This window comes from Lepidochelys kempii, chromosome 13, assembly GCF_965140285.1.
Source record: "Lepidochelys kempii isolate rLepKem1 chromosome 13, rLepKem1.hap1, whole genome shotgun sequence".
NCBI lineage: Eukaryota > Metazoa > Chordata > Testudines > Cheloniidae > Lepidochelys > Lepidochelys kempii.
In genome coordinates, this window is record NC_136392.1 from 12,348,460 (window position 1) to 12,925,175 (window position 576,716).

At 41.9% G+C, this 576,716-nt stretch overlaps 6 protein-coding genes and 1 pseudogene across 12 annotated transcripts; 3 read left to right on the top strand and 4 right to left on the bottom strand.

The window, feature by feature from the left end:
- Positions 1-26,237: 26,237 nt before the first annotated feature.
- Positions 26,238-34,237, bottom strand: PCK1 (phosphoenolpyruvate carboxykinase 1). The gene is made up of 10 exons (XM_073309271.2): positions 34,129-34,237; positions 33,676-33,925; positions 32,634-32,815; positions 31,775-31,978; positions 31,262-31,449; positions 29,876-30,038; positions 29,002-29,226; positions 28,783-28,914; positions 27,743-27,838; positions 26,238-27,133 (listed from the first exon to the last, which is right to left on the bottom strand). The coding sequence occupies exons 2-10, from the start codon at positions 33,897-33,899 to the stop codon at positions 26,679-26,681; spliced, it is 1,869 nt and encodes a 622-aa protein (XP_073165372.1). The 5' UTR covers positions 33,900-33,925; positions 34,129-34,237; the 3' UTR covers positions 26,238-26,678.
- A 21,899-nt stretch (positions 34,238-56,136) lies between these two features.
- Positions 56,137-78,106, top strand: CTCFL (CCCTC-binding factor like). 3 transcript variants are annotated; one of them, XM_073309287.1, is made up of 11 exons: positions 56,137-56,243; positions 56,772-57,341; positions 58,654-58,888; positions 61,072-61,242; positions 61,752-61,885; positions 63,867-63,987; positions 65,002-65,151; positions 67,270-67,430; positions 69,833-70,015; positions 72,944-73,067; positions 75,246-78,106. In XM_073309287.1, exons 2-11 carry the CDS (start codon positions 56,781-56,783, stop codon positions 75,401-75,403), a joined length of 1,998 nt encoding a protein of 665 aa, XP_073165388.1. In that variant the 5' UTR covers positions 56,137-56,243; positions 56,772-56,780; the 3' UTR covers positions 75,404-78,106. The 3 variants fall into 3 exon arrangements, with proteins under 3 accessions (XP_073165388.1, XP_073165389.1, XP_073165386.1); XM_073309288.1 differs by having other exon boundaries at positions 56,150-56,222; XM_073309285.2 differs by lacking the exon at positions 56,137-56,243 and having other exon boundaries at positions 56,583-57,341.
- Positions 78,107-82,541: 4,435 nt separating this feature from the next.
- RBM38 (RNA binding motif protein 38) lies at positions 82,542-198,367 on the bottom strand. Of its 4 annotated transcripts, none has more exons than XR_012154665.2 (5): positions 197,811-198,367; positions 196,559-196,682; positions 195,973-196,027; positions 141,586-141,690; positions 82,542-85,009 (listed from the first exon to the last, which is right to left on the bottom strand). XR_012154665.2 is itself a non-coding variant. In XM_073309290.2 (4 exons), exons 1-4 carry the CDS (start codon positions 197,976-197,978, stop codon positions 84,955-84,957), a joined length of 402 nt encoding a protein of 133 aa, XP_073165391.1. In that variant the 5' UTR covers positions 197,979-198,367; the 3' UTR covers positions 82,542-84,954. The 4 variants fall into 4 exon arrangements, 2 of the variants coding, with proteins under 2 accessions (XP_073165391.1, XP_073165390.1); XR_012154664.2 differs by lacking the exons at positions 82,542-85,009; positions 141,586-141,690 and adding exons at positions 177,339-178,026; positions 178,568-179,430 and having other exon boundaries at positions 197,811-198,366; XM_073309290.2 differs by lacking the exon at positions 141,586-141,690.
- A 24,864-nt stretch (positions 198,368-223,231) lies between these two features.
- RAE1 (ribonucleic acid export 1) lies at positions 223,232-236,613 on the bottom strand. 2 transcript variants are annotated; one of them, XM_073309292.2, is made up of 12 exons: positions 236,489-236,613; positions 235,310-235,406; positions 234,881-234,985; positions 233,293-233,385; positions 230,416-230,502; positions 229,511-229,597; positions 229,122-229,193; positions 228,486-228,593; positions 227,384-227,490; positions 227,226-227,301; positions 226,443-226,637; positions 223,232-224,511 (listed from the first exon to the last, which is right to left on the bottom strand). In XM_073309292.2, exons 2-12 carry the CDS (start codon positions 235,397-235,399, stop codon positions 224,425-224,427), a joined length of 1,107 nt encoding a protein of 368 aa, XP_073165393.1. In that variant the 5' UTR covers positions 235,400-235,406; positions 236,489-236,613; the 3' UTR covers positions 223,232-224,424. The 2 variants fall into 2 exon arrangements, with proteins under 2 accessions (XP_073165393.1, XP_073165394.1); XM_073309293.2 differs by lacking the exon at positions 235,310-235,406 and adding an exon at positions 235,444-235,534.
- Positions 236,614-242,461: 5,848 nt separating this feature from the next.
- On the bottom strand, positions 242,462-263,212 carry SPO11 (SPO11 initiator of meiotic double strand breaks). The gene is made up of 13 exons (XM_073309525.1): positions 263,058-263,212; positions 260,465-260,578; positions 257,019-257,107; positions 255,371-255,437; positions 255,013-255,121; positions 254,309-254,395; positions 252,379-252,415; positions 252,043-252,152; positions 250,889-250,988; positions 244,968-245,005; positions 243,575-243,651; positions 243,220-243,331; positions 242,462-242,581 (listed from the first exon to the last, which is right to left on the bottom strand). The coding sequence occupies exons 1-13, from the start codon at positions 263,210-263,212 to the stop codon at positions 242,462-242,464; spliced, it is 1,215 nt and encodes a 404-aa protein (XP_073165626.1).
- A 32,674-nt stretch (positions 263,213-295,886) lies between these two features.
- BMP7 (bone morphogenetic protein 7) lies at positions 295,887-353,472 on the top strand. Its single transcript, XM_073309295.2, has 7 exons — positions 295,887-296,669; positions 320,953-321,145; positions 341,034-341,182; positions 346,872-347,069; positions 348,918-348,994; positions 349,669-349,779; positions 351,185-353,472. The coding sequence occupies exons 1-7, from the start codon at positions 296,216-296,218 to the stop codon at positions 351,332-351,334; spliced, it is 1,332 nt and encodes a 443-aa protein (XP_073165396.1). The 5' UTR covers positions 295,887-296,215; the 3' UTR covers positions 351,335-353,472.
- An 86,888-nt stretch (positions 353,473-440,360) lies between these two features.
- Positions 440,361-440,417, top strand: LOC140897434 (U6 spliceosomal RNA; annotated as a pseudogene).
- Positions 440,418-576,716: the final 136,299 nt, after the last annotated feature.

Consider the following 576,716-nt stretch of genomic DNA (forward strand, 5'->3'; position numbering starts at 1 on the left):
AAATTTGGCCCATTTTCTTCTAGGAAGCTTCAGTCCAACAATGCTCTGATGTAAATTGTAGACAAACACCACCCCATCACCCAGCCACAGGACTGGCTTTCTACTTCACCTGGCCTATGTTCACAAAAATAAGGCTAATTTCTTTCAGTTTAGGGTGCTGTGATCATCAAAATCGCCACCATAAGTATGATCCTTGTGGAAGGAGAATTCCTGATTTTCTATTTTTTATTGTTATTTAAAGTAGAACAATTTTCATTTTAGTTCATTACACAAACTCTTGGGCCCATTTAGTTTTCATTCATTAGAATGAAAATTAAAATTCGACTTAAAGCCTAGAGAACACTAAGTTCACCTTTTTAGGGTCTTTGTGTGTGGGAATCCAACAAAGTGCAAAGAGAAATCCCTATGATTCATCTGCTGAATCCCCCAAAATGTAAAGTATTTGAAACAATTCATTCAAAGACCACAAGATGGCAATCTAAGTAATCTCTTTAGGCACAAGTGAAATCCTTTGTGAAATCACACTGAACTTTCACATTGTGGTTCCATGGTAAGTTTCGGTGGTTTTGTTTTTGTTTTTGTTTTTTTTTTAATAATAGGGAAGAACAAAGGAAGGGGAAAAGGAAAAAATATGGGACCAAAAGGGGTCAGACTAAAAAGAACCAGAACTCCCAACCCACTTTAGAATAAGAAAATGCTAGCGTTTTTAAAAGTAGAAAGAGATGGTCTGAGATGGATTTCAGCGTGACAGTCAGTGTAGACAGCACTTCCACCAATAGATGGAATAGATCTTTATCGTAGGGTTCAATTGTTGTTGTCTTGTATGTTATGATGATGTATCTAAGCACAGTTCCATCAGAGCAAAACCACCATTGCCGGCTGACTTAAAAGACAATGATGGGATCGGTGAGTGTGGGCAAACACCCATCAGCCTGAGTCTTGAAGATGAGGGCTCTAACATAGTCAGGATCTACCCGGTTAAAAGCTTTGACAAATCAACAGGGTCGCTAACTGTAGTGGCACATGGTGACTTTCCATGAAAAAGGTGTGTTTGAAAGTGTTTAGACCCTTTGAGTCCAATTTGTACATGTGTTTAATGTGACCAAAGACTCTCATCTGGTGCATGCATGCAGTTACCTGAGTGAAAATTAGTTGGGCAACATGGGTGGGCCTGAGTTAATTGTATGCTTATATTATCTGAATATTAGGATTCTCATTTACTGCACAGAGTCTGGAGTAAGTACAGAACATATGTCACATTAGTGCCAATGAAAATGCCTGCTGTATAAATATTTTGTGTGCCTTTGGAGAGACGAGGTTAATTGAAATACTTGCCACTTCTGCCTGCATGTCCTACCGTAACTCCCTTTATCCCCCAATAAAATAGTGAAAGACAATGGCAAAAAACAATTGAGAGCATCAAGGGCCAAATTTTCAAACAAGTGAAGTTAATAAACGTATACAAATCAGGTAAGTGCATTCAGGTGTCTACTGGGGTATATTTGTGTGGGTATTTGGCCCAATTTCACTTCATTCTAGCTGAAGCAGTTCGGAGACCCACAGAATTTTTCATTCTTGGCACACAGAGACCCGCATTTGTATTGCTGAAGTTGATACCACAGGCCAACTATCTCTTTGGTGTCAAATGGAGCTGTCTCAAGAAAATATTGTTACGGGAGCCATCACCAGGTGGTGATGTTATATATAGTCTTCCAAGTTGCTTTTTTTTTAGTGTGCGAACTAATGTTCAGTTTTGGGACGAGATGCAGTGTTGCTATTGGTTTTTATTATGCGAGGTTCTGTGTGGAAACAGTTTCTGGAAAAGGGGCAGTGCAATCAGCAGAAGCGTTTGCTCTCTGCCTTTGGGCTCTGATGAGATTCATGCCTTAAGGCAGAGTTAATCCCTGGGAACTGGGCATTAGTGTTTCACTGAGATTCCTAGGAGATGGGACTGCCCTGCATGCTGTTTGAGTCCCTCTGTTCCAGGACTGGCATATACATGTAAATAAAACAAGTTACGCTTAGATTGTACTCCACATCACTGATTTCTCCTTCACTGGCCAACCTGCCAGGTCCTGGACATCATTTTGGTGTCAAAATGGAACACTAGTTGTGGAAGAAGGGACAATGATATAATTGATCCTTTATGGCTTTCTGATGCTTCTACCATTCTGGATGGAAATTAAGTGTTATGGTGCAAACCTCTTCTCCGGAGCATTTATCAGAAATGCAGTCTGCATAAATAATAAAATGCCCATGATTTAAAAATCATATATTTCCTCTGGCATTTATACTCAATGGGTCCAGATTCTGCCCCAAGTCATACCCAGGCAGTCCTATTGACTTAAGTGAGGGTACATAGATGGGATTCAAAGCAATGTTTGGCTCAACATCTGCTGGTCACTTTGGTGTGAAACAAGGAGAAGATTGTGTTAAGCACCCTGACTGGCAGAACTGAATTCTGGTGTTAAAGCTAATACACAGTAAAGGCTCCTTACCTTTCAGAATTGTAGTCGTTACTTTACTACCCTATAGAAACAAAGGACAGAGGTAATGAGAGCCATTTTGTAATAGAAATTAGTTGTCTAATATACCAACTGCTGATGCCTGTCAACTCGTGCTACACTTTCAGATCAGCTGACATGAGTTGGTAGGCACAATATGCAGCACTCTAGAGTGTATAATTTTTAAAATTTCCTGAGGCATAATACTGACTAGTTGTTGGGCGAGACTATTTTTTATCCTGGTCAACCTCTTCATAACATGCTGCTAAGATATCTCTGTCAGATTGTCCTCAGCATGTTAGTGATCAGACGATACAAAATGCTTTGCGATGTTATGGCCATATACTCTCAGGGTGGGAAGAGAGATGTTGGCCTCTGTGTCTAAATGACTAACTGCACTCCTGCTTGTCACCCAGCATGACATTTGCTCTAGTTTACTCCAAACTCTTTCTCTAGTACCCAAGTGTTAAGTACCTGGCTGTTGTCTCTTAAAGTCATCTCAAGTCATTTAGGTTAAACATTAGTGGTGTCATAGTCATTATATTGTTATAATGAAAATATAGTTAGATCATATTCACTCAGCAGGTGCCATTTTCTGAATTGTAAACTATTACGAGCCAAGGCTGATGCAGGAGGGAGGTTATGTGAAACAGATGCTTTAGGTCATCAGTGGGAGTCCACGCAGCAGCCAGAACATTGCACCATTTGATGGATGTTCAGTGGCGTATGTGAAAAGAGTTTGGACTTCAATCCAGTTCCCATTAGTCAGGGGTCCTTGTCAAATTTACACCCCCATTGGCCATCTTGGCAGAGAGAGTAGAGACTAAACAGGCCTTGGGGACTGAACTGCCTTATGTCATAGGGTTAGCTTGCCAAGCGGGCAGAGCAGTGCAGTACAAGGAATCTTCCAGGCCTGGTGGGGGATTTGAGGCCTGTCAATATGGGAACTTTTATTTCAGGGCATTTTTATAAATCCTAACCACTTATCCCAACTCAAGGCTCATAGAGCATTAGGGTGGGATTTTCAAAAGAGCCTATATGTTGGGGACCATGTGAACACTGGTCCACAAGGTACTTAGGAACTAGGCTGTGCCAACCTGCCAACCAGTCACTTGCTAACAGCTGCCACAATAGAAGCTGAACTCTGACAGAGGACTCCAGTCCTGGGCTCTGATTGGTGGAATGCTGGGGGTCCTGATTGGTTCCTAGCTCTTATTTAAACCAAACACAGGAACAGGTACTAGTCCGTGCAACTGGGTTCTTCCTGCTTAGGACTGCTTCCCTTATGCTACCTGCTCCATCTGCTTGACTCTGATCTCCTGGTACCCTGACCCTACCTGTCTCCTGACACCTGGCTCTTAGTTTGCCCGCTGGCCTATCTCAGATTCTGACCTCTTGGTATCTCACCCAGCCTGACTCCTGCTCTGAACACTAGGTCAGACCAGGGCTTCTCAACCTGGGTCTGTGGCCCCCTGGGGGGCTGCAAGCCGGTTTCAGGGGGTCTGCGAAGCAGGGCCATCATTACACTGGCTGGGGCCGAAGCCTACAGCCCTGCAGGAAAGGAGCCTGGCATCCCGAACCCTGGGGTTCCAAACCCCCTCCCCCTCTCAACTGAATCCCTGAGCACCCCCGACCCCCCGCTGGACCCTAGCGTTTTTATAGGATGCTGGGGCGGGGGCTCAAAAAGAGAGTTGAAAACCCCTGGGTCAGACCACCCATGTCCTGGTTGTGACACTAAGAAAGTGAGGGACCCATTGAAGTTGGGCCCATGATTCCAGTCAGCCCCTTTGGAAATTCCAACCATCATTATTATTGTATTGTTTAATATTCATATTACTCTAGCACCTAGAGGTTCTCATAGGGGTAGATTAAGTATGAACACATAGGAAGATAGTACCTTTGCATAAAAAGACATATGAGGTATGTGGGTGTGTGTAGGGGGGGAAATACTGTCATACATCTGCCAGTTTTACACACAAACCTACATTTGCCGTTTGTTTTGATTCTTATAAAGAGATATGATTCTGTAAGATCCTCTCAGGCCGACCCTTCTGAACCAGCTAATTAAATGAACAGCAGTAGCAAACTCTTCCTCATCCACCCAATCCACCTATGCCCTCCTCAGGGATCTGGGAGAATAAATATACAAGTCTTTCCAAGTGCCCTGAGGTCAGCAGTCAGGAATTACCAGGGAAAGACTTAGGGACTGCAAGACCAAGGGCAGAAGCACATTGCCTTGTCAAGGGCCCCTTGCTGAGATGACCTGCCAGCAGCTCCCTCCCAAGAAAGCCAGGGGGGCTAGTTACTCGAGCACGCCAGCTGATTGCAACTGGAGAGATTCTCCCACTCAGTAATGGGTGCTCAGTCCAGACCTTGAGTTAGGCCCAGGTGGATGCTAGGCTGGAGCATCAAACTGTGCCATCAGAGGTTAGAACAAACCTCAGCAGAGACTTACTTTCTTACTGTCTGTGTTTCTCAGTTGACTTAGGTGTGTCTCTTGGCTTCTGCTTTTGTTAAATATAATCAGCTTTTAAAATGGGGCAATTTAGGATTTAGAGTGCAAGGGCTTGGATCTCCCACTCTGTAAGCAAAAGCAATGCTAACAAGTTCCTGGTGCATGGCAACAGCTGGTTGGGAAAGGCACTGTGTACACCAAGTGAGTCAATGACTGGCCAGCACTTGTCCTTCCGCCTTCCCCGGGTGCTATATATCCAGTACATTTTATAGTCTTCACCAGTCTTGCTTTTGGGCCAGAGATGAGGCAGTTCTGCTCCACCTCTGTTGACAAACTAGATGCCAAAGCAGGGGCCTGAAGGGGAGTCAAAACCAAAGCCACTCCTAAGATCTCCAGTGAGAAATATTTCTAGAAGGGGAGACATTCAGCTTTAGAGAAGCAAAATCTCTGAAGAGGGGTCAACCCGTTAAAAATGCCCATGTTCTGTGTCTGTACAGCGCCTGGCACAATGGGGGCCTGGTCTGTGAGCAGGCCTCCTCAACGCTATCACGAAATAAATAATTTTGTGGTCACTGAAAGCTGAGATCTTCAAGTGTTGAGCCTCAGATAACAAGGAATTGAATGGCATTGTCTGATTCCAGCTGGACAAGGATGATGCAGCAATATGTATTAAAGGCAGAGGCTGCAACTTTATTCAGGTATCTTATAACTTGACGTTGGGGAAAAGGCCCCATAACCGCTGCTTGGCAGTGGAGTCCCCGTGCAGATTCCAATAGCTGCCAATGCTACCGAACCAGAATGGTATAGGGCCGTACCCCGGGTAACTGCCATGTAAGGGGACTGGGTCAGGGTACCAGAGCCCATCCGCCCTGCTCACGTGAGGAAAGGTATTATGAAGAGGGAGCTTAAGCCAGTCATCCCCAATATGCCAAGCCAATGTTCAGGGCCAGTGCCTCATAGACCCTCAGCTAGGGTTAAGGAACCACAATTTGGCCTGTGTTAACCTGAAATCCACTCTGGAAACTTGCATCAGTCTCAAGCACAATCTATAGCCCACAGCCAGATTTCCAGGATGCCAAGAGCACGGCGAAAAAACACACAAAGCGGTTTGTCAATTTTGCCATATGGGGCCCTTCCAGACCCGGCAGAAGGGGATCTGCTGAGCTTCCAGGAGATCCAGTGCACCTAGCTAAGGGGACAAAGGGCGGGGCATAAAGTTTGGGCACCAACAGAGGCTGCCCAGGCCTACAGGAAATAGACATATCCTACCAGGACGGGCAAGTAGCCAATCAGGTCTCTGCATCCCCTGAAATGCCCGACAGGGCTGGGGACCAGACTGGAGCCTGCAGCATGTACTATCTCCTCGCTCACATATATCTCCCTCCCCCATGAAGGAGTAACCCCACCCAGCCAGGGACAGCAGGCACTGGATGCAGGGGAAGGTGAAGCAACCAGCTGTCCCAGTCCCCACACACCAACTCTCCTCTCCTCTGGCCCCATCAAAGTCTTCTCCTGGCTAGTAAGCAGGTCATCAGTCCTATGAAAAAGATACACTTTGCCATGAGGATTCACTGAATAGTGTGAATTTGCTGAAAAGGCTGAATACAAATAAAGTCAATACATTATATTAGCTTATTTAACAAAGCTATGTGTGTTCCTTGCTGAAAATAAAATATTTACTCTGGTTAATAGGAGGATAAGTTCATACATTCAGATGAAATGATCTCAGGGCAAAGTACAGCTGAGCAGCTAATACAGCCAATTGCAAACAGGAATCTGACAAGTAGGTGAACAAACATGTTACACCATCGAGAAGGAGCTGTAACTGCTTCCCTTGGTGTTTGTGCCAAGCTGAGATGTCCCCAGAAGAAACAGAGGAACCAGCAAGACAGTATGGGGAAATGAATGGGAGGCTGACTCCTAGCACTCCCATTTCAATAATTAATGATGCTTCTATAGGGCAGAGGAACAGAAGAATGGCCATACTGGATGAAGTTCAGTATCCTGTCTCTGGCAGTAACCAGTATCAGATGCGTTAGGGGAAGGTGCAAGAAATCCAGTTGTAGTATATTATTATGGAATAAGCTGCCTGTAGAGGAAGTTTCCTCCTGACCACTCAGAGCCTGATTAATGCTCTGAAGCATGAGGATTTCTATCCCTTCTAAAACATTTTTAAACATGTAACTTACCCACAGTTCCAAGTGCAGTGAATGTGCTCAACACCACTAAAAATCAAGCTCTTTGTCCTGTTTTTTCAGATGTCAAAGGTGGGGCAGTCTAAGCCCTCCACAATCTCCCTGGGCAGTCACTGCTTTGAAGGCTATACGAATTGCTGATGAGGTAGTTCCCTAATCTAAGCTGTTGTTTCATTGGAAAATAATATTTTGGCCCTACCAGGACTTGATTCCGATTTTGGCATATTTAATCCAAATCAGACAATTTGTTAAGATCCCAGAGGTTAAAAAAAGAGGGGAATTAATAGGAAGAAATTAATTAAATAAAAAAAGAAAACTAAGGAACTGGAGTAGAGCAATTTAATAAAATAAGGCCTTCACAGTTGTTCTTATTAAATTCTACAATTATTAATTAATCTTTGTCTAAAAGAGCTGAGGGAGATTCTCTTTCAGAAACTCTGCTTGCAGGGCCAGCTGATCAAGACTATTCCTGTGGATTGATGGGATTGTATTGACTTTATTTCCTTTGTCTTATTTTGTTTTGTTGTTGTTTTTCATTCTTGTGGATAATTATTTAAAATTACAAATGTTGAAACAAGGGAGTTCAATTCTTTCCGAGTTCATCTGAAGCCAGTCACAGTTAGAATATCCTTTACGCTTACTCAGATGTAAGCTCTTTGAAGTAGGCATCTTGTCAGCTCTGTGTTCTGTAGCACTAACAGAGTGCTCAGCATGGTACCAAACAAACCTAGTGGAAGGCATTATTGCCCAGTGGATAGTGCCAGGGCCGGCCTTAGGGAAAATGGCACCCTGGGTGAACTTGCATTTTGGATCCCCTGGCCCCCATGGACATGGTCCCTCCCCCCACTTTACCCCTGATCCCCCATGGGCTCCCCACCCTCCCTTCCCCCCAACCCTGCACTGTTCCACCTTCACCCCTAATCCCTGCACCTCCCTCCTGTGCCTCTAACCCCTGCACTGTGCATGTCCCCTTTACCCAAACCCCTGCACTCTCCTTCTGAGTCCCTAATCCCTACAGAGTGTGCATGCGAGACAGTGTGTGTTGTGTTGAGGGGGAATGTGTGTGTGCCTGAGTGTAGGAGTGTGCTGTCTCTTTAAGAAAGCACTCAGGGTCAGGAGCCTGAAGGCTGTTCAGACACAACCAGCCGCCAGAAGCTCCAGATCTAGAGAGGCAGCAGCACTCACAGATCCCCCTTGTCCCATCACCCCAGCTCAAAGGAAATCGGGTGCATGGGTGAGGGGGACACCCTGACATCAGCCCCCACCTTGACCCCCAGCAGACAAGAGGATGCTCCCAGTCCAGAGTGGCCAGGGCTGGCTCTGGGGAGGAGGGGGACAGGAATAGCAGCAGCTGCACAGGTGGAGCAGAGGGGAGGAGAGGAACCCCTGCTCCGGTGGGGGTCACCTGGCTTGGAGAGCTGGTCGTCCAACTGTCCCCTGCAGCTCGGGTCTCTCCCCCCACCCCCTCTCCAGTGCTGCTGCTCGGCTGCCTGCTTGCTGCCTCCATCAGCCCAGCTGGCCCTCAGCAGGTCAGGTGGGAATCCAAACCCTGCACACGGCACCCTCTGGCGGGTCACCCTGGGCAGAGGCCTGGACAGCCCATCCCAAAGGCCGGCCATGGATCATAGTGCACTGGACTGGGAGTCAAGAGACCTGTGTTCCAAGTCTAGCTGGGTCACCTCCATGCTCAGTGACCTTGGGCATGCCTCAATCTTCCGTCCCAACCTTTCTCTGTCTTATCTATTTAGACTATAAGGCCCAGATCCTCAAAGGTCAGATCCTTAGGAACCTAAATACCTTTAAATAACTGAGCCTAAGCTCTTTGGGGCAGGGGCTGTTTTTTATTAAGTGTTTGTACAATATCTAGCACAATGAAGCTTTGATCTTGGTTGGGGCCTGTTGGTGTTACTGTAATACACATAGTAATGAACAAATTAACAAATACATTTGCTGATGTAAACAAAGTCAGAATGAGCTCTAGCCTGACGTCTGGTGGTGATCTGTGGAAAAGGACTTCAGGGGCTGATCTCGTTTGCTTGGGCGCACCCACCCTGCTTAACATGATGGTCTGCCTGCCCAAATGGTCACTTTGGCTGCTGTGGGATCCCCAGTCTCTCTGTTATTGGGGCAGGAGTAATAAAGGGTTGCTATCCTGGTTATGTGAATCAAGTAGAACTGTACTTGGCATTTTATGATGGAGGGACTCGCCCTCAACTAAGCAGCACTTGCTAGGCAAGGGACATGGGTTCCAAAACCCAATGAATTGAGAGAGGTTGGGGACAGGTATTTGTACCTGGTGGTGTGGGCCTCAGACATCAATTTCACCCCCTTCTCTCCCCACTGTGTAATATCAGAGCTAATTTTGATTCTATTAGGAGTCTGGTTACAGGCTGCTGAACTGAATTCACTTGGGCAAATGGTGCCCCATCACTGAGGCTCCCCTACTATGAGCTGAAATCACTAAAGAACTAAAATTAATAAGAGCTTAAATCACTGAGTGCTGTTATGTAGAGTGTGGGTGTGTGGGGGGCCTGAAGACCAGTCAGTGAGTGGCTAGCAGCATGGGGAGCAGAGCGGAGTAGATAGCACGGTGGCTGGCGGAGAGGAGCGGCAAGCAGGATAGCTGGTGAAGAGGCATAGCTGGCGGTGAAGACTGCAGCAGAACCCATGGAGAGGCGTGGTACTCGGCCGTCGACATGAGCAGCGGAGCATGTAAGATGCTCCCCCTCCCCCCAGCATACTTCCCTCCACTTCCACCCACGCTGGGCAGTGAACTCTGCAGATGAATTCCTGAACTCTGGGGGCTGCACTGACCAAGGTCAGAAACTGTGGGTGGGGTGACTGTTGGGTTGCTGGACTTAGGACTCTAGGGGAAAGGGACACTGCCCAACTTACTTGGGGGTGAGTCTTTTGCTCATGGTTTGTGTTATGAATCCTGTTTGTGGTGTTTTCCCAACATAATGCAGCATTGTTTCCCTCCTTTATTAAAAGGCTTTTGCTACACTCAGACTCTGTTCTTGCAAGAGGGGAAGTATTGCCTCTTAGAGGCACCCAGGGGAGTGGTATGTAATTGTCCCAGGTCACTGGGTGGGGGCTCGAGCCGGTTTTGCACTGTGTTATTGAAACGGAACGCCTAGATACTGAATCCTGACCTTGTTGCTACCAACTCTGACGGGCAGAAGGGCTACGCTATAACTGACCAACCTTTGGTAGTAGTATTTTGCACAACAAGCTAACAGAATTTCACTTACCATGTTATCAGCCTTATCTACTTGTTCTCAAGGACCAATATGGTTGGAAATATTTTCTGCTCGCTTACCTTTGGACTAGCCATTAGCCCTGGGATGGCATCATACTGTATATGTCTAAACAAATCACTTTCTTCATAGACATAGGAGTTATTTTAGGATCCTGTTTACTGCCCTGCTTATCAGACCTTAGAGGACATTGCATCCCTCATTGCAAAGTTCAGAACGGAAAGATTGGAGTTGTTTGCAGCCAAGGTTTTGACTCGCAACAGAGGTCAATTGCTAGCCATGCAAAATGCCTTTCCTTGCACTAGACCCCTCCCCAGTTATACAGCACAAAGAAGAATAAATAAGAGGCCCCGCAAAAGCTATTTGAAATTAATGCTGAGCTAATCAATCTGATCGGAGGTTTAGGGTATGTCTACATTGCAGTGTAAGCCCAGCCTACAACTCAGGCTTGAGCCCCAACCTCCCCAAACTGTCTATACACAAATCTCTCAGACTTGGGGTTCTAGGATCCTGTAGGGGTGGAGGGTCCAAGAACAGGTCAAGCTATGACCCAAGGTTCAAGCCCTATTGCTTTGCAGTGTAGACACAATCCTACTTGACTCATGTCCTGGGAGTCTGCCAAGAGTATCCCACAATCCTATGGGCCAACTTCCTTTGTCCTCTCTATCCCAACAGTCTCCAATTGACTCAACTGAAAACGGAAGCTACCCCGCCGTCAGCATGCAGCAGAACCTCAGTGAGTTCGCATTAACCCTTCCATTGTGTTCTGACCACTGAGCTGCAAACACTCCATCAGAGAGCCTTCTGTGTTTGCAATGGAGAACAGAACAGAACAAGCCTTTTGCAAAGCATGCTGCTTCATGATCATGGAGCACAGCCAAATGTTGGCGAACCTCTGGTCCGAGGCCAGTAAAACTGGGGACTTTAGCAAAAGCACCAGGAATGACAACACATACCAGTGATAGCTAAAAAGCTGGCAACTTAGCACATTTTCCAGACTGATGACTATTGTAGGGAGTAGAGTAAGAGGCTGAAGAGCGAATGCTGGAAGACCATAGACCAGAACTGCACCACAGGCAACCCATTGACTTCATGCCTATTTTACAAGGAGTTTGACCTGGTGTTGGGCTCTGCACCCACCGGGTCAAACTCCATCATGGTGCATGATGATCTGGTCAGCAGGTATGGTAGCCTGCTGGCCCCAGAACCCAGCATGGGAGCTAATGGGAGCCAGCAGCACTTTCTGCAAGGGGACCATGAAGTGACTCTGTTGCTGAAACCTGTTCCAGACCAGGATGGAACAGGATCAATGGCAAATTCTGGGTCCACGCTCAGAGGAGCTGTTTGATGCGCCCCCCTGAGAAATACCCTGCTGCCGAGCCTGCAGCAAACCCGGAGGAGACAGAAGCTTCCCCTGAGCCTGGTATGTTTCTGACTCCAATTTAAAGTGTATTACTACAGTCCTGGGAGGAATTTCTGCTCTAAGAACCACTGCAAAAATTATGAGAAGCCCCAGCTACCAGTGTGTTTCTGCTAATGGCGGACTCTATCCCAGCACACTGGCATCCCCCCTCTGTCTCTCCCCTCCACCACGTGGAGTTAAAAATGGTGACTGGGAAATGCAAATAGTAAAGAACAACGTTAAAGAGTATTTTTACTGGAAAGGCACAGATGTTTGCTAGGATCATTCCTGTTTTCCTTAAAGTAATAAAGGCTTTAAGTTTGCCACTCTGTAATCACTCAGCGGTCTATGGAGCCACCTGGAAACAGTGAAGTCAGTGTGAATCTGACACTATTCTATTTCCAAGACTAGTCCATTTCAGTTAGAGGTAGTCTATGCAGTCTGTGGGTGACAAAGTCATTTGTCCCAGGTATGAGTTGAGTGTCAATTTTTGCCCAGAAATGTGCTGTGTGTGGGGAGGAAGAAGGCTGTGGAGTTCTGCATGTTTGCATGCAGCCATAACGGGGTAAGCCATGTGTAAGCTAATGAAGCATCCTGTTAATTCCCTCCTGGATTCTCAACCAATCCCTGGTGCTAAAAGCTGCACACTTTTCCTGAAGCAGGAACGCCAGATAGGGAGTCACATTGCAGGTAAGGGCATATTTTCCAGCGCCACCTCAGTAACTGACTAGCCCACTCCACTCATAGATGTGCTATACATTAGAATACTTTCCCACCAGCAGCGAGGAGTAACGTCTCTTCCTCAGCAAGACTAGTTATGTCCTCCAAAATATGAAAGGCCTGAAATGATAGAAAAACCCAGCCCAAGTAGTTATGCAATTTTTATTAAACAGAAACAGCTTGTTTTTAAACTTATCATTGTCTCTGCACTTCTATAACTCTGATTAAGCAGGCTGGGTCCAGGGAGATTCTGTGGACTGATGCATCTCCTTCACAATATAGTCTGGGTCTGTTTTGAAATGTAACATTTTTTGTCCTTGAAATTCCACAAGAATTAATTCTGTGCTCCTCCACTGAGCTATTTTAGACAATAACCCCCTGCTTCTTGTCCTGTTTCAGGCCCCTCAACCTCTAGTGGCTGCTGTACTTCCAGAGCTCAACCCCGGCCCAATGTACCTTCATGAATCGTTCCAAAAGGAAGCATTTCTGTATTAAAGTTAGGGTCCCATGAGAGGGCCAGCAAACAGGTCCAGTACCAGAAGCAGAGGGACTTAAGACTGGAGAAACAGCATGCCAGGAGTAGGAGGATAGGCTGCGGCTCCCACATGTCGGAGAGGCCCATGCATTCAGGCCCCATGAGTGGCTGGGCAGGGCAACTAAACCCCATGCAGCCTTCTTCTTGAACCCCACTCCTGTGGCTACCTCCAACCCCCAGCCCCAAGCATATGGAAAGCAGGGAAAGGAGAATGCAGGGCTAGGGGACATGCAGGGCTTTGTTTGTTTGTTTTTGTTTTTGGAGGGGGGGTGTTTGCCCTGTTTCCTGCACTATGATTTGTTTTGTTTTGGAAATGTTCTTCTGTTGCTTATTTTGTGGGGGTGTTAGGCAGGCCAGCTGCCATTACAATGGTGACTGTTGTACTGTTTTAACTCATGTTTACAAATAAAGCCTTTTGTCATCCAGAAAGTTTATCACTATCACTGCATACCATCATATACTCGGGATTTCAGATAATAAAGCATGATCAGGAGCAATTATACATCACTAAGCAAATATTATTCCGCAGTGCAGTTAGGTACAGCAATTCACACTTCAGTTACTTCCTTATATGAACCCATATAACGATTCATCCCCCCTCTTCTCCCCCCACCCAGTTCATTATTCATTATGTCCTTCCTAAGTACATTGCATGGCAATCAAGCCCACATGCCTCCCAATTACTGAACACCCCCACCCCAAATTATTAGCACCTTTCCCCCCACAAGCACATTCTTACAGGCACTATTCTCCCTCTTTCGTTGGGCCATCCAAGCCCATAAGTGAGAATACAAAGCATCCCTGACTTCTGTAGCCCAGGTGCACGCAGCTCCAGCTCTGGTAGGTGCACTTGCTGGCTGAGCGCTCCAGTTCAGCGGCCCCTCGCTGTCCCAGGGCCACTCAGGGGAAATGTCTGGTGGGCGCTGTATTGCTTGAGTCAGGATCTATTAGTGCAGCTGGTCGAAAAATCCAAAAATAGTTTCACAAAAAAATTCCACTGGTTGAACTTGTTTTAGTTTTTAAGGGTTTGAAATTTTTTTTCTTTTTTTGTTTTTTTGAAAATTTTCATTAGTTTCAGTCTGTTTTTCAGGAGACATTTTTATCGAAATGGTTATTGACAGTTTTTGTCGACCAAAAACTTTGGGGTTGTTTTTGTTTTTATTTGGTACATAAAGAATTTTGAAAATCATTTCTGTTACAATTTGGAAGATAGTATCAATAAAAATACCAGTTATAAATATCAGAAAAGAGCACTGTATTTTGGTGAAAAATGAAAAAAATTGATCAGACTGACAATATTTTGCAACAAGAATTGTTTAATAAAAGAGCAATTTTGGGGGAATGAAAAACCTCCACTGAAAAATGTTGACTGTCTCTACGTATTAATACCATGCCTTTAAGAATCAATTATCTAAATAAACTGGTAAGCAAAAAGCATAACTTCCTATGGACTAGAAAGCTGGGTAGATTAGCTCTAATCATTGAACAGAGCAGACCTTGTTACTCCACTGTAACAAGTGAGTATAGCAGTATTTTATTTACAGGAAGTTGAGCGATCTTTCTATTGCATTTCATGATATTGTAAAGAACAGTTTTTAACAGGGATTCAGAAAACTGTGTGTGATGGACCTGGAGCTGCTCTGTGATCATTTTTGAATACTGTACGTTACCTGGTTACTGGGATATGCAGACCCGACACAGGTAAGGGGGGAGTTAATGGGGGTCAGTGGACCCAGTTGTCCCTGCCCTACTACACCTGCAGCAGATGTCAGGTGTGGAGAGGGGAGTTAAAAGGAGGCCTGGCTCAGTTTGGGGGTGAACAGGAAAGAGAGCAGAACTCTGCTTCACTCTTGTGAGGGAAGCCAGGCTTCAGCCAAAAGTTGGAGACAGCTGGCTGCCTGGATGAGCCTCCTGGTGGATGGGACAACCAGGCCCAGGGAGACTGACCTATGAACCAGCTAAATGAAGACAGCCCCTGTGTAGAAGGGTAGGTGCCTGCCAAAGGCTCATCAGATGATCTTGTTTTAAGTTCCTAGCATTCTTTTATTTTTGGACTTTAATTACCCAGAAGGGGTGGAACTCAAGGGTGACTTAGCCAGAGAGCTAAAGCGCCATCGTACTGGACTCTATGATCAGGTGAGTAGTGCCTCTTTGGGCCAGAAGAGGGCACCACAGAAGCAGGCCCTGTAACGGGATGTTTACTGTATGACTATATTCAATTTAATAGCAGGCTGCTGGAAAAACAAGTGGGAAGGGAAGATAATGGCTCCCAATAAGACATCTCCATGTAAACTCTTCAGGGGGTTTAAGAGATGATGAGTAAACAGAGAGAGAACCCACTTCCTTGGCTCCAGCCAAGTTAAAAACTTGTTCGCCAGTGGTGAAAACCAACTGCTCAAAAGGACCATAAAGCATTAAAAATAAACACACACACACCCATGAGAGGGGTATAAAGAATCTATAACATCCTAAACTCCCTTTGCAATGGGTAGGGGTAAGATACAACTGAGTATTGACTCTTTACTGTTTTAAACAGTCTTTTCACTTATGCTTTGTTCCTGCTGTTAAGATTAAACAATACTTAGCCTTGAGATGACTGGTTTGGGTCAATGTATATACAGCTGGTCACAAACTCCCAAGGGGAAAAATCGCCTGAACCCAGTCAGACCTGCTGGGGTAAATATGGTTGATCCACATGTTTGTACCCAGGGACCCAGTCTAGGAGTGGGAGAAACATGTGATTTATCTTCAGGAAGGTAGAAGTATGAGGCCTCATACCTGAGGGAGTACAGTCAGAGAGACTGGAGAAGGGATCAGAGGTGGAGCTACACTGTATTTGTAACACCTTGTACAGTTTTTGATCCTCATGGAGTTTGCACACCCATGACTTGTAACAGTAGGTTTGGACAATTTTAATAACATACTCAGACACCATATTTACATGATTGCACCGATAGTACATTATTTAAAAAAAAAACCATGCCATTCCTAATACATTGCATGGTACTAGCTCACTGGTCTTTTCCTTTCAGACAAGGAAATGGAAGATGTTTTGTTTCTCTGAGTAGAAGTCCTAGAGATCAGCATGCTAGTGGAGTACTCAATGAACTTTGCAAGCCTATGGCATTGTAACACTCTGCCAAGTGTAGTTTTTATGGATTATCTTTCAGTGGAACAATGTCCTGTCAGCTTCTAAGGGTAAAGTTTGTCAAACGGTTTATGGAGGTAGCCCCACAACACACACACTGGGTTCCATTTTAATTCATGATCTACCCCCAGGTTACATTAGGTTCCTGATTAATAACAGAGTTAACATATGTACCTGCTAGCAGATCCTATATTTGCTGTGCAACAGAGAGAGAGAGAGAGAGAGAGAGTGGTTCCCCCTTAAAAATAAACTTTTACCACACTGCGACATTGATTTCACTACAGCATTTCCGATCCTTAGAATTCATACAACCCATGATGTTGTGTTTATACCATACCTTGCACAATGGTCCCAAGGTCCTGGCTGAGGTCTCTACATGCTACTGCAATATATATACTTAATAATAGTGTACCTATTTGTGCAGGCAATCACACTTGCAAATTTTTATTGATAAAATAATAGTGACTACATGCAGTAATTTAAATGATTAATTTACCTTGATTAGTGGAACTACATTCCTCTTGAATTAGAGCCCGCATAGGTAAGCAGACTGATGCCCTCTGAATGTTTATAACGGAACCAGAGGATTGAAAAGAGGATGAAAGCACTTGCAAACTGAAAAGCCAGCCAGCCAGCTGTCCTGAATCTGGATGCTTGCAAAGAGTTAACTTTCAACGCAGGCTGCATGAGGGCCAACAGCAGCCAAGCCTCTTTCCATTATTTCATCAAAGCAACAGGAATGGCTTTAATTTTCCATGACGTGCTTATGAAATATAAGCCTTCTTGTAATAAGGAAATGATTTGGTTTTGTAATGGATACATAAGAAATCAATTTCCCATTTTCAAATTAGGTAAGATTAATAATAAAGCAAACAATAAGCGGAGCGAGGGGGAGAGAAGAGAAATCGGAGAAGGTCCCAGCAGCCCTGAGACGGGACTGATTGCATTTGGGTCTGTTACAATGCATTCATTAATTGCTTTACTGCAGTGAAGTTTCAGCTGTAGTATTTCTTCAAAGAAATTATTCCTCATCTGATTGTAAGTGATTAATTTCTGCAGGCAGTTGTATGAATGCCCCCATAAATACCTTTCTGCTGGTCATTAATCTTAGGACACGGGTTGCTTTTCATTCAATAATTTGTAGATCAAATAACATGCTGTCGTCACCATCTCTAAGGACAGATCCTTCTCTGACCTTCCTGCTGCTCCATCAGCGTGGACAGTGCTTGCCAGACACATTTCACTGGAATAGGGGGGTTAGAAGCTGTCCCCAACAATAGGTGAGCTTGCACAAGAAGAAGGATCTTCTAACTTCTATGTCATAGGCTGTAAACACTGCAGATCAGGGACTGCATTGTCATATGTGTTTTTACAGTGACTATGATTGTAATATGGATATTACAGTAGCATTCCAATGCCCTGATCCCGGTGAGGAACCTCCGAGTTCTACAGTAACATAAATATGAATAACCTAGATTTTCCTCTTTCTCAGTGTTATCTTCCATGCTTACTATCTGTAGGCTCCCTCTTCTCACAGCACTGGGGGCAAGCAGAGGGCAGAGAGTCAGGATTTCTGAGTTTGCTTCCCTGCTCTCTTGCTGAGTCACTTGGATGCATTTATTCACCTGTCTGTGCCTCAGAATAAATAAGGGTAATCCTTACCTACATCACAGCATTGTTGTGAGGTTTAATGAGCCTGATCCAAAGCCCACTGAAGTCAGTGGAAAGTCTCCCATTGATTTCCATGGGTTTTTGGATTAGACCCATTGTTTGCAAAGCACCTCAAGGACCTCCGGCAAGAGGTGCTATGGCAGTGCAAATTATTCTTTTTGATTTTCTTTGGGGCGATCGCTCTCTCACAAGGATGATCAATACAGCTGGACGTTTTTCTAAAAGTTATGCTCTTGTTCAAACAGAAATTAATTCCAGGAAGTCCTATGGCCTGTGTCTTGCAGGAGGTCAGACTATATGAGATCAATGGTTCCTTGTGGCCTTAGACTATATCCATCTACCTGCTCACAAGGGCTCGTTTTCTACATCTTCCATTGGGCGGCCTGCATCCAAGTGTTTTTCAGTCCATGCTCTGCCAACACTTTGTATATCTTGCTGTTTCTTTTTGTTCACATTCTGCCTGTTCTTTTGAACCACTCCTTTTTATCAAATAATGTTAAGGCGATCTGACAGGCACACGTGGTGGGCAACTTTGACGTCTGCTGCCGGGGCGTTGCGCCTTGCTAACTATCATGGGAAATTCACCTCTGTGCAAAAGAAGCAGCATGAAGTTTATCCACTACTTAAGACATAACTCTGAGTCAGGACCCACATGGTACATGGGCCTTGTGCTGATGGTCTGCACAGAGCTGACTTTCAGGCCAGCTACTTGAAGATACAGAAATCTCTGAATGTGGGTCCACTGAACCCTGGAATAGTCAGAGACATTTGATACAGGCACCCTTGCTAAGTTGCATTGGAAACATGTTGGCACCCATGTCATTTACAGAAGTACTGCTCCTTCCCCCCCCTTCCCCTTCCCATACACACACATTCTTCCCCCCCCCCCTCACAGAGGTCACTCAAGGGATATTATTGCAGTATCATGGTGTCACATTAGACCCAAAGGGTATCTCTTTCTGAAAGTATCACAGAGCAGGAGGCATGCAGTCCTGTGGCAGGCTGCTAGCACCCAAAAGTTCCAGCAAGTCGCAGTTCTAGCCATGCCTGTTTCTCCAGCAAATTACAGAATTCAGATCTGGAATGGCCAGATACGTTCTCTCAGTGCCAGCAGCTGCCTTCTGGCTGAGCTCCATGGTTGTGCTAAGTGGCTCTGGAGCTGCCCCAGGGGGCTGTCATGGATTGGAATTAGAGTCGCAGCCATCTGGATAGGCTGTCTTTCCTTCCTAGATATTGTTGCTTTTTTAGCTTATCTCTGCTGTGCATATTTTGTAAGTTCCTGCTTGAAGTCCCTAACAAGATTTGTATGGTGGCTGCTTCTTCCTAACAGCAATCATTATTTTGCCAGGAATGTATTTTTTGCAGAAATCTTCCTTGAACCTCTTCTGCAGTGAGCTGAAGGGGATGAGCAGAGTATTTTTTTTTTTAAAAAAAAAGCAACAATGGTGTTTATGAAAATGGGTGGTAGAACTTCTAGAATTAGGCAAAGGTGCAGGCAGTTGTCCGTATCTTCCCTGTACAGCTTTCTCAATGCAGCTAGTCCTTGACCCAGCAACGCCTCTGCTACTGGCAGTGTGGGGCTTTCCTGAGCACAAATGATCCATCATGGAGTGAATTGGGCCAAACTTTGTGGCAGTTTTTAGGGATCAAGATGAGACCATCAAATCTCTGTCCTGCTTCCACCCTCCAGCAGCAAGAGGCTAGTGCATTCCTATTTTGAGCCTCCCAGCCATTTTATAAATGTTTGTGTATGTGTTTCAGCTGATGCTCTAGTTTAATCCATATCTTCTTGTTTCCATGGGCTGCCTATGGAGGCACAGGGAAATGCTGGTAGATTTCCAATTTGAAAGCCAGAAACAGAGATTGAACATACAAAAAGTCCCCAGACAAATCTCATCACAGAAGAGAGATTCTTCTCTCTTATGCCCAAATCTTGGTCCCATTGATTTCAGTGGGAGCTTTGGCATGAACTTCAACGTGATCAGCATTTGACCCTTAATGAACTCTCTGTATAGTCTTGATATTTTTCCAGTGATTTCAGCTCGGAAAGCGAGTACAGCCACGTCTGGCTCAGTTCAACAGACCTGGAGGAGCTGTAGGGAGGGGCACGCATTTTTCTGAACATTTACCAGTAATTTTTTCTGGAACACAAGTAAAGTAGGATTAAAATATAGAGCTGAATGAGAAGACACAGTGAAATGTACTATAAATCCCAAAAGAATTGCTCCAGAGTCAAAACATCCTTTGGCCTCTCCAGTGTTTTTTAAATTGCTTAAATGTTTATGTTAGCAAAGCTCCTCAAATGGATTAGAGTCTTGTTACTCTGGGCCCACTGGTGGTGTCACATTGTAGCAGGGCTCTTCACAGAGATGCCTGCCAGAAAGTACATACCCACCAGGGAATATGGGCTGGAAAGAAGGTTTTGCGTGTATTCTCTCTCACCCAGTCCTCCTGGAAAGAAGGTTTTGCGGGTATTCTCTCTCACCCAGTCCTCCGGCTTATGCATTAAAATACATACAAAGTATTCCTATTTTAGCCAGGAATCATTTGTTTGAGGATGGGAATATGCTCAGTGGTTTTTGAGAATATATACACAGACTAATAATTTCGCAGCATACATGGGCACCTGTGGTGGTTCTGTTTCCATGATGGGCTAGAGTTTGCCTCCTTGTCTCTCCTACAATTGCCAAAAGGTGGTGACATGGACTTCTGGATCAACTGAACTGGCAGCCTCTTGTCACATGTAAGGTTAGCTTCATCTCTGGCTTGTTTAAATACTGCTGGGGTTTAACTGCTGTTCAGATCTACCCCCCCCCCCCCGGGAATCTGAAAGATATAAAACATGGTGGGAAGGTTCTCAGGAACACACAGCGAAATAAGGTATTTCCTGTGGCTAAAATGGGGTTTGTCATGCTCTCCGTGTCTGAGTGAGCCTACATCATGATTACAAGAGCTTCTTATGGTTTTACTGAGGAGATGGGGGTAAGGAAGGGGCTCAGGCTGTTACTCTAACTAATTTTAAAGCCATTTTCAAAAATTAACTGTGTAATTAAAGTAAGGGTAAGTTCTCTTATCTGTGTGGGCCTAGAAGCCGTTCTCCATAGAAATAGAGCCTGGTTTGCTAGGAAACAGCAGGTTTCAGATATTATCTGTGGGGAGGAGCTGTGGGGCCGCCCTCAGTGCCCTTCGTTCAGTCTCTCAGCCTGTGAAGTGTTGTCGTGATGCTTTCAAAGAAAAAAACAGTTACTCTGAAGTGAGCAATAGCTCAGTAGAAAAACAACAGCTTTACGCAAGGTTTGCTTCACTGGGTGAAAGGCCATCAGGGTGGAATCAAAACAACCCAGGAACTGTGATAAGTTCTCTAGGGAGAATGAAAACAGATAGATTTTCCACCCTTTGGTTTTGTTGTAACATGTTGGAAGGGGTCGCAGGACAGGACAGCTTATCCTGAACAGAGATCTCTTGTTTCACATGTTTACAAACCCTCACCAGGACACCTAGGCAAGCCCTCAGGTTGTTTACTATGGAACACAGCAATTGCCAATATGGGACAGTGCCCTCACCAGAGGGAGGTGTCAAAAAACCCACAGGGAGCTTTCTGGGAATAAATTGCCCATAGAGAAAGTTTCCACCGGAAGAGTATCCACCTAAACAATTAATGGTGTGGCTGGGTGTGTGCCCACAGAGTTCACTGAGAGAGCAGTTAGGGTGACGGGGCAGCAAACGTGAAAAATTGGGACAGGGTTGGAAGGAGCCTATATAAGAAAAAGACCCAAAAATCGGGACTGTCCCGATAAAATCGGGACATTTGGTCACCCTAAGTTAGTGTGCCTGGTTGCACCAGGAGAGTTGGCCAGTCCCAATTAAAGATGAGGCCCAGCTGGGGAGAAGCTGGTAGTGAGCATACAGGGAGGAAGCGCAGATGAGAAGGAGGCTGCAGGGAGATGGCAGAGAGAGAGGTCCGGTTGACAGAGAGGGGAGGAAAAGCTTAGAGAGAGGCAGATGTACAGTAAACCCAGAGAGGGGCCATGGGATGTGCCTAAAGGAAGGCCAGGGAGGCAGTGAGGAGCCTGGGAGAGCAGACCCTGTGTACCACAGGGTCCCTGGACCAGAACCCAGAGGAGGGGGAGGGACTGGGGTCCCTTACTGGCCTCTGGAAAAGGTAGTATGGAAACAGCCAGACACAAGTGGGGAAAGTTCTGGGCGGCGTCACTCTGCACAAGAGCAGGAGGACAACCCTGCACAGCCTAGGCCAGGGAAAGAGTCTGCTGAGGAGTAAGCCTGGGTGGGGGCAAAGAGCTGTGTTTGTTTGAGTTCAGTTTATTGTGTGTTTATTTACCCCGAAAAGGGCTGGAGGGCCACGTCACGAGAAGAGGCCGAACACCCCAGTGCCAGAGCGTCACTGCATGAAAGGAGGAGAGTCTGCTACGCCACAGCCAGCCACGAGAGGGTTCACAAGTAGTGAGTGCAGTTGTTGGCAAAAGGCCATGCAAAGCAGAAAGGATCTTGGCACTTTAATCAGGTCTCACTTATGTGGTGCAAATCAGGAGTACCTCCAGTGGAGTCACTCTGGAATCAACAGCAAACAGGAGAGGAAAATGATGTGACAGATGTTAGCCACGTCACTTAATGAGCTCCCGGAAGGTGCTCCGGTACTGGGGTGATGAAGGCAGTAAAAGAACCTATGTAGAATAGAATACAATTTGCTGTTTCTTAAACCTTCATGAAACAAAGCCAGAGATCTTCTGCACTGATTTTTCACTATAAAAAATACATAATTCTTGTTTAGGAAAGTAATTATCATGGGATGCTCAAATCGGGTCTGAATTTCGCACATTAATGCATATGTATTTCTTTAAATAGCATTAATAGAGTGACTCTACTGCAGTAGTGTACCTTCCAAGTTTCATGGCTGAATATTAAGTATATAATGGCTGAACAATCCCATGTAACACTAACAGGGTTCCATGCTGCACTGTTTTGCATTCTAATTGTCAGAGGCTTCTGGATGCATTTAAAATATTGTTGATCAAAGTTGGTCAACACTAAATTGGAAAATATGCCCTAAGTGTTTCTGGGGGTTAGTTCACTGCCAGGAAAGTAGTTCATGATCTACACTGATGATTACTCATTTGGAATTCAGAGTATTCCAGTTTGCCTTTTCTAAGCAGTGTTGCGGCAGTTTCCCAGCCAGGTATACCTCCAGTTATGGTAATTATCTTTCAGTTAGGGAGTTAATTGGCTCTGCTGCAGCAAGTGTGGAATAAATAATGTTACTATGGTAGCCAAGGGTTTGGAACACAAGATGTCTCATTTCCCTGAATTTTCTTTCTTCCTCAGAAATTGGGCCTTTTGTGACTGAGACGTGAGAGGTTTGAAGCTGGATTTTGTTCCTTCCTGGAAGTAAGGAAAAGAATGAGAGTTTTGCAAGGCGGAGTGCAAGCTTTGCCTGATTCTCTTTACCCTTATTCATTAACGAAGTGCTTACTGATGAGTTCCTTTGAAGTTGGATGTGTGCATTCGAGTTAATGATGGGATTGTCACTGGATAAAGGGTTTGCAAGGTCAGGATTGAAGAATTTGACCTAGAAATGGGTCTGAAACAAAATGCCAGACTCAGAGTCCCCCAAACTTTAAGGAAAATGGGACCAAAATCTGGGTCTAAACTTTGTGGCTGAGGTCCATCTCTACTCATACTATTACTTCTCTAAGGAAGCACCTTTTGTCCAAGTATCTCAGGATACGTCCACGCTGCAAGTGAAGGTGTGATTGCAGCATGGGTAGGCTACCCACGCTGGCTTTAATCTAGCTAGCATAGGTAACAATAGTTAAAGTAGGCTTCAGCAAGGGCTAGCAACCAGAGTACAAGCCTTCTGGGGACCCTGCATATGTACTCTGGTTGCTGCTACATCTACACTACTAGTGTTTCCTGTACTAGCTGGAATAAAGTCAGCAAGGATATGCCTAGCCATGCTACATTCCCCTTTTTACTTGCAGTGTAGACATATCCTCAAAAGTAGTTTACAAACACTGCACCCATACTCCTTATTCTTGTTCATAGATTCATAGATTTCAAGGCTATAAGAGACCATTCTGATAATCTAATTTGACCTGCTGTATAACACAGGCCATAAAAGTTCCCCGAAATGCTTCCTGTTTGAACTGCGGCAGATCTTTCAGAAAAAACATCCAATCTTCATTTAAAAATTCCTAGTGATGGAGAATCTGCCATGACCCTTGGTTAATTGTTCCAGTAGTTGAATTCAATGGGAGCTTCACTGGAATGGAGTGTGGAATTCGTTACTAATGAGACATCAGAAGGAGAGCTGGACAAAAGTTGTCATTTTTGTGCAAATATTTGTTTCCCACATCAGGTGCATTCACCCTCTGCCATTTCATATTTCTCCCTCCCCAACTCTGCTTTTTCTTTTGTCCAAAATACATAAAAAGGACTCCTTTTGTGTAAAAACATGCCCCAAAGTACATTGTTTGGATGGTTTTAATGAAAAGCCACCTTTATCCAAAAAAGGGGTGATTATTTTTGCATGGCATTTTGCAAATGGGTTAACTGAGGCCCAAGGAGGGTAAGTGACCTGCCAATGGTCACACTGAGTCTGCGGCAGAGTCCCGATTCCAGGTACCATGCTCCTAACAAGAGATCACAGGCCAGCTGGTATAAATCAGTGTAACTCCATTGACTTGGATGGAGCTACATTGACTTACACCAACTTGGCCTCACATTTCCTGCCCCCCCCCCCCACACACACACACCCACACACACATGATGGCCACTGCTGTATCCCTGAGAATTTAACAAAATGATCTGCTTCTAAGCGTCCAGAATACAAAGTTCATTTCATCATATAAGTTGGTGCAAACTTTATGGTTCTATGTGTTTTGTGCACTAGTCTTTCCAATGCTTCGCTTCTCTGAAGCCCATTTAATAGGCCAAGTTTTATAGTTAACTGCTAGTTTGTCTAGATTTATTGTCTTTTTTTAAATCGGGGAAGCTTCCAGATTTCAATTTAAAAGTGTTTTGTTCTAATTCATTTTCCATTTATGGGGCATGGTATTTGTTGGGTGGAGAGAAGTTGAGACCATAATCTGGCATCGTTGACTATGTTTCTAAATTTCAAACCACCGCTTTTTCTTTTTAAAAAACATTTTCATCTGCTGATGCTAAACATTTTGATTATTCAAAATGTAAATTGCATTACCCATAGATACTGATGGGTTTGGGTATATACACATACAAATCAGGTATTGAGTGATTCACGTACAAAATTATTTTCTGGTTCATACCCTTAATGACATTTTTCCCATTTTCTGTAATCGCTTTAATGTTATATAGTTTACATACCCAAGGATTTAATAGCAACGTTCTTAAAAATGTAGGAAGAGGGCAGGGTGCAGAGGGGGAGAACCACAAATAATTAAAATACCATTGTTACAATTGATTTGAATGTTGTTCTTTTAGTGCATCATGTTAGGTCGTGTCATCAGAAGCCTATTCCCTGGAGAATCATGGGGTAGAGTTGAGGGAGGTAGGAGAGGAAGGAGGGAAATTCCTAGTGCTACATTCCATAGCAATGGACCCGAACCTGATGTCCTTCCTCTAGCAAGACTCCCTGTAATGGGGTGGCCTGCTTCAGGTTATTCCTAAACACACAGCCAAGAGATAGTTAAAGGTTTTCCAGGCTGTGTGACCTCACCTAGCAAGCTCTGAAGGCCATCTGTTGACCAGCCCCTGGCTCTATTTGTTTTGCAAGGAAGCAGAGTCTATAAAGAGTTTAATTACACCATAGAAGTGGATTTCTTTTTGCTAAACAAATATTTGCAGCGTATTCAGGGTGACGAAGCATTCAACAGGGAAAAAGGCAGGGGACTTGCCATGCGTGTGGATTGGAAAGCATGGAGGGAGCACTTTGAGGAGGAGGATAGCAGGTTTCAGCAGGTGGGTGAAGCACCCTTTCGTCCCTCTTCCCCATTCCTGAAGCCCTACAAGCCATCCCCACGAGTCCAGAAAACTCTTCACAAAGCACCCTGAATTCCGCACCAGCACCCTGCTTCCCCTCCCCCCTGGAGCTGGGGAAGAGACACACGCCTCTCATACTTCAGCACATGAACCAACCTCTAATTCACGGGGATTAGGAAAAAACTTTCCCAGAAGCCACTCATTGTTTGGAATTCTTTGACTTTATGTATGTTTCAGTAATGGGTGGGAAACTGACTTATTCGGTGATTAGTTTTCTCCCATGAACACAACCCCTCCTCACGGTGGGAATGATTGGAGGCCCAGGACATTTGCGTGCTGTTTTCTGGACAGTGAGAATACAGGAAATGAGAGAATATTCTGTAAAAAGGTTTATTTCACTGATTTAAAGAACAGGCTGTGCAAAACATCTGGAAATCACCAGAATATGAGACATAAAATAAAAATATTTTAAATATGCATTTGTAATACAAAATAATCTTTCATTCTGGTAAGTAATCTTTCCAAATATTTTTAAAGATAGAAAATATAGCTAGATAATACATATATACAGCTTACAGGTTTTTTTTTTTATTGTAACTGACACCACTAAGATAAAAACACATTCATCTGGGTCTTTAATGCTCATTATAACAGAAACAGACATTCTCTAAAACATTGGAGTCTGTGTTTTTAGAATTGTTATATGAAAATTGTTATATTTTTCAGCATAGCCCCTATCTATCCATGTATTAGTGTGCTTCCGGTAAAGTGTGCTTGTCATCTTCGTTATGTGTGGATTCAGAACGGTTTTGATCAGTTACAGCTGTTTTATCCTTTGCTCCAATGCAAGAACCTCTCTTTCTATTTCATAAGGGAGGTCAGCATTAACTTGCTCTTCAAAATATTTCTTGATTTCTGTCACCTCTTTTTCCCAGAACTCTTTGGAGATATCAAACAGTTCTGTCATGTCAATGCCTTCTAGGCCCTTCAGGTTCAAGGCTGAGTCAGCAGGGATGTAGCCTATAGCAGTTAGCTTGGCACTGGCCTCTCCACGGATTCTGTTGAACATCCATTCCAGCACACGGGAGTTCTCCCCAAAACCAGGCCACAGGAATTTCCCTTGCTTGTCTTTTCGGAACCAGTTCACATGGAAGATCTTGGGCAGTTTTGAAGCTGGGCGATGTGCCATGCTAAGCCAGTGGGCAAGGTATTTGCCAAAGTTGTAGCCAAAGAAAGGCCGCATGGCAAAGGGGTCGTGCATAATGATTTTTCCTGTTAAAAGAATGTACATAAAAAGTAAGATAATACTTAGCCCTCATACAACATTTTACCCTGTCAGCAAAAAGAGCTTTAAGAATATGGTTAAGCATTATCCCCAATCTACATATGGAGAAACTGAGGCAAAAATTGATTAAGAGCCTGAATTTAAGAGGTGGTAAGCATGGTCAACTCCAGTTTAAGTAAATGGACGGTGTGGGTGGTCAGAACTCTGAAAATTCAGCCCTAAATGTCTCAAGTTGGGCATCCCAAAACTAGCCCATTCAACATGTGCTCTGTAACAAAACAGAAGACTTCAGTGACTTGTCCAAGATCACACAATGGCTCCGTATCAAGTCTTTCAACTCAGACTCCGGCATCCTGTTGGCCACACTGTGTCCCTGCTCCACATTACCCACATGGAGTTGTTTTGCTGTATGTTGAATTTTAGGTTAGAATTTTTTTAGCTCCAAGCAGAATATTTTGTATTTTGAAAACTGCACAATTCACAAAATTAACTCCCAAGAAGCAGACTGTAGTGCATAGTAATTTACAGGTGATCACTGTTGGGTATCCAGAAAGGACTACTTTTAATATGGAAAGGCAAATTAGATTTTGATTTACCTTTGTGCTCAGCAGCTGCGGTTGCTTCAGATCTCATAGCTGCTCCTATAAATACGGCATGCTCCCAGCTAAGGGCCTCATATACTAGAGGCACACCTGTAGAGAACAAAATAGCTTCACTAATTAAAGGTCCAAAAGTCTTTGCTATAACAGCTTTAGCTACCTGAGGTACTGCAGTATGCATGTTACCACAGAATTCAGTCCCTCTTTTTCCTGTTATATAATTCAGTTCATTTTTTCCCCTCTCTCTTATTGGAAAATAATTTAGGCCAGAATTCTCTCTTTCTCTCCAGCCCAATGAATCTTTAAGTATTTGAAGCTGTTCCACTGTGTATAAATACTTTGAGTCCATGGGCAAGAGAGAGAAAGAAAGGGAGACTGACATTGTAGTCTGGTGGTTACCACACCCACCTAAGAGGTGGGAGAGCTAGGGTCCAGTCCCCCTACTCCAATCACTTTTTAATTAGCTAGCCAAACTGAACAACTTCAATAGGAGAGACTGCGGAAGCTCCACCTTAGATTATCCCAAAGCTCAGTGCTTAGAGATCCCAACGCAAATCATTTCTCCCAATCACGCAGAGGAGGGAATCAAACCTGGGTGTCCTTCATCCCAGGTGTGTGCTCTAGCCACAGGGCTAAAAGTCATATGTGGGCATCTCTTGCTCTTGTGGCCAGATTTTCAATGGAACTTGGTTCAGTAGGTAGCCTCAGTTCCTCATCTATAAAATGGGGATAATATTTCATTTCTCCCACCCTTTCTCAGTCTGGGCTATCTAAATTGTAAGCCCTTTGAGGCCTGGACTGTGTCTTACTATCTGTCTGTCCCATGCCTAGCACAATGGGGCCCTGATCTTTGTTGGTGCCCCTAGGTGTTAACATAATACAGATAATTGTAAAGTGTTGGGCACTCAAAAATCATAGGCCACTTCTTAAAATGTGGTTTACTAATCTAGTTATTTTGCTGCTCTCGCTGCTTAGAGGACACCACGGTAGCAAAGACTTTGGTCTTTGGTCTTGATACACATTATTGCAGCTCTTACCAGCAGGTCTACGGCCTCCAAATATTATACCCTCAATCGGCACTCCTTCTGGAGATTCCCAGGCAGGGTCAATGATCGGGCACTGGCTGGCAGGGGTGCAGAATCGAGAATTGGGATGGGCGCAAGTCTCCCCTGTACAGACCAAAATATTTCATGATTGCAGAGTTAACGTGAAATGTGAAGAGAAATTTAAAAAGTCCCCCGAACATGCAGAGTTACCATTCCCTGGGGTCCACTTCTTGTTCTTCCATGAAGTCAGTGTCACTCCTGGTGCAAGTGGTTCATCCATGCCTTCCCAGTATATACCTCCATCGCTGGTTTCTGCTACATTGGTGAAGATGGTATTCTTGTGTATAGTCTTTATGGCATTGGGGTTTGTTTTTACTGATGTCCCAGGAGCAACTCCAAAAAATCCATTTTCTGGATTGATTGCCCTTAAATTACCTGGAATTTAAGAGAGACCAAACAATGTGAAACACTGGAATGCGTTACCTAGGGAGGTGGTAGAATCTCCTTCCTTAGAAGTTTTTAAGGTCAGGCTTGACAAAGCCCTGGCTGGGATGATTTAATTGGGGATTGGTCCTGCTTTGAGCAGAGGGTTGGACTAGATGACCTCCTGAGGTCCCTTCCAGCCCTGATATTCTATGATTCTATGATAGAAAACCCAACTCACCATTTGAACTCTTGGCAGACTAGGATCCAGATCCTGCTGCCATCAAAGTCAGAGGGAGGTGGCCATGGACTTTAATGAGAGCAGGACTTGTCCCTAGAGCAGGGACTGGCAACTTTTGGCATGCAGCCCGCCAGCGTAAGCCCCCTGGTGGGCTGGGCCGGTTTGTTTACCTGCCGCATCCGCAGGTTCAGCCAATCGCAGCTCTCACTGGCCAGCACATCCCTTGGCCTGCGCCGCTTCCCGTAGCCCCCATTGGCCTGGAACAGCGAACCGCGGCCAGTGGTAGCTGCGATTGGACGAACCTGTGGACGTGGCAGGTAAATAAACCAGCCCAGCCTGCCAGGGGGCTTACCCTGGTGGGCCGCGTGCCAAAGGTTGCCAATCCCTAGAGCAATTCAGCCTTACAGTGAGAAAAGTTACCTTGCTCATCAAATTTCATCCAGGCAATATCATCCCCAACACACTCTATTTTCCATCCTGGCAGAGTTGGGTTCATCATAGCCAAGTTAGTTTTTCCACACGCACTGGGGAATGCTGCGGTAAAGTACTTCTTCTCACCCTCTGGGTTTGTGATACCCAGGATCTATTGAAAAATAAATGTCTCTGTTTAATATGCTTATTTTTTCGGGCACTTGTATTATTACCAGTAAATGGTAATAATAAAACATGTTGGATTTGCATTAAATTATGTGCAGTTTTTTAAGAAAAAGGACTTAATATTAGATTTGAGCAAATAATTTGCAGATAGTATTTTATTTGACAAAGTGTCCCCCCATGGAATACTTGTGAGCAGATCACAGGTTTTTCAAATGTATTTACAAATTTATTCAAACTTTATTATTATGTGTTACACAGTGCGCCCAATGAGCTTAGAGATGAAAGGGAAAAGGGGGAGGGGCAGTAGTTGGAGTGGCAAGTGGGGTCAACGGTGGGATTTTTTTTTTTTATGATAGGAATGACTTGCGCATACTTTTATTGTGAAGTGAAAGAGCTAGAGGAGAGTGAAAGGTTAAAGAGAGGAGAAAGGGAGGGAGGGAGAGTGGGTGTGAGGGATATCAATTTACTTAATTTTTTTTTACTTCATAGATTAAAAATATTCAGACTTTGAATATTTTTGTGTTGCTGAGCTCTGATGGATGATCAGGTAAGCCACATGGTATTTTTCAGTTCCCTGAGTGGGTCAGCCTGGCATAAATACTTGTATGAATGAATGTAAAATGTCTTTGCTGTGAATACTCAAATGCGTAACTAGGAAATTCACTTTGCAGGACCATTTTAGTGAAACTTGATTGCTCAAATGAGAGTGGAAAGTGAAGACAGGAAGGGCACGAACACAGTCAAATGCAATTCATTTGAAAAAGGAATTGAATATTGTCAGGATTCTTTTTCAGGTCTGCTTTTAATATTAAAGACAATTTTACAAACTATGGACCCTATCCTGCAAGCTGTTGTATGCATGTAGACCCATATTCCCATGTGTATCCTTACTGAAGTGAATGGGGTCTGCACAGGCACCGAGGTCTGCCTCTATGGAACATAATTCAGGATCAGGGCCTAGACAAGCAGATGGAAATCTTGCTTAGTTCCCTATTTTTATATTTTCTTCTATAAAATGCTTATTTATCAACAATACAAGTACTTCCCTATTTCTACATAAGATGGTTGTATGATATGTACATCTCACATCACAGTAATATTCATGCCAGATGGTAATTCCACTCATATCAAGTCATGGCATATTCACACTGAGCTGTTTTGAGGTTTAATTGCTTTAAAAAATTCACTTATGATTTTAACAGCTCTTACCAGCATGTGCTCAGCAAGCCAGCCCTCTTCCTTGGCAATTCTGCTGGCAATCCTGAGGGCAAAGCACTTTTTCCCCAGCAAGGAGTTTCCTCCATAACCACTGCCAAAAGAGATGATTTCTCTGCGATCAGGAATCTGAGCAATCAGAGTCAAATCTGGGTTGCAGGGCCAATTGTTTACTAGTGGTTCTGCAAAACACAATGCGCTACTCATGAATATAGGAATTTCCAGATTGGATCAGACACAAGGTTCATCTAGTCGGCGTCCTGTGTCTGACACTGGCCAGTACCAGATGCTTCAGAAACCCTGCAGTAGGCAGCTGTGAAATAATCTGCCCCCTAGGAAGGCCTTAAATCCTAATTCCTTCACCAGGGACTTGACCCTCCTTTTGTTGCACACTCTAAAACCTCCCGTTGACTTCATTGGTAGTTTTCATTGTGCCAAGGATACAAGATAGGTGGAACACATATGTCTGAGCATTAGTCAGAGTTAATGGTTAATATGATTACTTACTTTTTAGTGGTAAAGGGCACCCAACTGAATGAAGGCATTTTACAAACTCTCCATTCCCTAGGGTTTCCAAGATGGCTGTTCCCATCCGGGTCATGATCCTCATGCTGGCCACCACATACAGCGAATCTGTCAGCTCAATCCCAATCTTGCATAAAGGAGACCCAATGGGCCCCATACTAAAGGGGATGACATACATTGTACGTCCTGTAAAGCAGGAGCAGAGCCACGTGAGTGAGATGTGACCAAGAATAAAAACAGTATATTGTTGGAATAATCATTAAAAAGTACCTTGTCCCTTTACATTTTCTCACTTCCTTAAAAGCCCTCCATCTTTTGCAAGGTGGTTCCAGAGGATATTTATAGATTTGAAACACTCCTTTTTGTCAGGTTATGTAAGAAAAGGTTTTGTTTTTAACTACTAGTAGTTTTCTGTGTTTTTAAGTTATAAAAGCTATTGTGCTGGGTAGGTAGAATTGTCTAGCAGCCTCAGAAGGAGCAAGAGGCCAAATTCTCTGCTAGTGTAAACTGGTGGAACTCCATTGAAGAGAATTTGACATCGGGAGTCAGGATTCCTGGGTTCTTTCCTCAATTTCCCATCTACTGACTCGCTGTTGATTTCAGGAAAGTCACCCAAGCTTTCCAAGCTTTTGTTGCCCTTCTTTAAAATGGGTAGTAGAATGACCATGTATATGTATGCAGAGCTCTGAGACCGAAAGGCCTGATAAAATGGGTTAGCTGCCTAACCTTTATGTGCCAAAGTTTGTAAATCTTAGCCAAATGTATTTGAATTTTTAGATTATTATTTATTATTACTGGTGTTTTTATTATTATGAAAGTGTCATGTGAATTTTCTTTTTACCTTTCATGCACCCGGGGAATCTGACACTGAAGGCTTTCTCAAAATCTTCTTCTGACATCCAGTGACCCAGCTGGCTAGTTCCAGTTTTAGGGATTGGAATGGTATCTCTCTGCTCCTGAGAGATAATGACTGTTTTGCTTTCAATTCTTGCCACATCCCTTGGATCAGTCAGAGCCAACCAACTATTTAAAAAAAAAATCAGGAAATTGTGCTTTGGTCATTAAAAAGTGGTAAGTAGAGTACATTTAATCCTTCCCTAGGGGGAAGGCACAATCGGGTAAAATGCTTTATAGTGGGTAAGGGTACAGCCCATCACGTCCAGATATCTTTCCAGACAACCACAGCTTATTCAGATAAAGGATCGGTGGAATGTATTCTCTCACACAAAATAGCTAAGAATATTGCAGAATGAACTGATGGTGTCATGGCTTTAGAAATTTAGCTGTAGTATCGTTACATGTTAATCTCTCTTGACCTCAGCTTCACCAACTGTCAAATGGGGTTAATAACTCACAGGGAGTTATAAGGCTTGACTCTATTCTTATTTACACCAGTATAAATCGAGAGTTTTGCCAGTTTTACACAGTAATCAATAGAGCGACTCCTGGCTAAGGCAGAGGCCCTGTAAACACTTTGAATACAGGTGTAAGTGTTTGCAGGATCAGGGCCTAAGTGAGATCAGAATCTAATCCATTGTGTTGGCAGAGCATTTTGAAGACTTAAGGTTCTGTGCAAGTCACATGATATGGTTTCTGTTCCTGAATTGGAAGATTTTCGTAATAGAACATGAATTGTAAACTGTGAATTGTAAACCGTGAATATTCCAGTTGAATAATACCGTTTAAATCAGCATTGGGTGAATATTCAAGGTTAAAGTGCACTTTTCCTGAGTACTCAAATGTTCATGGAAAGTAAACACTAAAGGGTTTTGGACATGGTTGAAACGAAATCCCCTTTTAAATATAAACGTTAATGGAAAATTATATACCACAATTCTCTCAGGTCTAACCCTGACTTTCTTTTACATATGTCTGTTACTTACCAGTTCTCATACTTCTTCAGCTTTTTGATCATGCCTTGTTCTACCATGGTATCCAGAATGTTTTTGTTCTCTTCCTCTGAGCCATCACAGATATGAATTCTAGCAGGTTGGCACAGCTTGGCATTGCTTTCAATGAAGTGTCTCACTTCCTGAGACAGGCTCTTCAAATCCCCCTGGATGAGTCGTGGGTTTATGTTCAGTCGAGTCTTCAGCTGGGGAGTCATTATTTGTAGGCTGCAGTGGATATGGTCTGTAATCAAAGATCAAACATTTGGCCTGTTAGCACATTACCCAACAATTCCTAATGGAAGGAATATGCTTTCCTAAAAATACATTCAGTAATAAAAAGATTGCATATTAGATTTAATTGTGTCTAAATCAAACCTGTGCATAGATATGGAATGTAAAGCTCTAGAAGAATGCATACAATTTATATATAGAAACTCCACTTACTTTCCTGTAAAAGAGATTGGAGAGGATTTCACTGCTTCTTCTACCTGTTCAGATTTTGCCTACTTTGGACTATTCTTTTGATCATTTACTTCCAAGGAGGAAACCTCGTCTCTTAAATACTCCTCACATGCTGGAGTCCTTCCCACCAGCAGAGGTGAAGCAGGCTTGTCCCCTATGTCATCACAGGATGGCTCCTGGAACAGTGCCATGGACAGTTATCATCATGAACAATTGACAAGAAGCCGCGAAGAGGTAATTATTTAACAGGCTTGATTAATGAATGCTCGAAACTGAGATTCTCAGCCCTTGGATTTGCTGTTTTAAGCAATTACAAAACGTGTTGCTTTGGCCAATCTTTGAACTAGTCCTGCTCTGATGCAAAAAGTGTTGTAACTCCTCAATATGTGGGAAAGGTTGTGCGCAATGAGTGGCTGGAAATAGAACACCAAGTGTAGTAAAGCATAATAGACAGCCTGGCACATCTCGTATGTGTGTGCCTGCTAGTTGGCTGTGAACTGGAGGCTCATACAAAGTGTGTTTACTCACCTTGGAAACACTGCCTGATGTGGGGATAAAGTGCAGCTTTGAGCAGCAAAAGCAGGGGAATAAAAGAGCGTATTTCACATTCTATTCACATATCAATGTACCTGGAGGTTTTAAGTTTGTGCATGAAGTTCTGAAAAGCTATGCCAAAATCATTCTTGCTGATGAATTTCCTATAGTATTAGATATAAGCAAAAGCTCTGTCTCTCTAAGCTGGGGCTTTTCATGTGTACAGAACAGATAGTCTCAAAATTCTGTAAATTCCCAGTATAGTGAGCAGTGACAGGTCAGCAACTGTCAGAGCAACTAAAAAAACTTCTGTTATTGTTGATTTAACAGAGTTACTATGGAAAATGTAAAGCTGTATCTAAATTGCTACCCAAGAAAAATCACAAAACTTCCTTGTGTTTAGTAAGGAAGAGTTAATAGCAGTTCTCTAAGTTAATAAAAGAATAAAATAAAATTCTGCTTTCCATACGTAACTTCCTGTGAGGCCACAGCAGCTGTTTTGTCATTAATTGATATAATTTGATTGATGAAATGATTGACCCCATGGTAACACTGTGAAAGTATTTCATTCCTGCACGGTTCCTAGAGATAGGACCAGATCTGCAGAGTTCAGGCATCTTCAGTTGCACATCTTTATAACTGATGCAGTCCTGCGCACAAATCAGACAACTGAGGACATCTGTATGGCCTAAACTCTTTGGATATCTGGCCCATAGCTCCCTATGCATTTTGCTATGTTTAGGTCTTTTGATGTCCACCTCTTACAGAGGTTCTCACAACAAAATTTTTGGTGGCCTCAGAGTACAGCCACCAACTCTTGCTGGTGGCCGCTGTGACAATTTTTCCTAAAATACTTAATTAACTTGAGGAAAAACATATAAATATGAACATATACACATCCAAATCATAGTAATTTATTTATGTGAGGGTTTTTTTGCAGACTGAATAATAAAAATAATGTACAGTTGTCTCTATTCTTTACTAGACCGAAACAGAATAGAAACATAAATAAGGTTAATGGCACGTCCTTGTCTGGTTGTTGTTTCTTTTGCTTTTTTGGTTGAATTTTTGTTTTAGACTTGCTAGCTAGTAAGTTTGCTTCTGTGAAAAATTATATTTGTGTGTTTGTTAATATCATTTTTCACAGCAGACTTCTTAACTAGCTGGGAGGCCGTGAAAAGCGATATTAACAAATATCACTTTTCACAGCAGACTTACACAGCCCTGGCAAGCTGGGGGATAAATTAAGCCTTAGATGAGGAGGTAGCTAGGGAGGCAGTGGGAGCCAGGGGTGATGGGGTGGATGGGTCAGGGGATGGAGCCTGCTAGGTCCTGCAGCCGGGGGGGCTAGAGCCTGTGGCCGGAGCCCACCGCTGCGTGGCTGGAACCTGTACGGAGCCTGCTGCCCGCCACCCCAGGGCTGAAGCCAGAAGCCAGAGCCCCACTGCCCCCAGAGAAGGTGGGGAACTCACACCAGTTGTCTGCTCCTCCAGCGTTGTGTCTCTAGAGGGGGCAAGGCCAAAGCCATCCTGACAGTCCCAGGGGAGGGGCCGCTGTTTTCCCCCACCCCTCCAATCAATGCCCAGAAGGCTGTGGCTGCAAGAAAAGCCCCTGGTGGCCGTATTTAAGAAACACTTTCTTAGAACATGCTTTTCATAAAGAGAAGCTTGAGATTTGTATGCATGTGCCCTCCCACTCTGGTATGCACAAATACTGCAATGCTTCAGGCAAATTGTGCAGTTGCATGTGCAAAGAAAAGTCACAAAATAAAGCCACCATGTCAACCAGATCAGATATAGGCAATCATAAGATCATAAGAATGGCCATATTGGATCAGAGCAAAGGTCCATCTAACCCAGTATCCCAGCTTCTGACAGTGGCCAGTGCCAGATGCTTTGGATGGAATAAACAGAACAGGGCAGTTATTGAGTGATCCATCCTCTGTTCAGTCCCATCTTCTGCCAATCAGAGGTTTAGGGGCACCCGGCGTATGGGGTTGCATCCTTGACCATCTTGGCTAATAGCCATTGATGGACCTATCCTCCATGAACTTATCTAATTCTTTTTTGAACCTAGTTATACTTTTGGCCTTCACAACATCCCCTGGCAATGAGTTCCACAGGTTGACTGTGCATTCTGTGAAGAAGTAGTTCCTTACATTTGTTTTAAACCTGCTGTCTATTAATTTCTTTGGGAGATTTCTGATTCGTGTGTTATGTGAGGGAGCAAATAACACTTCCCCATTCACTTCCTTCACACCATTCATGCTTTTATAGACCTTTGTCACATCCTTCCTTAGTTGTCTCTTTTCTAAATTGAACAGTACCAGTCTTTTTAATCTCTCCCCATACGGAAGTTGTTCCATACCCCAAATAATTTTTTTTTGATCTTCACTATACCTTTTCCAATTCTAATACCTTTTTTGAGATGGGGTGACCAGAACTGCATGCAGTATTCAACCTGTGTGTGTGTACTATGAATTTATATAGTGGCATTATAATACTGATTATGATAGCTTTTTTGAGTGCTGCTGTACACTGAGCAGACGTTTTCAGAGATCTATCCACAATAACTCCAAGATCTCTTTTTTTGAGTGGTAACAGCCAATTTAGATGCCCATCGTTTTCTGTGTATAACTGGGATTATATTTTCCAATGTGCATCACTTTGCACTTATCAGCATTGAATTCCATCTGCCATTTTGTTGCCCAGTCTAGTGAGATCCCTTTGTAATGCTTCACAGTCAGCTTTGGACTTAACTATCTTCAGGAATAGGGTATCATTTGCAAATTTTGCCACCTTACTTTTCACCTCCTTTTCTACCTTTTCACCCCCAATCCCAGCAGAGATGCTGAACACTGGATGAAATGGTCTTTCCATCTCACATCTATCTATCTATCAATCTATCTATCATATAAAGTTTCTAGGACAGCAAATCTGGGATCTGACTTTAGTCAGGCTATTGAGTATTCTAAAGTAATAAAATTGGTGTCAGTGGCCTAGCTAATGAGCTACAAGTTTATAGGGGAATTTAGAAGCTGTTAAAAGTTTAAGCTGATGCCATTCAGTAATCTTTTTCCAAGGAGACTTCCATTAGTTAGACTTCATTGTTACAGCTAATTCATCTCTTGGTATTGGAATGCAGACCCTGAACTGAAATACCGTGCAATGCCAAGCCTATCTGTATTGTAGATAAAAATGCCAACCTGCGCCACAACCTCCACCTTTAAAATGCCATCGGTTTGAAAGGTCTCTTGGGTTGGTTGGTGAGTGACTGGCAGAAACAGCAATACAGGAAAGAAAAGAGTACACGCCTGGGAAGGTCTTTTATTGTGTTTCGTAAAAGTAAAGGAAAGAAAATAGTGAAGTACCAAGAGATGTCCTTGATGCATAGCAAGGCCAGCATTCCTGATAAAACCTAAGACTGGCAAAGCATGTACTGGATAAGAGATACTAAAGATTGCTCCAAGAGATAACAATGCATTAAGATAGATAAAATTAAAAGCAATTTAATGCTGAGAGGAAGGTTGCCCATGCTATGGGCCCACTTACAGGTGGAACCCTGCTTGGATTCCATCAGTACTTTGGCAAAATCAGACTCTGCAAAATATTCTGACTTTGCTTCATCAGAATTTGCTGATTTTGTTGGAATTTCTCCAATTCGCTCTAAGGTTTATATGTGTTTAATTAATAGATCTTTTTCCTGACCTGTCCTCATATGGCTACCCACCCCATCCATGCCCATCTGTTAATAGATAAGTTGTCAGTAGGTGGTGCTCAAGAATATGCAGCATTGTGCCCTTGCTACAGGTATATGGCTGGAATTGTGTATTGTATTAAATATCATTACAGTTCCCATGCAGGGCAGTGGGGAAGGAGAATATGGGGGAGATGGTTTGGGCTCAGGCCATGATTGGGATGATGGGATGAGTATTTATGTGGCTTCAGTATCATCACACAACTGCAGTATAGTGGCTTTAGCCCTGAGGTTGGAGAGTTTCACCCAGACCTTAGGTTGCAGGTGACAGTTTTCATCTAGAGACAGGGAGGGAGGGAGAGAGAGATTCTTCAGACCCAGTCAGACAGCTAATAGAGCAAACACATTAGCCAAGAAAACCTCTTCCCGGAACTAAGCTGTCTTTGCTGATGACATGATTGAGGATATTGACAAACAGGAGATAATAGGCAAATCAAAAGGTGCTCTGTAAATTTCAGCTCAATGTTTGCCTAATGGAATAAGCAAAATTCTTGAGGATTTTTCTTAAACTTGTGAGGGGGCCAAGTTTGCTAACCTGCAGAGCATAGTCCAGGGCACACTGCATTTACCCAGGGATTATCTTGTGCTTGAGCTAGCGTGAGCTGTTTCCAAGTCATCACTAGGCACAGACAGCAGGTTAACTGGTGATTGTTGCTGCCTATTGTCAGTAGTACTGTGTATATTATTTTAATGATGTATTTGTACCCAGAGGCTGTGGGGATGGGCACATAAAAATCACTGTATTGTGTATATATGAACAAGCAAGAGAGAGTAAAATAACAACGTTTATACCTGTAGAAAAGGGCAATGGGCCAGACTCATCTTAGTGCAAAGCCAAACTGATGGCACTGCTGAATGAATCTATGTCCATTTCATGTTACATTAAAGTTTCCAAACTTTTTCACTTGTGATGTCAGCAGAATTTGAACATGAATGGCCATACGCTGAGCAGTGTCAATCCATAACCAGCGAAAGCTTTGTATTTGGGTAGCACTTCTCACCAGAAGATCTAAAGCCAATTACAAATACTCCGTTAAGCCTCCCAACCCCCCTGTGAGGTATGCTAGTATTATACCCATATTCCAGTAGAATAATTGGAGCATAGGAAAACTAAGGCTATGGTTTTCGAATGGCTCTTCTAATTTTTGGGGCCTCAATTTTGGGGTGCTCCATTTGAGACACTAAAGAGGTCTGATTTTCAGAGGTGCTGAGCACCACAACTCCCAGCATAGTCCATGGGGTATTCAGCCCCCCAACAATCCAACCCTACTGGTCATGTTGGGCAACTACAATTAGCTTGCACTGCAGCTGCCCGTCATCTTAGCTAAGCAGAATACTCCAGTTTCCAAGACTGTCAAGCTGGCAAATTTCACCAGCATTGGGGAAAGTGTAAGGGCCTTTTTAAAAATGTCTCAAGTGTACATTTTGTTTTCTATTTTAAATGAAAAACACTTTTTTTTAGTAGTAAGAGTATTATAATACATCACATCTAATAGCGGAATACAAATCCTCTGGATTTAATTTTTTCTTGCTACTTCTTCTCTGCACTTTTTTTGACACATGAATCTGATGCTCATCAGGTGTCTTTTTTGGAAGCTGTCAAATTATTTAAATGAGTGCGAATCTGACATTTCCAGATGATAGTGTTCAATAAGTGCCTTGAAAAGAGTGTTTTCAAGTTGTCTACTTTGATGGACACAAGTCAGGCTGTTCAAATTAGAGGTTTTGAGTGATTCAGTTTAGGAGTGACTTACCAGAGCTCAATAAAATAAAATTAAATGTTCCTAGGTACTCAGGAAAAGAATGTCACACACACACACACACAAAGTTTTAGCTTCATCACTACAAATGGACATAGGTGCAACAAAGCACTCTCATGAGATCTGGAAGTCACTAATGGCACATAATTATTTGTAATAGACTTGGAAATTCTGAGTTCCTCACATCGCTAACTATTTCAGGTATTGTCACGTTAAGAAAAAGTTTGGTTTGTTTTAAGACAATAGATTTTTAAAAATCAATTAGCTGGACTGCACAGGGAGGAGCCAGGAATCGAGCCCAGCTCCATTAAGACCCAGTCCACATCTTAAAACAAAACAGGTGTCACACACATTTTTTTAACATGACAATACCTGGAATAATTCGCTACATGAAGAAACCACAAAAGCATCCTTCCTCTAATTTCTCAAGGCCAGATCCTCAGCTGTGCAAAGGGGCCCAGCTCCATTGAAGTCAATGGAGGCTCTGTTCCTCGGCCCTCTGCATTCCTATCCCCACAGAAAAGGTCTTGCAAACCCAGATGTGGTCTGCACACGAAATACATCTGGGCTGCTAACCCTTGCATTGGACTGCAGAACAGGGCCCCTTGTGGAGAGAGAGAAAAGGTTGCCGACTTCATTACAGTGCTTCCCCATCTCACCTGTTTCCTCTCATCATAAATGTTATTGCACTGTTTGCTTTATGCAGCTTGTAAAATTACTTTAATATGGTGGAAAATCCCTAAAGCTGCATAGTTTTCAACCTGGCACAACATTGCCTGAGAAGTAAGGTCTGCTGAGTTACTGAGATAGCCAAGAGAATGACAGAAGATATCAAAACATTTGGTCTAGTTGTATAGCTGTGCCAGGAAATATGGTGGATTTGTTTTTTCATTTGCATTTGCCACTCTGGCTTTCTCATCTCTGCACTGCCCATGCTGAAGCTTCGTGAAAATGTAATATAAGCAAATCCATGATAAAGGGGAAAATTCATTAGCAGTGACACAAATGGATCCATGTCCCTCTTGGCTGTTGGAGCTGAGGAGACTATCTGAGCTTCCTACCAGTAAAGATTGTTAATACCTTCTTGAGGGCTTGGTCATCAGCCTTGTTTTAGGGGCAGTATGTCATGCTGCTGCCCCTCTAGTCTGTAGACCAGCACGACCATAAACGCCTGCATTACAAATGAAGTCATTCCACTTTATGCCCAATATACGGCATTGGCATTTTGTGTAGAAAGCCTCCAACTTTCCCCAGTCTGAAGGCATAGTGTGTGTATTTCACTACTGTACAGCAACACGGAGAAGATACAGAGAATAGATCCTGAACTTGGCTGTCGTGCTGAGATGAAGTTGATTCCATATTCATTGTAAACAACACATGGCAGAGGCAGCAATGCCAATCTGGTGGAGAACCTCTGTGTGAGAGTTGGAGGAACTGGTGAGTATAGAACCCAAATAGCAAAAGCTGGAGACTTCTTCAACAGTGCATGTAGATATCCCTGTAACTAAGTAACCAATCAAACCGGAATGAGCTTTGGAAATGCAAAAGAAGAAAAATGCTAATTTCAAAGCAAATGGCAAGTGTGTGATGATTGGAGGTCAGAGACTCTAAGTGCATTCCTCACTCACCGTCATCTAAGAAAAAGCCATGAGGGTAGAGACATGAGCAGCTTGTTTTCTGTCTGAAGAAGATATAAGTATAGATTTGAGGATAGATCCTTCATCTCTGGACTCTGCATCTGGTACACTTTCCTGTAAAAGCAGAGATCGCCAGAGACAATTTGGGTACCCTGAAAAGACTTTTGGGAAACTGGCAGTACATGACATCACTGCCACCATTTGGAATTACAAACTCTGACTCACCTGTTAATATATTTTACCTGCTTTAACCTCTCCATAACTCTCATTTCCTTTTCTTAACTAATAAACCTTTAGTTAGTTTACCATGGAATTGACTACCAGCATTATCTTTGGTGTAAGATCTGGAGTACCAATTGATCTGGGGTAAGTGACTGGCTTCTTGGGACTGGGAGCAACCTGATGTGGTGCTATTTTTGGTTTAAATAACTTTATATCACAAAGTTCAGTCTATCAGGGTGGTAAGATAGACTGGAGAGTCTAAGGGGACTGTCTGTGATTCTATGGCAACACTGGTACAGTGATCCAGGAGTTCACATTTGTTATTGGTTTGCTGAAATCTAATTATAGACCCCACCACCAGCTTGGGGTGTCTACCCTGTTTTCTGATGGTCTGCCCTGAAGCAGGCACTCACAGTGGTGAGCTACTTCAGCCAGCGTGACACCAGCACTGTCCACACTGATGGGTGAGCTCCTTACAGGGATGGATCGAAGGTCCAAACATCCATGTTAGTTCTGCTGGGTTGTTTATGGCTTTCAGCAGCATGAGCCATGCACTGATTCTCCTCTGCCCATGAGACCTAGAGATGCTTGTTCCAGCCATATGGGTCCTGGAGAGAAGGGATGGATGATTACTGCTCCCCAGGGGACCCTCAACTGTGGAGTCCTGCAGGGATCAATCCTGTTTTCTACTGTATTCAACATCAGTGTGAGGGCACTAACATCGGTATCTGGACAATGGGCTCTGTAGCCAGCAGCATCTGTACAGCCCTGTGCAGATACACAAATGTGTATCCACATCCGATCTGCAATCCACAAAAATTATCTGTGAATATCTGCAGATTTGCAGCGCTCTACACTGGGTACCGGGCTGAGGCTCTGAGGCTTCCCCCCTTCTGGAGCCTGGTCAGGGAGAGCAGCGTGGGCAGCTGTGGGGAGCCCATGCAAAGTCGCGGCCCCTCCATCTGCCCTCGGCAGGGTGAGGAGCCTAGGGGGCAAGGACACGGCCAGGGGCTGCTGTCAGCACCATTCCCCCCCACCCCCTGCAGGTGGAGGGTCCGCCATGGTTCCTTGGCTGGGCTCCACGCTGGCCTGGCCGGCGGGAGTGGAGAGACCTTTGGAGCTGCCGGGGGGCTACTCGGGCCCCCCACCCAAGGCAGGTGGAATGTCCGCCACGGCTCCCCATAGCTGCCTGCCCTGCTCATGCTGTGGCTCCGAGCTGCCCCCCTCCCCGGCCGGAGCTGGGTCAGGGAGAGCTGCACTGGCAGCTGTGGGGAGCCTGGGTCCCTCTACCTGCCCTGGGCAGGAGGCTGAGCAGCCCCGGCCCCCAACCCCTCACCCAGTGTCTCTGCCTCCCAGGTCCCCTGCCCAGGGCAGGCGGAGGATCCATGCTGTGGTTCCTCACAGCTGCCTGCTGGGCGGTTACCATCAGAGTCCTGCATTGATACAAAATTTGTATCCGCGTTGGCACTGCTATCCACAGAAATGGTCCACGGAGATAAAGCGGATACCTGCGGATTTGCAGGGCTCTAAGTATCTGGACAGCATCCAGCTTTACATATCCTCCTTATCAAGGTGCTTGGCATTCTCCTAATGTTACAGCGGGGATCTGGATGAATAGCCACAATCTTAAACATACTCCCCACAAGACAAAGGTGATGCTGGGTGGCAAGTGGGGGCATTTTTGAGAACACAGGCTTGCAAAGCAGCCCCAAGGAGGCTTTGGTGGATTTTTTTTTTCTATCGATGCATTATTGAGTGGGCTGTTTGCTTAGTTAATATATTCTTTTTGGCTGGATGCATGGCATAGCCACCACTAGGAGGAACAAGCTGCACTCAGACTGGAAAACAGTCAGTGGAAGGTTGTGCATTTCTGTTTCCCTATGCAGCAGCTGCTCTGGTCAATTTGTACAAATTCCAGATGGCACTGAGTTTACAAAGTAAGGGCGCAGTTGCTGGAGTCAGTCAGTGGCAGAAATCCAGGCTTACCACATAGCTGTTGTGTACTCAGCAGGTGACATTGTCATGGATTCCCACTTCCTGCATGAGGAGGAGGCAGGTGACAAACCTCCTAACACCATCCCCCTTGCAGTAGAGGAAAAGGAGTTAACAAATATGGGACAGGGATTCAGGGTTCAATCCATACCTCTGCCTCAGGCTTCCTCTGTGACCCTGGGCATGTTTATCTCTCTGTGCCTTAGTTCCCAATGTGCCAAATGGGGAGGGTAATACTCCTCCTTCCTGCTCTTGTCTATGTAGATTAGTCATTTCTTCACAGTCTTGTCTATTTAGATTTTAAACTCTTCTGGACAGGACCGTTCTATTACTCTGTGTATGTACAATGCCTAGCACAGTGGGACCTTGATCTTGGTTTAGACTATTGTAATGCAAATAGTAATACCAACATTCTCTCTCACCTGCTCCTATCCTTTTGATAAATGCTTTTCCTTTCACCTAAAGCCTATTTTCTACTTCCCTACCAGCACAGATGCATTTAAACAGGATTTAAGCATATTTTCTGTTTCAAATAAGCTTTGCTCCATATTTTGCTCAGAAAGGTAGCTTTGCTGAATATTTCACATCCCTTGTAATAGTGGAAACAAGGACAGGATAAAGAAGCTGACAGTGCAAAAATAAAAGCCAAGCTCTATAAAAGTCAGAAGGCAAACATTGTACCAGTATCAGGCAGTACATATCTCCTGGGTGCCTGAACCTGACTGCTTCATAAAAATCAACATGAGAAAAAGCAATTGAGTGATAATGCTTTAAGTGTTTACTGATAAACACTGATTTAAGGGATATTTGGCCAGATGAAAGAATTGTATGTGTTGTACAATAACAGCCGGATACATTTCTATTGGAGGAGGCTTTGGTTGTTGTTTTTTTTTCTAGCGATGTACTATTGAGTAGGCTCTTTGCTTGGTTAATAAATTCTTTTTGGCTGGATGGATGGCATAGCCACCATTAGGAGGCAGGGGACAAGCTGCACTCAGACTGGAAAACAGTCAGGGGAAGATTATGCATTTCCCTTTTCCTCTGCAGCAGAATTTTATGTACAGTACAAAAACAGCCCAATACATTTCTATTAGAAGGAAAGTAACAAGAATTATTCAAATGTGCGTTAGGCCTGATAAAATTGAAAAATATTCAACCTGTACATAGAGTTCAGGCTGGATCAGGTTTATTATCGCAATGAATCAAGTCGGCAAAAGGGAAAAAAACAAACAAACCAACCAGCCGCAACCTGGCCTCTATGCAGAACCAGTCCAAACCTTTTCAGCATCTCAAATGGGTTCAGTTTATGAACTCCTTTCTGGCACTCAAAGGTCCATTCTAATCCTAAACATGACTCCCCTTTAATCTAGTATAAAGACTCACATTCCATCTTTCTTAGCAGCCCTCACTAGTGGGGCATCTTGAAGGTTTTTCATAGTCCCCTACCTGGAAGGTATCACTTTACTATATTGCTTAATCTTAATTGCTTTATGCTTAATCATATTTGTAGCGTGCCCCTCATTGTGATGTCCGAGTGCTTTAACACTGCTCTCCACAGCAACAATTGTTATGCTTCTAACCCTGGTCTCAATGGCAAAGATTACGATACTGAAGAAGGTAAGAGATATTCCCCCCTCTTATTAGTCACACAGGTAAGTAATCCTCTACACTTCAGAGGCAGTGATTATTGCACTGTAATTTTCTAACCTTTGTTTTCTAAGTTGTTCAGTTTTGAAGCTGCTTCTACTCTGCTGCTGAAACTGGCTGAATGCAATGTGTGTTGTCAACTTGTAATTCTTTTACTTCTCTTGTCTTTCATGCTGATGAGTCATTTCTTCAGAGAGCAACTAGAGAACTTAATTAAAATATGAAAACATGTCCACTAAAGAGAGATTAGAAAATAGCTATTTTCTTTCTCAGGCCAGTACAGGAAACGGGGAGTTGTGGATTTAGAATTACCTTAGTGCTCTGAAGTGCTGGCCTGGCAGATTGTCAAGGAGGGGGATACATTCTGAATTTCAGGAAAGATATTGATCACTTGGGAAAGAAAACTTGTTTATTAAAGTATTTTAACCTTTTGTTGCAGAAATCTTGCTTCCCTGGCTCTGAGATCAGAGTTACACAAATACAGAAGGAAGCTACTGAACATATACAAAAATGTTATATGCAGCTGTAGTCAGGTTGTGGTTCCAGTACATATTTACTTCAGCAGATGTAGTTTAGGATTCAGTTGTGACTTGGACTACATGCACGATGCACAAGGCAGTGGTAAGGAAGCCCTTCCCTTCACCTCTACAAGATATAACCACACCTTGGATCCAAGCATTTAGGAATAAATGGGGCTACTTGCTTCCTTACACCCTCTTCAAAGCAAGTGGGAATGGAGGGGCAAGGAATGGACAGAATCTTGGTTCCACACCTCTGTGCACTGGCCAGACAACCTGTGCCAGCCTGGGGAGGATTAGTACTTTACTGCAGGTATATACCAGCAATAAATTATTGCTCCTTGCAGGGGAGGGGGGAGAAGGAAGGAGCGGCAAAGAGGAAGCTAGGGAGTAATTGAGACTGAGGTATCCCTCTAAGGTATTCCTCGAAAAACTACTCCCGCCGCTTTGATAGAGAGGGGCCCTTTTTAAACTGCTGGAGGCCTTTGTCCTTCTGTGTTCCCAGACTTCGCTCCATCTCATCTGAACCTGTTTGGTAGGTTGGCATGAGATGAAGTTGTGTAGAGAGATGATTGTTTGGAGAAAAAATGTCTGTTTTCTTTGGCTGTCTTAAGAATCATGTTGTCTTACCAATCACTGAGTAGGCCATACATAATCTGTAAGAATACCCATTGTGCTGTGTGCATGACACCTTCATGATTTGAATTGCATCTCCAATCAGGTTTGATCATGGATAAAGCAAGCTGAGCCTACTTCCAGTAAACTGAAAATTTTCAGTCAATTAGCTTTAACATAAAAAAATTCTATAAAATAATAAATAATAATGAGGACTTTGTATTGACACAGCATTTTTCATCCAAACCTCTCAAAGCATCCTACAACCATCACTTAAGACTTATACGACCCCTGCTAAGTATTACTATACCCATTTTTGCAGTTAATTGAAAGCAATTGGGTAACTTTCCCTACCTCTGTGATGTTGCACTCTATATGTTTCATGGAAATATGCTTATGAGTGTGAATATGATGTTATTGGAATATGCTTTATGGAAAAGGTTGCTTGTAAGGTATCATAACAAAGGTTATAACCTACTGAATATATTCTTCCTATTTGTAAAAAGAAAAGGAGTACTTGTGGCACCTTAGAGACTAACCAATTTATCTGAGCATGAGCTTTCGTGAGCTACAGCTCACTTCATGGGATGCATACCGTGGAAACTGCAGAAGGCATTATATACACACAGAGACCATGAAACAATACCCCCCCCACCCCAATGTCCTGCTGGTAATAGCTTATCTAAAGTGATCATCAAGTTGGGCCATTTCCAGCACAAATCCAGGTTTTCTCACCCTCTGCCCCCCTCCCCCACACACACACACAAACTCACTCTCCTGCTGGTAATAGCCCATCCAAAGTGACCACTCTAAATTAATAGTATCCAATTTGCAAATGAATTCCAATTCAGCAGTTTCTCGCTGGAGTCTGGATTTGAAGTTTTTTTGTTGTAAGATAGCGACCTTCATGTCTGTGATTGCGTGACCAGAGAGATTGAAGTGTTCTCCGACTGGTTTATGAATGTTATAATTCTTGACATCTGATTTGTGTTCATTTATTTGCAAATTGGATACTATTAATTTAGGCTTAAATAGAGACTGGGAGTGGCTAAGTCATTATGCAAGGTAGCCTATTTCCCCCTGTTTTTTCCTACCCCCTACCCCCCAGACGTTCTGGTTAAACTTGGATTTAAACTTGGAGAGTGGTCAGTTTGGATGAGCTATTACCAGCAGGAGAGTGAGTTTGTGTGTGTCTATGTGTTCCCCGGGGGGGGGGGGGGTGAGAAACCCTGGATTTGTGCTGAAAATGGCCCACCTTGATTACCATGCACGTTGTAGGGAGAGTGGTCACTTTGGATGAGCTATTACCAGCAGGAGAGTGAGTTTGTGTGTGTGGTTTTTGGAGGGGGGTGAGGGAGTGAGAGAACCTGGATTTGTGCTGGAAATGGCCCACCTTGACTATCATACACATTGTGAAGAGAGTTGTCACCTTGGATGGGCTATTACCAGCAGGAGAGTGAGTTTGTGTGTGGGGGGGCGGAGGGTGAGAAAACCTGGATTTGTGCTGAAAATGGCCCAACTTGATGATCACTTTAGATAAGCTATTACCAGCAGGACAGTGGGGCGGGAGGAGGTATTGTTTCATGGTCTCTGTGTGTATATAATGTCTTCTGCAGTTTCCACGGTATGCATCCGCTGAAGTGAGCTGTAGCTCATGAAAGCTCATGCTCAGATAAATTGGTTAGTCTCTAAGGTGCCACAAGTACTCCTTTTCTTTTTGCGAATACAGACTAACACGGCTGTTACTCTGAAACCTTCCTATTTGTATTATTCTTGTATCTGAAGCTAGAAATATGAAGTATAACTCTGAGGTCCTATTGTAATTATGCAAAGTGTGGGCCATTGATGGTGGTTTAGAATCTTGATGGCTCCCATTGACCAAGACAATTGGTTGTAAATGGCTCTGTTTACTTACAAACCTTCCTGTGTAAGTGTGGGCCAGCCCAGGAAGAATGGAGGCTGGGGTCTCACAGGACATGTGACCATGTCACATGATACTGGAATCCATGTTAAATCTGGTACTTTTCCATTTAGAAGGAGGGGTGGGGACTAAGAGACACAAAAGAGTCCCGCCTTGGGCCAAAGCTATAAAAGGGGGTGGAACAAGACAAAGGGGACTTCCAGTCATGAGAAGTCCCCAAGTTTCCATCTAAGATGTCTGCTGGAATTAACAAGGATTGTACCAGGGGAAAGGACTGGGCCCAGACTAGGAAGGAGTCTGGTCTGTGAAAGAAGCTGATTCGAACATCTGAGGGTGAGATTTTACCTGTAATCCCTTTCTTAATGTATTTGCGTGTTTTTGCTTTATTTTGCTCGGTGACTTACTTTGTTCTGTCAGTTATTACTTGAAACCAGTTAAATCCTATTTTTTATACTTAATAAAATCACTTTTGTTTATTAATGAACGTAGAGTAAGTGATTAATACCTGGGGGAGCAAACAGCTGTGCACGTCTCTCTATCAGTGTTATAGAGCACAGACAATTTGAGTTTACCTTGTATAAGCTTTATACAGAGTATAATGGATTTATTTGCGGTTTGGATCCCATTGGGAGCTAGGTGACCAGGTGCTGGAGGCAAGTAACCTGCTGATCATTGTATTTACACAACACTCTTTAATCTAATCAATAACAGTTTTTCTAAAGACAACTCCCCCTTGTTTAGTGTTTTCAGCATATGCTGCTATTTGTGCAAGAGTCAAAGAACTACCAAGTTGAGAAAGCAGAAAGTTTTCCATTATTATGGCTAACCTAGAGAAAAAGTTGGAGTGCGCAGAACCTGATTGCCAAACCCAGAGTGAAGATACACAAATGGGAAGAGATAGTAAAGGTTTAACTTAATTGATGAACGAAACAAATTTCAAGGATGTCTATGTTTCCTTGCTTTTATCAGTGTTAATCATTAATCAGGAAAAAAAAAAGAGTTCTGAGAACTGAGGGTGTGTGCCAACTCTTAGGAGTTAATAAGCTCAGAGGATGAGACTATTAAATCATTGTTTCAAACATATCAGTGAGACAGGCCCAAAGGGGGTTAAAATTCTGTCTCCCTTTGGAAATGCCCCCAACACACACTGCAAAAATCAGCATTAATGTGTTCTGTCTAGCAGTGGTCCCACACATGCAAGTTATTCCTACTGGGATCACAAACCTGCATGGACATTGGAACCATTGTGGAGACACAGGATAGGTACAAAAAACCCCACAAGCAATGCCTCTTGATGTTAGAGTTTAGAGGAGTCCAGAAGGAGGTGCAAAACTTCATAGGATCTAATTCTGAACTCACCTTGGTATAACTTCAGTGGACTCACTCCTAATCTACACCTGGTTTCTTCAGATCATTTTCCTTCTAACTGTAACATACCATAATTTGTAAAGACCACAAACAACTCTAATAGTGTGCTCTTTTATCAAGAGGTAAAATAGCTGTTGTATAAAAATACCTCCCAGACTGCATCTCTGCATCAAGGAAGGTCCTTGTAAAAATCTGCAAAAACACCAAGTCCTCCTTTAAGTTTTCCTCTTAAAACCCATTGTAACAGGGTTTGCTCACTCCTAGGGTACCTCCTCCTGGCTGCTCAGGGGATTAGCTCTGTCCAAGTCTGATGCCCCAATCCATCATTTGCTCTTGCCATAACCCCTCCCACTCTCTGGAACTCAGCACACTCCCTCTTTCTGGCTTGATCACCATGAATTTTCCCCTTTTTGGGGTTTCAAAGTCCCACAGGAGAAACCATCCCAGGAAGCCTTCCACTCTACTGCCCTGACTGTGCCACTGGTAAAGGAACCTGTGCCCACTCTCTACTCTGGGTTCCAGCTCAGGGATCCTCTGATCAGCAGTTAAGGTCTGCAACATCCCACCTTGCTGTCATTTCCCTGAGTTTTTCCTATTCTGCCCCCCTCAAGCTTCTGCTCCACTGCCTGTCTGGGCAAAGCCTTCCTTCAGGGCCTAGATTCCTAGAGTTTCTAGTCTCTCTCTGGGTTTCCTCCTTTCCCATTTTAGTACCTAGAGAATAGCTACAGCTTTCCTCCCTATAACTTCTATCTACAGCCAGCTTCTTGGCTTTATAGTAGCCCTGACTGTTCCTTCCCAGATGAGCTCAATCATCAGTCTGGAATTACTTAGACCACCTAATTTCCCTCAGGTGTGGCCTGCCTATCTTGTTAATTGGCCCCTTCTCAACCTCATTAATCGTATCCAAGCTAATATGGGGTGAACATGTGCCATGATGCCTCCAGATAATGGCTAGGCAACTGGTATGCTGTGACCCCTGCTTATTATATTGTTAATAGCTATCTCCTGTTATTTTATGCTTCCTCAGTCTGTCATTCATATCCACCTGTTGCCTTTCATCTTAGATTGTAAGATCTTTCGGGCAAAGATTGTTTCTTATATGTTTATGCCCAATACAATGGGGCCTAGTCTTCTAGGTACAACCACACTACCAATTAATATGTAAAAGGGTCCAAGGTTAGTGATTAGTGGGTTACTTTGTTTTCCTTGATTTGTGTTACAGAAATCAGTTAAGACTCATTTGCACATCATTTTTTAAAAAAAAACAGATGTAATAAAAGTTTTTTCCCCCTTAAAATAAATTGCATCCATTTGTTTATGAGTGGTGCTAGATTTGCAGATCTGGACATTGATGTGCTGTATTTATCAACAGAATAGATGCAACAGAGCTAATATTCTCCCAATATGCTTTCACTGTGACCTGGAAGGACCACCTGTAGGGAGAAGAGAATAATTTTGTCTCCATGGCCCATTGGAATCCCTGGCCTCTCTGCACAGACTGTCATTAACAGTTAACTGGTTGGTTTTTGTGGTGCTGATGCCTCTCAGAGTCACCAAACAAAAATGTTTGCTTCAGACATTTTGTTTGCTTCAGAGATTTATACACCACAGGCCCTATCCAAAACCTGCTGAAGTCAGTGGAAAGCCTCCAAATCACTTCAGTGGGACTTGGATTAGGGCCCATGTTAGGGACATGCAGTAGCAGTACAAAATGTACAGAATGGTTCTTGATTACCACAGGCTCTTCAATCACCAGTGGCTGTTTCCTAAAGTGGAAGAATGGGACCAAAAGGAAGGCTTTTAATTACTCTGAAGAGCGAAGATATGGTATGTGATGATGAAGGTGTTAAAGCTATTAACATTAAATACATTTTAACTAGTATTAAGAGTCTCAATTAAATCTGTAAATGACAGTCAATTGAGAATTACATCTGACAATCTGGACTAATGTTCTGATTTTAACTCATGCCAAAATACCAAAAAAAAAAAAAAAAAAAAAAAAAGTGAATGCCAACTGTGCAGTTTGTACACAGGAAAAACTCATATTGGATCAAACATTGTTCCTTTACTCTGGTGCACCGAAGAGCAGTATTTGACCCAATTACTTTAGATCTTGGGGGGGGGGGTGGGGGTATATATACTCACTTTCATGAATTCTTAACTCCTTTACAGCAATTTATCTTAATTTGTACAGCTGAACTTTTTGTTTCTTTATGCAACACTGTTTTGACAAAAAGGTCTGAAAAATATTTAAATTTCATATGGTAAGAACTCCCTAATTAATAATGATTCATACTTTGTTTATTCTCCCCAAAATAATTAGAATGTTTTTTTAAAAAAGTATACTGTTCACGAGATAAATGCAGATTCTTCACTTCATGGACTGAAATGGAACCTTTGGAGTATTGGGTAAAAGCCAGGTTGTAGTTTATAGACAGATGACACAACAGACAGTATTCCTAGCTATGGAGATTGTACACACAATAGACCATAACGATCATAATGGTGCTGTTACAGTCTATTGTGTCAAAACTTCATTAGGGAATTTTTAGTTTTTGGATCAGTGATCAAATGGCTCTTTTGAATTCAATGAAAATGTACTGAATTGATATTTTAAATTGGAGTTATAAATCCTGAAAATATCAGATTGTAATGGAAATAATGACAGACCCTTAACTAAAACTGCATGGATGGTACTGGTATTAATAATACAGAAGTACAAAGCAAGAGAGCACTTAGGTGCTGATGACTGTTCAAGTGTAGAGAAACTCATTAAAATGACCTAAAGGAAGATATATAATTTTAACAGCTTCTTTTTCCCCAGTGCCCTTCAACTACCTATTATTACTACATAATACACAGTAGCAACCTGAAGAGATACAGAAAATCTGAAAGAGGTATGATCTATGAATGCAGCCAGTGGCACCATTGTGGTGTTCTGTGTATTATCTTTAGTGGTATTGAGAAACTCCAACTGAATGTAAACAATTTGATACCCAACTAAAATTGGAGTAAATTATTGGAGTAAATAATCATACTTAAATAACTGCTTTGGTTTGGGTTGCCCTATTAACAAATAACTTAATAGTTGTGCAATTATTTGCACATTAAGTAGCCTGTCGTCAATTTTTCTGGTGTCTACACCTGGAAGTTTTCTTTAGATGAGATGGGAATTTGTAGGCTTAACAGATAGATACCCTTTTCATGTTCCTCACTTCTCTTTGTAGAAGCAAAATCTAACAAAGAACCAAGATCTGGATAAAACCCTCTGCCTTCACTCAGGGAAGTTATCCTCAATAACTTTTAAAGAAGGTGATATGTTTCCAGAACTGTTTACAAAGGTATTTTGATAAGTTTTTAATTTTAAAAATTGCAGTGGAAATTTCACAGAACACTGAAGTTTTACGGACAGACAGGTACTGTCAATCTGTTGGGGGTGGCATGGTATGCCATTTTAGAATAAAGTAGATAAACCATTTTGGTGCTACTTTTTTGCCCAGGTCTACTTAGTATTATCACAAAGCCACTATCTACATTATCTGCCACTGTGTATTCCTGAATAAATTTAACTGTAAAACTACTGTGAGGTAAAACCCTACAGCTGTTCGGTTTCTGCAAGTTTGTGGCTATTGGTATTTTGTTTCTGGTAGTACCCACTGGAGCGCATGGGAGCTATGGAAACTTAGCATCTCTGAGAACAAGGCCTTGTAAGGTTAATTTACGAATCACTTTTCTCTGTGTGTGCATTTTCTAGGTCAGCATCCTGCAACCTGGATGTCTGCACCCATGTGGAGCTCCTCTGATAACAATAAGAAAAGGAGTACTTGTGGCACCTTAGAGACTAACAAATTTATTTGAGCATAAGCTTTCGTGCTTATGCTCAAATAAATTTGTTAATCTCTAAGGTGCCACAAGTCCTCCTTTTCTTTTTGCGAATACAGACTAACATGGCTGCTACTCTGAAATCTGATAACAATGGGACTTCAGGCGCTGACTGATCCCTTGCAACAAGTCACAAGATCACTGCCTAGACTATGAAGTCTTTAGTGCCTTCCTTTTGTGTTTGTATACCGCATCTATCATTGTGGGCACTAGTTGAAGCAAATAATTATGCCTTTGTTATATTCTTGCAGAAAATGAAATGCATAATACGTAGATTTACACTGAAAAGTATTTGTGTAGTAGTTTAAATGTATTCAGTAGTATATATTAGGTACAGCACAATGTAGGCTGTCCACAGAATTCCATTATATCAGCTATGTAGACCAGGGTATGCACTGTGGGCTGCTTTTGTGCTGAAATAATTTCAGTCACAATCAATATTTTTAAATGGCAGGTTTCAGAGTAACAGCCGTGTTAGTCTGTATTCGCAAAAAGAAAAGGAGTACTTGTGGCACCTTAGAGACTAACCAATTTATTTGAGCATAAGCTTTCGTGAGCTACAGCCACAAGTACTCCTTTTATTTTTAAATGGGTTGAGCCTGTCAGTTTTGACAATCAATGTGAAAACAGTTTAGTGGAATATTATATAGACTGCCTAGGTCATGACTGGGACATGAGAGATGCTAACCTATAGCCATTTTACAATGTGTCATCCTAAAAGTTAGAGGCGAATCTTTAAATCCTTCCTCTGCACTGATATCTAATGTTAGGGGAGTATTAGTAGCAAGTGGGCCTTAAAAAAAAAAAAAGGGGACTTTAATGGTTTATCCTGAGGATTGTAAAATGTTGTTTTTGAAGGATATCAAAGATGAACTATTTTGTGAAATTTTACAAGTTTATCTCAAACATTTTTGTAAGGGCCTTTAGAGAACTCTTGAACATAAAAACTTGTTGTTCCCTGGTGAATAATCAATACTGAACTACAGAATAGTATAACGATGCTTATAGCTCTTTAATCAATTTTGTAAAATACTTAAGCTTTGATGGTAAGAGATGATACACTACTAGCAGTCAACTCTCTCTTGAATAGCACTCAACTGGCATAATAGCTAGGCTGAGTGTTTCCATAAGAGAAGTATGTAAATACTTTAGTGTGGAAGAGGAAGGCCAACTGAGTGCTGTTCCATTGACTCTCACGAAGTGGGAGCACATTTTAAGAACATTAAAGAAACTCTCAGAAATCTTCCTTTATGACTCAGTTAGGGGAAATGTTTCTAAATATTTTGGGGTTTTATGGGAGATTTTACTGTCTAGTCACAGGAACTTGCTGTGGTGCATAAAAGTGGAAAATGGAAACTTTGGCTCTGACCATGCAACAAGATTCATGTGGTCACACAGGCTCATGCATTAGGATACAGTTGCAGGTGTTGGCTTTCATTAACGGGGTGAAGAGGTGGTTCCTATTCACAGAGCCCTGTGCCAATACAAAAGGTGTATCTGCATCTGATCTGCAAATATCTGCAGATACAAAGCGGATATCCATGGATTTGCAGGGCTCTAACTGTTCAGTCAGAATCTCAAAGGTCCTGACTTGTACCGTCTCTGGAAATTGAAATAAATTAAACTATCTTTGCTGTGCATGGTTTTCCGTGTCTGTTTCTTGGGCCAGTCTCATTCATTTCCTTAGCTCCTGAATGCTATGGTGACACAGGGACTTTCTCCTACGGGTCAGATTGCAAATGACATGGAGATAGACTCTCCACCCTACCCTGCCAGTACACTGCGAGGGGGGCTCTGGCACCGGGCTTTTTCCATCTTGCCCCTCGTGATGGAAATGAAGTGGAGGGGGTTGGTTCCCTCCTCAGGCAAGAGAGCTCAGGCCTCAGTCCCCGCTGCTGGAGGAGGGAGCCGGGGATCTCAGGCCAGTGGAGGTCCCACATGTCCCTGCAGTGGGGGAAGGAGTGAGGTACTTAAGGGCGGCCCCTTGCTCCCTTGCAGGGGTGAGGAGAGTGTGTGTGTGGGGGTCCCCGTCCCTTTGTAGTGGGGGAGGGGCTCTTCTCGTCGCTCCTCCCGCGGGCCTCGGAGCCCGCTTCGCGGCCGGCCGCGCAGTCACGTGCGCCGGCCGCGCGCCCGCTCTGCGCTGCTCCTGCTCTCCGCAGAGCCCGCCGGGCCGGCCGCTGGGGGGAGAGCGGGGCCGGGGGCCGGGCGGCGGCCGCCCCTGGAGGTCGGGGCTGGAAGCCGACGCGTGAGGGCTCCCCGCGCGGCAGCGGGTTTCGGGGGGGGCTAGTGCAGCTCCAGGGGGATTGTGGGGAAGGGCAGCTGGGTCACTAGGGTGGGTGGGGGGCGGGGGGGTTGGTTGGAGTGGGTGGGTTTGGGGAGCTTTTGGGGAAGGCAGGGGGTTGAGGAGTAGGGCGGGAGGGAGGTTTCCTGGAGGGTAGCCCATATCAGGGTATATGGGGGGGAGTCTGTGGGGATAGGTGCTTGAGGGGTGCCGTGGGGGTGATTAATAGAGGGTGGGGGCTTATTGGAGGGGGAGGTGCTGTGGGGCTTAAGGGGAAAAGGGCCGCTCTGGAAGGGTCGTGGGGAATATTTTCCCAGTGTGTGGACAGTGGAGGTAGGTTTTGGGGGACCAGGATTTTAGCCAAGGGTTTCTGGGTGGGGGGTATTAAGGAGTGGAAGTGGTGCGGGTTAGGGCAGCGTGTGGAGTTGGTGTGGGCTGAATTTAAAGGCGATGAGGTGCCTTAGTAGCTTTCATTGCTGTCTCTTGGGACAGGTTTGTTTAATGATGGCCTCTCAGGACTCAGCCCTGCCTGAGCTGTTCACCAAAATAAAAGGTGCTGAAAGAACCTGGGACAAGGCAAGAGAAGATGATGGAGGGGGCAAGATATCCTGGGTGAAGGAAAGAAACAGCATCTGTGACCCAGATGCTGAAGGCCTAAATGGAGCCCTTCCAGCCAAGCTGCTGGAAGAAGAAGGAGGAAACCTGGAGTTGTCCCCATCTCCAGTACAGGGTGAAAAGCATTTGATAATGCTGCAGACTGTGCATTTGAAGGAAGGGGAAGAAGACGTCCAGGGGGTCAGTCAGTTGAATGTTCAGCAGCAGAGTGGGGTGCACATGGTAGTACAACGAGGAGCAAGTGTCTTGCAGCCCTTGGTAGTAGTGCAACAGGGAGTAGGTGCTCAGCAGAATCTACCCACAGGTGTAGCAATAAGTATACAGGATGGTGTTTATACATTTCATGACGTGGAGGTGATGCAGATTAATGTTTTGCAAGAAAAAGTACAGGCAAAAGATGAAGAAAACCAGTCCATGGATAAACCACCAGGAATGCTACTGATTAAGGTAGAGATACTGTCAATGAAGATGCGATGGTAACCTTTGGTCTGTAGTGTTATATTGGTAGACTTAAAACTAAAATCTGGTTTAAAAAAAATATAAATGAAAAATAAAAATCATGGCTGTGACTTTTTAAATGAAGGGATTTAGACATATAAATCCCTTAAATGAGTTTTTTAAATCTCAGCCTATATTATTAAAAGGCAATCTTTCCTGTGTACATTACTGACAGTTTATTAAAGCTAAAAGAATGTTTTTAAATATATTTTTCTCATTTCTGCATTATTTGCATTTCAGTTAACTCAGATGTTCATAAGTATGCTGGTAGATTTCTTTTCCTGGTTCTCACACATTAGTATAGTACTGTAGTGTTTGGGTGTGAAAGTTGAAATGTTTAAAGCCAAACACAACTAGTTTTCACTTAGAACAAACTATTTGGAAAGTTCATGAAAACACTAGTATTGCTATAAATACTTGGCTTTGTAAATTTTGCTACAAAACTTAAATGTTGGGCCTAAAATACTAGACATTGTCCCTTTCAAGAGATGATGCATTATATTTTATAGTCTTGGGAGTTGTAATGATCACGCTGAGTATTAAAACCTATTTAGTTAAAAAAAATTCAGTTACAATACCTTAGTAACTGCCACATGATGTGGAATTAATACAAATATACTGCATAAATCCTATATTAAATTTACAAAAATATAATTTATAAAAATTACATTTATTTTCCTTGTTTTTTCTTGAAATGTAAGGTCCTAGTAATTATATGAAAAAATGCTGTCAAAAGAAGTTGAAAATATAAACTTTTATAGTCTCATTGCTATAGTCTCAAGAAGAAGGTCTAAAATGTTCTTAAACCTGTAAAGATTCAGGGCCAGGTTTTAAAAATTGCTCAGCACTCAGTAGCTCCCGTTTAGGAACTTTACATGAATCTTAACTTTTCAGAAGTGCTCAACTTCCTGCAGTTTCCACTGAGTTGAAAATCTGCCCGCTCAATTTAGATGCCTAAATTACCTTTTTTGAAAATTGGGCCCCAACTATGGGTGCTAAGTGCTTGAAAACTGTGTCCCCCAAAGTCTGTTCCTGTTCCTTTTGAAGTATATGTCAAAACTCATTGATTCAGTAGGCCCAAATCAAAATCCCTGCAGATTATGTACCAAATAGCTAGCTGTAAATGAGAGTTAATTGGTGGGTAGTTTATTGTATTCTGCTTGCTGGTACAGATAGCCTCTGCTGCTTTGCCACAAGCATGGTTGGACTGAGACCATTTGTTTTCTTGATGAAATGAAAAACTTCTTATTTTTTAAACTAGATTGACAGAAGTAAAGATCTACATGCAGTTGAAGGTAAGGTCCAGCAACTGCCTCCAAATGAAGAGGGAAGAGAAAAGGACATTTTCAGTGTTGAGAAAGCAAAGATCTTGAGCTGTAAAGCCAAAGATGATATCTCAGTGTCACACTATGAACACAAAGAGCAAGAAGAAGAAGCAGTTATAAAAAAACCTGACACTCTAGAAGCTCAAACAAACACACAGCATAGGAAAAAAGGTAAAAAGTTGACCATGCAGTATTTGTAGCTCATATTTAGAAGACAGATTGAAGACCTATAAGTAACTTCCACTCTTTATGGTTAGATTAAGTTAAGGTTCAAACTACTACTGAAATGTGAAAGAATGAATGAATAACCTTTTCTGACCTTACCTGCTTAGAATTTTTTAATCAGTGTGATGTCACTGTAAAGTTTCAACAGAGAAATTATTCAGATTACTGCCTCAATCATCTGCACTTGGAGTAATTTGGAGTATTTGAAACCTGGCTCCATAGCTAAGGTTCCATTGAGTTTTCCACTTAATGTTGAATGTAAATGCTTAATAATTAAACCTGAAGATTTGTAAAATCATTCTGAGATTTGTACTCTTTAGAGCCTTCTTGGTAATCTTAATATTTAAAATCATTGTCTTCTGAAATCCTTAGATTATAACTTTTTCAGTCTCCTACAATATGACAAACTCGAAGGTGAGAAAAACTCATAATTGCACTGAGTGCTTTACCAAGTATAAGCCCAGAATAGGGTAATTCATGGTGGAGGAAAATACAGAAAGCTGTTTTGTTATAACTCATCTGCGGTGGGTTTGTTGTGGTTTCTTTTTTTTTTTTTTTTTGCTATGGAAACTGATGGAGCTCTGGATCTTCATAGATAACTCCCATTCTCTGAAGCGCCCTTCTTGATTCCCCTGTCGATCCTGGCTTCCCTGTCCATGTGCATCCTGCTTGTCCCATCTAGTTCCCCTGCTACCATACCAGTCCCTCATCCTGGCTGCCTCTGTGCTTTCAGTTTGCTCTCATCTGTGTCTTCGCTTTCAGCTTTCTTTGGTTGTGATAATGGGAGTTCCAGTTCAACAGACCTAGTAAGGTTTGCCAGAGCAGAGTTTCTGTCTGGTGAGCCATAAGAGTTTTCCAGGTGTAGAAGCAGTCTCTGTAACAGTGACAAACTTCATGTGCCCCATGCCACCACGTCTCAGTCCTTAACAGAAGGCAGAGGTGGTTTGCAGGCAAAAACACTTAGCAGCAACAGAGGCAATATAGGATGCAGGAGATTGGGGTGGGCAGACAGATAAAGTTGACTAAGAAGCAAAGTTCTTACTTTGCTGGTGAGGCAGGTTTTCTGTCTGCTGTACTTAATAAGATGGATCCCTGATTTGATGGCTCTTACTAGTTATGCCAGACAGTGCCTCCCTGTAGCCAAATTTACAAGATTTGCAGGTTTGGAGGAGCCTATGGGGGGTTCCAAGAAGAAGTTTTTTGTGTGGGTATGAACTGATGAATAAAATAATGATAAAGTACTTTTGTTTGTTAGTTGAAGTATACTACTATCTGCATGTCCTGATACAGGCACATTAATTCTCTAGAAATATTTGTTGGCTTCAACTTGAATGGTCATCGTAAAGAATCGGCTTGACCCAGACCTGAGATAATGCTTCCAGGAAAGCTGTCTGTATATTACACTATGTGCCATTTGGCAACTCTGAATCTGCTTGAAAGCTGAAAATGTTTCACATTTCCTCAATTTATTTTCTAAAGAAATTCCTTACTTCTATTATGTGAGTTTGCAGGTGTTATATAATCAGCACGGAGTACAGTTCTCTTTGATCACTTAAGGAACCAACATTCTGCTGCATTTGCATTCTTGAAGTTCAAGCAATAGATTAAGAGGCTTTAAACTATAATAGTTTTTTTGTCTATACTTAGCATTTTCAAGCTTTTGAATATGTGGAGAATCATAATTAATCTGCCATTTCTAGGCTTTTATAGTAAGTATAGGAGGTTGTCTCACTAGTTAATGAAGCTGACATCACAGGTGTATTCCACAGGATATAAGCGTCTAGATGAGCTAAATGTTAAAGATACCCTCAAGGGAGGGAGGATTATCCATTGGTGTGAGTTAGACTAGGAGTCGTGCCTCTAGGATTTTGTTCCCAACTGTACCACTAACTCAGTGTATGGTTTTGGATGAATCACTCTAAACTCTCTTTTTATAATAGGTATAATAATACCTTTCTGACAGGCTTAATTTTTGGAAAGCACTTTGAGGTACTCTTATGAAAGACACTGCAGAAGTGCAAAGTATTATTACTTAATCTAGGAGGTTTAGTTAGGAAATTGTTACTATTCTTTAAGTCAGATAATTGTTTTGTGGCTCATGTGACCTAAATATGTCTATATTCTCATAGGGGAAAAGGTGATCTTCCATTGTGATCTGTGCGCATTCACCTCTCTTAGAATATCAAGTCTTAATCGTCACATGAAAACCCATTCTGATGAAAAACCTCATGTGTGTCACCTCTGCCTTAAGGCTTTCCGTACAGTTACTCTCCTGCGTAACCATGTGAATACACATACAGGTATACTTAGTGTGTAAGAACGTGCTCCTTTTACTTGGTGGCATTGAATTTAAGTGATTTAAGTGGCATTGAAATGATCTTGTCTTCGGCCACCAGTCTGCATTCTAAACCCCCCATTGATTTTATTGGGAGTTCCGTATGTAGAGCGGTGATACAACATGGCTTTAGTGTTTATATATAAAATATATATATATAAATATATAAAAAATAGTCAACAGAACCATCCTCAAGGTGAAATGAATTAAAATATTGAATTCTTGTGCTCATGACCTGATCTGTCTCCTTTAATATCTGTGGGCCTTTTTCTTTCTAATATTTTAAAATAGGTATGTAATACATAAACCTTGCATTCGTAATACATTTATAGTTTTTAAATATTTGCATCTAAAAAAATTCATATCAATTTTTTATATTAAAACTATTTTCATTAATGTGTAAATGCTGATTTACTACTGAGAAATTACACAGATATGCCTTTTTTAAAAAATCTAAATAATATGTTCTTACAGGGACCAGACCGTATAAGTGCAGTGACTGTGAGATGGCATTTGTGACCAGTGGTGAGCTTGCACGACACAGGCGATATAAGCACACTCTAGAAAAACCCTTTAAGTGCTCAATGTGTAAATATTCTAGTGTAGAAGTAAGTGCAGTACTACTGAATCTCTTTTTTTCTTTTTTGGGGGGTGGGGGGGTGTATGTTTTCAAATACAAAGGCCTGATATCCTGTGAGTTCAGTAGGTTTTTACACAGATGCATAAAATTACTCATGAGCAGAAGTGCTCGAAGGATTGGAAACTAATGGTGCACCTTCATATTATCTTTATTTACCTTAGTTTTACAAAACTCATTAACCGTAGCAGATACACAGGTCAGTAAATGAACTTATGTGGCTACATATGTAAGTTACAGTATTGACACTGAACAACTGGGTTGTGTTGGGGAGATTCTCCTTAGTGCAGAGGGTTTGTGCATTGCTGTTTCCACCGTTTTAACCCCATTACTTCCCTCTACAGAAGAGCAGTGGCCACACAGATAGCGGCTACAGTCCCTGCACACAACAAAGGAGGGCTCTGCACTGATCCCATAGATTGGCATGAAGATTGCCACAGGGGCATGTGTAAGCGGAGGGAGATATTGGATATCCAGATTCAATGGCCCAGAAACTTGTTCTGGCCACAAAGGGCTGAGTTTTCAGCCCCAGGATCCGGCCAAACATTGAGGGAGTGAATTCCATCCCTCCACCTCCAGGTGCCTTCACAAAGCCCAATTAATAAAACTTTCAGAAGTAGAGGATGAATTTCATTATTTATGAAGAAGCCTTTCAAAAAATAAAGACATTTATTCAGAATCCTCACATTTTTATTTTGTCTGCTCACTCATTCTTCTGAGTGAGCTCTTGTACGTTTTTAAGTTAACATTTTCTGTGTTCATCAAACCCTTTTTTGAAAACATACCAACAAATACATTTTGTTTTAATATTTTTTCTAGTTATTTTCTAACAGTAAAAATGGCTGTAGGATCAGGGTCACTGTAAATACATCATGCAGCAAACAGGCACTTGATTAACTTTATGCACATGAGTAGGCTTGTTATAGTCAGTTGTTACTGCTAATGTATAAAATTAAGCACTTGTTTAGTGTTTGTAGGATTGGCATCTATAGTGTAGTTCCGGGTCAAATAAAAACTAGAAAATGCCAGAGGTTCACATGGAAAATAGTAAGCATTCAATCATGCACCTACTTTTTGTGTGCACTGTTTCTGCGGTTATGTTGTTAAATGACTATTAAGTGCCTGACATGCTGTGCCCAAATTGCAACTGCGTACAGACCTTGCCTGTTCCTCTTTTCAAAATATGGTCCCTTAATGCTCCACATGTATTGTGCTAGTAGTATTTAAATCTAAATTGAAATGATTTTTAAAAATATTAAATGTACTCTGTACTTTTCTCTTTTTTTAAGTAAGGGTTTTATTAATCACTTTTTGCTATTACAATATTACAACCTCACATTGAAGTTTCTAAGAGTTTTGCTTGAGTGAGTGCTGAAGAAGCTCTTAGATAGTTATTACTATGCAGTTAGGATTTGATGCAGCACAGACTTAAGCACATCCATGATTTTTACTTGAGTAGTGACGTTGAGTGAGGCTATTCGTGGATTAAATTAAGCATGTATGTAAATCTTTGCCAGATTGAAGCCAATGAGATGAGCAAATATGTTACTTAGTATTGGCCTTTCCATTTTTTCCTCTATATTTTCAATTTTTCTTTGGCTGGCATTTTCACAGCTGCCTAAGGGAGATAGGTGCTCTCATTAGGATGCTTTGAAAATCCTAGCCTTTGTGTATTTGATAGAGGTGTACACAGGGCCAGTTTCACTATTTCCCCCTATATAGTCGTTTTCCCCTTTTGTTTGTGTGGGTCTTCAACGCTCTATGCGGGGAAGGAATATTAAAAATACCCCTAAAAATTGTGATTGCAAATCCACTAAAATTGAAAGGGTGTTTTAATGAGGGTGTAGAACTTGAAATTACTACATTTGTTCTGTAAAATGGATTAGATTTTAAATTGACAGTGTCCCTTTAATATGGGTGGTGTTAAAATTAATTTTTGACTCTTACACTAGGCAAGCAAATTGAAGCGTCACCTTCGTTCACATACAGGAGAGCGTCCTTATAACTGTTATCTCTGTAGTTATGCTAGCAAAGATACCTATAAGCTGAAAAGACATATGGTAACTCATTCAGGTAAGACTTACTCATGTAATGGTTAATATATATATTTTACAGTTTTGGTAAATCTGTAGGACTATATTTTTTAAGCTGACCTCAATCCAGCCTCTGAAATTGCTGCTGCAGTTTTACGCAGACAGTTTTTCACATATGTTTTGTGTGTCACAAGAACATACATGGAAAAATGTTCATGTAAAATTGTTAAGTCTGTTTTTAAAACTACTTTTGAAAATTTGGCCCATCAGATTATAACAATTTTTAATTGTGTTCATTTTGTTTAAACTGACCTTTACTGATATGAAATAAAAAGTTCAATGTCTTCTCTTGTGTGCTCTTGTTTTTTGTGATACAGTTTTCAGTTTTGTATCAGGCCTGGTTAATTTTACATGGCATGTGTCTGACAGTCAGGAGGGTTTACAAAAAAGTAGCTGTCCCAAAATGTGGGCATGACTGTGGCACATCTGTTTCCTAAAAATACAGTCTCTTCATGTAAATTATTTTGGCAAATGAATAACTGCAAATCCTGTAATTATAACTTGCACTATTTTAATATTTATGGCAAAATAACAAAAGTAATTTGTTCCTGCTGTGCTCTCCTGTTTCCTTATGGAATCCCAGTGAAGACAAACAGATTACAGATTAAGTCTGCTTGAGAGCAGAATTTAGCCCAGTTCAGTGTTAGCAATTGTGCATTTTCCTACATTAAACACAGCAGAAAAGAAGAACGAACTAATTAATATTTTAAGTTACATAAATGGCGTTGTACTGTCATTAGTTCTGCTCACAACTTCTGTAGGCTAAAATCCTGCACTAGGATCAGCTCTCAGCTAGTGTGGATCTCTGCACACATCATGCAGTATGTATTGCTACTGAAGTTAATGATTTTCTGTACGGGCACAGAGATTCGTGCTGGTGGATCGCAATGCAGTATCAGGGCCATAGACGTCCATGGGAGAGGTGCGTTTGTATCAAATATATATGTAGAGCTGCTAAGCATATATTATCTAACTTCTCATGCTTTTTTCATAGGAGAAAAACCCTATGAATGTTATGTTTGTCAGGCCAGATTCACACAAAGTGGTACCATGAAAATCCATATATTACAGAAGCATAGTGAAAATGTGCCCAGATACCAGTGTCCACATTGTAACACATTTATTGCAAGAAAAAGTGATTTGGGTGAGTTTGGATTTAAGAAAAAAATGGAATGCAATTGCATAGGGAATTTGGTATCTTTTCTTACTGTTCATAATGCTATAAAAATGTTCTTTGACTTATTTTTATCATTAACTAAAGTATTCCTAGGGAGAAATTATTCATGAATTTCTCCTGCTGAGGGGATGTGTTGCCATCTTGTGGTTGCTATAGATTGGTACAGTTATAACGCTCCACATCAAGAGTTAACATTTGCAAGATTTTATTAAATACCTGTGGCATTAAGAAAATCCATTTTCCAAAGTGACAGCCGTAACAAAAATCTAGGCCATAGATTCTCTACTGCACAGAGTGGAAACTCAGTGTGGCAGAAGGAGCAGATCTTGATGGGACTGTCACAGTTTCCAGATTCTGTTCCAGCCCCAGCCTAAGCGTGAAATAAAAGTGGGTGTCAGACCAGAAATCTGAGGAGCTGGAAATATATTGAATATTTTTAATACACTGATATCCTTGAATATATAAGATCAGCTTGTACATTTGTATTGAATGTTTTTTTAACTTTACTTGTGAATTATGGAGCAATTTACAAATGAGACTTCAAAGAGTACAAGGAATCTCATTCATAACAAATATACACTTTATGAACTTTTAATCTTGCGTTCATATATGTTTAGCAGGCAATATTTGTACTATAGAAATTCTAAATTCCTATTAAGCAGTTGTAGCAGATCTGTTTTCAGGTTCTGTAAGATTTATGTGACATGACAGATTATGGTGTACAATACATAGAGATGACCTTTAACTCTTTCGGTCTTTTCCCATCAAGCAGAAAGCACTATATTCTGATGTAGATACCTACATTCTTTATACAATCCATGGATTTTTTTTCTCACCTGCAAGTAATATCACTACATGCTGGTGTATATGCAAATTTCTGCTTAAAATATCATAAATGGAAGCTGGCTATATGCAGATTAAATTTTCAGTTATACAAACCAGTATATTGCAAATACAAACCCACATGAGTTTCCAAGAGAATTATGATTATACTGACTCTGTATCTGAAACAAGACTTCATTTGCATACCAATAAAATTATAAGTATCCATGTAGTTCACTTGTAAATTAATGTGTTTTAGTAATTTGAAGACCTCATAGAAACCAGATTTTCATTAACAAGCCACCGTATTAGAAATACAACCTATTTGTTATAATTCAGTCGATATAACTGACAGGTTCCAAACAAATTTATACACAAAGGCCAAGATTTTCAAACTAGGAGCTAAGTTAGGGTCTTAAATGGGTACTTAAGTGCCAACCTGATTTTCAAATGTGCTGAATATCCGAAAGTTCCGATTGGGGTCAACATTGCACATTTGTTCAGCTTCTTGTACAAAGGCTCATGCATTCATCACAAGTGTGTGTAAGTAAGTGTGTGTGTATGTGTGTATATGTGTATATATATATAATGTGTGATTTGATTAAATATCTTACCATAGTGGGCTCCTGGTGCTTGAATGAGATGGGTTGAGGTATAAAGGGCCAGATTTTTAAAGGTATTTGGGTACATAAAGATAGGCACATTTGGAAAACCCACTAAAGGCCTAATTCAAATTGAAATCAATTAAATATCTATTCATAAATGTAGAACTACGGTAGGGCGTTTACTTATGGAATTTGTCTCTGTTCAAAGATTATCACCTAACAAGCACCTATTGATTGTCAAAAAGCCCACGTATACTGCAGGTACCACATTACAATAAATATAGTTTGGGGCCAGATTATCAAATATACTTAGGTGCCTAAAGATGCAGAATTATTTCAACGGGAAGTAGGTGCCCAAACTGCTTAGGTGCTTTTGAAAATCCCACTAAGCACGTAAACAGCTTTTGAAAATCTGGTCCTTTGTGCTGCTGCCCCAAAGGTGATGCTAGTAGACTGTTTTTTGGCTCCTGTACAGAGGTAGTAGGAGGCCTGGAAGGTACCTTGTCAGCTTTCTTTCACACAACCCCCCCTCCCCCCCGCCCGTACGCCTGTTCCAGGCTATGCACAGATTAGCCTTTTGTCTGAATCTGTGGACATCCAGAAATCCATCTTCAGCTACCACAACTTTTCAATGTAATGATCTGTAAAACTGTTTTAGGCGTTCACTTACGGAACCTGCATTCCTACCTGGCTGTAGCGATGAAGTGCCGTTATTGTGAAGCTCTTTTCCATGAGCGCTATGCTCTTATTCAGCACAAGAAAACTCATAGAAATGAAAAGCGATTCAAATGTGATCGATGCAGTTATGCATGCAAGCAGGTATTTACATTAATTGGAGTGTGATAGCGTATTCACCTAATATTTCTGTGGGGTAGGCTTGGCTTTGGGGATGTATTTGCTTTGATCATAGTTATTTGTTACCACAGTCTAGCTAAAATACTGTGTTTATATTTATTTACAAGATAACTGGTTTATGAATGAATGATAAATTAGTAATGCTAAAAAATCTTAAACTATTTGCTTATGAAAAATCATTCAGACATGATTTGTTCGAAAGTAGGAAATAAGAGCAGTTATTTTCACTGCCATTGTGATAACAAAACATGGTATTTGCATCTTATTTGTAGTATTTAACATGTTACAGAATAAAGGTTTTTCAATCCAAACTGGTATTTATATAAAACAAAATAACAATATACTATAAAAGTAGCTTGGAAGCCATGCAATATAAAATGTCAGGGAAGACTGGATTCTTAGCGTAGGTTATTTTTCATAAGAAGAAATTTGACATAGGATACTGTATTCCTTGCCTAATTTATTTATAGAATTTACATTTTTAATAGATGTACCCCATATCTTACAGATGTTGACAACTCTTTAGAAACTTCATTACACAGCTTTGTTCATACCCTCAATCAGCTTGGCTCTGTTTATCTGGCCTGGCTGAAACAAACTTCTTAGTGGACCTTTTGTTATCCGAATGTATTTCTACATATCTTTATCTCATACCTATTCTAGAAGAAATTTTCATACATCTAAAAATGGAAGAATTAAATCATGCTATAGGTTTCATAAGTTTTTTGCTATATCAGTAACATAAGGAAACATATTTATCCCAATATATAACCTTTATAGTCTTTGTTTCATTCCTGGATGGTGTGATTAAAGAGTTACGTACACTCTAGACTAATCATTTTACACTATATTTCAGTCCAAAGAAACTTTTATTATTGGATGCTCTGATTAGAGAATTATGTGCAGTCCAGACGTGATGAATTTTCATCCTCTTAAGTTGTATTTAGAAATCTGTCATGTTTAAAAACTGAAATATGTGGCCATGCTCTATGGAATATTTATTTGTTCATAACAGTTTGCTAATGTAAGGGTAATAATGGAGTTAATGTATGTACTATGCATTAGCACAATTAAAATCTTCACCAGCCAAAGGAATAAACATGCTATGGTAGTATAAGTTTTTCTAAAAAGAACTCATAAAAAACACACAGGATTCTTTCATTGACACTGCTGCTCTAAGTGCTTTTTGGACTCTCGGAAAAGTGTGAAAATTTAGTGACTTGTTCTGCCTGTTGATTTCATCACACTCAGGAAGAAACATTAAAATATAGAGAGAAGATAACTAAATATGGATCAAAATCATGGATTCTTAATCAGACAAGCATACTCTGTAGTAGAAAGGGATATTTAACTTTTAAGGCTGGGCTTTTAAGCCCATTAAAACCATCTATAGCTTTATCTTGCCATTGTTCCCCTGAAGAGGGTAACAAAATGTAAAATACTGAGAGCTCAGTAATATGGGTTTTCGCATGTGTTCTTTATAACTTCAACAGCTTATTAATTGTAATCAATTTCTGTTGAATTAAAACAACTGTGCCCTCTGAACTCACCAGTTACCACTTGTCAGAGGAAAGGAGGGCACAGGCAGTCTCTTATCTAGTCAGCTGTCCACTTGTCTGGGGAAAAGAGGGCAGGAGGCAAGTCAGACCTTGAAGAGGTTTTTGAAGCTGCAGTATGCAGGTGTGCTTTCTCCACAAGCAGCAATCTTTTCTACCCTGTTTGTTACTGTTATTAGTCATTCCTTCCCACTGTTCATTACATAGGCACTGATGTGCTAGCATAGACTGTTCCCTTACAGAGTTCCATTTCCTTCAGCACGTCTCCAGTTGCATGTAATGATCCATATCAGTGGATCTCACTGCATCATCGCGGCAATGCAAACACAGCACGGGTGGAGTTTCCAATGGACAGTAGGAGACAAGGTCTTAAGAACCCACCAACTCTAGAAAATAACATTTTAAAAAAATCAAAACGGTTAACTTATTCTCTCATTTTTCTGGAAAGGTTTGTTTTGTTCCAACCATTCTTTAAAATGTTGCACAGTAAAATAATTGACACTCTTGAATATTCTGGTAAAGTGAAAGATTTAGGAAAATATAAACTAAATCTCAGTACTCAGCCCGTAACATCTTATTTCAGGGATCACTGTTCTCCAAGTGATGGTACATGTGGGGTAAAATCCTGGTCCTATTCAAGTCAGTGATAGTTTTGCCATTGACTTCAGTGGGAGCAGAATTTTACCCTACATGTTCTTCAATACCTGTGCTCTGTGAAACAAATTAAGGAAACTGCAACAACCTTGGACTCTAGTTTTTTTGCTTGTCACAAAGTTAGTTATGTTTTAAACATTGTTTTCTTCATTTCAGGAACGACACTTGATTGTGCATATGCGTACGCATACTGGTGAGAAACCCTTCACTTGTGTATGTTGCAGCAAATGCTTCCGGCAGAAGCAGCTTCTAACTGTTCACTTCAGGAAACACCATGATTCCAATTTTAAACCAACAGTTTATGAATGCCCTAAATGTGGCAAGGGCTATTCACGCTGGGTAAGGTATCCCCTTTTAAGGAATCTCAATGGGGAGATATCTTTAGTTAAGTACTACATATCACATTTTTATAAAGAAGCAGTCTACTGGCTGAACTGAATCTTCAGCTAGCTCCTTGATGCAGAGCCAGCAATAGGCTTTTTCCAGATCTCACATCAAAGGGTTAATACATCTGATAATTTGCCACTTTATATAAAAGGCCAGGTGTTTGTTTCAAGAATTATATTGGTACAATGCAAGTTGGGAATTAATAAGATTGAAAGTGCAAATAGTCTGATAGAAAATAAAAGGCAAATAGGAAACAAATGTAAATATCTGGAAAGTATCCTAGATAGGTACCAAAAGACAAATAGAGGAAACTGCGAAAATATGTAAAGTAGAAAATACAAGGAATATTTTAGCAAAGTGAATGAGAGAATAATAATCCTGTTCTTCAAAACCGTATGCTACCAGCAGAATTTGTATCTCAGCCAGCTCCCTGAGCACACAGGATACTGTGTTAGCAACAAGAAGTGTTACTGTCACTGGGACTCGTGATTATAGTAGCTTCACAAGCAGGTCCTACCTTCTTTTTAAATTTGATAGTTTATAAACTATTTTATTCACTTATGAATCAAACAAAGATGGTAGATCTGATTTTAAGCCTACCAGTCTTTATAATGGTCCTTTTAAAGTGGAATTTAAATTTTTTTGCTGGAACAATCTTCAGAAGTTGGCTGTATTTTAAAGAATCCTTATTGAGGTTAAAGGGACAAACCATCCCGATGTGTAGAAAGAATAGTAAATATGGCAGGCGACCAGCTTGGCTTAACAGTGAAATCCTTGCTGATCTTAAACACAAAAAAGAAGCTTACAAGAAGTGGAAGATTGAACAAATGACCAGGGAAGAGTATACAAATATTGCTCGGGCATGCAGGAGTGAAATCAGGAAGGCCAAATCACACCTAAAGTTGCACCTAGCAAGAGATGTTAAGAGTAACGAGAAGGGTTTCTTCGGGTATGTTAGCAACAAGAAGTCAAGGAAAGTATGGGCCCCTTACTGAATGAGGGAGGCAACCTAGTGACAGAGGATGTGGAAAAAGCTAATGTACTCAATGCTTTTTTTGCCTCTGTCTTCACGAACAAGGTCAGCTCCCAGACTGCTGCACTGGGCAGCACAGCATGGGGAGGAGGTGACCAGCCCTCTGCAGAGAAAGAAGTGGTTCAGGGGACTATTTAGAAAAGCTGGACGAGCACAAGTCCATGGGGCCGGATGCGCTGCATCCGAGAGTGCTAAAGGAGTTGGCGGATGTGATTGCAGAGCCATTGGCCATTATCTTTGAAAAATCATGGCAATTGGGGGAAGTCTCAGACGACTGGAAAAAGGCTAATGTAGTGCCCATCTTTAAGAAAGGGAAGGAGGAGGATCCTGGAAACTACAGGCCAGTCAGCCTCACCTCAGTCCCTGGAAAAATCATGGAGCAGGTCCTCAAGGAATCAATTCTGAAGCACGTAGAGGAAAGGAAAGTGATCAGGAACAGTCAGCATGGATTCACCAAGGGCAAGTCATGCCTGACTAATCTAATTGCCTTCTATGACGAGATAACTGGCCCTGTGGATGAGGGGAAAGCAGTGGACGTGTTGTTCCTTGACTTTAGCAAAGCTTTTGACATGGTCTCCCACAGTATTCTTGCCAGCAAGTTAAAGAAGCATGGGCTGGATGAACGGACGATTAAGGTGGATAGAAAATTGGCTAGATTGTCGGGCTCAACGGGTAGTGATCAATGGCTCCATGTCTAGTTGGCAGCCGGTATCAAGCAGAGTGCCCCAAGGGTCGGTCCTGGGGCCAGTTTTGTTCGATATCTTCATAAATGATCTGGAGGATGGTGTGGATTGCACCCTCAGCAAGTTTGCAGATGACACTAAACTGGGAGGAGAGGTAGATACATTGGAGGGTAGGGCTAGGATACAGAGGGCCCTAGACAAATTAGAGGATTGGGCCAAAAGAAATCTGATGAGGTTCAACAAGGACAAATGCAGAGTCCTGCACTTAGGATGGAAGAATCCCATGCACCGCTACAGACTAGGGACCGAATGGCTCGGCAGCAGTTCTGCAGAAAAGGACCTAGGGGTTACAGTGGACAAGAAGCTGGATATGAGTCAACGGTGTGCCCTTGTTGCCAAGAAGGCCAATGGCATTTTGGGATGTGTAAGTAGGGGCATTGCCAGCAGATCGAGGGACGTGATCGTTCCCCTCTATTCGACATTGGTGAGGCCTCATCTGGAGTAGTGTGTCCAGTTTTGGGCCCCACACTACACGAAGGATGTGGAAAAATTGGAGAGAGTCCAGCGAAGGGCAACAAAAATGATTAGGGGACTGGAACACATGACTTCTGAGGATAGGCTGAGGGAACTGGGATTGTTTAGTCTGCGGAAGAGAAGAATGAGGGGGGATTTGATAGCTGTTTTCAACTACCTGAAAGGGGGTTCCAAAGAGGAATGATCTAGACTGTTCTCAGTGGTAGCTGATGACAGAACAAGGAGTAATGGTCTCAAGTTGCAGTGGGGGAGGTTTAGGTTGGATATTAGAAAAAACTTTTTCACTAGGAGGGTGGTGAAACACTGGAATGCGTTTTCTAGGGAGGTGGTGGAATTTCCTTCCTTAGAGGTTTTTAAGGCCCAGCTTGACAAAGCCCTGGCTGGGATGATTTAGTTGGGGATTGGTCCTGCTTTGAGCAGGGGGTTGGACTAGATGACCTCCTGAGGTCCCTTCCAACCCTGATATTCTATGATAAGTTTGATAAGCAGCAAGTCATTGAGATTAATTGACCTTTTTTCTAGTTTTCTAAAATTTGTATATTAGAAACTTGAAATGTTTGTGTCTTTGTGTTAAAATGCATAATTGCATTAATACTGTATTCATATGTCTGTGCTTCATTGTCCTATCAGAATAATATGCATAAGCATGCTGAAAGCTGTGGATTGGTGAGGGCAAAATCTGTTACACGCCGCAAAGGAAACAAGGGCAAAAAGAAAAGATGCGACAGACTAAAACATGATGTTAAGCAAGAAGGTAATCAGCTCATAAATTTAGAATTTAATCAAGTAAATTGGAATCCACCAGATATGGCTAAAGCTGTGAATCTCATCCTGTGGTTTAATTAATATTTCACAGTGAGGTTAATTTAAGTGTTAACATAAGATATATGTTTGTTTCAGACACCGTTTTATGTGTGTCAGAAAGCCCAGTCTACTGAGTGAGAGTCATTCCTCAATTATTTGTTCTGGAGTCACTGTTCTCCTGCTCATGCAAGTTTCCTCCCAGTCTCCCTGCCCAGCAATAGTCAAAAATACAGCACTGTTCTTTAATCAAGGAAGATGAAGGCCACAGTGAGTTCTCCTGAGCAGATCAGCGAGTCAGCAGGCAATAGGGACCAAATTGAAAACTCCTGAGTACCACAAACCAAGCTCCTCCCATTTGTGATGCCAAACTAGAATGCTGCTTAGAGTATACTGAGCATATCTTCATAATATGATCATTCCTCTTCTTTACCTTGTGTTTGGTCATCAGAGAAATAGTACAAATGACTATTTTAAACAGAATTGGGCTTCACAGTTAACGTGCCACTGAGATGAGTAAGACAGTTCACACCTCAAAGCTATTGTTTCAGGCTGTCTGCAGGCTTGGGCGGACACATTTGTTTTATTATTTTTTATTTTTAAAATACAGCTATAGGCTCCCATCTAGTACTTTGGGTTCCTAGCCCATAAATTAAAAATCACAAGATGAACAGAAGGATTACCCCTAGATATCTGTTTCTCTCACTCTCCTCAGCAGCCTTAACAAAAGTCTGGAGAGATACCTGGGCTATGGCAGATCAAGGGTGGGGAAGTGAGTTCCCAAACTGAGAACTTCTCAAAGAGAACACCTGCCAGCAGCTCAGGCACCTCTCCTGAGGTAGTGTATCACGCTGTGTTGGTTTACAATTTGTTCACATTTTGAAGGTTATCAGATCTTTACAGTCATCAGGGCTATATAGTAATTTTTAAAAAATTTAAGCCTAGATTCTGGAGTACAAGATGGTAGCCAATATGAAAAGGTACTGGCTCATTGATCTGTTGCAAGCTTGGCCAATTTGACTCTTTCTAAGCATGAGTAGGCAACACAGTATTTAATATATTGGCAGGCAGTTTACACTGATTTTTTTTTCTCTGTATGGACAATGCCACTGGGATAACATTTCACATCATGATAATTGTGATGTTGTAATTTTTCAAAGTCTGATGAATACATCTCAAGGTGGGTCATCAGCAGGTGGTTTTACAATAGTGTTCCCTCCACTCCTTTCAGTGGTAAGCCTGCAGTGATTGTGACTGAAGATTTTAAAAGAAATGCCAGTATAGACCCAGACCTAGGCTTTGCTTGCGGTTTTTGTATTTGCAGTTGTGTAGACTTTTGCTGCTGTTGTCTGCTACATGCAGACTATGAATTTTTTTGTGCATCTTCAGCTCTTGGGGTGAGAAATTCAGTTTGCTAAAATTTAAATAATGTCTCTACAAGCACTAGAGAGACAGAATGCAACTACTTCCCATTATTTGACTCTCTCAGATCTTACACGCTAAAGCACTGGGTCCAAATTACTTTTTTTCAACAGTTAGTATTTGGGGCTGAACAGGGGCAGAGGAATAGTTTTCCACACACACTTGGAATATTGACTATAAGATATAGGTATATATGTTTGTGTGATTGGCTTCTTGAAAGATCATAGTATCACAAGAAGCTTTGACTCTTTTTTGCTCAGGTTTAAAAATTGATTTATGGTGTCTTTCTGGCTGATGAATAACATGCTCTGCTGCTGCTGTTGAAAATTAATTTAAATTTTTTTAGAGGAATTCCCTCTTCATCATTCTGCCATGGATGTGAGAAGTATGTAAGTCTCCAGTTAATTAATGTCAAGGTCTCTGCTGATTAGTAAATCATTGGTGCTACTCAGTAGCAGTGATTATTGCACATTACAACTAAATTGATCCACCAAAGTTGAGAACACAATCACAGCGGTAGCAAGGTGACATTTATAACAGAATGTATTTATCCTCCAAAATTGGAGACTTTAAAATAGATGATGTAGTGGTGCATTATAGACACTGAAAATGTTTTTTTCCCCTACAGTGAAACTGCAGAATGGTAAATTCATTTAGTATTTAATTCTTTCTCTCGTTGACAATTATGATGTTTAATTTTTCTGCAAAGCTGTTGACCTGGGATCATTCCAAGATGTTTCCTTTGTGAACACGGAATGCTGTGCCAGTGAGATTGTCCCTGTCGTATATGGAATAGAAACAAGTACTCCGAGGGAGCAGAAAACAGAAATGACTTGTGAAATGATCCTCAACATGATGGACAAATAATACAAACACAAGTTCTGATTTCCATCGTTAACGTACAGAATCTCAGTTTGTATACTAGTGCAAAGTTTGTAAGCATGTTAAGGGAAATAAGCTGTAGAAGGTATTGGTTTCTGTAAAAGTTGCTAAAAAGTTGTTAGCTAAAGTTACATGGAAGCAACATATGTTCTAACATGTTCATATCAGCGTCAAAGAAAAACGGATCTTAAAACTAGGCCATAGAAAAAAAGTAGGTTGAATTTATTCAATTTACTTGTCATTTTTCTTCCAGCTTTAGTTACAGAATTACATACAATTTTCAAGCAGATTTATTCCTCAGTAGCTCTGTGCTCCTGTCAGATCCAGATCTGTGTGACCTTCCGCTTGTTTGCATTTACCTCATGGTGAGCACATTGTGAAAGGCAATATTATTCTGATGCAAAGAACATAGCTAGGTCTTCTCTCTGAACACTAAAGATCTCAACAAATCTGTACTGTTTTACCCTAGTATAGTATTTATCTTTATATAAATCTGAAAACCATGATATGCAGCCAGATACCCTGTCATTAAGTTTATTGTAATGTTATTAACTTTACAATATATATATACTTTTAATCTCTTAATTTTAAAAAGGACACTTCTTCTATAACATAACAACCAAGCCTCAGAATTGGGTAAGCCCTTGGGCAGATTCTCCTCCCATTTAACACCAGTTGTACACAGGTGTAACTCCATTGATTTCAGTTGGGGCATTCATGCTTCCCACCAGGGTGGGAGGAGAATCAGACCCCTTATTTTTTTGTTGATTATTAGGACTTTTATAACCACTTTGCGCTATAGTGTGAAAAGCTTTAGTAGAGTAGTAAGACCATCAGGTGGCCTGTGATTGACTGTTATCTAGCAATTTTCATTTTCCTAACTGTTTTCTTGTAGTTTGCTTTTTGAATAGCTATCTTGTATGTAGCTACATGCATATGACTGTAAGAATGGGTTTATACTTGGGACTTGATCCAGAGCATATAAAGGTCATTTGAAAGATTCCCATTGACTTAAATCACTTTGGTTCAGGCCTCTAATAATGTATGCTTGTGTTTAAAAAACATGAAAAGTATTTTAACAATGTTCATGGGACATACTGTATGTAAAAGCAATGAAATTCTAGTCATTCTAGCTTTTTACCAATTTGTTGGAATCCCCACTTTTATACCAGTCTTTCTGCTTAGTCTTCATGACAATCACAAATAGTACCATTCATTGTTGTTGGTTACAGTGAGCAAAACCAATTTTTGCATTATTCACTCATTTTTACTTTCATTTACAAATAATATTTGAAAGCATTACCAAAATATCAAATATATACTTTAAATATATACTAGCATTTTCAGTGAAAACATGCTTTTTAAAACTAATTTTAATGACAAGTCATAATGAATAAATTTTATTTTCATTTAAAAAAAACCCAACATATATTTGATTTTCAGATGTGGAGTATGTTATATATCTGGATTGTTTTTATGAGCGTTACAAATCCTGCTGTCTTTACTCAATCAAAACATCATCATTATAACTTCAGTATGGGTTTTGCCTGAGGAGAAATGCAGAATTTGGTTCACTTTATTTGGCTGACAGCCTAATTCTAATGTTTAAAAATATTTTAACACAAAGCTAGACATATTGTAAATTCAAACTGATACCCCACTTATATTCTGCATGTAGACCTAATTATGTACTATAGGTTTTTAATTATTCTTTTAACAGTGCTTTTGTAGCCATGACAATAAGATTCTTCTGTGTTCTGTGCATTCCAGGTTAACTGAGTTTAAGTATTCATATCTGAAAGAACACTTAAATGTTTTTGTTACTTTTAAGAGGTTAATACATGCATGTTTATTTTCAATTAATACACTGTTACGAACTTTATCCCGTCCTTTACATGGCAGGTATGACTAGATAGCTTGTAGAAGCTACCCTACTTCAAAATAAGGCCGATCCTGTCATGTGCTGAGACTCATTACCATTACAAGTGGGAAAGCAATCTCACCCTCTTGTGCACCAACACACATCTAGGAGTTAATGGTGGTGAGCAACTCACCAAAGGCACTCATCATCTTGCAGACTGGAGTACCCAAATTAACGAGATATAGAGTGATGCATGCTACCACAGGACAGGATCAAATCTTTAAACAACTACTGATATAACTACTTATTACAGTATTTACGGCTTTGATAATGCAGTGCGATACCCCATCCAGTTTTGTAGTGTAAGTAATTTAGAATCATTGGGAAGGCGGTGTACTTGAAACAGTTAACCTTGCTAGTTTGTTTAACCCACGTTCCATAATAACAATGTTATGTGGCTGTTCAGATTCATAGTCTGTGTTCATATTTTATGGCAGTTTGTTTAATGATAATGTTTATCTATTTCTAATAAGCTAATAGTTAATGCTGATTACTTAAATTACCTAACAAGAACTAGGTTTTAAGAATGGTTTTGTTCCTATAATGAAAGTGTGAATGGTATTGTTGGCCTAGCATGCACTAACGGTAACCTTCTTCATCTGAAAATCAGAATATTGGTTTCGTTCTTCAGAATTCATAACAATGTTGTGTAAACATTTGACCATTTTCTGTGTATAAACTGTTTATTTTGAATCAGAGTAATTTGGCTTTCTTCTTATCCTAAGCCAGAAAATCAGACTGCTTGAAATAAAAGATATTTTCTCTTATTTGTGAACGCAAAGTAGTTATCATTTAAGCCATTTAGAAATTGAAAGTAATGTATGCTTTTGAAGATAGAAAGATAGTACTTTGACCCCATGAGAGAAGTCTGTTCCTAATTGGAGTCTTTTGCCATTCAATATAATTCCACTTTTCACTGAAACCAGTGGTGGTTCTGTCTGAATAAGAACTACAGAATGCAGGCTTTTAGGTACTTTTGTACCTATGACTTGAGTCAGGTTATGAGGAACAGTTTACAAAATGCTAGTTTTGAGGGTATCTGATCAAAAAGCTGTACATAAATATGTGGATTTTAAGACAATATATGGATATGATCACAGCAGTAATCCTAAGAAGTTAAATTGATCAATGGTATTTAAGAGGCCAAAGGAAAAATTATTTTAAAAGTTTGATTGTAATGCTTTAATGGTTTAAATATTGTCTTATATTTCTTTATTTTGTATTTTAGTGTATTCCCAAGGAGCTATTGAGAAAACTTGTGGTGTCTGTTAACAGTTTTTTTAGGTAAAGGGCCTAATTGTCAAAAGTCACATTTAATTTTACATTTGCAGTTTTGTATTTGCAATCCCTTCTGAGTGCAAATGCTAGAATTTAAATGGTAGTTATTTGATTTTCAATTACAGATGTGTGCATCTGCAAATCAGGTAGTTTAACCAGCAAAAAAATTCTATTCCCACAAAATTAGACTATTTTAAGGCTACTTACAAATTCAGTCTAAAAAGCGTAAAGACTTTTTGTACAATTGTCTCAACAAAAATTGGATAGAAGTTGGGAGTTACTTTTACAAGAGAGAGAGAGAGTTTTATTTGTTAGGGGGTTTATGATATTTTTATCCTGTTGGGAATGACTCCTGCACCAATATTACAAATGCTAATCCCTACATTAGCAATGCAACATGACAGAGCATCAGAAAAATAATTTTTAGTGGGGCTAAATGTGAGGCCACCATCTAACTTCAAGCAGTTGTAATAAACAGAAGTAGAGCATTTCTATGTAAGAGAGAGTAGAACGCTTAACTTCTGAGTTTTCCCCCACAAAAATAAGGAATAGTCTTCCCTTTAAATATTTGATGGCCTCTATGCAGGCATGTAGAACACACATCCAATGGACTTAGGGGAGCAGGCGGTTAAAAGAAAGTTGTGCGTGTGTTTTAAATTGAGCACCAAGCATAAAATGTATCTGATACCTGGAAGCATAGGTGCTTCCAGAGCTTTAACATATGAAATATGAGGCAGCAAAAATAATAAAATATAGAACTGGCCATCAGACTTGAAATCTTCCCCAAACAGATATATAACCCATTTCAAATAATGATTTATAGAAAACTACCAAATCCTACTGTCAGAAAAATGACAGTCTGGGGATGTATCTGTTCGAAAATGTGAACTTCTTGCACAACAGTGATGAATTAAGCGCTATGCTGTGAATTGGCATTGTGATGGAAGTAATAATGACAGTTTCCTTAAGATGGCAGTCTAAGTTCATTTATTTGGTCATGCACTTGGTGAAAGTCTTAATCAGGTAAATGTTAGGGGTTCTTCAGATTTTTCATCTTTATGTTGGTTTAAGTGTCTATGAAAGCTGCAGCAGGAGTTCTTTGTGGCATTTTGCCTTGAGTGGGCACAGTAATTCCAGGTGTGTCTAGGAAGTGTGGTCACTGCACCACTCTGGGAAAGGATGTGGAGTGCACAGCTCACGTACGCTCCCACTGAAGAGCTTGCAGTAGCATGAAAACTGGAGCTGCCCTTCACCAAAGGAGAGCACTGCCACTGTGCTAGATATCTGCATGTCCGGATATGCAAGGGGGAAAAACTTCTCTTGCCCTTATGTGTCCACATGCCACAGCACTAAGAATTTATGTAAAGCTATTTGTCAAGAGTAAGCAGTGGGTCGAGAGATAGTTAACCTGTGGAGCTCATTGCTCCATTATCACTGACACAAAGAGTTTACTAGAATTTTAAAAAAGATATGGGTAATGAGGTAATAAAAATAATGTATAAGGGATATAACCCCCATGCTTCAGGCCACAAGCTAACCCACTAACTGCCTGGGGGTAGAAAAAAACTCTGTAAATGAGTAGGTTATTCCATAATTGTCCATTATGTGGTTCCTTGCACATGCCTTTGAAGTGTATGGCAGCTGATGACGAGATACCCAATTAGATGGAACCCATTTAATTCAGTGCCTCAGTTCTTATAGTCCTATATTTACTAAGGCTTAATAACTCTCAACAGTGTAAAAATACTGAGAGCCTAATTCCCAACTGTAGAATCCTAGTTGACTTCAGTGCAGTTACACTGATGTAAAATTAGAGTAATGCAGACATTCAAGGGTTAAAGCACCCCTTTAAAATTTGTTTTTTGCCTAGAATGAAAATGTTTGTTCATGTTCATTGTCCCAGAGCTGTATATGTGAAGTTAGCTCCTATATATATTTTTTTCTTTAGAATCAGCCATAAACTGTTTTACACACACCTTCTGTTGGCCTCCATGGGATTTTCATGCATAGAATTATATTGCTCTAAGGTTTTAATATAAGGTTTATATTAATTCAAATCTTGCATTTAGTGATTTATTAAATAAAGAAGAAGTAGCTTCGTCGTATTCCCTAGTAGATATTTTTCAGTATTAAAAAACTATCACACAATTAAGCATGATTTCCTTTCTGTAAAAAAGGAACCCAGGACTAGATAGGGACATGACATATTTAAGTATTGAAATTACTAAAACTGTAACTTTGTATTTTATTACATCTATGAACCCAATTTACCTGTTTTTCATAAGCACTTCTAACAAAGAAGGCAGATAATATTTAGCATTTATACATTGTTCTACCTCTTCAAAGCCCTGAACGAGCATTAACTAATCCTCACAACACCCCTGAGATGTAGGTAGTGCTGAATCGAACCTTTGGCCAGTGACAAAGTCTTAAATTGTCCACAGCAGGTGAAATGTGGCAGCTGGATCGTTTTAACATGTTACATAAAACTGTGGTTGAAAGAGAGTACAGAACAAAGACAAAGAAATGAAGTAAACTAATTTTATCAGAACTAAGAGGACTGTTAATTAGGGGTTCAAAGCTACGAGCGAAGAACCAGTTTTGTTATAGCAACAGACCTTATGGTGAGGTGAAGTGTACACATATCAACCATTGGCTGCTTGCTTTGATTTGAGAGTTTTGGATGGGACAAAGTTTCCACCTCTTTTAGGTATTTATTTTCTGTGGAATACTTGGCAAACTACTCTGCACATAGCGTGAGAATGGAGCAGTGTTGCCACGTGGGGATGCAGGGTTTTACCATAAGCCCTTCTTTTTCCTGATCCTAAAAGATGTCCTGACCAGACTAGATGAGGAGAGGGAATCAGGTGATATTCATCTCTATGACTGTGCCCTGAGCAACTCCTGATATGTGAATCTAAGGTTCCTGCTGCTCCCCTCCTCTTGTGTGTCAGTTTCCTTCCCTATTTTATATCTCTTACATCTTTCCTGTCTCTCATTTTTTGCTATCTACTTAGTGAGAGTTTGGCTTAACCAAATAGGTTCAGTGCAAAACTTTGCTGTGATTCCTCTGGCTAGCTAAAAGTGATGCTGTGTGTTGTGCCTGTAGCTTTCTGACAACTAAAGTACAAACATGACAAACCAAAGCTGCATTTTATCTTTTTGCTCTTCAGTGCCCAGTCCCCTTTGTGTACGCTTGTCTCTTTTTGTAGAACAAGCATGGAAAAGAAGCAGAGGCCATAGTTGCACTGATATCCCCAGGATTGCGACAGCAGGTCTATCTGTCATGAATATAAAATTCTAGCAACTTCTGTACTTTAGTGTTCCCACATTGGTTGCACAAGTGGAGGGAGAACTCCCAAAATCTTACCCTAAAATAGCCTCCTTTCCCTTTTCCCCCACATGGATAGGTAAGATTCTCTGAGATTCTCACACAAGGTTTTTTCCCTTTCAAAAATGTCTGTATGGAAAGAGAAGGAAGGGAGATTACTAAAATGAAGACTGGCTTGATTTTTTTCATCTTAATTGTTTTTCCCTCATTCATTTTGTTTGCTTTAATACTAATAATACCTAGGGCTTGTGTTTTTTTCTTCATAGATTTCAAAGTGCTTTACAAAGGATGTGTAAGTATTGTTATCACAGTTTTATAGATGAGGAAACTGAGGCACAGAGTGAGATGAAATGACTTTCCAGTGGCTGGGAATAGAATCTAGATGTTCTAATTTTTTCAGTCTATTGTTCTACCCACTAGGTCACCATGGCCTCCCCATAGTACAATAAGCAAAACCAAGTATCTGGCCACTAAACCTCAGACCCAAATTACTGCTAATGTGGCAGTTAAAAAGATAATGACTGGAGTAATTTTAATGATAATATTGTGAAGATCCTATCCAACCTGTGCTATGTGTTGTCTGCATTGTACAGATGGGGAAGATGAGACAAAGATCAAAGTAATCTCTGGTTTAATTCCTTTCCTTTCAGATGAAGGGATGAATTTGGCCCACGAGGTTGACTGGTCCAAGTCACAAAAATGAATGGCTGTGATGGGATTAAAATTAAAATGCAGAATTACCTTGCTGGCAATCCTTTGCTCAGTTCACTAGAGCACATTGCCCCTTAATCGATACCGAGCAGATGATATTGTAAATTGTATATACTGCCAGATGGTCACCCCACGAGATTAGAAATAGAAACCCATAAGTGTTGCAGGCCAGCATGATTGAGTTCCATTATCAGAATTGTGTGGAAACATACAAGGCCTACCAGCATTATGCCTGTACTATTAGCTGCTTTCAGGGCCACCAACTAAAATTGAAATAACATTTATAACTAAAGGTCAACCCTTAAAATGATATAAAAGCATTACAGTAGAGTGTGATTAAAGAACATGGCTGAGATTACTGTATTATAATATCTGATAAGGAGGAAAATGTGAAGAGAGCTCATGCTCAAATAAATTTGTTAGTCTCTAAGGTGCCACAAGTACTCCTTTCTGCTGCTGTACACTAACACGACTGCTACTCTCAAACTTAATATCTTAGTAGTTTAGAAAATTTCATAAATAAGATGCAGATTCTCATTAATCATAAGAGTTTCCTAAAGTAGGTAGAGTTCAGAAGGTGTCATTCACTCAGAAACGTGTTTAGAGAACCATTCTGCTGGCCATCGCACTGAATACAAGCTGCTTCTATTTGGTTAATGGCAGGCTCCCGGATGGATAGCATTTAAACGACTATTGTTATCAGGGTATAGAGCTCCAACAGTGTCCTCCACTTGCATAAGTTAATGTCTAGTTTTCTGTGTGTTTTTTGTCTAAGAAATCAAATCAATGTTTGAAAGCACTTTACATTAATAAAGTATGCTTTCAAACAAACATCATTCCCTGCTGTGTTTTTTTTAACAGCCCACTATTGTTTGAGGTTAGTCACTGAAACAGTTGGACTCTAGCGTTATGGATGTGCGACCATTATAAAATGGCAAAGAATTTTCTAGCAGTTTTGGTTCAATCTGTTTTCATTCTTAACTAACATTTGACAGTTAGCAGAATTTAATGCCTTTCTGCTTTTGTCAGTCGACTGTTTTCATTATATCTGAATTATTTTTCTATTTTTAGCTTTGTTTTTTTCCTAGATTCCATCCATTATTAGTCTTACCCCAGCCCTGTTCGCATAGCAACACCGGCTGGCAAGGGTAAGAACGCAAAGAAAGAGTGACAGAGCTGCATGCTTTGATAAGGAAGAGCCCTGCCTTTATTAATACCAACTAATCAAATGGTAGGTAGCAGTTAAATGGCAATTATAATTAACCCTTCTAACTGCCATCCTTTATCTGGGAAAATTGTGTATTTACAGAGCAAAAATGTCCTCCCTTTCTGGCAGAAGTGATTTTGTTTTGTTGTAGCAACTCATTGGCAACTTTTTTCATTGTGGAACTAAAGTTATAAAATGTATATTTACAGTAGTTATTTCTTGCCATATTACTTTGCACACTCTGTCTTTCAATGGATATGGTGCCATCATTGGTCATAGCAGTCTGTACATTACTAAGTTTAAAATGGACCAAATCCTGTGAGCCCTACTCCAATAAAACTTCCATAGAAAACCAATGGGTGTTGTACCTTATCCAGAATTGCATGATTGGGTCCTATGAGCCCAATTCTGGTCCCAGCTTGCATTAGTGCAAGTTCAGAGTAAATCCACTTCTTTCAGTGAGCTTATTCCAGTTATACACTGATTTTTCAGAAGTGCTGAGCACCCACAAATCCCATTAGAACCAGTGGAAGCTGCAGGTATTCAGCATCTTTGAAAATCAGGCCATATATCTGTGCTTTATATTCATAAAGGGGTTTTGCTATTCTCATTTTGAGATCTCCTAAAAGAGATGCAGCTGTTTTCACTCGGTATTAGACTGAGTGTAAAGATGCCTGCCATCCCAAGCTTGTCAGAAGAACAGTACAGTAGTGAACTGCTGTTTGTTCGGTGCCTTGCCATACCGTCTGGCAGATGTAAGCGAACTACAGGAGGTCATATAGGCAGGCAGGCAGGCTGTCCTAATACTACTTTCCTTCTCAGAAGCAGATGAATGAGTAGAAACAATGCATTGCTTTCACGATGTGGTGATGAAGGATGACAGTTTGTAGGAGATGAGTCAAAGGTTATTGATGAGAAGATCCATCCAGATAATTGCTATAATTATACCCTGAGGATGTAGCACCCATCAAAAAGAGTTGTGCAATAATTCTGTTTATAAATACATACTTGACAGTGAACTTCTATTCTTTGCCTTAAATCAGGCAGGTTCCTCCTTTACATCTAAAGGGAGAAACTTTAACTTCTTGTTAATCCAATTGTGCTTCTTCTGTTGGCATGTGAAAAGGAAATGTTCTTGATCTTCTGAAACAAAAAAGCAATTGCGATTTTTAGACAAGTTATTAATAAACAAAAATACCACTTTTTGTTAAATCCTTATATGTATAAGTTGGTTGCTTTGCATCCACAACCAATTCAATAAATAGCATGAGTAAGATAAATGCAAAATGGCATTCATTGAGAAGGTGCACCTTGCTTGGAGACTGCATGGCTCATCTTTCTTGAGCCTGTCCAGTGGCCAGTCTGCAATGTAGTAGAAAAAGCAGCCTATGGGCAAGAACTCTACCTGGAACATTGGGGACTGAATATATCCTAGACAGGGCACACCCAATGTCCCTATTGCAATAACTCTTGTTCAATCAGCCCCTTACTGTACCACATAGAAACTTATGCTGCTGCAGCATCTACATGGGGTGTGAATCCAGGAAGTGATTGGAAAACCAGAACAAGAGACAGCTGCAAATGCACCAAATTCCCAATCTCAACCTAGCAATAGCCACTGTTAAATGTGCAGTTAGTGTTAGACAACATTTTCAAAACTAGAAGCCTAAAGTTAGGTATCTAGGTCCATATTTAGGCACCTGCATGTATGGAGAAGAGGCAGAGACCATTTAATTTCCTATAAATTGAGTAACAGATTTTTTAAAGTACTTGGGTACTTTAAGAAGTAGATATAATCATAAAATGTAGGATTGGAAGGGACCTTGGGAGTTAGGGGCCTCGTGGCATTTTCAAAACACCTATCTGCATTTTGGGCACCTAAGTACCTTTAAATATCTATTCCTTAGTCTTAATGTGGTTAACGGCTATGGGCCAGATTGATCTCAGTAATGCCAGTATAAATCAATATCAAAGCAATGGATTTACACCAGTGTAACAGCCTAGCCCTTTGATTTCTAATACTGAAAGGCCCTTTTTTGGATCCTGTGACAGGGAAACCATACATTCCCTGAAATCAATAAACACATTAATCATAGATAATATTTTTTCAAAATTCAGACTTTTATGAAAATACTAGAAGTCCATCTAGTTATCAGGAAATAATCAAGTTGAAATGATTCATAGGTTCCTACAGCTTTAATTAGCCAGATGCCACTCTTCAGTAGTTAGAGACTGGATTGGGAACCTCTTGTTTATAAAGTAATTACAGTATTTAAGGAAAATGTATCTTTATATTTAATGCTTAATAAATCATCTTTTTTTGAAGAGTAACTTACAAGTATCTGACAATAGCAAGACTGTGTAACATACCCTGCCAGTCAAATGCAACTGGGATTTTTGAAGAAGGAATGAGTTTGAAAAATGAATATAATTTGGATAGTGAAACTGTTTAATTCCATAAGGCCATGTGCTCCCTTCTGCTGTATGACCAAGGCAATTGGATGTGTGCAACTACCAAATGTATCCAGGAAGGGGAGGGGATGTGGCATGTTCTCCCTCAGCCCATTGGTGGCTTCCGGTGTGTACGTGGCCCCTTAGGATTTTCAGAGGTGTCTCTAGCTAGAAAGTGAGTGGGCACCTTGGGCAGAATACTGCCTTTGTTAATGCATTTGCCTACACTTGTCCATCACCCTCCAGCGCCTTTGGAGGTATAATACTTTACTATGGTACCAGTGCTTTGTTGATGCAGCTTTTTTCCCCTTCCCAGGGTTTTTGTAAGAAAAAGAATTGAGCCAGTTCCTTTATTACTGTTTAAGACATACATTTTTGTATAGTGTATTGATTGCTGCCATATTTTGCTCCTTTTGATGTAGGCTTTCAGAGAAAGCCGCAACTGTCGCTTGCTGCTTTATGTCCATCCCATAGAGAAAACAGGTTAATATAATTTCATGCTACTTCGGAGTGTTACAAAACATCAGGTCCGGTGCTTCTCAATCAATAGGATGACAATCCACAAGCTTTGTGGATACATTTGTGATTGCAGCTAAAGCTAACAGCATAACACCATTACCTGTCAATTCCAGTTCTCAGAGACTTCAAGTTTAATTGAGTGAAGAATGAAAAAGCCCTCTTAATCTAAACAGAGAGTGCATTCACTAAGCAAGAGTTAAAATGGCATGAACTGACTGAGCCACGGAAATCATGTCTTGCTTCACACACAAACAATAATTTACATTCTAAGGATTCAGAGTAACAGCCGTGTTAGTCTGTATTCGCAAAAAGAAAAGGAGTACGTGTGGCACCTTAGAGACTAACCAATTTATTAGAGCATAAGCTTTCGTGAGCTACAGCTCACTTCATCAGATGCATATTGTGGAAACTGCAGCAGACTTTATATATACACAGAGAATATGAAACAATACCTCCTCCCACCCCACTGTCCTGCTGGTAATAGCTTATCTAAAGTGATCATCAGGTGGGCCATTTCCAGCACAAATCCAGGTTTTCTCACCCTCCACCCCCCCACACACAAATTCACTCTCCTGCTGGTGATAGCCCATCCAAAGTGACAACTCTTTACACAATGTGCATGACAATCAAGTTGGGCTATTTCCTGCACAAATCCAGGTTTTCTCACATCCCCTCCACCCCCATACACACACAAACTCACTCTCCTGCTGCTAATAGCTCATCCAAACTGACCACTCTTCAAGTTTAAATCCAAGTTAAACCAGAACATCCGGGGGGGGGGGGGAAGAGGGCAGGAAAAAACAAGAGGAAACAGGCTACCTTGCATAATGACTTAGCCACTCCCAGTCTCTATTTAAGCCTAAATTAATAGTATCCAATTTGCAAATGAATTCCAATTCAGCAGTTTCTCGCTGGAGTCTGGATTTGAAGTTTTTTTGTTTTAAGATAGCGACCTTCATGTCTGTGATCACAAAATGCTTTCACTTTTAAGTAACCAGCTATTTAACAACAAGAGATTTGTTTACACCAGGGCACAAAACAGTAAGAAGTAAAATGATTTGTTTCCAAGACGATAGTGTCCATACTGTAGCAAACCAACACGAAGAAGCAGAGACAGCTTGCCCACACTTTAGCAAGGGAGCTGTGTTCCTAAGGCAAATATGACCTTGTTTTATTAACAGACTTTTTATATCTGGAGAAACTGACATTGCATTTTTTCAGACTACATGTCCTACATAATGGTTTTCCATGGTTACCAGAGGTTGCCAAAATTAAGAGGTGCTAAGGTTACCTGGCACTGCATTAAACAAAGGCTTGTTCCTCTCTGATGCACTCTGGGGATTGTTGGCATGTCCAGGCATGTTCCTCTCTTACAACAATTACACAAAGGCTTTGAGAGAACTGTATTTTCTGGAAGCCATTTGGCCTTTTTCTTAATGGCCTATATTTTTCTCTTCATGTGTCTTTCTGATCAGATTCCAAGAATCTGTGACGGGAAGGAAGAATGTTTTTCCTTTAAGTAGATGCTAGTGTAGGCATTATAGTACAGTAATAAATCTTTGCTCTTAGATATGGGTTATCCTGCAGCCAGTAGTCCCGTTGACTCCAGTGAGAGAGTAAAGACTGCTGGATCAAGTTCACAGTGCTTCGTGTCGTAAAAGTGCCATGCAAACACTAACTAATTGAATTCTCCCAGTACTCCTCTGAGGAAAGTAAATACTATTACACCTATTGGAAAACTGAGACACCAGCCTCTACATATTCTAGCATTGTACAATGAGTTGTCTATAAGGTGTTAGTTTGTTTTTTTACTTTCTCTCTATAATATAAAAATCCAATAAATTTCCCACTGACCTCCATAGGAGTTCCAGGAGGGCGTGGTGGAGAGTGTGTCATTCAGACCATAACCATCTTTTTAACACTGGTTCAATAATTACACTTCCTGCACTGAATACCTGCTACTTGACCTTATTCAGCTTCAGATAATATAGATCCAAACAGCACAACAGTTAATATAGAGAATCAGCCAACCTGTGTAGGAGCTACATTTGATGTTTACCCATATATATTTTTGAATTGTTCAGCACTAGTTTGGTTACGAGAGGAAAGTTGCAGTGCAAGTTTCAGGACAACCAACGGATTGCCATGTTTGCAGAAATAGACCTTTGTGCACTGAGCCCTCATCTCCAAACTTGCTTGAAGTCAGGGGCATCTTTTATCAGAATCTAGGTAAGTAGTTGTGACTCTTTGGCCTATCCTGGTGTCTAGTGGCTGGAAGCAGCTTCTAACATTATTGTTTTCAAGGCAATCTCTAACAACAAGCAACACAAAGAAAAATGCCACAAGTGAAAGCTAATCAAAACTCAAGTTTACAAGCATGTGACAGCTGCCCAGGGATGGCAGATGTCAGTGAGGCAAGAAAAATATTCCTCTGTTGATGGGGAAGTAGGTCCAACTGCCGGGGGGGCAGATGGGGGGAGAAGTTCAGGACTCGGTCTGCCCTCACCAGTCAGGGCAGCCTTCTGGTGAGTATTGAGATATGACATGTGCTGACAGGCACTCACCCAACTTTGTTCACCCCTCACTTCCTCTCGTGGGCTTGCTGGCTGCTGGGAAGCCCAAATGGGCTGGATTAAATTGGGAGAGAACATCAGGATTTTTGGTCTCAGGGCCAAAAGGACTAACCGTCACCAAAGGCCGAGAAGCCTTTTGGCCCCAGCATTCCCTCTCTCAACTCTCCAGCATGCATGTGCACGCACACAACCTGCCACAGAGGCTTTGGGTCTCAATGTTCCAGCTGTCCAAACACACCCCACAACTTCAACAGACCTTTCTGGCCCCAAAATTCCATTTGACAGCTCCCAACCCCCTCAGCAACTGCCACAGGATATTCAGGGTCCCATCATCTCACCTAACAGCTCCAATCCCCTGTCTCCCCCGCAATTCCTATGGAACTCTCAGCTTCAGTAGTTCCCCAAACCACCTTCTCAAACACGTGTGTGTGCACACACAGAGAGAGATATGCACCTCTTGAGCCCACAGACACCCACCTTTACACAAACAAGCCACGGTCTGATCACACAAAGAGTTTAATTTATGTGTGTAAACATTAGTGACGCACATACCCGATTTGTGTACAAATGTGAGACTGTAGTGTCAGCAGATGTGCACACAATTTTGTGGGTCACTCATTGCAAGACACTTTCAAAAATGTGGCCCTTGCTGTAATTTTGCACTCTAAACTCAGAGGGGTGTTAAAAGAATTAAAATGGAGCTGCACACAAATGGTCCGCTCACTTTACTGTCTTAAGAAACATTAATTATAGAGAGCCCCAAAGATGAAGTGCAGCTAAAGTGGCTGAGTAGTATTTAAAGCTGAGACATTTAAATAACCAGTTGGATTTGAGCTCTAATAAATTACTGTGTTTTGATGGTAAAAATTCAGTTAAGAGTGTGACAGTCAGATGGGGGTTTGTCAGCAAAAGTTTTAAAAATAGTCTTAAATTGCAGGAAATTACAGCAAGCATCTCCTTTGAGTTCTGTTTTTCCAATGCATTATGTGCTGGTAAGCATTTGACCTTTTGTGTTTGGAATAAAATATGCAGGTGCAATATTGTGAATGCAATGATGGGAACCAGTAACTTTACACTGGGAGATTGTGTAATGAGTGTTTCACAGGGTTTATCAAAGGTGTTCCTCATCAGCATCTAAAAGTTTACATAAAGCCAGCTAAAAATTAGAACTGCTAATGCCAGCTCGTAGGCAATATGTATTACACAGAGGTGTTGTAACATTCAAAAACGGTAGGTCAGTTGGTGCTCATTTTAAAAAATTATCTTTTTCCAGATGCTGGTCTCCTTTACACTGGTGTGAATCTAGAGTGACTATTGAAGTCAACTGAGTTCCTCCAGAATTACACTGGTGTAATTAAAAATCAGATCTCAGTTACACTGGAAAAACGTGTGAGATCAGTATCAGGCCCAATTTTACTCTCGTTAAAACTAAATTTCTGTAAAATAAAAATAGGACAAATCTAGCTAAAGTACTAATAAGGTTCCTATTACCAGTGGATTTGATTGCTTCACAGTCTTTAATGTATTTATCATCACAACCCCCCCCTCGTGGAATACAGCAGTGCTATTATCTCCATGTTATTGATGGGGACCTATGTGACTTGCCCAACATAACATAGGAAGTCTGTAGCAGAGCAGGGACCTGCACCCAGGTCCCCCAAACCAGATCCAAGCTCCAATCACTGGACCATCCCTACCACAATGAACAGGGAAATATAGCGAGGAAAATACTTGATGTAAGGTTTCATTCTTTAAGGATCTAATAATCTAATATCCACTGAAGTCAATGACTTTAGTGGATTCTGGATCAGGACTTTACATAGCATGAACTATACTAATTGAGAGAGCTCGTATGATAATGTGGAACTGCCACAGAAGTTTATTGCTATAACTGGGATGACCACACAACTCATAAGTAAAGTTATTCCAAAAATGGGGAAATCATTTCAATATTTTTTTCAAAATTCCAAAGTTGTTTCCATTTTGCAATGTTTGAAATGGACCCTTTTCCATTTTTAACAGTTTTTCATGATTTTTAAACAAGATTTTATCAACATTGTTTTTGAAATTATCAAAATTCCTCATTTACTGAAAATCTGATTTTCTTAGGCTACGTCTACACTACACAGCCTGTGCTGACATATTTATGTCATCATAGCCCCTAGTGTAGATGCAGCATACGCTGACAAAAGGAGTTTTTCCACTGGTGTAGGGACATTGTCTCCCCTAAGGGTGTTAGCCAGGCCGGCAGAAGCACTCTTCAAAAGCTTCAGAGATTTGGTTTGGATAAGATCCCAAAGTTTTACCAAATGTTTCATCAAATACAAATAATTATACAGCTGTAGAATGTGCAAAAACAGGGTAGAACTCTCCGCTAACACAAGTTTGTGCTCCCTGCTTCTGCTCAGTCTGGAAATGCTGTGAGAACAGATTTCTCATGGGATTTTTGTCACAGGGAACAAAGCATAGAGGCATAAAAAATACTGTGATAAGAAAAGTTATCCAAGCCTTTCCTTGCCCTCATTAAAGATTCGCTTAAGGTTCTTTTCAAGTGTACCCAAAGGTTTGTGTCAGTTCTTATTTTATATCCAAACTAAATTGCCCAACCCTAATTCTAACCAGCTGCTCCTCTTTCTTTATGTGAAATCTTTCTCTTTCCCCCTCCTATTTTGACCAAGACAATTTTCCTGTAGATTAACTATTCCTCATTACTGGTTGCCATCAAATTCATACTGCAGCACGTATTCTACAGTTGAATTTATTTTAATCTCAATTTCAAAGAAGTTGGTTTAAGTTTAAATGATTTACCTCTAACAGAAAAAGGCCATTCACAAATGAGGTTTTCCTATGCAAAGAATCAGTTTAGGGCTGTAAATTTATTTACACAACAGCAGAAGTCTGGCCATTCATATAATCGGCAATAAAAACCACATTCATTGAATGGCAGTTTTTAAAATTCATTGCTGATGCCTATCAGTAAAAGAGATGACTTCAACAAGTTCATTTGCACAGTTTAGGAGTAATGAAATCCTTACATTGGTAGATTCAAGACTGCATGGCTCCACTACCCCATAGGACTTCAACAAAATGAGCCTGAAAGATGTATTTTAAAGTAACCCGTTTTAAAGGTGACCTGGAAAGGATTTTTTTAAAAAGTTTATATGATAGGTATATCTGTTTTAGTACAGTTTGTCGTAATGAAGTACATGTTAAGTTACCTAATCAAACTACTAAAATAATCTTGTGATGCCTCTCGTTAAGTCAGTTTGAAAGATACTGTATCTGTGGCATCTCTTCTACATATGAGATTTGAGATTAGATAAAGTAATAGTTTGCTTAAGTAACTGTGTTTATGAAAAGAGGTATGAATTGTGTAAAATATACACCCTGTAGATTGTTGGTCACCTTGAGCTGACAGGCAGTGGGATCTGGTTGAGTCAGGAACCTAAATACAGCAGGGGAATTTTCTGAGAAACCTAGAGCTTTGTGCAGAGTTTTCCCAACCAGAGACTCCATTGGATTGGCCTGGAAGAGGGTCGGGGAAGTGGTGGTAGCAGAGGAGGATTTTGCAGGACCAGATTTGAGCAATGAAGAACCAGATTTTGCTAGACAGGACCGTAAAGCCGCTGAGCTGACTTCACCAGGGCTGGACACAGGCAGCAGCTGACTTGATGGAGTTGACCTCATGGAATTAGACCAGGTAACTGCAGGTCAAAGCTGGACCTGGTGGTGCACGCTCTTCAGCAGAAAATTGGATTTGCAGCCCAGGAGCTCGCATGATGAGCCACTTCCCCTTGCCAGAGGGGAAGCAGTGGTGCATTATGGGAGGTATAGTCTAACCAGGGAGCCTGGGCTATGGGGAGAATGAAAACATGAAGTATTTGAACAACTCCCATGAGGTGCCTTGGCCACATTCCCATATTAAAATGTTTCATTTTTTTCATCAAAAGGTCTATAATTTTTGTGCTTGTGGGAGGGCATGTTTTCCAACAAGCTCCACCCACTTTTCTACCACTGAATCTATTTGGATTTGTGACTGAGTTTAGATGGGTGAGGATTGTCTTGTGAATAAGTGTTTTGAGCCTCAACAAGCCAGGTAATTAACAGTTGGGGCTGTGGTCTAGGCCAGAACCCTTATGGATTTTGCTAATTTTTATTTTTGTGCAACTCTTTGATTGTCATGTTTTTCCCTAATTAAAGGTATTTATAGTTTTGTCCCAAGGACTCATGTGTGCTTTTGATTGGGAAAGAAACACCTGTGAAGGTGACCAGGTGATTCACATTTTAAGTTCCTAAAATCTGGGAGTGGATAATGTTTTAGGTGGGGAGGTTTATTCATATTAGGAAGGGTCCCCTAGACATATTATTGATGCAGGCGCTAGTCACTGCCACTACCATCTGGCAAAAGGGTTATAGAAATGTCAAGAATGGTCTTCACTGGTTTTGTTTGAGTCCCAGAAATGTGCATGGTCAGTTCTCACACAGTAACAGATGGGACCAGAGTGCTGAGTCCCGAAAAAAAACAAAAACAAAACAGACACTTCAAAGACACCCTTTCTCTCACTTGTTCTTTAGGCATCAGAGTTAAATACATATGAGAAAAAACAGGAGTTTCCGTTGTTTCAATTGTTCAGCTTTGAGTTTTGTGATATCATTATTTCACTCTTTCTTCAGTTGCCACAGAGTCTTTTGAGCTAGACAAAACCTGAATTTCCATTGCAAAAAATAAGCAGATTTCTCTACTCTGTCTTTTTTTAATTCACGAACATTTTTCAGATCATTCTGCATCAGAAAGAAGCAAGACGTGTGACATCCTTTTTTATTTTCCTCTTTGCAGCTCAGCTTTACAATCAGTTTTTAATTTCCATATTTCTACTGAAGTAGGTGATATTTTAAAAAAAATATTTCAATGTAAAATGCTTGTAAACTTAAGCAATGTACATGGAGAAATCCATAAGGCAAGATTTCTGTGCTCAAATCAGTTCTAGTTACTAGCTGATGGTGGCACCATTACTCCAGAGGAAGCTAATCTCAGATCTCTTATGTAGAAGAGATGCTACAGATACAGTATCTTTCAAACTGACTTATCGAAAGGCATCACAAGATTATATTTGTAGTTTGATTAGGTAATCTAACACATGTACTTCATTACCACAGACTGTACTAAAACAGATTCGTGCAACAGATTTCTGAGTGTGAAAACCAGTAGGGCTCCTGAACAGAAAGGGGAGGTAAGAGTCATACACAGACAGAGAGTTGGGCACTGATACTGGGACTTCCACCTGCAATTTACACTAGTGTAAGTGTAACCAAGATCTGGTGAGAACTGAGACTTGGTGGCCTGAGAATCTGGCTAGCTGGGCAAGAAGGGTCTTGCTGTATTAGATTTTTCAGAAACATTCAAATACTATGGGGTAGATTCAGACCATGATCTGTGCCAGTGGGTCTCTCCGAGAGCCAGTAGAAACAAAACTGCAGCAGTCTAGCATGGCAGAGGCCCCTGGAAAGGTGCACCTGTTCAGTAGCTCTCTTCAGCAACCTCTGTTGGTGGAGCTTCCAGATTCCCTGGCCATAAATTAAAGCTGCTTCTCCCATGTGGAAACCCCAAGGGAAGGTAGAACTGAAAATACCATTTCCTCCCTTTGTCTGGGATGGGTCCTTGGAGCACTGAGAGGTGTATGTAAATCTGTCTGCGTAACAACAGTGAATCTGGCCCTGCACAAATTAAAATCAAAGCCACTATAAAATAATCAGTTTTTATGACCTCTATCAGTCCTTGGTGGTTGAAGATTTTTTTTAAAAAAATGTTTTAATAGAGAACATAATTTATGATGAAACAGGGAAAGAAACTGCTTGCTGGTGCCACCTAAAGCCAGCAGTCCTTTACTCAATCATATCCTGTTCTCTTTCTACATCAGTAATATTCTCCATTAGCTTTTTTCCTCACCCTCTTCTTTTAAAGCCTGGCAAAATTAGTAAAACTAATTCTAAACTCCACTGATTATTAGCGGTTCATTTTCGGCTTTCTTCATTTTATGTGGATAAGAACAAGAGCATAATCCTACATCCCCTGGTTTAGTTTTCACAAAGGCTCGGGTTTGTGGTGTGATCAGTTGATAAGCTTCCTCATAGCTCTTTGTTTACTACATAATTACTCTACCACTGTGCACAGGGTTCTGCCTCTGGAGCAAGCACAGGCATTCATTTCCCATCAGCTGCTATGATATAAACAGCCTCATTCTGTTCTCATTTATACCCATCTCAATCAGGAGTAATTTCCTTGAAGTCAGTAGGATTACACTGGTGGGGGGAAAAGGGTCTGAGTGAAAGCTCAATTCAATATTTTGTTCATATACTGTAGAGTGAGTGTGTGTGTGTAGAGAGAGAGAAAGTGCAAGTCGTTTTTAAAAAGTATAATGAACACTTTTCAGACTGTTTGGATATATATTATAATTTTATATACATAATCATATTTAAGATTGGTATCAAATCAGACACACGTGCTACAATCCTTCCTGATCAGACCATAGGCTGGAAGGGCAAGCAAGATGCTTATGTGGGATTTGGGGAAATCTACCAAAAACAGGCAGGGTAGCACAAGAACTGTCCCTCTTCTAGCCTCCACAAAGTTTATTTAAGGTTATTAAATAAACCTTTGGCCTATGATACTTACGACATCTGGGTCAATTTTTCCATCAAGAGAGGTGGCTTCCAAACTTTCAGAAGATTGCTCAAAATCCTCCCGAGAGCTCAACTGGAAAGACCCTCCATACATATCCATCTTTCAGATGAGATATAAAATGTGGTCCTGGCCACTTGTGGTCTAAAATCTCCATAGCATGTTGAGATCCCATAACTCTGGTATTCTGTTTAGTTCCATCTCCTGCATTTTGGTACCATCCTAATTCCTTGTGTCATTTCCTAGATTTGTCTTACATTTGTAGGTAGGTTTTACTCAGGGGCAACTCGAGAGGCACAAAGGGTCAAGTGACCCTCCCCAGGATCAAGGGCCTCCAGCAGCTGGCCCAGGCAGGGAGAAGAAGGGGCGGGGCCAGAGGCTTTCCTCTTCCAGCCACGCTGCCTGGCACACTGCCCAGTGCAGTGCAGCTGCTGCCCCCTGCCCAGGCCAGTTACACATGGAGGATGGATTGCCGAGTTTGGATTCTTTTGTGAGTGGGAGAGCCATGCTACTGGCTGCATATTAGTCTGTGTCTGTGTTCTCTAACTTTGGTTTTAGTTTGTTTTTCTTGAAATGACTCCTATGTAGAGTTAAGGTTTTCACTATTTAACAAAGTTAATATTCCTTAATACTGAAAAACACATATAGTGTTATCTGTTATCTACAGTGACTTGTATTGAGATGTACATTTGCTCTTTCTTGACAAGGAAGTTGTTTGATGATCTAAAAATTCCACAGCATGTTGAGATCCCATAATCTTGGTATTCTGTCCAGTTCCATTTTCCCATTATTTTAGAGGCTTTCTCATTCTCTGAAATAGTGGGGAAATGGTAGGTTCCTTCATCCAAGGCATATTTTCAAAGTATGTGTTAGGATCAAACACAGACTAAAATTATACAGCCTATAAATCCTGCTACTGGTCTTCACAATTTTCTTTTCTTCCAAAATGATAGAAAGCACAGATTCACTTTCTCTCATAGTTAATATTGGCTTTTATCTGGGCAGGAGTCACTCATGCAAAACTTATTGTGTATAGGACAGTGCCTAAAAATATTCCAAAAGGTCACTGCGCATCAGACAGAAGGCAGTGCTCCTTCCAGGCACCGGCACTAGGAAATTCAGGTCTTTGTTTAATATTAATTGTGCATATTCTAAACAGTCAGTGCATGTTTTAAAAATACACACAAACATGCACCAATGAACATTTTATAATCCCGGAGACTGCACGGTGGAGCTCAGCTTTTCACTGGTGATTTTAGTATGTTCATTCTATTTACTGCCCTTTTGACCTCTTTTTATAAGGTTTACAAATTGGGCCCACGCTTTCAGAATTGCACGGGTGCTTGCAAAAGTATTGAGTGCATTTCCATGCCTAACTTGTGCTCACAGTTACTGCAAATGAAAATGCAATGACAATAACAATGTGCATAAATTTCCAGTTAGATATTTATCTGGTCATTTGCACTATCATTAACGAGGATTGTGCTTATGACGATCATTTTGCACTCATATCATTCTGAAAATTTGCTCTTTGGTTCTTTTTTTTTCCCTAGCGTGATTATAAGGATTTTTCAAAATATGCTCAACTATTTTATTATATATATTTAAAAAGGCCAGATTCTCTACTGTCTCTAATTGGCAGTCCATTACAGCTTCCCAGTTCTCTCCCCCAGCTCTGCCCTGTCACAGGTTAGAATTACCTCCTGGCCTAAGGATACACCTGCCAGCTGAGCTTAGTACTCATAGTGCATTGGACTCAGCCACTTCTCTCTTGCTTACCCTGTACCACTCTTGATATTCAAACCAACTTACCAAAGGCCAGATCACAATGCTATTGACACTCCTACGCTGTCGGCTGCGGAGCGGGTGGTATTAGGACCCAGATATGCTAACTGTAGATATGTTGGGGAGGATTATTAATTCATAATATGTATCAATAACGTTAGTTTCTGATAGAAGAGAAGCAGAAGGAGCCCCATCAGGACGGGGTGCTGCGCAAATGATGAAGAAAAAAAAAAAGGAAGCAAGCTGCTGATGTTGACATTTCCTGGTTTTGCACCATTTTCTATTAAATATCTTATCAAGCAGCCCTTAGTGGCATCATTCTGTTTAATAATAGGGTCTGAAGATAGACACTTGAAGTGCAGCAGACGTGCCATTGGTTTAGCATGATCAGACAGTGTTAATCTCTTATCTTGTGTTAGGAAACCAGTCTCCTAATGTGACCTCTGCCCTGACAGATGCTTTTATTCCATAGTTGAAAAAGATGTAGAGCTTAGAGCCAACCACTGCACTCCCTATGCATGTAAAACTCTTGTTAACCTCCATGGGGATTACATATGGGTAGGACTCTGGCCACCTGAACATGTTGCTGGCCATCTGAGTTGCTGAAATTAGCAGTTCCACCATGTCCATCCAAAGCTGACAGCCTGTCCTTCCCCTACCCTTCCGTTCAGCATACCCCCAAACACTCCATTTCCTCTGCCTTCCCAGAGAGTTAGATCCACAGAGTGGCACGGGAGAAAAAGCAGAGTGGAGTTGCTCAGCCGAGCAAGTGGAGGTGAAGGAACCCTATTTTCTTCCTTCTCCTAGACAGATTTCTATGACATCGGCTCATCCTTTGGTGCCCTCTGCCCCCAACAGGTGCCCTGCTTTTCACTTTGAAAATCTAGTCATCCTACCTGGGCTCCCATTGTTGCCCACTGATGTTCTGTCTTTTGGCTAGTGCACAACAGAAGCCATCAATTAGCCCCGCCTCCACCGTGAATATACCGTCACGTAAATAATGTTCATGTTAGTTCTCTTTAAAACCTTTGAAATCAAATTTTAGTGCTTGTAACAAGTGCCTGATTGTCAGCAGCTGCTCGTACTCACATCGTAACCTCTCACTTAAAGGGTGACCTCTCTGTAGCAGGGACTGTCTGTTGGTCCTGTCTGTGCAGCGCCTAACGCAAGGGGTCCTTCACCATAACTAGGTGATACCACAATACAAATAAGATATAATAGGTATAATAAGAACTTAAATTCTCCACCCACAGCACAGGTATTGTACTGTGAGTTCCTCACACCTCTGACTGCCAATCAAAATGTATGTTGTGATGGTGTTTTAGACACCTGTCCACCAAGAAATGGATTAAGACCACCCACTCATTTCTAGCAGGCAGTTTAACAGTGGTCAGATGATAATCCCTTTCAGCTGGTGATGACTTGGGCAGTATTCAAACCAGTGACCTAGTAATTTAAATGTTCATAAATAATTCATGCATGACTAACAAAAGAGAAATTGTAAGTACAATTATAAGTGTATACTTGAATGAAGATATTGTACTCTGCTCTGAAGTATTCTGTGTTGGTTTTAATATGACTAATGCAATGCAAACATGCTCTGAGCCAAGTTCTCCTTTCACTTATGCCAGAGCAATCCAGGGAAGTCAAAGGGGTTGTAGAGGTGTAAATAGGGTGACCAAACAGGAAGTGTGACAAATTGGGATGGGGGCAAGGGGTAATAAGTGCCTATATAAGATACAGCCCCAAATATCAGGACTATCCCTATAAAATCAGGACATCTGGTCACTCTAGGTGTAAATGAGAGCTGAGTTTGTGCCACTGTATTATATATGCATATAAGTAATTGTGCATGCCAGTGGACGTCTTGTTGTTTTAGAAGTTCCTTTAGTGTTCTGTTAATATTTCTATTCTCAACCTATTCATGAGGAATTTAAAACTTGTCCATAAAATGTGCCACTGGAATAAGACTAGGCATACAGGACCTAGTCTATGAGCACAGTATTTTGTTTTTTAAATTATTTAAATTGGTATTTCCAATAACAGGAGGGTGATAACATGGTTGTGTGAAGAACCGATTCTTTTCCACGCACTTTGCTGCTCTAAAATGCTGTTGACATGAGTATAGACATTTTGTTAAGCCAGTCAGCACCTCTGGACGGTTCACTTTTAAATGAAATCATCTGTCTTCCTGTGGTTGATATATTTGGGTTTTTTAAAAAAGCTTATACCATGTGTTTGTTCCTGGGGCAGGTAGGGGTTACAGTGTCCATTGCATATAAAGATTATACTATACATACAAAACAATGAAGGAAAATTTGTGTTCTCTTGAAACGTACCATCTCTAGTGATAAAATGTGGGGGATGTGGATTTTTAGGTCATTTAGTTTCATCTTATTGAAACACTATGACAGGGAAATACAAAAAAAATTCTTAAGGTTTTTACACAGCATCTATACTTCTAGATTGGATGCCCCAATGTGATTGATTTGTAATCCAGTTCTGCATAACTAATCTATCTTTTCTGGTGTCTGGTAAAGCTGTGTTCATATATCCTCACAATCATTGGCATGCTGAATTTATCTAGCTCCTTGAGAAAGCCAGTAGAAAGGTGGCACTCCCCAGACTGCAAGAAAATTAAATTATTAGAATCTTACTCCTACAAATGGGTGTGCATGGATGGATTCTTGCAACCACCCAGATTCCTGTTCACTTCAATGGGACTTTGAACTGGCATCAGTGTTCACCTGGACAGATCCCTTTGCAAGGTCCGGGCTTAAGGGACCAGACCTGCAAGTACTTAGAATAACTTTAATCATATGAGCAGTTCCACAAGTAAATGTTCCACTAGTGTAAATGAAATCAGTCCTCAGTGAGACTTCTCACATGTGTAATGTTGCTTATGCACTTACAAGATCAGGCCCTCAGAGCCTCCAACTGATTCACATAATCTAAATCTGAAGATCTTTTTAATGCCTCAATAACAAAATATTGGTCAGATCTCTTTTTTTGTTTATGTATTTTGGTAAAGGCATACATGCAATCCATTTTTGTATGTGTGTGTTTTTGTCGGGGGTTAATTCACTGTGCTACAGATCTGTAAAGAACAATTAAATTGGAAATTATAAAATTTCAAGGGGATTGGTCACCTTGCAAATGAGTATAAATAAAATACTAACTAACACAGGTGTTGTTCGTGTGCTTGTCAGGCTTTACAACTGCTAGGAGGAGAAGAGAAAAAGCAGAGCCATTTGCTAATCCTTCCCTTTTGTTGCTTAAGGGAAATTTCAGTATAAAGTAGCAATTGCCATATCATTTGAATGGCAGTTGCAACCCATTGATGTTTAAAACTAAAATGTGCAACTACTATAATCAGCTAAATGTATGCAAATGTCTCTTCCTTTAAATGTAGCTCTTTGCTCCTTTGCCATCTCAAAAATATCTTGGCATTAAGTTTAGAATGGAAAATTTATGAAGACACTTAAAAAAAACCCAACCCCCCTTCTTGTTTTGTTTAAATGTAAGCAATTCATGCAGTCACAAATATCATTGGTTTAAATGAAGTGAAAGAACAGACCTCAACATATGCTATGGACTATTTTATTGCTCTTTGAGGTAGGGGATTTTTTTATATTCTGCTCACACTGCCCAATCCAATGACACCTTGATTAGGCCATGTGAGTGTTACTGTGATACTAGGTTTCAGAGTAGCAGCCGTGTTAGTCTGTATTCACAAAAAGAAAAGGAGTACTTGTGGCACCTTAGAGACTAACACATTTATTTGAGCATAAGCTTTCGCGAGCTACAGCTCACTCCATTGGATGCATTCAGTGGAAAATACAGTGGGGAGAGCTCTATGTATATAAATCTCCCCACTGTATTTTCCACTGAATGCATCCGATGAAGTGAGCTGTAGCTCACGAAAACTTATGCTCAAATAAATTGTTAGTCTCTAAGGTGCCACAAGTACTCCTTTTCTTTTTACTGTGATACCAGTAATTATTTAGTAATAACAGAAATGAATAACAGACTGTCAATTTGGTTTTAAGCTAATACCATGTTGGAGTTCCATATAGGACATTGGACAATAAGTTTGTAGGTACCAATGTCCACAGACACTGCCATTGCTTTGTGTTTTAAAACGGTTCCCCTGAGGGCGTTTTGTTTGTGAAAATGGCACAATGGTGTTGAATGCAGAGCTTAATTTATAATTCACATTACTGAGTTGAACAATGAAAACACATTGGTGACACTTTCCCTGGCTTGGTCCTGCTGGCTTAACTAGAGCTGGTCAGAATGATTTTCTGACAGAAAATGTCCTTTTTGCAAAATCAAATTTTCTTCAGGAAAATTTCAATTTTCCATCAGGGAAAATTGAATTATAGCTCCCAGGCTGCCCTGCCTGGAGGGCTCTTGTCAGTTTCACTTTATGCCTGCAAGGAAAAGTGAAACTGAGGAAAATCTTCTGGGCAGGCATGGGGGAGCCACAGTCAGGCTGGGAGGCTGTAGGCCTCAGCTGTCTGGCAGCTAAGCTAGCAAGGAGAGCTCATTTTCAGAAGTGATTTAGACATTTAGAGCACAGATACTCAACGGTATTTAGAAGTATAATTCTCAGTGAGGTCAATGGGAGTTAGGTACCTAAATACCTTTTAGGGTCTGGACCTTAGGATCCTAAGTCTCAATGAAAGTCATCTCAGCGCTTTTCAATATTTTACCTGAAGTTTATACTACTCTGCCTCAAAAACCAAGAAGCTCACATTGTGCACAAAGTAACTAACCAGCAGCTGTGACATAAAGGTGAAGAGCAATGTGTGTATGACCTACCTGTTCATGATGCAAATTATGTAAGGTGCAAAAAATAAACAAGCACAATAAAAAATCATTCAAAGTTGTACTTTATCTGGGACTGCAAGGATTGCAGACAAAACTTAATATAAGTACTTATTGTTATATTCAGTAAACATAGATAATTCCCCTGGAAACCATGCATCCCAAAACTCCCATGTGGGCCCAATCCTGCTCCCCATCAAGCCAAAAGGAGTTTTTGCTGTTGTCTTTGGTGGGAACAGGATCAACTTTTACATTCCTCGTGTGGGAAAGACAGTTTGGGGACCAGAGAACCAAGAATGCTTAAGGAGAAAATAAACCATGTTCTGAAAACTATATCTAGAGTAATAGGTCATCATAACCACTGTCTAATTAGTACATAGCATTAGGAAAAAATATAGGATGGAAGTAAGATCTTAGAGAGAGATAAATCATATGCTTTGCCATTTACACCTCCCAGGAGAATGCTGTGTTTACACTATTTATTTTAAATGTGAGAACTTTATGTCAGATCAAGCCATTAGCAACTCTCCAGGGAACACACAGTAAAACGCTCAGCAATGCTCTGGTCACTGTGAAGAAATACAGTTTCTACACTCTCACATTTCATCACAGGAAGAAAGCGACAAGAAGAAATTAGCAAGAGGCAGAGAGAGAGAAGAGAAACAGACAACCTAGCAGGAAAGGAAACAGCTGGGTTTCTCCAGCCTATTCCTGTGTGACTGTAGATGACAAATCAGGAAAGCAAAACTGGCATGCACTCTGGGCGCTTGCACTCCCACAAAATCAAACTGTGCTGTTAAGTCGTGACAAACATTGTGATGTGAATCATAAACAACGCTGATCATGGCCTGAGGAAACTGATAGGAAGGATGGGCTCTAACCGCAACATTTAGATCCAGACTTTCCTAGCATTTCAAGTCTGTTTCGATCTAACGTTTTGGGCTGGAACATTATAAAGATAGGAAACAGCCTAGGTGCAGTCACAAATTTCATAGCTTTCCCCAGAGTTTGAGGGTGTTGGTCCCTATCTGTAATTATTCTGTTGCCACCAGCATTAAGCACATAGATTTTAACTTCTTTTTTAGGCATTTTGAAGTATAAATGGGAGTACATTCTTGCTCACAAGCACGTGGTTAAATGGATCACTAAATTTAGGGACTCTGAGGGGTGGGAATTTTCCTCCAAGCCCCAGTGGTGAAGTTTATTCCCTTGGTCAAGATAGGTGGGAATATTCCACACAGTCAGTTTTGTATGATTAGATTTCGTATGGTTAGATCTCCTCACCATTTTGGAATTGCTGACTCGTTGGTGCCTTGGAAAGAAGTTTAATTATTTAGTATAAATATACACTATGGGTCAAATTTTAAATATGGCTGCAACAGTGAGCCTGAAAAAACACACGTTTGCTTCTGTGAACAGGCTTATGTGTGCTAAACTACCAGTTTGTGTGCACAGTCACCCAGTTTGTGTGGGCAAATGCTCATTGGTTTATGCAAATGCAGGTTTTTGTGGGTGCATCTGTTGCCTCCAATTTTGAAAAGCTGGCCGCATGCAAATAAATGCACTGCATATATAAGTCCTTCTCTATCCTGCAGGCCTGACGAACTTGGCCTTGTAATGATCCTTCCCACTTCCACACCTGTACCATCAAACACTGAAGAGGAAGAGAGGAGCACTTTGTAAGAAGGGGAGAGGAAGTGTCTTAAGTGGCGGTGAGCAAAAGGAGTGGTGATCTAGGCAACCCTGAGTATAAGGGGAGATGCCCATGAGACAATGGGCTGTGCTATGAAAGTGAAAAACTTTCATCTAGCTCATAATTAGATGTCAGATGCTGTTACCGTGGAAGCTAATGGCAGAACTCCTACTGTCAAGGTATCTCCTCATCATTTCAATTTGGTTTCCACCTTTGCCTAATGAATTCTTAGTGTAGTTTCAGAGTCCCCAGCCGTAGATGATAGAAGTGTGGAATGATCCGCTAGGGGGAGAGAAAAAGTAATTTGGTGCTGGGCAGATTGCAAAGGATTCAGGTTGTGGAAATCATTAACAGGTGGCAGCGTGGACAGAAAAACCCACTAAGACTGTAAATGCACCTCTTAGATGTTTTGGAGCTAAGGGCTGGAACTTCCTCTTTCAAAGCTTCTATCAAGATCTCCCAGTGGGAGATGACAATGTTCAGCCACCCAGCAGGACTGACTCTGAGGCCCACTGAAGTCATTTCTGTAGCTTAGAGACCTGGGACACCAAGGCTGGGGTGAATTTTCTACTGTTTACACAGACCCGTACCTCTTTGCTATATGTTCCCTAGCAGCCGCTCTAAACTTCACTTCATTGACTTCAGCAGGGTCAGGACTTCATCCAGGAATCCCAACATGTCGTTCCTATGTGCAGCTTCAATTGTTTCTATTTCCAGAAAAAGTCACTTTTTTTTTTCAGTTCATAAACCACTGATGAGGTTTTCACCATCAGGGTCCCAGCCTTCAGCAATAAATAGCCAAGAAATAATGGTTAATCACTAATAATGGATTATTAGTTCACGGCCTCCGGCGAACCTGAAATCATTAACAGTCTGCTCACTGTGCTAACGACTGATTTTTACTAGAGGGTATAATTTAATATATGGTAACTTTCATGCTTAATTATACTTCTTCTGAAGGAATTGATTTTTTTTCTGCATACATTTATTTAAGAATGTTGGAAGCTGAATGATTAATAATTCCATCTTCAAGTGTTTGAAAAATAACTAATGGAGATGAATTACTGACATTTTTAAAGTGACAACATTTCATGCCTCATTGTGTCTCACCACGCCTTTCTGGGGGAGGTGTAAAACCAAGGTCCTGATGAATGGGGTCATTGTCCCATGGAACTTTGCATATGGACAAGGTTGTTAAACCAACGTCCTGGCAAAATTCCAATTTGGATCACTAGAGTTTACCCACTTAAACATCCCCACTACTTTCAGTTGGATACATTGTTCTTCATTTCCTACCCTAGACTGTTGTGGAATGTTGCCGTACGCTGTGAAAAAATTACCATGACTCAGCCCAGAGTGGGCTGCATTTCAGTGCTGGGTGAAGAGATTGCTCTATGTATAGAATGGGGCTTTCAAAAGTGCTCAGCATTAGCCTCTGTTCCCACTGAAGTCAATGGAAATTTGACCGTTGACTTTAACGGGAGCAGAGTTAGGCCAGTGCTGAATGCTTTTGAAAATCCCACCTAGAGTTGATATGTAATGCTCGTAAAGCACTTTGGGGTCCATTTGGATGAAAGGGGTTATGCATGTACGATCCTTTTCATTGGCATCCCGAACCCATTCCTGTATCACTGAAAGCATATTATAACATTGTCAATCCTAATAATTTTTTAAGATGGCAGCTGATTGACAATGCTAATAAAAATAAATTTGATTTTCTCCATGTAAGCGCCAGTGTCCCCTTCGTGGAGATTAAAAATTTCCCTATATTGTTTTCAACTCCAAAGAGCAAGCAAAGGATAATCTCCTGCTTGAATACACTGATACTGTTTCAATCCACTAATAGGATCGCCATAGAATTTTGACTTCACAAGCAGTGGAAGAGGATAATCCTGTTTGTTCGGCCATCCAGAACACTGATGATCTGAGATAATCAGAGTAGAGGGGGGAGGCGGAAGGGGATATATGAGCAGCTCTGTTCTCACCAACACCAGTTGCCTTGATCCGTCTAATGGGATGAACCTCCTAAGGTGCCACAAGTTCTCCTTTTCTCCTAGCTTTGTGGCATTTATTGCTCCCATGACTGCAGCTCTGTTTTACAGCACAGGCACGAGGGAAGCCATCCAAACATATCACAGCATCCCTCCCAATGCAAGCCGTTTAGAAACCCATCAGTAGGGGAAAAAACTGGTTGAGTAACACCCAGATGTTGCAAAATGATTGGGTCTCTCTTGAGTAACTATAAATAGCTTTTTTTAAGGCCAGCTTTAACAAATGTAAATATCCAGGACAGGACCAGTTCAGCACCCAACCAACTGGCTATGTGCAGGATCAGACACTTTGATTTTCAGGCTCATGCTGAGTATTTGCACACGTAAGTTAGGTCTCTACAAATGTACATCTTCAGAAATCGGTCCCTTGCAACACTCTCTGTGGTGATTTTGGTGTGTGTGTTTTGAAATGTGCTCTCATGAGGTTTCTTGAGAAAGGGAGTTTCTTTTTCTGGTCATGCAATCATTAGGACTTTGACTCCTAATATTATATCCCAGTCACTTGGCATTTAACTTATTAGATAAGGTTACTGGGATATGCTACGGCTCCACTTCTGCTTGATCTATACTGTCATGCAAATTTAACAGTTGTTAGCTTTCCATCTCAGAAATGTTTGGTAACATTAACTCTTGCAGCTGACACACACTCTGTGGATTAACTTCAAATAACTGTGTCAGTCTGAGAGCTTTATTTTCTGACCTCTGAGCTGTCACAGTTCATAATGACAGGTTTATAGGGTTTGGCAGGCTGGCAACAACGGCTGTGCCCTTTAGGTTTTATAACTAAAGCACCGTAGCTGGAGACAGAGAAACTCTTCACCATGGTGACACTGACAAATATTGAACCCAGCAAATGATTCATGGGCCCCAGTATAATTCTTTCTTTAATGAATATTTCACAAGATACTAACTTTATTTTTAACTTCCAAATGTGAATGGACAGGGGAGAGAATCCAAAGAACAGCATGAGGCCATGTAACATTGATAAGCCCCAGTGGCTGTGAGCTTGTTTTAAAAAAATAAAAGGTTTTGCTCCCTGGCTGTTGGCTGGTATTCTGGGACCCACACGTGGCTCTCATGGTTCTTTCATATCTTTTATGTGCACAATTAAAGAAATGGGCTTTGAAAAGTAACACTCTAGCTTTAGTTTTCTTCTTCCCCCTTTTTCATTCCAATACTGTCCTCTCAGGCTCGGTAAATCCTTCGTGACTCGTTGTACAGAGGGTGATGTCTTGTACCAAAGCCCCAGTGCAGGGTGATGTGGCACATCAGTCCCTTTTGGATATTTGGTAGTACACTCTCCGTGCCCCAAGCTGAGGGGCAAGCCCTGCAGCCACTGTGAGCACCAGACTCTACAGCCTCGGTGCAATAGAGAGGTAGGAGAGTAACCTGGCTGTATCCGGTTTCTCAGATGTAATGGCTGGGGTCAGTCTATGAGAATGCTATTGGCCTGTCGATCCCACTGGCTGGAGTTCAGTCCCGTCATCAGTAGTTGCATTGGGACCCATCTACACTCTCCAACTGCCATCCTGCTGAAGTGGTTGCCTCATGGTTGGCTATCCTGATCTTCCTGCCACAGCCAGCTAACGGGGTGCTGCCTCCAGCCCACTCTGAGCATTGGTGGGTGGACTGATCGGTCACTCTTTTGAACATGTCCTTTGGTATGTGGGGCCTAACTCTGCTTTCCTAGCGCCCAAAGTTCCCAATAACACTGAACATGAACAGTGCCATCTCCCAGCTCTCTCAATGCCCAGCCAAAATCGGCCCCTGGGTGAAAAGCAGCTGACTAAAGCTGAGCCCAGGTAAGACTGAAGGGTTGCTGGTAGGAGAATGCAATACTTTGAGGAACTTGCCTCTTCTATACCTTCTCCCACCCTTCTTTTGAGACCATCTGCCCTCAGCTTGTAGTCACTCCACAGCCTTGCGGTTCTTTGGACTCCTCAGTGCTATTGGGTGTCCAAATAGCCATGGCTGCAAACCCTCTCCCCCTCCCCACAGGCACCCCTCAAATCTTCCCCGTACACCTGGCTATAAGATTGCAGCCTCATCCAATCAGATACAGACCGGGCCATCTGGGTCCATGCATTCAGGACTTCCAACATTATTGGTGCAGTTCACAGTGTTTAAGAATGGAACCCATGCCCCCCAAAAGGTTCAAATTGATACAAGCACAGTGGCCCCTCTACTTAGCAACACACGTCACAAAACCATATCACTTGGGTGAACTGTCTTCTGCACAGGTTTCCCATTGACTATAGAGTCCACTTGGAGGCTTCTGGCCTGATAGTCAAAGTCCTCCAGGGTCCTGGGCCTAGCTACCTGAGAGCTCACCCCTCTTTCTCCACAACCATGAACTCCCACTACATTCTGCTGGAACAATGCCATTGTTAACCACCAGGGGTCTTATGCCTGCAGTAACCAGAACTGAGGCAGGAAGTGCATCTCTAGCAGCTGACTATGGAACTGACTCTTGAGATAATAATGACTACAGAGCTCAGCATTTTGAGGGCTAGATGTAAAACTCAGTTCTACAATTTAGCTTTCCCCCAATAATTTCTTCACACACAAACTTGAACAAGCCAGCAACTAAACATCCTGTAAACTAACCAAGCTATTCTTCCTTGAGGGTGGGAAAAAGAGAATCTTATTTCTATCTTAAAGTTTTATATGATTGCTCGTAACCGTAGTGTCTGATGGTCTTCCATATAAAATCAATAGCAATTGTGAAGTCCCTAGTCAATTTTATGGAATCTCTGGCACTTTCTTTCCCCCTCTTTTACCCCCCCCCCCCCGCCCCACCCCCCATTTTAAGTATTTCAGAAGTGCTCCAATACCACCATGTAAATAACTAGGTACAGTAAAATCCTACATTAGAAAAAATTCTTACGTGTGTTTCTATAATATTACCATAGTTTTCTGAAACTGTTTTCAAGTCCAATTTACTTTTCACTGTTTGTTGTTTTTACTTTCTGAATTTCTTTTCACTTTGACAATGGCCAGTCAGTTTCACTGCTCTTTATTATCAGTTTCTAGTCCGTTTTCTGTGACACTCTTTGCCAGAGGAGGTTGTGAAGGCCAAGATTATAACAGGATGCAACAAAGAACTAGATAAATTCATGGGGGATAAGTCCGTCAATGGCTATTAGCCAAGATGGGCAGGGAAGGTGTCCCTAGCTTCTGTTTGCCAGAAGCTAGGAATGGACAACAGGGGATGGATCACTAGATGATTACCTGTTTTGTTCATTCCCTCTGGGGCACTTGGCATTGGCCCCTGTCTGAAGACAGTATACTGGGCAAGCTGAAACTTTGGTCTGACCCAGTATGGCTGTTCTTATGTTCTCTTTCTGGTTTTCATCTACTAGCACAATGCTGAAAATATTGTCTCCCAAAATGCTGCAAGTGCATATTTATTTGTTTAAATAAAAAATCTTTCTGAGTTTATTTGAAGTGTCATGGAAACATTTTTGTCAGTCCTAGGTTTTTGTTTGTTGGTTCATTTTATTAAAACTCTGGGACAGATTTGACCTGACTAACCCTTGAAGGAGCCATCATCTTGATTGCATGATAGCAGAGGTTTATTTTTCTTTCCGAAGTGTTCTTTGGATTTCCCTCACAGAAAATAGTGACTGTAACCATGTAGATGTGGGCCATGGGTCCTCTGAATCACTGGAGGATAAGCTTGTGTGATTAATCTTGACAGCTTCAGTGGGACATCACTAGTGGACTTTGTTCCTCCCGCTCTTCTATGGACTGTGTTTAAAAACCCTGTATTTTTTATCGGTCAGTTACACAAAGCAGAGGGCTGCATGAGTGACCTCCTCCACTAGTACAAGGGGGTTAATGTTGGTCAAAGTTCAAATCAATCAAAAGGTCAAGCTTGTATAAGGGGCCATTATCAGAGCAATATATGATAGGTGAGAAGACAGCTCCAAAAACTCATTCTCAGAAGCTGAAATAGAACCAGCCAAGCTGCAGAAAAAGCTGCAACCATCTACAGACATTTTTGATGCTTGAAGTCCTTGGTGATAGGCGGAATTACCTGTGAGTTCAATAAGGGAGGACTGGCCCCTGATGTGTAAAGTTCTTGGCCTCTCTCCTGGAGAGAGATTACCGGTTAGTAATGGAGTTAAATCTAGGTGTCACTTCATTTGCCTGAATTTCTCTAAGGTTTTGAGGCAAGCAGTGGAATAGGCTTTTAAAGGGGTATGTGGCTTTTTTGTTGTGGCAGTTTCTCATTGAGGGATGTAGCTGAACATAGCTGTTGAGGTCATTCGCAGCATAGCAGTGAATCTCTATTGTTGTCTTTGTTCATATGTAGAGCTAGGCAATTTATTTTTAATTTTTTTTTTTGTCAAATAGTAAATTCACTGGAAAGCACAGATTCAGAGCAACCAAAACTATTCACGAATTCAGGTTCAATTTGGTGAATAGTTTTGGACGCATAAAACTGAAGAAACCCCCTCTGAAAATGTTGAAACAGTTCATTTTTGACATTTCTGAAACAAACTATTTCATTTTGAAATGTTGTTTCCAATCAATGTTTTGTTTAGAAAATATTGATTTGAACCAACCCCAACAAAATATTTTTGGGTCTTGCTTCCACAAGAAAAAAATTTAAAAAATCAGGTTTGGTTTGAAACCAACCAATTTTGTTTGGATTTGTTTTGGTTAGGCCACCCAACCAAAAAACAATTTTTTGCTCATCGATATTCATACGGAATTAGTTATGATAAAGAGATGCTCAAAACCTCCGGCAAATGAGGCAAAAAACATTGGAAACTGATTCAGCCTGAAAACCAGAGATGGCAGGTGAGGGGAGAGGGGATTTGAATCCATTCTGAAATATACAGCACTGTTGTATTTAAGATGAACATGTAAGATGTTGTAGCATTGCCACACATTAAAAAAATAATGATTTAGAACCCAAGAAATCACAAGATTGGCTTTAAAATCATGAGATTTTTTTTCTTTAAATGTTGGGTGCTTTTTATTTGCCTTCTGGTTTTTGACTCTTTAGGCACCATGTTTTCCAGCTTTTCTCTACATCCATGAAGACGGGTGGGGTGTTTTGCTCCCCTCGCCCTCTCCCAAAAAGGCAAGATTCTCACATTATCACACAACCCCAGGAGCTGGAACTGGCAAAGAAATACCAGCTAGCACGGAACTCATGATAAAATGATGAGATCTGGCAACACTGAGCTTTATACAGAAACACAGGGCCAGGGACTGAGGTCCCTTTTGTCTGTCCCTCCACTTCTCAATCTAGGCACTTAGCAGAACCCCTTGGCTACATAGTCTGAGCAAAAAGAAAAGGAGTACTTGTGGCACCTTAGAGACTAACCAATTTATTTGAGCATAAGCTTTCGTGAGCTACAGCTCACTTGCTCAGATAAATTGGTTAGTCTCTAAAGTGCCACAAGTACTCCTTTTCTTTTTGTGAATACAGACTAACACAGCTGTTACTCTGAAAATAGTCTGAGCACTTAGGCAGTGGAACTGTGTCCTTCAGGTCAATGCAGGTGTGCTTAATTAAGGACCGATTAACATCTGAGGCCCCCTTGGGACTAATCTGCATAGGGAGAACTGCTTTACAGGAGGGATTAGGAGAAGAGCAATAAAGGCTTTTTTCAATCTATTTTCCTTTATTAGTGGGGTTGAATGCAAAAATTCCCAAGAGTCCGCCCCACCCAATCCACAGAACTGGAACCAATGAAAAACCTTTCCGGGAGATGGGCGAAGACAGAATTTCCCCTGTCCAGACGTGCAGGCTATCCCTTTGTGCACAAATACATAGGGAAGAATGGGCTTTGGACAAAGGTTAGGCCCTGATGTCACCAGGAGCTGCAGGTGTTTCTGCACCTCTCGGGTTTGGGTCTTGCAGCCATTATGGGATTAACTCTACAGTCCACCTGAGAATGGCTTGTGGTGATGGTGGTGTTTGTTAAAGAGGACTTTCTTATGGTATAGTCAGGTCTTTGAGAAATGATGGAGGGCATCACCAAGGCATTAGAAATCCCATTAGGCACCTGGCTGTGCTTTCATACACTTGCAGGTGGTGGACTTTTTTGTTTTAATCAGGGGAAATAGTCCCAAAGGGCCAAATAAGTAAAGAACCCGTGGACTGATCCGTCCAAATTCCCTATTATTGACACAGCAAGGAAGTTCTTAATATTCTGAAATATAAGATTAGATTTCTTATATTTTACATGTGTTCGTAATTTATCCAGGACCAAACCGCCAATCTGACTGAGGGCCAGATTCTGCAACTTTAACTCCCATGGAGTAGTGCCTTACTTGGCACGTAACCCTACCGGCTGATTGCTGTGGGAATACTCATCAAGTACGGCGATAGTCAACATGAGTCAAGGTGGCAGACTCGGCTCCAGCCCCTGCTATTCATTTAAAGCCCTTGCATTTTAATTTGAGTTTTGCCTGTGGGAGGACCAGCTGCACCCTGCCGATCTGTGCGTGGAGCCTCACTCATGTGAAAGGGAGCCAATTGCCTCCCTTGTAAGGCGTGCCCCCTGCAGGGCTGCTGATCAGCCACAGGGGAACAGGTGGGAGTGGGGTTGGGTCAAAGGATTTCCAATTCTGTGGGAAATATACTCCAGCTTGGGGTTGTATTACCTTCTGGACGGGGTTCCCTTCCCCCCTCCAGGGTGCTTTCCTGCACAGCGGCCCTACATCAGCGTGCATTGCATTTAACAAGCAGCAATAATAGTTCATAACAATATCAAGCTCTCTGGCTACGCAGCTCTGCAAAAATGCCTGCTCCCACATGGTGCATTCCAGGCGCCGACGGGTTTTCCGCCTCACACTGTCTTTGCTGCTTCTCAGAATGTTCTGTGATACTTTGTGCAAAGGACGCTGTAGTAAAGTGGTCATGCTAGGGCTAGCTGGGCTAACCGAAGAGTTCCATGCTCCACCCCTCCCTTTACTTCCAGTTTAATCGGTTTACTGCCATCCCGCCTACTCTGTTCTGATGCAGTTAAATACAGCAAGTTCCCAGCCTGCAGTCTTGTGAGTAGACCTCTTTTTATTATACTGAGCAGTCTCTTTACAAAAGGAGCAAATATGTTTGATCGTCATGAGAGCGTGTGGTATTCTGTTTACTGGCTCCAGTTCTCTTGTACAGTCAAGCTGTGCTCAGCACAGGAACTAAAAGGTATGGCCTTTATCTCACCTTTGCACTTCCCATATACTGGGGCCTCAGAGCTGTTCTAAGCTTGCACTTGATTGTATGTGACGCGCTTTCTCTGAGGGCTAGGTCTCCTTCCCCAGCAGCGTATTGCAGCCGAGAATTGGGCCCCTCTTTTTCTAAGCTCTGATTCATGTAACCACATGGATTGGCTTTTTTAAAAGCAATGCACTTCTTTGCAAAATCATCAGTTGCCAGATATCTCCTAAATAGCTGTACTTTAGTCAGAGGTTAAATCTGTGTCAAAACAGTCACTGATAAGAATTTGTATTACTCTTTAAAATCTCCCCAGGTTCCTTCAGCTTTTTCCACTGATAACGTCTCTCATGAAAGTTTTATAGTTTGCAGAGGGCTTGACACCAGCTCAGTCCCTGATCTACTGATTAATGTTTTTAATGATTAACAGTTGCAATGTCTCTGCACTTCCAAGTGACATGGATCACATCTGCCAGACAAGTAATAGCCCAGTGTATTAATACAGTCATAAGCATTGAATTCTAGTGGATTGAATTCTATCCTGAGCTGTAACGTCTGGATCCAAATCCAAATTTTCCCAAAGTCTAGAGGTATTCAGCTCCCAGGCTTTGGTTTGGGCCCAACTATAAACTCATAGGAACAGAGACTCATGGGACTTTGGGGGAATTCCAGGATCTTGCACTTTGGCAGGAATCCCGGAGGATAGAAAGAATGGAAAGGTTCAAATATGGGTGTGTGGCTTCCTTTTTTAATTGCTCTTCAGTCCTAGCCTTGGTTGCCTTAACTGTTGGAGGGTCATGCTCTAAATTAGTACTGGATGCTCATTTTGGAGGGAAATTGCAGTGAAGAATGCTTTAAAAATGCTCAAGAGATCAATTAGATTAAATAGATTAATAGATTTACAGAGATTTAAGGCCAAAAGGGACCATTATAATCATCTAGTCTGGCCTCCTGCACAACACAGGGCAGCAGCTATCGGGTGATAGACTGAATAAAAAGCGTGCTTTCTTTTGTTTTTAAAAGCACTGAAAGCTGCATAGTGCAGTGTGTGAGTATGCTAGGCTGGAGACCTGCATTACAACTCTGACGTTAGCTGAAGACAGGTTTCAGAGTAACAGCCGTGTTAGTCTGTATCCGCAAAAAGAAAAGGAGGACTTGTGGCACCTTAGAGACTAACACATTTATTTGAGCATAAGCTTTCGTGAGCTACAGCTCACTTCATCGGAAAGTGAGCTGTAGCTCATGAAAGCTTATGCTCAAATAAATTTGTTAGTCTCTAAGGTGCCACAAGTACTCCTTTTCTGTTAGCTGAAGAGTAATTCATCATTTCCAACTCATTCCGGATCATCATTACCAGCACTGACCAGAGATAGGGAATGCAAACGCTGGTTATTTTATTATTACTGTTTATTACTTGTATTGCTTAAGAATCCCAGTCATGGACCAGGACTCACTGTGTGAGGTGCTGTACAAACACAGACCAAAAAGACATTTCCTCCCCCAGGAGCTTACTATCTAAGTAATGCAGGGGGAGGGAGGATGGGTATTAAGCTTCTGTTTGTTTCCTTTTTTGGACACAGGAGAGGCCCTGGGAAGTATCATAAGATCACATACATTCATTACTTACAAAATAATCTCGAGAAGGTTTTTAGTGCTGACATCACATATGAAAAGCTGCGTCCTCACTGCACTCATTTAACCTTGTGACGTTGAAGTTTCATTTCTTTTTCCCCATTTTGTGGCTGGTAAGGGAAAGCAGATGATAGCCTCAGTCTAAACTTTAGCTGCTGTTGGTTCCATGTCACTGGCTGGCTTGATTAGCAATAAATTATTGTCAGGGCAAGACAAGCCCAGAGAGTGTTGCAGATCAGGACTGAAATGCACAAGTGTAGATACGAAGCTTTAAATCCCTGATCAACATTAGATAAAGCCAACTGAAAGGGTGATGCTTGCTATATACTATCTACTTGTCATTTGGCTAGCGTCAAAAACACATGGAGTGGCTGGTTTTGTCCATTAGTTGTATTTAACTATAGTATAGTTGAGTTCCTCTGCTCTCCTCTTAAGACTGACATAAACACTGTATTTTAAATACCCTTTAAAAATTGTGTAGGTAACACGTTAAAGTAGAATAATTACAACACTACTATGGTAATGAACAAAAATATATGTATATTGTGTATATATATTATAATAAATTATATGTATAATATGTATATTATATAGAAAGAAAAGAGAGATTGATAGGCTTTTCAAGACCTAGGAGGACTAACATCATTCATAATACTAAATGATACTGTGCACTCCTGTAGTGGTAATTAGTACTTCACAGTTGCTGCCTGAGTAAGAAGGAAGCTTTGACATTACCACAGCTTTATGATTAATATATGCTATGTATCCTGGCATTTTAATCAGCTGATGGAACTCAGCTCTGCATAGAAACTGATGCCAGGATACGATCCTTTGTGTCTGACTGAGCCTAAAACATGAGGGTGATTTTAGATAAAATATTTACAAGACATTACAGTCTTGGATTGTAGAAATCATGCCTCACTAAGCCAATTTCTCTTCCCTTTACTGTATCCGTAGATCATGCTTTCTCATGTAAAAATAAGTACTGAAATTACTACTTCAAAACTGCTAGCTTTGGAATGTCCTTTTATGTCAATTTCAGATCAGCGATTTATTTAAGCTCCATTTTTCTGGGCACACTGAGGATCTCGCCTCGAGGCATCCAAAGAGGCTGTTAGCGGATTTGTTGCCAATCTCAGACAATGTTTGTAGTTATAGTTTCCAGCAGGGTGAGCTATCTTGCCCCACAGTCTGGAAAAAGGAGGAACAGAGAGGTGAAATACAGCTGCTTCTGAGGACAAATGACGAGCAAGTGGCCCAGTGCTACCTCAGCCAATCCCCAGGCACTTCAGCTCACCAGTGTACTCACAGTCCTTTCTCATGGTGATGCTAGTTTCTGAGCTTTCCATTTCTGGGTCTGGCTAGGGAAGGAGCTTGGATGCTGAAAATCTAAGCCAAATGTAAACTACAAGGGCAGCTGGCTCCTCTTGTACACAGGCTTTATTTCTGAGAGGAGTCAGCTTGCCATGTGTATATGGTGATGACTTTTCCTGTTTTTCTTTTTCTAAGAGTTCATTAGAACAAGCCAGAAAATGGGGGACATTTTGTGAACCTTGTCTAGATTGTTATGGCCAGAAGGGACCATCATCACATCTTGTAGTCTCACCTCCTGTACATCACGGGCCATGGAATTTCATACAGTTACTTCTGTACTGAGCCCCATCGCTTATGTTATGAAAGTGATTATATGACACAGTTATCTGTGATAGCAGGGGACTGAATTCATTGACCCAGGGGGTCCCTTCCAGTTCTCTGTTCTTGTATCTTTGACTAAACCCTATTTTCGATACCTCAAAATTGTCCTTTTTCATCAAAAATACTTGCATGTTGCCATTTTTCGACCAGTTTGGCATTGTAGGAATGCTGGCAGTTGTATTACAGGAACATACAATTCCTGAAATGCTTCTCATTGGTGGTAACAAGCTGATGAGAATCAAGAAGGTTACAGTATTCTGTCTCCAGTCTGTGTTTTTGAAACGGTAGGTGCAGCCACAAGTAGGATCGAATCTGATCCCTACCAGTTCATTTTTGGCATAACATATTCCTTTGCCTCATCAGGCTAAAAAAGAAAATGAGAGAATCTTAAAGGTAAACCGCAAAGGATTTTGAAAAACTTAGGCCGGTGCCATCATTCCCCCACCCCTTCATTATGATGTATAGGGAGGGCATGACATTTGTAAGGGATTTTTTTCCTGCTTGTTTTTTAACTTAGAAATATCAGGAATGGTAACTTGTTTTTTTTTGTGTGTTTTTATTTTGTTTTGTGGTTTATTTTGCTTTTTGCTGGTGGCGTTGTTGGGGATCTTATTGTTATCGCTCATATCATAATTGAACGGGAACGTGTATTTGGCTCTTTAACCAAGATGACTTTTCTCCAACATGTTAAGCAGTCATTGAAGTGTTTGACTAAAAATCCCTTCATCTGCTCCCTTTCACTCTCCTGGTTTTTATCATTTTCTTAATACTTTAGTTACTTGAAGCCTGCAGCTGAGATAGGACCTGAATGTAAAAAACAAACAGGGAAAACCAAAAATACCTCCGGTTCTTTATATATTATAACAAAGAGAAAAATAAAGTAAGGCAAACGGCTTTTCCCCTTTCCCCCTGCCTCCTTTGTCGGTCACCTTCAGGTAGCTATTAAGAGTCCAAACTGGAAAGTGTCAGGAACTCAAACCACTTATTTCCTTTGTGGCAGGCATGGCACACAGATGGTGAGGAGGGGCTGCAAACGACTAAGTAGATAATAAACATTTATTAATTATTATTATTATTTATATTATGGTAATAGTTAGGTGCCTCAGTACCTCACTGTGCTAGGCGCTGTGTAAACACAGAACAAAAGGACAGTCCCTACCCCAAGGATCTTACAATCCTACAGTCTATTTTCCTTGCACCGCCATCCTTTTTCTACAAGACATATGAAATGCAGGTTCCATCTGCCCCACAGCCCAGGAGAACCCAGGCTCTAAAAATATCCTGCAGAGCCCCAAGGCAAAAATCCACTCGTGTAAATGATTTAGTGAGACTCCCCTGAAGTCGGAAACATCTGCTGCCAGTCTACAGTGGCCAGGGTAAGTCAATGGAAGTTGCTACAGATTCACACTGAGAGAACAGAGATCAGAATTAGGTCCAAAAGCCACTGTGTGGCCTGTCTAAAATGGCAGAGTTGAAAACATCCTAAAGCTTATCTTCCAAAAGACCTGCAGCTAATTGAAAAGGGGCATGATGAGTCTTAAATAGCAGTCAAAGGTCTGCTAATTGTTAATCAGTTAATGCCAATTGAGATGCATTAATGAGAGTTACTTGATACAAGTTGCCTCAACTGAGACAGCTTATCATCCTCAACTGAGACAGCTGGTCTTGGCTAATGTACTTCAGCAATGCTCCAGGAAATGCCTTGTTTGGTCAAGGAAGCAGATATGCCATTTTCACTCTGTTGAACAAGATTTACTCGAAGTATAGATCTGAGTCATTTCAGCAGGAGGCAGTTCCCTCCATCTTTGGTATAAAGCAATTGTTTTGTCCATGTGGCATGTGGGGTTCTGGCTGCACTGTAAGAAATGTAGAGTGCAAGAAAATAAATCCACATAGACATCTGCTGTCCTGCATGCTCATAAACTAAGAAGGGCCCATCGCAGCTCTGCAGCTTTAATAAGGCGGCAGCATCATTTCCCATTTTCACAAGGCTGCAGCAAGCTCGTCAGTAACGGAGCTGGTTGAAGAAATTTCCGTGGAACAGTTTCTGTCAGGCAAAACTGCTTTGCCAGAGTCAAGATGCATCACGGGAGCATGTTGATTTTTGACAAGTTTTCTAAGAAAAGTTTTCAAACTGATTCCAATTGAAATGGAGTATTTCATTTCGACTGTCTCATTTGATTTTACATTTTTAACTTTTTAACAATTGCAATTGATTTTCATAGTATATATTATTGATGTGTTGTATTTATATATAGTCTATAATAATTAATATTTGATGTTATCATGTTTGGGCATTTTTGAAAGGAAACATTTCAATGAGGTCATTTCAGTGTTTCTGAAATGAAATATTTTGGAATTTCCATTTCTCTGTAAATTTCAACTTTTTGTCCCAAATTTAGGATGAAAGGAAATTTTGAAATGTCAGAATTTCCCGCAGGACGGGAATTGTGTTTTCTGACTAGCTCTAGTAATACAGATCTGAGGGGCTGCTCCTTGGGGCAAGTCTACTCTACAAAATTAAGTCGATCTAAGTTACGTCGACTGGCAGCCACCGCAGTAATTAAATCGCGTTTGCATGTCCACACTATGCTCCTTGTGTCGGCGGTACACGCCCTCCCCAGGAGCACTTGCACTGATCTGACTATCAGTGTACAATATTGTGGGACAGCTTCTGAAAGGCAGCAACAGCCGATGTAAGCAACGCAGTGTCTACATGGACACTGACTTGACCTAACTACATCGACCTAAGCGCTACGCCTCTTGTGGAGGTGGAGTTAAGTCGGCGTATTTGGCGACTTACATCAGCGGGAGCTACATGTTAGTGTAGATGCTTACAGAGTTAGGTCAACATAAGCTGCCTTATGTCCATCTAGCTATGTTGTGTAGACCAGGTCTTAGTAGGGGATTGTTTTTGCCCTAGGAGTTCCCAGATGTAAGAGAGGGGTGTGGAGGGCCATGCCAAAGATGCACCACTGGGAGAATTCTGTCTAATTTTAGGACTCCATTATGAGCTCTCTTTTTTTATCTTACCTATCCTGTGCCTTTTGGGGTTTTCCCATAAGACCCCTAGGATTCAGGAATAAAACACCTGGCTGCTTACAGGAATCTGAGAAGCATTTTGGTAACTGCACCAAAGCCCTGGAATTTCAAATATGCACTATGGTGATTCCACTTTATTCCTTTTTCTTTTTTATCAAAATATATAAACAGCAGCTGTTTCTTTTCCTGATTGAAGGAGCCACTTCAGTGAGGAAACTCAGAGAAAGCCCCTTCTGCACTTAATCATATCATTGAATCATAGAATATCAGGGTTGGAAGGGACCTCAGGAGGTCATCTAGTCCAACCCCCTGCAAATTGGGTCAAAGCAGGACCAATCCCCAATTTTTGCCCCAGATCCCTAAATGGCACCCTCAAGGATTGAACTCACAACCCTGGGTTTAGCAGGCCAATGCTCAAACCATATGCTATCTAGCACACCAGCACAAAAGCATTTTCATTTTAAACACCGAATGAAAATATTATTTTAAAAAGTTTCTTAAAAACTGTTCCTCAGAATGTGTGCGCACACAAGCATGGAATGTCTACACTATGCAGACTACCCCAGCAAAAGCTAGGCCATTATAACCCTGTGCCGTAGATGCCACCTATATCAACAGCAGGAGTTTTTCTGCTGGTGTAGGAACACGACCATCCCAGAACTAAGGGTATGTTTACTCTACAGACCCTATGCCGGCACCTCCCCAAGCAATGGTAGCTAGGTTGACCGAAGCATTCTTCCATCAGTCTAGCTGCATTTACACTGAGGGAAAGGTAGCTCTGTTGATGGAAGCCCTCTTCTGTTGACATAGCTGCGTCTACACTGGGAGTTACATCAGCACCACGACATGTTTTTTTCACACCCCTGCAGACATAGCTATGGCGATTTCCATTGCAGACCAAGCCACACACCCGAACATTACTCTCCATTGCACAAACCAGCATCTCCCTTTGGTGATAAGCTATCTGCCCAGCGTGGCTGAACATTGTCCAGGGCATTATAATGAAACGTCAAAGCTTGAACGTCAAAGGTGGATTGATTGAATTTAGGCCACTCCCTTATTCTGTAACCACCCAGAACATACTGGGCTGAACCTTCAGCTTGACTAGACTAAGATGGCTCTACACCACCTTTTCCCCTCCCCCATTCCTGGGGCTGGCCTAGGCTGAGCAGGCCCCAGGATGTGTATGAACAGTTGCAATGCTGACCTAAGTTAGCCTGGAGTCATCATAGTGCAGCATGCTCTGGCTCCACTCTGAGGAGCTCCTTCTACACCGAGAGGCAGCGGGTGGGTAATATGGCTCATTTCCCATGTGACCCAGGAATCTCCAGCTACTCCTTTAGGGTAGTTTTAAATAGAGCAGGTCTGGAATGTTTGGACAAAACCGTTTTTCATTGGACAGGTCCAGGATGGAATTTCTGGCCATACACACAGAAAGAGAGAGCAAGAGACCCCCAGAAAGCCGACTGGTCACGGCACTCACTGGGATGTGGGACACCCAAACTCAAGTGCCTGCTTCACATCAGGCTAGGCAGGGACTCGAGCTGTAGTTCCCCCACATCCCAGCTGGGTGCCCTAACCACCAAGCCCCGGAGTCAGAAACGGAATGTGTGTTTTCTGACCAGCCCACTGAAGTGGCATAAAGGGGGAACAGTCTGTGTGGAGCCAGAGATCTGCTGCATTGTTGATGGTGGGGTGGAGAGAACGGATGTGGGATTGGTGCTCTCTTTGGTGCCCAGGTGCCTGGGCAATGTGGAAGCTGCACAGACTGGCCTCTACACTGTACAGTGTGGTGCAGTGAAACCAGCCTTCATCTCATATAAGCACTATGTAGCATGATTTCATTTCACCCCAGAGCAGGGGGGCAGATGGTGTTCCTTCTGATATAATGATGTATTTCTCTGGAGAAGATGGTCTTTTAAATAGTCCATTATGGTTTTTACAGAATTAGTACATGGTTTTTTTTGTTCCCTTCTTGGCTGCCTACTCCCGTCCATCTGCCAACTGCGTAATCTACCATCTCTTATCTCCAGCACATTTTCCTTCACCTCCTGCTCATTTTCATTTTATTGCCTGGCTAATCTCATCCTCTTGCTTTTCTTCTAACTGCTCTTTTTCCTCCCCATCTTCTGGAATTGAAACCCCTTTCACTTTGTTTGTGTAACTCAAAATTCCTTCACTTCACTTTCCCTCTGTGATGCGTCTCCAAATTCCTGCTCCGGCTGCACATTGCAGTTTATCGGGTACAAAGGTCTATCATCATCTTCCTTCCCACTTTATCTAGACTTGTGGGAGTCTTCTCGTGCTGTCTTCATCCTTCACACTAATGCCCTGATCCTTAGGTCCAGCTGAGCTCAGCGTGGTGCGTGACCCATTGTGGGGGAGGTGGCTGTATGTCTCTGATCTCTAGGGGAATCTACAGCTGCCCACGTAGGAGTACTTTGTGCCTGCATCAGGGCCAATAAGAGAATTATTATTAGTGGAGATGGCCCCAAAACAAAATTCCAGACTAGACCATCTCCAAGCTCTGGAGAAGTTTGAAGCCAGATCTCAGCTTGCAACTTGGATCCAGTTGTACTGATGACTTTATTCAGTGTTTCAACATTACCACCAGGATTACTGCTTCTTTAATATTTAAAGAACCAGGAGCACCTGATCAGAATCAAGGCCCCATTGTTCCTCACACTTAACAGGATTCTCTCAGTGCTCAGGACAGAGTCACCACCCGCAGAAAAGCATCCATTCTGGAAGAGGCCTCCTTATCAGCTGCCTGACAGTAAAGGGTTTCTTCTGCAAATGGTGGCTCTGCAGAGCAGGAACATGCGGCCTGGCATAATGAGGAAAAAACAAAGTGCAAAGAGTGGCAGGACTGAAATATAACGGAGGCCTGGTTTGCACTAGGATTTTTCAGACCGATCTTTCCCAACGGGTCTGGAGCCATTAGGGATAGCTGCAGCGGTATAGATAAGGCTCAGATAAGGACAGATGTTTTACCACCATGCCATCTAATCCAGTCCAGAGCCTGTCTGAGTCTTGTGTATATGACAGCTTCCACCAAACATTATCAGTGACCGGGAATCGGTACCTCTCACAATGTTGTCTCAGGTTCTGATCCAAAGCCCATTGAAGTCAATGGGAGTCTTCATTGACTTCAGTGGGCTTTGATTCAGACCCTTAAATTACACCCTGCAGTTTCTGGATGAACCATTTCCTTGTCTCACTTAGCAGCCCTGTTTGTAACACCACTGAGTGGTGATGGATTTATCATATCTTTCGTGCAAAACTTGCTGTAAATAGTCAGCTTACTGACCCTGGATATCCCCTGTTCAGACCTTTCCATTAAGAAGAGACCCATATCTCTCAAACAAAGAGACTGCCACTCCATCTGTTCTCGGAATTGGCACAGGATACCTTGCATCCATCACAGATACTGCCTTTCCAATTTGCTGGGTTGAGAATAAAATGTGTCAAGCTGGAAAATTCTGTATTAATGATCCCCAGAAGAGGCCTGATTCTGTTTGCCTTACTCACGTGAGTAACTCCATTTGTATGAGTAAGCTGGGCAGGGTTTGTACCTGAGACAGCAGAAATCGATAGAATACATCCAAGCACCAGAATCCTTGTTTAACTGGCGCATCTGTCAGACTACGTACTGCACAGGGTCATTATTGCTATATTGTTATTTGTGTCAGAGTAGCAGCCGCGTTAGTCTGTATCCGCAAAAAGAACAGGAGGACTTGTGGCACCTTAGAGACTGACCAATTTATTTGAGCATCAGCTTTCGTGAGATGAATGCATCTGATGAAGTGAGCTGTAGCTCACAAAAGCTGATGCTCAAATAAATTTTGTTCGTCTCTAAGGTGCCACAAGTCCTCCTTTTCTTCTTGTTATTTGTGTTGCAATAGCACCCAGAAGACCTCATCAGGGATCAGTGCATCACTGGAGATAGGAAAGAATGTCTGTGCCAAAGAGCTTACAATCTCAGCTTATGACAAGAGATGACAGTCATAGTGAGAATGATTAGGAGCAATACAAGAAGTAGCAGACTTCAAACACCAGCTGCTTATCCAATGTGGAGTGTTTTGTAGGTATTAAAGGGATCCTCCCTAACTTTGGGGAACACTAGTGCATCTAGGGCAACGCCAAGATCAGCCCTTTAGGTTCACAATGCAAAACTTGCTTCACTCTCAGTCAGGTTGGTCCCACCTCCAGCGTTTTGCCAGGAGTTCCAGATTTGAACTTGAAACCAACCCCCAAATTCAAAGCACAATCGCTGAGTTTGACCAGGTTTGGTGTCAGAACCGCTGTATATGTGCTGAAAATGGATTTTCAGAACAGCTGTTTAGAAATCCCTGGCACTCTTGCACATCCCCACAACTGGGAGTGGGGTGGGGTGTCCTTCTCAGTGAATGCTGCCATTTTACCAATACTTCCTGTCGGAATGTCCTGTCTAATGATGGACACGTTAGGGCACCCGGGCACTGATCCCAACGTCACCCCCATTTACACTGGTGCAATTCCACTGACTTCAGATCAGAATTGAGACCAGGGGTCGCGCCTGTCATTTGAACGCATGACAGAAGCAAGAGACTTTCAACGTTGCTTTAAGGTGAGAACTGAGGATCATTGGTCATGGGGCAGGGATGGGGAAGTTTGCATAATCACTGGAGTAGGACAGAGGACTTCACTCTCCAGAGCTGTCAGTCCAGCATACTGCACAAGCACTAATTCCATTGTGTTGGTTGCATGGAGTTGTGATGCTAACATACCAGGCAAATGTTGAACTCTGAAGTCCTTACTCAACGAAAATGTCCTTGGACTTCAGCGAGAAGTTTTCCCTTGAGCCGAAACTGAGCAAAACCTTTGATATTTGACCCAGGATGACCCAGAGTTTATTCCAGGGAGCACTTAGGTACTTTTTCTTGCGCTGGTTACCCCAGCTCCTCCTTAATTCTCAGCTTGCACTGCCAAGCTTGCCGCATTTAGCCTCTCTCTCCTCTCTGCTTTTATCTGCCAACGTGTTTAAGAGTGTGAGTGCTGAAAAAAATGCAGGCAGCTTAAGATAAAAGCCAGCAGTGTGCTTTTAAAAATAGCCTCTCGAGCACCGTTAGAGGTGCCAAGTACATGGGTGCTCAGGAGAGGGATTGAGTGGATTTAAAAGACACTGTTTAAACAGAAGGTAAATAAGTGGCGGGAGGAGCTGCAGGTCATTTTTTCCCCTTTCGTATTGCTCAGATAATGCAACATATCAGCAGGCAAACTCATTGTAAAAATAGATGCAGCTCTTGGCTTTCAGTGGGTGACACTCAGGCTCCAGCTCTGGCAGACCCTCCCATAAAGCATGTGTGGGAGCAAAGCAAGTGCATGCTAATGAAATGCACATGGAGACATTAAGTGTTCAAAACCAGCAGCAACGCTAGCCCTCGGCACTCACACTTCCTTAAGAGACTGCCCTTTGCAGTGAGCAATGTGTGCCTTTGTATTACCGCGAGCTGTGCGGCACAGTAGAAGCAGCATAGAAATCTGAGGGCTCTGGCAAACATATCACTGAAACATCCCTTCTTGCTCGGACAGAGCCACAAAGACGGCAACCTTCCAACACCCGTGATTGCAGCTAATTGGCAATTTAGTTTTAAAGTGTACGGTCTGGTGTAGAATTTTACAGAAGCAGAATTTGTGAGTGGCATTAGGTTGATGCAACAAAACAATTGCCCTGAGAGCTTCCTTGGAGTTTTACTGGTGTTTTCTATTAGCTAAATAGACTGCAGAGGACTAGAGGATCTGTAGCCCTGAGCAGGCATGTAAATAGGGCTGGGGGAAGGAGCCTTTCCCGCTCCACCCATTGTGCACTCGTATAACCCCATGGTGAGTGTGTATGCCTATCCTCTGGATTTGTACGGGGGCCTGTAACACTCGCTCACACTCAGTCACAGCTCCTCCTTCAATACTCCACAGTAGAGTTCCTGGTAGCTCCAGCTTTCCCAGAGGTGGAGCTGAGGAGGCATGGGGACTTGAACTTTTGATACCTCTTCCAAGGATGTTCCCAGAGAGGCTGTGTTTCAATCAGAAATGTGTTGCTCAAAGCCACTGAAAAGTCTCCCTTTCTTGGCCAAATGGAGTTCCATCCTCTTTCTTATAACTACAGAATTCTGAAGACCCTGGCCCACTTTCCTCCCCAGACAAGCCTGGTGACATATCTTTGCTGTCCTTCAAAGTGATGCTCTTCCACCTATCTATTCAGTAGAGGCCAGAGAATGTCGCTTTCTCTAGCAGCTGTACTTTGAAACAGTGCTTGCCCAGCCAGGGGTGATGGCCCTTAGGAGCTTTGCTACCTAGAGAGCCAAAGAACTGCTGAAGAGGAGCCAGAATAAATGCTTACGTGTAATAAGTAGGTCAAATTCAGGCTTCAGTTGGTTTGAGTTTCTTGTCCATATTGAATTGGACAGTGCTAGAATCTGAGAACCCAGCTTTATTTTCCATTCTCCAGCTTTCATTTTTAGGTGTCAGGAAGTAACATAGCCTGGCCTGAGTATTGTGGCCCCTTGAAAAGCATGTTTGAACAAAGACACATTATTTAATCTTTCTCAGGCACCCTTTACCCGGTCTAAGAGGAGGCAACTCTACCAAAGGCCATAAAGTTGACCCCACTTACCACAGATCTGACTTTGACCCGTTGTTGTTATGGACATGTAAAACCACTGTTAAGCCAAGAAATGAGAGAGAAAAGTAAAGTGACCTGTGTTCCTAATACACTGAGTGCTACCAGCACAGGATTCAATCTGGCAGCATCACAACAGTCCCTTCAACAAAGTGTTGGCCCCCTAGTCAGGAAAGTACTTAAGCACATGCTTAACTTTAAGCATGTGCTTAAATCCCAGTGAAGTCAGTGGGTCTTAAGCCTGTACTTACATGCTTTCTGCAAAAGGACTTTTGTTGTCGCATCTCATTATAGTCTTGTTATCAGCAGTGCGTCCCATTCCCTGCACTGCCTTTTCCCTGCGCTTCCTTAGCTTTCCCATGCACGTATCCATCCTCTCTCCTAGCCCAGGGGCCACTGATTTGTCTTGTCTAGAGGTCTCTTGTCATCTCTGAAAAAGCCGTTTCAAATGAAATGGTTGTCCCTTCTCTGTGTTGAGTAAGGACATCTGGCCAATGAGTTTAACTGAAATGGCATAGCCAGGCACTGTGTTTTCTGAAGAGGGAAGTTTAATGTCTCTCTAAAAAAACAATCTTGCCCATTGGGATAAAGTATAACAAGGTCTCTTAAAACACATTTATGCGTAATCCTGTATATACAGAATCAATTTTTTTATCTCCACTGTTTGTTTTTTAATATCCTGCATTGGTAATATTTTCCAGATTCTACTGTCTCCAAATGATTCCTATAAAATTTGCCATGGAATATTTCTTGTGCCAAATACCATGAAGAAGCATCAGTGTTAAGGACTTGAGTGTCATGTTGTTCTAGTTAAACACAGCAGAGGGCATTGTTATTATTATACAGGATCATCCAAAGACTTTTACTGTATATATTGAAGGCAAAAATGTATGTTGATGTAATCTTAAGGTAACAACTTTAAACATTCAATAAGAGCGTGGTCTGAGCCCTCTTCAAGGGTTGTTAGACATTTCCCTTTCAAGCCAAAACCTGAAACCAAGGGATTTTTTTATAGTGTTAGGGCTCAGCCCAATAGCCTTCAACAGTTGTAGGGATTATTGGACGTCAGGACGAGACTTTGGGAGAGTGCCCCTAAAGTTCATCATGGCCCCAATCCAGCAAAGCATTCGCTTCCCTCTAAGTATGCGAGTCATCCCACTGAAGCCAGTGGGGCTACTCACATGTGTAAAGATCCGCATGTGCTTACGTGTTTTGTTGGATTAGGCCCTGCGCAATGGGTTGCTGGTGAGAGCTGAAGATTCGTTCCCTCTCTTGTTGGTGCAGTTTGGGTGTCAGTCCCATATTTGGAGATGCAGATACATACACTGCATCATCTGGGAAAGTGGCTATTGCTGGTCTTTCTAAACTGCCTCAGAAAAACATAAAGGGATGTTCATTGTAAACCCCAAGCTGGCTCTGTGGCTTTGAATTGTCCTTCCATAATGAATAAGAGCCAGATTTTCAGAAGAACTCAGCATGTTCTCACTAGGAGCTGCTGGATGCTGAGCACGTTTGAAAATCTGCCAGTTTCTCTTTGGTGACAAAATGGGAGCTGAGCAATTTTGAAAATCTGTCCTTAAAGATGCATTTTTGTAACTAGGGCCTTGTCTACACTAATCTTCCCCGCATTGCTTCCCGCAGTGCAGTCACAGTGGTGGTAAGAATAGCAGGAGCCCTAGTCTAGTCAAGGCACCAGCAATGTTTTAACCACTACGTCATCTAGAGCAACTCCGAGCAAGGTTGATGACACAGTAGTCAGTAGGCTGGTGCCCACCTGTGTCTCGTCTACATTAAGGTTCCCATCATTGCTCACACCAGTAGAGCTACAACTGGGGTGGCAGCAGCAGGCAGGGTTTTTAAAAACAAAAGTCGAGTGCAGACACCGCCTCGGTTAGCAGAGGGCTTAGAATCTAGCCCAGCGCTGCATCCCATGCATCAGGATTTCTCCACAGCTCTTTGCAATGCTTCCGAGTCTCTGGTCTGCGATAAAGGCCTTCATTTTAATGCAGGATGAATGAACATTTTTAGCAATCTGAGGAGAGGGGGCAGGGCGAAGCACCAGCCTTTATGTAAAGGTTTTCCAACAGTTACTCCATGGAAGGCTTCTGTTTGGATCCTGTAGGGCTGACATCCAGTCCCAAAAGACTTGACAGCAAGGAGATGAGCCACATGTCAGCAAACCTGGGAGTCTGGACGCTCCAAACAAAAGGATGGGAAGGAGTCTAAACACAGAGACTGGAGTGATGCTGGAAGGCTGGCAAGTGTCAGTGAGAAAGAGATTAGCAGAGCTCTTTGGAATGTGGATCCTCATTAGCCACTCCAAATAGAACTGCAGCCCTGTTGACTTTTGCTCAGCCAGTCAAGAGCTCTCACACTCCTGTTTGCCCTGTTGAATGGGAGAATGGGAAGAGCAAAGTGTGAAATTATCACAGGGATTGTGTTGTATTCTTGCTGTTCTGTGTCCTCCGCGGGTTGAAATGCATGTGTCTGTACACCATCGCCTGCAGTGTAGTTGTAGCCGTGTCGGTCCCAGGCTATTAGAGAGACCAGGGGAGTGAAGTAATATCTTTTATTGGACTAACTTTTGCTGGTGAGAGAGAGAGAGAGGGAGAGAGAGAGAGAGAGAGAGAGACGCTTTCCAGCCACAGAGCCTGAAGAAGAGCCCAGTGTGGTTTGAAAGCTTGTCTCTGTGATTATTTCACATGTTGCTTTTCACATTCTCCCAGGTTGGAGTGAGAGCTCTGTAGCTCACGCTCAAACAGAAGTTGGTCCAAAAAAAGCTCTTCCCTCACCCACCTTGTCTCGCTGTACAGTCTTGACATTTTCCTTTGCGCCATCAAAACTCAGCATTCTGACTGTTAACACGGCTAACGAGGGCCCGAGGAATTGCCAAATATTACATGAATGTCTTTGTCAAAACTCAGGCTGCAACTCTGTGTAATCCAGCTATTTGTTTACATTAGGCCAAAGCAATAAGGACCTTATTTGGTCGTGGCCTGACTATTGCCAACTTTGCATTCAGATCCTGTGTCACTGTGGTTTTTGTTTGCTTGTGTTATTGCTGCTTCGGTTTGGGTCTCTTTGGGACTATATCCATTAGGGCTCAGCATGTGCCTGTGGTCAGGTTCCCTTGTTTCAGTTCCTTTTTTTAAAAAATGTATGCCCATCCACTGGAGTAGGGAATCAATAAAAAGACAACCGTGCAATATGCCTGGCTCCCATGCACACTTAAATTGAGCTAAGATGGAGAAATGATGCATTCTGTATTCTGCAAGCACTCTTCTGGGCCTGGGAAATCCCTAGCTTTTGGCTATATATGGCATGCAGTACCTCCCTGAGTATTGTTTAAAGAGGGTATGTGGCAGTGGGCATCAAGGAGGATTCTTGTAAAAACCTGGCACAAGAAGTTGTTTGACAGAGTCTGACAAACCAAAGCCTTTACAAGAAAAAAAGAGAGGGGGAAAGAAGAGAGTGATTGAAACCACAGCATATGCAGTGCCAAGTGCCCGCTCTGTCTGTTTGGAACATAGGATAAAGGGCATTTAGCACTACATCATACAGTAGGCATGTGGGAATGAGGAGATCAGTCATTGGTGGTCCTGAGTTCAAAGTTTTGCCAGTCAGCAGTCACTCAGGAGGAAGTGGGAGCTTCAGCAGAGATTAATACTGCTAAAATCAGCAGATTAGGATCCACTAAACTACAACATGGGACTATAGACTTTCTCTGTTGGAAAAAAAAATGGAGAGTATTCCCATAGCTGCTATTCTAATATTGTTGTGCACTGTTAAACAGCTGCCATGCTTCACCCAAGAGGTAGCTGCATTCCAGTGTTGGATCTCTGCGTAATAGTTTTCAAGCCATTGGTCACTGTTGTAAAGCACGTAACTGTTATTATGCCTGTTTACTATTTCAAGTGCAGTAACATCCAAAGGCCCAAATCAGGAAAAGGGATGGCCCCTGTGCATGTGTAACCCACTGGTCAGAGTTCCCTGTGTCCCTCTCTGTGCCTGAGCTATAACCTATGGGACTCTGTTACAGGCCTCCACCTGAGAGCATGGCTCTGCAGCTCAAGGCATAGCAATACAGGCTTCCAGCTCTGAAGGCTCCCATTCCCTCCTGAATGGAAACTGTGATATACATGGAGGCTTATCTAGGATTCAAAGTGCTGCTGTGGGCCTCAGTCTTGAGATGAGCTTCCCCCACTGCCCACAGTAAATATGTAACTCACTGGTCAGTGCGTGTAATGCACCCCCCTCTGTGCCCAAGCCGCAATGAGCACATGAGTCTGTTTTAGCCTCCAGCTACTGAGCCTGGCTGGTTAGCTCAAGCTGTAGAGTTTTATGCTCTCAGCTGCAGAGGTCCGCAACTCAGTTTCAGGTGTGTGAGCCAAGATAGCGGTCATCACACTAGGCACTGTCCACATACCGTCACATGGCCCTTCCCTTGAAGACTTTACGCTGAGATTGTTCTGGTTGAAAGGTGCTACCCCAAGGTAGGATCATTATCATATATTTGTTAGGATGTTTTCATAAAGCGCATCCCACCCAAAGACAAGATTGATTTTAAAATAGAATTGCAACAAAAGATAGCTCCAGTCCCGTCTAATCCTATGGTTCTGTGACTCTATGGCTTGCTTTTTGCCAGTTTTTGTTTGTATATTTTCAGGGGTTGTGTTTGGTTTTGTTTTTTTAAGGCACACCACGACATTTTTCTTCACTTCAATAGGTATTTATTATAGATGTAGGAGGTCATGCTACCTATTTTAAGTACCATAAAAACTGATATTTAATTTAAGTGGGTTTGTTTAATTTTAAATTGTCTAATATATTCTGTATTTAACTGAACCTGCTATGTTTAATGGGGGGAGAGAGGGGAGAGAGGGGAAAAAATGTTTCCAGTTTATCCCATCTCTTGTTCAAAGGGTACAATACAACAGAGAGTTTTCACCAAGCAAATGAGTGCTCCAGCCAGTTTCTGTTGTGTGCTGGAACAATTTAAAAGGTTTTGAAATGACCTTACTATTGTAAAATATGTATCGCCTTTGCCTCACAAACTTCTAATATAGCACTTTGTACTCCAAAGTTTGCAGTGCATTGGCTGACAGAATTGTTTTGACTTTGCTTTGCAGCTTGAACAGTGATGTAACAGGTCATGTCACTCCATTAGTCATGATGTTGGAACCACTGGCCAAGATGGGATGTGGGAAGAAAGAACCCAAGGTTCTTCATCTGTCACTTCCCTTCACTACTAAACTCCATGCAGCAACCAATGCCTAAGCACAACTGGAATTTCCACCTCCCCTCCCCAGCACAAAGGTCTCCCATGAAGGACACAACATGCTTCCCCGAGGTGATATATAGGCTGGTTTGGTGTCCATACCCTGCTGTGTAGGATGCTAATGGATTAAACCCATGACTAGTGCATAGTAGCACATCACTTCCATGGTTCCTGAAACTCTATTGGTCAGATGATATAAAGGGCCAAATTCTGCTCTGTGACACTTGTGTCAATCAAAAATAATTCCATTAACTTCCCTGGAGTTACTCCAGATTTACACTGGTGTTACTGTAATTCTTTTCCTGAAAGCTGCAAACAGCTTCTCGTCGTCCCTGGAGGGAGAGGAGGGGAGAAAGTGGGGAGAAATACTGCTATAAAATCAGCCTCGGAAGGGCTTCAGAATACCAGGCTCCTTCCCAATAAGTGAGAGAACCCCATAATATATTTTAAGTCCTTGCACCATAAAATAAACTCCTACAAAGCAATGGAATCATAGGGCTTCTGTTTTGCTTTTTCTCTATCAGATCATTTGCTGAACTCAGCTTGCATGGAGAGCAGAGAGCTAGCCCGAGTCGTGGAGCCTACCAAGTCTGGGTGTTGTTTTCCCCTTCGTGGGCTTTTATGATTTGTAAAAAGAACAGCAGCCCAAACCTATTAATGCAAATATTTAACATCTCCCATCCAGTAACAAATGACTGGGAGAACCAACCGCCTGCCCACCCACCTGGTCACCATTAACAAAGCAGGCCAGGGGAGAAAATAAATAGCAACAACTCCATAGGCTTTGTAGTCAGTTTCATGAAGGAACAAATGCTGAGTCGAGAGAGCAAACAACACCTGCTCAGAAGGAACTAAAAGCAAAGCGGCTGGCTAAACAAAGAGAGCGAAGCATGGCGGGCAAAGATTGTTTGTGCAGCCATTAATCCTTGGGGCAGGTCATCTGGGAGAGGCAGGAGGGAGCTGGCACTCGTGTTTTTAAAAACCAGTGTGAATGCTGTACTCCTGAAAGGGGCCAGGCTGAGACCCCTGGAATCTAGTACAGGTACAGCAGAGATGCGCTTGTGATTAAGGCACTGGAGTGGGACTCGGGAGATGTGGGTTCACATACCATCTCTGTGTGATCTTGGCCAAGGTGTCTGACCTCTCCATGCCCCTGTTTGTAAACTAGGGATAACAATCCTTCCTTCAACTGCCTTGTCTATTTAGATCATAAGTTCTCTGGGACAGGGGCTGTCTCTCACTTTGTGCAGTGCCTAGAAGAGTGGAGCCCTGATCTTGGTTGGGGCCTCTCAATTATACAGAGTACAAATCATATAATAGCAGCATGGGCGGCAGCAGGCCAAGCTTCCTTCACTCTGCCCTGCCAATGGGCCTCAATCCTTGTGAGTGAGGTTACCATAGACCATGTAGAGGGTACCTTCTACAGTGTGGGAGGTATTTCATTCAGTCCCACCTTTATTCTCTGTAGATCACTGAGGAACAAAAACAGCCCTGTAAATTTATGGAAGAGGTGAATTCCTTCTTGGGTGACCAGATGTCCCGATTTTATAGGGACAGTCCCAATATTTGGGGCTTTTTCTTATATACGTGCCTATTACCCCCCACCCCCTGTCCCGATTTTTCACACTTGCTATCCTAATTCCTTCCATTGTAATAGGCACCCCTCCAGCCTGGCGCAGCAGAGAACTGCATCGTGTGTAGGAAAACAAACCTACTGCCCTGTATCATGATGCTGCTGCCTTTAACAGAACCTGGGGGCGAGATTCTCAGGGAATGTACACGGAGAAAGACGGGCAGAAGCATTCCCTGCAGAGAAAGAAGATGAGAGAGTGAGTGAGAGAGAGAGCACAGAAAAGCAGTGGAGCATTCAGGCTCTGTGGGTGTGGATGGCTTAGTGATTCCCTTCCTTCACTGCCATCTGCACACCCCCTTGAGAAGTTGGTGCATGGTGACATGAGGCTGACTCCCCTACAGTTGGCTGAACAATACGGTTCCCACAGTATCCTCAGCCCCAGCAGGCTTGGGGAGCCAGAGGGCAGGTCTGAGAACCATGTGGTTCATGTGGTGTTGCAAACCACTAAACCACAAGGTCATTAGACTGGCCCCAGAGAAGGTTCAAGCATGACTAGTTTTGGGGACACTGTAGACTATCCAGAGGACCTCACAGCTGTGGGTGCCAATGAGGAAACAAGAGTCATGCTCTTTGAACTAGAAAGTAAGGGAAATGGTAACATATTTTAGCTGTTCCAGCTAGAAATATATGCGCATGCCAACACACCCGTGGCCTGAGTTATCTGCTTTGGGTGGGTTAAGGGTTTTTTTTTTTTACTGACTCTTCAGAAAACAAAAGTCAGATTCACCAGGTGAAAATTATCCCACTCCTTAAAGACAGCCACTTCTCTGTGAAACTGAAGATTTGGAGTCAGACAGAATCACAGGAGAATTTCACTTTTTAAAAAAGGTATGTTTCTAGCTCTCATCTTAGCAGAGAAAAGCTTGACAATGTGACTCTTAAAAGCTCAAAAACCAGAAGGCAAATAAACAGCACCCAACACAGGAGCACTGGAACCAGGGTGCTGAGGGTGCAGCAGCAGCCCGTGGCTTGAGGTAATAATAGATACCAAATGCATGGCTTCCATCCTATACAGCGTTCACAGGTTTGTTCCTTGGTCTTCAGCTCCCCCACTACACAAATTGTTCCAGCACCCTGGCCCAGTGTTTATTATATTTAAAATCTTGTGCTTTTAGAATCAACCTCATGATTTTGGGGGGACCCAGCGTTATTTTTCAACGCTTGAAATGGGCAACGCTGATAAATACAGTCAGGATTGTCCTCGTAACTTTGGGTCTGTATTATAGGGAACACAATTGGATTTTTATTGGTACTACTACCAGGGAAGAATAAAGAAGCAAACCCCAGCAATTAATTACCAATATACCCAAGCCTCTCATCTCTTTCTTTGAGTAGGAACTCTTTCTACTACCTCTCTGTTTCTGTCTCTCTTTTAAATTCTTTACAATCAGAAAGAATCAGAAACCTCGCTTCTGTGAGTGGAATACCATATCATTATTGCAAAGCACGGAGTAACTTGGCACCTCTTCAAAGGAAGCTTTTATCAACTGCTTAGTGTTATGTGACAAACTGGGGAAGTAAGCCATTACTCTGATCCTTCCAGATCCTCCCAGCTCTACCTTGAGTCAGCTTGTAAGAGAGAATTCTTGCCAGTATGATCAAAATGTGCCAGTGTACCTCTTGTTTACAGTTGTACTGTGTGTTTTCCTGTACATGATGGTAACAGTGCACTCCCAGTTTATGCCAATAACGAAGTCCCATCTCAGATGGTGAGTGGCATATACCTGCCTTCTTAACCACTGACAATGAGAAAGGTGAACTCCAGCCTGTGAGGATAATCTCATTGGAGGCACTGATGTGCTTAAAGTTAAACATGTACCTATAAGGCCTGCTCCTAAGTCAATAAAAATACTCTCACTGACTTCAGTGGGCTTTGGATCAGGCCATTAAATTATACACCCGTCAGGGCAGGGACCATATTCTCGCTATGTGTATATCAGTGTGGCAGCAATGGGATGCCAATCGCAGTTAGGGGCGTCTAGCCACTGCTATAGTACAACTAATAAATAGTAATTAAGAGAGACTCAGGAAACTGAAAATTAGAACCAGGTGAAATTTGCATTCCGTTTTGTGCCATTGCAGTTCATCTGATCTTTCCCCATCCCCCATATTCTGAATATTAACAAAATTAATCATTTTGTATCTACAAGTTGTGAAAATGTGAGTTTTCACATATTCAGAGTGACTGGGATTTTTAGCTGAAATATAGGTGCCCTTCACTTCATTGTACTTGGGACTACCTGCATTTTTTGTTCCAAAACAGACCTAGTTTCATGGGCTATAATATCCATTTTTGCTTAATATAGAGAAATACACATACATATGTTGGTGAAGTTTCCTGTGCAAATGGGCCTGTTTTTAAGTTAATCGGGAAATGGGAAATCTTTGAATTTCAAGTATAGCAGCTTTACAATTTGTTGTTCATGGTTTGCATAGCACCAGCAAAATCTATAGAAGGAAGACGGTTTCTTTTCCCAACCATTTCCTGCCCCCTCCAGTACATTCTTCCTATGGGTTGTCATACCTGTAATTCCCTGCCCATTGAACCATGTATCCCCAGCTCCATGTACCTTTTCATCTTCTTTTTGCTGTTCCATTTTTTCCTGCTTTTTATTTGCACACGAGACGCTAAAAGTATCTAATTCAGTCATGGAGAAAATCAAAATTATGATGTCAACTGAGCTGACTCATTCTTTGCGCATGATTTGTCTGTTATCTCTGAAGTCATTCACAGTGCTGAAGGTAACAGTAGGCCACAGACAAGCAGCTTGACTCTGAGCCATGACACCAAATGAGATGCAGCATTGCAGATGATTATACACAATCATCTGTCTATATGAGCATTTACCAGGGGTGGCCAAACTTACGGACCCAGTGAGCTCTATATGACAATCTTCAGAAGTTCAAGAGCCGGGGGCGCATCTGCTGGGGCTCGGGGCTTCAGCTCTGCGGCGGAATGGTGGGGCTAAGGGTTTCTACTCTGTGGGGTCAGAGGTCTCGGGGCTTCTGCCCCTTGGGGCATGCCAGCCGGGCTCAGGGCTTCAGTCCTGCTCCTGCCCTGAGCCCCAGCAGGTGCTGCAGGGCTGAAGCCCTGAGACCCCCCCCTCCCTGCTGGGCAGAAGCTCCAAGCTCCACCACCCTGCCACAGGGCAGAAGCCCCGAGCCTCCCTAAACGGTCTGGTAGGTAGAGAATGGGAGGGGCATGGTGGGCTTCGAGAGCCACACTTTAACTGTAAAAGACCCACATGCGGCTCATGAGCCACCATTTGGCCACCCCTGGCCTATACTCATAAACAGCATGCGGCTGATATGTATAGTCACTGTGATACAGAGGAAATAGGGCTGTAAGACTATACATAGAAATAGGTTCTTCCAGGCCAGATCTTGGATACTATGTTGAGGCAGATTCTGGTTACATTCTTGTTTTGCTTTGCCCACCTTTTGTGTTGATGAAACTCTTTGACTAAAGCTAGGCCTAATCTAGATGGAAGCTTTCTGAGAGAAGAACTGGTTGCAGGTTTGTACACACCCTGGCTTCTGATGGCTTTGGCTTGGGCCAGATGAAAGCAGGGTCACAACAAAATGTGCATTGTGTGAAGAGGTCCCTATTGAGGGATAACTCTACCAGCGACGTCCCACTTGACTGAGACGTGTAGGCTTCTGAAGGCTGTTGCACAAGCTGTTCCCTTGCTTGTTCATTATGGAAGCCAGATAACTGAGGCACCCCCGACTGCTCCCAGCCAGAGCCATACATGCTGGGCTGGAACATCCACCTGTCTTGGTGCCTTAGCTTGATTGTTCGGGCTACGGCGGACAACAATTTTTAATCCTTCTTTTCACACTGCTACGTAGAGCTGGAGGGTGGAACATATGGTCTGTGCTCCCCTCCCAGGACTCGCAAACTGTTCTGTCCTTGCAGCTGCTCAGGGTTACTGTCCTATGCCTCCATGTCAGAGAGGTATGTGGGGATGATAGCTATATTATGGTACAAAGGGGAGGGCCACATGGTGCCTGTCCCTCAAGTGGGAATGCAGAGGGGAGGGGACAAAAATCCTTGCACCCCGCAGAAGAGCCACAGACAGTTATAATCTGAGAGCTCACAAACTCTTCTGCGCATTGCCCCAGTGGGTGTGGCAAGGAGCCACTGTCCGCCCCGGACACCAGCCTCTCTCAAGCACAGCCTCTCCCTGAGTTCCCTTAGGGCAATGCAGCTCCACACCAGGCCCTAGGGGTGTGGCTAACCTAGCCCATAATAGGCTGTAAACTCCTCTGGGCAGAGACTGGGGAGCAGCCCATCTATTCCCAGCACAGTGTGTGAGGTGCAGTAGGCAGATCTTTGGTCCACCAGGCACAGCTCAGCTGCAATTGACAATTGAGCCCAGGGTCTCACATGTCTGAACAATGCTTGGTGGGAGCAATAAGGTCCCTTTGTACCTTTTGCAGCTGCTTATCATCATAACATTCTTTCCTGACACACTCAATGTCTTCCTGTTCCATTAACTCTCCATCGCATTGCCTGTTGATCGTCCCACAGTCCCTCCTTTCTCAGGGTCTGATCCTGCCCCTACTGAAATCAACAGGAGGTGTGCTTCAGTGGGAGCAGGACCCCATTCTCTCTCCTTCTTTCCTTCCACCCGACTTCCCCCCATCTCGTACAATAGCCGCCACTCTAATGCTGGACACCATCTGGTGAGTTTCAGTTTGTCTCATCTCACCAACTGTCGCTCCTCTTGATCCTGGGCGTAATGCACTAACATTTTACATCAAAGGCCCCTAAAATATTAGCTTTTGTAGACTAGCTGGGCTGTAGGAAAGGAGCCAAACAGTTGGCACTTTGTAAGCAACGAGCATTAACAAAAGCATTTGAGTGAGTTTAGTGCCTCATTAAAGTAATACTAAAGAACTTTCTGCTTCCAGAAGCATGAACTTTTAAATAATATTTCCTCCTCCTAATTTTATGTAAGGGTTAATCTTTCCAATGAGGCAATATTAAGTTTTCTGGGCAATTTCATTGTGTGTAGGACCAATTTTGCAGTGGAGTTACTCTGGAATACACTGGTGTTACTGAGAATAGAATGTGGCTTACAGATTGCAATACAATAATACAAATGGTGCAGAAAATCTATACAACCATATATCATTATAACTGCAATGTGTTCAGTGCACTGTTTTCTAAACAGTGGGCCAGATTCTGATCTCACAACAAAGTAAAACTGGCATCTTCAATAATGTCTATTGTTAACTTCAGAACAGTCAGTCCTGATTTACACAGATTTAAATGAGAGCAAGATCAGATCCAACTTTTTTAGATCCACTACCTGTATATTTATGATGGGTTGATCCCCAACTCTGGACCCAAGTGTCCTTAAATCTGGAGTGTTCAAACTTCAGCTCTTAATCCAGTTACCTCCAGCTAGCATGTGGCCCCAGCCAGAGCCTATCCAGCATCAACTAGTGCAGCATCTAGGATGTTCTAACTGGGGCCAGGGCTACCATAGATCTGACCCCAGGATCAGCAAGCTTCAGCCAGCTCCATTCATTGCAGTTCCCTTTTCAGCTGTGCCGGAAGCAGGTGCAGGTGGGAATCTGGGCTTGTAGTTTAATTGTAAAGCTAGGCTGAAATGAAAGAAACTAAATTCATGTTTCGTTGCTGGTTAGGCTCATCACCTATAAGTTCAGGCAGGAAGAATTCCCATGTTCCTTTTTGTGCTTGATCCAAAACCCATTTCACTCAATGGACTCTCATTGACATCAGTCGTCTTAGGATCATGTGGCATGGAGAGTATTTAAGCCTCCTCCTGGTGCATTTTGGGTTGGTTTAGGTGCTGTTTATGGATAGGTTTTTGCCTTCCTTTCAAAAATAAGGCCGGGGCAATGCTGGGGGCAGGAGACCTGATCCCAGGGACCTCTGCTTTAATTTGGTACTTCAGTTCAACAGGAACTTTATAATCAGCTAGGACCAATCGTGCAAGGTGCAGAGGACGCTCAATGTGAGAGTACTCAGCAGCTCACGGGACTGGCTCTTAAATACAGATTAATCTGCAGCTACACAACAGTTAGATGTAACCCTTTAAACAGTCATCAGTTAAATTGCTCAATTTCTATTTAAAAAATGTCTTGACTCTGTTCCTGGGCAAATATGCAGCGTGGTTCCTCGTTGTCACCAGTATTACCTTTGTCTATCGAGTGTAAATGTCAAACGCATAACAGACAAGGCCCACAAAGAGAAAATCTCTTTATAGCAATGACTTATGGTTAGGCAAGCAAGCTGGGGCATGTCCGTGAAGAGTGGGCTAGTGCTCTGTGTGTATCTGTTAATGCAGGGGAAATAAATGTGCCTGTCTGTTTAGAAAGAGCCAGAGTGTACTTAAAAACAAATAAATAAAAGGAGCCAAACTTGACTGCAACATTCAGGAATGACATATTCTTGGCATGGAAACACAAAGCAACTGCCACCCAGGTTTGGCTCTGACCTGCTTCACTCCCATGTCATTTTACACTGGGGTAGCTGATGGAGCTACCCTGATTCACACCCGTGTAGGTCCTGATCTTGCAAACCTTTATGCACATGCTTCACTGTACTACCAGGAGAAGTCCCATTGCTGTCACAGTAGCAAAGCAAGGCATGTATGTTTGCAGGGCTGAGACCTAAATGAGAGGCAAATGGGGCCCCTGGTGCTCACAATGAAGGAAACATTGCACTTGCTGGAGACAGTTCCTCAATGGAGCTGGACAAAATTTTTCAAAGGAAATATGTTTCATCAAAAAAGGCCTTTATTTAAAATCAGCATTTTTACATTTTTTTCAACAAAGCTGGAAAATGAAAACATTTACGGGTGGGGTTTTTTTGGAAGGGTATTTATCATTTTTTCCTCTCCCTGACCTTTCTCTCCTCCCTCCCACCTCTTTTTCAGTGGCAAAATGGAAAAGGGCATCAAAAGGAAAACTGAAACATCAAAAACTGGTGGGACGGGAGAATTGCAACTGAAAATTATCTATTTACAATTTCCTGACAAAATTTGAATAAATAAAAATTTGATACTTTTTGTAATTTGTGGAACAAAATTGACTTCGAAAGTTTTCACGGACAACGTTCTCCATTCTTGACCAGTTCTGTTTCTCATTCACTTCACTAAAATGGCTGGATGTAGACATCAGAACACCAGGACGTTACCTGGTTCAGCTGGGGGATAAGACACTTGAGTCTGAACCCAGCTGCCCTATTTGCTAGTGGATTCTCCTGCTGCCCTTTCCCGGTGCTTGAAAGATAGTCACCACCCTTTGTGCGAAAACAATCAGCCCAAAGGTTCCGTTTCCTCTGCAGAGAGCTCCTCTTCCTAGGAGAAGTCAAGGACGTGTAGGAGAACCTGGAGCTTGCCTGTGTGCCCCTCAGTGCTGGCTAGCCTCAGTTTTGTGCAGAGCTAATGCTGTTTTCTATGTGAGCCCCATCCTTCCCCACTGGTGCTGGTTTGTACTTGAGTCTGGCTTTGAATTTTGAAAGGGGGACAATTTAACCCCCAGACTTTGAGTGAAACTTCAGCTGTGAAAAGTTCCTATGCAGCCCATGCAGACCTTGCTCAGCTCTCCTTGTCTTTCAGTATGATTTCCAGAAGGTAAACATTTTAGCATGAAAAGGCTCCGAACCGGAACCCCAAACCCAGCACTATCACCCCTCCCAAACTTCTGGTTCAAAGCCTGAATGGGAATTTTGCAGCTGGCCTTCACCTCTGTCCCAGGGCAGAACAAAATGCCCCAGGACTTTGGGAAAAAAGAAAAGGAGGACTTGTGGCACCTTAGAGACTAACCAATTTATCTGAGCATAAGCTCACTTCATCGGATGAGGCTTATAGTACAGCTCTGGATCTGAATTGTGCAGCTCAGTCTAACTCAAGGACAAACGAGCCCATGTAATGAGAGCAAGTAAACTTCCCCAGGCTGTGGTCGTAGGGTGACCTCAGATGCTGCCATTACCAAAAACAAAACAAAACAAAAACAAAAAACACCAAGAAAAACCCCTGTGACTTGCCTGGGTGCAGTTCTGTTTCAACCCTCCAAGCTTTAGGAAACAGCAGGGGGACATCCTTAGCGTAAGTCTGCAGCTGCTTTGGGCTCCATCTGATTCAGACAGTTGCTGCAACAAGTCAAAAATAAGACAAAAGCACAACACTGAGGCCATTATGACAACAGAAGCTCCCCAGGGCAGAGCAGTGAAACAAGCTTCTAAATATAGGGGGAAACAAGTTTTTTTCAGTTAAAGGAAGTGGTATCTATTATTAAAACATTGGACTTACTTCAGACCCTTCTTAAACCAATCCCATCAGGCAAGGGGGCATCCTAAAAAGAGCTGAGCTGCTAGATGCAGATAGCAGCAGCAAAGCCAGTTTGCCTTTTCAGATTGTGGACTGGATAGAAATCAGGTGTTAATGGCAGAATCCTGTTTGATTAGAGATGGGCCGGGTCTGGATCTGGATCTAAACATCCCCAGAGCTGGGCTGTGTTTGGATCTGGCATTTTGGACCATGTCTAGTGTCAATGCTATGTACAAAGGTCCTGATTTTCCAAAGGCTGGGGCCAGGCACAAAAATGTGAGAGCGAGCAAGGTAAAATGAGAGCAGATATTGAGCGAGGAGAGTTTCTGCGGTGGAGTCTGATCTCACACCACTGTAATCCAGGAGTAATTTCACTATCATCAGTGGGATTACATTGGTGTAAAACCAGCACTAGAGGAGAATCAGGCTCCTGGGCATGGATCCTGGCCCATGCTAGGGCCACTTTGCACCACTTTCTGCAAAAGATCCTTGCCCAGGCTCTAAACATGCAGCTGAGTATTCCCCTAGTGTGTGGGAAATGGCTGGCTGGCATACAGCCAGCTCTGTGACCCCCACTCTGGCAAAGGAAGTCTGACAGAGTAGGAGACGGCAATCCCCAGCCAACATAATGACCCCTCCCTCCAAGGCTATTATGTTCTCCTGAGCTCTGGAGCAGCTGAGGATTGGGGCTTCTAGGTCCAAATGATATAGACCGTGAAGCCTCTGTAAAGAAGTCACAGATATACCACAGTGGGGGCTCTTGTATTTGCCCACCCAGGGATCAAAACTGTGCTCTCTCCGACGGATTTTAAACATGGTTGCTGCTATCAGGGCTGTCTTGCTGTTGCCCTGTCTATAGGGATTGTTTACTCTGAGTACTATGTAAGCCAGACGGTGAGGCAGTCTCTACCCCTCCTTAGGCTTTATACCACGGTTATAAGGTGGTTTTTGGGGAAAAAACAAAAACAGAAAATTCTCCGTAGCGAGTCCTAGAACCCAGCTGTCAACACTTGGAGCTAATAGAATGGCAGCTGTGGAGCGATGGCTGGAATGCTGGTACCATATGAAGCTAACCTATCTACACTGTTTGTGTTAATCCCTAGCTACAAGGGGTCTATCTCTGAAGATGATTAGAAGCCATCGATTAGAAGCCACGGTGACTAATGCTGGGATTTTCAGTGGGAATTGGGCACCTAACAGCCCTAGGCTACTTTGGAACTCTCAGTCAAACTAAAAGCACCCATGGCTGCGGTGTATTGGTTACACTAACACCCCTGAATGACACTGAACCAGCAGTACAATGGTGGGAAAGAGGAATGAAACTAGTGTACACCTAGGGCGACATTTTCAAAAGTGCCTGCCTGACTTAGGTGCCTCACTCTCATTGAAAGTCAATGGGATTTAGATTCCTAACTTACTTTTGAAAATGGAACTTAGGCTCCTAAATCACGCAGGTGCTTTTGAAAATTTTACACCCCCCCCCACCTAATTTGTTGTGCTAAAGCGCCCCGGGTAATGGCTATTTATTTCCATTTCCTTCTTGATCTTGTTCTTTGAAACAGGAGCAAAATCCAGAAGAGTTAACAAATTTTGCAGTCTCCTTCCCATTGCACATCCCCTGGTGAATAAAACTAACCTCTGCTTCAAATCTTGGGAAGGTGTAAGAGGGGAGGTACATGCTATAGAAAATATAGATGACTGAAAAGAACATTGGCTCCAGTACTGGAACCTGCGGGGCTGTTTAAAAGAGAGTATTTCAATAAACCACAAAAATGAAGAAGTGACAAGGGGAAACGATGCATGACTTACAAACGGAAAACAATGGAGCGCTTACCGGAGAGACCTTCCTGCAGTTCGTTAACATTTATGTTTGTTATTTATAGATGTAGCTATCAGATGCGGTTCTCAAACTGTGGGTCGGGACACCAGAGTGGGTCGCAACCTTGTTTTAATGGCGTCACCAGGACTGGCGTTAGACTAGCTGGGGCTCAGGGCTGAAGCCCAAACCCCACTACCCAGACCCAAGGGCTTCAGCCCTGGGTGGTGGGGCTCAGGTTACAGGCCCCCCCACCTGGGGCTGAAGCCCTTGGGCTTTGCCACCCACACCCCACTGCGTGGTGAGGCGGGGCTTGGGCAGGCTCAGGTTTCGGTCCCCCCTCCTGGGGTCGTGTAGTAATTGTTGTTGTCAGAAGGGGGTCGCGGTGCGATGAAGTTTAAGAACCCCGGTAAGCTGCAGAGCCACAATTCTGTGGGTTGACTCTGCACTGGAGGATAGCATGTCTGTTCCTGCCTCTGCATTGCCTGCAGAGCTTGCCCCAGGAAGAGCTCTGGTGTGCTCAGAGCAGCTCCAAGGTGGCCTCCAAAGTTCTGCAGATGCCAGTGCAGAGCTGGCTGAAGGATGACAGTTCTGTTTTGCAGCAACTTTCAAGGTTTTGAGAGTTGTTTTCCTTCCACTCCAGAACAAAAACGAACCTTTGGAACATTTTTATGCATACAGAATTGTGTCAGAATGTCTGTTTTTGGGTCGAAACCTGAGCTTTTTGATTCAGGAAGTGTGTGTGCTGGAGCCTAGGAGACCTAGGTTCAAGTCCTTGCTGTGTGATTTGGGATGAAAAGTTTGGCTCCAAATCAGGTGGAGCAGGGACTTGAATGTGGGTCTCCCACATCCCAGGCTAGCGCCCTAGCCACCAGGCTCCAGAGAGTGAAAGTTTTGCTCAAAAAAATGCAGACGAAAATGTCATAAAAAGCAGTACCTCTCCATGAAACAGCATCAAAAATGGTCCAGCCAGCTCTATTCCAGTATTTAAACCAGTGCCATGGTTGAAAATAGCGGGTTTCTAGGTTGTGTGAGAAACTCAGCATTGCCCCACAGCTCAAAAATTCAGAGGTTCAATTCTACTTCTGGTCTTGGACCTGGCTCTTACAGTGCTGACACGGCTGTGCAGTTGTAAAGTAGGAAGAAATCTGAGGTGATGTGTTACACAATTCTGTTCTGCCTTTCCAGGCAAATCCTAGAGCACAGCTCAAAAAGAGCAGCTGATATCTTGAATGTCTTGGCCCACATTCCCAACGGAACACTTTAAAATACCCAAGGCTGCATATGACTGCTTAGCTCTTGCTTGATTTGTCTTCATGATGTCAGCATTACTGGAATTTAACCCTTAATTTTATAGGGTGCTTTGTGTTTTAAAAATGCTGTAAAAAAATCAAGTTCTGTACATTTTAACCCTTATTCAAAGCATATATTTAGACTGCAAATTGTTTGGGACACGGGACATCTTCCTATTCTACAGGCTAGCTTCTGACTCACGTTATGTGCCCACACAAGGAATTAAGATGGAATAAGAAACTAGAACTGTGTGGAGCGTGGAAGTTTTTTTTTTTCAGGAAAGATTTTGAAATTTGGCTTTATGAATGAAAACCGAAATTTTTGAAATTCTCTCCAAAGGATATTTGTTTCTAAAAAATGGCTTCAGGTCAGTTTAGACTTTTCTAATGTAATATATTAATAAGATATTATACAAAATAAAGACAAAAAATCATTTCCAAGTGAAATATCAAAATATTTCCTTCCAAAAATATCAGCACAGGACATTTCAACATTGTCAGATTTTTTTTTTTTCTGTTTTTCTTCAGTAAAGAAATCCTGGTAAAATTGACCTGATTTCACAAAGCATTTTGACTTCAACAGCACTGTGTATTCCCAAGCAATATGGTTCCATCAAAATTTCTCTGACCAGCTGTATAAGAAATGCTTTCATACCTCTGCACAGCCTACAGGAAAAAGAGGGACAGGGAATGTGCAGAAATTTGGCTCCACCCTCCAATGGCTGACCAGAGTAGCTGAGCCAATGTGGTACTCCCTGCAGTGAGGGCAAAAGTGCACTGTGCTGAAAAATCTGGGACTTGCTATTTAAGCAGATGCTATTTAGAAATTCCAGATGACTGGATGTGAAATCTACACATTTTAGTTTTGTTTTAAGTAACAGAAGCAAAATGTTTTTTCCTTTCTACTGGGAAAAAATGTATATACACTCAAAGTAATAAAGGTGTTTAGCTGGCTTGAGGAAAAGCAACAGTCCTCTCTGTAAAACTTCTAGGGGCTTGATTAGCTTTATTATTTGTATTGTGGTTTCACCTAGGAGCACCAGTTGTAGACCAGGATGCCACTGTGCTAGGAACCACAGTAAAAATAGCCTTGGATTTATAGATGCATTAAGATATTAGGATATTTTCTGTCTTATCTATCCCTTTCCTAATCAGAGCTAGCACAGGTATGTCTACCTGAGCTGGAATTACATCTTCTAGCTACAGTGTAGACATACCCACAGAACAAAACAAAAGCTTTCACCCTCTTCTGCTACCATCAGTTAACAATAGAACTAGTCTATATTTTTTAAATAACCTTTTGCATCAACATGAGGGGTTTAAATAATAAAGAATTCACCAGTTTTTCCTTCACAAAATATTCGCAACAATTTTTATCAGAAATGAAACAGTTGTTACAATTTTTAGTTCATCCCAAACTGGATTTTTTCATAAATGAACATTTTAATATATTTTTTAATAAAAATTTAGAATACATTATGAAAAGAAATTAACACCCCCCGCCCCCCCACTTCCCCCAAAAGTCAAATGCTGTGAAACTTCAAACCCTGCAAAAAACTTTTCCAATCAGCTCTAGTTAACAACATGCTGGCAGCCAGGATGGGAGAGAAGTCTGTAAGTGAGGTGTTGGGACTGGATACAGAGCTGTATCCTCAGCCTAGCAGGAGTTGCAAGAGTCAGTTAAGTATGCTTGCTGTACCCTGCTAAAAAGTGAGGGAGGCTCATTTGTTATGCAAATATCCACTTGAGCCTGGCATATGCAGTGGGAAGCTCTTTGAATTATTTTAAGCAAAGGACAAAAGTTCTTTCCCCTCCCCTATCATCTTGGATCCTTGAACAAACAAAATAATAATAATAATAAAAGAAAGCCCTAGCTGTGTGAACCATCTGAAAATGACAATCCCTCTGCTTTCCTGGCAAGAGTCTGTACAGCCAGGGGTACACAAGCAGTTGAAAAATAGAACAATTAAAACAATGTATTGCAAGCGGTCTGGGTTTCTTTTTCATAATGACAGCATAAACTAGTCATCCGATAGCTTTATCTCCAGGATTATGCTGGAGCAGATCACACACTTTAAAGGGATATTCCAGTGCTAACAGGAAGACAGTCACTTCCGGACTGCACATGCACTGCGTACCCACCTGAAATGTTTCCAAGTTTGCTTCTTGTTTGAAATGAGGCTCTCAGGGCGATGGGGAGAGGTTAGTTTGGACAAATAAAAAGCACTGGACTAAATGTTCCAGCCTTGCAGCCTAACAGTTGCCAACGATCCACATTTACAAGTTGCACCCACCAAGTGCCCATTTGCAAACATGCAGGACAGAAATTTGAGTGCCCGAGTTCAGTTCTTTTGTACAGAAGTTCCCAAGTTCTGTGCCAGCAAACTCCTGGTTTGAACATACAGATAAGTGGTTTATGGGTGCCATGGTTGCATGTTGTTATTGCTGTTCATACAGTGTGATGATGGTGCATGGCATCTAAAACTGGCGTCTTTCCCTTTTGGAGCAGCTTACAAGATGTGGGCCTGATCCCGCTCCCATTGGACTCCAGAGCAGAGCTTCAGCTGATTACAACAGGAATCAAATAAATGAGGCAAAGGCATAATCGGAGGCTGCAGGTCAGTGGTAAGAACTCACCATTCCATTAGTGATGGATTATATGACAAATGCCATAGCACGTTTACCAAGCAACCCGTTCCTCAAGCTGTATCCACGCTAGCCTTTTCATCCACTGAGATGTCTAGACTTGAGCAGTATTTCAGGGCATGGTGGTTAAAACAGCAGAAACGGCCCTGTATGGTCCAGTGTTCCCACCACTGAACCCACAAATTGCTGCAATGGTGGAAAACAAAGGCCAACGTAGACACAGCCTGAGTGCTCTGGATTCAATCCTAACCCACTCTTCTGTTCCTCATGGCACATGTATGCAGCTCAGTTTATGTCTGTGCAATAGCCCATCAGAAAGTCCTGTTCTCCTTCGAGATGACCTCTGCACATTCACACTCTTGGGACGCTGATGGTAGAGGTTATCTCAAAGAGCTCTGGTTTCAAGTGAAAACCCTTCATTTCTGCAGCTTGGTGGGGCATAGGAGGGAAAGATGGCTGAGCCTAGAATCCCCCTCGAGCTCAGCAAGGGTCCATAGGCTCAGGGCTGGCTCTAGGTTTTTTGCCGCCCCAAGCTCTGAGAGCGCAACTGCCCAAGCAAAAAAAAAAGGGTGGCCGGTACGCCGCCCCTGGCATTGTGCCACCCTAAGCACGTGCTTGCTTTGCTGGTGCCTAGAGCCGGTCCTGCATAGGCTTTGAGTGACCTGTTTGGTTTAAATATTACATGGTATTTTCTGGTTTTCTCATCATCACTCAGCTTCCAACTGGGCTGGGCTAATTTTATTTGTACTTTGCACTTTGCTGCCTCGGCGTTGGCTGTGAAGTTTAGGACTGGACGAACTGGTTTGGAGGAAGTAGGAAAGGATGGTCTTATGATTCAGTCAGAGAACTCCAGGGCTCTGTTCTCAGCTCTGCTGCTGACTCGGGCAAGTTAGGGGTCAGCAGTAATGCCTTTCTGCATCTTCCACATCTTTACTTCCACATCTTCACTTTCCACATCTGCAAAATAGGAATAACAACATCCCCCTTGGAGGACTGTGATGCTAAATCCATTACAGCTAGACTCTGGCCGCTCTTGCATGGGTGAGCAAGATGTGGGGAAGGGGCAGGACACATAGCCACCCCTTAGAGTACGTCTTCATTGCAGGGTTAGCCCAGGCTCTTACCTGGTTGTTGTCCCTGTCCCCCTCCCATCTATGCACAAATCACCCAAGTTCAGGGGTGCTTTCAGCCCAGGCTACCTGGCATGGCTGTGGGTGTGGGTTAAAGCCCAGGTGTTGGTAACCCACCCATTCACTTTGCAATGCAGATGCAGGCTCAGTTACTCAAGAGCTGATAGTCCTCCAGTGTCTTCCCTCAATTCCCTCTGCATGCCCAGAAGGAGAGATAAATTATCCCACCATTCACAGGAAAATACTCGTCGAGCAGCTCAGGCTACTGCAGCCCAAAGGACCACAGGATGTGTCCCCAGACGTCCTAGCATCACACGTGGAGAAGTGCAGCACCAGGGAGCACACGGGTAGGGCTTTGCAGTGTGGCTGCTCATGTCCAGGCTAGGCTCCCACCTGGGTGCTGATCATCTGAGTTAACTCGGCAGTGGAGACATACCCTGCTCCTCCACCTGGCACTCTCAGCCCAGAGCCGGCTCTCAGGGTAGTTCAAGGTGTAGCTATGGTTACAGGCTACAGCAATGGCTGCTCCCATGCATGTTCTCCCCAGCATTCTGCCTACCTCTGCCCTTCCTTGGCCTACGGGAGTGAGGCTGTCAGTCCTCAGCCTACTTCTGGCCTGACTGAAAGCCTGAAAGTCTGCAATTCTCATGAGAGAGCATATTCCCATGAGATTTCCTGCCCTATGCACTCCAGGGCATTTCAGAGTGGGGATAAGCAGCTGTCCTTTTGGCCTGTTCTCCCAGCAGAGCTTGTGGAGTAATAATAAAATTGGGGGAAATAATCTTTAAAAAAGATATCTGCAATGGAGGACCAGGACAGTAAGACTCTGTTTCCCTGCATTAACACTTTCTGAAGGCTCATTAATGAATTCAGCTTCACAACTCTCTGGGTGGTTGGTAAGAATTATTATTTCCAGTTGCAAATGGAGGAAGCAGAGGTACATAGCTCCTGCTGTGAGTTGTGGCAAAAATCCTTGGGACAGATTCTTATCTCAAATACACTAGCAGAACAGAGATCAGGATTTGGTTGCTGGGGTGGTGTGAGGCTTAATTAATTAATGTTTGAGACCCTTGGATGCAAGGTGCTTAGAAATGCAAAGAACTATTCATTACTATTGCTTAGATCACTATCTGGAAATGAGGGGGGGGGAATCAGTCTCTCCTGTCTTGGTGGTGAAGTGCAAAAAAACCTTTCCAGCTTTATACACATATGGCCACCGGGTAGGTAAAGTTAAGGCAAAAATGAGATTTTTCCTGCCCACCCTTTTAAGCCTCTTTTGTAGAAACTGTTTCCCCTTTGTCAGATAAGCATCTTGATTTTACAGCCACGCAGCCAAATGTGGATGTAGTAGAAATGGTCTTTATTAATGTCTTTGGCTGCATTCCCAAGTTAAATTTATGCTGTCATGAACCAGCATCTCACTGAATTCCCTTTGTACAGAGTTGCAGGCTAAAAGGGGAAAGCCTCACTTTTTCCATATGACGAGTGTTATACATGTAGCCGTTTCTGGAAATTCCTGTGCCTGGTTTTCTCACAGTCCAGTCATGCCTCTCGGCTCTTGCACTGCATGTGCAGACCTACGTAGGCAGCCTGTTGAACCTCTTGGGGACAGCCACTGCCCAGCAGAATTCCACAGCTTTGTGCTGTGGGGAGGAACTTTAGGAGCTCTGCTTATTTTACTACAGATGCTGTTCAATGGTGTAAACAAGTCAGTGGAAAACTCAGAAAAGGTCCCTGTCCATGCCAACCTCCCAGCCTTGATTAAGAGCCAGATTTGAACTGCATGTGGTTTCTGCTCAACTAATTTATAACAAAGTGGCCTGGTTTACACTGTAAAATTGTACCATGTCTGAAAGCTTGTGTTAGCTGGCATGATGCTGAATTTAGTTTCTGCCGGCCAATGCTGACCACAAACCTGGGCTCAACATTATTATTAATTATTATTATTGTTGTTATTTTATTATTTATTATTACATTAGTGCTGAGCAGCCCCAATCATGAACCAGGACCCCACTTGTGCTAGGTGCTGTACAAACACAGAACAAAAAGACCCCCTGCCCCAACGAGCTCACCATATGAAGACAGGGTAACATTTTGTGCTGTATGCCAGGCCTGATTGCTGGTAGCAGCCTGCGTGGATGGGGCCAAACCTTGTCAAGATTAGAGCTGGTTGACATTTGCAAAAATTTCATCAACCTTGTTTATTCTTGGATGGGGGAGGGGGTTTCGGGTTTTTTAGATCACAACTTAAAAGATTTCTCTTTTTTTAGTTTTTTGTCACCCTTTCAGAATTCAAAGAAGTGCAACAGCTTTAGCTAAGCCCGTTTTTAAAAGCATGTTCTAGTGTAGGCTAGAGCACCAGCTGGCCAAACCATCCCACAGCATGGCTCTGTGGGAAACATTTAAACACACTTCTTAAATGTGCCTGTGAGACAGGAATAGATAGAGCCTAAAACTCCCTTCAGAAGTAAAGAACAATAGTGTCAGTGCTGGCTGGATGGCTAGAACTGACTTGTCACCAAAAGATTGGCCTAGCGTGCGCTGGCTGGTATGAGGTACCGGCAATGTCTTTTGAAGCTGTTTCTAAATCACTAGTCCCAAAGCCAAGACCTAGAATAATGGAACTTTCAGGAACTTTACAGCACCAAAATTAGGGACTTTTCACTGTCCTGGCACAGCTGGAAATAAAGCTGCAGCATTTGCCAGAAACGATTCCTGAGTGTTCAGAGAGACCGAGGCGCAGATTCTCAACAGTGTTTTAGGCTCCTCGTTCCCATTGCTTAAAATATCTTCGAGGATCTAGGCCTGAGAGTCCCTTCCCTCCCATCCATCCAGTGGAGTAACTGACTCTCGTTTGTTTGGTGAAAGAGCTGTTCTCATGTCATGGCTGCAGAGAGGGAGACCCTTGTCACATCCTACAGGATCTGTATCTCAGGTATCTTTATAACAGATACAGCTTTTCACTCAGAGTTTAGATGAATTTCAGTGTCAGTGGGCTCCATCTCCATGTGAATCCTGAAGCGCGTACACCACCCTAGGAGTTTAGGCAGTGGGAAGGGGGGTTTCCAGCCCATGTTTCATGGGGAGGATGTGTCTATGGGCTGCAGATTTTTTCCCTGAAAATATGCAACAAAGTGATTAGACAGAACTTACCTTAGAGGAGTTCCTAAGGTCACCAGATGTCCCAATTTTATAGGGACAGTCCTGATTTTGGGATTTTTCTTATATAGGCTACTATTACCCCCCTCCCCTGTCCCCATTTTTCACATTTGCTGTCTGTTCACCCTGGGAGTTCCTTAGTAGTGAAATTGACCCCTGGGTGCGGCACCCACGCAAGGGGCAGTATCATGGGGTAGCTGTGAGTAGACATGGCCCAGCACTCCTGTGTCAGAGCAGGTTGGCCCAATTCAAGGGGGCCAGGCTAGACCTGGGGTTAGTGAGGGCTGTCAGAGGGAAGGCAGAGTTATCAGTACAGACTGTGCCTGGGGAGCAGAGCCACGGAGGAGTGGAGCTAACACCTGTCGGGGGCCCTGAAGCGAGGGGCCAGGTACCCTAGACCTGCTCTTCCAGAAGCATAACAGAGCCAGTGGAGAGCAGAACTGGCTGACTGAGGGTGAGCTGTGTTTGTTTTGCTGATGTTTGGACAGAAAGCCTATTTAAAGGTGTCTGGGGTGGGAGAGGCAGAGTATGCATGGAAGCTGGGCAGAAGCCCTGCCCCATGACACTGAGCGCTGCGGTATTTCTCACCATGATGAGGGCATGAGCAGCAGCCACCCAGAAGGGCCTACTAACTTCCTGAGTGCCGGGGGGTAGCAGTTCATGCCAGCTCTGAACAGGAATGCATGTGGAGAGCGCCGGGGAGAGCACTGGGCTAGCGGAGGAGCTGCTGCTGCCTCTGCCGTGACATGGGAAATGCTACTGCTTGCAGGGAAAACGAGTAGGAAATAAGGAGGGGCAATGAGGGACTGGACTGCAATCCCAGGGGCTACCTGTGAATTGTTACATGGATTTCATTTCCACAACCCCCTGGCAGGAGACCCACAGAAAGTCCGGCTGCCTGAGCCTTCTATGGAATTGCACAATGTCTCCTTAGGAGTGTTAAATGGGGGTTGGTATAATAATAACACAAGCTAGTTCTTATATGGTGCTTTTCATTGGCAGATCTCAACAGCAGTCAATCTCGTTATCCCCATTTTACGGGGGGGGGGGTGGAATTGAGGCACACATAGGAAAACCACAAGGAGAGAGGTATAGAACGCGGGTGGACTGAGTTTCAGTCCAGTGCACTCTCAACTAGGCCACAGTGCCGCACATAATACGTAGCTCATTGTGTTCAAGGATCACACACTTTTTGTTAACTAAAGAGGCAGAGAAGTATTATTATATTGCTGTTTTTATTTGATTATCTCACTATGACACATGAAGAAGCTGAGGGATTAACTGACCAGCCCAAGATCACTCAACAAGTCAGTGGCAGAGTGAGGTCTAGCACCTCAGGACTGCTAATTCCCAGTTGCGTGCTTTAACCACTAGACACATTCCCTGGCCTCTTGCATAATCTCTCAGCAGTGTTGTTTGTGTATGCTTTAGGAAGAGTCTTAGAAAAGATCCTGCCTAATAATAGTTAAGGCAGATAAGAATGAAAAGTCTTGTTGCAGCTAATGTGAGATAATTGAAACAATGTGAAAATATTTTTCATGTTAATTAAAATAAATTCAAGAGATGGCTCTAATAACTGACTGGCTGCAATGGGCTGAAAGAGCTTACTGTTATAACAATGTGCCTGGTGTGATGCTACTGAATCCTGGGTGATGTTACCATTCACCCCTATAATTCCCCCTTGTTATTAATGTCTCCCATGGTACAGGTACCAAGCTGTAAGGCTGGTGTAATAAGCAAGTCCCAGTACATCAGTTTCAAAAATATGGAGTGCATTGTGTTAGTAATATACCAAGGTGCTGGGAGTAGCTTCCTCTGTTACAGGTGGAGGCTTAGAAACAGGTTTGTCTACATATTGTAATGTAGAAGCTTAAAAGCCAGAATTTTCATAACAGCCATCATCTAGTTGAGAGACCCACGCAAGGATCAGATTTGCAACAGGACTCATTGTGACTTATTCCCAGCTTTTCAAAGCTGCTAACCCAAAATGCTGAATTCTTCTGAAGATCTGCCATCACTTGAGGATACTGAGGACTGGCCGCACCTTTCTAGCTATTCTCAGGCTTTCCCCTCTCTGGGTTCAATTACAGTTGCTGTTTATATAGCAACATAAGCATAGCTGATGCTTCTCAAATAGCTCTCCTGCCCTGAGGAGCTCACACAGTCTGTCCAGGCTCGGGTGGTTCCTGAGAAATTATTTGTGTATATCCAGGGGGAGCTAAGCCAACTCACGGCTATTTGTATCTTTACTTAAATGTGTTTTTCAGGATGTATAGCGCTAAAAATGACTGACAGGAGACTGGCATGGGTCAGAAGCTCTATGGGCAGCTCTTGAAATACATTCTAATGATCACAGCGATGCTCCCTCACATTCAGAGAGGCGCAATCCTCTTGAAGTCTCATTTGACACGGCCTGTAGTTATCAAAAGAGACACACACATTGATCTCTTCCCCCGTGTTCTGTCTCTCTGTTTCTGTTTCACATCATATAAATAGGGCAGCTAATGGTGGAGATTAAAGGTGAAGTTTGTAGGATGAGACTGGACTCCCAGTAAGACATTCATGAACATGAATGAGAGCACATACCACATGGCAGACAAGTGGCTTTGGTATTTCATCCAAAGCCCACTGAGTCAATGGGAGTCTTTCCACTGATTTCAATTCTCTTTAGAGCTGGCCCTTAGACTCAGAGCCCTTTGGGAAAGGAATAACCTCAAACTAATTCCCAGACAAAGGCAGAAATATACATGGCCAGAAGTGGACATGGGACTGATACACTTTGAGCTAGAGGTTTTATATCCTAACGCAGGAAAGCATGTCCTTGCTTGAGATCACGGGCTATGTTAAAACATGACATGGTATTCTGGCAGCTCTTAAACCCTCTAGAGAAAGGACAAAGAAACGACGATCACCAGCTAGGATACTTAGGCCTTAAATTATTTACAGTCAAACTAAATCTAATGCTTTTGGATTTATGGTAGATCCACATTAGCAATCCCAGCAGCTACCAGAATGCAACCAGCATGAGCCACCGTTTCCCATTCACACGTGTCAGGGCACAGAAGACTCGGCTGGACACAGGTGCTGAAGTGCTAACTTGACATGAATGCTTAAACCTAATCCAGCAAAGATTGATTGACTGATTTCTAAAGCCACATGAAGGCGACAAGGTGGGATGGGAGAGCAGCAGTGTTCCATGTGCTAAGTTATCCTGATCAGTTTCTTTTCCATGTTCGTCACAGAGTTCTGTAGTGTCGACCAGACCCGCAGACAAAGCATTTAAAGTACAATACCACTCTGAAAAGTGACTGTAGAAAAAATGGCACCTCCTTACTCAACAGATCTGTTCCATTTGCTTCTTCAGGGTCACCTCCGCTGAAGCTAGTGCTTGCTGAGTCTCACGCCTGCTAGCCCTCCAGAGCCAGCACAGGTAAGACGGAGGTTTCTATGCGATCTCATGCACCGTTAACACAAATGATTCCAAGTTCCAATCACCCAGACCTGTGTAAACCCAGCGAAGGCAATGGGACTGCACAGATATCACCGAGACATCATTTGAAGACAATGGGGGTGCACAGGTGTCCGTGAGCACTTTTTGAACCTTGGGCATGGGTGATGGTATGTGGGATGAAAGAAACCAGCCTGACTGTCAGAGAAACATCTTCTTACTTCAGGTTTCAGAGTAGCAGCCGTGTTAGTCTGTATCCGCAAAAAGAAAAGGAGGACTTGTGGCACCTCAGAGACTAACAAATTTATTTGAGCGTAAGCTTTCGTGAGCAACAGCTCACTTCATCGGATGCATACTTGAAACCGAGCACAATCAAAATGCGACAGTGAGACACAGTGAGCAGGGAGCATTTTTGCAAAGTCACCTTTCAGAGCAGCACCAGGCTTTATGCAAAACCAGAGCGCAAACACAGAAATTCATTTGTACGCTCCAGGTTCAGTGACTAGCCTTATTATAGATATGAGCTGGCCGCTTCCACTCATCAGTGGCAATATTTAAATGTCATAAATTCTGCTCAGGGCAAACCCCATCTGGAGTGCCCCGCTCACTTCAGAGCAAAGTCCCATCTTGTGAGTCAGTGGGGAGAGAGCAGTTTCAAAAGCCATTGCTTGAAACAAAGACCAGTTCAGTTAGAACCCCCTTTCTGAAGTTCATTGGAAAAAAGAATCTGATTCTGACCTCACGTTGTACTGAGGGAAATAAGGAGTAAATCTGCACAATAAATCTGGTGAGAGATGAGGCTCTGACCCTCTCTAATTGAAAATGTATTGTGTCTCAGATTATTACCCACCATAGGCAATATGAGTGTTTGGTTTTAATTACATCCTGGTGCCCAGTGCACCATCAAAGCTGGTGCCCAATAATAGGACAGGGATTATTTGCTCAGGGGCAGTGAGATGACATGAAGGCGAAAAGGAATTGCTTCCTGAAGCTGCCTTTATTTCTGGAAGGTGGCAGGCTGTATCAGGCTGCTATAAGTCTCCTGCTTGCTAACGTGGAGAACAGAACTCTGGGTGCAGTCACAGCTGACGTTTCATCTGCATGCATTTTAAGCACGTAGTATGAAAATGTCTTCGGGGACGTTCCCATGGCAGCCCTGGGTTTGATCTGCAGTTGGTGTAGACGTCCTCACACTAGCTGAGCTCTAGCTAGCTCACGGAAAATAGCAGTGAGGATGTTGTGCCATGGGCTGCACCAGTACGTACAGACCTGGGCGGGGGAGGGTGATGGGGTTGTGCAACTTGCACTGAAGCCTGTGCTGCTATTTTTATTGAGCAAGTCAGATTAAAGCTGGCACTGGTATGTCTACATCAGCTGCCATTCATGCCCCCAGGTGCAGTATAGATGCGCCATTAGTAGAAGGCAAAAGAGCTAGTGTCAAATGAGGAGTCAATCCATTTGAGGGGCTGGACAGATGAGATCAATAAGGGGCCCAGAGCCTGTGAGCTCTAGATCATGAGATAGTCATTAGCACCCACCTTAGCTTTATTCTATCAGTCACTAACCTTCCTCTGGTGCAGGGGTGGGCAAAGTTTTTGGCCCAAAGGCCACATCAGGGTTGTGAAACTGTATGGAGGGCCGGGTAGGGAAGGCTGTGCCTCCCCAAACAGCCTGGCCCCTGCCCCCGATCTGCCTCCTCACACTTCCCGCCCCCTGACTGCCCCTCTCAGAACCCCCAACCCTTCCAACCCCCCCCCCCCCCGCTCCTTGTCCCCTGACTGCTCCCTCCCGGGACCCCCTGCCCCTAACCCCCCTAATCCAACTCCCCCTGACCCCTGACTGCCCCAACCTCTATCCACACCCCCGCCCCCTGACAGGCCGCCAAGGACTCCCACGCCTATCCAACCCCCCCTGTTCCCCATCCCCTGACCGCCCCCCAAAAAAAACCTCTGCCCCATCCAACCGCCCCCTGCTCCCTGTCCCCTGACTGCCCCCTGGGACACCCTACTGCTTATCCACCCCCCCCACTCCCCCCCTCTTACCATGCCGCTCAGAGCAGCAGGAGCTCACAGCCACGCGCCCGGCTGGAGCCAGCCCCGCTGCACTGCCCGGCAGGAGCGGAGGGCCAGACCGCTGGCGGCGTGGCGAGGTGAGGCTGGGGGGGAGGGAAGACAGCGGGGGAGGGGCCGGGGGCTAGCCTCCCTGGCCAGGAGCTCAGGGGCTGGGCAGGATGGTCCCGCAGGCCAGATGTGGCTCGCGGGCCTAGTTTGCCCACCTCTGCTCTGGAGGGACCTTCACACATTATAGGATGGGCCCTTTGGAGGGGCTGTATTGGGGAACTTGCTGTGTGGATAAGCAAAAAGCTCCAGTGTCCAATGCTGATGATCTGGCTTTCTTTTTTGAATGCTAAACTCACTTTAATAAAGAGACATAATTCTTGTTCACCATGATCCATACTTCCCGCTTCTTGTCCTTGCTGCAAGTAGTCATACAGAGGCTAATGCTGATGGCTTGGTCTCTGTTCTATTATTTGGAATAGAAATGTATTGTCTATGGATATGCATGGACAAGATTTTTTTAAAGCAACTAATGATTGTGGGTGCCTAAATATTTGGATGCCGAACTTCAGATACCATACATAGACCAAATTTTCAGCCTGCGTCAAGCACTCACCCACTGGAAATCAAGTCACTTTGCAATGTCTTAGGTCAGGCATCCCAAAAATTGAGGCACCTGATATATTAGAGACTGGACTTAATATCCCTGCTGTCAACCAACTAAACTGTGCAGACAGATGGGAAAAGGAGGGCACCACTCCCCCACACCTACTACCCCCTCCAAAAAGCACATGTGAAATGCTCAGTATTTCTTCTTCTTTTGATGGCTAGCCAGGCCGGATTAGTGCGATTGGAAGTGGAATACTATGCCTTCCGCCTGCAGCTCACCGATTAGAATCCAGCCTGGGTTGGTAGTAACTGAATGTTGTCACAATCTGGTGGCAATACAGGGCCCCATGCAGAATCGGTTTGGTGGCTTCACAAGGGCTATCACCATGGTTTTTACTATTTGGCAGTCTCAGCAGCGAGGCCAAGGACTGAATGGGAATGGAGTCTGAACTACCTACCTCATGTCTAGAGGTAGCCTCTGAAGGCTCAGGGATAGGTGCCATGGAGTTTGTACTGCATGATGAACAAGACAAAGTTTGTACTGCATGCTATACCCACTAGGTACTCTCACTTACTGTTTTTAAGCACTGACAATATACTTGGAGCTTATTTGGCACAAAATGAAGATAGCTCCTGCCTCAGAATGTGCACAGTCTCAAATTTACAAATGGAGAAGATGGACATGGGGAAGACCAGAGCAGAAGGAACTTGGAGTGATGGATTCTGTGTGATTTGTTTCCATGTCTTTTGGGCATCAAGGCAGAAGTGAGTCCCTAGACAGAGGTCTTGAGGTTCCAGGGGTGCTAATGCAGCACTCTTCACCAGCTCTCAATATTAAAATCATTATTAGATGTCCACGAATCAACAGGAAGAAACAACAAATGAGTGCAGTAGAAGGGTATCAAAACATACCAGACTTTGGGGGTTAATTCAGTATGTCCACTTCTAATTATAGGAAGGAAATAAAGTCCAGTGATTTTCATTCATTATGTGGAAGAGCTAAGCCCAGTTTAATCTGCCCCAGGTCTGTTCCATTGTCCTTTTCTGGAGCTGTTTCATCAAGCAGGTTTTGGGTATAATGAAGATGTGACATACACGAGTGCTGGCAAGGGAGAATGGTTTCATTTTCTTTTGGCTGAGGCCAGGAAGTAATGTCATGTGGCAGGGGTCAAGACCCCACTGACTCCAACGCTTTCTGTTACAGGGATCTAAATGGCAGAATAAAAAGTATCCCATCTTTTTTTCCTGATGCTCAGAACTTTGCTCAGTTGGCCTGGTCTTTAGGAAAATTTCTACAGGTATGCAAACTAACCAGCTGGCTCCTTGGGCTCAGAATAGGCTCCAGCTGTCTTGTTGTTAGCATTGGAATGAAATTATTCTCCCTGTTGCACGGGAGGATTCAGACTGCAGATCCCTGTTTGCAGGTGCAGGGAGCAATTTTGCTGACTCAGCCTGGTTTCCAGACAATATGAGTATCCTCATCTTAATTCAGGACCATGAAGGCTGGGATTTCTCTGAGGTAAGACAGAGCCAAAGGAAAGGTCAGTATGGCCTGCAGGGAGAATTCCTCATCCACATACATACATATAGGTACAAGGCATATGTCCATAAGTCCTGTCTTGCCCCTGGAAGTGGAGGCGTGTTTGGGCACCTCCATTCTGTTGGGTGTTGTGTCATGAGTGGAGTGTAGGAGGAGGGGCCCATCAGGGTCTCACCTGCAGTTAGCAGGTGAGAACTAAATCATTGTAACAGACTTCCCAGAATCAGCATCCCCACCGCTCTAGCATTAGGCAGTGCTCTGGGGAATGACAGCACTGTGTGTGGGGAGGGGTACGCCATGTGTAGGTACTGGCAGTCTCACAGCTGGAAAACAATCCAGCCTCCACTAACTAGATTTTGCAGGTGGTATCTGTGCCCTCTCACAGAAGGAGCCAAGTCCCCGGATATTAGTGAGCACCTGCCTGGCAGGTAACTTGCCGCTGCCTGCAGACAACGCTGAGAATTATTGTTTAATTACATGTTTGTGACCTTCGGTAAATGCACAACAAAGTAAATGGAGCACCCCGTACGTGACAGCCCCACCACTAGCAAGTGGGTCGGACTCCTATCTCCTTGTTGACATGGTATAATTCTGCTGTGACTAATGGAGTCAGTCCAGATTTGCACCATTGTGACAGAGATCAGAGTCTGGGCCAAGGAGTGCATTGCCCTCAATGGAAGCACTATTGCAAAATAAAGACACTTTGAATGAAGGGCAATTCAAATTCTGGTATTACAAAAGTCACGTTTTGGCCAAAGTTCATCAAAATATGAGCTCTTTCCTCTTGAGTGGAAGGAAGGTCGAACCCCAGAGCTGATGAACTGTTTCACATGTCTCATGTGGAATGATACAGCTAAGGAACTTCAGGGAACATTCCACAGAGCTCCTCCTAAGGCAGTGGGTCTCAAACTAGGGCCGCCGCTTGTTCAGGGAAAGCCCCTGGCGGGCCGGGCCGGGTTGTTTACCTGCCGCGTCCGCAGGTTCGGCCGATTGCAGCTCCCGCTGGCCGCGGTTCGCTGCTCCAGGCCAATGGGGGCTGCGAGAAGTGGCGCAGGCCAAGGGATGTGCTGGCCGCCCTTCCTGCAGCCCCCATTGGCCTGCAGCGGCAAACTGCAGCCAGTGGGAGCCGCGATCGGCCGAACCTGCGGACGCGGCAGGTAAACAAACTGGCCTGGCCCGCCAGGGGCTTTCCCTGAACAAGCGGCAGACCGGCTTTGAGAACCACTGTCCAAAGGAGAATGTTTAGCATTTATATAGCATTCTGCTTTAACAAAAAATAACTCATAATGCTCTCATTTTTACATGGGGAAACTGAGTCAGAGAGATTGGTTTGCAAATATGCCAAGAACAGAGAGCTGAAGTCACTGGGAGCTGTGGGGGCTCAGAACCTCTGAAAATCAGGCCCTAAGTATCTGACCTAAAACTACGTCATGTAGATCCAGAATTAGCATTTGAGGCTTCCTGGCTCCCAGCTCCCTGCTACCTCCTAGAATTCTACATGACCTGATGAGTTAGTTCTGTGTAACACACTGCAAAAGAGTGTCTGTGAAACTTTCCGGAGCCCAGGGAATTTGCTGACTGACCCTCCTCACAGCATTCCATGAGCTCAGATTTTCCTCTACACATACTTCCACATGCTGTACCCAAGGTCCTGGCCTAATCTCTTATGACATGTAGTTTTGCACAGCTGTTATATGCTACCACAGAGGTGGCTGCTCTAAGTATCAAACTGAGAGGGATTTTAAAGTCCGATTTAACGTTTGCTATTTAGACTGTTTACTTGTGCCGTTTCTTTCATTTTCGTCAATGACACTTAATGAGGTCAGTTATGTTTTTGTAACAGTCACTTTCAGGTTCTTAATGCCGCAATAATTGGGTTGCAGACTCTTCCGGCAAATATTTAGTTGTTTAAGAACAGTTGTTCCCATGGGCTTTATTTTAATCATTAAAACATTTCTATGGGACCTAAGTTTTTAAAGTGTTCCCCCTCATCTTTTCAAATACTGGGCCAAATTTGACACTTTTCCTTTAAATACAACATATATGATTGTCAGAAAACTGTGGATGATTAGTTGTTTGGCTAATGTCCATACAGGGTTTTGAGATACAAACTGCCAAGTGCTGTTAATTATTGTGGTCACTTACAACTTCTGATTTTAAAGAAGAAAAAAACCCATAATTTGTTCCGTTAGCAGCAAAGGGGTTAAAAATATGCTGCTAGTTCCAAGCAGCAATGGGGCTGGCCTTTCAAAGAGGGATGCTGGCTTCTTTCGTCCACATTCTTCTCAGCTGGCATCCAGCATCTGCAGTGTAACTGATGGGACCAGCAAATCAGGCACCATTCACGCTAACATAAAGAAACTCCACCACTAAGAAAGGGCATGTGTGTGTTTGTGGAGAGCTGCAATTTTAACTTTTCTGTAATGGAGCTTTTTACCATTGCTGAAAAGCTCTTTAAACAACAGGTCCCCTCCTTCCCTCCTCCGGCCCCCACGGCTCCCTGCCATTGGCTCTCTCTCATCTGGTATTCTCTGCTTTTGTTCTGTTTCAGTGGAATTGGCCAAATGACATTATGCAGTAGCCAAAACAGACATGGAAAACAGAATCCAGTGTTCTCCTTGGCACATGCCCGCTCTGCTCGCCTGAGGCTCCCAGGTACAAACACATTCTGTGCTCTGCCATCTTCAGCGGCATGATAACACCCCTTTGGCCAAGCCTGGTGAGCTCGGGTCTGGAGGAGGCAGGGGGCCAGTGTGAGGAGGAGAGGGGGAATGTGGGGAAAAAAAGCCATCCACCAAATAGAGGAAGGGTTTTTGTCTTTCAGAAGCTGCAGTTGCATTTCAGGCATCGTTCAATGCTGTGCCGCTTGGCATAGGAGACGCTCTGTGACAGACCTGGCTCGGCACATGGAATAATACTCTTTTTTTTTTTAATTTGTAAAAATAAAATGTGATCTCGCTAGGATGAGTCCTGTTATGCCCAAAGTAGTGCTGGGACCATGGCAGCATGTGGAAAATGTAACAACATGGACACTAGCAAACACCACAAGCAGTAAGAGCTATTTTAAGCCTTATCTCGCCACACTGGAAACAAGCTACACTTCAGAGCAGGCCCTGTGAAGTCCATTGAGGTTTATCCATGGAAGTCTGACGATGGGGGAGGGGGATTTTGTAACCATGGCTTTTTGTCTCTGAGCTGCTGGGGCTAGGAAGACACTTCTCCTTTGGGTATGCTAGTCCATAATTATAATTCTTCAGGGGTAGGGAGGTTATACCTTCCTCTGAAGCATCTGGTACTGGCCCCTGCTGGAGTCTGGATTCTAGGCTAAATAAACCATTATGGCCATCTCAACGTATTGATGTAAGCCAAGGCTGGCAGAGTCTCACAAGCAGTAGGTGAAACCACGTCTCAGCCAAAATCACAGCTGACGTTTTCCCATGGGACTGACTGACCTGAGTACTCAGTCCCAAAGAGAGCCTTGCAGTCCTTCAGTGCTCCAAAAATCCCGCTCTAGTTCCACTCAGTGGTGATTTAATCACCTGACTGACTGGTGTCCTTGCGAAATGAGTTTCATCCTAGCGGGAAGATGTCCATATCACAACGAAACACAAAGCCGTTTTGTACTAACTGGCCTCCTGACTGGTAGTCTCATCAGAGAAGCCAAAGACTGTATGGCAATTCTCTTGTTGATGGTGTCTGTCCAGGCATCATGGGCATGTTTTCACAAATGTTTCAGTGAAGGAGATAATCTGGTCTCTTGCTAAACTTTGAGTCTGATTTCCAATATCCTTTGGTTATTTTTTTTGCAGACATGCTCTCTATAATAGTATCTATTAGTCATTCTTCAGAGACATACTGTTATGGCCAGAAGGGACCATTATGATCATCTAGTCTCAATCCCTGCATAACACACCCCACATAACCTCACTGGGTAATTTCTGCATCAAACCCATGTTTTCTGGTGAGCTAGGGCATATCTTTTAGAAAGATATTCCAGTCTCGACACAAAGATTTGTAAGGGATTCTCCATCACTTGAACTTTTGGTTAAATTAGTCCAATGGTTAATTATCCTCACTGTTAAAAATTGCCCCTTATTTCTAGTCTGAATTTATCTAGCTTCAGCTTCCAAACATTGGGTGATCTTAAAAAAATTTCTGCTAATTTAAAGAGCTGTCTACTTCTTTAGCTAATTCTTGTGGTGTACACACATGCAATATGAGAGAGTAATGCATCTAGATTACTAAATCATGAAGATATCTTGATTATACATCTTTCTTGTCTTACACTGAAAAAGTATGTCATTTTACTCACTTCAACACCTGTTCTTTGTTTCTTCCCACCAGCTGATCTGTATTTTCCACTGTTCTTGACTTCCTCTTTTTCCTCATATTTGTTGCATGATTTTAGTTGTTCACATTTCCTGAACACTGTCTCTCTTTTTGCATTGTACCTACCTTGTCTACATTGCAAAAAAAAGTTCTTGACTTGGATTAGATAATTCAGGTTAAAATAGCAGTGATGACACAGCAATTTGACTTTTAACTCAGGTTAGTGGCTTGAACAAAAAGGCTGTAAGGCAGCCTGAGGTTGAATTTAAGCTGCTAACCCAAGTTAGAAGCAGAGATGATGTGTCTTCACTGGTATTTTAACGTGAGTTTGCTAACACAGGTTAGCACCCAAGTTAAGCACGTACCTTTTTAGTTGCAATGTAAACATACACTGAGGTATGATTGTAGTCACTAAAATGTAATGTATATTTTCTCTTTTAGAAAAATTAATACAACTTCTTTTTAATTGTCAAATAGTCCCTTCACCTTGTTCTCCCCATCTCCACCCCATTGTACTACTTCCATTTAATCTTCACCCACTCGACTGCATGGTACATCAGAACATAAATGACTTCCAAACTCAGCTGTGATCTAGTGGATTGAGCAGGAGACAGGAGCCCTGAGCTATATGACTGGTTTGCTGCATGACCTTCACCTCTCTGGATTGCTGCAAGTCATGTTTCCTTTCTGTGCTTCAGCTGCCCTCTCTGTAAAACGCTTGTAAAGCACTTTGTTAACCAGAGAAGAGCTTCACCGCCACATAGGAAAACATTCATAGTAATAATTTTGCACATTCCTTCCCATAGATTTCAAACTCCTCCTTTGCTCAGATTGCATGGAAGAGACAAGCCAACTAGAAGAAAAGTCCTCAACCCCTAAAGCGTGGCTTATTCCTCATTTCAGCAAAGGAAAGCCCTGGTGTGATATTTTTCCAGGAGATCTGACCAACCATTCAGCCTTCAACTACCTGAAGGCTACCAAAGAGGATGGAGCTAGGCTGTTCTCAGCGGTGGCAGATGACAGAATGAGGAGTAATGGTCTCAAGTTGCAGTGGGGGAGATCTAGGTTGGATATTAGGAAAAACTATTTCACTAGGAGGTTGGTGAAGCACTGGCATGGGTTACCTAGGGAGGTGGTGGAATCTCCATCCTTAGAGGTTTTTAAGGTCTGCCTTGACAAAGCCCTGGCTGGGATGATTTAGTTGGGGGTGGTCCTGCTTTGAGCAGGGGATTGGACTAGATGACCTCCTGAGGTCTCTTCCAACCCTAATCTTGTATGATTCTATGATTTCATACTCCCAAGGTTCGTCCTCCAGCAGAATTTGCTTAAATCCACTTGATCATTCTCATGGGGGCTTCTAGGGATTATCAGTATCTGATCATGGAGGTAGGGAATGCTCTTGGTCTCTGCCCAACACTACTGGAGCCTTTTCTAATGTAACATGTTTAGGAAGCTTCAGTTTGGTGCATTTTAACACTGCCGTTTAATGATATAAAATAAATATTTCCTCATTCGTTACCTTCACAATCTGCAGAGCACAACACATTATGCTTTGCAATGTCTCTGAGAGGTGAATCGCCCAAGTCACCTGGGAAGCCACTGACAGCAGGAAGGAACCCAGCAGTCCTGACATCCAGCACTTGGAACCACCCAGCCCCCAAGCCCCCACTAATATTGAATACATGCTGCTTAGGTTTCTCACCTATGAATTGTGTGTTCTGCTCCTGCGATGTCACCAAGGCTGTGGTGACAGATGGGGTGTCTGAGTCCTCAGCAGTGTCACCCTGTGGAAACCCCTAATTCATTTGTCCCACCCTTGAGGTTCAGCGTTGCTCCAGCATATGGTTGATAGGAGATTTGGGGGAAGTCCGATCACTACTGCCATGGCTTTATTTCCCAATACGTTAATCTGGTTACATGCTCTGCCTTGTTTGTGGTTTCCTTGTTCAACCCAGTCCCTAGATAGTGGAGCCTGACTTCACCTCACCGCCCTTGACCCTGGTATATACTGGGACGCATGAATCCCTGGGTTTTAGCTTTCCTGTCTTTCAGCTTTCCTGTCTTTCATATCCCCTGCCGTCTGCCCCTCCCTACCCCCAGCCCTCCCTGCAGCCCGTTCTGCCATTGTTGACTCTCAGTAGGGACACCACTTAAGGTCTTTTCTGGGATCATTCTCAGGGCTGTCCTAAGAATTGATCTGTAAGGATGTGCAACCCATCCAACTCCCCCTGACTCTCCAAAGCCTTCCTATGTCACCTCTAATATGGCCAGGTAGGCACCACTGCTCTGCCCAATATTACTTAAGTCGCTCCTTTCCCGAAGGGTTAGGCTGCTTATAGCCAGCTAGCTGCTGGGGCAGCCTCACTGTTTGACTGTATTGTGTTCCCACCCCGGTTCCACTGAGATTTTTTTTTTCTCCTTCTCCTGCCTAAGACTCCTGCTGACGTGTGGGCAAGTTTACAAACAGGCCAGTCTGAAAGTATCTAAAAACATGCCATCCCTGTATGGAAGCAGAGGGTAATGTTTATTATCAGAGTCACCCTGTCAGCTGCTGGAGTCGAGATTAGGAAGCTGGTTCTTATCATCCTGGCAGCTCTACAGCCCAGACCCAGCAGCCTTTCACTTTGCAGTTAGAAGAGCCTACAAGAGAATAGGTTTGTGGTCTTTAAAGTTGCACCATGAATAAATGGCAGTAGGGTGCTGTATCTCACTTTTACTCACTGCAGAAATGAGTAAGTGTCAGTTCTCTTTTTGTAACCAGATGGTGAATGAAGAATGTTTTAATTTTTTAAAATTAGCTTAGCATGCAACCCTTACCATGTACCAAGCCAGGACTCTGCCCTGTAACAACGCCTGGAGGGCGATGCAGGCGCTAGGCAGTGTGAAAGCATTTCTCTCTGGCATTTCATCTATTACATATCCCTACTGATAGCAGTTATGGCTGGAAGGCAGATGGTGTATGTGTGAATCGAGGGTCCAAATTTTCAACAGTCTGCGGGGAGCTGCATTGACTTAAACAAAGAAATCGTAAAACCTTAAAACTGTATGTTCGTAGGATGCAAATTACAAAACGAATCGTTTGATCTTCTTTATTATTTGTCCTCGGGTACCACCTGGAGGTCTCCAGCCATTGGGCTGGGTGCTGTCTGAACACGTAATAAGAAACAGTCCCTGTCACGGAGAGGTAAACAAATGAGGTGCCAGAGGAAACTCAGGTGCTGTGGCCTGCCCAGGGTCACACAGCTAATCTGTGGCAGAACCCAGAATACACGCCAGGGCCCCTAAGTTCCAGGCCTCTCGACTCCACTGCCAGTATTTTTATTGTATTATAATATTAAGTCCAGCCAGAACTTGGTCCTTTTTTTTTTTTTTTTTTTGCTTTCATTCAAAGCACTTTGCAAAATATAATTAACCCCCAAACTAACTTTGTGATTTAGGGACTGTTTATAGTCCACTTTATCAATAGACCCATTCAACAGGTGAAAAAATTGAGGTCTTCAAAGAGCTGGGAGTGCATTGCCTATGTTCACCTAGTGCAGTGATGAAACTAGATCAGTGTTGCCCAAACCGGCCCTGCCAGCCAGGGGCTTTCCCTGAACCAGTGGCGGCCCTAGTTTGGGAAACACTGATCTGGTGAGTCAGGAGCAAAGCAAGACTGAGAACACAGGAACCGTGACGCCCAGTACCCAGCCTCAGGAGTCAGACCAGACTCCTCCTCACTGAGCATAGTGTGGTGGGTCTCCAACCCTCCTATATTCGTTGTGCAAAGTTGTCTAAAACAAAGGAGAGAGCAGACAACACCTTTTGTTCTGAGCTGCTTGGACATTTGTTCGGATGCTCGTTTGGCTCTTGGAAACCAGGATGCTTAGAAAGCCGCAGGGAGGCTGTAGGCTGGTTGTGCCCGCATCTACATTGGTGAAAGTCACTTTTTACAGCAGTGCAGCACGTCATCACGATCAGTTGTGCTCGAACAGCCCTATCAGTGTAACTACCCTGCGTGCAACCAAACCTCCAAGGTAGGCAGAGCCTGTCAGGGAGTTTGCAACTTCTTTGATTTCAGAGCAGGCAGGGGCCTCCTTGCAGCATAGAGTGGCTGTTAATTATTTGGGCCCTCGTAGAACAATGCAGTCCATGTTCGCGCTGTAGGTCTTTCCAGGCAGGCGTTGCCGGACTCCTGCTTATTTGCAGAAGGCTTTGAAAAAGCATCCTGCTCACTCACCTGCTGCTCCTTCCATTCTTCCACAAAACCTGGGCTTAGCGCCTTGCTTTTGCCTGTATGTTGTCCGCAGAAATGCTGACTCTGGCAACAGCGTGTATAGGAAGCGTTACAGAAGTGTGTCGTCATCACATGGCTTTAAAGTCACATAATCAGTCTCTGGCAATTTGAAAGCCAGTGAGAACAACACGTTTGTTCAGTCAGAATTTGGCATTTATTAGCTCATCAGTTGTCATAAAAGCTATGGCTAGAATTTGCAGCAGGTCTAGGAACCTGCACCAAGGGTGGGTACTGCGCACTTGAAAATCTGGCTGTGCGCTTTTAAAGGATCTGGCTCTATGGCTCGCTAACCCTGCAGTATATTGCAGCTGTTGTTAGGCACCCAGGACTGATAACATCTGGTTTAACCACAAGTTGCTTCACTATGCAACACATGTCTACATCTTGGCCAAGTACGGCAAACCTAAATTCACCAACATGATTTATATAGGAGGTTTCTCTCCTTCAAATGACTGACCCAGGTTCATAAAAACAGAGATGTCTGCAAGAAACTTTGGCCCGGGGTTCTCAAACTTCATTGCACTGTGACCCCCCTTCGGACAACAGCATTACAACACAACCCTGGGAGGGGGGTGGGGCCCGAGCCCCGCCACCTGGGTGGGGTGGAGAGAGGGTCACAGCCTGAGCCATGCCGCCCCAGGTGGGGCTGGACTAGAGCTTCAGCTTCAGCCCTGGCTGGGTCCCAGCAACTCTAATGCTAGCCCTGGCGACCACATTAAAATCGGGTTGTGACCCACTTTGGGGTCCCGACCCACAGTTTGAGAACCGCTGCCTTAGACAATGCATGTGAAAAAGTCTTAAACCCTTTTGTGGAAGGGGAAAAACAATTATGCTGATTACAAACTATGAGTCTTAAACCCTGTTTTGTGTGTATAGAAGGGAAAAGCCCATAATACTGAGGGTTAGGAAACAGGAGCCTGTTGCCCCTTTTAGGAGCATTTTTGGGTATTTACATCGTCCAATGAAGCCGCCGACATTGGCCACTGTTGGAGCCAGGCTGTCAGGCTACATGATCCATAGGTCAGGCCCAGTTTGGCAGGCACTCAATGGACCCTGCAAAGACAGCCACCGTATTTAAACAATTTTCATATGGGCTTTTTCCACATATGCTAACACCGTGCCTCTACCGAGTTCTCAGCAGGATTAGTACCTTCAGGCACAATGCAGATCGCTGTTTATTGACAGGCCAGGCTGAAACTAAAGACGTCTGCATGGTCTACTGGGTAAATAGAACATTTAGAACTCTAGGACTATATGGTTCACGGGACATGGCAATATACATAGCCAAAGAATTGCCTAAATATATATTATATCAGTAGACCAAACTGAGTCCAGAGGGCAGCTTTAAAAGCTGCCCTGAGTTTCTCACATCCAGAATGGTGACTTTTAGTCGCAGATCAGAGGTGACCAGTTTACGTCACTGGGAATTAACTGCTTTGAAAGGGATTGGGGAAATGTGCCTAAGCATCAGTTACAAAAGTGCTTTAGAGTCAAATCTCACGGATGCACCGAAGTGCCAAAGTCACTTTTGAAAATGGAACTCAGGTGCTTGAAATTTTTACCTGTGTCTTAAAAAATAAACATTTTTTTCATTAAAAAGTGGTTTCCTACTTTTACCCCACTCCCCCACCCTTTTTCCACCCAATGAGCGTGCTGTACTATGGGCTGTCACAGAACACCTCACTGCTGAGGTTAGAAAGTTGGAAGCATTGTGTAACATCTCCTGGAAGTATGTGGGTTGTTTATTCCCTCTTTGCTGCTTGTCTTAAACTGTTATTTAGTCTTACAATGAGTGTTCATCATTTGCTGTGTGCCACACCAGAAGTGGCTGCATTTCAGGGCTGCGTCTTTGCATCATAGGTGTATGCAGTGCCTGGCACAGTGGAACCCTAATCCCTGTTTGGGGCATCTAGGTTTTACCCCCCTTGGATCTGATGAAGTGAGCTGTAGCTCACGAAAGCTTATGCTCAAATAAATTGGTTAGTCTCTAAGGTGCCACTAGTACTCCTTTTCTTTTAACATGAACAGTTAGTATGCAGCAGGACGGGTGTAAATCTACCTCACATTAACTGTCCATATTGCCCCTGCTTAGGGTGACCAAAACAGGACACCCCCAGGGCGGCCTTAGCACCCCACCCCCCAACGTGGGGCTGGCCCAAGACCTCCCTGCCTCCTGCTGGCGCAGGGCTGGGCTGAGGTCCCCCTCCCACTGGGGCAGGCCCCAGCCCCTGCTTTCTCCCCCACCACCACTTGCGGGGACGCCCAAGCCCTCCGGCCTGCACAGGGCCAGCCTCAGGTCCCCCTCTCCATTGGCACCCAGGGCCGGCCAAGCCCTGCTATGCCACACTGAAAGTGCCCTAGTGAAAGTGGGGTTGAGAAATACCCACTTGGGATGTTTTAGCATGCAGCAGCATGGTCTATATGAGTGCACAGCATGGTACCTCAGGGTAGATTTATACCCCAGCTTGTGAGCACTAATTGTTCATACGCACAAGCACTGTCTTACTGAAAGGCACCTGTGTCATTTAGGGGTTGGGGAAAACTTTACCTAAGTCTCTTTCCCTTATTATTGAAATGTTAAGTTAAAGGTATGTGTAAAAGAGCTTGAAAGCAGAGGCCAAACAGTAGTTTGTAAATGGCTGCTAATGATGGTTTAATGTGGCACCAGCACAAACCAGAGCATTCGGAAAGACAGTGATCCCTCAGCGAGGCCCAGGCCGACATCCACATGCTACCACAGCACAGCACAAGAATGGGCGGATGCCACTTGTGAATACGTATCTGATGTCCTTTAGTGTGAGGTGTGGAGCTTCAGGGTTAATGCAGAGCTGGTTCCTATATGGGGTTTGTAGTGTTGGCTGAAGTTAGGACCCGGGTGACAATCCGACCAAATGCCTGTGCCATGTGTCAGCAAAATGAGAGTGCATGTGAAACCTGACCACCGGGAGTCTCATTTATTCGGGGCTCAAAGCCTTTTTGTTACCATTGATTTGTTTGTCACTCTGCCCTAAGTTTGGTTTCAGCCTGCAAGGCACAGAATGAATTGGACTGCTTGCCAGTCGCCTGGAAGACCCCCCACCCCCACTGCACACACCAGCACTGTCCCTCTGTGCTCGGCAGTTTCAGACAAGCTTTTGCTCTCAGGGCCGTAGGAAGCTAGGAAGCGAGAAGGATGTTTGTTTGCCACGGCTTGCTTAGCGCCTTTGTCCAAAAAATGATTACTTGCTCCCCATGCCTTGAGACTGTCTTCTGCATTTGAACTGGCATCGTTCTGCATCTGAATAGCAAAAGGAGTGGAGCAAAGGGTGTGAGGGGGAGTGCGGAATAAGAGACATGCTCCTGGGAAGTCCCTGCATTCATTACATCTTTGGCTGAAGGTATAATACTAATCTCTTTGAACCAACCCCTCTGCTTTGGCTTTTTCTTTTATCCATCCTGTGAATTGGTTGCAGCAATTTAAAGGCAAGTTACTTTTCAGGGGAATAGTGGAGAGAAAACTAATTGGGCCACATCCTGGGAGCCTTGCTCAGTCCACATTTCTATTGACTGCAGTGGGAGTTTAGGTTAAGAAGGGCTTGCTGTGGCTTTATTGCCCCAGGGCACATCCTAGTTTCATATTTACCATCCCCTTTATTTTAATCATCACCGGGCTGTCAAAAACCTTTCCTGTGCAGCAATGCAAAGAGAGCGCCACATACACTTCATATAAACCACATCCGGGACTCCATTGTGACGTGTCAGGGCTCCCCATAGAAACAGGGATGTGGAGCTTTTCCTTCACTCTGCTGCCATGAGAAACCACAACTCAACTAACCATTCATAGCTAAATAAGCTGCTCAGTTGTTCACTGCTGGCTCCTAGCATAGCTCTGGCCTCACTTGGACTTTTCTTCTGGAAATTCCCCCCTCCGTGCTTTATCTCAGGTGTGACTCCCAATGAGCACAATGGAAGGAGCTCGAGCGAACACAGGAATTTAACCATCCGACTGGTCAGGCTCCTGCATTTGCAGCTGTGTGCACAATCATCATAACAGCAAGTGCAACTGCGAGAAAATTAGGCACACAATTGGATGCACATTTCTAACAAGCATGGGCCTCAATCTCCTTCCCACACTCTTTATCCTTATCTGAGACAGACTCTTCCCTTTGCCAGAGCTACCCTGCTCTAGCTCCTTTGAGTGCTTAGATCTATTCTGATATTATTATTGGTGGTGGTGTTGTCACCAATAGACTCAAGCTGCAAAACTCAGATCTTGAGCCAGATGCAAATGTCAAACATCCCAGGTTTGGGATCTGCTGTGTGGAGTCAGCTCTCAGTAATAAGAAGGGTTGTTTGTGAAATTCAGATTTCCAATTCCTGCCCCCACATGCTCCCTCTCCCCACGGCCAACTATATCATTTGCGCCCATCCTCGTTGATTAGCATTGCAACCACTCTAAGAAAGGCTGGAACAATTCCATGTCAATAAATAAATAAATAAACAAATGGTGGGGGAAGCTGGCATGAGAAGAAAGATGGAATCCTTGCCGGCAGCGTTTCCCAGAGAGGACGACGGCTCAGCCCTTCAGCTCGGTTTTCAACAACAAGGCCAGCTTCCCCCCTCCCATCCCACGTAGTGCTCATATCATCATTCTAAACGTGTGTACTACAAGGGTTTGAAAACATGCACAGCCTGGATTACCATTTATAGTTGTTTATTATTCAGGTCACAGGAAGAACCAATTTCTATTGTATCACAGGAGGATTTTTTTTTTATTAAGTTTAAGAAATTTTCCACCACCACCATAGCTGGCAAGCAGACGCAGCACATCCATTTAAGTGCAAGTGCAGAGATAACAGCAGCCAGGCATTCTATCAGGCTGAACAGAAACTTTTCCAGGAACCATCTAGTAAAACACATGACTGCCCCCCTCTACCCCCCTTGACAATATCCTGATATGTGGCAGCCATTCACTGGGCACGATGCAACAGAGTCAGTTGACTTTGTTATTCAACCTATTGTAGGGATGGTTTTTAATCCAGACTTTGTTTTTTTTTTTTAAACAAGGGAATCTCTACGTTGGCAGGATTGAGGGTGGCAGAAAGGAAGGGAAAGCTAGTTCCAGCCAGAAAATGAAACAGATGGTGTTAGCATTCTTTGTACGTGTCATGGGGGTGAAATCGTTACCATGCACTCGAGCCTAATGGGTAAACTGCAGCAAAAGCGCAGTTACCTCGGTTAATGTGCAAATAAATGCTCATCCTTTTCCCCACTAGGCCTCACCCCTTTGGGCACTGGTCTCATAAGCTAAGCGAGGCTGGCTGGTCTCAATGCTTGCCTGGGAGACATCTGAGGAAGATTCACTGAGCTGTGGAAAATGAGGTGGAGATACAGTTGGGGTCACTCCTCTTCCCATGGAATCAATCCTGGACCCTGGTTCCAGCCAGATGAGAACAGGCACAGGCCTGTGTTTTTCAATGAAATTGATAACCCAGGTCCTTGGCTCTTTGCACTTATCAAGGATCCCATGGTACTTAAGGCTAGCATCCCACCCCTGTTCATTCCATCTGGCCCCGATACTCTGATTCACTTCCTGCCCTAAACTATGTAAAGTTAAAATGCGATGGTGTTACACTTCTCAACAGGCTCTGCTTGAGCTGTGGGCAAAGCATCTTTAGAAAGAGACACAAACCCTACCACTTGCTTGTGCAGTCACTCAGTTTGTGATGCATGTATCCATCCAGATGTGCAAATATGGGTGGCTGCAGGCAAAAGGGATGCCTCCACTTTCGGATGTAGGTGCTGGTATACTTTATCTACAGAGAAGTTAACGCAGTCCCCGAAAGGTTAGGTGAACTCGAGAGATCTGACTCCCAGTTGCCTGTTCTAGTGATAGTGTTACACTGCCTTGCACCAACTGCTATTCCACACCTCTTCAGTCCGTTTGTCTAGGCTCGGGTCTTCTAAAAGAAATTGCATCTATTTCTCTTGGGGTGTCACCATGGGAGTAAAGGGCACTTAGCAGCTCAAGGACCTGCTCAGTACTTCGCCACATCAAGCCCCTAGCAACTGGAACACTGCAAGCAAATTGAACAAATTAGCTGTTGTGGCTGTTGGCTGATTTCACATTTAACCAACCACCACCAGCGTTGACACTTCTCCCCAGCACATCAGGGCTTCTCCCAAACCCCAGCCTGGTTTTCTTGGTCTCCCGCGTTCACAAGAGACCAGGGAATGGGTTAATGCAGGATGGCTGTGACTTGGCCCCTTTCTCTAGGGATTGCTAATATACCAGGGAGTGAGGAAAGCTATTCATTTAGTTGCAGCAGTCACTCTAACTGTTGCTAGGCTGATATGCAAACCCCAGGCCTCCAGCAGGAAACATTTAGTCTCCACAAGTGTCTGAGCCCGATAAAACATGCGACTGCAGTGACTTCAGGCCACTACCTTCACCAGGCAGTTTATCAAGAGCAGCAAGTGTTTTAAAATGAGACTCAGTTGTTGGGTCACCCCTTTGACCTCACATGTTAAATCTGGAGGGGAGGGGAGGGGAAAAGGTGCATCTTTCTTTAGTGAAGGAGAAACTCCAGTGGGATTTGAGCAAATTTTTTTGCCTGAGGACCATGTCAGATTTCAAAAATTGTATGGAGGGCCGGTTAGGGGAGGCTGTGCCTCCCCAAACAGCCAAGTGTGGTCTGGTCCCCACCCTCTATCCGACCCACCCCCAGACCCCTGCCTCATCCACCCCCCCACTCTCTGTCCCTCCCCAAACAGCCAAGTGTGGTCTGGTCCCCACCCTCTATCCGACCCACCCCCAGACCCCTGCCTCATCCACCCCCCCACTCTCTGTCCCTCCCCAAACAGCCAAGTGTGGTCTGGTCCCCACCCTCTATCCGACCCACCCCCAGACCCCTGCCTCATCCACCCCGCCACTAACTGACCCCCGCTACCCCATCCAACCCCCTCCTCCTTCCTCACTGCCTCCCCCAAGACCCCTGCTCCCTGACCACCCCCGCAACCCCTGCTTCAACTGCCCCCCCCGCTGGCCCATCCAACCCTTCCCCTCCTTCCTGACTCCCCCTCCATCGGGACCCCTGCACCATCCAACCACCCCTTCTCCCTGACCATCCCTGGAACCCCTGCCCCCATTCTAGCCCCCTGTTCCCCACCCTCTGACTGCCCTGCCCCATCCACACCCCCACCCCATGACCAGCCCCCGAACTCCCCCGCTCCCTCACCACGCTGCCTGGAGGTGCTACAGCCGTGCCGCCTAGCTGGAGCCAGCCATGCGCCCTGCAGCACAGAGCACCGGGTCAGGCCAGGCTCTGCAGCTGCACTGCCCCAGGAGCTCGCAGCCCCCTCGCCCAGAGCATTGCACCGGCAGCGTCGTGAGCCGAGGCTGAGGGGCCAGGGGACAGCCTCCCAGGCCAGGAGCTCAGGGGTTGGGCAGAAGGGTCCTGTGGGCCATAGTTCGCCCACCTCTGTTCTAGGACCTTGGCAAGTGTGTAGACTTTTCCTATGAAGGACTCCAACAATCAAGAAGCTGAAACCTCTTATTCCTACATCAGCATTAGCAGATTGCATTTTGAACTGGCCCTTCCCTCTAACAAAGGGATCTAAGGGGGCTTTTGGGGTTCTAGCCTGTTGGGGGGTGAGGGGAATGTTTTGTTCTCTTGCAAAAGGCTAAACGTTTCACTTTCCATTGTGTGGGTCACCACTCCATTTCCACCTGGAAAGCTCTACAGGGTGGTTCATTGTTATTCCACCAAGCCCCCCCTGGGTTTTCACAAACAGGGAGCTGGCAGCTTAGACTATTGCTTTGATGTGGCTTTTTCTAGAAATACGCTTGGGGCAAAACTGATCTGGAGCCAGGAATCTATTTCTATAATAACAGGCTGAATATCCATTGAAAGGGAGACATCAGGGTCAGTTTTTCCTTGTAACTATTGCTTCCTGTTTTGGGCACCTGTTAGGAAGTTAGCTCTAACAGGAAAATCTCCTCTTATTAATCAAAAAGGTACACTGTCATAGTTTTTTCATTCCCAAATTAATCTTTAGGGGCCTCAGTCTCTCCATTGGCTGCAGGGGGAGCTAGGTGAAGATCCTGGAGGAAGATGGAAGACTCCATTTAGCCCTCCTAATATTGAATTCAAAGGAGCTTTGCTTGAGTGAAGAACAAGGAATGCTGACAGGAGGTGCAGAGAGAGAAAAAAAAAGTCACTTGCACATCAACAGATTTGGATTTTAGGACCACCAAAACCATTGATCAAAAGGCTTGAGGGATATATATATATATATATATATATATATATATATAGCCAAATAATCTGCTGCCCTTACAGTATTTCTAAGGGTACGTCTTCACTACCCACCAGCTCGGCAGGTGGGGATTGATCATCGTGTCTCATCTAGACACTATAAATCGATCCCTGAATCGATGCCTGTACTCCACCTCAGCAGGAAGAGTAAGTGGAGTTGAGGGGGGAGCCGCCGCGTTCGATTTGCTGCCGTGAGGACGGCTAGGTAACTCTAATTAAGATACTTCAACTTCAGCTACATGAATAGCGTAGCAGAAGTTGCGAATCTTGAAACCCCCCCCAGTGTAGCCCAGCTCTAAGCTAGTGACTTCAGACCAGGAACCTCCTCCTAAGTGTAGAATCCTATTGAGACAGCATTCAATGGTGGGCGGCCACTACCACTTAAGAGTCCTGGGGCAGCAAAAGAACCTAATTACTTACACACACAGAAAAGTTCTAGGCTTATACTCCTCCCCCCCGCCCCACCCCACTGTGACCTGGATCAACAGTGTATGAAATGTATCTGCAGCCTGAAACAGCAGCAGTGACAGGAGTAAACAAATGTCCACTAGTCTAAATGGGGCATTCAGGCTGAAACAGAACCATGACACCGTAGAGGTCAATCTTGTTACCTATTTAACTGCTGAGATGTAGCAAAACCATCCAGCTAGTCTAGGATAATGGGTGGGAGCTGGGATTGTGGATAGAGTATCACCACTTTTGCCCCTAATCTGACCCCCCAATGATTTTGTGAGTCAGAATCTTATTAGCAGCAGCATAGGGTGGTGCTAAAAAACATAGGGCTGGCTTAGTCTCACTTTTTCAGTGACCAGCACTGGGGGAAGGGGGGTTTGTAGGTGTTTATAGATATGAAATAAAAAGGAAAATTAAACATGTTTAAATAGATTCATTTTATTTACTTTAAAAACAGCTGTTTGAGTGTCAAAAAGTTGAAAACCAAATTACTTTTGGCCAACTCAAGGAAGGCTCAGGGCCCTGGAGCCACCTTGCCTGAGGGCAAGTGCCAATCCTAGCATGTCTCTGGCCTGCCTGATTGAAGAGGCCCTCAGAAACCCAGCCCTTACACGAGACAGAATTTTGGCGGATCAGACTTTTGGATGGAATCAGTCGCGCAAAACTGTTCCCTTTAGACAACTTCCATTAGAAGAAGCATGTGGTTTCTTTGTGATACCATGACAACCCCCTCAGGACAATACTGATACTGCTCTCCTTGCTAGTCTCCATTGCCCAGCACCTTGGGTGATCATTTACATCATCAGCAAACGGTGGGTGCAAAACGCTACCAGCTTAGAAAGGGAGCACTGAAGACCCACTTGACACTGGACTTAATGACAACACAACGTAGGGGGCAACTAAGGGCCAGGTGCCTTAAAAGGAATGTGACTCCAATGGGAGATGCTGGAAACTGTAGTTTGAATGCAGAGAGGGGTCCAGGAGACTTGAAGGTGGCTCAGAACCTCTCAGGATCAAGTCCACAACAGCTGCAGGGTAAGGCCCAGTGTATCCAATTCAAGTCAATTTCATTTGTCTCTTTAATACCATATTTATTTGGCTGGAGCCTACAAAATAGTATTGAGTGGTTAAAAAAAATAAGCTGATTGCTGCTCCTTGTAAAAACATGCACTTACCCTAGGTAGTCTATTGTCTCTTTATTTGGCTGTTGTACCATAGGCATAAAAATGTTACATTTACCCATTTGTTCAAATATGTAAAAAAAAGTTTTAATCCATTCCTGACATTCTCCTAAACTTTGCCAGCCAACAGCCTGAAAAAACGGTCTAACTTTTACATAAATACTGTCAATTTCTCCATTAGTTGCAGCATAACAAAAGATCCATCAAAGTAGACAATATGTTCATTATTCCAGGTGGGGGGTTTTTGTTTGATTTTTTGCATTTTAAAAATATACCTAAGTCTGAGATAATCTTAAGAGTAACAATTACAAGAAAAATATTACAGTGCGTTGACTAAAGGAATATTCTGCTTTCCTTAAAGCCAATATTCCCTTTTGCATGTTGAAGTGATTCAGCAATTACTTAGGAACTTTTACTGACATACAATAATTTAGTAAAATGAGAATTAAACAAGGCAGATACTTACTACTATTCTTCTGTCTGCAATTCACAGCTCATGCGAATAAAATCGCAATAAATATTAAAAAATAGTTTCTTTTTCTTTTTTCTGTAAGGCATCTGAGTATTACAAAGTTTTTGTACAACCAAAAAATACGATTGCTTTTTATCCATGTTCTCCGAGTACCTTGTGTACCTCGACAGTAAATGAGAGGATTGCAGATTTGATTTGGGGAAGGGGAGGGGAGTAGGAAACAACTGACGGATGGGGAAGGAGTGGGAGTGAAGGTGACAGGCAATGGAAGCAGATCACTAAGTGTGCAAGAAACTGTAGTTTTCCTTTTAACATTTCAGTCAATTTAAGTCCATCTTCAAGACAATATTTGCCCTGATTGAAAGAAACTTACCGGAAGTCCTTTTCCATGAGCACAGTCAGACAGCAAGGGTTTAGGCTTGTCCTTAACACTATAAATAGCTTAGGTATTCGTATACACCTAGTAAGGTTGGGTGGTTTTGTTTTCTGCTTTTTTGTTTGTATCCTTCCACTGTAAAAGAGACTGTCCTACATGGTGAACGCACGGGCAGGGCCCTTACTGCATACGGTCAGGCTGCAGCTGCTGGGGCTGATACTGAACAAAAGCTGTGGTGTGTGCTGCCGGATTGCTAGCAGTGATGGGCTGCTGAACTGCGCTCGTGTAGCCGTATCCCACAAACCCAGCAGCAGGAGAGGCGGCGTAGGGGTACTGGTCGTAGGCAGCTGTGGTGTACTGGGTGTAGGCTTGGCTCGCAGAGGTGTAGTCTATGTAGGGAGATGTGATAGACTGCACAGGGGTTGGGATGACCACACTAGGCTGAACAATAGCTTGAGGGTAAATATAGTGAGGGGTGAGCCTGTGGAGTCAAAACAGACAGAAAGTCAGTCAGGTTTCCACCCCAAAAAAACCCTTAAGTGCACTGAAAACAGAGACAGTGAGGCCTGTCAACACTATCCAGGTGCTAGGGGTGCCAGCTTAATTAAAAAGGTGGGCACAATTAAAGAAAGGCAAAATCCTGAAGGTTAGAAGTAGCACAAGGAGAAGCTCATACTGTGGGTACTTAGCGGATCCTTATCCTCCCTTATCTCTGTTCCTCTAATCTTGGTTCTCATGCCCCTTCCACTACAGTACCCTCCACTGAATTGCAATGACAGGGGAAAGAAACCTGGCTGGGATGTCTTGAGGGAAAAAACCTCTCCGGCTCCACTGAAATGGTTCTCACCGGCTTCTCCCTGAAGTCTTGGGGCCTCTGTCTTCCATCTGCCCCATCACCTTCCTCTCTCTCGCTTCTCTGACCTTCCCCTCCACTGTGTTGCCGTCTCCTTTGGCAGCTCCTCCTGCTGGTGTCCTCAAAGCTGTATTCTTGGTCACCGCCTCCTCTCCCAGGGTGATCTCATCTACTCTCATGGCCTCTACTCTCCCCTTTATGCTGGGGACACGCAGACCTCCTCCTCTACCCAGTGAGTAGATCTGATTCCAAGACAGTATGCTGGCTTGTTGCCAACTCAAGTTAAAAAACAAAACAAAAAACGCTACAGCCCAGCTTCAGCCTGCTGGCTTCCTAATCCCCGTGTGCTTTCCCCAGTGCAGCTTAACAGCACCACCCGCCTCCTCCTCACACTTCCCTTGTGTCACCTAGACTCCTTCCTGTATGTTACTTCTTTCGCCTCCTTTTAATAATCTGACTAGCCCAATTTGTCCCAGGCACTAAAACACTGGTCTAGGAACTCTCATCTCCTGCTCTGAGTACGGCAACTGCCTCACTTGCCTCCCAGCTGCCTGCATCATGCTCACCAGTCCCCCTCCCAGTCTTTCCACACCACCACAGCCAAAATTACCTCCAGGACCCTCAGTCCCAGCATCACCTGTGTCTAACCGGTCCATTGAACCTTACATACCAACCATGTCTCTGCACCTTTGCAGTCCCAAATAACCCTGATCTGGCATATTTCTATTGTGCTTCCTTCAACAATACCGGCCTCACTATCTTTTGTTTCCTTCTACACTGTCCTTTGTGCCTGGAATGGCCACCTGGCCCTGGGACACCAGACCTTCTGCCCTTCCATCAGTTAAACCCTCCCAGAGGCTTGCTCCTTCCACAAGGGCCAGACATAGAAATAAGAGTGTGTTAGCTTTGTTTTTTACCTCCCTTTGTTAATCTAACTGCCTTCTCTGGCCCGGCTGCAAGCTCTAAGGAGTAAGGACTCCTGATCTGTGTCTTGCACAGCACCAGGCACAATGGTGGTGTTTAAATAGTAGCAAGGGGGAAGGGAGGGGTGTCCATCTTGGGCTGGCATCCCACAGCTGCCTTCCCCCCGCCCAGGCTCAGCTCCTTGTTTCCTCCTGACTCTAGCTCAGTGGGCCAGTCCCATGGCCTCTGCACTTCCCAAGGCACCATTAAAATGGCATGATCTCCTATCCCTTGGGAATTCCTCTGTAAACAGATGTGAGGCTATTCACCCCTAAGCCCTTATCAGGATGCTTTTACTAGGTATGGACTGGTAGCTCCAGGATATAATCAGAGTAAAGGGCTTATCATGCCAGCTTATCATCTACAATATATTTACACTAGTGTTTCCCCAATGCCAGGCTGCTTGGAGGAAACAGCTACATGGCGATTGTTGTAAAACATGAACTGTTAGTTTGGTTTGCTTTCCTTTGCTTCCCAGCAGCTGCCATGTCAACAATCTGCTGCCCCCCAAAAACCAAGCTGTGACTTGCATTATTTTCAGTATTTGTGACCTTTATGCCACTTCTCTTTCAACTCATGGGGTACCTAACCGGAACATCAGATAAAAGAGCACAGATGATAAAGAGGAGCTACCTAGCTTTACACAGTGCTATCCTCTCTTGGAAAAACAGACTCCCTGCTTGTGGTGAAAACCATTCACTGGACTAGACTTAAGGCACCATTTTCATTATCAGTGCTGGGCCCCACTTACATGAGAGCTATGGTCTTTTACTGTGAATGGGAATCCAAACTTCAGAGTGAACCTTGTATCACCATCTAGCTCCCTACTTGACCAGCTCAGTCCCTAGGTATTCACTCTGCACTTTAAACTGGATACTGTATTCTTCACTTTCTGTCCTAAATTATTGTGTTGCTGTACACTGTTAAACAGCTGATAGGTCACATCCTGGACGTGGCTGTATTGCTAAGCAAATTTTAGTGATACTCTTGTAAGAGCGTTTAGGATGAAAATAATCTGAGATTATTCATACAAAGAGCTTCTATTAATGAGCTAAAAGCTGCTGACTATGAAGAACCAAAAAGAGCCAAAAAAACCAAAACAAAAAACACCAGGCCTCAAACTGTGAGCAAGATCGCGCAAACCTGAAAACAGAAATCTGCTCAAACAAACTGAACTGGCCAACACAAGGGATGCAAGGGGATGTCCAAGAATCTGCAGGTACAAGTGTCATTAGTCTGGACAATTCCTGATTTTACATGTAAAAACACTTCGGTGCACAAGATGGCTGCAGTTTCAGAGACTGCTTGAGAAATTGTTGCCCCAGTGCATTTCGCCACACGCCCAAAACTGGGTCTGCAGAAACAATCATTCTTCAAAAATAAAAACCAAGATGAGCTTCTGTTGCACCAAAAAGCTGGCATTACACTAAACTTGTTACATAGAAATACCCTCCTCTGTTGCACCAACATATTTAAATAAGCATAAAAAAAACTAAGAAGCAATTCAAAAAAATGCAGTGTTTAAATCCTGCCAAATGGATCTGGGGTAAACATTTTCACAAGTGCTTACATGTTTTAGGAGCACAAGTCCTATCTTCCAAAGTCTCCCATTGAGTCAATTAAACGTAGGAGCCCAAGTACCTAAACCACTTTTAAAAATGGGACTTTCAAAAATGTTACCCCTGGCCAATAAATCATTGGATTACCAATTAGAGGTGGAAAAGACCCAAACAATCTAATCTATTCCGCTGTGAGGACAGGACATAGTCCCCTGCAAGAAGAGGTTTTATCATGATTTGTGAACAAAAATTAAATTGGTTTGTGTCAGTTCCTCTGACCTTGCTTGTATTGGGCATTGTTCAGTACCTACTAGACAGTTCTATATAGATTCCAGTATAGTGAGTTACAGAACAACCTGTGGTTGCTGTAAACTCTCCTCCTCCTCCTCTCTAATTATTCAGTGCATGCTCCTGTTGGTCATTCTGACCATCAGAACATGGCATAGCCTTTTCCACATCCGAGTCCCAGTTCGGGAATCTCCTCTAAGCAAGGGCTCATCTAAGCAGGGTTCTCAAGCCAACACTTCACTTTTTCCTAGCTAGATCCCTGGCTCAGAATGTGAACAGCTCGCACAGCCACTGCGGTTGCCCCGCAGCAACAGCTGCCTTAGGAGCTATAGCTCTCATCAGCAAAGCAATTCAGAAACAGCACTATCCCTTGAAGGGGCAGACTTGAGACTATTACCTCAAATCTCTGGAGGGCTAGGAGCAGTCACAAATCCAGCAGCCAACCCACTCCTAGATCTACTGTATGAATCAATAACCTCATGTTCTTTAGGTCCATGAATGTCTCTATCCATTGGCACTCATCTAATGGAGTAGAATGAAACAAGAACCTGCTAGAAATTCGTGTCTTTTTGTTGGTTTTAATTCTGATCTGAATTAGGGATAGGATGGAGTTTGAGGCTAAATCAGGGCTAAAGTGCAAATTCATATCCAACGGTGTCAAAATCTCACAAGCTCTTGCAAGGTTTCAGCCGTACCCAGCTCAGAAGCAGGCCCTTTACAGATCTGAACCTAACTTAGAACCATAAAGGTGGGTTCAGACTGGAAGATTTGAATCTAATCCAGATGCAGGATTCTGGTGCTGGCCCATCTCTTGTTTCAAATATTTTTTTAAAATATATTTCTGCATCAGTGTTAATCTTCCCCAATCCACGTAAAGGATTAAACAGTTGCTCTCACTTGTACTAGCCTATGTGACAAAGTTAGAGAAGAGCGGGTCAGATCGTCTCCCTAATTCTAACATTATTCTATCAAGGAGTCCTCTTTTAAAAAGTTTGTTTTTGAAGAAGCGCTCCTTCCAGACGAGAGGGTGACCTGTAACCAACCCTCTTCCCTACCCATCCAAGTTTTGGTCCTTCTAATAATGCATTCCCAGCAACTCTAGGGAAAGGGCTTGGTATGATTTTTAAAAGTGAATGCTTAAGTTCAACAAAAAGCCCCACACCAAACCCAAACCCCTGCATGCCTTGTGTTTGCACTCACAATTCTGTCCACAATCATTTTTGCCCACACATGCAAATTTACAAGTGCTCACCTAGAGGCTGTGGGTTGAGGCCCTTTTGAGCATTTGGCTCTAAATAGTCTCGTTAAAAACAGCTATCCCAAGTACCTAGTAACTCCCATGCAAAACTCTGGGCCAAGCTGCTGACATCTCCCACTCAGACCTAACCTGTCCACACTCCAACATGTGAGCACACTGAAAGCATAAAGATGCTAAGTAGGATAGAAGTCTTTGAAATGCCTAATGATGTCCATGGGTGACATGAAAGTTTGTCACCAGACACATCAATTCTCTTTGCTGCATTTCAGGCCAAATTTACAAGAGTAGATGCCAGCGTTGCACGTGGAATGTATCCCTGGACAGAAACAGACCAGGAAACATTCAGAACCAACAGAGGTGCATGAGAAAAATCTTACTGCAGCAGCATTGCATGTTCTCCATGTATGCGTGCGCACAACCTCCACATCTATTTCCTGGCCATTTGGCTGGATGCATGTGCACTTTAAGAGAAAAAAGGACCCAATCCTGCAAGGCACTGAGCCTACAACTCCCAATAACTTTGGTGGGAGCTGAAGGTGTTCAGTATCTGGCAGGACTGGACTTAACTTGCCCAAAAACCTCAAACTACAGAACACTACAAACTTTTTTTAAAAATGCATGTTTCTTTAAATTGTAGCTGACAAGATAAAGTGGTCAAACAGATCTAGAACACTAACTTTTTGACTATTTTCTTCCTCTTAGTATTTGCTTCTCTCAAAATAGGACACTGTATAATAAACAGTATTAAGACCAAAGTAGCATGTACTTCTGTAGTTCCTGTCCAAAGCCAAGCCCCAGCCCAGCACATGTACTAATGCATGCTAAACACCTTCTTTTATTATGTTCAAAAAAATCACACACAGCAACTCCAGAATCCATTTCTATTTAAAGGGACCACTGGCAGTTTTTAGTTGCAGCTAGACATTTCAATCAGGGTATGATGCTGATTGGACTTTAACTGGATGAGCAGATAGCAACTCATTTATTGAAAACAAAAACAAAACTCAACTTACAAACCAAGGTATAGGTCAACTTTGATTACTAGCAACTACAAAGAAAACACAACAAAGTGCAGCACAATGAAGTTATCTGCTGGCTGGGTTTACTAGTCACAAGTGGTCTTAAGCTGTATTTTCAGATTAAGAAAGGCTGTTCATAGGCCTTTTAAAGCTTTGCCTCACACAACATTTGTGTTTGACGTCCATCTTTTCTACAAGTAGCAATCATCTGCGATCAAGGTAAAAATGAAACAAGCTGTGTAGTTCATCAAAAGCCTTTCTGGATAATTTAATTACATTTTAAAGTGATATTTTAAGATTCTCATTCTCCTGCTGTGGAATTCTGTCATCTGGGTATGTCAATTAGTTTTGAAGAAAAAAAAAAAAAATAGGTCAATGAGACTTTAGGGCCTCCCCAAAAGTTCTGAAAGCCAGAAAAGAACTTCATCCAAAATACACCATGTGATTATAAAATGTCAAGTGATCAGCAATTGTCACACAAAGTCATCCTGTGAATAGCAACAATACAAGATGCTACAGGGTATTATGATCAATCACTGGTAGAGGCCACATACACTTTGAGAACACAATGAACAACATGGTCAAACCTAAAATTAGAATCACGGGTGCTTGCTGGAGAGACTCAAGGGCTTTGCTTTGTGCCTTTGGCCAAAGGCAGCGTAAGATGGCTGGCGATCAGGATCGGGGCGCTAACCCAACATTCCTAACTATGTGGCACAACGCCACACCTGCCCCAACAGCCAAAATTAAAAGACAATGAGAGACATGGTTACAGAGCCATCGGAGGAGGACACAGACTTAGCTTTTGATTTTATTCCGCAAGTTAAAAATAATAGGATGAATATAGCTTGTTTGTAATTCAGTTCATGCTGGAAACACACTTCACATATTTGAACATTTTAGGGAGGGCTTAAATGTAAAATACATTTGATTGAACAGAGTAAAGATGCAGCTCCCAATACATTCAAAACAGGCTTTAAAAGCAACCAAAAAAACCAATCACCACCCTACACAGAATGTGCTGACTGGGTAATTTGGCCTTTACGAGGCTTACTTTTAACAACTCCAGTTGTTGGATTCTCCCTGAGAGCATTTATAGTCACACCCACACACCCTGTTAGCATCGTTACTGTAGGATGCGGTGTTCAGAATAGATTCATAGATATTTAGGCCAGAAGGGACCATTATGATCATCTAGTCTGACCTCCTGCACAATGCAGGCCACAGAATTTCACCCACCACTCCTAAAAAAGACCTCACACCTATATCTGTGCTATTGAAGTCCTCAAATTGTAGTTTGAAGACCTCAAGGAGCAGAGAATCCTCCAGCAAGTGACCCGTGCCCCATGCTACAGAGGAAGGCGAAAAACCTCCAGGGCCTTCCAATCTGCCCTGGAGGAAAATTCCTTCCCGACCCCAAATATGGCGATCAGCTAAACCCTGAGCATATGGGCAAGATTCATCAGCCAGATACTACAGAAAATTCTTTCCCGGGTAACTTGGATCTTACCCCATCTAAAAACCCATCACAGGCCATTGGGCCTATTTACCATGAATATTTAATTACCAAAACCATGTTATCCCATCATACCATCTCCTCCATAAACTTATCGAGTTTAATCTTAAAGCAAGATAGATCTTTTGCCCCCACTACTTCCCTCGGAAGGCTATTCCAAAACTTCACTCCTCTGATGGTTAGAAACCTTCGTCTAATTTCTAATCTAAATTTCCTAGTGGCCAGTTTATATCCATTTGTTCTTGTGTCCACATTGGTACTGAGTTTAAATAATTCCTCTCCCTCTCTGGTATTTATCCCTCTGATATATTTATAGAGAGCAATCATATCTCCCCTCAACCTTCTTTTAGTTAGGCTAAACAAGCCAAGCTCCCTGAGTCTCCTTTCATAAGACAAGTTTTCCATTCCTCGGATCATCCTAGTAGCCCTTCTCTGTACCTGTTCCAGTTTAAATTCATCCTTCTTAAACATGGGAGACGAGAACTGCACACAGTATTCCAGGTGAGGTCTCACCAGTGCCTTATATAACGGTACTAAAACCTCCTTATCCCTACTGGAAATACCTCTCCTGATGCATCCCAAGACGACATTAGCTTTTTTCACAGCCATATCACATTGGCAGCTCATAGTCATCCTATGATCAACCAATACTCCAAGGTCCAGAATACTGTAGGTTGGGTTTGTTTTAGGCAGCTAGTTGACAGTGGCACTCTGAGGGTCACCCAGGAAGGATGCAAGACACCTAGAGGACTAGCCTCTCATGCTGCGAGGGAAGAGTGCCAACTATGTTGCATACTGCCCAGGACTCTCCCCCTTCCCAACAGCTCTCCACAATAGCACGTGGGCAGGACTATTCTAAACCCTCGCAGTCCCGCTGCCACCAGCCACGCGGCAGGATTGCTACGAGGCCATTTGTAATGCCGGTGTGCTGCACAGATTGAAGAGTAGAGGAGACAGGCTGAGGGGGAAGCATCGAGGAAGGTGGGTGGGTGGCTCATTCGCTCCCACAGCTTGCTCAGCTCTAGCTCCCAAAGCAGCCATGAGGTTGGGCTTTGCTTGGTTGCTTTAGAGAGAGAGGGTAGCCCGACTGCTATTCTTCCCACCATCCTCCCCCTTCTCTAGGAACAGACTTGCTACACAGCCTTTTGTAAACAGACCAGAAATAAAAAGGTAGGAGACACAGTGGGCCTCCCGTATGACCTAGACAACATCCCTATAAATAAGACAAACCCCATCCTATGGGGTAGACAAAAGTGCTGTCGAAGCATTCAAAGAATCAGCAGTATGTGCTAAGGGCACGTCAGAGGCATGAGCCTGCTTTGGAGGGTTAGCACAGAAATGCCAAGTTGCCTATTGCTTGAGTACACAACGTACAGGGCGCCTGGCAGCTGCACGATCAGCACACGAGTGCTATTGGCCAAACAGTCTCCTTATTTCTTGAAGAAAGGAAGAAAAAAAAAGCCCTTTGTGTTTGCCAACAAGTGCAGGCGTAAGACATCTGGCCACTGGAACTGGGTGTCTCTATTTTCATTCCAGCTGACTGTTCAGCAGCTAAGGGACATGTTTAAAGGATAATTCCTTTGGGTTCAGTGTGCTGAAAGGTGGCTAGTCTGAGCGCCCTGCAGACGGAAGTCGCTGTTCTAAACAGTACTGAAGGCCTCCCTGCCATCCCATACCCCTGTGCCATCCCCTGGCTCTGGGATGCCAATAGGCCTCATACTTTTAGTAGCAATAGTATTACAGCAGCACCTAGACACCTCCACTGAGATCGCCACACTGCGCTAGGTGCTGGATGGATACCTAGCAAGGGACAGTCTGTGCTTTAAAAGTTTACAGCTTTTAAAGAACGTATAATTCCTACTGGACAAGTGAGAAATGGAAGACTGACATATAGGCCCTGGACCATCAAGCACTCAGGTAAATGGAACTACTTCCAGGGTTAAAGTAAAGCATGAGTGCAAGCATTTGCAGGATAGGGGCCTATGTACCTCACTCAAGGCCACACAGGAAGACTGTTGGAGTTAGGAATTGAACTTGCATATCAGAAGTCCCAGTTCAGTTGGACAAAATAGTCCCTCCTCTCCGATGCTGAGCTGGGATAAAACAATCTTCGGGGTGAAGCACAGTTCAGATATCATACTTTAGACTCTGGTTTCTCTTCTGCGACTGCCAAGAAGGATTCCCAACTTTGGTGGAGATTTTGTCGGCATCTGTCCACCAGGAATTCAACTGACCAGCAACCTCATTCCACATAGGCTGCCAGAACAATCAGATGGTAACAACAATTACTCTACTGTTGTGGGTTGGATTGGAATCAGTGACCGGACACCAAACTTCTGAACCCTCCAGTCTCCTCAAAGCTTGTTAAAGTTAGCACTGAGAAAGGAAGTCTAGGACCGCTCTCTTACTTCAGTGTCTTCTGTGCCACTAACTGGATATTTTTGCCCTTTCCAAGTGAGATCCAAACAGATATTCTACAAATGCTTCAACAATAATTCTCTCCTTACATGTATATGATTTGCCTTATGTGCCCTCCAGGTGACCTTAAATTAGCAGGTGTTTTATTGTAACTCATTTGCCTTTTTTAAAAAAAAATAAAAATGGAGCATCTTAGGAAAACTCTGGCTCCTCCTCTGTCTTACGCTCTTACTCCTCTGGTTCAGCAAGAAGATTTACTCAGCAGTCTGAGCATGCTCAGAATTTCAGTAATTGTGTTTACTGCTTCCTTGTTGGGATTATGCAGTCAACACTCTGGGAGAAAACTAGGAAAGGGCTATATGCCAGTGTCACTGATTGGGATTGGGAGAGGAGTGGAAAACATGCACACAGTAAGACCTGAGGCTATTACTATTGGCCACAGAATTGGCACAAAGGCTACCAAACCCACTGGAGAGAATGAGAAGTGTCAGAGCTGGGTTAAATCAAAGAGGTCAAGGATTTCTCACTCAATCTAAGTTTGGAAGGCTAGGCAATTTAGGGGTGGGGGGGGGAACATTAAACCCATTATGGCTCAGCAATACATCATTACTTTATTATACTGACAAGATAATGAAGCTGTTGCATCTTGATGTTATGATGCCAAAAAACAAAAACCACACCCTCTAGAAAATGGTTAGTAGAGGAGAAAACTCAGTAAGGTCCAGGAAAACAGAATGCAACAGGTGGAAAAAGACAGAAGACGCCACCCACACGTGCTCCCAGGATGTACAGCTAGTGGAGAGGTATGAAAGAGGTGACAAACCACAACCAAATGTGGGGATGGAGAACAGAGCACATCCCTTAACAAAGGTCTCATCCTCCTTTCTCAGCTCAACCCACAATGTGAGAACACACCCTGTTGTGCCACGATGAACATGGCCACAGCTCTATCCTCTAAATCTTGCTTCCTCCACACACAAGAAGTTCCCCCAAAAAGACGCTCTATCGGGACCAGAAATAGTTCTGGACAAGCAGACTGAAAAATACTCAGGCAACAGAGCTGAAGGGAAGATCTGGACAAAACAAGAATCACATCGCAGTGAAGAAAAAAAAAAACCCTCTCAAACTTGGAAGTCTCATCAGAGCTCAGTTATACAGCAGTCTCTCCCACATAACACCGATACAACAGAAATATACTGATGGTAAAGAAGTAATGTACTACTTTGGATACCTATATACACCAGAGGAGCTTGTGGTGCTAGAAACACTAATTAAGTCTTAGAACATCCCTCTGAGGTAAATATTTTCAAATTACAGACAAGAAAACAGAAGCATAAAGAAGTTCACAGGAATGCTGCCTTTTGTGGAACACTTCCAACCCTTCACTGCAACTGAAAGAAGGACAGAGACTGAAGAAGTCTCTTTAAATCCTTCTAAGACCTCCAGGTAGCACTGGTCAGGGGGAAAATGTTGCAAAATTTAAGTCCACTTTGATCCCTTCCAAAACAATACTTCAAAAAAATGGTAATGAAAGGTGGAAAAATGCAAACTATTTAGTTTACCAAAAATGTTTTTGGTAAATTAAAGATAGTAACCACTGAAACAATGTTTTAGATTTGGGGGGGTGGGGGCGGAAATAAAGTTTTGTTGGGACAAAAAAAAAAAAAAAAGTTACCCTGTCAAAATGTAACTTTTTAGAGAAAAAAAGTTTACATTCAAAAGATTTGTCAGCTCTACTTCCAAACCTCCTTGACCTCAAGTATCCAAAACGTTTCCTTCTTCCAAAACCTACTGTTAAGGACCAGGTGGGGGAATGCCTCCCTTTGCACCATGTTTTCACCTATTCCAAAGCCCCCTGGCTTTATGCGTGTAGTGAGTCTGGCACAAACAGCTTCCATGCAAACACTGTGCAAGACATAGAACAGGTGGAGGTTCAATACATTTCTGTTTCAAGAGAGCTGGAACGTGTGAAGGCAGCTCCAGAGGGCTCACTAGGGTCAGCCAGGATCCAGTGGTCAGATTTGAGGGGTGCAGAATGGATGGGGCTCAAGGGTTAACCTTGCAGTTCTGAGCCTTTCATCTCTAGTTTAAGAGAGTAAATCCAGCCCAACTATGTAGTGATCAAAAAAGTCATTGCCAATTCTGACGGCCTCTGGAAAACAAGTTCTTGGTCCGAGTACAATTCAGGAGTGAGAAGCTGTCCTTGCTGCAAAAAAAAAAATCACTACCAGGGCTGCTAATTAGATACCCTTTTTGGTATCCTCAGCGTGAATTTATTAGGGCTGCATTCATCACACCTTCAGTGCCTGCTCTGAGAAAGTTTTCAGGGCACAATACTGAAGACACCTGTGTGCCTTGCACCAAGTGCAGATACCCTATTAGGTACCAAATCAGAATGGTTGAATTTTGTACCCACTTAGCCCAGATGTAAGCATCTACATAAGGTGAGAGGGCTCAGTTCTCCACTGCTAAAGAGACTGCTCTCACTCACAGTGGTGAGAATCAAGAGTAATTCCACTGAAGCCATTACGTCAGTATGAGAAAGGAGACTAGCCCCTACTCACATTTTTAAGAGTGGGGGCAGAATTTATATTCTAGATTAGAAAGACTCTTCCAGTGACTTAGTGGAGTAGCTCAGAGTGTAGTGGAATAAAGTATTTGGCTCATGAAACAGGCCAGACAGGGCCTTGTGCTTTGAGCAATCATTTACCCCGTGCAAAAATAAGCACAAGATGCTATCAGATCAGAAGGGCACAGTGTTTATGCATTCACTTTGCACTAGTGAAAGTGACCACACAAGATGCAGGGCAATGATGAATTGGGCCCAAACAGAACAGAATGGTGCTCTTGAGTGCACTCTGAATCTTTGCTTCTTTCATACACAAGTCTCAGACAAAGCGGTAAAGCAGTACAGCCTAGGTGTGTATTTACAGGCATTCAGTTCAAGAGGAACCTTTCTGACTGGCAGTAGTTTGGCCTGTGTCAACAGCCATGCTTGGGAATTAACAGCTGAAGCCACTTGGATTTGACTATTTCTTTGGAAATCCCCAAAAAAGCTTTCATGTTATTGGCACAGACAGACAACAGGTGCTGTGAGAGCCAGCTCAGAGGAGCCGCTTGTGACTGACAGAGCAGCCTGGGGTCTTGCAACAGGGTGTTTTTTTGATAAGTGGTACAACAGGAAGCCAGAGTGTGGGGAGACACCACAATAAGGAATACATGTGACTTTGTAAACAGCAAAGCCACGGAGAAGAGAAGAAAGTTTCCTTTTATTTGCACCCCAACTGAACGACATTAAGGATAACAGCTACCAAAGGACTTTCTTCACTTTCTGGTTGTAGCAGCAGATTGTGAAAGAAACCCAAAAAAAGATTTAACCATTTCAAGGCATAAGTAACAACTGGGCCACACGCTGACCTGGGGCAAGCAGGCCCAACACAACTGGACTCTGTGTGCCTCATTTTCCATTAGCCTCTAACTTGTGTAGTCCCTTACAGGAGTGCAAGCCAATCTGGTGTGGTAGCATTTTACCTCCACTTTGCACTGATATAAGTGACTACATGAGGTGCAGGGCAATGGAGATCCAGGCTCAATAGCTGGCACCAGACCCACTTATGACAGGTATTTTACTCAGTGGGCCACATCCTGCTGCATTAAGCCACCTTTGTACTATTCCAGCAGTGCAGAAAGCAGCCCTAAAACCAGCTTACTCAGCCAAAGGAAGATTCCCCCTAATAGAGGGCTTCATATGTGGGGGTAAAGCATCTGTAGCAGTGCCTATGCCATACACTGCTGATGACCAGAGCATGAGGCATGGCTGGGGTTAGGATGTAGCCAGGGATTCCCTGTACCATTCTAGGGTATGCCAAATGACAGGCTGAGGCACAGCAGTCCCTAGATCAGAGGAACACAAAAGAGGACTTAAAGTTGCTTTGTGCACACCACACTGCAGCGGCACCAAAATGTTCCTTGTCAAACAATCTGCGTGGTTGCCCCTCACTGCTTTTTATAAAGTCTCAGATGTTCTTGGGAAACATTTTAAAGGGATGCTGTAGCAACAAAAAAGCTCCGATTGTTGCCTTGCCACATGTTCTGATCATACGGGTGCAATTTTGTGTCTTCAAGTAATCATGCCCACAGATAACTGCAGACACAATTCATGGTGCTCAGACATCTAGCTTCCCGACTTTCCACAAACAAGGTAGCCAATGGTGTCAATTCTACAAACCAAGCCTGTTAGCTGCAGGAACAATTGGTGGGTGCAAAATTGTGCCCATAAAATTTAGAGCGTCTTTCTCAAAAATTAGGAAAATACTACTGTGCTTGTGTTATTAACAATGTAGACTTTTTGAATCTGAAGATTCAGATCTAAAAGTTTGCTTTTCTCCTTTGTGCTGTTTATTGATTAGCTTTGCTTCAACAGAGTGAAGAGCAGAGAAGCTGATTTAGTTTCACTTTCTTTTCTTTATACCCTAGCCCAATGCTGCAGCTGCATTTGGTCCCCAGCAGTGCCGGGAAAGGTTTAAATGTAAAGCTAACAAAAAAAAAAAAAAAAAAACAAACAAAAAAAAAAACACCTTTTACAGGCATTTGGGGTTTTAAACCAGCATGAAAACATTCCTATTCATTTTAAGTTCAATAAGCTCCTGTCCTCATCAGTCTGCATTTTGGGCCTTCGCTACTCAGCATTCTCTTCAGCATGATTGAGGGTTTGTTGTTGTTTTTGGTTTTTTTTTAAATAAAAAAGTTCATTGTGTAGCATTTAATAAATTATTAACCACTTCATTGCTGTGTTCTGCGGCAGCATCTGAGATGCAGAGGACCATGGCAGCTGTCTCTAAATGCCAGCATTCCATTACTGGAACATTCGCACTTTAATAGGGATGTTCATGGGTGGCACAGCATTGGAAGTGTTTTGCCCCCTGTACCAAGTATGAAGGTAGCTTAGAAGCAGGTTGCTTATTTAGGTACTGTTCAGTGACTTACAAACATTAGACAAGTCACTACCAAAGAGGGTGGGAGATGACTAAATTAAACTTAAAGTGAAAAACGGGGGCCTGATTGTACAAGCGTAATAGATCCACAAATCCCACTGGTGTCCGGTGAAGTTTTAGATGATCAATGAATGCAGGATTAGACCCTACACTGGCTTTTACTTTGCTGATTGCTTTGAAAAGACAAAAAACCAACAGTCAGACTTTGTTGCTCAAATGAACACCCGACGCTCTGCTTTGGAAACACTGTACAATTCATGGCACCAAGGTAAACTGTATGACTTTTTTGCCAACGCACGTTTCCTGTGATTAAATCATTGCCAGAGAGGAATGCCATGAAATTCTTGTTTCCCGACACTTGCAAATGAGATCTATAATCCCCTCCCTCTTCCTCCCGGTCTCTTGGCAACTGATAAATAAATTTGTAGTGCTCATTGTCATATGTACTAAATGTACTCCACTGTTGGTTTTAATGATGAAACTGAGGCCTAACAAATGGAACACTAACTGTAGATCAAAATGAACACTTATTCAGTCTCACACTTCTCAATATGTGAAGCTAAAAGGAAGTTATAAAAACCCCTGCAAAAAAGAACCTATTTGTTTGCCCTGCCTATATGGCTGTGCAGAGAGTCAGAGACAGGAATGACAAGAGTATGTTTGCATGAGTTAGGGCTTGATCCAAAGCCGACTGAAGACAGTGGAAGCTTAGTTTGTTTCACTGTATTCTTCTTCTTTTTACACTTCACATGGGGAGAGTCTTGTTGAGGGCAGTTTTTAAGATCTACATTAATGATATGCTTGTGCACCCTTTAGAAAAGCCTCTAGCGTTCATGTGCCAGAAATACCAAGGTTACTGGTTGTCTCATCGGCTGAGAAAGCGGTTGTATTTCACATGCAAACAAAGCTTTAAAAAGACAAGACCAAAAAAATACTGTCTACCTGAAACACTTCTGCTCTTCGCACCTCAGAGGAAAGACTCTTTGCACAATAGATGATACTCCAGTCCTTCGAGCACAGACTTAACTGTTTATGAAACCTAGCATGTTTCAACAATACACATCCAGCATATGGTGTGAGCACTATTATGGCAACACTGCCTCTTACATCCACACACTGGCTGGAATGATAATACCAAGACAGTTGTGGGCCTATAGGTGTGAGGGAACAGGAATGAAAGAAGGAGACTATGAATTAAGGACAGGGAAGGAATGGAATATTGTTTAGTTAAACCAAAAAAGAAAAAAAAAATTGTCATATAAAGTTACAAAATGGCAGTGCTCAAGAACTTTAAGAAAATGGGTGCACTTTTTTGATGCTCTAAACAAAAAACCCACTATCAATAGTCACTTTTTGAAACGATGTGAAAAAGAATGGCATCAATCATTAAACAGTTAAATGAAGGCAGTATGACAGTAGCTATTGTTCTCTTGAAGCACACTTGTATTTTCCAGAGCAGCTGCCAGATCCTATTAGATGTATAAAAAGAGGACTTCTCGGACTGAGTCAGGATGGTATAAGCTATTGAAAACAGCAGACAAAAGCCCACTTTTGCAGACTATTCAAGCCCTGTATAACATCTGTCCAGAATCAGTTTTTGACCTAATGTTACTTTCATTAAGTATTAGACTTTGTTTCCAATTCAGTTGGTTTCCCTGACTAAAATTGTACCCCAAGTGTGATTCCATGGGAAATAAGATGGAGAGAGCAGATTTTTATGTGAAAAACATGCTATGGAACATGTTATTTCCTTGACTGTTGACACCTTAAATATTATGACAAGAAAAATATATGCCATTTATTTGGATTCTTCTGCATTCTTCGAATTGCTAAAGCAGCAAGCAATGTATTACAAAACAAATCTCTCGTGATTTATGAAGACTGATTTGCTGATGCTGAAAAGAGGATCTTTCGGAGTCATATGAAAACTGACAAATTAAAAAAAAAACAAAAAACAAAAAACAAAGACATGCAACACAACTTTTCCAAGACTCACCTAAACAAAAAGTACTATGAAGCTGAATTACTGCTGCTGAAGCTGTATTCCTCTTTATGACTTAGAGTTTTCTCACACATTTTAAAAATGAGGAAGTTGATTCAAGCATTTGACTTCAAACTGACTGAAGTTAACTACGTAAAAAATACTTCCACTTACCCATATGGTCGCTGAATAAAGGCTGGATGTAGCTGCTGCACACCTATAGTGAAACCTGAAAAAGCATTAGTCTTAAACAAAAGCATTCACTGTAGCGTGTAGGTATTATAATGCAAACATGCACAACTACAAGTGAGAGAGAGAGAAAACATTTTAAACTCCCTAACAGAATATTTTTTAGAGATACATGAGTATATTAAAACGATTGTAACATGCATGCAGATCAGACAGGAATTCTGAATTAGGAACACAGAAAACTCAGTCATACAAAGAGATGAGCACTCATTTTCTACAACGTGCAATAAACCCATAGAATCAAGAAGGTGGAGTGGTAGAAACAATATACTATAGCAGTTTTAAGAAGACTATAAATGCATTAGCTTCTGGGAACAATGTCTTTACCCCAACTATGTGTAATTTTGGCATAGAAGGTTCAAGTAAGGAAACAGGGAGCAGAGAAAGCTGAATTACATAATGCACTAAATAAACAGGGAAAACTGAGGGGCCAGTGCCTTAAGATCAATTACCAACACATTTCCCATTTTACAAGTAAGGCTTATTCGAACAGAGAGAGCAGAGAACTCACCAGTTTGAATACTCCTTGGTTTTGCTCCCAGATATGCCAGGTTCACGTTTGCTTTTCTGCCATCAATGATGGGGTTGGGATCTTTGCATGCTCTCTCAGCTGCAGCTCTGTCTGCCATGGTCACCTGGAGTTAAACACAACCTGTTTTGTAGCAATGGCGCTCCACAAAACCTGCACTGATTGGGGCTTGATGAAGTTTGCTTCTTTTGGGTGAGGGCTTAAATTTGCTTTCTTGAAATCTCAGTTCGTGGGGGGAGGGGGAAGAGGGACAAGAATGGGTCCTGTGCACTGGGTTGAAAACAGAAAGCACCAACAAGTTTCTCTCCTGGGGAATCGGACAGCAATTTTTTTCTCCACTCTAGCAGGCACAAGTTGTTAGAGTAACTTAACCCCTCTCCCCCACACACTCCCTAAAGCAGAGGCTGCTCAGGGAAACTTGAAGCAAAGGACACACTCATGAATCATACAGAAGATGCAGAAATTGAGGGCTGCACAGAATGTGCTTCACTGAAGCGCTCTAAAGAAACAAGCCAGCAACGCGTGGGGGAAGGGGTGTTGAAATGAACTACAGAGCAGCCAGCACTGGAGGCTCTCATCCCAATGCTCTCAATCAAGGGCCTTTGTCTTTGGGGGGGGGGGAGGGGGGAATTACTCTCTGCCTCACGCCCTCGGCCCAAGCTCTCCTGCGTCCAGCAGTCTGTCCTACAGGAAGGAAAACAGATCTGAGCGATGCTGAAGAAGTGGGAAACAACTTTCTAGCAGAGGACGGCTCTGTACAGAAGAGACCTCCAAACCACCCAGCCCTGTGTAATCCCCAAGCGAGCTAGCTGGTGCAAGAGCAGGGCAGGTCTTGCCCAAGGGAGAGCGTGGGGGGCATACAGGGGGATTCTCCCCTGCGTTAGAGAGAAGCCAGGGGAAGAAAGGGCTGTAAGGAGCCACGCCTGACAACCACAGGCGGCTAATGGGATACGGGGGGAGGGGAGGACAGTGTTTCACTGGGGTAAGGGCTTTCTTCCCTGGGAGCGGGGGGGATCCCAGGCTCACAGGCTGTTTAACCGACACAAAGCAAGTTACTATCACAACTACCCCCGCTTCGGAGACCGGGCTCCTCTGGGACATGCCTGAGCCGGGCTACCAGGGCCAACACGAGGAAGCGAACTCGGCACCAGCCCCGGCTGACGCCCGCCTTCCTCTCCGCGCCCATCACCGCGGCACCTGCCCGGGCTGGGGGAGGGGCGCACGCCGCACTTACAAAGCCATATCCCCGGGATTTGCCCGTCTGCCGGTCGGTGATCACCACCGCTTCCTCGATGTCCCCGAACACCTCGAAGTACTTCCTCAGGGAGGAGTCGGTGGTGTGGTAGGGCAGCCCCCCGACGAAGATCTTGGTGAAGGTAGTGTCCTTCTGCACGGTGTGCATGGCGCTGCGGGCGCGGGGCGCGGCCAGGGGGCGGCGGCCGCTGCAAAGAGCATCCAAAGGCCACGGGCGGCCGGGAGCAAACGTCTCAGGGGCTCAGAAGAGGCGTGAGACACCCTCGGCCAGAGTCATCCTCCTCCTCACCACCACCGGCAGCTGGGGGCAGAGGTAGGCGGGGCCGCCCCCACGCGGCGGCGGCAGCAGCAGCAGGCGGCAGCTGCCGCTTTGTCCCCCATGCACCGGGAACCGCTGCCTGCGAAGAGCCCTAGCTCCAGCCCCTCTTGTGCAATGACCTCCCGCAGGGCGCCGGGGAACAGAGGCGGCCGCTGCCTGCCAGCCGCCGCGCCGAGCTTTGTACCATCCTCTCCCTCCGCCCCCCCAGCCGGGCTCCGGCCCCGCCTCCCCACGGGAGACGAGCCCCGGGGGCGCAAAGGCCCACGGGGCTTGTAGTTCCCACCCGCGGCGGGGCGGGGCGAGGCGAGGCGCAAGGGCTGCCATGAAGCAGCCGCCGCTGAAATAACAACGCGAGGCGGGCGCTCGTTCGCCAGAGGCGGCGGAGAGGGCTGCAAACCGGGCTGCGACTGAAATCCACAGACATGGGTGGAGAGGGAGGGACACATCGGTCTCCCTCTTCTCCGCCTGAGACGCGCATGGGATGATGCGTCGTTTGGTCGCCACGTGCTTTGCGAAAGCTTAGCTCATAATTGATCGTCTGTCTGCTGGGGCTGGAGCGAGAGAGATGTGCAGACACTGGGAAATGCCGATTCCCCCCGCCCCACACACGTCTTCGGATTATAGCTAAATTTGCTTGTTTAGGTGTGACACATCCGAAAAAGGCAAATAAAAAAGGGTAACCCCGTCATTAGTATTGTTAAATATTTATATTATGGTGGTACCCAAATGCCCCATTTGGGTTTGAGGCCCCACTGGGCTGGGTGTTGTACAAATACAGAAAGGAAACAATCCCTGCTTTGAAGGGTTTACAGTCTAACCAGACAAGGGAGAAGGGAGAAGATACAATATAAAAGCAAATAAACCCTTTCTGGCTTTCCAGTTGCTAAATCTAGCTTCTTTCCTGGTTAATGCGATGCTGGGGCTCTACATCTCGCAATATCTCTGTAGCTAGGGATGTCTCCATTCCTCCACTTTCATAGCTAGAACTGCCTGTGTAAATGCAAAGGCTATATTTTCATGCACTGAAAAAGCCAAATAAATGGGCAGTTCTCTGCATCTCTTAATTTTTCTAATCTACTTCTAGATTGAGATTTCCCCGGGAATCTAATGCACACATGGTTAGGGGTCTAGTACTCTTTGTATGTACCTCAGTACTTGAGTCTGGAGGCGCCTCCTGGAAGAGTCTTTAAAATTCCCACGAAAATCTCCCAAACGCCTGCGTAGTTTTGATGTAGACTACAAGTCCCAGCAGCCTCAGCGGGAGCCTTCTGCCGGGTGAAAGCTACATGCAAATCAGCAGCAGGAGGACAGAGGCAAGCTGAATAGGGTAGAGTGAAAGGGGGAGCGGGCAGCACTGAATTTGAGTAGGAAACATACGTTTGCAAAGCAAATGTTTGTGCCCAGGAGCCCGCCAGTAAAAGCCGCTTAAAACGAAGTGGTTTTTTTTAAAACTTTGCAGCAATCGTGACTGCAAATATTTAATCACTGGCACATTTTCAGCCACTCAGATAAATTCATCAAAGGGCTTGCGTGCCTTGCCTGGCTGGCACACTTTGTGGTTTGGGGCTGCACTAGACCACAAAGGGGTGCTAGAATGGAGAAGGCAGGGACAACTTGTTCTCTTTTATCACGTAGTACAGGGGACAGGCCTACAATTTTAGCTCAAGCACTGGAAAAAATGAATATAGAGATGAGGCACTGGGTGCCTTTATTAACCTCATTTCTAAACTGGCCCTTTTACATTTCACCTGTACAACTGGTGCATGTATGAGCAGGTGTTTGCATGTGCAAAGCAGCCATTTGAGTGTGCAAACACAAAGCGTGCACATTAGGCACATACACGTCTGGGTGCAGCTTAGGCACCCTGTATCTGAGTCTGAATGCTTCCTGTACCACCAGCTGTTACCTAGGGCACAAATAAGGCTCCACCATCCCTGTCTATCCTGGGTGATTCTTTGCCTGTCTCCTATGTTCTTAAATCCCATAAGTTTTCCCTCTCTGAGTACTGCATGACAAAGGGATTCTTTCGGTTGGCCCATTTTTGTGTACCCTATAATTAAGAGAGTGTGAGAGCCCACTCCTCTGCTCAGATTCAAGGCCTATCCAGAGATGGATTAGATGGTGAGGAAATCTGTTCTGCCTCCCTCCTCAGGGATGCACTAAATGAGCTGCTGCAGTTCCCCCTCAGCTCACACACTTCTGGTTATGCCCTCAGTCTTTTGTTTTTCAAACAAGCTATGTGACATGTCTCTTTTAATGTATTGCTATTTTTTAAGGAGCACCTTCAATGTACATGGACACAGAGGAATACATGGGTGCTGCACTGCCCCAAGGACTGTGGTTACGCTGCCATTTTTCTTAAAACCTCCCACAGCTATAATTCCCCCTGTGCAGCGCTGCAGATGACACAGCAGTTAAAACACTGGCAGCTGATCTACACTAGCATTTCCACCTCTGCTACCACAAACGGAGCTGCAAAGGTGGGAGGTTTTAAAAGAAAAGCCAGAGTAGACAAGGTCAGGCATGTACAGTCTGACTTAAACAAACAGTACACAATCTACATTAGCTCTCTCTCGAAGCAAGACAGACAGACAATTTTCTTTCGTTGGTGAGTTATTGTTAAAAGGCTTTGTCGGAAAAGTGTGATTTAAACGGGTTGACTTGAAGGGAAAATGATACTAGTTCTACTCTTCCAAGCTCTGCCCACAAAATAAGCTCCACCCACATGAGTTGCCAAAATGAGAGTGTTCACAGTAGATTGTACAGATGTTTAAAATATGATAATATGAGTTCTCTGAGCTCCATTGGGCTCCTTGAGCTTGGCTCTCCTTGCGTGGGACATTGGATATGCCCCTGGGCTTTGCTAGTCTCCTTCAGCTTGGCTTCTTCATGATGGGAGAACAGTAAGTGATGGTATCTCCCAAACACTAGCCACTTGTGCCACCAAAAGGAGACATGACTCAGTGAATTGTACATTGCTGTGAATCTCCCTCTGCTTTCTTACACCAGCAATTAAATAGTTAACAGTGTGACTTTGCACTCCATATGCTTTATGAATGTGAATATGATGTAACTGGAATATGCTTTATGCAAAAGGTCTCTTGTAAGGTATCATTACAAAGGTTATAACCTACTGAATATATTCATCCTATTTGCATGAATGTATCATTCTTGTATCTGAAACTAGAAATATGAAGTATAACTCTGAGGTCCTATTGTAATTATGCAAAGTGTGGGCCATTAATGGTGGTTTACAATCTTGATGGCTCCCATTGACTAGGACAATTGACTGTAAATGGCTCTGTTTGCCTGCAAGTCTGCCTGTGTAGACATGTCACGTGGGTAATGAAAAATGAGTTCTTACAGTGACATGTGACCATGTCACCTGGTACTGGAATCCATCTTAAACCTGGTGCCTTTCCATTTAGGAGGGATGGGGACCCAGAGAGACAAAGGATCCCGCCTTGTGCCAAAGCTATAAAAGGGGGTGGAGCAGAACAAGGGGGATCCCAGTCATGAGAAAGCCCCTCCTTTTCACCTAAAATGCCTGCCAGAACTAACAAGGACTAACAGGGGAAAGGATTGGGCCCAGACTAGGAAGGAGTCTAGTCTGTGAAAGAAGCTTATTGGAACGTCTCTGCGGGTGCAATTTACCTGTAATCACTTTCTTAATGTATTAGGCTTAGACTAGCGTGTTTTGTTTTATTTTGCTTGGTAACTTACTTTGTTCTGTCTGTTATTACTTGGAACCGCTTAAATCCTACTTTTTATACTTAATAAAATCACTTTTGTTTATTGATAAACCCAGAGTAAGTGATTAATACCTAGGGGAGCAAACAGCTGTGCATATCTCTCTATCAGTGTTATAGAGGACGGACAATTTATGAGTTTACCCTGTATAACCTTTATACAGAGTAAAACGGATTTATTTAGGGTTTGGATCCCACTGGGAGCTGGGTGGCTGGGTGTTGGAGATAGGTGACCTGCTGAGCAGTTTTTGGTTAAAGTCTGCAGCTTTGGGGGCATGGCCCAAACCTGGGTCAGTGTTGCAGCAAGCTAGTGTGTCTGGCTCAACAAGACAAGGTTCTGGAGTCCCAAGCTGGCAGGCAAAATGGGCCCAGAGGTAAACTCAGCACATCAGGTGACAGTCCCAAGGGGGTCTCTGTGACCGAACCAGTCACAAAAACAATATTTACATTATCATCACTAGGCATCAGAGTTGACACTTCACATAGATGAATGGGGCAGTTCAAACCTCTCAGAGATAATGTTCCAGACTCTCTGCAGACTCACAGAGAGGATGTCTACCCAGCAGATAAGATGTGTAATTCCCCATACACCAGCTAGTTCTGCTCAGTCTGGCACCGAAAAATAGCAGTGTGGCCTAACAGCTCAGCCTAGCTGCCCTGCCCAACCCTGCAGGTATGTACTTGGCTGGCTAGCCCAAGCCGCTGCCTGTGTTGCCCTGGCCATGCTGCTATTTTTAGGTTGCTAGCTCAAGCCCCATGAGCACATATATGTCTGCCTACGTTGGACTTTATGCCTCCCAGCTGCTATGGAGACATGCCCATAGCCATCGCTGCATCTTGTAGACTCGGGTCCCAGTTCTGAGGTTCTCATCACAACCATGACAACCAGAGACTTTGTTGTTGTTGCTGCTGCTGCTATTTTGAAATGAAAACTGACTGTGTGGAAAAACAAGACAGTAATTTCAGAGAGCTGTCAGTACGCCATGCTATTGCATACCAGCTGAACCCCAGCCCTGCTTTTAACAAAGAATTGAAAGACCAAGAAGGTGGGCATTAAACATAGCTATTGTTGCAAATCTGTAATACTGTTTAATCAATTAGATTCTTTTCCAAATGTTACTTTCCTCCAGTGCACATAGAAGAGTAACTGGTCTTGTTCTACATAGTACTTAAAAGTTAAATAAAGTAATTTGACAAGAAAAATCTAAATCTGATTTTTTCCCATTATCATGGTGAAACACATAAAAGTAGAAGCACTGGCAACATATGACAAGTCATGTGGCCATTTTACTTTTATTTAGTGTTTCATACCCACAAATCTTCCCAAACATGTTCTTGACACTGGTATGATAGTTCTTCCGCTATCCTCTTTTGGGAATCTGACCTGCTGCTTACTTGATCATATTGCTAAGAGTTTGTGGAAGTAAACCAAGCAAACAGATTTTACCTTCTGTGTGTATGGCTGGGAAGGAGAGGGTTCTGTACCAGGGCCCATTACCAGAGGTAGAAGTCTGTCCACAATAAAAAGCTCTTCTTGGTCTGTCTTGCCTTTGTAGGATGAACATTTGGGAAAAACAAATTTGGACTAGAGTTGTCTAAAGATATTTTTCTATTATAAAAGCCCCCAAACAAAAAGCCAATTATTTTAAGGCAAAAAAATATTTTGAAATCTGAACTCCACAGTCGTCCATTTATATATTTTGTTGCATTGATTTTTTGCTTCACTAGACTTCATGAATGATTAAGGAGGGAGCAGTCCACCTTCCTGTTTCTCAAAGTGTCACGTTCCCCTTCAAGGCCACATTAACTACAGTGAGGCAGGATCAGGCCCCATGTTAATAGTGCTGGCTGAGTATCTCCCAGCCTAACTGCATGAATGAGAAGGTCGTGCCACTTTGCAATAAAAAGAGTCAATGTTTGAAAAATGGTATGCCTGATGTAATCTTATGTTTTGTTTTGTGACATACACATGTTGGTGGAGTCATGAGCCATTGCTGCCCTTCCACAATGGATAGTGCAGAGAGCCTCTGGACCGTCACACATTTTCCCTGCCATATGACCAATTCTTAGTGTTCCTAGGCCTAGAGTCTTCATGATCATTGATTCATACCGCTTATGCCTACCTTATTTCTGCCATTAGAAGTGTGTGGGCTCCTTCTTGGATTACAAATGTATAATTACAAAACTCATTGATTTCATGTACCCTCCTTCCCTAGTTCTTCATCCTGCTCCAATTGATGGCAATAGCAAATCTCCACTTGATCTAAGTTGTGCAGGATCAGGCTCTTAACAGATTCCCTGCTCCTGCACAAGAACAGAAGGCTAATACTTCCACCCTCTTTTGAGAGCTAAACAAATGCTTACCCCCATGTCAGCCAGCAGGAAATGTGTGTAGAGAACAATATCACCCGCTTTCTCCATGAGCGCACACACAGCACCTCTGTGACATGTTTGAGCTCCGGTTCCTCTTTCTCCTCGCATGCAGGCAGGCTGCATCAGTAGAGTACTTCCAGAACTGGAGAAAAATTATGGTCAGCCTCTATTTACTTTGACTTCCCAGTTACTTCGCAAAAGCGGGCTCAGCTGCTGGTGTGACTTGGCTGAGCCACATCCCAGAACACAGGACTGTAGTAAAAGAACTGTGTTGCCCCATAATGTAGGTGTTACGACCGTAGCCAAAAGAGCCCTGACTACCAGCGATCATACCAGAGAGGGAAAGAGTAAATATGGTGAAAATAAAGTGGGCAAGGCTACCTTTATGGGAGGTGAGAATGAGGGAGAAAGACTAGTCAGAGCCCATTAGGGTGAGTGGACTTCCTCCCAGACCAGGGGTGGCCAACATGAGCCTGAGAAGAAGCCAGAATTTACCAATGTACATTGCCAAAGAGCCACAGTAAAACGTCAGCAGCCCCCCATCTGCTCCTCCACCCCCAGCACCTCCCGCTTGCCAGCAGCCTCCACCAATCAGCGCCTACTCCCCCTTCCCCCCGCAATCAGCTGTTTCACATGCGCAGGAGGCTATGGGGGGGAGCAGGGAGGAGCGAGGGCATGGCAGGCTCAGGGGAAGGGGCAGGGGTCTGGGGGGAAGGGGTAGAGTGGGGACAGGGCTTAGGGCAGAACAGGGAGTTGAGCACTGAGCACCTCCCAGCACACTGGAAAGTTAGCATCTATAGCTCCAGCTCCGGAATCAGTGCCTAGGTAAGGAGCCGCATATTAACCTCTGAAGAGCCGCATGCGGCTTTGGGGCCACAGGTTTGGGGCCACAGGCCTGTCCCAGACAATTCTAGGGCTGCTGAGGAAGGACCCCCCTGTGAGCTTTTCCAAGCAATTCCCCATTTCTCTCTGGTTGCTCCTGGGGAGAGGCCTGTGAAGTATGTGTCTGTCATGGGTCTGATCCAATGGCTATTGAATGCCCTCATCGGTGGGCTTTGGATCAGGCCTCATCACACGGAACTGATTATTACTATTTTTAAAACTGAGCAGAGCTACTGTGGAGCTTTGACCTATTTCAGTTAATGTTGCTGTTTTTTGCTGGGCTCTAAGGGCTTTGCACTTGGATTTGCTATGGCGACCTTGCTTGTTGGTTACTGCAGCAACCTTGGATGGGACATCCCTTTTGGACGCTCTGTGGTTAAGTTAGTTATTCGAAGAACAAGAAATATACTGTGGGAATTGTTTGGCTTATCAGTTTTACTAATGCTTAATCTGGATGCTGGCCATTATCCAGGCTGAGAGTGGCAGAAGGGTTGAGACATCCTGAGGGGAAGTTGCACTGAGTCATATTTGGTTTGCTTTGTAGGAGGAAATACACTCTCCAGCCCTTTCTATTTCTCTTAGCTTTTCAGCTTTGGTGGCCTGAATGCATGGTGACCTTTGCACATCTCTGTGATGCTGCTGCTCCAACAGACCTGCTTTTATAATCCTTTGTGGGTCACTTTTAATAAAACATTCAAACAGAGGACCTCTCCCTTGCCCAGGTGTGTTGCTTCGGTTGGAGTCTTTTGATGGGAACAGCTTAATCTTCTGAGTTATTTCAGAATTGGGGATTCACAACAGACATTGCACAGTGCTTTGAAAATAGGTATTAGCCCGGATTTGGTGTTCTCCAACACTCTCACATCTCCAGACTTAATTTGTTACAGCTTACTTTTACCTTCGATGGAATGTCGGTTGGCAGCAGAATGTGACCCTTAGGCCGTTGATAACACCAGGAAAAGAGGCCACGGTTGATGCTCTTCGGTAAGCTCCCCGCCAGAGTCTATCATGACCAGCTATTTATTTATTTAAATTATTAATTATTATTATTTCCACCGTGGTAAAAAGTAGGCTCCCCAGTCTTAGATTCCAGAGCCAGAAGGGACCATTCTGATACAGGTCAGACTAGATGATAACACAGGCCAGGGAACTTCCCCAAAATAATTCTTAGAGCATATCTATTAGAAAAACATCCAATCTTGATTTTAAAATGGTTAGTGACGGAGAATCCACCACGGTCCTTGGTAACTTGTTCCAATGGTTACTTAATGTCCTGGGCCTGTTGTACTAGTGGCTGTACAAAAACACAGAACAATGAGCTTATAGTTTAATAGCTGTCTACACTACAGCCAAAGTCTTGGTAGTTGATGTGCTAGGCAGCATAGCGCCAATCACAATCTCTTGTCCTAGCGTAGCTAAGGCCTAACAGGTTTTTGTCTACACTCCTATTGGGAGCATGCCTCCCAGCTTGGTTAGCCAGACATGAGCTAGCTCCGCTCCAGCTAGCAGTGTTGATGGGTCATAGTTGGGGTCATAGTGGACCACAAGCTAAATATTTTTGTAACACTGTTGCAAAAAAAGCGAACATTCTGGGATGTATTAGCAGGAGTGTTTTAAGCAAGACACGAGAAGTAATTCTTCTGTTCTACTCTGCGCTGATTAGGCCTCAACTGGCCTAATTTGGGCACCACATTTCAGGAAAGATGTGGATAAATTGGAGAAAGTCCAGAGAAGCGCAACAAAAATTATTAAAAGTCTTGAAACCATGACCTGTGAGGGAAGATTGAAAAAATTGGGTTTGTTTAGTTTGGAAAAGAGAAGACTAAGAGGCGACATAACAGTTTTCAAGTACATAAAAGGTTGTTACAAGAAAGAGGGAGAAATATTGATCTTAACTCTGATGATAGGACAAGAAGCAATGGACTTAAATTGCAGCAAGGGAGGTTTAGGTTGGACATTAGGAAAAACTTCCTGTCAGGGTGGTTAAGCACTGGAATAAATTGCCTAGGGAGGTTGTGGAATCTCCATCATTGGAGATTTTTAAGAGCAGGTTGGACAAACACCTGTCAGGGGTGGTCTAGATAATATTTAGTTCTGCTCTGAGTGCCAGGGACTAGACTAGATGACCTCTCAAGGTCCTTTATAGTCCTATGATTCTATGTTGCAGCATGGGCTATCAACCCGAGTACAGACCCAGGGGTTCAGGTGGGCTTGTACTCAGATGGCTACCCTGTGATGCCACTGGTGCTGCAACATCTGCACTGCTGTTTTTAGCATGCTAGCTCAAGCAGAGCTAGTGTGTATTTGGCTACCTGGGCTGGGAGGCATGCCCTCTGTTGCAAACTCATTAAGATGTGCCAAGCCCAGCTCCTGTGAGCACTTGTTAGACCACAGAAGTACTCTGCTTGCAGCCTATTTAGAGCAGGAATTGCAAAGGATCCCCTCAGTTCACACTGCAATGGCAGGTCATACAAAATGCTTCCACAGCAAGCCAGGCTCCTCTCACCAAAGCTCTCAGCCTGCCAAGGTCCATATATTGGATGCAATAGATAATAAAGACCTTCGAAGAGGAGCACAAAAATTATACATACATGAAACTTAAATTATACATACATGCTGCAGGATTCAGTGCAGTGTAAACAGCTTTTCATCTAAGTTCCATGATTGCTTATTTTTAATGATGTAAATAATTTCATCAATAAAAAGTAAGAGGACATGAAATTTGTGCGGAATGTAGGTAACTGAGAGACTGACAGGAGTGACATCCCTAGATAGGAAGGGCACGTGTAAGGCACGCTTCTCAAACTCTGATATCCCATGAGCATGCTTTACACCGGTTTCCCAGAATGGTATGGGATAGGGATGAGAACTGGAGTCTTCATCAGAATGGCTATTTCTGTTCTTGATCCCAAGATGGTCTGCAGGAAGTTTCTCATTTGTGCCAAGACCAGAGACACATTTTATTATACCTACTAAACATATATTGTACTTTATGCCTGTAAACATTCCTCCTCTGGTCTTTTATCTACGCTTAGGTGTTTTTACCTCTGAGCACTTAGGTAAGTCTTGAATTGGGTTTGTAGGCAGGTTTCCATGTATATTTACTCACCAACTGTATTTATAACCACACCTTCTGGTGTAAACCACTTAATAAAAATAACAAACTATAAAAAGTGTTTTTAAATCGGTGGCGGGGGGGGTGGGTGGGAGACGACAGTTATGTGCCCAAAATTAATACCTAGAAGAGAAATCACAGAGCTCAAACTCATTTGAGCATTCCTGCCATAGAGACTGAATTGCAATGCATACCTAGGACACCTGGGTGGGGTCAAAATGTACAAATGAATTGCGGCTTCTTATATGAAGAAGCCATGCCACCTGGGCTCTTCCCACACCCACAGCTGTCACTACAGAGAATCTGCGTAACTAGGAGCTTTGTGATTTGCTGTTTATTGAACCCAGCACGTCCTGAGAGTACCACAAAATAGCAGAGAATGCCATTTGTACTATTCCCACCCACTTAGTTCAGGTCCCCCAGCGTTCACCAGGCATCAGAATCTTATCCATGCCAGGAATTGAAGTCAGCTGGGTGGTAAATCCAGTTGTATGGTACCTTCAATTGCTAATGTTGGGTGGTGCTGTTTCAGAACCTCTTCTTGTCATGTCTGCCAGGAGAGGTGGATTGTGGATCAGGTTGGCACCATCACTGCTTCTTGCCAGCTTCTCATAGTCTGGGCTCAACTGCAGAGTGCTAGCTTGGTGTTTTCTCTCCCAGATACTCTTGCGTTGTGTGTGGGTGTCACAGATAATCTGCCCTGTTGGGCCTTGGTTGGAACTTTCCCAGGTGTGGCCAACAGATACCCGGTTTGCCAATGTGTCCTTGACCAAGATGGTGTGAGATGCTGAAAAGGGGAGGGTGGACCGTTCAGCGGTGCACTCTGGGCTGGGAGGCGGTGGGTTGACAAGATAGATGTAGACTTCGGCTCGCTGGACAAGTGGCAAGCTCTGGTGAAATTCAGTCCCAGGATGGTGCTCAGGACTCCTCTGATGATATGCCTGGGACAATGGGTGGTGGTAATCATTGTTGAGACAGGTTCTGGACTCTGGGGTGGGAGCCAGGGCAGAGTACACTACCCGCTTAGGGCCTGGGAAGATTGGGCTGGGTATGAAGTGTGCCTCACTGACTTGGGGGTGAATGTGCACAGCAGAGCACTCTGAATGGAGGCTGATGGGTCCCTCTGTGTTTGGAACAGCAGATTGATGCAGGGAACTCTGCCGTTGCGTAGCTTCTCCTGCACTGTCCGGGCCAAGCTCTTTATCCCCAGTGACCCTCTGTGGGTTGTGTATGTAAATGCCCCAGTCAACCAAGCTGCCTCTGGCCTTGGCAACCTGCTCTGGGGTGCTGATGTGAAAACGCACTGATGACACAGTGGATCCGGCCGGGCACACTGGTTGCGGACTGTCACTGTCTGAGTGACGGGAGCTGAACTGACTCTCCCAGTCATGGTAACGTTGACCTGGGTTAAGCCGGTTGTTCACCCGACGGTGTTGCTGCTGGTGCCCATACCAACTGGCTTTCTCATCATCAGTGTCTTGATGGGTTGGCCAGGAACCATGGTAACCCTTGCCCTTCCTATGACCCTGGGGACAGTGGCTTTTCGGCCCATTTAGGTTGTTCATGTTCACGGTTAGCCTCAGAGGATCCAGAGTGCAGTGGAAGCGCAAAATGGAGATATTCCTGTGGCCTTTGCTCAGAACCAGCTCCTTCCAACTGCTGGATTTCTTGCTGCAGGAAATGGCTGTTAGTGCCTTGATCCATCCGGAGGCTTCAGGGGAATGAAGAGGAAGAATAAAAAATGAAGAAATGAATTAACAGAAGTACAGTGTCCATGTGGTGGCTAACCTATTGTAGTAAGTTCATGGAATCTCTGGCCAGACAATGTCTGGTTCCTTTCTTCCCTCTTCCCCAACCTGCCTGCACAGTGACTGTGGAAGAGATGGAGGGGAAAGGTAAAGGACAGAAACAGAAAGAGAGAAAGGAAAGGAGAGTGAAAGAGACACAAACAGGCTACATCTACACTGAAGATTTTGTTCTCAAATTTCCCACTGCTGCTAATCCTGGTGCAGTTCTGCTGGTGGTAGTAATGGTGAGTATGAGGGCTAGCATAGACAGGGCTCCTGCAGACATCAGCATTTAGAGCACTGTGTCATCTAATAAGAACTGGCCCAAAACAGTTTAGAACAAACAAACCAAATTGAACATTTCCTCATCTTCCTCAATTTACCTTTGGTGATGAAATAGTGGAAGATTCTCTTCAGAAACTGACACAGGTAAATCCAGACCTGAAAGAAGGGAAGAAGGAGAGAAAACCAGTGGCCATTGTGGTTAGCAGCTTTTCTCTAGTACAGATGCTTTTGCCTCCCTGAATTCCTGTCCCTTTTCAAGTCAATGGGAGTTTCATCATTGACCTCAATAGGATCAGGATATGACCTCTGATCCTAGAGTGGAGCAGCAAATGGTTTTCCCATTCCATGAGAATTTTCAAGATTTTGAAGAATTTTCCCATTTTGAACAAGGACAAAAAGTCAATCTCAAAGTTTTTCACAAACCGAAAATCTGAAAAAAATTTGGTTCAGGTCAATCAAAAGTTTTAATTTTGGTTTTGGCTTTTTTTAAGCTATAATCTGACTTATATTTAGAAACAAAAATACAACTTTCCATTTCAAAAATGTCAATTCATTGTAATCAACCCTTTCCTACAAACAGCTTCAGTTCCAATGAATTGGCATTTTTGATGAAAAAACATTAGTTAAAAAATTCTTGACCTGGTTGTACCTGAACGGCAAGTGTAAGAGCCTTCAAAAAATTCAGTATCCACTGAGCAAACTTGTAATGTGATCGCACCTGAAATTGCAGGGCAAACTTGCTAGGAATTGCCCACCCATTCTTTTTGCAAAACAAAAAAAACAAACCCCCCACAATCTTCAAGATGCCTTGGCCCTAGTATCATATGGGGGATATTTAGGCAGTCATATCTGTATGAACCTTATTAACAGCAATAGAACAGAACTGTATTCAGAATAGGAATATATCTGTAATAGTGGATCAGACACCCACATCCTGCCATATCTATCCTGTATCCCACACCATTGCTTCACTTAATCTGATACTTCCCTCTCCCGCAACCTGCTATATTAAATCAGGCCACAGGTCCATTTGGTCTAGAATCCCAGTTCCTGACAGATCAGATCAGATCACTAGTCCAGCTAATGATCTGATATCTCTCCTCCCGGGTGACCAATGCTTCTAGAAGAAAGTATTAAAATCCCTAATGCAGCTAGCCAACTGTGGAATGCCATTCGGGGGGAGGAAATGCCCTTTAGCTCTCTGCTGCAGGAGATCAGCATAACAGCTAATTACCCTTCTCTCTCAGGGGCATAACTACAAATGTTATTAGCCATAAAGTTATCTAGCCTCCTTTTTCAAATACAACAAATGAACAGGGATCATTCACTGCAGAGGGGCAGCCAGCTGTGGGGTGGATTGTGGCAGCTGACCAGGGATAACCACTTTAGGATAGGAAATAAAGACTATATGCAATTGGAACTGAGAGAGGAGAGAATCACCAGTCACTGAGACTGGAATTTGAGCAAGACACCATGATTAAACTCTTGTCTTTTACATAAATTGCCAGATGATCTTAGATGATTATAAATGCTCAGAAGACCTTTTCTGTCTTTCCAGAAGATTCAATCAGCACAGCACCACCTAGTGCCATATCAGGGCAGTAGATTCGTTGTAACTTAGGGCAGAATGCCCATACTGAGTCACTCACCACGTTCCATGGAGCACAGCTCCCCCTAGCACCAAGCTATCACTATGGAATGGCAAAAATGCCCAGTGAATCACCCAGTGCAATACAGTGCCCCCTAACATCACACTGTGGCCGTGGCATCAATACTGACTCAGAGGAGAGAATGCCCCCTAATTAGTAACTCACACCTCTCCCTCCAACACAGCACTGCTTACCACTTTGTTTTTAAGTTATGAGATAAACACCCAGGGCAGGGGATGAACCCCTAAAAATATTTTTCTTACTTCCAGTAGATAAATAAAATGCTTGGACACAGGGGTCAGTACTGATTTAGGAGAGGAGCACCTAGCTAGGGCCCTGTGGTTAGTAATGACTCAAAGAAAAGTGTCATTGGCCTAATAGAAGAAGTAACCCTCCTCACCCACAACATTGCTTGCTTACCAGGAGAGCAATTTTGATGGCATTATCCAGTAAGGCAAGGAGCCCCAATAAGAGTAGGATGATAGCTAGAACATTCTGGTAGGACTCACTCATGGAGAGGCAGCTATTGGGAATCTTCTCTCCTAGCAGAGCCATAGTTAGAAAAGGAGTTGGCAGGGGTTAGTACACCATCTTTACTCTTGTCTTCCCAATGGTGCTGGTCATGGCAACAGCATCACCAAAGAAAGGTAGTGAGGTGGATAAGCTAGGCCAGACCATTGTGATGATGGACCTATGTCAGTCTTGAATGTGACTCAGACTGTCATATGGACCAAATATCTTAATAGCCTCTCAAGGACCCAAGGCCAACCAGGGCTTAGTAAAAGGCCCCAATGAAACAGATTTTCTTCAGCAGTTCTCTCTATTGATCTCTTCCACCCCATCCCTCTATATAATCTTTTGTCTTTCTTATCTGCCGTCTCTCTTTTATTTCTTTTATAGTTCAAGACTTAGATAGACAGAGATGTACATTATATTATGAAGCACTGTGCATATATAACTCATGTATATCAAGTCCCTCTTTTGAATGAGCTAAACTGCTTTACCTGCCCCAAGAAAGATCTGTATTTGTAGGTCTGGTTCAGTTTTTGGGGTCTGAATTCTATCTTGACCTTCTGGAATTTATGTTGGAGTGAAAAGATAATGGTTTGGTTCAAGTTTTGGTAATAAAATTATGGGACCTTATGTGTACACAGAAAGTTGCCAGAAGTTTAAGGATTTGAAAATAAGTTTGGGATGGGGAGTTGAGGGGGTTATCTGGCATTTGAGGGTTCAGATTTAGGGCCAGATTCTCTACTAGTGTAATTCCACTGACTTCTCTGCAGGTGTAACTGGTGAATTTACCTCTCCAAGCCACATCTTATTTTACCCAAACTGCCTTGCTCTGCTCCCTAGTATCTTTCCTAGTATCTTACAGGAGGCTGTAAACTAACAGCCAAAGATTTAGATTTTGTAACCCAAACTTTTATAAAACACTGAAAATAACAAATGTTTCCACCTTAAAATAAAAAGCCAAAAACAAAATAAAATCAACCCCAACACAAACAAAAAACCAGTGGAAACAGTTATTTGAAGACAAGTTAACATTTTCTTCCAGTGCTAGAAATTCTACATCCATTGATTTACATTGTGTGAGCTGGGAAATATGAATAGGAAAAAATTGAATAAAGAAAGGCAGAAATAATTGTGACATAATTTTAGATTTTAAAAGCTCGCGTTTAATAATTATTACATAACAGGCAAATAAATACTTGTTTACACCCATTTTTTTTTATTATGTAGGCTTTTAAACTGAGCCCATAGCGATATCCAAGATGACAGAATATCATCTTTGCACATGCCAAATGTGAGAGAGGTTAGCATAGTGGAGTGTATCCCTCTGTCCTACCACAGAGCAAAACAGGAGCTGAAGAAGCATGCAGTCTCATTTCTAGATAAGCCCCATTTGAGCATAATCCAATCCAGGGCAATGCTATTGCTGTTCACTCCAGCAAAGGGGACCTTGGCAGCCATTACAATAATGGAAGCTGCTACTGCCCTTCCCCTGCCAAGATCAAAAAAATGAAGTGATGTTGGCCACACTTTAAGGTCAGTTGGTTGTTATGGTTTTGACGATCAGTTGCTAAATAGCTTCTTGGCATTAATGTGGGTCACCTTCCATATACGGATAAGCAAAGCAAAGGTTCTAAGCTCCTGGGGGATGGAGCCAAGGCACTTGGAAAACAGGATCAGTATAAAATAGCCACATTTAGAGTTAAGCATTGCAGCACATCATGCAAGTTATCTAATATATGGCTACAAGCGTTACAGGTTATAGTGCACCAAAGCAGCTTCACTGATAGAGTAGGCCCAGCTCCAGTAGGCAGTGGAGACCAATAATTAAAGCAGTAACACTCAGACCTCAGTGGTTCAGGAACCAAATTAGCAACCAGTGTTACCCAAGAGCCACAGTAGTGTGAATTCATAGTAAATAAAACAATAGTACTATTCTTATTTAAACAGTATGACTGGGGAAATATTTAGTTTTTATATATACATATTATTCTCACAGCAAAGAAGTTAATAACTTAGTGCAAGTTGATAACTGAATTGGTAATAAAATAATAAAAGCATCCTGATTGGTTACTAACTTTAAGATAATGTGCTGCAAGAGCCATATGAGACACATTAAAGAGCTATTCATGGCTCCCGAGCCTCAGTCTGAGTATCACTGAATTAGAGCATAAAACTGGAATACAAGATTCCAAAGTTCTACTTCCAGCTTTGTCACTGACTCCCAGCACCTTCAAGCAAGCCACTATTTCTGTGCTTCAGTTTACCCAGCTGTAAATTGGAGATAATGCTATCTACCTAAGGTAAATTACCAGGGGGTTTGGACTTGCTTATAAAGCACTATGAGTGCAAAGTATGCTAAATATGATCATATTCAAAATAAGCCTGGAATATTTCCTAGGTGATGGCCTTAGTAATTCCAAATGTTTACTCTGTATTGGTTGTACAAACAGATTTCTTTAAAACAGAAAAGAGATGCAATATTCATCAGTGTCAGCTTTCTACTGACTAATTACTCAGTGTATACATTCAGCTAGAAGAGACACTTCAATAATTTAGTAGGAGTGGGCCAGGTAACCTAGGAGCTTTTGTCTGGTTGACAGTCTCTTAAATCAGGTGAAACCTAATCTCTGGTTTGTGTATGCAAGGAAGTGCTTTGGTGTAGCTCCTGTATCAAACACCACTGAAGAACAGATAAAAGATATCGCTAGAGTTACCTCTAAATAGGGAGAGATTACAGCTGCTTTGTATACATATGAGTAAAGGTCCACGATTCTGCTAGTTATAGTGATAGGAAAATGCTGAAGGTTGCCTGCAGAGGAAGAAATAATCGGGTTGGGGGGATTTTTTGAGTTTCTCTTTTTACATCTTTATGATGCAAAAGCCTGGCAAGGGTGTGTGTTTGGGTTTTGTTTTACACCTTGGAAATTCCTTCTTAAATTCTGCCTTTTTTTTTTTTTGCATTAGATTTTTAATTGGAAGAGAGTGATTGAGAGAGGAAATGGTAGGACAGTGACATCAGAGATGCCATATAAGTGAAACATGATAATAAAGAGTGGTTTCATGAACAATATTTTAAATTCGTATTTAACACAACCAGTTGAGAAACACTTGGGAGAAAACCAGCTTTGTTCAAAATTCAAACACCCTTCACTTTTAATTGAACATCAGTTTTCTGGTAGGGTTAGAAGATGCTCTCATCTAGTCCAGTGTTTGTCAAACTCCTTAAAGGCAAGGGATCATTTTCCCCCTCCAAGCTTTGTGAGCCCTTTGTTATCTGCTAATTAATTACAGTCACAGTTTTGCTCTTCTGGATATAGGGATTCAGGCTCTAATGCCTTTTTTGAGCAGCCATGAAGTAGCCCAAGTAAGCTCATTCCACTCCAAGATACTGACTAATTTGCAACAGGGGAAAATAAATCTTTTGTACAGAAAATAGAAGGCATCCTCCCCTGGGCATTTAAAACAAATATACCTTCTCCTCTGGTGTAACCTAGTGCACTCCAAAAGCATAAAAATTCAGTTACACTCCAGAAATGTATTCAAGATCAAGAGCTAAAAGCCAACCCTGACAGGGATGGTTTAACAGTAGCTGGAGACAGATATAGAACCCAAAAGCAGGAAAGTCACATACAAAGCCCAACTGGGGGAATATATATAGGAAGTGCCCCAGACCCAATCTTGAGAATCCTTTTTATGAGGATTGTTCCTTATTGCATATTCTCCAGTGCTTTGTCCTGGCCAATTTTATGATGCAAGTGACCTTCCAGAGGCTATTCACTATCACATCCCCCTGAATAACCCTTTCCCCCCCGATATTAAGTCCAAATATACCAAGTTTGGCCTGGGTTTTAAAAAAGCATGGGTTATCAATGTACTCTCAAAGCGCTATTTAGAGTGAAGAATCCCACAACATTTTAAGGAACTATATCCACGCGATCCTAATTTCTGGGGTAAAACACTACTTAAAAGCCTGGGACAGGCAATAAATACTGTAGCCAATTAAAACAGCAGCAAGAATATAGTTACTCAAATTGAAATCTGGGCAAGACTGCAGGACCAATGCCCCCATTCTCTTCTTGCCTCCAGATCTTGAATGACCAAAAACATAAGCTTTATGTTTCATTTGAAAGGAAAGCACCCTGTCCCGTCACACTGTGCTGCAGAACTGATTCTGTTTGGACTGAAAAGGATGACTTATCACTTGGTGATTCACATTCACCACTTGCTGCAGGAGTCTGGTTTAAGAACATTTTCAAGACCATCAACCAGGCCCACAAGTTATCTTACAAACCTAGCAAAGCCGACTTTTCCTTCTCCTGCTTAAATGTGTTAGTTCCCAGCCTAAAGTGGTATAGCAGCAGACTGTAATTAGTTGTTTATGAATTAATATCTGCTTTTATGGAATGTAGCATATAAGTTTGCAAAGACCAAGAATGATCTTTGTACAATAGCTACTAAGAGTTGTCAAACTTTTAGTGTTTATATATAGTACTTAAAAGCATATTGGCTTGGTTGCTTCAGCTCCTCACACACAATAAAAATCTTGAAGGCCTCAAATGCAGTTTTGGGTGCTCCATATTGGATAGAGTTGATCAGACAAAAAACCCTATTAAATATTTAAGTGATTACTTTATCTGAGAGAGAAAAAACTGGACTCTTCAAAGACCTCAGCTTCATCCACTTCTGCATTCGAAATACAGCAGATACATATTTACATTTTTAATTTCCTACAGAAGCTTTAAGGTACAGTGAGGGTTTCTATATGACAGTCATCCATTACTCTATTTAAAGATTTCCTGGAAGACACCAACAATGGTGCCATCTTCTGGTATAAACAGAGATTTACAACAGCAAGTTTAAATTGAAGGAACTCTTCAGTTGAAGAGCAGAGCATTTATTCAACATAACCAGTCAGCCAGCATGCAGAATTAGCAAAATATGTGCTCATATCCATTGGGTAAATACTTTATGATGCAGCATTAACAATGGGGGTTCCCAAATGGATAGAAAGATTAGCTAGCTTCCTGGTTAAACACATTGCACAATGAAGTTCCACCAAAACAGTTCACTCCTTTAAAATAAAAAAAGAAAGGATTTGTAATTCGTATGTTTTGAGAAGGTATATCTTATGATGCAAGTGAAATTTCATCCACGGCTTAAGTAAACAAAGCAATTGGTTCCCTCATCCTCAGCCATCACAAGCACCTTCCATCCCAACAGTTATGTATCCAAAGGAAGTATCAAATATGTTGCGTTTGAGTAATCTGGAAGTAGGACTAATACAACAGACAAGTAGAATATATAAATTGCCTTAGAAGACAGAACAAGCAGATTTGTTATCTTCATCTGGTTACATCTTTTCAGTCCATGAATTCAAAATAACACAATCTAAGACCTGGCTTCAGGAGAGCACATGATTAACTTTAAAAACATACGCTTAAGTCTCATCAACTTCAGTGAGACTAATGCACATGCTTAAGTGCTCTTCCTGAACTGAAATGGTTTCCTGAATCAGAGCCTCAAGTACTACGTTTGTGATACAAAAAATCAGTGCAAAACAATCATTTTTACTAGGAATGTAATATAAATCCAGGTCAAGATTAGTGTCAATCCTAGCACATTTAGAAAAAAAGATTAGACAGAAAAACAGAGTATCACCTTAATGATAATCACACAATTAACCATATAATTAACAAGGTATGTTTGTTATAATTTGGAAGATATTTTTACTAGTTAATTTAAGGTATTTTATGCTTCTTTTCAGAACAAACAACCTAAAATACTACATTTGATAATTAGTTATCATTTAGATGCAGTTCAAAAGGGCATGCCATATCCCAATTTAGGATCATTAGTACAATGATAATCTCTTTCACAAAGCACCAGATCTCTGGGGTGCAAATTCTAAAATACTTACTGTTTAGCCAACTCTCCAAAACTGATAGTAAGGCTATAGAATACCTTAACCTTTTTTCAATATGATAGTGTAGTCAAATACAATTATGAAATTTGCAAATTTCATGTTTACACCTTATAATAGAAAAAGCTGGGGAAACGGGTGATTGGAGATGGACTTTGTAGCCATTTACATCTACAGCTCTACTTCACATCCAGCCAAAGTCAGTAGCAAAAAAAAATAAAATAAAATAAAGAACTTCTCTATCCCCCTAATCTATTTTCCCTAAGATTTCGTACCGTTAGCACTCATTCAGCTCTACCGACAATACCAATACTGGGACAACAAAATACATGAGGTGCAAATGGCTGTGGTCATTTTAAGCACCATACAGCATAGACCTTTTGAGCAGGGTTTGACAAAGAGCCTTAAAAAAAGCCAGTGACTGCCTGGGACATTGTCTGCACTCGGTTTCTTCCCATCACTGCCACTCCTGGATCTGAACCAATGCTGGCGATGGGGTGAAATTTCAGCAAGAGAGTGTCTTATAGTGATAACTTTTTAAAAGAACACTCAGCATAAGAAATGGCAGGTTTGGGACCCAAGATCGCTCAGTCCTAGTGATTTTTCCTTGTCAGGCAACTCTATGCAAAGTAGAGCTAGTCAGTTTTGTTGTCAAAACAGTAACAAATTTTGAAGATTTTTTTTTCCTTGTTAGAAGTGTTTGGTTCTCAGTGAAATTTTCCTTTTTTGATTGAAAGACCAGAAATTCTCATAAGAAATTTAATTAGCATTTTCAGATCAGCTCTAATGCAAAAAGTTTAGAGACACTATTTCAGTTACTGTTCCTGGTAGTGAGTCGTCATGTAGTACAATCATAAATCCAAATGAGAGTCAGATAAATATATCAGTCTGGTTGCATCAGGTCTGCATGTTTGTTACCATTAACTTTGCCTCTGTATGACATACAGGAATATTTCTTCTGTTTTCCCACTCTAAGTCCTGCCATTCTAATCCCATGATTGCATAGGGGCATGCTGTATAACAAGACTATAAAAGCAAGATTCGACCCAATAATTACACAGGAGTGTCAATACTTGAAGTCTAATCTTTAAGGATGGCTCATGATGTCCTTTAAATATCAAGACTATTACAAGTGGATTGGGTACATGCCATCCCCCACCAAAATCAAACTTTGTAAGATTTTTTTTTAAAAAAATACTTTTGGCACACAACTGCACATGAAAAATACATGGACTAATTTGAACACAGATGCTATGATTTCACATATAAATATGCAACTTCTCAACTTCCATGTGCTTAATTACCGGATTTGTGTGCACAAACATGGCCATTGCATATGGTAATTAGACACAAATAAACACACCATTAAAACAGTAAGCAAATCTGGTCATGTTCTTATGCCAACTGTTTTAGTTTTCTAAACCTACTTTATTAATTTACATCCTTAAATAGCAAAAGTTCAATTCCCTAGCCTAGGTAGTTGGTCCGGTCGCTTTTGTAAAGGTTTCTCTCCACACACTCTCATCACTTCCTTTGCTTGCTGATTAACAGGGTTGTTGTATGTTCCTAGATATATTTCTTCTGTTCTACTTAGAATTTGAGCAATATAAACAGACAATATAGTCATATAAAAGTGAACTCAGAAATTTAAACTAGGTATTGATCTATTTAACTTTAGATACAGCCCACTTCCCTCATATATATTGGCCAGAAATAAATACCATAGTATGCTGTGAATGGGTAAGTTTCCATATGTAATGTTGAGTTGTATGTGAATAAGGTCTTCCTACATGTGTGAACTTGCATAGAGTACGGATCTAGCTGTGTGTATTTTAGATGACGACCCCACAGCACCTCAAGCTGTGGTAACATATTGCCAAGGCATTTTTCTAACCTTGGTAGTTTGGATCCTGACTTTGTCCTCATAGTTAGATATATCCAATATACCGAAGTGCATAGGAAAGCAATTGACAATATTTCTTCCTAAAACTTAACCCGAACAACTGTAAGTGTGATGGCTAAATATTTTTGAACCTTTGCTGATGGGCAGAAGACATGAATTCCTACAGGAATCAGTTTTCGACACGTTAACATGCAGCTAAACTGCCAAGCAAAGGGAGTATCACTGTTGGTTCCACACACCATAATGAAAATATAACTCGGCCAAATTCACCACTCACATAAGCAGTCACAATTCCTTTTAAGCTAGTGGAGTTGCACCTGCTTCGCCAGTGACAAATTAATTTCTTTTCTATATTTACTAAAATGTGGCTATTTGAACAAGGAATCAGATTTTTAAACTCTTAACAAAAGACAGTACATTCAGCTTCTCCCTTTTCCCCTGCACAATGGTACCAGCGGAAGTTGCACACACAGGTCAGAATAAAATATTTTGTCATCAATTATTACACTTAACCTTCATCCACATTCGTGGAGTAATGTTGCATCCCAGAAGCACATGTTGCGATAACTCATAAAGTGTCCCTCCAACTATGCTGTTTTAGGACATTGTCACCTACGCACATGTACACAACTGAGCAAAAAAACAAAAACAAAAACATTTTTTCTATATTAAAAATGTGGGGTACAAATGTACTCCAAACGTCTTGCACTGTTATCCTGTCTTTTTAGTAGTTTTATGTACATGTTTGCTTCAAGTGAGTATCTTGCAGCATAATAATTAACATTTGCTAACAGTGGTACTGCATATAGTTACCCTAAAGCAGAAGGCACTCCAGGGAGGTTTGTCCTTTCAAATTCAGGCTTGTTGGGTATCCCCAAGACAAAGCAGAATGATGCTGGCTCTCTTTGCCTAACATTCTTGCGGGGAGTTTTTATCTAGGTATCGTGGCCCTCCAAATACTGCAGACTCAGGAGATTCTTGAGGGGACTTGTGTGTGTTGCGCAATTCAAGATGGCAAATGAAAAGCACAATATTCTGACCATATAAAAATGATTTGCAACTCTGAATGCAAGTTGTCATGAGATGACAACATATTAGGTGATAGTGCCTTTGTGCGAGATTATGTTGACAGTTGCTCTGAGAAGGAAGACCATGTTTCCGTTGATTGTTCATCAAGTTAGTCTTCAGCCAATTAGGATCATGTGTTCAGTCCTGGTACAAGATCGGATGAAATGTAGTGTGGGATACCTTCTTCACAAGTATTCAGCTTACTGAAGATCTACTTAACAAAAATTTGACCTATGCTGGAACAATCCGATGAAACAAGATAGATATACACAATGAGATGTATCCACATAGCAACAGAGAAACGTTGTCATCAGTGTTCGGGTTTGCTGGGCTACTCACCCTGGTTTCTGATGCTCCAAAGAAGGGCAAGTCAGTAATAATGTATCAAGACAAGGCTGTTGGAGGAGACAAAAAGAAACCCCATCTAATTCTCCACTACAATGACACTAAAAGTGGTGTTGATAATGTGAATCACCTTGCAAGAATGTACTCCTCAGGTGCAAGATAAAGAAAAGAACCATTGGCCACCTATTTAACATGCTTGATATTGCAAGTTTCATCATTTGGGTCTGCAACAGTCCTGCTAGGCACCATGCTTACCCAAGACAAAGGTGCTTGTTCTTGTCAATCTAGGAGAACAACAACTTGTAGATACAAAGAGAAGAATCCTTGATACCTGTCATCTCACCATGCCCATCAAAGCAGCACTCTCGTCCTTGCGTCCCACAAAAAAAAACAGCCACCACGGGAGCACCTAGAAAACTTGACAGTGGACACTGCCACATTTGTCCAAGGTCAGCCGACTAGAAGAGCCATAAGCAATGAGGGGAATGAATTTATATGTGCTGACCACTCCACATCGATGCTGATGTGTGAAAACTGCATATAGGCTTACACTGAATAAGACTCCTATTAGTTCTTTCAATTTGATAGCTAATTTTTTTTTTTCCTAAAACATTGAAGAGTTGTTGTTAGTTTCTGAATGCATTTGGGGGACAAAAGTCCTCCACAACACAGTTAATGTAACTTTTTTCTCAACATTGGATTAAGTTGACCTTTAGCCTGCTCAGTACTTGTTGGCATTCATAGCATTAATTCATCTGTAGAAACTAGAAATATGCTTAGCACGAATGATTACAATACTATTTTTCTTTCAGAAAACATATGCAAACTTAAAAAATGACATTCAACAAAATAATAACTGCTTAAGCAAACAACCAGTCACGGCTAAAACAGTTGGAAATTCTCATCTCTATTACAAAAAGAATGGGAAACTACTCCATTCTGTGCACTTGAAAACTAAAACCAGACAAACATAGCAGTACAGGGTAGAAACCTATCTTGGATAATTAAACATAATAAAGAGCACCTCTGAGAAATAGTGGCATATTGCATGATTATTCCTCAAAAATGCAGCTAACAGCTGTTAAATCAACACTGCAAACAGAGGAGCACCATTGAGCAAGAGATTTTGATGATAGCATGATTCATTTGTACCAAAAACATGCTGCCAGGTGGTTGGCTGTTGAGATACCAAGGAACTTGATTAATTCCATTAAACAAAAGGCCTTTATATTTAATGAACTAAGAGGAGTAGCATTGAGACAAAAACCACAGGAATGATTTATAATGAAATGGCAAGTGGCAAATGAGGTAGATTTCCAACTCAAGACATTTTTTGTGCAACTGCATTTAGCTGTTGCTTTAGTTTTAGAAGAGAAACCTGAAATTGCATCAGGCAAGCATGTTTGTGCTACATTTCCAAAAGTGGCTTCTTGGCCTTTCATTGCATTCTATTCATATTATTAAAGGAGATTTAGAACTACTGAATACTCAAAAGCATTTAGTAAAAATTTTATTTTAAATGTAGCTATGAATCAGTAATCACAAGTGTTACAATGTATATTTTTACAGAGATCTTTACAATAAGACACGTCTTTGTATACATGGGGGCCCCATTTTTTCCCCAAAAATAATACTCAAAAGGAATAATAAGCAGTCAGCTTCAAAAAGAAAAAAAAACTTTGGCATGTGTACAACATTTAGTTAACAAAAATAAACAGTAGCAGATTTGAGTCAGAAAAAACCCACATCATTTTTGCTTAACTTCACAGCACTGTTTAGTCAGGGATGAAACCCACCTGCACTATAAACTATCCAGTATTAAAGTGATCAGCCTTATTTCAGCCTGACAAAAATGTTATGGGGAAATTGGTGGCACACTGAGTTAAAAGAACAGCCTTTCAACTCTGGAGACAAACATCTGGGTGATCAAACAGTTTAGGCCACAAGTGAAAAATCAGTTTGGTGGTCACATCTTAACCATTAGCTGTCTGTCCATGTTACTGAACTATACCACCTGACGCAACTGGCAGTCTCTGCTTAGGACTGGGATAAGGAAGGGCACTGCAAGTTAGGACTGAAGTACACTGTTGGAGTACACGGAAAGAGAAAAGAAGAGTTTGCACAAGGCCTCTCTGTTCTATGTTGGATCTTCGTCACGATTATTGGTCACATACATAAATACCAAATTAATCCAAACCCTGAGGAAAACCAAATTTGCAATGCCTTTCTTTCTGCTATACAGTCGCTAACGCTTCTATATTAAAATCAGAATGACCAGCCCCCTTTGAGACAAGTTATTCATAATTCCCCAAATAGTTAAAAGAAACAGTATCTGCACAAGTTTTCCAGAACTATTGTAAATGTACATATTTTATTGTAGTAATGGTAAAATATTCGCATAGACATACTTGCATTTCTAAACAGTAGAGTAATACCAGTCTTGAATTTAGAGATTTTACAGCAATTACTGCAGAGGAACAGATGTATGGTAAGTCATCCTGCAAATATCAGACGCTCCTGTACACATCAGAATACATAATTCAAATGATGTTCTCCAGCAAGTCAGAATACACTTTGGTATTATTTATAGGCTTTCCTGCTAAATGTTAGCGATCCAAAATTGACAACCTCAAGGGAGTCCAGTGGCAGAAAGGTAATGCTGTAACACCAGTCAGAATTATACACATTACTTCTTATTCCTGGGCTTTAACTCTTCTGCTGCATTACGCAGAAAAATGTAGTTTTTCTTTTGTGGATTATAAAATTCGTGGCCCTAAAAAAGAGAAAAAAAGTTAGCTATATTTATCTTATTCAAAGTATCAACTTAATCTTGAAATACAAGAAGCTGAACATTCCGTCAATTCGATTTAGTGAGACTTTACAATTTAAAAATATGGACTTTTAAAGATCAGATTTACTATGCAACCCAGGGGAAATATTGGTGGGTGTGCACTATAATTAGAAACAATTCACTAAGCAAGGCAACTTTCAAAACAGGTCTTTAAGCTTAGAGTGAAGGAACATTCCTTAAACTTTTGCTTTACATGCAAAATTCAAGTAGTTTGGGAGTTAAGAGAAGTAAAAAGATTGTTCTAGACAGGGATAAGAATGAAGAGGGGACATTATAAAGATACTACAGCCTTACTGTACATTCTGTCTTTTGAGCCAAACAAAAGAGGGCCAAATTTTCAAACAGTGAAGTGCAGGGTCCACACACAATTATACAATTACTTTTAGTTATCAATTGTGAATATAAATCTAGTATTCCGCATGTGAAAATGAGTAACTGTCAATACTTATTTGCATATACAAATGCCAAGTGCACACACCCATTGCAATAACATCATGAATAATTCAGGTCTTAAAAGGCACGTAAGATCTTAGGTCTCTTTGAAAATCTGGCTCTCTTTTCTGGCATCTGGATTTCCTTGGTTTTCTTTATTCAGACACTGACATTAAAATTATGCATTGGGTTGTAATAGTTAAGTTATGGACTTTCATTCCTTGAAAGAAAAATGGAATCTAGAAAGGAGACTTACTGCCTACCAACTCAAGTTTCACTACTAAATATCAGTTCATAATCTACAGATCTGAAAGATCAGTTAGTTCATATAAGCCAGGTTTCAGAGTAACAGCCGTGTTAGTCTGTATTCGCAAAAAGAAAAGGAGGACTTGTGGCACCTTAGAGACTAACCAATTTATTAGAGCATAAGCTTTCGTGAGCTACAGCTCAGGCTGTAGCTCACGAAAGCTTATGCTCTAATAAATTGGTTAGTCTCTAAGGTGCCACAAGTCCTCCTTTTCTTTTTTCATATAAGCCAACGTGTCCCATTCATGCAAGTAAAAGGCTTATGTCTTTGACTGTAACAATAAAAGTAAAATTATAGTGTTTCTCATCCAGCAGGACCATAAAGCACATTAGTAAATTTAACTACATACAGATATCACTTTATCTACAAATGAACTCCTGAGATGTGACATGCCACTGTTCAAGAATGAACAGCAAATCTCCAACAGTTTACAATAGGAAATGAAAGATACTTCATCAAATTTAAAGTACAACACAAGGTATAATAGAAAGAATAATGCTACTGTAAACAACTATTAGTATTGGCTAGATTTCAACCTTCCTTTTTTCAAACTACTAATTGTATTGTCTCATTCTGTGATTCTATCAGGTCTCAATATCTTCGCTCCGAGTGCATACTGGGAAGACCGACCTTAAACCATCACAAAGGAGCTGTAGAAAGTGGTATTGGAAATTAAATCCATAACACTCACCCACTTGTTTAATAAAAGTAACCATGTCCCAGCATGTTTTTTAGCAGTGCTCTAGGTGTGCTCTTTGGAAGAGATGCAGTATCAATTTTACTTATGGTATGATCCCACGGTATTCTTCCCATTAGCATTCACATTTGGAACAAATTCCTAAATCAGGTAACTATGTTCAGCCTATATTCAGTTGGGTAAGATATTCTTTGTTTCTTGGCTTAAACAACTATGTACTGATTCTGTGCTAAGTTTCATCTGAAAGGTGGCTAAAGTGATCCCATATCAACCTATTCCCAATCTCCCGAGTGTATTTAGAAGACTTTATTAATACCTGTAAAGAACTTTGAGACTCTCAGATGAAAAGGACTACTGAAATATTGTCTTCTTAGTTCACAACCACTGATACGAATTTTAAATGTTAATCCTTCTTACCTTGGACCAGTCATAACTGGAAGCATATGCAAAAATATTCCCATTATGGTTAAAACAACAAGCAGATATCGGCTGGTCAAGCTGTTCTGATGTTTTTAGCTTTGTTCGTGCATCTTTATCCCAAAAGCTGAATCTACCATCAGATCCTACAGTTGCAAGGGTGCCATGGGCAGGATGAAATGCTATCCCATTTACCTGCAGTTATACAAACCATCACATAAAACAACCAACAATAGACAAGATGGAGTTTTACACTGCATATACTGTAGTCAGTGAGTGTAAATATATTATGTGCAGATTTACCTAATTTAAATTAAGACTGGTTGCATTTTAGTCTTGACAATGCATTTTTTGGCCAAAAATCATTTGTTCCTCCTGACCAGGTATACTTTAAATACAAATTCCCATTAGAGAACACAGTAATTCCCTTGGTGTTGAACAGATTCTTAAGCAGAGGCTTAATGAGTACTATGTTTTCCCATAAACAAAAACTTGGGTACAGAAAAATATATTGAATGCATTGTCCTAATAAGTCTTAATAGAAAGTCAGCCAAGTTGTGGGTTTTTTGGTTGTTTATAACAAAGGGCAGAATACTTTGCCTACTCCTATTTTAATATTTGCATATAATTTTTCCTCTAAGCATAAGCAAAAGAACACTTTAGGTACAAGAAAAGGTCAAAGAAAAGAGCATTAATGGTAGATTTCATACAAAATTGTTTATTATGTGTATGTAGCTTCTAACTGCACTACAAATATGATGCAATGATGTGCTGAATACTTACAGCATAGATATCCTGAGGTGCAGATGTATTTGTTCCATTGGAGCGATGACATTTAAAAGTGAAGTTATCTTTAGCTCTGAAAAGAAAGATATTCCTTCACATTTTCTTAATTTCAAAATGAACAATATAATGCAGAGTGTTTTAAAAATCACACTTACGGATTTGGTGGGTTGATATAGTGAATCGCTACCCTTCCTTCTATACTTCCAAGGGCAAATCCAGTAGGTTTGTTCACTTTGTCTTTAAAAATAGCAACACAGCGATGCTAAATTTGAGAAAGATACAGAGCATTTTAGACAGAAGCTTAAGGCCAGATTTTCTAAACATTGCCTCTCTATGGGGGCACAACTCACTGCATGTACTAACACCACACGGAGAAAAGCACATACAATATTAGAAAATGGGTCAAAGCCCCTCTGAAAATTTGGACCTGAATATCTACATTTCTGAATTCACTTGGGGATCAGTAGCAGACATTCCCTCAAAACGAACACAACAGCTTTCCTCCTTCACCAAGGAATTACACATACAAAAATCTTTTGCATATTAGGTGACATGACTGAATTTGAAAGATTTCTCAAAATTCCATGTCCCAAACTATACATTAATATAGTGAGGAAAAATTACTATATTCTAGCAAGATACCATCAATCCTGCTTCTCTGGAAGAACTACCTGTTATACAATACAGCACTGTATTAGTCTTGTTAAGAACAAACAGGAAGAAGGGAGACTGACATTTTGGACCAAAATTAAAAACAATAATGAAATTGAACTGTGAGCCTGATCCTGCAAGTCTTCCTCTCCACAGGTGCCAAAATGTGCTTGCAATGGGTTTGCAGGATCTGTCCCATTAAGCTGAACTGTAAAGTTTTTAGTATTTAACTAAAATAGTTCCTGATTTTAGTTGTAAATATTCAGATATATTTCATTAAAATATTGTAATGCATAGTCTTTCACTGTTCCTTATTCCTATAAAGAAAGCCAGTCAAATTACTTCATTTGAAATAAATCTTAATACATTTCTTAATGCCATGTGTTTTCAAGAAACCTTTTTCAGTTGAAGTCATCCACTTGGAAGGAGATATGTACAACAGAGTTGCAGAATATACACCACATTGAAAGTCTAAGTGTATTCAGGGGCACAAACTATACGGAATGGAGAGAATGTAGTTTTAATTTTTTATTATTTTTAAGAATTTAAACCACCATTTTATATGCTGCATTAATAAACTTGTAATAAATATAATTAATGATTTACCTGGTGTTTCAGTGGAGATTCTATTCTTCTAAATTCAGAAGGCTGATTCTCCAACTGGTATACTATCAAACCCCTTTCCGCAGTTGCGACAACTGCCATGGGATGCACCTGAACAAGGACGAGAGGGACTGGTTGGAAGAGACTAGGCTACGTTAATTTCACAACAGAGAATTTTATCTCCTTCAAGTTACTTATTTCACCCAAACCCCTCAAAAAGTCAACTCAAAGGAGCAAGACTGTTAGTTCTGGTAGAAGGTGACCCATAGACTGAAAATTTTATCTGCAGAATAGGTACAGCAAGGGCAATAGTAGCACAGGCTTCTTCCAACATGAAGCATAAATTCTGATATGGGCAAGGAAGCAAGGGCAGTTCAGTTTCAGTGTCAATTCTATTTTTGGCCTCTCTCCTCTTAATGCCAAGAAGGCCACTACTAGTGCTTCATAGGAAGGGAATGTCGATCCACCTGGAACTAGACTGAGATCAAACAGCTGTCAAAGAGTAACTTTTATTTAATAGTAACCTGGGCTGGTTTCATATGACCTAGATATCATGGGCTTTGAAGCCATTAATCCTCTGAGCAAACTAGTTCCCACAAATTTCATTTTTATGAAACAGGAGTTTATTGATTGGCTTACCACATCAGCACAGTAGCATCTTTCAGGCAGCTGTAATGTCATCATAGGAGTTGGTGATCGTGTATCCCAGAACTAAGGAAAAAAAGAAAATCAATGGATTTAAAAGACTTGAAGAATTTCTTTTGCCATCAAATTACCATATAAGCAGTTAGAAATATTGGAACTGATTACTTTAGCACAATGAGCCTGGCCACATTTTCATTTTAAGTTGTTTACAACTGGCCAGAGGGGGATAAAACACATTTTCTTAGGGCTAGAAATTATCACCAATAAAAGTGACCTCTTGATTTTTTAAATTAGTATATTTCAGCAAAATTTATAGTAAACGCTTCCAGTTTTACGTATATTAGCATAGTATAAAATCCATTTATCAGGTACAATTTTCATACCTTCAAAGTTTTATCCCAACTTCCTGTCATCACACAGCTATAGTTTGGTGCTTTAATCCAATGGACAGTCTTAACGGGGGCTTCATGCTAAAGGAAAACAACCAAGAACAATGCACATACGTTCTTTTAAAATAACAGCCTGTATCACTTTTTGGTTGTGTACAGCAAAAGAATGGTACAAAGGCAGGATATAAATGTTTATTAAATCACCACTACAACCAAAATTTGTATGCTTCACCACAACTAAACTATAAGAAAAGAGTGAACATTTTCACTTATTTAATTTCACATATCATAGAGACTTTACATTAACAGAAATAAGTGTTTCATATTAGAGTAAAAATATGCACTAAAGTTGAATGTAGATATCAGATTCTATTAACAGTGCACTTATGAAGTCAATACCCTCATGAAAGAGAACTCAACAATTACATATAAGCTCTGTTTTCCTACAATCTTAGAGCTCATCCAAAATCTATGTAAAAAAGACTGGAGAGCAGAACAAACTATCAGTGAAACAGAGCAAGAAAGCAGCACAGAGGACTGGGTAACTGAAACAAAGAAAGCAAAGTGGAGCCAAAATGAGGTGGAGAAGCAACAATGGGTAATCAAAGGAGGAATCAGTCTGCAGCTGGGTGCTACAGGGAGGCCGTAAGGGATGGGAAATCCCTTGGGGGCACACAGGACTTTTGCCTAAGATTTGATTTAACTAGGTCCCAGTAATCATCAGTTACGGCCACCTTAAAATTTAGCTAGCAATTTGACAGGCATCTTCCTCATCTAATTGGAAAATGTTGAGTGTTATTTTAAATTGATAGTAAAGATTCCTTTTTTTTAAAAGATTTATTTAAAAGAAGTGATGCTTTAGCATCTCTCTTGAGGGAAAGAACTTGGGAGTTACTTACCTGTGCAATTTGTATGGCCTGGTTACTGTTGAGATCCCACATTTTGGCGGTTTTATCACAAGAGGCAGTAAATACTTTACTCCCATCCTAAAATGAGAGAAAAATAATTCAGTTTCATAATTTTAAAAGATTAAATATTAACTGCACCACAGTACATGTAATTTTATGTTTGTAATATCCAATACCCATTAAAGAATTGCTGGGCCTGATTCTTCACTGCCTAGTACTTGTGTAGTCATTTAATAAAATGGGTATGTATAATAATACTATTCTGAGAGTATTTGCATAGGAGTAAGCGACTATATTCGGTGCAAGGTGACCTACTCCTGGGGGAATTCTGTGCCACTCACTGCGCGTGTATAGAATTCATGTCCCCCGCATAAAAATGACTTTCTGACAGGGAAGCAAAAGGAAGCTGCAAGAGCAGTCACGCAGCACTCCCTAGCTGCACAGGTACATCATTTCAGGCACCTGGAGCAGCTGGCAGAGAGGTAAACCATCGCAGGTTGGGGACACCCCAGCGAGTGGCTCCTACTCCAAGTCGGGATCAGCTGATAGTCCTGGCTGGGCTGGAGGCAAGAGAGGATGAGACTTCTTTCCCTGCATGGAGTGGCTGGGGCCATGTCAGACCCACCCCCAGAAACTTCCCCCAGCTGCAGGAAGCTCAGCATCCTCCCCACTTCCTGCCCCCATTGCTCCTCAGCAGTCGGGGGAGGGGTCACCGTAAAGGGAGCTGCTCCCCCATCTGCCCAATCTCCATGTATCTGGACCTCTCATACCCAGACACCCCTACCAAGTTTCACCCTGTACACTGAGAACCCCCCTAGCCCTCCATAACTGAACCCCACCCCACTGAACCTCAAGCCCTGCATCTGGAACCCCTGCACCAAGGCCCCCCACCTCCGGAGCCCCAACCATGCACCCAGACCACCCCCACTGAACTCCTTGCACTCAAACCCCCACTCTGGTGAGCCCCACCCCTCTGCACCACCTGCGCCCCCCCATCGAGACCCCCATACCATTGATCCCAAACTAGCTGCATCCAGACCCCCACCCCACCATGCCCTACTCCCCCAGACCCCACTGCTGAGACTCCCACACCCAGACCTCTCCGCTAAGCCCCAACCACTTTTACCTGGAAACCCCTGCAGAGTCCCATTGCCCCTGCACCTGCCCCACCCCGCCCAACGAGCCTCTGTGCATCCAGATTCCCCCCCACACACACACACTAGACCCCCAAGCTGCCTGCACCCAGATTGTCTCACACAGAATCCTCTTACCCCACATCTGGATCCCCCCCACGCTGAGCCCCTCCACATTTGGATCCTGCCTGGTTAAACCTGCCTGCCCCACACCTGGTGCACCTGGCTCCAGAGTGTTTCTGGAGCAGGCCCAGGCCTTGTGCTGTGTCAGAGTCAGGTGCAGCGTCACCACTGAGTCCGTGTCCCAAAGGTAGGGGGTGGGGAGGCTGCAGGGTGATCTCTCACCTTCGTGCAGCCAGTGGCCTGTGCTCCCCACTGCCATGCTGGAGACTCTGCATTTATTTATTGACAAATTAAACTTGGAGAATATTGCAGAATTTTACAATATTGTGCGCATAATTTTGAATTATTTGGCGCAGAATGCCCTCAGGAGTAAAGATAATGGAGAATCAGGCCAATTGTCCAAAAAACAAACATACAAAACAGCATTTTGCCTAATGTTCATTATCTGAATCACTCTCTCAACCGTTATGTACTGTTTGTCACTACATTTATCTGAATTGACAAACACGTTGAGATTGCTATCCAGTTGAATAGACTGATATTGTCCTGTTCTACTGCTTAACAGCAGTCCAAAATTCTACTTCATACCTTTCTCCTAATTGTTTTCTAGTCTTATAAATATGCAATGCTTTTTCTAATCAAAGAGTGGACACACAAGATAAGATGCCCCAAAAAACTGAGAAGCATCTTAGATCTCAAAGGAATGGCATTTTATTTTTTTTAAAAGAGGATAGCGAACAACATGCCAATATTCCACTGTTTTCCTTTTTCCAATACTTACAAAATATTGCACAGAAGAATATACTGATACTAGTATTTACTAACTTTTGACAAGTGTTTTAATTGGTCAAATCATAACCATGCAGTTTCAAACTGTCATAATAGTCTACTCATGTAAGGAAGTCTCACATATTAATTTAAACAAAACCCTAAAAATAATTTCATTCATAGACCAAACTGTGAGAGAAAAAACAAAGAACAAAAAAGTGTTGATCAAAACTGAAAGAGCACAAAATTCAAACTATGAACGGGAATGAAACAAAACATTCCGCAATTATGCTTAAAATAGTAAAAAGAAAAGGAGGACTTGTGGCACTTTAGAGACTAACAAATTTATTTGAGCATAAGCTTTCGTGAGCTACATGAATGCATCCGATGAAGTGAGCTGTAGCTCATGAAAGCTTATGCTCAAATAAATTTGTTAGTCTCTAAGGTGCCACCAGTCCTCCTTTTCTTTTTGCGGATACAGACTAACACGGCTGCTACTCTGAAACCTGTCATTATGCTTAAAGTAGTAATATTCTAGGGTGAAATTCACTCCAGTACATAAGACTTATGGAAGGCCTTTTGTACTACCACAAATTATTGAAAACTGTACTAGCTATTAACAGCTTAAAACAACCTCCTACCATTGCATCTGTACACCCAAGTAGTAGTCTAATTTATTAAAACAAACGAACCATGAATTTAGACGACAAAAATCTATGCTACAATTTTAGGATTATCTACATTTTAAGTCTGTGTGTGTTTTGAAACTAGAAGTAAAGATATTTGTTTTCTGGATAAAGTTATCAATTTCTTTGAAAATACTTTTTGAAACAAAGGAACATACATCACTCCAACACACATCTAGCACAGGCCCTGTGTGCATCTGCTGAGCTTTCGGAATTGTCTGTCCATTATCTTGAACTTCCCAACACCGAACCTATGAGAAAAGATGCACATATCAATTTAGTAATATAGTACTATTGTTTACGTACCCAGGAATGTGCTAGATGTCTCTCAGAAACAAGGCAATGCCTCTGTCCTGAAGAACTTACCCTTACTTAACACACCGAATTTAGATGGAGGGGAAGAAGGGAAGAGGAAAGGCAACAGTTACAATCATACAATTGCCAATCATAACCCTTTCGGATTTTGCCTTTGATGTCAGCAACACGGAGCATTTCCTATATTTACCAGTGTACATTTAACTGTGGATAATCCTTTTTCAAATTGTACCAAGCTTTTGGCTTAAACGATGTCTTGTGGCAATGAGTTTCCCAGATTAAGCACTATGTAAAGGAATGTTTTCTATCAATTTCTTTTACATTTACAATTTCACTGAATAGCCCATTACTTTTGTATTATGAGAAAGGAACGATAAATAGGAGCACCTATTAAGAATTCAAATGCTATAGAGATTCATGGTTTTTTTTAATTACTGAAAACGTTCAGAAAAACCATTAACTCCCTTCGCTCAATACTTGTTGTTTAATCTAAATTAAACTGGGAACTGCAAGATCTTTGATATTGGACTGAACTTTGTCTAGTTCAGGAGACCCCAATCTTTTAACAGCATGAACATCTTAACATTGAGATTGACTTGTGGACCACGTTCCCTCCCATTCACAATTGCACAGACCACCTCACCTCCTACTGGAAATCAAATAGCATCCATACATAAACTACACCAACTTTTCACTTTGAAAATGAAAATTAGGGAACTATTCAGGCGGGAGCCAGCACCGAGACTAATTCACTGTGGACTGCTGGCTGTCCACATACCACAGTTTGGGAAAATCTGCATCTGCTGAAATTCCAACCTCTTACAACAATACTCTGAATCATAACCTGTATCTGCATAGCATACAACAACTGCCTGAGGAACAGATATGGAGAGGAGGGGATTATTTTCTTCTGTTTAGTGAAAGTAGCAGACAAATGTAACAAATACATATGCTACAGAGACTAGTCCTCTCTACAGATATACAAATTGGACTAGCCGTTATAGAGCACAGAATCAAGAAGTAAAAGTCATTCCCTTGAGCTGAAGTTTAAATGACACTGTCAGCTTGAAATGCTGTCAACTTCAAAAAATTTATTAAAAGTAATTTCGGGTACTACGCCTGCCCTTTGCTGATTTTCATGTTTACAAAACCATATTTCTGTTTTTTAAAAGTTATTTTCTGTGCCCTAGAGCTATACAATGAAACAAAGAAAATAAGGGAAAAACTGACTTTTCAGATGAAACAACAAAACTTGTTTTAGGCAAACTTCTGTCAATTAAATAAAGGAAAATGGGGGAAAAAAGCTCTTTTCCTCCAATCTTTAAACTCCAGCAATCTTAAGTATAACTTGTAACAAGAGTAGGTAAGTATGTATCAGGCTAAAGAGATTTAAACTGTCCTTTCTACAGACAACGCTCATTTAATACTTACATCATTTGCCCAGGATCCTGCAATAAGGAAGTTACCCGGCAATGCTAGGGGACTGAAAGCTAAACAACCAATGCTGTCATCAGGTGGAGATGTAACTTCAATATCCTGTAAAAAAGCCAAAAAAACAAAACAAAACCCCAAATATTTATACGTCATAGAACTTAACAATGTGTCTTCTAGTCATAGTGCAAATTAACAAAGCACTGAGTTTTGCAAAATAGATAGTACATGAAAAAAGTATTAAAAGGGCATATTAAAAAAGGATATTCATACTGCATTTGATAACAAACCCTGAAACTTCTCAATACTTAGGAAGAATGAGTTTGGGGAAAGAGAGAAAATAAATAAATACATGATCATGTTCACTCCTAATTCATGGAAAGGAGATTGCCTGATACCCACTGTTTACAAGTAGGTTAATACAAGTACCTTCATGGGGTTGTGATTATCTGTTGCTGTATTTCCAAACATGCTGGTACCACCAGCTCCAAACCCTGAGGTTGATCCAAACAAACTCATCTTGGCCCTGCAAATGACAAGAATGCCCATTAAAAGCAACAGACCTTTACTTGGGGACATAGGAAGTGTTGTACCAAATCAGAGTGGTCCATCTAGTTCAGTATCCTTTCTCTAACAGCCAGTACCAGATGCTCTCTAGAGAAAGGTGTGGGGGAAATAAACAACATAGTGGATAATTATAAAATAACCTGCCCACAAAATAAGTTTCTTCCTATCCCTATCAGAGATTTAACTTTTGTGTGTGTGTGTGCAAGATTCTGCAATGCTTATTCAGCTCAAGTGTTGGCCTTGGCCTCAGCCTCACCCTCATTTTCCCCAGAAAAATCTGATTTTGGAGGGTCAACAATTCCTCCAATGAGCAATAACTACGCACAGATCATCTTAATCTCATTGGTTATGTCTCTGCACAAGCCCAGAGAGCTTTGAAAAACATTGCTACCTTTGTCTTTCTTATTATTTATGTTAATAACAGTATTTTTGCTCATGCAACACTCCAAACACCCTTTGGAAACAGAGAAGAAACTTCATAAATAAAAGCTGTTACATTGGGGAAGCGTAAACAGGGAGAGGGAGGAGGATACTTTCTAATCAGGTAGGACCATTTGCTGAGGCCTGTATAATAAACATTGACAGGTCAGCAGATGGGGGAGGGTGTAAGATCAATTGTTTCAATCAATTTACATGTCTGAGGAGCAGTTTACATTGAGGCAGGGAGCATTAGGAGGGGAAATAGGGGCACTAGGGCAGGGAGGAAGGAGCAGTTGTTGGCTGACAAGAGAGAGCCGGGGCCGGTTGCTGGGGGATGGGGCAGGAGAGAGCCGGGGCCGGTTGCTGGGGGATGGGGCAGGAGAGAGCCGGGGCCGGTTGCTGGGGGATGGGGCAGGAGAGAGCCGGGGCCGGTTGCTGGGGGCAGCAGGGAAACAGGGAGCGGCCGCCCGGTGCCCATCGGGAGCTCTCCAGAGGAGAGCGGGCCAGCGGCGGATGTGGAGGAAAGGGGTGCCAGGCAGGGAGGCGCTGAGGGGGGCAGGGGAGGTGCTGGGCTGAGACACCCGACTAGGCCTGCCCCGGCGAGGGCCACTCCGCACTTACCCAAGAGCCGGGCGAGCTCCTGAGGGAGCGTGAGGCGAGGAGCGCGCTTCGGGCGGGAGGCAGCGGCGCGGCACCACCGGCTCACGCACGGCCGAGCCGGAACAGGCCGCTTCCCACCGCGCATGCGCTAGCCGGAGCTGAGCTCACAGAGGGCGCCCGCGCCTGTTCGGGAAAAGAGGCGGGGCTGACTCTGAGCTGGGCCGAGGGGGCACGAGAGGGCTGCCGGACATGGGATGGTGGGGCGGGAACGGGGTCATGTGACCAGGCACATCGCACGCTCACCGGCCTATGGTGTTGCGCGTGTTAGCGAGGCCCATGTAGCAGAGGGGTGTGGGCAACTCTCTGCTGTTTTTCCCCCATCAAGAAGGAGAACTGTTATCATGCATTTAATTATACCAGCTTCTCAGGGGGACGCCCAAAGACAAGAGGGAGGCACCAGCTAAAAAGGTGCATCTGATCACTTAAATTCTCTTCCCAAAAGGCTAAACAAACCTTTAAAGATTACAAAGATGGAAACATACTTAATGAAAATGTACTTAAATAATTAACACCTTCTGAAGAAGAATGGACATGTAATACACTATGTTGGGATGGTGGAACAGGACCAACTGCGTTTGCGATGTTTATATCAAGCAATGTAGGACAGTGCTACATCAGTTACCAGCTAGAGAAAAGTGGAATTTTAATGATCGTAAGAATTTATTACAACTACTGATTAAACAAAACACCAGTGCATTAATTTTCTGGTCTAGGCTATTTTTGTAGCTAGACACTTGAAGTGATGCAAATGACAGAGTGCCACAATGCAGCAGAACTAAGGTACAGTACAGTAGGTAGAAAGAAAAAGTGGTTCTCTTTTAAATAAAAGAACAAGTGATGTAGTCTACAGACTTTTTTCTTTGTCAGGTACTAATTTGATGTACTATACCTTAAATTGCAGTTCTATGAAAAGTAACTGTAGCAACAGCATGTTCTTATTCATAAATTCATGGATTCCAAGGCTAGAAGGGACCACTGTGATGCTTTAAGCTGACCTCCTGTATAACACGGACCATAGAACTTCCACCCAAAAATTCCTAGACCATATCTTTTAGAAAAGCATCTGCTAGAGTCACTCTCTCTGCATTCAGTCATATATAATTACTTAACTTATTTTTTGTCACTACTATTTTTTATTCCTGTCAGCATTTTAGCACCAACAAAATTAAGGGCATGGCTACACTTGCAGATGTAGAGTGCTGTGAGTTAAACCTGCCTTTGTAGAGCGCAGTAGGGAAAGCACTGCAATCTGTCCACACTGACAGCTGCAAGCGCACTGGCGTGGCCACATTTGCGGCACTTGCAGTGGCATTGGGAGCGGTGCATTATGGGGCAGCTATCCCAGAGAGCACCTCTTCCCATTCTGGCGCTGTGGCTTGTGGGAAGGGGGTGGGGAGTGTGGGACATTCTGGGTCCTGTCCCAATACCCCATGATGCATCGGTTCGCATCCCAGCATTCCCTTTGCTTCTGTCCACATTTGATGCCATCTTTCACCACTTTTTGTCCTGAGCGTTCTGTCTTCCCTTTTGGTTTGCGGGAATGGAGCCTGAACTGCTGAGGAGTATGCTGATGAGTCTCGCCAGCACGTCACGTTTGGCAAATGAGTTATTCCTTATGATCCAAAGTGATAGTGAGGGCTCCGACAATATCGACTCGAGTAACGCATATGACACGAGTTTGCTTGTGGCATTCATGGACATGCTCACCACCGTGGAACGCCGCTTTTGGGCTTGGGAAACAAGCATTGAGTGGTGGGATCACGTCGTCATGACGAGCAATGGCTGCAGAACTTTCAGATCAGAAAAGCCACTTTCATGGGACTGTCTGAGGAGCTCGCCCCCACCCTCTGGCGCAAGGACACGGGATTGAGAGCTGCCCTGATGATGGAGAAGCAGGCAGCTATTGCAATCTGGAAGCTGGCAACTCCAGACAGCTACCGATCAGTCACTAACCAGTTTGGAGTGGGGAAGTTGACTGTTGGAATCGTGTTGATGCAAGTTTGCAGGGCCATTAATTGCATCCTGCTCAGAAGAACCGGGACTCTGGGTAACGTGCATGACATTGTGGCTGGCTTTGCACAAATGGGTTTCCCTAACTGCAGATGGGCGATAGATAGGACGCATATTCCAATTCTGGCACCAGCCTACCTAGCCTCCAAGTACATTAATCGGAAGGGGTATTTCTCAATGGTTCTCCAGGCACTTGTGGATCACCATGGGCATTTCATTGACATTAACACAAGCTGGCCTGGAAAGGTGCATGACGCATGCATCTTTCGGAACACTGGCCTGTTCAGGAAGCTGCAAGCCGGGCCTTCTCTACCAGACCAGAAGATCACTGTAGGGGAAGTCAAAATACCCATTGTGATCACTGGAGACCCCGCTTACCCTTTAATGCCGTGGCTCATGAAACCCTACACAGGGAGCCTTGACAGCAGCAAGGAGCGGTTCAACAACAGGCTGAGCAGGTGCAGAATGACTGTGGAGTGTGCTTTTGGCCATTTAAAGGGCCGCTGGAGCTCTCTGTATGGGAAGCTAGACCTGGTCGATGATAGCATCTCCGCGGTTATATCCGCGTGCTGTACCCTCTATAACATTTGTGAAGGGAAGGGTGAAAGATTCACTCAGGCATGGAACTCGGAGGTTCAACACCTGGAGGCTGAATTTGAACAGCCAGAGTGCAGGGCTATTAGAGGGTCCCAGTGTGGGGCTGCAAGGATTAGGGATGCTTTGAGGGAGCAATTTGAGGCTGAAAGCTACCAGTAATGTCTGGTGCCCTGCACAGGAGTGGTTCCAGTGTTAGTAGGAATCTGTGTTTGCTATGCTGAATTGCAGTGCCTATTTCTTTCCTGGGCCAAGGTATCTTTTATTTTATGCAATAATAAAAAATGTTTTCAAAGCCAAAAAATCCATTTATTGAAAAGAGACAACTTCTTGAGAAACAGAAAGGGCCAAGGGCGTGGGGTGGAGAACGGTACAATCACAGATTCGCGTATGTCCTGTCTGGAGTGCTGTGCAATGAGTGCTAGACTTCAGGTTGGCTATACTGCATGGTGATGAGGGTTGAGTGCAGTGGGTAAGGGTCACAGTTTTCAGGGCTGGGTGGTGAAGCTACAGGTGTTGGAGGCAGCTGGTGGCGGTAAGAATCCGGATGTTGGGGAAAGTGGCTTGGAGGTGACATGGGGGCAAAAGGGAAAGAGTTTTGGGACAAGGGCTGCGGGGGGTGGAGGGGCGCAGTAGTGTTCCGCCTGCATTGCTATGAGCGCCTGTATTGAGTCCGCTTGCCGCTCCATGATGCTTAGCAGCCGATCTGTGCTTTGGTGCCGGTGATCTGCACTCTGCTGGCAGACCCTCCTTTCACTCTCCTGCCACTCCTGCACTTTTTGATTTTCGTTACTTGAATGCTGCATTACTTCGTGCAACATGTCTTCCTTGCTTCTACGTGGCCTCTTTCTGATTCTTTGGAGTCTTTCGGCTGGTGATAACATGGACGGCTGAGATCTCAATGTTGCATCTGTAAAGGCAAAATGCAACACTTAACAGAGACAACATTGTTCACGCCAGACAGAGCAGTGATTCCCCCATACTTAAGGGCAAGCACAGTCTACACAATAGCATAATTTGCCCGTCCCAAAGCGAGTGCACATAACCCACGGGAGCCCCAAAATGGTGAGTAAGCAGAGTCAAGCATGACTGATTGTTTCACGGCTGTACTTTCCTCTGGGTTTCTGTGCCTTGGGGAGAGCCAACAGTGGCAGGGGGCCCCTATACTGAACACTGTCCCCACATTTTCCACAGGAGTTCGTCCTGGAAGATATCTCGCTGCTGAGGGTGACCTGGGAAGCAAGGGAGGGTCTTCTACTGCAATGTGGCTTCCGCCCTGGCCCATATGCAGCTTGCCTGTGTGCAGCAATGGTCTCCCCACCCCTCACGGCACAGTGATATTGACAAGTTAGGCTGACTGGAACAAGGACCACAGTGGCTCTCCCAAGAAACCTGCGCAAGCGCATTGCCCAAGTTCTGGATGAGACATTTGAAGACATCACTGAGGCTGATTACCGCAATGTGAAAGAGTGCATCAACGCCCTATTCTGCATCTAGGCATGCATGCAGCCCTAACCCTCCTTGCCCCAAGAGCCCGCACCGAATAATTTCCTTCCCAAAATAAAAGCTGCTTACCGGGAACCTCCTCTGGTGTTTGTCCTTCCCCAAACACCAGCTGCCGCGACTGGCTACCTTCCTCCTGGCTTGAGAACAGCTCCTAGCTGCACATATCTAGGGATTCCCGGGTGTCTTCCTCTGCCTCAGCACCCTCGCTCCTGCTTTGTTCCTCCTCCTCCTGCCTTGTTGCACTGGGTTCTGAAGTGTCCATAGTGGTCCCCGGAGTGGAGGTGGGGTCGCCCCCCCAGTATCGCGTCCAGCTCCAGCTCTTTGTAGAAACGGCAGGTTGCAGGGGCAGCACCGGAGCGGGTGTTTGCCTCGTGGGCTTTGTGGTAGGCATTCTGCAGCTCCTTCACTTTAATCCTGCACTGCAGTGCGTCCTGGTCATGGCCCCTTTCCATCATGTCCCTTGATATCTGCCCAAAGTTATCGTAATTCCTACGGCTGGAGCACAGCTGGGACTGGACAGCTTCCTCCCCCCAGACACGAATGAGGTCCAGCAACTCGCCATTGCTCCATACTGGGGATCGCCTGGCGCGTGGAGGCATGGTCACCTGGAAAGATGCGCTGAGAGCACTCCACGCCTGGCTGAGCAAACAGAGAGAGATTTTTCAAAATTCCCAGAGAATTTAAAGGGTAGGTCTGACGGTTGGTCACCTGAGGGCAGGGCAGTAGATTTCAAAGTGATGACCAAAGTGGCTAGCACAGGCATTGTGGGACACTTCTGGAGGCTGATCAGAGCGCACTATAGGACCAGGGCGTCCACACTGGCGCTGCGGTGCTCCAGCGGGGGCGCAGCAAATGTTATTCCACTCGCTGAGGTGGAGTACCAGCAGCGCTGTAACCGCGGAGTCAGAGCGCAGTACATGCCTTGCCAGTGTGGACGGGTAGTGAGCTAGTGCGCCCAGGGCTCCTTTATTGCGCTGTAACTCGCAAGTATAGCCAAGGCCTTAGAGTGGTCTATGGGTTCCATTGTCCTATACGTCGTCAACAGAATTGTTTACTAAATTCTAATCAGTAAAAAGTGCTTGCTCACTTGTGCATTACAATGGGGGTGTAGGAACTGAGGGCATAATTTGGCCTGCAGAACCTTATTACTGTTGCAAATGTGCAAGAATGAAAAAAACCATCTTGACTTTCTGATCTGAGCTTGGGTTTATGGAGTTGGCAGTTAAAAAATTCATCTCTTTTATCTGCAAGCTAAGCACATTTGTTATGGATTCATTTATGAGGAACATGACTTGCCATGTTTATAGTAACTTTTCAGGCGATTGTACCTTAAAAATATTACAGTAATTTAAATGACTTCCCTGTCTTCAAAAGTAAAACATATCAGAAGACACAGATTTAGTTTGATTGTGCTTTAAAGTAGACTGTGAATTAACTGACACAAATTTAAACAAATATAACTTTTTAATTTCTCCCCTCAAAATAAATTTCAGTAACTTTTTAAGGATAATAGTTTTACAGTTGGAATTATTGCTACAGTTATGTACAGTAGCCACAAAATGGAAAGAAAAAATTGTATTTAAAATATGTTCATGTCCTTAAGGTACACTAGGGAAAAACAATCAAAATTGTAAAGAAATTAAACTATTGACCTAACTAAAAAAAATTGAACAAGGAGCTGAAGCAAACCTTTATAACTCTTCACTGAATATGTAGAACATTTGCCAGAAATAATGCAATGTTATGCAATTTTTGTAAATAATGGCTTATATTATAATAGCTCCAAAATAAATCCACATCAGGAAACAGTTGATCTACAAACATTCATATCCATCCACCAAATTGCAATTTGCTTGGTAGATACACCCTGGAAAGGTAATCTGATGAAAGAGAAGTCAAAGCTTGAATTTCAGCCTTCATTTTAGATGCTGCCATAATTTCCATCTGAAAAAGAAAAAATTGCAAATTAATGTGCTGTTGAGAAAGGCCTGACCCATAGGGTGATGTAATTAAATGTTTAAATTACATTAGATTTGATTAGTATGTATCATAAGGAGATGTGCTCTCTATTGTGCAGCCCACAGTAGCAAAATCATAGCAATTCATACAACAGGGCAGTGTAAACAGAAGGGGAAAGAACACGATATGTTTTCCCACTATGTAACCACTATATATTATATCTGCATGAACTGTGCTTTGTGTTCTAAATTATGCAGGCGAAGCCGGAGGTGGAGGTTAAATAATTGTTCCACACGGCATATTCCCCCTCTTCAAGAGATGTAATTTATTCTGTGATATTTAAAATGCAATAACCCCTCTCTAAAACATACGATCATGAGATGGCCAATGGAAGCAAAGCCTATCATGCTGCTAGTTCTGTGCTGGGGAGGGAACTATGAGGCACACTGGTACAGAGACAGCCTCCATGGCTCCCAGTCCTGACCACTCCAGGTGGAGTTCAGCAAAACCTTATTGGTTCTGCTGTGTTCAGAGCTCACCATAGCCAGGAGGGACAGCATTGTGGTAGATAGGATTTGTTCTTTAGGGATTAAGAAACAGAAAACAATTTAATTTGTGCATACTTCTTTTTTCCACATTGGTTGGCAAGCCACATAAGGTCTCTTCTGCATACTGGCGAGTTTATTTTGATCTTGTTTAGTAAGTGGAATCAACGCATCTTTGCGTATATTTAATCTGAAAAAGCAGATAAAAGTTTTAGCCTGCTTAATATTTTTTTTTAAAACTACATAACGTTTCCTACTTAAATTCCTATTTCCAACCATCAAAATGCTCTATAAAAAAACAGTAAGTTTATTGAGAGCAGAATTAACAGTTAATTGTCTTTTTTTTTTGTGGATTTAAATCAGACTTAATGTTACATGTACCTTTTGTTATAGAATAAAAGGATAATTATACTCATTCTAGGAAATAACTTACCTTTCAATATCAGATGGAAGGAGACCAAGCCATCTTATAGCTGGAACTGTGAGATGATGGGCTTCAAAAGACATTGACTACAATATGAAATGTCATATATTATGTTCAGTGTCCCTTTAATTTGAATTATTTATGTTTGTCTTTGAGAAAATATTTATGCTTTTTTTAAGGACAGGGTCAGGTTTTGTAAAAATGAAGCTAACTCTATTCACAAGTAGAACTCTTTATGAAACTCAGGCTTGTAGAAATTGGGACAAGTGGCTGCCGTAGGTAAACTACAACACAGGGAGGGAAAGGGGGGAAATTAAAATCCAGCTGGGGTTCTGGGGGTACCACTTCCTGCACCCTCTCCCAGAGAACTGTGCAGAGGATAGTCTGCCCCCGTTAGCCATGAGAGCTTGAGTACAGCCAGTCAGAAATGCAAGTCAGCTGGAGCAGAGACAAGCAGTTATAGGATATATTTGGACACAGATGACCTGATAGTTTTTACTGTGGACATTCTCTCCACTCTGCTGATTTTCTGTCCAACTCACTTCTCCCTTCTCTTCCTCTCTCTTTTCTCTCTCTTTCCTTCTTACCCCCACTCCTTGCAGTGTAATGTGCCCTCTCCTTTCTTTTCTTTCTCTGTTAGGTAACCCCTTCCCAACAAAATGTCCGAAAATTAATAAATAATAGTAAATATTAATAATAATAAACACTCCATCAAAAATCTGGGAACATAACATGCTGTTTACAAACTATCACATTGTTCACTCTGCTTACATGTTATATCTCCTCCCTTCATTCTATATTGGTCTTGTCTATATAGACTGGTTTCAGAGTAACAGCCGTGTTAGTCTGTATTCGCAAAAAGAAAAGGAGTACTTGTGGCACCTTAGAGACTAACCAATTTATTTGAGCATGAGCTTTCATGCTCAAATAAATTGGTTAGTCTCTAAGGTGCCACAAGTACTCCTTTTCTTTCTATATAGACTGTAAGCTCTCTTTAGGGCAAGGACTGTGACTTACTGTATGGACAACATTGCCTAGAACAGTGCAGCACAGATCTCACTTGGGGCCCCCGAGCACTGCTGTACCACAAATAATACATAATAATAATAATATGGACAATTTTGTATAGCAGGCAAAACTTCACATTTTGTCAGACTTTAAAAAAATGAAAAATCTGCCATTTTCACACAATTACTTTTTGTTATGGCAAAAGCCAACTTTTTGTTACTGACAAAAACTTGTTTAAAAAAATAAAGCACCCTCGGCCCAAAAGTTGTTTCTTAGTATTAAAACAAAAGAAAACACACATCTGAACTACACTTTAACAGTTTTCACATTCCAGCTCCAAGGCTGGATGACAAAATAACTAAGCAGACCTGAAGTGGAAAACAACTATACTCACCACAGATCCATACTTGTAGATGCACATTATTTCTATACCTAATTTACAGAATACCAAATGTTACATATCTATATGTCTACATTTTGGGCGTGATTCACCATTGTGTTAGTTTCATGCTTATGTAAGCCCATTTGAGTTACATTGGTGTAAGACTGGACTGATGAATCAGGCCGTTTATGTTTTACAATTAGTTTTACAGCATATTGTCATATACAATCAAAATTTTTGATAATGTGACATTTACCTCAATTTATTTAATATTTCATACCTGTTATGCATAGGCATCATACAAAAGTAATGGACACCTGAATCTTGTTTTTTTACATATTGTACTTTTGTTCTCTGGCAACTTAATAGACTTCAACGTTGTTGATTTAATCAATTATTCTAAATTTTCATACTTTTCATTTGATAGTATGAATAATTATGTGTTAATTGTTCAGATAAATTATTAGCATTTTTCCTTTCACGGCATGATAAAGGGAAATTATCAGTGTTTTCAGGTCTACAGTTGTACCTCTTAGGTCTGGTCTATGCTACAGCCCTCTATCGCTCAGGAGTGTGAAAAATCCACACCCTTGAGCGACACAGTTAACCCGCACTAACCCCTGGTATAGACAGTGCTATGACGGCAGGAGAGCTTCTCCCATCAACGTAGCTACCGCGTCAGTATAGAGCGTCTTCATTAAAGCACTACAACAGCACAGTGGTGCAGCTGTGCAGATGCAGCATTTTAAGAGTAGACCTGCCCTTACTGTCCCCTTAAGAAACCACATTTTGATAACTCTCCCTCAGATAATATTTTCCATTGTTGTTTGCAATGTTGTATTCATGTTGGACCCAGATTCTGAGAGAGACAAGGTGGGTGAACTAATATATTTTATTGGATAAATTTCTGTTGGTGGAAGGGACAAGTTTTTAAGCTTCCCAGAACTCTTCTTTAGGCCTGGAATACGTAGAGTCTCATAGCTCAATACAAGGTGGGACAGGTTGTTATCCATAAGGTGTTAACACATGTTGCAAGAAGCCACTTAGAATGAAGTGGGCAATTAACACCTCTGCAATCATAGGACAAAAGAGGGTTAGTGGGTTACAGGGATCACTACACTGACCTCCACAGATCCAGCACTATCCCAGACACACCAAGAAATCTGTTATCTACAGCCAGACACTCAAATACCACAGCATATGCTCTGGGGAGAACATCTGGGATACACACCTTAACACACTTAAAACCACCTTTACCAAACAAGGACACTCCATCAGAGAAGTAGATCACATAATTGAATGGGCCACCCAAATACCCTGAGAGAACCTGCTTCAATACAGAAAAAGAACCTGCACCAACCACACATCCCTTGCTGTCACCTTCCACCTCACACTAGAACCCATAAAAGGTATTATGAAGCAATTACAACCCATCCTTGATGGGGATCACATCCTGAAAAAAATCTTTCCTGGACCCCATCTTCCATCCTTCAGACAACCCCCAACCTTGCCAAGTACATCATCAGAAGTAAACTCCCCACAGACATAGGTGCCGTCTCTCTGGGTGTTCCAGGGCAGGAGCACCCAACAGCAGCCAAGCTCCTCCCTCCTTGCCTCCTTCTCCCCACCCCCCAAAGTGTGCCATGTCCCCGCTCCTCCCCCTCCCTCCCAGTGTTTCCTTCCACCTAACAGCTGTTTGGTGGCACTTAGGACCAGTGATGAGCTGCCAGAACTGGTTCCTTCAGTTGCTCCGGGCCTTCGGCGGCACTTCCGCGGCACGTCCTTCAGTCGCTCCAGGTCTTCGGCGGTGCTGAAGGCCCTGCCGCCGAAGGCCTGGAGCGAGTGAAAGACCTCGCTGCCGGTCTTACCTCGTGAGTAAAAATTCTCAGGGGAGCTTCTCCAGCCGAGAGCTCAGGCGGGACGGAAAGGACGGTCCCGCGAGCCACATGTGGCCCAAAGGCCACAGTTTGCCCACCCCTTTAACAACCGGTTCTAAACTGGCTTCAAAATTTAACAACTGGTTCACACGAACCGATGCAAACTGGCTCCAGCTCACCACTGCTTAGGACTTTCTGGGAGGGAGGGGGAGGAGCGTGGATGCGGCGCGCTCAGGGGAGGAGGCGGATAAGAGGCAGGGCAGGAGAGCGGACTTGGGGGAAGGGGTGGAATGGGGCAGTAAGGGGGGGTAGGGCAGGGACTTTGGGGAAGGGGTGGAATGGGGTTGGAGCCAGGGTGGTGCCGGGGCGGGAAGAGGCGGGGTGGGGGGGGCAGTCGAGCACCCACCTGGCAGAGGGGAAGTTGGCGCCTATGCTTTCGGACCAGGAGACAACAACTCAAATTGGCACCACACCTTCCAGAACAATAGATGCAAAACCTGCATACATATCTCTACCACTACAATGATCAATACCAATAAAAATTGAATACATCTTTCAAGATCTATGTGTTTTACACATACCTATAACAACTTGTGGTGTACCTCATCCAGTGCATCAAATGCTCAAAAAACCACGATATGGGTGAAACCAGACAATCACTATGCTCTTGAATGAAATATGATAAAAGACCAAAAAAAAAAAACCAAAAAACCATCACCCATGGGCGAACACTTTTCACAAAGCAATCACTCCATAGCTCACCTGTCAGTCCTCATCCTCAAAGGCAACCTGCATAACACCTTCCAAAGGCAAGCATGGGAACTTAAATTTGTAACTGTCCTAGACACTAAAAATCATGGTCTCAACAGAGACAGTGGTTTTCTGGTTCATTACAACTATTTGTAACTACTAATCCTCCTTTGTCTTATCACTGTTAGAGGTGTTAATAGAACCACTTCATTTTAAGTGATTTCTTGCAATGTGTGTTAACTCTTAGGCTTGACAATCTGTTCCACCTTATATTTATTTGTGAAACTCTAGTTATGATTTCCAGACTTGAGGAAGAGTTGTGTGAAGCTCACAAGCTTATCTTTTCCACCAATAGAAGTTAGTCCAATACAAGATACAGTACGACTTTACCCACCTTGTCTTCCTCAGATAATAATAAGAACCAACCAGCTCTCAGAAAGAAAGATATAACAGTTCAAATGAGCATCTGCTATTTTACAGTGAATGGATGAAATCCTGATGCCATTGAAGTCAATTGCAAATATCCCACTGAGTTCAGCTGGGCAAAGATTTCACCCATTAACTGTGGGAATACACAAAAACTGTTCTATGTTTTTCTAAAACAGAACTATACACTATGCAGTCAGGCTATGTTAAAATAGGATATATAGATGGTTAAGAAAACCTTAGAATCATAGAATCATAGAATATCAGGGTTGGAAGGGACCTCAGGAGGTCATCTAGTCCAACCCCCTGCTCAAAAGCAGGACCCATCCCCAATTAAATCATCCCAGCCAGGGCTTTGTCAAGCCTGACCTTAAAAACTTCTAAGGAAGGAGATTCCACCACCTCCCTAGGCAACGCATTCCAGTGTTTCACCACCCTCTTAGTGAAAAAGTTTTTCCTAATATCCAACCTAAACCTCCCCCACTGCAACTTGAGACCATTACTCCTTGTCCTGTCCTCTTCCACCACTGAGAATAGTCTAGAACCATCCTCTCTGGAACCACCTCTCAGGTAGTTGAAAGCAGCTATCAAATCCCCCCTCATTCTTCTCTTCCGCAGACTAAACAATCCCAGTTCCCTCAGCCTCTCCTCATAAGTCATGTGTTCCAGACCCCTAATCATTTTTGTTGCCCTTCGCTGGACTCTTTCCAATTTATCCACATCCTTCTTGTAGTGTGGGGCCCAAAACTGGACACAGTACTCCAGATGAGGCCTTCTTCTTAGCTAAATCATATTTTAAATTTAGATCATTCTCTGAACAGTCAACTGACAATCTCAAGCATGCTTAATATAAAATTGACTTTAATTTATATTCCATCTTGTTTTTGGTTCAAATTCCAGTTAATTATATTGTATTATTACTGGTAATGGAGACTACTAATTAATTAAAATGCATATTAACAGCTACTAATTTATAGATTTTTAAAAATGGGATTCCATGACCACACCTAGTTCTGAGCAAAAGCCCAGTCAACATGGAGGGTGTCAAGCTCTTCTTCAGTGTCTCAGTTTTTACCCATTTTTCCGTTGTACCTCATTTTAAGTTTTAATTATCAGCATTCTAACTATCCTTAGTCATAAATTCGTTAAACAAAGCTATACATTAGTTTAGAAAAAGTCACATTTCAAAGAGTAATTACAAAACTATACATCAAGAAGCATGTTCTATAGTTGAATCATCAGATGAAGCTTCTTAAAGCTTGCTTCCCGCTCCAGCAATGAGTTACCTTCCACCAACTCTCAGCTTCATTGCTTCCCCCACATCATTGTCACAGAAATATGGAGACAGCAAAGATTCTGTCATCCATTAAGTCTGACCCTCCTGCCTCCCACATAATGGTGGGAGAAAGACTGCAACACTTATGATGGCAACTGGAATAATTCCTTGTGCTCCATCCCCAATATTCTTTGCAGAAGTGAAGAGGCAAAATGTCATTGTCCATGACGTCTCTATCAAAGTATATTGAAAATTTAAAGAGAAACAACAAAAAACATTCACCTTTCACCAGAAAAAAATTATAAACTTGTGAACAAATCTATATTCAGGATTCAGATTTTAGCTGTAGAACACAGTAAGATGCATTTTTATTTTACTTAAAACACATCATGCAACTTTCTTAGGGCTAAATCCACTAGGCCTTAATTTGACAAAACTCCCATTAGAGTCAATGGGAATTTTGCATGAGTTGCAACTGGAGGATTGGACCTGCAGTACATAACTGTTTGTCTATTAGAAGAAAACAAAATTATGATATTTTAAAATATTTCCTGTTTTTGTTTTTTCCAATGGAATGATATCCAAAGAACCATTCTGAGATGAGTCATCATACTGTAGCTCTAAGTGATCCTGCATTAAAAGGCACAACCCACATTTTAGACTAAAGTTCACTGTAACCAACATCAAGTTTGTAGTATCTAGCTTTCGGAATGATAATTTACTGACATTACAAGTGTTGGATTATGAGGGTGGAGCTATAGAGAATGTTGGTTACCCTAAATCAAATTTTTAAAAAAAATCATGTTGAAACAATCTTGTACTATTTTTTTCATATCTATTATTTTGATTTGCTTCACATTTGGGCCTTGGCTGAGAAGTGTATGCATCACAGTACATATAAAGTTCTGCTGAGAGGATGTGGCTAGCTTTCCTTCAGTGCCAAATTTGGAAAAGGTTGCAAAAAGCCCTATTCCATCCTCCCATACATCTGCCAAGGGGCAGCTATAGTCTAAGTTTCAGAGTAACAGCCGTGTTAGTCTGTATTCGCAAAAAGAAAAGGAGTACTTGTGGCACCTTAGAGACTAAGTGTGGACCATTCAAAAATGCCTACGGGCCAGATTTTCAAAGGTACTTTGGTGCCTAAAGATGCAGATAGGCACCTAATGGGCTTTTCAAAAGCCCCAAGGCACTAAAGTACATTTGATATAAATTAGATAGGCGCCTAGGCACTCTTGAAAATCCCACTAGGTGCCTATTTGCATCTTTAGGTGCACAAGTACATTTAAAAATCTGATCCTAAGTGACTTTGACTCACAAGTTCTATGGAAAGTCCTTTCACTCCTTAGGCATAAGGTCGAGTATTGCCTGGAGTCAACAGCTGTGTTAGTCACCCCAGAGGGTGAGGGATGTCCCACTTCCACATTAAACACTGGAGGAAGGCCAGCATAGATGTCACAGTACTCCTCAGTACTCCTGCAGGCATTCTGGTTGAGTTTAGAAATTTCTGCTTTGATGGGGAACCTCCATTCACATACCCATACCATGAGCTCTGGTCTTACAAGTCAAATAAATAAGGTTCTATTCTCCTGTTAGCATGCAATTACCATGTGGATCTGCATCCATGAGGGTGAAAATAGGAATATGACATGTATCCCACAACTTTCTGACTAGAAGTCTTGTGTTCAGATCTGGTACTCCTTTTCCCTAAGGTTAAAATAAAATAAAATCGTAAGTTTTGGAATGAACTAAAACAAAGTCTGACTAGACATGTGTTTATGTCTAGCAGGAACATTTGTCCTGCAGTTATTGTGTAGGGAGAAGATGGTTGCCCTTTTGTAGCTCCAAGAAAAGTTACAAAGCAGCATGACAGATGTCCCTGTATGATAGGAACCATGGGTGCGGGTGGGGGAAGAATGGAGTAACAGGTATGCACACAGGCATAATCAGATGTTTGTATCCAGCCATGCTCCCTATAAAAAAAAAAACTGTGCTTTTTTCATATTAACGGCACAAAAAGAATATGTAAGGTGGCTGTAAATATGGGTGGACTTCACCTGGATTTGGGCACACATACGTATACTGCCGAAGTAGTATTGTGTGTGTTTCTGAGGGATGGGGTAAGGTAAGCTACTTTCCTTACAGTAGTCAGAATTTTCCCCTTTGTTCTTTCATTACAAACCCAAAGAAACTCATAGAAACAAACAAAAAAACCCTCAGCAACAACTACTGAGATCTGTTCTGTTTGTGCTTCTCTACCTTTAGGAAATCTTCACAATAATTTGATTTCAGGAGCTATTCTCTGTACTTGATTTGTGCAATCTCAAAAAAACCTCAATCCATGGATTATTAATTTAATCAATTGTAATACCTTTTTTAAACACAGTATATCATGTCATATGTTGTTTACATGTTTTTTTTTAAAATACTAAGATATGTATTCCACATTTCATTCTGTTATATGGCAGAATTAGGAGTACTAATTACAACTCTATTTGAAATGTTTTTGGAAAAGAAGGTTATAAAATGTGTATTTGTAAATATGTATAAGAACAGTAAATACCTTTTAGTCTTAAATATAATTCAGTTTTTATCCATTGTTATGGTATTATATTAATAAAAATGGAGGAAAATGTTGGAGTTAAACATGTCTAACTTTTATTTTAGTATATTTGAAACTATTTTTGGAAATCACCACACTGTTACTATATTATTAAAACTCTTAGTTCTAGAGGTGGAATGTGAAATGTCAGATGCATACCGTAATCATTATGCATGGAGACAATTTATTGCAGAAGTCATCATCCAGGAGCCTCTGAAAAGTTGCATCTTTTTCTACAATTAGTATAAATTTTGCATCTGTGATCACATCTCTGATATTAAGGCTAGGTACATGTAAAATGAAATCGGTGGCATTGTATTATATTAATCAACTACAAAATGAATGCTCTAATATACTTGTTTTCAAGCCAAAGGCAGTGCTCATAACTCAGTTTCAGAGCCAAGAAGTAGAGCAAAAAATCATAAAAACATTGTTTAACTTGGAATATACTTTGTTTATACTTTTTTTTTTTAGTCTATCTTGCTCAAAGGATACTTCTAATTCCTTGAACATTAGATGGCACAATGACTGCCTAAAACAACAAAAATGAAATTAATAATTTTAAATAAAGAAAATGATGTATTTTAAAACAACAACATTGGGTAATGAAGGTCAAAATTACATCCTGAAACAACCATTCATCTTTTTGTATACAGCATCGCTCTTGACACCGCCACTGCTTTTTAGGCATAGTCTATCCTATATAGCCTGCTGTGAAACAAGGATGTATAGGGATCCTACTACTACCATGAGGCATCTTTCAAAAATATCTGATGCTACTTGCACTCAGCATCACCCATCACATGATCACTACACAATGATGCAGCTCCCCATTTTCCTTTGTGTTTTAGCCAGGAAAAAAGCCACTGGGTGTGAGACTGCAAGTTTAAAGCAGGTTTAAAAGTATACTTGGATGCTTGTTAAAGAACTTTACAAAAGACCTTTAAAACTCCTGCTTTTGATAACCTCTATTTGGAGTTTGTTTTATATTTATAACTGTTTGGTGACAGATAATTTGAGATATGGTAATGCGTACTTCACATCTCAGATTAGGATTTGGCTCAGTCTGGCAAACATATGGATGAGATAGCAGGAAATGGAAGACAATCTTGGCAAAATAGTCTGTATATATTGACATGTGTGGTCTGTTTTAATTTCTTACTGCTGTATCATCTCAGGTGCCAATGTGGACCAGCTCCATAAATAGAAATGTGAGGCCCTGTAGAGGAGCACTGATAATGGAGATCTTTAAAGTTCTGATTTAGATGAAAAACAAAGTAAAGATAGATAAGGTTTTCTTTCCATTTTTAAATCATTCACTTGTGCTTAGAGTAGAAACATTGTCCAGGGAATGATAGCAGAAGTCAGAAAATCGGTTTTATTTCCTGCTTTCTACTCACTAGCAGCATGAAGTTGGGCAAATCTGTTAGGCTTAGACTTTCAAAAGAACTCAGCTCCCATTTAAGGTAGTGCACAGATTTTCAAAATCTCAGACCAACTATTGGTGTTGAGCATTTGAAAATCTGGCTCTTAACTTCTCTTTACCTCATTTTCTCATCTGTAAAATGAGGTTGATGACAGAACTCTTTCTGATGTCTGTAAGTGGTATGATTATAAATGGCTTTCTAATATGTGAGACCCTTTGTTATAAGCCATAATGTGGCACAATACTTGGATATGAGTGAGTTGAAGACTTTTACTTACCCTGATGGAAGTCACGAGTGCCTCCACTGAACTCAGTGGGTTTTTATTGGTGTAAAACTTGTGTAAGTGAGAAGAGAATCAGATCCATAAATAAATTCCTGTCTCTGAATATATAGCTTGATTCACTGTATGTGCTTTTACTAACACAGATCCTAGTGGCATGCCTATTGCAGTGAAAGGTGCACCCAGAGGACAGGGTCAGAGTACTGCAAAGGGATTGTTCTCCAACTCTGCCAGAAACACACATGGCCAGAAATTGTGTGTGTTCATGTGCCCAGGACACTCAAATTCAAAGCACAACATAGGCAGAGCAATGTCATAGAGAGCATCAACCACAAATTAAATGTCTTCCTCTGCAGAACTTCCAATATGGAAGGTAATGTAAGCATAGTTTGCTCTTACCAAGAGGTAAGTCTTTCTGTTGATTCTATAGCTGACCCCCAAATTTAGACTACATAAAGCACACAGAGATAACATTCAAAAGTATATGAAAGTTCTGATCTTACAGTCCTTTCTCATGTAAAACTTTTGCTGCATTCCTTAAGAATTTTGAATGTATAACATTTGTAGGAAGTGGGCATTAGTAGTGAGAGTTTAAAAGTACAGTAATGTCTAAGTTTGCCACAGGCACAAATGTACATACGTAAATAAATTAGGTCACAACAAATATAGGAAATCACACAAATATGGACATAAAAATGTTAATATTAGTAATACATACTGTTGCACTGCATGTACAATTCACTTTCGTACCGTCTTCCTCAGTATAACTTAAGTTACCAGCAATGCAACCTTTAGTTGTAGACAGCTGGGGGAAAAATAGCAGTAACTCAAGTTTTGTATAGTAAATTTTGTACATTGGCTAGGAAAAGTTGGAGTCAGCTACAAAAAACTCCTGACCAGAAATAAGCTGTTACTGACCATTATGATCATCATGAAATACAGATTTTTTTAGTTCATTCATCCTACATAACTTAACATATGCTACTAATTGTGTTTACAGAGCAAAAAATGTTACAAATGTCAAGGCATGAAACAAATATAAAATTTGAAAGGATGCCATGTTCCTCTGTTTGATATGTTAAACCCTCATTTAGACCCCAAATCAGCAAACCACTCAAGCACAAATTACTGAATCAAGGCCTTCGATTCTAAGGCTGAAATCCTGGTTTAATTGAAGCCAATGGCAAAACTCCGATCAACTTCAATGGAGCCAGCATTTCACCTCAAGCGCTAGTACATCCGTCAGTGTTATAAAAATAATAAATAAAGAGTGTATTTTATTTAACAAAATTACAATTTTTAATTTTTGCTACATACATGCTTCCTACCAATCATTTTCTTAGTTTTTCAGTTGTTCATATAATGCAATATATATAATTTAATAATAAATAATAATAATAACAACCATATGCAACTACTTACTATATGTAGACTTCTCCTAGGTATCTTAAGCATGCAGGAAATGTCATTGACTATATTGTCCACAACACTCTGGTTACCAAATAGTAGTGTATCACTGTAATATATATCTCTATCAAGATAAAATATCATCTTTTTAAAAATAAACTAATTTTAATACAATACTGATTGAATTATAGGATTCTGAGATTGTAAAAGAACATTTTAATAAGCACATGAATAATTAAATCAGTTTGAAATATTTTACGTACAAAAATGCGTTATGATATTTGACAAGCTTAATATCTAGGTTCTTCCCTTATCTATATAAAATTCTTAAAATATATTTTTGATTTGCAGTTAGAGAAATGCAGTCCATTACCTTTTGGTTGCATACGTATTGTTCTGCACCATCTTGTAGATCACAGATAATATTTTAAGAATTAGAGCTGGAAAATAAAATACTTTGCAATAATATTTTAAACTTACCCAGTATAAAGCTATAGAATAAATAAACTAAATTATATTAGAAATGAAAACAATGGTTAGTTATTTTTTGTAAAGTAACCAATTTATTTTTAACAATTTAACTGTTGTATCCCACATTTTCAAAACCGTGTTTGCAAAAATATGTATGCAACAGGGATTTCCCTACACCCTCCTAGATTTCCCCAACACACAACCCCCCCAGTAGTCAACTAGTTACATGCAGTGTTGCCAATTTAGTTATTGGTTGGAAATTTGAATTGAAATCAAAACAATAGTGCATGCTTTAAAAGCATATACAGTATATGATAAAATACTTGTACCTGAAAAAGCATAACAGGTTTGAAAACTATGAACAAAAACTAGCTTCCTCACACAGCTGTTTTTTTCCCCCTCACACAGCTGTTTGGTGATGTTGGCCAACCTTATAATTTCAAATTATGATTTGTAAGCAAGGTCTGAATGAGCTCTCCCCTGACAGCTAGTGATGAGCGCCTCTCCCCTCCAGCCTAGGTGCTGCTGCAGGGAGAGAGAGCTGGGGGCGAGTCCTCTCTCCCCACTGTAGCCCCAGGGAGCCCCACTGCACCCCAAACCCCTCATCCTCAGCCCCACTCCAGAGCCCACACCCCCAGCTGGAGCCTTTACCCCTCTGCACCCCAACCCTGAGCCACCTCCCACACTCCAAACTGCTCGGTCCCACCCCATCACATGAATTTTGTTAGGTGCACATAACAAAATTTATTCCATACATGGGTGGGAAAAATTAGAGGGAACACTGTTCAGGACCAGACTGTATTTACATGAATACATCTACTCTGCCTAGGTATCCAGCAGACACAGCTGTGTTGCCCAAGTGATCAATTTTGGCTGGTGTGGGGTTACAGATCGGTTTAGTATTGAATGTGGGGGTAATTAAATATTGTTATTGTTATTGGATGAGTAAAGGGCAGCAGAACTGTGCTTAGCTTGTCCTGATTGAGGGGGTCACCTCAGTGCTTAATTTGTGCCAGGACTTGCCAAGGCTGAACCCTGGCACCTCTAGGCTTGGCAGTTAATGGCCCCGGTACCTCTCAGCTTGCCACATCAGCAATGAATATAAAAAACTTACTTGAGCCCCCAGCATCTTTTTCATTGAAAATTAAGCACTGGTCACCCTCAACTGAACTGACCTTGTTAAGTAGAGGGTTTGGATGCCAGATCCCAGTGGGGAGAGAGAAAGTGATGGAAACAGGTCTTTTGCTTGGTGGTGCAGTTGAATACATACACCAGCAGCCACAGAAACTAATTTCTACTGTATCAATCAGAAAGGTTCTGTATGAATTATTAACTATTTCTATGGCAATTAACATTACAATTTAACAGAGCTGGGAAAGACTGGGTGAGGACTGGGGCTTAGAAGATAGATCTGGGTTTTACTTTATTTATATACTTCTAATGACACAAAGTATGTTTTATTTCTTCTACGGAATACTGCAGTATGATAAACAAACCTAAAACAAAAGAAAAAACTAATAGAGAACTCCGTTGCTATATTTTTAGCTTACCAAATTTTGGTGCTGATTTGGGGCAGTCACTTTTTATTTTTCTTGTGGTATAATGAGATATCATCTGTAGACCTACAGAATCTTTAAACCTGACATTTTGTGAACAAATAAAATAAAAATGTAACTTGATGAAGGGAAAGTACAATTAGTTATTTTCTGCCAGGTAGTTCACACTAAGCATTTATTCCTGCAATCAGAACTGCTAGTGCAGTTTTCAGGACCCATGCAGAACCCCATTAACATCAATGGAGTGGCTGAACCCATCTGGAAAGCCAGTGTTACTAGCTACCTGAGGATCCACTATGCTGTTTCTGTACTACCCCACTTCCTGGAACAATAGGGTGTTTATATTTCCATCGAATTACTCCATATTAGCAAAATACTAACAATATTTATTTTAGATGCCCTTGACAATTTTAGGAAAGTGCCTCAACTCCGTCTATAAAACTTTGTGGATCAAACATCTTTTGTTCCCTATTGCCTCAAAAATGGATTCATTGAAATTTCTTTTTGTCAATTTCACACTTGCAGGATTAACAGTCGCTGGATTATCGAAAGGTATAATCAGAATAAAATTTTTCCTAGTGCCATTTCTTATTTGGCAAGAATGATTTCTACAATTATTACTGTTGTTATAGATCATTTTTGTTTGAAAGCACAATGTTCCCACAAGAGTTCTACATGTATTTATCCTGTTTTTTAATAACTGATCTTTTAAAAAGTATCAATATTAAAATTACAATAATAGTTTCTAATACACTAACATAACACTTCTCTATTTCTTTACTTGTCACATGTATTGCCTCATGCATCCTTTGGGTGGCAGAACATACCACACAGCACAGCATGAGAATGTGCAGGGTGTCACAACTGACAAGCACAACAATCTAAATAAATAAGAGAAAAACTGCATAATTGAAGCTATTAGAGCAACAAGGTTTTTGTTCATTGTTATTTTGTAATATCAAAGCTAAACTGAAGTATTTTGACAAATGTTACAAGCATCATCTTCAAAGCTGATGCAACATAGAATGATGACACTTTTCAAAATTATCAGACTTAGGGTGATGGTAGTAATAATTATTTTATTAAGTATAATTTTATTGAGTATAATAGCATCATAACTGAATATGGTGCTTTATAGACAATACATATGAGAAAAAAGAACAGCAATGAATATCTTCTCTCAAATCCATTGTATTTGGCTTTTTAAACAACTTTTTGCTCTTGGTCTGCAACACTGCAGAGAGGTGTTCCTGCTTTTCAGTTGGATGCACCCTATAGTGTACCTACATATTGTAAAATTCATGAAGAGGGAACAGAAGGCCCAAGACACTCAGTTAGGCTGACTTCATGCTGTATGTGAGAAGTGTTCCCTTTAGGGAGCACTATGCTGAGCTCTGCAGGGAAATACTGAGAATAAGCTTATGCTCAAATAAATTGGGTAGTCTCTAAGGTGCCACAAGAACTCCTTTTCTTTTTGAGAATAAGCTGTAAACACTGTGGCTCTCAGAGACACTTGGATAAAGGAAGCTCCAACCTTGCATTATGTCAGAGGTCCAGCAGTGCTACCTGGCCTTTCACTCTAGCCGGAAGAATTCCCTACTGGTTCTCCTCTCCATGATTTTACAATATCTTACTTTTTGAAGGAGGTATAATTGGATAGTGGTAACTAATGGTACTACTGTAGGGACCAGTACTACTTATTTTCAGACAGATATCCAACTGGATACCTACCGGTGTTTATGAGGAATGTGCTAAGTATGGAGCTATTCCCTAGTTCCACCCCTTCCTGCTCTGGAAAGGCTCCTGGGGAAAAGGGGAACATACTGCCACCCGTTCTGCTCCTACTTACTTTTATTTGCTTTCTTCTAGGTTTCACCTCAAAGTGGACTATAGGTGCCTTACTTCGTTGGAACTACCTCTCTGAGATTGGAATTTGGCCCATCATAAATAAGGTGTAATTATTTTTATTTAATTGATAACACCTTATTTTAACACTATGGTATTCACTTGTTTTGATGCTAACACTTTTTTTCTTCCTATGTGATCTGATGGCATATATCTCATATTTGGTCTCCTAGCCTGGAATGTCAGTGCCCCTAACATTGCCAAAGATTGTTATACTATTTTAATTTTATTGCCATATAAGGAAATCATTTTTGAAACTATAGGGACATAAACAATTAAATCCACTGGACCATACAAAACCTTTTGGTTAACTGAATATCTTTAGACTCTTCAGTTTTTCACTGAGAGAAGTTTCTTATTCTCATTATATAAGAATTCCTTATATAATAATTTCCTGCAAGTGCACTCAGAATAGAGCAACAAAGAAAGAGTATTCAGGGGAAGAAAGACACTAAAATAAGAGGACAGAAAGGAGAGAGAATAGCAAAAAGGGTAGAAGCCTAAACATCACATAGTAGATGAAAGAAGCAGAGATTGAGATGAGGAGATAACATGAGGGAGAACAGAGAGAAGAAATTGAGAAAACAGAGAGAATGAATTAAAGAAATAGCTCCAGCCTGAACCAGGTTTCTCAATCACATGCAACCCATTATCTGTGTTTTTTTTTCCCACCAGAAAAGGATAGTCTAATATCCTCTGTATGACCTTTCTCTCCTTTCTTCTCCCTTTACAGTCGTGTCACTCTCCCCTCCACATTGTGTTCCTCTGTTGTGGTCCGTAATGACACTATGTGCATAATGATTATTAAAGGTCACTTTTTTTTAAAACAGCTTTTAAGGTTAGTGGTTGCTTTTTGTTTTTTTAACAAATAAAGTTATAGTCATAGAGTTTTAGATCAGAAGGGACCTCCTGAACTTCACAGGCCCTAGCACTACCCAATGACACTCCACCAAGTGTGCCACAGGTAAAGAATGGGTGCAACAATGCCATAGGCTCCTGCAGTGGCAGGGATTTGATTAAGTGACATATACTCAGATGTTGCCAGCAAGCCGCCCATGTTCCATGTGCAAAGGAAAATGAACTCCATCTCCCCAAGGTCACTGTCAATCTGACCTGAGTGAAAATTCCTCCCTGGCCCCACATATGGATGGTGATCAGTAAGATCTTGAGCATGTGATCAAGACCACAAGCCAAGCACCTGAGAAAGAGAATTTCAGAACCACCTCACAGCATTGGTCTACTCTAAGTAGTGACCCAACTCCAGCTGTGGCAATCGCTGATGCTTCAGAGGAAGAAGACAAACCCACACCCCAAAACCCAGAATACATTGAGGAAAAAATTTCATTCCTGTCTCCTAGAGTTGATCAGCTAAAGCCATGAAGCATGAAGCATGAGCTAAAGCCATTAAGTCATTTATTGATTCTGTTGTACATGGGATTTCATAAGGTGGGTTCATTCGAAAATATTCAATGGAGACAAATAACAACCATTTGTGCCAGTTATAATAATCGAACACACACACTAGTAATACCTACTGTATATTTCCCCAATCTGATCTGTTAACCAAGGTCAGAACAGGTGCTTTGTTTCTGGCTAGACTTGTAACTATATCTTGTATAACATTTTCTATTGCTCCAAGGATCTCAGAACTGAAACAATGAATATTAATTAAAGTTTTGTATGATTAACCATAATTCACTGTCAATTCTTACCATTGATTCCCTCCCCTAAAATCTACAAACAAATATTTGAAATCTTAATTACTATAATTTATGTATTGGTTTTAAAGATGCATAACAAAACATTCTCCCACTACTACTTTCCTGAACATTGTCTTGCTTAGTTTCCCTAGAATCCTTGATTTGCCATTCCACATGCATGACTGAGTTGCACAAATTAAAAATACATTTCCAACCACTCCTCATACCATCAGGTTTTCAACTAAATCTAAATTTTCAACTAAACAGCTAAACTTTCAGACCAACTGGTTGGTTTGAGACTAATGATTAATGTTTTAGTTTAAATGATGTAATATTGGTTTTGGCTATGATTTGGGTTAACTTGTTTTTAAATGCTGTAAATTGCAAAAATATTCAAGAGTACAAATAATTCCTGTTGTACCATATCACATTAACCTTTTGATCTGCTGCCCTGAATGAACTGTTGAGGTTTTTAATTATATGAAGGATCTGACTCAAAAGATGCACAGTGAAAAGGACAAAATCTATGTTTTTCACCTAAGCAGACAAACTAACCATGTAACAAATCCCTTATAGCAAAACAGTAGGTTTGTCCAAGTGTTGTGACAGATGCCTTTTATTTTCATAAGCAATCTGATTCCAACCTTTAAGCTGTCCTTAAAATTACAAGTGCACGGTGTGCCAGTATAAATCTGGGTAAGAACTAGAAAATATATTAAATATATTTTAGCACAATGTTCTGCCTGCAACACAATTTTGTGGCTAAGGTCAAATAGCAACACAGTTGTAAAGTTAATAAAAATAAAAAAGCTTGATCATACAGCCCCTTCATAAGTTCACTTGCCATTGTGAAGCAGCTGCATAACTGAGTCCCCTATCTCTTGACCTTCAGACATATACTCTACTTCCTAAAACTTAATTACTTCTAAAAAAGATTCTAATGAGTGCAGAGAAAATGGGCAAAAGGTGAAACACTGTAAAATGTAGAGAAGGGAGAGAGTAAAATAGGAAAGCAAAGCTGTATAGGACTGTTCTGCAGGTAAGATGTATACTCAGATGCTATGGTGATGAGGGACATATAAATACCTAGAATAGAATGGTAGATAGATAAATCATCCAAATTTTGGCATTGACATGCTTCTTTTAGACACTTTTATCATTAGCCTCTTCTGACTCTAACTATTTCTTTAGATACCATAGTTATCTATTATGTTCCATATGCATCCTGAAGTTTGCCTCAGATCTGCACAACTCAGACTGTTTTGCCAGGTCTCTTCCCTTTTCTGTAATAAAATGCATGGTCTGCTCTACACTATCAAATGGAAGGTCCAGGCTTCCATTTCCTATCCTATTCTTGCATTCTGGGCCATCAGAAGCTGGGAGGGCTGCAAAATTCTACCAGCTTACATATATTCTTTCCTCTGTTCCATCTCCTTTTCAAGAGATGAACTAAGTTCTAGTAAGTAAGCACACAGTGCTGGCCGACTATGCCTATTTAAAATGCACTTTGGGTTAATAATAATGAAATCTGGGCTAAGACGTGCTAGGCACTATAGATCTTACATCAGTATACAGCCTGTTAGCTCATTTCTAACAGGTCACACATGAACATTTAGTAGTTTGGCATAGTACATGGAATGCACTTAAATAATTATGTCATAAAAGAAAAAACTGTTAAAGAATTAATCTTATAATACTTTTAGCAAACAATGATACGGAGACACAAAAGTAAAACTATTCCAAATGCAAATCTGCAGTTTGTGAGACTAATAATTTTATACTAAATTTTAATCTGAGTTTGTAGTTTAAACTGGGAATGAAGATAAAAATATTTAATTTTATTTATCTTTATTCTTAATTTAAGCAATAGAATACAAATTATGGTTTTGAAAAAACTGATATTAAACTCTATTATTTAGACTAGGTATGTGGTTGCATATGTGAAACCTGATGCTCTGATGCTGTGTGTGTGCTGTGACATTTCTGACAATGGGGGACTTTAGGGCACATCCTCCACACTGGGCCGGCATGTTTCCATCAGTACACTATATCTATATAGTGCCACAAGTACCTATTTTGCTCAAGCCAATGGGGCATTTTGGGGGCATCATCCTTCCACATTAGCATGAGTGATCAGGGCAGTGTGTGTGCAATGGTGCAGGTACCTGTTTTTGCCTATGCCAATGGGCTTTGGGGAGGATTGTTATTTTCCACACTGGCATGAGTGAATTATAGCACTATATATGTGCAATGTCACAGGTACCCTTTTTGCCTGTGTCAATAGCATATTTTTATAGGAGAACTTGTGTCTTGCCTGGACATGGAGGAACTGGGACAGTGTGTGTGCAATGGTGCAGGTACCTGCTACACCCACACCAATGGAAGATTGTCTGAGCACCCTTTGAAACTTCAGCCTGTCAAGATTTACCTAGTGATTTGGCAAACGTTATTGGAGGGGCCAGTTTCCCCAATTCTGGTCTCTTCTCTGGCTGCCTCCTTGATGGAACGCAGCAGGGAAACCCTGTGGTGGTCCAATAAGGTGAATGCAGACCAGTCTGTCTCCCCGGGCAGGGACAAAGACATTCTGAAGAAGAGGTGACAGACACCCTAAGCAAAAGGATTAAAATGGGGTATTATGGGCATCAAACATCAAATTCCTACCCTCCCCAACCCAATAATAGGGGCAGCAAAGGCCCAGTCAGTGAGGAGGAGGAGCAGTGTGAGACCAACGGCTTTTCCCGCCCTTTCTGACTGACCAGTGGCTTTTCCTGCCCTTTCTGATGACCAATGGCTTTTCCCGCCCTTTCTGATGACCAACGGCTTTTCCCGCCCTTTCTGGCTGACCAATGGCTTTTCTCACCCTCTCTGACTGACACCTCTTTTCCTGCCCTTTCTGGCTGACCAATGGCTTTTCCTGCCCTTTCTGGCTGACCAATGGCTTTTCTCACCCTCTCTGACTGACAGCTCTTTTCCCGCCCTTTTTGGCTGACCAATGGCTTTTCCCACCCTTTCTGGCTGACCAACGGCTTTCCCCGCCCTTTCTGACAGACCAATGGCTTTTCACACCCTTAGTGAAATGACTTACCCTTTTCACATCCTAATGACTTTCCCGGAAGCATGCACGGATTGAGCCTTGATTGCTCAATCTTGATCCCTACTCGCGCAGTCAGGTGGCTAACGAGAGGCGAGGTGGACTTTTTAAATAGCATGATAATAGTTGCCAGTAGAAAGAGCACCACATGTGGAGGAAATAAGTGGCTCCTAGGCAGGGACAAAGGGTTGTACAGTGGCCCAGGCATGCGCTTGCAAGCAAGTAGTGGGGGTGGAAGGTGTCCTAGACTGAGGAAAAGAGAAAGGGGCTGCAGGGGCACAAGGCTGGCACAGGTGTTGAGAAGTTTAGGGGCAGGTACCCCGGTCTGTGGCAGGCAGCCTAAGTCTGTGTCTGACCAACGAAAGCTACCCAGAGGTATTAGAAGTACAAGGCCATGAAGAGTATCCATATGCTGTTTCCCAGACAGAGTGAAACAAGCAGGAGAAGGGAAGGGGCTAGGAGAGGTCTTCGTATGGCTGGGTTATTAGAGAAGAGACAAGGGGAAGTGCAAATCAAGGGGGACAAAGGGAGGACACTGAAAACTGCAGTGGAATATTTTACCAACCCCAAATATTCAAAAAATCATGAGTTACCTTCCCCCTCCCCCTAGACTCTGACTTAAAATTATGGGGTTTTGAAAAATAATAAATCTTTTGTCTTTTTATTGGTCTTCTGTTTGAGACTTCAGTGTATACCTGAGTCATGTTTTTAAGTTTCTCACTACAAACAGGAGGGCTAGAAACATACTTTTTAAAAAACTGAAAACTGAGGTTCTGGATCACTGGATTTCAGGAGCTTGGGCTTTTTGAAAAAAAACAACAAAAAAACAACCCACTAATTATTGCATGATAAAATCATGGGAGTTGGTGTGGGATATCCTTAGCCAGAGAGTATTTTGCAGTGTCACTCTAATTGGGATGCCAGGGTGCTGGAAGTGGGAAACTCTGTGCACTTGCAGGAATAAATACAATAGATTTAAGTTTTTATCATATTCAAGTGTTCCAAACACTGTTTCCTCCTGTTAGTAAGACTTTTAGTTCTCTCTCTCTTTAAAAAAAAAACCAAAAACCTTTCTTTTCATGCCACCTTTAAAAAGAGATGACCTGGCTTAAGGAGAACTTCTGAAAACTTATAGTCTGCAACCCTGCATGGGCCAATTTCTGCTTTCACACTAGTCCAATCTGATCACAGTTACCATTGAGCCCTCTCGGTGTTGCATGCATATGTTAGTAGAAATCTGTCCTCTATTTCTTTAGTAGTGGTTGTTGTGGCAAGATTATTCCTTTCTTTTTGGGAGAAGCCCAACTGCAGAAGAAAAAGCAAAGTTGGAGAATTTATTTTATACTGTCTTCACCTTTACAGTTTTTGATATACCAAAGATTTTTGTATTGTCAACACATAATGGCATCATAGTAATTGTCAGGCTGAAAGTGGTGGTTTAGACACTTGATTGGGGGTAAGTTGGGGGATATGCACATTGAACATGTCTACATTTTTTCAAAAATTTTCCACTGTTACTAACACCAGTTTTGCTGCACTGTAGTTAGCAATGTTGTGGGCTGCCTAACATCTAACTGTGTTGCTTAGACTTGTCCTAGGAGGACTTGATGTCATGGTGCTTAAAAACTTGGCAACCACTCGCAGCTGGTCTTCACTGGCGTTCCCAGTGTTGCTACCATCAATGAACCCTTGCTCCCTATACTTGTTGGAGTAAGCAGTTCAAATCCAGCCTGGTTTGGTAGTAGCAAATCCACAAACATATTCATTCAAGGAAAACCTCAGGCTATGATAACATGAAAACGAAGTGCTGCAATTATCAGAGGCATACAAAAGAAGAGGGAATTAATAAATCCTTTAAATTCTCAGATCTTTAATCTTGACTCTTTGGTCTTTAGGTATCTGCAGATCACTCAGGAAATATTTATGCAAAACCCCTGTAGCTCTTTTCAGTAACTCCATGTCAAAATCAACAGAGTTGCAGAGTTTTGTTTGATATATAACTGACAAAATTATACAATGCCCTTAGCAACAGATTTCAAATAAAACTGCATATGTGAACTTGCAGGGCGGTATTTTAATGACATATTTCTTCCAGCAAAGCAGTAAACCTCAATTTAAAAAAGCATGACCCAAACACTGAATGCCTCGTTCAGTGTTAGCTAAGTGTAAGCAGAAATTGAGAGCAATAAACAACAATAAAATAATAATAATAAATAATAAAACCAGTCTATGTCTCAATCTTTATTCAAAACAAACAAAACGCCCACATAAAACTAGGATCCAGAAAATTATCCGTAAATCTACAACCATTGGGCTATTTCCTGAGGTCCTAATTCATTTTTTACTTGGCAAACTCTGATAGATCTCAATAAAAAAAATGAGTTAGAGTATTGACTCAATGTTTTCCACATATATGAGAAGAAAAAAATGACGGAAAGAACAAATAACGATCCATTTTTTGATGATGAAATGGAAAGAGAAAGAGGGAGCAAAAGAAGCATCAGTGCCACAATTGCCTCAACGTTTGCTGTGTGTCTGTAAGCACATGAGCAGTAGAGGACACCACAGACGGCAGACATAAGAAAAAGTAATTGCTTTAGGTTTTAACCTATAGCTGCACTAGTCCTTGACAAAATTGCACAAGGTAGATAATGAGATACATTTGTATTTGTTAGCACAATTAAAAAATATCCTTGTGCCAAAAAGTTCCCTTCATTAGGTTTTGTCTGCTTTTACAAATGTCTGCTTTATTTAAGGATATTTTTAAAAGGTTATTATACTATAACATGGGCTATCAAATTTTAAAATAATTTCTGTAAATGACTGAAGAGACTTTTCTAGTTGGATTTGTGGGTCTAGTCAAAAGTAAAAAGTATTACATTAAATTAAAGTGCATGTTTTGCTTAATGCCACATTTTTAACTGACCCCAGACCTACAAGTTATTCCTATAGTAACAGCTGTATCAAGCAAAGTACTCTGTAGACTAATATATCAAAGTATGTGGGCTTTAAATACTTTTTTCCTGTTCATTGCATATTTTATCTGAAGAAGATATATTTTTTCTTTGGTCTGATCAGTCTCTTTCCTACAGTGATTTTTCCATGATTGTGATGATACTCCTCACTCACTAACTAGGCCATAATTAATTACTTTAATGGACCAGTAGCCATAGTAGTGGCATTGAGATATCGAGTCAGTTATTTTCAAACTGTGGGTGAAAATCAATTCTAAGTAATCAATCCTAAACAGAGGGAGAGACCTATAAAATGTCATGCAGCAGCGTACAAGACAGACTGGTTGGCTTAGTTCTGCCATCCTTATATTCCCATTTACACTTATCACATTGGGAAACATAATGCCTTTGATCTCATAGAAGGAAGAACTCTTTTCGTCTGTGACAGCATGAGACCAGGTACAATGATAAATATGTGGGCCAGTTAGGAATGCTTAGTAGGCTGGTGGAAGCTGGCATACCAGTTGCTTCTGCTCAGTGATACTTTAAAAAACAACGACAAAAGCAGAAAATGTCCACAGAAGTCATTGAAGAGCTTCCTGGAATGCAGCTAGTAAGTTATATCAAGTTTCCGTCGCTTTTCAGCATCCTAAAATTATGATTTGGACAAAGCTGGAAAAATAGACCTTCTGCGTGAACTAGCAGCTTTTACTGTGAACAAGTTAATGGAGGAGGGAAGCCAGATCCCTCACCTACCATTTACATGAACAAAGCCCAGGGAAATAGGAGATGAAAAATCACGCACCACTAACAGTTTACAAATGGTATATCCCTTTCTATTTGACATAATTTGATAAAAATGAAAATCTAATACATGTTTTTATCTTACCTAACATTTGAGTGAGAAACACCTGCAAGTCATTTACTATCCAGTTAGCCAAGTCTATAATAGGAGGATTTTAGTTTCTGACCCTTTTCTTTGTCTTGAATCATTTAGCCATATATAAATTCTGACAGGTCTTGTCTTTTGTGGAAAGGAAGCTTGTGTCTAATCTCTGTCACAGTGATTTTCAGACCTAACATTTCCTAATGCCTTTAGAGATGTTAATACTGTTTTTGGAGGGTGAGGAGAGAGCGGGCAAGAGGGGTTATGGAGTAAAAGCAAGACTCACAAAGTAGTATCAACAAAATGTTCCTTATCTCTTACAGTACAAATGTTGTGTACACTTTGTTTTGTTCACAATATGTGAGCAGCAGGCAGGCAGAGTAGTAGGGAAAAGATCCTTATTGAGCATGCATAGAAGCACTTGTTACATGCTGAGAAATCAGTGCTTGCCCAGTACCACCCTAGTCACCAACTCCCATTCCTGAGCTCCAGGTGTCACAGCAAAATAGATACTCCTGAAACCTGATCCTTTCTTCAGTTTCACTCATTGTGCCATATACTTACACGTGTAACAGTTTTAAAGAAGAAACTGAAAATTGTATTTGATCTATTTAGTATTCAGACTGTAGTGGCATTATTTCAACATGGGTGTATTGATATGTTAAAATATGTTAAAAGAACATAATTAAGGTTGCACAGTCAAGCATTCAAAAGATAGGAAATACCAGAATTAAGGTCGTCTCAGAAACCATAATTTGCCCCCTGGTGCATATGCATTATGATGCAGTCATTCACACCAACACACACACACACACACACACACACACACACCACCAACAACAAAAAGCAAACTGGAAAAAAAATAAATTCCATCATGTCACATCATATCGACACCCACATGGGTCACCACAAGGGTGGAACCTTTACATCCACCACACAGCTATCTGCTTCTTGAGCTACTAATGGAGTAACTGACGGCAATAGTAGGCTGTCATCCTCTAAGTGGACGAGCACTAGGGGGGGATGGGACACTTTGCCAGTGGGTTTCACAGATATTTGCTGACAGCAGAGAAAGGTGAGACTCAAGGTCTGGAGATGTTCCACTGCAGGCTCTAGATGGGAGTGTTTCCTAGTGGGCACAGACTCTTTTGCCAATTTCCCCCAAGCTTAACCCCTGTTACCCTATCCCCCTAACCTATTCCTGTCCCAACCCTCTCCCTTCTTTACTCCTCATCTTGGTCACTTTCTCCTCAATTAGTCAGTCCAATTTCCACACCACAGACTTCTCGTCCCAGTTCCAGTTTGTTTGCCTAGGCTATCCTAATCTTACCCATCTGGACTCATCCTTCCAGTCCAAGTCTGCCCCAGCTCCCAGGGTCCTTGCCCAGCTACTGGGGCTAGCAGAATGGGGTGGGGTGGAGCACAAGTGAGAGAGACTCCCTGCTTTCAGTTCTGATGCCTGGAGCTGGCCCAACAGTGAAAGTCCTACTGAGCCCTGCGGTGGCGCATGCTTAGTGCAGATGGAATCTGGAAATTTAGCTCCCAAACTGTCTACTAAGCATGTGCAAAGTATGATTGTTCAAAGGTTTATAACCTGGACAAACGTAGGCAAATTTTCATGGCACATCCCTGACACAAGGGTCATCCCCTGCCAAACTTCAAGTCTTTGATGCTAAGAATGGGATGCTTCTCAAAGAAATTGTTGCCAGAATTTGTTAACATAGACAAAACAATATTTTTCCTTTATCTCATTCTTGGAAATGGTGAACTATTTTAACTGAAAATTTCCCCAAAAAATCAGCCTGAAACAGACATCTGGTATGAAAAATTTCTTCCCAAATGGTTAAAGTTTGGCAAAGTTGTAAGCAACAAGGTCTTATAATGGGAAATGTTTGGTAACCTTAATAATAGGCAGTGTTATCAGCCTCAGCTTTCATTAGTACTTTTAGTTTTTTAGACTATATTGTTGTAAAGAATACCAATAGAGTCAGCACTTCTAATAAATACTTCAAGTCTCCACATTATGATGAAAGCACAACAAAGAGTCTGTTTTGCAGTTGAATAGACTTTTTCTGACATGTAAATAATATAAAAAATTGTCCAGATATCCTCTGGACAAGACTCTAAATTGTGTCTTCTGCTTATCTGCTGGTTGCATTGATAAGCGTTAAAAAGCATGTGGCACTTGGATAATTCAAATGATGTGGCTAATGTTCATTCTCGCAGGTGCTGTTCAATAAATGCCTGTATATTAGTTAAATAAATAATAAAATGGGTTCTGGCATCCAAGGGATTATGGGTGAATTACAGGCAAGCAATTTCCTCCCCTTCCCACCAAAAGGCTGCTACAGCTGTCTGCACAGTAAAGGCTGGATCCAAACCCCTTTAAGTCAACACTGTAAGTTTTTCAATAGCCTTTGAATCAGGCACTGAACGCTGTAAAAATATTTAATTCAGAATGTCTTTTATACCTTGTTCATGTCACAACTTGAATCTAATGATTAGTGATTGAGCCTATCCCCAACAACAGCTGCATCATTTTTGTCTGGCTTCAGAATGTCTAAAATATTTTGTTCCTTTTCTATTTTCCTTATGTTGGCCAAATCCTAAAAAACATGCCAGCTCAAGTGTGATTTTGCTCTTTGAACCCACGGTGCCAGGTGTGGTGTATTATAGATTCTTTGGGCCAAAATTTGCTCTCAATTATTCTCATGCCATGCCACTGAAGTCATGGGTGTGACCCAATTGACGGTAACAGGTATAACTCAGGATGGAATTTAGACCCTTGTTATTAGTCACCTAATAATGCCGAGGGGATGCGAAGTTAAAGGGTGATGTAGCAGCCTATACTGACATTGGGCACTATGAGCCTTACAAATAATGAGCTAGGTGGGGCAGTTGATTAATAGACTAGACTTTCATCCCTGGAAATCTAGGCTCAAATCAGTATTATTCACCATTTAAAATGCATTTGGCAATTTTAGCTTAGTTTCTAATGTCAGTTAGTCCACACTACAAAAATACCACACAGACATGCTTTTGGACAAATGGCAACCTTTGCTTTAAAGAGTCCTGGGGCTGAAATAAAAGGGATGTAAAATAAAAGATTAGGAGGGAGGGAGGGAGGGAGAGAGAGAGAGAGACGGTGTAGGTGTGGGTTAGGGGAGGAGAGAAGAAAACTTCATTCACATTTAAGAAGGAATTCACCCCAAAGTATGATTAATCAACTTGTTTTGTAAATGTTCTGGTTCTAGTGAGTTGGTTAACAATAACAAGCTTTTAAAATTAATCTCTGGTGTGTTTTCTACATTTCCCTGCTATGATGAATTCTAAGTTCCTTTAAACTTTTTCATAGACCTTTTATGTGTGTGTAGGTCACTCTTCTTTGTGGGCTCAGAACAAGCCCAGATGAGTCAGATTGATGCATTGTTGTGAGCCACCTTCCATATTTGAGCATGGTGGAAGATATAACTTTTACTTCTCATTTGGCAATGGGAACTGCTAATGAACTTGATTCCTGGCTCCATGGGTCTGCTTCCAAACAACTTTTTGGCTCCTGGATCAGGACTGGGCACTGAAAGGTATCAAGCCAGAGAAGCCCCGAGGGCATCCTGCAGCCAAAAAGACCATAGAGCTCATAGCTATGGGAAGTTAAATAAATATTCTGTGAATAAAATTACAGTACCAGGACAGATAAAGGCAAATTACTAGCATATAGAACTCTCTCTAGCTGACCTCAGGAACCATCAGTCGTCCAGAAGAGAGCTCAGCCCCATGTTAGGCCTCAAAGGTTTGAATAAAATGTACTTGCTATACTCTCTAAGGACAAAGCGCTTTGGTCCAAGTAAGAGTTTGGAAGACGGTGGACTAAGTACTTGTCTACACAGGGAAATTGATGGGAATAGCTATTGCAGAATAAGGTATTCCACAGTAATTCTCTATGTGTCTCCATGTAAACACTCTAGTCTGGAATAAACATAATTTTATTCTGGAACAATTTGTTTACTCACAAAGTGCATTAATTGTTCCAGAATAAAGTGACTTTTATTCCATAACAGAGTGTCCATATGGGGAGCTCTTCTGGAATAGCTGTTTTGAAATAGCTTATTCTAATAGGTATTCTGGTCAATTTCCCATGTAGACAAGTGCATAGGGGCCATGTCTACACTAAGAAAAATATTTGTTTTTAAAATGAAATAACCAATAGATGATAGCTAATACATTATAAAATCCTAGAGTAGGCAGGGAGGTAGTAGTCTTACCTTGATGTATAGCTGGTCAAGGCCTTTTATTGAATTTACTAAAACAAGCTATAACAGTATAATGTACTGACAGCAATTATATTGGTGTAAACACCTTTATACTGGTGTGAACACTTTTATACCAGTATAGCTGTATTCATATTAGGAGATTGCATCAATTTAACTAAATATTTTTTTCTACTGATTTAGTTAAATCAGAGCAAAAGCTGTGTGTTGACAATCCAGTAAAGAGAATAAGATTTGTAATGCAGCCTCTGACTGAAAGGATCTCACATCTCAGCAGCCGGTCTCAGGATTACTTCACACAAGCTGTTAGGAGTATGGTGTCAAATAAATACATGTTAATGCCATGTTGCTGCAAAAGCCTAACTTCTTCTGTGTTTGGTTGTTTAAAAGAGACACAAGATTTAACTGAATATGGTGTAACCTATGTTAAGACAAACCACATGGTCTAAGTAGTACTGTGTTGTGTACAGTCTATAGTTATTTTGGAATAACTATCAACAGTTAACAGTTTGTAAACAGACAGATGCTTGGAAAATCAGGCAGAGTCAGTCAGTTCTTTGTAGCCTTGCAGAAAATGAACCAGAAGCTGGCAACAAAAATGTGTTATAATAAATTGAAATATGCCATCAGAGATACCTCTTCCAGTATAAGAATATTCATTTGTGCCTTAGGCAAAGTCAATAAGCAATAGGTGGTTCTAGTGCCCACATAATGAATGAGATAGTGCTTTCTTAAGAATCGGATAGCACACGTTAATTTATTATAAGTCATTCCGTTTGTTTTCTGCAGACATTCTTCTGTGTATCTTTAAAGCTTCCCTCATTTGTTTGTGCTGGAATGTTTCCAAATCTGTATTATTCCTTCACTGAGAGTTCTGAGTGTGCATGGAATGCCAGACCGGGACCCTGGCATGGCAAAGAGAAGTCAGAAATAATTGGGGCAGTGATGGGGTTGGTGAAAATGCTATATAATCCCACTATGTGCATTAGTTCTGAGATAATCATATATTCAGCATCCTCTCCAACTAATCAGACTGCAGCTTTTCTTCAAGTCACTTAATAAAGTCTGATGTCTCACCAGAAGGATACATCTACATCAACCAATCCAGATTCCCCTCTGTGGAGAGCCGGGTGAGATCATGGTCTCAGCAAAATTATAGAACTCTCAGAAGTGAATCAGGGAAGCCAATTCCTAACCCTCTCATTTTAACTTCAGGTTGCCTCATGTTAGCGATGTAATAAAAACAAGTAATAGCTGTTGCCTACCAGTCGTTATTACACTACATAAGCTGTTCCATTTTATGAGATTGGAACAGGAAGGAATTTTTCATTTAAATTTAAATACAGTTGATTTTCTAGATTTATGTTGCAGTCATACTATGAGTTTGTGGTTCAACAAACTGGGTTTCTAAATGCTTCTCCATAATTGAATTAATGGGTCTTCATTCACATTAAACAATACGGGTAGGAAAAATTATGATTCTACAGCTCATTGCTGAAAGTGTTCAGTAGGCACTTCAGATTCTAACACATTACAAATTGAAAGAAGAGTGCTCTAGAAGACTGGTGAATCTTGAATGATGGTTTAATGATGGTGTAATAATTGGTTTCAGAGTAACCAGCCGTGTTAGTCTGCATTCGCAAAAAGAAAAGGAGGACTTGTGGCACCTTAGAGACTAACCAATTTATTTGAGCATAAACTTTCGTGAGCTACAGCTCACTTCATCGGATGCGTACTGTGGAAAGTACATAAGATCTTTTTATACACACAAACCATGAAAAAATGGGTGTTTACCACTGCAAAAGGTTTTCTCTTCCCCCACCCCACTCTCCTGCTGGTAATAGCTTATCTAAAGTGATCACTCTCCTTACAATATGTATGATGGAAATGGCCCATCTTGATTATCATACACATTGTAAGGAGAGTGATCACTTTAGATAAGCTATTACCAGCAGGAGAGTGGGATGGGGGGAGAGAAAACCTTTTGCACTGGTAAACACCCATTTTTTCATGGTTTGTGTGTATAAAAAGATCTTCTGTACTTTCCACAGTACGCATCCGATGAAGTGAGCTGTAGCTCACGAAAGCTTATGCTCAAATAAATTGGTTAGTCTCTAAGGTGCCACAAGTCCTCCTTTTCTTTTTGGTGTAATAATTGATATAATTTATTTATATTAAAATGTATGTAAAAACCATTTGTATAGTATTTTTATCTGAATATCTTTAAGCACACTGTAACAGTGAAGCACAGAGATGCTAAGTGACTTGTGCTAAGAGCTGCACACAGGAAGCCATTTGAAGTACATAAAAACAACACTCATAACAACTTTTCCAAAGTCACTCAGTGAGCCAATTTCAGAGCTAGAATAGAATTCAGGTCTCACAACTCCCTTGTTCAGTGCTCTGTCCACTAGACCTTGATGCTTTCCATAATTCTTACTAAAACAAGTATGATGAAGGGCATAAATTGGAATCCAGCTCACAGTGGCTTGCTGCAGCATCTCTACCTGCCTTTTTGAAATTGGAACCCCTGATGTTCTACAACACATTAGCACCAGTTTCCACATTAAGGCCGCAAACACTTGTGCATGGTTAACTTTATTACTGTGAATAATCCTATTGACTTCAATGGGTAAATGTGGATGCAGTTATACCACTATAAAGGTGTCTAATACTGGTATACTGTATGGGGAAATGCTATACTGGTATCAACACCTTTATACTGGCATAACCATGTCTACGTTAGGATGGTATCACTATCACTATTTCAGTAAAAAAATCACACTCCTAACCAACATAGTTATACTGGTACCAAAACTATTTGCAGGCCATGCCTAAATGTCTGCATGATTAGCAACCAAGGTAAGACCATTTTAAATAGAGCTGGTCAGAAACTGGAATTTCCATTCTGGGAAAAATTATGACATTTTGAAAGTTGTTTTTGTCCCAGATCAGGTTGAAAGATCAAAATCTTGAAATATTTTGTGGAATGGAAATTCCAAAATATTTTGATTTGTAAATGCTGAAACACCTTTACCAAAACAAAAGGTTTTGATAATGTCAAAGTGTGTCATTTCAATAAGGATTATATATTTCATTTAGACTTCAAAACCTTATAACAGAGACAAAAGAAGGTGAGCTAATATCTTTTATTGGACCAACTTCTGTTGGTAGTAGGGGCAAGTTTTGAGCTTCACGCAGCTCTTCCTCAAAAAACATTATAATTTAAGTCCAAATGAAATAAAACAATGCAAGAAAGTCAAAACAAAGTATTCTATTTTGATTTTGAATAATTTAGAAACTTTTCCTGTGAAAATTTTCTTGAAATCGACACATTCCCACATTCTCGTTTTTTCACAGTTTCATAGATATGAAATCACTGCATATGCACAAAGTTTATTTTTTCCTTCCAGGTTGGGATAATATTCCAGTATATCCCCTATTTTTCAAAACTGCCTGCATTTCTTTTAAAAAACCTCTTTGGTGTAGGCTCCCTCTCTGAAACAAAAATGCCTGTCTCCCCAAACTGCAGTGCTCTTATATATATAGACTGTATTTGATTAACTTTGTAAGAAGGCTGTGTCCTGCATTGTCAAGGTTCCTTCCCCACTCTGAACTCTAGGGTACAGATGTGGGGACCCGCATGAAAAACCCCCTAAGATTATTTTTACCAGCTTAGGTTAAAACTTCCCCAAGGTACAAACTATTTTACCTTTTGTCCCTGGACATTATTGCTGCCACCACCAAGCATCTAACAAATATAACAGGGAAAGAGCCCACTTGGAAACATCTTTCCTCCCAAAATCCCCCCAAGCCCTACAGCCCCTTTCCTGGGGAAGGCTTGACAAAAATCCTCACCAATTTGCATAGGTGAACACAGACCCAAACCCTTGAATCTTAAGAACAATGAAAAAGCAATCAGGTTCTTAAAAGAAGAATTTTAATTAAAGAAAAAGTAAAAATCACCTCTGTAAAATCAGGATGGTAAATACCTTACAGGGTAATCAGATTCAAAACATAGAGAATCCCTCTAGGCAAAACCTTAAGTTACAAAAAGACACAAAAACAGGAATATACATTCCATTCAGCACAACGTATTTTATCAGCCATTTAAACAAAACAGAATTTAATGCATATCTAACTAGATTGCTTATTAACCCTTTACAGGAGGTCTGACCTGCATTCCTGCTCTGGTCCCAGCAAAAGACAACACACAGACAGAGAGAACCCCTTTGTCCCCCCCTGGCCCCCTCCAGCTTTGAAAGTATTTTGTCTCCTCATTGGTCATTTTGGTCAGGTGCCAGCTAGGTTGTCTTAGCTTCTTAACCCTTTACAGGTGAAAGGGTTTTTCCTCTGGCCAGGAGGGATTTAAAGGTGTTTACCCTTCCCTTTATATTTATGACATGCATGTTGACACAAATCATTATCCATGCTCTTCTCTGATCTTCTGCCATGGATCAAAATGCTAATAATATGTTCAGCTCACCAACTTCTTTGTCTTTACACAAGTTGCTTGCACCCAACTTCAGAAATTAATGAGTATCTTTCTGTCATGATCCAATACCCATCACTCTCCAGAACACCTGAAGGAAGGATTAGATTTGGTTAGGAAGACCTCCCAAAAGTATCAGTATTGAGTTACAGGTATCATATGTACAGGAAAGCTGGAAGATAGATTAATCATACCCCACCCCCACAATAGCAAGTGTTGCTAAGAATGTTATAAAGACTTGCAGAAAGACAAGGTGGGTGAGGTATCATATTTTACTGGCAACTTCATTACCTCATCCACCTTGTCTCTCTAATATCCTGGGACCAACATAGCTACACTACACTACATAAAGACCTGCACATTGTTGTGGTTTTTCCAGGTGTCAAAGGAGGAATTTAAAATATATAGCCACCTACACAAAACACAAGACTTCTTAAACCCTGAGAGTTGGATTCACCAAACAAATTACATCATGCCACATAACAGGCTGGTAAAATAGAAAATATTGCCTACTGAATTTTTTTATATTTTGATCCTAATTATATTTTTTGTGATGTGCTCAGAGGATTTTGGGTGCTAAGCAGCGAAATAAAAAGAAAATATACATATCAATGAAAATAAATTAGCAACTTAGAGATAGAGGAAGAAAGACAGCATTTTTACATGGTTTTTAAAAGCATTTTGAAAACTGAAAGCAATGTTATTAGTTACTACAAAAAAGTAAATTTTAGATTTACATATACACATAATAAAATAAAATGATAATTCAAATAATTATGAGTAGCAAGAAAATTATACCACATCTTTTATCTGGAAGGATTCTGAAGTGCTTTATAAACTTGGATCACTCATGCACCACTGAAATGCGGCCACCTCTGCCGTGAAATGTGGAACTAATTCCACTCCAGTAACACTACACAACTGTTGCTTCAAAAGGGCAGTAAAGAGCTATTTTGCTGGCATTAGAGCTTATAGAATCAAGGGGCCAGACTTTTATCCTCCCATGGATAAAACTAATGGTTGCAGGGGCTAAGGGAGAGGAAAACTCTGTGAGGATCTCCTCAGGGAGAGAAAATCTGTGGGAGAAATGTGGGTGCCAGGAGTACTGAGAGAGGAGAAATGGGGCTTCACATATGCACAGTCACTTACAGGATTGGTGCATAAGTCCTTTCATATCACCGCTAGGCTGGAGGGAATCAGAAGAGGGTGAGGAGCAAAGGGGAAAGTATAAAAATGAAGCAGGAGAAAAACCAAAGTAGGAGGATAAAGTCTAGAGATTGGCAGAGAGAGAAGACAGGAAGCCAGAAATAAGGGAAGTGTCGAAATGAGTGGGAGGGACAATGAGTGTCCTATGCTGGACAGAGTAAAGTACTGTAGAGGACAGAGAATGGGAGAAAATGCTTATGTGCCTTTGTGTATGTATGTTTTAAACTAGCCACTTTAGGCTGAGGACACAACTGTAAAAATGTCACTCTCCTTTCCCCTCTATGACTTTCTTCTCCTCCCTTCCCATTTCTTTACTTTTTTCTCTCTCTTTCTTTCCCTGTTCTTGCCTTATTTTTTGAAAGAAAGAAAGCAAGAAAGAAAATCAGTGGGGTCCAGGTCTCAAAGATTCCAGGGCTTTCAAATTGCTTGCCAAGCCCTCCTTTTATTCTAGCAACATGTCTTTCTTGGGAGACCCTTGCCACATCTGCACTTTACTTAATTCCATGGCGTGGAGGGAGTTAATACTGATCCTACCAGCATTGGCCAGAGAACAGAGGCCATAAGATGATTTCGGTCACTGATTTTGTGTAATTTGAAAAAAAAATCAAGTATTTGAATAATGCCCAAAGTCAATATTCATGGTGGGATGAAATTGGCAGGAGAGTTGAACCTTTATTGCCATGTGAAAAAAAACTTCACATTTAATAAATTAAGTATTGCTTGTCTCAGTAAAAGAGGAGCTTGCAGAACATATGTTCAGATTCTCCTTCCTCTCCTACTCATCTGACAGGGAAATTAAATACAAAATTCTATTTCCCCCCCTTACTCCGCAGCTCACGCAGTTTCAGATTGAAACCAAAATTTAAACAAAGGGGAATCTTTGAGTTCTTTGAAAAGAGGTGTTTGTTTAAATGTGATACCTGATATCTTTGTAATAAATATATTCAGCAATACATTGAAGTCATGCATGTTAAACACCGGTAAAATAAATATGCTAAACTCATCAAAAGGAAAATATATTTGTATTCATTTCTCTATTACCTGAAGGCTTCAAAATATTTTTAAAAAACAAATCTAATAATAATATTGCATCAAATGTTATTGAACTTTTCTGGTAATGCATATAGAATCCAACCCTGCAAACATTATTTGGACCAAAACACCCATTGCTTTCAATCAGACCCCAAGCCCTTAAAACCAGATTGAGGATAATTGACTGGAAATAAAATTGCCTAAAATCACAATGAAAGCTGGACACAGATTTGGACTAGGAAGGATACAGATCATCTTGCTCTGCTCTAATCATTAGACATGCTGTCTCCTACATGCAGTATGTGATAGTCATCGAAAAAGGACTGTTTCGTGATATATGTATATTGATCTATGTTTTATGACATCATCCAATGTTTGAACATTTATTTTCCTGGTATGGCATTCCTGGGAGTTCATCTCCAGATACTAAGGTAATCAGTTTCAGTCTGACCTAATGAAATACCTCCGTACTTTGTTGGAACATTACAAGGACTAATATAATATTTCACAATCTGATGGCATGATTGAAAATTTTAATCAAACACCAAAAGGCCAGTTAACCAAACTGATATGTCATCATGGTAGTGCATAAAGTATCTACATTCCCTAGACAAAGATGATATAGAATTTAACAGAACATTTGTTATGTTTGCCTACCTCTCATTTCTTTGTGTTCTCTAGTATCATTTCTACATTTAGGGCTAGATTGTAAATTCAGTCTGGTGTGTACAAAGGGAGGCATGTACCTTCACTGTCCCAGGCAGACCAGGGAGGGAATTATGACTCTTGGTTTGTGAATCTGGACCAATGTGCTTATTCCATTGCTATTAGATTCAGGGACAACAAAGGTGGCTGGATTCCTCCAAGATATTAAATGCACTGGAAAAAGGCACTCTGTATGGGTGAAGCCCTGCAAAACCATACTTTCTATCTCTGATTTTTTTGTACCTGGGCAAGTCTTCCAGCTGAGTTAGGAACATTAGAACATAGGTATTGCCCTATTGGGTCAGAACTGAGGTCCATATAATCCAATGTCCTGTCTCCAACGATGGCCAGCACTAGATGTTTCAGAGTAAAGTATAAGAGCTCTGCAATGGGCAGACATAGTATACTCTACCTGCCACCCCCAGCACACACATTAAGTCTCATCCTGATCTACAATAGTAGGTCCTAAAGCACAAGGTTTAATGAGATGAGTTTCCTGTGCCTTTCTTAGGAGAGAGGAATTTATGTATTAACTGTTCAGGGCAGCAAGGCAATGGGACTCAGAAACACATTTCTGTTGGGCTTTCCTACATTGGTCCAGAAGACAGAGGAATAAGAGAAAAAATATAGCTTTTATCCCTACAGTTTGCTCTCTAGCCACTTGGGGCTTAGTAGTCTTTTGTTCTCCTTCTCCCCCCACCCCCCACCCCCATTGCTCTCCATGCCAACTGCTGTCCCAGAACAGTGAGCAAGAAAGGAGGCACAGAAAGAGATAGACAGGAGCAGGGGCACAGCTGCTTAGGGGCCTAGGGCAAGACCTGTTGCCTAGGATCCATGGAAGATTGTTCTTTGAGGCAGAGGGTAAGGCCTGGTCTACACCAGAGGGTTAGGTCAAGGTAAGCTGCCTTGAGTTAACCTAGCTGTGGAAGTGTCTTCACTTAAATTTGGCTCCCACTGATATAAACACCTCTCTTCTTCAGTTTAGTAACACCACCTTCCTGAGCGATGTAGAGTCACAATCAATGTAATTAGGTTCATGCCGTGTCAGTGTAGACACTGCCTTGCTTAAGTCAACTGTTACTGGCTTTCAGGAACTGTCCTACAATGCCGCACACTAACAATACAATTGATACAAGCGCTCCTGGTGAGGTTGCACACTGCTGACACAAGGAGCCAAGTGTGCATGCACACAAGCAATTTTATAACTGTGATGGCTGTATGCTGACATAAGTTAGGTTGACATAATTTTATAGTATAAGAGTGGGTAGAGCGCTGGGAATGAAGTCCATATGAGGAAAAGAAGAGGTTGCTGTGCGGAGGGAACTAAGTCTTTCCCCCTACACACAGTTCAGCTCTGCCTCTGTACCAAGACTGGAAATCAGATTCTTAAATTCATTAAAATATGGAGAGATATGGCCAAATTTTACCTTAATTTACTTCCTGTGTAATGCCATTAACTTCAGTGCATGGGGTCTGAGGTGAGAATTTGGCCCCTAGGACGTTCAAACAAAGCAGAGAAATAAATAAGTAGATGTCCCATCATGTCACTTACACCTGTCGGAGGGAACCTTTTTGCCCCAGCTTGAAGGATAGCTTGCATATGATTAAGATAAAACAGATCATAGAGAATTTGAGCTATATGTAAATTTCTCTGGATATTTCATCACAGGGGAAGCAATGGAACAGGGGAAGCAATGGAACAGATTTGCACAGCCTACTGGTCGATGACCTGCTCTGATAAAACCTGGCTGGATTGTAGAAGCCATTTAGAACCCATTCTTCTGGAACTTCTCATGGGCAGCTACGTGGAGGAGAGATGCAGTGACATTATTAGAATTTAGTCCTCCACCTCATGAAGGATATGGCATTGATACACAAGAAAATAATATGAAATGGCCATTGAAGCGTTATCTATTTATTTCAAACCAAGAATATTAAATTGGCACAAATCTCCAAAATATATTGGATTGGGATGGGGAAAATCTGTGGGAAATCTTGCCTAGGAGTTCTACTATGTGCACAGACATGAAGTCTCGGCTGCCCATTTTGTATAAGATAAGATGTTGGATGGCACAGTGCTTGCTATAAAAAAGATTGAACCCTGGGGCTTTGTGACAGGCAATGACAAATTTAATTAATGGGGTGGGTCTATAGGGAATGCAGAAACCTCTTCTCTTAGAAACCGTTGCAGCAAAAACTCACTCATGCAGGCAATAATTTCAGCTGAAGTAGTGTACTTTTATTTCTTATCTTATTATATTTGTTTTGGTGTCTTGTACTGTTTCACTCAAGCAAATGTATTTCCATAGTTTTTGGTTATGAATCATTACAGGATAGAAACTGGCAGATGAATGTGTAATTGTAATTGAAATTGTTATTGAAAATGCTAATGCTGCTTTTGTCCTGGGTCAGCATAGAAAATGAGATGATACATCTTCATACATTTACCTGGCAAAAGAATTTTAAATCAATAAGATCTTAAAATCTTAATGAAAAAGTGAAAGAGCTGCCCTTGCACAAGAGCTTTTAAGTGGGATGATTGGGGTTTTTTCCCCCCATGTAAAATTTTTATTTCTTCTTTTTTTTACAAGAGTAAATAAGAAGATGACTAGGGCACATACTAGGAAAATAATGCAAAAGATCCCCACATATAAATACAAAAAGGAGAGGAAAGTGCATTCTAGAAGTTTGTGCACAGAACTAGGAAACACCACTCTTGAGATGTACCTATGGCTCAGATACTAAGGCTTTGTCTACACTGGAACCTGAATGACAAAAGTTTTGTCGTTCAGAGGACAGGTGTGAAAAATACACCCATCTCCCCAAACGACAAAAGTTTTGCAGATGAAAAGCGCCAGTGTGAACAGCGCTCTGTTGCCAGGAGGGCCGCTTGTGGCGGGTGGAAGTTTGTTGTCGGTGGGAGAGCGTTCTCCCACCGACAAACAGCAGCTACACTGCACACCTTTTGGCAGCACGGCTGTAGCAGCACAGCTGTGTCACTAAAAGGCGTGAAGTGTAGACAGAGCCTTAGTCTCTCTGTTCAAACCTCAACATCTCTAAAAGGGAGATATTAATACTTTTATTTATCTTTATCTCAGAGGGCTGTTCTGAGCTTTAATTACTGAATATTTGCAAAACATATAGAAGATTATAAATGCACTGCTAGTATTATCAATACTGCTGAACCAAAAACCAACCAACCATTCAACCAAACAGACAATAAATTGTTGGTCCAGAAAACAAGATCTGATTTCATAGATGGAAATAAATGTATTAACGTGAGCCACTTTTCTTACAAGTAGCATTTACCAGTTGAAAAAACGGGGAGTAACAATTATTAAATAAAATAAACATTACTAAAGAAAAAAGAAGCTACCATCTTGCCACTTTACCATGGGTCAAAAAAGCAACTTCCAGGTACACCAAATACACAAATGTTTCACCTTTGTACAGTGTCCAACCTCATTCTGCACCAGACATAAGTTCAGTTATGGAAATTTTGTTTAATAAGACTACAGAACTGGTTCTACAGAGAAACGACACTTTATGAGCCTGTGAACTCCCTGCCTTTCCCAGGAGCTCTTGCTGCTTAGCTGATTCTTGAAGTGTGAAAAGAGTTCACAGAGAGGCAACAAGATTAGCCTTCCCTTCCCCTGCTTTGTTGAAGGAAAATAAAAGGGTTTGCCCATCACAAGCTCTGCTTAGAACACTTCAAATTGAAACATAAAACAGACAAGCATAGACACACACATACACATACAAAGTTCACATCTTGCCAGTTTAGGGGTCAGAAACTTCAAAAGTGCTATATACAACTATATCAAGTTCATTTAGGGCTTGATTCCACTGCCATTTAAATGAGTAGAAAGATTGCCTATGACTTCAATGGGAGTTGGATTGGGCCCTTAGTCCATTCTGATTTTTAGTTTCCCGTGAAAAACTGTGTGAGCAGTCATCATGACACCCCCACCCTCTCACCCCTGACACCATTGCTAGTTCCAGGTCACGCAAATTAACTTTTCACATAAACACACTTTTTCTTATTTGAAATGTCAAAGCCTCCTTGGTGGAAGGTTAAAGTCTGTCTAATGACAGAATCCCTTAGAGTGTTAATTAAACAGGACAATAATAATCCACCAATGATTTATAGTTAGATGGATTACTAGCCCATAGTGGTTGGCCTGATAGGCATTTATTACCTACTTAACCATTTAAGTATAACAAAAAAAAATCATTGTGGTACAAAAGGTGATGAATGTTTCTGCTAAAACAGTCCATTAAGATGATTCATTAACATTACAAAGAGGTCTGCGGCCTGTGTGCCACTTGGTGCCTGTAAAAGTCTGGGAAAGTGAGAGGCATTACCATAGGAAATGTTTTATGCTAAATGTGTGCTGATATAATCTAACACCCACTTTCTGTAGATAAGATCATCGCTTTTTACATTTTACATAACAAGGTCTATGGATGCTTTGTACTTTTCATTTCTTCAGCTAAAGCGCTTATCTTTCCAACAGAGAAACATAGGAGGAAAGGTATAATAAAATTTAAAATGCTTAGGAATCCGTTCGAGTCTTGCAGACTACTCTTTGAACTGGTGTCATCGGAATGTCAAATTGCTGGTTCCACCATTGAAGAATGAGAATGAGAGTCATGAATTATGGTTAAGAAGGCCACAACTTTATTAAACACACATAAAATAAAGGTATCATAAACAGTCTTTTCAGATCAAATAACAACAGCACAGAGACTCAGGGCATAACAGTGAGGAAGAATACCATCTATTCAGCTGAATTGATAGTGAGAGTTTAAGGATGCAAAATATTAGAATTTAAGTTGAAATTTGCCCAGGATTCCAGAGCTAAGACATGTTTCAGAGTAGCAGCCGTGTTAGTCTGTATTCGCAAAAAGAAAAGGAGTACTTGTGGCACCTTAGAGACTAACAAATTTATTTGAGCATAAGCTTTCGTGAGCTACAGCTCACTTCATCGGATGCATCGAATGAATCCACTGAATGCATCCGATGAAGTGAGCTCTAGCTCACGAAAGCTTATGCTCAAACAAATTTGTTAGTCTCTAAGGTGCCACAAGTCCTCCTTTTCTTTTTGCGACTACAGAGTAACACAGCTGCTACTCTGAAACATGGTTGTATATGTTTTATCTGCCAAGTAAGATGGGGCCAAACCATATTCAGTACCACGTTCAATGGTGCAAGAGGATTGGCTTCTTGTTCTTCTAGGCATTGACTGCACAAATAATATGCAATGATGTTTTGTTACAATGGATTCTGAACTTGTTGCTTTCATCCACAGCAGCAGTACAACCATTTTCAACACTAGTAGAGAAGGGGTTGGCAGATACAGCCACTGAGTTACCAACATTTTCCTTGGAGCACTCCGATTCAAACACTGATCTGATGATCTCTGTTCTTGCTCAGATTGTGACCTAAGTTTCGAACGAAAGGGATATTTTAGCAAACAGTCACCACAGATTTGTACATCATTAAGTTAGAGGCTGGACATTCTCATTGCATAGCCTTCGCTCTGCAATTTACTTTTCTCCTTAGCATGATCAAGTCCACGTTTGCAAACTTTTCGGGCATGCTGCAAGGCACAGCCATTATTTGAGTCTTTTCAGAAGATGGAGGCTAAGTGGGAGAAGTTTAGTTCTGCTATGTGGCAGTTTTGATTTCAAGAGTGTGTATTGATCTATGCCAATATTTTCATATTATTGTTAATAGGCATAGAAATTGCAGTAGGCTCTTATATCAATCAGAATAAAAAACAATAATTAAAAATGTGATGAAATCACAGCTTAAGGTTGTATGAAAGACTGTTTCCATTATTCTCTGTTACATGGTATAGTGTTTAAGAACTTCCTAGTTTAAGGGATTAAAATTAATACATGGCTTGCACCACACAAAATATATTAAAATGCAAATTTCTACAAATTAGTCTTTGCTTTTTTCATCATAATGAATTCACAGGAAAATAAGAAAAATGACACATTTAGAAAGTATTTGATAAAAGAAAAGATGCTGACAAAACCAAACAGTATAGTCAATGTTATATTTTCATGTGGCCTCTAAACATGATCAAATAATTAAATGAAATATATTTTAGCTGACATTAAGTACAGTTACAAAAGCATCTTTCATTGTGTTCTGGATAAATTAATTCCCCCAAGCTGCTGTAGGTGGGTTCAGAGAGTAAGGTGTTTTAGCAATTTATCTGTCTGGAATTCCCAAGCAGAAACTCTTTGAAGTTGTAGCCAGCAAATTGCAGGCAGTTGTTGTCAACCATTTATCAGAAAACGTCACTGCAAACAGTGCACTTTGAGTTCAGACTTCTGAAGAAACAGAGACAACGTGTGACATAATGTAATAGTATACAGTAATATTAATACAATGCATAATTAGCATATTTCATCCTGAAACCCAGACCGCTCAGGAGCCATATAGACTGTGCATGTGCACACACACAAAACTTGAAATTAATGGAACACAACAGTATGTAGCATATATCACAACAGTGAAAAACAGTAGTTTGCATCAAAGGCCCAATCAGTTCAACGATGTTCTATTTCAAAATTATCCCTTACATGAAAGTACTCTAGTATTCTTCAGTCATGGTCCAAAAATGCAGTTTACAATCGTTAGGTGCAAACAGAACTCTGCAATTGTCTTTCTTGATTCTCATACTACTCCCCTATAATGTTCCAAAATATAGCAAGTAATAATATTTTCCATTGCTTGTGAGTCCTACTACATCATTAACTGCTTTAAATCCCTGCAGTGGCTCTCCCTTGCTCATCATATCATGTTCAATTTATTGATTTTGCCCTCAAGGCCCTGCACAACTCAGCCCAGCCCACATATTAGAGCTTATTTCATATTGTGTCCCATTGATCCCCTTAGCTTTGCTAACAATACCAGATTTACAGCCACTTTTACATCCTTTTACCACTAGTGTCTTTATGTCTTCTTCCACATTGCCCCTCCAAGTGGGAAAAACTCCCAAACCCAGTATACCAGGCCTTCATCCTTCCCTCATTCAAATCCCTCCTAAAGACTCATCTCTTCCACAAAACATACACACACACAAATCTTCCATTCTAACATTATATAAGAGGAGGTGTGGCCAGTGGATCCATGACTGCTCAACCATTATACAGTCAATCTTTTGTCAACCCAATCCTGTGAGCTTCCAAGGACTTCCTACCAGCTTCTGAGTTCCCTCAGCTCTCACTAACCACAGTGGGAATTGAAGGTGTTCCACATCTTGTGGGAGGGATTAGCTCCTGGAGTTGAAATTATTTGGTTCCTGTTTCAGAAATGTATATTTATATATAATGGCCAGGCCCATTCTTGTTTCCTCTCTCATGGTCTCTTACTAGCTGTTTCCAGGAATACTTAAGGTATGTACATACCCACGTTTTATTTATATAAGGTAGCAGTTACCCTAGTAAATCAGATGATAGAGTACACGAAACTCCAGACTCTTTCAGAAAAGCTTGGCAGCTCTACTGGCAAATTTAATCAGTGTCAGTCCAAAATCATCCAAATTATGGGCTTGTACTGTCTGACCTATCATCGCCTCCTAATTACATACAACCCGAGAAGCTCTGTAAATAGGTTTTTGTTTCAACGGAAGATCTTCTGTTCTATTGTTCAGACATATGCAGGACATTGAAATAGAGAAGTGACCCATCGTAAGTGATTTATAACCTCCATAACCCTCCCTTGTGTGAAAGCATGCTGTTTATGGAATTGACATCCATATGGAACATCCTACAAGAATATGTGTTTGGCCTTTAGTGGTTACATTCATCATTAGGTTTTGAATTTCTTCAGAAGTTAAACACAGAAAGCTGGGAGCTCTGTTGCAAAATTTCCCCCTAGCTCATTGGTCTGTGAACATTATGCCCCAAGGGAGATTTTTATTCCAAAAAGAAAAGTGAGGATCTTTCTGAGTCTCCAAAATCTTCGCTCCCTTGGCACCTAACACTTGCATCATCATGGCAGGTGGGCTGCACACACCTCCCCCACTGCTTATTTAGAATTTATATAGAATCTATTTTACAGTCCATTCCTTTAAACTAGGTAAACAAACATCTTGACATCCCAAACATTTAGAACTCTTTACAGGATACTCTTTGTGGAAATTCATGCTTTTAAATGTTTTTGGGGTGCCTTAAACAATAAACAAAAACAACAGATTCTCTCTTGTGGTCAAACCACTAAAGCAGAGTGAAGTGCACTGACTCGCTGAGAGTTTCAGCCCCATGTTCTGCTCTGCTTGTCCTTTTGAAAGGGGTCTCAATGAGGTGCCTTGTTGAAACCTCCGCTGGTGCCACTGTTTATAGAGGGAATCATTAGGAACAGTTTAGTCAGAACAAAAGGGGGTTTGTTTCCATTGTTCTCCTTGCAGTTTGACATCTTAACTGAAAAATTATCTTAATCGTCTAACAATATATATTTGCCTATGGGGTTCAGACAATTGTAAAAGAGATTCTGGATGACTGCTGAAAAGAGATAATTTACAGTGCAAACCCAGTGCATGCTAAACACCATTTAGTTGTCACAAATGTTTCCTACGGAAAAAATCTGCAGGAAAATCCACACCGGTAACTATAGCTTTGATCTCTTGACTGTCTGTGATTATTTTTATGCATTTATGATTGCAGCATCCCCTGAAAAGAACACACTTTTTAAAATATTACTCTAATAGTAAGACAGCCTGCTTCTGTATTTTGATAAGTAGATAGCTTAGGTTAGATCCTCAGCTAGTATAAATCAGTATAACTCGTTGACTTGAATGGAAATATGCCAATTTACATCAGTGGTAGATCTTGCCCCTTAATTTTATTTTAAAAGCCTCCAGCATAAGCCTGGTTGTTAATGGTTTTCTGCTGCTGAAACTCTAGGAGATTGCTTGATGCAGGCACTTGCAATGTGGCAAACCTCCTTTCTCAGTCAGATAGGAAGCTGGAACGTTCCTTAAACCATGGAGAATTGGTCCCAAAGTGTAATTGTTTGTGTAATTCTGGAGGGGATTTTTGTGGCCAGAGCTTTGGCAAGTCAAATGAATTCTCAGCTTCAATCTGCTTCCACATCAGTTCACAGACTTTTATAGAAATCATTATATATAGGAAGAGAGTTTTTTAGAGACAGGATCAGAGTCAAAAATACACATTGCACCTCTTTAGCTCTCTAACCCCATGCTGCTCAAAAAGTTGGCAGCTCAGAATGTCTTGCTAATTAGAGTAGTTTTAATATGTATTTAAAATAAACTATTAAAATAATTGTTTCTATAGAAATGAAACATAAATAAAACAGAAATTGATACTGAATTAAGATAACATTGGGGCCAAATTCTGGCTTTTGCTTACTCATATGCATGAGCAAGATAAGCCTCAGCCAGAAGAGAAACTTTGGAGTACAACTATTGCACCTAACCTTGCCTCCCCAAAAACCCTCAAAGTCCACAACCTCCACAGTTCCCTAGCTCTAGTAACAGAGGGTTGTACAGTTCGGGGACATGATCCATATGGTTTTGCTTACATACCCGAATTTTCCATGCAACCTCCCCGCTCAGGTTACTAATGCTTGTGGCACAAGTAGTTTGTGCAGCAGCTGTGCAGGGGTTATGCAAGCACCAGTCAGAATAAAGGCACAAAATAATGGTTCTTTTGAGGTATTATTTTGCACCAGCCTAAAGAGCAAAAGTGAAGGCATTCAATATTTGTCCCGCTGTATGTTGCATGTTAAAGCCAGTTATTGCTGTAAACTCCTGAGAACAAAAGTCAGATTTCAAAGGAAACCTGCACATAACTGACTGTAAAAATATAATTACTACTTTTGCAGTGATTACAAAGTGTAAATGACTAAAAGAATTTTTTCAAAAAATATAAAATGACTTCAATATAACTAAAAGGAGTAATTAACAAACAGGAATCTTGACAGCCTGATGATGAAGAGTAGGATGAAAAGATTGCAGTTGACTATAAAAATGCATGATGAAGCAGAGATTTTCAGAGTCAAATTGTTGAAGGGATCACAACACAGATTAAAAGACCGCACCTATAATTCGGCATATAGCAGTGTTGCCTCCACATTTTTTTCACAAGTGTGAACCTTAGGTTTCAGATGCACAGAGCATATTTTTGCCCCTAAAGACAATTTCCTTCATTATGCCAAAAAATTACCTCCAAAACAGTGTTCATGCAATAATTTGAGAGTGCAAAATTAGAGAATAAACTGTAGAAGCTTCTTTGGGAAATCTGGACATTAAAGTGGTTGTCTAGTAAATTCTGTTTAAAAATATATTATTGTGGTTAGCTTATAAGAACAACGATATATATTTTAGTACATGGGCTTGATCCTAAAATGGTCTACATCTAGTGTCTGGTGTAAATCAACAGTAATCCCAGGGAAGTCTATGAAGATCTAGACCAACTTTATAAATTTAGGTTAAAATTTAGTTGCCTTATTCAAGCATTCAGCACTTCTCAGGATTCAGTCCCATGATACCATTTGAATTTTAGAATTCATAGGTCCCTGCTGTTCCAAAATTATTTCTTTTTAAAAATTATTACAAAGCTTTCCCACAGGAGTAACAGTCCCCTTCAAACCTGTGTGCACCCCTTCCATCACTGTATCTTCTCTGATGAGTAGAGCCTGGGGCAACAAGAGCTATGGCTTAATTAGTATAACGTGATTAGCACAGTCCAGAACCAGATTAGTTCAAATTCTTGGAACAGTGCTAACGTGTGGCTTATCCATAATGTGATTACTTTCATGTTGAGAAATACATTTGTGATAATGGTGTTAAGGGGAATGAATAGAAACTTTGATAAGTATAATCCAAAGTGGTGTAATGCAATATTCAAGCTGTTTATATAATCTGATAAAAACAATGCTTTTTTTTATTGTTAGAATCTGAATCACATGAATGGAGGGACCAGGAAAGGGAAACAGTCCACACTCAAAGATGTGCAGAGGATCCCGATGATACTATCAGCCAAGATTCCCAAAAGACATTTATTTTAGTAGAAGCATTTGGAGGAAGAAAGAAAAGATGCTCAGTGTTGATGATGAAGTGAGCTGTAGCTCACGAAAGCTCATGCTCAAATAAATTGGTTAGTCTCTAAGGTGCCACAAGTACTCCTTTTCTTTTTGCGAATACAGACTAACACGGCTGTTACTCTGAAACCAGTGTTTAGGAAGAGGAATTTGTTCCAGGCATAAGAGGTGGGAAGGTGCAAAGCTCAGAATAGGAAAATGGGTAGGAAATAGAAATGGTTAGGAGGAGGGCATCGAACTGGAAGGATATGGAGCTTGAACTTGATTTAGAAAAATAGGAGGAAGGAAAATAATATATTTTGGGCCTGATCTCTAAACAAGTTAGGCATGAAACTGTTTGCCTAATCTGAGCGTAGTTACTTTATTTAGGGGAACTTTGCACGAAAATGACCAGAATGAGCCATTGGCAGGTATTTGCCCAATTTGCATTTATGACCATGGCAATAGTGCATGCAGACTAGGCACATGCAATTGCATGTGCATTTTGGGTGCCTAATTTTTTTTAAAATAGGGCCCTTTATTTCTAAAGTTGTCTCTTCCACCCATTAAGAGTGTGCAGTTACCTGCACAAACAAGAAGAGCTGTAGCTAATACAGAAAACAGATAAAAACATTCAATTCATGATGAAACCAAAAAGTAGCTAATCTGGTAACATGTAACCCTCAAGAAAGAGGCAATCAGTTGGAATTTTTTTTTATCTAAAGAAATGATCTGAAACAACAACTGCTAACATGCAGGTATTGCTTCGTCATGAGCATTCAGCTCTCCCTCTCTAACAAGGAGGAGGAGAAAGGGAGAAGAGAGCAGTAAGAGGAAAAACTGGTTTTTTAATTGACCTGGGAAGAAGGAGGAGAAAGAGGATGATGATATGGGCTGCCAATATTTCCAGCAATATGCCTGCAGTGCTTGAGAGATAGCTTGCAGGGAGCAGATGAAATGAGTTTAAACAGTATGCAATGTATGATGGGGGAAAAAAGATGGAATCCATAATAATGATGGTTCAGACTATAATCTATATAGATTGGTGAGTGTTTGAAACCCAAAACTGGATCCTAATATTGAAGTTTGAGCCCATTTCAGTCTATACAGAATTATCCTTTATTGCACATACAGGACAAATTCTGCTCTTGTTTATAACCCATAACCCCACTGATGTCAATGAGGGATTAGGCATGTGATGTGAGTAGAATTCTCTAATAGATTCCAGAGTAACAGCCGTGTTAGTCTGTATTCGCAAAAAGAAAAGGAGTACTTGTGGCACCTTAGAGACTAACCAATTTATTAGAGCATAAGCTTTCGTGAGCTACAGCTCACTTCATCAGATGCATATCGTGGAAACTGCAGCAGTCTTTATATATACACAGAGAATATGAACCAATAACTCCTCCCACCCCACTGTCCTGCTGGTAATAGCTTATCTAAAGTGATCATCAGGTGGGCCATTTCCAGCACAAATCCAGGTTTTCTCACCCTCCACCCCCCCACACAAATTCACTCTCCTGCTGGTGACATCACCAGCAGGAGAGTGAATTTGTGTGGGGGGGTGGAGGGTGAGAAAACCTGGATTTGTGCTGGAAATGGCCCACCTGATGATCACTTTAGATAAGCTATTACCAGCAGGACAGTGGGGTGGGAGGAGTTATTGGTTCATATTCTCTGTGTATATATAAAGACTGCTGCAGTTTCCACGATATGCATCTGATGAAGTGAGCTGTAGCTCACGAAAGCTTATGCTCTAATAAATTGGTTAGTCTCTAAGGTGCCACAAGTACTCCTTTTCTTTTTGCTAATAGATTCCCTTTCCCAACCCACACTCACAAAGAATCCCCCTAGCATCATGAGTAATAGGTAAAGAAGCAGTGGCATGTGGACTATTATATATATGTGTCATGCATCTATTGTATTGTATTGTACTTACTAGTTTACAACCACAAACGAAACATTTTGGGAGGATGTGTGGAGGGGAGGGAAGCGTGTGGAGGCATTACCCGCAGCTGCTTCAAAGAAAGAGTTTGGTTCACTGATTCTTATGCATCCGATGAAGTGAGCTGTAGCTCATGAAAGCTTATGCTCAAATAAATTGGTTAGTCTCTAAGGTGCCACAAAGTACTCCTTTTCTTTTTGCGAATACAGACTAACACGGCTGCTACTCTGAACCTGACTCTTATAATAATCCCCTTTCATAAAAGCCCAGTTGCTTGTCCACAACGTCATCTCTCTACTTCATTCTCAATCTCTGTGTTGCTTTGCAGTTTAGACAGGAAATGAAGAATAGGACCATAGAAGAAAGCAATACAATTATATAATTTAATTAATGAACTCATTAAATCATCTGATTTGTTCCCATGCAAGTGCAGCATATACCCCCAATGTTCCCCACCCCTCAAGAAAGGACATATCCAATATTAAACTGATACACTTGCTTAAAGTCAAAAATAGGTAACCTAACCAGCTGAATATATAGGAAAAACCAAGAGAAAACAAAGAGAAAACAAAGAGAAATAAATGACCTCTGATTTGTGTCCATTTATTTTTTTACGTAGAGACTGTCCAGTTTGGCCAATGTACATGGCAGAGGGGCATTGCTGGCACATAATGGCGTATATCACAGTGGTAGATGTGCACGTGAATGAGCCTCTGATAGTGTGGCTGATGTGATTAGGCCCTATGATGGTGTCCCCTGAATAGATATGTGGACACAGTTGGCAGTGGGCTTTGTTGCAAGGATAGGTTCCTGGGTTAGTGTTTTTGTTGCGTGGTGTGTGGTTGCTAGTGAGTATTTGCTTCAGGTTGAGGGGCTGTCTGTAAGCAAAGACTGGCTTGTCTCCCAAGATCTGTGAGAGTGATGGGTCGTCCTTCAGGATAGGTTGTAGATCCCTTGATGATGCGTTGGAGAGGTTTTAGTTGGGGGCTGAAGGTGATGGCTAGTGGCATTCTGTTATTTTCTTTGTTGGGCCTGTCCTGTAGTAGGTAACTTCTGGGTACTCTTCTGGCTCTGTCAATCTGTTTCTTCACTTCAGCAGGTGGGTATTGTAGTTGTAAGAATGCTTGATAGAGATCTTGTAGGTGTTTGTCTCTGTGTGAGGGGTTGGAGCAAATTCTTGAGTCCTCTTTGCCAATTTTGATGGTTTGACTATCATGTTTTCCCATTTTTAAGATGTTTTTCTTTCCCTGTTGCTGAGTGAAAGACCCACACACAAAGAAGATGGGAACCAACTGGCTATATAAGAGAAACAGTGGAAGTGACATGGTGCTGTCAAATGCACAAAGGAAACAAAATGAAGGGAAAAAAATCACTGTCAAATCTATTTCAGTTATATATTTGGCAAGCATTTTCACACAGAAAGGGCCTCATTTTCAGAGGTGGGTACTCAGCACTTCTTGGGATCAAGCCCAAGATCTGTATAAACGTTGTTACACAAAATAAAGTTGTGTGTTGTATTACAGGCAGTTGAAATCACAGAGTTAAGTCAAAGTGAAGGGACTCTGGAAGATCAGAAGCAAGAAACAAGCTTTATGTAAATTACCCACTCCTTCCCATTGCTTGACAGCTGGTTGGCAGTGCTTCTCAGGTAGTATACAAGATTTTGAGAGCTCATTCTTGTTGCCTCCATTGGGCACCCAAAACTCATTGATTTAGGAGTTTTGAGAAGCAACATGGTCCAGAGGAATGAGCACAGCGCTAGGAGTTAGGAATCTTAATTCTGGCTCTATCGCATCACTTACTCACTAGGTGACATTGGGGTGATTTACGTCAATTATTTAAGCTCAGTACCAATGTGGACACAAGAACAAATGGATATAAACTGGTCATTGGGAAGTTTAGACTTGAAATTAGATGAAGGTTTCTAACCATCAGAGGAGTGAAGTTCTAGAATAGCCTTCCAAGGGAAGCAGTGGGGGCAAAAGACCTATCTGGCTTTAAGATTAAACTCAATAAGTTTATGGAGGAGATGGTATGATGGGATAACATGATTTTGGTAATTAATTGATCTTTAAATATTCATGGTACATAGGCCTAATGGCCTGTGATGGGATGTTAGATGGGGTGGGATCTGAGTTACCCAGGAAAGAATTTTCTGTAGTATCTGGCTGGTGAATCTTGCCCATATGCTCAGGGTTTAGCTGATCGCCATATTTGGGGTCGGGAAGGAATTTTTCCTGCAGGGCAGATTGGAAGAGGCCCTGGAGGTTTTTCGCCTTCCTCTGTAGCATGGGGCATGGGTCACTTGCTGGAGGATTCTCTGCTCCTTGAAGTCTTTAAACCACGATTTGAGGACTTCAGTAGCTAAGATGTAGGTGAGAGGTTTTTCACAGGAGTGGGTGGGTGAGACTCTGTGGCCTGCGTTGTGCAGAAGGTCTGACTAGATGATCATAATGGTCCCTTCTGACCTTAGTATCTATGAATCTATATGCCGCAGTTTCCTCTTCTATTCAGGCCATCCCCTTCTCACAGGCCTCTGATGCGAAATAGCTAGTTACTACTTATATGATGCTTTAAATACACAGAGCTATATAAGTGTTTGTAGATGACGAACGTGTAGTGTTGAGGATAAGTATTGAGACTTTTGTGTATGATAGACTCATCAAGAAACATGAAAGGCATTTACTGTCAAAATGAGTGCAACTGACCCACTTTCTTCATTCCCCCTTTCTTCCCAAGAGTGAATTTGAAAGTCAGCATATACTGTGAATTATTTTCACTCCTCTCTTTTCAAGTAACTGTTGGGAAGCAGTAGTTAAAGTTGGTGACTAACTATTATTATTTTTTTTTATATCACAGTAGATCCCAAAGGGCCCAATCATGGGCCCCAATGTGCTAGAGGTTGTACTGATAGGTAGTAAAAGACAGTCACGGCTCCCTGCTTTTAACACTTGATAATCCAGTTTAAGTCAAGGTTCAACAAGTGAGTGTCATAGACAATAGAATGGGAAGGGGTGACAGGAGAGTAGTAAGAAAATATAGTGACATAAACTAGCAATGTGCAGAAGCTGATGGTTCAAAATCATGTAAATGTTATTGTTATTAATTTTAAAGTTTCTCTATCATCCAATAGTCCCCCAGTCTTCCGTGACACTTCCTTATTAACTCCCCCTGCTCCCCACTTGCCTGTGGAAAAAGTGACCCTAGTCTCTCTGCCTATTATATTTCTGTCATTAAATTTTAAATGTATGCATTTATTGTTTTTCCCTTTCTGGACAGTGTTATTATATATATACAAATTGTCTCAAAGGATTGCCCCCCCCTTTCCCTGTACATAAACCACCCCTTCCCCCTGGGGTGCTTTCTCTTTAATCATGTTTACATTAATTTAACTACTTAGAAATGGCTCACCCTTTTTTCCAATCCAGCAGCTTCCATAAACATCCTGAAAAGCAACCTGATCAGATGTTTCTGCTCTAGGCAGTAACATGGATTTTCTTTTCTAAGCAGTTTGGAGAGAGAGGGAGGGAGAGGGGGAGAGAGAGAGAGTGTGTGTGTTGAGTTTTGCTGCCTGCTCCTCCCACAAGATACAACCTCCTGCTGCCAGTGCTGTCTGCAAAGCAGCATTTCAAACAGTACTTAGACAGCTTGTGAGAAGTGAAGAGAAAGAGAGAGAAAGAGATCAGACCCTAAAGGAGAGGGTGGAAAGCAACACTCAGGATTTATCTTTTCCATTTATCTCTTTCATATCACATGGATTTTACAAACTACACAACCTCCCCCAGAGCCAGACTTTTATCATGAGTGCACTGAAGCTGGATCTCCCCTCTCAACCCAAGTGATCAGAACTTTGTGGGGCAGGCACGAGCTGGCTTTAATGGTAAAGTATTTATTCCTGCTCCCCAGCGCACTGGATCTCTTTATCTCCCCTCCACAGGGAGCTGCATGAAGGAGGAGAGGAGAGAGATGCATGTGGTGTGGCTCAGGCAGCCTGCCTCCTGGCTGCTGGTCCTGTGGGCTGCTGCTCCCTTCTTGTGGCTGCGCTGCATCCTGGCTGATTTCACCTTGGACAATGAGGTGCACTCGAGTTTCATCCACAGGAGGCTGCGGAGCCAGGAGCGCCGGGAGATTCAGCGGGAGATCCTCTCCATCCTGGGTTTGCCCCACCGACCCCGGCCCCATCTGCACGGCAAGCAGAACTCTGCCCCCATGTTCATGCTGGATCTCTACAATGCTATGTCGGTGGAGGAGGAGACGGCAGGAGCAGCAGGGGAGGAAGGAGAGGGATTCTCCTACCCTTACAAGCCCATCTTCAGCACGCAGGGGCCACCCCTGGCCAGCCTACAGGACAGCAACTTCCTCACTGAGGCAGACATGGTTATGAGCTTCGTGAATCTGGGTGAGTCTCTAACCCCAGTCCCGGGGAGCTCTGGGATGAGATTTTTTTTTTTTTTTTTTTTGCGGGGGAAGGAGTGCCTGAGATTGGGAGAGATGGGGCAGATCTCTTTTATGAGCAAAAGGAGGACAAGAATCTGATGGCACAAGTGTCTCTGATAGGGCCAAGTGTCTCTAATGGTGGGCACAGGTGGCCCTAGTGGCAGGTGGCTCCGATGGTAGGGCAGGGAAAATAAGTAGCCAGAGGAAAAGCTACTTTTTTATGTGATATGTAAATGGCAGTAATATTGAAATTCAGCTGGGCGGGGCTCAGTCTCTATTTCACATCGTTAGGATTTTTACAAGCTCATTTGTTGTGCTGAATCAGCTCTCACCCCCCATGCCCAATTCTTCCTCCTCCTGGTTATTTTCCCTGTCCCAGAGCTGGGGGTCTCTGGGGTGGGTCTTTGCAAGAACGGGTCTGGCCTGCATATTGAACCTCCAAAGAAGATGCAAAACCAGCACAAGCCCATAAGCTGCCGCTTAGTTCAAAGCACTGGGCTTGGAGGCATGTACAGGATCACAATTGCACCAGTGCTGCTGTAAATGGATAGAGCCCAGTGAAGTGGGGAAGACAGCATTAAGTAAATGGAAAGGGCCAAGCTACTGAGAGTCTGTTTTCTTAATTGGCTGAAAGGGATTCAGTGGTAAATCCTTATTTACTCCTGCAGCTCTTTCTATTGACCGCAGTTTTAGGCAGCTAATTTGCCTTCTTTCACAAGCACATGTGGATGGGTTTATGCAAATGACCTGAAAGTTGTCACGCTGTGCACAATGCACTAGGCCTCTAAGTGGATGTCGTGGTCCAAGCTGAGTTCTGTTTGTCTGCTGTAGATTGTATGGCCTTTTGGACTAACTGCTCTGGATTTGAGTAAAACACTGTCAGGGCCAGCGTTCTATTTTAAATATATAATTATAGGTCGGAGTTTGCTGTATCCAGTTTTAGCACTCATCACGTGTGGCTCTGAAACCACTGAATGTACAGATTGGGTGCCTACAATTTCAAGACCAAATCTGAACCGTAGTTTCAAAACAGGATCAACTCAAACTTTGCCTTAATGAGATGCAAGAGGGATACACCTGATGCATAAAAATACATAAACTGGTACAGCACCCTTATCTTTAATACTGTAAAAAAATCCATCATTGTTTAGGACTTAACGGTTGTCACTGTGTTTCACACCATGGCCACCTAGAACTTCATGGTGGCAACAGAAATTGAACCATTATCCTTCTCCTGGCACTTGACCTAAAGGAGAATCACTAGTAGCAGTATAAGTTCTATGCCACACAGTTGAATAGTTATGATTATATACAGTTACCATTCCATTGCAATCTTGGTGATACCTGGAGATGGAGTATTGTATGCTGGACTTCCAGTTTCCATGAGTCACACATCCATATTAAATACCATGAGCCTCACAGGAGGGCTCTATGAGCTACGTTTGACCAGGGTCTCCACTTTTTTGAAAGTGATAATAGGTTCCATTTAGAATTGTAATGCTTGTCTAATCTCTTTTAGATATTTAAACCAAGCATCAATCATACATTTTAAAAACAAATATTTGAACATCCAAAATTACAGTTGGTGGTCAAATATTAGATTTTAAAGAGAAGAGATCATGTTAACACTGTGCTTGCTGGTACCTTAGTTTTAAGTATAAAGTACAGCCTAAGGCTGAGAATGCAGGGACACTCAATAAGCTCTAACAGAAAACAAAAGATGTTGAAATAATGAAACTAAAATTCACACTTTTCTTTTTATATTGTAAAAGTAGGATTTTATGAAAGGGATAATAATTAATATGAGTCAACTCCAGATAAAGAAACAGTTATCTCCAGGAGAATAATTATATCCTTTATAAAAAGCAAAGTTACTTTCAATATAGCTTTCATAAGTAAAGCTCTAGGAACCCAGTCTCATACTCATTATGTAAGGAAAGGTCATCTTGGAAGTCCATGGAAGTTTTGTATAAAAACATATTAAGATTCAGGCCTTAAAGTAAATTATATTGCACACAAACATTTTAGCCCAAAGTGTAATTATAGTGAAATTAGTCAACTTATTATACAATATAGAACAATTTTTGGATAGCTCCTGTTCTATCAGAGTATCACAGAACACATCAGAGCGATTGAATATATGTAAACAGAAGTTACAATGTAACATTAAGATTATTGTGCACTCCATCACAACCCTTGGCTTTTGTAGTTAGTTTAGAAAGCATAAAAGTATTCTTCAAGCAAAATGGTCCATTATAGTTTTATTTAATTGCTGTCAGGATGGCCAGTCATTAGTCAGAAGGTAGGCAATAGTCAATGGTTTTATATAGACAGGTGGAATTATTACCAACAAGGCACTTTTGAGAGGTTTATCTGTACTGTTTTGTTCCCCTGTCAACAGTGCATGCCAGGACAAGTTTAAAAAGGACATAGATCTGCAATAGCTTTCTTCATCACTGTGCACACCTTTCATCCCATTATAGTCATAGTTCTTTCATCTGTATCGGACAAAGCCTGGCTTGTTTATGGACTTCTTAATGAATTAGACTAGCTACTAGCTCACATTTATAGTCAAACACAACACCTGCTTTAGTATGAACAGTTTTCTATGACATACAGTGAAAATTAGATCTATTGTAGACTGATTTTTTTTAAAGCTTTCTACAATGATTCCATTTAAATCAGAGCTGAATTGCTAAATGCAGTCTGTATTAAACTGTGTCCTAGTTTTGTAAGAGATACTCTGTGGGCATTGTATTTCACAGGTAGGGTTTGATTACATTCTAAAGCCAGCACAATGGGGAAGTGTCACAGCATAATAAAATGTGCATCTTAGTAATGAGGGAAGTGAGAGTAAGTAGAGAAGTCATTACTAAATCTAAGCTTCAGTAAACAAGCTATGTTATTGCAGATCTGTGTGACTTCCAAAGGTTAGTCTACTGATATACTTTCTCTCTTTGAACATGTTTCTCCATCCATCTAGAAAGACAGTTTTTGTTGGGCTTAAAAGGCTTTACATATGATAATAAATTACAAGATATGAAAGAGGAGATAAATTCATTGACTTCTGTGGAGTTAAATCAGGGCTGAATTTGCTCAAAGAGTTTACATTTGACTTTAGTGGTTAGGAATCAGAATACAGGTGCCTTATTTCAAGGATAGCTTGAAACAAACTAGGTTTACATTGAGCAAGTAGCATTATTAGAATAGCTTGATAATTAACTAGATATAGCGCTAGATCCAGTTAACTCAAGGGCCAGTTCTGTTCTCAGTTACACCGGTAGTAAGACTGATGAGGAATGGGGCTGTGTCGGGAATAGGCTTGGATGTAAACAAAAGCAGAATTAGGCCACATAGGTCTGAATACCTAATTCAAATAAATAATGACCAGACTTCTAACGGTATTACTATAAATTTTATTCCTCTGGATTTCATTTAAAAGAAAAAGTGTTTGGAGAGTGGGGTGGGGGGAGAGAAAACCTTTTGTAGTGGTAAACACCCATTTTTTCATGGTTTGTGTGTATGAAAAGATCTTCTATACTTTCAACAGTATGCATCCAATGAAGTGAGCTGTAGCTCAAGAAAGCTTATGCTCAAATAAATTGGTTAGTCTCTAAGGTGCCACAAGTACTCCTTTTCTTTTTGCGAATACAGACTAACACGGCTGTTACTCTGAAACCTTAATTTTAAAATTCATAAACAGAAACTAATGAGAAAACATCTCCTAGGCTGCAGAGAGCTTTTTTTCTAAAAATAATTGGATTGTATTTATGTTATAGTCTTGACTTAGTAAATAGTCCTTCCTTGACTTTTTTTTTAAAGACTCAGCATGAGTGATGTGCAATCAGTTAATTTGTCTCATAGCTGATTATAAAATGGGCAAAATTGTTTAATCCTTGAAAAAATGAGATAAAAAACCAGAAAATTAGTCATTCTTGGAAGAAGCGTGTAAAAGTGGCTTTTGTTAATGTGAATCAAGAAGCTGAAGAGCCCCTAAGTTTCATTTTATTTCATACCATCTGGCTATCCTTTTTGTTGACAAGTGTTTGGCATAGAGAACCATCTCTTTGCCCTTTAATAACAGGCTTTAACACTGTAGGGTATTAGAAAAAGATTCTATAACAGTTAAAAAATTTCCTTTGGGGAATACTTTATAAAGTGAGCACGGGCTGCAGGCATTTGCAGCTGTAACCTGGCTTGTGTTAAAATTTGGAAGGGGCTGCCTTGCATTCCAGCTCACTACAGGCCTTCACTGGTGTACAGCCAAAGGTTAATATAGATGTCACACGGTTTTGCTTTAGAGAGTCTTAGATATAAAAGTACGTGTACAGCTGTGTTTTTAGTAACCCTTTCACAATCACTTCTTTTAAACCTCATTTTCCTGCTTATATAAATCAAAGATTTTCAAGGATATTTGACCTGGATTTGAACTTTTGATCTTCGCGTATCTCCCACTTGAAACAAAGCAGATTAAATCTTGGTCCTGAATGTCTGCTCATGATCAGATGATTTGGTCCATATATTAGGCCAAACCATCAGATTCCCCCTCCCCTCCACCGCTGCCCTCTAGTCCTATTACAGTTCTCAAGCCTGAGCAGGTATGCCCTGTGATAGTTTCAGACAGTATGGATCTGCCAATGCTTAGGTGGTATGGAATTACCTTATGGGGAAAAGTTTGTAGCAAATGACCTCAAACAAAAATAATGAAATATTGTGTCTGTGTATCAAGGAGCTATCCAGTATTCTTGGAATGTAAAGACCAATCCTGCAGGAAAACACTGAATTTCATTCTAGCTTCCTTGTCTGTAAAATGGGAAATGAGACTAGCAGTTAGTTAACTGCCTCACACGGGAGTTGCGCAGACTGATTCATTATTTAGGGTACAGACTGTAGCTGACTCCGTGAAGTGGGTAGGAAAGGGAACATGAAGGCCTCTCATTCCCTTGTACTTCTGTGCAGGACAAAGTCACAATCCCAGTCCTTGCTCTTCCAATGGCTACATTGGCAAGCCGGCATGGATGGGACTGGAGGGCTGGTCCATTCTGTCTGCTCCTTGTCAAAGGATGTAACTTTGGCCACAGCAGCATACTCTCTTCATTGCTCCCATGCATAGTATCCCTGGGAGCTGAAGCCCTTCACAGGACCTGTAGTTTAAAACAGCCACGATGTAAGGTAAGGTAATTTGAAGAAAACAAGCCCCGAGGACCAGATCTTGCGATCCCACAGTGAGAGGTGGTTGTTTTTTTCCCCTCAAGTAAGGACTACAGTGCCTTGCTTTATAGAAGTGCCAAACACTGTATTATAAACCATTGTTTTAGGATATGCTGCCCGTCTCTTAGAACCCCCCCCCACACACACTTTTGCTTGTGTGAGAATTGTCTCTACCATTCTCTCTTCAGACTAAGTTTAACAGCCTGTTAGCATACATCATGAAAATCAAGCTATAAGTTTTCTTTTGTAAATAAGCTTGAGTACAGTTTGGAACAATTTTGTGGGTTGGGAAGGTTGCACAAATGATTGGAAACATTAATTAAAAAAAAAGATTAACTATTAAAGCCTAGTCAGGGCTGTTGACAGGCTTCTTTTAAATAGAACATTGCTATGTTTTAGTTTAATACATTCTGGCAGTGTCACCGGGGTTAAGGCTAATACAAGGATGTGTGGATCCTGTCATGTTATTGTCAGGAGGAATGTGGGGATTAGGTTTAAAAGTGGCAGAGGGTGAGTGGTGCAGCTGTGTACACTTATTATAAAAGATTTAAGTCCCAGTGGTAAAATCAATATATTAAATTGCAAGAGCCTCTGTTTTTAGTTAGGTTAAATCAAATATGTTGGTAGTGCTAATATGGTTTCTATCCTTGGACTAAGTGAAGAAATGCTAATATTTATATAGAAACTGCTAATATGTGGTTAAAATGTAACACATTTGGTTTTACATATCTAAGTTATTCTAAGCTGATGAATACCAGTGAAATACTGAGATGATGGATGAAGTCATCTGAGTGACTGAATAAGTTAAGGAAATATTAATAGTGGCCAGACAGAGAGGTTATCTGGTGATATACATCATTAGGAGGACATAGTATTTTTAATTCCCTACCAAATACAGTCAACTTCTTCCAAGTCAGAGTCAAAATATTCAGTTAGATAAAAATACATATTTAAGTTATTAATTGTAAAAAGTATCACCTTTTAAAAGCAATTAGTGGACTGTATGTTTAAAAGTTAGTTTCAGAACTAAGGTTCTGATCTTGTAAACATCTGAAGTCAGTGGGACTACTCAATGGGACAACTCACATGGATAAAGCTAAGGACAAGCACAAATGTTTATATGATTGGGGCCTAGGAGTAGATTTCTGGCCAGATTTACACCAGGATAACTGAATTCTGAATCTGGTCAAGCAACCCTATACAGAAATAATCAGCACGCGGTATTTTATTTTGGGGCTTCAAATAGTTTTCTTTCCTAATCTTAGAAATTAGTTGTTTAGAGAAAAGGTTTCCCTTACTGCAAATAATCAAAACATGAACCAGGTCCTATTAATCACTGCTTATCATGATTATTTGAATCCAGGTTGTTGAACTACTGTCTTTCCTGTCTTTGAATTCCTGTCTTTGTAACAAGCAGAATTTAGCAAAATATTTTGTTTGACAAAAATGTGATATATTTTAAAGCAAGACATGTTTCATATGGAGAACCCTCAGTGATGAAAGATTACTGGTATCAAAATATCTGAACCTCAGGACAAATAAACAATGTGGTGTAAAGATTGTAGAGCCAAATTCTCTGTTGGCATAACTCCATTGAAGTCAATAGAGTTATGCCATCAGATTATCTGCCACCTAGATTTTTTTTGGATAAGTGTAAAAACAAGAGGCTTTATTTTTCCTAAAAAAAAAAAAAAAAAAAAAATGTATCTTGACATATTTATGGGTTTCAGAGTAACAGCTGTGTTAGTCTGTATTCGCAAAAAGAAAAGGAGTACTTGTGGCACCTTAGAGACTAACCAATTTATTTGAGCATAAGCTTTCGTGAGCTACAGCATTTTGCGACATATTTATGAAAATTCAGGTGGTTATTTCTGAAGCCCATACTCTCATGGATAGAGCTTCAGCACAGTATTCAGGATATAATGCTGATCTGATTTACATTGGTGTAAAAATTAGTGAAACTCCATTAATTTAAGTAGAGTTACTCCAGATTTGCACTGAGATCAGAATCAGGTCTATTGACTTCTACAAGAATGCCTGTGAGTAAGAATACAGAATTGGGCCCCAGAGTAACATTCTCATTCTTTTAAACATTTGTGTTAGCTACATTTTGAGTGCAGTGAAAATCCGTTAGAGATCCAGATTGAGTGGATTGAATTAATGGCAACTCTGAGACTACAAGTTTTAGTGTAATTGCTTTATTGTTTTGGAACCAAGATGCTTACAATCTAGTTCCTGTGCAAGCATATTTAACGTGTGTTAATATGTCTCAAAACCAGACCCTCTCCGCAAAATTCTGCTTTTCATTAATTGACATCAGTAGCATGGTACAGTATTTCAAAGTGCTGGCCAAATATAAACTGTGTTTCTAATTTCCTTACTTTCCTGTGTTTGGAATGCCAATGTTAATTTGTTCCCATGGAAGAGTGAGAGCTGCCAACCACAGTTTTATATAAATGGCTTTACAGTGCAGAGCTGCCAAAATTAAATGATACTTAGGAATTTTCATGACATTCTGTAGAGAGAGAGAGTGAGAGATAGAGTGTGAGTGTGAGAGAGATGTATGGGTTGTTGCACAATAGCAACCGATCATCGGGAGAAATGTTTGAAGTGATTTATATTTTGTTTAGCGATCAATTAATGTTCCTTCTCATTTAGGATCCAGTTTTTTTTTCTGTCAAATGTTATACAGCATATTACTTGTGCGCCAAAGATAATCCTTAAATAGTGAATTTCGCTGATAGCTATCAAGAATGATTTTGTGGATGCAATTATTGCCGGCATGCTTTTATGTATTTATTGGCAGCTTAAAACTGACATTTTTGTTATCTGATTATTATGATACAGATTCTGTCACCTGTACTTGCAATAATAATACCTTACTCCTTGAGTAGCCCCATTTATTTCTCTGAGACTAGCCAGTGAGATACTGCTCAGCATGAATAAGGATGACAGAATTTGTATATTTAGATTGTCAGTTTGATTAAAAATACCAAGAAAGGGTTTTTGTTTTAAAAATAGGAGTACCTAAACCAAATTATTTGCTTTTTTTTTTAATTAAGTCAGAGGTACTCATATTTACTTTAACATACGTTGTCTCTTACACAAAAAAGAGCTAAAATTTTGATTAAATGCATCTATTTTATTTTAAATTTAACATGATAAAAACAAGAGTTGTTTTTTTTTTCTTTCCAGGAAGGTATTCAAAAAGTACAAACTGTCCATGTTTCAGTACACTTCTGTTAATGAGTGCTATGGTTTTGTATCTTACAAATTTCCCATTTTATTGGAACAGGTGCAGTGTTCTACCATCTGTGCCAGTGTTGCACTATACCAACAAACAAAGTGTTGTTTTGGTTCAGTGGATTTAAAAGTCTCCTGAGAGTAAAGAAATGAAACAGAAAGAATTTAGAAAGTGCCTAGTGAAGGAAAGGCACTTCAAGTAATGTGCTTTGTCACTCAAGTCTTCTCATAAATTACCTTCAACTATTTCCAAACTGTCTGAAAAAATTCTATCCATAGCGTATTAAGTTTCTGTTGCATCTCTGAGGTCACATGTTATTCTTTACCATCTTTATCTTCCTGGAACTGCTTCCAAGTTAGATTCTTTTGTTGTCACGCTGAATTAAATTTTATGCTGAGTAAAAACTCTGTCTTGTTTTGAAAATAGAAGAGCTGTGAATTTTCAATGTTCAGATTTTGAGTTTTGCTGATTCTGCCCTTTTAAAGATGATACAAATACTCCTCAAAGTTTGTAAAAGCTCATTTTGCAATGAGATCAACAAGCTCATACTTAGCTTATGGCTAAAATAACAACCACCACCACCCTTCTAGGTTCATCTTGAAAGTGTTTAGTCAGTGTGTCTGGAAAGGCTTACAGTTAAAGTGCCTGAAGGGTGGGGATGAGATATTTCAGCATGCAGCCAGTACTATCAGGTCCACCTGGCCTGGGAAACTATGCAGGCTTTGTAGTAGAGAAAAATCCTTTTACTTATATCTTCATGGGAAGCTCTTAAAAACCACACACTGCCATCCTCTTTTTTAAAATTAGCATGATCCTCATTTGACTATGTTCCTAATGAGGGAACAACTTCACATAGACCAAGCCAATTATCATTCCAGGGGTTGTTTTTTAAAAAAAGTTGTCTTTCCATTCACAATTGCTTTCAAGTAGAAAAGTTTCCTTTTTTTAGCCTGCATCTTAACAATGAGTCAGATTCTGCTCTGAATTACACCTCCATGCAACCCTGTCAATGTAATCAGGCCAAGATCCTCAATTAAACTGGAATAGCTCCACTGAAGGCAACGGAGTCAAAAAAATTGACAACAGCTGAGGATCTGGCACAGCGTCTTCGTCAACTTTGATGGTGTTGTAAATCAGGACATGATTTAACTCCATGAATGCAGCCACTGGGCTAAATTCTGCCTCCAGTTATCACATCTTGTTGGAGTCAGTGGGATTGTAGACATCCTAACATTTTACCAATTTGTGGTCTCTACAGCTCAGTGGCAGTGAAGTAAATAAATAAAAGACCTGGAAGAAGTACCAAAAATACTTGTAAAATAACACGGCATCAATATTTGTGAGTAGTAATTTAAGTTAAGAGGTAAATTTATTTTACTTGGGGCCTAATTCATGCCTGAAACTCCAACTGACAATGGGAGCTTTGCTTCCAAGTAGAGATGCAAGATCTGGTCTATCATTTTAATAGCACTATACAAGAGCTAAAAATTATAAATAATGAATTCTGTTTCTTACAACTTATTAGGATTTGAATGATTATTTTAATATGTGATTTTTTTCTTATCATATGTCTATAATCTATAAAACCCAAAATGGCAAATATTCATAACTAGCAGGAACCGATCACCGGTATCCATTATGCTGGCATGCAGGAAGCTAACCAAACCCCCCCCCCCCAAAACCTCCCAGTTTTCAAGAAGTTTAAAACTAATTGCTGCTACCATTCAAAAGACTCTGAACATTTCAGTCTTGCTACTTTTATTTATTTATTTATTACTATGCAATAATTATAACCCTAGGGGGACTCTCTAGAGATTAATAAAGAATACTGTCCATCACTTTTCCTGAACCTTGTGTGGTGCTATAAACATTCTGCTGGGTTTAAGTTCCCCTTTCTGAACATAGACTTAAAAATCCAGCAATTGTTAAGAGAAGGGAGGGGTTTTGTTGTTGTTTTAAGAAAAAATGTAACTTTAGCCTCACAGTCTGTTAGCTACATGGAACAATAAATGTTTATTTGAAACCGGGAAAATCCAGGGCTGCTGGTGGTTGGTTGTTTCCTTCTAGAGGAAACAATAAACGTGCCCACTTGTATTTTAACTGCTTTACCACTGGGCCCCCTAATGACACAAATATACTTGTGCTAAGCTTCAGTAAGGAATAGCTGAAAATAATCACTATTGATCTCACCATCCTTGACAGTGGAAAGAGAAGATTTTGACTAAACAGCCATTTAATTCTAGGACAGGGTCACTAAAAGATCAAGAAGAAAAGGAGTACTTGTGGCACCTTAGAGACTAACCAATTTATTTGAGCATGAGCTTTCGTGAGCTACAGCTCACTTCATCGGATGCATACCATGGAAACTGCAGCAGACTTTATACATACACAGAGAATATGAAACAATTTGAATATGAGAATATGAAAAAAAAGATCAAGATCTTTCCATACTTGGGCCCAAGTGGAATCTCTTATCCTACATGGTGAAACAGTCTGTCCACCGAGACAGGTGAAAAAGGGATGCTAATCACACATATTGTCAGATCCTGTTCCCATTGAAGTGAAGGGGATTTTGGTAACTGACTACAATAGGTTTCAGAGTAGCAGCCATGTTAGTCTGTATTAGCAAAAAGAACAGGAGGACTTGTGGCACCGTAGAGACTAACAAATTTATTTGAGCATAAGCTTTTGTGAGCTACAGCTCACTTCAAGCTCTTTCAACTCAGTGGCATGGATTATAATAAAAACTGCAGGAATTTTTGACTACATGACCCACAGAAACCCGTCAATGATTGTGCCACATTAAGGCCAACCCAAGGAATGAAGAAACAGGCATGTATTAAAGAATCCAGAATAAAAAATACTCCAGCAAGCCTAAATCTCTTTTAGGTATCAGTAGCCTTTACTTTGCTGACAAATCCATTTCATTATAAATGATGTAGTATACATGACTGCTTATTTAAGTCAGCATGTCCAAAGTTTTTATGATTTTTTTCCCTTTCTTTAGTGATAATTGGCAGTTAAAGTCCTAAGGCAAAGTACTACAGCACTTGAACGTGACATGTTGGCAATAGACTAAACTGGAGGAGAATGCTCTGTGTTCTGGTCCTATGAGGGACACTTAACTCCCCTGGTGCATAAATCCCATGGCCTCATTCGTGCACTGTTTTGAATAATGCAACACAATAGAGTGTGAATTATGTCACATTCATGCATTCATTTCATTCATCTCAAATTGACTTGGGGAAACTAGGGTACTACAGCAGCTAATCTAATACAAAAGTACTGCAATCAAAAAAATTGTACCTGAAAAAAATTGCTATTTGTTAGGGACTGACTCCAGGAGACCGCTTTGGTCCAATGTTAGTGAGAGCCTCTATCTTGTATATTATGCTAAACTGCTACAAATATGTCTCTCCCTATTCCCAGATGACCTTAGTAATAGGGGGTAGGCCAACAAAATCTGAACTCTAAAGGACACATGGCCTAAAAGTATTTCTGAAGTAAAACCCCCAAAATGGCCATCAGTGTGCGAAACCACCATCATTCCGTACACAATGCCTCAGTAGACCTATGCATATTTTTGTATTTTTAATTTGCCCATCTCAAAATTCCTGAGCACATATACTAAATTATTAAAATAGCACTTAGTTCATTGCTCTTTGTCAATGAAAATAATTAATCTTTATTTTAGCCTCCCTTCCCACAAAGGAATAAGCTATATGAATATGCCCAGGTATCATCTCAGGCAAAAGCCTGAGAGAATACTTGGGTCTTAGACTGAATAGTGAAAGTCTGTGCACTCTGAGCCAAGGGCTGTCTTCAGCTCCCAAACTTTCAAATCCAGAAAGCTGTGAACTGGAGTAGCCCAGTTGATCTGAATTGGCCTGGTGGCACACAAGAAGAGTGGGGTCTCAAATTAAAATGTGAAATGGGTCACTTAGCACTATTTGCAGTAGTGAAAGAGGCTGACCCCTCTGGCTGGAATAACTAAGATGAAATTCTGCTCTCAAAACAGCATTTTAAAGATCTTTTGTACATAATGCATCACGGTATGCAGTATTCTACATATGATCCCAACAGAGAAATTGCAGAGAAATATGCAGTAGAACTCCACAGTATGGGTCCAAAGGAAGATCTTTACTCTTACTGAGCTTTCACTTCCAGGGTAGCGATACCTTTCCACTGAATAGTTTGCAGTCCCCCTGGCACAGCAAGGATCTGTAATCTTCCAGAGACTGCTTGACCTAGAAAGATGCAGATATTTGTTGCTGCACAGAGGGGCTCAAAAGCTCTAATCTATTACTGTATCACAGCACAACTCAGAATGTATACATTCCAAGCTGTAAATTCTATTGATTACAATCAAGGACTGAGATTCGCATCAGTCACATATCTGATCTTTCCTGCTTATTTTGTAATGTTACGTGAACTACATTCTCAACAACACAGGAATTTGGGATCGAAGCTAGGAAACCCAACCAGCTGTATGATTTAAAACCTGGCAAACTGATTCTTGGATTTTTTGTGTGTGTAACCATAAACCATCAAAAGGTCTCAATCCTGCAAATCCTCAGGGCTTTGGATGCCCTCTGTGCTCCTCCCAGAGGATCTGTGTGGTTGGCTTCAAGATTTGGTGTAATGTTGGGTATACTCTAATTGCAATGACAATAAAACATTTAAGGAGGAATTAGATCTGTGTTATTTATCTGGGCAGGTGTTTGGAAGATGAAGGGAAAACATGAAAATAAAATTAAACATTTCAAGATAAAGAGGTCTATTTCCACACAATTCTCCAGTACAGTACTTAGTTAATATCAGTGCAGAAATGGGCATATTCCACTGACAGAAATGAGGCATATGAAGATTCCATCAACTCTCTTTTAAGGCTTGCCTTAAAATATATATGTGTGCTTTTAAAAGACTTTTATTTTGAACTCATGATGTGAATCTATGGTATTAAAGAAAGCAGAACAATCCTTTATTTAGCTGCACCTGCACCTTAATGCCTAATGAGTTTAGTCTGATGGAATCCAGACCTCAGGAAGGATTATAAATTCTCATTTGATTTCATTTACTTCTAAAATACCTTAAACCAGCTGTACCAGTCCAGAATCCAGTCCTCCTTTCTATACCAGTTTTGCAAATGTTGTTGCTTGTTGTAGTAGGTAACTTTATGCTATATAATAATATATACATACTAATAAGGAACAGAAGGCTGTTTGAAAAAAATAATCTAGTTCTAGTGGAAAGATAATTAGAGGTATATGAGCTTGAAAACCACTACCTTGTGAGTAAAGTTATTTTGCAATTTCTTCATGCTCAGCAAGAAGAATGGAGAAGAAATTAAAAAATCATAGTCTGAAAACAATGTTCTCTCCAGTTGGTCCAACAGTTAAATACAGAAGGGAGAAATGGCCCCAAGGCATAGTGTTCTTTCAAGTGTAATGATCCCAAGTTGCCATGAATTTATGATAAGATAACTTGTTTTAGTATTTGTCAGTAGCAAAAGATCTAATAGTTGCAAACTTTAATGTTGCTAATGTTCAAAAACTCCTGGGTAACATGTGGGATGACAGGATGTGCTGGTTTCCAGTATCATCTGATCTCATCACTTCCTGTTGCTGCAGCAATTCTAGGAAGCCAGGTGGTTCAGCACCATTCTTATGAAATCAGACAGGTAAGACTAGCTTTGCCATTTCAAGCCTAATGGGTAAATATGAGAAAGGGCACAAACACTTTGTTTTAATATCAGTCTCCAGTCTATGCATCCTTGCTTGCTGGAGTTCAACTCCATTTGGGAAGAATTTGCTGCTGCTCTAGACATAATTAAACCCATCTTCCCTCAGCCCTCCCTTTTGGTACATGTACAATGACACCATTGTTCAGAGTCCTGCAGCACATATGCTGACATTAAAGTGTTTAATCTTGTAGTACAGTATTCCATTATTTCTTGGACATCTGTACATAATAGAAATAGTCTGTTTTAAGGGATTTGTTGACAAAGAAATGGCTAATGCTGATGCATGTGCAGACTGAAAACATCTTTCCCAATTCCATCCGGCAATAGAGAGGTTGCTTCTTTCCAGTCCTGAAGCCTAGTACAGATGTGATATGCACCATTGCGATTAGCAATCTTGAATTTATAACAAGGAGTCAGTGTTTTGGAAGACTTTTGGAAGCTCCCTGCTTGGTTGTCAGCTAGGTGATGTCATTGGCAACACTATTTTTATGATGAAAAGCTAAAAAAATGAAGTTATGGTTAAGGGCAAAACATTAACTCCAGAGGTTTGTTTCCCTGTAGCACAAATACTGAACCTCATGAGTTTACAGCAATAAGTACTAAGTAATTCTCAACCTCCTGTTTCTAAATGGTGACTCTTGGGGTTGGAAATCAGGACTTGGGGGAGAGGGTCTGTTTGTTCTGATCTTATTTTATGCTATTGAGCTGAATCAGGCCCCTGGTTTCTATGCTCATCTGTGCCACTGATTTACTGTGCCATTTCAGATAAGTCACTTACCCTCTCTGTACCTCACTTTATCCGTATGTATAATAGATGTAACAATAACGACTTTCCTCAGAGCGGTATTATGATGCTTAATTGTTGCAATACATTTTGAGATTCTAAGATGAGAGTACAAATTATTTATCTTAAAATTATTCCATTCCATAGAGTAATTGAGTACTGGCAAATGGTGAGCGCAGCACACAACCTTCTGCAAAGGGCTGTATTGCACTGTCCCTGAGGGAGCATCAGGAGTCACAATCACTGTGTGACTGGTTAGTGTGTACATAGGTTGCCCTCTCCATCAGGATGGTGCTCTGCTGGAGTGCTGGCCACCCTAGCCCAGGGGCTAATGCAGAAGGGGCACATGACAGCACTCCTCCTACTTCTTTTTAGGTGATATGCTCTCCCACAAGGTGCAGGTACTACTGTTATGATCTGCCCTGTGCATGCTGCCCAAGAGGGCTCCTTGTGGAAACCCTCTCTCCTTGCTCACTCATGCAAGGGCAAATCAGAGCCAGGCCATGGAAAAAGGAGCTGAGGACTATTTGCAAGTTACTGGCACAGCACTCAGCACATTGCAGGTGCTACTAGGATGATGATAATAATATTAGAGGGAACTTGTGATTTTAAAAGTGGCAAGATAGTGGCAGTTGCTGATGATGTGATGTATTACGGAATTATAAATAAAACACGGTATTTTTCAGTAAACTTATCTCACCAATAAAAATCAAGATTGCATTTGTTTTTCTTTAGTTTTCTCCAAGTAATTCAGTCATTTTTAGAATGGCTGGAGAGCTCGCAGCAGTCCGATTTGACAGCATCCTCCAAATACTGTATTAGCACGGTTATAAAAAAAAGGGACATTTCACATCAATTATTCACAGTCAAGGGCATTTTCTCTCCTCAGTTTCCAGAATTCCCAATGTAAGGTATTTCTTTAACTGCTGTTTCAGCTCCCTAATCTCAGTATGTTAATCTTTTAGCCAAGAGGACTGAATGAATTAAAACCAGTCACAGATCCAAATTCTTGCCACTGTAAATTTACCACAACAGCCCTGTAATTTTTGCTGTAAAGTGCAGTGTAGAGGGAACCATGTGCCTTTAGTAGACTGTGGCTTGGAATATCATTATTGCAATCCCCTTTATACTCTCTCTTCTGCTTAGATGAATATAGCAACGGATTCAGCACTTCTTGCTCAGCCAAGATTCCCACTGGCTTCATTGAAAGTTTTGGGTATGCAAGGAATGCTGAATCTGGCCCTTAATTTGCTTTCTTCAACCTTGGACCTCACTAACTTAAAGAGAAGGGGCCAACATTTTTAAAAGTGACTAGTGATTTTGGGTGCCCAGCTTGAGATACTTTAAAAGGATTCTGATTTCCAGAAAGAGTACCCCAACTTCTAAAAATCAGGCCCAATGAAGGTGTCTCAAGTTGAGCATTCGGAAACAGAGGCACCCAAACCCATCACTTTTGAAAGTGCAAGCCTCTGATCTTTTTAAAATGAACTTAATGCAAGAAAGCTTCTGCTAAGTTCAGAGTATTTCGCTAATTAGATTTTTTTTAGTATTAAAATTGTGCAAGTGTGCAAAAAATTGTGCATGCAAAAATCAAATAGATGTATTGATGTATACAAAATTATCTAATTGAATGTGCAGTTAGCCAGTTTGTGCACTTAGTTACCCTAAATGCTTGCACACATAAGGCAGGCAAATATGTACCAAAATGATCTGAAAATCTTAGCTGTAGTGATCACCTAAGAAACAATTTCTATTTCTCATAGATCTGAAATTGCTAAAAGAAAAGATTTCTCCTTCCCATTTCAATCTATACCTACTTCTGTCAGCGGGGTCAATGACCATAGGCATACATGGCATATGAAAAGATATTAAACAAGATGTTTGATGCCAAGATGCGGCAGATTTTTTCACTGGCCTGTGTCTGAATCCCTGGTGTGTTTCATAGGCAACTGTGTAGACGATTCTGGAGCAGAGACTATTACATGTTTTATAAGCTGCTGGTGGGGTGGTGGTGTCTTTTGGAATCTATTTTCCTTTGACTTATCTTTCAGCCTCAGGAATTCAGGACCTTTAATCTATTTGAGATTAAAGTCCTTCACAAATCCCTCATGGCCTTTTTTGGGATAAAAGAAGTTACAGGCATCCTACTGCACATTCCTTTTGGCACTTTTTTTTTTTTTTAACTTTGTGAATTGGAAAGAAGCAACATTCTAATTTCTCCATATAATAGAAAGTCATCATTATATTTAGAGATCACTAAGAGTTCAGAGGTTTTAATAAAATGCCTTATACAAAAATAATAAACAAATTTTCTAGTGATAATTTTGTCATGTATGTTTAAATATTCAAAATACTTTCCAAATGCACCATCAAAACATTCCAGGAGGATTAAAGTATGGATTTACCAACCCATGCAAAAAATCTGCTCACCCATTCTTTACTACGAATACTAATTATAATAATACCTAGCTGTGACATAACACTTTACATTGATGATTATGAAAAACTCATACGTTTTACTTGTGCATAAAAATAATTACTTTCTTTAGGTGAGCAGAATTTTGCAGTGCTGAATTAGGGTCTGATTCAAAGCTATGGAAGTTAATGGAAAGACTCCAGTTGGCTCCAATGGGCTTGGAATCAGATCCTTAGTGCCTTTGAATGCCTTTTTTTTTTTTTTTTTTTAAAGTTCATATGAATTGTTGCAAAATTATTCCTCTGATTCATGGTACCTTTGACTTACATATTGAACTTGTCAGCACTACAGTTGAAATAATGCTATTCGTTTTGTCCTAGCAGGGTTTTAGCACAGTTTCTTTCTGCTAAATAACATACATGCTATGACTGTGCCCATACTTAAAACTCTGGCCTACTTGGCATCAGGTATCAAGCACAGATCCCCATCGTCCATGTAATCAAAGGAATTGCCCTGTTGATGTCAGAGTCAACAGAGTTTAGTTTCTATTGTAACAAAGCATGACTGAGTATAACACAGGCTGACCATGCTTTATTACAACTAGTATTGAGCATGGTTGGCTCTGTCTGTACGAGTGGGACAGTCATTTTCCACATGGGTGAATGTGTCAAGGGGAGCAGTGTTTTGAAACATGAAGTCAAACACAGCAGATTTTTATATGTTCATACCATGTAGAATGATGCAATCTATAGCACCGCTGTAAGAAAAAAACCTCTCTCCACACACTAGTTAAGAAAACTGTGCTCAGTCTCTGCTAAAGTGTTTGTTAACGCTGAGGTGAAGAAAAGAGTGAAGTCTGATATTTTCTCCTCTTAACTTAGGCCATGATCCTGCAAACATGTTTCAGACTTACTATTTTCTTCTCTTCATGCAATTGAGTCATCGTATGTCCTCTTGAACACAGAAAAAAAAATTGCTTCCAATGAGAGCAGCAGTGCAGGAGCTAAACAGCTTCTCTGACCTTGTTGCGAGACAGAGCTATAGAGGAGGTACAACTTTGAAAGTTTTACATAGATAATAATTAATAAAACAAATGTTGATGTTTTGCTTATCCCTTCCCTGCCTTCAATTCTGACATTATTATAGCTGCTGATATTCTTTTGAGCTGCTTGAGTTACAGCATAGGCTCTAGTTCTAACAGTTTTCAAGACAGCAAACACTAAAATTGGATCAGAATCAAAATAGAGGGAAAAAAGATGTAATGATAATCAGAATGATGTGATTTTTAACTGTGATTGCAAAGGAGCTTAAAAGAGTTATGCACCCAGTTCCTTTGGAATTCAGTGAGAACTGGTATGCCTAATCCCAGCCTTAATGTCCTATAGTTTGAAAACCTCTAGGCCTGGAAACAAGATTTCTAGCTTTCCAATGAGGTACATTTACCCTAGACACAGAGATATCAGACATTAAAATGTGGTCATTGGTAGAACTGCTCATTTGGCTTGAGGTGTAACACCTAGAATTCTTGAATGTTTGATCAGGGTTATTTTCCAGCTCTGTTAAAATGAATGTATTTTGATATTACAAGTGTTATGTCTAAAGCAATAAATTTAGGGCTGTGTCGAAACACTTAGAAATAATCTGAATCTGTTGAGCAGATTTTGCAGCTTTCAAATGCCATGGATTCTTTAGCATTTGTATCTCCAGTATTCCCATACATCTGGATCAGGTGCTCAGTCACCATTACGACTGAGCAAAACTATCCAGTGTGTTTTCTTTTAACTGTTCACTGTCATTTCATGTTATGCCACATTGCCTCACTTTGCATCACTGCAATGCAGAAACATAGCAGGTCCGAAGGAACATAAATCATCAAGACTTCACAGAGAACACAGGCCCTTTCTGTACTGGATAGTCACACAAAGTATTATTCAAATTGTTGATAGAAAATCAGAGGCCAGATTTTCAAACAAACTAGATTTACTTCTGTGTTTCCAACCAAGGCCCGACTCATTTGCTATGGAATGGGAAGGGGGGGAGTTCTGGCCACCTCCCAACTTTTCATATGCTCCACTTTTTACCCCAAACATTGCAGAATATAATATAATCACAATAATGTTTGATATGGGGACACAACTTTGCCATTCCCCTTTGCCCTCAAATTTTTCTGAAACTATGCCCCTGGAACCCCCATATTTACCTGCTACCATGACAACTAAGGTCTGCTGCTCTGTTCTGCTCCCCCTCCGCAAACACTCCACTGGTGTCCTGCTCCTTCTGTCATGACCCACTGCTCCTTAGTTCATTGGTGCTAGGATTTCATCTGTTCCTCAGCGTCTCCTTTCCCACTCAGACAAAGGCACATGTCAAAGGAGTAAAGGATTGCTAGAAGATCATCACCTAATGTTGCTGCAATGAACTGCAACACATGTTCTCTTGAAGCAATTACAATAAAGGGTTCATGGGGTTCTTCTTAGCCCACCCATTCAACTCACTCTGGATGAGTGGATTTTGAGGCCTACATTTAACCAAACATCTCATTTGCACACACAGTTTACATAAACTGAGTATATGCACATGCAAATGGAGAGAGGGTTGCATTTGTATATGCAGTTACCTGAATGTAATGCATACTTCCATACACAATTTTACTGGATGGTTTTCTTTTTTAAAGGCAAATAGTTACTAGGGTACATTCTCCCATTTATTTTTATATGGGTTGTATCCTCTTCTTATTTTATGTCCTCTCTTTGACCCAGAGCAGGTGCAGCAGGGAGAGTGGCAATGCCAGCTGCCTCTCATATTGTCCTGCCAATATGTCATGGTAATTCCATCATCTGTGTCTCTGCTGAGGTTTCCAACAAGGGAGCCAATGGTTACTCTAAATCTGTAGGTGAAAGCCTGTATTTAATTATATATCCCACAAATTTCCATAGACAAGGTAGGCCACCAGGACTTCCAAGAGAGTCACTGAAATATATAATGGCTCATGAACCCCTTAGATTAAATCCCCCCAGAATGCCTCAAAGGTTCTCATGATGGTGATGGTCTGTTATGTCAGCAGGGATCACTGACATTTTATGGGCCTAACAGAGAAACTACAGTCACATGCAAAGAGCTATAACAATTCTATTGTCTCACTGTAACAGTGAACACCTTTCAAATAGAATCAGACCATTTTTTCTTTCCTTTTCTTGAAAATACCTCCAGCTAACACTTCTCATGCAATTAATCAGAAATAGCCATATTGCAGTATTGTCAAAGGTCTAACTAACACCCACCAAAAATAGTAAATTCAAAACTCCCCTGCTCACCTCATGCTGTTGTGCTTAAGGTATTGCTGGGGTCTAACAAACAGTGCCTGATCTATACTGTACCATATGTGCACAAATATCAAAGCACAGCACCATGAATTTGGGATAGGATTTCAGCCTTCATTATGAAGTATCTTGCTCTTATGAGAACAAGGTCAAACCCTTAGCATTATTTTAGCATAGATTTTGGTGTTTAATTATGTAATAAGATTTACTGCAGTCATCTAACAGATGTTGATTCAGGGTCAGTGTTTCTCATAAATGAGTTCTGAAAGGATTTGTTACTTCTGGGTCAGCAAATACGTCCAGAGTGCAAAGAAAAAGAGGGAAAACAAACACTGAGTTGAAGGGTTTCTTGGGATTCTTTCTTCAGTTACGTATCCACATATTTTCATGATTTTAATGACTATATAGCCATAGGAATGTTTCTCTTAACACTAGAGATGGCCCAAACCAAAACCCTATATCCAAACATCTCCAAAGTCTGGGAAAGTTCAGAGTTTGGGGATCTTAACTTCATGACTCTGGGCCATTGATTTTTTCATAGTAGTGGGATTTAATTATCATAGGACTCAACAATGCATGCTTTAGTTGCAATCATAAGAATTTTCCTTTTCATATGTACCCAGTGAGTCAGGCATCAAACAGCCATTTTTGCATTTGAATGTAGGGTACGAGATGTCCCAGACTTTGAACAGCTGTGTGCCTCAAACATTCAGGACAAGCTTGTTCTGAGCAGAGAAAGTAAGTAGCCCGCTGCTCACTGTGTGTGAGATCACTCTGACCCCCCAAACCCAATTCACAGAGGATAGTTGTTTGTTATAGCCCCTAGATACAGGGCCCAGTGCCTTAGCTCAAGTTGTAGAGGCCAATGCTTTCGGATCCAGACTCTCCAGTTCAGTCTATGAAGTGTTGGCTAAGATGGTGGCCATCACACATGCATATTCATACTTAAAAACACCCATTCCATCTTCCTTTGAAAATTCATCCATAAGCGTTTTTGGAAGTAGGTATATCTGTATATCCTGCTGTTGGAACTCTCTGAAAGACACCCTACTACCAGTGAGCTTATCCAGAAATAGAATAAAACACCCAATATAATATCAGTGACTCAATCGTTGTGGGTACAGGATCCATTCTGTTCTAACATCTCTCTCTCTTTCTCTTTTTATTTTTTTACTCCCTTATAATTTATGCACAAACAAATTCCTTTGGGGCTGAAATTATACTCTGTCAGTTTAACAGTGAACTTTATTTTGCCTGGAATAGTTTTGTGGAAACCAGACAAGGCATTTTTAATAATCTTGTACTTAGCACTCATGTAGCACTTTTCATCTTCAAAGAGTTTTAGATCGTTAATGAATTCTCACACCACACCCCGTGTTCAGATATAGGGAGACGAAGTGACCTATATAAGGCTACATTGGGCATCAGCAGCAGAGTTAGGATTAGAACGAGTGGTTTTGGAGCAATAATTGTGTTCATTCAATACATGCTTAGAATGCCCAACATGCTAAAGCATTTACTGAAATTGATTGCCTCCGTCTTGGAGAGGTTAGAGGGAGTGAGGGGTAGATACATAAAAGCCTGCATTAAGCTGAATCCCAATTATTACTGTCAACTGTAATGGTGTGTCCCTTAAAGGCTACCATACAGCAGTAAACTGAGAACCACAAAATTGTTAGTAGATATAATCTATGAGTTGAAGAGGAAGGTAAAGCCAACTGTAAAATAGTATTGGACTCACTTCTGTGGATGTGGTTGGATTTACTATTTGATTCCACAAGACTATCCACAGTCCATTCCACTGCAAGGGAGTGGCTCACTAGTGCTTCATCAGTAACTGTAATATTATTAAACATATGTACAATATAGCACTGTAAATTTAAATAGCACTTTATACACTGATGATTGGATCTCTCACTTGGTGTGAATCAGGAATAATTCAGCTGAAGTCAGTAGATTTACATCAGTGCACAAAAACTGCTGTCCGAAGAGAATTGGGCCCATCGAAAAGACCATTGTTGCCAAGAAAATCTTAAACTTAAAATTACCTGAGTTGTGCATTTAGAAGCAGTGAGGTCTATTGGACAGAGCACTGGACTAATACCTAGGAGACCCTGGTTCTAATCTCAGCTCTCCCACTGACATGCTCCATGACCTTTGGCAAGTCACTTCATCTCCTTGTGCCTGTTTCCCCAACCTTCCTTTGTCTATTTAGATGTAAATTCTTCAGAATACGGACTGCCTCTTACTCTGTTTGAACAGTGCCTAGCACAATGGAGCCCTTCTCTCTGTCTGAACCTCTAGACATTACCATACTATAAACATTTGCCATTACTATTGCTATATCAGACACAGTGTACATTGTAAGGGAATATTAGCTGTGGTCCTGTGTACTCTGTACCAAGTTGGACCTAAGTTCTGCAGAAAGGCTCCTGCTTTTATTCTCTAGTGGCAAGTTCTTCAGCAGCCCCGAGTACAGTAAAAAAAAAAAAAGACTTAATTAAATTAAAAAAAGACTGCATTAATTGTTAAAATTAATGATAAAATAGGCACACTGCACACATTTCGAAATTAAATTCACTTTATGCTGCCTTCACATATTCAGTCTGCAATGTGCCACACATTAAAAACCCATAATTGCAATGTAAGAGCTGCTGCGAGGAAGCTAGAAGTTTTGACAGTAAAGCAGTGCGAAATGGGGGCATTTAACATCCAGGAAGGTTGGGAGGTGATTTGCATTATTGGCACTCCAGAGGCAGAGGTTTTAACACAGGGATGGGGCTAGGTCTCCTCTTTTCCTCCCTCTTGCTGGCCGAGATGGAGGTGACTTAAAAGGCTTGTTGGGGGAGAAGCTTGAAGCTTTACACTTCAGAGTTAACACTCTGATAATGAATTTGATACTTTACACATCTCAAAGCTATTGTCACAGGGTGTCAATTTGCAGACTTAGGAAGGCGCTCAAATTGAAGGTTTTTTGTCACAGCCTTTATGGGCTAGAATTGCTTACAGATGAAAGCTTAAGACATTGTGGAACAGAATTCAGTAATTTCACTGGTTCTGCAACAAATTCCACTGGCGCAGAAAATCGGGTACTAGCATGAGAAAGGTTGTCAGAACTAGAACATCTTCTGCTGGGATTTCCAGAAGCACTCAGTGTTGGTCTCACTCTGCTCCCATTGTTTCAACAGTCAGTGCTTCTGAAAAATCCCACCCTTCACTTTTAGACCCTTCACACTGCAGCTTGTACATTGCTAGTGGCAAATGCCCAGAAAGAGTTATCGAGCAGAGCTCTGCCAAAAATCATTACAAGTCAAAAGTCAGAATCACTCAATGCACTGCATGATGACAACTGTTTCAGCAATCACTCCTTTCATATTCCACATGTGCTAAAACTAGTAAGAAATTAACAGGAGAATGCAGTGAAGTAGTCAAATATTCATGCCTTCTTCTGTTGGGGCTAATTGCAAGCTACTTGATAGAGAAACTAAACAAAAGCTGGTGGCTAATAGGCTGTTTTTCTGTTTCAGTGGAGCATGACAGAGAATTCCATCATCAGCGCTATCACCATCGGGAGTTCAGGTTTGATCTCTCCAGAATCCCAGAGGGGGAAGCAGTGACTGCTGCCGAGTTCAGGATATATAAGGATTACATCCGAGAACGGTTTGATAATGAAACATTCCAGATAAGTGTCTACCAGGTACTGCAGGAGCACCCAGGAAGGTGAGTGACTGAAAAAGAGCATACAGAGTATATTGTATAACTGTCAGTGAAAATACAGGGCTAAGTTCTACTGCTCCTAGTTAATACAAGGTTGCCAACTTTCTAATTGTACAAAACTGAACACCCTTGCCCCTGCCTTCTGCCCCACCCCTTCCCCAAGGCCTTGCCCCCCCACTCACTCCAGACCCCTTCCCTCCATCTCTCGCTCTCCCCCACCCTCACTCACTTTCACTGGGCAGGGCCAGGGGGTTGGAGTGTGGGAGCGGGTGAGGGCTCCAGCTGGGGGTGCGGGCTCTGGGATAGAGTTCAGGGTGCAGGAGGGGACTCACAGCTGGGGTTGAGGTGTGGGAGGGGGTGCAGGGTCTGGGAAGGAATTAGGGTGCGGGAGGGGGTTCTAACCTGGGGTAGGGGGTTCGGGGTGTGGGTTTAGACTGGGCAGTGCTTACCTCAGGCGGTTCCCTGTTGGCGGCGCAGCAGGGCTAAGGCAGGCTCCCTGCCTGCCCTGGCTCCACACTGCTCCTGGAAGCAGCCAGCATGTCTGGCCCCGTGGTCAAAGGCAATGCCAGGTGGCTTGAACGATGCATGCTGCCTGCGCCCTGCCCCCGCAGCTCCCATTGGCTGCAGTTCATGGCCAATGGGAGCTGCAGAGCTGGCGCTGGGCAGCATGCAGAGCTTCCCTGATCACCCCGCGCCTAGGAGCCAGACATCGTGGTTGCTTCTGGATAGCTGTGTAGAGCTAGGGCAGGCAGGGAGCCTGCCTTAGCCCCGCAGCACCGCTGACTGGACTTTAAATGGCCTGGTCAGCGGAGCCACCAGGGACCCTTTTCAACCGGGTGTTCTGTCGAAAACCAGATGCCTAGCAACCCTAAATTAATACCAGTGTAAATCCAGAGTAACTTCACTGAAGTGAAATAACTCTGGATTAATATAGTGAGGTAACCATGAGCAGAATTTGGTTCCTTTAGAAAGTACGTATAGTTTGTTCCATTTTAGATATTGGAAGTGCCAGAGCTTCAGGAAAAATGTATTTATATAATTTTATAGTTTGGTTTAGAGATCATTCATTATGCTTGAATGCCAACAATGTTAATGGTCTACAGCCTGACACCATTCAGTACTCTGATAACCCTTTGATTGCTGTATGTGGTACCTACTCAGGGCTTACAAAGCTTCCTGCGGAGACATTAATTGCAGTGTGAACATTCAGTAGAATGTAAGTACAGCATACCCCTTAAGGAAGTTCCTGCCATGTCTGGACTGTCCACTAGCCCTGGAGCAGTAAAGCAGAGATGGGAGAGAAGCATTGCATGTATGTGTCTGTACTGGGAGGGGAAGGCTCGAGGAGAGAAATTGGATCAGAGACAAAGTATTGTAAAATTTTAGAAAGAACTGCCCTCTTCCTCTGGCTGCTTATGGATTCTGGGGTGGCAAAAACCACATCTGAATACTTCCTCTCTAACCCTGTAGGGTATCTTATTTACTGATCTTTATTACAAGAGTCATTTGAGATCCCTAATTAAAAACAGACAGATGCCACCATGCTCTTCATATCAACTGATTAGTTTTGTGTGTGCAAAACTAGAAAATGAGCTCTTTTATCCATTCCAAACAATTATTAATTTACGCCATGCTCCCTGACAAATTCATCAAGAGACTTGAACAAGAACATGTTTGTTTAATTTTCTCATCTGTTTTTAGTCTCAATTAATCAACAACCTCAATACCATTTATCGGTAACACTTCGATGCATTTGCACATATCTCTTTTACACATGAACCCCATTGACAGTAGCAAAATCCTTCCTTCAGTTATGCATATAAAGTGCTTCACAAATACTGGTCAGAAAGTTATTCTCCACAACTACTTAACATGTACCAATAACATTTTACATGTACCTGAAATAGAACTATTACACAGATCTCAAAACTAACAAAAAAAATAGTCCAATGAGAATGCTTGCTTTGTATTTTTTAACTATTTATTGCAGCTGGTCAAAAATTCAGGGGAAAATAAAACAAAGAAATTTGCTGTCTAAGTAAATGTTCATTTCAAATTTATTCTACACACAAAAGTTCTTTCAAATTCTCACTTGCAATGTACAAACCAAAAAGTATGGTGGCAGAAGTCGGAGGATATGTTTATTGCCCCAGTTCTGGTTACCCTACTCTGTCCCACAAGACTTGAAGAATGGTATCTCCAAAGGTTCTTTGCAACTAACTTTGCAGAAGGGTGTAACTAGACGTGACCATGTGAATTGGGAATGTTTCACATGTACATGCATTTACCCACATGCAGCTACGTGGACTGAGCAATGGTTCTTGCAAACCGTCCCTTGCACCAGTTATTCTTACTCCTATAAGCGAAGAATGTGAGAGAGTGGATGCACTGCCTATATATGAATCCATTAGGTAGGGGAAATGAGTTTGGGAAGAAAAGATGATCTTGTGATTAACACATGCCACTACTGTAATACGTAAACTACAATACATAAGTTGAGAGCACGCACAGTGGGGTACCCACTCTCTCCAGGGGTTTTGTGAGGATTAAAGGTGATGATCGATGGCTAAACTCAGTCTAGGTGAAAGTGGGTGCATCTCCATGGAAGTCAACAGAACTCGCCTACTTAAAACAGGATGGAAATTGGCTTTAAATGTTTTGAAAAGCACTGGTTTGTACATCTTTTTGGAGGTAGATTTGTAATTACAGAACATGTATGCATCTGAGCTGGAAATTCTACATTCCATGTCCTATTTTCTCTTGCTGCTCACTGGGCTGGTGATCTGCAGGTTGGGCTTTCTCTTTTATCTCCTGTTGCAACAAGATCAGCTTTTTTTAGCCACAGTCGATATGCATGGAGGACATGTGACTGACATGGGTAGCTGTGTGATCTGTTTTTCTAGCTGAACATCTGGCTCTTTAGCTAGCATTTACAGGGACTCCATAAAAATCTTTGGGATACTTGAGACGTAGGCAGCCGTGGATCTTGAACTGTCTGTTTCTGCTGGAGAGCCATTTCCTGTTGACTTTTCTTGAGTAGAGGTGGCCAGAAAACAAAAATATTTTCACAAAAAATTGGTGAAAATGTTTTCTCTGCTTTGCATTGAAATTATATTTCAGCTAAAGTTTTCCAACCAGCTCTGTTTATGACCCTCCAATCAGATTAAAGCTGTATAAACAGTCCAGGCTATCAGGTTATTGTGTCTCTGGGCCGGTGGAGAGAGAAAGCAAACTCTCTCCAATGTTGACCTATAAACACTCTTACACCTTTGTTTCCTTGGTTGTTTGTTTCCCTCTTTCTAACCAGGTTAGAGGACTATACCAGTCTCAGTAATTAGCGTAAAAAAAACCCTAAGAAAATCTAGACATATAGGTTCTTTTACTGAGAGCACGACAAGTACAGTGTCCTTTTAAAGTTAAATGCAAAGATGAACTGGCCTTTTGCTCTCCCAGTACTGCTGGAGTTTCCATAATGCCAACTTGATCATTACATAAGGATGAGTGTGTGAATGAGAAGGGCCATCTAACAGCAGATTCTCCAGGCTTGTTCCTCTTATGACTTGCCTCACATTTACTAGTGCGCAGGAGCTCACCTATATACTATACAGAATCTACATCCTACAGCAGTGGTTCTCAACCTGTGGCCCATGGGCCGCTTGCAGCCCAATCAGCACAGAGCTGCGGCCCATGTAACATTCTCAGGGCCATAAAAGTATTATTGGATTCAGCCTACATAACATATTGTGAGCCTCATATGTGGCCCATAATGGTAAACAGGTTGAGAACCACTGGCCTACAGTATCCTGTCACCTTTCTAATACAGTGGAATAACACCAATTCAGCTATCAGAGGAGCCTCCACAGCTGCAGAAGCAGGATTTATCCAAAGACCTGGGTTGAGGCCCCATAAACATTTCTCCTTTGAAGAGTACTGTATATATGCCAAAGGCTTGGTTTTCAGCTATGCTCCAACCTCCATTTTTATGGATGCAGTTTTTCACCCTATATTTGTTCACCCATAATGCAGATAAACCATAAGAATGGCCATAATGGGTTAGACCAATAGTCCATCTAGCCCAGACTGCAGTCTTCTGACAGTGGCCAATGCCAGGTGCTTCAGAGGGAATGAACAGAACAGGGCAATTATTGAGTGATCCATCCTCTGTCATTCTGTGCCAGTATCTGGCAGTCAGAGGCTTAAGGACACCCTTAGCATGGGTAAATACTAGTAGTTGAGCAATTAATTACCTGCTTTGTAAGCTCAGACAGGTTGGTAGATATCTAATTAGTAATATTTGTACCTGTAGTTTATTGTGGGTGCACAATGAAGGCACAGTTCTTTCTGGCCAGACATATCTGCACCCACAAACTAAAACCCATGTCTGAAATTCTGGGCCTCAGTAATATTATTAACATTTGAATGTACTATTGGAAGCTCTGTCATTTACCCACACACTGTATAATGTGCATAAAGCAACCGTATCAGTGAAAATAAGATCACAGCTATGTTCTTTGAATCAAGGCTGGATGCCTTTCTGGAAGTTATGCTTTAGCCAAACATAAGTTATGATTTAGTAAAACACAAGTTATTGGGCTCAAGACAGAGGTAACTGGGTGAAATTTAATGGCCTGTGATATACAGGAGGTCAGATTAGATGATGTAATGGTCCCTTCTGGCCTTAAACTCTATGAATCTAATAATTCATTGCAAGTTGCAGTTTCAATGTTGGCACAATTCCCTCTACAAAAGTATATAAAATGTTCTTCAATCTCAAAACATCAGGCACTACCCTGAAGCAATGTCTTGAATTTCATAAACACTGTGAAAGCAGTTGACCCTTTGCCTGATATAACAATGTCTCACAGTTTCCTTGGGCATAATTTAGTGTCCAGTGATTCGTGTCCAACTCCCATTTGGTCTTCATGGTTCACTCACCTAAGAACTTGGGAAGGAGTTTTGCAAATACAAGAAATTGGATCAAGTAACATGCCATGCAGCATGACCTAAAGTCCCTATTTCTGGTTGCACAAACAATGGTAGTGGAAACTAAAGTTTACAACCAGGGTATCCCTGATTGTACAAGCATAGTTCTAGTTCTTTGTCGGCAACAAAGGAAAACACAGTAACTCCTTTAATCTCTGAGTGCTAGAGAGTATGCACTGATAAAATGCACAAGAGTGGATAAGAGACACTGAAGGTAGCTTATTAAGATACTAAAATGGGAAATATAAAGCCCACTTTTCATATAAAGCCACTCTCCCAAATAAATTGGGGTCAAGACTGACGCAGCAAATAAGGCTCAAGAGGAGGATCTCAGTCCATTTGTTAGACATTGGTGAGTCCTGGGAGAGTCCTCCTGCACTCCAGTTTGAAAAGGTCTTCTGATATTGTTTGCAGATCACATTCCAGTGGGATATGGATTCGGGAGTCTGCACTTTGTTGCAATTATATTGATACCATGCAAACAATTTTTTTCTAAAGTAAATTTCTGTTCCCCAAAAGCTCTCCTTCTCAATACATTATACAGTACATTATACAGTGTAAGGGCCAGCAGCCACATTTTCAAAGGTACTTAGGTGCTGAAAGATGCAGATAAGGCACCTAGTGGGACTTTCAAAAACACTTACACTAAGTAGGCACCTAACCCCAATTGAAATCAATGGAAGTTAGGCACCTAACCTTCTTGGTTGCTTTTGAAAATCCCCACTGAGTCTTCAGCACCTAAATACCTTTGAAAATCCTGGCCCCAGTTTCACCACTGGGTTTCACCAGTGGGACCAGGATTTGGCACTATGGGGAGAAATCTTGGCCACATTGGAGTCAGTAGCAGTTTTGCTGTTGATATCAGTGAAGCTAGGATTTCACCCTATTTGAACAACCTTTGATCATTACAATTTGGTTGTGACATGTTCACTTTGCAGCTGTTACCTGTTGTTCAGTCATTTCCAACAGCTTCATAGTTAGTGTACTAGCCCGAAAGACTTGCATGAAAAATAAGGGGTGGCCTCATGCCTTCCATTGTTTGACATGCATCTAAAATATTTTAGCTTATGTTTTAAAATATGCCAACCTTGCTCCCACCCTAACTTGGCATCCTATTCAATGGAGCCTGTTTCCACCAGGGCATAAGGAATTTAAACATGTAACTCCACTGACCATTAAAGCCTTTGACTCACACAAAGACTGAGTGGGTATATTTGAAAGTAACCAGTGCGATTGCTCAACGGATCTGAAGTCAGGTGGGAGGATGGCACCACACTGAAATTGGAGGTTGGTTTTATTGTAGTGCACCAGTCCTCTAGCAAGTGTTCTCCAACTTCTGGAGAGAATTTTAGGTGCAACTGCTGTGATCATGTAAAAAGCCATCATTTATGCACCCAGATTGAGTAACTGCCCATAACTATGCATGCTGGTGCACTAATGCACTTATAGGCCCATTGACAATATTGCTGAGTTTGGTTCACTATTCATGAGCACCCCGTGTGAGCAGCTGCAGCCTGTAAACGCATGACAAATCTTGGTGTCACTTAGCAAGGTAAGGCTCATCAGAGGCACTTGACTAGCTGCAGGAAACATTCTGCATATCATAGAGGTTCCTAGTCAGCCAAATGATGCACTAATGAAAAGTGATCCACAAACTCCATTGCTGAACAGCAACTTCTGCATTTAAAACATCAGCTTCTGAGATAGTATTTTCCCTGCACTATTCCTACCATAAAAAGAAAAGGAGGACTTGTGGCACCTTAGAGACTAACAAATTTATTTGAGCATAAGCTTTCGTGAGCTACAGGGTGCATCCGATGAAGTGAGCTGTAGCTCACGAAAGCTTATGCTCAAATAAATTTGTTAGTCTCTAAGGTGCCACAAGTCCTCCTTTTCTTTTTGCGGATACAGACTAACACAGCTGCTACTCTGAAACCTATTCCTACCATGTGTCTGGACAATACGTTGTGCCTCTCCACAAGATAACTGCTGCCAAAGTTTAAGTTGCGTTTTTGGAACCCAGATTTTATGTGGGTACCGATGTCACTTTCAGAAACACTAAATGCAAAAGGAGCTATCACTTAGCAGTATCCTGGATAAAACTGGAACCTGCTGAAATCTTACTTGGAACTTTTTCAGAGGCACTAAGAAGTTTGGCAAGCTGGGTTAAAAACAGCCAACCACCACCCCCACACACACCTTTTTCATTTTTGTGCATTTCTGCCCTTGCTGACTCAGGCTGAGTCTACCTGGCTGAAACACCTGGAAAGGCTAGAAAGTAGTATCAGAAAAAAGGTCTCTTTGTAATATTGCTGTGATTTGCAGCCCAGATCTCTAGCCTCAGGAGATGCGTTTAAGCATACAAATTTTGGTAGCATGTCTAGTGGGCAGAGCACGAGTCAGGAGACTGAGGTTTCAGTCCTGACTCTGTTGCTGACTCACCAGCTGAACTTCAGTTAGTCATTTAACTTACCCGTACCTCATTTCCCCCTTTGTACAATGGGCTTAACAACCTGCTTTAAAAGGAAATTGGAAGGCTTGATCCATATTTGTGAAGTGATCCGAAGATGCTACAGAATTGCAAGGCTTTGTTATTGTATTATTTGAATTTCGCTTATCTCTAAGGCAGTGATAAACGCCACTATATCTGTGGTGGGACATTCTCTGGACTATCAGTTAAGGACTGGAAAATGTAATACTACCGGTGTCACACAGTATTAGCACGGGTACTCTTCAGAGTAGCCAGCTTCTGCTCAAAACCTATTGGTGCTGTGTGCAGCAGTATTTGTTTGCCCTTCCTTGGAGTCTGTTACTGTCAGGAGATGTTCAGGTGAGTTGTCAGGACCACAGCTCACCAAAGGGACCGAATTTCAGCCAGTTACACCAGTCACCTTTGGCCTCACATTGTACTGAAAGCTAACAACACTCCTTGTTTCCTTCCTGCTCCCTCTTCCTCTTGTCCATTCTTTTGTTCAATTTGGAAATGCTCATTAGTGTTCATTAACAAGCATCTTGAAAGTAACAATGACGAAGAAAGAGAGGCATAGGGGAGGTTGAAAGGAGGCAAAGGAAGAGGCAGCATTCAGTATAATTTAGGGCTATCCCTACATTTTATAGCATTTGACTCTATAATTGTAAGATGTTTATATACTATTCAGCCTTGCTATTGCAGTGCTGCTAACTCACTGTTTCACTGAGAGTCTTTCAACAATTCGTGTTCTTCTGTGAGGCCCAGCTCATAGAACCAAGTGATTATATGACAGTATGAGCTTTAATTTTATTTAAAAATAAGTTCCTAGCATTCATGCTGGCTGAGAAAAGCTGGAAAACATGTCCTGAGTGTACCCTAAAAGTTCAAAAGAAAAAAGAAGAAAAAACCCCCAAACCTACTATTTTTATTTTTATTAAAAACAAACAAACAAACAAAAAAACCATGATTTTTTAAGCCAGTCTCATGATCTTTGAATTCTTGGCATTGGCAATACTAATGACATGTATCCAAGTGGTAACAACATATCTTTAGACAGTTGCCTGTGACCCAACAGACTAATTCCTTTGCTGCATTTGTTTAGGTGTTGAAGCAGGGGAGAGGACAACCAATATCAAAAGCAACGTGAAAGCTTGGGGAAAATGGAGAATGCATTGTCTGGTGGTTAGAAAATGGGAATGAGTCATGTTCTGAGGTGTGTTCACTGCACCACTGCTATCTTTCTGTACGACCTGTTGCAAGCAGCGTTAGCAATAGCTTTGAGCAGTCAAAACATAATAAGGGTGCGAGTTGTCTTTGTGCCTATGAAAATCCCCTCCTAAGTTACTTGCCAGCATGGGGGAATCTTGGTTACAATTTTAGGTGAAATACTTTGAGGAGACATGCTGTTTGGTGCATTCCAAAAGGAAAGCAGAATCCAACATTGTTCACATATATTGTATTTAATAGCACCATATTGGCAATTGAATTTCTCATTAATAATAATTTACAATGAAATTTCCTTGTTTCCTTTTTCTTACACTTGTCTTCTCACTCCACTTTCTATTTCTTTTCTATTGGATCATAGACCATGGTATATTTTTTCTGCCTTTTGTTACCTCTTTCCCTCCATCAGCCATGTGAGTTCTACCCTGACATTGTGCTCTCTTCCCACTTCCCTATATTTTTGTCTCTCACTTTCCCCTCCAATCTCACTCCTGCCCCTCTTCTTCTTTTCTCTTCTAATGTACCCCTCAGTCTCTCACCTACCCATCCATCTGCATCCTAGGTCACTCACAGTCCCTCCCACATCCACATCCATTTGTTCACCAACGTCTACCGTGCCCTGTTCTTGTATGTACCTGTTCTTCTAGTCCCTCACGTAGGGCTCCTCACTCTTGCAGCAACATGTGGCAGGAGGAAGGCAAGTGTGCTAGTCAGCACAAGCAGGCCCTAAAGTCCAGAAAATGACAGACCTACAAAGGGAATTTTCTGGACTACCAGGCAACCATCCAGGTCTTAGGGCAAGTCACCTGCAGCCAGATTTTCAAGAGTTCTTTCTCATTTTGGATGCCTCAACTTTCTGGTGTCCAGCCTGAGATACCTTAAAATGGCCCAGTTTTCTGAAAGTGCTGAGCTTCCATGGTCTCAGAACTAGGCCTCTTTAAAGGATTCTCAGATTAGGCCCCTCAGCATGGTAGCTAAAGTCACTAGCCACTTGCCAGCTGCAGGCTCTGTGCTTTAGAATTGCTATGTCCTTGCCACTTCCATTGACTTCATTTGGAGTCGTGGGTGTCCAGCACCTCTGAAAAAAAATCTAGTCCCTAACTCTGTCCCCAGTTCTCAAAAAGATAAATTGAGGCACAGATCCTACTTCCCGATCTTTAGGGGGTGGTGGTTTATAAGGCCCTTTGAAACCCCCAGATCAACATAGCTGTAGCAAGCAGTGCAGGGAACATGAGCAATTTCTTTCAGTCCTGACTGTAGAAGCTTAGTTCACAAAATTGTGAGTGTTCTAGATCTGTTTATAGTTAGTAGAGAAGGTTTCAGGAGATGGCATTCAAGAATATGTAGCATAATTCCTGGGGTTTGCAGGACTGATAAAACTTTTAGTGTTCAGCCAATGGTTGCCTCTGTGCAGCTCTTAATGCGTGAACTGTGGCGCGGAGGTTACATTGAACTGATGCTAAATCATGTGATAACACTTCGGGTTGGAGTATGTTAAGTAAAGCCACCCCCAAGGAAAGAATTATAAAGAGGGCAAGTTTGGGAAGCACACAGAATTGCTGTCTCAGAATGCAAACTGTTAATGCTTGCTGTGATGCAGTGAAACTGCTTCTGTATTTTAATATACTTTGTCTAACGATTGTGTTTAAAGAGCTTGGCTTGCCATCTGCTAGTTGCTGCTCTGATTTTATTTTGCTGTGTGTCTTTGGTAAGCAGGCCATTTTATTTAAAGGGCAGGGTTTTTTTAAAAGAACAAGAGGTTTCTTTTAATTGGAACAAGCTCTCCCCTCTTGAGCCCAGATATTCCGCTTGCAACACCATTCAGGTTTTCAGCCCATTTTTCTCCATTGGTTGCAGGCTAGAATGAAAAGCACTAACCCATTAATGCTGTGAACCTCTCCAGAGAATATTTGACACAAGCCCTTTTTGGGTCTCAGTGTTCCAATTGTGTGTGGGAAGGACAATTCCCTTCAGCATGTTCCTTTGATCTCTCTTACTGAGGATTTCCCCTCCAGGCCTATTGTTTGCACATTACTGTAACTACAGGCAAACAAATACTTTATACAATTTCCCAGACTGACTCACCCCTGCACTTAATGCGTCATGTTACCCTGATTGCATCACATCAGCATGGGAAGCTTAAAGGCTGGTTTTTCTGAGTAATAAGATTGCAGGACAGCAGTAACTTATTATTATTGCTATTATTGTCAACCTGCAACCTACAAAAAAGAAAAATCGAGCAAGCTACATCTCGATTAAGTAAACCATTTGTTAATCAGGCTGGAGACAGGAGGCGTAGTTAAATCATGCAGTGTGTTAACATAAAAGCCTTGCACCTCTGGAACCTTAGAATCAGATCCGATGAACTAAGCTGTAGCTCACGAAAGCTTATGCTCAAATAAATTTGTTAGTCTCTAAGGTGCCACAAGTCCTCCTTTTCTTTTTGCAGATATTGGCCTACGTCACAAGTGAACCCACGTATAGTGTTCTCTCATCTTTGTTTCCTATGGAACATGTTTTGTCTTAACTTTGTTATTAGTTACACCCCAGGGCAGTCTCACATTTGTGTAATTGATTTACACATATTGTGATCCCCCCTACACAGGCAAGAAACAGCTTTGTAGCACAGTCCCCCAACAAGTCAGATTGTGATGTATGGATGGAGCCTAAAGCCTGGATTTTCCATAAGCAAAAGTGTTGTTTAAAACAACAAAAGGTTTTTTAGGTGACATTTTCCCAGGTCCCCTCCTACCCTGCCCTTTGCCAGCCCTCAACAGCAAGAAAATGCCAAGTTATGGGATACATCTGAACTGCACCCTAATACCTACAAGCAGCACACTTCCACTGAAAGCAAGAGACTCTGCATCTTCACGAGGAATTTCCTTCTGCCTCCCGCTTATAAGATCTCCCTCACATATAACATGTAATATTAGTTGGAGCCTCAGCAACATTTGTAAATAGTCAACATTAACACATGCAGAAGTGTTGTGCATTTGTGGGGGAAACATGAAATTGTCCTTCCATAGACATTTGGTGATGTGGTCATTTGTCCTTCAGGGACTGGAATTGGATATTTAATTTCATATAAGTCACTAAACGGCTATCAGGTAGTAACTACTGACACTTCTATTATTCACACTGGTGACTTAGCCCTGGTCTACACTACGAGTTTAGGTTGAATTTAGCAGTGTTAGATCGATTTAACCCTGCACCTGTCCACACAATGAAGCCATTTTTGTTGACTTAGTGGGCTTTTAAAATCGATTTCTGTACTCTTCCCTGGTGAGGGAGGCCCAGATAATCTTCATCCAAGAATATTAAATGAATTGGCATATGAAATTGCAAGCCCATTAGCAAGAATTTTTAATGAATCTGTAAACTCAGGGGTTGTACCGTATGACTGGAGAATTGCGAACATAGTTCCTATTTTTAAGAAAGATAAAAAAAACGTTGATCCAGGTAACTACAGCCCTGTTAGTTTGACATCTGTAGTATGCAAGATCTTGGAAAAAATTTTGAAGGAGAAAGTAGTTAAGGACATTGAGGTCAATGGTAAATGGGACAAACTACAACATGGTTTTACAAAAGGCAGATTTTGCCAAACCAACCTGATCTCCTTCTTTGAGAAAGTAACAGATTTTTTAGACAAAGGAAACGCAGTGGATCTAATTTACCTAGATTTCAGTAAGGTGTTTGATACGATGCCACATGGGGAGTTGTTAGTTAAATTGGAAAAGATGGGGATCAATATGAAAATTGAAAGGTGGAAAAGGAAATTGGTTAAAAGGGAGACTACAGCTGATCATACTGAAGGGTGAACTGTCAGACTGGAGGGAGATTACCAGTGGAGTTCCTCAAGGATCAGTTTTGGGACCAACCTTATTTAATCTTTTTATATTACTGACCTTGGCACAAAAAGTGGGCGTGTGCTAATAAAGTTTGCGGATGATACAAAGCTGGTAGGTATTGCCAATTTAAAGAAGGACCGGGATATCATACAGGAGGATCTGGATGACCTTGTACACAGGAGTAATAGTAATAGGATGAAATTTAATAGTGAAAAGTGCAAGGTCATGTATTTAGGGATTAATAACAAGAATTTTAGTTATAAGCTGGGGACACATCAATTAGAAGTAACAGAGGAGGAGAAGGACCTTGGAGTATTGGTTGACCACAGGATGACTATGAGCCGCCAACGTGATATGGCCATGAAAAAAGGCTAATGCACTCTTGGGATGCATCAGGTGAAGTATTTCCAGTAGAGATAAGGAGGTGTTAGTACCGTTATACAAGGCACTGATGAGACCTCACCTGGAATACTGTGTGCAGTTCTGGTCTCCCATGTTTAAGAAGGATGAATTCAAACTGGAACAGGTACAGAGCAGGGCTACTAGGATGATCCGTGGAATGGAAAACCTGTCTTATGAAAGGAGACTCAAGGAGCTTGGCTTGTTTAGCCTAACCAAAAGAAGGTTGAGGGGAGATATGATTGCTCTCTCTAACTATATCAGAGGGATAAATACCAGAGAGGGAGAGGAATTATTTAAGCTCAGTACCAATGTGGACACAAGAACAGATGGATATAAACTGGCCATCGGGAAGTTTAGACTTGAAATTAGATGAAGGTTTCTAACCATCAGAGGAGTGAAGTTCTGGAATAGCCTTCCAAGGGAAGCAGTGGGGGCAAAAGACCTATCTGGCTTCAAGATTAAACTTGATAAGTTTATGGAGGAGATGGTATGATGGGATAACATGATTTTGGCAATTAATTGATCTTTAACTATTCATGGTAAATAGGCCCAATGGCCTGTGATAGGATGTTAGATGGGGGTGGGATCTGAGTTACTACAGAGAATTCTTTCCTAGGTATCTGGCTGGTGAATCTTGCCCATATGCTCAGGGTTCAGCTGATTGCCATATTTGGGGTCGGGAAGGAATTTTCCTCCAGGGCAGATTGAAAGAGGCCCTGGGGGTTTTTCTCCTTCCTCTGTAGCATGGGGCATGGGTCACTTGCAGGAGGATTCTCTGCACCTTGACGTCTTTAAACCATGATTTGAGGACTTCAATAGCTCAGATATAGGTGAGAGGTTTATTGCAGGAGTGGATGGGTTGTGCAGGAGGTCAGACTAGATGATCATGGTGGTCCCTTCTGACCTTAATATCTGTGAATCTATGAGGGGATGAGCTCTGAAATAGACATCGCCAGGTCGAATTTGGGTTAGTGTGGACGCAATTCGACAGTATTGCTTCTGGGAGCTATCCCAGAGTGCTCCATTGTGACCGCTCTGGACAGCACTTTCAACTCAGATGCACTAGCCAGTACACAGGAAAAGCACTGCAAACTTTTGAATATCATTTCCTCTTTGGCCAGAGTGGCGAGCTCATCAGCAGAGGTCACCATGCAGAGCTCATCGGCAGAGGTGACCATGCAGAGCTCATCAGCACAGGTGACCATGCAGTCCCAGAATCGCAAAAGAGCTTCAGCATGGACCGAACAGGAGGTACGGGATCTGATCGCTGTATGGGGAGACAAATCCGTGCTATCAGAACTCCGTTCCAAAAGACGAAATGCCAAAATATTTGAAAAAATCTCCAAGGGCAAGAAGGACAGAGGCTATCACAGGGACCAGCAGCAGTGCCGCATGAAACTTAAGGAGCTGAGGCAAGCCTACCAAAAAAACAAAGAGTCAAATGTCTGCTCGGGGTCAGAGCCCCAGACATGCCGCTTCTATTATGAGCTGCATGCAATTCTAGGGGGTACCCCTACAACTACCCCACACCTGTAGTGGACTCCTGCAAGGGAGTCTCACGCAACAGGGATTAGGATTTTGGGGACGAGGAAGATGATGATGAGGGGGACGTTGAAGATAGCGCACACCAGGCAAGCAGAGAAACCGTTCTCCCCGACAGCCAGGAACTGTTTATCACCCTGGAAACAGTACCTTTCCAACCCAGGCTCCCGGACCTTGAAGGTGGAGAAGGCATCTCTGGTGAGTGTACCTTTGTAAATAGAATGCATGGTTTAAAAGCAAGTGTGTTTAATGATTAATTTTCCCTGAAGAGTTGAGATGCATTCGTGGCCAGTACAGCTACTGGAAAAGTCTATTAACGTGTCTGGGGATGGAGCGGAAATGCTCCAAGGACATCTCAATGAAGGTCTCCTGGAGATGCTCCCAAAGCCTTTGCAAAAGGTTTCTGCAGAGGGCAGCCTTATTGCATCCTCCATTGTAGGACACTTTACCACGGCAGGCCAGTAGCACGTAGTCTGGAATCATTGCATAAGAAAGCATGGCAGTGTGTGGTCCTGGTGTTTGCTGGCATTCAAGTAACATCCGTTCTTTATCTCTCTATGTTATCCCCAGGAGAGTGATATCATTCATGGTCATCTGGTTGAAATAGGGGAATTTTATTAAGGGGACATTCTGAGGTGTCCGTTCCTGCTGGGCTGTTTGCCTGTGGCTGAAAAGAAATCATCCCCGCTGTTAGCCACGTGTTGGGGGGAGGGGTGAAGCAATCATCCCAGAGAACTGGGTGTTTGGGGGGGGGGTTTAGTTGGGTTTGCGCTGCATGTTAACCTGAAAACATCAGCCCCTCCTTTTAAATGGCCAATGGGTCTTTTTCAATTTTACTCTCCCTTTTTTTCCTCCTGCAGCAGCAAATGTTTCAACGCTGCCACTAGCATCTCCGTCCCAGAGGCTAGTGCAGATAAGAAGGCGAAAAAAACACACTCGTGATGAAAGGTTCTCTGAGCTCATGCAGTCCACCCAAACTGAAAGAGCCCAGCAGAATTCATGGAGGCAGACAATGGCAGAGTCCAGGAAAGCACAAAATGAATGCGAGGACAGGAGGGACGCATGAGAGGACAGGTGGCGGGAGCAACAGGAGAGGTGGCAGGATCAAGTGGAAAGGTGGCGGCAGCATGATGAGAGGAGGCAGGATGCAATGCTGAGGCTACTGGAGGATCAAACTGATATGCTCCGGCGTATGTCTTTCCTGAGGTACAGGAAAGGCACAGACCGCCACTGCAGCCCCTGTGTAACCAACCGCCCTCCTCCCCAAGTTCCATAGCTTCCTCACCCAGATGCCCAAGAATGGAGGGGGGGTGCTCCAGGCACCCAACCACTCCACCCCAAAGGACTGCCCAAGCAACAGAAGGCTGGCATTCAATAAGTTTTGAAGTGCAGTGTGGCCTTGTTCTCCCCTCCTCCCCCACCCCACCCAGTACTTCCCTCCTCCCCCACCCCTCCCAGGCTACCTTGGCAGTTATCCCCCTATTTGTGTGACGAATTAATAAAGAATGAATGAATTTGAAACAACAATGACTTTATTGCCTCAGCAATTGGTGATCGAAGGGGGGAGAGGAGGGCGGCTGGCTTCCAGGGAAGTGGAGTGAACCAAGGTGGTGGGTTTTCATCAAGGAGAAACAAACAGAACTGTCACACTGTAGCCTGGTCAGCCATGAAACTGGTTTTCAAAGCTTCTCTGATGCTCAGCGCACCCTGCTGTGCTTTTCTAACCGTCCTGGTGTCTGGCTGCGCGTAATCAGCGGCCAGGCAATTTGCCTCAACTTCCCACCCTGCCATAAACATCTCCCCCTTACTCTCACAGATATTGTGGAGCACACAGCAAGAAGTAATAACAATGGGAATATTGGTTTCACTGAGGTCTGAGTCAGTAAACTGCACCAGTGTGCTTTTAAACGTCCAAATGCACATTCTACCACCATTCTCCACTTGCTCAGCCTACAGTTGAACAGCTCCTGACTACTGTCCAGGGTGCCTGTGTATGGCTTCATGAGCCAGCGCATTAAGGGGTAGGCTGGGTCCCCAAGGATAACTATAGGCATTTCAACATCCCCAACGGTTATTTTCTGGTCTGGAAAGTAAGTGCCTTGCTGCAGCTGTTCATACAGACCAGAGTTCCTGAAGATGCGAGCGTCATGTACCTTTCCCGGCCATCCCATGTTGATGTTGGTGAAACATCCCTTGTGATCCACCAGTGCTTGCAGCACCATTGAAAAGTATCCCTTTCGGTTTATGTACTGGCTGCCTTGGTGGTCCAGTCCCAAGATAGGGATATGCGTTCCATCTATCGCCCCACCACAGTTAGGGAATCCCATTGCAGCAAAGCCATCCACTGTAACCTGCATATTTCCCAGAGTCACTACCCTTGATAACAGCAGCTCAGTGATTGTGTTGGCTACTTGGATCACAGCAGCCCCCACAGTAGATATGCCCACTCCAAATTGATTCTCGACTGACCAGTAGCTGTCTGGTGTTGCAAGCTTCCAGAGGGCTATCGCCACTCGTGAACTGTGAGGGCTGCTCTCATCTTGGTATTCTTGCACTTCAGGGCAGGGGAAAGCAAGTCACAAAGTTCCATGAAAGTGCCCTCAAGCAAGCGAAAGTTTCGCAGCCACTGGGAATCGTCCCAGACCTGCAACACTGTGCGGTCCCACCAGTCTGAATTTGTTTCATGGGCCCAGAATTGGCGTTCCATGGCATGAGCCTGCCCCACTGCCACCAGAATGGCCAAACTGCCGGGGCCCGTGCTTTGAGAGAAGTCTGTGTTTATGTCCTCATCACTCTCGTCACCGCGCTGCCATCACCTCCTTGCCTACTTTTGCAGGTTCTGGTTCTGCGCTATACTGCACGATAACGCGCGAGGTGTTTACAATGCTCATAACTGCCATGGTGATCTGAGCGGGCTCCATGCTTGCCGTGGTATGGCGTCTGCAGGAGAGCAGAGTTGCAGGGGAAGCGGTGGTTGGATGACCAGTTTTGAAGACCTACTGCACCATCTGCTGCCAGGACACAACAGCTGAGCGGGCTGCATGCTTGCTGTGGTATGGTGAGACAAGAGCAGCTGAGCAGAGTTGCAGCGGAAGCGGCCCTGTGAGACCACCAGGAGAGCAGAGTGCCAATGGAAGCGATGGATGACGACGATCATATAGAAGACCTGTGAGGTGGCTTCATAGCATCAGGAGAGCAGAGTGGCAGCGGAAGCGGTGGATGATGACGACAGTTAGCAGTCCTACTGCACCATCTGCTGAAAGCAATATGGGGCCCGCACGGAAAAAAGGCGCGAAACAATTGCTTTCACGGAGGGAGGGGCGACTGATGACATGTACCCAAAACCACCCGTGACAATGTTTTTGCCCCATCAGGCATTGGGAGCTTAACCCAGAATTCCAATGGACAGCAGAGACTGTGGGATAGCTACCCACAGTGCAACGCTCCAAAAGTCGACGCTAGCCTCGGTACTGTGGATGCACTCCGCCAACTTAATGCGCTTAGTGCATTAGTGTGGGGACACACACAAGGGACTGTATAAAATCGCTTTCTAAAAAATCGACTTCTATAAATTCAACCTAATTTCGTAGTGTAGACATACCCTTAGATTAAAGCCATTACTTACTGTATAGCTTGACCTATCTAGGTTGGAAGGATTGCCAGGTGATCAAGACACTGGAATGGGAACCAAGTGAATGAGGTTCAATTTCCTGTTCTGCTAGACTTTTATCTGGGGCAAGTCATTGCATTTTTTTTGTTGCCTCAGTTTCCCATTTGTAAAACATGAAGGATAACAATATTTCCCTACCACACAGTGGTAAAGTTCATATACTTTTTTGAGGCTTTTGGGGGCCATATAAATCCTCTCATTTTAGATTTTAGTATCACATGATGTTCCAGGCAAACAGGGGGCCCAGAGTGAATTAAAGACGTTAAAAAAGTTTGTACTGACAAGTCTATAAAACAGATTAATCTGGCCATCCCCAGGCTTATGGAACACAATAAAAGAACTTTCCTGATCCCTTTACAAGGTTTTTCTTTACTCAAAAAGCTACAGTTACTCTCCAACCTCTGCACACTACAAAATATGAAAGAATCTCCTATAGGGCTTGTCCGGACACCACCTTGCTGTCTCCATCCTTCTTGTAAAGACTTTTTCCTTTTGGAGGTAGCTAAACCATTACCCAATTTTCTTCTTCTTATTATCATCCAAGTTACTTCTTTGCCTTGGCTTCTGATGAAAGAGATCCATTCCTTTTTAGAACCTTTGTAATCCTTGCATGGTGACAGGTTTCAGAGTTGTAGCCGTGTTAGTCTGTATCAGCGTAAAGAATGAGGAGTACTTGTGGCACCTTAGAGACTAATGAATTTATCTGAGCATAAGCTTTCGTGGGCTACAGCTCTCTTCATCGGATGTATGCAGTGGAAAATACAGTAGGAAGATCTATCTATCTATCTATCTATCCACACACACACACACAGAACATGAAAAAATGGGGGTTGCCATACACACTATAATGGAGAGTTATTCGTTATAGTGTGTATGGCAACACTCATTTTTTCCATGTTCTCTATCTTCCCACTGTATTTTCCACTGCATGCATCCGATGAAGTGGGTTTTAACCCATGAAAGCTTATGTTCAAATAAATTTGTTAGTCTCTACTGTGCCACAAGTACTCCCCATTCTTTTTGTAATCCTTGTAATTTACCAGATTTTCAGTTGCAGCTCATCTCAGTGGTAAATTGTTGAAGACCCAGAATGATTACCACAGCCCCATCTGAGTCCTTGAAGTATTCTCCAATTCTGATTAGTTTTGATTTCTTGTTCTCAATTTCTGGTCCAAAATAATCGGAGTGTGTCTATTTATTTAGCTTTTAAACAATAGATTGAAAGGACATTACCACACAACGTATTGCTGCGTTGTGATCCTTAGTCAGTTGTATATAGCCTCAACAGAACAGATTTTTAAAGGACATTATATATGTTAGTGTTTGCAAAAGGCACACAACTATGCTCCAATTTGCTTGCACCATTGCCATGATTATGCACAACAATCAGGTTATTATGCATGGAAAAGGATAATTAGGTGTATTTGCATGCCCAGTTACCAAGTTTCATATGCAAACACAATAACTGTTCACATAGTTGCCTGGAAAACATTTAAAAAATTGCGATAGTAGGATTAGCTGTAATAGTACAACAATATGTGTGCTCCAAACCACATTAAGTCTACTTTAATCCATCCTCCCACTGTTCAGGAAAAAAGGCTTTTAGGTTGGCATAGTTGTCTATCTGTGACATAACTTGTGTATTGTGATAAGGGCTACCAGCTGTGTTGCTTAAAGCAACAACTTGAATGGCTATTTACCGTAAATTATTTCCGTTTGAAAATCCAAGTAACTGTTTCTTTTTTTCTTCAGGGATTCAGATTTGTTCCTGCTTGACACTCGAATAATCTGGGCTGCAGAGGAAGGTTGGCTGGTGTTTGATATCACAGCAACCAGTAATCACTGGGTGGTAAATCCACAACACAATCTCGGCCTGCAGCTATCAGTTGAGAGTATAGATGGTAAGTTTCAGAGAGTAAATGTCATCAAAAAGTCTCCATTTTGGCTATAGAAATCCAGTCAGGACTAGTCTGAATGCACCCAGTAGTCATTCATTTGAGTGGGATTTCTCAAGATTGTCTTGAATTTTCTTAAGATGCAGATGTTGGAAAAGTATTACAAAGTTACAATATTAACCCATCACGCGATATTTGAACATATCTAAATCACCACCACCCGATTTCAAGACAATCATACATCTGTGTCCAAATCCAATAAAACCATAAGCACATGCTTTAGCTTTAAGCATCTCAAAAGAAACTATTAAGATGCTCAAAGTTAAGCATCTGCTTTAGTGGATCTGAGCCCTAATTTGCACACACAATTACCATGATTGTATGTGCAATCTAGTAACATGCACATGACTAATTTGCACATGTATTTACTTTATTTGTACTTGAAGTCATGGAAGCTGCACAAATAAATTGGCCATTCTTTTGGCTAAACCAAACTTATAAATACTCTGGCCCTAGTGGTTCACTGTTTAAAATTGATTCGGTTACCCCCCCTCAATCCCCCATTTAGTAAATACTTTTTCCAGTGGTGTCTCTGTGGGTGGGGAAGGAAATGTCAGGAAAGCCTTAATTGCTGAGGTTCTCCAATTATATTACATTAGAAAGTGAGAAACAAAAATGTACAGGCTAAATCCTCAGCTGATGGATATAGTCCATGTTTTCTCTTTAACACTAGGTAGGAATCGTTAAGGCATGACCTCCTTCCCCACCCACAGAGACACCATTGTCTTCTTCCATTTAGCAAATGATTTTCTCCCTCTCTCCCCAGCTGCAATAGTCCCAAATTGGAGCATCTGAAATGCTGGTGGCGGGAACTGTAGCAAGTACTCAAGTGAATCAAAGAAAGTTATTCCGCATGCAGCTTCTTCCCTGGTCCTCTGTGCTGCTCCTCCCCACCCAGGCCTTTTTTCTTTGCTCTGTGCTGTCTATTTTTTGCCTTCCACCCCGCCCCAACACATATCTAGATTTGAAAGTCTAGTCTGCTGAGAAGAAAATGCTTTCACATAAACAGTCCAATCAGTTTTTAACAGTGAAACATAAGGAATGGCTTGACACACTATGTACTCCAAGTTCTTCAGCCAGCTTGTGATGCAAGCCCATGAGAGTTAGGAAGAGGGTGTGAGCATCAGAGATACAAAATTGGTCTGACCTTGGATCTGATCCAGTATGGCAATGTCTTTGTTCCTATGTTCATTTGGTAAAATTGATTGTGGCCTCCATCTCAATTATCTTTCAGAGTTTGCTTGAGTCTCAAAAGACTGCTCTTTATGAACAGGGAGAATTAATCCAACCAAAAATTTAAAAGATTTCAATTGCATAAGTTACAATGAATGCCTATGATACTAGAAAATACAAGCCATGTATCTTGGGGCAGAATGGATCACTTTGTTTTTATCTTCTGATTATGTTGCTAGGTGCTTAACCCTTGCAGTCTAGAAATATTTTCTGTGTGTATTCCATGTGGAGAAAATCATGGCTATAGGAAGTAGTGAAACCTTGGCAGAATGAGCATACAAGGGAGCAATAGGACTTACATAAGTTGTGACTGTGTAAGCAATAAGTCTGACTATAGTATAACTTAAATTATTTACATTATTTACATTAATAAGTTATTGCCTTAAACACTAGAAATGTCCATAGCATTTTATAAATAAATAAATAATTATGCTCTTAGGTCTATGGAATAAACATAAGATCATAGCAGTTGCAATAAGGGAACAGATGATTAGGACATCTTGCCCAGATTTTCAAAATCCTGAATGCAAAAGAGCACCACAATTGTGCATGCATTTATGGTAATTGCTCAGAAAAAGCAGGTAGGTAGACTGTTAGAACTGGGCCCTTATACAAACCTGTCTCCGAGCAAAAGCTTGGGGAGAAATTTTCAAACACACACACACACACACACACATTGGAGAAATGAGACTGCAAAGATTTGTGCCAATTATAGGTTTAATTTTTAAAATGCAAGCAGCCAAATTCAGTCCTGGAGTTACTTTTTTTCCAGGGATGAATTTGGTCTTTAACTTTCATGACAAACTCGTGAAATATTTCTTCAATCTATTTTGATAAAGCACAGAATTATTTTCCAGAATTCAAGGAAACATTTTCTTCCATTTTGAGCTGGAAGGGTAAGTCCTACCAAGCCCAAGTTTCATTTGGGGTTCACACAAACTGCGCACTCCTAGCAAAGCTGCAGTTTCACCTGGTTGTCATGTCACAAGTCTGTAGACTTGCAACATAGCACGACTTTGATGCAAAACTATAGATTTTTGAATGTAGCTAACCTATCAGTGGATACAGCCTGAGTTTAAAGTGTGTAATGAAACTGAAAACCTGGCAAGTTCTGTCTAGAATTTGTACCAGTTATTTTGTGTGTGTCTCTCTATACATGAATAAAATGCAACCAGGATAGAAGGGAAGAGTCAAAAGTACTGTCCAGATAGAATAATACAAAACAGATTAGTTCATTTAACTGCTCTTCATATTCCTTTACAATCATGCCAGATAAGTCCATCAAAAACAGCAACTAGTGGGGAATTAAAGGATGTTTGTTTACGCTTAGAAAGTTGGGATAAGCTCAAACAACAAGCAAGAGAAACACTAACATGATTCATTAGCCGTAGGCATCCTGTTACCCTAAGCTCTGAAACACTTCACGCCCTCATAATACATAGAAACAACAGCTGACTATTTAGGTTTACTTAGCCTATTACTTATTGCTTCATATCCTGTTTTTCTTAGTTAAAAAAAAGCGGCTTCTTAAACACAAATAGTCTGCATTCTCTGATTGGAGAGTTTAGCTCTATTTTGTGTTAGATAAGTACATAATTGGTTAATTAGGAATAGATGTCTTAAATATTTTTTTCCTTGAAATTTGGTCCCTGGTTGTAGGTGGAAGTTGAAATACTTAGTTCTAGTCACTTAAGTGTGGGTCCCCACCCCCACAATTTAATGAATGAGGAACACAAAGCTCTATGGTATGGGTCTTATTCAGAACATTTTTCATTTTTGTTTTTTTTTTAAAATAGGGCATAAAGCAAAAAAGTTGTATTCTGAGAGAGAGAGAGAGAGAGAGAGAGATTTGCTACAGCAAAAGTAACTTTCTGTCACCAAAAAACTCAAGCCTCTCCCTAAATTGATGCATTGGCCAAATTCTGCTCTCCGTTACCTTCATACAAACCCATTGAATCAACTAGGAGTGGATCAAGGGCAGTGGTTTTCAACCTATTTACCATTGTGGGCCAAACAATGTGTTATGTGGGCCGCATCCAGTACTATATGTATGGCCCTGAGGATGTCACGTGGGCCACAGCTCTGTGCTGATAGAGTCGCAAGCGGCCTGTGGGCCAGAGGTTGAGAACCACTGATCTAGGGTCACTAACTGCAAGCTGCTGAGGTTCTTGTTAGTGAGATGATGCAACTAAAAATAATTTACTCTCTCAAAACCGTGGCCTTTTTAAAATGGTAGGGCAATCAGAAAAGGTTTCATGCTGCTAATGGGGGGTGGGGGAAGGAAAGAGGGCAGAAATCAATGCGGTACTAGATGAATTCTGACTCATTTTTGGCTAAAACTTGTTCTTGAAAATGTAATAAGGCCCTGATCCAGAAAAGCATGTGTAGCTTTTAAGACCACAAGTAGTTTATGCACTTCAGTAGGACTACTCATGTACTTAGAACTACACACATGCTTAAGTGTTTTTTGGGATCAGCCTCGCTGTGTAAAGTGAAGACTATGTGGCCAAATTCACAGGACCTAAACGGAGAATGAAAATGATACAGTCAGGTGGAAGTGCTCATGCCCACCAACACACACACCCTTGCATATGTAAATAGGTATTTATATGACTCAGCACATTTCACCGGCGAACAGTATACGACTTAAGTCTCATTCATGGAAAGCCTGACCCAGTGTCCTATCCTTAGGAGATAAGTTTGCCTGATCCCATTTAGCATATCTACAGGTCTAATCCTATCTCCTCCCCACATAGGGAACCATAAGGGGTTGTAGCCATGAGATGTAGGTCATGCTTAGTTTCCAATCAGTCATGCTGATGTAATAAACACTTTATGATCCTCTGTGCAAATCCCAGCTTTGCACAGGGAAAGAATTTGTCCTTTTAAGTTGTGAATTATTTAAAACAAATTAAGAGTGAGAGAAGCAAATGTAAATTGGCGATTGTTAGCCTTCAGCTGTGATCATGAGCAAGTTTTTTCCATCTTAACATTTTTATGTACTCAAAAAGCTGCTAAACATGAAGGGATAAAAAGATCTAATAGAGACAGTGGTTCTTGAGACACTGGTGTGGGCCGTTCCCTTGTTACAGAACAAATGCCTTAAAAACAGCAGTTATGGAAATTCACCTTAGAGAACCAGGTTGTTTTGTTGCCATTTTTTTGCATACTGCACTTAGAAACCAGTAAGAACCGGAGGACCAAAGCGCTCAGTGGATTGCTAATGGAAATACAGATCCTTTCACTTCCAAAATGCCAGTGCCAATGTGGTTCAGCTTGTAACTGAGGGCTTGTCTATACTTAGAGCGCTACAGCGGTGAAGCTGGACTGGTGCAGCTGCACCACTGCTGTACTTAGTGAAGACGCTACCCCTGCCGACAGAGAGCTTCTCCTATCGGTGTAGCTACTCCAGCTCCCCGAGAGGAAATAGCTATGTCGACAGGAATAATGTAGACCAGGCTGAGACTAGCATCAGCTGTTCTTTGACTTACTTGGGAAGTCCCAGTTCAGTTCCTAACAAACATCACAAAATCCACTATCAAAACTGGCGTGAATTAAACACCATCATCATCACTACCAGTCCTAAGGTTGGTTGGTTATAGAGCCTGAGGTGGTCTCGGGGCAATGGTCCCTTCACAACACAATTGAGACACACTGGGGTAGTGGGGAGGGTCCAGGGGCAAATTTGTACAGCAACTATCTATGCCTTATCTTTGTAAATAGTTGACTTAAGTCTCCTGGACTATCAATCAGGCACCTTTGACCATAACTAAAGTTAATTTAAAAATCCTGTGTCAGAAAAGGAATGAGCAATAATTACAATGTATCTATAACCAAGTTATCTGATTCAGTACTGCTGCTGTGTGTGACAGATGTGGCAATAAATAAAATGTTGCTAAATATCTGAACTATTTGTTTCTTTCAAATGCAATATATCTGGAACTGTGTCAACATTTAATAGAAGGCATTTTTATATTAAGTTAATAACCTTCCAGTGGGAATTGAGTGTTCCTATGGGCTGAGGTTTATGGTTCCTTTTATGGGATCACTTCAAGTTATAGGTTGGTGAACTTAAAGAAACCCCTCTAAAGAATGCAGGAAAATCTAATGCAAAGCTGATGTAGGGTAAAATAATTATTTGTAGGAGCATTTTATTTAACTTTTACATTCAAATATAAAATGAAGTTAGTTGTACTGAGATATTTCTTTCAGAAGTGGATTTGCTTATTCATTTTAGGCCCACTCCATCAATGGATCCAGGCATATGGGCCTCAATGGGAATTTTATATGTGGGATATAGGACAGTTGTCTCAATCATGTTGTCTTCAATATTGCTGGTGGAAATGGAAAGTTATAGCAATTCCTCTTATGGGCTGATTGTGTTGTTGATATTTCTGTTAAGGACAAAGCATCAATCCCAAACTGGCTGGTCTTATTGGAAGACATGGCCCACAAAATAAGCAGCCTTTCACGGTAGCATTCTTCAAAGCCACAGAAGTGCATCTCCGCAGTATTCGTTCCACGGGAGGCAAACAAAGGAGCCAGAATCGATCGAAAACACCAAAAAACCAGGAAGCCTTTCGGGTGTCCAACATTGCAGGTACAGCGAAGGCTGCCAAGTCAGTTTGTCTGGGTACTAGATACGTCTGTATTGTTTTGTAGAGACCAGAATGAAACAAACAATCTCTAATGTGCTCAAACAATATGCTCTCTTTTTCTCTTGTATATTCAGCATCATCCAAATGTTTATCTGTCACTGGCTTTTTTATTTTTAACTAAATGTTTCTTGGAAAAATGCTGATTTGTCATAACCAAATTTTTTGGTGTAGGAAAAGGTCAGTTTTCACAAATTTCTTGACCCAAACTCTTTACTAGTTTTAGTAAAAAATAAAATAAAATAAACAAAACATGGTCAAAATAGAAATAATGTTTCAATTGACCTGAACTGAATTTTAGATCTTCAAAATTGAGATTAAATATTAATTTGGCCAGAGAAAGTCAATTAAAGTGGAACAAATAAGGATGAAAAGTCAATCTCACTCTATAGCCCAGTGGTTGTAGTACTCACCTGAGAGATGGCAGATCCCTGTTTAAATCCTTTCCCCATTAGGCAGAGAGGGAACATCAACCGGGGTGGGGGGTCTCCCGCCTCCCAGGTGAGTGCTCAACCACTGGGCTACAGAGAGGTCCCCTCCTTCCCTGGCTGTTTTATGTAGATCTTGGCAGCCTCTGAGCACACCTACCACACTGGGCCACAAATGCTAGTTGTAGAAGAATGCCCATCTTCCCCTGGTTTGTGAATCCCTTTGGGGCTTGAGAGGAGACAGGTTCTGGACCCCTAGTGGGCAGCCGTAGCATGCATGCTCAGAAGCAGAAACACAGGCACCTAGGGAACTTTTAATGCAAAAGCTTAGGTGCAGAGTGAGCTTATGCCCCGACAGCATTAGGCAGCTGCTGAGCAAAAGTTTTGAGAATCGCAGTGGCACCTGAAAAATGGGACTTATTTGCCTAAGTCTGGGGGTGAAGTACTTAAGTACCTTTGTGGATCCTGCCCAATGGGTCAACAGTCAGAACTTGTGATGCATCGGATAATAGATTCCCGCTCACTCTCCCGTGATTCTATTGCTTTTGCAGGACTAACAGGTCAGCAGCAGACAGTACTCAAAGAAACACAGGGATGTTGAGAGGGTGCCACTCTTTAGAGTCACTTTACTATTCTTATTCTCTATAGGTTCTTATACCAAGCTCATCACTGTATATGTGAGAGTGCCTTCCTGGTAGGGTGACCAGATGTCCTGATAAAAATCGGGACTGTCCCGATTTTTAGTTCTTTGCCCCACATCCCGACCGATGCACGGTTGGGATGCCATTTGTCCCAATACTGCAGCTTTGGCAACTCCAGCCGGGTTTTTTTTTTTTTTTTTTGGTGCTTTGGCAACTCAGCTCGGGCTTCTTTTTTTTTTTTTTTTTGCTTGCCCCATGTGTCCCGATATTTTGTCCATTTCATCTGGTCACCTTACTTCCTGGATCACTGTGTTCTCTTGCATGATGAAAATAGATTTTTGTTTTGCAAACTAGGAGCCCACACAGGAGAGAAAAAGCCCTGAAAAAAAATTCTCAGGGCTTTCTTGGCTTTGCGTAGAAACCAGATGGGCATTTTATATTTATTGAATCCAGCCATTATTTTACTATTAAAATACAAGAGACTGAAACAGCTAAATGAAAGTGACAAGTGCTGTAAAGTAGTGCCTGGCTGCAGAAGGGGAGCCACACCACATTCCCCATCGCAATGCCGCCAAAGATGTCAGTGCTGGGGAACTTCAGACTTTGAGGGATTAGTCTTAATGGGCCCTGCTTTCATTTGAAAATTGCACTGAAACATCCAGTTGGACAACACAATCTCACTTGATGGTTTTAATTTTTTTCACCCCTACACTCCCCAACTCAGAAAACAGCAGCAGTGATCAGCGGCAAGCCTGCAAGAAACACGAACTTTATGTCAGTTTCAGAGATCTTGGCTGGCAGGTAAGGTTTCTGTGCTCAGGCTCAGGAGACATGTTGCCTTTTCAATTATTTGTCATTTGGCTAGTAGCTTTCACTCATGGACCACATTTTTAGCCTCTGATTTTGTGTGTAAATGTCTGTGCTTACAAAAATGGGTGCGTATTCAAACATGTCAATTCATTGCCCTTTGCACACACAAAAGGGGTGTTTGCCTGTATGTTGGCACAACTGATTGCATGCACAAAAGGGAACATGCAAATTGGAGGGCAATTTAAGAGTGGCTGAAAATTTAATAAAGCCCACAGCTTTATGGCTAATTTTAAATTCAGAGCACTACTTTCTGGCCCTATAAACTCTTTCTGTAGTTTCAGCTGGACACAGTGTTCTTCACTTTCTACTGGAGAATTCCTTTATACACTGGTAACCAGCTCCTACTTTGTGCACTGGAGGTAGCTGCATTCCAATAATGGATGAAGTGATCCTTCTGCTATATACAAAGTATTCACTTTATCCTGAAGGATTCCATTGCACTTTACAAACAGGTGCTGCCGTTGATCATGTTGTTAGAGCAGCTAGTTTAAGTGGAGACATTTTTCATGATTGTTTGACTGCGTGCATGTATTTGAATTGATTGAATAATGTACAATGAAATTAAATCCATCTTTTCTCCATGATCTAACATCAATTTAATCCAGGACTGGATAATTGCTCCAGAAGGCTATGCAGCATATTACTGTGAAGGAGAATGTGCCTTCCCATTGAACTCCTACATGAATGCTACAAACCATGCTATTGTACAAACACTGGTAGGTGCAATTTAAGTTGAATAATGAAGGCTGTTAACTATGATCAATACTTCACTGGAATAATTTCATGCAAGCAAACTCCTCAGAACTAGCCAGAGAAGGAAGGTCTGTGTTAGCTCATAATGCCTTCAGCATCTGGCTAAACAGGTCTAGCGGAATGGCCTGAATTAATAGTTGGCCTGGAAGTAATCTCTTTGTTGCAAGCATTAACATGCTCCATAAGTGTAGAGGGGCCCTAGATGTAAACACAAATGGCACAGTCCCACTGCTCCAGAGGGGAAGGGCAGGAATGGAGGGCCCCAAGTAGGGGAGGGGAGAGTCAGCCTCCTTTGCACAAAATTCCCTGGAGATCTATTGCATGCAACTGCAGGGAGTGGATTAGGGAAGGGCCTCTAGAACCATTACCGTACAGATCAGCCCTACTTCTGCTTCCTTTCCCATATGGATGGGGAGTAGAGTGGGATGGAGGATTCCTTGATCCCCAAGTATAGCCCAGTTAGTGGGTTTGTTTTTTAGGAAAAGACCAAGTGCATGAAGGACCTACTCTAAAGCCCATTGAAGCCAATGGGAGTCTTTTTCATTGGCTGCAGTGGGCTTTGGACCAGGTCCCAAGAGGAGATGAAGAGGAATAGCTGCAGGATCTTAATTCTTCCAGATTTAAACTGGCAAGTAAACAGTGCCATCAAGTATCACAACCCTAGAGAACTTCCACCTGTTTGTAACAAGGGCGACCTTCATCACTCATCCTTAGCTACACGCTACTGCAGGAATCTAACTGGCTGGAAATGCCATTGAAACTAGAGCTGCCTTTTTTTTTTTTTTTTTTAATTTTATTGGGTGGGGGGGGAAACCATTCAGAAACGTTAAAAATGTGCAGAGTCCCCATCACTTCCCCTTCCCCCCATCCAGTTCTACTTGAAACTCATCTTCAAGGCCCTACAAAAGGCTGAGCTTGATTCAAGTTTGGGGTCAGAGCTATTTTAAAATGAATCAGTTTTCCCAAATGTATTGGTGATAGGCTCTTCTGCCCCCCTCCCTTACCACTAACGTTCATCCTCTTCAGCACAGGGTTACAGTAATACAGAAGAAGCATACACTAAAGTCCTTCCTGTATCCAGTGCCTGACTATTCACTGGACATAGAAAGGACTTCAGTGTCTAGGCCTGTCAGCTGACTAGACTTCATCAGCTCTACCCTTGCAAGGAAAGAAAACCAAGAAGAGACAGATCTTGCATTTTAGGTATGCCCAAGTGTGCCTGTGAATCTCACCTTTTGTGTGCGTACCTTGAGGTATTTGTGTACACAAATCAATGTGTCAAAGGCATACATGCAAGTTGGAAGGTTTGCCCAAAAAGTGGGGGAAAGGGGAGAAAAATCTTAACATTGTTTCCTTTCCCCTCCGCAGGTTCACTTTATAAACCCAGAGACTGTGCCGAAGCCATGCTGCGCTCCTACACAACTCAATGCCATCTCAGTGCTCTATTTTGATGACAGCTCCAATGTTATCTTGAAAAAATACAGGAACATGGTGGTACGGGCATGTGGCTGCCATTAGGTTTAGAGGAAGGGAAAAAAAGTGGCTGTTAAGAGCATTTTTATATGAATTGCAAAGAGATGCACGTCTCCTGTATTGGACTTCCTTAAAATAAATAAAATAAATAAATAAATACAAACAAAAACTAATCAGTTTGTAGGGACCATGCTTCTGAAGGTGCAGAATCAACAGGAGATAGTGGAACAAATTCTGGATTCCAAGTGGTATTTGAGTAAAGTTTGTATTAGCTTATGATAGACGTGAGTCTGCAAACTGGTGCTAAGTGAAACAAGCCAGAGGAACCATTTAAAAATCAAGCCCATCCAAAATAATTGCTCTTACTTCTGCAAATGAGCCTTTCAGAAGATGGCTAACTCACCAGTGTTGATTGTGAACATCTTTTTTAAACAAATCCATCCAGGGTGAGAATCTGGTGTGTTTATGCACAACATAATAAACATTTGTTGTTCCTGTAATAACTTGTTCACAATAAAATGTTCCTAGAAAGAAAGCTATATTTTGTTAAATAATTACCTCCAACCCTGGGTTTATCCAACTTCATAATCAGGAGAAAAAGACTAAGTATGAACTTCCAGTATTAAATTTTGCACTAGCAAAAAATATCTGGATAGACTCAAATTAAAAAGGACAAATAAGTCTAGAAATCTCTTTTGGAATTGAAAGAATTGAAGAAAATAACTCCAAAGAACAAGGTTATCTTGATATATATTTTCTATGTCAGGGAGAATATCTATTTCAGCTACCAACAAGAATTTAAATTTACTATGTACTAAAACACCTAAGAGCAAAATTTAAATAATAATAAAATAATAATGAATAAAGCCCAAACAGTTTTGTAACCCAACTCTCAACTTGGGCATCTCAAACACTTATAAGGTTATGAAAGGCAAGCTCAAAATCCTGCTCCTATAGGAAAAATATCCATTGATTTCAATGGGTGCAGATCAGGCCCCTGGAATTTTGCAAGTCTGTAGGCTTGATCCTGTGAGGAGATGAACGCAAATGGATGGTGCTGAACGAACACCCAGCACTGTGCAGGATCAGGTCCTTAATATGGAAAAGAAACCATGACATTTGTAATCCTGGTTCCGTGGGTCTGTATTTTCTGGGTGACTCCTATCTTACTGTCAGTTTCATCTGTAGTAAGAAAACTGCTTGGCTCCATGAATAAGTAACTACTCTTAAGCCACAGTTGAAATCCAGACCGGATGCTTTCCTCCTTTAAAAAGTCGGGGGAGAGAACAAAAACAAAAAAGCTCTATGAAAATGAGTTGGAGCTTGTTTCTTTGGGCCCAAGTCTAATTCCATTGTAGTAGATCTGAGTTTTACCACTGGATTTCCAATAGCAGCAGGATTAGGCTGTTGAGGAACAGGAGGAGTCCCATGGGCCTTGGATCAGGCTCTTGAACACCAGTCAGCATTACCAAATGCACCACATATCTACAATGGGAATTACGAGTCTGTAGGTCTGACTTGGCTCTAACCTTTGTTACACCAGATTTAACTGAAATCTGGATCTGGCCCAATATTTAGTAGGTCAAGCTCCAAAATGGTGACTGAAATATCCTCAGCCTTTTCTGAGAAGTCCTTAGATGAACTGTCAAAGAGAAATGGTTGCCCTGCGACTGCCTCAGTGTGTCCATTGTTTTAAAGGAGAGATGCATAAAGTCATACAAATCATAAATGCCACTCAATGTTCTGTGTATAAGCCACCAATGCAACATATTCTAGGTGTCTGAAGCTTGTACAGGGAGTTAAGGTGCTACCAATGAAGTTAACAGTGGATGGTCCGAGCTGATTATTTTTTAGTGTAGTCAAGGTTGAGTTTGCCACGAGTGCCCAAGAGTACTGATATATTGCAGTTCAGTCCTGACCACCCTCTCTCTGTACTGGATCCGTATATTATATATCCTGTGCAGTTTTTTTTTTTTTTTTTTTTTAAAACATGACTGCAGGATCTCTGTTGCTAGGCTATACATCAACTCCATTGTTTTGTACATTTTATGTAAATAATTGTCACAAAAGTGGGAAAAAATTATTTATTTCCATCTCTGAATTCCTTTTCAATCACACATTCAGGAAAATGATTCTCATCTCTTCTAAACACGTTTCCTTATTTAAGAAAATATTTATTAACAGTTCGCAAAATATATGTACACATTTCTGGTTCTTTTCATAGAGCAGTTGTTAGAAGCATTTTGTACAAACTAGTTGAATAAATCATTGTGACTTTACAAAAGAGAGTCCAACAACTGTGTGTATGTGTGGTTATTTCCACTCTATCTAAAGGGTCTTTTGTTGAGAATAATATTTCATGGTGAGTGTCAGCTATTCTGCAGCAGTGCTCCCATGTCCACCAGTTTCTGTACACTGGCATCATGGGCACATGGTCAATATCTGCTGCAGCTGCCTAAGTATAAATACAGTAGAGGGAAGAAAAAATATGAATATATTTTGCAGGCTGCATTGCAAAGATCCATGATTGAATTATAGTGCAGCTGTCAGCAGCTGTTTCAAGGAAGCAGGGGGTAAATTAGTTCTGTTTACTGTTAACATAGTTCAGAGTTTAGTCATCCCAATAAAATTATAGAGGCACAAGAAAGGAAAAAACCCAACAACAACAAAAAAAAAAAAAAAAGACAACCCACCCATCAGCCAAGAAACTGACATTTTCTAATTGAGAGTGTTTTAGCATATTTCAGAGATGCTGCTGGCATGAGGTTTCCTACTATTGATACCACACTACATTGCAATGGAGGTCACTGAAAAGGAAAAAAAAAAAAAAAATCCAAGTCCTGCATTAAGCAAACATTGTACCTTAAGAGAACAACAACATTTCTGGGTTCTTGTTTACTTTGAACTATGTGCAGCATTATGCCCGCTTACATAAATATATTTGCTGGCCTGTTGGCTGAAATCACTAAGATCTTGAAATAAACTGTGAGACAAAGTTCCTCCTCTGCCTAGGGGGGTCCTGCAGTTATTGGCGGATTTTCTCGCCTCAGAGGTTCACGGCAGCCCTCAGTTTGGCCACTTTCGTGGCTCAGATCTGCCGTTCACTCAGTTAGCCTCATCAGTGGCCAGCATGGGGAAAGAAAGAAGAACAACCCCCGCAGTCTCTGCTGATCCACCTAGTGAATCGTGGAACAGGTCAGAGACCTTCCCTTCTGGTGGAACCCACGGTCCAATTCAAGTCCTCCGGGATCAAGCAGGGAGTTTGGGGGATGGAGGAACCCGGGCCCGCCCTCTACTCCAGGTTCCAGCCCAGGGCCCTGTGGATTGCAACTGTCTACAGTGGCTCCTGTAACAGCTGTGTGACAGCTACAACTCCCTGAGCTACTCCCCCATGGCCTCCTCCCAACACCTTCTTTATTCTCACCACAGGACCTTCCTCCTGAGGTCTGATAATGCTTGTACTTCTCAGACTTCCAGTAAGTGCACCTTCTCACTCTCAGCTTCTTGTGCCTCTTGCTCCCAGCTCCTCGCACACACCACAAACTGAAGTGAGCTCCTTTTTAAAACCCAGGTGCCCTGATTAGCCTGCCTTAATTGATTCTAGCAGCTTTTTGATTGGCTGCAAGTGTTCTAATCAGCCTGTCTGCCTTAATTGTTTCCAGAAAATTCCTGATTGTTCTGGAACCTTTCCTGTTACCTTACCCAGGGGAAAGGGACCTACTTAACCTGGGGCTAATATATCTGCCCTCTATCACTCTCCTGTAGCCATCTGGCCTGACCCTGTCACAACTACCATTTTCCAAAGAGTCTCACATGGATACAGACACAAAAAGTGGAACCCCTCAGTGTTTAAGGGCCTGCTCCAAAGCTCAGTGAAGAGTCAGTGGACAGACTCCTTTTGACTTCATTGAGCTTTGGATCAGGGCTTAAATACCCAGAGTGTATTTAGAAAAAGGCTCATTTTCTTTCCTTAATTCACAATATGGGCCTGATTCTTCTCATTTATAACTAGTGCGAATCCAGAGTAACTCCAGTGAGAGGAAAATCTGACCCTACTAGAAGTTTTGCCATTGGCTTCATTGAGAGAAGGATCCAGCCAATATGTTCAAATGCCACTTTTCTTCAGCATTGCCACACACACAAAACTTAGCAGGGGCTCTCAAACTTCATTGCACCGTGACCCACTTCTGCTAACAAAAGTTACTATATGTCCCCAGGAGGGGGGACTGAAGCCTGAGCCCGCCCAAGCCCTGCTACCCCAGGGGAAAGGGGCCAAAGCCTGAGCCCGGCCACCTAGCCTGAGCCTCACTGTTCCACGCGATGGGGTCAAAGCCAGAGCCCAAGGGCTTCAGCCCCAGGCGGGGGGCCTGTAACCAGAGCCCCAGCCCTTGGGCAGTTTGGCTTGGGCCCCAGGCCCCAGCAAGTCTAACACCAGCTTTGGTGACCCCATTAAAACAGGGTTGTGACCCACTTTGGGGTCCCGACCCACAGTTTGAGAACCACCGACTTACTAGATATGCTCAGCAGCTGCAACCCCTGTCTGGAAGCCAAAAATCCACTTCTCAGTTTGTTAGCCTCCCATCAGTCCACAGTGCTACTGCAGCTTTGTCTTGGAACCTACTGGTTTGGAAAGGGAATTCTTAACAAATATGAATGTTACTGTAAACTGGCATTAGCCATAAAACCCCGCTGAGCACAGGCTTCAGAGTGGTTAGATTTGTCTGATTAATGACACTATAAAGCACATTTAGAACATTCTATAGGTCAGTTATTGTAAGTTAGTTTCTGACTGAGCTTCCAGGGTGTTATTTTTTGCTTCATGAAGATTCATGAGTTCAGCTCCATTATAGTCAGTCATTGTGCTTAAGCTGATAAGATGCTACAATCTTTACTCAGGTAACATCCCTCTTGCTGCCAAGGATTTCAGAATTTCATCCAGAGTTCTCTATTTCACTCTTTTTAGCTTTGCCTGCAGTTGGAAGAGACACTTTTGGATGGAAGAAAGCCAGAAATCCTCTGCTTTTGAGTCAGTGATTTGCATCCACAGTGTATGTTCGTCCAACTACTTCTATTGACAACTTCCATTGTTGCCATGGACACAGTAATCTCTGTATATTAGCTATTCCTCCTGGAGAGAAAGTCAGCCCAATTAAGCAAAAAGAAGCCCATTTGAAGTTTTTATTTATCACGTAATGACTGAAGAGCTTGAGGCAACAACTATGGGAACTTAACACTATGGTTCTTCATTACCCGGATACAAAGAGAGCCACAACTGGGTCCTTATGATTGCTTTAAGAGTGAAGTCTTATTTAAAAAGAAAAATAACTTATCTACTGCTTAAAAATGTGTGCTATTTCCACTCCCCCACTCCACTCTTATGCTCGTCAGCTGGCACCTAAATAACCTCAGAAATTTTAAAGACTTGAACATGAAGGTTTATTTCAACACACACAGTATCTTAGGTTTTGTCATTTGCATTCCTTTGCTTGTTGCTGGGTCTCTTATTTGCCGACAGTAAGTGCGAGGTGATTTAGATATTAAAATATGAGTATTGCTATCTTAATGCAGACATTAGAATTGATAAAACGAGTAAGATCCTATCTAATGAATGTCCCTTCTTTCACTGAGGACCATAATATGGTCACATGTTTAAGGAAGTAAAATACAGAGACTAGATAGAGGATGATCTTAAAAAAAAAAAAAAGAATGAACTTAAGTCCTCTTTCCTGCTAACTTTTAAATAAGTGCTTAATTTTGCTCATGAGTGGTTCCACTGAAGCCAATGGCAATACTCACATGAGCACAGTTACACGCTTAGCTGCTCGCAGGATTAGGCCCTATGTTAATGGTCAGTTGGTTTGCTCAAATCAACCTGGTCCCAGAAGCGTCAGCTTGGGCGTCTACATGGAATGCATATACTGCTGGATTGGAGGAGGGGGAGTTTGGGGGCTTGACTGTATATCACAGTGTGTGTGGACTGCCATGTAATCAGAAACATGCACTTCTCCATTTCCAATCGGGGAAGTAAAGTGATTGCAGAAGCAGTCGCACCAGTGTTCAGTGTTAACAGGCTCTCCATAGCTTCGATAAAACCTGAGTCCTGGGCTAATGGTCTTATTTTAGGCAACTCTTAAAGGAAGCAGGGATTGTGGGAGCATTAACGCATCAGTCATCTTTTGCTTTGTCAGCACTTAGTTAAATCAAGCCCTGTCTGTTGGGTTTTGTTACCTTTTTAGTCCTGCACATGCTATTTCAGCTGAACTGTGAAATGGAATAGGATGGTGTAGGGCCTGAATGCACTTGTTGGTTTGGAGTTCACCTTTTTTCCCCTATTAAAGGGGGAGAGAACATGTTGCTGGTGACAGCTTCAGAGCAGGGAGTATCAACATATAGCACATGACAAAGTGGTATGAACTTTGACTTGATTAATGAAGGCAAACTGTTCAGTGCTGGTGGATTTTTTCCTAGGTTATTTGCCACCAATGTGTCAGATCATAAGCTCTTCTGAAAAATCCAGCAACTTATTTTGGTGCCTGATTGGTCGTAGAGTTCTCTTGCAGATGTTGGGCCCACAGACTAGATAGACTTTAACAGCTGGTTTTCCTAACAGCAAGGCTGTTTTATTTCTGAAACAAAAAAAATTCAGTTGCACCCTCATTCCAGGTTAGGGTGAGCAGACAGAAGGGATGCGGGCCAGTACGTGCTTATATAAGACAAAGCCCCAAATAGCAGGACTGTCCCCATAAAATTGGGACATTTGGTCACCCATTCCAGGTACAGCCTATCCGTAGTTTTGGTTTCACATTACTACTGAGAAGTCAACTGTAAAAGCTGGTGCAGTACTATACACACATACAAGGCACAGAACATGTAACTATAAATACTGATAGGGAGTCTGGTCTACACAGCCTCAGGCAGGGGGCGATGTGGAGAAGTAGATGAGAATGAGAGCACAAACTCTCAGAGTTGCTCAGAGTGCTTGGGGTGAGGGTGGGATGCACTCTCCCCTGTCCATGACAATGGTGCAGATCTACCTCAGGTACTTCTTTAGCTCCCCTTAATGTAGTGCCTAAGTGCCTCCCAAACTTTATCCTCCCAAACCCTTGAGGTAGGGCAGTGCTATTATTCCTCCTTTCACAGAGGCACAGAGAGGGTAAATGACTTGCTCGAGATCACACAGTTCTCTCCCCCCAGTGCACAGCTTCTGTTCTGCAAGCAAGTGCAAAGAAGGGGGCAGCAGGGTATCTCCAGCAGCACAGCAGGGTGTGGAGGTTGTTTGCCAGTGTAGGGGATACATTCAGGGTACAGCTACATGGCAAACAAAAAAACAAGACACCATGGCCCGGGTCAACTGACTTCAGCTCAATGGGCTCATGCTATGGCACTTTAAAGTGTAGATGTTCAGTCTCAGGCTGGAGCCTGACTCCAAGATCTTCCCCCACCCAACCCCCCTCCCAGGTTCCAGACCCCAGGCTCCAGACTGAGCCCAAATGTCTACACTGCATTTTTAGCCCCGTGGCATGATCCTGAGTCAGTTGACTCCATGACCCTCCACCCTTTCACAGTCCCATTGCAGGGCTTATTAGCTTTGACAGTTTCCTCTCTGCTCCTTGGTGGCTGCTGGATACAAACCTTGTGATGCTCTGGGGAGTGCAAGTAACTCTGGGCCATATGACACCAGACTTCCAAATGCTTCAATACAAGAGCAGCTATGGCCAAGCGTAGCTGTCGATAGAGCTACTGGGCCTTGTGATGGTGCAAAGACCACTGGTGGGTTGTAAGCAGTGAAGGAGACTCGGGGTTAGTGTAGGGTCATCAAGATGGGGGGGAGGGGGAAAGATGGAGTGGAACTATTGAAGGGTCAAGGAGAAGGTCATGGAGGGAGCTTCAAAGAGCCAGGTAAGCACCAAGAGAGCCGGGTGCATATCTAAAGCAAAGTCAACTTCCAAACCTTTTGATGTTTGTTTGCCCAGCACTAAATTTCACATTCATCTCCGCGTGGCACGGCTCAGGAATTTTCCAGCTCCTAGGGTGCTGTGGCAAGTCCTAACCACTGCTGTGGTTTGAGTACACTTGTAGCCATGCTGCTTTTAAAAATGTGGCGGCTTGACCACTTACCCAGAGAGCAGGCAAGCCAGACCGTTCGCTTTCTTTGGAAAACCACGTAACCGCTTAGGGTAGCCTTGGATGGAATCTACCCTTCTGCATATTTACTTTGTGTACAGAGCAGAACGGCTTGATTTTTTTCATTACCACTAACCTGGGTAAGGTTCTAGACTTGTTATACAGGTACAAAACCCATTACAGTCAATAGTAGTAGTCTCCCTCCCCCTGAAATGGACACATTCATAGAATCACCTGTACACACAGGTGCATGTAAACCCACCCCAGTACTGACAACTCTTCTGCTTGTATTGCGAGTCTCAGTATTTGAGGTTTTCCTTAAAGCCTCAGCTCCTGCAGTCAGGTGATTATGTGAGGATCTGAGGTTTTGTTTCAGTTTGCGTTTACCCTTCAGGACTCCTAGAAGGGTCAGGAACAACACTGTATGCAAGATCACCAGGAAGTGAGCCTGTTGGTGCCTAAAATTGCCCTTTCCCACATTTGGATTCAGAATTACAAGAGCCTTCAATAAAGTTTTACTGCCTTACTGGAATAAATAACGAACAAGTAATTGGAGCAGGGGGACTGAATCAGGGGGTCTCCCACCTCAAAGGTGGGTGTCCTAACCACAGAACTAGAGTCATTCCTATTCTCTCCCAATGACTATTTTAATATCTATCCACAGTGGAACAGTCCCTAGGCCAGCAACAGGCTATGTAGCCCCATGATTAGGGTATCCACCTGTGAGTTGGGACACCCTGGGTCCGCTCCAGCCCCCTGCTCCAATCGCTCTCGTTATTTATTCACAGTGCAACAGGAGGGACTGACAGAGTCCAACATCAGTGTCCCATAACTTAATGGTTAGAGCACTCAGCTGACATGTTACAAATCCCTGTTCAACACCCCATACGTGGGGGAGAGAAAGGGGACCTGAACCTGGGTTTCCCTCATCCCAGGTGAGTGCTCTAACCACTGGGCTAACAATTATAAAGTGAGTACTGCCACCAACATCTTCCCCCATTCCCGCCATTTTGTGTGGAGTGATAGGCACCTAAGCCATCTGATTCCAGGCAGTTTGTGGATCCCTAGTGGAGCTAGGTGCCTCCCTGCAGCCCTCTGAGAGAGAGGGGTAGGGCTTAGCCCACCCACAGATCTGCTAAATCCCAGGCCACTCCCTTGCCCACAAGGCCATCCTTCACATCAGACACACTGACTGAATACCTTCTCCTACTGTAACATCACAAGCCCTTTTCCCACATGAAGAAACCTGTGAGATTCCACATTACAAAATCAATAACTGATTAAATTACAGTTTTTCCCAGTTCAAACAGAAGAAAAAAAATTCCTTGATTTTTTGCAGCAATTGATAATCATAGTGTCCCATACTTTAAATCCATGTCTACAGAGTCTGCCTTAAGTGCTTCTTTCTGTCTGCTTTGGTTATAATCAAACCCAACACATAAGGCCATTTTGTCACCAGTTTTACACTGGGGTAACTCTGGTGTTGTTAGAGAATTAGCTCCTAATTTACACTGGTGCATGTGATAGCAGCTTCACGCTGCAGGTATCTTTTGAAAATTGAATAAGGATTTGCCAAATTCAGTATGAAGTTGGGTTGTGAATCGAGAAAGCAGGCCCATTTTTGCTTACAATGCAGCACAGTTGTGGGCCTAGTGTTGTAGGCTTGCACTTATGGAGTCAGTCCTCTGTATTGCTATGTTCCCTACCTTTCAGGGAAGGCTGCTAATCCCCATTCCGCCCTCAAATCTTCCTTAACGCACAAATGGCAGGAAGAACCATCCTGTATCCTTTTTGCAGGGATTGACATTGGTCCATTCTACACAGGTTTGCTTGTAAATTCACGTTCAACCAGAGCCAAGTCTCTTCCAGAAAGAGCCCCTTTCTCCCCAAGACACCCGCAGCTGCCCCCTCTGGGGCTTAAAATTTCATAGTCTCCTGATGAGAATGGTGCCCTGATATCCCCCTCCTCTGTCTGTGTTTCCTCAGCTTTGGGGGGGGGGGGGGGACAGGCCCACAATGCTCAGAGCAGTAAATGGGCCATTTAGGGAGGGGAATTTTCTTGTTCTCCTGAAGAAATGAGCCCAGTGATTTATTTGGAGAGAACTAACTAGTTCAGGTAACAGACCAGGCTAATTTCCTGAGATTTTACCCTTCTGATCCCTTCATTTTCTTAACCCATTTACTTGATTCCATTTACATAAAGAGAGGCACCATCAGAAAACACTTGTGGTGACGGGAGTGGAATTTCTCGGTAGAGTTTATTTTAAGCGACGCATTTAGAATATCTAGATAGCCACGGAGCTATATATAGATATGGCTAAATTACAGAAAGAGCCCCTATACTTCTGAAAACCACAATGCCACAAGGACAGATTATATGAATTATGGTCATTACTGAAATTGCTAGCTAAAGAAGAACAGACACCATACAAGGCCCTAGCAGTTTGACTGTAGGAACCACTATAATTACACAAAGTATTTTAAACCGGGCCAGTACAAACAAGACCTGGAAATGGAAAATACCATGCTAGTCATTACGTCTGAAGATTAACGGCAGACATGGAAGTGCATTGAACTAGTTACTTATGCCCAAGTGTGGGTACGAAGTCATATTCATCACCTTTGACTAGCTTGGACTACCGCAAAAGAGATATTTCCATATATCACCCACAATACATTGTGCTTTCAGCTGACATTTTTTGAGCAGTCTTTCCAGGTGAACTCAATCACTAGCAGAGATGCACTGTATCCTTGACTGAGAAAGCAGTAGTGGCATTAACTTCATGAGCTCCAAGAAAGTACAACATGCAAAGACAACAATAGAGACCATGTCACACAGTTCTTAGCTGGGAGTTTCCACCTTTCTGACAATCTGCATGGAACAGCCCATTAGGAGTTAGAAATTCAGTGGTAAGAGGGCTCCCATAGTGCTTGGTGGTTTGGCCCAGAACGGCCCTCAGTGGTCCTTCTTTTTATAGCTGCTTGGAATTTTTCCATGCAGAAGTTTTCCAGATCCAAAACTAATTTCATAGACAGAATTTGTCATGGGAATAGGGCAATTTCCTCAAATTTGAAATTTTAGTTTCTTTCTTTTTTTAAAAAAAAAAAAAAAGCTTGTTTTGATACTGTGAAATGTCAAAAAATTCAGTTTCCTGACCAGCTCCACCTCTCTGTGCCTTTTCCCTGGTATATGGAGCTTCACCTCATATCCCTTCTCCAGGGCAGGCGTTAGTTGCCTCCTTAAGAGTCACTCAACTGCAGGTTTTTAATTGCCTTGGAGAGTCTATCTGGTCTGCAAAATTGGACTAACAGTCACAATAGGAAGCCTGTTTCTTGTGATATTTCAGCCCAAGACCCTGATCCTGCAAGTTGATCCTGACAGATCAGAACAGAGACATCAGATTGCAGGGTCACAGCCCCAGTTATACACAGGAGCCTCAGAAATTCATCCAGGATACCCTGCTGCTGGTTAGCTGAAGGTGCCATGAGAACATCTGTCCTCACAACATTTTATCACTTGTCTTCTTGGTTTCAGTCTTGTAATAACAGGTTTAATTTACAGTAATGGCCTCTAAAGCATTGTAGCTTCCATTCGCTTTACTGTGATGTTTTGGGCAGTTATTTTAAAATAATGTAATTTTTTTAAAAATGGGGGCACGTAAGATAAAGCTTACCTCTCCAAAATCAGGTGCAGAACCATCCCTCAGCTTCTTCCAGCTGTGCCTCAGCTTCACAGAGTCTTTCCCAGCATGGTAGGATGATTCGGGTGGATAATTTTAGTGGTTTGGCCCTCCAGATAGAGGGAAAGTCCTTCTACTTCCAGGATAAATAAAGTCCAACACAGTAAATCTTTGTCCCTCAGCAAAGCACAGCCTTCATCTCTCAGCACTGGGCTCCACTGAGCCACCTCTGCCCGCTACAGGCTAAGCCATTCAGAAGTAATTTGTCCCTCAGTGCATGACTCCAGGTTCTTCACTACAGTCCTCTGTTCAGGGTCCCAACCTTCAGCCCCAGCTGGCAGGGATTTACAACAGTGTTTTGCCCCTCATTCACTAGTGACAATCAGCTCACTTCCTCCAGGTAGGACAGCTGGTGTATAAGGGAGCCCATGCCCTGGCTCTGGCTCACATGCTCTGGCCCCAAGGTGAAAACTGATGAAACAGCCATCCACACCCACCTCCAGATTTCCATTCCCTCCACTTTTTGCCAGGACTAATTCCTACATTGCCTTGCCAGCCAGCAGGCAGACATGCATCCCAGGCCTCACATCTGGCCTTCCAAGTTCCCTCTCAGCAGGGAACAACACCAGGCCTAGCCCAGACACCAGCCTCTGTAGAGTTTCCTGTCCTCCCAGGTGGTCTGTCCAGCTCCCTCACTGCAAGAAATCACCAACAATCCTTGCCCAGCCACTAGAAAACCACCATCACTGTTATCTCCTTCTGCTACTAAGCCTGCCAGGATCTGTCTTTTATCATGTTTACCTCATCCCAGCAGGCTTTGCTGCTAGCCCTTAGTCATGTGATCTGGAGGGAATGGGGGAAATCAGCACAGGTCTAAGCTGGGAATTGAACCTCCTAAAGGTACAGCTTACCCTCTGACAGGGTGGTGAGTACTAGTAAGTGCACAGCACTGCAATCATTTATATAGTGGTAAAGAAATGCTAGCTGAGATTTGAACTTCAAAAATCACAGGAACGTAGGACTGGAAGGGACCTTGTTAGGTCATCTAGTCCAATTCCCTGCACTGAGGTGGGACTAACTATGATCTAGACAATCCCTGACAGGTGTTTGGCTAACCTGTTCTTAAAAAACACCAATGAAGCAGATTCCACAACTTCTCAAGGTAATTTGTTCCAGTGCTTAACTACCCTGACAGGAAGTTTTTCCTAATGTCTAACCTAAATCTTCCTTGCTGTAACTTAAGCCAATTAGTTCTTATCCTGTTCTCAGTGGTTAAGAGAAGCAATTTATCACCCTCCTCTTTATAGCAACCTTTTACATGCTGGAAGACTGTTATGTCTCCCTCAGTCTTCTTTTCTTCAGACTAAACAAACCCATTTTTTTCAATCTTTCCTCATAGGTCATGTTTTCTAGACCTTTAAGCATTTTTGTTGCTCTTCTCTGGACTTTCTCCAATTTGTCCACATCTTTCCTGGAGTGTGGTGCTCAGAAGTGGACACGATGCTCCAGTTGAGGCCTAATAAGTACTGAATAGAGTAGAAGAATTATTTCTTGTGTCTTGCTTACAACACTCCTGCTAATGTTTCAGTTCAGGTTTGGATCAGTTCATATTTGGAAAAAGCAATAAAGCTGAGGTCCTGACCAACTCATTAAAGAGGTCACCAGATTTCTGCAAGAAGAGGGATGTCAGCCCCAGTATTCTGGCTAAATTCCACTTTCGGTAATTAGAGTCTCCCACCTTAAAATTAACTTTGTAGATTTAGTTGGATGTAGTTTCTTTTTTTACTCCCTGTCCTACATTGCTGTGCATTGTTGAATAGTTGGTGCCAGAGTTTAAGTATGTAGTTGCGTGTGCAGTTGCACACCTGGTTGTGTATGCTTAATTTGCAACAATTGAGTGAATGGAGATTTCAGCCATTTGCATTCATCTCTGTGGTAATTTTATGTGAGAATTATATGTGGAATTGCACGTGCTTTTCAACAGGCACAATTGCATACCTAAGCTTCTGAAAATCTGGCCCTTGCTGTTGTTCGTCTTCATTGTCGATGCATTCAGTGATGGTGGCAATAATTCCTCTTTTTATGGTTAGTAGTGTGTTTGGGATACTTTTTAGTAAAAGACACTAGGTAAATGGGAGTCACTGTTATTCCATGAGAATTGGTTTTCTTGCCACTAGTAAAGGAAATCTTACAATCCCTTTGCTGACTTAGGACCAGGATTGTTCTTGAGATGTTCACCTGCCAAGTTTTCTGATAAGTGCTAAGGTCCCAAATCTGCAAGGAGGGCAGTGGGGCTAATCACATGGTTAAACACATGTGTAAGTGTTTGTAGGATTGGGGCCGCACCTTGGAAATCTGGAGCTAACACTAGTCGCACAGTCCTTTTCTTTTATATTCTCAGACAAAATGATTGTGGGCTGCATTATCTTTCACCCACTTCTAGATCGGCCTACTGTGTGCTTCCTCATTTTCCTTTAGATCCAGAGCTTGTATGATTAGGGTTACTTTGATGAGGTCTTTGTCATTTTTGCATCTGGATTCCACATTTAGGAGTTCAGTACTTTGTGGTCTAGGGGGATAGAGTGTCAGTTGTATTCTGGTTATGAACTGCTTAACTATTTGTTCACCATGTTTCCCAGTGCCTGTCTTATGGTGCACTATGGATTGGCTTACTCCTAGGTAGACCAGCTTTTCCAGAGCTGGAAGCTGCTTTTTATTTTTTAAATTGTAGTTTTGTGAGTATAAAGAGTGAAAATCCCAGATACCATTTCAGCAGATAATGAATACAATAGGAAGAGTGTTTCCAGTGCTCTTATACAAACTGCTGTTGCACCAAGCAACACCTCACCTGTTCACAGTAGTCTTCTTTAGCGTGGTGTTTATGAATCCAATAAGTGAAGCAAGAAGACAAGAGGGAAGACCTGGGTTCTGGTCTTGACTCTTTCACTGATGCACTGTATGGGCAAGACCCATTGCCTCCCTGTGCTTCAGTTTCCCCTCTGTAAAATGAAGGTAACAATACTTTCCCATTTCACAAGGACGTTGGGAGACTATGCTATTTAATTAATATTTTAAAGCCCTTTGGGTTTATCTGACAAAAGATGCTATTGTAAGTGCAAAAGTATTAGTACAGTACTGTGTGTAGTAATTGGACACGATTGTTGTGAGTATGAAATTGCTGACAATCAATCATGTAGCACAAAAAGCACTGTAAGCCGTTTAAGAAGGAAAGACTAACATCCAATAAGCCAGGAGCCTGGTGAGAAATAACGACATCCAGCTGGTGAGTAATTAGCCAGGAGGCCAAGCATCAAGTGTCTCTAGGCACTGGTGCTGGAACTAGGAGTGTTGGAGGTGCTGCTGCACCCCCGGGCTTGAACTGGTTTCCATCATATGCAGGGTTTACAGTTTGGTCCAATGGCTCTCAGCACCGCCACTCTACACATTGTTCCAGCGCCCCGTCTGTAGGTCCTGATTAGTACAGTTATCTCACAGTGATAACCTCACTCCCTGGAATGTGTCACATAAACAGTGGCATTTGGAAGGAAAAATTCAGACATGCTCAAACATTCCAAACCATGTGGCTGCAGTCCAATAATCCCACTGGTCCTCAATAGCCAATGAGGATACTTTCTCTGTTATTTAAATTGTTAAATTGCTTTCTCCAGATATTTGAAATGTGTCACAGTCTGTAGCCTGGCAAGCTCAGTCATGAGTGCTTCCCAACTGTAGAGATGGCCAAGGAGTGATGGCTCGTCTCATTTTTATTAGTTTTATTGAAAAGGGAGCTGGTACAGTGGTGATGGTCAGTCAACATTTGCCAGCAGTTATCATGCTGTGGGTGTCAGAGCCACTGCAATAACTGGTATTCTAAGGATGGGGGAATATATGCTATTTTAGAGACCGCTGGGTAAGTAAGCATTAGTGAATGATAGCTTTTTAAATGGTGACAACAATAGACTTGATCTTCATTTACCGTAGGGTCTTTTTACGCTGCCAAAATGGTGTAAAGGGGCCAATGCATAAATGATAAGAAACTTTATGCTCATTCAAATTGGTGCAACCCCATAGTACGGAGAATGGCCATGCTGACTGAGTGGGTGACATTTCCTTGTTGAATGCGTCTTTTCCAGGCAATGGTTGTAGGGGTGGTATCTATATCATGGCATGTATAAATATTAAACAAATATGGAAATTTCACCTTTGCTACCTTTGGGCTTGTAGTGGGGCCAGTCCTTATTAGTTTAGCGACCACCTGTATGATAGAATTCTAATGCTGCTTTGTGCCCGAGACACAATGAACCAAATTCAGCCCTGAACTAAACAGACGTATAAACAGGTGGTGTCCAAATCCCACTCCTAACACAAAACACAAATGGATATTGTCCAAACTTCTCCTTTCCTCCCTTTTTCAGGATCTGCCTTTATTCTTAATTCAAGTAACAAACCCTAACGCAGGAAACAAACATAAACCTTAGCTTCCAAACTCCATTTGGAGCTGCTTATCCTGAGGTCTTCTTGAACTGTCTTTTGACTCTCTCTTGCCTCAGAGAGACACTTAGCCTTTTACGTTCTTGAGTGGAGCTCATGAGACATAGAGAGGGGTACAGCTATTCTGCTATTATACCCCAATTAAAGTTCCTTCAGCCTGTATCAAGATCAGCTTCCATTGAAAACCCTGGGAATAGCTCTCACTTATGCCAGGGTAGAATTTAGCCCACACATTTCTAGCAATATATGTTTTATCTGGAGCTTAGTGAAATGCGGCTTTTTTGGGGAGTGGCAAATTACAGCTGGCTGACATTTTTTCTTTAAGACATTTGTTTCCATGAAAAATGGTTTTCTGACCAAAACGAACTTGTTCAATTTTGTCAACATTTTCTGATTTTTTTAAATGAAAAAAATGGAATTTGAAAATGTTTCAGTAAAAATGTTCAGTTTTCTGTAAAAATGTATTTGTTTGTTTTTTCAATGTTTTTAACTAAAAATAGTTGTCAAAAATTAAAGAATTTTAGGTTTGGGGTGTTTTTTTTTTAATCAAAAATTTAAGAGAAATTTTGGAAAAAATACCCAATTGTTGCTTTTCCAAAATTTCCTGCTGAAATCAAATTTATGTTTTTTCTACCAGCTTGCCATAGAATTACACCATTAAGATCCACCACTGCTGCAAGCTTCAGGCACTTGGTTTGAACAAAAGAAAATGATAGCAAAAGTAGTAAGGTGGAGAAGTGGGTTGGGGGCCAGGGCCTGTGGGTACATTAGTAGGGAGGCTATTTTTACACATTTTACCAAAAATGTTACCTCATGTTCGGTTCAATTTGGGGATGGGAGAAAGCTCCAGCTGGGTCTTAAACTGATTTGAATGACTTGGCCTGATTTATCCATTTATAGAAACCATCAGGTGTGTCTAGGGCAAAGAAATTGAAAATGGAGGGTATGTAAGCTGAGAAGCCAGTTATTGCTGTAAGATGCAACTTGGACTGTGATTTACTCAAAGTGCCTGAAGCCCTGCACAAGACGTAGTGAGTATCTGGAAAATTTAAGAACAAGGAGATCTAACAGACTGTTAAATAGGCTCCCAGGGACTAGATGACCTAACAGGACTTTTCCATCTCTCCTTTCCATCGTTCTGTGATACTGATCTAGAATGGACCTACATGATCTGCACAAAGAAAAGGAGTACTTGTGGCACCTTAGAGACTAACCAAGTTATTTGAGCATGAGCTTTCGTGAGCTACAGCTCACTTCATCGGATGCATGCCGTGGAACTTCCACGGCATGCATCCGATGAAGTGAGCTGTAGCTCACGAAAGCTCATGCTCAAATAAATTGGTTAGTCTCTAAGGTGCCACAAGTACTCCTTTTCTTTTTGCGAATACAGACTAACACGGCTGTTACTCTGAAATGATCTGCACAGTTTCCTATTACCCCAGAATGTTACTAAATTCCCATTTGTCCAAAAATCTTGACAATGCTTTGAAACTTGTCTTGTTTTCTCTAATTCCATCCAGGAAACATTCATATTAGTACCAGCAGATACTGCCCACACACACATCCAAAAAATTAGAGGGTACTGCAAAAACGAGTGTTTCTAGCGGTCAGATTAGCTGCGGATGGAAGTAATTCAAGATGCATTAAAATCTAACAGACTGTGATTGTCTAGGGGCATTATCTTGCAATATAGCACTTCACTTTAGTTCTTCAGAGATATTTCTTGGAATCTTTTCAATCGCTCTTCTGTTTAAAATATGTGCCAACTTTCAGACATTTCTATCCCATGTCAAAAGAGAATGAGCTAAAAGTTCGTCAATAGCCTGTGGCAATGTCTTGATGGAGAAAGCTGAAGTCATTTCTTAAAGCCATTACTTATTAATTATCATTATTGTGTAAATGTTCAGAGAGTGCAAGAGAGCAAAGATCTGCTCTTAATTATTATGAACCTGGGTTTCTAACTGGCCAACAGTTAAATCTACTAAGTTGCCCCATTGCTTTAAACATACAGAAGCCTGGCTTCCTCCAGTCTTGTCAAAGTTCTAGTAAGTATTACTGTGCCCTCTTAACTCACCACCAGCTTTCCTAGTTAGTTGGTCAGTTACATTTTCTATTTAAAAATAAGTTCTTTCTCCCCCTCCTGCAATCTGGTTATAATTACTGGTTACTGCCACCCGCAGACTGATAAACTTATAACAGCTGCACTGCAGGAAATCACCTCCAATTCAACCCTGATGTTGTATGGATGTCTTTAGTTAACGTAAATAGGCTTTTAACATTCATTTTTGTTTTTGTGCAAAACACCTATCATTAATTTTGACTTGAGAGATCAAACAGTTAACAATGTGTTGATCCTCACTTACTTTCAAGTGATGTATTGTATCATTTCTGAGAGTTATGAGGGGTTGATACTTTCTTTTACTAATGCATCAAAGTTGATAAGTGAGCGGGGTAAACCGCGTCCTGGGAAAGGAAGCTATTAACAGCTATACTCTGAAGGTTCTGAGGGCCATATTGCATCATAGCTCTTGGGTTTATTGAACGTGAACTTTTTTTTTTTAACCAAAGGAAATGAGTTTCTATAATCCTCTGCTTTGAGCTACATCCTCAGTGGGGTAATGAAAAATGACCTACGCCATTAGATAGCACACTGCTTTACACAACATCGATCTTCACAAGACTGAATGCAATTTAATTTGCGCTTTTTCTTTTCCTTAATGGTGAACTGCAGGCATCCACAACGAATTTATTTATCACAAATCTACAAGGCACTAGGACAGAATGGGGAAAAGCTCTAGTTTAACTCAGCACAGTAAGAAAGCAATCCCAGAGAAAATGACCTACATTGAAATCAGGGAGTGCAGAACATTTTTATAAGGAAGATCTTGAAAGGGTGGTTTCATACATACATTGCAAGCAAGGCAAATGGGTTCCAAGAACAAGGCATCTGCTTCCTTAAAAACTTTTTTTTTGGAATGGGGGTGGGGGATTTGTATGTGAATTGGGCATGTTGAGTGATTTATGGCACCATTAAACATACACTAAATCAATCTCAATCTCTATTAGGGGGGCAAAAAAGCAATGTACTTTTAAAAAGGCCCCCAAGCTAAATTTCTGAACCCAAGGTCTGACATTGCAAGGCAAATGCCCTTGGTACTTTGGGGGATGTAATGTGAACTCAGTCAATTTGGATATGATAGTTTTTAACGTTCCATGAATCTAGCAAAATGTGTATCCAATTAACTACCACGAACGGACCTTATTTATAAAATAATACTTATGCGGTCAGGCTGCACTTTTCCCAATCATGTCTGCACTCAGTTCAGGTTGCAGATTGCTTGTGTGTGTCTGAGATTAAATAAAGACAAACATCAGTTTTACACTAGCCTGTATTGGCACATTAGAGGGTTTAGGCGGTAGGATTGTGAAAATTAAATACTTCTATTTTGCTTGGTGGACCTATCATATTCTGACACAGGAGCTTGTCCTTTAATTAAGGTTGCTCGCTAAGTGCAGACACAAGTGATAGAAAGTATGCACTGGTAAGTCATAATTTCTTAATGCTGCTTTGGGTCTGAAGAACATTGTAAAAATTGTCTGATGTATTTAAAGGAAATATGCACAATTTATACATGGTAATAACCATCCCAACTGCTTTCTCTTTCTTTTGCTAGTTCATTTTTAAGCCCTGTACTGGGAGGTCCTTCTCGAGTGCAGCCAGAAAGAAGTTTTATGAGCTGCAGGCCTGCATGTTAGATGCATTGCCTATGCAAAATGAGGATGAAATTCACAAGGAAAGAGGCCAACTGCATTTTATTAACCGAGCTGTTTTCTTCTTGTCATGGTAAGCATTGGAAACTCCGTAGCAAGAAAATTGTAAAACTACAATTTGTTACAGTACATTCTCCCAGCTATGTGTGTGTGACTGACATTGATAACTTCTGTTAACACCAAGGGACAGGTGTGGGGGCAGCCTGAGAGCTGGTGGAGAAATAAGAACATTTCTGCAGAATGTTTTGCAAACTCAAGTTTTGCAAACTTTTTGCAAACCCATCCCACCACATTTGGTAACTGCCTTTTTCATTTTCCAAATATTCTGCAGAATAATTTTAAAAAAAACACAAATATTTCAATTTCAAAAATCAAATAAAAATCAGAATCATTGTTCTGATTTCAAAACAAATCTGAAATCTGCCAATTTCATAATTGAAAAAAAATCAATTTTCAAACAGAAGTGGAAATGCTACCACAACCATTTAAAAAAATCCTGTCCCCACTGATGTCACCCTCTAGTGGCAGTGATGGGAAAGGAAGGAGAGAGGGGAAATAGATTATATTAGAAAGCACAGATAGAATAGATAGGCTAGCTGAAATGAGCCAAGGGTCAGATGGCATTAGCCCAGTGAATACCTAAAACATGGGAGGAGTTTTGCCTTTATGAATATTCATTAAACCCCACCAATTGGAGGAGGGGACACCCCAGAGTTCTAAGCCCCCTGACTCATGTAGTAGAATGTTCATATTCAAAGAGACATGGAAAGAAACAGACATTAAATGCAGGAGGAGTGTGTGACTCTTCCTGAGTAAGACCACTTTCTCACCAAAAGGAAACCATGGGAACACCCTGCAGGAGAGCCTTGCACAGAAAATGGCCAATTCACCTCCCATCCAGTCATGTGTGGTAGGTGTTTGGGATGGAGAGGCTTTGTATGGAATAGTGGCAAGTTCATGACACTTTGGGACAGAAAGCACAGTTTTGATTCCCTCCAGTGCATGGTTGGGGTCCAAGCAGAGGAACCGGATTTTGGGGACAAGTGAGGGTAAAGGAGAAGGAAGAAGTCTGAGGTTGAATGCATTTGAATTCTGCATTCTCCTTCCCCACTCAGGAAAATTTGGCCTCTGAGGGGCAGGGCTGGGATTCTTCATTCAGGGCAGAACATGGAGTGAGTCCTGAAGTCCAGGAGAATGGGAATCCCAAGAGGGGCACAGTGGAGAATGGTGTTCCACTGGGGGACTGGCCTGTGTAGAGGGATAAAGGCCAGCCATGAAGGAGCTCTCAGCTACTCCAGTCCCAGCATCTCCTAGCAAGAGGTGCTGTAGGGAACGGTGCAGAAGAGCCAGCCACGGAAGAGCTAGTTGTGCCAGTCTCTCTCAGTAAGGAGATACTATAGGGGAAAGTACAGCAGTGTTGGCTCTGATGTGCTTCATTTCCAGCCACGCCCAGTAACAAGTGGTACAAGGGCACTCACTACCTGTGGAGGAGCTTGTACTTATTACAGTCCCAGTTTCTTCTAGTAGGAACCACTCTAAGGGGCTATGAATGAATGATTCCTCCACAGGGATGGCTCATTGGGAACACTGTGGCAGAAGAACCTGGAACTGAGTTCCTATGATTCTTTTATGAAAGTACAATGGCTGTGCAATACCTGTGAGCCAGAGCAGAAACTCCACTTCCCCTCAAGGTGGGATGTGTACTATCAGGCATGAGGACAATGGAAGAAATTTGAGGAGGTATGACAGCATGAGGCTCCGGGGAATCCTCAGACTGGTTTTGTTTTGTGGGGTTGTGTTTTTTTTTTTTAAAGGGGGGGTGTTACATGCAGGGAAGGATTGAATGCATGCAACTCTCAGTTTGAGAGACTTGGCAGGAACTTAGGGAGGTTGCAGAGAAAGGAGTTTCAGCAGTTAAGGCAAGAGGAGAAAGAACCTGGTGGAGGATTGGAGCAGGGGTAGACTCAAGACAGTGAAAGTGGGGACAGTGGATTTGCTGATAAGGAAGATACAGGAGCAGAATTAAGGTTGATGGCAAGGTTACAGGCTGTGGATACAATTGGGAGCTCCAAGCAGGAGCAGAAGGGATGGGTATAGTTGTGCATCTCCCACTAAACAATGCCCGTGAACAAGCTTAGGGTTCTCACTGGGGCGCACTGTGTGCTGGGGAAGGAGGAACAGTACTGGGCTCAGAACTGAATTAATACAAAAACTGAATTCTCTCTCACACTGAGAAAAAGGGGTTTTCCTCTCAGGCCAGGTTGTTGTCCCACTGGACAACAGTACATGCATGGCTACATGTGAGGGGTGCAGTTGGCTTTCCTCTATAAAAAATCCTCACTGGGTGTCTCTCTCTGGTCTCAGCCAATCTCCCACCAAATCCAGACTGCCTTTGAGACAGGTGAGAGAGCTGTCTGTACCAACACCAGGGAAAACGCTTCACAGTGCATCCCAGATATCTGAAGCAATGAAGAGACAGGGAAGAAGTACCCTCTCCAGTGTCAGCCTGCCTTCCACTCACCTGTTTTCATGGCCCCACCTCTTATGTAAATGACTCAATGGTGACAGTTCGACCAACAGAATCTAATCAGCATCTGGAGAGAATCACTGTGCTCCCTCATTCTCTCCTTAGGATGCTGCTGAGGGACACAGACAAATCTCTGCCCTCACATGGCAGGATCCTGTTGAGGGGCACTGCAGCCCATACCCTGCTGACTGGATCCAGGTGGTGGGACCCACCTATGCAGAACGTGAGGTGGTACCATCAGAAGCTGCATACCATGGTATCCAGGCCCTCTTTCACGTCACGATGCTGGAGGATGACGTGCTGCTGACGACGACTTACAGGATCCACAATGAGTATTTGTGGGGAAAAATACAGCAGGTCAGCAAATGAGCAGGCCTTCTAGCAGTGGGGCAGGAGGCCAGCCTGGGAGCCTGAGGAGAAGTGGGTAAAAGTTATGGGCTAAAATTTTTGCAAGTTTGTGTCAAATGGTTCGTGTCAAACTCTTTACCTCTGAAAAAATCAATGTTTCCATCTTTCAATTTGAAACACCTACCTGTTCATTGCTATATTTCCTATAATTTTATTTTCAAAAATTTACATTTTTTCCAAAACGTTCCTAAACAAAACATTTAGTTTAACCCAAAATGATTTCTTTTTTACTCTTTGATATTCCAAAAATTGCATTTTCAGTCTGACCCAAAATTTATTTTTTTCTGACATTCTGAAATTGCCAAAGACCCAAAAAATACTGTGAGGGGAAGTCTTGGTGTCAATACACTGAAGTGGAATCCTGGCCCACAGGCAATAGAATGAGTCTCTAACTCTACTCAGAGCCTGATCTTGCAGCTAAATTCTCACTGATTTCAGGAGGAGGATCTGTGGGCTTGGGCCGATGGTCTGAATCCAAGCACAGGGGATAGGATTCTGGACATAATGACACAGGGGTGTGAAACATGCTGTGCTCAGTTATTGGGAACTTGACTCCTGGTTTTTATGGCCCTCTGGTATAGCTGGGAGTGTGAATTCCATTACTACTATCCTGGCCTGTAGATCACGCTGCACTGAGAGACTTGGTATATGAATCCTATAGCTAGTGCCCTAGTGGCAGACCCATTCTCATGCGTCAGCATCATGCTTGGGTGATAAGAGGAAGCTTTGCTGAGACACATGTTGAGGAACAAGTGCTATCAGAGACCATAGCCTGGGCATCCCTCCAGCATGGCTCTGTGGGCCTCAGAAGGCTGTCCTTGTCCAGCCAGAGTTCTGGCAGGAACGCTATGGAGAAGCCATGTTTTTTAGGAAATGTGTTGTGATAAGTGTTCTCACTGTAATGAAAAGGGCTAGAAAATTTCCCCTGTTAAAATAGAAGCTGAGATTAATAAAGAGTTCTGTCCACCCCACACAACATACATAGAGTATTACTCACTGTGTGTTGGTGGGAGATTCCTTGTGCATAGTGATGGCTGGATCCTTGGGTGCTAGAACAGAGCTATTAGCGCACATTGGTGGGTGAGGTCCTTGTTTCCTCTCTAAGGGCTGGAGTTCTCAGTCCAAACTCCTTGGAAATTAAAGGTGGCTCCTGCACAAACTGAAGTGAATAGCAGAATTTTAATCCAATTTGGTGGGACCTAGTTGGGACCCTAGGATGTTGCTTTCAATGCATTAAGTAAGGGGAAGATGGAAAGGGGCAGTTATGGGTCTAGGCCTCAACTTCCCTGTAGCACCTCAGCAAAACCCATCTAAAGGAGTACAGATGGTCTGAAAACGGATTTCCTGTTGTCAAGGTTCCTTCCCCACTCTGAACTCTAGGGTACAGATATGGGGACCTGCATGAAAACCCCCTAAGATTATTTTTACCAGCTTAGGTTAAAAACTTCCCCAAGGTACAAACTATTTTACCTTTTGCCCTTGGACTTTATTGCTGCCACCACCAAGCGTCTAACAAATGTATAACAGGGAAAGAGCCCGCTTGGAAACGTCTTTCCCCCCCCAAAATCCTCCCAAACCCTACACCCCCTTTCCTGGGGAAGGCTTGATAAAAATCCTCACCATGAACACAGACCCAAACCCTTGGATCGTAAGAACAATGAAAAAGCAATCAGGTTCTTAAAAGAAGAATTTTAACGGAAGAAAAAGTAAAAGAATCACATCTGTAAAATCAGGATGGTAAATACCTTACAGGGTAATCAGATTCAAAACAGAGAATCCCTCTAGGCAAAACCTTAAGTTACAAAAAAGACACAAAAACAGGAATATACATTCCATTCAGCACAGCTTTTTATCAGCCATTTAAACAAAACAGAATATAATGCATATCTAGCTAGGTTACTTACTAAGTTCTAAGACTCTATTCCTTTTCTGTTCCTGGCAAAAAGCATCACACAGCCTTTGTTTCTTCCCCCCCTCCCCCAGCTTTGAAAATATCTTGTCTCCTCATTGGTCATTTTGGTCAGGTGCCAGCGAGGTTATCCTAGCTTCTTAACCCTTTACAGGTGAAAGGGTTTTTCCTCTGGCCAGGAGGGATTTTAAAGGTGTTTACCCTTCCCTTTATATTTATGACACCTGTGGTACAAAAAGTCTTGAGATTTTTTGGGGAAAAAAAATCTCAAAATGGGAAAATCTCAAATTCAAAATTGTTTGCAAAATGAAATAAACCATTAATTTGTTTTGAATCAAAATGTTTTGTTTTTGATCATTTAAATTTTTTTTTAATCCAATAAACTTCAAAAGCAAAAGTCATTTTGAAACAAAACATTGAAACTTGTCATTCGGAAACTGGCAAAACCCCTGTCCATTTTCCAAACATTTTTTTCCCCAAATTTCTTTTTCTAAACAAAATTTCATCTGACTCCAAATGGTTTTGTGAGAAAATGCCAGTGCTATTGAATTGGCGCTTTCCAGTGGCATACTGTTTGGATGCCAATTTCCCAACCAGCTCTACAAAGGAATTTAGAGCTATGGCTGTTTCTCCTTTGCCCTCACTTCAGACAGAAAATGATGTCCCGAGGACTCCCAGAGGAGGAGGAGAAACAGCAGCTGTAGCAGTGTCTCTTCTATGCTTCCTCAGCCGAAGTCTGCTGGATGAACTTTGACCCACACCTCTTGGATCAGCAGGGCTCTGAGTTTTGCCAGGGGAGCTATTTCTCAGTGGATGCCACTGATTCTCACACCTTCACAGCTAGAAGCAAGGGTGGAGCGCGCTACATGTTTCTGGCTAATGTCTTGGTGGGTGAGTCAGCGTGTGGGAAGGAACACTACCATCAGGTAGGCCCCAGAACAGGCTCCTGGCAGGCCACGCTACGACTCATGCCACAACGGGAAACCCTGTTCGCAACCCAAAAGCCATCTGAGCATCTACATGACCTTCCACAGTATCAGTGCTATCCATATTTCCTGGTCTACTACAGAATGCTCTCAGATCCCGCAAGATGGCTGACGGCACTGGAGGAGTGACCATGTCATACATAAGAGGAACCCCGTCCAGTTCTTAGCAGCTTTGCTGATCAAAGGTCCTGCCCCCAGGGAGGGTCTGCTTTCTGTCTTTCCACTCTTCACACCACTGTAGATACTCCTGACATCCCACACATATGCACCAAGTGTGTGCGTCCCCTGTTCTGTTGCATGCAAAAACCATCCCAGCTCATTCTCAGAGAGTCCCATCCTCCACCTTCCTTCACCTCCCTTCTTAGTTGTTGCTTCCATTGGCATCATGGGTGGACACCTGTAGAATTCCGCAAGGGTGGGCCCCCAAACCCAGGTAGATGCTGTTCCCTTAGACAGTCAGAAGGGGGCACTGTTCAGTAAGTAGTGTCATCCATCCCTCTTTCCTGATCTCTCATGGGTTTTAAGAAACGTGGTGAAATTTCCATTTGTGGCCCCAAATACTACTCTTATTCTTCCCTCCTCATCTCTACATCCTTTCTCACTCTGCATAAGATATGTTTATGCACAGGTCTTTGACATGGATGTTATTAGAGCTCCTGTTTGTTACATTGATTGAGTCAAATTTTACAGATCCATTTACTGCTGTTCTTTGTTGTTACCTCTTTTGCTATGCTTACTTTGGTTCAAATTCATTTGCAGTCATTGTTATTGTTCTGATCCTTGCTCATCTGGACAATTTTCTGGCCTTTAATATAATTATGAAATGGGCTGAAAGAATGTGTATCTTTTTATCCAGGACCAGTTAATTTGATCCTCCATTAAATCTACTCAAATACTTGCACACAAATAATTTCCATTAAAAACAACAGCTCACGTGATTCACTATCCTGGTGTAAGGGACATATTTCCAATCTCCAATCTGTGCTAGCCTCCTGATTCATCTTCCTGTCTAAAACCGACCCTCACCCCCATCTTGCTTTCCCTTGTCACAATGCCACTAGAGACCAGACCTGCATTGCATATGGGCCAATTTACCTCTAATCTCCAAACTGCCCCTGCCTGGCCTATGTCAGAAACCAGCCCTGTGTCTCAACCTCTGCCTCTCCTGCCTCCTCTCTGTCATAACAAACCCTAAACCCTATCATGAGATTTCAGTTCATCAATGTTCTATGCATGAGGACATTATACAATTTACCCTTTTAAAAATAGAGGCTCCTTCTCTAAAGTTCCCACCTGGGCAGGATTCTCACTTGGCAGATTTGCGTTCCCCAGTGTGTGAGAGACAGAACTACACAAACTCTAAGGTTTTTGATCCCTAATGACACTGGTGGTAGCTGGCTGGGAAAGAAAGAGACACTTTGTGCACTTGCTTTATTTCTGTATATTCTAGTAGTCTGTAAACCTAACAGGAAAAGTTGAGGAGAAACATAAACACCTTTTGGGTCACAGTAAGGGGAGCTCCTTGGATTTGGCTGCGTCATTAAAATCTTTAGGGAGTCCCACTCAGATAGCTCTGTAAAAACAAATACAATATTTACTCTGACCTGAACCTTCATGAAAACTGTCCATAAAAGGTCATTTTGTAGAGGGAAAAAACTTGATTTCAGTTGGGAGAGAGAGAGAGAGAGAGAGAGAGACTATTATACCTTCCATGGGCAGAGGAACTAGAAGTGTGTGTAAACTCTGAACCTATCCTATTTGCCAGTGGCTAACTGCTATTATGTATATTGAAGCAGATAATGTAGCTAGCTACCTATGGTTTTTCAAACTGCTGCTTTCCACAACCCAACAAGCTTCAGAAATGAAAATGGACCTGGCCAACTCTCCTTCAGTGTGGCACTGAACTGGAACTCTGAGCCATTGGACCTTCTTCCATCCTGATTCTATCCATCACCTCCTAATCTTCTAGTCTAGAATCTAGGTCAACTCTCTCTATGGACCTGATTCTGCCACCTTTGCTCACATTCATTAGCATTTTACTTTAGATGTCATCTCACTGAAATCAATCAGTGGGAATGTCTGTGTAGTAAAGGACTACCCTGTGTAAGGATTGCAGATTCTGGCCCTGTATTTCTGTGCAACACCAGAGAATGAAGGGATGCATGTAATGGACTCCTTAGGGTTACATTGTGCAGCCCTTTCTCACACTCAGTGGAAATGCTTGTGTGAGATAATGCCCATCAGCCTGAGCGAAGGCTGCACACTTTGCTCCATAGCAAGTCCCCTCAATTGAACAAGCATTAAAGATAACAGAAGAGGAGATGCTTATTTGAAGACTGTTTTTTGTTAAGGAGGGGCTGAATCTGAAACTCTGGGTTCATTCACCCAAGCTTTGGTGAGATTCTGAGTTAGATCTGATCTACTTTTCTTGCTTTTGCTCATCTCTGGTTTTGGTCACTTCCCCGCATTGCTCCACCTCAAAGTAGCCCAGTCTAGAGTATCCAAAATTTGCCGTTGACAATCCCATGTTTTCACTCCAGCATACATTTTTCTTGTTTTCTCTTTTGTAGCTGAGAAATAACAGCCTTCCACTCCCCACCAACAAAATAAGAAATCCACCTGGGAGGTAGAATGCTCTTTCTAATTTTATTGACAGTGCTGGTGATATATAGGGTAATTTTATCTTAACAACCTGTAACAAAGGATAAGACAGTAGTTGACTTACATTCCAGACAGTAGGAGATGTTTACTCATTCTCCCAGCAGACTCTCTCATCATTCATCTCGACTTTATTAGGATGCCAGGAAACAGTAAACCTATAATTTAAGAAATGTATCACACAGGGAAGCTTTTTTTGTTTGGTAAATAAAAGGTAGCTGGAGATCTGAGATAAATTCTCTCTCTCTTTATTTTCCAGATAACTTTTTTCCCCCCTCCATGGTGAATTAAAAACTCCCCAAGGTGTGAAATAACAGGCAGATGCAGATGGACACCTCCACTGAGGCCAGAAGGTGCTCTGCTAATATGTGAATTTGGCAAACCACATTACTCTTTCTTTAGTGTGTTTCAGTTCATACTGATCTGGCACCTGGTTAAACTCGCTGTAGATCCATCACAGTTCATTTCTGGCTACTGTCATGCTGCTCTGTAGGTTACACTGAACATAACGAGGTGCCATGTCACAAACATGTTTGCTTTCCTTGCCGTGGTAAAAGAATGTCCATTGTGACTGCAGAGACCTCTGGTTTTACTCTTTTTAACAATCGCTAATGAAGGACACCTGATCTAGTTTTTCCCTACCTCTCTTTTTCCCCCTGAGATGAGTGAAGTAAAAAGAAAAAAAAGTGATTTATCAATATTTTTGTTGGTGGTTTGGTCTAAATACAGGTCTTTACCCAACCAAAGCCCAAGTTAGGAAACTGGCAGGACCTAGAATCAAACTTAACCTATATAAAATGGAGCACGTTGCAGCCATCCTCGTCTTAAAACAGAGCTGCCACTCATTAAAAGTACAGTTCCTAGCCTCCAGTACTTCGTCTGGAGCAAAGCAAAGAGCACTGGACCACTGTATGCTGGCAGGGATAGTTTGTGTGGGCTGCACCTCCATATTAAAGAGGAGGGTGGCCATGGGCCATGGTTTAAAAATCAACAAGCAGCATTAGACTCAGGCATGCTGCCTCTCATTTAAGGCAAGGGATCAGCCTTTTGTAGAGTTTTATTTCCAATATGGTGCAATTATTTCCACTATTCCTGCAAATCACTTAGATGTGCCAGTCCTGTCTTTTGACTGTTAACCTATCCCCTCTGCACAAGGGATCATTTTGTGGCTGGCCTCATGCAAGGAGGGTAGAAAGCTCCTTGCATTCTTCCAAACCTTTTGAGCACCCAGTCAGGAAAAGCTCGTAAAGCAGCAATGATATAAAGGCATTTTCCCACATTGCATGAATACTGCCTTCACTTTTTACCTACAACCTAAATAGACACAGCACTTTTGTTTAGCACACAGCTAAGCAAACTGGTCATGGGCATTGGGCCAAATTGAAAACTGAATTTTGATTTGAGGTTGTTCATTTTCTGTGAACATTCCAGTGCTTGAGCTTTGCTGCTACAAGTACTGGTGAAAAGTTGAATTTTGATCTTGAATTCTCGAATATTCCCTGGCAGCAAATATCAAATTGTTCATTTCAGTGTTTCTCAGCCTTGTTAGGTTGGCGATCTCTTATTCAAAGAGAAAAATGTTCATAAGTCCCTACCTTACCTTTATGATCAAAGTAAAAAATGTCTCCGATAACAATTTCGGAGTAACAGCCGTGTTGGTCTGTATTCGCAAAAAGAAAAGGAGTACTTGTGGCACCTTAGAGACTAAACAATATATTTGAGCATAAGCTTTCGTGAGTACAGCTCACTTCTGTAGCTCACGAAAGCTTATGCTCAAATAAATTGGTTAGTCTCTAAGGTGCCACAAGTACTCCTTTTCTTTTTTCTGATAACGATACCCGTACACAATTTGTATGTGTGTTTCGAGACATTAACAGAGAATACCCTGGAAGGGTTAGATGGCCTGGGGAGTGAGATTTTCTTCGCTTTACCTTATAACATTTTCAGTGCCACACAGCCCTCTGGGGGGGTCACAGCCTGACAGCTGAGACACACTGGACTATTAGGTTTATAAAACCAAGAATCATTTGCCGATGAAAATCACGATTCCATTTCAAATAATGGGTACGTCTGAAAATTTCACAATCTGTTTGTGACTGTTTCTCCCTCTCCCCTTCCATCCCTTGTTCCCAGACGCATTTTCCCTTGGTTGGAAATGGTTGATCTTGGAACTGCAGCAAGCTCTACCTCCTCTGGGTGCTGCCTGCCGAAGCCTGTTCGCAGAGCGGCATGTCATTTCAAACAGTGTAGCGTTGTCTGATATTGTTTCCTCTCCTACGCCTGAAGCATCTTGATCAACAAGTAGCTCTTTCTTCTGCCCCTCCCACAGGGCAGTATAATTAACAACATGACATTAATCTACAGCAGGATGGAACAGAATTTTGGTGACTGACAGTGGAGAAGGCCCAATATTGTTTCTCTTGTTTACACACAAGCAGAGACCTTGGTAACTGGATTTTGAGACAGAATTGTACCTGCAGTTATCGTGATTGTATATGCTAACTAGGGAGTTCTGCACACAAGTGTGTCTATTTAGATAATCGCACATGGAACTACTGGATTTGTACATACAGTTGTATTGCCATTGTTTTTGAGTAGTTTGCATCTAGATTCAACTACTGATCTGAGTGTAAATACTTATTAACCAAAGCTCAACAATCCCGAGAGGTAGGTGTTATATTGCACAATTTCACTGATGTGGGTGCTGAGGGACAAGTTGTTAGACGAAGTAGGCCAACTCTCCATTGAAGTCAATAGAACTATGGCCACTTAGACCAGTGGCCAATTAGATCCAGCAAATTTGAAGAGCACCTTTTCAAAAGGCTGGCCTTCCTAATTTGCACTCACAAATCTGAGTAGGTACAACTCCACCTGCCTGAATGTGCGTGCAAATCTGACGGGCAAAAGGACACACACTCAGATATATATGCCGATCATTTATTTATTGCAGATGCAAAAGTGCAGATGCAAATTGCGCCACACTAAAAAGTAGATTGCCGTGGAGATGTTTAAGTACCTAACATCCACTGGGATTTTATACTATTTTTGTCTTTCAAAATCTCCTTCCCCATTTACAGCACCAACAGTACAAATGCAGTGTCATGTATGAATCCCACCAAATAGGCAATGTTACTATGGTTTAGTTTTTTAACTAAATGTCTGAATTGTGCGGAAGAAATTGTTATTCAACTGCCTGTCACTATTTTGTCCCTACAAGTTCTACATTTCTGTGAACTTCAGGTATCTTCAGACTAACAACAACATGACCTGGTGGGTTAGTACATGACCGCTGGTGTAAGTGGAACTGGGTTCCACTCCTGTCTCTGTCACAGATTTGTAGTGCGACCTTGGACAATTCAGTTAACTCCTCTGTCCCCAAGTCTGAATGCCAATAAAGAAATTAATAATAAATACCTTCCTTATAGGGATGCTGCAATGCTTTCTTGCAGTTTGAGGTCCTCAGATGAAAAGTAGCTATAAGAAAGAAAAGCAGCATTAATAACTGTCACTGATATAGCACTTGAATCATACCAGAGAGATAAGAATTATCCCCATTTTAACAATGGGAGAGTGAGGCATAGAGCAGTGAAGTGATTTGCCCAAGGCTGAGGAAATGAGTGTAAGAATGGGGATTTAAATTCAGTTAAGCCCATGTTCAGACCATCATCTCTTTCTGCAAAATTTCCTGCTTAATTTTCACTCTCCTGAAGTTCAGAATAATTTGGATAGAAACTTCAGAGGTGGATGTGAGCTCCTGGCTGCCTATCTGAATTGAAGCTCCAAACCTGGGGAGGTTGAACCACTCCTAAACTCCCCAATGCCCAAATGGAGTCTAAGAGAAAGAACCTACTTCAACAGACAAAAGGGAATTCTAGGGTTTGTTTATTTGTCCTTCCTCAGGGTTCATATCCTTCTTTCCCTTTGTTTTTAGATGTGTCATGTAGTCCAGAACAACAACAAACTATGCACAGCTGAAGCGCAAAGCTTTAAGAGAACAAAAGCAAATTGAAAGTGGCAAGCATATTTAGAGCTTCTGCTTCCCTAGCAAGCTTCACTTAAGCCTTTATACTCCTGTTTACAGAGCTCTGCATGAATGCCTGGCTTTGATTTGAGGGCAAACTGCTCCATAAACCCACAAATATCTGAATTTAACCTTCACCTTTCCTCTTTAACTTTCACTCCTGCCTTTCCCTTCATGCATGGTGACATTCTCACAGCCCTATAATAAAATATGTGCTTCGGAGAGTGAACTGGAATTTGAATGTGGACCCCAGAGGAGCGATTTGTGATGTTACCATAACATTGGGTCCTCTTGTATATAATGCATGGGCTAAACAATGCTTTCCGAAATCGGATCCCCACATCATATATAACCCCCAGATCTGTGCACACCCAGTTATTGGGTAGCTTTGGATCCAAGCTGAATCTGAGTGTCACAGCTGGGACCAGCTCTGTAATGATCTGAACCACATGACTAAATTCCAACAACCGAGTTTGGATCCAGAACTGAACTTTCCATCTTGGACTGTTTATATGACTAAGACTCCCTCATGCTTTCAGTTTCTAACCTCAGGCATCTCCTTCCCTGACAACTATCCCTTCTCCTTTAACAAACACTGTCCCTAGTATGGTTCTGGAAGGATTTCCCTGACCAACTATGACAAGGATTTCTTTCCTCTAAGAATCATGTAATAAAGTCATGCTATAGACTGGGTTTTTCTAGAGCCTCATTTGGCCATCACGGTTCTCAGAAAAAGTCCCATACACAGAACTCTTTTGGGGGGAGGGGAATAGGGAATGATAACTGGACTCCAAGAAACACACTTTTCAACATTAAAGGCCAGATTCTCAATCCCAGCTCCACCCCTGCCTTGGCTACAATGGAGCTATGTTGATTTATACTAGCCAAGGAAATGGCCCGTCAATTCTAACTCTCTGCTATGATTCTACAAGGCCCGAGTCCTATCCAGTCCCTGCCATTCCACAATTGACCTTTTTCCTCTAGGAGGGATACAGTCTGTTTGAACTGACCTCCTGCCATAGACTGCCAGTGGGTCAACCAATAAAGGACTTCCAGTGCCATCACCCTGGGGATTCCTCTCCCCATCAAACATCCATGTTGTCCCCTCAAGCTAATGTACAGCAGGCACAGCCTGCTAGGAACCAGCCATTGGCTTTGGATCTTCATCAAAGGAACATTTCTGCTTGAAGTTTCGCTTCCATCTCCCCACCCTGAAAACTTCAGCCAGGAGTGTGGCTTTCTCTGGTATGCATCTGACAGCTGCCACGGCAGCTGCATGGGCTGCCCGGGCTTACCATACTCTAACATTTGGCCAAGTGGTTTTGACGCTTCACGCCGTAAGGCAGCGCTCCCAAAGAGCGTGGTTTGTCATCCTCCAAGCAGTCATTAAAACTAAGGTTAAACTTGAGGTCATATTGAGCCACAAACCTTTGAAGACCTCCTTTGCATGTTAGAGACAAGCAAATCAAAGGGCCAATGATATGAAATGTATAGTAGGACAAATTCATACTTGCTGTAACTCCACCTATTCCAGTGGAGTTAAAGCAGAGATGAATTTGGTCTGCTGTCCGATTATTAAATATGGGCAAAATCCTCTCACCTAATTTTGGACCTAGCTGAACACAGAAGCTCAAAAATTTGGCTCAAGCTTTGGGGGAAAATGGAGAGAAAAAAAAATCTAATGACAAACTAGATACAGACCCTGTCACTTGTACTAGCCTACTATGCAGAGACTCTTTGATCCTAGTATTGGCCCTTTGGCTAAAACAACATTTTTTTAAACTGCATCATCCTTAGCAAAAAAGAAGCTTTAAATTACAGGAGAAGAGAGAGTTGTGAGCTCAGAGTAGTGAGACCTGCAAACCCAGGAGAGATTTCTCAAGGTTCCACAAAGCTTCAAACTTCACAAGGTTTGCCCAACCCCTTCTTATGACAAGCTTCTATTTTCTATGGTACCTTGCAGAACAATTTCATATGAAGTATTTGATCTGGTTAGAGCTTATGGTAACCACTAATTAGAGATGGGGCAAAACCAGAACTGAGGCCCTCCTCCTAGCCCCCAACTTTAGAGATAGTTGCATTGTAATTAAGATGTTAATATTTCTGTCTCAATTAAAAGTTATTGGTCTTGGTAGTGTTTGCTTACATAGTAGAGAAGATAGGTTTCAGAGTCGCAGCCGTGTTAGTCTGTATCCACAAAAAGAAAAGGAATACTTGTGGCACCTTAGAGACTAACAAATTTATTTGAGCACAAGCTTTTCGTGATGCATCTGATAAGTGAGCTGTAGCTAGAGTAGAGTAGAGAAGACTAATTCCCTCCAGTGCAGGGTGAAATTCTATGGTATGTGTGATGTGGGTCAGGTTAGATGATCTAGTAGTTCCTCCAAGCCACCTATGAATCCAAACTCTGTGGCTTAGACCTGCCTCCATAATATGTGCTGGGAATGCTGCATTTTGGGTCCAACTCTAGGTGTTGTGCACGTCAGTGCTGTTGATTATTTTAGATATGGTTAACTCCCTTTACCTTTCTTTTACCAAAGCTAAATTTACACACCACTCCTTCTATTGCACATCCATTACCAATATAATTAGTTTAAATGACCACTAACAAGGCGCTGCTCTCAACCATAACCACTAACTCTGCTTGCTCATTTCTGAAGCTTTCCTTCTTTCCATAGGTCTACCTTGTTACTGAGCATACATTGACATCATACATATCCCTCCTTTCTAGCAACAGCCATCAGTCAGTCTTGTCTTCTTTCTACACTCAGCAATCTCTGGCCTCATGATGATAGCTACCCCATTCATTTCTTTTCCCTTTAGACTGAAAAATTTTAAATCCATCTTTCAAGATTTTACTTTTGCCTCCACACCACCTGCAGACCTGGCATACAGATTTTCCTTTTAGCTATTGCCTCAACCACCTCTCCTGACCTACCTGTAAGTAAACCTACACTCCAGGTTACAATTCCCAAGTCTTTACCAATTTGTTGCTATTGCCCAAAAGGAATGCAGTAGTATGTTCTAAATGGCTCAAGTGTAAAAAAATCCATGCTACACAAAGAATTTGGGAGCTAAGTATGGTATTGGAGCTGTCCCACTTTGCTGCCCCTATAGCAGTTTTCATTTGGCGTTTACCCTTTCCTATGTCAGTTCCCATCGAAAGCTTCCATGGTTCATCCACCTGAATTTGAGAGCCATTTCCTGCTCTCAGGAAGCTGCCCTGTTAACCATTGGCACTTTTTGGGGTCAACCACTCATACTGGCAAACACTCAGCCCCCAGATTTGTATTTGCTTCTGTCAGTCAGTGTTACCACCCTCTACCATGTGAGCATTACGGTTGGGATTTTCCCTTTATGGGAGCTGAGGCAATAGTGGCATTACTATAGAAAGGAAAGGAGTACCATAGGGGCAATACTTGCAATGAGACAAAAGTTTTAATGAGGATGATAAATGGAGGGTGTAACTGCTATGTAGTATTTACCAATTTTGAGAAAGCAAATGACGTAATTCTGTGGGAATTTGTGTTTGGCGTATTGAGATGGATGGAAGGGGGACTGTAGGAAATGGAGATGATAAAGGAGTTGTGTTGACAGTCAAGAGCTAAGGTGGCAACAACACATGGCATTTTGAGGTGACCATGAGATTGAGACAATGTGGTGTGCTGAGTCCACTTCTTTTCATCCTAGTTATGGCTTAGTTTGTAGAAGAACCAAGCCTGTGGAGACACAGGGAAAACTAATGGATGCTGATGGTCTGGCCCTTTTGGCTGACAGCAAAGAGGAATTGCTGGTATCCAAGTGGGCATCTGTGTCTGAAGATCATGGTTGAAGGTAAACACAAAAAACCCTGAAGTTATGCAAGTAGATCAGGTGATAGAAGAGCTATTGATTAAAATACCAGGAAAGAAGCTGAATCAGAAGAAATGTGTGTGTATTTGGGAAATACGCCTAGTGCTATCAGAGAGAAATCTGGAGAACTAGAAAGAATTACTCAATGTGCATGGGTGACAGTGAAAAAGGTGACCAGAGTACCATGGGATTGGCAATTAAGTAACATACTGAAAGGAAAAGGGTATATTTTGTATGTTTGTCTCTGCCTGCTCTGTGGTTTGGAAACAATGGGCCATATGGATAGGAAGGAAAAGTAGATACAGGTAAGTAGAAAATAATATACTGAGGAGAATGGCAGGCAAGTGATGGTGGACAGATTGTGCATGGAAGAAATAACGGGGAAGACGAACTTGGGACTTTCAGTGATAGGCTGGAGAGCACACATTTGAAGTGGGCTGGACCTATGATAAGAGTGGGAGAAGAACAAACAGCAGAGAAAGCATGGGAGGAAGAAGACAACAAGAAAGGACGTGGAATTCCCAGGATACAATGGAAAGACTCCGTTAAGAGAAGTCTGAAGAGAAAAGCATTGAAACACCAAGAGCTACAAACCCATGCCATGACCTGGAAGTCATGGCAAAGAATTAGGGGCACCTCCAACTCAACGTAAACAGGAACAGAAGTTGAGAAGTGAAGTGAATGGTTAACTCCTATGTACACCAGATGAAGCCCATTCCAGTTACCCAAAGTCATTCCCAGTTTATGTCTATTTGGAGGCCAATGTAAAATGAGTTGGTCAATTTCAGTTTGGTTCTCTGCATCCACATCACAAAAGCTAAACTATAAGTTGTCCCCCAGTAGGGAATCTCAGCAGAAAGGAATTCAGTCTCCGTGGCCTCTCTCACCACTACAGATAAGGACTGAGGCATATTGTCAAGACTCTATACAGGGCAGCTTGCTCCACTGCAGTCCAGTTTTGTGGATAGACTGCCTTCTCCAGAGCAGTCACTCTGTTACCTTTCACCAGCACCACGCTTCCTGAAGAATCTCATGCATTTCTTTGAATATCATCAGCTTGCACACAACTGCGGACAGCTTACCCTGGTAAACAGTGCTGTCCAGCCACTGAGCGTCTTAACACTTCCACCACAAACCCTAATTATAAGGGGATTACTGCTGCGCTGGAAGAGTGGCTGTTTTTCTAAATTAAACAGTATTATTATCTATCTTCTCTGATGGATGTGTGTGCAGAGTGCTGAGTGTGGGCATTTTCTCACGTGGAAGCCACATTTACTTTTTCTCTTATCTACCCACAAAGCTAATATTCCATTAGGACAATGGGCCAAGACCAGATCATCAGGCTGCACCTGTCATTGATATTCTACGTTAGGATTACAAAGTGAAGTCTTTATTATTCACAGAGCTCACGATAACCAGCATTGCATTGGGTACACTGCAGAGCTTTGAAACAACTGGGGAAAATGGAGTTTCACTATAAACTTGACTCAGGAGGCTGGGTGCTTATGCGCACAGTTAAGTCCCGCTGAGGTCAATGCTTAACATCAAGCATATGCTCAAGTGCTTTTCAGAATCAGAGTTACATGTCATGGACCTGGTTTTCTAATTGACCTGTGATTTGTGTGCCTGGATATAAATTGCAGGTGCATTTCATAGCACTTGGGCGGCTAAGTACCCAACTTTGCCCACAAAGTAGACACTAAGACATCTGAAGGATATAAAAAGGCACCCACAATAATTTACAGGTGAAGAGATGCAGGAGTAAAATCACAGGCCGTTTCTGAAAACCAGGCTACCCCACCGTGTGGGGTTTTCCATATTTATAGTATTGGATCCAGTTTTACAAACCTTCTATAGCGGTTACTTACATGAGGCCTTGTGTACACTGGCAAGTTTCTGTGCAGTAAAGCAGCTTTCTGCGTTGTAACTCCCGAGGTGTACACACTGCCAAGCCACTTAGTGCACAGAAACCATGCAGTTGCAGAGCTGTAAAAAAAAAAAAAAAATCCCGATAAGAGGCGTAGAGCTTTCTGTGCAAGGGCACCAGGCAATCCCCGGCTTGGAGCAGTGCCGAGCTGCTGAACCTCATCAGCATTTGGGGAGAGGAGGCTGTCCCGTCCCAGCTGTGCTCCAGCCATAGAAATTATGATACCTATGTTTCTTGCTCCGTTAAGGGTAACTTTCCTGCACCACTTTGCTGTCACGGGTGGGGGGTGGGGGTGGGGGAGATCATTGCTGCACACAGGTGAGCCGCATAAGGGCCAGGGCATAAGCGGCAGTCTTGGAGAAGACCCTCCCTTGATTCCCTGCTCACTCTCAGCAGCGAGATATCTTCCATAATGACACAACCTGTGGAAAATGTCAGGACAGTAATGATTATAAGCTCTCCCCGCCCCCTAAAGTACTGGCTCTCCCCAAGAGCCATGTGCCCAGTGTATAGTATGATCCTGGAACACTGATTTCCCCTGCCCCTGAGGTTACTCACCATTTTGGGGGTCTTGTGGCTCATGTGTGCTTGCCTGGGGTCAAACAGTTACTGACAGGTATGTGAATTCTGGCTGTGTTTTAAATCACTGAATCAGTGGTCTGTGTGTTGCAAACAATACTGCTTCTGTAAAATGTTGCGTTTTGGCTTCACAGATATGACCTTGGGATCCCAGCCTCCCGCATTGTTAACGCCAGCTGAACAGCAGCACAGAATTAGAAAGGACAAGGTTGGATATGATCCCTGGACATTCACAAATATTTAACCATCCTGGGACCCCACCTCCTCCTGGGACCCTCCCTTCCCCCATCCCCCACAGTGCTGATGTGTTTGTTTGTCTGTCTCTCTCCTCCGGTTGTTGTTTTTTAATACAATTATTGTTTTGGTTTGAAAGCCATTGTTATTCCATTAATTGAAAGCAAACAGAGCCCTGCAAAGAAACAGGCAATTTTCTTAAACCTTCATAGTGCATCGTCTGCACCAACCACCATCACCTCCTGGCATTACAAGCACTGCACTCCCGAGCATAGCAACAAATGTTCGTGGATTTCAGCTGCAAACTGCTGCCTCAAGGCATCCCTGATCCTTATGGCCCCACGCTGCAACCCTCTAATACCCCTAGTCTCTGGCTGTTCAAATTCAGCCTCCAGGTGCTGAGCCTCAGTGGTCCAGCCCTGAGTGAAGCTTTCACCCTTCCCTTCACAAATACTATGGAGTATACAGCACATGGCTATAATCATAGGAATATTGTTGTTATCAGCCAGGTCCAGCCTCCCAGATAGCACCCATAAAGCGCCAGCAGGCCTTTAAATGGCCAAAGGTACACTCAGTCATTCTGCACTTGTTCAGCCTGTTGTTGAACTGCTTCTTGCTGCTGTCAAGGTGCCCCGTGTGTGGCTTCATGAGCCACGGCATTAAGGGGTAAGCAGGGTCTCCCAGGATCACAATGGGCATTTCAACCTCCCCTACGGTGATCTTCTGGTCCGGGAAGAAAGTCCCTGCTTGCAGCTTCCTGAACAGGCCAGTGTTCTGAAAGATGCGTGCGTCATGCACCTTTCTGGACCAGCCTGCGTTAATGTCCATGAAATGCCTACGGTGATCCACAAGCACCTGGAGAATCATAGAAAAATACCCCTTGCAATTAATGTACTTGGTGGCTAGGTGGTCTAGTGCCAGAATTGGAATATATGTGCCCTCTATCGCCCCACTGCAGTTAGGGAAGCCCATTTGTGCAAAGCCATCCATAATGTCACGCACATTGCCCAGAGTCACGGTCTTTCAGAGCAGGATATGATTAATGGCCCTATGCACCTCTGTGAACATGAGTCCAATGATTGACTTTTCCACTCCAAACTGGTTAGTGACCGATTGGTAGTAGTCTGGAGTAGCCAGCTTCCACAGTGCCATCAACATGCACTTCTCCAACAACAGGGCAGCTCTCATTCTCGTGTCCTTGCGCCACAGGGCGGGGGTGAGCTTATCACACAGTCCCATGAATGTGTCGTTCCTCATCTGAAAGTTCTGCAGCCACTGCTCATCATCCCAGATGTGCGTGATGATGCGATCCCACCACTCAGTGCTTGTTTCCCGAGCCCAGAAGCAGCGTTCCACTGTGGTCAGCACCTCTGTGAATGCCACAAGCAATCATGTCATAGCTACTACATGTGGCGAGATCAATGTTGAACTCTTGCCTTTGTAGCTTAAGGAATAACTCCACTGCCACTCATGACGTGTTGGAGAGAGCGAGCAGCATATTGGTCAACAGTGCGGGATCCATGCCTGCAGACCGAAGAGGCCGAGCGCGCAGTGCACAAACCATTGAAAGAGGGCGCCAAATGCGGACAGAAGCACAGGGGTTGCTGGAATGTGAAGCAATGCATCATGGGGCATTGGGACATGACCCAGGATGCCCCGCAACCCCTTCTGCCTTCCACGAGTCTTAGCAGCAGAAGAGGAAGAGATGCTCTGTGGGGTGGCTGCCCAGAGTGTACCGCTCCAAATGCCACTGCAAGTGCCGCAGGTGTGAACGTGCTATTGTGCAGACAGCTGACAGCATGAACGCACAACAACGGTTTCCCTTCATCACTCTGAGTGGTGCTGTCACTCTGCCAGCATAGAAATACCCTGAGTAACTCTGTTTATGTCATTAAGACCTTTTGCATAGTACTAACCAGTGTGATAAAGGATGCATAATCAAAACCCTCATTTTTATCCATGTTGGGTAGTTGTGGGGCATGAGACTCAGCTCCAAGAATCAAGAGGAAGGAAAAGCAAATCATTACAGCTAATAAAGCTTCCTGCCCCTAGAGAGAACATGTAAAAGATACTGACAACAACTATACTTCTTGACACTGTAGGAAGACACATTGCACCAGCACAGGGAACTTGGAACAGGTATGAGCCCGTTCCTACAACCCTCAGAGTCCTGCCAAAACAGGAGATCTCAGGGGAAGTGACAAAACTGCAGTCAGAGAATCTAAGAAGCCCAGAAATGTCTGATAAACAGATCCTGATGTAACCACAGTGTATTGTTTGTCATCATGGGCTTTTATCACAGCGATGTACACTCCTGGGTTTCCTCCACTGGTCGGCAGCTCTCCAGCCTGGGCAATTTAGCAAGGGGAGCATTTTTATTCCCCTGTTGGAAATGATATTCGCCTTCTTTTTTTATCTGACAGGAAATATCTCTTTAAAAGTATATGATGCCACCTAAACCCGAGACATGCTGCAGGTTTCTCTGAGTAATCTAACCAGTGTTGGGCCTTCCTGTTGGCAAGATATGCCTCACTTAGCATTTGCCAGCAACAAAAATGTCCCTGAATAATCCAGGATTTACTGCTGCAGAGACTTCTGGTATCACCTTTCTCCCCTTTTATAGCTCAGCAATAATCTTAAATTCGGCTGAAAACAAAGAGCTACCTGTTGACAGCTAATCCTAAAAGACCGAGCTTTGTGTGAAACTAAAAAGGAAAAAAAGAGAAAAAAAAATCAATCCCCAAACCTGTCATTGAACAGTTTTGGCAGGAAACACAAATATTTTTGGTTTCAGAGTAGCAGCCGTGTTGTTTGGCTAATTTTTGCTAGTATTTTTCAGCCCAGTTAAGAGCCGCATCAAATTTTTCCTTCTTTGCACTGGCCCATGTTCGCACGAAGGGGATATGCTAGAAAACAATAGATAATTTAAACAAAAAAAGTGCTACAGAAGGTATTTATCTGAGCTCTTTTCAAAGCCAGGTGCAGGGAGTTGAAACCTGAAGCTCAGGGACCTTGACAACATAGTTGGATTCACTCAGTAAGCACATTGGTCAGGGGGTGGGGGAAGGGAACACAGCTATAGGACAAAGGGTCAGATGTTGGAGAAAAGGCTTTCATTTCCTCCATGCAGGGAATATCCAACAAGTCAGCAGTGAAATGAGGGTCTGACAGTAATAAAATAATGATCAAAACTACACAGCAAAAGTGTCCTGTAGTAACCCACATTTAAAAATCCTGCTAGATGCTAGGTTTGTATTTGCTCTGGTAAAATGAGCAGCGTGGATTATATCAAAGCCACATCTACGGTTTGAAGGCCCAGGCCTGCAATGGGTTGACTTTGCTAGTGCTGTCGACGGGAGCTGAGGGGTGTAGTGCTCATGGGGGATCCGGACCTTGGATTGCAATTTGTACAGGGTCAAATCCTACTCTCATTTACACCAGTGTGATCTAACACACTGAATGCATCTGATGAAGTGAGTTGTAGCTCACGAAAGCTTATGCTCAAATAAATGTGTTAGTCTCTAAGGTGCCCCAAGTCCTCCTTTTCTTTTTGCGAATACAGACTAGCACGGCTGCTACTCTGAAACCTGACAACAGTAGAGAAACTCTGCATTAACAGCAGTACAAATTAAAATTCTTAAAAGATGTCTGCCACTTTCGGCCTGTGCCCGGCGGCTCCGTTCAAAAGTGCTGTCACCAGATAGGAGTGCAATGACAGGCCGGCATCTGGAGACAGGTGGTGGAGGGGAGACAGCCTTTTACAGTCCCCAGTTTCAGATTTTCCACAGAGTATTTAATTAGGCTCTAGCACGAGTTGAAACATGTTTCCTGAACTTCCCAGATACCTCCAAACAAATGTGTGTGCAGAGAGCCAGCTGTGTGGGTCAGGTGGTCTGCCACGTTAATTCTGTTCCATTACCTCTGGGTCTATCTATGCTGCATTCCCAGGGTGTGACCACAGCTTTTTCACAGACCCAAGTTAGGTTTAATCTAGCTAGCTCAGGTCCCAGAACAGGGAAGCTGCAGTAGCCTGGGTTTCAGCATAGGCTAGTCCAGGAGGATTTGTACACCTGCACTGAAGCTTATGCGGACGTGGTTTCGCTACTCAGTTCAGGTATGTCTGCTCAAGCCACAGTCACACCCAGTGATTGCAGAATAGACATAGCCACAGTCTCTTAAAGCCCCCACTTCCATCAGCTGAGATTTGGAAGGAGTCATACAAATCTATGGGATTTGACACACACTTGTATTCCTCACACTGACCAACATTTCAAAAGCCTGGCCGCCTCCATGTGTGCCACTGTTGCATTTGCTCCCACTGAACCCATTTGTGCGACTTGCTTGCTCGCAACAGTAGGCTAAACTTGTAACTCTTGTGCATGCAGACACATATGCAGGAATGCCATTTTGTGTACATAGATATGAAAATGTATCCACAAAAAACACTCTTTGGTCTGTACTGTTTAACACTGGCATGGAACCACTTGTTGCTTTAGATGGCAAGCTCTTTGAGATCCAGGCCTGGACCTTATTCTGTTATGCTGTTTACATTTACAGTACCATGTACAAAATAAATAATAGATAGGCTGATATCCACACCTTTTGCTATTACACAAAAAGTGCTACATGACTTTGGTTGTGGTGCCTATTCCAGAATGCAATCAGAGAGTTGAACAGAAGAGGTTGGTTGGTCAATATGGCGAGGACCAGGATCAGGATACATGGGATCGATCCTAGGCTGTGACAATACATTAGTCAATATATTCCAGCTGTTTGAGGTCTTCAGATGGAAGGTATAAAGAGGGGAAAATTATTAGCATTTGTTAGTAATAAATAGAGATAGGCCTGAGTGACAAGTTCAGATCCAGCCTAAAAGTAACCCAGTGTTTGTGGCTGTTTGGACCTAGGGTTTCATTCAGATCTTTCTCTATTGTTACTTTTTATATAATAGCAGAGGAAAGAGTAAATCTAATGTGTTGAAGATGGTTATGTTTTCTATCCAAAAAAACAACCTTTATTTTCTATTAGAGACCACTCAAATAATAAAAGTCGCCATGAAAGAGCATAGCTTATGTATTTCCTGTAGAACAAGCTGCATTCAACAACCTCTCAAATGAGCTGCCTACAGAATCTTAGAATAGAACGGTGCAGTACACAGAAAACAAGTCAAAACAGATACAAACTACCTACACCACTAAGGAAGGTCCTTCTATCTTTTCCTTCAGGTTTCCATCAGTTACTAATTGTCTTATTTCTTACTATAAAGATAAAATATAAAGGAAATGGAAATGAGAACTGAGCTGTATTACAGATGCTGAGAATCTGACAGAATTGATCACTAAATTTTCACTCAGCGGATGGAAGAGGGCTCCCACTCGATTAGTATCAAGTATGTACGTGTAGCAAGGAAAGGCATAGTCTTTCAAATAGACTGGGAACCTCCCACCTAGAAAAACGCCCTGTGTAATCAGCCTCCTGGATACCAGAAAACTTTCAAACATGTTCTAGGATGACCTCAAACTTCTTTTGATGCTTTGAGCTCAATTCTGCAATCAATACCCCGGACAGCTTGTGAAACAAAATAAGAGGGATGATCAGACTTTTATTGTCAGCCTTTCTACTTACCGCAAACTCCAGGACATAGGTTTACAATCTGTGCCTCTTTGATATATGACACATGTTGCAGTGTGTGTAGTTACTCACTAAAATTGTTCTGGTTTGTCCTTGTTTTTTTCTTGTCTGTGTTTGTTTTCTGTCTCTGTATATGTGCTAATCTCTGCTGGCATTTTCTAAGCAGACAAACTGTTCCTCCCCCCCCGCCAACGTATTTTCAGTATACAATTTTTTTATTGGTATCTCACAAGGAACAGCATTAAAATTTACAGCTGAAATAATGTTCATTGCATCCTAACTAAATTCTTATTCCATTAGGGCCTGTGTGTGCAAGACAGAGCGAGTAAGTACACTTATGTTATTCCATGGATATGCAGCACTACACTCACTACCCTGTTACTTCCCATTTTAACTAGCAATGGGAACATAAAAATAAATACTAAGCATTTATATAGCAATGTTCATCTAAGTATTTCAAATGTAAATATTAGATTATAAACTCTTTGGAGCAGGGTTTAGGTCTTTAACAACATTCAATCAATAATCACAACCACAACATTGACTCTTACAACAACCCTGTGAAGAAGGGAAGACTTAATATCCTCATGGTAAAGATAAGAATGCGACCAGATTCTCAGCATGTAAATCAGCAGAAGTCAATAGAGCTATGCTGGTTCACACCAACTAAGAATCTGGCTCACATACGATAAGAGACTTGGCCAAGTTTACACAAACTGACGGAACCAGGAAGGGAAGTTAAGTTCTGTTAAGTTCCGTTCTTGTGCATATTTCCTCAATTGATCTGAACACTAGGTTTCACTAAGAACCAGAAAGCCTTGTGTTGCTTGAAAGCTTGCCTTTTTCACTGACAGAATTTGGTCCAATGAATAGATATTACCTCACCTACCTTGTCTCTCTAATATCCTGGGACCAACACAGCTACAACTACATTGCAAACAATTAATTTCTCTTGAGATTTGCAGTGCTTCCTGCTTCCAGCTGGCACGGAATTGGGAAGTGCACAGGTAACACAAGTGACTCGGCATGGAGAATTCTAGAGATGAGCCTGAAGTAAAACCTCAGGTCTAGACACCCTGAACTTTGAAGACATGTGGATGCAGATCCAAACTTCATGGATGGACCATACCTCTAACGACTCCCAAACCTCAGACTTCGCGGAAGTCCAGATGCAGATCCGGATCCAGGTCTGAACCACAAAGCTTGGGCCCATCTCTGGCAGGTTTTCACTTTCAATGTGGGATGGAACTTTCCATGGCTCTAAGCTCTTCAGAACAGGGATTTTCTAGTATGTTACGTCTGCACAGTGCTCAGCACTAGGACTGAGTGAATAATTGATTTTTCGGTTCAACTACAAAACCAAAGCACAAAACAAAATTAAAAAAAAAAGAAAAATTTAAAATTTATATTTAATTTTTTTAAAAAACCCCAGTGTTATTTGATCTAAAACAAAACATCTCCAGACATTTTAAAAAAAGCTAAGGAAATAAAGGCCTAGATTAAAAAAAAATAGGGAAGAAGGTGATGGTGGGTATTTGCTCTGCCCCCACCTCCTTTTGATCCAGTAGACTGGAGGAGTTATGGCATTTACCAGCTATAGAATCATTGGGACTCTCTTTCTCTCTCTCTGGCCCAATGACTAGTTAAGTATTTCAGCACAAAATGGAACAGCTTCAACAGGAGAGATGAGAGACCCCCAGCCCAGAAATCTCAATAGTCAGCAGGTTAGATCATTCACCTGGAAGAGGAAAGACCTAAGTTTAAGTTGCTACTCCAGAGTCATGATCTGACCCTTGGTCTCCCACATTCCAGGTGAGTGCCCAAACCCCAGGGCTGTTGGCACCTACGTTTCCTAGTGAATCTAGCCTCCCCCCCCTTTTTTTTTAAAAAAAACCAAAACTATTTGGTGAATTTGTGCTGAATTCATGAATAGTTTTGGCTGACCCCAAACTGCATTTTTTGGCTAATAAACTATTTCACCCATCTCTACTCAGCGTGATGACGCGTGGGTCTTAGAGGCTTCTAGGCACCACTGAAATAAATAATAGTAATGGTTCTTTGCCACATGCCCTGTACTCAGAGTTCATAGCTGCTGCAAATTAAATTGGGGACACAAGGTGAAGGGTAAGGAGGGAAGAAAGGACAGAGGATGGAGGAGAGTGAGAAGACTTCTGGATCACAAACTTCTCCCCCAAACACGGAAATGTTTTGATGGAGAGTGGGGACCCTTTCCACTAGCTGGTGACCCAGATGTTTTCAGAAGCTTTTAAAAAGAGAGAGACTGCTGTGGAAACGTCTTTGGAAGGAGACAGAGTGATAGGGGAATGCAGTCCCTCTGTGTCATTTTGGGATTTAATAAGAGCTGCCAGAAGCTTTGAGGGTATTTAATCTCCTCAAATGGATAATAGCTGTCAGAAATTTTAGAGGGACATTTCTCTAGCTCTTCTAATGAAAGTAACATATCAATGCACTGTTCTGTGGTGTTTTAGAAGGGGAACAGGAAGGAAAAGCCTATTGAGATTGGGACAATTGTTGGGTTGTGTGTTAATTACATATTCTCCCCTGCTGTGGATACACCTAGATGAAACAGAAAACAGCCTTCCCTCCCCCTCCCCCACAAAGAGCACCAAATCCATGGACATAGACAGTGGACAAAATGACTATAAATCCCTAACCACACCCTCACACCTGGAGAGCCATGACTTCATTAGCTACCAGATTGGATCACCCCATGTGCTCTTTGTGGGTCCTCACTACTTCAGCCTCGTTCTCCTTTTAAAGGAAATAAGCATTAAAAGCACAGGTCAGTTTGAAAGGAGATGACCAGTTTAAAGCATATTAGTTGCCTCAGAACAGGCCATACATAAACCTGGTGCTAGTGCTTCAGGTGCAGAATGGAAAGAGATAAGGGACTTAGCAAGAAAGGAGCAGCCAGGCTGCTGAAGTGATGACTGTGATGCTAATGACCTGCTGATAGCCCTGATCTTGCTAACAAAAGACAGAATGGAATACCGCCCTAGGCACTGGGAAGCATATTAGAAGCAATGGACATTGCCCACGCCTATTATTTCATTCTGTCTTTAAACATTTGAAGGCTCTTATTTAAAATAATGACATTAGATAGAGAAGTTAGGTTTTCAATCAGTTTAGGCCTGCGACCGTGTGAGTAATTTGCATGTGCATTTACTGCAATAATGTGCAACAATATGTATAAAGTGTTCACTTAGCTACTTGTGTGTACAATTAGCTAGTCTGCATGCACTGTCATGACAAACGTGCATGCAAATTAGTCATGCAGTTGTGTGCACATAGTGTGCGACTAACTTGCTTGAGAACCTACATAAGAACGGCCATACTGTGTCAGACCAAAGGTCCATCTAGCCCAGTATCCTGTCTTCTGACTGTGGCCAATGCCAGGTGCCCAGAGGGAATGAACAGGTAATCAAGTGATCCATTCCTTGTCCCTCATTCCCAGCTTCTGGCAAACAGAGGCTAGGGACACCATCCCTGCCCATCCTGGCTAATAGCCATTGATGGACCTATCCTCCATGAATGTATCTAGTTCTTTTTTGAACCCTGGCCCAGAACTTAGCCCTCTACTTTCAGAGTAGCAGCCGTGTTAGTCTGTATTCGCAAAAAGAAAAGGAGGACTTGTGGCACCTTAGAGACTAACCAATTTATTTGAGCATGAGCTTTCGTGAGCTACAGCTCACTTCATCGGATGCATACTGTGGAAACTGCAGCAGACTTTATATATACACAGAGAATATGAAACAATACCTCCTCCCACCCCACTGTCCTGCTGGTAATAGCTTATCTAAAGTGATCATCAGGTTGGGCCATTTCCAGCACAAATCCAGGTTTTCTCACCCTCCACCCCCCCACACAAATTCACTCTCCTGCTGGTGATAGCCCATCCAAAGTGACAACTCTTTACACAATGTGCATGATAATCAAGTTGGGCCATTTCCTGCACAAATCCAGGTTCTCTCACCCCCTCCCCCCCCCTCCCAAAAACCACACACACAAACTCACTATCCTGCTGGTAATAGCTCATCCAAAGTGACCATTCTCCCTACAATGTGCATGATAATCAAGGTGGGCCATTTCCAGCACAAATCCAGGTTCTCACATCCCCCCCACCCCCATACACACACAAACTCACTCTCCTGCTGGTAATAGCTCATCCAAACTTTCCTTTCCAACTACTTTCCTTATTCAAGCAAAACTTCCATGACTTCAGTGACAGATCTGTCTGAACAACAACTTCAGGATTTCAGTCAACTGCAGTAAAAACTAAATAGTCTTTCATGTTGTACTACCCAAAGTTTCCTTTCATTTTGCTTCCAGTTTCAAAATGAAATTTTGCCATTGTAATTTTACCAGTAAAAAAGAAGTTACTTTTTCCCCTTTCAAGGAGAATTCCGGTTTCATAGCATGTCAGTGACAAACCAGTATTAGAAATCAGGAGCTCTTGCCTTCTATGGTAAGTACTGTTTGTCCCTAAGAGTTTGTCTACAAGGGGACAATCAAAGATTTAATATGCATTAATTAAAGGTGTGAATTTAACATGGATTAGTTGAACCACATTAAATCTCTGTGTACACGCTATCATTCAGAGTTAGGTTACATCTACACTACAAAAATGGGTCGACCTATGTTAGGTTGACTTATAGCCACCATATTAATTACTGCGGTGGCTGATGTCCACACTACCCTACTTCTGTTGGTGGTGTGCATCCTCACCAGGAGCGCTTCCATGGACTGAAGAGGTGCAGTGTGGGGGACTGAAAGCCAGGGCCCTCCTCTCCCTGGCACGTTTCCGGCTCGCTCAGCCACAGTCCCTGGCAGTCGAGCCCAGGCAGGGAGCGGAAACCACCTTGCCAGCCAGGCTCTCTCAGGCAGCTGCCAGGCTGCAGAGCAGCCATCGGGAGGGGGGTGCTAGAAGCATCTCCCTCCCACTCCCCATCTGTGGCCCGGGATCCCACCCACCAAGAAGAGCAGCGGAATCTGCAGGGGGCTAGGTGCAGCGGGAGGACAGAGTGCCCCCCGCAGGTAATGTGCAGTGGGGAGAGCGTGCTGGCCCCAGGCTGGACATGGGGAGGCTGGACATGGCCGGCAGGGGGACATGTGACCTCCTTTAGATTGTGCCCCCCCGCATATGGGGAGCCCTCAGGGGAGGGGGCAGAACAGAGTGGGAAGAGGTGGAGTGGAGCAGGGTTGGGAAGAGGTAGGGCGAAGCCTTGGGGGAAGGGCTGGAATGGGGGCAGAGCCTATGATGGAGCGGGGGGTCGAGCACTCCCCGGGAAAATCAGGAAGTCAGCGCCTATAGACTAAGGGAAAAAGATAGAGCCTAGCAAGAATAAAGAGAGACAAAAACTGGCGTACTAAGACATCTGAACTTGGCCCGGTTGTTATTTAAAAATGAAGCTTATTTTGTGGCAGAGCAAGGATCCTTTGTATCCTCAGGTCTTCTCCATCGGCTAGTGCAAAGGTCTGATGGAAAGTGTGCCCATACCCTGCTGCTGGAGGGAGTTCTAGATGCCAAGGAACAAAGGAGACCCACAGTCCTCCTTTTTCTCTATGCCAGCGCCTGTAAAATAGGGAAAGCAGTATTTACTCCCCTTTGAAAGCACTTTCCTTCGTCATCCACCTTAATTCCCATTTTATTTTTCAATATGGGCAAGCAGGCATAAATTGCTTAGCAAACAAGTCCCCTAGACTTCCTTTTGATGTCTCTGTAAATCTCTTCTTCATACCTGGAGATACTGTGAACTTTTCAGAACTTAACTTTGTTTGCCTGATTACAGGAGCCACAGCAAGTGAGTGATAGCCTAAAATCTTATACTATGTGCTTAGTAAAGCCGGTTGGGAACTGGAATTTCCCTTAGGTGGGAAATTCTGACATTTGGGGTGGGGGGGAAGCCCCAAATTGGAATAAAAAACCAAAATGTCAAAATTTCATATAAAATGAAAATTTTAAAAAAACAACCCACCTGATTTGGGAACCTCAAAATGTTTCATTTCAATAACGTGAAATTGTTTTGTTTCAGTAAATAGATTCATATGCTAAGGTCAGAAGTGACCACTGTGATCACCTAAATCTGATGTCCTGCATTTGAATCCATTTGAACATATTTTTTGGAAAAACATCCGATCTTGATATTAAACTTGCCAGTGATGGAGAATCCACCATAACCCTTGATAAATTGTTCCAGTGGTTAATTTTCCCTTATGATTAAAAATCTGTGCCTTATTTCCAGTCTGAATTTGTCTACCTTCTGCTTTCAGCCACTGCATCTTCCCACACAAAATGTTTTGATTTTGACAAAAACCATTTTTGGTTGGAAAACTGTTCCACTGAAAATTTTTCTACCTGCTGTAATGTTTAGTTAAAGCACAACCCTAAAGCCCCTTTGGTACTGCTCTCACTACGCACACCTATCCTCAGTTAGCTCTAGGTTAGATCTGATGTATACATTCTACACTGTCTTGATATTTTCACAATGTTCATCACTGTAATTTCTGAGCACCTGCAATGGGAAAGCAGGTGCTTGGTTCTAATGCCTGAATATTGGGTGAAAGAAGAGCCTATCACCTTGATCCTATATTAAAATAGGCTATAAAACATTATGTGAAAACTGTGGACCAGATCCTTAACAGTCCAGGCCCTCGTCAGTAAAATAGATTATAGTCAATGGAGCAACAAGAAAAGGAGATTTACACTAGTTGAGGATATTTTCCTCTTCAACATTACTTTAAACATCCCTGTGAAGATTTCTGCTTTCCCACAAAACAGACTTTTCTTATAAATAACTACATGGAGATGTTCAGGTGTCTTAGTTGCTTTCTTTCTAGTCCAGTGAAATACCGGAACCTGGATTATTTCATTCTCAGATCATTCTCATTCGGTTGCTTATTCACTTTACTCTATAGATGTCCTAGAGCTGCTTTCTGATATATTGGAGGTGAGTTTGCTGACCTCTGCTGGCAGAGAGAAAATTGGCCCATTACTGATATTGCGTTCTCTAGGGAGCCAAATCAATGACAGACATCACTTTTTTCCATTTAAACGTTGCTGACAGTTTTTAAAGAACAAAATGATGCCAGAACAAACAAGATAGACAAACAGTAGGCAAAATGCCAATCACTTCTTACATAGTTTCAGCATCTCTACCCTGAGTTCCAATACTGGGTTCTGTTACTCCCTCAGGAAGAATAATCATCATTCGTAAAGTGGTTGGATTTTTTTAAGTTGGGAAAAATCTGTTAAAGTGTTCTGGCCTATAAGCACAAAGTCAGAACTGACATTCTTTATACCTCAACTAGGCATTCACAGCTGGATTCTCCTCTCTCAAACCAGTGTGGCACATTGATTTCAGTAATTTGGGATCAAGGCAAGAGTCTGAAGATCAGCGTGCCAGGGGTATTATTTTTGTTAGTTCCACGTCTCCCAAAGAGCAAAGGGCTTTATCCTACAAAGACTTACATTCTAACTGAAATGGACATAAAATACTCCTGCACAAAGACTCACATATGTATCGAGTACTACAGATTGTGGGCAGTTGCACCACTCCTAGTGAGCATTCCATCACTGAGTCTAAACTAAGAGTGTAACTTCACTTTAATAGTCTCATTAAGGTGGCCCCCTATTGCTTTTCTTACAAATTGAGAAACTGCAATTTCCAAGAGGCTTTTTATTAATGGTTATAAGATATCCTGAGAAATGAGATGCAACATTGGTATGTGATCAATAAAATATACTGTAACTATGATGTGTAATGATGAATGAAGACTGATTCAGAAAGCAACTAGAACTGAATGAGCCTCTGGTGTTTTGAATGGAATGGGTCCAAGTTCTTGTTCTGAGTAAAAATGTCAAAGACACGGGTATAAAGCCAGCCTGGATTTAGTTCTGCATTTTGGAAGCCTCCTAAGCTAGGAATTGGGAGGGAGCAGAAAGTGTGAGAAAGAACAAATGAGAGCATCCCATGTAAGTGAAGTGAGAAAGGGAGAAAACCAGGGTCCAGAGAAAGAGAGATCAAGGCCAGTGCCACCATCGAATTCAAAGCCAGGAGATCCTTCCAGCCCCATTGATTCCTGGTTTTGGGGGAGGCATGACAACTTGTGCAGGAGTATTTTATGTCTATTTCAGTTAGAACAGAACCTGCCTTTATTGTGCACAGAGTAATTTCCCTTTACAAATAAGGAACTAGCTCCTCAGTCAATGTCAACGGAGCTAGGTCGTACAATACCAGCTGAGGATTTGGCCCATTGTTTTTCACAACAATCCAGCACAACATTTCTGTCTTAGAGAACAGTTGTGACAAACCTGAGCCTTGGAGTAAATCACTGGAATTTCAGCACTATATTTGCCACTCTTTATCCAATTTTTAAGACACTTTCATGTCACTTTTCAAATGTTATCATTCCAAGATGACTTCTTGAAATAGTATAGTTAAAAATAAATACAAATGAGTAATTTAAATTACTGGGGCAGAGCAGATGGTCGACAAGACCAATGAACAGTTCAGCAGCTGGCAATCGATGCTTCTTAAAGTTAAATCAAGCACCTTTTTCAGAACATGGGCTTAGTTGCATTTCTTGCAGTACTGACATATGCAAGATGGACTAGAAGAGAAATACACACATGGTTGATGGAAACCTGCAACAACATTTTCTATTATATAACACCATTTATCCTGATTGATCCTGAACTGTTTGACAAATCATATACCTATAACATAGAAATTCAGTTACATTTGGGATGGGGGCCATTAGAGAGCACATGGTAGTCTACACTATATTAGGTAGGGAAGGGGAAATTTGGCCACAAAAAGGGAGGAACCCCCCATTCTTAAGAAAATCACTGTAAGATCATTAATGGCTGATACCCTGGTCCTCTGCCCACACTTCAAAGGTGCAAACATGTCCATCCACAAGTTAAAGATTCTAACATCTGCAGGTGCACAAGAATTTGCACAACAAGCCATTGTAAGGCAACAAAGTAAAGTGAAGTCTGCCAGCGGTAGTGGGACAGTGGAGGGAGGGAATTCAGAATCTGCATTAATTCAGGTCTATCAAATGTTCATGACCTGGGCTGACACACCAGGTCACTGTAAACTGCTTAGCACCTTATTCACTTAACCCATCATGGATGTGCAACCATCTCTGAGATGGAGTTGTTTAATGGCAGTACCATGGGGGCAAGTTAGGGCAGGATTTTTTCTTATTTTAAGTTTATAAAGCCAAATCCCTCTTAAGAATTCCTCAGATAGCCCCAGGAAAGAACCTGGATAAGAAATGCCAGATCTATAAAAAAAAAATAAAATAATGGGGGATTTCAACTATGCCCATATTGACTGCATACATGTCACTTTGGGATGTGATGCAGAAATAAAGTTTCTAGACACCATTAATGGCTGCTTCTTAGAGCAGCTAGTCCTGGAACCCACAAGGGGAGAGGCAATTCTTAAGATATCTCAGCTACTTAGCTAAGCATGTTTGATAGGGTCCTTATAATAATTTTTTCCAGCTCTTTCTGTTTGGCAGCACAATGCAGGTTCTGTGACATTTCTACATCAACACACACCACTGGAGTGGAGACTTACTCAATTTCTTAACTGGAAGGGAATTATGGGTTCCAGTCACACTATGCGCTGACTTTAGGTTGAATTTGGTGTACACTGGGTATCATGCAAAAAAGAAAAGTATTCGCCAGAACCAGTGACTAAACTACTGGGGTAACATGACTGGCTACTTTTAAAATGTGGCTGTTTCATCAAAAAAAGAAAAAAAATATACATCAGTATCTGCAGAGTTCCCATGTAGTTCCCTCTATTTACAATAGGAAATACCTTGAATACTTCAAATACTGAGCTGCTGGTTTCATTAGTTTTCTAGTAGACAAATGTCGACATGTTTATGCTTGTTACCACTCTTGTTGGCATTTCAACATGGAGGTGTGGACTGACTGAGCAAGGGAAGTGTAGTCCCCTCGCATCTAGCGAGCAAAGCTAAAGCACATTGGAAGGCTAGATACAAAAGCATTTGATGATGTCCATATATGCTATGAAGGGAGGATTCTGTTTCTGGGGCTGTCCCTCTGGCACTGTTCAGGAGCACCTAATTAAAATGCACACTCTTAAAACATTAAGCCGGTAGCCTAAATGTTCAAGTTATTTTTGGGTGCCCAACTTGGGACACCTTAAAGAAGCCTGATTTTCCTGGGCCAGCTGGCTCAGCATTTTCTGAAAATCAGACCTGTGTAAGGTATTGCAAGTTGGGCACCCAGAATCATTAGTCAGTTAGGACCATTTAGGCCAGTGGTTCTCAAACTTTTATATTGGTGACCCCTTTCACATATCAATGCGGCCCCCTGTATACCTTAAACACTTTATTATATTTAACACTAAATTATAAATGCTGGAGGTGAAGCGGGGTTTGGGGTGGAGACTGACAGCTTGCGACCCCCATGTATAACCTCATGACCCTCTGAGGGGGTCACAACCCCCAATTTGAGAACCCCTGATTTAGGCTGCTCTATTTATAATGTACTTCATGGACTATTGAATGGCTTTTTCACAGTACAGCCTCTTGGGAATCAGATCAACAGGCTGTTCACAGTTGTAATATTAACAGAACATTGTTTCTCAGGCAGAACAGAAGAGTCAGTAGTTAGGCTCTGATTTGGCAAAGACTTCTTCACTGGGCAATGCTGTGTGAGTAAACTGTTCAGGAAAAAGGAGAAACGAATCAGAAAAATCCAAGGATTTTCTTTTTCTGACAACTGCATGCAGGGGGAGCTCATGCTTCATTGTCAAAGTTTGTTCCTTGGATTCTCCTTTAATCATCAGTACTCAGCATATGAAGTGCCACACTGTTTTTGGTTAATTCCTAACACTAAAGCATGCCCCGTTTTTGGCAACAGAAATAATACCATCTATTGATATTGCTCCAATAATATTGGACAGCTACAAGGAGAAGCTACAAATAACTGCATGTATGTGAGGAGCAGACATGGGCCAGTCTTAAGGCAGGTCTGTGTCATATGATCAGTCCCCATATTAGTTATGATGTGCATTACAGTAGTACCTAACAGAGCCAGAAGAGTACCCAGAAGTTACCTACTACAGGACAGGCCCAACAAAGAAAATAACAGAACGCCACTAGCCATCACCTTCAGCCCCCAACTAAAAGCTCTCCAACGCATCATCAAGGATCTACAGCCTATCCTGAAGGACGACCCATCACTCTCACAGATCTTACAAACAGCCCCCCAACCTGAAGCAAATACTCACCAGCATCCACACAACAGAACCACTAACCCAGGAACCTATCCTTGCAACAAAGCCCACTGCCAACTGTGTCCACATATCTATTCAGGGGATACCATCACAGGGCCTAATCACATCAGCCACACTATCAGAGGCTTGTTCACCTGCACATCTACCAATGTGATATATGCCATCATGTGCCAGCAATGCCCCTCTGCCATGTACATTGGCCAAACTGGACAGTCTCTACGTAAAAGAATAAATGGACACAAATCAGACGTCAAGAATTATAACATTCAAAAACCAGTCGGAGAACACTTCAATCTCTCTGGTCACTCGATTACAGACCTAAAAGTGGCAATTCAAGAAAAAAAATTCAAAAACAGACTCCAACGAGAGACTGCTGAATTGGAATTAATTTGCAAACTGGATACAATTAACTTAGGCTTGAATAAAGACTGGGAGTGAATGGATCATTACACAAAGTAAAACTATTTCCCCATGTTTATTCCCCCTCCCCCAACTGTTCCTCAGACATTCTTGTCAACTGCTGGAAATGGCCCACCTTGATTATCACTACAAAAGGTCCCCCCCCCCCCCGCTGGTAATAGCTCCTTACCTGATCACTCTTGTTACAGTGTGTATGGTAACACCCATTGTTTCATGTTCTCTGTGTATATAAATCTCCCCACTGTATTTTCCACTGAATGCATCTGATGAAGTGAGCTGTAGCTCACGAAAGCTTATGCTCAAATAAATTTGTTAGTCTCTAAGGTGCCACAAGTCCTTTTTTTAGTAGCACCTAGAGTCTCAGTTCAGATTGTGGCCCCATTGTATTAGGTAGGGAAGAAACACAGAGTAAAAGAAAGTACCTTGGTTATTAGTATGGTTTATTGGCGTATAGAATGCAATCATCTGCTTGTCAAATGTTCTGACAGATTTTACACAGTACTAGCTGGCTCTCCATACTCTAACCATCCTCTTCAAAGGGTCAGTAGAGATTTCACAAGTGTAAACTGCAATGGATCATCCACTTTTTTTTGCTTGTTTCATATTTCAGAATAAAATGAAAAGCAATTTAAATTCAAAAGAAAAAGCAATTTGAACAATAATTCTGCAAACAGGAAGGAACATCCCTCATGTTAACTCTGGCTCCTGGCCACCTCAGCTGGGACTATAACAGGATGTTCTGCGTTCTCTCCCAAACAATAATTCCTTTCACCTCCCTTACATGTGTAGGCTGGTTAGCTCGGTCTCTGAAAGTAGCATGGCATTGTTCACTCAAGAATTATTCAGTATTATTGGAAGAGTGTAGCAAGTAAAATTTATACCCAATCTTAAAAGTTACACTACCAGAGAGATTAAAATAATGGCAACAAAAATCAAAAATATCACACGCAACCCATTTCCTTTGGAAGAACAAAAAGCTACAACCCTGACCTGGCATCTCCCAAATATTAACATGTATATTTTAGCAACACAGATGCTCAACTGATGAACAAGTATCAACAAGGAGTTTCAGTTACGAAATTATCTCACACAGGATTTTTATTTTATTTTATTGCCCTCATCTTGCAAAAGTACATTGACTACCACTACAAAGTTACCCTTTGCAACATTTAACATGCAGTGCAATCTGAGATATCGTACAGAGTATTGGTCTGAAACTGAATAAGACATAACTGCAGTATCTCACTGTATGATAATGCTTGATAAATGTTCACTCTTTACTGGTGACCATCTCATCAGAGACATAGTGAGCCAAATTCTGCTTCAACTCATCTGTGTAATACTACTGCCTTCAATGGAATGACCTGGGTGGGAGAATGGATCTGTTCTACACTGGCCAGTCAGGAAATGAACCTTTCCCATATCCACACAACAAGGAATTCCTTTGATATGCTCATTTCCAATTCTGACTGCAGAAACTTCCTCCTCACCACCTTCCTGTATTCCCCATCTGTGCCCTTCAGTCTAACCAAAACCCAGCCACTGAGGTAGTCTTCCTTCCCTTTCACTCTCACTGGGTCTTTCCTCTTCATGGATCTCTGCACTGGCTTTCCTTCTTTACGTATTAAGTTCAGGCTACTCCTTGTCCTGGCTTACTTCCTCCCTTGACTACTCCCCTGTTGTCTTCTTCCCCCATTCCATACATCACCCAGTTTTCACATTGCCCAAATTGCTTAGAATAACTGTTCTATGAATGTACAACAAGCTGCCTTGATCTCCTTCAAAAACCAGCTGAATACTGCACAATAGTAAAGAAAAGATCCATATACAAACATGCTGGACTCAGTGAACCACATTTAGTTCTCATTTGCATCCATGGAAGTCAACAGGATGGCACGTGCGTAACTGAGAGCAGAATTTGGCCCTCTACTTCCAAGAGCCAATGTTAGAATGGATTGAGGACAAAAGCCCAAGAAACCAAATCCAGTGCCAACATGAAGTTCCAGGCCTAATCCTGCCAGGCATCACAGATGAGCAGGAAGCAAAGTGAAGCTGTGCAAAGCTGGTCACATTCTTGTCGCCTGCTGTTAATATTAGTGGGTGGTTTAATAAGGTGTGTGGTTGGATGTATCAATTTTAGTCAAATTATGTTTTTGGGTGTGAAAGATGCCATATGAAAAGGATTATTGTAATTATGTGAACCTGTGTGAGTAATGGTATACGGCTCAGCCATGCAGCTTTACTGAAGATACACAGATAGGTAAGTATTTAAAAAAGCAGCTACTAATTTTGGGCACCTCAGGCTTTGGTTGCCCAACCTGAGATACCTTACAGATGCTTGACTTTCAGAGCAGGGGGTTCTTACATGTCATTTTACGGTTTTTATTCAGTGACTTTCTATGCCTAAAACAGCATCTTTCGCCATGATATTGGTATGAGTTGGGTTAAACCTAATTGAAACAGGTGGGTGTAATAGCCACCCTGCATACAGGATAAATGCAAGATAAATTAAGCTCTTTTATGTAGCCAGATAGCTGAAAGGATAGGAACCTCCACCCCAAACACAGAGGAGTCACTGCCCAAAACAAAGGCATGTATAAGGCCACTGAGGGATCTGAAGTATGTGGGTAGAGGGGTTCATAATGGGTATTGATTGGTGGGGTTGAGTTTGTCTGTGTGAGTGTGAAAAGCAGTGGAAAGAACCACCACAGAAGGAGAGAGAGAAATGGCAGAAAGCAAAGGACATAGCCAGAACAAGCACTGCAAATATGGCCCTGAGAAAAGCCTAGGGAGTGAGTTTTGGGCTAAACACTGGTTGGAAAAGGGCTTTCAACTGTGAGCAAAGAAACTGTCTCCTGCTAGACCTTGAATGTTGATTAACAGCTTGGCTAAAAAGGGGTAAATTAAACCTTGATTCAGTTATGGTACTTAAGCACATGCACTAATGTTAAGCGCCTGTGTAGCCCCCCTTGACTTCTTATGTGATTAAAATTAGGCAGGTGTTGAGTACCATGCTGAATTGGGGCCTTATTTACCAGTTATGTGATAGATTCCCAAACCCAACTTTCCAGAAAACACCCTGCGGTTTTAGAATCCAAAATTATCTCAACAACAATGTGGGCCACATCTGCTTACAGCACTTAAGACATAACTCAGCTGACTACAGGGCACACGCCAATGGGCTGATGAAAGTAAGTGGGAAGGCAATGCCGGATTTGCCCCTACATGATATTTATGATACCCCTTTGGGTTCCAGAAAAGTAATGGCAAGGCTGATGCTCCTTGGATTTCCATTGTGGATAATTTCACTCAATATCTCATGTGAATCTTTCTGCATATAAAGGGGAGGGGGAGCTCAGTAATGTAAAATCTGTCCCCAAAATTTGCCACTACTGAATTTGACAGGATGGCTCCTGACTTGCCCTTCTTGAGATATAGGAAAAACTTCCCTGGAAGTGAATAGGAGTATTGAGTACATGAGGGGAATGGAGAGGGCCCTATGGGGTAGTCATTTGAAAGGCACTTAGACCCCATAGCGAAGCAGGATCACTAACCCAAAATGTTCAAAACACATGAGTCAGGTTCTGCAAAATCATGAGATTTTCTTACAAATCATGAGATTTTATTTTTAACTAATAATTTGCCATATGGTTTTTGAGCCTTAAGGGTACATTCAAGTCATACTTTCAAGTTCTTCTCTTCAACCATGAGGGCTGAAAACTATTTTTTATTACAAAAATGGAAGCTGAGATTTCACATGAAATCACTAGTTTCCAAGACCTGGGGTTTTAGTAAAACATCAATTATCAAGAGACTGCTGATAAAAATCACAAGAACTGGCAACACCAGAGAGGAGCAGGATATTAGCTAACTATGCATCACAACAATTCCTTCGTATTAAAATTAAAATAGCTTAATTCGTTCATGATGGCTAGGCCCTACCTCTAATAATCATTGATCTCTGCATTTCTGTTTGAATAGTGCTGAAGTGCTATGAGAAAGTCCAGCCAGACAAATGCTGCACATGAACTTATTTGCATGCCCCCAAACCTTAAATTTTGTGCACAAATAGCAACTGTGCATGCAAATTAAATAGTTAACGGCCAAACTACCTGATTTGCACCTTTGTGCATACAGACAGGTTTCAGAGTAACAGCTGTGTTAGTCTGTATTTGCAAAAAGAAAAGGAGTACTTGTGGCACCTTAGAGACTAACCAATTTATTTGAGCATGAGCTTTCGTGAGCTACAGCTCACTTCATCGGATGCATACCGTGGAAACTGCAGCAGACTTTATATACACATCTCTGTGTGTATATAAAGTCTGCTGCAGTTTCCACGGTATGCATCCGATGAAGTGAGCTGTAGCTCACGAAAGCTCATGCTCAAATAAATTGGTTAGTCTCTAAGGTGCCACAAGTACTCCTTTTCTTTGTGCATACAGTGGACATAACTGAACATGAAAAATTGTCCAGGCAAATTTATAGGCCTGACTGAGGTCCCATGATCTGTCTTCTGACCTCATCTTCAGAACCAGAACGTATGTGCAATGGACATGCAATTGCTGCAACTGTGTTTGCCATCACCATAAATGCACATGAAAATAACCAGATGCCTACCTAAGTTTTACATTTGTGTCACAGGACAGATGTTGACTAGCATTTGAAAAACAATGCTAACAATAATGGGCAACGAGGGAATGAACAACAACTGACCAATTATTATATGTGACCCAATGCAGCAGAAGTAGCAATTGTCTGCTTAGACACTTATTGCTATGGCACATTGCCATGCTTCAAATTGGCCATACTACTCCTACTGCTAACAACCACCACCACCTAAGCAATGACTTAAGTGGGATTGAAAACAAGTGCCGTTTCAAATTGGGATTCACTGTCACAAATCTGACAAGTGAGATGCAGTACCTTAAATCTGGTTCTTGTTACTTCTCTGAAACTAACATGATTTCTGTGTAGCAGCTAAAACAGAACGAATCAGAACTGAAGATTTATCTTAAGTAAATAATTGATGCAATTCGTAACTTACAAAATACAGTACTGTATGAGATGTTTCACTTTCTTGCTCCCTAGTGCAATCTCTTAATTATTAGTGTAGGTTTTGATATATATATATATATTTTTTTTAAGTAGAGCTGCCAGTTAAGGCCCTGGTCTACAGGAAACCTTCCTTAAACTTCCTATTTAGATCTAAGATAATAATAATAGGCTTCACAAAGTTTATCTGTAGTCATTTCAATCCTAGCTGTGGGGAGAGCATAGAGTGGCAGCCAGGAATTTCTGAATTCTAATCATGGTTCTGCCAATAATTTGCCATATTGCCTTAAGCAAATCATTAGGCCACATCTGTCAAAAGTGGTCCCTGCTTCTGGGTGCTCCAGCTTGGTGAAATCCTGGTCCCACTGAAATAAATGAAACATTTGCTGTTGACTTCAGTGGAATCAGGATTTACCCACTGGGGTCTAATTTTCAGATGTTCTGAGCACCCACAATTCTCCATGGATGCACCCTGAAGAACATGTTCAAGGTGTCTCAAGTCAGGCTGCTCGAATCAGAGGATGTATTTGAAAATTGATCTTTAGTTTCTCTCAGCATCAATTTCTCCATCTAAAAATGAGGTTGGTGTTTACCTGCCCCTGCTGGGAGGGTTAATATTGTAAAGAGCTTTAAATATGTAAGGTTAATATTGTTAGATTTAAAATAACCACAATTGGTTGCAATTTATCAAAGTATTCTTTTGATTTGGAAAAAAAAATTTTTCCCAAAACCAAAGTTGTTCACAGAATAATTTTCATTTTGGTCAAAGATTTGAAATTTTTAATGAAAATGTTTGAAATTTTTCATTTAGTCTTGGTAGGAAAAATCCCATTTGGTCTCACTTTTAACACTCCCTCTGGTCCCCTCCCTCTTTTCCCCCACTCTCCAAGTACTCAAAAACAGTTGAAGGGATTTTCCTAAAACTAACAAATATTCACTGCTGGGCTAGGACCAAGCCTGGAAAGCTTCAAGTCCTAAGAAGTTTTCAGAATGTTCTGAAAAAAGGGGAGTTATGATGGAAGTCATGTTGTACCTTCCTATCACTCACTGCCAACTGCTCTCATCGAATTGATCAGCGGAGAATGCTGCATTAGCAAACAGCTAATTCCTTTTATCCTGATCTTGGAAAACAAGTATATCACTTACACAGTGTATTGCGTAATAGTTACTATCATTAGATACTCTGAACTGGGGGTAAGGGAATTACCTGACAGTCAGTGTGACAATGATTTAACTTGTAATCAGATATAGAGAAAAGCCTCCACAAAGGACCTGTAATGTGACATCAGAATAGCAAATGAGCACCTGAAAGATTAGGCCTAAGCACCCTGACAGCTCCACAGAGAGACTTGACAATATATAACCCAGTCCCTTTCCCGCATCCAAGACCATGCGGCAAATAGGACATGTTTAAGGAGAAAATAAAAGACAGGAAACATCAAACATCTCTTTGCCTCTGACAATTAATGGAGAAGAAAAGCTCATAATCAGTTGCAGATTTGTCTCTGTTTAGCTAGCGTGACTCCACTCAATTATCACACTGTAGTCTAGAGTTCAGTTCTTTTCTTTCTCTTCCATGAGTGAGATAGGGGGAGGGCTGGAGATTCAGCTGAGAGGTCAAAGGTGACACAGGGCGGTCACCAAGGGCATTACTCTTTGCACAGTCAATAATAGAAACCATCATAGACTTTCCCTAATAGTTATGCTTTAAATTCACACAAAGGAAGGACACATTGAGACCCTAACAGTGCATCTGAATAATTCATATGGGATGCTCATACACTAAATGCTCTTGCCCTAAACCTATAAATAGTTAGGGCCAGATTCCGATTGGAAGGAGGAACAGGTACAGAGAGCCCTTTCAACTCCCTTGTAAATATCTACAGACGCAGCTGGTGCTTGTGCGCCCTGAGTGCAAGATACAGAGTGTTGTCCTAGCAGAAGTATTAGCCCCTTTACGGAGGGGGTGCATAAGCATAACACTGCCCCCCCTTCTTGTACTAGCTTACAGGGAAGACCAGCACTGTGGGAAGCACTGGCCTCCTCCTTTTTGAAGGTGTAGCATTTGCTGTATTTAAGCCTGAACCCGGAGACGTACTGCCTTTCTCCGTCCTCAGGGAAAATTCTTCCTGCAACTGCCACCCCAGCAACCCTTAAGGCTGCAGTGCCTTTAAAAGTACAATGCAACCCGTAAGGAAAATCTTAAAATTATGGTCAGAGAAAGTTAAGTTGCACCAGTTCTCCTCCTGCTAATTAGGAAAACAATTCCCTCCCTCTCCCACACAGCCTCATTGTACTTCCCTACTAACATTTCACAGCAGAGAAGTAAAGTGAAGCCTTGCATCAATCAGTCCATGCTCTTTTTACACTGGAATGTAAAATGGACTGTAGTAGATTAAGTGTGATCAGAAATAATTACAGCTCAGCTACACTTGTCCAAAGAAATGAATTAAGCACTGCTATACAGCTAAATATTTGAGTTTGCTTACTTTCATGTCCCCAAATTTCCCCCGGGGGTAGTCATTTGAAAGGCACTTAGACCCCATAGTGAAGCAGGATCGCTAACCCAAAATGTTCAAAACACATGAGTCAGGTTCTGCAAAATCATGAGATTCTCTTACAAATCATAAGATTTTATTTTTAACTAATAATTTGCCTTATATTTTTTGAGCCTTAAGGATACATTCAAGTCATACTTTCAAGTTTTTCCTCTTCAACCATGAGGGCTGAAATTTTTATTACAAAAATGAAAGCTGAGATTTCACATGAAATCACTAGATTCCAAGACCTGGGGTTTTAGTAAAACATCCACTATCGAGAGACTGCTGATAAAAATCACAAGAATTGGCAACACCAGAGAGGAGCAGGATATTAGCTAACTATGCATCACAACAATTCCTTCGTATTCAAGGAATGAATAAGATCTGAAATGGGGCTCCCAGGCACTTCTGCGAGTGATGAGGTTTTTGCTGTACGTATGACCGCTTTGGATCTGAGCCTGAAGTGTGATGAAGTCCATGGGAATTGAGGGTCCTAAGCCCTTTACAGGACAGATTCTAAAAAGCCATTGCTGAATCCTGACTGAAGTGAAATACCTCAGGTGTAGTCTGCGCACTCTGAAGTCCTAGCCATCCACTCAGTGTTCACGTTGGATTTTCGGTCCCAAGAAACCTAGCCTTTAAATATAAGCATGCAGATGTGCTAATCCTTTAGGACAGCACATGCACAAAAGTAAGTGTTTATATAAATGATCCCTCTCACTTTAGACCCAATTTAATCATCAAAGAGGAAAAAACACATTTTGTTTGGTCTTTTACTAGTAAAAAATGGCTGGTATTTAATAAGCCCTGGAGCCAGCTCTCAGTAGGACAAGCTTTTTATGGGCCAGAGGCACCTACCATACGCTTCCCTTCTGTGTACAGCCACTGACCTGTGTCCAGCTGATTTGAATTTATTTCCTAAAGCTGATGCTTCATCCATTTAAATCAAAACAAAGAGAGAAACGTGGCATTTCTAGACCGCAGTTCTTGGTGTCACTACACATTACTGATAATTCAGGAATGTTACAGAACATCTCAAGTTTAAAGTACTTTCATGGTTCCAAAAGGAGAACTAAAACAGATGGGATTTCAGTGGGACCTTTTGACCTCCGATTCATTGTTGACCCACATTATAGTTCAACAAACTTACTCTTGGATTCATATTACATTTTGGGAAAAACAAGAGGGTTATAATTAGAATTGGGACATACTCTTCAGAGGCAGTTAGAATGGCTTCTTGGCTGTTGTAGAAGCTGGTTGGAAAACAACATGGATGTATCAATTCCTACAGAAAATCTGTGTGTGTCAGTTTTCCTGTTGGGTGCTCAATGTTCAGACACAGCACATGTTCTCTGTTATATTTATTATAAAAGTAAAAGCATTTCTGGGAAAAGCATAACATTCAGCATCAGATTGCACAGGGGTCAAGGTCTGGTACCAAAAAGAACAGGTCCAGGTTTAAAACTCTTTGTAGTGCAGGCCTTGCATTAGAAGGCAGGGGTTATAGAAATTTCAGAAATAGCTGTATCAAAATGTTGATGTATTTCACCCCAAAAGTGGCTGCATTTCAGTAGTGCGTGATTCCTCTATTAAGACTCTGATCCCTCAGTGGAATCCAGACAGGCAGAACCTTACACCCAGAGTCCCATTAAGGTTAACTGAGCTCCATGCAGGATGAGTGATCTGATTTTGTGGAGCCAATCAGATTGGGACCATAAGCTGCTAAACACTTTGGCATCCTATTGACAGAGCCTTTTTTATCTTTCAATGTGCTATTATTTAAAAAATTCCAGCTGTGCCTTCCCAGTGTATGTTAGCATGGGTTAATGTTTGCAGGAGTGATGAAGATGTGCAGTGCTCCAGAAATACTAAGACGAGACCTGAGCAACAGTCAAACTGAAAAGCAAAAACCCTTGAAAATAGGGTTCGTTTCATTTCATTATGACCTCAAACATTCATTTACATAGAATATTTTGCTAAAATATTGGATTTTTTATTTGACAGTGGGCTTTCCATCAAAACTATAAAAAAATCTCAGGCATATCACGACCTAGCGGCAGCCATTTCATCTACCTCTTACACAGCAGTGCAATTTAGGAAAGGTTTATGATATCCCAGGAAACAAACATTTTCAATTTCATGGCATATTTACAAAATGCGGTCATAATTCCAAAGCGCTTGTTAAATTCTCTTGAATTCCTTCACCACCTACGGTATAACCTTATGATCCAAACCTTAATCTCCCCTCCCTCACACAAACAAAATCCAAACATTGTCATGTCTTCCAAAAGGTACAATAGGTATATTAAAAGTTACCATGATCACCCCAAACCACAGATTATCCAAATGTGTCTTCTGGGATGTCCCCCAATGATTTTCTAACTGTGATGTTTGTATCGCATTTTAAAAACATGCGTTTTAGAACATGTCCTTAACCCTAGTCAATCTGTTCCCATTTTCCTTTCACTAAGGGCTTGATCTTTCACTATAGAGGTTAATGAGAACGCTGCCACTGTGTGAACTGACCACAGAATGAGACCATGGTGGTAGAGGTCTCACTCCTATCCCTGCCTCTGGGTGAGGTGTAGCAGTCAGTGCAGTGGTTGGGCATTTGGTACATGATGGGGAATTTCCCAATGTGTCACACTAGGATTATTTGATGCTGAACAAGTATGATCCTATTACCAGGTCACACTCTCCTGTAACTGAAATAGGATGAAGTTTTGGTGGTTTGCCAACATTTTGTGTTGCATAATATCAGTTATATATGTTACAGATTATACAATATGATAAGAAAGCTGCAGTATTTTAATGAGTAGTTGAGTTGACAAAACACTTCTCACATTGTGCAATGCAAGTGCTGGGCTAGACTTTGCTATTTTACAACACCTTTCATCCAAGGATTTCAAAGTACTTTACCAACATTAATTAAGTTTCTAAGCTGCATCGTGTGTCATGTGGTCCCTTCCTTACTAGATGATGAAATTGTGGCAGAGAGAGATTAAGTAACTTTTCCAGAGACAGACACACACTGAAAGAATGGCAAAGATGGGATTAGAATCCAGGTGTCCCACCTCCCAGGTCCTCATCCTAACTAATAGGCATCTGTGAACATGACTTTGAGTGGTAGAACAACACGATTCAAGGTGTATGACAAAAACCCATAGGACTGGCTCTGCTTTCTAACCTGTAGCAGTAAATTTGTATGCTTTTGCAGTATTACAGTCTAGAATATCATACAAACAGCTTTGCTCCAAAGCCGCTTCTGCCAGTAAATGGGGGTAGCCTGTAGATGTTACAAAGAGAAGATCCACAGATGCTGGTCATCCTAAATATGTGCAGGCACTTTCCTCCCACTGTTGGGGACAAGGCCATGTGACCTAGTGGTACAGCATGGGCGTGGGACTCAGGAAACATAGGTTCTATTCGTGGCCAGCTGGGTGACATTAGGCAACACATGCTGTATGCCTCAGTTTCCCCATCTGTTAAATAGGAATAATTATATGGACATACTTTGTAAAGTGCTTTGAAATCTACTCATGAAAAGTGCTAAGAGCTAGGTATTATTATTATTTTAAATTACCTTACTTACAAATCTCTTGTTTTAACAGATTCAAAAAAATCTCATTTTTCTAGCATTTGGTACCCCAGATTTTAGGTTTTGGAGCTGACTTTAGGCACAAGAGTGGCCGAAGAGCTCCTGGGCTGTGAAGAAAAGCTGATACACTTATTTAGCACAAGACGGTGGCGGGAGCTACACATACGTCTTCCTAATAGAAACAGATGGACGTCTATTATGCACTTAAGGGAGGAGATGTTCATGTATATTCAAGTTATTCTCCCAACTCATCACACATTGCAGCAATCCTGTTCAGATCCATGTAGTAACAATTACAATGCAGTTGCTGCAGTCTTGGCAGATAATTTGAACCAGGGAGTGGGTCACCTACGTGGAGTGGGGTAAGTTTCTGGTAACAAGCAGTGAGGTTTTTTAGCACCCACCTCTGCTTATGAATAATGGGCAACTTCTTCAGCTGCTGTAATTGATGTCATTCCACTGAAGTTGATGAAGCCATGCCAACATACAGCAGGTGAGGATCTCACCCAATGCCTTTAAAATAAATGTGTATTTTGTTCACTTTGTTCCCATGAATATTTTACACTATTACAGGGTATGGATAAAGACCAGACCCGGTCTGACAGCTCCTTTACATCAAATGGAAACAGCACCATCTCCCACGTCTTTTCCTTCTTAGCCATAATTGGTACATGGCTGGAAAGTAGCTGGCTAAAGACAAATCCTGGGCAAGGCTGACGTGATGCTGCTGGGGGTGGGGGAAGCACTTGGAAGAACTCTAACTCCACCTCACGCCATCACCTTGAGGAATCCTGCCTTTCCTCATCTGGAGACAATGAATGTCGGCCCCAAACCCTGAACATTGGAGACGTCTGCACAAACTTCATCCCAGCTAAATGGAGAGATTGATTCTTGCTTCTAACTAGAGACTGAAATCCTTTTAATGCCTGTGATTTCCTTTGATGGAAATCAAATTGACCCTGCTTTGGTGGTAAAATTTGTGGGAGTTATGCTTGACTCCACTTTATCCTCTAAAAAGCATATAAAACTCTTAAGATGTCCTTTTATTGTCTGAAGGACATTGGTAGGCTGCCTTCCTTCCTGCTCCCCCGCCCCTTTGCTCCTGAATGGGTTATCCATGCTTTTTACTACTTCAAGGCTGGATTACCGTACTTTATGATTTGTTGTGGTCACCTGATAATTTTTCTTTAAACAGAAGCTTCAGACTGATCAGCATATGCCCTCCCAAGCCCCTTGTTTATTAAAAACAGGTCTGATCATCTTTACCACAACTACCAACAAAAAAATTTGGTTTGAGATTGCTTGATGGGCCTATAGCATAAGTTACCAGGCTCAGATTCCCAATACCTGTCACGCTCCTTCTTGCTTGGGGCTCCTCAAATCAAGGCACTAAGGCTATATATTGAGGTCCATCAGTCTGATCTTCATAGTTCAGATCAATACTATATGAATACAGCGTGGATTAAAGTCCTGATCCAACATGCACTGGACTTGGTGTAAGACTCTGGATGAATTCTTTGGGGAGAGTCTTCCATCTTGTTGTTCTAAAATCCTGGTCAGGTATATAGAGTGGATTCCCCCAGGACATTATAATACCCATGATCTGTGCAAGGGCTTCATAACATGTTTAGAACAAAAGTATTATCTTGTTATCTCTCCTCAGTAATAACTGAGTTTTAAAAAAATCCAATTTCTCTGTGTGTGTGAGTGAGAGATATTTAACTAGGGGGCACAAACTAAAAACCCGGTGTGATACAGGTACCCTTCACAAGTGGTCATTCACTTTGGATTAATCAGTTTTGTCCAGTTATCATTGGGATTACATCACTGAAATGACAGACTGTGGAACTCTCTAGCACTGGAGATTAGGTTAAGTGTATATGGGCTAGATTCACAAAGGTACTTAATGTACCTAAATCTCAATTTTGGCTCCACTGCAATCTACCAAACTCCCGCTGAACCCTGCAGGCATCTAAACTCACTCATCCCTAAATTTCCAGAGTAAAGGTTCCCTGAGCATCTATGTTTCTGTCTCTGGGCATGCACACTGCTGTTTCCCAGTAGGTGTCCAGATACCTATCTCCTGCCTAAGTCCCAAAGCGATTCATGAACTGGGGAGGACAGGCATTTGTCCACCTAAGTCATATGGACAGCCTGATCTGATAGGCATGCTCAGTTGCACAATGGACGCCTCTCAGATAGGGTCCAATTAAAGATCTGTCTGGAGGAGGCAGCCACCACTTTATAACTTTAGCCCAGTGGTTACAGCACTCACTTTGCATGTGGGAGACTGAGGTCTGATTGCCCTTTCTGCCAGAGGGGGAGAAAGGATTTGAACAGGGTCTCCCACCTCTCAGGAAAGCAGCAGGACCAGACTGGATTCTGAGTCTTCCAACTGAATGGCCTAACCACTGGACTACAGGCATTCCCTCTCTCCCCCTTCTCTCCCTCCACCAAATGGCTGCTCCACTGTGGATAAATACTTAATTACTGGGCGAGAGAGAGCGCACGCACACACAAACACAAGAGTGCATGTGAATGACTATGGCTCAGTGCTTAGGGCAAGCACATTGAAAGTGAGATCCTGGGTTCAGTCCCCCTGCTCCAATTATTCTTTCATTATTTATCCATAATGGAACAGCTTCAGCTGGAGAGACTGAGTCCCATAACAGAATACCCCATAGCTCAGTGGTTAAAGCATTCATCTGGGAGATGGGGATTGAACCTGGGTCTCCCATATCCTAAGGGAGTGCTCTGACTACTGGGCTAAAAGTTATAAGGTGGGCACCACCACCTCCTCTGGCTATTTTGTGTGGGCCAGCACCTAACCCATTCCTATAATAAACAGTTTCAGTGCCTAAGCCATCTGACTCCAAGCAGTGGGTTCCTCCTTCTGACGCCACCCTGGATCAATAATCAGAGAAATACATTTGCCATCTTAAACTACTGCATTTTGGTTAAATGGTACAAATATGCTTCTGATTAATAACTAAACATGGACGAGGGAGGAAAAGCATTTTACGATCTATGCCACTGGGATGAAATATTACTACTGTCAAAGAATGTCACATACTTTCAGCAAGATGGCCTCTGACATCAGAAATGCCTCTCAACAGCTTGATTTATAAATGCAATTCACAATTGTTCTATACTGTAATTAATATAAAGCAAGAACAAAGCAGTTGTGCAATCTCACCAATGAGAGGACTGTAATCCAAAATCACGTTAGCATAGCAATATTTAGGAGTATGCTACAACATGGTGGTTCTCAGACAATTGAGAGTTGGCTACTTATGGGCTGCAGAACACTTTCAGAAGGTTTGCAAAGGAGCTTCTGTCATAATAGTGAGGTATCCATGAGACTTCATGATATCCGTAACCCTTTTTTGACCAATTCACAAACAACCCCCTTGCTGCAGCCTCTGTGGCTTCTTCATGTCTTTGTTCAGCATTCCCTTTGCATATATTCAGCCATGATCAAACTGCAGAGGACTTCAACACTGGAGAAGCAAACGCACAGGAGCGCAGCACAGATTATGTCCTGCACTCCTGCAATATCATTCTGCAACACCACCAGGAGAGGTTAGAGCAATTGGGGCTGAGGACAAAGACAGGAGATTCAAAACTAATAATAATGGTAAAATTCTAAATAGCAGAGACAAAACATGGTAGGACATAACTGAGCATCTACCTATATCACAGGATCTCCAGTTTATTTACTTGTCTTCATAGACTATCAGGGTTGGAAGGGACCCCAGAAGGTCATCTAGTCCAACCCCCTGCTCGAAGCAGGACCAATTCCCAGTTAAATCATCCCAGCCAGGGCTTTGTCAAGCCTGACCTTAAAAACCTCTAAGGAAGGAGATTCTACCACCTCCCTAGGTAACACATTCCAGTGTTTCACCACCCTCTTAGTGAAAAAGTTTTTCCTAATATCCAATCTAAACCTCCCCCACTGCAACTTGAGACCATTACTCCTCGTTCTGTCATCTGCTACCATTGAGAACAGCCTAGAGCCATCCTCTTTGGAACCCCCTTTCAGGTAGTTGAAAGCAGCTATCAAATCCCCCCTCATTCTTCTCTTCTGCAGGCTAAACAAGCCCAGCTCCCTCAGCCTCTCCTCATAACTCATGTGTTCCAGTCCCCTAATCATTTTTGTTGCCCTTCGCTGGACTCTCTCCAATTTATCCACATCCTTCTTGAAGTGTGGGGCCCAAAACTGGACACAGTACTCCAGATGAGGCCTCACCAATGTCGAATAGAGGGGAACGATCACGTCCCTCGATCTGCTCGCTATGCCCCTACTTATACATCCCAAAATGCCATTGGCCTTCTTGGCAACAAGGGCACACTGCTGACTCATATCCAGCTTCTTGTCCACTGTCACCCCTAGGTCCTTTTCCGCAGAACTGCTGCCTAGCCATTCGGTCCCTAGTCTGTAGCTGTGCATTGGGTTCTTCCGTCCTAAGTGCAGGACCCTGCACTTATCCTTATTGAACCTCATCAGATTTCTTTTGGCCCAATCCTCCAATTTGTCTAGGTCCTTCTGTATCCTATCCCTCCCCTCCAGCGTATCTACCACTCCTCCCAGTTTAGTATCATCTGCAAATTTGCAGAGAGTGCAATCCACACCATCCTCCAGATCATTTATGAAGATATTGAACAAAACCGGCCCCAGGACCGACCCTTGGGGTACTCCACTTGATACCGGCTGCCAACTAGACATGGAGCCATTGATCACTTTGACTAAGGTCATTCATAATTCTGACAATATGATCTTTCCATACAACCAGGCACTATAACTGGTGTGGACTTGGGGGTGGGCATCCACAAGCAGGTTAAGTGGCCTACAATACAGTGCTCTAGCATCATCAACTGAACACCAAGGAAACTCCACCAAGGAATTTGCAGACAAGTCACCTTCTATACATAGGTTCTTCCCTTAGCATAAATCACAGAATTCTATTGGTATGGAAGTACATTAACCATGAGAAAAAAGAGCTAACACAATGGCTAACAATAAATGTCTTTCATCAATTCACATAGCACGACTTTGGGAACATTGCATTGATCCCTCTGGATGCTACCATGTACTTTTCTACTCTCCAGAATTCAGCTGCTGCTTGACATTACTCCAGACAACAAATTAACACTTCTGAATTGCTTTCAGTGATCAAAGCTTACCCTTCAAAAGTTTGTTAATAACAAGAACATGCCAGAGCTGTCTGGCTCCAGTTGGAAAAATAGTTTAGATCAGTGCTACTCAAAGTGATGGTCTGCGGACTGGTGCCAGTCTGCAAGCCATTGGCTGCCGGTCTGCGCGCACATTGGGGAAAAAAATTGCAGGTCCCCCACATCAGATAGCTTGAGAAGCAAGGTTTAGAGGACACTCAAAGCTACTGTGGGAAGATGAGGAAGTTGGGGGAGTGGGATGTAAGTTGGCTTGAGAGCAGCAAAGCTCTTCTTTTTGAATGAGAACATTTGAAATGAAACTAACATTTTCATTTAGTTTAAGTCTCTAAATATAAGTAATGACAGCCTGGATTAGAATTGATCAAAACATGGACATCTTCCTGTGAAAAAATTCAAAGTGTCTTTGTGGGAAAAAGTAATAAAGTGAGAGTAAGTGTTTGTGCAAAGTTCTTTAAATTCTCCCTTCCTCTCCCATTTTATCTCCTTCCTTTTGCCTTTTCCCACAAATATATTTCATTCAAGATTCATTCATGGGGGAAATGTCCATGTTCTGAGCTGCTCTAGTGATGTTATTACCTATAGCTGTTGCTTTACTTACTTCTAGTGGTGAGGGTTCAGAAACAAGTAGGGGGAGGCTTTTTTTAGCAAAAAAAAAAAAAAAAAACAACAACAACAACAACAAAAACAAACACTAAACCAACCAAACCAAGAAAAAAAAACAAACAAAAAAACCCAAAACCCACAGTTAAGGGAGTTAGGTCCCCATCTTCCATTAACTTTTCAATCAGAACTGGGAGTAAAACTTTCAAAAGCACCTAAGTGCCTTAGAAACCTAAGTGCCATTGACTCTCAATGAGGGCCCTAAGGCGTAGATTCAAAAAGGTGTTGTGATGCTCAAAGGGAGAGAGAGTGGTATTTTAGAATACAATCCATAAAGCTAGCACACTAGACTGGCAGTCCGTTAAGCCAGTCAACAGGAGATGGAGAAAATGCTAAGCCCTGCCCTTTAGAGATAGGCATCTCCCTGTAGCCTGGATTTAGCCTAGCTCTGCTAGTGATCCACAAACCAGGGAAATATAGGTTTTTCACCTAAATTGCATGCGGGGTCCAATCCGGTAAGAATACTCAGAGACCACCTAACTCCACACAAAACAGCTGGAGGAGGAGACCCTCTCTTATAATCTTTAGCCTAGTGGTTAGTGTATTCACCCAGGATGCAGGAGATCCCCAGTTCAAGTCCCCCCCTCTGCCTGATGAGAAGGGACCTGAACAGGGCACTTGCACCTTTCAGGGGAGTACTTTAATCACGGGGTTGAAATATACTGATGTGGGGCTCCCTCAAGCTCTACTGAAGTTGTTCCACTTTAATTGAATAGTTAAATATTAATTGGTAATGGAAAAAGACTTACACTGACTAGAGCCTAGTGGTTAGGACACTTACCTGCACAGTGTTCAAATCCCTTTCCTCCCCACCCCCCATCAGCCATAGGGAGGACCTGAACTGGGGGTTTTCCACGTACCAGGTCAGTACCCTAATCATTGGACTAACTGTTATAAGGGAGGATGAGGGCCTATTTTCTTTCAATTCATGGATCGCACGGGGGCTTGGGCAGGAGATAGGCACCCATACACCTGGAGCGAGGCAGCAATATGCAATGCATAGAGAAGGAAATATAGGCACCGAGTGAGTTTAGGTGCCTACAGTGTTAGGTGACAGCTGAGGAGTTTTGTGGAGCACAGGGGAGCGTAAAAATGGGACTTCAGCGCCAAAGTAGCTTTGTGGATCCCATCCTAAGTCACTTGGACACCCGTAACAACAATTGCAACAGTGCCTAACTTCGCTAGGCACGACAGAAAATTCCACCCTTATTGAAGATGGCTGACTAAACAGAAGTCTCTGCACTCATGTCATAAATATTTCAAAACATGCCAGTTGAGTCAGCAAAGTGTGTGGTTGCCTCTTATTGTACATGCATTCACAGAAAACCTCACAGCATGTTGCCACTTGGAATTACTTGTGAGCAAGACAAATGACAATTTATTTATTTTTTTAAACATTTTGGTACATTGCAAAGTGGTTTTTCTTTTAATTTTACACCACATCGTTTGAGATGACATCAAACAACATAATTTGTCATGACAAGAGATATAAAGAAATTAAAAAGGGATTAAAAGAAAACCCAGTTTTGAGAGTTGGCTAGTTGGAAAAGGCTGTAATTTAAAGCAGAAAGGCCTGCGTTGGATTATTCTGACAAATTGAAAAGAGGCAAAAATTTGCCACATGTCTGTGAGGAGGATATGAAATTGAGGGGATGCACTGTTTTCTGATGAGCAAGTACTAGAAGCCAAGAGATTCAGCTTTCTAAACCCAACTCTGCTAATAGGGCTAATTAATGGAGAAGGCCCAGCTACATTAAAAACTACCCAAATAGTTAGACTTCTCTGGGACAATGCAGATCACAAAGCTAATGAGAGTAGGGGACAAAGCATTCTTGACTGAGGGGATCTGGCTAGGTAACAAACTCCCAGAAGAGATTAGGCAAATCCGGGGCTTGATCATTTTCAGGAAATGTACAAAATTTTCCTCTTGGAAAAAGTGTTTTCACTACAGCAAAAATGACACTCAGTATCATAACATTGACTCCGCCTCTACCTACTCCCCACCCCACCACAAAAATACAAAACAGTTACATGAACAAATCAACCAACCAAAACCAAACTACACCAAGCAGAGTTTTTACCCCAAAAAGGAAGAAGTGACAGTGATTTCATAATGCCCACTAGGGACTTTGCTATTGATTTTACGCAGAAGGCATTCAGATACTGTGGCTATAGGCAGCAGTATAAAACCTTAAGACAGAAACTCTGTGGATGACAAGGCTTATTTACCCTCTCTCAGAGGAGGACCAGAGGTGATTAGAGCAAATGTTTGTACGGACCTTTGAAAAGAGTGGTATTGTTAAAAATACCAACACACCTCTCATTTAAATAATTAAGATAATGAAACTAAAATAATGATATTTTAGGTTACTGCTGCTCCTTTCATCCCAAAGGATCCTCCATTTCTTCATTAACAAAAACAAAAAGGTCACTGAAGTACAGCCAGAGTTCAGCAAACAACTGGCTATCAGCAAGCAGCACACAGCACCATGTAGAATGTGAAGGGGGAATTTTGGGACACAAGAACAAGCCCTTAATCTTACATGGGAATTTTAAGGGCCAATTTTTCAAAATAGCACCTTCCTTACACAAGCACAATCTATGACTGCAATCAAATTGCAGGCAGAAATCTGGGTACTTGCACCTTAAACTACTGATTCAGAGTACAAATCAGGTACAGTGGTCAGAGATGCAATCATTCAGACATACACCCAAATTTTGTGGAAGCAAGTTTTGCCTGTCAAAAAGGGAGGGTTTTAAAAAATGTACCCCTACATGTCCACATGGAGCAGACAGAACTTCTGTTTCTAAGGACTCACTTGAGGGCCATCCATACCGCGTTCCTGGAAGTTAATTTACCTTTCTCAGGTGGTTAGACAGATGAACCCAGCCTGCCAGGATATTAACCTTCGTTCCAGAGAGTCTGTGTATGCCAATCTTAAAACCTAGACCCACCTACGCTTCAGGACAAGGAATGTATAATTTTGAGACTGACTCATGGACAAATTCCACTTGGAGATATTCAGGATTTCCAAATGGATATTTGCTTTTGGCCTGTGTATGTGCAGGACAATTTTGTTTCCACCAATCCTTGCCATCTCAATGCACGTTACACCATGTTATGTTTTGCCTGAATTTGGGCCAGGTTTTTAAAAGCACAAATCAGTGTCCAAAGCCAGTCTTGCATATAAACGAGGCAAACACATTTAATGACCTAGCCTCTGGCCTCATGAAAGGCTACATCAGAACAAAACACATGAGAAATGGAGCCCCAATTAACACACCAACTGCAAATTGATGCTCTTGGTTCATGGTAACTGCTTTCAATCTGGGTGTTGCATACTGGATTATATTCCTCATGATTCGAAAGGCAGAACAAACTGAGAAGAGGCTGTGGAGCCGACAGAAAGACACAATCCTACTCAGCACCAGCCACTCATAGGAACTTTATATCAAGGGCTAGTAATTATCATAGAAGAGAACAATAGGAACCAAGTGTAATTGGAAGTCTGGTTATGATTAAAGATGAGTCAAACTGGTTTGGAATATGAACATAGAACTGTTTGGAAGTCCATTAATTACAAAAAATGGATATAGATGTAAGGAGGGATTTTCAAAAGCACTCAGCTTTGGACTAAGTCTGCTCTCAGTGAAGTCAATGGAGTTTTACTGTTGGGTTTAATGGGAGCAGAGTAGAATTTTGAAAATCCTGCCCATGTGGTTCATTTGGGAGATAACTCTGCTGCCATTTCTTTGCTGTCACTTTCCAGTGACCTTCTATTACTAAGGTGGCTCTGCTGCATAAGGGATAGTGTCAGGATCTGAGGGTTTTCCAGGGAGTGTTCACCCCTTACATGGCAGTAAGCATGTATATGTGGGGCAGGGACATAAGATCCACTGCTGTGAAGATCTTCCAGTCTTCTTCCCTGTGGCAGGGCAGAATAGATGAAGGCTGAAGTATCCTCCATATAATGGCACGATAGTCTGGAGGGAAGATTCATCTCAAGGATTCATCTTCTCCATGCTGCTTAGACTAGGAGCTGAAGCGAGGCTTTGGTCATTAATGTTTGTGCTAATACAGCTCTGTGGTACTTCCTGGAATAACACAGCAATCTGGGCTGGGTGGATGGCATAGAGATCTCATTTCAAACATTTTGCTGCAGTTTAACGTCACAGGGGAGTTGTATTAGGGCTACATCTGAGAGATGGTTAGGAAATATCAGCAAGTGGTCACTACTTTCTGTCTAATAATGACAGTCTTTTATTCCCACAGAAGAGGTAAAGCATAGGCAATAGGGATACAAGTTTATCTGTCTTGCCTTATGTGACATGCTGTATTAATCTGTATTAACACCCTGCACTCTACTGTAATGATCTTTGTACAAAATATGCCTTGTGAGGTATCATTTGAAAACTAAACTCAATGATCATTACTTTTCTTGTCCAGGGAGCTGTTAAACCAGCCTATCCTAAACAAAGGAATATGTGTTTACCTCAATTTACACATAAGCAGTAGACTGGACCATCAAGACAGCAGGGGAGGAGATGGCAGGAAACAGAACTATTTGCATTTCAGAAAATAGAAGTGGGGGGAAGAAAAAACAGAGCTTCCTTTACCACCAGGCTCCATGATACTTTTCTCACTGCTTAAATAAACTTTACTTTGCAGGGTAAACCTCAGAAGAATCCATTTCAAAGGTGTGCTGGTCTACAAAGACAGAGGTTCTGAACCTTTAGTGATAAGCAATTGAATCAACTGATTGTTCACCAGGTTACTATATTGTAAAAGTATCTAGTGAGGTCTTTTCTGAAAGCCAATGACACACTGGTGATTAATGTCATTGTGACATGTATATATTAACACTATGAGGAAATATGGAAAATAAATGATATTATATTTTAAAGTCTATGGCAAAAGAGAGAAATAGTTTCCCTCCCAGATGGAAGACAAGGCAGCTATTTACTTGTTTCCTATGTAAATTAAGGCTGGTGGAATCAAAACAGTGGAAGCCTCATTTACATACAAGGGGATGGGAAGCCTACAGGAAGGGAAGAACAGCATGAGATCATCTTGCCTCTTAAAACAAAGTCATAGAACTTTGGGCGATATAAGCAAACAGAAGCCATCTTTGGCATCCACCACTAGACAGAGACAAAGAAACAGAGCTCTTGCAAGCTGAGAAAGATAGGTCCTTCAATCAAAGGTGGATTGAAGTCTTTGGAAACAGAATATAGGTGAGCAATCTGCTTAGGCAAAATCTATATTTTGCTAGATCATGTTTCAGACTTTTAGATGTGTGTTTTCACTTTTATTTGCTTGTAACAATTTCTAACTTTATATCTTATATTTGAACTCACTTAAAATCCTATTTTCTTTGTTAATAAACGTGTTTTACTATTAATCTAAACCAACAGTGCTGCATTTGAATTAAAGTGAATGTTAACACCAGTTAATGTGCAAGCTGGTGGGTTATGTGTCTTTAGAGGAATAATCGGACCCTACTAGTTCTCTGAATGGTTCAGGAGTGGGCTAGACATTACAGACCTCACAATTTGGGGGAAATTTGAGATTGAGAATATGTTGGGGTCACCTTGATGGCTATAACTAAGGGCTGGTGTAAGACCGAGTTGGGTTATGGGGCTGTAGACAAGCTGCTAGGATCAGATCTGCTGAACCAAGGCTATCTAAAGGCACAGACACTTCAGAGCATGACCAGCATGCTGGTAGGCTAGTTGTGATCATCCTAGGTTGGGAGCTACAGCAGCAAAGCATTGTGACACACTCTGGGGTTGCAGGGCAAGTGGTGACAACCTCTCACTGATCTGGATTGCACCCCAAAATACCATCACACCCTACCACTGGCTGACACCAACTCTGTTCTGGAGGAAACAGCTCTAAGGCTGGCATATCTCCCCTCTGATACTGTGAAAAGGGTGCTCATCAGTGTTAATTGTGAGGTTAATTTTTGTGGCATAGATACCTTTTCACCGGGAACTGAACACATGCAAAGCAGTAGTCTTTAGACAATAGCTTTTGACACTGTGGAACTGGACTGTAATAGCAATCCCAAAGCGCAAGGCAAGTTATGCTATTAGCAAAATCCATCATCAGCTCCACCACCCTTCAAAAACAATGAGTCTAAAACCAATTGTATCATTTCCCTTTATATGACTCTGCTCTAAAGACTTGCCAAAACTTTGATGGATTTACACAAGGGAAAAATTTGGCCCACTGTACATAAAACACCAGCATAGTTGAAAACATGCTCTGAAAGGCTGAACTGAAATTAAAACTTCTCTTCCACTAATAACAGCTTAAGATCTTCATTTTTGGTTCATGACAACTAAAAAAAAAAATCAATCATTCTGTTTTATAATCCCCTTGAAAGTGATACCCTCTGAATCATCTTAATGTTTTTCATCTGAAGGAAGAAAGGTAAGACAGCGCTACGTTGCATTTTTTTTCTATTTGGGGTGGGGTGGGGGAGCTGGAAATAATCTGGAGAAAAGTTTATTTCCAACTTTCCAGCCCTTTTATATAATTAACAGGATGTAAGAGCCTTAGACATAACAAATAGAGGTTGGAGAAAACCACAAACTCTCCATATGGGGTTTAGTTCCTGTTTACTAGTATCCTGTTTACAACATGGGCTTTGATGGTCAGATCATCAGGCCTCTCATGTTCCCAGCAAGGCTGCGCTTATTCTGTACTTATTTATGACTGGGAAGAATTTTTAATAAAAAATGTAGGGGAAACAAAGCAGAAAGAGATTATAACAATATGTATCATTACAGAAATGCCAGGATCATTGTTACAGGCTCACACATTGTCTGTGTGAAGATGATAAGGGGACGTAAATTAGCCGCCAGAATAGCAACATGGAACAAATGCTAGCTTTCCCTCCTATGTCAAAGTCTGGGCTGCATAACCCATCTGGCAAAGCAACGGGGACTCACCGCCCCAGATTTTTGATTCACAGTTTTTAAAAGATATTTTGACTTAATGCCCTAATTCAGGATGGGAATAATTCTTCTAAATCTTAAAAATTCTCGCTGGATAAAAAGCTATTTCCCACCCAGCTCTATTTATGGTGAACAGGGCTGCAGTTGTATCATATGTAATATGCCAATGAAAAACAAAATCTACTTTAATAATTGTGGGATATATTTAAAATTCAACAATAAAGGCCAGATTCTGATCTGAGTTATGTGGATTTAAATATAAAAACACTCAGCTTCATTGGAGTTATTTGATATTTATGTCAGTGTAACTAAGCTTGGAATCTGCCCCATAACATTAAATTCTTGTACATGAACAGCAAGAAAAATCAATAGAGGGCACTTATATTACAGCATAAGTGCAGTGCAGTCAATGTAGCAATAATTATTTACATCATCTGAAGATCCAGTCTTCTGAGTCTATCATTGGAAGTTACCTTTCCAGATGGCAGGATGCCTGTTCTTGGATTTATGACATATCTGTAATCCACTCATTTTGTAGCCCTAATGCGCTCACATGAAATGCCAAACAAGAATGTGGATGATATGTTTTTAGTATAAATTGCTCTGAGCACATAACTATATCAAGATAATTTTTCCTCCCTTGAAATTAATGCCAAAACTTCCACTAACTCTGGTGCGATAGAACTGGGCACTTTATACCTGCCTTGGCTTAATAACAAAAACAAGATGTTTCCTGATAAATCTAATGCATGAAGCTTGATTCTTGTTTCATGCTGGTTTACAACCCTTTGCCTGAAGTAATTCACTCTCATTTGCATCTGTATACATTAAATTAGAAAAAGCACCTTTATTTTCCTTACAGTATTTAAATTAAGAGAATGCAAGTATGAGTGAAAGATGGAACATCCACCAGCTTCAACTCTGTGGCCTGTGCCAACCTATGTCCCAATTTTTGGTCCTGAAAGCTCCTGAGAACTGCTGTCGACAGCATTCCACTGCACCCAAAATGGAACTGGAAAATAGGCCATTCTTGGACAAGGATCTGACTCACAATCAAAACCACTGAAACAAGATTCAAATCCAAAACTCCTTCCTACTCCCAAATTCAATGGGGTTCAGATTAGAGGCACCAGTTTTTGACTCATCTCCAACCTATAAATTATAAATTGCACCTTAGATTAGGGCAGCGGGTTTTTTTATTTTGTTTTTGGTTTTAACTTTTTTATCCTGTAGTGAATTATCAGACATCAGCAGGCAGGGGTTCACAATGGAACAGCTGTCACAATCTTAAAACTCCAGGGGCCTTAACTGTGATACTATCACATGTGCAAATGTGTTGCATCTGTAGCAAATCTTAAACAAAATCTAGTATTATCTCCTCAGTAGCCATGTTACTGCATTAAAGTTGCTTATTAGTTTCCTAATTAAATTTCCACAAACTTTATAGCTGTGACAGATTCTTGGTAATCTTTTCTGCAGTAATTTAGATGGGACGCTGGAGGGAAAGGGTGGGGCAGCCCATCTCATTTCATGCCAAGAGTCTGTGCTACCAGTTACACTCGTCAATCTCTTGCTTAAGCATTTAGCAGTTATAAAGAACTCATTAAAAAGGCTCAGATTTATTAGAAGCACCTCAAGCTCATTAAGAATTCAGAAAAAATGTGAAGCCCTTGCATCCACATGCTCTTTATGAAGCTGTCAGCTAGAGCTGACTGAAAAGTGCAAAGAAGTTGATGTTTTATTTTATTAAAATTTTGCATTGAGGGTTTTTTGTTTGTTTGTTTTTAAATTTGCCAATTTTTCAGTGGGGGAAAAAAGTTCCACTTTTGTTTTTTCCCCTTTTCTCTCCTCCGTCCCCTTATTTTCCAATAGCAAAATGGATAAAGTGGGAAAGAGAGGAAAAGTTGAGGAGGAAAGGTAGGGGAAGGAATGGAGGGGAAAGGGAAAAAAGAATCAGAACTGGAAGGGACCTTGAGAGGTCATCTAGTCCAGTCCCCTGCACTTGTGGCAGGACTAATTAGACCATTCCTGACAGGTTTGTCTAACCTGCTCTTTAAAATCTCCAGTGATGCAGATTCCACAACCTCCCTAGGCAATTTATTCCAGTGCCTAACCACCCTGACAGTTAGGAAGTTTCCTAATGTCCAACCTAAACCTCCCTTGCTGCAATTTAAGACCATTGCTTGTTGTCCTATCTTCATAGGTTAAGAAAAACAATTTTTCTTCCTCCTCCTTGTAACAAACTTTTGCATACTTGAAAACTGTCATATCTCCCTCAGTCTTCTCTTTTCCAGACTAAAGAACCCCAATTTTTTCAATCTCCCCTCATAGGTCATGTTTTCTAGACCTTTAATCATTTTTGTTGCTCTTCTCTGGACTCTCTCCAATTTGTTCACATCCTTCCTGAAAGGTGGTGCCCAGAACTGGACACAATACTCCAGCTGAGGCCTAATCAGTGCCGAGAAGAGCGGAAGAATTACTTCTTGTGTCTTGCTTTCAACACTCCTGCTAATACATCCCAGAATGATTTTTGCTTTTTTTGCAACAGCGTTATACTGTTGACTCAGATTTAGCTTCTGGTCCACTATGATCCCCAGATACCTTTCTGCAGTACTCCTTCCAAGGCAGTCATTTCCCATTTTGTATGTGTGCAACTGATCGTTCCTTCCTAAATGGAGTACTTTGCATTTGTCCTTATTTAATTTCATTTTATTTACTTCAGAGCATTTCTCCAGATCATTTTGAATTTTAATCTTATCCTCCAAAGCATTTACAACCCTGCCCAGCTTGGTATCGTCCACAAACTTTATAAGCGTACTCTCTATGCCATTATCTAAATCATTGATAAAGATATTGAACAGAACCAGACCCAGAAATGATCCCTTGTTATGCCCTTCTAGCATGACTTTGAACCATTGATAATTACTGTCTGGGAATGGTTTTCCCACCAGTTTTGCACCCACCTCATAGTAGCTCCATCTAGGTTGCATTTCCCTAGTTTGTTTATGAGAAGGTCATGCGAGAGAGTATCAAAAGCTTGACTAAAGTCAAGATATACCACATCTACCGCTTCCCCCCCATGTAAGGGGTGGGGATCAAAAGTCAGAAACTTGACTAAAAAAAAAAATCACTTTGGGTTTTTTGTTGTTGAAAAATATTTAAACTTTGAATACAAATAAATTGTGAATATTTTCCACTTTTGAAAAAACCCACCTATTTTTCATCAAAAAAGGTTTCAAACAAAAAAATTCAGTCACCTCTACTCAACCAAATTACTGTCTTTAATTACAACTAAATGGATTTTTGGGGGTGGAAAAGGTCAAATATCTAAAGCTCTATTGTAATACAATAGTAATAGGTTAAATTCAATCAAAAAAATAAACTGTCACAAATGTGGCCATGCCCAGATACACTGATTCTTTTACAACTTGCACAAACTTTGGTCTTGATCCAGCAGGGTGCTGAAGGCCCACAATACTAAAGAAGTCATGATATCAGTGACATCTGAAGTCAATGAGACTAGCCGGGTCTCAGCATTTTACAAGCAGTGCTCAGCACTTTGCAGAATAGGGCTCCTTGCTTGAATGAAGATGAAAACCAGCTCTGTAATACTTACAGGAAGTTTGCCAGAATGTCAGCAAGAAACCCCTTGCTTCATAAAACAAATATGCTTTACAAAACTGGAGTACACCGGCAGACACAAAGGTACAATCCTGGCTCCACTGAAGTAAATGGCAAAACTCTTTTTGACTTCAGCAAGGCCAGGATGTCATCCATGGAAGAATGCATTGGCTTCAGTAGTGCTGGTCAGAAAATGGCTTTTTTTTTTCCTGGGGGGAAAACAATTCTAGTCTTCAATGAAAAAAAACAAACAGAATTTTCATCCAAAAGCTTCTGAACAATGAACATTTTGGTTTCCAGATGAAAATTTTTGCTTTCAGTTTTCCAGTGGAAATATATATATAAGCAGACACTTTGTGCCAATATTTGCATTTAGCAAAAACTCTATTGGTCAAAAATAAGCGGTGATGGAAAATTTTCTCTCAGCCCTAATTGCTGTGTACCTTTGCAATGTAGTGCCATGTATGACCTTCACTCAGGATTCAGAGCTCCACTGGACTCAGCATATCACATAGGCTTCTGCCCTTGAGCACATTAAGCAGATTGGTGTCTGACAGATTCTGTATTAAACACCTTTTTTCCTGGATATGGTGTTGTAAAATCAGTTGATAGTGAAAGAGGGTGGGGAAGGAAACCAAGCCATTGTTTCATTTCTCCTCCTGCAAACTGCTGAAGGGGCTCCATGGTGAGCCATGCTCTCTTCTGGTCTGCCAGGGGGAAAGGCTGGGCTGAGTTGCACTGGGCCTTGAGCAGCTGTTTGATTTGCTTGTGCTTCTATGTTGCTCAAGTCACAAGAGCACGCAAACTTTTAAGTGCTTATTGGAAGTGAAGTAGAACTTCGAACCTTTCAATCCACACTAATCTGTGGATCTTCCCCTTAAGGTATCCTGCCCACTAGTTCAATACATACATCGTTAAAGGCCTTTTAAAAAAACATTTGCCTGCAAGTTACAGCTGTGCTTACTCATGGAAGTAGGTAAGTGCCTTTGGTTTTGCATTCATATTCAGTAATATTAACAAATCAGGTGAAATACATGATATGCCAGAGTGAAACAATTATACAACAGTCCATTGCAAAGGGTTGAGAAGCTCAACTCAGCTTTGCAAGAGAGAACAAAAAAAAGATTAAGGGCAGCTTTTTAATGCGGGAGACTCCCATGGTATTCTGAAGAACAATGCTTGCCAACTTCAAGGCCACCAAGCCAGCAGGTAAAAATACAGTCATGTGAACACTTATTAGAACAAGTCTTTCTTTTCCCCATGATATCTATGCTCATTCAAAATGTGCAGCAATAAATCAAATTAGATCAGATGCAACTGTCTGAAAGGAAACCACATGATAATCAGCTTTAAAGTTTTCCATCCAAAAGAAAAAACAAAAAAGGGGAAAAAAATCAGTACAGCACTAGAGTAAGATAATATGTGCATCTAACCCATTATACTTGGCTTGAAATTATAGAAAATAATATGTGATAGTAGCATGTAAAGACAGGCTCTTAAACATAATCACTCGGGATCTATCCTGAATCAGTTAATCCATCTTGTAACTGACAGACAGACAATTTGACTAGTACTCCCTGACTTTGAAATTAATGGGAATATTAATAAATGTTACTATTATTACTACTTATATTTGGATTATTTTCATGAACTACAGTAAACACAGGAAATATGATTACATTAATGAATGGTTTGTCACTTTTTTTTAATTGCTTGGTTACATCAATTCATTATCTTCCTCTGGTTACATCATTCATTATTGCTGATGGGCCACATTTTCAGCTGAACGTCCAAGGTTGCATGCCTGTTTTTTGTGTACAATCGATTGTATGTGCAAAAGTGGCGCACACTTATTTTGTGCACACAGTCATTTCCAGGCAGGCCTGCCAACAGGGGGCAGTAAAGGGGGTAATTACCTAGGGGCCTGGGTGATTTAAAAGGGCCTTAAGGTTCTAGGCACGCGTGGGTGGGTGGCGACGAAGGCAGCTGGGCGGACATGTGGAAGCCCTGGCCGTGCCGGAAGAGTGCCCATTGACTGTTCTGCCCTGGGGCCCAGAAATGCTGTCAGCAGGCTTGTTTCCAGGCTCTGACTAGGCAGTTGGGAGCCCAGATTTGCACATATGGTGGTTAAGTGCATGAAAAATGGGTTCATGCTTATTGGTGTAGTGAGATGCAGATGCAAAACTGGAAGTTATTTCAAGAATAGTTGAAAATAGTGCCAGCATTCCTGGGCTTTCATACGATTTTACAAGAATAATATGTACGTACTATATCATAGCTATTGATACAGTTTTTAGTACATGCTGTTAGTACTAAAACATATCTCCGGTGTTACATGACAAGCCCATTCTTAAAACTCAACATTTAATTTAAAAAACAAGTAAGAAATCGGTCTCTGGGAGCTCCCCACATTGATTGAATCTCTGGTTTTCCATTTTCAGAGGACACTCAAAGATGTTCTTTCAAAATTTCAGGAGCATCTATTTATGTGGAAAGGAGCATTAGATGCATATGAAAATTGCATATGTGGGAACTTGTGCAGTCAGTGGATTCAGTAAATGCAACTATTGTAAAATTTGGTCCTAATCAGCCTAATCTAATTTAAGTTTAAAGTGTTCCCCCTCTCCACCTGCCACCCTCTCTTCCCACCCACTACAACAAACAAACAAATACATAAAAATAAAATCAACACTATAGAAATGGAATTTGCACAGTTCCTGCAGTTTCCTCTGTCTTGGTCACCCAATATAATTTCAGGTTCTTTAGGGATCTTTTGACCCCCGCATAGTGTTATGCCTTAGTTGAACTCTAATAGGTTAATGAAACAGGTAGAACCCCCACTACCCTACTGTATTTGTTTGTTTTGGGTGAAGTTACACCTAGTTTTAAACTGCCACTGTAGGAGAGTCCCAACTTGTTTCACTATCAGTGGATTTTGATAATCTGCCAAGCAGTTAATCCTGCCTGACATGCAACTCACATGATATAACTCACCTGCACTTCATCAAAGCAGTTAATCTGCCTTTAGTTTTAAAAGAAATAAGTGTCATCCTGCCAACAGTTGTTGCAGATGCCTGGAAAACATGTTTGCAAATGATTCTGCTTGGTTTATCATCATCACTAGCATTTTGACCTTCATTGTAACGGCACAGGGCCTTCTTCTTTTATGGAAATGATGCATGAGGAAACAGGTGCATGCTGTCCATGCAATTCCAAAAGGAATGGTTCCCTGCTAACACAAGTGCATCATTTCCATCTCTTGGCCAATGTGATTACTCTCTTCCACAGGATTTTGCCTTGTTCTCTTAGTTGAAGGATACCTACAGTTGCAATAGCAATATATTGTTTGCCTGTAGCATGGCTTTCTTCCCCCATCAAGTGTTAATGAACTTCCTGTCCTTGTTCCTGAAGTAATTGTAAAGGTATGTTGGAGAATATACTGCCCACACTTTATTAAAGCCTAACAGTCTTATCCTGCACTCCCTGCTCAGGAAAACATACCTCTGATTTCATTTGGGGTTAATTTCCACATGTAAGGATCATACACTTGAATTTAATCGCCAAGAGCTTGATTTAAAGACTCCCATTTACTTCAGTGGGCTTTGGATCAAGCCCTAACTTCCTTTCTAAATTTCATAGACACAAGGAGATAAACAGAAATCAAACAGACATAAAGAGGGATCTTTTACGCAAGCAGAGATTGGCTGCTGACCAAAGAAGCGAGGTAACCTTTAGTTAATTAAATGTTGCTTCCCATGTTCATCAAAATGTGGCATTTAATTTGAAATGACAGAAAAGAGCATCTATACTGCAGTACCATGGAAAACTGGTTAAAAATATTAACCCCATATGCATGATTAGAATGCCTGTGCATGATTCTGCTAATGATAATGGCGTTGCCATCTCTATGAACTGATTGGATTAATAGTTTTAGCTTGAAATAAGAGAAGAGTAGATGTGGGAAAAGGCATTTTTCTATTATTTCCAATACAATGTGCCCAGTTATAGCACGTCATGCTGTTTCATGTTTTATTGCAGCCCACTTCCCCTTGACTTTCTGGCTGAGGATCTGATCATGTGAAGTGCTGAGTACTGCCTGGGAGTTGCCCACTGCACTCAGGTCCTACTGTCTTCCAGTGGAAATGGAAGTCATTCAGCATCTCTCAGCATGATGTAGAATTGGGCCCTTAATTAGCTACTGTGGAGTTTCAAAGCAATGCACACAAATCCTGTGTGGCCAAGCTCCGACCTTGTCCCCATAGGTCCCACACTTCCAGGTAGTTTATGCTAGCTTCAGAGGCTCACTGCAACCCTCCACATAGCCCTTCTCTCTAGGACCAGGGATACAGACTACTGAGCCCTTTGCATCATAAGCCAGTAATGGAGGTTGGTGAGAGATGTCTCTGTTGCTTCTACAGCCTCATACCAAAACAGTTTAGCCTCCTGTCCTGACAGGGGCCTGTTTTCCCCTCCCAGGAGGTGTTTCTGTAGTGGTGGGTTGGGTGGAACCCAGGCCCACCCTCTACTCTGGGCTCCAGCCCAGGGACCCTAATGGTAGCAGCTGTTGGCAGCCAACCTTTTACTGCCAGAGTTGCTACATTTCCCTGGGCCACTTCCCCATAGCTCTCCTGCTTCTCCCTTCTTCACCCTTACCTTAGGGCTCCATTACCAATGACTTGAGGGTGTCTTCATTAACCAGCCCTTCAGCCACACCTCCTCTCTGCCTGACTGGAGTGAACCCTTTTATATTATCAGAGGGGCCTTAATTAGAGTCAGGTGGTCACATTAGCTTAATGGCCTCACCTGACTCTTTGCAGGTTAATTGGAGTCAGGTGTTCTCATTAGCCTGGAGCAGCCCCTGCTCTGGTCAGTGAGGGAACAGAAAACTGTTAATCCAGTGGCCAGTATATCTGCCTTCAGCTAGCACGGCCCCTGCGCAAGGATGACACGCAAAATTGTGAAGCAGTCCATCTTTTTGTCTGGGGTCCTCTGCTCGGTGTCCCCGTCCGGTTCCCTTCATTTGACCCTTTGACCGCACTCCCGTCCCTGTTGTCCCGTCCCAGTTGACCCCCGTAATTAATTGGTTTTCCAGGTCCTGTGGACCCCCCTTCGGGTGTGGGGGGATCCTTTAGCAGTGGGCGGGCCTTGCCCGCCCACTTCCTGGATCCCAATAAGGCTACTCTGCTGTACCCAGCTGGCCTGGGTCTATCACACCTGCTATATGTTAATGAGATTTATGTAGGAACCTCATGTTCGCAACTATAAAAATGTACCCCAAGGAAGTCAAAGATTCAGCTGCATCGACTCACCAGTTTGATCCAGCATTTCAGAAATGTAAAGGGGAAAAATTCATAGCCATTGCAAATGGTTATTTTGTTGATTAAAGCTTTGAAGAGAGGATCTGCCTTGTTTTTCGATGACATGGAAATGTTCACACCTTAGAACCACTTTAGAAAAGCTGTAGGGGTCACAGAGAGCAGAAGTGAAAATGCATGGTGTGATGGTGTACCCCATAAGACTTTATGGAAATATGCTTATGACAAAACTGGAATATGTTTTATGCTACATGTGCCATGTAACATCTCTCTGCAAAGGTTATGGTCTACTGAATCTATTCATCCTATTTGTATGCATGTATCATTTTTATATTCAAAGTTATGAATATTGGCTGTATACTTGCTTGATTTTTAAGTGGCCCTAGTAAAGTATTCGGTCAGCTTCTTGAGAAACAAATGTGCAAATTAAGTGCCCAGTCAAGAAGCACTTAACGGACCATGGATCTCGGAAGGCTCCAATCCACATAAGAAATCTACATGAGGATGTTCAAGGTAGCATGTGAACCATGGCTGCTACCTGTAAATTCTGAGTCATGCATGGACATGTGACTTGCCCATGTGACTCCAAAACTCCATCTTGTAGCTGGAATTCTACACAGGGGGATGGAGGGGTATCCACCCACAAGAGAAAGTCTATTTAAACCCCTGGGAGACCCGTCCCTTTTGTCTTCAGCTGGCTCAAGAGAGAGCCTCTCCAGCACCAAGGATATCTGAGAGAAACTGGAACAAAGGACAGTAACTACAGGGGGTGTGAGTGATTGCTGGACCCAGACTAGAAGGAGACTAGTCTGTAAGAGGAAGCTTACTAGAACTCCTCTGAGGGTGAGGTTTTACTCTGTATTCAGTTTTCTTACTGTATATAGACAAAGACTTGTGTGTTCTATTTTATTTTGCTTGGTGATTCATTTTGTTCTGTCTGTTACTACTTGGAACCACTTAAATCCTACTTTCTGTATTTAATAAAATCACTTTTTACTTATTAATTAACCCAGAGTATGTATTAATACCTGGGGGGGACAGCTGTGCATATCTCTCTAGCAGTGTTATAGAGGTCAAACAATTTATGAGTTTACCCTGTATAAGCTTTATACTGGGTAAAACTGATTTATTTGGGGTTTGGCCCCATTGGGAATTGAGCATCTGAGTGTTAAAGACAGGAACACTTCTTAACCTGCTTTCAATTAAACCTACAGCTGTTAGGGGACATGGTTGAGACCTGGGTCTAGGTTTGCAGCAGGCTAGCGGGTCTGGCTCAAACCAGGCAGGGCACAGAATTCCCAGGCTGGGAGGACAGGGAAAGCAGGGGCAGAAGTAATCTTGGCACATCAGTTGGCAGCCCCAAGAGGGTTTCTGTGATCCAACCCGTCACACGTGAATTCTGCAGTTGAACTGAAGGAGTCTCTGTCTGTGGTAGCAAGCATGGGAATGTTCATGTAGACAGGCTCCCAGATGTTACAACAACTATGGCCTGTAACCCTGCTCTGAACAAATCTAGATGGCATGATGGTCAAAACACTGGTGGCCACTCAAACCAGGTCTTCAGTAGCACTCCCACTGTTGCTATCTCTCGTGGAGCAGCACAAGTGTCGGCAATGGTGGGAAGTTTTAGCAATAAAAGGCTAGTGAAGAAAAAGCTAGAAGAAGACTAAAAGGAAAGGACAGGAATGGGAAGGAAACAGGATCTGACCCAAAGAAAATATTAATAATAAAATAATAATTGTTCCAAACTCTTTTTATCTGTAGGTCTCAAAGTACTTTACAGATGGAGAAACTCAGACACAGAGAGGTGAAGTGAATTGCCCAAGTTCACCCAAAAATCCTGTGTCAGAGCCACAAATAGAACGCAGATCTCCTAGGTCCCAGTCCTATCCTCAAGCCACTAAGCCACAGTACCTCTGCACTGAGTTTGTCTCAGGTTTACATACCCACTTCTCACTAACCTCCAGTGATTCAGTTTATTTTACACACAGATCCAGACTTTAAGGCCAGAAGGGACCATCATTATCATCTAGACTGACCTCCTGCCAAAGGCGCTGATTCCATGGGTACTCCAGGGTGCCATGGAAAAGAAAAAAACAGCAGGTGCTCAGCACCCACTGGTAGCCACGCAGGTCAGCATCTCCCACTCCCCCACAGCGTTTTCCACCTTCCAGTGGCCCGCTGATCGGTTTCTCCCCTCCCTCCCAGCACCTTCCACTGCCGCAGATCAGCTGTTCCAGGGCATGCAGGAGGCTCTGTGGGGTGGGATGGGGAAGGAGTGGGGGCAGGCAGAAGCAGGGTGGGGCTAGGGCACAGTGGGGGTGGATCACCCCCCGCAACTCGGTAAGTCAGCACCTTTGCCTCCTGCACATCACAGGCCATGGAACCTCAACCATTCACTCCTTTACCAGACCTTTTATCTTTTGCTGAGTTACTGAAGTCCTCAAGTGTTGATTTAAAAACTTTAACTTACACAGAATTCACCATTTATTCTAGATTAAACCAGCTAGTGACCCATGCCCCACACTTCAGAGGAAGGCCCAAAAAAACACCAAGGTCTCTGCCAGACTGACCGGGGGAAAAATTCCTTCCAACCCAAATATGGTGATCAGTTAGATCCTGAGCATGTGGGTGAGACCCACCAGCCAGACAGCTGGGAAAGAATTCTCTGGAGTAATTCAGCTGGGAAAGAATTCTCTGGAGTAATTTCATCTTCAGCCATTTGTTACTAGCTGTTGCAGCTTGGCCATATGCCTTTGTAGGCAACTTCGTCATATCATCCTCTCCATAATCTTATCAAGCTCAGTCTTAAAACAAGTTAGGTTTTTGTCCCTGCTGCTCCCCTTGTAAGGTATAAGATATAGATTGCTACTTATAAGAAGTAGGACAAGCCAAATAAGATATATTATTTCTGGAGATGGATGCTGAAAGGGGTCATTAACCATCGAACTATTATGGATAGGGGAAAAACGATTCTCCTGATTAAAATGAGAAGGAGAGAAACTGAGAGATGCAAGGTGCAGAGTAAAAATGAGAGCGCTTGGCGAGGAAAGGAAAAGGATGTACAATGTGCACAAAAGACTTAACAGTCTCTCATATTTAGCTATTAGTTTTCAAATAACATGTGGAATTTTCTTAAATCTCCCTGGATAACAACACTCATTTTCTGAAAGAAACATAATTAAAAATGTGTGCCCACTTCTGGGTGTGACTAAACCCTTTTTAAAAAAATGGCCAGGGTGCAGAGTGTCATTCAAAAGTGTCACAGCAGAAGGCTGCCCGAATTTTTCTCAGGCAGAAAGTGATTTATCTCAGCTGGGTTTCCTGGTTAAATGCAAGGTTAGATAAATATTTGACTCAACTACTTCTTTCAGCAAGGGTAGGATTAAGGAGAGAGGCCTGTACTTATGCTGACAGCTCTACATGAATCCAAATTGATTTCATCTTGAAGTAAAGATTAGCCACTTCTATTTTGGGTGAACTAAAACAAGGGGCAGATTCACCCATTATTTGTGTTAGAAAGGTCATCAGGAAGGAGCATGAGGACCAAATGCCAACAGCTTCCCCTTTGTCTGGGAGCCTACAAGTGCCAAAAAAGCTTTTGGCTCTGGCTGTCAAAGGGATGTAGCCAGAGAATGCAAAGGCTCAACACATCCCCAGATCAGCATCAACTGGCATGATTATTATGGAGACCCTGGCAGAAATGAAAGCAGCTCTTCCACGATGCAGCATCCAAGACAGCCTGGTGGCGATAGTACTGTGTGAAGCTGCAATGCTTTCCTTCTTGTTTCCTTTCAGTCCCTGTCTGCCTGACAATCTTTCTTCTAGCTGGGTATAAGAGAGCATAATCACTTGTTGAAGTTACATAGATTAGCCAACACAGGGCACCCATAGACTAATATGGCTGTCACATTTTAGCTCTTGTTGAGGTGAAAGTTGTCTCTTCCATGAAGTATCCGATTTCTTGTCACCTACCACAGCACCATAGATTCTAGAAATCAGCTGTTGCAATGTCCTTCCTCCAACCCAGGCTGGATATAAGACTGCCTTTTTACAAAACTTTGGACAATATCTGCTTTCAAATCTCTGCTCTCACACCCTTCTATGGCAGGATGTTACTGAGGAATGAGGAAAGGTTACTGTTACTAGCTGGCTATCTTTGCTAAGTGGAACCAGAAAGATTTATCCTATGTTTTTCTTCGCATCCTATGCTTTCCTTTGCATGTTTTCCTTTGCGTTCCTTAGCTGGGAATGCAAAAATATACAGGTTGCAAGAGTTTGGTATTGTTCGTAATTCACTTTGCATAGATCTCCAGTGGGAAATAGTTTTGCAAAAGGAGAAGCAAATTATTGTTAAGTAGGGTTATTGTGGCTACAGCAGGGAGTACTGAGAGTCAGGAACCCTTAGTTTTCCACCAAGCTTTATTGCCACTGAGCTACATAACTAGCTTGAGCAAGTCACTTCATCTCTCCGTGCATTGGTTTACTCAGCCATAAAACATAGATAGTAGTACCTATCACAAAGAATGGCTTGAGGAATGAATGAATTCATGTTTGTAAAACAACTTGAGGTCCTCGGATGGAAGGTTCCATAGAAGAGCATAATATTATTTATTGTTGCTCTCAAATTCCAAGAATCTAATAACTTATGTTTTGTAGCACTGATCACTGGAGACAGAAGGTATGTCTACACTGCAGCTGCAAGCAAGCCTCCCTTCCTGAGTAGACAGACTCCCATTAGCTCCACTTGAGCTAGCATACTAAACAGAGCAATGTGGTTGTTCTAGCCCAAGTAGCAGCTTGACCCCCTGGGGCTGAACTGGTGGCCAAACCACAACATATGCATTGCTATTTGTAGCATGCCAGCTCAGGCATCCAGGCTGAGAGGCTTGCTCCCACCTGCAGTGTAGACATACCTTAATGGCCTGGGAATCAGGACTCCAGGGTTCTATTCCCAGCTCTTAATTCAGGTTTCTACAGTACCATGTGGTTCTACTGGAATAGAGAGCATGGAATTGCATGTTGCAGGTCACTTTGGTCTTGTTTGAAGAACAGTCTGAGATTGGCACATTTCCCTTGTTTATATGGCTGGATTTATAGGCAATGGCATTGTAGCTTCCGCATATTTGGGAATTGTTTTGACTTCAGTCAATGGGAATTCTGATAATGGAACTGCCACAGAATTAGGCTGAGTTCAAGTGTAAAAATGACCACCCATAAGGGAAAACATTCCCGTAAAAACAGAAGAGGCAACACTCTTCTTCCACCCTGCATCTACCTCAGATTCCTTTTGGAAAAGATTAATATTCTTGGCTGTTATTTTGAAAGCTCAGACAGATCACATAGTCCTAGTGCCAACTACTGAACTCACTAGAGCCACATGAAGGGCTAGGTGATGAACAGCTTTGAAGAGTGAAACATCAAACCAGCCTCAACCTGAATTTAAGAAGCATCCTAAACCAAGCCAAACACAGGCTGAGTGAATGATACAGGGGATTGGTGCGACCCTCTTTATTTCCTATGTAATGGCAGGAAATCAACCAACTATCCCTTCTATTTGGTTTCAGGGTCCTCCACGCCCTCCCAGATTTCATAGATTCATAGATTGTAAGGCCAGAAAGTTCCTTTATGATCATCTAGTTCAGTGACTAGCTACTCAGGTTTCCAGACACACAGATAGGTACTATCCTTGTTTTCCATACTATTTCTAAGTCTGTTTATCTTCTGCCTGCCTGTTGCTTCATCTACCTAGCTCAGACACAATCCCATCAGCTGGAAATTCAGGATTTAACTCTATGGTATATTTGCTGGTGCTTTGCCAGCTCCAGTTTTAAATGACTCAGATGATGGGACTTCCACCATTTACCTTTGTGCTGACTTCAGAAAATGTTACTAATGCAACAGTCAGTGACCTTACTAAGAAAAACAAAATCACCAATTCTTAAACCACAGAAGGTGGTCTATGGGATCAACATAACACTTCATTCTCCTTGCTCCAAGCCGAGTTACTCAAAGCCAATGGGAAGGAGAGATGTCACAAAGAGAGAGAGGAGAAAGCGTGATTAATTTTTCATAGAAGGGCAGGGCACTCATCACCACACTAGATGCAGCTGAGCTGAACATACACAGGTGCTGGCTAATGTTACTTTTCCAGGTAAGCAATTGCTAACTCTGTCATGGGGTTGTTATGCAATCCCTGGTGAGAGGGGATTGGCTTGAGGAACTGCAGTTGTAGGGGAAGCGTCCAGGAGACCATGCCATTTTAGATGTGCCTGCACAGTACGACCATGGTTGAGAACTTCCGATTAACACACAAATAATGGCAGTCACATACATCTAGCACAAATCATTTTAGTGGAACCCAAACCAGTTTATAAGCGCAGAGCACAGGCCTGTTCACTCAGTTTAAAACCACGTTCTCGGCAGAGATGGGAAACTCTTAACGAGGAGCTTGAATTTGACTTCAACATTTCATGTCTTCAAAAAATAGAAATGCAAGCTGTATGTTTGCACTCCATTGTCAGAAACTTTCTTACTCTGCAGACTGACTTATTAAAAAATTAACATGTTGTGATTCCACTGTGAAAAGTCGCGAGATAATTGTTATAGCTACAGTCCTGGGGCTGAAGAATTGTGGTTCCAAAATGTTTTTATAGACTACAAATTGGATGCTTTTCATACAGGTTATCTAATTTTAATTAAAAATTCCCCTCCGGCACTCCTTTCATTCCTTTGAAGTTACTGCAGTTTTGTCATTTTTGAGTAGTGAGCAGTTTCACACTGTCATTGTGTCTGATTTTATGTCCATAGAAATAGTGTTTCAACAGTTCTTTCACATTACACAAGTTTTTATCTACAAGAGTTTATTTCAGGTTGGAATGAAAAGAAAGAGAGATCAACTTTATGTAAAGGATCCTATGTCTGTAACATAAAAAAGAATCCACTCTACATCTCTATATTAATGAATACAATCAACAGCAATTGGCCATAGAGGCACAATTTTAGAACACAAAAATATGACATTTATTTTCAAATAGCTGTTTGCCATTTTCCACCAGCATTTTTCTGTTTGTGTCAAGCTTTCATGAATCACACAAAAGACTATAGTAAAAATGTACATTGTGGGGTGTTAATGGAACACTAAAATACATCAACTTTATATATAAATTGTCCCAACCACAGCATAATATCTGCCCACAAATAGGTGAGCTCACAGATGTTTAACCTTTCCATACCCTGACATTTAAAAATAAACCTTACAACACGTCCCTTAGCATTAGCATTAGAAAATGTGTTTTGACCATTGGACTTGACAGTGAATGCATTTCACGTGACTAAATGTTTTAAGACACTGCTTTTGTCAGGCACAGGCATAAAAGCAATCCTCTCTCAACTGCTTCATATATATGCAGCCCATATAGAACATGTAAGCTCTTGTACCTTATTGCCAAGGCATTTGTTGATGTTTCTACAAACGAAAAAAGGATTTAGAACGTAAGCATCTCATGAGAAAGGACTGGTTTGTTTGCATTTTAAGCCTTAGGCACTAGGTCTAGGGGACAGGATATTAAACCCCAAGTGTATAAGCTGGATTTATTTCAATGATTTTCCTAGACATTTTCTTAAAGAAACCATTTGGGTTTGAACAGCAAATAGTAACAAAGATTGTATACTGCTCTGAGTAACCTCTACTATGCAGTATAACCTGTCATATGTTCAGTTCTGTTACAAGCCATGCTTCAATGAAGTGCCAGAAACTTAGGAAAACTTGAATTGATTTGGATAAAATTAGACCTTTACCCCCAAATATTTTTAAATCATTAGGGGACATGAGCCAATAGCTAGTGAAGATAAAAACCAAGGTGTCAAAGCATAAAAAGTTTGCTGACCAGCCAGGAAAGAGAGCAAAAGAGAGTGGGGGAGGGAAAGACTTTCATAGGTGGTGGTCTTCTTTTTTTCTTCTTCTATTGTCTGTTGCATCCCTCCGGTAACAAAGCCAAATAATGAGACATGGGATTTTGTCCTTGTGGTTCACAAGTCGTAACGAAAAGTGACTATGAAGAAAAACTCATTTGTATAGCATCTAATCTTTGAGACTTCAATAGGAATTTTGGCTGAACTGCATGGACAGAGGAATTAGGTTTATCAGTTTGGGGACAAATGTATCAATTGTCCTTAAAAAAAGAAAGGATTCACCTGCAATCATTCGGTCTGCATCTACCGAAAATCTAGCCCTGTTACCATCTCCTATCTTTTCAAATGAAGCTGATTTTTGCCTGGAGTTGGGGAACAAAGAAACCAAAGATAAACAAATAGCCCTTCCCTTCCCCCAATAGCTTAATTTATGCCTTCTCTACATAGGAAATTTTTACTAGTTATAGTCTAAAATGATATCAGTATAACCTCCTGTGTGGACACACTTATTCCAGCAGAAGAGTGGATTTTTGTTGTTGTTGTGGTTTAAACCCCTTTCCAAACAACACAAGGTAATCTGAAAAGACACTCTGATACTAAAAAGAAAAGGAGGACTTGTGGCACCTTAGAGACTAAGTCCTCCTTTTCTTTTTGCGGCTACAGACTAACAAGGCTGCTACTCTGAAACCTGATACTAAAGTAAGTGTCCACACAGGGATTTATACTGCTATAACTCTATTAAAAATCACACTCAAGGTTATACTAAAAAATGCTTTCTTGTGTAGACAAGGTCATAGGTTAGGTCCTGTCTATGTGGGCTGAAAAAGGGCTTTTTTCATCAAGTTAGCTGAATTGAGTTAGCTTGAATCAATTAAAATAACCCTGTAACACACATGTTAGATGCAGTGTCGTGCTTTTGAACTAGTTGTGTTACAGCCTCAAACCTGGGTATTAAGTATGGTTTTCAATCAAGTTAAATACTCTTTTTGCCCAAACACACAGGGTCTATGTTTTTCCTCAAACTCTGCTCCACGATTGATCCTCAGTGCCCTTCCTGTTGTTTCATTCTATAGACCAACAATTAAAGAATTAGTATTTGTTTTCCGGGTGCACAGGCAGCTTCGGTGAGAAGATCTTTGTCTTATAAAATGCTTCAGAGGAAGAAAGTTGAGGAACCACTTAAAAGATTTCCTGGAATTTCTGGAGAGGGGGGAGAAAGAAATTTGGTCTGGGCTATAAACCCGAATTATCATAGTTCTCCCAGTGTGAAATGGATGAGGTTTCCAAACTCAGTCAGAGATATAATATGTATAAATAAGGGCAACTATATCAAATACTTAACTTGCTGATAAGTATAACTTCAAAATGCTTAGAGCAAACTGACCCCTGCACTCACAGCCCCACTGATTTCAACAGGAGTCTGTCTGCTGGAGCTCATTGCAGGATCAGAGCCTCTGCTTGCTGTTTCTGGTGTTATTAAGTGGTATTTGGCAATATGAATTTCGAATGCCAAAAGATCCCAAGTCAGCAGATTCCATTTGTTTATAACCAATTTGCTAAGGAGTTTCAAAAACACACTCCGTACTCCAGTCTCAGCATTTTGCTATGACAACCTACCCCAATATATTGCAAACAACAAAGAAAGCAACGAAGGGAAAAGCAGCCATATGTGCCAGTTCACCCTGCAGCAAGGGAACCACATGAATCGCATCCAAATTCAGATTGTTTACTATTTCTTTCCAACATGGTACCAGCCACCAGCATCCAAATAAGGCAGAATTCAGCCACATGAGATCAAAATAAGAAAAATACCAAAAACATAAAGAGAACAAAACCTCCAATTTCTTCCAATTCTTAATAATGGGCAGGGGAGCAAACAAGCTATCTGATGGTCTCAGCACAAATCTCACATGTGGGAGAAGCTTGCAGAATAAGTCTGATTTTAACAGGCTTTCACACTACACTAAAGAGAAGTGGACTTGGGTTTCATTTGCACTGGTGTAATTTCAGGTAACTCCATTGAAATCAATGGAACTATTCAAGTTTCAGACCAGTCTGGCTGAGTTCAGAATCAGCCTGTGGTTTCCATTGAAAAGGACAAGTGTGAGAGTGAGGGGCTGCATGAATACACAAGTTTTGGGGGGATTCTTTGATAAACTGTAAATGCAAAGCAACAGGCTATAATGATATTAGGACTAGAACCGGCAAAATACCTTGCTGTGAGATGTGGAGCAAATTTTGTCATTTCCCCCCCTAGTCAATAATTATCTATATAAGAGGATTCCATATATGTGTATCACTCTGATGCTTAAGATGTCTGTTGAGTCAGTATGAAGTGATGGGAGCAGTAACAGCCATGGCTGAGAGCTCTTTTTTTTCAGAATATCACCAGGCTGAATTGTCATTGGTTTTTGTGGTGTGTTACCATCCAATTTTAAAATGCTCAGCTATTTTGACTAGGGTCCTAGGCCACTGTGATACCAGAGGTAACTCAATCAATCACCACCTTTGCTCTACAGTTAATTTGCATGCAACCATCACACTGGTTGTATGAAGGGGACTTCACAGATAGGGGATTATTTGGCCACTGCCACACCCATGGGCCAAACTGCCATCTTCACAAAATCAACACAAAACTCCCAGATCAACCCCCTAGACACAAATTAAACACAACCACCCATTTAAGATCACAGTCAGCAAAAAGAATAAGCCCCAAAAGCCCTCTGAAGTCTAGAATGTCTGTTGAGTCAGTGTGAAGCAACAGAAACAGCTATAAGCATAGCTGAGAGCTCTTTTTGTTTAGAATATAACCAGATTCAATCCATTTTAAGTTCTCAGCTATTTTTTCCTTTTTTAAAAACACACAACTTTATGAATTATACCCATACAACAGCATAGTCTTTCATCTACTAGTTATGAATACATTTCTCCATTATTTGCCTAATAATGTTGCACAGGGGTGGATTTCCCTTAAAGCACTGTTGTAGGCTTATGGACAGGAGAAGGGACGACAGCGCTAGTTTGATATAAACTTTCCAAAGGGAGCTTAGCACTTTTACACTTCAAAGCAGAGATCGCTTTTAAAATGTTTCAAGACATCAAACCATATATAATTCCTAATGAGGATTTAAAAGGCAAAAATGACAGCCCTTGATTCTTTAAAGCATTACTCTGCATGTTTGACCACAGTGTCCTCTCCTTAACCCATTCCTCTTACCCTACTTCCCTTAATAAACTAGGCAGACATCCAACTGATACACAGTTTAATTAACTACAGGTAGGCCTCTCAGAGAAGGTCCCATTCTCTACCCCTGTGCATCTGAGTGAGGCAGAAGGGACAATTGCCCCCTCAGTCTAATGTATTTTTTCAGTGGAGAAGGTCCCCCACAAAAGTATGTCCCCTCATCTTCTGTTTTAAGAGTGGTTCGGTGATGGCCCTTCCTCTTCTTCTCCCCACACCCTTTTCTACCCTCAGGCTGCTAGATTCTGGATGGAGGTGGAAGATAGTCTCTGGCCCCCACCTCTGCTGCTTCTCCCATCCCTGAGGAGGGTGTATCTGCTTGGCCTGACAGATATTTTTCAGAGGGGGACTCCTTACACCTCTTCATTGTTTCTTCATACTCTAGTGGGAGAAGGTTCCCTCTTCCCACAACAATCACACCCCTCCTGCCTCACAGACATACATACACCAACGGTGCACCTTATTAATAGTGGTATGTCCAGACTCATTACAGTGTTGGGAGGGGTTCTCCTGTGGTTGTAGTTAATCCACCTCCCCAAGAGGCAGCAGCTAGGTCGACAGAATTCTTTCATCAATCCAGCACGGTCAACACCAGGGGGTAGGTAGGGAAAGCTACTTTTCTCAGGGGGTGTGGATTCTTCACACTCCTCAGAGATGTAGCTATGCCAATGTACGTTTTTCATGTAAATTTCTTAGGGCCTTTTCTTGCCTCAGTGAAAGGCTACAGCAGTGGGGAATTGCTGAATGCTTTTTGCTGCCTCACCAGTGCCAGACCCTTTCACTGACACATGTAGCTTCACACTGCAGCGTGGACAATGCTTGCGTTTCACTGTAGTGCCTAGCGAAACATCCTCCACATGCTGCTGAAAGTGGTGTGTAGTGCAGACGCAGTCAAAGAGAAAGAACTGTACCCTGTGACCAGCTACCGAGCAGTGAGCCTCAGAACATAGTTTGAGAACAACTGTTTTGGATATTCTGAATCTACTAGCAATCTGTCATCCAAATATAACAGATTAAGACAAGTCAAATTAAAAGGGCAATATCAGCCCTTGGTAGTGTACCACCGGTAGGATACTCAGCGATGAGCTAAATAAAGCACATAGAGCAAACTAAGTTTCTGATACTGTTGCTCAGTTTAGATTTGATAGGCTACATTGCCACCTGACCTCTTTAATTGTTCCTGAAATACTGATGTTCCCATCATTTTTGCAAAGGGTAAAGATGTATGATAAAAAAAAATTCATGACACCTCATCTAATAACTAAGGAAAATAATAAGAACGTTCTTTTTCTTTTCTGGCCTTAGTTTTGTTCCGACTACCGCATGTGCTGTTCCTGATTTTGCTACAGAAATAATTGAGAGGAAACCCTGCCCCCAGGAGCACTAATTAGCATTCACTCTTTGCAATAGGTAGGAAGAATCAGGCATATGCAATGCATTGATTAAAACAAAAATGAACCACCATGCAAATGTTGCTAGTTTATAATGTTCAAATGTCAAACTTCCTCAACAAAAGTGGTATTAAAATTTAAATCGAAAACAAGGTGAAAAGCATGAAACAGAGACAATGGGCTTGATTCAAAGCCCACTGACTTCAGTGGGAGCCTTTCCATTGACTTCAGTGAGCTTTGGATCAGACCCAGTATTGCCACAAGCTATCTTGGGTTCCATACAGTTTACTGAGTCAAACTCTGGTCTGCGCACCCATATAGTTCAGTGCAGTTGAATGGTTGTAACTGAGGGCAGAGTTTGGTCTGCTGTGTTTCTGAAATGTTTCTGAAAATGGGTTTGAAACCACTACAATTGTGGCTTCCAATAGGAGCTATTTTGAACTTGAACTTCTTTTTTTTTTTTTAATATGTTCGCCCTTTCCACAGTATAATGGGCTCTGGACTTTTTACAATATAACATTTTCAGTCACTTCCAAAACCACTTTTTGTTTAAACAGGGGGGTTTGGTTTGATTTTACAATAGTCATTTCTTCTATTTTGACTAATATTTTTCATGCAGTTGCTTGCCCTTTACACACTGTACATGTTCATTGACCTCTGACATGTACATGTCAAGTGAGCCCCCCTCTGACATCAAAACATTACTCAAGAAAATTCCTTCCAACAGCAGGTACGTACTGACCTAGATTAAGTCGTCTGAGACGTCAAAGCCCTGGGAAAAAAAAAAGGGTAAAATTGACCTAAATGACTTCAGGCATAAAATCTGACCAAAGGAATTATGTCAGACACTATAAACAGAGAGAAAAGCATGTAGCAAATATGAAGGATCAAAGAGAACTCAAGCTATTGTGATTTTTGTTTTCCTCCTTCTAGAATAAATATTCCTAAACTTACTGGTGTGGAAAGAAAAAGCATGTGTTGGCTGCCACATTTTTAAATGCAATTTAGAGACAGATTTTTTTAAAAGAATACATTTTTTAAAAAGAGAAGTTAGGAATGACTAGATGTGATTCTGTGCTCTATATTACTGCCTTTCTTCATCCTGAAGTCTCAAAACAATGGGATTTATATAGCTAATTAGAACAGGTACTTTGAGAGTGTTGGGAAGAAGGATATTCTGATCCTGATTTTTGCATGTAGAACTCCCTTTGATATCAAAGTGAGTCCTGGGCATGGAACAAGGATTGAATGACCATAAGCATGATCTAATAATTATTAGACTGCAGCCCACTGCAATCAATGGAAAGGCTCTGTTGACTTCAAGAACTTCTCTTCCTGGTTCTGACAAAGTGTGCCCTTGTGAAAGCAATTTTGTGACTCAGTGTGGGAATCCGTTGAATGGGTATAATGCTATTTACTTATCTACCTACACTACTTACTTATCTACCTACCTATCTCTCAGTGGTCTTGTGAGGCTTAGTCACTGCTCGCAAAGCACTCAGGGATCATATATAAGTGCAAACAGTTAGCAATTCTGAGAGATGTTATCTGCTTTTCGTGGAGGGGACTGTGTCATGTCTATTCCATAATGGCATCTAATATTTCAGTACAGAAGATCAATGAGTAGTTTGTGTCCCAGTAGTACCAATTAGTGCCAGTATTTGTATTATGTGATTTGTGGGAAACCAAACATTGGGTGCTTGATTTATATGTCTGAGCCAATCCAAAAAAAAAAAAAATCTACCAGGCCTAATTCTTTCCTCACTTTCACTGGTAGGACTACTGCTGAAGTCAGCAGGAGGCTTGTTTCAAAGCAGAATAAGGCTCTGGCCTTCTTTTTCCAGTATTTGGGATTCAAATTAAGCTGTACATTTATTTGCTATATATGGTACCATTTTATAAGGAGATAAGCCTTCTAAGAATCTGTTCTGCTTTTTAGATCTGCCTATGCCAAATGTTCAAACTTCAGTGCCTAAAATTAGGCAGCTATTTAAGCACCAAAATAAATGGCTTGATTTTAAGAGGTGCTGGTCACTGAAGTCAGTGAGAGCTGCCCATGCTCAGCACCTCTGAGAATTAGCTCTGGTCTATGCTACGAACTTATATCAGTATAACTGCGTTGCTCCGGGGGTGGATTTCACCCTGAGCAACGCAGTTATACTGACCGAACTCCCGGTGTAGACAGCGATACGTTGACGGGACAGCATCTCAGGTTAACACAGCGACAGCCTTTCAGGGAGGTGAAGTACCTATGCCGAGAGCAGAAGCTCTCCCACTGGCACAGGTAGTGTCTTCACGAAGCACAGTGGTGCTGCTGCAGCTCTGTAAGCGTAGACAAGCTCTTAGTCCCTTGAGTTTGAAAGCGTTGGAGCCCGGCCTGTTTACAAAGGCCTGCACTCCACTCGGATCCTGTCCTGTGTAATCTCTTCCTTTATACAACCAGGTAAATGATTTATTTTTCCTGTGCGGGAGATTCTAAATCAGCCCTGAGAAAGGTCAGCGTTTTCTTCTGTTCTGTTGTGGCCTTAGAGGTACAACACACAATAAGCAGCAGTCACAAAGGTGGTTGTACATTCATAAAGGAAAAAGGCAGAGTAGGAGGTTCCTGTCGTGGGTGTATTCTGGCTCCATTAATGGAAATGAAGGAGAAAGGACTTCACGTGGGTGTCAGAGTCTGGAATAGCATACGTGTGATGAACAAAAAGCTTTGCAAAACCTGAAACTTGTGAATTTTATTTATCCAGTACATCACACTGGACAGTCACTATTTGCTATTATCCTGTTTCTATCACCTAGCCAAGGGGCAGGATGCTCTCACTTTGCTGACCAGCCACAGACCGTAAATAATGACTGCTCAAGTGAGCAAGTTGCAAATAACCTCTCCAAATATTCCCACTGCCTTCTCATGCAGTAAGGTGCTATTCAGTGACAGTAACGGCACCCAAATCTGGCCAGACCAAAAATTATTTGTCCAAATTATAAATAGTTTGGAATAATGAAGCCATTCGAGAAGAATTGTGATCACGTTATAAAAAAGGTATAGGAACTATAGCTGGGCAGGAAACTTTGAGGTGTCAAACATTTTCCTATTTCACATTGGGACAAAAATGAGAAATTTCAACGTCTTTTGTGAAAAATGAGAGGGCAGGGGGAGAAAGAGAGAGAGACACTCACCTCAGGATAGCCTGGTGGTCAGGACACACTCCCTGGGATGTGGGAGATTCTCTGTTTCTATCTGGCACACCAGTGATTTTGTTTTTTTGGCTGCCATCCCCATGGGAATTGTGTGTAAGCAGGAATGCTGGAATAACCTGTATAGTGGGGGTGCTGAGAGACATTGAACCAAACTGTGAACCCTGTATATAATGGAAACCACTTCAAGCCCGGGGGTGTGGCAGGACCCCCAGCACCCCTAGTTTCAGCACCTGTGTGTGTAAGGGTATGTTTACTTATATTTTACACTTATATCAGAGATGATTAAGTCTAAAACTTCCATAGCCTGGTTCAAACTTAGAAATATTATGCACCAAGCTTCTTAAACAAATATAAGTAAAGCGTAGGGAAAATCATTTTTCCAATGGAGATTTAATGAACATTGACAGTTATTTGTATAATCTGAGTTCTCTGACATCGCTAAGATTTTTCTGCTGGTGAAGATTAAATAAAAGTGTTTTGACAGCTGTCACTGAAGGGATGATATTCAATATAGAACAGTTTGTAAAACAATATCAGGTCCTGAAAATACCTTTTGCTTTAGTCATGACAACTGCCAGCTCTGGGGTGAAAAAAATAACAACGCTGTACTTTCTATTTACACCAAGTCAACTTGTGAAGGGGAGAAACAAAACAAAAACAAAACAAAACAATCCTACTATTCAATTATATGTGGAGGCAAAATGATGTTTAGACATTCATTTACATGAGTTGCATAGACTGAAATCCTGAAAAAATGGGTTTTCTGCAGGAGAGAGTGAAAACTGATATTAAATGCCAAGGTCCAAACACCGCTGACCTTTTGGATGTTTGGATTCCAATTTTGCATCCCAGGCCTGTTACGTTTTTCTGTACACAATGAACAATCTTGGAGTTGTCAGTCCAATAGACTTAACGGTACTTAGCGTTAGCAAAGCAACAAACAAGAAATAACAAAACTCAAAATCGCCACTTGAATATGACACTATTGGGCGTGGTGGACTCCATACATTTCCTCTTCCTTCCTTCAGGGCTGGAGGTTTCTCTGGATAGACAGTCACCTCCCCAAGATTAATAATCAAATCCAAACGATAACTATAACGAAAGCACTGTATGCTTGAGAAGCAATGAGAAGGAAAACATGAGACAGTAAAGCATTTATTTATTCTTGTCTAGTCAAAGACTCACTAGAACAGGCTAGGACACTTATAAAGAATACAGATCACATGCCAACGTTTGTTCTCTTCGCCAAGTCCACAGCTGCTCCTTCATACCCCTAATCTACTTCCCGGGTCCTTTTAACAATCCATGTGTTTCTTTCTTCCACGAAAAGTCTCTCCTTTCCCAGTAAAACCAAGATCTGAGGATTTCCAAGGCTCTTAGGGGATTTAGATATGCAACTCCAATTAATTTAATTGGAAATTTGCATGTCTAAATTAGTTTGTTTTTCTCCCCGAAGCAACCTTTGGATGAAAACATTTTTTATTTTTGTCAAAAAATGAAAACTTAAAAACTAAAAATGTTCAGCCTAAAACTGCAAAAAACTGAAAATAATTTTTATTTTCAGCTCCAAGAAGAAAAATCAAAAGTTTTCAAGGAAAACAGAAAATTTCCACAAAATTTTTCATTTAGTCAAAACCCAATTCTTTGCCAATAAAAAGTAGTGATGGTAAATTTTTGTCTAGCCCTAGTCTCAGTCTTTCTGGAAGAAAATCTCAGTCTAGTTCTTTCTTCTTTCCTAAGGCCTTCTGCCTTTCTGGTCACTTAATATGTTACCTGAATCCATGACCCAGAGAGCAAAAGCAGATTTATGCCTTCTACCTATAAGGGAGGCTTCTGAAAACTTCAACTTTTTGCCTAATTAATAGGACTGGAAATGTTATGGGAATAAGAGTCCATAAAGTAGCACTCCTCAGTTGGGCACATTTATTTGCCACAATGCCACGTGGACATCTAGTCATGCTGAAGAATCATCATGCTTTTCTCAAAACTTCTATACAGAACATTAAAGTGACATTAAAAAGCAAAGGGCTTAAGATAAAACGCTGCAAAAAGAACACTTGCATTAGCAAATTTCTGAGAGATCAGGTGATGACAACACAGAATTCTAAAACGTTAATAACTCCAGGCTTGTTTCAATAGACTTCAGCTACATCTTACAGAATTTGGAGGAGGGGAGCTGGGGGAGGAATACCAGTAAGTAAAGCTCAGAAAAAGTATAAATTTGTCATTGGGGAGCTACTTTTCAACTTCAAAGCATCTTAATTCTCTTAAAAGGATTTACATTTGAGCTGAAGGGAATTTAGGTAATAGGCAACTCTGAGAGATATAGCCTCTAGCACAGTTTTCACATACCACACAGCTATAGAAACAAACCCTATCGAGTTTCACTTGATGATTTATTATCTCTGCAACATTTCATGCTTCCCATTGTCTATTTAGCATGCATGGCGTACTTGCTGAAATCTCTAAAATTGTACAACTGAGAAACAGTTTCCCATGGAAATCGCATTTTGCACTGCTAAAGCCTCTTCCATCTCTTTACAAACACAAATGAATTAAGCCTCGGTAACACTAATCTACCTCAGTGGGGTGTCATCCGCACTTTACAGGTGTGGAAACTGAGGCACAGAGTAGTGAAGTGAATTGATCAAGTTTACACAGCAGCCTCAGTGCAAAGACTGGAGTATAATCAAGGACAACAATGTGCACATGCTTAACTTTAAATACACACTTAGGTGCTTCTGTAAGGGGGAGGCCTGAACCATGGCCAAGATCTCCTTACTTCCAGCTCTGTGCTGTTGGTTAATGTTACCAATCTCACAGCTGAGAACAAGTGAAGCAATGGCTTAAAACAGCTTTACTTCTTAGTACTAGGAAAAAATATTCAAGAGGGTCCCAGAACTCTGGGTGTGGATATACCCAAATGTTAAAAGATGTTCAGAATCCAAACACTGGTCTGGGTCAAAATTTTGGAATTGGCCACTTCATTATTATAATTTTTAATAGGCCAAACCAAAACTTCAGATCTGAACTCCATAGCTCCTGGATTTTAAACACCCACATCCATATCTGAATTTTCCAGCTTGAGTTAAATGCTACATGGTATGGAAAGATGCATCCACAAGACTGAACTTGTATACTAGGGTTAATTATGTTTTCAAACAGTTTTTTTAGTTTTGGAAGGAGGACTTCTGCCTACTAGTTAAGGTAGAGAAGGTGAGGAAGTAGGACTCCTAGGTTCTATTCTACACTCTTGGCCAGACACTGACCTCACTTTCACTGGTGTAAATTCAGAGTACCTTCCTTAAATCAATGTTGTACTCCAGTAAAAATGAGATCAGAGTCTGTGTGGATTTGGGCAAATCATTTGATCTCTGTGTGCATCTCCTTTCCCATTTGTAAAATGAATATAAATACCACTCTTCAGCAGTTTGGTGATCATCAGATAACAGTTGCTCCATAAATGAATAAAAAACAAAAATGTATTACCAATACAGGAATATAAATAGAACCAGTTGAAATTTTTTTTGATCAAAACTTTTGTCTGAAACAGAACTTTTGTTTTTTGACTGAACAAAAAATTACACGATAAAGTTTCTGATTTCCTTGAAAGTTTTGTGTGTGTGTTTTGTCAGAAAACAACTAAAAATTTCTGCCAAAAATGTGCTTTTTTCTCAATTCTTGCATTTGTTCTATGCATTTAAACCCGTATTCAAGTCAGTGGGACTTATATGTGGAAAGATTGTCAGGGTTCAGCCCACCAGAATGCCAAATACATTCTCTGAAAGGGATGGAGAATGTTTGGACCGACAACATTTGAAAACCTTTCCCTCATTTCCCCACAACAGTTGGTACTAACTTCCTAACATGCCCTTCCCCAACCCTGACTTAAATAATTTCGATCTTTTAAGCAGTTCTGAGGGAAGTTTGGGGGCAGAAGGGATGTGTCCCTTAGGATTTAGATATCAAATATCTCAGCTAAACACCAGAGTCAGTTCACTCCCAACCCATCTGGTTTAACCATTGCAGGAAACACCAAAATGCAGCCACTTCTGAGGTGAAACATAGCCTCTGTTTAGGTCAAGAAAAGGAGAAAAGCACTGTATCCAAGTGAAATAAGAAAATGAATCCGTTCACCTACTTGAATTATAAGCATTAGAAAGTAACTGAATCACAATCAAAACTTGGGACAGGAAGGTCTGCACACACTGTAATCAGCTGTTCTGGCCAATTATTGTCGAACAGGAAAACAATTTGACAAGGTAGTATAGAGAGATACCAGATAGGATTTTCAAAAGCACCTAAGTAAATTAAGTGCCTAATTCCCAATGGCTTTCAATAGGGATTTGGCACTTACCCTGGTTAGATGCTTTTGAGAATCCATTGTTGTCATTATTTCTATTATTGTATCCCCTACGATCCATAGTCATGGACCAGGACCCCACTGTTGACAGAGCAATTGAGACCCCACTTGACACTGTGTGCAATGGCACAAGAACTCATCCCATTTCTCCCCCTTTCACTATCTCAGAGTTTGTTGGGTCAGAAAGAAAGGAGTAGTGGCTGTGAATGCTCAGGGCTTGTCTACACTAGAAAGTTATGCTGCTTTATCGACACCGGGGCAGTTGAAATGCACATTACAGTATAGATAAAATAGGTATGTTAGTGCAGAGATGCTTTATACCATCATAGCTATTTCTGAATGAGAAGGGGACTAATTATACCAGTAAAAGGCACCTTTCTACTGGTATAACTGCATCTACATTAGAGCTTTTACCAATATAATTATTCTGGTAAAAAAACCCACAGCTCTCACCAAAATAATTATACTGGTAAAATGTTACGTGTAGAGCAGACCTAAGACGTGGAAGAATTTTTAGACGGGAGAGGATTAACAAGGTATAATTATGCAAAAGAAAAAAAGCCATTACATGTTGCTTAGACAGCAGCTGGAGAAGACTCTTGCTGCAGATGCTGAAATCCCAGCGAGTCACAGAAATCGTTATCTGAATTCCAAATATCTTTCCTGTTGCTGGTTCAGGGGAGAACATTTACCAAGTTTCAACCCTGATTTTGCACACACTTTTGTGAACCATCTTGATTTTGCACATAGTCATATAATGCCAACCTAACTACCACTACAGGTGTCAAATGCACCAAACCTGGGTCTGGAAATATGGCACAGAACATAGGTGCACCTTCCAAAACGTGCCGGCATTTGAACGCCTAATATTGATGTGCAGTTGCTGTGACTGTGAATGGAGTGGCTTTGACTGTGAATGGAGTAGGTTTATGTGCAAATTAGATATTCATCTAGGATTGCATGAACCATTGTGATACTAGAACATGCCTAAATAACAAAGAATACATGCACATTTGCATGGATGATATTCAGAAAAAGTGAGCCTCAATGTTACTTTAATACTTAAACATTGTTTCAGTACTGTGGATTAATACTTGTGGTTTAACACAAGATTAAAATAGATACTTTCTTTATACTGTTGCTTGCTGCCTGCAGATAGCACTTAAGAAAACATACTTTCCCAGCGGCCCGTTAGCCTTTTTGCAACTAAGGATTCCCTCTTCCTTTTTACCTTTGAGGCAAATCTAAGTGACAATGTGAAATACCTGCACAGAAATTGGCATCTCTGTACTCACTAAACTGTGGATTAAGCTTTAGGGCAAAACAGAGCCGCATGTGTAATGCAAAGCTGTTTGGCACAGGGTTTGATGTTTCAAACCCTTTGCATTGTGTGATGATAGCTATTGATTTGCACACAAGGAAAATTAACTCTCTAAACTCCAAGATGACATTTTGCCAGCGAATTGGGACACTAATCCCATCTTTGTAAATGACAGGTTTTGTTTTTAGGTTTTAAACACTTGATGACAGAAAGCCAGCCATTTGAAATTTCCTTCTGGCTCCTGGTATTCTGGAAAATGGTGGGCCACTTCTGCAAACACTTACAGACATTATTTAACTCTTAGAGGGAAGTCGAAGGAAGTTTAAAGGCAGTTGGATTTGTGGTCTAAATTTATGTTATTCAGATGGCCTCTCTATTGGTATCAGAGCGTGCCTTCTGGCTGTAGCTGAGCTTCCTGAGGCTGTGATCCATTAGATCTCATACATGAAGCAAAGGTTTTAATTGAAATTTCAAATTTTTCTGACCTGCTCCAGTTATGCATACTTATATCAGTGTATGTGCATATATATTACATACATTCATATACATATTTGAATATTAATTTAATATTGGAATTGCAAAAGCTTCAGAAAAGAGCAACAAAAATGATTATTGGTATGGAACAGCTGCCATATGAGGAACGATTAGTAAGACTAGGACTTTTCAGTTTGGAAAAGAGATGACTAAGGGGGGATATGATAGAGGTCTATAAAATCATGGCTGGTGTGGAGAAAGTAAATAAAGAAGTGTTATTTACTCCTTTTCATAACACAAGAACTAGGGGTCACCAAATGACATTAATAGGCAGTAGGTTTAAAACAAACAAAAGGAAGTATTTCTTAACACGATGCACAGTCAACCTGTGGAACTCCTTGCCAGAGAATATTGTAAAGGCCAAGACTATAACAGGATTCAAAAAGAGAACTAGATAAGTTCATGAACGATAATGGCTATTAGCCAGGATGGACAGGGATGGTGTCCATAGCCTCTGTTTGCCAGAAGCTGGGAATGAGTGACAGGTGATGGATCATTTGATGAATATAGCTAGATCTTGAGCTCGTTAATGAGTTTTCACTCAAGCACTGATGCCAGGTGGATGATGGCCTGGGTAAAAACAATAACTGGTCAACACTCAAAATTTTGTTTTGCAATGTTTCAATTGAAATGCTAAAATGTCCATTTCAATTTTTCATTGAAATAAAAAAAGATTAAACCTCCCTTGGAAGCTTATTCCAAAACTTCATTAGCTTATAACCAGAAAGTTTTTCCTATTTTCTAACCTAAATCTCTCTTGCTGTAGATTAAGCCCAGTGCTTATTGTCCTACCTCCAGTGGTTGCGAAGAACAACTGAAGAGGAGTGGAGAAGTAAAGGCAACTTAGGAGAACACAGTCCTCTTTTTAACAGCCCTTAACATAATTGAAAACTGTTATCAGATCCTCCCTCGGTCTTCATTTCTCAAGACTAGACATAGGGCAGTTTGTGATCCACTATAACCCAGATACTTTTCAGCAGTACTACTGCCTCTCCTGTTGTTCCTCATTTTGTAGTTGTGCACTAGATTTTTCCTTCGTAAGTGCAGTACTTTGCACTTGCCTTTATCAAATTTCATCTCATTGATCTCAGACCAATGTGCCAGTTTGTCAAGGTCATTTTGAATTCTAATCCCGTTCTCCTGGCAACCCCTCCCAGTTTGGTGTCATTCGGAAATTTTATAAACACATTCACCACTCCATCATCCAAGTCATTAATGAAAATATTGTATAGTATTAAACCCAGCACTGAGCCCTTTGGGACCCCCAGTACATACACCCTCTCAGTTTAATAACAAACCATTTATAACTACTCTGAGTATGGTCTTTCAACCAGTTGTGCAATCACCTTATAGTAATTTCATCTAAACTACATTTCCCTAATTTGCTTATGAGAACGTCACGTGGGACTGTATTAAAGGCCTTACTAAAGTCAAGATGTATCATGTCTATTGTTTCCCCCGTTCACTGGGCTAGTAACCCTGTCAAAGAAGGAAATTAGATTGGCACAGAATTTCTTTTGAATGTTCATAAGAATACCACTAGAAATTGAAAATTCATTTTCACGAGAATGGCAGTGGTTAGTTCTGTTCTGCTAATCATAACTTAAATATACCCAACAGTATGTGTCATTTATTTACGGGTTTGACTGGCAATTTAGGAAACTGCCATTGGTTATTTGAAGAGTGTGTTTATTTAGTGTTACAGTCTTGGGTCATTTCCCCTCAAAGGAAACCTCAGACATATACAATGGCAAACTTGACAAATCATGTTAACACTTGGAATTGGACACTGCCTCCCATTAACTCTTAGGTAAACTAAATATATCTGGCAGAGACATTTTTGCTAAGTGAATAGCAACATTTGTAGTCTAACAAGTCATTTTGATTGCCATCTTATATGCACTTTAGATTGCTTTGCAATCTAACAGTCAATAAAAATAGTACCACAGAAATGCTTTGGAATGCCAAGGAAATTCATTTTCATTGACTTAACTCTATAATGTCATCCATTATTCAATGGGATGGGTTTGCTGGGAATATTATGTGTGAGGATCAAAAAATGTTTCTTTTTGGGTTTAGGAGCCTACAGCCCCCATCTTGCAAAGCACTTAACAATGTGCTTAACTTAAAACGCAAGCCTACCTGCTTTGCTAGATCAGGGCCTATGTGGATGAAGAGGGTATAGAGTGATAGAAGGGTCTCCAACTAGTGAGATCATCACCACCACCTTTAATGGTGCTGAACAGGAACTTTCAGCACAGGCTGTGTGGGGTGCCAATTAGGGAGTAATGTGGGCGGAAGCATGAAGCCCCTACCCAAGGTTTTTGCACTTGGTCAAAGTTCCATAGTCTGTGGAGCTGGGGGGACCATGGTCTGACCACTTTTAAGCACTGGTCCCATGCTAAATCAGTATGGGTGCCACCAGAATGTTGCTTCAGCTTCATAGTCACGCCACCACTGAAGTTTGATCTAGACACCCTTCTGTCCAGACTTTCAGTGCGTGGCATTGCGACCTGGAGCACAGGAGTGCAATGCCACTCAAATTTGGCCCCTTCCATCCTGATGGACAGGTAGCCAGTGCCACAACCTGGGGCACGAGGCATCTGTTCCTATATGGCGGAGTCCTCAGAGAACTCAACTCCTGGCAGCACTGGCTCATGCACTGTGTGAGTAAGAGAAAGGGGAGACTCCCTGGCTGAGGAAGACCTAGGTGGGTCTTCCCCTCCACCCCCTGAGGGTGGAGGTGAAAGAGCAGAGACTGGAATGGGGTCCCTGCCAGGTGGTGGCGAGAGGGCAGGAATCAGAATTTGACTCCCCCCACGAGATATTTGAATTGGGACCCATGTTTTAAATGGGCTCACCCCACTCAGTAATGCTGCAGGTATATTTTGCATCAGATAGAGCTTCTGGCTGGACTACATGGGTAGCCGTAAGTAGAGCATATTGCAGTAGTCTAGCATGAAGGTGACGAAAGCTTGGATGACCAGTGTGAGGTAAAGCAAGAGAGGAGTGGTTGAAGCTGCCCAGCCCATTATGGATGATGAAAACGACAATGGGCTACTACTAAAAATCCAAATTCTATGGGCTACCTGAAACTCCAGGTGCAAGAGTGGATCCAATAAGGCACTGTGACTGTGACCCATTTTGGCAAAGGGGGACATACACAGAAGATGGTGCATGCAATGCCTCTGCTTTTTCATCTAACTGCCTCCCTGCTATCTCATCTGAGTTAAGCATCAGCATCCAGATGCTTTTCTGACAGCAGAAGAGTAATGAGAGTTTAGAATTTGGTTTTAATGGAGAGCAACGCAGAGCCGAAAATATGTGTGTGACGGGTTGGACCCATTTGGAAGCCACCTGATGTTCTGAGATACCACTGAGTCTACCTGTTCTGCCAGCATAGGCCCCCTTTAACCTGTCTTGCTAAGCCAGGCTCTTAAAACCTCCTCTAACACACACAGAGGCAGGGCCACACCCAGCTGCAGATCAGCTCTCGGAAGACTCAGCTTCAGGGACTTGCTCCAGCACTCAGATGTCCACCTCCCTTGGAGTGCAGACCCAAAGATATATTATGAAATTTTCCCCCTCCCTCAATTTGGAGAGAGTTGTGCATACTTCTTCCCTCTCCCAACCCCCCACCCCCCATTAGAAATTACAGAAACCAGGTTTAATAATAAACAAAACAAATTTTGTTAACTATAAAAGGCAGATGGTAAGTGGTAAAAGGGGTAGCAAACAGAACAAAGCAGATTACTAAGCAAATGCAATGAAACACGCAAACTAAGTTAGTTTCACTAAAGAAATTGGTTACAAATAGTATTTCTCATCCTAGATATTGTTGCATGCAGATTGCAAAGTTTCTGTGGTTCAGAGTTCCAGTTATGTTCCTTTTCAGACTAGACCCCTGTCTCAGTCTGGACTCCCGCCTTGCCTTCCCTTCAGGTGGCTTTTGCAGACTTTCTTCTTGGGCAGACAGCCAGGAGAGGAGGAGTCCTGTTTGCCTTTCTCCCCACCATTAAATAGGATTTACATAAGGTGGAAATCCTTTGTTTCCCAAACTTGAGCCCCTCTACCCTTACAGTGGAAAGTTACAAAAAGTCCCAGGTAATGTTTTAGTATCAGGTGACAAGACCACCTGACTCTGTAGGATCACAGCATTCATGAGTCAATGGCAGTATAAAGTGTCCACAGGAAGGCCAAGCTTTTCACAGTCCATTGTCCTTGCTGATGGGCCATCAGCCCTGTCTGGCTTTTCCACTGTTGTACCTGAAGTGCTAGCAGAGGGCATCATCCAAAGTAGCATAGTTGAAATACAGATATATGGTCAATATTCCTAACTTCAGATACAGAAATGATACAGGCATATAAATTGGATAATCACATTCAGTAAATCATAACCTTTCCAGTGGTATCTCACATGAGCCATCTGGTATAAAGTACATCTCAGTTATGTCATATTCATATCATATGCATGTTTTCATAAATAATACGGAATGACATGTCACAATGCGATATTCTGAGATGTTTTTGTTTGTTATCTGTAACTATGGGAACATGTTTATCTTTTATATAACATGCCAGCCAGGCTGCCAGTCTTTAATGTCCAGGTAATGAAACTTCCAGACACACTGGGGAATTATGGGCATCCCCTTCCTGCAATTTTTGCTGATGCCAGTAAAATCCTAGCTTTCACGTAAAACCTTTAGCTTGTGAGGAAATTGGAGTCCCAACTGCCCTGAGAATGCAAAAAACCCCATCTTCAGCCAAATGAGAGTAGCAGCACAGATGCAAACGATACCGTCTTCTCCACCTCACTAAGGTGTACACTTCCAAGCTTGGAACAGGACCCTTTAAATGCTAACCATATTAATCACACTCATCGAAGAGAAACATCCAACTGTAATTGAGACACTTTAAAAATAAACACACAAGCAAACTTTTGAAAATGCCCAGCTCCCACCAGCGAGATGGACTTTTGAAAATCTGGCTACTTCCTTTAGGGCTTGTCTATACGAATACTTACTACTCCCATTTCAAAGCAGGGTAGATTAAAGTGCACTAGGAAACATTTAGTGTGAGGCAGCAAGGTCCACACAGACACTGAGTGCACAGCAGCTTAGTGTGGAGTAGACTTACGCCCTAGCTTGCCACAAGCTAATTGTTCATATTTCATAGATTCAGAGGCCACCACTGTAAGAAGGAACCACTGTAATCAGCTAGTCTGACCTCCTCTATCACATAGGCCATAAAATTTCCCCCATATAATTCCCAGAGCAGATCTTTTAGAAAAAAACCTCGCATCTTGATTTAAAAATTGTCAGTGATGGAGAAGTCACCATGACCTGTGGTAAATTGTTCCAATGGTTAATTACCCTCACTGTCAAAAGTTTATGCCTTATTTCCAGTCTAAATTTGCCAACCTTCAATTTCCAGCCATTGGACTGTGTTGAATCTTTCTCTGCTAGATTGAAGAGCCCATTGTTGAATATTTGTTCCCCATGTAGATAGTTATAGATGGGAGTCAGGTCATCCCTTAGCCTTCTCTTTGTTAAGCTAAATAGACTGAGCCCTGTGAGATAATCATTACAGTAGACTCGGACAGACAACCCCCCGTATACCTAATTGGGAGCTGTGTTGAAAATCTGGCCCTTGGTGTGCAAGTGTAGAATCTGGCCCCAGACTTTAGTTAGATGCCAACCACTTGTGAAAATCTGGCCCCCTATAACTGCCTGATTTTAGTTGTATTGATCAGATGGTTAATCTGAGCAGAATTTTGCCCGCAGTCTCCTCCCCTACCTTATTTTTCCAAGATGAGATATTTTCCCACCTGCTCTCCAAAGCAGAAATGTCCTGTTTCTCTACCTCTGCTGCAAGGTGAGGTTGGCTCTCCCAGACCCTTAGCCCCAAATTGTCACAGATATTTAGGCACCTAATTCCCACTGATTTCAGCAGGAGTTAGGTGCCGAAGAAATTTTGAGGATCTGAGGCTTAGTCCTTAGCAGTTGTTAGTTATCCCTTTTCTTCTTATGGTGCACTTATTTCATGACACCTTTTCAGTAGCCCACAGGATCAGCAGTTACATAAATCTCTGCAAAATTCAACAAATATTTGTGTAGAGTATATTTAAAAGTATTATATAAACACGTACATAGATAACGATCAGCCATTGACGAGTCTAAAAAATTAGTTAAATAATATTCAAGGTAAAAGAATCCCCAAACGGTTCTGAAAAAATGGGGGGAAATCCTCCAGATTACTTATTTGTGAAATTATTATTATTTCATTTGCATTATGCTAATGCCTAGGAACCACAGCTGAAATCAAGCCCCCATTGTGTCATGCACTGTACATACAGTGTGAGAACAAGGGACAGTCCCTACCCCACAAAGCTTGCAGTATAAATAGACAAGACAGGCAGATGATGGAGAAAGGAAATATTATCCCCATTTTGAGGAACTGAGGCAGAGAGATATAAACGGTCAGATTTTGAAAGGTATTTAGGTACTTATAGATGCAGATAGGGGTCTTGGGGGGAAAGCACCTAAGTAGGTTAGGTGCCTAAGTTCCATTGATATCAATGGGAGTTTGGTGCCTAACCTGATTAGGTGTTTTGAAAATCCTACTAAGCCTCTAACTGCGTCTTTAGGCACCTAAATACCTTTCAAAACCTGGCCCTAAGTGACTTACTCAGGGTCACACTGGAAGTCTGTGGCACAACTGGGAATTGAACTCAGAAAACCCAAGTCACAGTCCAGTGCCTTAACCACAAACTGATCTTCCTCCCTGAAATGAACATTCAGATTATTGAACACATGCCTTGGGTTTGTTAAGTCACCACATGACCACAAAAGGCCAACATTCTGGATAATTCTCACCAAATGATAGGTCAATACAAACCTGATAGTCAGCATGGGCTTGATGCAAAAACCACTGAAGTCAATGGGAGTCTTTTCATCGATAAGGATGGGCTTTGGACCGAGCCCTAAATGACCTGACAAAACAGCATTGCCCTTCAAGCCATTCATCCTTGTAGCATTCAAAGTTGCAAATAAGCCATTTGGAATACATATTTCATTCAGCAAAAACAACCCTTCTCCCACAGGACATGTTATAAATAACTGGAAGAATTTTAGAGAAGTTGGGACATTCAATAAGCATCCAATGTTGGGATGCTGAGTCAAACCTAATATCAATTTATCTAGAAATCTAGGCTGGAGATTTCACAAGAAGAGTCTCTTGTGAGATTCCCAGACTCCACCTGACTCAGAGACAGCATGACAACAGTCTCTCACAGAATTTAGGTACTTTCCACTTCTGGCCCAAATGAGGAAGCTCAAGCCAACTAAAGAAAAATGAACTAACTGAACTTTTTCAAACCCTAAAAAAAAATCAAGTTCAGTTTGAAGGTTGGATTGGTTCTTATTTTATTCAAACTTATTCAACCAGTCTCCCTGGTTATAACAACAGTAATGACCTTGGGCCCTATCGTTTCCTGGAAAATAAATTATGGGAGGGGGATCGGGGTGGGGGGTAGGGGGTTAGAGACTTAAGTTTACCCTGGGCCATCAGATCTCCTGGCTTGTCACTAATACTCAGGAAATACCCCTCCAGCTTTGATCATTATTGCCTAATAATACCATATTCCAGTATTTTCTAGGATCTATTTTTCTTTGCATTTGGGGGGATTGCAGCAAGAGACTTGAATTAAAATGCAGGCAGCCTCTAGAATCAAGTTCAGCTAAATGAAGAAAGCAATGGTTTGCTAGTGTTCTCAGGATGCCCTCCAAGCAATTGCTAAGAGGTAGCTATTTATAGATGGTTTACCCTGTGCCTCTGAATGGACCTAATAAGAGAGGATGCTCTTTTATTACGTGTTTATTAAATGGCTCACACATCCACACATACATTGTTGCGTGTATCTGTGTAACTTGCCAATATGCAGCACCCTTATAGAGCCAGGTAGAGTGCAGCATGTACTATACATCTCCCTCCAGCCATCCAGCTCTGCTAACATACCTCACTCCAAAACTGCAATCTTCTAGCACTGGGCCTCCACACAACTCTGCCTGCCAATGCACCTCTGTCCTGATAGGCTGGTTGTATTTTGCTTTTGAGGCCTGGTCTACACTGCGGGGTATGTGTGTGTGTGGGGGGGAATAACGTAGCTGAAGTTGATGTACTTAGATCTAGTTACCGCCGTATCTTCACTGCGGTAAGTTGACGGCTGACACTCTCCCATCGACTCCACCTGCGCCTCTCGCCCTGGTGGAGTACCGGAGTTGACGGGAGAGCGCTTGGCAGTCGATTTATCGTGTCTAGACTAGACGCGATAAATCAACCCCCACTGGATTGATCGCTGCCCGTCGATCCAGTGGGTAATGTAGACAAGCCCTATGTCTTCCCTGATCAGGGGCTACTAGTTGGGATGAACTGAATCAAAGTACCAATGTGCTCAAGTTCCATGTCCAAGGTACTTATTTCAATCGGCCAGGGCAGGATCAGACATTTCCACATTTCACACACTCTCCAACCCTTTAAGGTTTTACTTTCCAAGAGTACTTATTCTGCTGGCATAACATCACTGGCGTTCAACAAGGGTGAGAAGAAACAGTGTCACTGTCCAGCGCTTTCACCTGATGCAGATGAAAAGGGCATTTCCCGACAAGCAAGCTCATTTTTGCCCTAATCTGTACAATCACCTAAAGCTGCCCCACAGATTTTGCTACACAAAACAGCAATTGGGCAATTTCAGATGTCAAATTAAGAGCCTGATCCCACAACTCTCAAATTGATGGGGTTACTTGCATGAATACATAGTCTGCAAGGATGCAAACTAGGCGGCTGAAATAAATTCCATGAGGAAACTCCCAAACACATTAATATTTCATTCTCAATTATAAAGGCCTTTCACTGACAAAGGGCTTCAAAATGTAGTTAAACTGGTCAGATTGACTTGTAAATGGGTGCAGAACAAAACTGATCATGATACCCTCATAATACTTTATTGCCCTACGCCACTAATGCAAGTGCCATCCCAGCTGGTGAGAGGCTCCATAATCTAGTTAGGTTCATTTTTGTAAAATGTATTATTGATGTTGTAAATAACATAACTACCAAGGGAGAAAGCAAATACACACAAATATAGAGAAAAAGATGTACCTATATGTAGGAGAAACCTGGAAGAGGATGAAACAGAAACTGATAGGACAGGAAATTACAGATCAAAACCAGAGATGGCTAGGACATACATGGAGGAAAGACCCGAATAAGGTAACAAGACAGACATTTGACTGGAACCCCCAGGGATAACACAGAAACACACAACAGAAGCATAGTAGAAAGCTATCAGAATGACCCAGGAAGAAGCTACGACTGCAGCAGGAGACCAGCAAAGGAGAAAGGCTGTGGTGAAGGCCCTATATTCCGCAAGCAATAAACAGACATAAGAGAAAGCAAGAGATAGAGTATCCACCTGAGCCAGTTCTTCTGGTCCTAATGCGTAGCACATGCTTTCCTTTAGCAAGGGAAAGTTGGTTTTAAAGTTTATATATAATCGTTGGGGGGTGGGGAGAGAAAGAGGTTTAAAATTATAGGAAAAAAGGGTTAATGAAAAGTTAGTTTTCCAAAAAAACCCAAATACTTCAGGAGTTTATTTCACAAAGCCTGAAACTCCATTAACACACTAATCAAAACTTTCAAATGGGCCCTAAAAATTACATCTGCAGATTTTATGCACATGCCTAGTTGCACATGCAAAACAAGAAAAGAACAGATATAATCAAGCATTTACCCATAACAATTATTGTTTATTTTTGGTAGCGCCAATAATGTGCTAAGCACTTTTCAGACAGATAAGACCTACAAACTCTCAATCTTATAATGGACAGACAAATAAATGGAGGTTATGGGGGGGAGTATCCGATGGGATTTTCAAAAGCATTAAAGTCACTTAGGAGCACAAGTCCCACTAAAAGTCAGTGGAACTTCTGTTCCTAGGTAACTTAAGATGGTGTTTTTGTAAAAGCCTGTAAGTGACGTAGAAGCAGCAGTACCATTGACTTTCAGTGGGACTTGTGCTTCTGAGTGATTTAGGTGTTTTTGAAAATCCCACCTATTATATATAGAGTGGCCAAGGAGGTACTTGAGAAGCTGGGGAACCATTCACATAATACACAAATACCTATTTGTATGTGCAAATGCAGATTTTGATCATGCAAAAGGGGATATGCCCAAAAATTTGCAGGATAAGACTTAGACCTGGGCTACACAGTTTCTGTGCTTGTTTTTTAATTGCTAAAACTATTACAGTGAAGATGTGATTTTTTTAACTGATGTATTTATACGGGTACAAATCCTAGTCTCGACACAGTGATACTGGTGCCTGAAACCAGTATAGTTTATGCTCCTTCCCATATGGGGATGATATACCACTACAAGCATCTTTATATCATAACTGCGTTCACATTAGAGGGGTTGTGGCATTTTAACTAGATCAAGATAATTAAAGTGATACAATTTTTGTGCATAGACAAGGCCTTACAGACCCATTTGAAAATGTGCATCAATATTTAAAACAATCAGCAAACTAGTCCTGAAACCATGTCATTAGGAAGAGCTTAGTGTTACTTAATTACTAGCAAAAGTGGTTCACAAGCAGCCAGTTTGCATACAGCACAAACATGATGTGAGCAACCTACTCTTACATGGAAGGCCTCAGAGAAAGTATATATCACTTCAATATGAATAATGCAAAGACGTTATGCACTGTTGACACAGAATTCCATACTGATTCAAAGTGATACTCTCTCTCAAAGAGTGATTCCAATGTGATTTTAACTGATTGATGATGGCAAAATAAACCATGCTACTAATAAAAGGGGATTTATGGTCCTGGAGTTATTTAAAAACAGAAAGGAGGTCAGGAAGAAAGATCACATTGTAAAAGGAAAGCTATTCTGACCTAGTGAATAGAGAGGAGACATTTTGGCCACCTCCTAGGGAGTTCTGATCATGACCACTCAGCAACCTCCCGAGGTGGTGGTTAAAACATCTTGTTTCTATTCATTAGCTCGGGAGTGCTTTCCTTCCACAATAGCTGAGCTTATGAATCCCTCTCCTCCTGCCCCCTGTCACATGCCTGCTTTTCAGATATATTATCTACAAGGAAAAATTCTGGAATCACAGATCAACCAGAAAGAAAATTCCCTAGTTATGTTTTTTCCTCCCTAGCAAAGCTGCTATTGAGGAAATGCAGCTGAACTCTGCAGAAGCCAGGAGAACTGATACCGAACTGGGGGGAGGAAAGGTTTACAGGCTGTCTCTCTGGTTTCAGGAGTGTGCATGTTCAAAATGCCTGGGCTTTTCCTGGTAAGAGTTGTAATTCAGGGACAGGACAATACAGCTCATTTGTAACTGCCAACTTTTCCAACACTGCCAATACCCATCTTATAATGATTGTGTGTACTATATAGACCTGATTCAGGAAAGCACTGAAAGCTAACCATGTGCTTATGTATTATACTGAGCAGGAATGTGTTCCTGAATTAGGAGCTACATTTATCACCAAGACACACACACAGAAACCCATGTGATACATGTTTTAGGATTATTATTTTATAAAAATGTGAACTGATACGGTATTTTCTAATGGCTCTCAAAGTGCTTTACAATGGTTGATATTTTTATTCTTATTCTACTGACAGAGTCTAAGGGCCAGATTTTCAAAGGTGTTTGGGTGCCTAAAGATGCAGATAGGCACCTGGTGGGAATGCCCCTGTGCTTAACTGTCATTGATTTCATGGGAGTTGCACATACAGGCACTTGTGAAAATCCCACTAATCACCTAGATACCGCTTTAGGTGCCTAAATACCTTTGCAAATATGGCCCTAAGAGACTTACCTGAAGTCTCCCAGTGGGCCAGGGGCAAAACCAGAAACAGAATCTAAAGCTTCTTCACTGCCAGTCCTATGCACTAACCTCTAGATTATGTGGCCTTCCTATATACTCACATGCACATTATCTATTTAAGCAGGAGTGGGCAAACTATGGCCCGCAGGCCAGATTCGGCCCACAAGCCATTTTAAGCCAGCTTGCAAGCTCCCGCTGGGGAGCGGGGTCTGGGCCCGCACCACACTGCTCCCGGAAGTCACAGCATGGCCCCGCTCCAGCTCCTATGCACACCAATGGCTGCCTCCTGTGCTCCAATGGGAGCTGCAGGGGGGTGCCTGCAGACGGGGCAGTGTGCAGAGCCACCTGGCTGCACCTCCATGTAGGAGCTGGAGAAGGGACATGCCGCGGCTTCCGGGAGCTGCTTGAGGTAAGTGCCGCTGGGAGCCTGCACCCCATAGTCTCTCCCCATGCCTCAACTCCCTGCCCCAGCCCTGATTCCCCTCCCGCCCTCCAAACCCCTGATCCCAGCCCAGACCCCCCTCCTACATCCCAAACTCCTCATCCCCAGCCCCACCCCAGAGCCTGCACCCCCGAGCCAGAGCCCTCCCACCCCACTGCCCCACCTCAGCCCGGAGCCCCCTCCCACACCCTGAACGCCTCATTTCTGGCCCCATCCTGGAGCCCACACCCCCAAGCAGATCTCTCATCCCCTCCCACATCCCAACCCCAATTTTGTGAGCATTCATGGCCTGCCATACAATTTCTATTCCCAGATGTGGCCCTCGGGCCAAAAAGTTTGCCCACCCCTGTATTTAAGCGTACTTTTATGGTGAAAATACACACGTGCTTCAAACATGCTGTATAAATTATGCAATCATGTTGTCAATGCTCTAAAATGCATTCAGTGGGTGCATTTAAAAATGTCTACTGGTTAGACAGGTATTACCCGTTCTAGCGTTATTTCCCACCCCCACCACACACACACATTTCAAATGCAAATCTCTCTCAAATGAGGAGGAGTAAACAATCAGTTCAAGTCTGACCACTGAAATTGTATTTCAACAGGGTTACAAGCTATGGCTGCTTGTGTTACCATAAACCATTCCCTGGCTGCCATGGAAAAGGAATGATTATGTTGTTTTGGGATGTTTGCTATTGTAGGAATGAGCCCATTTGTGTGAATTTTCAATCTGATCTGCCATATGATCTGTAATAAATGAGCAGGAAGTCCTGACATTTACATATTTGTACTCGTAGGTCTGCTCTTTAGTATAGATGTCAGATTTTCTTGAGAAGGGTTACTAGCAATGCTGTCGTCTGCCTAGCACACTCCTTACATAAAGACAAGGCACGAAAAAGCACAGGGTACGTATGCCTAGGACATCACTGTTAAGCGAAAAAGACTTTGCACTTGTCTTTCGGAAAAATACAGAAGTAGACAAAATGCTATTGCTTTTAAAGCTGTCATTCCTGTTTGTTTCAGAGTAGCAGCCGTGTTAGTCTGTATCCGCAAAAAGAACAGGAGGACTTGTGGCACCTTAGAGACTGACCAATTTATTTGAGCATAAGCTTTTGTGAGCTACAGCTCACTAAAATCACTGTCAGTCAGATCTCTTCATATCAACATTGTTTTCATTAATAGACTACTGAAAGCATAGTGGAAAATTTCAATTGAAATATATCTGTGTATATAGAAATGCTTGGGTCATTGTGCAAGCTGACGGAGCAGCCATATATGCAAATATTTCACCACATATACAGTACAGGTCCAACAGAGGGCACCAGTGCATATCCATGAACCAGTCTATGACAATATACACACGGAGCATGGGAGTTTGAAAAGCACTTGGCTTCCACTGAATTCAGAGAGTGGTAAAAAGCCCAGTGGGAGCAGAGCTAGGCCAACACTGCCTGAACTCTTGCGAAAATATCACCCTTAAAGTAAAGCTGTATGCATATGAAATGAAAAAAAGCAGCTCTCATGTAGCACAATTGAAAAATAAAGTCACAAACCATCAGGAAATGCAATACTGTAATTCAGATTGCAACAGCACCACTGTCTCAGTCACTCAGCACCCTGTATGTTTTGTGAAGTACAGTTTAGGACATAATCTTACATAATCAACAAGAGAAAGAAAATGCTAAGTGTGCACCAGGTTAACTCTGCAGCACTGCTCTCAGATTCAGCTTTTGCATTCACGACCTTAGCTCTGGTGTCAAAGCAGAGCCTCACACAAGCCAACAGGGGCCCTGAGTGGGTGTAGAGCTCCATCAGTACCACCGCTGGCCTGGCCCATACCGAGTGGGGGCGTGAAGGGGCAGCAATGTTAAAGCGCTGCCGCGGCAAAGGACCCTGCAGCACTTTAACATCCCTGCCCCTTTTGCCCCCCCTCGGCAGCCGACAGGCTTGGGAGGGCAAAGAGATCAGCTGCTCCGGGGCTGGTGATTTAAAAGGGCCTGGGGCTCTGGACACCACTGCTGCGGTCCAGAGCCCCGGGCCCTTTAAATCGCCATGGGAGCTCCGGGAGGCGCGGGCCAGGCGGCCTGGAAGGACTGGCTGGGGGATGCTGACCCACCAGCCCCGCCCATTCCACCCGAGGCCACGGCCCTTCTGGGGGCCGGAGCCGGCCCTGGCGCCGTACCGGTAATTGTCCTGAGTTACTTTCACCCCTGATCAGTACACATTTCATTGTAGGATCAGAGCTTTTGGTAGTGTAACTGTGTGGCCAGCCTGGATCAGAACCAGAAAATGCACCAAGAAAAAACAGCATTGACATTTTCCTGACATCCAGCTAGTGAAGGGAAGAAGCAGCACCAGAAATCACAGGCGAAGGCCTGTACCTATGTATTTCCAGCCCAGCTTTGCAGATACAAGAGGTTCTGAAATATTGGAGACGCTCCAGAGAAGGATGTCAGCATTTGGGTGCTTTATTCAAATTGAACATTTCCAGCTTTCTTCAGAGATCAAGAAAGAGAAGCTATTTCCGGAGTTACAAAGGCTTCTGGTTGTAAAGATGATCTGATAAGTAAGATTTGGAGAATTCAACCAGCAGTTATTCCTATTGCTATGCCCTGCTCTGTAACTTGACCATCTTTCTCTGGGCAAATCCTTTCTTATCAAGGGCTTTGCTGTTTTTCAAGTTTTTCTGCTGCTTAGTTAGGGCCCAAAATAGACAACACCTGACTATGGGCTAAGCTGCTGTGTGAAAGCTATGAAAGGTCATGGGTCTGTATTCCACACCCTTCTCAGCTATTCAGCAGTAAACTCAGACAGGCAAAGGAATCAGAAACCTCTGGACCAGTGTATCATTCTCTAGTCCCACAACTTGCCATCAGTTGCGCTGTCTGCTTCTTGACCATGCTGCTGAACCGCACTCACTGATGCTCAGACTCTCTCCTCCCATGAGAAATTCTTCCTGGGGAGTTTGGTGGGTTCTGGGTTTGCCCCAGGTGAGCAATGATTCTGCTAAGCCATAGCACTAAGGCAGATGTTACTTATCAGAGACAGTACCAAGCACTAGTCCCAGGATACTTACCTCATCTGTTCCCCTCCCCCAAATCACATCCTTAGTTCTAGAGTCTTGGGTCCTGATTTTATAAACATTTAGCTCCATGAATGGTCTTTACTCATGTAAGCAGGCCTATTGCACTCTGTAATCAAACGGACTGCATGCATGAAAAAGGGTTTGCAGGATCAAGCGTTTGTTGAGCACACAAATAAATAGACTCAATGCACACAATGGTTTTATGGAATTTTTGCACTCATACCCATTCATTAGGGTGGTATGGAACCACTCAAAACTGATTTGCCAGTTTCAAGATGGCATTATGCAAAGACAAACCATGGTTAAGAAAGCAATGTCAAATCAAGTTTGCTATGAAGGATTATGTCTCTTGATGTTTGTAGGTATTATACCATCACAAAACATTCAATATTTCTTGTATCTCTTCTTCCTGTTTGAAAGGGGGAGTTGGATTTGTCCAAGACTCAAGGAAACAGGTAAAAGGTGTTCCTGGAAACATTTACAGCATCACCTATAGGCCTGATGAATGCAGAATTAGTAAACGGAGAAAAGGATCAATTCTCTTAGCAACAGGTTTCAGAGTAACAGCCGTGTTAGTCTGTATTCACAAAAAAAAAGGAGTACTTGTGGCACCTTAGAGACTAACCAATTTATCTGAGCATAAGCTTTCGTGAGCTACAGCTCACTTCATCGGATGAATACTGTGGAAAGTGTAGAAGATCTTTTTATACATACAAAGCATGAAAAAATACCACCCTCCACCCCACTCTCCTGCTGGTATGGGGGACGTATTTTTTCATGCTTTGTGTGTATAAAAAGATCTTCTACACTTTCCACAGTATGCATCCGATGAAGTGAGCTGTAGCTCACGAAAGCTTATGCTCAAACAAATTGGTTAGTCTCTAAGGTGCCACAAGTACTCCTTTTCTTTTTGCGAATCCTCTTAGCCACATATTAGCTCCAATTTATATTAATTTTAACATGTGTGTGCAACTCACTAGGATTAGGCTTTGTGGACAGCCCACGGAGATTAAATTACATATAGGCATATCTTCTCTGAGGTCCTTTCCATGTCAATAACAAATTATCCCATCCAACGTAACAGTGTGCTCTACACAGCCCTCCAGTCCTTGTGTAGGGCATGAAATAAACCATCAAAGTGCACCACTAAGAAATAGTTGCTTTCTCATCCTCCATTCGCCTCCCCTCCCCACTGATGCTTTCTTTGACCGGTGGATATATCCAATTCTTTAATTGAAAGAAATACAGCTGAACTTCTGCTGGAAATGTGCCAGAGGCTACATCATATGCAACGTCAAAGAATATTGGAAATAATATAGACCTCTGACATTTGTGTTTAATGATTTGGTGTGCCCAAAGGGGGTTGTTTGGAATCAGAATTTGTCACTGCTGTGAGGAGATAGTCTGCAGTGGCTGGGGCCTTAAGGGTTACTGCAAAGAGATATTAATAAAGCTATGTTTAAACATGTCACTGGAATGTTTAGCTTTAATCTCCTCTGATTCTTTGCACAGCCATGTCCAGAAGGATTCAGTAAGAGATTTCTCAATTTGAGACATAGCAGAGCGAGTAAAGCAATACTCCTGAGGTAGCAACAGGACCCTTTCTCAGAACATCTTCCAAGCGAGCAGAGAAGATCTAAAACGTAACACCATGGTTTATTAACCACAGTTTAGGTTCAATTCTCCCAGCCACTGCCCAGACATACAGGATGACTATTAGCTCCTGCCAAGGAAATTAAAATAAATATGTTTTTAGTTATATAAATAAGAAGAGAATAAGGAAGTTGTGGATGGAAAGGAGATTAAAGATGATCTAAGTATGGCCCCAAAATTAAATGAATCCTGTGCCTTGTTTTCAATAAGGATGGTAATATTGAACATGTGCAGAATGGCTAATGGAAATGAGTGAATAGAAATGGAAATTACCACATCTGAGGTGGAAGAAAAACTTGAAGAGTTTAATGTGCTCAAATGGGGGTCTTGGATAATCTCCATCCATCCTTCCATCCAGAAGGAACAAGTCCACTAGCAAGGATTTTTAATAAATCTATCTATCTATTCAGGGGTAGACTGGATATGACTGGAGAATAGTTAATGTTGTGCCTATATTTAAAAAAGGAGGAAAAAGTGATACTGGCAATTACAAATCAGTTAAACTGGCCTCAGAAGTATACAAGGCTTTAGAATAAACTGTGAAGGAAAGAATAATTAAATTCATGGCGGTGAACAGTAAAGGGGATATAATGAAACATGGGTTTGCCAAAGGTAGATCATGCCAGACTTACCTGATTTCCTTCTTTGACAAAATAACTGCATTTTTAGATAAGGGAAATGCAGTATATCTAATACACTTGGACTTGAGTACAATTTTTAACACAGTAGCCCATGCAAACTTATTGTTAAATTAGAGAAGGTGGGGATTAGCACAAGAACTGTATAGTGTATAAGGCAAGGTGTTGTGCTGAAAGGTGAACTATCAGACTAGAGGGAGGTTGCAAGTGGAGTTCTCCAAGATCAGTCTTGGGACCAATCTTACTCAATAGTTTTATTAATGACCTTGACATTAAAAGTAGCAGTGCACCAATGAAATTTGCTGATGATACAAAGTTGAGAGGTATCATCAATATATAGGAGGACCGGAATATTATACCAGAAGATCTGAATGACCTTGAAGACTGGAACAACAGAAGTGGGATGAAACTCAATAGTACAAACTGCAAGATCATGCACTTAGGATCTACTTAGAATTTCTGCTACTAGCTGGGGGCTCATCAGTTGGAAGTGACAGAGGGAGAGAGAGAGACCTGGTTGTGTGGGTTGATCACATGATGACTATGAGCCTTACATGTGATGCTAAGATGCACCAGGCAAGGCATTTCTGTGTTTCTCCTAGAAGTATTAATGCCACTGTACAAGGCAATGGTAGGACCTCATTTGGAATACCGTGTACAATTCTGGTCACCCATGTGTTCAAAAGAAATGAATTCAAACGCGAACAGATGCAGAGAAGAGTTACTAGGATGATCAGGGGAAAGGAGGGCCCATCTTAGAAGAAGAGACTGGAGGAGTTTAGCTTAGCAAAAAGAAAGTGGAGGGGATGTGATTGCTCTCTGTAAATACATTGCAGGGGGGAAACACCAGGGAGGGCAAAGAGCTATTTAAGCCTAAGGACCATGTTGGCAGAAGAACAAATAGACAAACTGGTGGGATTGCTTGTGAAGAGAGAGGGTACGGCTCAATAACATTGAGGCTCACTTACAGTTGCATTCTATTTTCCTAAAAGCTCATGCTTCCAGGTTTCAGCTGGCCACCTCTAATGGTCAGGAAGGGATTCCCCTCAGCCCCAATGTATTCTGGGAGGGAGGTTGGTCTCTTTCCTCTGAAGTATCAGATATAGCCACGGCTGAAGATGGGACACTGGACAGGGTTGTCCAGTGCTCTAAGATCATAGAATCATAGAATATCAGGGTTGGAAGGGACCTCAGGAGGTCATCTAGTCCAACCCCCTGCTCAAAAGCAGGACCCATACCCAATTAAATCATCCCAGCCAGGGCTTTGTCAAGCCTGACCTTAAAAACTTCTAAGGAAGGAGATTCCACCACCTCCCTAGGCAACGCATTCCAGTGTTTCACCACCCTCCTAGTGAAAAAGTTTTTCCTAATATCCAACCTAAACCTCCCCCACTGCAACTTGAGACCATTACTCCTTGTCCTGTCCTTTTCCACCACTGAGAATAGTCTAGAACCATCCTCTCTGGAACTACCTCTCAGGTAGTTGAAAGCAGCTATCAAATCCCCCCTCATTCTTCTCTTCTGCAGACTAAACAATCCCAGTTCCCTCAGCCTCTCCTCATAAGTCATGTGTTCCAGACCCCTAATAATTTTTGTTGCCCTTCGCTGGACTCTCTCCAATTTATCCACATCCTTCTTGTAGTGTGGGGCCCAAAACTGGACACAGTACTCCAGATGAGGCCTCACCAATGTCGAATAGAGGGGGACGATTACGTCCCTCGATCTGCTCGCTATGCCCCTACTTATACATCCCAAAATGCCACTGGCCTTCTTGGCAACAAGGGCACACTGCTGGCTCATATCTAGCTTCTCGTCCACTGTCACCCCTAGGTCCTTTTCCGCAGAACTGCTGCCTAGCCATTCGGTCCCTAGTCTGTAGTTGTGCATTGGGTTCTTCCGTCCTAAGTGCAGGACCCTGCACTTATCCTTATTGAACCTCATCAGATTTCTTTTGGCCCAATCCTCCAATTTGTCTAGGTCCCTCTGTATCCTATCCCTGCCCTCCAGCGTATCTACCACTCCTCCCAGTTTAGTATCATCCGCAAATTTGCTGAGAGTGCAATCCACACCATCCTCCAGATCATTTATGAAGATATTGAACAAAACCGGCCCCAGGACCGACCCCTGGGGCACTCCACTTGACACCGGCTGCCAACTAGACATGGAGCCATTGATCACTACCCGTTGAGCCCGACAATCTAGCCAACTTTCTACCCACCTTATAGTGCATTCATCCAGCCCATACTTCCTTAACTTGCTGACAAGAATACTGTGGGAGATCGTGTCAAAAGCTTTGCTAAAGTCAAGATACAATACATCCATTGCTTTCCCTTCATCCACAGAACCAGTAATCTCATCATAGAAGGTGATTAGATTAGTCAGGCATGACCTTCCCTTGGTGAATCCATGCTGACTGTTCCTGATCACTTTCCTCTCATGTAAGTGCTTCAGGATTGATTCTTTGAGGACCTGCTCCATGATTTTTCCGGGGACTGAAGTGAGGCTTACTGGCCTGTAGTTCCCAGGATCCTCCTTCTTCCCTTTTTTAAAGATGGCATTAAGCAATCTCACAAGTGCTTAGTTGGCTGGTTCTTATTCACATGCTCAGGGTCCAACTGATTACCATGTGTGGGGTTGGGAAGGAATATCTCCCCAGGTCAGATTGGCAGTGGGCTTGGAGTTATTTTTTCCATCTTCCTCTGCAGCAAGTGGTCATTTGCTATTACAGGGGCCTCAAGCATTCGTGGGCCTCGGTCCCTCCTATTTTCTCCCTGTGGCACAGAATAGTCAAGTTTCCTGCAGTCATGGACGGCGGGTATAATAGGCCAGGGCAGGCTTAGCCTTCCCTGGCACTGCCGCCAACCCACCGCCAGACACCTGGGCCATGGTGGACCCGCCCCTTCTCCGAGACCCCCACCGCCTCCTTCACTCTACCCCACCCCTCAGGTCCCCACTTCTCGCCACATCCCCCCTCCTTGAGACAGGGAGAGCCAGCAGAGTGAGGAGGCTCAGCCGGGTGCTCTGGGGCTGGTGACTCAGCGGGAGATGGGGAGACCTTCAGGGCCAGGAGGGGCTGGTGGATCAGGGGGCTTTCATTTTCCAAAAGACGGGGTCTTGGGTCAATGTAAAATGGTGATAACCAGTTTGATGTTTTCCACATTAAAAAAAAAAGAAGAAAAAATTTACAATGTTGATGATTTTCCCATTAAAATGTTTTTTTTAAAAAAAAACATTTTGATTAAATCCTTTGAAAAATTTCCAACACTTCTAATTGCCGGAAGTGTTTTTGCAGCACACTTTTCAAAAGTAGACAATCGTGGAACTGACCAGAAACTAAACACTGACATTATCACAGATGGTCCAGTTTGTCCCTGCAATCTGCCCTGACATTTCACAAAGGTGCATTCTGAAGTTACAACAATTATCCTTAAAATGAAGAAATGTGGCAGTTGTTACGGTTTCATCCGCACACACAAGTTGTACCATTTTAATAATACTGCTACAGTTAATGCAGCACGACTCCCCTAGCATGGCCGGAGCTACAGCAGTGTAATGTGCTTCTATCGATTTTCCTTATTCCTTTGGGTAATAAGGTGTAAGGCACCTTTACACAGGTATAACCACATCCACACAAGGAGATGTTCTGATCAAATATAGTCGGTAAAGGAAAGAAAACTCACCCCACTAACCTAGTTATTATACCAGTATAAAAACCTGTGTGTAGAGCAGGCCTCCAGGTACGTCTACACTACAAGTGCTACAGCAACACAGCTGCAGCTATACCACTTCCTATAGTGATGGGAGGGTTTTTATCATTGCTGTATTAATCCTCGCCAGGACAGGCTGTAGGTAGGCTGATGGAAGAATTCTTCTGTTGACATACCTGCATCTACAGTGGGGGTTAAGTCAACCTAACTACCGTAACCTCACGCAGGGCATGAATTTGGTGAGAGATGTGGCTAGGTCAATCTAAGTTTTAGGTGTAGACAAGGCCTCAGAAAACCATTTGGGATGACTTTCATCACCCTGGAGGAGATGCCCTGAAAAGGCCCTTTATATTACAATTAAGCCACCTAGGAAGACTATTGAGCTTGGCTTGCGCAGATGCAGTGGCTGGGAAGCCTTTGTGAAGGAGGAGTGTGGAGGAGGAGTACCCCATATAGTCCATCTTACATGCAGGAAAAGGACAACACTACGGCCCTGTAGCCTGTAGGTAGGTTTTGAAGTTGAAGTCCATTCCCTGGATGACAGTCTGCTCCCCACTCAATACCTGCTTCCTTGAGCTTTGTACAGTGAATGGTCAATTGCACCCTTGATCAATAAGGAGACTTGGCATTTTGGTCAGAGGAGGTTGGCGCTCTAGCTCTGCAGAGGCACATCTACGGCCAGAGCTAAGTTACCCTTCATCCTTAATCAAGTCTGAAATGTGGGTTTAACGGAGATGTGCCTGAGAACAACATCTGAAGGGAAATGAGCCACCGACGCGCTCTCATGTACATTTACAAGGACAGAAATCCATTTGTCTGAAAACTACAAAGTTTGTTGAAAATCTGTGCCTTGCTGTAGTAGCATTTATAGCTCAGGAATGAAGGACCGCACGCACGCACACACACACACATACATTTTCTTTCACTGTCTGCTTTTTTGTCTGCTGCTAATACCAGTTGGGTGTGGCAAGGAAGAGACCTGTCTGAGATAGGGATAGGATTACAAGAGGCAGACAACACTATTAACTCTTTACTGTCTGAACGCACTAAAATAAAAATGGTGGTATTTGTTTCACTCCAGACAACATATTTTAAAAACAAACAGAAACTGGGGGTTGGTGTGACCATTTTTTAGCTTTCAAAAATGAGAGCAATGTGTCCTGTTGCTGAAGGGGGAAACTCAAGAATCTACAGTAACAAGATCAATAAACAGGTTTCAGAGTAGCAACCGTGTTAGTCTGTATTTGCAAAAAGAAAAGGAGGACTTATGGCACCTTAGAGACTAATAAATTTATTTGATCATAAGCTTTCGCGAGCTACAGCTCACTTGATCGGATGCATTCAGATCAATAAAGGAGCCACAGTTTTCTATCCTTAATCTTTTTTCCTGGCTCTAAAGGGCATCTTTAAAAGAGTCACTAACAGACACATTAATTGATTTATAAGTTGATCTGATTTATTTTTGTACATTTAATTGATTTATTGAGTTACCGCTCTTCCTTTGCATTTCAAGTGCCTCTTACATGCATTATATCATGGCAGCTTTGCACATACTTCACTTGAATCCAAGGGGGATTTTGCAATATGAACTGACAACAGTGCATGCCCAGGTAATAGAAACTGTTGCTGACTTGCCCTTCCCAGCCCAAACAGGTTAAGCATCTGTGACAAATCCATCTTTTCCAATAGAATTCTGCGGAGGAGGGGGACGATGTTATGGGAAATATGGAGTAAAAATTTTGAAGGGACTGGAGAGGAAGTTGCATTACTAACCTCAGTATCTGCATATTGATCTGAAAGGGTTAAATATCAAGAGCAAATGAGCAGGTGAAATCATAAGATCTCACCACCATTGATTCAGAGTCTGAGCCCTGGTCTACACTAGGAGTTTAGGTCGAATTTAGCAGCGTTAAATCGATGTAAACCTGCACCCATCCACACGATGAAGCCCTTTTTTTCGACTTAAAGGGCTCTTAAAATCAATTTTCTTAATCCACCTCTGACAAGTGGATTAGCGCTTAAATCGGCCTTGCCAGGTCGAATTTGGGGTACTGTGGACACAATTAGATGGTATTGGCCTCCGGGAGCTGTTCCAGAGTGCTCTATTGTGACCGCTTTGGACAGCACTCTCAACTTAGATGCACTGGCCGGGCAGACAGGAAAAGGCCCGTGAACTTTTGAATGTCAATTTCCTGTTTGCACGGTCACCTGCAGCTTGCCACGCTGGCCAGAGCTCATCAGCAGAGGTGACCATGATGGAGTCCCAGAATCGCAAAAGAGCTCCAGCATGGACCGAACAGGAGGTACAGGATCTGATCGCTGTATGGGGAGAGGAATCCGTGCTATAAGAACTCCGTTCCAGTTTTCGAAATGCCAAAATATTTGTCAAAATCTCCCAGGGCATGAAGGACAGAGGCCATAACAGGGACCCGAAGCAATGCCGCGTGAAACTTAAGGAGCTGAGGCAAGCCTACCAGAAAACCAGAGAGGCGAACGGCTGCTCCGGGTCAGAGCTCCAAACATGCCGCTTCTATGATTTGCTGCATGCCATTTTAGGGGGTTCAGCCACCACTACTCCAGCCGTATTGTTTGACTCCTTCAATGGAGATGGAGGCAACACGGAAGCAGGTTTTGGGGATGAGGAAGATATGAAGCTGTAGATAGCTCACAGCAAGCAAGTGGAGAAACTGGTTTTCCTGACAGCCAGGAACTGTTTCTCACCCTGGACCTGGAGGCAGACCCACCCAAGGCTGCTTCCCAGACCCACCAGGCGGAGAAGGGACCTCTGGTGAGTGTACCTTTTAAAATACTATACATGGTTTAAAAGCAAGCATGTTTAATGATTAATTTGCCCTGGCACTTGGAGCTCTCCCGGATGTACTCCCAAAGCCTTTGCAAAAGGTTTCTGGGGAGGGCAGCCTTATTCCACTCACCATGGTAGGACACTTTACCACACCAGGCCAGTAGCACATACTCGGGAATTATTGTAGAACAAAGAATTGCAGTGTATGTTTGCTGGCGTTCAAACAACATCTGTTCTTTATCTCTCTGTGTTATCCTCAGGAGAGTGATATCATTCATGGTCACCTGGTTGAAATAGGGTGCTTTTCTTAAGGGGACATGCAGAGGTGCCCGTTCCTTCTGGGCTGTTTGCCTGTGGCTGAACAGAAATGTTCCCCGCTGTGAGCCGGTGGGGGGGGGTTGGGCTAGCCACGTGGTGGGGGGAGGCAAAATGCGACCTTGGAACGAAAGCACATGTGCTTTGTATGTAATGTTAACAGCAAGGTTTACCATGAAAGAGGGTACCCATTGTTCTAGAAAATGTGTCTTTTTAAATACCACTGCCTCTTTTTTTTTCTCCACCAGCTGCATGTGTTTCAATGATCACAGGATCTTCTCCTTCCCAGAGGCTAGTGAAGATTAGAAGGTGAAAAAAACGCACTCATGATGGAATGTTCTCTGAGCTCATGGTGTCCTCCCACACTGACATAGCACAGACGACTGCGTGGAGGCAGACAATGTCAGAGTGCAGGAAAGCACAATATGACCGGGAGGAGAGGTGGCGGGCTGAAGAGTGTAAGTGGCAGGCTGAAGAGAGGGCTGAAGCTCAAATGTGGTGGCAGCGTGATGAGAGGAGGCAGGATTCAATGCTGAGACTGCTGGAGGATCAAACCGATATGCTCCAGCCTATGGTTGAGCTGCAGGAAAGGCAGCAGGAGCACAGACCGCCGCTACAGCCCCTGTGTAACCAACTGCCCTCCTCCCCAGATTCCATAGCCTCCTCACCCAGACGCCCAAGAACGCGGTGGGGGGGCCTCCAGCCACCCGGCCACTCCACCCCAGAGGATTGCCCAAGCAACAGAAGGCTGGCATTCAGTAAGTTTTAAAGTGTTGTGTGGCCTTGTCCTTCCCTCCTCCACCACCCCTCCTGGTGCTTCTCTCCTCCACCACCCCTCCTGGGCTACCTTGGTAGTTATCCCCCTATTTGTGTGATGAATGAATAAAGAATGCATGAATGTAAAGCAACAATGACTTTATTGCCTCTGCAAGCGGTGATTGAAGGGAGGAGGGGAGGGTGGTTAGCTTACAGGGAAGCAGAGTGAACCAAGGGGCGGTGGGTTTCATCATGGAGAAACAAACAGAACTTTCACACCGTAGCCTGGCCAGTCCTGAAACTGGTTTTCAAAGCTTCTCTGATGCGCACCGGGCCCTCCTGTGCTCTTCTAACAGCCCTGGTGCCTGGCTGTGCAAAACCAGCAGCCAGGCAATTTGCCTCAACCTCCCACCCCGCCATAAACGTCTCCCCCTTACTCTCACAGATATTATGGAGCGCACAGCAAGCAGTAATAACAGTGGGAATATTGGTTTCGCTGAGGTCTAACCGAGTCAGTAAACTGCACCAGCGCACTTTTAAACGTCCAAATGCACATTCTACCACCTTTCTGCACTTGCTCAGCCTGTAGTTGAACAGCTCCTGACTACTGTCCAAGCTACCTGTGTATGGCTTCATGAGCCATGGCATTAAGGGGTAGGCTGGGTCCCCAAGGATACATATAGGCATTTCAACATCCCCAACCGTTATTTTCTGGTCTGGGAATAAAGTCCCTTCTTGCAGCTTTTGAAACAGACCAGAGTTCCTGAAGATGCGAGCATCATGTACCTTTCCCGGCCATCCCACGCTGATGTTGGTGAAAAGTCCCTTGTGATCCACCAGTGCTTGCAGCACTATTGAAAAGTACCCCGTGCGGTTTATGTACTCGTCAGCTTGGTGCTCCGGTGCCAAGATAGGGATATGGGTTCCGTCTATGGCCCCACCACAATTAGGGAATCCCATTGCAGCAAAGCCATCCACTATGACCTGCACATTTCCCAGGGTCACTACCCTTGATATCAGCAGATCTTTGATTGCATGGGGTACTTGCATCACAGCAGCTCCCACAGTAGATTTGCCCACTCCAAATTGATTCCCGACTGACCGGTAGCTGTCTGGCGTTGCAAGCTTCCACAGGGCTATTGCCACTCGCTTCTCAACTGTGAGGGCTGTTCTCATCTTGGTATTCTTGCATCTCGGGCAGGGGAAAGCAAGTCACGAAGTTCCATAAAAGGGCCCTTACACATGCGAAAGTTTCGCAACCACTGGGAATCGTCCCAGACCTGCAACACTATGCAGTCCCACCAGTCTGTGCTTGTTTCCCGAGCCCAGAATCGGCGTTCCACCGCATGAACCTGCCCCATTAGCACCATGATGCCCACATTGCCAGGGCCCCTGCTTTGAGAGAAGTCTGTGTCCATGTCCTCAGCACTCACGTTACCGTGCTGACATCGCCTATTCGCTCGGTATCGCTTTGATTTGGTTCCGGTGCTGCATATACTGCTGGATAATGTGCGTGGTGTTTAATATGCTCCTAATTGCCAAAGTGATCTGAGCGGGCTCCATGCTTGCCATGGTATGGTGTCTGCACAGAAAAAAGGTGCGGAACGATTGTCTGCCATTGCCCTGATGGAGGGAGGGGCAACTGACAACATGGCTTACAGGGTTGGCTTACAGGGAATTAAAATCAACAAAGGGGGTGGCTTTGCGAGAAACTGAATGGCCCCTCAAGGATAGAACTCAACACCTCAAGGATAGAACTCAAAACTGGGTTTGGCAGGCCGTTGATTTCACAGAGGGAAGGAGGAGAAAATGAATACAAAACAAATCTGGTCTATTTGGGATGAGGCTTTCTTCCGGCAGCTCACGGAAGCTACTAGATCGCATGCCCTGATTCTCATGGGTGACTTTAATTTTCCTGATATCTGCTGGGAGAGCAATACAGCGGTGCATAGACAATCCAGGAAGTTTTTGGAAAGCGTAGGGGACAATTTCCTGGCGCAAGTGCTAGAGGAGCCAACTAGGGGGGGTGCTTTTCTTGACCTGCTGCTCACAAACCGGGTAGAATTAGTGGGGGAAGCAAAAGTGGATGGGAATCTGGGAGGCAGTGACCATGAGTTGGTTGAGTTCAGGATCCTGACGCAGGGAAGAAAGGTAAGCAGCAGGATACGGACCCTGGACTTCAGGAAAGCAGACTTCGACTCCCTCAGGGAACGGATGGCCAGGATCCCCTGGGGGACTAAGTTGAAGGGGAAAGGAGTCCAGGAGAGCTGGCTGTATTTCAAGGAATCCCTGTTGAGGTTACAGGGACAAACCATCCCGATGAGTCGAAAGAATAGTAAATATGGCAGGCGACCAACTTGGCTTAATGGTGAAATCCTAGCGGATCTTAAACATAAAAAAGAAGCTTACAAGAAGTGGAAGGTTGGACATATGACCAGGGAAGAGTATAAAAATATTGCTCGGGCATGTAGGAATGTTATCAGGAGGGCCAAATCGCACCTGGAGCTGCAGCTAGCCAGAGATGTCAAGAGTAACAAGAAGGGTTTCTTCAGGTATGTTGGCAACAAGAAGAAAGCCAAGGAATGTGTGGGTCCCTTACTGAATGAGGGAGGCAACCTAGTGACAGAGGATGTGGAAAAAGCTAATGTACTCAATGCTTTTTTTGCCTCTGTTTTCACTAACAAGGTCAGCTCCCAGACTGCTGCGCTGGGCATCACAAAATGCGGAAGAGATGGCCAGCCCTCTGTGGAGATAGAGGCGGTTAGGGACTATTTAGAAAAGCTGGACGTGCACAAGTCCATGGGGCCGGACGAGTTGCATCCGAGAGTGCTGAAGGAATTGGCGGCTGTGATTGCAGAGCCACTGGCCATTATCTTTGAAAACTCGTGGCGAACCGGGGAAGTCCCGGATGACTGGAAAAAGGCTAATGTAGTGCCAATCTTTAAAAAAGGGAAGAAGGAAGATCCTGGGAACTACAGGCCAGTCAGCCTCACCTCAGTCCCTGGAAAAATCATGGAGCAGGTCCTCAAAGAATCAATCCTGAAGCACTTGCATGAGAGGAAAGTGATCAGGAACAGCCAGCATGGATTCACCAAGGGAAGGTCATGCCTGACTAATCTAATCGCCTTTTATGATGAGATTACTGGTTCTGTGGATGAAGGGAAAGCAGTGGATGTATTGTTTCTTGACTTTAGCAAAGCTTTTGACACGGTCTCCCATAGTATTCTTGTCAGCAAGTTAAGGAAGTATGGGCTGGATGAATGCACTATAAGGTGGGTAGAAAGCTGGCTAAATTGTCGGGCTCAACGGGTAGTGATCAATGGCTCCATGTCTAGTTGGCAGCCGGTATCAAGTGGAGTGCCCCAAGGGTCGGTCCTGGGGCCGGTTTTATTCAATATCTTCATAAATGATCTGGAGGATGGTGTGGATTGCACTCTCAGCAAATTTGCGGATGATACTAAACTGGGAGGAGTGGTAGATACGCTGGAGGGGAGGGATAGGATACAGAAGGACCTAGACCAATTGGAAGATTGGGCCAAAAGGAATCTGATGAGGTTCAATAAGGATAAGTGCAGGGTCCTGCACTTAGGACGGAAGAACCCAATGCACAGCTACAGACTAGGGACCGAATGGCTAGGCAGCAGTTCTGCAGAAAAGGACCTAGGGGTGACAGTGGACGAGAAGCTGGATATGAGTCAGCAGTGTGCCCTTGTTGCCAAGAAGGCCAATGGCATTTTGGGATGTATAAGTAGGGGCATAGCGAGCAGATCGAGGGACGTGATCGTTCCCCTCTATTCGACATTGGTGAGGCCTCATCTGGAGTACTGTGTCCAGTTTTGGGCCCCACACTTCAAGAAGGATGTGGATAAATTGGAGAGAGTCCAGCGAAGGGCAACAAAAATGATTAGGGGACTGGAACACATGAGTTATGAGGAGAGGCTGAGGGAGCTGGGATTGTTTAGCCTGCAGAAGAGAAGAATGAGGGGGGATTTGATAGCTGCTTTCAACTACCTGAAAGGGGGTTCCAAAGAGGATGGCTCTAGACTGTTCTCAATGGTAGCAGATGACAGAACGAGGAGTAATGGTCTCAAGTTGCAGTGGGGGAGGTTTAGATTGGATATTAGGAAAAACTTTTTCACTAAGAGGGTGGTGAAACACTGGAATGCGTTACCTAGGGAGGTGGTAGAATCTCCTTCCTTAGAGGTTTTTAAGGTCAGGCTTGACAAAGCCCTGGCTGGGATGATTTAACTGGGAATTGGTCCTGCTTTGAGCAGGGGGTTGGACTAGATGACCTTCTGGGGTCCCTTCCAACCCTGATATTCTATGATTCTATGATTCTATGATTTCTTGTTTTGAGCCACTGCATCTATCTTTATACATCTTGCTGGCAGCAGACTGTGCAGTACGACCGCTAGCTGTCGTCATCTCCTGGGTGCTCGGCGGAAGACGGTGCAGTATGACGACTAGCCATCATCTTCTGCTGGCTGGAGGTTAAAAGACAGTGCACTGCCGGTAGGACTGAATCGCCATGAGACAAAACTTAAAAGTGAAATGACCTGGCTGAGTCACTCCCATGTTTGCCCAGGCGCCCAATTAAAAAAGCACCCAGGACTACGTCGATGACGGCTACCAGTCATACTGCACTGTCTGCTGCCAAAAGGCAATGCAATGCAAAAGGCAATGTGCAGCAATGCAGTACCATGTCTGCCAGCACCCAGGAGATATATGGTGACGGTTTGCTGAGCGGGCTCCATGCTTGCCGTGGTATGGCGTCTGCACAGGTAACTCAAGAAAAAAGGCGCAAAACGATTGTCTGCCCTTGCTTTCATGGAGGGGAGGGAGGGAATGGGGGCCTGATGAGATGTACCCAGAACCACCCGCAACAATGTTTTAGCCCCATCAGGCACTGGGATTTCTACCCAGAATTCAGATGGGCGGCGGAGACTGCGGGAACTGTGGGATAGCCACCCACAGTGCAACGCTCCGGAAGTCGATGGTTGCCTCGGTACTGTGGACACACTCTGCCGACTACATGCACTTAGAGCACTTGTGTGGGGACACACACAATCAACTGTATAAAACCGCTTTCTACAAAACCGACTTCTATAAATTCAACCTAATTTCGTAGTGTAGACATACCCTAAATCTTAGCCCTGATTCAACCTCAAAGCCAAACCTTACCTTAAACCTAATCCAGATCCTGATCTGAGCACCTGCTAGGTTCATCACTGCTCTAACAAAAGCTATATCTTCACTGCCAAAAAGAGTGTTCTTACAGAGAGAGCTCATTTGAGTTAGATCTCTCGTTGTAAAATCCTAACCGAGACAGGAAATTTTTTTACCTTTGTATAGCTGGTCCAGGTCAACCATATGGATTTACCTTGACTAGTTACACTGAGCTGCAAATTACAGTGCCTTGTATCCACAAGGAATTTACAGCAAGGTGGCTAACTCAAGTCTATTGGCTTCAGTGGAGTAACCCAACTTCAGTGGAGTTACACACGAGATGAACTTGGCTCGAGGTTGGATAGAGCAAGTCCGTAAAGGGTTTAAAAACCTTCACAGGACCATTTTCAACTGGATCCTGATATGACTGGGAATGTGTGATAGTATCCCAGGATACTGCAGCACCTTAAAATTAGAGAGACGATGCGTGTGATGTGCTCCAACTTGCTTGAACATGTAAGAAGCCTAGCCCCTGGGAGCTGGAACCGGGGGAAGCCAGAGAGAAGGGTGGTAAAGGAGTCAGGGAAAGAATTCTGAAAGTTGTTCTTATTTTGCAGTGCATCTTCACTTCTCCCTGATGCTGGGAATAACTGAAGGTGAATATCTTTAATCCTATGGAACACACACACAAAAACAAAAGCATACGACTGTTCTGAGCCCCAGCTTATTCCAGTTCTGGTCTCTTGCCCTTCCCAAGTACAGTCACAGTCCCATTACCTTTAAACCAAGATATCCCCAGGACCCCAAATCTTGATCTCTGGCCTTGTCCATTGTAATACTCCTCATGCAGCAAACACAGCCTTATGGTTCAAGCCTTGCGGCAGGGCAGCACCAAGCGTGGAGGACAGCTTGGTGACAAGGATAGCAGTGGACAGGGGCAGCGGCTGTGCCCAAGGGACAGCTCAATTTAAAAGATAAAAATCTACAGCTTATGCTTGAGATCACCGCAGCAGCATCTGGCAGCATGAAGAGCCACATTGTTGCTTTTCCTATAAATAATTTAGGCGACTGATTAACAAGCGTGGATGAAACATAAATATCCAGGTTGGGATTGTTGTAAGTGATGGGTTAGCCACTTCACAAAATAAAAGCCGGTCTCACTCTTGATCCAAAATTCTGATTCTACCCCCCCCCCACACACACACTTAATTCAACTCCTGAATCCTGCACAATCCCAGATCCAAGTACCCACAAGCTTTGGTGAAGTTCCAATCCAAACACTACAGCTCAGATCTCTATCTCAATCATTTTTAAATTGCAAATATATCCTGGGACTGGAAGCAAAAAACCCCCCGCAATAAAAGTTGCTGCCAGGGAGCCACTTAGCTGACCTGAAGCAGGTGTGAGAAATCTCAGCAGACGGCCTGCTTTTACAAGACTGGGAGGCCAATTCTGCAGGTCTCAATAGTTTGGATAAGGAGCCAAACTTCTGGGCACCCAGCCAAGTCCAAAGCTTTACAGTATCTCCCACCACTAATCAGGACACCATTCTACTACTTCAATACAGAACCCATGGAAGAAATTGGGGTAGGTTACAATTGTGTTTTAGTATATTTGGAGGAATTTCACAGGGAACATTCACTATTATTCACTTCAACCCAATACAAAAATGGAGCCCCACAAGCACTGTGAGTTGAAGTCACTCAGAAGAATTCTAGAGCAGCAAATGGATCTCTCTTTTCTCTACATTGACTGCTAAGTTGGCCTTAGAAATCCAGCTAATACAGGAGAAGAGGCCAAAAGAGCAGCTCTTCATTACACAAGCTCAAGTTAAAAAAAAATCTCAGCACTAGAATGGCCATATAATGGCATAATCACAAACACCACAACCCTGACTCTGCATGAATACAACACATTTAAAGTAGAAGTGGCAAAGTGCTTTACAAACTGGGGCTATGTTTACACTTGGAGCTAGGAGCGTGATTCCCAGCTCGCATAGACCTACTCACACTAGTTCTCACTGAGCTCGCACGCTAAAATACCATATAGTGTAGCCACGGTGGCTCACGCAGTGACACTGGCTAGTCGCCCTGAGTACATACCCAGAGCATCCAGGCAGGTTTGTACACAGGTCAGCTGACCTGCACTGCTGCCCATGCTACTGCAGCTACACGGCTATTTTTGGTGTTCAGTGAGAGCCAGTGTGAGTATGCTATGCAAGCTGGGAATCACACCCCGAGCCCCAATGGTAGACACAGCTATAAAGAGCTACCCCCTTTATACAGATGTGTGAATTGAGACACAGGGTGGGTAATCAACTCCTTCAAGGTTACATAGCAAGTCAGCAAAGAATCAAAAATCAATCCCTGGTTTTCTTACCCTGAATAACTTGCTTTAATCACCAGAATGATTGCTCCCCTTACTAGGAAGTTACCTTTCATATGGGCTTATTCATATCTAGGTATTGTAAGTGTCATGTCTTTTGCTCTTACGCAACAAGATCAAGGTGGGGAAACCATATGCACACAATTAGGTCCCAAATAACTGTGTTTAGTACATACACACCGTCATACAAGGTCCAGCTGTGGTGCTCTGGCTGGCTAGTTTCTGGCAGCTTCTAAAACATAGAACATGGTGAGCATCACTAGATGGCTCAAACAATTTAAATGGATACTACCCAGTTGCTATACAGTTCATTAAGTCTGTTCATCTGCTAGCCCTATCTCCCCTAACAGAAATCCAGAGCAATAATACAATAACTGTTTCTTTGCCCTTTTCCCCAGTGTTAACTTTAGTTCTTCAAAACCAATTTTTGGAAAGAAACAGGGCTCAAATTTTCATTTGTATCGAAGTCCCCTTCTGTGGGTATCCAGCTACCCATGGAAATCCATGATGCGTGCACTGAGGACTGTGCACTGAGGACTGTGTTTCCACATGCCTAGATGTGCATGAGTAACTTATACTCAGACATGGAAGACAGAGCTGGACAGGGAAACAAATGTTTTGCAAAGTAATTCAAAAGAACTGAACTAGGTCTACAGTTGGTCAAAAAACGAGAGAAATTTCAACAAACATTTTTCAAATTTGATTTAAAAATTTCGAACGGCTTTCCTGGGGTGGGTTGCAACTAAATCAGGTATAGTCAATAGATGCATGCATGTTGCAAAATTTGTATTCAAGTGTCTAACTTCTATTGGGGGGAGGGATAGCTCAATGGTTTGAGCATTGGCCTGCTAAACCCAGGGGTGTGAGTTCAATCCTTGAGGGGGCCATTTAGGGATCTGGGGCAAAAAATTGGGGATTGGTCCTGCTTTGAGCAGGGGGTTGGACTAGATGACCTCCTGAGGTCCCTTCCAACCCTGATATTCTATGATTCTATTACTGAGAATAATATTGCAGATATATTTATACACATGCATCCACCCTAACCACACTATGGCAGGTTTATTTTAAAGTATGGTGCTTCATTTGTATTTATTTATTAATTAAACCACTTGTTTACTAATGGAGGCTCCTATAGGGGAATGTAAAACTAGCAGGATGCTAGAGACTAACAGAATTTCAAGGTGTTCAAAACCTGGCAGGATCAGGTCACGTATACCTAATTGTCATATCCTATTAATGTGAGAAATGAAAGCAGGATCTGATAAATGGCATTTTATAGTTGAAGTGCACTGATAATCACAGAAGTGTAGGGCTAGAAGGGACCTCAAGAAGTCATCAAGTATGCTGAAGCAGGACCAAGTAAACCTAGACCATTCCTGACAGGTGTTTGTCCAACCTGTGCTTTAAAAACCTCCAAGGATGAGGAATCCCCACTCCCCATCCCCTGAAAGCCTATAATGAAACCTTAACAATTGTCCCACCACAGCAATATAGGAAAGTTAAGCATTTTAAATGAGAGAATAATGTTTATATTAGTACAGTAGTCACACCAATATCAGTGGAAGTTATGAACAAAAGGTAAACGAATCCCTAACATGACTAAATAAATGTCTAAGAGATACACCTACCATTTGTCTTCATATCTGCCTTGTGAGCTGTAGTTTCTGTTTGTATTAAGGTTCTATTTAGTTCCCAAATCATCAATTATATAGAATTGCTACTGTCTGCTATCTGAATAGGAAACAATAGCTGGATCTGCAAAGAATTTCTTAAATCATTCTGCTCTCAAGTGGTAGGGGAGGAAAGTCAATTTAAAGATGTGGCTGCACATCAGGGACTTGTTTTCTAATATCAGCATCAATAAGGTCCATTAAGGGACTAATCCCACAGAAGTTAACGGGACTACTCACGTGGGTAAAGGGTTATACAGTAGGTTTCTGGCCCTCTGGTGGTAACTTTTCAGAAAGTGGCACAGAGCTGTTCTCTTTGCTGCTTGAAGCTCAGTAGAAGGTTTTTCTCTTGCTTGAAATGCTTCCAAAGCAATAAATGAAAGCTCCCCTGAAGTGCCTTCTGCCAAACTATTCCCTGCTTCCCACCCACAAATGTTGCAGGTGAGTTTCAGCAGCTCTGAGCCCCATCTCCAGCTGTTAAGAAACTCTCTCAATTTTATGCAGAATGAGAGCCATGAAGCAGTTTAAACCTGAAGCAATCTCAGCTAGTGTTTCCTATTAGCCTAGTGTCCATGTAGATAATACATAGATATTTATTTCATCTCCTGAGGCTAATTTTGCAAGGTGTTGAACACTCTCAACTCCCATTAAAATCAGTTGAATTTGAGAATGCTCAATGCCTCGAGAGAGAATCTCAGTACCTTGCAGGATTGGGCCCTATCTCTGAAATCAGGTAAGGAAATAGTCCAGCAACATATTTTAATTCTGCCCTGAAGAGTTTTACCGAACCCCCTCCATTCCCTGACCCCTTAAAATGCGTCTCAACATATTGGTGATTTTTCCAGATCTTGTTTTAATTATCTTTAAGTCAAGCTGAAAGGCTTTTGTAATTCCTTTTTGTGGAACACTCTGTACTTGGGGGGCCTCAGCTGGATATCATGGGTTATGCAACCAACAGCTAAAGTTATTGTTTTCAGAAAGAAATTGGATGAATCTCATTAAATACATCCTTGATCAGGATGTCTCTAAAACACTATTTGGATCCAACCCTATTGTCCTAGGAAGGACCGCTTGCCCTCATTTCTGGCTGGGTCTTAAGCCAAACTATTGTTTAGATGTAATTAGTTTCATATTGAGTTGTATCGTCATGTTGAAACTGACATTCTCCTTAAGATGTATTTAAATGTTTGGGTATTTTTTAAACCAGAAGAGGGCAGCAATTTTCCTAACAAGAACAAAAACACAGACATTGGTTTAACAGGTTTGACAAGGTACAAACAATCCAAATGGCATTAGACTCACAGCAATGCACTCTGGAAATGGGAGTGTGGAGGGGGAAGGGAGAGGAGCCTACAAACCAAGAAAAAGATTTCTCATTTTTTTAAACAGGCCATTCAAATGGCAGGTGTTTAAATACTTCAGGCTTTCTTGGCCAGTTGGCTGAAGTGAAGTTTAGCATCTGTTATCAGTTTAATACCTGATATATCTTTATCAGGGGATCACAGTCCACATTATTAAGTGGATAGATTATTTAATAGGTTATTTCTTCCCCCTCCCTGTGATTTACAATTCCAAGTGAAACTGGTACAGGAGGTTATTTCACTTTACCAGACCAATCAACCTTCAGTCAAGATCAACAGACACTGAGGGTGTCATTTTTACCTACTATACATCTCCTGATCAGTGACCTGTTAGTGATTGTAAAAAGAAAAGGAGTACTTGTGGCTCCTTAGAGACTAACCAATTTATTTGAGCATAAGCTTTCGTGAGCTACAGCTCACTTCATCGGATGCATACTTGAATGGTGATCAGAAATGCATGATTGGCCAAGCTGCATTGGTTCGAATTCTAACAACACGAACCAGCCAAAAAATATGGAAAAGGAGGAATATTGTTCTTCGCTGAAAATGTTAGTAAGAGCAGAAGAAGCTGTAGGAAGAGAAAAAGGATTAATTTTAATCACCTAACTAACCTGCCTGTTTTGGTTACTCTGAGTATAGGAACTGCCCAATATCGAACCAATGCAGCTTGGCCAATCATGCATTTCTGATCACCATTCAAGTATGCATCTGATGAAGTGAGCTGTAGCTCACGAAAGCTTATGCTCAAAAAAATTGGTTAGTCTCTAAGGTGCCACAAGTACTCCTTTTCTTTTTGCGAATACAGACTAACATGGCTGTTTTTCTGAAACCTGTTAGTGATTGTGTAATTCTCCCACACTGCCCTTGCTGCTATTGTCCTCTCAACACAATTTTCACCAGTGTCTCCTCACAAACAAATAATCTATTGGAAAAAGAAGCTTGTTCACTAGCATTAGAAATCATGAGGGTGACCAAGAAAGAAAGAGAGCAGGGCCACCTGAACTTTATATTTCCCTTGTAGCATCATTGCTTCCTGTTGAAAGGAAGAGGAAAGGTTCATTTCCGAAGTGGCAGGCTGCGTTCATGGTTGCTGAGCTGCACAACTTTTAGTAACAGACCAAGACCCCCGTCACTGCTAACCGCCCATTTACAGTAGAGACTCCAGGATGAGGACCTGAGATGATCTATAGTAAATCTCTTTACTGATAGCCTTACTTTTTAACCTTTGGCTCCCTGTGAACTGAAACCCATTAATTTGCAGGAAATGGCTGTGCACATCTGTCTTCATCTACCTGCCCCAATTACTGAGGGAGGCAGGTTCCCTAGCACCATCCTACAATCTCATCGGTTTCATACGCCCAAATATAACAAAGTCACTATCAGGTGGCTGAAGATTATAACGTTGGTGAAAGAAGTTATGGGAATAAGGAAGCAGTACATTTGCTGATTTTGGTGTTCTCCTAAAGCATAATTGACCTCTGCATTATTCTGTTCTAGGGTACAACTGACACCATCTCTAAATTTCGTGTTACAAGTCATCATTTACCCACAGGAGAAAAGCAAGAATATTTGGAATGATGGACAAAAATTTGCAATGTGCCCGGTGGGCAGAATGTCTGTCCTTTAAGCTTGGAAAAAGAAGACATTAACAAATTCCATTTAAAGATGGGGTATTCCTGGATTCCAAACTGCTCTTTTACTCACAATTTTCTTCCCTTGCCAATGTGGGGCAATCATTCTGAGGTTCAATACTAATGTGGCATACTCAGAAGGCCTCAGACTGATACCAAGCCTATTTGTTAGATGCCCAACCATGGCCACCTGGATTCAACACAGTTACCAGAACAGGCATTTGTTGCTTACAGTGATCCAGAAAGGGTGAAAGATCATCTGATTGACATTTGCTCTTAGGAAAGACTATTTTGCTACTCCTGCTGCAAAATATGATCGGGCTCAAAAAGATATACTGCAGGGATGGCAGACTGAATTGGGCCACAAGTTTTCCACATTTTTACATTTATTGAAGAAATCAGTGATAAAGGTGATAATCCATGAGCAGAGATTTTGGCCTCTCCAGTCTAGCTATGCACACACAAATATGATTTAATAAATGCTCACCTTAGTATCACAGATGATAAACCCAGAAGAAAGGAAGAAGGGGCTGACCCACTTGCCACACATCTGCTACAATTCATTCAGCACAGCATAAAATTATTCACAGCTGCACAGGTACAATACTATTGTCCAGTCAAGACTATTTATTGCAGAAATTTCATTGCTTCTTACGCAGGTGGACTGCAAGCAGTTGCAGTTCTATATATGCAGATAATGGCCTGTGCTCATAACACTGGTAATATACCATAGGGCAGTTCCTCGGCCAGTGCAAACTGGTGCAGCTTCATTGATTTCAATAGAGGATTTGTCCCTGTAGCCTCCTCTTCCCATGCTCTGAAAAGTCTGGACACTGATTTTTCTAATACAGATGCATGAATCTCTTTCTTTAGCCCCTAGATCCCTTAATCCCATTTGGTTATTGAATTTAACTTCCCATTTGGTCTCTGGATATGACAAATTTATTCTGTGTCTCTATTTGTTTTGAACAAGTAGTATTATGAATTTATCCCCTTCATTAGTGATTAGTGAACAGTTTGGAAAACAATGCTGATTTCTGCAAATATCCTTATTTATATGTATTCAGTATGTATATTGGTATTCATAATTTGTGTTCTGTGAGGGATCACCTCAATTAGGTAGCATAGTTGGTGCTTTTGGACTGGATGGCAAACTTTTTAAACGGGGGCCTAATGAATAATGAAATTTCCGAACAAAAATGTTGGATAAATAAATAAATTCTGAAATTTTTATGGATAGTTGCTAACCACATACCTGTAGATTATGGAGACTCTGATCCACATGTAACAGCAAATTGAACTCAGGGCATTTTTATTGATAACAATATTAACCACGTTATTTTTTGTTAATTGTTCCACCAGATCTAATTGCCATTAAAATAAACTTCACATCACCTGTCTCACCTTTCTCCCCCCCCAAAAGATGCTCAACTATGAGGTAGAGGGTATCACTGGAAAACAAAAATCGTCAATGTTTTAAAAAAAAAAAAAAATTTCAGCACCACCATCATTTCCCTACTGCCAATTGAAGCTGTGGGTTTGTTTTCTATTGAAGACTTCAGTAGAATGGCTTGAAAAATGTTAACACTTGAGATATTAGATGCACTTTTTTCTTGAAAATGTCACAATTTTTAACTAGCTCTATTACATACTTTTGCATTAGGAGCTGGTTGCAATGTTTCAAAACTTTGGGAAAAAAAAGAAGATTGACACATTTGACAAAGCCTTCATAAGATTTCCCCCATAGTTTAATCAGCCATAGAGCTGGGTGCAAAGGTTTCACTTTTTGACATTTTAAAATTCTGAATGTTTAAATTAAATATTTTTAAATATTTTCCCCACCACCTCTAGTTTGCAGGACCAGAAGGTGAGTTTTAAAATATTGAAATATAGCATTTCTGTTGATCAGATCAATGTAGTAAGATGCTTCGTGATTCATTTGTTAACAGAATAAACAAGTTACAAAGAAATAAACATTTTACATCACAAGTGATAGTGCAACATTCAACCACTAGGGTTTCACATTAGGATGGGTTAAGATTGTTCTGATACAGACGGACTAGTTGGAGAATAAAGATAGCAACCTGTTTTTATAAGCTGTATCACCGTGACTTTTGTAGCACACGAAAACCATTTACAGTGCCATAAGAAAAAACAGAGAAAAGAAAATACAGGTTTGGTCTGGGTTGAAGAATTATGTAATACGACTCCGTCAGTGGTGGAAATCACTGCAGGGTTTAAATACCTAAGCACATGGGTAAGAAAATCAGATGTTCTTCTTAGTCTATCTAGTCTATTGCCAGCATTTTACATAACAGAATGATGGATCCGGGAATGATCTCCCTTGTTGGACTTTGTTGTTATGAGGGATTGGCAAATTAGCGGTTACAGCAAGAAGCCATCCGCAAATTTTTCTTCTAACTGGAAGTGAACCCAACAGGGTTTGAGTTCTGAAAAAAATTTGGTTAGATTTAATTAAAAAAAAAATCCACGCTCCGATGACTTTACCGGTTTCCTCCAGGTCATTTAATTCTTCGTGCCACATTGTACCTGCAGGGCTGCCTGTGGCAACTTATATGAGCGGAGACTAAATCTTCGCTCTAAACTCACAAGCAGCAACCAGGCTGTCAGTCACATTCATTTTACCTGCCTCTGGCAAGAAAGCAAGGGTAGCATTCTTTTGAAAACATCAGACAGTACCTTTTAATTAACTGCAGCAGTCACTTTTGGTTTTCTTAAACAAATTAAGTAGGGGAAGGATAGATGATACTGTATTGTTTTCCCCTCAGGGAATGGAGGGTAACTAGAAAGCCTGCCAGGTAGCAAAGACTAGAGGGCCAGCTTTCCCTAGGCGAGCAACTGAAATAGTCACACATTTGCTTTAGGATATAAATCAGCGGGGGTTAAAATCAGAAAAGCAAACTTTGAACAAGAATTTTTTGAAGTGTGGTACAGGCAGCAGTGACCTCACCAAGCAGTAGGTGACTGGCTGCCGGCTAGGGCTCAATCTGGGGAAAGACAGGGCCAGATCATTTAGCTTGTGGAGTCTAAGCAACAATTTAGAAGATCACTCTGCCAGAATGTGAGAAGGTAGTTGAACACATCCAGCATCCTTCAGGAATACAACTGGCAGCCATAGATGTTTGCAGCAGGTGCAGAGAGCATTATACAACTTCAGGATCTGCTGGTTAACCAGAGAATGGTTTTTTTTTTCCAAGCATTTTTTTCCTATCATAGTACCTAGGAGCTCCAGCCATGGACCCCCTTGTGCTAGGCACTGTACAAACACAGAATAAAGTAGATGGAAAACTGCTAGGAAGGGACTTATGACTGAGTTGCTTTGTGCTGTGCCTAACTACTGACTGCTACATAGTATTTTCAGTTTCAAAATTATAGGGAAACAGCCAGAAACTGACTTGCTTTCTGTTCAATACTTGCTTAGATACCACAATGATAGGTGCTTTTAAACATCTAAAATAGAATTTACATAGTTCACGGAGTAGAGATAGAAGGAAAATGCATAGTCTGGGCCCTGTTCTCTACCACTGTCATCTGGAAATCTCCCCTGCTGGATTATATTCCTGAAAATACAGAAAAAGTGTACTAACTGGTGACATGAAACACTTCAAAGTAAAGCAAACAAATATGGGACTCACTGAGGAATCAGAAACATCATGATACTATAATACTAGTGGTTCATTTTTCAGTGCCTCAGGCTTCTTGGCAGAGAGTCACAGTAAAATCATCGAGGCATGCAAGATCAACTGATATCTGTTTTCTTAAAAAGTCCCATCCTCTCACAGTGAAGGCCTTTTACACCTTCATGGGAATGTTGTTCCCCAGTCAATGCTGAATGGGGGAGTTGGAAGGGAACCCCATGAACCTTCCCACCCTTTCATCCAGTGTGGATTACCAGACAGCATCCTAACCGTGCTGGACAAAGTGTGAATGCGCCAAAGAACAAAGTCCCTGACACAAAATCTTTTAATCTAAATGCTTTAGTTAGTATAATACCAAACAATATATGACGGAACAAGGACAGAATGGGCTTATCTAAATAAAATGTATTTATTTAGAGTGAAATTTACCCCTGTGTGCAGAGGGCTAGAACAAGGCCCATGAAGAACTTAAATCCCACTCTACGGCTCTGCACAGGGGCTCGTTTCACCCTTAAATTTTATAGGGTTATTTTATACTCTGGGGAAAATCCTGGTCCCATTGAAGTCATTGGAAAACTCTGATTGCCCTTACTGGGCCATGATTGCACCCTATACGCTTCACAGTAATTAAATTGACAGTAGCTGGAATGCTTCTCGGAACAGGTGAGTTTTGCTGTCCGACATGTTTCATATGTTTACTTAGATTTAACTATGGTGCCTGCTTCCTGAATATAAACAGCAAGCAACATTATCCTATCCATTAGCTTTTGTTTCCAATTGGTTTCCTAACCAGGAAAACAAGTGTGACTTCAGTCTTTGTGGAAACCATTAATATAGGGAAGAGTATGGGAGACAAATTATATCAGTGGAGGTGTCAGTCAGTGGAGAAAAGTAAAACCTTTTGAGGGAAAATTGCTCTATATTTAAACACAATAATAAAGGCTGCATTTGAAGCTCACTCTGCTCTCCATGGCCAGCCACTGGACATTTATTAGACTATACCAAGAACTATGTTTATAAAAACTTTCCCCCAAAAGGATATTGAAACCATTTGCATGACTTTAGTCAGCTGGCTGCAAAGCAGTTTTTGAACAGTTATTTAAAACAAAACAAACACACACACACAAACAAGAGATTGGCTCATTGGAAGGGTTTTGTATTCCCTGAGGAAAACCAGGTCTTGCATCCATTTCAGTGATGGCAATTTTTCTGTAGGATCCTGAGATTATCAGCTTTAGTGATCACACAAGGCCCATTGCATCTTTGCACGAAACCCACAGCTCGCAAAGCTACATATTTCAAATGCTTAGATGGAACTTTGGAATAAAATTTGGCTCATTCAGATAGAACAATCCTGTTTATACAGTGACTGTTCCAGTGTTTTTGTGTTGTTAAATAAAGTGTTTGCAAGAGTATGATCTTAAGAAGCCCTGAGACCTGTCACCTCCCATTAACTTCAGGCAGAGTTGAGGGCACTTGTCATATTGCAGGCAGTGCTCAGCACCTAAGCCTAGTAAAATATTTAGATTGAAAAGGACATTAAAACTGAACAATTCCTGACTCCAATTTTCAAAAGGGCTCAGCACCCACAAATGGCTCCAGGTTTTCTAAAGAGCTCAGCATTGTTCTCAATGGGAGCTTTCGGGTGCTTTGAAAATCTGCCCTAAATTACCCCTTGCACCATTTAAACCCCTGGGATTTGTGTGGGTATGTTTGCTCTTGTGAACAAGGTTTGCATCGCAAAATCCAAGCTATTTCCTCACCTGAGCTGTATTCCAAAAATCAAAATTTAAAATGTGAATTATACTCATAGCTAGACCACGTAACTACATGTCCTCATCAATGTTACCTTTATGATCTTTCCCCAAGTCCCTCTAACATTTGTTACATCCATCTATCGTCTTTATTTAGATTGCAAACACCTTTGGTGCAAGAACTGTCTCTTAGTATATGTTTATACAGCATCTAGCACAAGGGGCCTTAATCTGATCAAGGCTTTTGGGTATCGTTGTATGTTTGTATTACAACAACAATGGGATATGGATCATTGTTTCGGTATTATTTTTTATTAAACCAACTTCTGCTGGTGAGAGAGACAAGCCAACAGAAGTTGGTCCAATCAAAGATGCTACCTCACCTACCTTGACTCTCTAATACCCTGGGACCGACACAGCTACACTACACACAATAAATGAAATGATGTCATTTCAGACATAGACACATGGCTATTTATAGACCTTGCTACAAACGGGCCCAATGCTGCGGAACAATAAGCATCTTTACCTCCGGTTTGTTTGAGAGCCACGGGTAGTCAGCATCTCTAAAGAACCAGAGGAAGTAAATTTTAAAATGCATAAAAAGGAGTTGTATGCCCAACTCCCACTGACTTTCAGTGGGAATCAGGTGCCCACCTGCCCTTTGTGCCTTTGAAGATCTCCTCCAGACCACCTAGTTTCCGGCTGGTTTCAAAGTATTGTTTGGGTGTGCATGCTCGTGTGTATACACACACAATTACCTGATGCTACTATAATTTTCTAAAGGTTACACTGACCTAGTTGCTCTGCATTACATAGTGCACATTAAATATCTACCTACAGAGCAAATATTGATAGCCACTCTTTATTTTACCCTGACTACAAACAAACCTCTTCATCTCAAGACTGTTTGTTGTTTTAAAATAGAAAAGATTCTAAGTGGTTTGATTTTTCTTTAAAGGACAGCTGGGCCAGATCCTCAGCTGTCGAAGCTGGTATCTCAGCTATTCAAGTCAATGGATCTATGCCAGTTGACCCCAGCTGGCCCACTAGTTCTTTATTTCTACCATGAACATACAGTTCAGAACACCAGGATCTGGCCCACTAGTACTTTATTTCTACCATGAACGTACAGTGCCAGAGGAGCGCTTTAACACAGGTTGTCCTGGGAGCTTAAGAACATTTCTAATCTATGCAACACACGCCCTAGACAGAAAACGGAGCTCAACAACAAGCTTATTTTCCTTTCTCCAAAACATACAGAATCCTTAAGCTACACAGCTTGTAAAAAGCTGTTTGTTTTGTACTGACCTTCTCCTTTTATGTAACGTGATAGGCATGCTTCAGTGAATACTGAATGCAGCTAAACATATGTCGTCAGCTTGTGCGTTGCGGCCCCTTCTATTAAAATGGATTTTGGTAGCATATGTGGAATAGGCTTGCCACAGATACTCAAGGGAAATGAAGGAATACCGGGTAATTAGCAGGAGCAATCCCCAGACCTCTCTGCTAAGCCTCAGTGGGAAGTACAAAGACTTATCTCATGGGCATGGAAACAATTAAGGTCAACAAGTAATCGTGGAAAAGGAAACTTTAAAAAAGAAGAACATAATAAATGACCTAGTAAACACCCCTCACCACCCCCTCCTGACATAGTATGCATTTCATCTGGGGTTCACTTGTACAATCTAGCTGGGTTTTCCCTTCCCAGCCCCCCTCGGATAATGACTTCCCTTTGCAATTTCCTGGAGGAAGTTGTTGAAGTGATCTTTTAGTGATAAAATAAGCCATAGTGATTCTTAATTTTCAGCCAAGGAATTCTCCTGATCTCATAATTAAGGAACAAATGACAGCAGCGTTCGTTAGAAAGCATCAATGAACAAGTGGCTTTGCAGAAGAATGAAGTTAGTCTGGGAGAAGGAAGCATCTTGTGGATCATTTGGCCAGATTTTTCATATATTATAGGCTGACTGAGTCATTCCTAAAGGTAATCATACTAACACACATTTTATTTGGAAAAGAAAGGCTCTTTACAGAGGTTTTTTATTTCAATATTTTTAGGTAATTAGAATCAGAGACAGAGGAGAAATTGGAACATACTGCCTGAGAGTTTTAAAAGCATTAACTAAAGAACAGAATATTGGCAGTTATTAATATTAATCTATGCTCCATTGTTCCACTTTCTCACTACCATTCCTTTTCCAGTAGGCCAGGAAAGTAAGAGTTTTGATGACACCATTTAACAGTAAACTCTCTTGGGTTTTTTGTGCTTTTTTTTGCATTTTACTCATATGGCATATACTGTATTTAATATCCTCTCCATGAGCATTTGCTAGAAGGTGGACCAAGAACAGAAAGCCAGAGTGACTGCTGCCAACTTTCATTTCCAGACCTATAGATATACCAGAGCAACATACATATGCAGCATCTCATCCACCTAAAGATCTGGTCCACCAGCAAACCAGTAAAACTACTGCTGGAGTCAGAAGCATTTTACCCCTCATACAAACTCACTGGCATATGTGGAACAACACAGGTGCATGTGAGTTGCAATGGCAGCCTTTGGCCCATTCATATTGTAGATTGCCTTGAATGCCAACCCCTGCCCCCCCCCCCACCCCCAAATCTCTGGTATATTCAAATTCATGTATGAATATCACACTGGACCCTATGGCTATAATTGGATGAACAAAACCCTTGCAGCTTCTCTCCCTGTTTACAAACTGGTTCTGCCAAACCCTCAGTTTGGAAAAGCCCAGAATTTTGGCATGGTTTGAGTCCAGATCCACATTTTGCAGCTAGGACCACCTCTAATAAGACTCTCTGAGGCTGCCCCTATGTGGCTTCAGGTCACCTTGATCTTTCCATACTTCTTTCTCTCCTTTCATCCTTTTTATAACTAATAGAAACTTCTATTGCAACTGTTCAAACTGTAGATAGGAATTAAGGTCACCGTAAGTGAGGCTTGAGGTTTTGCTATACTAGGCAAAAATGACCTTGCATGGCAGGACAATCAAACTCACTTTACTAACAATCCCCACCTCATCTGAAACCAAAGGCCGCATTGAAGAAAAAGGTAGGAAACAGTCTTTGTTCAAGGTATCTTTTGCTTCTTTGTTTCACTCTGCTTACCACATCATAATCGCCATCCTAAAAACTTGTCCATGCAATGTCACAAATATAGCTGAAGTCCTTGTCACTTGTTTCTACTGCAGGGTACTCGCAAGATGCTTTTAGAGACAGTACTGAAGCAGTACATAACTGGAGGCTAAATCTAGCATACAGTGAATGTAACACACTGTGACATCTGTCACAGCTCTTCTTGAATAAACCTATAATGATTGCTCTGACCAGAGAAGAAGACATCTGAAGTTAGCAACTGAATAATGTTAATGATACTTCATATACAGCGGAGCTCAAAAATAATGATGCATTTCTCCTGAGAATGATGTTGGAGAGATGAGAGGGGTCAGGCTGGGAGAAATTTACTTCCATAATTTTTTCTAACTATAAACATCTTTTTGAAGTGCTGCAGGGGTGCTTTCTTTTCTTGTGTCCCAAACTGCATGACGTACCATAATATCCTGCGGAGAGACGTGTCAATATAGATTGTATGTTTGCATCTATATATTTTTGGCATCGGTCTGTACACAGCATTGACCAGGGGGTGGATGATCTTGAGCCCATTATTTCCTTCCTGCTTGCTTTTTCTTTTCAGCTTCCTATTAAACTAAACCAACAAATTCATATAGAAAACATCCCAGTAACCCCAAATCAACATGCAGTATTTATCAATTATTACAGAGCAGTTCCATGTCCATGATGATACAAGGGTATCATCTGGTAGCAGCAGTTTAATCTAGCCAGTACCAACAGTAATAATTATTGTTGACTGTCCTCTGTAAGCTCTTTGGAGCAAGGAACATTCCTTACTCTGTTGTTACTTGAATTATGGTAGCACCCAGAGATCCCAGCTGAGAAAACAAACTCATTGTGCTAGGTGTGTACAGATACAAAGTAAGAAACAGCTCCTGCCCTGAAAAGCTTGTAGTGAGAGCTGGGAAAAGATTTTTGACCCAAACTTCTCCCCCTGCCCCCTCCGCCATGGAGATTTGTGTCAACTAAAACATTTCATAAGTTCCTGTAGGATTTGCCAAATTGTTATAGTTGAAAACAATTTTTTAAAATTCCTGAAAATTTTACGTCTGACATTTTTATACCAAAATGTTTCAATTTTTCGATTCAAAACAATGTTTCATTTACAATTTTACTTCAATTTTATTAAACAAGAAACTCAAAAGCCAAACAAAAACATTCCATTTTGGTCCAACAAAATGTTTCATTGGACCCAAAACCAATTTGCACCCCCCACTCACCCCCTTTTTCAGTTTGGCCAGTGAGTCGAAAAATCCGTCATTTGCTCAGCTCTACTGAAAATCTAAAACCTAAAAGGAAACATTATCTCTGTTTTACAAAACTGAGGCACCAGAGGATGACGTGGCTTCTGCAGGGTCACACAAAAAGCCAGAAATAGAACCCAGATCTCCTGAGTCTCAGTCCAGAGCCTTAACACAAGCCTGTCCTTACAAGGCACTGCACTGTATACACTTACAGCAATATTATTAAAAATCACATATAATATATCATACATGTGTCTCTGTATCTATTTAGAGAGCAAATGTTTGTGCCATAAATTAGTATTTAAAACAGGATACAGATAAGAGGGCTTTACGGATTTCTAGTCACTATTCCCCATTAGCTATATAAGAACCTCAAAACCGGCCGATGACTGACAATTGTTATACAGGGCAGTGGCCCCTGCGTCAACTTATTCACAACACCTGTCATCACTTCTTGTCAGCAAATCTTGCTCTAGTTATGATTTAATTTATGCCTGGTGTGTCATAAGCCAACACTTAATTTTTTTTCCAAAGCACTGAAATGAACTCTTTTGTTGTGCACCCTCATTTTTTTGACAGATGCTGAAATAAGACTACGTAGCGAGCAGCTCTTACCATTTTGACTCTTCCTGGCAAATAAATACCATACCAGAGCTACTGCTGGCAGCTTCTGACTCCAAGCCTCCATATATAAAGGCAACAACAATACAAATTCCCTCCAGTAACTAAGGGAAAATCCAACAGCACAGAGTCCAATCTAATGTTAAGCTAACGACAAAGAATTTGCGACAATATTAGATATTTTGAACTGTTGCTGGGTGTTCCTGGGATTACTTTAATTAGGCTGTATTATGAATGTGAGCTTTACTACCATGCTTTGGGCAAGATTCTCGTAGCAAATCATCTTCCTGTGGTGACAAGCACTCACTAATCCACACTCAATACACACTCTGAAATGTCGGTACATAACTCATCTCTGATCATCATCAGCAAGACAAGTAATTTACATTTGCAAAAAGAAAAGGGCATTTAAAAATTAAAACAGGGTTTAATAGTAAAAAGTCATTTAAATGGAAAGTAACGAACAGTATGCCCGATAACGTCAAGGCAAACCTGGTGGCTGAACTTTGTGACTTTGTCCTCACCCACAACTATTTCACATTTGGGGACAATGTATAGCTTCAAGTCAGCGGCACTGCTATGGCTGACTTAGAACAACGCTTCCTTAGCTCCAGTTCCCTAAGGCCCATACTCTACTTGCACTATATTGATGACATCTTCATCATCTGGACCCATGGAAAAGAAGCCCTTGAGGAATTCCACCATGATTTCAACAATTTCCACCGCACCATCAACCTCAGCCTGGACTAGTCCACACAAGAGATCCACTTCCTGGACACTACAGTGCTAATAAGTGATGGTCACATAAACACCACCCTATGCCGGAAACCTACTGACCGCTATACTTACCTACATGCTTCTAGCTTTCATCCAGACCACACCACATGATCCATTATCTACAGCCAAGCTCTAAGATACAACCGCATTTGCTCCAACCTCTCAGACAGAGACAAACACCTACAAAATCTCTATCAAGCATTCTTACAACTACAATACCCACCTGCTGAAGTGAAGAAACAGATTGACAAAGCCAGAAGAGTACCCAGAAGTCACCTACTACAGGACAGGCCTAACAAAGAAAGTAACAGAACGCCACTAGCCGTCACCTTCAGCCCCCAACTAAAACCACTCCAGCGCATCATCAAGGATCTATAACCAATCCTGAAGGACGATCCTGCACTCTCACAGACCTTGGGAGACAGACCAGTCCTCGCTTACAGACAGCCCCCCAACCTGAAGCAAATACTCACCAGCAACCACACACCAAACACACTAACCCAGGAACCTATCCTTGCAACAAAGCCTGTTGCCAACTCTGTCCACATATCTATTCAGGCGACACCATCATAGGACCTAATCACATCAGCCACACTATCAGAGGCTCATTCACCTGCACATCTACCAATGTGATATATGCCATCATGTGCCAGCAATGCCCCTCTGCCATGTACATTGGCCAAACCGGACAGTCTCTACGTAAAAGAATAAATGGACACAAATCAGACGTCAAGAATTATAACATTCAAAAACCAGTCGGAGAACACTTCAATCTCTCTGGTCACTCGATTACAGACCTAAAAGTCGCAATACTACAACAAAAAACCCTCAAAAACAGACTCCAGCAAGAAACTGCTGAATTGGAATTAATTTTCAAACTGGACACCACTAAATTAGGCTTGAATAAAGACAGGGAGTGAATGGGTCATTACACAAAGTAAAACTATTTCCCCATGCTTATTTTCCCCCCTACTATTACTCACACCTTCTTGTCAACTGTTGGAAATGGGCCATCCTGATTATCATTACAAAAGGGTTTTTTTTTCTCCTGCTGATAATAGCTCACCTTAACTGATTACTCTCGTTATACTTGGTATGGTAACACCCATTTTTTCATGTTCTCTGTGTATAGCTCTCTCTATCTATATATCTTCCTACTGTATTTTCCATTGCATGCACCAATGAATTGGGTTTTAGCCCACGAAAGCTTATGCTCAAATAAATGTTAGTCTCTAAGGTGCCACAAGCCCTCCTTGTTCTTTTTATTAATAGTAAAGTCCAGCTGAGCACAACTTCTTGTCTTCCACTCACAGTGTATTTTTCAGATAATTGCACAAAGCCTGAGAAAGGATCAAACATTTCTAGAGCTGGTCCAAATTTTAAGATTTCAATGGCAAAAAAATAAAAGGACTTTTTTTTTCAAGAAAACTTCTCTTTCAGAAGACATCCCAACTTGTCTCCTTAAAGAAATGGCCATACGTAAGGGCCATGTATTTAAAAGGTGCTTCATAATTATAACAGTATTGCCTAGAGACCCCAATGAAGAGTGGGGTTCCATAGTGCTAGGAGTTCTACATACACACAGTAGAAGATGGTCTTGATCCCAAAGAACTGAAAAACTAAACAAACAAGAATGACAAAAAATTTTACAGATGGAAAACTGAAGCACAGAGATTACGGCCCTGACTCAGCAGGGTCCCCCTTGCGGGGTCTGAGAGGCCAGACCCAAACATCTACACTGCAGTTTCATAGCCCCACAGTCAGCTGACACAGGCCAGGCAAGGATGTTTTCTTGCAGTGTAGACAAACCCTGAAGTACAGGACAATTCCCTACTGTACATCCAAATGGCATATACAGAGGGCTATTGGTACACCCAGTGTCAGGAATGTACATGTAATGTCTCAGTTTGGGAGGCTCAAGGGGTGAAAACAGGTGTCCTTCAATTAGTCGACCAAGCCTTTAAAACCAAGTGATTCAGAAGACTGTATGCTCTTTAAGGCTGGGATCATCTCTTGGTTCTGTGTTTCATCACATAAAACAATGGGGTCCTGGGCCATAACTGAGACTTTTAGGCACAAACGCAATGAAAATAAATAATAAAGACAAATCTGGATGTGAGGAAGGAGAAATGCATAACAAATACTCATTACATCTTAGCATTTTCAGATTGCCTCTCCAATTGATTTATTTCAGTTTTTAACTTTGGTCCTAGTCTTAGAATAATTGTCATTCGGCAAAAAAACCTGTGTCTAGTTATTGGCAGCCACTCAAGTTACCTAAGTCATAGCTGTATCAGTGTCATGGAATGCTCTCTGAATAATGCCAGTGCCACGGATGTCATCATCAGAAGCCAACACATCTCTGCATAAAACAGACCCTTTAAAAAATATATTTGGAAAGCTGCAAAGATCTCAGCGTGACATTTCCACAATCCATAATTATAATATCAAGACCTGCCATTGCTATTACAGACACTACTGATCCCTCAACACAAGTAAGGGACAAAAATGTTTGCAGGATTGGGTAAACAGGTGACAATGTTTATTTCCTGAACATTTTATAACTTGACACATTAATTAACAGGTAGAGAACATGTCTCTAAACTTTAAATAGCAGCGTTTGTAGTATATGTCTCAGCGTAACACATGTATTGCCTTTATGCTTATATATGGTACACAATATTTCAGGTGGTTTCATTCTGAAAGTATATAGTGGCTAAATGTAAACATTTTCAAAAGTTCATAAGAACATTGTTAATTTCATTTCAAGAGGGTCATTTAGTGGCGCTTGTATAATGGCCTCCCTCTTGGGCCATCAGGTGCTAAAAACAAAAGCTGCTTCTGCTTGACCTAACAGTGTGAATTCTGCAGCCGTAGTAGACAACTTCTTCTGTGGACCAGCCATTAGAGAGGGACAAAGATCTGTAATTTTAGCACGGATGACACATGCAATTAAATCAATGTAAACAAGTTATGTCAGGTTCTGCTGGCAGAATTTAACTGTTACAGATAGCACTTTCAACACATCTCATATATTTTACTCAAACTGCAGTGACGAGAGACATCAAAGTACCTAGTTAGACAAATATATGTAAAGGAAAATGGACACAAAAATTATTTAATTTTGGATTAAAAATACCCACTTTGGTAAACCATGTGTTCTAATAAAAAAATACCACTTACTGATCTCCATGGGTCAGAGGAGCTGAAATGAAGAGAAAACACTGTTAATTCACAATATTTCACACATACATTGTAGCACTTTATGTACAACAACATATTAAACCTCATCAGCACGCCAAATGGGCAGATTATCATTACCAATCCAGGATGGGAAAGCTGAGGTGCACAGAATTAAGTAACTTATCCAGGCTTCATAAGTCAGTATCAGAGCCAGATACAGAGTTCCTGGTTCTTAGTCTCATGGCTGAACAATACACCATGTTGCCTTTGCACTACTTATGTGCTACTTGTGCATCCCTTTAAATCACTTAGGAGCCTAGGTCTGATTTCAGAAGTGTCTACATGATTTAGCAGCACAAATCCCATTGAAAGATCAATGGGACTTCCATTCCTAAATCATTTGGGTGCTTTTGAAATTCCCACCTGTGTCTTTATATCTGTTTAGCATCATACACACTAATGGTACGATAAGCCTAATCCAGCACCTATTGAGTTTAGCAGGATTCCCATTATATTAAAAAAACAAAAACAAAAACAAAAAACAACCACCACCCCCACTACCAAATCCATTAAAAGACCCTTCTGTTGCAGATCTGAAATACCCAGAATCTTCCGAATAGCTGACCTATGGCTGTCAAAATGCTGAACCAATACAAACTGCTGTGATGTATAGACAGCACCATATCCATATGTAAAGTGCCACAAGGATATTGCAGCAACTAGCAATCACGATTCCCTGATTCTGTGATATTATTTGGGGAAGTATCATTTTCAGACAAGATCTCTCCAAGACTGGCACCATCTGAGAGAGCAGCACCCACCAGTTTGAAGGTAAATTGGGTGGGTACGTACAGACATAATCCCTTAGTTACCCTCTGATCTCCATTCATGGGAATTGCTTTTTGATACCCCAAGTAGAAATGAGTCCAGATTTCACCACTGGTTCTAAATCTCCTTGAATTTAGTAGTTTGGTCCCTTCCCTATTCCAGTGTACAAAGTGGCTCCAATCCTTCAAACACTTATGCACATGCTTAACTTTAAGGACATCAGCAGGTCCATAAAGTCAATGGGACTGCTCAGGACCTAAATGTTAAGCACTCACATAGGTGCTGGTGAGTTCAGGACCCAAGACAGAACAAATGATGATTTCATAATATTTTAACATTAGTAAGAGGTAATGATACAACAGTTAGAATTAATCTACATCATACAAAATATGTGTAAAGAAGAGGTACTGCTCCAACAGTCCTAAGGCAGGCAAAACTCCTATCACCCAAGAACTGTACAAGAACTGAAGGATCAGCTCCATTACTGGGATGAGAGATACATCTTCTGTATGTATGCAAAAGCCATTTTGTTCATGTCAATTAATATTTTCCCAGGAATGTTAGCAGTGCACTAAAATAAACCCCCTCCAGCATTTCCACACATAAGATCTGTGTTTTATTTAGGAACTATTCTTTATAAAACTTGCCTCAGTTTTATAAACACAAGCAAAGGCTTAGATTTCTGTAATGCCTGGTGATTAAATAAGATGCCTTGAAAATCTGGGCATGTCTTCAAAAGGAGAGACAAACAACACTGTTGTGTGTTTTTATTCTTTTTTTCCCCCTCTAATTGCTCTATTTATGCTATTAATCAGTGAGCCAGTTGGGAAAAAGCAAAGTGGGAACTACTAGTGAGTCTGGGTTCATCAAAATCTTATGCAAGGAGTAAATTAGATATCACTTCTAAAATGCACAATAAACATTAGCAAAGATAAATATATACATAAATACATGCAATTGGAACCACTATTTGCAGAACATAAACAGTAATAAAAACTATATATATAGTGACTACATTTATCCCTTTTCCTGAACTACTTCCTTGTTGGGTGAAAGGTCAGACTAATCAGACAAATTAACTACAGCTGTAGAACTCTTTAAAAACTCTTTAAAAAGAAAATGCTTAAAATAATTGCACTGTATTTTCTAAACTGCATTACTGTCATAGTTTCCCTAAGGGGACCAATCAGCATACACTTGAATGCAGCAGAGCAATCAATCAATGAGAAAGCATTCACTAAATTAATCCAAATGCTCACAGATTTATATATATATATATGTGTGTGTGTGTGTGTGTATGTCTGTCTGCCTGCCTGGGTACAGTATACATGTGACTACTGATTTTGGCCAGTAAATAATCATTTGTAGGTAAGCCATTTCCTCCTTTCTTCAAGTTGCAATAAAAGCAAGAATCTACTTTCTTGTGTGCAAATAAATCAGAGTTTCTAAGCAAAAAAACCCAGCAACAACAACACATTTCCATCACCACCTACTCAGACAACAATATTGTGATGGTTTCATTTTACCACACTGCATGGCGATGCAAGTTTTTGCCTGTTTGGAAATGTAATAATGCAGCAGCTTATTGTTTTAATTTGAGCAAGCAGATGCTGCCAACAATTTTTGCTGTCAAGCCAAAAATAATTTATTTTACACATGTATTAAGTCATCATCTAGTTAATTACAATCACTTTGTAAATACTGTGATGGAATGAAGACACCATTAGGGCACTGCTGATATGAGACACAACAGACCAAGTCTTTAACTGGTGTAACTCAGTGTAGCTCCACTGACATCTGGGGAGCTTTGCTGGTTCGTATCAACTGAGGAACTGGCCCATCTGCAATCCCAGTCCTATGGGATTTTATGGGAATGCTTTCAGTTGTTGTGGAAACATTTTCATTAAAATGACTACTAAGCTCTAATAGCATTGTTTTCATCTATGGCTATCAACATGCGCTACACAAGTAGTTGTAGCAAAATTGTAAAGACATTTAATTTGAGCCAGATCACCTGTGTGTAGCGAAGTCCCAAGACTCGTCAGATTTACTTTGGGTGTTCTTTGTTTGTTTTTGTAACACTCAGCATGAAGCTGAACATTCTGCCCTGGTCTCCAAATTCCCTGTTCAGGGATGTCTGCAATATTCAGGCACAAGTGGAGGTTGTGGCTCAGGGCCATGGCTACTGAATTATATGTTTAGATAGACGAGAAACTGCAACTGCCCTGCTTGCCCTGGGCTTGCCCTGCTTCTCTCAAGTGAAAAGTGTTTCATTAGTTAATCCAAGAGATGGTGCAACCTGGGATAAATTGTTTTACCTGCCAAGCATTAATTGCCGACTTTGTTAGCTGAAGCTTTTGACTTGTGACAGTCACAAATTCTGGAGTGAAATATTAGGGCTGACGCTTGGTTGCTGAGGGGTTGTCACTGATTTCAAAGGGAGCAGGCTTCAAGCTTGAGGCCTGGTTTACACACAGTTTTTGTACTGCTGTAACTATAGTTAGGGGCTTATTTTTTAAAACCTAAAATAGTTATTCCAGTACAACCCATAGTGTGGATGCAGTTATGCTAGTATAGAAGTGCCTTATACCAGTAGAGCTTATCCCTCTTCTCATTTGGGAATAGCTATACTGGTATAAGAACTTTAAAATGGGTATAGCTTTGTCCACACTGCGGGAGTTGCACTGCTTTAACTATACTGATTTAGTGGCATAACTTTGGTGTGTAGACTGGCCCTAAGGCTTAATAAAGTCTAATTACATGCACAGGGCCCAGTGCAGTAAAATGCTTCAGCGAGTCTTGAACTTCAATCACCTGCTTAATTTTAAGGGTTAACAAACCACCTTCAGATCTGCCTGAGTCCCATATCAACTGCTGCTCTCATAACCCTAACCCTTCAACTCTGAAGGTGAGAGGAGGCAGACTTTCTTCCCAGTAAAGGAGTTTCACAGAGCAGTAACACTGCTCAAATAGGAAGTGGCAATGCATAGAGGAAGGAGTATAAAGGAGACAAGGCTGTTTTGTGAGTATTTGGATTCAGAAGATGGTTAAAAGAAAAGGAGTACTTGTGGCACCTTAGAGACTAACAAATTTATTAGAGCATAAGTTTTTGTGAGCTACAGGTCACTTCATCGGATGGTTAGAGATACAAGATCAGGTTCAGTAAGTACTCCTATGATTGCAGGTTCAGATTCCAACACCACTTGAAGAGTCTAGGTGAAGCTGAATATCCAAAATTTGCAGCCACTTAGGGTACGTCTACATAGCAATACAATACCAGCAGCTGGCCCATGTCAGCTGACTCGGGCTTGCAGGGGCTTGGGTTGTGGGACTACAAAGTTGCAGGGTAGGTGTTCAGGCTCAGGGTGGGCCTGGGTTCTGGGACCCGGATCCCTGTGAGCCTGAGTCAGCTGACATGGGCCATCTGTGGGTATTTTATTGCAGTGTAGACATACCCTTAAAGTCCTATTATTTTTCATTTTAAATCTGTGGTTTTTCCATGTAGGGAGACTGTTAGATGAATGATCTGTTGTTTACACCAATATTAGAATGCTGCCTATTGTAAACTGGAAATTAGGTTTGCAAAGACATTTCAACAAGTGGTAAAACTCCTGACAGCTAATTTGAAATTACATTTTCAGGATTCAGAGCTTCTTACATCATCAACATCAATGACCCCATTGTCCAAAACGCAATAAGGACATGTCTTGGAAAGAGACAATGATGACATTATTTTGCTCATTTTCTATTGATGGAGATTCCCCCAAAACAGAAGAGTCATTTTAATAGCGATATTTTGGAGGGAAATAATGAATGGATTCTTCTAATTATTCATAAGAGTGCGCTATTGGGAACATAGTGGTTCATTTGATTTTTTTATTTTTTTTTAATTGCATGCTCTTGAGTGATCATACATGCAATTAGTAGTTTGCTTTCAGAAAATAAACCATGTCATACAAACCCCTTTTTTGTATTATGTGTTTTTGAGATGGGCCAAACCATTATAGAACTGTTTGGGTATCTTAGAGATGAAGAGGACTCATCTACTTCTGAATTGCGGCTGTTTGGGCTACTCATCTGCACCAGGTCTAACCAAATGTCTCATTCTGCCTTGTCTAGAAACAGACTTCTTTCAGATGGTCTCCCCAGGGTTTCCTGTCACTGCTACAGCCACTTCCTGGTGAATAGAGCAACATTGTCTCTGTGGCACTAGAGTGAAAACACCCCCATTAAAAGCTACTGAGAAACTTGACCAAAAAAAAAAAAAAAAAGCTTTGAAAAAGCTTTCTCCACCACGGCTCCAGTCATCTGGTTCCTGGATACATAGGGGGTCCCTAAGCAGAGAGAAAAAAATAAATAGAGGGAAAACTTACTTTAAAAAAACCCAAACAAACAAAAACTGCTCTCAGGGACCTAATTTGACTGCTCTGACTATACACGGCACAGAACAAAGATCACTTTGGAGCTGTGACAACACCAAACAACCTGGATTATTTCTGTGCATCAGGCAGGGATTTTTTTTTTAAAAAAATATTGCGATGCATCATTATTTGGAGCTTACCGTAGTGAATTCACAAGAGGAGAATATTTTAACACAAAGAATATGATTTTAAAAATACACATGCTCTCTCTTTGCTATTGCTAGAAGGCATAGTCAGAGTGTGTGTTTGTATATTTTTGTATTGTATCAACATCAAAGTCCCATCACGAACAACAAGGATGAGATTTCCCAGCCTCTACTCGGGGACTATATCTTGTCCGTCCAGAGTGAAGGACTTCATGATCTAAGAGATCTTATTCATCTCTAGCTATAGTATTACCATCTTCTGGCCCTTTAGCCTGGCTCAGAGGCCCATGCTACCATTGTGTCACTGTGTTAAAAAATCTCTTGAAGAACTTTATGGACCAAGTTTTCCTCTTCTGGACAAAACCAATTAGGTGGGCTCTGTAGGTGGCTGAGCCAGACTCCACAAAGCCAATGGTTTTCCCAGTGTCCCATAAAAACCTCAAGTATTGACCAGGGGGTAGCTGATCTTGAGCCATTATTTCCTTCCTGCTTGCTATTTCCTTACAGTTTCCTATTACAGTCAACAAATATATGTATACAGAAAACATCCCAGTAACCCCAAATTGACATGCAGTATTCATCAGTTATTACAGAGCAGCTCTATGTCTATCACAGTTCCACAGGAAGACCTGCCGAGGTTTGGATTGCTACAAAATCTGAATACGCATATTGCAAAACTGATATTCCTATTATGTAGGGTTTCCAGAAAAGTGATTTAAAAGTCTGTGGTGACTGCACATGATCTGCAACCTCTTCCCAATTACCCTGGGTCTCTCCTCAGAAAAGTTTCTCAGAAAAAGCCATGACCGTGAGTTTAGTAAGTGGAAAAGAAACAAGTGCTAGAAAGGGGGGCTAATGCATGTATTACTGCTGAGGCCACACAGTGGTCCCATGCTTGATTAAATTTCACTCCCCCAGTACGTATCAGCCAAAATACACTTTCTACCCACCTCCACACACAGTGTCAGACAACACGAGGCACTAATTTAGAATGTGACACTACTGCTTGATGCATTGAACGTAACATATTAATTGTGATTAAATACAGCAGCCAAAAATAGCTATGCACGTGGATCAGCCTTTCATTTTGTTCATCAGATGAACCACAATATTGAAAATATGACAGATAATAAGGCCCACAAATAATTTCGTCAGCCCATCAAGGCCAGATGAACATTCCCACCAATAAAGAAAGAAAACCACCATCAGGTCAAACAGGAGGTTCCATGTTTTAAATAACACAGAGGATCTGGAACTGCAAAAGCATGACAAGTACATAGCTTTATTGACCAGTACATGATCCTTACAGCAGAGCTGCCTTCACCTCCACGCCCTGGACTTTTGTGGGCAGTCTGGTACAATGGGGGTGACACTAACTACAATAGCTACAGCCATGGTGGCCTGATAAATCATTATTAAACATTTGTCAAAGTGCCTTTTGAAGAGGGGAAAAGTGCTAGGTCTTATGGACTATTCAGATAAGAACGAGAAAACTTTAAATCAGCAATTGATAAGCTCAGTAAGGAACCTATTGCATCTGAAACACAGCACCTCCTCTAGCAGCTAAATAATAACATTGCTGATGATATGTTCTGTTTTCAGTTGCAAATATTCTATATCCTACAACCCTAGATGCCACAAGGGACTGACTGACACCTCTTCCCACTCATTAGAGAGTTTTGGAAATAGAAGCCACTAGATATTAGAGACAGCCATTTGCTCTAGATAATTTACAGGATTACAAGAGAGACCAGGGCCCAGATCCAAAACATACTGAAGTCAACTGGATCTGGATTATGTCTCAGATGCTTCTGTTATGCTGAAATATTTGGCTGGTTCAGGCAGCATTACAAGATCTGTGTGGCATGTCCAGCAGTAAAAGGGCATGTATTTCAGCATGTTGTTTGGAAGAGGTTAGTCAATTTGATGCATTCACACAATGAATGAAGATATAATTTTCCAATAAAATTTCTCCCATTGCTGTAGTAAATCCACCTCCCTGAGAGGTGGTAGCTCGGTTGATGGAAGAAGTCTTCTGTCGACCTACCAATGTCTACACAGGACTTAGGTTGGCTTAGCTGCATAAATCAGGGGGGTTGGGGGTGTGTGGATTTTTCATACCTCTGAGCCACATAGCTGGGTCAATCTAATTTTGTAGTGTACAGCAGCCCTAAGGCTTGGCAGAAAATAGCCACTCATTACACACAGGCCCCTGAATAGCCATCAGATGTTAATAACTTTCGACCATAGCCAGTCAAGGATAGTTCTGAACCAAGAGATGAACATTGTCTTTCGTAGAGCTGCTTGAATAACGTTTGACTAATTTTACCATTTGTTTTCAAATTTATTCAAATGCACGCTTTGTTAGAACATTCAACCAGCTCCGTATCATAGCTGATTGAATATCATCTGTCAAGAAAATTATTCAGCAAATAAATGATTAAACTAATATTAGTATTATCTGATATTTAGTATTTGACCAGCTCTGATCCTACCAAGCCCCAGAGTCATTCTGGGCCGCCACCTGAAGTGTAGATTCTTATAAATGTATTTGAATTATACCAGGTAATACCTAGGTCCTACTTTGGGAATCACACGGGTGCACCATTGTCTGCAACAGATCTCCATGGGGGCAGGATTGGCATTTAGGCACCTAAATGACATGCTGTGCATTTATTTTACTGTGTTTTAGTGCTGAATAGGAATACTGTGTTATCTTTGCTTTAGAAAATTAGTTCAAAATAAACATTGTAGGGCCCTGAAATCTTAAATACAGCAAGAATACAGCGGACAGCTTTGGTATAGGCAATATTCCTTTTCCCTATACTTGTTAAAGCCTGGCTAGTGAAATGCCTTAACCCTTCAACTCACAGATCTAACTCAAGCATCTGTAAAGCTCTATAAATACAAACAACCATCGTGAATGAGATTAAACAAAGTTCAGCAGCTGATTTAGATTGTAAGCTCTTTGTGGCAGGGACTGTCTGCTACTTTGTATCCTGCAGTACTTAGTACATTGGGGGGACCATTTTTGGCTGGCCCTTAGGCACTATGATAGTAAACATGATCAGTAATGATGGTAAAAAGAAAAAAGAGTACTTGTGGCACCTTAGAGACTAACCAATTTATTTGTTAGTCTCTGAGGTGCCACAAGTCCTCCTTTTCTTTTTGAGGATACAGACTGACACGGCTGCTACTCTGAAACCCGTAATGATGGTGACGCTTTGCTTTCCTCTGGGCATTATAGACCACCACAAACTACCTGTAGAGCACTGAGTTCTTCTCCCCCTTCCAAAGGGGAAAGAGAGCAACTGGTAACACATCCAGGGGAGTAAATGTATTTAAAAGTAGAGGGTTACAAAAGTAAATAAAACTTTTAACAATAATGAACATAATAATGCACTTTTTTTCTGTGTCAGTTTTGCTCTGTTAGTTACTTGATGATGTGATGCACTATAAATGGCTTTAAAGAACATTCCTTGTCAGTCACTGCTGCCTGGGGGGGATAATGCAAGCTAGCTCAACCCTCAAAAGTAATTAAAGATAATCAACGAAAAATGCAAGGGGTCCGTTGCACTCCACATTCCAAACTCCACCTTACAACAGGAACATAGTACAAAAATGATTATTTAAATTTAACTCTTTTCCATGGTGAATTGGGGGAGAGGGGAGGAGGCCCAAGGGAAAGGGGTTTGTTTGCAAGCTTAGCATTTCAAGAAGAATGAAACGGATGAAAAAGCAACACAGAGATTCTAATATTGACTGAAAGAGGGAAAGAAAAAAAGTTCCTGCAACTCTGAATTCTTTCTTTTTTGCATTTTTTTGGATGGACTTCTTGCCGCAATATCTGCCTCCAAATTTATTAGAGTAAACCAGCTTCATCCCTTGAAGTCAGTAAAGTTATAGCAGCAATTAATTTGCCTCAGCTAATTTGCTAAGAACAAGTAATAGCACTACTAATAAAATAATAATGCTGATGTATTTATATGGGGCCATATTTTCAAAAGTACTCAGCACCCCATAGCTTTCACTGAAATCTCACTTATCATAAATAACAATGAGAGCTGCTGGCTGCTGAATAGTTTTGAAAATCTGGCTACTTCTTCAAGTGCCTAAGCAGGAGATGCTGAATAGTCTGGGAAATGTGGCCCATAGTATTGTTCATCTCTAAGGCTCTTCACAGTTATTGGAGCCACTCCTGCTATCATAGAAGCATAGAATATCAGGGTTGGAAGGGACCTCAGAAGATCATCTAGTCCAACCCGCTGCTCAAAACAGGACCCATCCCCAATTTTTGCCCCAGATCCCTAAATGGCCCCCTCAAGCATTGAACTCACAACCCTGGGTTTAGCAGGCCAATGCTCAAACCACTGAGCTATCCTTACCCAGGAAAACTTATTGAAGTGACTGGAAGTTTCACCAGAGCAAGGACTATCCAATTAGGTGCATGAGCTCTTTCTTCACCCTAAGTGCAATACACAAAAGGAAGAACAGCAATATAAAAAAATATGTCCTGACTTTCAGAAGTGCTGATGTGATGTCCACCCTCTTGGCCAAGACGCAAAGGAGTGATTTGGGGACCTCTGGAGCTGAAAGCATGAGATGCTACAGACAAGACTCTGTGGCTGAGGTCTGTAACAACATATATCCTTTATGGATCAGCATAGAGTGAGGCCTGTAACACACACATTCACCAGTGGTTTACACTGAGCAACCTCTGTTCCAGCTGAAGTGAATGGGAGCAATAGGTGCTCAGAAAACAGACCTCATTGTGGGCTGGCTTCCATTGAACCAGAGGACAAAACTCCCATTGGTTCAATGGGAGCAGGCCAGGTCAAAGGAGGACTAAATTGTTATGTGAAGCAGAAGTTAGAAACTTGTTCAGAGTATTGCTTGAAGCTCTGATGCTGACCTAGATTTGACCTTTTCAAGTATCCACAATCTATCTCTTCTTTCAAAATAAAGAAACATAGCCTGGAGGAATGAGTGTGTCATCTTCACAAATGATGAGTGTGGATTCCACGTGACCACAAAAAACAAAATACTGTACAGGTCTTAATTAAAGTGACCTTATAAAATATCCCATGGATTCCATCAAATTTTGTGCAGACCGCACAATTTAATCCTGGTCCCACTGAAGTCATTGGGAGTTTTACAGTTGACTTCCATGCATCTAGGTTTTGGCCCTCATTAACAGTACAGTGAACATATAAAACAAACATCATGAGTATGTGTAGAGCGCCTTGAGAAGTGCACACACAGGGAATGCTAGGGAAAAATCTACAAAACTTTTTTGGAGTGACTTAGTTCAAGAAGGATACTAAACCACTTGAAAAAGACAAACGTGAGTAAGCCCTGGTCTACACGGGGGGGAAGGGAATCGATCTAAGTTATGCAACTTCAGCTACATGAATAACATAGCTGAAGTCGACGTACTTAGATCAACTTACTGTGGTGTCGTTACCGCGGTGAGTCAATGCTGCTGCTCCCCCATCTACTCTGCCTGTGCCTCTCACAGCGCTGGAGTACAGGAGTCGATGGGAGAGCGCTTGGGGGTCGATCGCTGCCCGCTGATCCGGCTGGTAGTGAAGTCATATCCTAAGATATTAAATTTAAATCACATGCTACAAAGAAAAAATAAGTAGAGATTTTTATAGAAGTCTGACTATTAATGTAGACATTTTTAGAAGAGCCACAAAAATTGGTCAACTTTACAATATATAATATCAGAATTATGATCATTTGGATTCATGTGGGATACATATTTTAATGACAATATGTCCCATAGACAAAGTCATATATTAATTTAACTCTGAGGGGAAAAAGGAGCATATCGGTAAACAATGCAACTATTTAAATTTAAACATTTTATATAAATAAAGGACAATTGGCCCAGATGTTATTGTCTGAATGGGGATTGAAGGAAGGAATAACTAGATTTAGACATTCCAGTGTAATATACTGTACATAAAGTTGTATGCATGCATTTTAATTCCAGATTTAAACCCAGGTGGAAATAAAACTGTGTAAATGCTTAAAATCTAAAGTGTCTTGGTTTCTTAAAAATGAAATATTTTGAATTTCAGCATCTTAACAGAAGCATAGTATGAAGCACGTAAGATGAAGTGCAGACCAATTAAATTGTTAGTACTTTAAAGTCTTAGACAGATGTAACATCTATTTGCTAACTCTGTGTATGCATAGAAAGTGACTAAAGTCCTGCCAAATAGAGTGTGACCTTCAATCTGCCACTCTCATGGTGAAAGACAGGAAAGTAAATTACTTGGCCTTCTTATTCTATTCACGGTGAATACAAAATGGTCGGAGTTGACCTGCCGCCAGTCTTGCAGGCTCCGATTCTGAGTGGCACCCTACAGTTTACACAACCCAGGATGAATACAATGAAAGAGGGGCTCCATTCAGAGGGGCCTGCATGCAAAAGAGACGACCATTAGATCATAGTAATTATTCCATTTACATCACATAGTGACACAGTGGGACATGAAGGACTCATCAAACACTTCTCTTCACCCAGGCCCTGGCTGCTAATGAGGCACATTGGATTTCATTGTGCTTCCCATTTACTCATGTACTATGGCCTGCCTGCCAACAACAGCTCAGTACACCAGACAGGCTGTCCCTTTCAGAACCATTTATTCCTCTCTCAACCTTTGACCCCAAGGGTTATGACATAAGCAGCCCTGATTTGTGATCATTTTTATTGGCGGACATTCAACTCTTGTTTCCTGTGTTTAACTCTGCCTCCCTTTTTTTAGCTAAACTTATTGGTTCTAATAGGCATCTGCCAAAAGACTATAAAGTAAGCCAGAGCTTTCACAAAGAGGCTTCTGATCTTGCTATAAAAAGCCCCATAGCTACTATTTATGCCAATAATAACGAGTAATTCATTATCTAGGTGCACAAAATCTGTTCACCGCTAAAATGTTGAACAATTCAGAGCAGATGTCCAACAATTTTATGAGTTTTAATTAAAATGTTCTATTTATTTTTATTAATACACTCCAGGGTTTAAATATACAGAGATGTTACATGGATGCACAGTAGTAGTTTGCAAATTATGCCTTTATAGAGGGGATTAAGAGAGGATGATTGGGCTAATCAAATGCTGATTTGGAGCTAATTTTCCCCCAGTTAGGTGTTCATGCAAAAATAAAAAGGAATTAAAATTGAGTTTTAAAAAGATGCTGCTTTCTTGTGTCACAAGACAGCAACATTTGAGGAGTCAGTGAACTTAATGTATGTTCTTCCTATTTGAAATAGAGAAAGGAAAATTGCATTTTGTAGCAAAGTCCTTTATTTCAAAGCTAGTGTTCCAAATGGAAATTAAATATCTTTAGAACAGGTTTTCAAAACACATGGTTTTCATAATGTCATTTGTTTAATCACTGTGATTTACCAGCACAAACAGAATTATATTTACAACTAGCTTTTGGTAATCATACATTCAAAATAGTCATTTGCTAAGAGACTAAAGTTATAAAGTTACATAAGTAAAGAGTCACAAATTAGTTTTTGTTTGTTTGTTTTAAACATTTTTTTTAAAGGAAACCATTTAAATATTTAAGATGTTGATGTTGAATGTAACATGAAATACTGTAATCCATGCTCTCTCATCTGAGTAATAAGCTTTTGGCCTGAAGTTAAAAGTTAATTAATTTTAAAGGAGGATGGCTTTAGCTCAATTATAATCATAAGTGAATTACCAAAAAGAAAGATCATGTATAACAAATTTTAAACTGTTACAGTCACAGACAACAATTACAGGAAGCGGTTAAGTAATAGGAGACCTTTTTTAACAACAAAAAGGACTTACTTTAACCAGCTCTATGCTGATAATGTTTATATTGATCTTTTTTAGAGCTAATCTACAAAACAATGGTCAAGATTCTGAGTTGTTGTAAACTGACATAACTCCAGTGAAATCTAAGGAGCGACACTTACTTACCACAGCTGAGATTCTGGCCCAATTTCTCTTTGTAATCAAGTAAATTGTTTTACTTAGTACCTTCATTTCTGCAATATTGCATAGTTCTAAGTTTATTTCTACAATTTAGGATATGACAAAAGCAGAGCTACCTCAAGTTAATAATAATTTATACTCACATGCACTCTAACTAATCATAGGCATTAGGAACAAAAAAGATAATCTTCATTGTCTAGTTGAACATTTTCTAAAATGCGCATAGTACACTTACAATTCACAGAGTTTTGTACTTGAATTAGGTAATGGCATGTGCATGTACAAATGACCAGATAAAGGTATCTATACATATAATTACCTGATATATATGTGCAATCACAGTAATTGCATGCTTTCTAAAAAAATATTATTAATTAAAGAAAGCATTGGGCTAGAACCTCAGCTGGTGTAGCTCAGCACTATCTGAGGACCTAGCTTATGCTTCTGGTTTCTAGAATATGGGTGCTTTAAAAATGACATAGATGAGGTAGATTTCATATTGCAAGTCCTATGGAACAACCCTGCATTCGGAAGAGGACGGCCTTTCACAATATGGCTTTTAGAGCTGTTTCTAGACTTGTTTAAGATATTGGAAATGATGAAGATTCCACCACATCCTTTAGGAAAAAGAATGAGGAGTACTTGTGGCACCTTAGAGACTAACAAATTTAGTTAGTCTCTAAGGTGCCACAAGTCCTCCTTATTCTTTTTGCTGATACAGACGAACACAGCTACCACTCTGAATCCTTTAGGAAGTGACTCTACTTTAATACATCTTACGGTCGGGAAGATTTTCCAGATATTCAGCCTTCATACCCCTTTTCTTATCCATTGACTTTTATAACCAGATCCCTCTATGCCACTTTCAATAATGCTTTCCTTTCTTCAGGGCAAAATTATGCCTTGTCATAGAAATGATGCCCAAACTGTCATACATTAGTGATACAAAAGCAATGACATTGTGAACCTTTATTCCCTCATCCTTATAGCAACATGGGAAAATCTATGTGTACATGTGTGTGAGCGACAGTTCTCGGCATTACCTCCTCCAGGTAGTTGTGTACCCCAATACAGACACGTGTACAATATGGTACAGTATTTGGCTTCTAGCACTTCAGAAATTGAATTTAAATAGCAACAGAAATACTGTTGTGGAGTTCCGGGGTGGGGGGGGCGGGGGGTGAAATCCTGTCTCCTTAAAAGTAAATGGTAAAACTTCCACTGACATCAGTGGAGCCAAGATTTCACCCACAGTATCTCAGTGACTCCGTGCAGATTTGCTTTACAAGTAACATTACGTTTTTCTCACCGCCAGCTCTGTATACTCAACCCAGCTTTGAAAGTCAGGCCAGGTTCTTTCCATCTCACACATCACCACCGGCAATAAGAGTTTTGCAGCCCAAACCATGCTCTGAGTTACACATGAACAATCTTCACCATCCGATTGCACAATTATGCACAAACCCATTGTCTTCAAACAAAGCTGTTACAGCAGTATAACTCTACTCAGAATAATGGGGGTGAACTGAGAGTATAGTAAAACCTGATGTTGGTGCAGAATCAGGAAAGCGTCAAGTTTGACTTTCAAATCCCTGGGTGAGATTGTGAAATGCTGGCTGTAAGAAAATCCCTTGGGTGAAATCCTGGCTCGGCTGACGTCAATGGCAAAACTGTCATTGATTTCCCCACTCCTATCTTTTTACTTGTAAATGGAACAATCATGGGCTGGAATTATTGAGACAACACATGGAACTAGAGCTGGGTGGGAAACCGCTTTCTGCATCAGAATGAAGCCATGATTGTACAAAACTTTAAATTTAAAAAAAAAATGGGAGGGGGAAGAGTACCTGACTCCCACCCCAAGATTGTCCAGAGGTGAGGGTACGCAGCAGGGATGTTAGAGACCCAGGTTCAAGTCCCTGCTAAGCTTAATTCACAGCTGGGACTTGAACCTGTGTTGCCCAAATCCCAGTGCCCTAGCCACTAGTGTAGGGTGACCAGACACAGGGAGCAGGGAAGGGAAGAGGCGGTGTGGGGTGGAGTGGGGTGGGCTGCATCACTTGCTGCTGCTGGCGCTAGGTTCCTTGCTACTTCCTCAGGCTACCCTGGACCCTGAATACCCCTGAAGCGCAGGGCCCCCACAAAGCATGGGGCCCAGGGTGGTTGCCCCACTCTATCCTATGAGCAGGACGGCTCTGCTCGCACCACCAAAAACTGTACAAACCTGGCGCCCATGCTCTCACTGTCCTCTCCCTGCTTTGTCCCTTCACCCCCCCGCAGCTCTGTGGCTCCTCAATATCCTCCCCGGCAGGCGCATCACACTTCCAGCACTGTGCAGAGAACCAGCCCCTGATCGGAGCCCTCAGCTCACCAACAGCCTCGCCGGCAGGCTCCTTCCTTCCGCCACTGATTCTGGCTGGGCCACTGCCCCCGGAAAGCCCAAGATCCTCTGGCCCGGGGCACTGGCCAGGAGGAGTTGAGCCCTGCACATGCCAAAACCTCACACAGCGCTGGCATGGGGAAGCCTCTCCGCCCCTCAGCTAAGCTCTGGAGTGGGAGGGGGGAAACAACTTCCATCCTGTTCCCACCCCAAACCTGCAGGCTCCACAGCAGCCCCCAGGGGACAGGAGGCAGCTGGGTTATGTTGGTGGCCAGCAGCAGCCTGAAGGTGTTAGCTGCCTTTCAACACTGTGTGGGCAGGAAGGGACAAGCTGCTTCCAGCCATGGGAAGGACGAGGAAGGGATGAGCTCTGCAAAGACACGGGGCAGGTCACACACACCCGCCCCCTGCAGCTGGAAAGAGCTCCCGTCCCTTCCCTCTCACACAGTGCTTAAAGGCTGCTGCTGGCCACTTTCTGGTGTGAACCCCGGCAGAAATTGGGGCAGAGGGGCATGTGACCCTTCATACCCCCTTTTGTCCCCCAAGTGTTGCCTAAGGAAGATGCGGTGCCAGGTACCAGGAGAGGCGGGTCCGTCCTGGGAGCCCAGCCAGGCACAAAGGTTGAAGAGCGCTGGGCAGGGAGGGTCGTCGGTCACCCCCCGTCACCTCTCCCCATGTGATTGTGTGTGTCACCTCTCCACATGTGAACCCTAAAGCCAGGGCCATCCCTAGCCATTTTGGTGCCCTACACAGCCGTAGGGACACAAAATAGTTGGGAAGAGCAAGGAACTGCCAAGCAACCATATAGGGTTACAAATAAGGCTAGTGCTAGGCAAAGTCCTCCGCACAAGTAGCACCCTCAAACACCTGATCACTTACTCACAAAGCAGCTAGTAAATTAAAGGGTGAAAAAGAAAAAGTAGGAATCGGATGTGGCTGTGAGACATCGGCTTATGCTCTGCCTTTTTACGAGACGTGAAGCTATGTGCTATCTTCTTGGAACTCATATGGTAGCCATGCAGCACTCTCATTCAGGAGTGAGATTCACTCTCATGAAGGAGTGAGATCCTCTGAACTCCCTATCCTGTTCATCCCTTTTTACCTTATACATACACAATACTCCAGGCAAGAGCCAGGCTCAAGGCTTTGAAAGGGATATAGCGGGGACAATTTTAAAATGTGATGGCCTAAGTTGTGTCCACAAAATTGTGCATACAGATCTCACGTTTACATGAAGAAGTGGGCCACTGGGCATACAATGAATACGTGTGTGCACAGTTCACAGATGCCAGTGTGGGGCTCATATTGTTCCCTTTGGCCTCACAGAGATTGCACACTTGCCTTGCTCCACTTGGAAAATTTGGTTTATTATCTTAACAAAAAAATGGAATAAAATTTTCCAAACACGCCTCTCCTACCCTCAGAAATGTCTATTTTAAAATAGCCACTTTGGGATAGATTCACAAAAGGACTTAGGTGCCTAACTGATATTTTAAGTGCCTAAATCCCAGAATCAGTTCCATTGGGATTCACAACCCCCTGCTGAGCTGCCCCCAAACCCTGTGGGCACCTAAACCCACTTGGTGCCTCATTTTTTGCAGTAAAAGTTCCCTAGGCACTTACATTTTGGCATCTGAGCATGCACATTACTGCCACCTTCTAGGTGTCCAGATGCCTAAGCCCCAGAGAAATGCATGAACCAGGGAAGATAGACATTCCCCTGCCTAACTCACCTGCAGAGCCCAATCTGATGAGCACCTGTGACCCTGAGAGGCAAACTCACACAAAATGGCCAGAGGAGGCACTCCCTTATAACTTTTAGCCCAATGGTAAGAGTACTCAGTGTGGGAGAAGGGGTCTGAATAGGAATCTGCCACCTCTAGGGTGAGACCCCTAACTACTGAGCTATGGAACATTCTGATGTGGGGTCCCTCAGCCTCTTCTGTTGCAGCTGTTCCAATGGGGATAAATAATTTAAAAAACCATCGGAGCTGGGGGAGTGGACTCAGGATCTCTACTTCCTAAATGGATGCCCTAACCCCAGGGGTTTGGAGTCATGCTTGCTTTCTCTCTCTGGACTAATGACTTATTATTTATGCACAGTGGAACAGTTTCAACAGGCCTCATATAGAATATCTCATAGCCCAGTGGACAGGGCACTCGTGGGAGGTAGCAGCTCCCACTTCTAATCCCTTCTCAGGAGGGTGGACTTCCACCATGGGTCTGCCTGGGTTAGGGTACTCAAAGGTTATGACAGAGAGGTTCTCCCCCATCTTCTTGTTACAACAGCATAGGCACCAAACACCAAGAGAGGGTTTGTAGCTGAGAATCCAAAGAAGAGAGAGGTGCCTTGCCAGTGCCTGGACTTTAGCACCTATCTCCCAGACAGGGGCAGGGCTTAGCACACCCTCTAGCTTAAGCGGGGATACCTCTAGCATGCTGGCTTTTGTGAATCCCATTCCAAGGTCCTCAACTCTCTCCATTCATTGTATAGGGACAGGGCCTAGGTGCTGAACTCAGGCTGCGTGAATAGCAGTGATTTTCTAGGCACCTAAAAATGAAGAGTGGTAATGCTCAGTGTCCCCATGCTTTGTAAATCTAGCCTTTTCTGGGATATCTGAAATAAGGAACGGTTGTTTTGATTCCCGCAGATTATAAAACCCTTTTGTTGGATACAAGATATTTTTGATTTTTTGTGTATTTTACAAAATTTCAGCACTGTGAAAAAATAAATATTGATGTTAATTCCAAGAAATCAATTTTTTGTTTCGTTTACTTTTATGCAGAGTAGAACATTTTCAACATAAACTCATCAAGAGGAACACCATGAAGCAAGCTAAATTTTCTTTAACTACAGGAAACCAATGTCTATAAATGTCCCATGCATGTCTGCGAGTGAGTGGAAGTCTTGTGTGTGCTCACACCTGGCTTCCAAATATCAATGGACAAGTCACCTACTTAATTACCAACACCTTTGGTTGCGGCAGCCCTAAAGTCTGGTCTACACATGAAGCTGCATTAGTTTAAATAAATGTGTATGTTTAAATTGATTTAGTTAAATCCGTGTGATCCCCTGTGTAGACATTTATATCAACTGGAAAATGGCTTTTATTTGTTCAATTTAAACCTATTCCTAATCCACTGAAACTAAATTAAAGAAAGGTTTATATTGATTTAAGCATGTCAATGCAATCTTTTGTGCTAGTTTAACTAAATCAATTTAAAGTCACGCTTTTAGTTAAGCTAGTGTAATTCTGCATGTTGACACACGCTTGCAAGTGCAAACTAAACCAGTAAAACCAGGTTAAAATCTGTGTCCACACATGGCTTTGCATCAGTTGAACTGGTATTCAAATTGATTTTAGCAGAATTGATGCAATTTCTGTGTTTAGATATGCTTTAATGGGAGGGAGAGATTTGAGTTTACATTTTGGCCTAATCTCTAATTTCAACATGGGAAAACAATAATCCCCCCACCCCAAGCCCCTAAAACAGGGAGGGGGGAACATCCATATGGGGATGTGCTGCAGGAACAATATTCTACTCTGGGTTTTACTTGCCTAATGGTGTTAGCAAAATTAATTATTTGAAGTGAGTTAACAGATAATGCTAATTCCTCCTTCCCACGTGTACAGATTTTGTTGGCCAACAGTTTAAACCATATGTTAGTTGCTGGCAATTCCTCAGAACAAGAGTTCTGAGTGAATGTGTATGTAGAGCGTGTTGTGGTCTAGACTACTACAAATCACTTTGCAGCTGATTAGTCTATACGTGAAAATACAACTCAGGCATGTATGTTACGGTAGATCGAGATGGCATCTGTAGGGTGAAGGAGGGGGCAATTGCCAAGTTCCAGGGGAAATGATTGAACCTGGGAGGCTCACAGGCGATATTAATTGTTTTGCTAGAGTGAGAGAGAGAGAGAGAGAGAAGATAAGGTTTGAAAAAAGTCAGGGAATCAGTCAGGTACAGAGAGGAAAGAAGGCTAAAGCAGCTTTCAATGTACAGATACTATGTCAGAAGTTACATATATATATAAGGAAAATACTTAAAATCTATGTCTAGGGACTGCTCATGAGCAAAGGTGAAAAACAGGTTTTCTGTCAGATGAGATGTTTATCCATCTATCTGTTGACATGTAAATTGAGTGTTGTCTCATTCACAATGGCAGTGGGCAACCATTAGCATTCTAAGTCAAATGCTAATGAAGAGCCAGTGGGAACTTCAGAAAGAAACTAATATGGTAGGGGCACGGGAGGGAGAACATATCTTGAAGTGCACATGAAAGGTTTGATCTCATATATTTGTCACCCTTCACTGAGAACAGTGAGGTTACTTCATGAAAAAGAGGTCTCAACTGGCTTGGTTGAAAAAGTTAGCAAGAACTCTGGGTGTGGTACATTTTTTTAGACAGGAGGTTAAACTGTTAGTTTAGCCTCTCCAAAGTGTGTTATGCTTTTGCCTGGTATGTAACCATTTGTCTCCAGTATTATTACTCGCTATGACTTGAATCTTTATTCTTTGATAAAAGAAAAGGAGTACTTGTGGCACCTTAGAGACTAACCAATTTATTTGAGCATGAGCTTTCGTGAGCTACAGCTCACTTCACACGGCTGTTACTCTGAAACCTGTCTTTATTCTTTGATAATAAACTTATCCTTGTTTTTACTATACATATATCCAAAGGCTGTGGTGTTACACACAGTGGTTGTCCTGAGCTGAATTTTACAAGCTGCTGTGTACTGTTCCTTTCAGAATAGCAGGTCTGGTCTGGTAATTCTGTGAGTGTTTAGTGGATTAGGAGCTGGACAGGGAAGAGAATGCTCTGAAGACTCGGGGATTAACGTGTACTTATCACTGCTGTAGTATAGAGAAAGAGACAAGGCCTGTAGATGCCTGGAAGGTAGTGAATGTGCTAAGGCTGGTGGTTTCAGGAAACTGATCCACAGCAGGCACAGCTAAATCTGCTTCATGCTAAGGACAGGAGGTGCCTCACAACCCTGGGTACCCCTGGGGAGCTGATATTAGTATCAGCAACTGGCATTTTTTGTAGCGTGGGCAAGACTTGTGAGTGAAATGCACCTCAATGCACAGGGTCCATGAAAAGTATACAAACTCCTTATGCCTTTAACCCCCAATGTTACCTAAACTTTAAGTGAGTTGCCCCTGAAGACTACATTAAGCCTCTCTGTCTGATGAGGGGAGGCATTCTACAGCTATTTGACTGGGTCTCTGAGGAACCAGAGAGCACAACCAGAGAGAACATGATTTATTTTATCCTACAAAGAGCTTAGCATCTCCATATTTTAGTCATTTCTTCTGCTCAGAAACCAACAAGGGATCTTGCTATCGCCAATAATTAGAGATTCAAAATTTCGAATGGAATTTTTTTTTGCAAAAATTCAAAATTTTGGTAACAATTTTTGCTGGTTTTGACCAGCTTATAGAGTGATTTGACTTTTTCAGATATTCAAAATTTTGGTGAGAAATGCTCATTTAAAATGCTGAAATTTTTTCATAAACATTTTTCATCTTTTTTGACCAGCTCTATTAGGCAAACATTTCACAATACTTGACAAGAACTATAGGTACCACTGGGCAACATATTACTTGTAAGCAGCTAGCCAGCCCCCAATCACTTGACAAAAACACAAATTCAGAAGTATTTAGATTTAACCATGCTCCACTCATGTATATGGAGGCTCTCGATGATCTCATGTATGCACCTGTACCACATTGTCATGTATTTTACAGAGAAAGAGAGAGAAAGAGAGCTATTTCTCCTTCTCTGTGTTAAGTATGGTAGTTGCAATTAGTTGCAAACTAATCTCACTGATGTTTGTACAGCAGTTAAAAGATGTAAATTTCAAACAGTACAAAATAAAAGTAATTTCACTATTTTTGCATTCCATATGAAAAAATTACATATTCATTACATTCCAGTGCAATTTGTTTTGCATTTTTAATAAACTTGCAAATCCTATTTCTAATTAAAGTGCTCTTCAGAATTTCTGCCTGAAAAAGATTGTCCTCATGAGGCTAAGGAGATTTTTGCTAGACTTTCTGTACTGCGGGCATAGTTTTATTTTAGCTTTAAATCTGTGCAAACTCCAGTGACTTGATGATACCTTGATGATAGTAGAACTGATCGAAAAATCTTTAATCCAAGCCCCTTTTTCAACCAAAAAATTGCGATTTATACTAACCAAAAAAATGTGTGAGACCGCCTGCTTTCCTTGTAAATTTTCAATTTGTCATCTGAAAACTGGTCAGTTTTCAGCAACTGAAAAAAATTAAATTTTCAGCTTTCCAATGAAAATTCATCAAAATTTTCCACAGGAACAAATAAGCATTTCCCAACTAGCTGTAGATTTTTAGTAAGTTAGAAAGGGACTTCTTTTTCCAAGGGTATCTTCACATCTAGCCCTGCTCCTGCTCCCATTGACATCAGTCAGAAACCTCCCACTGGCTTCAGTGGAATCAGGATCAGGGCTTAGGGGCATAGCATTTCCCTGGAAATTCCAGCTTAAATAAGAGCCATTGTCATGAAGTCTGTATTCGCAAAAAGAAAAGGATGAAGTGAGCTGTAGCTCACGAAAGCTTATGCTCAAATAAATTTGTTAGTCTCTAAGGTGCCACAAGTACTCCTTTTCTTATTGTGATGAAGTGAATTCAGTGTACCACAAAATTGCTAGCCTGTTTGTTATGAAAAAAACCTTATTTTAAAAACCTTGACCAATTCTTCATCACAACCCATCATCATATATCAAAAAGTACTTATAAATATGTATAAGAAGTATTTCTCTCTCCTTTTTTTCTTTTTTGCAAGGAGAGGTTATCAATGCTTCAATTAATTAGGCTAATTTGCATCACAGACTACACATAATTAATTTGTTTGTTAAAAGCTTTCAACGTTTTTTACAGGAAGTGCAAGAGATCATTGATGAAGTTTGAAGAAGTAATTAACAATAACAGATGCCAATGCACGTAATTGTAAAATGGTAGCAAAGAAGCCACTGACGAAGAGCCCAGTTCCACAATTAGGTTTTCATAAAGTCTTCTCCTTAAAAAGGTGTGCATAGGCAGTTGTCAGTATTTTCTTTTCTTTTCTGAGTGTAAAGCAAATCTTTATCACAGGCCAAGACTTTTATTATTATTTAAATAAATTAAAATTGCAAGATTAAGTCAATCTGCACTTATTTTATGTAGGATCAAACTGTGGCATTTAGCCACTGGCCCCAGTAGTGGGCAGTGCTAAACTACACCCCCGATAGCGAACACCAGGAGAGATTATGAGTCAGAGCGCAGCAGGCTGGTTCACTTGGGCACTGTGCAAACTGCACCCCTGTTTGTACTAGGATGGGGCAGCCTGTTCCACTCAACGTAGCTGGCCTGTCTCCTCCATACCACAGGGACACACCATGGGACTGATCCAAAGCCTACTGAGGGGAAAAGATGGTCCAGTGTTTAGGACACTGGGCGAAGACCCATGTTCAGTTCCCTGTTCCACAATGGACTTTGTGCATGACCTTAGGCAAGTCACTGACCCTCTCTGTGCCTCAGGTTCGCCATCTGTAAAATCAGGATGATAATAATGCTGCCCTACCTCACAGTGGTGGTGTGAAGATGAACAGATTGTGAAGTACAAAGAGGTGCTATATAAGAAGGAATAGGCATTATTATTGTTATTACTGAATTCAGTAAGAGTCTTTCCATTAATGTTAACAGGCTTTGAATCAGGCCCTGAGAAAGCAGTCCTAGCACTCTCTTGTAACACTTGCACGGGTTGCAGAAGAGGAGGATTCTCTTGCACATGTTCTCTATGTGTTCGCATAAGGACAGCCTTTTAGAGTAATGGGTAACTATAACCATCCCCATTTTAAAGCATGGGAAATTGAGAGGAATTGATTTCTCTGAAGGTCACACATAAAGAATTCAGTAGCAAGACCCACATGTGACTAAGCTGTGTGAATAGCTGATTTCTCAGTTCAGTGGTCTATCAGGAAAAAATTGAAAAATAAACAATTTTGGATTGCCCCAAAACAATTTCAACATTTTTCAGATAATCAAAAAAGTTGGCAAAAATGTCAGCGTTTGGGGGTTTGCTGCTTTTATTTAACCTTTTTAAAAGTCATTTCAAAAGTGTCAGAATGAAGCATTTAGACTTTTTTTTTTAATTTTTAAAAAATTCTGTTTAATTTTTGACTGAAACAGTTTGACGAATTCAACATGAGCTGAGAAAACTTTCTGGTTGACCCAAATCTACATTTTTTACTAAAAGTGTTTTGTCTGAAAAACATCACCCACTTCTACACTACTCCTGTCTGCGGCTGTAATGTCTCTGAACTCCATTGGGAAGTTAAGACACTATGACAATGCAAAACTCAATGTGTTTGCTTCACAGGGGTTCACGTAAATATTATCTTTGGTTCCAATCCAAACGTCCCCCACTTCCGGAATTTCACTTTGAGTTGCAGGGTTTTCACTGACTCAGACATAAAGCAAGACTCAGCTGAATGTACCAAGTTTCACGGGTTTTCATATGAGCAATCTCAGTGCTCTAATACAAACCCTTAACTTGGCCCGGATTCAGTACCCTAAACAAACCTTTCAGTGAACCCACCCTGAGTTTTGGATTTATGAGGAAACCTGAAACCAACTGTGTTTCCTCTGTTACATCCGATGAAGTGAGCTGTAGCTTACGAAAGCTCATGCTCAAATAAATTGGTTAGTCTCTAAGGTGCCTCAAGTACTCCTTTTCTTTTTGCGAATACAGACTAACACGGCTGTTACTCTGAAACCTTCAAATATTTTGCACATCTCTAGTAGGTACGTGGGCCAGCTCTGGAAATAGGCTTCTCTTCACATACCTGGCACATCTGGCTGGCATCGAAGTCTGCTGATTAAGTCTGCTGTTTTTAACACAGGATGTCATTCTCACACCTCCTTTTAATATTCCCAAACCACACAGTCCTTTCAACAGTACTCCAACATGGAACAATACACTGCCAGGAGAACAATTTATCTTCTTATTTTATTTTGATATATGCATTTCTGCAATACTTATCATTGTAATATCTGGGTGTGCTTGTTCTTAAGGTGAAAAAAAAAACAATCAACAAACATGTAGAAGCAGCTACACAGAACCACCTTTAAAGGAATCTTCTTCAAAGAAGCAACTATAGTTACATTCAGAACAAGCACAATGTGCAACCTAAAGTGATCAAGATTCCTATTCATGAACTGGCAAGGTGGAGGATAATTATGACCTCTGATAAGCTCTTTTGGAATCCTTATATATCAGGCTTATCCTACATTAAAGAGAAGTTTTCCAGTATGAAAAAGGACAGGTGTGTCCCTACAGCAGTGGAGGTCCCACCTTCATTGTCTGAGTGACAGCTTCAGCACAACCATTCATTATCATTTCCCCTTGTACCGAGTAATAACGAGATTAAAGTTTCCTCTTCACTAAGCATATGCTCTTCATTGGTCAGACAGTATTAACATGGCTGGCATTCCATCAAGGTTTAGCAACTCTTTCTAAATGGGATTTTACTAAAGGTCTTTGTCAAGATCATATGACTGGACAGAAAGACGGTGGACAATCGAATTACTGGCATTCAGTACATACTCAGCCCTTCTTGCATTTAGTCAGAGAATATTGATCAGATGCAGGTAAACGCATGTAAATGAACTGTTATTAGACACCATATGAGTCACATTTTTTTGAGAAGGTTCCTTACGGTGCAAACCCAACAATTGTTGAGGGTGGTGAAACACTGGAATGGGTTACCTAGGGAGGTGGTGGAATCTCCTTCCTTAGAAGTTTTTAAGGTCAGGCTTGAGAAAGCCCTGCCTGGGATGATTTAGTTGGGGATTGGTCCTGCTTTGAGCAGGGGGTTGGACTAGATGACCTCCTGAGGTCCCTTCCAACCCTGACATTCTATGATTCTATGAACTGTTCTCGTGAATTGTCACATTGTTTAATAATATAATAATAATTTATATCTTCACAATGGTATCTGCAAACTAAATCAGTCCTCCCAAAACTCCTGGGAGATAGATTAGCTGGCCCTCAGTTTCCCTGTACTAACCACATTGCCCCGCAGTTTGGGCTACTTGGGTGTGACTAGCAGGGCACACCAAAGGGCTGCGCTGTAACTCCCCCATTGGGATGCTGCTGGCATGAAATGAAAGGTTCCCAGTTTGCGTTAATGTAGTCCTCTTCAAACAGGGCTACATTAACATGAACCATGAATCTTTTAGTTCGCACCTGCAGCATCCACATGGGGGAGTTTTAGTGCAACCCTTTGGTACACACCGTTGTTCATACCCCCATAGTTCAAACTGCAGGGCAGTGTAGACTAGCCATGAGGCAAAGAGTTCGAGTGACTTGCCCAAGGCCACAAAGAGAGTCAGTGTCAAAGGCGGGATTAGAAATCAGGAGTTCCAGCTGTCACTCTTTTGTTCTAGTCCCTAAACACCCCCTCTCCACCCCCTGCAATTCAATTGTGGCAACACATGTTTCTGGCATCTCACTTGTGGACTGAGGCAGTTGGCAGGGCAGCTCCTCAGATGAGATCATACCAGGCCTGACTGGGCCATGTATCAGTAGGCGTTTGCCATCTGCCTAGACCTGCCAGGAGCCCAATATCATGGTTTTGCTGTACTCTTCTAGGATAGCACTGGTTGACATCCTCTTTATCTTTCATGCTAATTTTCATGGAGTCCTGCCAGATCTTAATGTATCATAGAGCTCAACTCCATTCAAAGAGAAGAATTTTATTATCCTCCTTCCCACACTTTCAAATGTTCTCCAAAGGAAGATAATTCCTTAAGGGAAAAGTATCTTTCAGGCTTCACGCTATGACAGAGGCCTTGGGATTTTGATGATCCCGTATTAGAGCTGCTGTTAGAACGTGGTGCTATCCAGAATGAGAATGCAGCACCAGATGAGAATTTCATGGCTGGCCATTATAACTCAAACTACCCAGACCTGAACATGCCTAAATTTTGAGGGTTTCAAAATCCAGATCCAGATTTTGCCTGCTGAGCTCATCTCCAATTCTTACGTGCTGAATGCCTACTTGTCAGTGACACCTGCCCACCACCATACTACTGTAACAGGCCAGACTGTACACATCTCCCTGACTTGTACCTGGCAGGTGGCATCTACAAATGGATGTCAACCTTCCCACACAGAATGGGGGAAGCATCAGCCACCTCAATGGCACTGCTCTGACCCCCTGGAAAACCCCACAAATGCCAGGATCTGTTTGGAGACTAGGCAGACAAGGCAGGGCAGTTGGTAGGCCCTCAATGGGTGAGAGCAGGGCTGTATAGATGCATATTGTCCACCCTCCAGCACCACAGAATTTCCCTAGGAAAAGTAATTCAGCCTCAGGCTGTGTTGTCTTTTCCATGGCTTCTAATCATGCAGGAGAGCCCTTGTTACGTGAGGATCCAGGAGCAGCAGCTCCCAAGAGAGTCCTTGACCCCAGGGTTGTATTAGATGTGCACTGCCAGGGAGCAGGGCAGAAGAACCACAGACTAGTACATACCCATAGACCTTTGTTTTCTGCAGAGGAGACAGACGCACAGCTGGTCACGTGCCCTGTGTTAACTTCTATGCAAAACATTTGAAGTGACATTGGCTGTGTTGTAAACAATACCACTATACCTGGGAGTGTATTTAAGCTGATCTTACATGCAGCCCTTAAATTATTTGTAGTATTTATTATTTGTATTGCAGTAATACCGAAAAGCACCAGTCAGGGGCCAGAACTCCACTGTGCTAGGCTCTGTGCAGACAGAATAAAGGGATGGCCTCTGCCCCAAAGAGCTTACAATAAATTGAAACTCACTACTAAATAAACTCTTTGTTTCTGTAAACCATGCAACTCTGGACACTTTACACAAAACCTGCCAAGAAGGCCTCCTGGTAACTCAATTTTATACCAAGAACTTTGTACACAAACATACTAAAAGCATACATAGACAATAGTTCAATGGATTCCAAGAAAGATCCTGAAAACAAGAATCTACTATAACCCACACCTAAGACAATAAATAAAACTGCCTTCCACATCAAACTCAGTGGGAACAAAAAAGTCTTGAACCCCAGCTGGAGGTCTGCCACAGATGTACATTGCTGTGCACTGAAGAAAAGAAAAATGCATAGTACCAAGATACTCAGATACAAACAGCAGTAAAGCATCTGCTGCTTCCTTCTTTCACCTGCAGGTAGCAGCAACCCACTGCTCACAAGTAAACCACCTCCTGTTGTCTTCTCAAGATTCCTAATTTTAAATTGAGTTCAACTAACAAACAAAAAATATGTATTTGGCAGTATAGGTCAGAAGGGAGACATCATTAGGGCACAGATCTTTAAATTTCCTTTCCTAGATTCATGCCACCATCTTAGATAATAAATGAAAAGTTGTATGATTTTCTCTCTCTCTCTCTGGAGAAAGACAGAGACAGACAGACAGACAGAGTGGATGCGGTAATATCTTTTAATGGGCCATCTTCTGTGGTAAGAGAGACTAGCTTTTTTAGGTTGTTGTTTAAAAGATATTACTTCACCCACCTTGTCTCTCTAAATATCCTGGGACCACCACCACTCCCTTTAAATTGTGCATTTCATTCAAGAACAAGAAAAACAGACTGTCCAATTTTACTGTTTTTCCCATTCATTTTCATATTCTGGTTCTCATTCACGTTTGGGTTACATTCACATTAGGTGAATGCTAATCTGTTTTTCCCTTAATGAACAGAAATATTTCTATAGGTTTAAGGTTTAATATTATAGAAAACCTAAATATGGGGCCAAATTTGAGCTTGACAGCATAGCTTTAATTTAATCCTCTTTGTTGTTTGTTCCAAAACAAAGAATACAGATTTGCTTTTGTCTTCATCAGAAGATTCCAAGCCTCTGCTGAGCTTGGGTTCACGAGAATTAAGACTTCATCCACCATCGTTTTATCTGTTGGCCTTGTAAATACGATTAACTTGCTGGCCAACTTTTTAATGCCTTTGATATTCAATGATCATTTTACGAAGTGAAGGTCTGATCCTAAAATCAATGGGAATTAATGGTACTTAGTACGGCAAGACACACAATGTGTCATCAGAAGCATATAGTAACACTGTGTATTAAGAAAAGCTACAGCCCCTACTTGTCCTATTCACAGCCTGCTGCAGAATATGGGGCTAGCAATGGTAACCCATTAAAATTATCTCCTTTACTCTCCTGCTTTCTTCTGTCAGCTGCTTTACTTGAAGTGGGAACAAAAGGTAGGAGATTGTAAATAACCTGGGACAGGTCCGGTCTGTGGATTCAGTCATAACAAGACAAGGGGCACAACTTTCTTGGTCAAACACTTTCTCCTGAAAAGGGTCCAACAGAATCTGTCTCTAGATGTCTTTTGGGCATGATTCAAATCCCATTTTTTCAGGCAGGTGTATCCCTAACTGCCTTACACTTAATGGGGTGGCTTGTCTGAGAGCTTCCAAATTTACTGCTTAATCATTCAGTTCAGATTTGCTGTAAGTTAGCTGCTTGCTTCTTTATTTTCATTTCAATAGTTTGCCTAAGTTTTATCATACAGTGCTTAATAGATTCTCAGCGAGTGTTTTATAAGGGTAATACATGAAATTATACTTAAACTCCATAGGTTCTTTAAAGTCCACTTACACAATGAAGCAGTACCCTCAGGTTAATTTTCCATCAGATATAAGATATCTCTAATACAGCCATCCCTAGAATTACACTCCAATGAGTCTTAAATCTTGCAAGATCAGAATCAGTGCCCTTCTACTGGAGTGACACGTGCTTCCTAAGCATTACTCTGCCTAATCTAATGTAATCTCCTGCATTTGTACAACATGCACTGCTGTAGAGTTTAAAACTTCGCATTTATAACACTTAGACCTACATGTACTTAAATATGATTGAAGTCAGCAAGTCTCCTCTTTCTGATTCTCATTTACACTAAGGCCCTTTCACCCCTTCTGCCAGAGTAGTGTAAAGGGGCTTTAGTGTTAATGGGATTCAGGCCCAAAGAGGTCTCATTTATTGTGTATCCCCACTGTCATGTTTACAATAATGAAATATTTTCAATCTTGTGGATTTTCCCTTAATAGGATCCAATTAAAGACTTTTTAAATTACATAGACGTTAAAGACTTTTCTATCTTTCAGATTATTTTTTCCCCTTTCCTGACAGCTCTCACCCTCTCAAAATTGCTTCACAAACTCTTTTCCATTAAAAAATGGGAAATTGCACAATTCATCTAATTAGTCAAATTTGAATTGTATGTGACTAGCATGGCCCAATGGTTGAATTTCACACACCATTTGGAAAGATATGGCAGAATGGCATTGCTGATTTGCTTTAACACTTCAGCAGCACTATTCAATTATAAAAGGAATATTGTTGTTTTGTTTTTGGCTGTAGATATTTTATTTTCCAGTATGTTATTAACCTTTCTTGAATTTTGCTTATATGTATAACATTTTATAGATGAGATGTGTTGGTTTTTAAACAGTATTAGGTGGTTAATTATTTTTTAACCATGAAATTTATAGCATAAATAGAAAATAAACAGAAGATTAATTTTAGATTCAAATGCTACCATATATAGAGAAACAGGAATTGCTATACTGCATCAGACCAATGGCTGACCACGTCCTGTATCCTATCATCAACAGTAAGTGGTACCAGATGCTTCAGAAGAAGGTGCAAGATACCATGAATTACGTAGTTAGGGGTAAAGAAAAGAAAAGGAGGACTTGTGGCACCTTAGAGACTAACCAATTTATTTGAGCATAAGCTTTCGTGAGCTACAGCTCACTTCATCGGATAGATAGAATGAATCCACTGAATGCATCCGATATTAAAGAGACAAGGTGGGTGAGGTGATGTGTTTTATTGGACCGACCAACTTCTCTCAGTGAGAGACAAGCTTTCAAACTTACACAGAGCTGTTCTTCAGGTCTCCCAGTAGGGAAGTATTATTACTTTTAAATCACAGATAGGAAAACAAAACCTACACCTCGTATGTCTAATAAGTGACAGCAAAGAACTGGTGGGGCTTAAGGAAGGATAGCACAAACGAAACATATATACTGTGATGTAGGTGCTTAGAGATGTCATAACCCTGCCTGGAAGGTACCAATACATCTATCGATACCGATTTTTTATATGTGATTCTTTTTTTCTATCTGAGATCTAACACACCGTTTACTTTTATAGAAAATATTTCAATGTCTATGGTTCTTCGTGAGCCCTGAACCAAACTGCTGAGTGCTTGACATAAATAAACTTCATGTGGAACAGCCATCCCGCTTCCTCCCACTGAGCTGCCTTGTGAGTCTAATCTATAAAAAGGCTTATCCAACTGCCCAGAGCAAAGGAACATTTATTACCCCTTTCATATTTATCTAGGATCATCCTGGCAATAGACAAATTCGACTGTCTGGCCCTCTCTCTGCCTAAAAGGCATAAAGAACATGGAGGAATTGTGGGCTTTATCACATGCAAAATTTCTTTTGCAGCACATCATCCTCAGACATGATCTCCTGTGACATGAAATGAAGAAACAGTTTTGTTGCTTTCTTTACCCCCAAGGCAAATGAACGGTTTATATTCCACTTGTGGTGAATGCCAATGTTCATAATAATGTATCTTTTTAAGTGTCTGTATTCTCTGACACATTTCAGTCTCTACAGCAGTGCAGCGTGTAACCCACTGATAATTTGGTTTTCGGAGGTGTATATTTTGTACCCATTAGGATTCCTTGCTCTTCCGTTACTTTGATTATTATCCCCCTTTTCTCTTTTTGTCTGTCACTCTTGATTTCAGCAGCTGGATGATACGTTTCCTCCGGCTGAAAGAACAGAGCACAAGCCAGCCTCTGTAGCTACTGTAGCCCAAGCTGTTTATTCATTGTGGATTCTTGGTTAGCCTGCAGGTGGCATTTCTTTCTACTCCCTATCATGACACTGCACACACATCACCTCTGCAATCCACATCATTTGTAGCTTTGTGCCGTCTGTGATCTTTCAGACCAAATTCTCTCCGTTCTTCCTCCCCTCCTCAATGTGGTGTTTTATTGGATGGAGAAGTGGGATTGGACAAGAGGAAAGTATAGCCAATTTGTGAAGTAACAGGTGACATGTTCTTAAAATCAGATCATTCACTCTTGCTCCACATGGTTCCTTTCCCACCGATTGGAGCGTGTATTGCCGGGTGCTAGTATGTTACTGGGTGAGTTAGACTCTGTAGCGTAAACATGGCCTATGTGGGCATGGCTATACTCCCATTGCAGGCACTGCCTATGCTGACAGGAGCTCTCTTAGTGGCATGTGTACTGGGGTTGCTGCCAGGATAGCTATCAGGAGCAATCACAGAGCGCTATAAGTGAGATATGTCCCATGACAAATGTTCCCCATCGTCATAGCTGCAGAACCCATGCATTTTCATTTCAAAATTAATGAAGCTGTTTGTAAGTAGCTGCGCATACATTTTTGCTGTTTAATTCCTGGTGATTCTTTTAAAATCACTTTTCTGCAAATTGCTGTTTTCACATTGAAAACGTGCAGAACAAGTGAATTTGCGAAGCATTTCAAGAAACAGACTCTGTTTCTTGCACAAATGAGTTCATTTTCACTTGAAAAATTCACTGAAAACATCGCAAATTTTCAGGGAAATGAGACATATGTATTCCTGAGCCAGACAGACCTATGCAGTATATTCATAGGAACAGACATTCAAATTTAGATCTCAATGTTTATATGAATCAAGTGCAAATGGCAACATACTATACAAGTATCTAAACACTTCAGTTATTTGAGAAAAAATATTCTGCCCAGTATTTTGCTAAGTTTCAGTGTTTCTGTTGTGTTGGTTTTCACCTAGTGAGAAAACACGAAGCAGCAAAAAAATCCAAGCACTTTATCAGGATTGTCTGTAACACAATTTTACAGATTTTAGAAATGAATATCCTAATCTATAGCATTTACAGTAGCTATATTGGATGGAGTTATTTACTTCAGATAGATTCCACATTTTCCTCCATATGCTAAATTCTTTTAACTCGGTTGTTTCATTCATTGAAATTGATAGTGGACAGCTGATCTAAGACTTTTAAGTTTAATATGTCGTATCACATGATCCTGTCAGATAGCATTAGGTCAATGATGTTTATATGTCATATAATAAAAAGTGAATCAGTCCTATATAGGTTGACTTTAACGTAGAATAAAGAAAGAAAAAAGTAGCTGGTATAACACTAACCAAAACCCCAATTTTTTTTAAAAAGAAATAGAAAGAATATATTCCAAACTACTAGCAAAAGATAGAAACCCAGGGTATGTTCACACTGGAATGAAAACCTTGTGGTTGACCCATGTCTGCTGGCTCAGGCTCACGGGGCTCAAGCTAAGGGGCTGTTTAACTGATATAGATGTTTGGGCTCAAGCTGGAGCTTGGACCCTGTGAGGTGGGAACAAGAACATAAGAATATAAGAACGGCCATACTGGGTCAGACCAAAGGTCCACCTAGCCCAGTATCCTGTCTTCTGACAGTAGCCAATGCCAGGTGCCCCAGAGAGAATAAACATCAAGGTAATCATCAAGATTACCATCAAATCATCAAATAGGTAATCATGAAATGATCCATCCTCTGTTGCCCATTCCCAGCTTCTGGCAAACAGAGGCTAGGGACACCACCCCTGCCCATCCTGGCTCATAGCCATTGATGGACCTATTCTCCATGAATTTATCTAGTTCTTTTTTGATCCCTGTTATAGTCTTGGCCTTCACAACATCCTCTGGCAAGGAGTTCTACAGGTTAACTATGTGTTGTGTTAAAAAATACTTCCTTTTGTTTGTTTTAAACCTGCTGCCTATTAATTTCATTTGGTGGCCCCTAGTTCTTGTGTTATGAGAAGTAAATAACACTTCCTTATTTACTTTCTCCACACCAGTCATGATTTTATAGACCGCAGTCATATCCCCCCTTAGTCGTCTCTTTTCCAAGCTGAAAAGTCCCAGTCTTATTAATCTCTCCTCATATGGCAGCCGTTATATACCCCTAATAATTTTTGTTGCCCTTTTCTGAACCTTTTCCAACTCCAATATATCTTTTTTTGAGATGTGGCGACCACATCTGCATGCAGTATTCGAGATGTGGGCCTACCATGGATTTATACAGAGGCAATATGTTATTTTCTGTCTTATTATCTAGCCCTTTCTTAATGATTTCCTAAAGTTCTGTTCACTTTTTTGACTGCCACTGCACATTGAATGGATATTTTCAGAGAACTATCCACAATGACTCCAAGATCTCTTTCTTGAGTGGTAACAGCTAATTTAGACTCCATCATTTTATATGTATAGTTGGGATTATGTTTTCAAATGTGCATTATTTTGCATTTATCAACACTGAATTTCATCAGCCATTTTGTTGCCCAGTCACCCAGTTCTATAAGGTCTTTTTGTAGTTCTTTGCAGCCTGCCTGGGACTTTACTATCTTGAGTAGTTTTGCATCATCTGCAAATTTTGCCACCTCACTGTTTACCCCTTTTCCCAGATCATTTATGAATATGTTAAATAGGAATTGACCTAGTATAGACCCCTGGGGTACACTACTATTTACCTCTCTCCATTCTGAAAACTGACCATTTATTCCTACCCTTTATTTTCCTATCTTTTAACCAGTTACCAATCCATGAGAGAACCTTCCCTCTTATCCCTTATTTGGTGAGGGACCTTATCAAAGGCTTTCTGAAAAGCTAAATACACTATATCCACTGGATCCCCCTTGTCCACATGCTTTGTTACCCCGTCAAAGAAATCTAGTAGCTTTGTGAGACATGATTTCCCTTTACAAAAACTATGTTGACTCTTCCCTAACAAATTATGTTAATCTATGCAACTGACAATTTTGTTCTTTAATATAGTTTCAGCCAGTTTGTGCGGTACTGAAGTCAGTCTTACCAGCCTGTAATTGCCAGGGTCTCCTCTGGAGCCCTTTTTAAAAATTGGTGTCACATTAGCTATCCTCCGGTCATTTGATATAGAAGATGATTTAAATGATAGGTTACAGATGACAGTTAGTAGTCCTGCAATTTCACATTTGAGTTCCTTCAGAACTCTTGGGTGAATACCATCTGGTCCTGGTGACTTATTACTGGTTAGTTTATCAATTTGTTCCAAAATCTCCTCCAATGACACCTCAATCTGGGATAGTTCCTCAGATTTGTCACCCAAAAAGAATGGCTCGGGTCTGGGAATCTCCCTCACATCCTCAACCGTGAAGACCAATGCAAAGAATTCATTTAGTTTCTCCGCAATGGCCTTAAAGGACAAGAACAGCTAACACTGCAAGAGGCGGCGCACTGAGGTCACACTTAAGTACATGCTTAACTTTAGACACATAAGTAATCATTGACTACAGCGGGAACACACATATGCTTAGAGTTAAGCGTGTGCTTTGCTGGATCAGAACCAAAGCATTCAGCATTTCACAGCTCTGAACCCTATGAAGACCACCATTTGGGAATCACCAATATTGCTAACAGATCTGCCAGATCTATATTAGCTACAGAGCATCAGTCACCACAGTATCTTGGCACTGATCCGTAACAAGAAAGCCAGAAGTTGCAACCGAAAGCTGACTGCTCTCGCCTACCTTGGGTTTAGTCTGATGTAGTAGCTGTTCGGAAATCAGTTTGTGGAAATGTGTCTCTTCCAGTGCTAACGTTCCATCTCAGGTAATAATATTTAGATATCATCTTTTACCTGGAGCCTAAGGCAAAATACAGATAGTATGAAGCGATTTGGAATCTTTCATAAACAGCCTGTCGATGTGGCAATTCCAAACCATTGGAACAAGTGGCAGAGGAAATTTGGCAAACAGGCAGGTACTTCTGCTGTTCAGACACTTGCCCCAGGAAAAGCACAGCAGGAGATTCTGCTCTCACTTACACCTTTATAACTGAATTCAATGAAAGCAGAATTTGGCCCTGTGCATTCAATTTTGTATATGAACTATTTATTGCCATTCCCAAGAGACAAAAGCAAACATGTGATTCCGTATGCACCACGACTAGCACTCAGAATCTAACCATAAACCAGGTTAAGTTTCCATTGTTATTAATGTAAACAATATTGTAAAATGGAGCAGAGAGAAAAGACAAAACATGAACTGAGTGTGCTATTAAAAATTAATGCCGATTCACCACCAAAACAACAAATTTCATTTTTCAAGACAGGAAAGTATTACGTAAAAAACGCTAGTAACTAGTATAACTCGTAAAAAGCCCTGTGCTAAAGGTTCTCACACATAGAAAGCGAACACCCACTCAGCTTCTGACAAATCTTTTAAGACATCTCCCTCCTGAAACTTTCATCAGATTAATTCACTCTCTCTGGTGAGGCACATGGTTTTGAATACTGAGTTACATGGTGTCACTTTGGTTTTGATGACTTGGTTGGTGGTACCATGGAAGGTTTTCCTGGTTTCATAACACAGCACTCCAAAACGCAGTATACAGAGATGAATTAACTTCATCCATTCTACTTTGAGATTCAGCTTTGTCATGTGAAACTAGAACCCAAGACCAAGCTCACAAATTGTGTAAAAATCTCAGATTGCCTCATTGTTGGTGGTTTCAGAGTAAAACAATTTATCCTTGATCTTGAAGCTCAGTTGAAACATATAAAGCGCCTGCTTTGCAGCCTCTCAGTTTGTTCTCATGTAGAAAACTAACTTAATTAGGACAACTCAGGCAATAGGGAAACCAAAAGAAAGAAAGAAAAAAAGAAAGCCATTGCAGCCATTTGTGTATGCAAAGAGGGCACCCAGCAACTTGATTCTCATGCACAAAATAGAAAACACACATTTTGAGAGGCACAGTCACTTGTATGCAAAACAGTAGGTGAAAAAATTGGGTGTTCAGTTCAAGACTGACTGACTATTTGGTCCCTAACTTCATATGTACCAGCACACGAAGAATATAACTTGGCTATGAGAAGTACTGTGCTTTTTGTAGGTGATAGTCAATATATTATGCCATTACATCCATTTAATTTTTAATGTGTATGTGTATAATAGGTGAGATTAAACTCTGAAGAAGTTATGATTCTTTCAGCCCCATAAGAAAACAAGTGGGACAAATATAGGCCCCAGTCCTGCAATAGGAGACACGTGCATGCAGCTATGGTGACCCCAGATTTAGATTAAAAGAAAGAAAGACAATATTGGAGTATAATTTACTTGGCTTTTGAGTTGCAGGGTGGATTTACTCCATTCCCGGAATAGTTATAGACACGATTGTGTAAGCACTAATAAACAGAGGTCTGTTATTACAAACTTCAATATGCACACACAAGGCTGTTTTATAAGCTGATTTTCATATTCTTAGCAGTGCTGCGTGAAATAAATATGGTTCATTACATGATGTGGAAAGTCTGGGATGTACAAAAAAAGGGATAGTGAGACAGACCTTTCTACTGCAACTGTTTCATTAAGGAAACTCCTTTTATATCCACATAGCCCTGGAAAAATCTGAGCTAAACTTCTCTGTAGTCTAGAGAAAACAAAGTGCCACAGAAGACAAATAAAATATTCCAGTTGACAGAGAAAGATGTGTTACATTAGCTTATATTTCTGGAGATGATCTCAGGCCTTAGTTATCTGTTACATCAAATGTCTCAGTTTTCCTTCTGTAATCTAATATCTACCGTCGAGCTTTGGCCTACATTTAAAATGTATACATGTTTTTTCAGATGCTTCCATTTTGCCTTGGGCCTATTGATTGTTTAAAAATCCCAGTAATAATCCACACTGTTTCTTTAAGAAAGTTCATCCATTCACTTTAATTACATTTTCAGCCCTGGTTATTGTCCTGTGCCTGCAAAGAATGTTTCCAGCCATAAAAAACCATTATCTGCCACAATTATGGATAACCAGAGTGTGGCCAGAGGGCAGAAATGCCATGGTGAAAGATTGTACCGCAATTCAGTGCAGAATTTATAACTTTCCTCCAGGCTAACTGTCAGCCTGATCACAATGCTTGACAAAAGATCCAGCAAAACAAATGCAGATGCTGCTTCTTGCCTGCACAGTTGCTCTTTTTTTTTTTTTTAAAGGTGCAGTTTGTTATAAGATATTAAGCTGCAACTACAACAAATGCAATGATACAGAAAAGACACTAAATCTGATTTATTTTGTTGGAACACGGATTTAGACCATACAACTCCAGCTCCATAGCTTCACAATCACATGGTTCTCCATGCAACTGTACCATTTCAAAGGTGAACAGGAAATACTACCGTTTGTTGGCTCAGATTGCATAAGGTACAGACTCATTTCTGCTATGTTATGCTCTGTTTTGTAGCCACAGAACTCTGGCTGTGAGTTTTTCTATAACCACCCATACTATTGTTTTAGCAACTCTAATTTCTAAGCCTATTAATGCACAAAAGAATGCTGCACTGGAGAAGGATGGGCTAGATCAAAATAGTAGTTCTAACTAGTCGCTGCTCACCTGAACACATGGAACAGATATATCAATGTGATTTTATGCACTCCTCCCTCCAACCACCGGGGCATGCTTATTCTAAAGCATGTAACGTTCAGCTTCCTAAAACAGTGGATTTAAATAAGAGAGAGGCAAGAGTATCATTAGGTAAAGGTCTCAACAGGACTAATAATAATTAATTAGCACTTCCATTTCCCTTTTTAGTCATTTCTCAGAACACTTCATAAAGGTGAGTCAGAATCACTTTTTGTTTGTTTTTGGTTCTTGAGACGGTAGAACAGACACAGAGAGTATAAGAGACCCAAGATCACACAGTGACTCAGTAGCACAGTCGGGAATATCAGCCAAGTCTCTCAATACCTAGCCTTTGCCTGCCATTGGACTATCCCAATGACTATCCCAGTGTAGACAAAGGGTGAGATTTTTAAAGGTGTTTAAGTGCCTAAAGATGCAGATAGAGGCTTTGGAAAAGCTCACAACGTGCCTAAGACACTAACATCCAATGTGGAGTTTTTAAAATCTCATTAGGTGCCTGTCTGTATCTAAAAACCTTCAAAATATGGCCCTAAAAGTGTTCTCAAACAGGACTAAGAGAATTGTGAATTGGGAGTGCTTTGTTCCAGGTGGGCCTTGAGTGGGCCTGACTGTTATAAAAAGCCAGTCTGCTGCGAACCAGCTGAGCAGCGGACAGTGGAGCGGCTAACAGAGGGAGTTTGCCTGGGAGTTCACCTGGGGAGAGCCCACTGAGGGTATGTCTTCACTACCTGCTGGATCGGCGGGCAGCGATCGATTTATTGCGTCTAATCTAGATGTGATAAATAGATCCCCGAGCGCTCTCCCATTGACTCCTGTAATCCAGTCCAGTCAGAATCAACAGGGGAGCAGCAGCAGTCAACTCACTGTGGTGAAGACACCACGGTAAGTCGATCTAAGTATGTCGACTTCAGCTATGTTATTTACGCAGCTGAAGTTGCGTAACTTAGATCGATTCCCCCCCCCACTCCGGTGTAGACCAGTCTTTCATCTTGCAGGCTTCACTGAGTAGTTACTGCAACAACTGAGGAAACTCGGAGAAGGAAGGTAATATGGATGGTGAGCGTTCAGCTGTCGTTACCTGCACAGGATGTGCCATGTTTGTCTTTCTTCCACAGGACAGAAGCGACTTTGTCTGTACAAAGTGCAAGCTGGTCTCCATATTGGAAGAGAAGGTTTAAGTTCTGGAGAAACAAGTATCAACCCTGCGTTGCGTAAGAGAAACTGAAGATTTCCTGGACAGACGTCAGGATTTGCTTCTACAGGCACAACATTCTGAAGAATCAGAGCAGGCTACGCAGTGGGGACAGAAGGATGGTGAAGAAATTTGGCAGCATGTGACCTCCAGAAGAAGAAAGAGGATCGTCCATGTACCAGCAAAGCAGATACAGGTGAGCAACCATTTTCATGTTTCTCCACAGGTTCTAATGTGGAGAGTGGACTAGATGGTACGTCTGAGGGAAGGGAGCAAACGGAGACTCCACCGATTGGAAGATGCACTGTCCTAGGGATGGGGGTTCCATGACCACCGCTCCCAAGAAAAGGAGGCAGGTGGTGGTGGTCGGGACTTCCTCCTCAGGGGGACTGAGTCATCTATCTGCCGCCCCGACTGGGAAAACCGAGAAGTCTGCTGCTTGCCAGGAGCTAGGATCACGATGTGACAGAGATGACATCTGATGAAGTGAGCTGTAGCTCACGAAAGCTCATGCTCAAATAAATTGGTTAGTCTCTAAGGTGCCACAAGTACTCCTTTTCTTTTTGCGAATACAGACTAACACGGCTGTTACTCTGAAAAGAGAGACTGCCGAGACTCATCAAGCCCTTGGATTGCTACCCCTTCCTGCTTCTCCACGTGGGCACCAATGATACTGCCAAGAATGACCCTGAGTGGATCACTGCAGACTACGTGGCTCTGGGAAGAAGGATAAAGGAGTTTGAGGCACAAGTGGTGTTCTCGCCCATCCTCCCTGTGGAAGGAAAACGCCCAGGTAGAGACCATTGTATCATGGAAGTCAACGAATGGCTACGCAGGTGGTGTCGAAGAGAAGGCTTTGGATTCTTTGACCATGGGATGGTGTTCCAAGAAGGAGGAGTGCTAGGCAGAGACGGGCTCCACCTAATGAAGAGAGGAAAGAGCATCTTCGCAAGCAGGCTGGCTAACCTAGTGAGGAGGGCTTTACACTAGGTTCACCGGGGGAAGGAGACCAAAGCCCTGAGGTAACTGGGGAAGTGGGATACCGGGAGGAAGCACAAGCAGGAGAGCGCAAGAGGGAAGGACTCCTGCCTCATACTGAGAAAGCAGGATGATCACTGAGTTATCTTAAGTGCCTATACACAAATGCAAGAAGCCTGGGAAACAATCAGGGAGAAATGGAAGTCCTGGCACAGTCAAGGAATTATGACGTGATTGGAATAACAGAGATTTGGTGGGATAAGTCACATGACTGGAGTACTATCATGGATGGATATAAACTATTCAGGAAGGACAGGCAGGGCAGAAAAGGTGGGGGAGTTGCACTGTATGTAAGAGAGCAGTATGACCGCTCAGAGCTCCGGTATGAAACTGCAGAAAAACCTGAGTCTCTGGATTAAGTTTCGAAGTGTCACCACCAGACCAGGGGGATAAGGTGGACAAGGCTTGCTTCCGGCAACTAGCAGAAGTTACTATATCACAGGCCCTGGTTCTCATGGGAGACTTCAATCACCCTGATATCTGCTGGGAGAGCTATACAGCAGTGCACAGACAATCCAGAAAGTTCTTGGAAAGGGTAGGGGACAATTTCCTGATGCAAGTGTTGGAGGAACCAACTAGGGGTTGGTTTTTGATATGGTCTCCCACAGTATTCTTGTCAGCAAGTTAAAGAAGTATGGGCTGGATGAATAGACTATCAGGTGGATAGATTGTCAGATGGCTAGATTGTCAGGCTCAGCGATCAATGGCTCCATGTCTAGTTGGCAGCCGGTATCAAGCGGAGTGCCCCAAGGGTCAGTCCTGGGGCCAGTTTTGTTCAATATCTTCATTAATGATCTGGCGGATGGTGTGGACTGCACCCTCAGCAAGTTTGCAGCTGACACTAAACTGGGAGGAGTGGTAGATATGCTGGAGGGTAGGGATAGGCTACAGAGGGACCTAGACAAATTAGAGGATTGGGCCAAAAGAAATCTGATGAGGTTCAACAAGGACAAGTGCAGAGTCCTACATTTAGGACAGAAGAATCCCATGCTCTGCTACAGACTAGGGACCGAATGGCTAGGCAGCAGTTCTGCAGAAAAGGTCCTAGGGGTTACGGTGGACGAGAAACTGGATATGAGTCAACAGTGTGCCCTTGTTGCCAAGAAGGCTAACAGCATTTTGGGGTGTATAAGTAGGGGCATTGCCAACAGATTGAGGGACATGATCATTCCCCTCTATTTGACATTGGTGAGACCTCATCTGGAGTACTGTGTCCAGTTTTGGGCCCCACACTACAAGATGAATGTGGAAAAATTGGAAAGAGTCCAGCAGAAGGCAACAAAAATTATTAGGGGGCTGGAGCACATGACTTCTGAGGAGAGGTTGAGGGAACTGGGATTCTTTAGTCTGCAGAAGAGAAGAATGAGGGGGGGATTTGATAGCTGCTTTCAACTACCTGAAAGGCAGTTCCAAAGAGGATGGATCTAGATTGTTCTCAGTGGTAGCAGATAACAGAACAAGGAGTAATGGTCTCAAGTTGCAGTGGGGGAGGTTTAGGTTGGATATTAGGAAAAACTTTTTCACTAGGAGGGTGGTGAAGCACTGGAATGGGTTATCTAGGGAGGTGGTGGAATCTCCTTCCTTAGAAGTTTTCAAGGTCAGGCTTGACAAAGCCCAGGCTGGGATGATTTAGTTGGGGATTAAGTCCTGCTTTGAGCAGGAGGTTGGACTAGATGACCTCCTGAGGTCCCTTCCAACCCTGATATTCTATGATTCTATGAACAAAAATGGTTTCACTGAAAAAATCCCAGCCTACTCCTCCCTTAAATTTAAATTAAAGATAGGGCGACCAGCTGTCCCCTTTTTAAAGGGACAGTTCTGTTTTTAAGCCCTCCTGCAGGTGTCCTGACTTTTTCTTTAAAATGGGCAAATTGTCCCGTATTTTCTGTCTCCCCTCCTTACCCCCATCAGTACTGGTGGGTCCTGCTGCTAGCCAGATCTCTGCTTGCCAGCCACCCTCCCACCAGCAGTGGAGGGGATGTGTCCAGTGGTCGACGATGAGGGTGGGTGTGCAAGGCCAGTGGCAGGGTGAAGATCCTTATCCCCACCAGTGGGGCGCGTCCTGTTCCCAGTGCTGTTCAGACAACTAACCCCTGGTTCACTGAAGTCCCTGCAGTCAGGTTCCCTGGGCCCTGGTGCACAATGCATCATTAAGGCTTAACCTCTTCTTGCCTGCACTATAGCCATGGGGGGACAGGAGGCAGCTGGGTTATGTTGGTGGCCAGCAGCATCCTGGAGGCATTAGCTGCCTTTTGACAGGAAAGGACAAGCTGCTTCCAGCCCTTGGGAGAGAGGGGGAGACATGAGCTCTGTAAAGACACGGGCCAGGTCATCCCTTTCCCCCTGCTCCACCCCTGCGGCCGGAAGCAGCTCCTGTCCCTTCCCTCCTGCATAGTGCCAAAAAGCTGCTACTGGCTACATTCTGGTGTGAACCCTGAGAGAAATTCAGGGAGGGGGGACATGTGATCCAGCGTGCCCCCCCTCCATGTTGCCTTGGGAAGATGTAGCACCAGCTACCGAGAGAGGCAGGTCTGTCCCGGGGCCCCAGCCAGGCATGGAAGGTGGAGAGTGCCAGGCAGGGAGGGTCAGGTGGGTCAGTCACCACCACCCCCCAGCTCCCCATGTGAGAGAGGTGTACAGGAGTGTGTGTGTGTGTGTCACCTCTCCCTCTGTGGGAGGGTAGTTGGGGGGGGTGTCACCTCTCCCTGTGTAAACCCTAAAGCCTTAAAGATAAGAAGGTAAATAAAAAGAATCCAACTACACATTATTTCTTTTTAACAGAGGCTCAGTCAACTTGATGTTAATCTGAATGTTTGTACAGCATAGTTCTGATTGATTGCTGTTGAATTCGCTTGAATATGAGTAAATTTACCAGGTGTCCCATATTCAGCATAGGGAAATATGGTCATCCTAATTAAAGGTATCAAAATATACAGAGAAGATAAATGTTAAAAATTTCTGATTGGAAGATTGTGACCTGAAGTTCTAGTTTTTTGCTTCTCTCATTCTTTTGTGTATACCAATAGGAGAGACAGACAGATAGATATGAACAAAAACTAAAACTTCAGATCAGAATCCCTTTGAATTTTGACAGGTTTGGAAGATGTATCATTGGATTTGGACAGATTGCTATATTTTTTGTTCTGGGTAAGATCTAAAACTTAAGCGGCCTCTTCTTCTGGTTCTAATTCAGCTGAAACTGACCATTTTGCAAAATGGTTCTCCTAGGATTTCATTCCAGGATGGCAGAACTCTCACAAGAACTGCAGATCTTTCAAGATTCCCAACATTCTGAACCCAAGCTTTATGAGAACAGCTTAGGATTTTTGGCACCAAACCTGAACCCTAGCTTTGATTCAGCCTCATACCCAAATTCTGCTCTAAACCTAATCCAGAGCAGAACTCCACTTCTTGGCCCATCTTCAATAAAATAGCATTCTGCCTCAACCTCATTAGAGTAAACTATTAAAATAATAATAAGAGAATAATTTTGTCTCTCTAATCAGATATTCCTGGAGCACATTTCAAATTCTTTTGCACACTATATGTTATAATAATAATAATAATGACTTCACACAGCTCAGATGTAAACAATTGCCCACCCTAGGGAAAATCAGAAGGAAGTGGTTGAGACACACCATATTTTGGGTGCCGTCAATTGAGCAAGAAAACAAATGACTAATTGGGGTGAAATTCATCCTAGGCAGACGGCTTTCCTAAGGCACAGAAATGCCACTTAAGTCCTTTCCAATATAGAGTAACTACACTAGGCCCCTCTATGCCAGTAAAATCCCATTTAATTTATTAATGCAGAGCTGAAGTTGGAATACCAATTATCATTGAAAACACAAAACATTTTGATATGAAAATGACCTTTTTGCAAGATTTGGTGAAAAATATTCTTGGTGGTAGAACATCAAAAAGGAAAATGATAATTATTTTCATATGAAAACTGTCTCAGCGCTTTCTTGTGGCTCTAGGCCCCTGTCCAGCAAAGTGCTGAAGTACACACTTAATTTTAAGCACAGGCATAGTTCCATTGATTTTAATAGAATTGCTCACATGCTTCAAGGTAAACGTGAACCATGCAGCTGTAATGTTCTTCATCCCCTGTAGGGTACTTCTGATTTAAGGCAACGGGGCACAGATTACTTCAACGAGACTCATTACAGGGGTTTCACCTGATAGGATTTGTTTATTTTGGGCCACCTCATTTTTCTGGCTTTCAAAAACTTTATCTTCCAAGGTCAAATCTCTGTCTTCTCTCTCTCTCTCTCTCTCTCATACGCAAGTAGTCAGATCCTGCAGGTTCATTTGGAATATGCCAAAGGTGACCATAATAAGAGTTGTTGCCCAACATGTCTTTCAAGTTCTAAAGCATCTGGTTGTTGTCTTTTGCAGATGGAGATGGAGGGACATGACGATCTTGGTTTGTCTTTGCAGTGCGCTTGTTTCCTGGAGTATTTAAAATGTGTCATGACTCAGGTCCAAATAGTGTAGGCTGACCTGTGCTGATGGACCTATGACCTGAGCAAAGCCCAACTGAAGTCAATGGAGCACCAAAATGGAACAGGAGCCTGTCTGTAGGGAACTTGTAGGTTTGGGGCCTAAGGTAGGCTCTTTTAAATTCCTATTTCTATACTTTTAGAAATACTTTTAACTTAACTCACTAAAGACTAAGTCCTGTACTCCTTACACATGCAAAGTTCCTATTAACTTGATTGAATGACTGCAGGATCAGCCCTCCATATCAGAGCATAATTACAGATGAGCCAGGGATTAAGTACCATCTTCCTTTTGCATGATCATCCAACTTCTTAGTCAATTAGATTTTTTAAGATGGTTTCAGATTTAATAAGCTAAGGTGGTGCCATGTCTTGGTTAAGAAAGAATATTAAATATTCAACAAACATTTGATTTTTATCTTCATAGAGTCTCTTCAAGAAAACTACTATCACATCAAAATAGTCCCTCCTAGCAAAAAACACAATTACATAATCACCACCCAAGCCAAATAAAAATGAAATGCTAGGCTGTGTACATGTTTCCACCGTGTTCTATTATCCAAAGTGAAGACTTTGGACCAAATTCAGACCTGGTGTAAGTAGGTATAACTTCAGTGATGTAGTTACAGACCAAAGACTCGGGGCTATAATCAGAAACACTAGCAAGAACCCTTGAACCCATGCAGAGCCTCATTGACTCAGGTTCTAAGTTTGATCATATAATTTAGTTTCCATGAGATCAGTTCATAAAATCAAGCATGTGCCTAACACTGGACTTGGGAACCTAAGTTTATACTCTAATGGTTTTAAATCTTGTCTAAATAGATGCATTTAACCCTTTCTGGTTCTCATGCACAGGCACTAAGCTGCCATATTTGACTTGCAAAGTGTGCCCAAAAAATGTGTCCGTGTAAGCCAAAAGGCTGTTCTCAATGAGAGCTACCAAGTGCTTTTGATAATCTGGCTCTTAAATATGTGCCTAAATGGGAGTTGAGCTCTTTTGAAAATATGGCCCTTGATAAATAAAATGTTAAAAAAAAAATCTATTAAGAATAGGTTTGGCAAAATATTTTCCTCACCAAAATGAAAGCATCAAGGCTAACCATCCTAACCACGTCCCTCATAAAGAATGGGGCAAACAAAAAACTCAATATCTCAGGAAATAAAGTAGTTTCTATATTTCTGTGGCTGACCTAACATACAATGATAAATCCACAGCATGAACCCATAAATCCATACATTTCATACATATTTCACTCTATTATTTTCAACACCTATATGTTGCAAGTGGGGAAGGAAAGTCTGTTACTGTGTTTCGGTGGGGTGAGATTTTACTCTGTAGGAATGTTTTACTATATAAATTAAAGGAGGAACAAATAAAACTACAGACACTGAGCAGAAGATATCCAGTTTGTTAATAATACTAATCTATATGATGGTAGCATTCAAAATATAGTTGGGATGGAGGCCCCATAAAGTTATTTTTTATAAATGTATTGTTTACGGTAGATTTCTATTTTGTGTAATCATCTATCACAAAGACATTATACCAATGGGTGATTCCCATTTTCTAACCTGCTTTTATGCCCATGTATCTCTCCGGAGGTACAGAGAGTTATATATGTGTGAAAGTGATGTCACATACAGGAGATTCAGCCCCTCAGTTTCATAGGAAAAACAGTTTAAAAACTGATGTCCCAATATGTTGTTCAAGGGAAACTTTAAAAAAGAAAATCAGAAAGGAAACAAGAGTGCTTTTTCTTTGCATTTACACCAGTTCACCTCAATTCACTTCAGTGGAACTATTTCTGATTTATGCCAGGAAGAGAAGAGAATAAGGCCCAGAACTTCTCTAGAAGTGTGCAACTCTGATATTAATTTGTACTCTAGGTGTCTGATCCATTGACTTCAATGGAGCTACACTGATTTACACTAGCTTAGGATCTAGCTGATAAATCTATTGTCCAGATCATCACTATAAGTTAGGGGTTTGTGACAGGAGTTGGTGGGTGAGATTCCGTGGCCTGCGTTGTGCAGGAGATCAGACTAGATGATCATAATGGTCCCTTCTGACCTTAAAGTCTACGATTCTATGATTACACTGCTACCTGGCTAGAATTCCTGCCTCTAAACAAATCCATTCCCTACTGAGACACTGTCGCTGAAATTAGATCCTATCATTAAGCAGAAAATTAATATAGTCTGAGCTTTGGAAAATTCACCTAGCAGGCTTTTAAAAATATATATACAAACCTCATGAGCGCAGTGAGAACTTAATTAACTTCAGGGCAGCAAGTCTATCACAGGGCAGCAACCTGAACCCTGGCCCCTCACCCTATTTCATGTTAATTATGCTATGGACATTCTCTCTACTGGCTCTAGCAATTGTCACATCGTGTGTAGTGCAGATGGATCAGCAATGATACCCACACAGCGGTGCAGATATGACTCACAGGTGTTTGAGATATATATATAGATATATATATATGCTTTTGCAAAATTAGCCTGCCAGTTTGATTTGTGAGCTGATCACACCCAGTTGCTAGAGACAACAAGAAAGCTGTCCAATGTCCCATATTAATTCATTATCCCTCCTCCTCCACAACTGACTCAATATTTGAGCCAGGAGAAGTAATCTCACTCTCCCTGCCTCTGAGTCACTGTCAGACGGCGCCATACATGGAAAAGCACATACAGTCAGCAAAGGTGGCGTGCAGCATCGTGGCTGTATTTTTGGCAAAACCAGTTTAAAAAACAATCCCTTCCTCCCCTCCTGTATACACAAATTATCACTGTGGCTTGTTGGTGTAGGTGTATTTTGGAGAGAAGAAGCCTTTTACTGGGATGAGAGAGCAATTGCCCCCCTGAGTAACAACTTTGTTAGCCAAGTCCCTAAGGGTCTGTCTACACTGCAATTAGACATCCCCGGCTGCACCTTGCAGGGTCCTAGAGCCCAGGCTCCAGCCCAAACCCGAACATCTACACCACAATTAAACAGCTCCTTAGCCGGGGTGCTGGAAACCAGAGGGAAGGGGAGAAGAGTCATTGTTCCCCCACTTTTGAGGCCTGGGCCCCCCATACTCCAACAGGGGTGGGGTGGGGAGGGAAATCAGCAGAGCCCTTCCCTGCTGGCATGACAGAGAGGAGACCCTGCCAAATCTGAGTGCATAGCATGGTAACCTGGTGCACACAGGTCTCACTGTCACTCAGGTTGGGGCCATTTTGGTTGCTTGCCCCCAACATATGCTTTTGCAGTCCTTCTGGCACCACCGAGTCAAGCATCCAAATCCCATTCAAATACAATGGGAGCTGAACACTGTACTCCTTTATGCACCTTTGGAAATCACAGCCTAAGTCTATCACAGGATTAAAATGAGGCAATATGGCGTCCTTTTGTGCAGCTTTGCTTCAGAAGCCTTCAGTTCTTTATTGTGTCTTCACAGGACAAAAGGAGCTCAAGGCCTATCACTGGAGAGCAGTGTGCTTACCTCTGGGCTGGGAAGAACTCATGGATTAAGGCCAGAAGCAGCCATCATGATAGTCTCTTCTTACCTCCTGCACATTGCAGGCAACAGAATCCCACCCACCCACTCCTGCAATAGGCCCATAACCTCTGGCTGAGTTACCAAAGTCCTCAATGTTAATTTAAAGACTTCAAATTACAGAGAATTTACTATTCTAGTTCAAACCAGTAAGTGACCTGTGCTTCACACGGAAGAGGAAGGTAAAAAAAAAACAAACCCAGGAACTGCCAATCTGAGTTGGAGGGGAATTCCCTCCCAACCCCAGATATGATGATCAGTTAGACTCTGAGCATGTGGACCCAGATACCTGGGAACAAATTCTCTGTAATAATTCAGATCTCTCCCCATGTAGTGTCCTATTTCTGGCTGTTGGAGATAATTGCCAATTGCCTACAATGGCAGATGGCCTATCCATGTCTATCTCATCATATCATCCCCTCCATAAACTTATCAAGATCAGTCTTGAAACAAGGCAGGTTTTTTGTCCCCACTACTCTGCTTAGAAGGCTGTCCCAGAACTTCACTCCTGTGCTGGTTAGAAACCTTCGTCTCTTTTCAAGACTAAACTTGTTTATATCCAGTTCATATCCATTTGGTCTTGTGCCAACATTGGCCCTTAACTTAAATAACTGCTCTCAGAGGCGCAGACTTCCCCTCTTCCCAGTGGGCGCTCGACCCTTCCCCCGCCCCTGGCCTGCCTCTTCCCGCCCCTGCCCTGCCCTCGCTCCACCCCCATTCCACCCCCTTCCCCCAAGTCCCGCCCCGCCTCTTCTCTGCCTCCTCTCCTGAGCGCGCCGCGTCCCCATTCCTCCCCCTCCCTCCTAGAAAGTCCTAAGCGCTGCCAAACAGGTGTTAGGCGGTGGAGGTGCGGGAAGCGCTGGGAGGGACAGGGAGGAGTGGAGACGCAGCACGCTGCGGTGGCGGGGGGAGAAGGAGGCAAGGAGTGGGGAGCTTGGCTGACGGTGGGTGCGGAGCACCCGCTAACTTTTCCCTGTGGGTGCTCCAGTCCTGGAGCACCATGGAGTCTGCACCTATGACTCCTCTCCCTCCCTGGTGTTTATCCCTCTGATGTATTTATAGTGAGCGATCATATCTCCACTCAGCTTTTGTTGCATTAGTTAAACAAGCCAAGCTCCTTAAGTCTCCTCTCCTAAGGCAGGTTTTCCATTCATCTGATCATCCTAGTAACCCTTCTCTGCACCTGCTCCAATTTGAATTCATCTTTCTTAAACATGGGAGACTAGAACTCCAAGTCTCTTTAGGTCACCACACCAATTAACCTTTTTTCATTCCTTGGTTCAAAAGGTGAGGATTTCCCATTTGCCACAGTCGTTGCAGCAATTAGAATGGGATGGGGGGGCAGTAGAAGTTGTTTCCTTCCTCTGGGGAGGCTTAAGGATAAGTTTCTTCTGAGCACTTTCTCTCTCAGTACCTCAGATTTTGGTTTATTGTCTAGTCTTCACAATGATGAGAATTATTCATAAATAATATCTTTGGCCCTCAGTTTGCTTCTATCTTTGTTCACAAACTACAAAAGTAAGTGACAATTTTTCCCTCAACTTTGTCATTTGAAATTATTTGCCAAATAATTTGCGATCTGTGAGCAGGTTTTGAACAGTTTGTGTTTTATATCTGCAGTTCAAGCTGTTTTGATTGGGCACAGCATGTTGGATGGTTTGTTTCTCTTTCTTGACTGGATGAGTGAAACTCTTTGCATCAGCTTTCCAGTGAGAATAGTTGTGTTTCATTATTCAAAATTCACCCTCTACGAATATTTCCCAAAGCTTGCTTATACATCACAATTCTGATGAGTGTAACAGTCAGTAAGGTCAGTTGTAGAGCTGGTGAAAAGCTTTTGGACAACAAACTTTAATTGAAAAATAGTGTTTTGACAATTTTTTGGGATTTCTTGGGAGCATGATAAGGAGAATTTAATTTTTGTCAGAAAATTGATTTTGTTTTGCCTCCCACTCTCCACTTTATCTCACTTTACTACCTCTCTTCCCCCTTTTTTTCAGTGGAAAAACGGGAAACATTTTTAAAAATAAAAAAGAGACTGTCCCTGCAAAGCTAAACAAAATTTTTTTAAATCAAAATTTAAAAAAAGTGTAATTTTTTTTGTCAAAAGAAAACATTGTGAACAAAATGAAAAATCTTAAAAAGAAATCCATGGAACACCCATAACTTTTTTCAACCACCATTCTTTCATTTGGAAGACTATTCCTGTTTACACACAGAATAAACGTAAACACACGCAGAATTACTTCAGTAACACTTCAAACAAACAATTCACTGAAACATTTTTATATTATTTGCCCAGCTCTACTTGCCTGGGCTACAGTCTGAAAACTTATTCTGTTACTACAGGAGATGCAATAACAGTTTCACTGACATGTTATACCCTAGTACCATTTCATCCCATTGAACAAAACGGATTTATTGCAAGATTCCATGGCAAATATATGAGATTCTATGACCAGCCAAAAGGTTGCTACATCTAACAGCACCTCCAGCACCATGTATAGCTCTTGTCTTTCATGTTGCAAGCTCTTCAGGTCCCTCCCTATTCATCTAGAGCACCCAGAACATTTTGAGTGGTACTACAATATGAATAATAAATAATAATCTCCTGACAGTTCTCCTTGGTTTTAAGAGTCCACCCCAAAGAGTTCGGGGATAATCTGGCAAGTCCTTCCCTTTGGGTTGTGTTACAGCATCACTGGAATTGGATCTTGCAGGCTGGATGCCCGACTTCAAGACGGTGCAGCACGGATGAGGATAACTGGTCATTGCAGCACATCTTTTCATTGCAAATGCAAGAGTTTCAGGTATTTGCCAAGAAGAGATTAAGTCTAGTAATGGTCTCAATGCTCAGCTACACTGAATTTATGCATTTTGAAGTTAAGAATGGCTGGGAAAGGAGGATCTAATCCACTTTCCTTGGCATAACTTGGAATAGCTGGCCAAGGATCATGTAGAGCTTTTCCCATTTGTGCCCCATTTTGAGACCATTCCCGTAAATATTCCGATGGTACTGGTGCCACGTTCAAGCCACAATGTAACATTGTTGTTTACAAGTGAGGATTCACCATGACTGACCAACATGCTGGGGTGCGGTGGGGGTACAGAATGCACAGACACTTCCCCCACAAGAATAAGGGCCAAACATAATGGCATTCCTGCAGGAAATCCTTCCTCTCTGCAACCTATGGAGTGCAAGACATCCAAAGAGAGAAAGCGTCCAGCAGCTAGATTGGTAAGTGAAAATCCGGATTCAATTCCCTGCTACGCCATACACTTCCTGTGTGACCTTGGGCAGGACACTTAGTATCTCTGTGCCTTAGTTCCCCATCCATAAAATTGGGATAACAGTACTTCCCTATCTCATGATGATTTTAAGAGAATAAATACATTAAAGAATCTGGGGTCTCAGATATTACAGGAATGGAGGCCATATAAGTACTTACGGTAAATAGAAAGGAGAGATATACAGAATTTGGGACCATGGGTCCATGCCCCCGTCTACACCAACTCACAGAGTGGGTTGCATCACTCTAGCAGGTGATGTAACTTTGCAGCCCATGTAGTCTACTTGCACAGGGAATTCAAACAGATTATTAGCATAGCCATTTTTTTAATATTACTTTCTTCAAACAAAACTAATAAATCAAAGTCATCCAAGATGCATGTTATGCAAAGCTTAATTGGATTTGGCACACATCTTGCTATGAGTAGACTCACCTGACTGTAGATCAGAGGGCTCAGTTTTAATGGGTGGATCCAAATCGTACACTTTGGAGTTGCTAAATCTACTTTTAAATGCAAAATGTGTACGTGTCTTCACTCTGGGAAGTGGAGGAGGTTAGCTTTGTTTGGCTTTTGTGCCATGTGAGCAGGAGAGCTTCCAAGAATGGAAAAATACGCATTTATGAAAAACACGGATCTCTATTCTGTGGGGACAAGGGAATCACGTAGTCTGATGCAAACTATTTTGTGGGTCTGCAGGATTCATAGAGATACTTGTGAAATTTTCTTCCTGATTATTAAAGTAATTTTTCTTTTCAAGAACTTTGGGATTTTTTTAGTTTATGTGTATCAAACTCCATACAAAAATATTGAATGTTAACAGAACTTTATTTAAGTTGTAACATCAAGCACTCGACAGGTAGGAAGTGCCAGATTTACATTTACATGTGCACTTTCAGTGGCAATGTGGCCAACTCTCATGGTTTTATTGTGACTCTCAAGATATTTGGCATTTTTCTTAAAACTGAAGCTCCTCCTTGAGACATGAGATTAGGTGAAAATCTCACCCATGATGCTGCAAAGAGTAAACTGATAACAATAACTTTCTGAATCCTGATGTCAATATTCAAATGGCTTTAAAATTAAGCAAAAATGGGCTCTTCCAGCCCACGATAATTTGTTTGGCAAGTAAATATGGAATGTAGATTGCAAAATGTATTTTAATCTTCAGTGATTTAAAGTCTACGTAACAATTACTTGGATTATAAACTCTTTGGGCATCAGCTTTTTGTTCTTTGGACAGTGCCTATCACAAGGGGGTTTGAATATGTAACTGGAGTGTTTAGGTACTACTACAGTACAAACAACAACAAAGTTTGATTGTTGAATTTCATTTTTATCTATTTTCACAAACTGAATCAAGATGATCATTTTGTAGGAAAGATTTCCTGTGTGATACTGTAAAGGCATCATATGCCTCACAAACAGGAAATCTCAGAAGGGAGGTGGCAGAGATGGCTTAATGAAAATATAGGACATGCAATGAGCCAGTACATCTTTTCAAGTTTATATTTTTGGACTTAAGTTAAAGTTTGGCTTCCACCATTGTAAGTATAACACAGATTCCATGCTCTAAAAAATAGAGTAATTTTAAAAAACCCACACAAATAAAACAGCACTTTTGCCCAACTCAGTTCAACTCACCAGGCCAATACCACAAAAACCAAATCGTGCCTGCCATGCTCCTCCCTCAATTCCTCACTCAGAGAGGAGCCTGAGCCTGTGGGTCTGGACTTGAAGTAATGTGCCCTCTTCACAGGGTGTTCCCTCAACCCTGTGACAGCTCTCCCTTTCCACAGTTTCACTTCCATAGAGTTGAAGGTGGCAGAGAGAGAGAGAGAGCAGACCAGTGTCTGATTACTTCATCAACCCCGCATATACATGTCAGCCTGCACATGCACACAGACCACAGCAGATTGCATTTCTGCCGGAGACATGCTATCCAGGAATTGCAGCGAGCGGGGGTCTGGGCAGTAAAGCAGAGACAGCACAGATTCTCTTTGCCTCCTGCAGATCCCTGGACCGCTGATGATAGAATTCCAGCCCTCTTCTTTATGTGACTTATTCCAATCTAGGTGAGAAGTTTTTGTAGCAGCATCACATGGAGGAAGCTGGCATTAACTAGCTCAATAACTTAGTTGTTCAAGTTTTTTCTAGAAGATCATCTCAGTTCTGCTGACCAGATAGGCATCAGTTGCTCCCTGAGTCATTAGCTGAGAATCAGGGGATAAAAGTTTAACCCTTCTTTTGCCAAACAGAGATCAATGTTATGATGAAAAAGCTCTCTTACACTCATGTTCTGAAAACACTGACACATGCTTAACTTTGTATATATGAGACAGTCTTTTCAGTGCCCAGCATAAAGGGGCCCCAGTACACGACTCCAGCTCCTAGGTAGAGCCGTGGAAATAACTGATTGTTCAGTTAAAGTGGAATGATACATTTCATTCCACTCAAAACAAAATGTTATAATAATGCTTAAACCTTGAACATGAGACAACATTTTTATCCTAAAATAAAATTGAGGAAAATTCTAAAACAAAAGGTCTTTCCACAAGAGGAAAAGTCAAACTGTTTCAACATTTCCAAATAAACCTTTTTCCAACTGGAACAATTAACTGAAATTGACCTGAATTCGTGAATTATTTCAGTCAACCTGAATCTGCATTTTTCAGTGAAAAAGGTTTTGCACAAAACATTTCACCCATCCCTACTCTCTGGCACTTTGGTAATACAATTAATAAATAACAACTTCAATGAGCAAAGACAAGCACATGCATAAGAGTGCACAGGATTGGGTCCTCGGTTTATGACGAGACTGGCAGAAGTGAGCTGATGTACCAGGTCATCTCTAATTATTTTTTCAAACCACAAGTTCATAATCTCTTTGTGCCACAAAAGTGATTCTTCTTGTAACTTACTCCCAAACCTTCAACTATTTTAATATTTAGGCAAGATTCTAGTGCTCTGACTCATATTTGCCTAGCAAAAAGAGGCTCACTGATAGCCAGTAAAAGTGGTGAGCCTACAATGAAGGTGACAATGCCATACCAGGCTTCCCTATTGTGAGCCTACAAAAGATAGGAAGACAATGGGGTAGGTGACATCTTGAGATCCTTCCAACATTTCTATGATTCTACAAGTGTACTCATGCTGCACTTTTAAAGCACTTTAGATCCTGGATCACATCCTCAGATCACATATGTGAAATCACCAGAACTTTAGTAGCAAAGTGGCTCACAACCTTTGCATACTGGTGACATGTCAGTTCTTTTTTGACTATCAGATTGATTTAAGAAGAGCCCTTGGTGGATGCCTTACTGTAACTATATATTGCTAATCATAATAATGATTATTTATAGAGCAATGGAAATCCACTCAGCACTTTATAAGCAGCATAAGATGGATTTTCTGCCCTGAAGGGCTAATATGCTTGGTCCCAGCTGTCCACAACCAGTTCCTACTCACTATAAAGAGTGACAACACAGATACAGCTCTGTTAGTGCATTAGCGCCCTAGGAAGAACAGCAACTCCTCCACCACCATTTTCTGAAGTAACATGTTTATTTAACCAGGTTGTGTTTTCAAAGATTTAGGTGTACATCACTTAAAGAGGGATGAGGGGGGAAAAACCCCAATGTGGAAATCCTCTGGCCCCTGTGTTTATTTCCTGAAGCAGTAACCCACACAAACTGGACTTTTAAACAGACCTGGGTGACTCTGAACCATTTGCCATGCATATTCATTTCAGTTTAAAAGGAAGATTGTTTAGATGGCATTTGTGTAAGCTACAACATTGGGCCTTTGTCCCTTTCTAGTGGCTGCTTCGCTTAAGAGGACAAACGCATACTACAGAGAGCATTAATGGAATTTCTCCTTTAGCTCAAATGAGAAAGTCTTATATTTCCAGTTTGGAAATTGCCAGACTTCAGCCCTGCTGATGACACAAGCAACAGATTGTTATATTTGTAACCCACACACCCCTTCGGTGTGGTGTTCTGTCCCATTTAGTGGCACCAAGACCACTTTGAGATTAATGAGTCTGCTCTACAGCTTTCACTAAGTCATGTGGCTTTTAGTTCATGCAGTAGAGGCTCATACATTTGGCTCCAGAGGTCCCCGTCTGCCCCAATGACTGGAATCTGTCAGTGTTACCTATTCATGCCACTTTGCAATTGCTTTCTCTGAAGTCTCTAGCAAGCTGAATTACGGGTGGCTCCTTGAAATAGCAGTCTTGAGAGACTATTCATAGGAAAAAATGGAAAACAGAAGTATTCATGCCAAAGACCCAAATTTAAGACCCTTATTACATTAAAAAACAAAAACAACCCACAAAATTAACCAATACCGGTGAAATTTTGAATATCAAACACCTGCCATAAATTGCTCACACACAGTCTACCAACCAGGATTTATTAATGGAGCTGGGTTATAAATAGTTTTCTAGTCCCATTAGAATTTTCAATATTCCGAAAAAGTTCAGGCACGAAAAGTCAAAAATCTCAAAAATCTGTGCAAAAAAATAATTGGATTGGGTCAACTGAAACATTTTGTTTTGAAAATTTTGAAATCTTTTGTTTAGATTTTGACCTTTTTAAAAAAAGGAATTTTAACGATACATAAAACTAAAACAAAAAGGTAAAACAAAAATTTGATCCCCCAAATGGATTATTTTTTCATTTGACAAAGTAATGGGACATCTAGACAATTTCACAGCTTTTTAACTTTTTTCTTTAAACAGGAATTTCATCAACACTGCAAATTTGAGCCTTTTCCTCCAAGAGTTTCGGTTTTGATGAATCTGCATTTTTATGATGAAAAAAATATTTTGTTGGAAGATTCCTGACCAGCTCTACTAGGGTGACCAGACAGCAAGTGTGAAAAATCGGAACGGGGTTGGGGGGTAATAGGCGCCTACAGAAGAAAATGCCCCAAATATCGGGACTGTCCCTATAAAATAGGGACATTTGGTCACCCTAAGCTCTACTGATTTGCAAAAGACATCATTTAGCAACTAACAATCAAGAAATCATAAGCTGCTTGTGGACCTCTAATAAAACAAGATAAATTCACCAAGTAATTTATTTGCTATGAACATTCACACAGCTCTACCTTTAAAAATGATGCCAGCGACCATTGCTGAAACTTGGGTGTTAAAATAAACCACCTGAAGTTTTTAGCTCTGTTAGATCAGATCATATTTGCCTTATTCGCAAATATAGAAATGGACTGAAATAAATAAATAAATAAATAAAGAGAGCCAGGTTCACGCTAGACTGCACTATGTATGGAAACTTGCTGCTGACAATGACATTGAAAACCAGTTGTCAGTCTAATGTAATCAAAGAGACAATTGGCTCTCCTGGCAAGAACTGAATTAGTGTTTTCTGTCTGAATCAGTGTCATCTGATAGGGAGCAGTGAAGCTTATGCAATGATAACAAAACTCCCCAGAAGCTGTATTTGTTACTGAAATATGGTGGTGCTTCGGTGCTACGTAACCTCATTCTGTAACACAATATGCCTCATGGCCATGCTACTGTTCTCATGTTTCTTACAATGATACGATACAATTCAGTGACCAAATACCTGATCAAATTAGACAACCATAATATTAAAACTTAAAAAGTCCCTCTTGCAAGAACTAATGTAGCTGCACATGAAAGATCAGCTTCTCTCTCATATACTGTACATGCAAAAATAGGATGGAACGAGGTCAAAAAGTCTTGTTCTGGGTCCAGTTTAGGATACTCATGCTTCTGGTAGAGGAAGGGGCAGGAAAGGAAGGGAGGAGGAAGGTAGACGTGGGGTTTTGTTACAGCTTTACCAGGCATGTATATGAAATTCAGACCCAAGGGTCAGATGTGTGGATCCAGGATTTTATGTTGTACCAATCTCTAATACACACATATTTCCAAAAGGGCAAAAAAATTCAAGTTACCTTATTTATTATGAGTATTGCAATCATGCCTAAAGGACCATCCCTATTTTGCTTGGCACTGTGCAAACAGCAGGGAGACCGTCCTTACCCCCAAAGAGTTTACAATCCAAGTTAATCAGGGTGAATTTTCTGCCCTAAAGCCTGACCATATGGAAGCTTGGTATGGTACTGCTACCTTCATTGTAGGCTCACCACTTCCACTGGCTATCAGTGAGCCTCTTTTTGCTAGGCAGCCTCTGGGCAGAAGGAGGATGATATCAGTCTTTCTCAATAGGTCAGCCTGTACCCAGTGGTTTTAAATATACATCCTTCACCCTTTTGCAACTTATCTTAGGCTCCCATCTTGAAAACCCTTATGCACATGCTTAACTTTAACATGTTCTTAAAAGTTTCCAAGTCAGTGCCTTAGTGATGTACCCATGCCCTTTCAGGTTCCAGCCTATGGCTTGAAAGCAGTATTGTCTCCTGCTCATAGCACACAGAGCTGCTGAGGCACAAAATCTGTTGAGCAACAGTATTTTTCAGTCACGCACTCCATGTTACTAGCTGTGAGACAGCTGGAGCCTATTTATCTCCACAGCAATCCCACTGGCCTGTTAATGTAAGACATGGATGATCCCCAGTGGGAATCCTGTCCAGTCTTGCTCAGTCACAAAGATGGCAGCCACAACATGATACCATGAGAATGAAGCACTTAAAGCATGCAAGGATGAGTAAGACTCTCCAAAGAAAGAAACTTGTCCCTTGAGAAAAAATAATTCACCTCATGAAATGTTTAAGACAGTGGTTCTCAGCCAGGGGCCCGGGGCTTCCAGGGGAGCTGCAAGCAGGTTTCAGGGGGTCCGCCAAGCGTGGCCAGCATTAGACTCACTAGGGCCCAGGGAAGAAAGCTGAAGCCCCTCTGTGCAGGACTGAAACCTGGGGCCCCAAGACCCAACACCTGGGGAGGAAGCCGAAGCCTGACCAACGTAACCTCATGGTTCCCCTGAGAGGTGGGGCACCAGATTGCCCTGCTTCCTACCCCTTAATGCCTGTCCTGACTTTTATATCAAGAAAAACAATTGTTGTGGCATAGGTGGGCCAGAGAGTTTTTATGGCATGTTGGGGGGGGATGCTCAGAAAGAAAAAGGGTTGAGAACCCCCCATTTAAGAAATTATATATGTATAAAATAAAAAAACATGTGCACACATCCTACACCTAAACATTTACTGAAAGAGTTACATTAGCACAGAAAACAGTTGACAAGCTAAGGTAAAATGATTTCTGCTTCTGAATATATATTCTTGATAACTGTGACTTTCTATGATCTCCTGTGTTCAGCAACATTGGTCATTAGAAATTCAAGTATTAACTGAGGAAATAAAAGAAGATGATCCATTGATCACTGAACTTTTTGTGAACTTCAGAAGATAGGGGAACTTCCTATCACCTACAATCAATGTTTCTTTAAATATGCACTGGTAGAGAATGAAGAGATACTTGGCCCTGAAATTGTTCAAGAATATGCTTTCCTCTTCATTGCCCTGGTAATTCCACCTGTACCAATGAGATCATGGGCTATCTGCCATACGTTCATTAAAAGCCACTATTTCACTCTAAATGGCCGCGAAAACTCGTCAGAAATTAGCATTATTTCCTCACTCAGGGTCATTTTTTCCCTGTTCTTTGCTCTGAAGAAACTCCCACTGAACCATAGGGAGTTTGGCCCGGTAAAGACGGCTGAATTTGGCCATCACTTTGAATCTGCCACTTTATCCTTATTCTCTGTGTTCTTCTGGTTTTGCTGTGCCCTCTTATCTTGTTCCTTGCAAACACTGGGCTAACTACTAGAGCCTCAGTCAGTCAGTCAAAAAATCCACTAAACATGGAAATGTTGACTGCGTAAGAACAGCAGAATCAGACCCTCTGGGGTTGAGGGTGTTAGTGTACAATGCTTTCCAAACTGATTCTGTAGGGGAGTCAAAGTGTGGATTTCCCCATATAAATTTACAGAAAGAGGGCGAGATTGAGATGGAGAGAGAAAGGAAATGCTTTATGCCTCCCACATAAACCTTTTCAGAGCAGAGCCCAAATAAAAGACAAACAACCTAGTAATGTTATTAACAAGGCAGTTCTAATAATATGTTCCATGGCTAATTTTCTAAGTCACTTGGACTACTTCTTCAATTATTTTGAAGCAAAAAATAAAATGAGAGGTCAAGAGTCACAAAGTTCACCTCAATGCACACCTTCAGCCCAACTCTGCCCTCTGAAAGCATGTATGCTTTCCAATAGTGCTTATTTACATGTCACATTGGAGTGATGAATGGTACTGTGTTGCTCACAAAAACATATGCTGAACAGTTTATTATGGCACTAAATATGGGCTGGGTAAGAATCTGGATTATTTAAGTGTCAAACAGTGACAACATGTGTACAATAGAACACAGACATCAAGGGGAACTAATTCAGCTAATATGTGGTACTCATATAAGCCTGCAAGAACAAAGACCACCCATAAAGCAAAACCGAAGCTCCCACAAGATGGTAGCTGGTAGTGTTCCTGTCACTTTCCACTGTACCAATTGGTCTCCTAATTACATTATTTGCAAGCTAAGTAAAGACAATATAAAATGACAATATGGATCATAACAACTTTTCATATGAGCACCATTGGTGTAAAGTTGGTAGAACAGAGGTTTGGGGGTGGTAGGTATCCATCAGCATTACATTTGTTTATATCTTATGCCCTACAGCAGAATCACTATTTACTTTATGCGTTGTATATTTCAGATTTGATTTCCCATAAGTTGATACCCATGTATAGAGGATGTTCCTGTAGCTTTTGAACTAGACTCTGTTGCTCTGTGTAAAACATTCCCAACATCTTCCTTCAAATAATCTTTCCTTTATTTTTCCTCCCATATCCTAAATTGACTAGTGTAGAAAATACCTATTAAAAAAAGTAAAATTAAAAGCTGAAGGAAAACCGTCAAATGCTTCTCCTTGACCATCTGAAAAAAAAAAAAGCGACATTCATATGTCCGTGAACAGATGGGGTTGAAAAGTAACAATAAAATAATAGTAATAATTCCTAGCTCTTTTATAGTGCTTGTCATCAGCATATATCAAAGCACTTTCCAACATAAATGGCTTCACCATAAGGCTACACCTACACTACAACAGCAGTTCCAGTTACAACACAATTGTGCCAATGACAAAAGCATGCCAATTGGTAGCATAGACAGGACCTCCACAATCAGGCTAACAGTTTGGATTCTTGGCTTGATAGCATTTGTAGAGGGCTCCACTACAGGTATCAATAAATATTAAGATGGCCCTTTGGTCCAAGAAAGCCTAACTCTTCAGGCATGCAGGGCATGCTGTAAAACCTTTGCCCGGCTTTTTGCTGAGAAGCTGGGTTGAGTGAGGCATAGGTGCTTAAAAAGAAAGATTCTGGTCCAAACCAAAAAAACATTTTTGCATAAACAAGTGAGGATTCGCATGCTGGATCTTTGCACTGTGCACTTTGGAAACTTTGGGGTTTAGTATTGAAATTTGACAGGAGTGGAGCATTTTATGTGGCACGCTTGTGTCAACTTCTATATATTGAAATTATTGGATGGATGGTCAACTTATGAAATCATTGGGTGTCTTTTTAAAATATATGCTCTAGCACAACAAGAAGTTATGGGCTTGAGGCAGAAGTTATTGGGTGAAATTCTATGGCCTGTCTTATACAGAAGGTCAGACTAGATGGTTTTAATGGTCCCTCCTGGCCTGAAGATTTATGAATCTATGTTATGTGTGGTGACATATGGTTTAGTCAGCAGTAAGTGGTTGCAGGATCAGGCCCTAAGCAGGCAACAAACAACAGAGGAGGAAGATGATGTAATAAAAGAAAGATAATAGCATAGTCATGTGCCATATGTAGGTTTTTAAGCTGCATAGATTCGGTTTGTGTTTTGTTTGTCTTTGTTATTTGGAAACACTTCTTAAATGGGGAGGAACGTGGCTAATACGCCTCTTGGAAGAAAAAAGTGTTTCCAGAAAGAACTTGAAAGAAGAGAGGGTGGGGGAATCTGGTTTAATAAATGATATATAGTAGTGTTGTGTAATTATATGTTTTAAAACAGTCCTTGTTCACTTGTCTGAGCAAGAAATGCTGGTGTGTGTGAGAAATAGTTTATATTGCTTACTACAGTTTTTTAATCTGGCAAGCACTTTTTTCCATACTAAGAAGTGGGAACACCTGCAAA

Bases quoted from the DNA above. Each gene is read 5' to 3' on its own strand.
- PCK1 (XM_073309271.2), bottom strand. From the start codon at position 33,899: ATGACTCCCCAGCTGAAGACTCGACTGAACATAAACCCACGACTCATC. The intron at 29,227-29,875 runs GTAACTTTTCTC...CTTAAATTCCAG, and splicing joins GATGAAATTTGATGAGCAAG to GTAATTTAAGGGCAATCAAT. The intron at 27,839-28,782 runs GTAAGAGCTGCA...TGTTCTCTACAG, and splicing joins TGGAGGCCGTAGACCTGCTG to GTGTGCCTCTAGTATATGAG.
- RAE1 (XM_073309292.2), bottom strand. From the start codon at position 235,399: ATGAGTTTGTTTGGATCAACCTCAGGGTTTGGAGCTGGTGGTACCAGC. The intron at 229,598-230,415 runs GTAAGTAACTCC...GTTTTCCTTTAG, and splicing joins AGGCCATACAAATTGCACAG to CATGAAGCCCCCGTTAAGAC. The intron at 229,194-229,510 runs GTATGAAAATTG...TTTTTTCCTTAG, and splicing joins GTTGGGATAAAACTTTGAAG to TTCTGGGATACACGATCACC.
- CTCFL (XM_073309285.2), top strand. From the start codon at position 56,730: ATGAGGTGCCTTAGTAGCTTTCATTGCTGTCTCTTGGGACAGGTTTGT. The intron at 57,342-58,653 runs GTAGAGATACTG...TTTTTAAACTAG, and splicing joins CAGGAATGCTACTGATTAAG to ATTGACAGAAGTAAAGATCT. The intron at 61,886-63,866 runs GTAAGTGCAGTA...CTCTTACACTAG, and splicing joins GTAAATATTCTAGTGTAGAA to GCAAGCAAATTGAAGCGTCA.
- RBM38 (XM_073309289.2), bottom strand. From the start codon at position 197,978: ATGCACACCGTGCAGAAGGACACTACCTTCACCAAGATCTTCGTCGGG. The intron at 196,683-197,810 runs GTAAGTGCGGCG...GTTTAACTCCAG, and splicing joins AATCCCGGGGATATGGCTTT to GTGACCATGGCAGACAGAGC. The intron at 196,028-196,558 runs GTGAGTTCTCTG...ATGCTTTTTCAG, and splicing joins ACCAAGGAGTATTCAAACTG to GTTTCACTATAGGTGTGCAG.
- BMP7 (XM_073309295.2), top strand. From the start codon at position 296,216: ATGAAGGAGGAGAGGAGAGAGATGCATGTGGTGTGGCTCAGGCAGCCT. The intron at 296,670-320,952 runs GTGAGTCTCTAA...TTTCTGTTTCAG, and splicing joins TATGAGCTTCGTGAATCTGG to TGGAGCATGACAGAGAATTC. The intron at 348,995-349,668 runs GTAAGGTTTCTG...AATTTAATCCAG, and splicing joins TCAGAGATCTTGGCTGGCAG to GACTGGATAATTGCTCCAGA.
- SPO11 (XM_073309525.1), bottom strand. From the start codon at position 263,212: ATGTCTTTGTCCCTGCCCGGGGAGACAGACTGGTCTGCATTCACCTTA. The intron at 255,438-257,018 runs GTAAGCTAAAAA...TTTATTTTCCAG, and splicing joins CAAATCAGCACCAAAATTTG to CTCTAATTCTTAAAATATTA. The intron at 250,989-252,042 runs GTATGCATCTGA...TTTTAACCTTAG, and splicing joins CTCCATGCATAATGATTACG to GGAAAAGGAGTACCAGATCT.